The sequence below is a fragment of the Talpa europaea genome (assembly GCF_964194135.1).
Source record: "Talpa europaea genome assembly, chromosome: 2".
Taxonomy (NCBI): Eukaryota; Metazoa; Chordata; class Mammalia; order Eulipotyphla; family Talpidae; genus Talpa; species Talpa europaea.
Window position 1 is genome coordinate 81,058,399 of NC_140068.1, and position 576,716 is coordinate 81,635,114.

Consider the following 576,716-nt stretch of genomic DNA (forward strand, 5'->3'; position numbering starts at 1 on the left):
CATGGGGAGGAGTCCTGGGAAGGAATTCCAGGAACAGGGATGGGGAGGGGCCAGCAGGAATGCCGAGGTAGGAGACTGTGCAGGGGGTGGCGGGGCCTCACCGAGGGCTCTGGAACAGCTCACAAGTTCTTTGTTTATGTCTATGGAAGACCGCAAGCACTAGTCAGTGACAGAGGCAGTGCCTCCAGAGGAGGAGACATCTGTGAGCCCCTCAACCTCCTCTAACCCTGACACTTTAGAACAAAAGTTCTGAGAGAGAGAGAGAGAGAGAGAGCAGTAAAAGCAGTAAAAGTACTGAACTCTTCTCTTCCCGTTGATGCAAATGGTGCTACAGACAAAGCCTGAACAGGCAGGTGGGAGATGGATACTTTAAGCTGGAATATGTTAGGATGGTCTGGATTTTTAAAAATAAATTTTATTTTGATACAGTTTAAAAAGCAAGAGATTTTTTTTTATTAAATAATAAATTTTATTTTTATATTCCCCCATACAACTGCACATGCCCCATTCTGACCCCAATCCCTCCCCTCCCGGCCCCCACCCTCCAAAAAGTGTCTCTGGTTCATAGTTTTTTTGTTGATTTTGATTTTCACTTTCTTATAGTTATTCATTTTCCTGGTCCCTTATTTAAGTTTTCTAGATTCCTGCTATGAGTGAGACCATCCGGTATTTTTCTTTTTCTTTTTGGCTTATTTCGCTGAGCATGATCCCTTCCAGCGCCATCCATGTTGCTGCAAATTGCATGTGTTTATCTTTTTTGAATGCTGAGTAATATTCCATGGTATATATGTACCACATCTTCTTGATCCAGCCATCTATTTTTGGGTATTTGGGCTGTTTCCAAAGCTTAGCTATTGTAAACAGTGCTGCTATAAACATAGGGGTGCAGGTGTTCTTTGGAATTGATGTTTCTGTGTCCTTTGGGTAAATACCTAGGAGTGGAATTGCTGGATCATATGGAAGCTCCATCTTTAGTAGGTCCAGAAATCTCCACACAGCTCTCCATAGTGGTTGGACCAGTTTGCACTCCCACCAACAGTGCAGAAGAGTTCCTTTTTCTCCACACCCTCGCCAACATTTGTTGTTGCTAGTTTTTTTAATATGTGCCATTCCCACTGGTGTGAGATGGTATCTCATGGTAGTTTTGATTTGCATTTCCCTGATTACAAGTGATGTTGAACATTTTTTCATATGCCTGTTGGCCATTTGCATTTCCTCTTCAGAGAAGTTTCTTTTTAGCTCTTCTGCCCATTTTTTGACTGGGTTATTTTCTTTGTTGTTGTTGAGTCTCATCAGCTCTTTGCAGATTTTTGTGATCAGTCCTTTATCATTAGTGTTGGGTGCAAAAATGTTCTCCCAGTTGGTGGGGTTTCTCTTTGTTTTTGTTATTGTCTCTTTTGCTGTGCAGAAGCTCTTTAATTTGATGTAGTCCCAGCTGTTTATCTTTGCCTTCACTATCACTGCTTTGGGTGATGTGTCTGTAAAGATGTCTTTGATATGCAAATCCCGTAGTGTTTCACCTATATTTCCTTCTATGTATTTTATGGTTTCAGGTCTTATGTCTAGTTCTTTAATCCATTTTGAGTTGATTTTTGTGTATGGTGTGAGGTAGTGGTCAAGCTTCATTCTTTTGCATGTAGCGACCCAGTTTTCCCAGCACCATTTATTGAACAAACTTTCTTTGCTCCAATGCATAGTCTTTGCTCCTTTGTCAAAGATTAGTTGACCATAGATCTGTGGGTTTATTTCTGGATTTTCTATTCGATTCCATTGGTCTGTATGTCTGTTCTTGTTCCAATACCATGCAGTTTTGATGATTATGGCTTTGTAGTATTGTTTGAAGTCTGGGAGTGTGATGCCTCCATTTCCTTCAAAAAGCAAGAGATTTAAAAAAAAAATTCAACATGTGTATAGCTTCCCCTAATGGTAACATCTTAAAAAACCATAGTAACTTATAAAATTAGAAAATTGATAATGACAAAGTACTATTTACTCAATTGCACAACTTATATTTCACTTGGACTGGATTTATTTCAACCAATAGATAGGTTGCAAGATATGTCATTTGCTTGAGGTGTATTAATGAAAAACAAAAGGATGATCCAAGACAAAGATCAGAGAAAGAGAAATTTATTTCTCCTATGTCAGTAAGATTCACAGAGTTCAACACATAGGTAACTATTTAAGTACAATTGATTTAAATGCTACAATGGAAGAAAAATACTAAACAAGTGTTTATAATAGGGGAACCTTGTCTGGTCTGAGAGGAAAGCTCTCCATAGGTCATTCACCCAGAGGGGTACTCAGAATGAGCAGGAATTTACAACAAGTAACAGGACTGCAGAGGGTTTTAGAGTTCTTGGAGGATCACGAAAAGTATTAGGCCCAGGGCGCTCCTATTTCTGAGTTTTCAGGGCTGACTCTGCTTACCATTGCTAGTTAATGGTCTTAATCAGCAACTATTTTATTATACTCTCTGATTCCTTGGGTCAAGGGTTTGGAAAGGGCAGAGCAGGAAATGCTTGTCTCTGGTCATATTGCTTGAGGGCACAGAAGGAAAGATAAAAGGCCTGGAGGCCACAGGATGCACGAGGTACTTTTCCTCACAGCATGGTGGCCCAGGGGCTGCTGGATTTCTCTTGGGGTGGCTCAGAGCTCCAGACATTGAGTGTTCCAGATTGCAAGGCAAAACCATTGTGTTTTCTGACATACTCTCAGAGGTCAGGCAGTATTCATTCCACCCCCAACTGGTTCTTAGTGAGTAACAGCCTATCCTATTTCAGAAAGAGGAAGACAAGGAGTCTCCTTTCAATGAGATAACTAACAAAGAATTTGTGATCATTTTAAAAAAAACTAACACATTTTGCATCTTTGCTAATAAGACACCAGAATGATTTCCTTTAGATACATTACCAGCTTTAAGTCTTATTGAGCAATTTGATTCATTGCTTCTTGTTTTCATTGCTTCACTCTGAATGCAATCTTATTTCTGTGCTTTTGGAGTCCTCTCCCTTCACAGCCTATATGTCCCTAGTATCAGGTATTGGACTCTGAAGTTTTATCAGCAGTACAGCATTTGCCAGAGAAAAGGCAAACACTTCATCCTCTTTCAAAGATGGTTTTCAATAAGATATAGAACTTGATAGTATCATAACATTGTTCTATTAATGCTAGTATTTTACTGGGCTGCAGAAATGTACAACTTCAATGTCACTCATAATTTAGGACTAAATGTGAGATATACTCAGAAATCTCAGTTGGGCTCCTGGACTCAGATAGGAACATGGTATCAAACTAGAAAAAATTAATTGCTTTGGTGGTGTTGCTCCCTGCTGGTATGATTTATTCTAAAGTCTACTGAAGCCGGGAGAAGGAGCTGTACTGTAATTCAGAAACTGACATATGCTGTTTTGCCCACATCTCTTAGAAATGTTCCAAATTCGAAGAAAAGGGTATTTCTGTGGTCAGGGAAACACTGGCTATTCCAATATCTATTTTATCTGACATGGTAGAAATTGAGTTACTCCCCTTAAGTGAATTTTATGAGCAACAGAAGTTTACCTTTTTTGAGCACCCAAAGTGTTTTAGAAAATATTTTTTATGGAATAAGATCTGTCTAAACTATGTCACACTCATTTTTCCTGTTAGATATAGTATGACAGACTATGCTGGTTTCCCTGAGACTCTCCCTGTTTTAGCTCTACAAGTCCCAAAATGCCGGTAAGGCTCCTAGTCTCAGGCAAACCTGGTCACTCACAATCACCACTGAACTTGATTCTACACCTCCTGATTATCCTGTCAGGGTATGGACCTAGCTATGTTGTGTGCTGTAATCCAATGATACTCTGAGGATGATTGAGGCAGAAAGCACCTAGACATATACCTCTAGACTACATGATGCCAGTCAGCAACTGTTAATCTAAGGGAGGGACTGCCTTACTCCCAAGGTCATGGGCTTTGCAAGTAATTTCCACCTGCATTGCTCAATAGCCTTGTTTTCAGGACTGTCATCAGGATGATAGAGGCCACCACATTTCAACTTTAAGATAAGAGTCTATTGTTATAAACACTTTATTTACCAAAAGAAGTTAAAGAGCAAAACTGATTCAGGTCATTAAAAATTACTTTTGAGTCATTTTACATAGTGGGATATAAAACTTGTCTAAAGAAATGACGGCGTAAATGTTTCACCCATGATTTAGGCCCTCTGCTGGAACAGATTCATTTTCCTACCAAACTTGTGTCCATATTCATTACCCTTAGGGTCTCAGTTTAATCAGGAATATGACATTAAACCAGAGAAAACATAATGGCTTCAGTTTTAACTCTCCATGAAAAAGGGAGAGTAGAGATAGCTGAGGAAAAGGAAGGAGGATGAGTTGGGCAATCCCAGAAATGTGAAAAAATTGTGTGGGGAGGATTCTGACAACACAGAAACTATGAGGATTGTATAACCGAGGTATATGTAGCTCTGTGGTGAGTCATACAGGAGAGGCTCCCGAGACAGAGAGCAAAACTGGCCCCAGAGTGCATCTTGCCTGATGCAATTTTTTTTTTTTTTAAGATTCATTTTATTTATACAAGAACCAGAGTACAGGCCAGATGCGCAGGAGTGAGAGGATTCACCAGAGACAGAGTGGGGAGCAGAACAGGCAGACTGACGAAATACACTGCTGAGGGGAGTAGCGGGTGAGACAGGAAAGGCCTGCTCGCCATATGGGTTACTCTGAGGCCGGCCAGCCGGCATAGAACCAGCGATGCAGAGGCTGCAGACAGCTTCAAGGTGCTGCGCTCAATCGCCTGCGCCACAAGGGAGGCCCTGCCTGATGTAATTCTTATTTAGACAGAAGGGTTACTTTACTGTCCTGTTCTGGGTCTGGCTTCTATCACAAAGATGCCTATAAGTAGAAAAGGATATAGTAAAACAAGATTGATGAAGAGAATGCAGGGAAAAAAAGAAAAACCACATCGTACATTCTTAGTTTTCATAGAATGCCTAGTTTTGGGTCTTGTGTCTTGTGTCTCTGGAGTGGTCCAGAGTATGGGAAAAATATCAGGTAGATTCACGAGGCATTCCTATCCATTTTTGCCATTTACTTGCTGTCCATAAGGTACAGTCCACGATGATTTGGGAGTACAGAGGCATAGAGATATTTATTTATTTAAAATTTTTTTTAGATATATTTTTGTTTTTGCATATAAGATCTGGGGTGTAGGCCAGAGGTGGGGGGGGGGCTTGAGAGGATTCACCAGAGACAGAGCGGGAAGCAGGGCAGGCAGATATATTAAAATACACTGCTGAGGTTGCAACAGGGTGGTCCCCAGGAAAGGGGGAGGTTCCCTGCCCCACCCAAGAGAGGGTGGAGCTGAGGAGGAAGGGGAGAAGCTGAAGAAGAGACTAAGGAAGGAAGCAGGATGGAGCCAGGAGACCTGGAGGAGGCGCATGGAGCCTAGAGACACGTGAAGAAACTGCGCTTGTCTTTTGGTCGTGGACTGGGTCACACAGATGTGGGTGAGACCCGTGGGGAGGTGACAATGGCAGCTTTTATCTTGATGTTGATTTTGCTCTTTTCCTTCCGGGCTTGTCCGGTTGTTTGTGACCCTTTTCTGTGGGTCCCCACTGGAAGATGCTTTAGACTTGTGGCAGGCCTTGGGGCCTTGCTCTGGGCCAATCCCATTTGGATGGACTTTTACCCACGAGGGGATGGGTAAATTTGGGTGCTTGATTTAGAAACTAGATTCTTTGCCTTACCTGTATTGTTTCCTAGTTTTATTAAAGTTCCTTTTCATTAAAGTCTCCTATGTTTTGTGTTGATGCGGCGGATGGCAGAACCCATTTAGAATAGGCAGGTTTGCGGGGCTTGGGCTGCCCCTCTCCCTGTCCTATAACAAGGGGAGCAAGGGGTGAGACAGGAGAGGTCTGCTGTGCCATATGTGGGTCAGCTCCCTGGCCGGGCAAAGAACTCAGGCCACAGTTGTGATATTGTTAGGGGGAAAAGGATGTCCCAAAGCTAATTCCATATAGGCTTTGTGGACTCCACCCCCACCCCAGGTAAAAGCCAAAGACACTGGGAACTCCAAATCCCATCACCACCAAAGGGAAGGTGGCTGGGACCTGAGGGTGGGGTTAAGCAGCCAGGTGGATACAAAAGGCAGACACGTGGGCTTTGGGGGCGCTCTCCATTTTTGGGCTCTTGGCCAGCTCGCAGCGTCCGGCCAGCTCTGAGAGTGACTTTGGGTTTCCAGGTCGTCGGATCGGGTAGGATGCATTAAAGACTTTATTTCCCTATTTTCTCCCTGAGTTGTACATTTTCCTTATTTCCTTTTCTCTTGTAAATAAACCTTTTATTAACCCTTTTGCGTGTGTCTGTAGTAGAGTATTCAAAAGTCCCTTTAAAGTGTGCGGGTGAGGACCCACAGCCAGGAACCCGTTTAATATCGGGGTTGCTCTATAACAATATCGCTGAGACTTAATCCCTAAGCCACCAGGGAAGCCCTGAGAGAAATAATTTTTTTAATTAAGAAATACAGTGTCTAGTTTGGGAGTGACCTTTAAAGCTCAATCATATAACTCAGCCTCTGTAGGCTCATGAGGTCACATTGCCAGCACTGCCAGATTTTGATGCCTTAGAACTCTACATTTGTCTATGTGGGAACTTAGTTCTCTCTTAGATCTTAGGTGTAAGTTAGGGTCCCAGTAGGAAACAGATGGCACATTTAGGCTGAAAAATTAATAAAGGGACTATTTCTAAGAGGTATGTCAAGGTTAAGGACAGAAAATAAGGATGATGGAGTATATGCAAGTTGGCAACAACAGCAGCTATTGACCATTGACCTGAAGGAAAAAAAAAAAAGAATTATCAGAACCCACAGAGAGAGCAAAAGAGCATGCTCTGTATAAAGGGTCCCTTGTCAGAACCTGAGATTAGTAGGGGTGGTATTGAGGGCCAGAATACCCTTATCACTGCTTGCCCCTCTGCACCTGAGTTCCTTCCATTTGTGAAACCAACCAGAGGTCAATGGTGAAGTTCACACAGATAACCCTTCCAGGTCACAGAGCAGAGTGGAGAAGGGTAGAATTTATTCAGAAGATGAAATAGAAGATATATCAAGCATACAGGTTTCAGAGAGTTCTTTAAAAGATGCCTCCTTATTCTTTCTCCTCTGTTCTGACTTCCTTGGTTTACGAGCTGTGACCTGCACAGCTACATGGAGGATTTTCACCATTGATACTATGCTGGGGTCATGAATAAAAGGTTCAAAGTCTTTGCCATTGGTGTTCTCCTCCAGTGTATTTGCACTAGTCTGAGTCATCCAAGAAGCAGATGCTAAGACAGCATTAAATGTGGAAGAATTTTATTAGGGAAAGTACTTAAGAAAGAAAATGGGGATGGAAATGAGAAGGCCGGGAGAGCTGTCAGTGAGGGAAGAAGAGAGTCAGACATGCCAGACTGCCATGTGTCCGAGAGACGCCTACACAAAGTTGTTGGAGAGGTTTCAGGCAAAAGGCCATCCAGTCACGCATCCCACATCTCCTCTGTGGAGCTGACTCTCTCTCCCTGCCACTTGCAGCCCTTGGTGGAGAGCAGCCTGTAGGAGCGGCACTGGGGCAAATGAAGTGATGAATTTCAGAACACAGCAACTAGTGCCTTGATCAATGATGTTTCCATAATGAAGGGTCTGTGAGGTGTATTCTCATGCTCCCCCAACCTTTGCAGTTCCCCAGGAGTTCAGAGTGGTGTTGGAATCCAAGAGAGGCTGCTCCCCTCAGCAGTGTACTTTGTCAGTCTGCCTGTTCTGCTCTCCGCTCTGGCTCTGGTGAATTCTCTCACCCTCCCATGCTTCTGACTGTACCCAGTGCTTGTATAAATAAATAAATAAATCTTAAAAAAAAAAGAGAGTCAAACCAGTGAGTGAGACCCATAGTCTGGGTCTCCTAGGTGATGCCACAAGTCAAGGACTTCTTGGTTAAGAAAGCAAGGTCCAGAGGAAGGGAGGAAAGAAGAAAATCAAGGATGACTCATTGGTCCTTTCTTAGCAATTCTTAGAATTAGTCCCTTCCTTTTTCTGTTTCTTAGACCTACATTTCTGCAGTGAGAACAACAGTCCACAAAGGGCATTCAGGCCTGATTCCCCTTGAAAAGCCAATAATGCTCATGGGGATCTGCCCTCTAGTGGCCCTTTTTTCCTGGGCACTGACTTGTTGGCAAATTCTTTTAATCATTGAACGCCTGTTGGTCTTCTACTGGGTGGACTAATGCTTAAAATTCCTGTCTGGGCACTTGTAGTAAAAATATAAGACACTCTCTCTTTGGTCGTTAATAAAAGATCCTGGGGAAAAAATTGAAGTAGCTGGTGTTAATCATTAAACTTGCCCTGTGGTCAGCTCTGAACTTTTACTTTGCAGCACCTTTAGCTGGGGCATACTTGAGTTAGGAGAGTTATAGCGCAACATGAGTAAGTTACCTGCTGGGTAGCTGCAGGGTGGGATCTAACAGATAACACGGTCACTGGTTCCTGGCGGAGAGGAACAAGATTATTTAGAAAGGAAAAATAATTTCTCCCTCAAGTCACAGCAAGACTGAAACAGAAAAAGGTACTGTTGGATTTAGAAATATCTCTACTTTGTTTGTCAGGTATTGCATCTCTTGCCACTGTCTCCTGAACTAAAGTGGGCTATAGAGAAACAAGCTTGCAGCTCTGTCTCAAAGTCCCAAAGGAGGGGATGTTGTTGACAGGGAGGGAGGGAAAGAGGGAGAGGAGAAATGAGAGCCGGGAGAAAAGAATCTAGAGGAGAGAGAACAGCATACAGGTCTTCTGTGGCTGAAAATTTTCTGGTTTAAGAATGAAGTGGAGGCTGAGTTTGTTCTTAGGAAGAATTAGAAAAGTAATCATATTAAGGAAAACTGCATTTGTTTTTGATTGGATTGATCTATTTAGAAAAAAAAGGGGGGGGGTGGTCTAGACATAGGGCTCAAGAAAAGCAATGTGCATGTATACTTCCACTGTTCCAAGCTTGGGGGCAGGCCCTGAAATGGATGTTAAGATTATGCAGCCAGGTAATGCAGACTCCATGCTGAGGCCTTCTGTTGGGTGTCACGAGCAAGTTGAGCAAGTCGGATCCCACGCCTTTGCACCAAACAGCAAACACTCCTTTCTCTATCCATTTCTGAGAGTTGAAATGTTTTCAAATGAAATTCTATTCCAAATAGAATGTAAAATGTAGGGAAATTTGCAACTTGAATACTTGCTGAATTCATTTAGAAATTTTAGAGCTCCTTTCGTAAAGGCAAGTATCTGCCATCTCTACCCCATCTGCTTGGATTTAAAGGCAAATACAGATTAATTTCTGCTTTCCCAATTCCTCATACAGTGCCCAGGAGTGAATGGGCATGTTGAATTTTTTTTTAAATATTGGTAATTTTATATATCAGATTATCTGAATCAGGACATATCTGTAAGATAAATTTATTCTACGTTTTTTGCAGAGATTTTTTTTCTGGGAGTTTATTGTAGCTTTATATTTTTGGAAGTGGTACAGTTAATTTCTAGCCTCAGTGTTTTCTTAAAAAGATAAAGGTGTATTTACACACATACTCATATACATATTTATATTTAATTCTGTATTTTTTTAACTTTTAGAAAATTCCCAAGTTAGTAATTTTCAGAAGATTGTGTCTGTGCGCTGTGAGTAGGGGTGTCAGTAGCTCAGAAGTCTTTGTCCGGCAGCCATCAGGGTGTTGTGGAGGCTACGCAGCCTTTTAACCACGCTGCCTGGATTCTGCCCATTCCACATGTATGAAAACCATTTCCTTTCAGATTAGGTAAAACCAGGTTCAGATTATTTAAATTTGTGTTCACCAAGTATAATTTTCTGAGCACCTAGAGGCCCCTTTGTACTAAGAGGGTTGTAAAATACAAGACCAGTCCCTGGATTCCTTTGGGGAATGGAAATAGACAAGAATAGACATACATGGCACTGCCTTGTCAGGCAAGGAAGACAAAAACTGGAGGTTCAGGGAGAAAGGGGGTGTAGGGTAAATGATTTTCAGGCTTTTCTGCTCTCCCACCATTAGGATTGCATATGTTTGTTACATTTTATAAGTTTTATTTACTTCTGTGGGCCATGGCTCAGTATTGAGATACTCGCCAAGAGAAGCAGAGACAGGACAAGAACCAGGAGAGAGAAGGGGAGAAAGAATGCCAGAGAAACCCAGGGTGAAGACTTGCCAGGGGCTTGGAGGCCTGCTGGCACCCCTGCCTGCCGTGTACCTCGTTGCTGCACTACATGTAAGAGCTCGATAAAAACCTGAGAAAGCCACCGAGGGCTCCAGGACTCTCCTTTACCTGGTCTGCTTGAATCATAGAAAACCTGCTCTGGGCCATCCTGCCACTACAGGGAGATAAGAATCTGGATGGCTGGATGGGGGGTGGAGGAGGTCTTGGAGAGGGTGTGAACTCTGGTTGACCCTTGAGCTGGGTAACAGGAAGCTCCTCAACCCTTCCCCTGTCCTTGAATTGTACTTCTGCCATCAGTGGGAACCATTTTCAAGGACATAGCTTGTGAGTGCAATGACAGCTAAGGCTGTCCGGATGGTAGAAGTGACTGAGCCCAGTGACTGCCTCTAGAAACTTCAGATGGGCTGGGAGAGCTCCTTGTCATAAGGCTTTAAAAGGCAAGCCTTGCATGTAAGTGTTCTCACCTATCAAACCTGCCCCTGCCATCCTGGAGTAGCTGGTCTCTTTCTTCCATCCTTTTTTGACCTCCCGAGCCAGTTCATGGAACCCATTCTGGGGGTGGGTTCCGTGGAGTTGACGACGATGCTGAGCTGGGCCCTGAAGCATGGCAAGGATTTCATCAGGCCCCTGGGGAGTTTGAGGGATCCCAGAGTGATCAGCAGGAGCCAAGGCCAAGGCTTGTCTGACACCGGATGGGGAGAGTAGCCCACTGTAGCGTGGGGCTCATGTTAGAGAGCAATGCGGGAAGGTTGGGGAGGTGGGGGGCAGTGGTGGAAGGGTTTAAAAGTCAGAGAGGCCTTTGCATTGGAAATAGAGCATCTGAGAAAGGGAGTGGAACATATCCAAGCTAATTTCTTCACTGTATCATCTCAGTTAACCTTGATAAAATCTTTAATGAACTTATTATTTCACAAAGCCTGATGTTTCTGCTTTGAATTGGCACAGTGAGGGCAGTGATTAAAAAAGTGGGTTTGGCAGACAGTCCCTGTAGGATGGTCTGTGACCCTTTGAGGGCCCAGCTTTGCCAGCAGCTGCTTTTCTCCTTCCTTTCTCTTTTGGGTTAAGAAAATTTCCCCACATTCTTGTTAGTAACACTTTTTTCAATCTATTAGCATATTTAACATTTACTTTGTTAAATTCTTTACTTTTTTATGTTGATTGGTTCCTGGAGGATTGAAACTTCTGAAACAAAACAAAAGGAAACAACCTCCCCCTTACTCCTCCCCTCCCCTCCAACCACCATTAATTAGTATTTTGTTATTTGGACTTTTGGTTTTAAAAATTCAGCTTTTGGATAAATATTGAATGGTCATACATTCACTTATATGTGGAATGTAGAGATCCGAAACAAAGAGTCAAGGGAAAGAAAGACAAAGCTTGCAAGCTGACTTTAGATCTAAGATATAAAGCAAGGGAGGGAAAGGGACAGGGTCAAAACAGGGCAGGGAAGAGCACAAGGGACTGTGGTGATGGGTCATGGGCCTATGGTGTTGAGAGAACTACAGGGACCACACCAGAGGGAAGAAATTAAATACTATCCCAAAATTAACAAAGATGTAAGAAAATAAATAAAAGATTAAAAAAATAAAAATTCTGCTTTTGTTTAATAGTGAGTTCATTTAAACAGGCATAAAATAAATTGGTGGGATAAGGGGTTGAATTAATGAGTTTAAGATTTTTAGATAATCTTTTCCTCTCCAGCTTAGGAAGAAGGTGGGTCCCTTTGAAGACTCTAGGAGCAGGTTGGTATTATGTCCTTATTTTTTCAAGTTTTTACAGAGCAAATTTATAGTATGCATGCAAAAAAATGATAGTAAATTGTCTTTTTTTTTAAACACAAAAGCTATACTTCTCCAATCAAAACTGAAAATGCTTTTCATGTCTGAACAATTTTGAGAAGACTGAGTGGACAAGATGTCTGTGTGTCTGATCTCTCTCATAAGTATGGAAATACTACTTTTGTCAAGTGAGTTGCGCGTATTCTGAAGGCATAAATGGAAAACAACAAGTTATGTTAAGAACTAGCTCATTGGGGTACTTAGAATATTACTGGGGGGGAGTGTCGAAGTATCTGCTTTGAATTTGAATTTGAAATAAGGTTCTAAAATTTTCTCTTCCTCTCTAGAAAGTGGAAATACAATAATTAAGTGGTAGCTTTATAATTAAATATGACCACCAGATTAAAGAGTGGGAGAGAGATAAGAGATATGGGTTCAATTAGGAATCAAAAATCAATTTTTTATGCTTGATCTTTTTTTTTTCTGTTTAATAGTTCAGGTTCTATTAAATAGTTGTGAATACGTATGTTAATTTTTATTGGCCAGTGGAGATTGCTGTTAGAGTCTAGAGCTTTTAATTACAACTTGATAACATTCATTTCATAATTTCTTTTTGAGCCACATAATTTAATTTTTAAAAGATTTTTAACTTTAACTTCTCTAAGAAGTAATTTACTGTGTCTTAGCAATTAATGACTACAGGTATTAAAATCTCCTTTCCTCTGTGATTGTCCTCTGTATTGTTTTATGGCATTTGTTTTAGTTTTCTTTGGGTAGAATTATCTAATGCACATTTAAGGTAGAAGTGTGGACTGATATGGCTGGAGCTGCCATGAATGGTTGTATAGATGTGAATGATTCTCCACACCCTTGCTTGTGCAGTGCTCTCCCTACTCAGCTGTACATGCGAGCCCTGAGCTAGTGCAATTAGTGTGATCTGGTTTATGCTTTAACCTTTATGACATATAAACTGCAGTGTGTTCTGTAGGTAACACTTTTTTTTGTTTATGACCTCCATGAGTTGTTGACTGATTTTTGCTAATTTCTTTAAATTGCTTTTACCTTGGCCAAGGCATGTTCAGTAACATCTTCAAAGGTGGAGGTATTGACTAAGCTCATGCTTAGCTGATGGAGTCAATGACAGAAACTTTCTTTAGTCTGGCCTGTGAAGTCTATACCATCTTTTATTTAAAAAAAAGCAATTTTGGCACTCCTCTATACTTGAGTCCCTCTCTAAGCAGGGAAGGCATAACTCTAAAGAATTTTGTATCTATTTGGGAAATTATTCTGATCATGTATTCAAAGGGGGGAAATTAGAATATGGTAAACTGAGCAGGAAGATTGAAATAAGGTTCTAAAATTTTCTCTTCCTCTCTAGAAAGTGGAAATACAATAATTAAGTGGTAGCTTTATAATTAAATATGACCACCAGATTAAAGAGTGGGAGAGAGATAAGAGATATGGGTTCAATTAGGAATCAAATGTCTTTGAGGACCTTTCCAAGTAGACATTCAGAATTTTTCTTGTAAACACTGGGTTTTGGGATACCTAAGATAAAAGCCTCAGTTAGAACCTTCCTTAAAATGGGAATTTGGCAGGTGTGGTCCCTAGACCAGTAGAAGTAGCAGTAGTTGGCAAGAATTTTATATTCTTTGGGCCCACCCCAGATCTACTCAATCAATTACTCTGGTAGTGGGGTGCCCACAAACTGCTTTGTCAAGCCTTCCTGGCTGCTGATAAACACCAGTTTTCCTTCATAACATCTGGGAAGCTGGTGGATAAAATATGACCTTCACAATTAATATAATATTTTCTCCTTTTATTTGCAGAGCCTTGTCTGGGCTTCCACATTGAACCCAAAGAAGGTAGCCTTGCCGGGGGAACGTGGATTACAGTCATGCTAGATGGTAGGTTTGGGTCTTTCCAAATGCAAAATTCTTATTTGTTGATCTAATGACACCTAATATGAGCTTTTGGTTTTCTTCATTGTTTAAGGACTGGTGTAAAAGATGACCTGTAGGGAGAGGGACCATTTCACCACTTTGGCTTTCTAGATGCTCTCTTGTTAATGCCACAGAAGTAGGGCACTTCACACCACTATGTGTCTGTGTCATTTCCTATCCCACGCGTTGAGGTGGAGCTCTAGGAACCCTGCATGAGACATATGGAAATGTGTGTAGCATAATATTTGATACGCCTCTCCTAGAATCTTGATTATCTTCCTTGAAGATAATTCTATGTGTGAGGTCCATCACCCTCGCAAATACATCTATGGTAAAGAATAACTTTGAGGGTTGAAAATTTCTCTCTAGGATTAATGTGAATGGACCTGAAGAGAAAATTTTTATTAATAAACTTATCAGAGCATTCATTTAGATAGCAGTCATCAATGCCTTTGGAAATGAGGAATATTAACTTATTCCTTAGGCAAAAACATTGCCCTCATGTGGCCATATATTTACATTATCTTATAAATACATTATTCCATTATTTTGTAAATATATTATCTTTACAACTCTGATTCTCCTTTCTCTTGGGTTTAGGTTTGGAGTCTGGTCTGCTTTATCCTGACAATGGCTCTCAGTTGGAGATACACCTGGTGAATGTGACTCTGCCTGAGCTGCCAAGTGTCCCCTGTGACATTTCTCCAGTCTTCTTGGATTTGCCAGTGGTGATGTGCAGGACTAGGTACGCCTGCCTGCCCAGGAATGAGAAGACCAGACAGGATGAGTGCTGGGCTTGTTTCTATAGTTCTTGGTGGCAAATTAGAGCAACTCCTGCTGCGACTGCATTTACCAGATAGAGTTTTAAAAAATGTTCCTTGTGAATATGCCTCTTAAAATGTCCTCATCAGGGCTCAAGGGAGGATGAGACTAGGGGAAGAATTTTGAGATACTTATAAGGAGGGTCTGGATTATATTCCAGTTTTTTTTGCAATGAATCCTATGACTTAAAATTTTAATAAGTGGTACCATTTTGTCATCTAAAGAACTCATCTATTGAAATAGGTATAATTGTAGTGATTGTGCAAAAATACACAACCAGTGTAAAGCCAGTCTTCAATTGGCTGAGACTGAGGTGGTCTCTATGGGATTTTAGGTAATCTGTTGTACTATACCAGTTTGTGTTGGTTTATGAAGTTTGTACTGGTTCATTCACTACTCATGTCTTAGAGATGCTGCATGAAAGGGAGTCATTGGCTAAGAGAGGAAAAATATTACTGTTTCCTTTTATTCTCAGCTCCCTTTTTCAGGAAGACTTCCTCTCCCTCATCTCTGCCTATGTGAATCCTAACCAACTATATTGCAAATGACACTTTCCCCCGAATATCCAACTGAGTGTAATCTTTCTCTTTCTTTTTTTTTAAAGCTTTATTTATCCATGTGTACAAGAACTGGGGCACAGGCCAGAGGTGCGGAGGGTGAGAGGATTCGCCAGAGACAGATTGGGGAACAGAACAGGCAGATCAACTGCTGAGGGGAGCAGCAGGCAAGTCAGGAGAGGTCTGCTGTGCCATGTGGGTAGCTCCCTGGCCAGGGATCGAACTCATGCTGCAGTGGCTGCGGATAGCTTCAGAGGTTGCGTGTTAACCCCTTGTGCCACCAGGGAGGCCTTTTCTCTTTTTTTGAAATAGGGTCGAGTAGGAGCTAAAGTCCAGGCTGTAATTGCAATAGCTTTGAGAATCACTTTTCAATAATTCATCCATAAGGTATATGTGCATTATAAGCACATTCACGCATCATGTAAACACACACTTTTTTTATGTGCATTCATCAAAAGGGAAAACCTCTGTGTGATTTACACAGTACAGCATGTGTAGCTGTAGTGACCTGTTTCCTCAGCCCTTTGTTTCTAATAACACTTGTGTCAGCTGCTCACTTGTCAGATTTATCCTTATAGAATTAAGTGCTTTGTGGACAGAAAATGTGTTTGACCCACAGATATCTTGCAAGTAGAAGATGTTCATAAGTGTCAGTTAAATTGAGCTTCCTTATAGTACTACTATTGGTTTTACAATTGGGTCATATATTTTCTTTAGGTTTTATGGAATAATATTTGAGCATAGAGTTCCTTGTCATGAAACAAGCCAAAGCCCTGAAGTTTTCATGTTCTATATCCTCAGTCCCAATATAATAATGCTTTTATGCTGCATCTTTGGTTTTATATCATCTTATGAAGAAAAAGAAATACTACCCTCATAAATGTGCTCATTGACTGGAAGATGAATATCAAATTCAATTAACATTTAAATGTGGAAAAATGTACATTAGCAATGAAATAGTGTTATACTCATTATCTTAAAAAGCTAGGTCTGCTTTTGGCAAAACAGCCATTGTAGCATCTAACTCAATATTACCCAGACAAAATGAATGTATTTTAAGATTTTCTAATAACCACATTAAAAGTCAATCGAGACAGGTAAGATTTATTTTAACAACATCTTACTTAACCCAAAGTATCCAAAATGTTATCATTTAAAAATGTAATCAATATACAAATTACTGAGATATATTATCTTTTTGCTGCTCAAGGCTTCAAACCCAATATGTATATTACACATAGGATTTCTAATTAGGACATGTCACATTTCCAGTGCCAGTAACCACATGTGGCTAGTGATTAACACATTGGATGGTGTAGATTTAAATATTTAGGATTATACCAGTGATTTTGATGAGGTTTGGGGGAGGCAGTCTTTAATCTAGCTCCTTACTCATCATATTACTTCTCTTATAAACATCAAAATGAATGGCAGCCTCAAAAAGACAAAGAAGTCATGGTAATATTTGTTAAAAAAAAAGATGGGAGAGTCTAGGACTCTTTTGACTATTTATAGGCTACCTATATGATTGCAAAGTGAAGAAATTTTTTGGGGGAAATAAAGAAAACCAATGCCTTTTATCAAGAGCCTAGGATTCAAGTCCTACTTTGCCCTTAAACTGTGACGTTCATACACATGTTTCTCTTAGTCTATTAAAATCTGTCATTTTTCTAAAAAATGAAATATAGGATGAGATAATCTATGAGAGTCTCTCCCAACTCTTAAAGACCTGTGAACCTATGATTCTGAGAAATAGGACAGAATTTTAAAATTTAATTTTAGGAAGGGCCTCCCCGGTGGCGCAGCAGTTGAGCGCTTGTGAAGTTGAGGTTGCGAAGTTTCCTGCAGCCTCTGCAGCACTGGTTCGATCCCCGGCCACCAGGCGAGGGTCCCACATGGCGCGCAGACCTCTCCTGCCACCCGCTGCTCCCCTCAGCAGTGTACTTCGGTCCTTCTGCCTGTTCTGCTCCCTGCTCTAGCTCTGGTGAATTCTCTCACCCTCCCATGCTTCTGACTGTACCCAGTGCTTGTATAAATAAATAAATAAATAAACCAAAAAAAAAAAAAAAAACCCCACAGAAAAAATTAATTTTAGGAATTTTCAATTGCAAAATCATTAACTTGTCTTGCTGAAGGATATAATCTTTCAAGTGAGTGTTTTTAAGAGGTGAAATGCTAAATATAGGAATGCTTGGTTAGTTTTGTTTCACACAAGCAGGGAAGGAATTTGAAGTGGTCAAGTAGGCTTCCTAGTTCAGCTATTCCTGATTTTGATTCACAAGGATTTCTACTTTCTGCTGTTAGATCTCTGTTGTCCGAAGCACATGAGGGTCAGTACTACCTGCAAGTGCTTTCTGGGAAGCAGGTGATAGGCAGCCCATGCCCAGGACCACAAGACAATTGTACTTTCAAGGTGAGTTCTGAGGGTGGAGAAATGTGTGTCCATCTGGTCTGAGGGTGTTCTGGTGTTATCAACAAGAGAGTTATAAATCAGTCAGAGTCTGCTTTGCCAGGGTAAGAGGAAAGGTGGGTGGTAGTTGGGGTTTCTGAGGCTATAGTAAAGAAAGTTAATTATTAAGCATTTACATGTCAGGCTCTAGCTAAGTGCTTTATGCATATTCTGTTCATAACTATCTTATGGGGTAGCTTTTTATAATCGTGTTTTTATAGATGAGCAACCTGAGGCTCATGGAGATTAAATAATTTGCCCATGTCTTCCAGGTAGTAAATAGTGGAACCAAGACTTAAACATTGCCCAAACTGAATCCCACAGAGGAGCCACAGATATTGCCATGTGCATTTCATTTTATAACTGAGAGGATCCCAAGTCTCAGTGTGGTGAAGGAACTCAGGGACACACTTCCACCTTCCTCTCTGCTTCACAGTTGATTTCTGTTACTCTTTCCAACCCCAGATTGAAAGGATATTTGCTGGTGGAATTCTCCTTCAAACTCAGATAGAGCAAAAGGAAGCAGAGAAAGAGAGTTTATGAGCCAATGCCTGACTTATTTTAGAGCCTCGATATGCATACCAGGGTTTAATTTTATGTTTGGTTCAGTCCACTGTCCATTTCAGTTTAGTTTTACCCTGAAAGGATTTCTGAAAGGGCAGATCAAAGACTTTTTATAAAAGGCAGAGATTTGGCAGTGTTTTTTGACTTGGTTGTATTTCCCAAAGGATGTTTGAACTTTCCACAAGAGCACAATCGAGTCATTAATTAAAGCTCCTTTAGAACAGACTTCAGATTCATCTCTAATACGCTCCACGTTTTACATAGGCAGTATATTTTTCAAATTTCAAATTGCTTGTTTCTTAATTTAAGAGTATCTTCTTTTCTGGAATTTTGCTTTTGTATATACACAGCAGAAAGAAAAAAAAAAAGCACTCTTTCTTGTTAAGACCTGACCCCAGCCCCTACAAGGCCTCAGTGAATGTAACTAGAGGTGACAGCGCATGCGCCTTAAGCTCCATGCTGGTTTTGGTTCATGTTCCTTTCACTCCGGAGAGTAGTTTTCTTATTAATGATGGGAAAAGAGAGGGCAGGGAAAGAAGAGGAATACTTCTTAAAATTGCACATTAAAGAAAACAAGTCCTTCACTGGTTCAACTAGCTTGGTGAGCTGATGAAAAATCACCAGGGGTTGCAGTTAATGAGAGGTATTCCAAGCTAAATAAAATACAGTGTGTCTCTTTGTTTTGGGACTGGGACTGGGGGATCCATGAGTATTAAAAATTAATTCCATCTCCCCAGTCCACTCCAAAGAGCCTGCTGCAGGCACTGACAAGTCTGAGCGTCTCTCAGGGTTATCAAGCAGCTGGTGGCTGTGGCTGCATCATTCTAATCTTCGGCTCCTCTTCTTCCTCATCTTGCTGCTGCTGACCTCACTTGAGCTCAAGGAGCAGCATGTGGGAAGCTTGTTTCAGAAGCTCATTAATTTTTCACTTTGTCATGTCTCTAGCTTGGTGGGTGACCAGAGACTTGTTTCTCTTAGAAATGTACCATTTTATATTGTGTCAGCTCAGAGAATCACATGTGAAGCTCTTTTTGAGTGAACCTGCCCCACTACTCACTGAGGAATTGAGGGCATAATAAGGGGGTGTCCTTATTCCCCCTATTCTTCTGGTGAAAGGCTCACAGACTGAGTAGTAGTAGATCTTATATTTCAATTTGGAAACCAAGAGGTATGTTTCCTTATTTGATTTAGACTTTGTTGTTCCAGCTCTCTCATTTTCTCATTTGTGAGAAAAGGCTATGACACTCTCCACTTCATGAGGTGCCAATGATAAAGTTCCACTGGAAATGCTAGTGGTGTAAAAAGGGTCCTGGGATGGTGAAAGGCAGTAGGAGGATGGGAGGTGGTGGTGGCGATGATTTGGCAGGTGTATGTGGAATTTCATTAATATTTATCTTGTAGTGAGATCTGAGCTAGCTCCCAGCCAGTGAGGTCATAGCATTCCACTTTTGACCCCCTGACCGTACATATTTTCTGTGAACTGTTTTTCTAGCCCTTAACTTCAGGAGGAAAATAACCTTAATGGCAGACTGTCAGCCCCTATGGGTCAATACTTAAAACCTCCTCTTGCTGAACTGCCCCCAGCTTTGTTGACACATTCATTGATTCTCCATGTCTGCTTAGGGCTGTTGATTAACAACCTGGTTATATTTTGGTGATCTTCCTGGGAGGCTTGATTCCTGGGGTGCTGTTGGAAGCAGACCAAGAAAATCAATTTGCTGTCATTTGTTTTGTAAATGACAAGCACCCTAGGTGGTAGAGAATGAAGGCAGTCTAGGTTTCTAGAGGAGGTTAGGGGTGAAGAAGCAGGAGGGATGCTCTTCTTCCATGAGTCATTAGCTCAGGACTCAAATCTTGGCCTGGTCAGTTCATTCTTAAGTTTCTCTGTTTCTTCACTTTAACTGTCAAGGCCACTAAACTTGGTGGAACCGGATGCTTATTGATGAGGTGGAATTCCTGAAACTGTCTAATTCTCCCCTCTGCTTCCAGGCACTATATCCTTCATCTCAGGCGGGACCACTCCATTCATTCACAGAATGTTTCCTGTGTAGCAGGTTGGCACAAGCATACAATACCCAAGTCAGGCATTATCTCTGCCTTTCTGGAGTTTTATTTAGCAGATGATGTGAATCTGGGGAGGGGACATTGCAAGATGATTTGGAGGGCCATGAGCAAGCAGGCTTTCGCATGCTCCCGATTCGCTCATCAGTGCCTTTTTTTCATCCTTATTTGAAGGGTAATGTTGCTTCCCATTCCTTGAATCTTTTTCCTCCCAATAGTCATCTTCCAGTTTCCCAAAAAATACCCAACTTTCATTTTTTCTTAGCTGGTTAATCCAAACCAAAGTGCTGACTGATCATAATTTAATTTGCAGTTCCTTCCATTCAGATAAACCAATTCTTGTCCAGGAATAAAAAAATAAAAATTCAAGACCTGAAGCTATCAAGTTATAATAATGGAATGAAAAGTTATTATTCTAAAGCATGGCCTACTTTTTGTTCCTTCTGGTAAAATGTGCTCCTAGGTGTGGAGGTAGGCAGGTAGAAACAGGCTGTCCAAGGTTTGGATAAGATGCAGAATAAAGAGCTGGATGACCTTCCATAAATTTTCTTTACCTCCTCTATGGAAGAGCATAATAAATGTCACTTCTGCTTCACAGAAATGTTATGGAGATAAGAAATAAATGTAGAGGTGATTTGACTACTGTAGACAAATGCTCTAGGAGAAGGACTGGACTTGTGTTTGTAGTTGTGATATTCTAATAAAATGCTCTTTCATGGTGACATTTTCTTGACAGTTTTCCAGGGCGGAGACTCCCATTGTTTACCAGGTTAACCCTCCAAGTGGAGTTCCAGGTAAGATCTCCTATTCAAATGGGATTAGGAATCTATTTGTCAAAGACTATTGCAGACTTTTCTTAACAGGTGAGTGGAACCTTTAAGCTTCTTCCCTGATGCTGATTTGAAAATAAGTCTCAACCTCCTGTTCATTTCTATGATGGTTTGGTTTCACCTCTGGGCACTTGTGCTCTGTTTCTTCACTGATAACAAAAGGAATTCAAGAAAGAGGCCAGCAAAATCAAGTCAGGGGCTGTCTGAGAATGGAGGAAACAGAAGCTATTATTGCTCTGAACTTTGTAGTCATCCATCTAATAACTTAGATGGAACCTCACTGGATCCAGGTTCTGTTCTAAGCTATTGACATATATTATCTTATTAGAGCCTCAAAAACCTGATAATACAGGAGTGATTATTATCCTCATTTTGCAGATGAGGAAATGAGATTCCAAAAGGCGAAGCAACTTATTCAACTTTGTTATATTGCTAATAAATAGTATAACTGAGATTTGAAAGCAGAGAGCCAGAATCAGAGAGGGTCATTCACCACACATTTTGTCCTGGATGGAGTAGTGTTGGATGCCACTTGGGAAGCCATTTATTCTGGGCCTTATCCTGGCCATTTGTTTATGAGTTAGAGAGCACACAGACATGTGATGGCCAAGAGTACAGAAGAGAAGAAAGAGTTGTGGGAGTTATATAAAAGGAGAAGAGATTGCAGCTAACATGTAGATTCAGGAGCTGCTAAATCTACCTTAAGACTAAGCAGTAAACACAGATAGGATTATTGCTGTTCGATTCTCTGGAAATTCCTACATCTCTTTCAGATTTTTCATTTACTCAGAATTTCTAGGATGGTATAAATGTGGGAATACATGTTGCTAAGTTTTTATATGTGGTTGTGTCTAAATGCATTAAGAATGTCAAAATGAATAACTGACTTTCTGAAAAGTATTTGGACATTGTGTGTGTGTGTGTGTGTGTGTGTATAATTAAATTGTATCCTGAACAAATGAATCTGGCATTATCTTAGTGTGGGTTGTTCACAGATCTGTTCCTTTCCATTTGTTGAAATAATCAAGATGTGATCATGCTTTATTAAATAAAAGATGTGGTGTATGAAAACCTCATGCTGATGTTTAGATTCCTGCTGCTTGGGTGTTAGAAAGCTCCTGTTTAGAAGGCAAGAGTCTTGTTTGAGTGAGGGGTGGGAAGGAGCCAGCCATGAGAGGTGTGAGGTGGGATGCCAGCCGGCACCCAGATATGCCAAGCCTGTTTCCCCACCAGGTCTGAGTTCTGTGCAGTGTCTCCTCCAGCTTCTGGGGGAACTATGGGGGTTAGCCTGGTTGCAGTGGTCCCTCAGGGCAGGATCCACACAGCTGCATCTTGAAATCACTTTTCAGGCGATTACTCTGATTTCATTTAGGAAGCCTGCCCAGTGTGGCAGCCAGGGAGACAGGGGAGGTGGTGGGGACAGGGGAGCTGACATTTTAAGAGCAGCTGAATGTCTAGATGTGGTTCACGGGCCCCCACTGTGAAGAGGGATCCCCTGGCACCAAGGTCTGTCATAGCCACTCATCAGCCTCTGTCAGGCTTCTTTGTTTAGAAATAAAACGAAAACTCAGGGATTCCTGGTGTCTGTAATCTGTTATTGATTTTAAAATTGTGCTCATCAATGCTAGAAGTCATGCTCCCCAAAGTCAGGGAATTGATAAGTTAGCTCTACTAATATGAAGGGGGCTTATTTCTCCAGTGTTAGCAGAAGTAAAGAACTTGCAAATCTAGATTTTCCCCATTTTTTGACCTTTGTCTAAGGCATCAGTTTCTTTCTCTTCCTACCCATTCACCTGTAAAGTGCCCATCATACTTCCTGGGAGGTCTCAGGTGTTTGATGCTTGCACCCTCATTCTTATGACCTCAAAAGAGAGGAGTATTAAGCTAAAACTTGCTACCATTTGTGGATGGTTACACGCAGTTAGGATAGTCACTTCACGTTTATAGAACACAAGTGCAGTGTGAAGGGAAAACCTTCCCTGAATGATTTTTTGTTGTCCTGAGTGTGGTCATGGAGGGGCTCATAGTCATCTGACTTCAGTGACCTTCTGGGCCCCAGAGGTATCTTTTGCTTTTCCATTTTTGAGGTTTTACCTGATTAACCAGCATCTCTCTCACCTCCCAGTATTGTGACGCTCGAAGATTACAGCGTAGAGGGTTGAATTCTCTAAGTATTTGGAAGGCACACGTTTCCAGGTTGTGGGACTGTGTGATGAACTTTGGCTGTATCAACTAGGGATGGTGTGTTTGCTTGAAATCTTGTCTCATGCAGTTCCTCAAACTGAGTTCAGATGTTTTCCAACTCTGGGGGAAATTACTGATGTAGCATCTGTTAGGACCCAAACTCTTCCTGAGAAGAAGTCACTTCAGATTTCTTTCCCAATGCCCAGGGCAGGTAGTGTCTTGAGTGCACCTTGCTGAAAGAGGTTGCTGATTATTGCACCCCATCCTTTTGACCTCATCAGAGGTGGGTATTAAGGAAAAACTTACTATCCAGTGAAAATTCCTACAAGTCATATTGAGGAGCCCCAGCAGCTGAATTGATCCATTTACTAGCGGGCAAAGCAGACATCCACCGCACGCAGACCCTCAATTTGCTTTGTCTTTGACAGAAACATTTTGTTGCATGAATGTCTGTTGTCTATCCTTTAAGCCATAACTCCATTGCTCTCTTGAGCCCTTTATCTTTTGTTTTTGTCCCATTGGGTCATCCATGACATTATCTTTTGTACTCTGAGATATGGAAAAAAGACGAATATCCCTGAATATCCGTCCAGATCATGTGATATGCGCCTCCTTCTGGATCCATATTAACAAGTGTCCAAAGGAAAGTCTAATGAAACATGAAGCACCCCCAAGGCACAGGGACCTACACACAGGGACAGGCAGTGTAAGGAAACTGTTTATTCCCCCTGATGCTTTATGAGACCATGAAGAATATCCCTTAGTCTTTCTGTGCTCCATACAGAGACGATTAATCCTTTGATTGCAATGATTGGTTATTTTGGCCTTTTTGGTATGTAATGTTGATCCCAATGTCCTACTGAGTGATTGTTTACTGTTGTATAGTTTATGTAAATGTATAATTAATATTCTCGGTAATAATTGGCTTGACCACACTGAATAAATGCAACTAAAAAGAAATGCAGTTCATTATACATTTAGACTTTGAATTAAGTATATTTCCCCTGATATTCAAAAGAAAAAAAGTAGGGTACTCAAAATAAAATGGTAGAGAGTTCCTATGAAACTTTTGTAAATCAAAATGTTATGAAGAAGCAATTACTGTTAATTTATATGGAAACATTTTTTGAGTATTCTCAAACCCCTCCCCCCCCAACAAAAAACACTACCCAAATCTAACTAACACATAAAACCTAAAATATCACTAATGTATAGAAAAGCAGGAATGATGTGATGAAAACCCAGTGTGTATGAAGTGTTCCTGGGGAAGGAGTTGTTGGTGTCACTCTTACTCCTCTGGGTGCTGCTGCCTCTGGAACAGCTGTGGCCAGCACTGAATGCTATTTTGCTTTTCATCTTTTGTTGTAAAAAGGGAAATCCTCTTTGGATTTCTTTCAGTTAGTGAAAACCAGTGCAAATGTAAGTGTTTTATAAAGGCAAAATGACATGGTGCAACTTTTGAAAAGGGGGGGGGAAACTTAAACATTAATAAACTTAAACATTTTTCTTTAAACAGGAAAAGTTATACATGTGTATGGCTGGATTATTACGGGACAATTGGAAACCTTTGATTTTGATGCTGAGTACATTGATAGGTAAGCGTGGGTTTGTGCCTGTATTCGACATGTTACAGCTCTGCTGGGTTGCTTCCTGGTTGCTTCCTGGGTTGCTTCCCTGATAGCAATAAATTGTAAGCAGTTGGCACAGAACTGATGTTTTCCTCTTTGCAGTTTGTGGTCCCTGGTGAGCTGGGCTTCAGCAAACTTTGTTAATGTAATTGCGACTGGTCGATTAAGTTGGTCCATTTATTTACTGACAACTAGTCACTTTGGGCTCAGTGTGAATTGTACTGTAATTGCATCTGTGGATTTTCTTTAAAATTTTTTTCCCTTTCTTCCTCTGTTTCTCAGGCTGAAGAAGATTCTTTATAAAAATGTGTTTGAACCCAAAAGACCATTGTAACTTCCTTGTTCACTTGTTTATCATCCATTTGGGCATTTAGAAATTCTATTAGCATGATCAGAGAAAAAAATGACAGAAAGGCACTGAAACCACTGAGTTTATTATTATAACTGTTAGTGTGGTAACATTGGTTTACCACCCTGTATGTGATTCAGAGTTGTAAGTTCACACCTCTTCAGAGATGTGTCCCCACACCACACCCACCACCAAAGCACCCATATTCCTCCACCATAGTCCAAGGTGTCACCTTCATACTTAGCTTTCTACAACCCCACCTCAACCCCGATTCAGATTTACAGTCAAATTTTTATTTTGGTTTGGTTTGGTTTTGTCTGAACTTTTACGTTGTTTCTGTATAGTCCATAATTTAAAAAATTCTCTGGGGATGATGTGTATGAGCAATATGATTTTCTTCACTGGAGACTTTTTAAATAGAAAGTGATACAATGACCTTGTCCAAGCTCGGGAGGGAGAGGAACAAGAGGGATCATGTTGAAGTTGTGGTGTTTGTAGGAAACTCTAAGCAACTGTGATTATTCATCATATGAAGCGGTTGTGAGGATTTTAAGGTAGTAACTACAAAATCTTACTATGTGCTCAGCTGAGTAGCTTCTATGCAATGTGTCTTTTCTCTTTGCCCCCCTGGACAGGATTGGGGGTTCTCTCCTCTGATCTATTGCATCTCATTGATTCTGCCCTACTTAAAGAGAGCATGACTTGACTCTTCTCAGGAATTACAGGCATTAAGCAATGGTCAACTTATCTTGAAAGGAAGTTATTCTTCCTTTGGGCTCAGGTGCCCCAAGTACAGTCCATACTCACAATGTGCCCCATCTCGGCCTTAGGCTGGGGTACAAGGGGAAACAAAAGCATGTACTCCTCAATAGGTTTGTGTAGACTTAATATAGGCAATGTGGAGATGAAGATTTTTCAGGAAAGGGGACGTGCTCCCTCAAAAGTGTGAAAGGATGTGCCATGAAACTGTACCCCAACCTTCAGGCTGAGAATTTACCTCAACATCTCAGGGTGCAGGCTTCAGCCACTTGCAGTAATGCCCATAAATTGTAACAACCTTTCTTCTGAGTTTTGCCAGGAATGTTTGTTGAGAGTATCTCACTATCATTGTCTATTGTCTCTTGTTTCCATTTTTCATGCAGCCCATTGATCTTGGAAGCTCAAGGAGACAAATGGGTCACTCCCTGCTCTCTTGTGAACAGGAAGACAGGCAGCCTGTGAGTAGCTTTCTTGCCAACATATACGCTTTTAGGTTCTTTCACATGAGTGTAACACACACACACACACACACACACCCCTTTTTTAAAATTATAAATCACCGATAACTATTGACTGTCTTATCTTTAGATTTACTGGAAGAGGCATAATAAATGATTGAAGTGTAAAGGGAAGTGAATTCGGAAAGCTTTCTTGAAAACAAATAGGTAATACTAAATGCTTACTAGTAAGCCAGTTTTAGCACTTTACATTAAAGTCATCCAATAACTTTGTGAGTATCTACAATTATTAGAATCACTTTACAGGCAAGGAAACTGAGGCACAGAGGGGTTAAGTAACTTGCCCGCAGTCTTACAAAGAGCTAATGGTAGAGCTGAGATGTGAACCCTGGTGGACCAACCAGCATTCAGAGTTCACACTCTTAAGTACTGTGTTATAATTATTAACCAGAGGAAAAAAACGCTTAATTTATTTACTTGTTTTTAGCAACTAAGCTTCTAAAACTGAGTACATGGACACAGTTCAGATAACCAACATTTTGTGTAATTTTCACTTTATTCTGTACTGAGTGGATTTAACTTCCTTTGAGGCAATCACGAGTTGTTCTATGGCTCAGCCTTTGGGACTAGCAATTAATAGAACCAAATTCTATAATGTAGTTTCTTGGTGTTTTCAGTTTGTTTGCTTAAGATTGTCCTTTTTGGGTTCACACCTGATATTAGATTTTTTTAAATAAGGATTTTACTATCCTTGTGATAAAACAGATTTTGCAAAGACAGGCTGAATGGCTATGAGGAGAAGTTAAATTTTGTGTCTTGCGGTATTTGATTGTAGCATACGTCCTGCGGATGACTCTAGTTTAGTACTAGCATTTGTCCCATGAGTTCATTATATCTACAGTATCACCAGTTTTCTCTGGTGGATATGCCTTTCCTGGCTAAAGAGTCAGACCTTCTGAACCGAGTCTAATATTTCTCACCTCAGATATTTTTCTCTCCCTAGCTATCCTATTCAGGAAGATCATGGTCTTGGGACTCTTCAGTGCTGTGTGGAAGGCAACTACATTGGTCTGTTCAAGAAGTAACATTATTTATATTTATTTTATTGTCGTATCATTGGTTTACATTATTTTCAGTATTTTGAAGGTATAGATCTCCCCCTTCAGGTGCAGTCTCTGTTCCATACCCACCACCAAGGTACCCACAATCCTCTACCACAGTCCATTGTGCTCTCTCGTCACCCTGTTTTCAAACTCTAATTTTATTTTTATTTTTTAATTTTTTTTCAAACTCTAATTTTAAAGGCAACTTTTGCCCCTGTATTTATTGCAGCACTATTTACAATAAACCAAACTATGGAAACAACCTAAGTGTCCCTGAACAGATAAGTGGATCAAGAATCTGTGGTATAGTCACACAATGCAATAGCACTCAGTAATATTATTTTAATGTCCTCTCCTATCCATTTCTTTCTTTATGTCTAGAAAAAGAAAACTATGTAAAAAATTGGTTCTCATGATGATGATGATAATCATTTATTGAGAACTTCCTGAGACATCTTAAGTTGATACTAACTTAATTCGTGCGGTAAAACCGTGTCTTTGGTGATCTTAATTTTGCTTTACCAGGTGAGAAAATTGAGGTTTATAACTAGTGTGGCAGGATTTTTCATGCCTAGTCTAACTCTAAGCTTCTGCTATGGGTGACTGTTTTTGGGTTTTTTTTTTTTTTTGCTGTTGGAAGTCAATATTGCTGGTGGTGTGAAACTGGGAGATGTTTTTATTTCGGGCACCACTGAGAAAACTACAGGCTTAGGCGGTAACCTGGTGATATCTGGAGTTTTTGGGGTTATGGTAGCTGTGCTTGGCCTGTGTATGCATGCGAGTTTCTGGTTATGGCTGTTTTGTTTTTGTTGCAGGTTCCCAGAATGTTAGTTTTTCAGTATTTAACAAAGGAAAGTAAGTAACTGGTAGTAAACAAATTCATCTTTATCTTATGTTATCTCTTTCTTTCTCTCGCATCTTGTTAATTTCTTTTAACCTTCCGTAATAGAAAATTTCAGATGTATGCAAAGGAATAGAATAATGAAACCCATGTGCCCACTTGATTTCTTTTACTTGGGTTAATATAATTGTATACTATACACTCATATTGACTGAATATACATGCTTCAGTGTGGTGATGGTACACAATTGCAAGAGTCCCTTATGTAGTCTCATAATACCATAAATTTATAAAAGTATATAGTTCCATGAAATGCATTGTACTGTTCTAGGAAATCCCCTTTTCAAGATAGAGAGGGGTCGGTTTTCATAGAACTATGAGTGATAAATTAGGAGTCTAAATTTCTGTACATATTCATGTCTTAACCGTATTATTTTCTCAGGTGCTTTTCTCAGGTGCTTTTCTCATTTACAGTGCACGGTTTGGCTGATATTGATTCATTGTGATGATAGTGACACATTACTGAGAGTTATATAGTTCATAGGAGGGAGATTCATTCTCTTACCCTCCCTCCCTTTTCCCTTCTCCCTAATCCCCAACCCCCACTGGGGGAAGAATAAAATTAAATTGCATTGAGTATCTGCTATAGAGCAGTTCAGTGCCAAACCCTTTCACATTCATAATTTTATTTAATATGGTGACATTCTGTGAAGTAGGTGTTATCCCACACAAACATTTTCTAAGTCAGAAAACAAAATTTGCCCATTGGTATCTTTCTCCAGTCACCCAAAATGAGCTAGTATCCAGTTGTTCTGGAGGTCACTATAGAGGTTAGTTCATGGGGAATTTAAAACATGCACACTTAGATATAGTTTTCCTCCATAACACAACTTTGTCTTTTGAAGGTCAATGGTTCACAAGACAGCATGGCTGATCAGTGCTAAACAGGACCTCTTCCTGCACCAGACATATTCAGGTACTATATCCCTTCACCCTGTCCTCCTTATCACCTCCCTCACATCTGACTGGCTACTGAGCCTTCCTTCCTTCTGTCCATTTCTCTATGACCATTAATTCCTGAAGCTGTCCCTATAGTCATGGATGGCCTTTTGGTTTTGGATGAGAATTAGTAGCTTGTATGAGTATCAACTTTAGTTACTGCATTAAAGGTCTTTGATCGTAAACTTGTACACAAAGTCTATGTATGGATAGAGACTGAATGAAAGAAAGAGGAGTCGTAGTTTCTCTATGTTCTGAAAGTAACAGAAATGAGGTGGCACTGAAAAGTCCAAAAGCACCTTTTCTTTTGGACTTTTTTCAGTTTACTTTATTACCTCACCCCAAGCATACATTCAGTGATGTATGATTTGCTGCTACGGATGTTGCTATCTGATGAGTAAAACTTTATACTAAAGATAGTGCTAAAAATCAGAAACTCAAATCAAAATGTGAACTCAATTTGGTAGTAAACTGTTGGCTACTAAACCAGAGGACTTAGATGCAAACAATCACCTGGGCATTGAAGGTTCTGTCACGTAGGTTCAAATTTCAGAGACAACAAAATCTACCTTTGCCAAATGTGCAAGAAATTTCATAGGTCATGGGGCAAATGCCATTCACTCCCTAGAGAGCCTGATTCTGCAAAAGCTTAATTCCAGCCCTTGCCTTTAATTTATTTAAACAGTTTAACAAGTCCTTTTTGAAATAAGTTTGAAGAGGCCTTCAAGGAGGTGATGGGGGTAGTGGTATCAGTAATGAGAAGAATAGTAGGTACTTGTTGAATGTTTAAAGTATAATCTCAATATTTATTTTATTAGCTATAAGATATGCTAACTAATAGTTCACAGAGGAGGAAATAGACTCAGACAAGCAAAGTAACTTGCCCAAAGATTCTAGTGCTAGAAAACACAGATTTAATTCCAAATATCATGGGCATGAGATATGTACCAATGTTCTATGGGAAGTCGACTCTCCTTGCATCTCACCCCAAGCTTTAAGGGTTAGTCTGCCCATTAATATTGAACCTGGATGCCAGAGAGGCTCACAGGTATCTTATCATGTGCTGTTTCATATTTTCAGGGATAATGTCTCTCTGGGATGAGGACACTCAGGACTTCTCCACAGCAAAGGAGGCTGTGGGGCAGGGTGGGGGGATGGGCATTGGCAGGGAAGTGGGGCATGTGGACAACAGGAAAGAGCCCTGTGTTGAGGTTCCCTGGGACTGGCATTCAATTACTAGTTGAACTTGGTAAGTCCTTGAGCTTTTTTGAGCCCCAGTTACACATCTGTAAAATGGACAAAATAAGGTTTTTCCTCTAACTCCAATGAAGTTGTCGGAAGAACTAGTTGAGCAAGAATCCCCTCATCGCCACATCCATTAATCACCAGCGTCTGCCAATTTTTATTTCTTAAATATGGCATATCTACTCTGTCTCTCTACTATTGGCTTAATCCAGGACTCATCACCTCTTGCCTGGCATAAACAGTGGTGTTCAAGGGGCCCAGGATCTCCCATTTGTCCCTGCTGATCCATGCACTACATGTGCCACCCTGCACTCCCTCAGCCTGCATCTGATATATCCCCTAGCTTCCCACCCGCCTTTGGGGAATGATAAAAATGTCTCACTTCTGCCTGGTTTGCTTCCCCAGCTTCATCTTCACTCTCATATTCCAGCAGCACTTAAATATACCGCCTTGTCCCCTGTCCATGCAGACCATTGTGTGCTTTAAATGCTCTTTCCCATCTTTTTTCCCCCTCTATTGGCCAGTTCTAGTCATCCTGTAAGATTTAGTTCAGCTGTGATTTCTAGAAGTTTCTTTCCATACCAATGCACCCTCCCCCCATCCTCTGTACTTCCATACACTCTAAAATTGCTAGTTCAAGTATTATCATCACACTTTTGTGTACCCAGCCTTCCTTATCATTCTGATCTCCTTGAGGTCAGAAATTACTTTGTATTCATCTTTATATTCCTAGCACCTAGTGCTCTGAGTGTTGAAAAGAATGGTAACATTGTAAAGAATTATATTGTTGAAAATAATTATAAAATGATAAATTAAAAAAATATATTACTAGGGGTGAATTTTGATATTTAAATGTGGGGATCAATCTTTGCCCATGTTGATTTCCTCTGCTTCATTGTATGGACAAAAACGTCATATAGGAAAAGCCCTGATCATATATATATATATATATATATATATTAAAAGATTTATTTATTTATACAAGCACTGGGTATAGTCAGAAGTGTGGGAGGGTGAGAGGATTCACCAGAGCCAGAGCAAAGAGCAGAACAGGCAGAGTGATGAAATAGACTGCTGAGGGGAGCAGTGGGCACGGCAGGAGAAGTCTGTTGCGCCATGTGGGACCCTCGCTGGTGGCCGGGGATCGAACCGGCGCTGCAGAAGTTGCAGGAAGCTTTGCAGCCCAGAGCTCAACCGCTGCACCACCAGGGGAGGCCCTGCCCTGATCATATTTTAAAGTATATTCAATCATTGGTGATAAGCCTCTTTGTACCTTTGCTTTAGCAGAGAACACACTTCCTCTTTTTAATTTCTATTGGCTGTATTACCTTTGTACAGTACAGTGAACATATTTTAAATGTACAATTCAATGAAGATTTCCTTAAGTCTATGCCTTTGTAACTACCCCAAGATCAGGATACATGTTGAACTCCCCTCCTCATCTCCAAAGAACTTCTCATTCCTTCTTTGGAGGCAATTACTACCCCCTACTCTTGACTTAGCCAGTACTTACCTTCTTAAAAATATATATATATATAAAATTTAATTGAGGTATAACGACTCTTTCCCCTTGAGGAATGAATCTTAAAACTGTCAAAGTTTGCTCAGTGGAGTGGAAAGGACAAGAACATTCTTGGGGCTATGTGGCACAGCACTGTAGGGTTTGATGCAGTCAGGAGGCAGCGTTTGAGGGCTGGGTGTGCGGGGTGAGGGTGCAGGGGAAAGGGTAGCGGCCGAGGACAGTGGGGCTCATTCTTTGGCTTAGAGCAAATTTTACTTATATGAGTGAATGGAGGTTTTGCCTGGTGCATCCAAAGTTGATTCCTCCATACTGTAGGACCTACTGTTCTCTGATTTATAAACTGACAAGTTGAGTTTGGAGATAGAGTTCCTAGGAAAGCATCATGATCTATAGGGATTTTTGCTTATAGCACAAGTGATTATTTTCTTTCAAATATTGACCCTGTATAGTATATATTGGTGCACACATAGTTATAGACAAGTCCTTTTCTTATTATGTACATTTTAAATGACTATTATTTATTATATTTATTTATCATATTTATTTAATTATTTATTTCAGAATTCTTTAATTATTATTATTTTTTAAATTTTATATTACCTTTATAGAAAAACAACTGTTGCAGGTCTTAGAAAAGTTAAAGAAGTAAATTATTGATATTTCTATTATATAATTATTTGGGTCACATCCTATCTATATTTGGAAGCTTATTTTTTTTTTTTCTTTCTTTCTTTTTTTTTCTGTAGACATATTTTCTGTGTTTCCAGCAACTGGAAGCCTTGGTGGAGGAACAGACATCATGATTACTGGAGACTTCTTTGACAATCCTGCTGAGGTTACCATTGCGGGTAATTAAATAGACATGGCTGAAAATAGTTCATAGTTTTAAACATGGTAGGAGATTATGTATCTCTCATGGCAAGGAAAGAGTGGGGGGAAGCAATGTTTGCTTCTTCTGAGTCATCATGCCACCCTGCTCCAAGGTCCTTTACCTGTGTCTGATTGAGACCAGGCAGGGTTGTCATGCAGGCACGTAGCAGGGATGGGGTGTCCTGCAGTCCCACACGTCACAGTCAGTGCTCTCAGGTGCTCCAGTGTTGAGAGTGATGAGGGAAGCATACTGTTGCCTCTCCATATAAGGCTCTCCTCTTCCTCTTTCACTCTCTCTATATGGACTAGCTGCAGTGGGCGGGCATTTGCTGGGCACTTCATCTGGAATGGCCCCTTAGCACATTCTCTTGTGGTACCTGCTTAAAATTTTTTGCTCTCTTGGGTGGAATGTTCCTCTAGTCGGTGATGCCAAGCCCGCAGGCAGATGTGCTCATCCTGGCACATACACTGATCCTTCCAAGTTCAGGAGAGTGGTTTGGCACATTCTCAGTGAGAGGCACTCACTGTGGCCACTAACCACAAACATGGTTTTCTATTATTACTACTTTATGCTGCTCTGTTTCCCTGCTTTGCACTTTCCCTTCCGCTGGAGTGACAATTTTGGCTACAGTCCACACACAGCCTTTGCCTTAGAAGAGGAGTCTGTTTTCTTCAGTGCAGTCCTACCACCACATCTGTGCAACCCATCTGTATCTATCTATAGCATCACATCTCTCTGTCTCCATATATCTATATCTCATTTTAAAATTTCTCCTCAGGCATCCCTTGTGATGTCACACACGTATCTCCCAGGAAGATTGAGTGCACTACGAGGGCTCCAGGAAAAGGTGCTAGGCTCACAGCACCTCAGGCAGGTAAGGACTGCCCCAAGGCTGTTCAGCTGTTTCCATTTTTATTTATGTATGTATGTATGTCAGAATTTTTTTATTATTATTTTTTAATTTTATATATTTTTTACATCATTTTTCATTTTTGTGCAATGTATGCATTTTCATCTTGGTTTTAGTCCCCATACAATTTCCACCCCAGAGACACACTACAGGGGAGGGAGTAGGGATTAGAATTAAAACAAGGGTGGGTCAGGGTGTGTTTTTAACCAGGAGGGGATGGGGAGTAGAAATGAAAGATTTTGACTCTTGTCTCAGCTGTTTGGTTAATTCAGAGCCTGGTCCTTGCTACCACCGCCAGGGCTTCATTCAGGAGAATGAAGCCTAATGAAAATGCTTAGTGATGCTCTGTGCCTGGCATATAAATGACCCATGGGGTTCAGTGGGAGACCGTGGTCCAGAAAGCACAACCACAATCCAGACATTGTTACAGCTGTGGAGGAAGCCCCTGAGCCGCCCCCTGCCCACGATGGGTTAGTGGCATGCCCATGTGCCCAGACAGGAGCATGAGAATACTCCTCTGTGCTCCTTGAGACAGAATCAGATAAAGCCAATGCACAGTGGGGTGCATTGAAATGTCTCTGCTTCTTCCCTGTGGGCAGCTGTGCACTATTTTGAAAGGTAGCTATATGGTGACATTGCTACCAGTTTATGCCAGAAGTGGGCAGAAATGGAGGAGGAAGGTAGCAGTTCTGTCCTTTTCTATTTAAAGCTCCCACTTCCAAAATAAGCGGGGGGGGGGGGGATGGTATGGGGAATATAACCAAGATGAAAATGCATACATTGTACAAAAATGAAAAACGATGTCAAAAATATATAAAGAATGTAAAAAAAAAATCTTCCACGTCATAGACTGCCAATGAGGAGTGCAGCATCACACTCTTTTCTGTAAGATCAGGATCAGAAGCTCAAGTGTAGGTAAGAATTAAGGGTGGTTGGCCTGCTATGAGGCTCAGAGCCATAGCCGGTATGTACTCTTTACCTGCCCCACAGGGCCAGACTTTGAGGATAAACTTCAGGCATCAGCTAATCCCCAGAGGCTCAGGGTTGATAAGTTTACAAGGAAAGTTGCCCAGCAGGGGGGTGGGGTGGGGGGGGGGAAACCTTTCTAAAGAAAGACCATTCGGGTGTGAAAATGCTTGCAAAGCTTTGGCCTGAGCATTCTGCAGGTCCCAGATCTGCAGTTTTTGCTCAGGGAAAGCTCCCATCTCAGGAAGCAAAACTACTGAAGCAAATGATGGAGAGAATGCATGTTTCCTGTGTCAGGAAGGGGGGAGCTTGCTCCCTTTTTGAGTGGTTCCTGCTTTAGCTTCTGGGGTTGCAGCAGGATAATTTCAGGAATGCAGCTGTTCTGGATAATTAATAAAGTCCTTTATGAAGAGCTTTTGAATTTTTCCATGGAAGTATGGCAAATTATTATGCTGAGCGATGGTTCTCAGTGGTCCCCAAGAAACACTTGGCAATGTCTGGTTACAACTGGGGGTGGTGGTGGCAGTGGTTCTGGTCTTTAATGGGGAAGACCAGGGAGGTAGCTCAACATTCTTCAATGTACAGGGCAGCCCCCATAATAGGGTTATCCAGCTCCAAATGTCAGTAGTGCTGCACTTGAGAATTTTGGCTTAAAGCAATATTCTTAAAATTTGTTCTTATTTTTTCTCCTTATTACTTATCTATTTTTTTCCCTTTTAGGATTTAATGAGGAATAACAATAGTAATTATTAATCACCAGTCCTATGTTTTCTTGAGTACTTACTATATTTCAGGATCTTTGTATATATTTTGATATATATCTTTGTATATATCTTCCTTAGTCTCCCCTTAGCCCCAGAATTATCAAATCGACTTTTATTTTCCTCCTAGTTTTATCACTTTAGAATTGACAAATTACTCACACTCCATTAGTCTTTAGTATATTAGCTCTATTTATAGAAATTCCATTTATATCACTTCCAAAAGAAGTAATTTGTTCCAAGCTATACATTTAGTAAGTGACAGAGTTGGAATCTGAACCCACAATTGTGTGAATCCAGGGCTATTAACCCTCCACCCACATTAATATCCAGTATCAATCACGCCTGTGCATTTGTATCAGCATTGATTAACTTAAATCATAAATTAATTAGTAGTTCACTCTTACACATTTTCTCCAGAACTTCATTCTCTTTTCTAGACACTCACCTTAAGAATGGCTCCCTACTCTTCTCTGGTTCTTTGAGAATATTTCCTCTTAGTATTCCTTTTCAAGTTTCTTTTCAAGTTTCTTTCCAAGAGGCTAAGACCCACACCACATAAAATTTTCTTCTTTCGGGCCTCCCCTGGTGGCACAGGTGGTTGAGTGCAGTGCTGTGAAGCTGTCTGCAGCCTCTGCAGTGCGGGTTTGATCCCTGCTGGCCAGAGAGAATCCCACATGGCTTGGTGACCTCTCCTGTCTCACCTGCTGCTCCCCTCAGCAGTGTATTTCAGGCCATCTGCCTGTTCTGTTCCCCACTGTCTCTGGTGAATCCTCTTACCCTCTTGTGCATCTGGCTTGTACCCCGGTTCTTGTATGCATGAATAAATAAATTAAAAAAAGTTTTTTTTTCTTCTTTCTAGAACACTTGCATTAGCTATAGAACCTCTCATGTGACCACTCTATCTAAGTCTCAGTTGGGTCATCTTTTCAGGTAGTACCTTGATCACCTTTCACTTTGTAACCCGAAGTAATGTAGTTCCCCAAATTGGGGAGCATGCCCTCTGACCTTTGGGATGTGTGCCCATCTTGCAGGCAATCGAGGGCTTCTTTTCGAAGTTGGAGATGCTGTTGAGGGCTTGGACCTGACTGAGGCCACCCCTGGGTACAGGTGGCAGATCGTCCCTAATGCCAGTTCTCCATTTGGATTTTGGTCAAAGGAAGGACAACACTTCAGGTACGTTGTATGTGGTTAAGAAGTGAAACCAACCTCTTGTGGATGATAAAGAGAGATGCAAGTGCTTGTCTTTTGGGCATATTAGGGAGCAGAGGCCAGATAGCAATCAGTACTGTTGGAATAGCCACTCTGTGTGGAAGATCAGTCAGTGGCTGGTGTAGAGCAAGAGAAGACCCTGTGACTCTGTGAGACATTGTTTTCTGTAATAGTGACTACGGTGTGATTGTGATTTTCCTGTTTAGTGTTTTGAGTCTTTAATCCCTTAAGGATATGGCCTAAATTCCTAGTACAGGTATCCCTCGCTCTGTGTAATTTCTAGTTTCACCACTTCTCTTTTATGAAAATATTGGTACCTGTTTGAATTATCCAAACAGATCTGGAAGATATTTTCGCTTTTATGACAAAAGGTAAAAGGCAAAATATTATCCAGCAGCCATTCTGTATACTATAGGTAGCAGCATCCAGAGCAGTGAGAGAGACCCCACTAAGCTTCTTCCCTGGAACTACTTTAGACAGTGTATTTATCATATCATCCCTGTGTCTACTCTATGTCAGTGTTATTTGGGGTTTTATGTGTTATTTGGTATGACTTGATAGGCTATTTTTGGGGGGCCTGGGAACACTCAAAATTTTTTCCATATAAATTAAGGGTACTTGCTTCTTTACTCTATGCTTGTGACTTATGAGAGGTCTCATGGAATGCTCTACTTTTGGATAGTGAGGGAAACTGGTATTCTGAACTGGACTTAAAAATATAAGTAGTCTGAAAATTGCTTAGACACACTGTTGTCTTGCTGTATTCTTAGTCTATACAGACAGGGATGGCTCCTTTATTCTATGGTGGCACTTTTCCTTTCTAAACTCTTCTAAAAGAGGTTGGTTATGAGTCCTTTGTGCAAATTCCAGTCAATCTGTGACCTCCTACAATGACTTGGGCATTTTAAATTTCAATTCATTTGTGGAAGGAAAGATTTTATTCTCTGTTTAGGGAATTTTAGATGTTTGTTTACATCTATGAACAGAATAGTCTCCATTATCCCTGAAGCCTGACTAATTGGCATTTGACTGTCAACTTATGATTTTAAAGTAGCAATAATTTGTGGTCCCTTTTAGCACTAACAAGGCATCTTTCTCATAGACTTTGAGGACTATTAATAATGTTCAAAGGGAAACTTTCCAGCCATTTTCATTGTGTGTGGAAGTGTTAAGAAGAGAATCAGATCACCTCAAACAGCAAGGGACGTTTGGTTGTGTGGTTCCACCCTCAGGGACATCTGTTTAACTGTCATTTTGAGGTAACACCACCAATCAGATAATAACTCTTTCCATTCTCTCATTCATTTCTCTAAAATTCAAAAAAAAATAAAATAACTGGAATGTTGATTATTGTAGTATTGGATCTTTAAAATTAGTTATTTTCAAAAAATATTCTTGATATTTAATTTCTTATAGATTGTTTTATTTCTTGGCATTTATTGAGGGAGCTTAATCATTTTCCTAGCCATTACTTTCTTTCAAACTAAGTCACTAGATTTCATTTTAAACATTTAAAAATACAGTCTTATTTTTAAACACACTGTTTCATAAAATTACTGACAGTCTATTTTAAAATTGCAGGTTAACTTTTAATTTGAACTTGCTGATACTTTCAATCGACTTTTTTCTGGGGAACACAAAATTTTTATTTGAAAAATACTCTGCGGTGTTGAGTGAATTGTGTGTGTGTGTGTGTGGTTGTGTGTGAAACATCATTTAGTTAGCAAACCCTCCAATATTTAAAAACTATCTCCTGACCAACTATGTTAAACCAACAGGTGATGAGGAAGGTCATCACCTGTGGGGAGGGAGTGACCTGGTCATACACAAATAGGGCAGGACAGCAGCCCCTCAGGGTAGTTCCTTGTGTCTCCCTATTTGGCTCAGAGACATGTCCTTACTTATTTCCGTGACCCAGACCTTCAAAGATAAATTACTTCACCAGTCAACAGATATACAGATGAGGAACCACCATGTCTAATGGGTGAAGTGATTTTTTTTTCAAAATTTGGGGCAATTATTATTAAGTGGCAGAGCTAAGCTCTGGATTTTCTGATTTCAACTCTTGTGATTTCTCCAAAAGTCCACCTATACAATATCTTTTGTTACTCACAGGTGTGTGGTATTTTAAAGAGCCTTCACCAGTGCTGTGAAGGCTCACAGAGACATACACCTGTTTCTAAGGAGTTAATCTCTGCCATAAGGAAGAACTAGAAGATTCATTTAATAACATTTGGGGCCATTTCAGGTCTATCACTTTACTGCCTCCAGAAAGAATTGCAAAAGGTCATCCTCCAGTCAAATAAGATGATTTGGCAGGAAATATATTTGTAAATGATGATTGTCCGTGTGCATTTAGAACTATACATGTGGTAAATGTAAAGCGTCCATTGTCTGACATTAGCCAGAGGGGCGATCTCATATAATACCTTATAAAGCATGCATGTGTTGGAGGAGGAGACAAGAAACAAGAATTCCAGGCCAAGTCAGAGCAAATTCTGATCAGTGATCTCTCTTTGTGTCTCATACTCAGCAAATAATAATAATAATAAGTAAAAAATAACTTTTACTCTCTATTGAGTGCCTTCCTGGGTCCCGGCCTTGCATTCGCCTCTTGGGAGGTTTTCTCAGTTCAGGTTCCAGGCAGTCCTGTGCTAAAATGTCCTGAAGACAACCTACTGCGAGTGGAATTGTGGTGAGGAGACCCAATTAAGCAGGTACCATGGGGCAGCTGTTCATAGAATTCTCTGGCCAATCCTGGCATAAGAGTCAAGTGTTTAAGATTGGCACATATCAAAAAAAAAACAAACAAACTAGCAACAACAAATGTTGGCGAGGATGTGGTGAAAATGGAACTCTCCTACATTGCTGGTGGGAGTGCAAATTGGTCCAACCGTTATGGAAAGCTCTCTGGAGGTTCCTCAGTCTACTAAAAATGTAGCTACCGTACGGCCCAGCAGTTTCACTACTAGGGATCAACCCAAAGGACACAAAAACATTAATTTAAAAGAACACCTGTACCCCTTTGTTTATTGCAGCACTATTTACAATAGGTTAAACCTGGAAACAACCCAAATGCTCAGAAATAGATGACTGGATGAAGAAGATATGGTACATGTACACAATGGAATATTATTCAGCAATCAAAAAAGATAAACTCATGCCATTTGCAGCAATGTGGATGGAGCTAGAAGGAATTATGCTCAGTGAAATAAGTCAGAAAGAAAAAGAAAAATATTGGATGGTTTCAATTATAGGAGGAATATAGGGGAAACAAATAAGACATCAGGGGAAAAATAATAATACAAAACTCAACACAACAAAACAAAAACAGACAATTATAAACCAGATACATCCTACAGGGGAGGAGGAGGGAGAGGGATCAGAGGGAGGGAGGGAGGAGCACAAGGGACTGAGGTGATGGTGCATGGGTACATGGGTGAAGGAAATTCTATGGGGACAACACCTGAAGAGGCGGATTGCAAACATTGTTTAAAAATGAACAATGATGTAAAAAATATATATAAAAGAGTCAGGTATTTCCTCCTCATTATGATACAGAAAAGCAAAGTCCAAGAGCAAACAGTCATACCAGTGATTCTCTTCCTGCTTTGTTCTTCTGCTATACAGTGCAAGACTCAGTGGATTCTTTGTGGCCCCAGAGACAAATAATTACACTTTCTGGATCCAAGCAGACAGCCAAGCTTCCTTGTTCTTCAGTTGGTCAGAGGATCCCAACACCAAGGTATTTACTTTTCTCTTATTTTTTCTTTACCTTGTACCTAGTTCTTCACTTCTGAAAAACAATCATAATTAAAGCTCTCATGTTCTACTAATAGTGTAACATGCCATTAAGTAAACAAAGATTTTAATTTTGGGGGCAGGGATATTGTTTATTTTTTTATTAAATTTTTTTTAATAATTGACATAATTTTAATTGTTGAAAAAGAATTTGACTGAATAAGATGGCACCTGCATTTATTGAGCACCTGAAATAAGTTGGGTATCACACTACATCTTTTCTATGCATTGTCTGTGATCGCACAGCCTCTCTGTGACTGATATATATATTTATCTCCATTTTCCAAATAAGTAAATTAAGACTTTTCAGGATTGTGTGGCTAATGCAGGGTCATTTGATTAGGAAGAGATGTATTTAGGGTCCAAACATAGATTTCCTTGACTCTAAAAATTATGCCTTTTTCATTAATTTTGGGCAAGGATGTAGGCTTATGAAGAAATATTCTTATCAGCTTTGAAGGATAAGAAAAGGTGCTTTTAATAAATAGTCAAAATTCTCCAGTCCCATTGACAAAGAATCACATTTCTCACCTCAAATTATTAGCATACTTTTATGAAATTGATTTATTAGTTGGCTAGAGAAATGTCATAGATTTGGATGTGGCTATGTCATTCCAGTTCCTCAAAGGCTTAATAACTCCTTTATCCACAGCACCTGTAACCCCAAGGTTACAGGTTGGCTGCCCCAGCTGTAACCATGGCTCCTGTAGCTCCTTCTGAACACTATTCAAAGGAGAAATAATGAGGGGCAGAGAAGCATAAGGAACCACAGGTTCTAGTGTGACTGGGCCAATGTGGATATGGCAGCCCAGTCCCAAAAGTCCTTGTCAGTCACTGTCCAGACCCTGAGTTTTGAGGAGATACACAGGAATTTCATGGTGTTGATGGTGCTGTGTTTATTTGGATACAGCTGAGAGTGGCCTCCATCAGAGTGGGCACTGCCGACTGGTTTGACTCCTGGGAGCAGAATGGGGATGAGGGAACTTGGCAGCAGAAGTCCCCCAAGTTGGAGCTGTATGGTGGAGCCAAGTACTACCTGGAAGCAGAGCATCATGGGAGAGCCCCCAGCAGGGGGATGAAAATTGGGGTGCAGATCCACAATACATGGCTGAATCCTGATGTGGTCAGCACTTACCTCCGGGAGAAGCATCAGATTCGAGTCCATGCCCAGAGACTTCCAGAAACCCAGGTCTATGTTTACTGCCAGTTTCATGAGGTCAGATTAGGGGATGAACACTGAGGGGACTAAGGCCTTGCGTAGCGAAGGGATCACTGACCGGGAGCCAGGAGATCCAAGTTGTGATAACTCTGGTGCCAGAGAAATGAGATGTCTATCCACTAGGATTGTGAAGATGTTTTTTTTTTAAAAAATGCAAAACCTTATTATTGAGATGACTTTACTCATAGAATTAGTTTTAGGAATTTAAGTTTTAGGCATATCTGCTTTTGAGAATTTATTCCCCTTAGTCCTCTGAACACACGTGTGCACACACACAGGCACACACAGATGTGTGCATGCACATCTGTGTTCACACATCAGATTCCATCTTTTTTTTTTTTTTTTTTTTTTTGGTGGGACCCACGCCGGCTGCCGGGGAATGAACCGGTGCCGCAGAGGCTGCGGGCAGCGCTCAACCGCTACATCACCAGGGGAGGCCCTCTATATTATTTTTTTATGTATTTTTTAATTTAAATTTTATTTTTATATTTTAAAAAGATATTTTTAAAAAGATTTATTTATTTATACAAGAACAGGGGTACAGGCCAGAGGAGCGGGAGTGTGAGAGGATTCACCAGAGACAGAGTGGGGTGTAGAACAGGCAGACGACCGAAATACACTGCTGAAGGGAGCAGCGGGCGAGATACGAGAGGTCTGCCATGTCATGTGGGAATCTCCCTGGCAGGCCGGGAATCGAACCCGTGTTGCAGAGGCTGTGGACAGCTTCGCAGTGCTGCGCTCAACCCCCTGCACCACTGGGGAGGCCCAGATTACATCATTTTAAAAAAATTTCCCCATATGCTGTATTTTCTAAGTCTGCTTTGTCAAGGTTGGGGCCTTTGGGCCTCTCTGTTGTACCCCATATTTTTATCGAAAAAATTTCGTGTGATTTCTGCTTATTTTTTGGTGTATGAAGATGAATCAATAGGGACTCTTCCATCTAAAGTTTATGGTATCGCTTCTTGGCCTTTTGGCTAAGAGCAAGTGTAAAGTTTATGGTGAGATAGTAAGACATGCACACAAATATTCCTAGACCAAAGGAGAGAATAAGAAATGCTATGAGAGAGTATAAATTACATAGGTCCTACCCCATGGCAGGAGTGTAATATATCCATTAAGGAATATAGTGGAAGCAAAGCAGAGATTGAATAGGCTTGAGACTGTGTTCACGCCTTGTGCTGCCCCTGACCACCACCTGGACCCCTGGAGAGAGAACTTGGTGGCAAGGCTGGAGTGGACTAGGCCTTGGCAACAATTACCCCTCACATGCTAGAGAAAAGGAGGGGGCACAAATAAATAGGGAGACAGACATGTAGATTCTTTCAAGAAAAGTTGCACTGATGCTTGTGTTCCCAGGAAATTGCTAGATGATAATGAGTTAAAAACTTGGAATTATAATGAAAAGGAAATAACAAGCCTGGGGAGGTTTTTCTTCTCTGACTTCATGAACACTTCACCCCCAACTTATTTTATTTTAATTTTTTAAAATTTTTATTATTTTTTAAAACAATATTTGCTTTCCCCCACTCCCTCAGGTTGAGTCCCCATAGAATTTCGTTCCCCAAGTCACCCGTGCACCATCACCACAGTCCTCTATGCTCCTCCTCCCTCCCTCTGATCCCTCTCCCTCCTCCTCCCTGCAGGATGGCTCTGATTTATAATTGTCTGTTTTTGCTTTGTTGTTTTTGTACTGTTATTATTTTTTTACACTGATGTCTTATTTGGTTCCCCTATATCACCCCTCACTTTTCAGATGCTGACTGTGCCCAGCAGAGGGAGCTTTCTCCTTACTTGGGACAATGTCTCTAGTCAGCCAATTCCTGCAAATGCCACAGCCCATCAGGTGGGAACTTTCTTCAAATACTGAGAGGTTGGGACCTGGGGGGTGGTTTTTTTTTTTAAAAAGATTTATTTTATTTATGCATACAAGAGCTGGGGTACAGGCCAGAGGTGTGTGTGTGGGGTGGTGGTGAGAGGATTCACCAGAGACAGAGTGGGGAGCAGAACAGGCACATTGACTGAGGGGAGCAGCGGGCGAGTCAGGAGAGGTCTGCTGTGCCATGTGGGTAGCTCCCTGGCCGGCTAGGGGATCGAACTTGTGTTTCAGAGACTGCCGACAGCATCATAGGTTGTGTCTTAACCCCTTGCGCCAGCAGGGAGGCCCTGGGGTGTGGTTTTTATGCCCACGGTATGAACTCCTGGTAGCTTTTGTTTTTGACAGATTCAAACAGCCATTGAGGAGTTACTTGCAGTCAGATGCCAGTTGGTCCCCCTTTCTGCTCACATCCTGCTCCGACTTGGATTTGAACAAGGTGCTGTCCCTCATTTGACAATTTCTGACCTTATTTATCTTTGTTGTCTCCTTTTTGTTTTTTCCTGTAAATGGGAACCATCTTCTTTTCCACTTCAAGGTACTAATGTAGTGAAATAAAGATATTTGGACAGGATTTGGAAACTGAGTGACTACATACTGGAAGGTGGGGAGATGTTTAGTGTGGGTGTCAGAGAGAGAAAAAGCAACCTCCTGAGCTGCTAGGTGAAGCAAAGTGCTTCCCAAATGCATCCCTTCCACACAGTGAGACTCTTGTTTAATTCAAATTATGTCTCAAATAAATAATTATGCATAAGACAGTACTCTTAAGTTCTTAACATGTGAGGGTAAGTATTTGAAACACTACTAAATTATAGTAGACACTTCTTTGTTTCTTTGCTTTGCAAAAATTTTTCACATCATGGTACATAACGAAAATGGTGATAGATTTTGATATTTTAGGGCAGACAGCAAGGACCTCTCCTATCTAGAGGCATCAAGCCCGATAAGACATGCCCTAGGTCGGAGGGCCTATGCCATGGTGAACACACACTCCATTTCTGCATGCATGTTGGGAAGCTGTCTTATTTAACATCTCTGTCTTCCTATTTTATACAAACTGTATCTAGGTTTAGAAGGTTCCAGATCTGATGGGGATCTTACCAGTGGGACAGAGCCCTTTTGTGGGAGGTTCAGCCTCCATCGGCCTCGACACCTTGTCCTCACACCCCCAGCCTCCCAGAAGGGCTACAGGCTGGATCAGCACACACATGTAAGTGGCAGCCTCACGTATTGGGAGAGGTTGGTAGGGTGGATTGGTATTGTTCTCTGGGTTTGAGACTGAAGAAACAGAAGTATAAAGTAGTGATTTCTGTGATTTGTCCAAGATCCTTCTGGTTAAAGCTCTAGGTGTCTTAACGGCTATTTCAGAAGTGAACTTATACCTCCCATCCTATGTCAGCTTGCTGTTACATGGAAATGCCTTTGTATCAGGCTGGGAGACCTTCAGAAGTTTTTCTATGCTCTTGTATTTTCTTAGGTATAAGAGAGCAGACGCTCCATAGTCAGACTCTCTGGTTCTGATTTCTGACTACACCCTGCATGTCCTCAGTGTGTTACTTTAGTTCATGCCTGTGTAAACTGGGCAGTAATACTGTGGTGAAGATTAAATGAGATAATCCAGTATAGTGTGTGCAGTAGTTAGCAGTTAGCACTGTTATTATCCTCTATTATTATAGCTATCATTGCTATTGATCATTGACTGACATGTTTCTCCAGATAGGAGAGAGATAATAATCTCGAGAATATTTGTCTAGATGGGAGAGGCCCATAGCTTTTGTGTCAAATAGCAGAGCCTCCTTCATAAAAGCATGGCAGCTCATGTGTCCTTTAGAACCAGAGTGAGCCTTGCTGGGTAGCTGAGCTCAAGAAAGTGGTGTCACGTCTGTTCCCTATCAAGCTGCAGGGGTGCTGGATCCCCCATCCCAGCCTTTCCTCCCAACAACATGCTCCCAGTGGGGTGGGGGTGCTCTTCCCTCTAGGGGAGAGTTGCTATGGAGAGAGATTTTGGTTGTCACAGCTGTGGACATGATCCTGGCACTTGGTGCGTAGGCTCCATGGATGTTGCTGAACACCCTACAATGCACAGGACAAGCCCATAGTGAATAATGACCTGATTCAAAATGTCTGTAGTGCTGGGGTTGATAAATCCTGCTCTGAAATCTTCTCATGCCAAACAATTCTGCACTTAAATTTAGAAACCAAGGATACAGGAGAGTTCAAGTTAAGGAACTGAGGCTCAGGGAAATTAAGTGACTTGCTCAAGATTGCACAGATATTTGGGTCAGAGTAAGAATTTTCTAATTAAGATACTTGAACATCCTCACTACCAAGCACAGGGCTAGGCATTTAATAACTGTGGAATTAAACCACAATTTGCACCATTTCTTTCTCCAGTTGTTCTGATAAGCTCCAAGAGGGAAGGAACAAGATTTGCTCTCTCCCTTACAGTGCGAGGCAACGTTCTGGGGAGGTGAATCCCCCACACTGCACTTTGCTTGAATGGCTGCTTCTTGCATTAATAGAGCTGAATCACTTACTTGGTGTCCATAGCTCTGCATGGCTTACAAAGGCCACATGGATCAGATCCTGAGGGTGACCGTGTCCTTCACAGTAGACCTTCAGAACATCGTTCAGAGAAACATCTCCTGTGACTGGAGGCTCCTGGGGACCAGTCCCGACAGGTAAACTAATCTGCAGGGAGGCATGGTGGCATGCTGCCATCTTGGGGCAGTGGTCTCCTGAGGGACTATTGGTTCTTTACATTTGGGCTTTGGATACTCATTTCAGGCTTTGAGCATGATTTTTTGTTTTCTGACAAAGTTTAAGAGTAGGAAGCTGTTAAGCATTTAATACTTTCTAGAAGGAATCTGACATTTCTCATCATCAGGAACACTCACAGTGGAAAGGGATGTTAGAAACGATTCCCAAGCATGGGAACCTGGAAAATTTGTGATTCACCAAAATTTAATCAGCGAGTCAACGAAGACTCTGGAATATAATGTAGCCTTGAAAGTGGTTTAAAACCTGAGTCTAGTAATGTCCAGGAGTGTTCATTTTCTGTGTGGTTAATGCCTGACATAAGGTCTGGCTAAGACAGGCAATTACTTGTAATTTGAAGATGCTGCTGACATTGAGGGTCAGGAGTGCGTGACTGACTAATTAGGGGACCCACTGGTATCGCCTCACATGTTGGGCTGAGCCTGCTGGGGTGGGATGTCTGCACACACAGTTCTGTCTGTGTGCAGGGAGACATGGGGTCTCTCCCTGGGCCACATAGCCCTCAGACCCCAGCTTTGTGAACCAGGGCGCCAGTGGGAGAGGAGCATCAGTGCACGTGGAGAGGCCCATTTCCACTCTGCTCTTGGTTTTCAGCTGGAAGTTTGCTTGCACTGACCTCTGGAACACCTGTGTGCAACACTCCGAGCATCTCCCAATGCCTCTGGCAGATGCCCCAGTGCTGGTTCGTCACATCGATCTCTTCCCTCTGGCTCAGGAGCAGGAAGGTTTCTATGTAGATGAAATTATCATTGCAGACACCAACCTAACAGGTGATGGTCTAATCCACTCTCCTTCATATGTCTGTCACATGCTGAACTTAAGTGTCTGTGCTAGGGCTGCTGTCCTATTAATGGAGAAAGAAAAACTGATTCTCTGGCCTCTGTATTTTTCTAGTTTGTTCCCCTTTTTCCTCTTTACCTAATGCTTGTTCTTGCTTCTGATACCTGTGCACTTTCCTCAATTTTACTGTGAATTCTTGGTTTCCTTATCTGTAAAATGGGCATAGTAAGGACCCTACCCGGGATTACTATAAAGATTAGCCGAAGTGCACTGTAAAGCACTCTTCACAGGTCATGACCATAATAAGTGCTCAATAAATACAAACCATTATTATTACTCTTGTCAGGCCAGCATATTCTCCACCTCTGTGAGTTAATATATGTCATACACAATGTTGGAAGGACCACAACTATATTTTGTTCTGTAAATGGGCTAAAGTTCTGATTTATCACTTAGGAGAGACACAGTGAGGGTTAAAAGGTAACTCTCTCCTTAAGAGAAGCACCTCCTCCTTTCTGCCTGTCCAGATTCCTCACATTCCTCCTTCAGACCTCCAGTTGGGCCCCTTTCTCTCCAAGGTCCCTCCATCTCCTCCCCCTTAGGTACAGGGCTCTCACCTGCTCTTGACTGTCCACACATCCTAGGAACAACATGTTCATCAGGGGTCACGCTGAGGCCAGCCATGTGTGATGTGCATCCATGCATGGTGCATTTTACTCTCACTCAGGGCTATGGTGCCAGCTTTCCTCACGTTCCCTTTTCCATCAAATCCCCTGTGACTTTCAGCTTTTCTTAGCTTCTCCTTGCTGCTCCTCCACCTTATTCTTCTCTCTCTCTCTTTTGTTATAAGGGAAGAAGATATTATAATATATTGTGCTAGTTGTTTAAAATCTACCATCTCACTAAACTTCCTGCCACACAGATTGTTTTCTGTCATGATCCTCACTTCACAGATGAGAAAATGCCATGGAGAGTTTGTCATTTAGCCAAGTTGCCACCTGATAGAAGTGGAGAATCAGGATTTGAACAATGGCCTGTCTTAAAGTTTGCACTGTTTCTGCATGCTGTGCTGACTCCATGCTGTGGAGGAATACCTTCTACCCGGGATTTGCTCAGTGCTAAGGAGCATCAGTGATACTGCCTAGAGTTTCCAGGGGCTTCGGGAAGGAAAGGAGGAAAGGGTGGGGATCCACACTACAAAAGATGGCTGTGTAGGTTTGTTATGTTGTGTATGGAGTTATGTTGCGGCTGAATGGGGGCTTACTGAACTTTGTCATTGAGCTATTCTTTATCTCCTTAAACCACAACCTTGTATTTTCCATTTGATTTGAAAGCAAAAAGGCCTCCTGTCCCTTTGCTCTTTTTCTGGGAGCAGAGAGCCAGGATTCTGTGTTTTTGTGTGTGCTGAGAGCTAAATAACTCAGCATCTCCAGCAGGCATTTTCCAAACAGTAGGTCTCCTATCCTGAGATACCTGATAATGATTGGATGATTGGCTTCCAGTTTCTCAGGTTGATTATGGAACAGCTCATCCTGGCGGGAATCTGGTGGAATCGCTCTCTGTGGTGGGATTCCCTCCAGTCTACAATGTAACTGCCTGGTTGGTGGGGTGTGGCCTGGAGCTCCCCCTCATCACCATAAGGTAGGGACAGTCATTGTTCACCTGTCCTACTAAGGATTGCTGGTTGGTCTGGAGGACTCAGAGTTGGGATTTTTTATTGGGAAAATCTTGTCTTAATGCTTAGAAAAATGGTTCTCTATTTTAAGAATGTTATATTAGACTGACCTGGAGGTCTGTTAAACATAAATTGGTGAACCCTGACCTCACAATTTTTAATTTGGTAGGTTTGAGGCTGGAGCCTGAGATTTTGCATTTCTTCCTTTTTTTTTTTTAAATATTTATTTATTTATGCTTACAAGAGCTCGGGTACAGGCCAGAGATGCGGGGGTGGGGGGGTGAGAGGATTCACCACAGACAGAGCAGGGAACAAAACAGGCAGACTGAGTGAAATACACTGCTGAGGGGAGCAGCAGGCGAGACACGAGAGGTCTGCTGTGCCATGTGGGTTGCTCCTTGGCCAGCTGGGGATTGAACTCGTGCTGCAGAGGCTTCGGATTGCTTTAAAGTGTGGTGCTTAACCCCTTGCACCACCAGGGAGGCCCCCAGATTTTGCATTTCTAATGAACTGCCAGGCAATTCTACTGGTCTGGGAACTATACTTAAAGAACTAGTTTTTAGTGAATTTATTCAGAAGTAGTTGTGTTTTTATACTGTTTAGATGTTCATATTACTGTGGTTTTCTGTTCACTTTCCTCAATCCGTTCCACATACAGAAATCTTTGCAATCCCAGAAATAGCTAACAAAACAGCTATTCTAAGAACTCACCACCAGATGGCACTAGAGCACCACAGCGATGTTTCTTAATAGCAACCTTTCCAGCCACAGTTTACAAAGCAATAACTAAGGATAAGGTTCCCCCAAGCTCCTGGAACACATGTATACTCAAAATTTGTTCTTTTAATTTTTCCTTAAAAATTGCAATATGACAGGGAGTATTGATATGCTTTGCGTTAAAAATCCTCCTTCCCCTCCCTTTTTTTCTAACATGCTCCAAAATGAGTTCTCTTACTTACATTGTACCTGGGAAGGTGCTGAAAGCTTGACTCAGTGGTCCAGTTTCCTTGACTAGTGTTCCACGGACCCTGGGCATGAAAGATGCAAAACCATCAGTTAGAAGGAAGGCATGAAAGAGCTTCCAGCGTGAAGGAGCAGCTGTCAATAACCAACCAGGCACCCAGTCTCCAAATGCCAGTTATTTATGCAGAAATGGTAAAGGCTAACTTAGTTTCCTTAGTTTATGCTTCTGATAAGCTGTCTTTCTGAGCTTTCCTCAAGTCCCTTGCTCATTCTGGAAGTCTTCCACCTATGCAAGACAGAACAGCCTCTGACCAGCTCCTCTTTGATTCATCCCCTAACACAAATAGTATCACTCTCTCTGTCTGTTTCTGTGTGGTTCTCTCTGCACATTAATATGGAGTACTTAAATAATACCATCATTGATCGAAAAGATATATGTTCATTATTATAAAAATCTGGAAAAGAGAAAAAGCCATGGAAGAAAAAAAATCTCATCCTTTTGCTCAGGGATAACTTCGCTCTGTTCTAAGTCATTTTTTCCTGAGCAGTTTTTGTATTCATGTATATATGTATATATTTCTTTTTAAACTGAAATTGGCGCCAGGTATTACATACTCTATCACGTAATGACACGATTGAACTATTTGCTAAACATACTTCCCCATTTCATTAAACACCCTTCCAAAATGTGATTTTCAATGACTGATAATCCATCTCATGGTGTGTCACGATTTATTTGACTCATATATTAGAAGTGAGATTAGTCAGGCAGGGTGTTTGTGCACAGGGACTAGATAAATGCTGGGCGAGACGGGGTGTCCTGAGTTTCAGCTGGGGATACTGAGTGGGGATGTTTATGGAATAGGTCATGGCCTCTTCATCTGAGTATGAAGTTAGAATGCATTTCTAAAAATGCATTTCTCATTTACATTTTTAGGGAAATGGGTTAGAGAACATACAGCTCTCCTCTGAGCTTCTGACCAAAGCTGTAGGGGGTCATCACTCTCCACTCTGGCTCCTATACTCCCAGGGTTAGTGTGCAGAGGGGTGTTGGGCAGAGCAGAATACTTGATAAAAGTACTAATGGTTACATACATTTTTTCTGTTGTGGTGGGAGAGGGATACCTGATAGTTGGCAGTTGGAGCTCATGGTCTGGAGACGTGGGTGCCACTCTGCTCTGTCCAGAGTGGCCCTTCGCCTTTGCTGTGGTAAATGTTTTGTTTTTAACACGCCACAGCTCTGTGCCCACTGAAGGAGCAGAAGAAGGATCCGGACTGGTGAGGACTCAGAGACTACAGAGGACAAGCCCACCTTTAGGAGGACACTTTTGCATCCAACTTTCTAATACAGTGATTTCTGGTAAAGGGACATTGGGGGGGGGGGGTACAGCATTTCCCGTTTACATTTTTAGGGAAATTTTGAGGCAAACTCTGTCCTGTAACATTGTCAGGGAGGGTGACTATCCTAAAGCTTTTGTTCCTTTTCCAGTGTCAGAAAATGACCTTAAAATTAAAGATCTGGACAATAACTTATCGTTGTTAATATGATCCTAACCTTTTAATTTTGTAGATGTGGAAAGGGAATGGATTAGATTCTTGGGGCTATTGTAACAAATTACCACAAAGTTCATGGCTTAAAACAAGAGACATTTATTGTCTCAAAGTTCTGGAGGCCAAAATCAAAGGGTCGGCAGGGCCATACCCACACTCCCCCCAGTCTCTGGTGAAGGATCTATCTACTGTCTCCTGCAGCCTCTGGTGACTACTGGCTGGCTTTCCCTGCCTGTGGCCATCTTACTCTGACCCCTACCTCTGTGGTCACACTGTCTCTTCCTCTCCTGTCTCATAACTCCCTCAGCCTCTCTCTTACAAGCATATGTCTGATGCATATAGACCTGTAGGCTTTCCCTTCTCCCTCCCTTCTCTCAGCACCCCCATAATCCAGACTGAACTCCTCTCCACATCCTCACCACATTTTTTTTTTTTTTTTTTGCCTTATTAGGGAGTAGTCAGTGGTTCTGGGAACTAAGACACTACCAGCTCCTTGGAAGGGCCTTGACCCTCTCTACTGCCACTGGCCCAGGGTCATACAAAGATTTGATTGCAGGGTCTGAGTGTGAACTCGGGCACTTTTTATTTTATTTTTTTTAATTGCAATTAACCTTAGATTGTAACATTATATAAGTTTCAGGTGCACATCATTGAAAATGAACATTGAACTCAGGTATTTTACTCTTCTTTCTACGGTTCCCTAGGTCAAGATCCTTGGTTGACAAGGTATTTATGAATTAAACTCTGTGTTGATACCATAAGCAGTTGAGGACTTTAGTGCTCATAGCACATGTACAAAGGGCTTTCAGATCCAATTGGAGCAGAGTAGTTACCAAATCTTCAAGAACATACACATTTCAGAAAGGACAAGAATTAGAGGTGATTATCATGTAGTATTTATTTGATAAAAACATAGGGCAGACAGAAAAGAGACTCTGAAGAACTTGGGAGTGGCTGTTAAAAATTGCCATGTAACCCATAAATTTTCTGCCCGGCTGTAAGGAAAATGGAGTAAGTCAGGCGCTTTATCTCCTTCCTGCTTCTAGCTTCTGTGGCCACCACATGTGGCTTTGTTTTCCTCCCAGGTTTCTTTACTCGTATGTGATAATGTGCTGTTGCAAGAAGCACTTGGGAGTGCAAGCATGGGCACAGGCATCTATAGTTATGGACGCCCGCCTAGAAGCCAGAGAGCATGGGCATGTGCAGCTATAAATACTGGCACCTGGGCTGAGAAGGGAGCGAGAGGAGAGCAGCCAGAGAGAAAGCATGGAGATCTCAGGGGCTGGGAGGCTCTGTTGCTCCCAGCCTCCCAGCCTCCCAGCCTCCCAGCCTCCCAGCCTCCTAGCCTCCTAGCCTTCCAGCCTCCCAGCCTCCTAGCCTCCCTGCCCCCCTGCTCCCCTGCCCCCTTGCATCCCTGCCTCCCTGCCTGCTGGTCTGCCTGTGTACCTGGTCCCCCGCTTTATCATTCAAGGCATGTCAAATCTATGGAGGACTCCAAGATTCTTTTTGCTGTTTGCCCAAATCAACAATGATCCTGCCTGGCTTGGGACTGGTCCCCTGACATCGTCTGTAGGGTAAGGAAAAATGTCAGGCTTTTCTGCCCTCCCACCATCGGTATAGATGATGGATCCTTGTGGTCCTGAATGCATGCCTGATGGAGGGCACCTGGACTAGGGTGTGGGTATAGGTAGATAGGATTCACTGCGCTGAGACTGGGCTTTTAAGGGCAGCGTCACGGGGATGCCAGGAGAAGCGGAAAGAGAAGCCAAGAACAAACAGAAGAGCAGAAGAAGCCGAAAGAGAAGGCGAGAAAGAAGTAGCAGAAGCCGAGAGAGGAGCAGAGAAGGCCGGAGAACCCAGGTAGAGTGAAGACTTGCTGGGGACTGGGAGGCCTGCCAGCCTCCCAGCCCCCCAGCACCCCTGCCTGACATATGCCTGGATGCCTGGAAAATCCCTATAAAGGACCTGCAGAAGCCACTGAGGACTCTGACTCCTCCTTTACCTGGTCTGCTGGATCAGAAAACCTGCACTGTGGCCCATTCCTGACCCTACATCGTCCAAGCAGAAAGTTACTGGGTTTGCAAAGAATCTAAGGTGGGAGGAAAGGAGGGGTGTTCTTACTGTTGCAGGATGACTTAGGGAAAGTTGAGGGCCCCTGGGTTACTGGAGTAAGTGAGGAATAAGGGCCACAGTGTCCTGCCTTTATGGAATTCACTGCTGTGGCATGCTTCTCTTCTCATGACTGAGAGAGCTGCAGCTTCGCTCTAGAGATTCTCTGGCCTCCACTTTCCCATTGCTGATGTGAGTGACCACACTGCAGGCAAAGTAACCTGAGCAAGTCAACCTTTGTCGGGGCCTTTTGAATGTTGGTGGCCCTCAAATTATGCATTAATGTAGATTTTTTTCCGAAAGGATGAGAATTTTGCTTGCATTTTAGAAATAGGTGGCATTTTTATTTTATTTTATTATTTTTAAAATATTTGTTTATTTGTTTATTTATACAAGCACTGGGTACAGTCAGAAGCACGGGAGGGTGAGTAGGTGGCATTTTATTAACACTCTCGGATAATGTAGAATTGAAGAGGAGGCTCTTGAATAGGGAGAAGGCATCCTTAGAGGGCCGTCCTGGTGGCCTCGGAGTTAAGTCTCAATGCTTTCACCCACTATGGCCTGAGTTCGATCCCTTGCCAGGGAGCTAACCCACATATGGCACAGCAGACCTCTCCTGTCTTCCCTGCTGCTCCCCTTAGCAGTGGATTTCAGTCAGTCCTACTGTTCTGCTCCCCACTCTGTCTCTGGTGAATCCCTCTCCCACCCTCCCACCCAGAACCTCTGGTCTACACCCTGGATCTTCTATGCAAAGAAAAAAAAAAGTCTGGGTTTTCAGCTAAGCCGATCTCACTTGGCTAGCAAGCTTCTGCACCTCATTGGGTCTCATTTTCTCCCTTTCTAAAGTAGGTTTTAGGCTGCCCCACGTGACCTACCTCACAGCGGCTGTCAGGAGTAGCTAATGAAATGGAAACTTCGGGTAAAGCATGAAAACATGAAACAGTTCAAACACAAGCAGGGCTTAAGTGCAGAGTGTTGTTATTTCTCTATGGGGATGTGGAATGGAGAAGCAGGTGGTTGGGCTTAAAGCAAATTCGAATAGAGAAACCAAAGTTAGATGCCAACATTCCTCAGCTGGGTTGGCTAAGTTTTTATGGGTGTCAGCTGCTGTGTGCCTCCCCCACTCCCTGTGAAAAGTGGCCAACTTTTCTCTGTTCACAGGGCTGGCTAAATTTTTCCAGGGGAAATCCAATATTTAATTAGACTTTCAGGCATTTCCAGAGTGTCTGGACTTCACATTTTGAGTTGACAATTGAGATAGTTGTGATGTGAGGGCTCTGTTTGCACTGAAATATGATGCTGATTACAGGTATTGTACTTGGGCATCTACTTGAATTTGCCTTCAGAGAGAAATGGCCCCACTGAGTTAGGGGTACTCTTGGAGGTATATTTTGAACTTGAGGGTCTCCTGCAATTTAATAGCCATGCTGCCTTGTTCTCCGAGATCTTGATGATGAGACCCTATGAGGTACAGTAACTAGTGTCTTGTATTTTCTATACCAAATCTTCTGCCACAGACGTTCCTGTACACATTTCAGCTAGCAACCTTCGCAAGCTCTTACAGAATACTGCTGATGACCTCACCTCCAGATATCTCAATGTCAGTGACTTCACAGTGACGGAGGAGAGAAAATCTTGCTATGAACATGTGTGGACCCTCTCCTGGTCCACCCAGATTGGAGACTTGCCCAATTTTATCAGTGTATGTATGGTATCCCTTTTGGTGGTATGGAAATTGGCGACCTACAACAATTTTGTAAAAAAAAAAAAAAAAACCTCAGAATTTTATGAATGAAGACTGTCTTCAATTACTTCATTTTATCAGAATATCCAAGTAAAGAGGTTCTATGATCTTCCTTTCTAGAAGTTTCCAAGATGTATTTTGTTTCTCATATTCCTGATAACGCAATTTAAGTCCAGCATCTTCTTTCCTTACTCAGTGTAGGTAGAAAAGTGTTGGTCAGTGTCCACCAGACGATAATTCTACATCTGTTATTGGATAATTTAAGCAGATGTGATTGACTTAGATTATCATGGAGGCAGATGGCACAACAGAAGGGAGTTTAGAAAAGGATTTGCTGTCTTTGGATAATGACAAAACCAGATGTTCTTGCATATTTAGGGTTTTAAAAAATAATCTAATGATCATCTAGCATTTGGTTATTATAAAATGAAACCCCAAATGAAATTTTACCCCCGTTCTGTGGTACTGTGAGTCATCTGGGTTCAAACAAAATACTGGGGTATAGATGGAGGAAGGGAGGGAATCTCTCTTTCCCTTCTTCCCTGACATTTTATTTTAAAGTTTTAGATTGTGAATACATAAACTAGAAAATCACACAGATCCAAAATAATCCTCTAGTCTACTGGGACTTTCATTAGCCATTACTTACTCTTTCATTTCTATACTTCAATCCCCTGTCACTCATTAGTACTTTCTAGCTATCTAATTATCATAAACGGAATGTGAAAAGACCCTTTATCACTTGATTAAACAAGATTATTCCATGACAGAATTCAACAGGAATGTAACCATCTTAGGTCTCTGATGGAAATCTAACTGGAGTGAACTCGGCTGCAGCCACTCGTGTGGTCTATGATGGTGGAGTTTTTCTAGGACCCATATTTGGAGACATGTTGGTGACTGTTAACCAGCATAGCCAGGTGAGAGTGGATGGACCATCCAAAGTGCAAGCACTGGCTTCAAGTCCAGCTTAGTCCTTTCTTGACTTGTAATGTGAATAGATTCCAAGGATGAGTTTTTCAAGAGAAGACAAATAATTATGACTATTTGTTTTCCACTTCCACAGGGTTTGGAAAGTACTTTGAAACAGAAGTGCTTTGTGAAGACAGCATTCTATTAGTAAAATCATTGATGCTATTATTTTGTTTTCAGTATTATATTATCAGAGTAACTTTTGAGCTACTTAGGATTTATACTTCTGCATAGTGGCATTGGAAAGTACTCTTTCTCTTTCAAATGTCTTTTTTTTCTTTTTACCAATACATACACCTGTTAGAAGTCATCTGCTTTCAATTTAAGGAAATTTTAAGATACGAAAACTATAAAGAATAATTTAACCACCACCCAAAGAGTAGCAATTTCTAACACTCAGATATATTTGTTTTAACTTTTTGTCTTTGTCATTTAGAATAAAATGTCATAAATTGGAAGTACTTTCTATCACCTCTTTCTTCATGCCATCCCAATGCTCCTTTCCTCCATAAGTAAACACTATCAATTAATGTGTGTGCTTTTAATCTATATTTTATATACAGATAATCAATTGGATCATATCTTTTTCACTTTCCTCATTTCCAAGTGTCATATTGTTCTATTAGGCTAACATTAGTCCCAGTGGGAGGGAAAGACATATGGTGACTTCTTGGGGACCTATAATTCTAGGGCAAAAAAATGACTCTAGCCAAATGTCCAGATATACTCTAATGTTACTTTATGTCTATTAGCATACAGACATGGAAGGTAGGGGACTATTTCCATGACATTTATTAACAAAGAGAGGGTTATTCACAGGAAGTAGGCACCTAGTTGAAATATCAAATACAATTTGTCCTTGTGCAATTTGAACTTTATTAAATCTTCTATTTGACAGAGGGGGGGAATTTACCTAAGATTTAGTGTACAATAGCAGAAATGTTAGGTTTCTGTCCACCTGTATTCAGTCTAAGATTACCTGTTTTGAGTCACCATTAAAATTTAGGGTTTTTTTATTGGGAAATAGAAGAAAGAAAAAGAGAATAAGGGAACTATTAATACCTTTCATTTTGAGTAAGCTTCACAAGTACTTTATAAATATTCATTTTTTTTAAAAAAAGATTTATACAAGAACCGGGGTACTGGCCAGATGTGTGGGAGGGTGAGTGGATTCACCAGAGCCAGAGTGGGGAACAGAACAGGCAGACTGACTGAAGTACACTGCTGAGGGGAGCAGCGGGCGAGACAGGACAGGTCTGCCATGCCATGAGGGTATCTCCCTGGCCCGCTGGGATTGAACCCACACTACAGAGGTCGCAGACAGCTTCACAGTGCTGGGCTTAACTGCCCGTGCCACCAGGGAGGCCACTTTATGAATCTTCTTTAGTTTATGACATGCATATGTTTACTTTTACTTCTTTTGCCTTCTTTTCAGGTGGTTGTGCGCGTGAATGACATACCAGCTCATTGCTCAGGTTCTTGTACTTTCCAGTACCTAGAAGCATTGACTCCTAGGATCCATTCCGTGTGGTATTCTCTTGGTATGGTTTTTACCTGACATCGAGATGGTCTTGAACTTCAAATTCAGGGTGATTTGTTAAAGGCCATGCATCCTGTGAGGGATGGGTAGAAGGTGCATCGGTTCATGGGGATGGCGAGTGATACAGCAAAAAGTGTATTTTTTGGCTGATCTAAATGATATAGTCATGATTTGAAATGGAGACAAATGGTTTATGATGACTTCAAATGTTTTATTCTCTTTGTACCTTGTTTTGAAATGTTCTTTATTTTGCTCTCTCTCCCATTTCTTATTGACTAAGTGATCTCTTATTACTATTTTGAGAAAATTTAATGGGGCTGTGAGCTATAATATAATAAATTCAGATGTTCAAAAGACATCTCCATGAATTTTGGGAGAGGGAGGGGGAAGGAATGAATATTTGGTGTTAGAGAATTTTCGTAAAGGGAATGTTCTCACTGAGAGATGATTTTGTTCTTTTAATGTCTGTCCTCCTTTAAGATGGTGTCATCAAGCTACTGGTTTACATTACTGGAACAAGTTTCTATGGTGACTCCCAGTCCTTAGAGGTTACAGTGAACAAAACAAGTTGCAAAGTTACCTTTTCCAACCTTACAACTGTGGTCTGTGAAATGAACCTACTCCCCGTCGGAGCACATCAGATTGTGATGTTGGTGAGACCTTCTGGTCTGGCCATCAATGCCAGTGGAGGAGGCCTCATCTTACATGTGGAACCTAGAGTGGATGCTGTGGAGCCTTCCAGAGCTTCAGAGATTGGTAACCTGGGGAGGCCCTTACATTGCTTCTGACCCTCTGAAGCTAGCATTCTTGCTGGTCTGCAGGACTCTCTCTGGTCCTGCCATATCCACCATGATTCACAACTTTCTGTTTTCTACCATCAGCATTTTTCCTAATGAGAAACAGACATTTGAGGTATTAAATTAACTTACTCGCCACATAAAGGATCCACATTTGACTGATGGTGTCAGGCATAATTGGGTCAGTTACTGAGTCACAGGCATAATTTGGTCTCTTAGAAATAACATTATATTAGGGGTTAGGACATATCTTGTGTGTCATCCTACCAAAGTCAGATGTGTGACATTAGGAGTTTCAGTTACTTCTATGGACTTTAGTTTCCTAATAATGATGATATAGACATAGAACCATTTACTGAGTCCCTCAGTTCGGAAGTCACTTTAATGCTTACAGCTGCCTGAAAGATAAAATTATTATCCACATTCCTCAGATGAGATAATGGTGGTTCTAAGAAGAGATTGATTTGCCCAAGTTTCCCAAATGGAAGGAGGAGTTAGGATGATAACTGGGACAGTCAGATGCCCGGGCTCCTGCTTCTTCTGTGTGCCATGCTGTCTGACCTTTACGGTGGCCATTACAATGTCTCCTCGTTCTGTGTGAGAGTAGAATGAGCCACCACTGGTTAAGCCCATTGAAAAATAAAAATGTTTGTTAATATACAGGCCTTTCCCAGTAAGAGCTTGCATTAGTGGGATTTTACAAATGTTCATAAATTTATATACATTTTGGTACTTGTCTAGCATGCAAAGCCAGCTACTTTATGAGAGATGGGTGTATATGAAGGGGGGGTATGCAGAGGGTAGTGGGGCTTAATACCAGTCCCATGGATTAGGTCTTAATGATGTAGAATTAGAGGATATCCCCACGTTTTCTGAGAGACATGGCCAATTAGAAACAATCCTTCTGAGAACAACTCAGAAATCTTAGGAACATTCATGCTTTTATATGTCAATGTATGATTTTTTAGGACTCCTTAATGACTTAGGGTTTTGCCATTATTTATTCTGTTGGCTAAAGACCTGAAGCTTACAAGATTTTGTAAAGCAAGCATTTCCTGGTCACAAATCCATTGTTCAAAGAAACAGTTCATTTCTGACTTTATTTTGCCCCAATGAGTAAATTATGGAGCCCCTCTATGTCTGCACATAAAACATAGCAAGCTTGCTCTTCTCAGTGGGATAAGGAATGAGCCAGGTGATATGTGGTATGCAGAATAAGAGATCACATTCTGTAGTAGCCCAATGATTATTGGTTCAAATGTAGGGTATATACTATATTAGTACTAGATTTGCAAAGGGAATTAATTTTCTTGTAAAGTTACCTCTGCAGCTCAGATCACAGAATCCTTTAGCTCCCCCAAGAGAGACTGCAGATACCTCAAGTTTAGACAGGTGATGCTGTCATCCCCCTACCATGCTACCTACCTTGTATCAACCTTAGTCAGTCAGTCAGTCAGTCACTATTCAACGTTCATAAAGCCCTGTGCTAGATGCTAAAGACTGGTACTCAAAGTGTGGTTCTAGACCCATAATGTCGGCATCATTTGGCAGCTTGACAGAAATGAATACTCTCTGGCTCCAATTCAGATCTCTTTTTTTTTAATTTTATATATTTTTTACAAAGTTCTTCATTTTTGTACAATGTTTGCTTTCTCATCTTGGTTATAGTCCCTGTGAAATTCCCTCCACCAATTCATCCATGTACCATCACCGTAATCCCTTGTGTTCTTCCTACCTCTGTTTTGATCCTGTTTCCCTCTCCTCCCCTATAGAATGTCTCTGGTTTATAGTTGCCTGTTGATTTCAATTCAGATCTTAGTTCACCTGCATTTTAGTAGCATCATCAGGCAATTTGCATAAACAGTACAGTTGGAGAAACTCCGTGGGAGGGTGGGGTGAGTCGGGGAGAAGGGGATTTAAAAAGAATCAGGCCGAGGCCTACCAACAAGAAATTTAGAGAATACCATGCAGTTTTGATGATTATGGCTTTGTAGTACAGTTTGAAGTCTGGGAGCGTGATGCCTCCATTCCCTTCTTTTTTTTTTTCAGGAGAGCTTTGGCTATTCAGGGTTTTTGATAGGTAATGAATAAATGTAATGTGATCAGTCATCCTCTATATCATCACATCTTACCCATGAGCAGAAGAATTCTTGAAAACTTTTGAGGAAAATCCTGGCTTTGCCTTACATACTTCCTTGGTGCATGTCTGTGCTGAGAAGTTGCCTTCTCCTTAGGGGTGGTGGTGGTGGGGAGCCTCAGCTTTTAAATGGGAGTGGCACAGTGCTACCACCTGTGTGACTTCTCATTAATAATAAGAATCACATTGCTAACAATTCATTTCTTCTTTTGTGCCAGGCACCATTAATAATGGGGATATAGTAAATTAAAACAAACTCCCTGTTTTCATGACATTGATGGTAAATGAGTAAGAAAAAAAAAACAAGCAGAGCCAATGATGGAGGGGGTGGGTGGTTGTGATAAGATGTCATTGGTGTGGCAGGAATGCCATGGGTGGCATGTGAGAATGGAGACATGGAAACCTTGGAGAAGAGAGTTCTATACAGAGGGTACAGAAATATTGATGACAGTTGTATCTTTTTGATGAATTGTCCCCATGAACATTATATAGTACTCTGCCACTGCTCTCTCTGTAGCCAGACTGATATTCTAGGGCCAATCCATCTTTCCCGGTGCTCAGTCAGCAAGAAACATAGGATTTCACACTCACTGCAGAGGTCTCCCATGCCAGCCCTATTGCAACAGAGTCTGTGCCTTCCCTAAATTACTATCTATCAGGAATGGCTGCTTCCAAGGCTAAGGCTCTCCTCCCCATCTTTGCTCCAAAACCTTAGTGAGTAACAAAGCATCCACCCCAGGGAGAAAAATGTGTGGGTCCCTCCTGGGTGCCAGCAGAGCACCAGTAAAAGGCATACATGTGCATGGTGGTGGTTTTTTCAGTTGTGCTTGAAGAAGAGGTTTGCTGACAAAAATGCTCGAATCCTAAAAATTCTTATAAGCTTTTTTTAAATAGCCAGTAGATGATGCCTTTATTTTTATTCCTGAAATTTTGTTTGCTAACCATTATTTTTCTTTTTGAGTCCTAAAATCAGTTTTACTAATTTACATTAAAAATTTGGTTTGTATTTTTACTGAAATTGCACTGATGCTTTAGTTTAATATATGCCACCTTCATGATGTTCACTCTTTCTACCCATTTCTTTGAGTTTTCCAAGTCTTAATCCATTCAGTAAACTCCTCAGAAGCATTTCAAAGTTTTTTCAAATTTCTTCATAGTTTTGAATTTTTCTTGTAAGATGATTTTCAGATATTGTCTTTCTTATGTTGCTATTATAAATTATATATTATATATACACATTGTAATTATAGTATATTATAACTCTTTCTCTCTTTCATTTTATTCTCTAACATTGGAGTCTATTGTAGTCTTGTGCTGACTCTTCAGGGCAAGGTTATATACTAATTTAGGATATTAGGATATTATTCTAAGCTATTCTGAAAGGTGTTCAACAGGTTGTATATGTGTATATGTGTCCCTTATTCACCCTGACATGGGTGGGGAAGATAAACATGCTCCCCACCCCCTTCCCATTCTCAGAGAATAACCATCTCTTTTCGATGGTCTCACTGCCTCCTGTGTCTCCATCTGAGGATCTGCACACCAGCATCATTAATACTAAGTGGGGTTTTGTTTATCAGCTAGATCAAGGGCTGCTCATCCAAATGGAAGAGTATGCTGTGACAGTCTTATGATTGTCTTGCCTCTTCCCAACACTGGCAGTAAGGAGACAGGGGTTTCTGTGATTGCTCTTCAGTGGTCAGTGCTGATGGCAAATGCTGATGGCAGTGGGTGGTGTTGTCAGCCGCTTCTGCACAGTCGTGGTGACTAGTGCCTAGCAGGGTTGGTGTCAAATCCCAAAGGAAGGATGGAAAGGACTCAGGTTATCATTTAAAAATGAGCAAAGTAGGACCAGTGTCTCATCGATGATGCTACAAATTATCTGCTTTAAGTGACAATTTGTGACCCTGACTCTTGACATTATTGTTATTATAGGATGTCCCCTATATTTGTTTCCTCAGGAAAAAAAATTTTTTTTAGGGTTGTTGTGGTTGATATTTAAAAACCCAGGGCAGAAAGAGCTTTCAGAGACCATGTACTTTACCTTTACTGCTCTGACTCACAGATGGGTTGTATCTCTACAGCTTAAACATCTCCAGAAGGCATTACTATACTCTGCCCTCTGTTACCATTTCTTCCTTTTTATATAATAGTTTAAATATTTGTAATCAGTCTTTTTTCCTGCAGTTTTATTCTACCTTTTATTTGGACTAAGGACTTCATATTTTAATTTTATTTTGTCTCACTTGTGGATAATTAACTTTTGTCTGTCTCTGTGACTGTAGATTCCATCTGCAAATGTTATTTTTGTTATAGGAGGGCTCTGGGCCACCATCCAAGGCTCTAGTTTGGAAGACGTTAGCCTGGTGTTATTTGGATCTCAGTTTTGTGCCATCAACGTCACTAGAAGCAATTCACAAAGAATCCAATGCAAGGTTCCACCCAGGGTGAGTGGAATCCTTTGGCAGCTCCTCTCTGGGTGGGTGACCATTATTAGTATGTTGTGTAAGATTTTCACGAAATCATTTCTTAGAATTAAATTAGCTGAATGATCTTTTCATCACAAAAATATATTTATATTGTTTATATTGTGTGTTTGGCTATGAAGTGGGAAGCTGACTCCACCAATGGGACTTATAAATAACATTATTTAATAGCTTTTTAAAAAAGACATCCAAACAGTCTTAGTCCACATTCTCAGTGGGTATCAGTGTGCTGAATAAATAAATTTATCTAGTGCACACCCTGAGCGTTGGTTTATAAAACTTATATCACTTGTAATCTCACTTTTCCCTTTAGCAAAGAGCAAATATATTAGTTTTCAACAGCAATTTTGTTTTCTGGCATGGATATAAATGTAGAACTTAGAAACGTCTACGATGTTGGTTCCTATGAAATATCTTCCTAATTACTCCTTACTGCTTCCCTTTTCTCTTAAAAACAAGTTCCTGAGTTCTCCCTTTCCTTTTCAGTTAGTGTGATCTCATAACCTATTAAGAGATTTGAGTGCAGGCCCTTCCCTGGTGCGGTCGGTGAGAGCCAGGCTCACAGCTGCTGTTGAGCTCTCGATTTAGAGCTAACTTTAGAGTTATCAACATTCCCAGAACATCTATCACCTGAAAAGATGTCTGTCTGCTGAACAAATAAAGATTTTTGAAAGAGAGGGTTCAGAATAATCTTTGAGGTCTGGTCCCACATTTTTATGTTATCCAATTGCTAAAATATTATGAAATATTAGCTTTTGTATATAAATTGTATGCAATTGCAATTTATGGTTGTATTATAATTTGTTTAACTATTCCCTATTTTTTGGACACAATTAGATACCAACATTTCCTATTTTAAACAAAAGAGCTTTGATCATCCCAATAACTATTTTTGGGGGTATGTTTATTTTTCTCAGGATAAATTAATCTAAATACTAAAACTTTTGATATGTCATGCTCAATTTTATTTTAAATTTGTATTTAAAATTTATATTCCCACTATTACCGGGTGAGTGTTTGACTTCCAGAGCTTTGTCCAATACTAGATATTGTCACTGTAATACATACTTACTATTTTAATGGGTAAAATTTGTACTGTTAGGATTTCTTTTACTAGAGAGAACATTAAAATGCAAAATTTAAATTTTGATGTAATACTATTTATACATAAAAAATTTTAAAAGGAAATAGTAAAACAATCATCCTCTCCTACCCCACTTTCCCCTTCTTCATGTTCCCCTTTCTGAAGCAAGCATGTTAAATTCTTTTGAATATAGTTATTTTGTTAAAACAATAAACAATCTTTACATTATTATAACTATTTAAATGATACTGGAAGAATCAGGGAACTTATTTTTTTCTTTTGTAGTTTGTTTAACATGTTCCCTGAAATTTCAATATTTTTTAAATATGTCTTTCCTATAATAAAAGCCTCCGTCTTTAAACGAATTCCATTATATCATTTACTCTTTTTCCTTGAAGCTCTTTGTTCCCTTGTTTCAATTGAAATTATTATTTTCTAGATTTATTGTATAGATTTAATTCTAGTATTTCCTTTGATTGCTCTCCCAAGTAGTTTTATTACTCTTGGCATTTATATCTTCCTCCCCCACAGCTATTGTTTGCTTTATAAGATCATAACTTCAAGAGACATTTCATTATTATTATTAAGCATTAACATTTTAGAGGAAAGTTTTCTAAATACTTTTATACCTGATGGTATTCTCAGACTTGATAGATAGTTTAGCTAGGTATAGATGTTTAGTTGCAAATACCATTGTTTTGTAGAACAAATCAGTGTGTTAATTGTAAATCATTCTTATTTACTATTTGAAGTAGGTCCCTCTGTATTTGTTGGATGCTGCATTTACCTAATCTAAGCACATTTTTTTTTCTTTCTCTCTCTCTCTTCTTGTCTGTATGAGACATACAGACACTTAAAAATAGCCAATATGCCCTTTAAAAATAATTCTCTTGAATTTAATTTTTAAAACATTCTATATAGACTGCTCTCAAATCAGTCTTATTTACAGAGATTTCATTTTAAAAAAATTAAATTTTCAGGGAAAAGATGGACGAATTGTCAATGTGACTATGGTCAGTGGGGACCATTCTGCCGTTCTCCCCATGTCTTTCACATATGTCTCCTCTCTAAATCCAGTGATCGTGTCTCTGAGCAGAAACAGAAGCAACATAGCAGGTAAAATATATGACACTGCGAGATCATTTTATTTTTAGGCCATTGATCCTATTAAAAGGCAAACAGTGGGTTATTAATTTTATTGAAAATATTATTGCAGTTGGGTGGAAGTTTTTTTCTGAAAATCAGGATACTGAATAAATGCCCTTATATCTATTTTTCTCTGCAAAATTAGGGCCTTTTCCATTGTGAAAATGATGAGAGATTCAAAGGCAACAATTCAATAAATATCTATTGAGCAGCTGCTATGTATAAATAATACCACCAGCATAATAGACTAATTTGTTGGATTATTATCCTCAGTTTATTGGTAAGGAAGTGAAGGAATAGAACAAGTAATTTGTCTAAGATGCTGCATTCAGTAAATAACAGAGCTGGGATTTGAACTCAAGCAGTCTGGTTCAGATTCCAAGTACCTAGCTACTTAAAAGTTTATTGTAAAATGCCAATTTAGGCATCATTTTTCACTTTAGCAGTTATTTCATATGATTGGAGAATAAGATGCTCTAATTAATCAAAAGTTCTTCTTTCTTGAGACATAAAATATAAAAAAGTAAACATTCTTTAACTTCCAACTACATGAGATACTTTTTATTTGATAATTCAGATATTATGACAGGATGGAATTACAGGAATTTATTATCATATCCTATCAGATAGATTTAGAAGAGTATACCAGGTAACACACCTTTCTGATTAATTGAAGCCAGATGACAGAGAGATTATGGCAACCATATTTAAGATTTTATTATAAAAGACCATCAAATTTCCCAAAGAAAAAGCCTAGACTCAAATTTTCTAGTATTATTTTCATTTTCTATTGCTCAAGAGTACATAAATAAAGGGAAGTGTCCTTTAGCTTCTCAATATTATTCAGCTCAGATAGTGCAGAAGAAGAATTTGCTGCCTCAGGCAACCAAAGTGTGTAAAATTCCTCAGTGGTATAGATCCTTCCCAACGAAGTAGAAAAGGGAGGAGGGAGCTCCGTGTTCTATTCAGATTTCAGTGATTTTTGGCTTTTAATAAAATTTCGTACCTATAATGAAAAGAATAAATACATTGCATCAGTGCCTTAAAGGCATCTAAGATTAGCTTGACAATTGACCAAGAGCCCAAGGACTTCATGTTATTGATATATACAACATGATGCATTATTTGCAGAATTTACACTTGCATTTAAATCTTTCTACAGGCAGAATAAAGAAGAACATGCTATAAAATCCACACAGTGGTAGTCTATTGGGAAAGTTTCTTTTGAAAGTTGACAAGCTACACATCTCCATCCAGGAGATGATGATGTTGATGTTGACAATGAAGCCAAGATGAAAGTGAAGAAAGGGAGGAGGAGGGGCCAAGCAGGGGCAGGAATAAATTCATGTACAGGACCACCAGTATGTTTTTTCAGATAGTATTGCATCAGGAAGACCCCCAACTCAGCCATTTCTTGGACAAGATATTTAACTTTTTTTCTGTTAGTCCTATTTTTACATGGGGTTCATTTTTTTCACTGTTACTGTAAAAATTGGAGCTAAAGTAGGTAAAAGTGTCTGTCTCAGAAACTAAATGAAGTAAGCACTCAATAAATGCTTAGTTGAAGAGAATGCTGACAGTTACTGAGTGTTAGACAAATGAGTCAAAGCCGACATCACCCTATGTTGTTTACTTCACAGCAGGCCCAGACCCATGAGCTCAAAAGCCTGCCAAAACCAAACTCAAATTTTTACACACCTGGTTTAAATATAGCCCAAACAAGCAGATTTTTAGCCTTTTAGAGCTGCCTGCTTGTATGTCCTGCAAAACTGCACCTAACATCTGCTAGCCTGGGGGCTAGAAAAGATGTTACTACTGGTATCCTTAGAAACTCTGACACAGAAGCTACCCACTGGGCTGCTGTGTGACATAATCTAGACTCAGAAGCTGCCTCTCTGACCCTCCCCTTCCACAGGATACCCTAGTCTTTCTTCTGGGTGGTGGTTTCCTATTATTGCCTCTGGACAGTTTTATTCTAGACTTCCCCCTATGCTGACCTGCAAAGCACCACCCGTATAAAGCTTCTGCTGCACTACTGCCATCTTGTGGACATGTCTTCTCCCTTGCTCAACCCTAACATGCCTTGAACTCTACACTGAGGCTTCTGACTTCCCGGTAGAAATGAGTTTGGGAGGATATGAACTAAAAGAAGATGTAAAACATGGGAGAAAATGACGTTAATGGAGCTCTTTGAGTGCTCTTCTATACCAAAGACTGTCCTAGTATATCTAATAACCCCTACAATAGAGCATATGTGGTGGAAAATACAAGTTTTGAGAGCCCCAAGTGAGTCACCCAAATCACTCAGGGCATAAATGGCAGAGAAAAGATTTCAATAGATTGAGTCTTTTCAATAGATTTCTATCCCTCTTCTTTCACCTTTCTCCTCTGCATCTCATTAACCATGGTGTTCTGTAGATGCTAACTCTAGTAATTCTCATATGTTAACATGTAAAGGAGCCTTAGAAATGCTTTAATCCAAGCTGTGTTTCTGCGAGCACACTGAGACACAGATCAGTTAAATATATTTACTTTTACTCCTTGATGTTCAGCTCTTATTATGACTAGATTAGAAATCAGACTGGATTTCTCCTCCCCTATCTCTCCACTTGCTCTTATAGACTGAAAGAATTGCCTCAATCAGATCTTTTCCTTGTTTAGAAACCTTGATGACCTTTACTCTCAGTCCACCGAATTAAGTAAAGACCTGTCAGGATTGGCTTTTTTAGTCTTCAGCTGCAGAACCACAGTCCACTTGGTCCCCACAGAGTGTGGACTTATGTACCTGGTCTTCCAGAAAGTCACCCAGTTCCCTTTCCACCTCTCCAAGTCCCTGGGTAATAAAATGAGAAATTCCCCTCTTCTCTTTCACTTGGTGGTTATCTTCTGAATTTCAAAACACCTTCTTGCCCATAAGGCTTTCATGATATTCAGAATGTTTTTCTAATTTTAACAATTCTACTTTTACTTCTTTTATATTATGTCTTGTACTGAAGCTATTTTTGACACCTATTTTATTAACTTTGAGGTCTCTTTGAGGGCAGGGTTTGTGTTTAACTTATTTTTGTGCCCCTGTGGCATATTCCTCATGGAAATCAGTAAATAATTGATGTAAAAGGAATTGAATTAGAGAGTCCTTAGTATATACAACATTTAAGTAGAGTTGCTAATTAAACTTACAAGTTATTGAAATATAAGAAGACTGCATCAGGCCTTGAAGTCCTTATTCATTAGCTGGTTGCTGATCCTGACTTTCCTAAAAGCAAAATATTGATCCTACTCAGTGCCTTGTATATGTCATCGGGACAGTGTGGATTTCAAATGGGATGACATACCTGAAATTGCTCTTTAGAATGTGAGGTACTATATTCACATACAGCATTATTATAGTGCACACGGAGAATATAGCTTTAACTTCTATCAGTAGAAAACAAAGATTAAATAAGCAGTGCTGTTTGCTGGCTATGAAGACCATCAACCTTCCTGTTAGCTTCTTGATTTGCCTTTGAATGAAGAAAAGTTTGGTGTCTCTTGAGCACAATTGTCCTGAAAGTTTTGATTTTTATGCCCTTGAAGTTATGCTGTGTCACCTTATTAAAAGAGTTGTTAGAAGTTTCATGAAAAAAAATTAGGTTGGTATTATAACTCTTCAAATTAGACTATTATGCACAGGGCTGATCAAGCTTTTAATCCTAAAGACAGTTTAGAATTGAATAGGTGGTTGAACCATACAACCACATCCCCAAGGCTAATGGATTCTTTTCAATATAGGAGGTGAGACTCTTTTCATTGGAATGATGCTGCTGAACTACACAGATTTGGTTGTGGAAGTCCATATCCGGGACACCGTGGCTCAAGTTCAAGCCCAGATGGCTCAGGGCTTGGTGGTGGTGCTGCCCCCGCTGCCAGCTGGTCTCCATGGAATCTCAGTTTCCATCAATGGGGTCAGCATTCACTCACAAGGGTGAGTAGACACTTGTCACTATTTTAGGTCTAGTAATTCAGTTGAGGAATTCTAGTTTTAAGTTAGGTTTTGCTTTATATTTTCTTCTTTGAAGTTAAGGGATAAACATATGCATATCATAACATTTGAACAAATCTTACAGCCCCTCCAAGAAAATTGAGTCTCAGGAAATTTTTGGCTTACTAGTTGGGGAAGGGAGAACTTTCTAGAACTAAGGTGTTAAGGTTCTTGGTTGGGGTTGAGCGGGGGTGGGCATCTATCTGTGCTTTAGTAAGAGATTGCACAGTTGTGTCTGGCATTTGAACAAATAACTTAAAATCATTGTACAAGCCATGTTTATGATTACAGCCCAGGAAAATGTCAGACACAAGATCATGTCGCCACTATTTTTTTTCTTATCTGTTAGTACTCTCTGTCATCACAGCTCCCTTTCTTCTCCCTCAAATACAGCTGACCATTCAACATCATGGTCATGAGTTCCTATTTCATGGGAGTTAGGTGTACGAATAGCCAAAAAAATTTGCGTATATTTCCTGTATATAATTTGCATATAATTTTGACTCCCCTCCAAACTTAACTACTAACTGTTGACCAGAAGCCTTACCAATAACATAAATGGTTGCGTAACATAGTTATATGTATTACATGCATGTTATACTTAGCATATACTGTATTCTCATTAAAATAAGTTAGAGAAAAGACAATGTTATTAAGAAAGTCATGAAAGAGAAAATACATTTATAGTACCCCACTGTATTTTTTAACACCCTAAGTTTATGTTGTTTACAAGAAAATCCAAGTGAGGGAGGACCCATGCAGTTCAAACCCATGTACCTGGGTTTTTCAACTGTCATCTGTCTCTTCTGTCTTTTCCTTTCTTTCCCTTTCTCTGCTTCAGGTGTTTGGTAACAAAAGCCCCCTTTTTTGTAGGGTTGATCTTCATATCCAGTACATCACAGAAGTTTTCAGCATTGAGCCGTGCTGCGGGTCCCTGCTGGGTGAGTGCTCTGTGTTATTGGATCTTTTACCCTGCGAGTCTATTGGCTGGAAGTTCAGACTTTGTTCCTGGAGTAACTAACTAGTGAGGCCAAATATGGGCAGCAGGCAGAGGATTTTCCTCGTGCTTGGGCACTGAGTATGCTCCTTTGAAGGGTGTGAAAACTTTGTGATTCCTTAACCCAGTAAGTTTAGAAAATTAAAAAAAAAATTTTTTGGAAAAGGAAATGTGTGTCTTTCTTTTTTTATTTTTTAAAAGATTTATTTATTTATGCATACAAGAACTGGGGTACAGACCAGAGGTGTGGGGGTTGAGAGGATTCACCAGAGACAGAGCAGGGAACAGAACAGGCAGACTGACTGAAATATAGTGCTGAGGGGAGCAGCGGGCGAGTTTGGAGAGGTCTGCTGTGCCATGTGTGTAGCTCCCCGGCAGGGGATCAAACTCATGCTGCAGAGGCTGCGGACGGCTTCATAGGTTGTGTCTTAACCCCTTGCGCCACCAGGAAGGCCCCTGTGTCTTTCTCTTTCTAAACATCTTCTGGATAGCACATATCGGGGCATACCAGCAAAACCCGGGAAGAGTTTCTTGCTTTTAACTTTTTAGATACTGCCCGTGCAAGGTGAGAAGGAAGTCTTTGGTGTCTTCACTTTTTTCTAAGGATGCGGATGAAGGACTCAGATGTAATTTGAAGCACAAATACCAATATGGGACATGTAAGGACAAGACAAAGAGAAATCTAGAGAACTATTAATTTTTCAGAAAAAAAATGGAAAGCTCTAGATTTGCATGTGAAAAATTTCTGTGATGGTATATAAAATAGCACATTATACTTTCTACATATAGTAAAATCCTTTTTAAAGCTGCTTGGCTATACCTACCGTATTTAGTCGTGATATGGGGAATGTTGTTTCAATTGTTGTCCTGAAAAATGGAACTTAATTGTTCCTCAGCTAGAGAGTAAGTCTGAATCACAAACATTTTTCAATGTTTCAATGACTCTTGGTGTTATTACACACACACACACACCCAAGCATATATATACACACACACATATGTATTTGATTTTTCATGAATGTATGTTACACGTAAAAAACATAAACTTTCTCTACACAATACTACATAGAATAATACAAATGACCTAAATGTTAGATGACAGCAGATGACAGAACCATTTCCAGGAATTTGATTGTTTTTTGTATAAAGCTTAAGTTGATTAAAATGGTGGCTTCTAGGATCTATAAATATATTTCAAAATTTTGTCTTCATTATTGTAATCATCTTTTCTATATAACAATTTATGTTGCTTACTTTGTGTGAATTTCAGCCAGCCTGACTACTGCTGAAAGATCACAAATGTAACAGTGATGGGGACAGGTGATGATTGAGGTTTCACTAAAACTTACCCCATCCTCCACTTAATTGTCCTGGGGCTTACCCTGGTGCTATGAGTTCCTATTTCTGAATTTAGCTTTTGTTTTCAATATCCATGCTTTAGGTGGAACCGTCCTCAGTATCTCCGGAATAGGGTTCGGCAGGGATCCAGATTGGATTTCAGTCCGTGTGGGCAATCAGTCCTGTGACATCGTGAACCTGACGGAGACCAACATCTGGTGTGAGACATCACCAGTGCCCGGGTTTCTTGACCTGGATGCTGTCGCTGTCCCAGCCCCTGTGGAGGTCTGGGCTGGCAATGTGTCCTTCCCCCGAGGACCTTTACCAAGCCTAGTGGGGAAGGGCTTTACCTTCACATATGAAGAAGCGACAACCCCAGTGGTCACTGCTGTGAGAGGAGAAATCGAGAATAGCAGCCTGAGGCTCTATGTGGAAGGAAGGAACCTTTCCAACTCGGTGATCCTTCTTGGGGACTTGAGCTGTGATCTCGAGACACAGTCTTTCAGGAGCAGTGTGAGCTGGCATGGGTGTTCCTTTCCACTTCACAGCTTGGAGGCAGGCATCCATCCCCTCCAAGTATGGCAGAGGCAGATGGGGTTCGCTAATATGTCTGCAGTGTCCCAGCAGTTTGTGATGATTCCTCGGATAACAGGCGTCTTCCCAGCACATGGGTCTGCCTGTGGCGGGACAGAGCTCATGGTGAGGGGTTTGGTGCTCAACTCAAGGACGAAGTCAGTACAAGTCGACCTTTCAGGTCCTTTTACTTGCAACATTTTGAGAATGGGGGACCAGACAATCCTTTGCCAGATTAACCTGGTAGGTGACCCCTTGCCTGGTGCCTCCTTCAGTCTGAATGTCACTGTCCTGGTCAATGGACTAACCAGTGAGTGTCAGGGGAATTGCACTGTTTTCTTGCAGGAAGAGGTTACTCCCATTGTGGACACTGTGATCGTGAACATCAGTGGGTCTCTGACCACGGTGTTGATTAGGGGTCAGCAGTTAGGCAGCACAGCTGATGAGCCAGTGGTGTTTGTGGATGGTCATCTTCCTTGCATTGTAACTTTTGTTAATGCAAGTCACGTGGACTGCTGGATAAAGGACTTGACTGCAGGACTCCATTACCTATCAGCTTTTCATACACGAAATGGGTACGCTTGTTTTGGTAATGTTTCCAGACACTTCTACATTTTGCCTCAAGTATTTCATTATTTCCCCAAGAATTTCAGCATACATGGTGGAAGCCTCTTGACCATGGAGGGCACAGCCCTGAGAGGACAGAACACCACTTTGGTGTACATTGGCCAGCAGGTCTGCCCGTTAGTGGACATCAGCTCTGAGCTCATCCACTGTGTTGTTCCTGCAGGAAATGGGTCCATTGCGCTGGTCATAGAGATCGATGGACTTTCACACCAGATGGGTGTTATTGATTACAGCGAAACCTTCACTCCAGAATTGCTCTCTGTTTCTCAGACTGCTGAAATCTTAACTTTTGTGGTGGCCCATATCTCGGGAGCTGCAAACTTTGACATTTTCGTAGGGGTGTCACCATGTGTGGGTGTCTCTGGCAATCACACTCTTCTCCAATGTGCAGCCCCGTCCCTGCCTGCAGGAGACTACCAACTCAGGGGTTACGACCGCATAAGAGGGTGGGCCTCTTCTGTTCTGGTGTTCACTTCCAGAGTTGCTATTACAGAAGTAACTGAGAACTTGGGTAAGTCAAATGTTTCTTTTCTTTTTTTTCTTTTTTAAAGATTTATTTATTCATGCATACAAGAGCTGGGGTACAGGCCAGATATGTGGGAGGGTGAGAGGATTCACCAAGGCAGAGCGGGGAACAGAACAGGCAGATGGACTGCTGAGGGGAGCAGCGGGTGAGGCAGGAGAGGTCTGTCGTGCCATGTGGGTAGCTCCTTGGCTGGCTGGGGATTGAACCAGCACTGCAGAGGCTGTAGACAAGTTCACAGCACTCTGCTCAACTGCCTGCGCCACTGGGGAGGCCCCAAATGTTTCTTTATGTAAATGAATTGCCACTCTCACCACTCTGAGAAGTAGGAAATTAAGATCTTTCTGAACCTCAGAAAGAGAGAAGTCTGGTTGGCCTCTTCCAGTTCCAGTTTCTTCCTAAAACTGCTCTTTGTCATGTTTTAGTTATGAAGATTTGTTTTTTATCAAGGGAATCACTCATGTTCTCTAAGTATTTGATTATATTTAAATTCGATGCATCAATTTGATTTAATTTGTTTTAAATAATAACGTTAAATGTAAGAGCTCATAATTTGATCATTTAACTAGAATGTAATGCCATTAACTGTTTTAGAATTACATGCCAATTTGAATTATTTTAAATTTAATAAATATGATTAATTGTTATTGCTTTGTAAATATCACAGAATTCATACTCCACCAATAATAATCCAATTACATAAACTGAAATTTTTTCTCCTCTTATATGTAAAGGTAAATTCACCTTGCCTTTTCTTCCAATGACAGTTTCTGGTTTTGTTTACTTCAAGTCTTACTGAACTTGAGATGACTTAAATCTGATTGATATACAAAAAAGTAGAGGAAATGATGGTGGCAGACGCTTAGACTGATGAAGTACTAAGCAAAACATCTCTTAGACAAATTTTTCCTGTCTTGGTTGGGTGAAATTCTATCGGGATTGGCATCTTGATCCTGACTCTGCAGCAACTTAGCTGGTTAAGTTATCTTACCCTCGGTTGTGGACTGGATGCTTGCTAGTTTCCCTAGCTACTAAGAGTCCATGAGTTTTATGGTGAGAGAGCAGATGTATGAAATGTACTTACTCTATTCTTGAGTTTGTCAGGTGGCTGTGGATCCACAACTTAGAGCTGATATGAAGGCTGTAGATTCAGAAACTCTACATCTCAGTGTGCACTAGGGTTTCTATATGTATGAGATTTCTGGTGATATATCCCTTCATTGGTTCTCAGGCTCAAACAAAATGTGTCTGTTAAGAATTGTTAGCATTTACTCATTAGAGACAGACACTCTGATATGCTAAGTAAACAGGTATGATACTGTTTTAGAGAGAAGTTTAGCAACATCCATTAAAGCTAATGATTTATTTTTCCTTTGACATAGCAATTCCATCTAAGAATTTGTAACATTCTTATTTGTATAAATGAATAGTTCATTCAGCACCATTAATTATAACAGGAAAAGAAATAATGGCAGTATCAACTAATAGGAAAATTGCTTAATAAATGATGGCATAGTCACACAAGGGAAGGCTAAGGACAGGCATTCCCTGACTTTTTATAGTTCACTTTGCTTTTTATGAAAGACCTGTTTTCACTAACAAAGAGAGATCCGAAGAGAATTTTTGCTTTTGCAACAAAAGGTGTAAAGTAAAAATAAAAAATAGAGTTCAGCGTTTGTTTTGTAGCAGCCTCTCTACAGATAGCACCCCAAGAGCAGTGAGAGTGGCCCTACCAACTCCCTTCCTGGGAGATCCTTTATTCAGGCCATGTGTGTATCTTATTACTCCTGCTTTACTATATGTTACTTTAGGTTTTATGTGTTATTTAGTTTAACTTGGTTGGTTATTTTTTGAGTCTGGGAACACTCAAAATTTTTCCATACACATTAAAGAAAATTACTTATCTGCTTTATGTCCTTATGGCTTAGGAAAGGTCTCATAGTAATGCTGTTCCCTGATAGCAGGGGAAACCTGTAGCTGTTAAAATGATGAGCCAGGCTGATAGATAGACTTGGAAAAATGCCCATGCTAGTCCTTTAATTAAGAAAACAAGTTGTTGAATAATACATACAGAATGATTTCTTTCTTTATGTCTAGAAAATTCCAGAAGGATTACAAAGAAAATTTATACCTGGCTACCTCTGAGGAGGGAGACAGGTGGATAGGGGATCTTTTACTTTCATTTTATACTCTTGAATAAACAATTTAAGAAGTATAAATAAGCATTAATTTTCTTTATAGAAATTAATACATTTTCTTTGATTGTTGATTTGGGATCCAATAGAACAAGAACTCCATGCTCTAGAGGTCAGAACTTAGTGAGAGCAAAGTGAGAATATCAGGGACCTAAAGCCATTTGTGTGGACTCTGGACAGCATAAAAGGAATGATGGGCAGTAAGGAAGCATAGATTTGAATTTTGTGTTAAGAGAGATTTGCCTCTACGAACATGAACTTATCTTTTTTTTTAAAGGCTGTCTGGATGGAAGCCTTGTGCATGTGTTTGGAGCAGGATTTTCTCCAGGGAACATCTCAGCTGCTGTGTGTGGTATGCCCTGCCAAGTCCTGGCCAACACGACAGTGTCAGCCTTCAGCTGCTTGGCCCTGCCTCTGGATGGTCAGTAAAAATGCCGTATTTTTAAAACAGCTTATATGTAAAAATTATATTGTTTGGCTAACTCCATCTTTGTAGTGAATGCTGACCCCTGATTTTCCTGTGTTCCTGGAGTGGGTATGCTTTACTCCTCACTTAGAATGGTATTTAGAATCAGGGACCACCTCATTAATATGTTGCCTAATAATTTGTTACGTTAATGGGTCTATGTTAAATGAACAATGAAAAATGTATCACCCATCCTCTTCACTGCAATCATATGATGCTGGAGAAAAGAATTTTTGAGTTTTGAATAGTAGTTTTAATGACAGCTTAGGCATCATGGAGAAAGCAATTCTTGGTCTTGTTGTGAGGTGAATCTGCTAGAAACTTCTGCTTGCTGGAAGTGCAAATGAAAGGATTAGATCATCAAGCTGGATATCTTTTGCATATTGGTCTTTCTTATTGGTGCACAGTTCTTTAATCCTTACTATGGGCAAAAGAGGCAACATTAACACTACCCTCTTATTCTGTAATATTGGGGCAATTACCAGATCCTTTACCCAGTAAAGCACCCCCATTTTTCACTGCATTAAACTTTGTAGCTACCATGTAAATCATGATATAGGAAGCCATGTCTTTGTGGGGTGGAGAGGTGTTGGGTAGGAAAGTGCAAAGCTTTGGTATTCCTATAGATGCGGCTTTACAATATGTGATAATTACTCATTGAGTTTCATAAAAATAAAATCAAAGGTAAGAAATTATCATTATTATTAGAGGCCCAGCTTGTCCAGGTGTTATTCTGCTTCAATAAGCATAGATCTTGTACCTGTGGACTTTAGAAACCATTTCACATGCCTTCTGCTTAGTGCTATAAGTTACATTTTAAATTTATATCTGCAACTTGAATGTGGGAGAAGTATTTATAAAGTGATAAAAGCATCACTTCATTTGAGCTTGGACATAAATTCTATGATGGATAATACTGTTATGATGGCACTTTATATTGCATTGTCCTAGAAAATACAATATAGGAGAAGAAGGAGGTAGTGGGGGAGGAGGAGGGGAAACTATTGTTGTTTAAAATACTAGAAATCAAGTTTCATATTACCATCCTTCTGGAAGATTAATAATAGGAAATTTAAGGTACTGTAGAAGATTTAGGTTTAAGACATTTTTTTCATCCTTCACTCTCTCCTGTATGTAGCTCAGTGCTGGCACAGGGTATGTGCAAAATTAATGTTTGATGAAAGAATAAATGAAGGAATTGGGAAGTAGTGGAAAAAGAAAACCAAGACTCCCCATTTCTAGGTCTACGGTCTAACTAATATGTCTACAGGTTTTTTTTTTTTTTAAAGATTTATTTATTTATGCATACAAGAACTGGGGTGCAGGCCATCGGTGTGGGAGGTGAGAGGATTCTCCAGAGACAGAGTGGAGAGCAGAATAGCAGATCTACTGAAATACACCTGGTGAGGGGAGCAGCGGGCGAGTCAGGAGAGGTCTGCTGCTCCATGTGGGTAGCTCCCTGGCCAGCTGGGGATCCAACTTGTACTGCAGAGGCTGTGGATAACTTCATAGTGCTGAGACTTAACTCCTTGTACCACCAGGGAGACCCGTCTACAGGGTTTTTTTTTTTTAAGGCTTTTACATATATACATGTGCATTATATGCTTAAATTAACTACCTACTAAAAGCTTCTTCGTGTTGTTTCAAGTAAAAAGAAAGTCATTAAGATTTCAGGGTCAGTTAAATTGTGGTGTTGCAAGCTTCATACCCCATAAGAGAAGAATGGCAGAAATTATATTCCTAGAGACTTGATTAGCAAAGGACTTCTCAGTATTACTCTTTAAAGAGGAAAACATGGGTTGGAATTTGTAACTCTTATCATTGCCATTAGGTGTCACCAAACACTCATTGATTGCACAGGAGCCATTCATTTACTCTAGGGAAATGGATAATTTGACTGATTTTCCTCTTTCATAAAAATAAGTCCTTTAAAAGACTTTTAATTACAGTGTCTGAAGAGGGAGAGGAACTGGTGAAATTCAATTTCAGTTGTTTCTTTATTTAAGATCCAGGGTGGGATTTAGGGATTTTATCAACCCCCCGAACTGGAAAAAATATTTTGAGTACATGATTGTGTGTTTCTTTTTCTAGGAAGAAGATTTAAAGTGAACACCAAATGGTCAAAGGGACTGAGTCTTACATATTATAAGAAACCACTATTAGTTTCCCTATTTCCAGTTAGAATTGCATATAGCCAATTCAGTTAAGAATCTGTTATATTTTAAGAGATTTTTTTAGAGGACAATTTCACCGTAGCAACTCCTTCCAGTGTTTCAGTTGTCATTTCCAAGAAAATCCATTCTTTTACTTCACGACACTCCCTCACTCTAATTTTTTTCAACGTTGATCAGTTGACAACCCTTTTGTAAAGCTGAATAATCTCAGTCTTTTTAATGCAGTGGTTTTCACTGATAGCATTGTTGAGAATTAGGTTCGAGATTAATTGAAAATACAGTATTTTTGTTGTTGTTACAGGAGCAGTGGAAACAGTATCACCCAGGAGTTTGTTAGAAATGCAAATTCTTGGGGCCTACTAAATAGGAAAGTTTCCAACAAGTAAACATTTTGGTATTTCTCTTCTGAGCCCTCTGAATTCCCACATTTGTAAACTGAAGTCCCAAGCTAGGTAGCTTCTCTGTGAAAGCAAATCATGGCCAGATTGTGCAGTGCCCCAAGATGTCAATTTATAATCTGGTCTCATACTGGATTTTAAAACTACACTGTTCTGCTGGTTTATAATCTATCTCTTACCTATTATTATTCCAGGCTGCTTTTATTTTATTTTTAAAATATTTCTAACATGGCTTTGCACAGCTGGATTTTCCTTACATTTATAGGATTTTTTTTTCCTTCTGCGGTTTTACTGCCTTCCTATTTTCATTTGGTCTTTTGTTTATTTCTGTTAACTTCTCTCATTTACCAAGGTCACTTTGAATTCTGACTCTTGCTTTGAGTTTTATTCCATAGTTTGACTTTGCACAATAAAGAGAGCAATGTTTCACATTCCAGGTTGTAGATGATGGCTGAGAACTCAAACTTTCCTAATTATTGTTTTGCTTGTGCTGATGCCTCAGCACTCTGTGTTTTCTTTTCCTCAGTGGGATGGGGAGTTAGAGGTGGAGCTCAAAAAAGTTCTGTAGCTGCTTTAATGTCATAGATCTCTGCTTTCCCTTTAAATTGTACTTTTAACAAAAGAAGAAATTTACTTTTTTATATGATGGGTGAAACTAATACATTGTGTTTGTTAAAGTCAGCAAGATGTTTGGTCTTTGGGTTTCTTGCATTTATATCTTGAATTATACCACATGACTTTCATGGAAATTTTAACACTTCCATGAGGCATGAAAAAGTGATTAAGGTCACACAGCTATTTACTGGCAGAATAAAATCATGGATTCTGACCCCCAGCCCTGGGTGTTTTCATAATCTACTTTGTCAATCTGCATTTACCTAATCACCCATAATGAGTTCATTATTTTATAGGTGTTAGCCTGTTTTTATTTGCTGTAGGGTTTATTAACCGAAAAGTTGTCATGTTTTCTCTGTCTTTATGACAGACCTACTGTCATTCAGTTAATTGCTATAATTCACTGGAATTCCAGAATTCCGTGTAGAGAACCCACAATGTGTCAGGTGCCGTGGAATGTGATAGCAGCAATAATAATATCTGTGTGTTTCTGAATAACTACAAATCTTCTCACGTGCTTTTCTCCTTTCCCCTGGCTGCATGTAGCACAGTATTTTAGGCAGAGCAGCTTAGGTTCAAAGTCTTGATATCGTTTGTAGCATATCTGCATGGACAGGATAGCTGCAGAAATAGAAGGCCAGAGAGAAATTTTGTTTTTCTTCACTTTATTAAAGTTTTCAGACAGAGCTGCTCTGAACCTGTCTCACATAGAGGATTGTTTATCTTCCTGTTAAAGGTTATTTTCAATCTGCCTTGTTGGTGCCTTTTTATATTATGTCTCACGGCCCAGAAAGAAATGGCCTAAGGGTCAGGGGCTTCAAATAATTGCTTTTTTTCTTGTGAAATGTTAATAGTCATAGGTATATGAAAATAAAGAACTTCTTTCTGTTAATCAAGAGAATCCATATAGAGAATGAAAAGTCTACCCACAAATCTGGAGAAGGTATTAATAACCTCAGGGTTATCAAAAACCATAGGGAGATTTTAATATGGTAATTTATCTATGACCTCTATAGGATTAGTACCAGAATATATAAAGAACACAAATCAATATGAGAAAAAACCCCAAGCATTTCAGTAGAAAAAGGGCAAATAACATAAATATGAATTTCACATAAGAAGAGACATGAGTAGCTACTAAAAATATTAAAAAATTCCTCAACATAGAAAGCAATAATGAAAATGCAACTGAAGGCCACAATGAAATCCTATTATATACACTCACTGCACTGGACAAAATTAAAAAGTATGATTATGTCAACATTATGCCAAATGTTGACAGTTATGTGGAGTAAAGGAGACTCGTAACAATGGCTAATAAGTATTAAATGGCACAATCACTGTGAAAACAATATAGCAATATCTTGTAAATTTTAACTTGTACTTACCCTATAAAGAACAATTTTCTTTAAGACATCCCTTAGAGAAATTTTACAGCAAAAACTGGAAATACTCAAAATTCAATGAAAAGAAAATAAATATCGTACTTTCGCATAGTGCAATGTAGAACAGCAGTGAAAATACATGAACAACTTTTTTTTTTTTTAAAGATTTATTTATTTATTTATGCAAGCACTGGGTACAGTCAAAAGTGCGGGAGGGTGAGAGAATTCACCAGAGCCAGAGCGGGGAGCAGAACAGGCAGACTGACGAAGGACACTGCTGAGGGGAGCAGCGGGCGGCAGGAGAGGTCTGCATGCCATGTGCGACCCTCGCAGGGTGGCTGGGGATACAACCGGTGCTGCAGAGGCTGCGGGCAGCTTGGCAGCCCAGCGCTCAACCGCTGCGCCACTGGGGAGGCCCAATATATGAACAACTTTTACATGAGATAATATGGATTAATCTTGGAAATATAATTTGAGAAAAAAAGCAAGTCTAAGAATATTATGTCATCTAATCTATATGAGTCAAAAACAAGGTAAAACACAAAAATCTCTTGTTTAGGAATAATTTAGGAAAAGTATTTAAAAAATACCAGTGATTGTTTCTGAGAATGAGGAGAAAGTGGATGGATGTGATTCTAGGCATACAACTATTTCAGACCTTATGTTGGCTGCTAGATTCATGTTAGTTTTTCTAAACATGATCATTTATATTTTCAAAGATGTTACATATATTCTTCTGTATGTGTTCTGTATATATAATACATTTTTAAAAAGTAAACAGATAGCTTGACTTTCCTATTGGTCAAGGGACAACGTATGAATTTTATTCATGTAAAAATCTGATGACTTCTATCTTTTCTGTGGTTATTATTGACCTAATGTGAGCATTTCCTGTAGTGTCCTTGGCTTTCCTGTGTGACCTGACGTACAATGAGGAGAGCTGTGAAGCCTCGAGCCACACCTATGTGCAGTGTGACTTGACTGTCACTATAGGGACAGACACACTACCTGAATCACGGCCTTACTTCTACATTTGTGAAGAAAGTTCCCGATGTCTCTCTGCACCCAATCATTGGCTAAAGTCAGACTTTGCAACATTCTCAGGACTCTTCATCAGGTAATGACTCCTCTCCCTCCCTAACCTTCCCCACCTGTGCCTGACCAGTGGGCTTACCAAGCCCCAGCCACTGCAGTCTCCGTGGATGTGGCCCCGGGGTCCACAGCTCTTGTTGGAGGGACAATTCCATTGTGGATTCCAGCCAGTCTGCATATCAAAGCATCTCCTGTCTTTTCAAGTGTTCAAGAGAACATCTGAAAAATCTGCCCAGTAAACAGCTCGCTTTGTTCTTGCTTAGATTTTAATATTTATCTTCCGATCCAAAGCAACATCTGGTGAATGCCAATGGGGAAAAAGATTAGACATTATGAAAAACAGAAGGCTCTTTTCCCCTTTCCTTTTTCTTTTCTTTCCAAACAGATACACAAGTATGAAAAAAAGTCATAGAGAAATCCAGCAGATTGTACAATGTTTATTCAAAAGCGGGTGGGGGGATGCACATGTGGAATTACTGTAGATCTAGGACTTAGAAGCCATAAGCTTATAAGGGCTTTTTTGAACTTAAAAAGCAAGCAAATAAATACCACAATGTTGCAGGTAAGACCTCCTTCTGTAAACAAATGAAAAAAAAGTGTGACCATGTTGATGACTTGGATGGCCTTAATTTCTGCAAGCAGCTATTTTCTGATCAGTGTGATATTTCGGGGCTAATCATTCTGTATTTCTTATCCAGATAGAATGGCTACATCTGATTACTTAATGAAGGCCCATTTTCCCACTAAAAAATAAACTAAACAAAACTAATTACCCAGAATGAAAGTGATAAGCAGCTTTTTTCATCTTTTGTCTGCCTTTTTGATGTCCTTGCTTGAGTATGAATTTGCTACCAGAGGCAGCCGGAGCATCCTTGGATGCTTGCTTTCTAGAAGGGCATGCCAAACCCCACTTTGATGGCATAGAAATTTGGATGTACTCAGGTGAGACTGGGTTTCAGAATCACTGGTGTGGGACTCTGGGAAGTTCCAATTTAAGACTCTATGAAATGCAGGACTTTGTCTAGATCTCTGTAACTTTCCCTTCGGAGTTCTCCGGTGAACTTCACTCTAGGAGGTAACTGAAGCTACCAAGTCTCAGACCCCTTAAAAAGTTAGGTTCTTATCTATTAAGAGCATCTCAAAATTGCTATCCAAAATTGCAATATTTTGAATATTGCATTAGGAAAAGTACATGTGATTTCTTGAATAAGAATTAAAATAAAAATGCCCTGAGATTTAAACAAAGTTTATAGTTAGTGTTGATTAGGGTGGGGGGAATCAGAACTGTTCTTGTGTGAAGGAAATTAGTGCAGTCTTTAGAGGACAATTGGCAATATGCACTAGTAACCTTCTAATTCTTCACAATTTGTGATCCAGCAGTTTTATTGCTAGTGTTTTATATTAAGAAAGCAGTTAGAAATATGTAACATTTATTAAAAAACAGATTTAATATTTTAGATGTAATAACAAAATATTTGAAATCAGTGTTTAGTAATAATGAATGTAACAAATAATATCATATTAAGGAGACTTTAAAAATCATGCTAGAATATTTAACCAAAGAAGGAGATTTTTACAATATATTGGGAAGTGAAGGACACGAAACAGCATTTGAATGAAATCCTGGTTGTATATAATATATATGTGTATAGGCTTTTTTTTTTTAAAGATTATTTATGCATGCAAGAACTGGGGTGTGAGCCAGAGGTACGGGTGGTGAGTGGATTCACCAGACAGAGTGGGGGAGCAGAGCAGGAAGATCTAATGAAATTTGCTGCTGAGAGGAGCAGCAGGCAAGGCAGAAGATGTCTGCTGCTGTGCCATGTTGGTCAGCTCCCTGGCCTGGGATGGAACTTGTGCTACAGTGGCTGGCAATAGCTTGATAGCACTGTCTTTAACCCCTGTTCCATCAGGGAGGCTCTGTGGGTAGATTTTATTAAGCCTGTCTTTGGTGGCCAGGGTACTAATCACTTATTTTCTTCATCAAATATTCATGTATGTTTTTAGTGAATACATAATAATTTAATAAATAGAAAAATACACTATAAATTCTATGAGGGATGTTAAAGGACATCATGTGCTGAATTACTTACCTTAGTTCCTTATAACATTGTGCTCATGAATCCAGAAAACTACTTTCCAGGATCTTTGCAAAGAACCCATTTTTATGAAATACTTATCCTCCTGACAGCAACTACCACTATGGAATTGATGTCACTTGCAAAGGTAGATATGTATATAAGTGGTAAAAATATGCCCAATTTGTCCACCTCTCCATCCATGCATCCTACCATCTGTTCATCTGATACTTGTCAAATACCTACTGTGTTCTAGCTACTTTGCCAGTAGTTGGTGACTCCATGGTGAAGAAAACAGTGAAGTCTGTGCCCTTGAGGGTAGAAGAAGAAGCCAGGAAATTAACAAGTCAATCTCATAGTGTGATAGGGTTCAGGAATTTTGTGGGGACACTTTAGACAAGGTGCTCAGGGGAGGTTTCTCTGCAGAAGTATCTTACATGCTGAGATAACAGGAAGAAGTTGTAGTTATGGAGAGAGAAAATGCAAAGGACCCATCAAGTTTTATGAAATGCAGAGGCCAGTGGGGCAGGAATAGAGTAAGAAGGGAGGAATATGGCCCTAGATGAGCTTAGGGAGGTATGTAAAGCCTTGAAGATGTTTGGATTCTATTCTAAGTGCAGATTAGTAACTTTCCAAAGTCACATCATGAAGTCATGATATGGTCGGGTGGACTTCTAATTTACTCACACTGGACTTTGCACAATGTCATGCTGCCTGTATCAGCCATGAAAGCCTTGACTGAGCTATGCAGGTTAAATAAGATTGCAGGGCCACGAGAAACAATTCCAAGCTAAGGGTGGGGAGCAAATGCCTGCAGTAATTTAATTGCCTGCCCTAGGTAGTGCATACAGAATTATCTGCTTGCTTTTGGATATGATGAGACCAACAGGAAGAGCAATAGGTTGAGAATCAGGAATCTTAGGTTCTAGAGCTGTCTTTGCTACCATTTGGACCAAAAATTTTTAGCACATTTCCTCAAAATAAAAATTTGTGTGCCTATGTGCTCATTTATATTATTTGTATCTATCTCTTTATAGATAGGTGTATTTACATTTATGTATTTACATTTAATAAATCTGGCCACTTGTACTACTTAATTCATAGGATTGTTGTGGAATAATACAAGGAATAACAGCTATTAGGAAACTTTGAAATTCTGTAAATGTTAGTCTATTCTTGAATCCTGGTGTCTCTGGTAATTTTGATGATGGCTTTTTAATGAAAAAAAATCTCCAGTGAGATAATCAGGGACAACCACCAAAAGAAATATGAACTAAAGCCTGAAAAAAACATCTAAGCTAACAGAAAGGGTTTTAACTCTTTCAGAACAAGGGAATAGGATGAGGGAAGACAGTGCAAACAGAAGGTGGGCAGAGAAACTCCCCCCATTTTATACTTACCTTTGCTGGTGAGGAATCGAGACAGGGCAGAGGGCTCCTTAGGAAGTTTGGAGCCCAGACCTAAGAAAAATTGTAAAGGAATTGCTGGCATCCTTTCCTCTTCTATCCCACGTCACCCATTGATTGACCGTGTGCAAAGCTTTGCTGCTAGGATAAGGAGCCTTCAAGGTGATGGATGTGAGGAGGAAGTGCACAGCAGAGGGAAGTGATGGGTACATATTCTCCCACTTGCCCATAAAAAGGGAGAGGGGGAATGCTAGACACTTAGAAAACTAAATCTGACCAAATTCTAGAATGAATTATTAATCAGATGGTTGGTAGCCTACAGAAATGGAAATAACTCTTTGGGGTCTGAGTCACAAGAACTATGATGGTGGGGTAAATGAGCCTCATTTCCTTTCTTATGGATTTATAAGCAATTTATGATGGAAATATAGAGACAGCATCTTCAGCTATTACCGAACCCCTACCCCCCAAAGTTGCAAAATCCAATGTGGTCTGACACTGTTGCTTTAAAGTTAGATGTTTTATTTGAAAACCCCTTGTGCTTGTGACATCTTATCCCATTGCATTTCCATGTTTCCCTAAATATTGTATTTTCATTTAAAAGTTAAATTACTTTGCTGTTCTCTTTTTGAATCTTTGAGTACAACTGATGCTCCAGAGCAAATGCTGTATTTATCCTATGGTTTTGTCAACTCCCTGGTTGGTGGCTCAGCTAAGTGGGTTTGTGGCTCCATCCCAGTCTCCATATTCAAAATGTATTTGAACAAATGGTCCACAGCAGTGACAAGACATTAATGGTAATGAATGCACATCCTCACGTTTACATTTTAACAGTAGTACCACCAACACCACAATCTCAAAAATTTATAACAAGAATTTTCTTTGTTGGACACTTGTGTACTAGGTTCTGTGTAAAATGTTTTGTAGACTTCATTTCCCTCCATTCCCTAAACAACTCCATCAAATAGGTACTTGATGAATTGGTAACTCCATTTTATAAATATGGAAACCAAAACTTGAGACTCATGTCCTCACAATGTTATAAAGATGGTAAATATCTGCTTGGGGGATCCAATCTAACTGGCCTGTTTCTCAAAGTCAGTATACCAAACTCAGATGGGGAAATCTGATTCTGAGACTTGAAGTTCTCCACCATCTTAACTTATGCATGGGGGCTACAGAACACACACTGTATTAGGTGCCATGGATATAGGGCTCAGTAAAGGGATCACCCCAAATTCTGTGCCTTTAGTGCTGGGTGGCATGATGTTAAAGTACTGACAATCTCCACATAGTAGGTCTAGAGGAGAATGGATATGGAAGTCCCATGTCGGGTAGATGTGGAGCAGGAAATATTTTAACATGAAGTAGTCAGATGAGATAGTTACCCTGCTCAGTATTTCTAGCAAATTATTGGAGAAGCCATTTTGACATTGATTTTAAAAAAGATGTTGTAGTGGCTTATAATTTATAGCTTCTGAAGCAGTGGCCCTTTGCCCATTCTACCATCCTTTCTGGTCTTCCCATGGACTTGCTACTTTTCATGGCTGATGTTTGATCAGCATCTTAAAATGTGAGCGCATTGCTCTAGGAGACAGGGCACCTGGGTTCTAGTCTGGGAGTTGCCACTTTGAATGTGTCTCTTATAATGCAAATCCCCTGACCTCTTTGGGTTACATTTTTCATGCCTCTACCTAATTTACAGGTGAAATGAGATCATACATATGAAACTGTTGGAAAGTATAAGATATCCTGCATTATTATTACTAATAATCTTTGAGTTAGTTGCAACAATGCCTAAAGCCAGGATTATTCTTGAATAAATATCACACCTGTTGGGGACAATACCCAGCAATATTCCACACTCTCACCTCCTCTCCATTGCATATTTTTAGCCTTTCTGTAATGCTACACTGCTGTTTTTCATTTTAAATCCAGTCTGGCTTCTCCCCTTAAAGCAAGAGGACTTTTAAAGCGAGTGGCTGGTAGTATAACTGGCACATATATCGAATCTCCTTAGTCTGGGCTGTTAAGTAAGTTTAATTAATTTACTAAGTTAATGTTCCACTGCTAGCAACAGAGCCTCATTGCCATCAGCTGGGGAGAGGGAATTGAAAGCCTAAATGAGCTCATTTTTTCACAGTTGGAATTAGGGACCAGTTAGCCAGTTGTGTGGGTTTTCCAATTTCTCCATCTGCCCTGGGGGGATCCAGGGAATTCACTCCCCCAACACTAAGTGTGAGTAAGAACAGGAAGAGGGAAAGGGAAAAGAAAAAAAAAAAGACCTCTCCCCATATTTGCTTCCATTTTTGGAACTGGAAATATTGTCTGCGCATGGCTTGTTAAGTTGGGCATGGAGACGCATTTGCTAATGTTCCTAATAGATTTGGAAAAGAGAAGCCTCAGTGAAAGATATTTACCACGTACATTTTCATTGCAGGGTGTGCAGATAAAGGGAAAACAAATAAACAATAAAAGAATGGAAACAAAATTACAGAAATTTGCAAAATTTGACAAATGGTGGCCTGTAGTTGCCACAAGCTAATGGCTTGCAATGATTAATAAGAGTAAAAATAATTGCATTTCATTAAGATTGATGACACCCCATTTAACCTCCCCTCTCGTTTCAGCCCTAAAGTGGAAAGAGATGAAGTTCTCATCTATAATAGCTCCTGTAACATTACCATGGAAACTGAGGCAAAGATAGAGTGTGAGACGCCTAATCAGCCAATTACCGCCAAGATTACTGAGATACGGAAAAGCTGGGGCCAGAACACTCAGGTATAATCAAATTTTTTTTACAGACTGATTCAAACAGCTCAAATTAAATTTGTAATATTGTGTACATTAAAAAAACAATTTAGTCCAAATGGCAGCGATATATAATATTAAATGCTCTCAAACTTTGAGGAGCTGGTCTAATGCACAACATCTGAATTCATAGTTAACTATGGTTAATCATATATTTTCTCAAAAATAAATGAGTGCTGCCTGGGCTCTTTTAAAGCAAATTCTGAACAGATAATCTCCTCCGCATTTTGTCCTGCTTTCTGCGTACATGTTTGATGGGGGCTCTCTGGGGCTTATTTCATCATGAAATAAATGGCCTACATTTTAGCCAGGCCCTCTTGGAAGGTGTCCAAATCACTCAGCCATCCTCAGTTGGTGGGATGGCAATGCTGGCTTGTCCATCGGTTATCTCCCCACAGACAGAGACATGCTTCAGAGGGGATTCCTTGGAAATTAGAAGTGAAAACGACTGCTGGTCCTTTGGTCTAGCCTCGCTACCTCAATTCATCTGTTTTAAAATCATCTAAACCACTCCCTCCACATGGCTCTGCTAAGAATGTGTTCTAAAAGTCCCCCATGTGGGATTCCACAGCTTCCCTAGGGAATTTTTGAGAATTGAAATCAGAAGCTAAGGGCTCTTTGGAAATATATCAGATAATCTTTTACAACTCCCCAGGCTTCTCATGGTACACAGATAAAAAATAATATTTATTGAGCACCTACTCCCTTAGGTGCCTTTCTCTTTATGAAAGCAATTCTCCGATTTTCCTTTCTTTTGTCTCTTTTATTTGGAACAAACATTTATTGAGTGCCTATTATGTGCCACATGCCATAGCTGACTCTCATGAGTGTTGGCTGCTTCAGTTAAATCTCCCAAGGTCAAACTATACTCTCTGGCTGTGGAATGTGTATTTTTCTATAATTTATGATTAGTGTCGAAAATGCCTGCAATTACAAATTATGTGATTTTTCTGCCTTTTTGAAACTCTTCTCTGTCCTTCATAAACTCCTGCTGGGATCTTCCTGTCCATCCTGTCACCTATCTAGGATTCTCATGCCTTTGTGTCTTCTCTTCCTGTGGTTGCCAGAGTGGTCACTTCTTGCTTCATTGTATTCCCCAAATTTGACTCTTCCATTCAATTCATTTTCAATTTTTTAAAAAGATTTATTTACTTATGCATATAAGAACTGGGGTACAGGCCAGAGATGTGGGGGTGAGAGGATTCACCAGAGACAGAGTGGGGAACAGAACAGGTAGAGATAATGAAATACACTGCTGAGGGGAGCAGCGGGTGAGTTAGGAGAGGTCTGCTGCGCCATGTGGGTCAGCTCCCTGGCCGGGAATTGAACTCATGCTGCAGTGGCTGTGGATAGCTTCATGAATTGCTGTGTCTTAACCCCTTGCACCACCAGAGAGGCCCTCATTTTCAATTTTTGATTCTTCATCTCCAGCACAACAGTCTCTGCATCAGCATTAGCTACTCAGAGTTGTCTGTTGGGGGCATCCCAAAAGTTTATGGTAGCGAGGTAGACTGCTAAGTCAGTTTGTATTGTGGAGAGAGACCTGTGGTCTGACTACAGTTGTGGGACACTCAAAAATCTTTAAGCCTTTCTGGTCCTCAGTTTCCACCTGGGTATTAACCTGGGGTGGTTGGGATGCTCACAGGAGCACATGCTGGTGAGAGGGAGAAGGGCAGGTTAGCACAGTGATTATGCATGGGTTGTAGAGTTAGCCTGCTGGGGTCTGAAGACATTACTTGCCAACCTGGGGATTTGAGGCAAGTTACTTAGCACCTCTGTGACTCCAATTTTCTCATCTGTAAAGTGGGGATAATAATAGAGCACTAGACAGGGTGGATGTGAGGATTCAAACGTGAGCCTTGGACAACTGCACTTCACACACAGGAAACATCCAATGGGAGCTCTTATTGACAGGGCTAGTTTGCTAGTGGTAGTGCCAGAAAGTGATGTAGAATTTTTCTCTAAACTGTTCACTGCTTTGACCAGATCATGGCCTAATTTTGAAATTTTGAGGGTGCTTAAATTCCTCGGCCATCTTTAAATATTTCTATAACATGTATTTATTGGAACTCTAAGCATGTTTAAGGTCCTGTGCTATGCCCTGATGGATAGAAAAAAATTAATACAAATAATATGGAAAGAGATCACCTTTAAGGGATAGGAAGGAGAGTGGGCATTTGTGGACATAGGTAAAGTTCAAAGAAGGACATGTGGCCAATCATGATGGTTGGATGGAATAATAGACACCATCTGCACCAGCCCCCTCGTTCGAGAGAATAGTTGGCTGAGGTCCATGAAGAGAGGTGACTTAGTCACAGTCACTCAGCTAGTAATTAGCATCATAACCCATGCGGCCTTAAGTCTTTGTGGGGAAGTGAGTCATGTAATCTTTAGAAACCAGAGAGACATATTTGTCAAAACCTTCTTGGCTGTGATAGTAAACCCCTCTAGGAAGCTCCAGACTTCGGGTGTTTGGTTGCCTTATAGAAGTTGGGATGTATGATTTCCCTTCTTGGGCCTGCGTACAATAACACCTCCCCTGTTAGGCTATACAGTTGCTTTATTTGGCCCAGGCTTGGAGAAAACCAGCACTGAGAGGTGCTTCCTTGGGATTAGAATTCAGGTCTCCAGCTCCAAGTAGAGAACCTTGCAATACCAGTTCCACAGACGGTAATGGGTATTCTGTGAGAAAGGGGCTCTGAAGTCAATTCATTTGTAAAATATGGATTAAACAAAGTTCTGAGTTGTGTATTCTTTCTTACCAAAAGACTTCTGAGAACATTCAATTTGTGACTTGATAAAGCATATTTCTGAGGGAGGGCAGTGGAGTGGTGTATGCCTGACCCTGTTTGTTCATGGAACTCTTTATCCCCAACATTTCTTTTGGGGCTGACATCTGCCCTGCTGCCCTCACTGTGGGAAATGTGACCCATGCCATATTCTTCCCTGTACTATAGAATAGGGGATCAAAGCTTCTGTTCAGATGGGGGCAGTCATATAAGGTAAGTAGGCATTGTTCATTTCCTGTCTAGAAAATTGGGCCTGGTTGAGAGGCAATCAGGGGAGCAGAGGAGAAGTGTTCCTGGTGGATAAGCCACTTTGCTCAATGCTCTGAGGCAAGAACCCATAAGAATAGTGCAAAGGGCATGGAGCGGTGAAGGGGAAGGTAGACTGGGCTGGGCTGGTGATGGCAGGTGGTTCAGCAGGTGGCATGTCCTTGAGCAGTCACTGCATGATTACAGGTGTGGTTAAGTCACATTGATTTGGTAGCTGGGGAGGCAGGAGCATCTCAACCAGGGAGAACCAGGAGGAATGGAGAAGAGGGAACCCACATGGTAGTTAACCCTGGGTAACTTGTGTTAAAGTATTCCAAGTTAGGAAAAGGTAAACATCTTTGGCAGGAAAATCATACTCTGACTTTCCAAAGAGATCTATTCAAATTTCTATCCCTCCCCACCCCCATACACATCAATCCATCCATGCTCAGGACTCCCAGAGTCCTGATTTCCAGCCTAGAAATCTCTCCTGAAATTCCAGATTCCCAAACCTCATTGCCTACCAATATCTTCAATTGATTATCAAAATGACATCTCAAATCTAACAGATTCTAAATTGAACTTCTGATCTCCACTGCTCCCTCCTCACCCTACCACTGTAGTCTTGAGTTGATGGCAGCTCTGTCTCTTTCACAGTTCAGGCCATGGAAGAATCCTTGAGCTTGCTAATCCCACATTAGATCTATCATGAAATTCTGTTGACTGTACCTTCTAATCTGACCACTTGTAGCAAGTCTACGGCTACCACCAGCACCATCATCTTCTTCTGATTACTACAATGCCCACCCAGCCAGTCGGCCTGCTTCCACTTCCCTCCCTTCAGTCTATTCTAACAGAGTCCCTTCCAATGGTTCCTTTCAATATATGTCAAATAATTTTACTATTCTCCTCAAAAACCTTCCAATGTTTCCTAAATTGTCTCTCAAAGAATTCTCTTATTTGCCTAATGGGCCTTCCTCTGCACAGCACCCTCCCTCAAATCCTCCTAGACTTCCCTGCTCTCTTTTCTCACCTTTTACCTATTTTGTTCCAGTCTCCTCTGTCCACGGCTCCTTGCCGTTCCTGGAAAGTGCCAGGTTTGCTCCCACTGAAATCTTTGCATTTGTTCTTCCTTCTGTTTACAATACTTGCTCCCCTCCCCTTGCCAGAACAACCCTCCACTTTAACTTTTGGCTAAAATTTTACTTGCTCAGTGAAGTCTACCCTTACTACCCTTACTAACCTATTTAAAAGTTCAACCCACAGCTGCCTACTTCACATGCCATACTTGCAATTTCTTTCTTCTGTTTTTCCATAGTCATTATCACCTGCTAATAGACTATATAAGGTCCTGGTTTATTATGTTTACTATCTGAATTTTCTTGCTAAAATATGATCTCCAAACACCATGAATGTTTGCCTACTTTGTTCACTAGTGTATCTCAAGCACCCAGAATAGAGCCTGGATCAATTGTATTAATGAATAATAAAGGCAAGTAAATACAGTTAAAACAAACCTTCTCTTCTGTTACTTCTCCAGTACGACCCCCTGAAGATATATCTGGAAGGAAATACACAGACATATAGTAATAGACCTAATTTGCACACAAAGATGTTCTGACTCGACTATTTACATTTTTCTTCTGCTTGTATTAAATATACTGGCACTCTAGCATACAAGCTCCTTGAAAAGAGGAACTTTGCCACCACTGTATATATCAGGTCTTATTAGAAGTTATTGAATGGATGAATGGATTTATAAATGAATGAATACACCATGGTCATCTTTTCCTTTTAGTATCTGTGCATTTCTTTCCTTCAGAAAGACATTGATTATCCCTATTATGTATCACTGTGATACATAGAAATAGGAGAAAGGGTATTACCAGAAAGAAAAAATCAAAAGCTTGCTGGAAAAGACAATAAGGTTTTGAGGGATCTCTACAGAACAAATGGTAGATTGGGTCAGATGGGTAGAGAAGCCACAGCAGAATAAACACAGTTCAAACAAGTTTGGAGAAAAAAGGGAAGAGTGTAGTTTGACTTGTCAGTGGAACTCTGGGAGGAAATCCAAGCCTAAGAGTCTTGAGATCCTGGTAATTAACGAGAGGATGGTGGGGGAGAACTTTCGGTGGAGGTGGACATTTCCTGTCCTCTCCCTCCCTTTTTCTCTGTTTCTATGTACTGGAGTGGTTGGGTTTGTGGCCCTCAAGATGAAGTCTTAAGAACAGCTCATAGAGCCAATGGGAGTTATTTGCCTGGAGACAGGGGATGGGTTTGGTTCATTGTGGATTTTAGGGTGCATGTTGAACTGGGACAGATCCAGAGAAGGAAGAAAAGACAGGGGAGGCAATATTCTCTTCGTTCTGCCCCCAAGGAATTCCTTTGCATTCACTCCACCCATCCAGATGTTTTACCTAGCAATTTCAATTATGATAACTTGAAGAGGTTTCTCTGAACATCTGATCTGCTATATCAGCAGAAAAATAAAACTTAAACTTTGCTCTTGAAATTCTGTATGGGAAATGATTTTTAAACTTAGAATCCCATACCTAGTCAAATACTATTTGAAGTAAGAACAAAATAATATATGCTATACAAAATTTAGAAATTTTATCACTCTTGTGCACTCTCTGAAACATGATGTACTCTGGAAAACTATAAAATGAATCAGGAATAAAGATAATATGGGCTACAAACCCCATGAACAAAGAATCCCCCCAAAGAGTAAAAACATGTTAAAAATGTTGCTATGAAGTTTAATGTAATTAAGAATTGATTCTTAACCAAATAGAAGTAGGAATTTCTTTTTTCTAGTGGATAATAGAAGGACAATAAACTATAGAGGCACAAGCCCCCTCTTAGGTGAAATAAAAAGGCATTTGTAACACAAGCCACATTATGTGAAGGGCAATAAATGTGAGAGTAGAAAATGACTCAGTGAAAAAGATAGTCAAAATTAAGTTCCTGAAAAGGGAAATTTAGATAAAAAGCAAGACAATTTGCTCCACAAAGACCTAGAAAATCTTTGGATTTAGAGAAATTTAGGAAACCAGAAAATATACATGAGGCATGATGCTGAAAGAAGGGAGTTGTTTGAAATCTTCTACAAAGAATAGCTAGATCCCCAACCAGATGATTATTTTACCCCTCCCCTCAGGAAGCAGAGGTATAATTTCTGGATAAATTGAATTAGCAAGATATTAATTGATGTTTGATATCAAAGCATATGGGAGGTGGGGATGGAGAATCCAATTGAAGTCTGGAGGATGAGTAGATGGTTTGCTTTCTCCTTAAAGATAGGTAAACCTCCTTCCTCTCTGCCCCACTAAATCTAAATTCTCTGCTCATTTTTATTTTTTTTTTTAGATTTATTTACTTCTGCATACAAGAACTGGGGTGTAAGCCAGAGGTGTGGGAAGTGAGAGGATTAACCAGAGAGAGTGGGAAACAGAACAGGCAGATCGACTGAAATACACTGCTGAGGGGAGCAGCAGGTGAGACAGGAGAGGTCTGCTGCACCATGTGGGCTGCTCCCTGACAGCCTGGGGATCAAACTCGTGCTGCAGTGGCTGGCAGTAACTTGATAGTGCTGTTTTTAACTCCTGTGCCACCAGGGAGGCCCATCTGTTCAATGTTAGAGTCCTGGAAACCTAAATTCTACTTCCAGAAAGGACATTAGAGGACACTTTTCTGAAGAGATTAAACCAGGGTAAAGAACCAAAGAGTTTGACATTTGGAAGCCTCGTGAAGTCCCACTTCCACAGCTTTTTACTTCATTGCTCTTAAATGTGAATGGATAGGCTTCTGGTTTTGGCCATGAGAAGATAATGAGTTTCAGACATACCCTCCGTCCATACACAAATATAAAACTAGTCAAAACATATTTAAGGCATTGGATAACAGACAGAACAAGGCTGTGATCCTTGGGAGAAGGGAAACACACAAGGAGAGTGGCTTTCTGTCTGGGGCGCTATTCCAAGCACAGCACAGGGAAACCGAATCCAAACAGAGTAGCAGTCTCATTGGGTGGAACAATCAGAGATTGGAGTTCAGGAATGCTTATGTAGGAAGGAGGTATAGAAAAGGAGGTAGAGGTAGGAGGACAGAAAAAATACTTAATGAACTAATGGCTAAACTTGTCCAAGATTTGATGAAAACCACAACCCATAGATCTGAGAAGCTTAATGAATCCAAATCAGAGGAAACATAAAAGATCCATTATTGAAGTTTTTAATAAGGTTAAGATGTTAACATTATAAAGTTAAGATGTCAGTTCCAATAAATATTTAGTCAATGCAATTCCAATAAAGCATCCCAACAGGTTTTTGGACTTGTTTTTTGGTAGAAATTTCCATGCTGATTAAAAAAAAAAATATGGAAGTACTATGTACAGCCAAAATTACCTTGAAAAAGAGCAAAATAAACTTTGATGACTTACACTGCCTGATTTCAAGTCTTACTATAAAGCCATGTTAATCAATGGGAATTATAGGTTAGATCCCATTTGAAAGAAGGATTTTTTTTCTAAAAATATATTTGAAAACTCTTGCTTCAGCGTCATGTCACCCAAGAGAGGGAGAGATTGAAGGAAGGTATGCTCAGGTGATACCTTTTGTATACAAAAGATCCTGTGATCAGGAGACCCTTAGTAACATTTGAGTCTATAGATAGTATTGGCAGGGAGAAAATCCAGATTTTGTGGGGTTTAAGGAGTGATCTGTAAGTCAATGCAGGCAGCTGGTATATAGATCACAAGTAGGTAGGAAGAGAAAGGAACTTTGCACACAAGCATCGTGGTTGGACAGCACAGAATCACAGGTCCTTCCTCACGTGCATACTCACTATCCTTAGGGCTATGGCTGAAGTGAAAGATGCTTGGATTAAAACCCAGCCCTTCAAGTGTGCATCTTGGTCTGACAGCACCAAGGCTTCTCAGGTCTTTTGCCCCATAATTATTCTAGTGACTCCAAATAGCCTCACACACTGCTGTGGTTGGCAGGTTACATCACTACTATTTATTCTTGAAATATTTATATTTTAAACTCACTTGGACTCTTCAATGCATGGGTAGCTGCTCAAAAAGCAAAACTCCACCTTTTAATTTAATCACTACCTTTTGTTTAAAAACAGTCTCCTAGAAAATTGCTGCAATACAGCAATGTGGTGAGTTTCATTTTCTTTGTAATGTGTATAGGTGGTTAAGGACTAATATGAAACTATTTTCCATTTCCTAATTAGTTTTGTCCCTTTTTTTGAAATCCAAGACATTTTTTCACTTTTATCCTTTCTTCTTCCCTCTCCTCCTCCTTATGTCCCCCTTCTCTTTCCTTCCTTCATTTTCCTTCTCATCTCTCCCTCTTTTCCTTCCTTTCAAACCACCTTTATTTTAAAAAAGATTTATTTATGCATACAAGAACTGAGGTACAGGCCAGAGGTGTGGGGAGTGAGAGGATTCACCAGAGACAGAGCAGGCAGATTGACTGAAATACAGTGCTAAGGGGAGCAGCGGGCAAGTCAGGAGAGGTCTGTGCGCTGTGTGGGTGGTCACCTCCCTGGCCTGGGATCAAACTTGTGCTGCTGTAGCTGCGGAATGCTTCATAGTGCTGCATCTTAAACTCTTGCGCCACCAGGGAGGCCCCTCAAATCACCTTTTATTCAGTGTGTATCTGCAGGGCTGTGTGCCTGGGGGTAGAGAGGGGAGATGCTGTTAAAAGCAGAACTGAACTGGTTGTTAGATCAGGCACCTAACATGTAGGGGTTCAACCTTTTTCCCCTGACCTAGAAAAAACTTGGTGTCTCTGTGCCTGAATTTTCTGTGAAATGAGAATCCTAATCTATACCGGCTGCCTACTGAGAGGGCAGGGGGAGTTGAGAAGCAGATGGGTTTGCATCTGAAAGAGGTTTTATCTTCTTAAGACAATTAGGCAAGTAGCAGAGACAAATAGGATACACAGTGAATAGGACTCCTGGGCCTGGTTTCTAGTTCTAGCAACGTCCCTGTCTGACTTCATGTGTGTGGAGTTGCTTAACCTTTCAATTGATTAAGGCTAGTACTGCCTGACTTCCAGCCTTTGGAGAGAGGAACACAGTGCATAAAAAAATATATTAGTATAAGGTAGAAGGTTTATATGATCTGAAGAAAAAGCAGAGTAGGTGGTAGGTGTGGTATAGTAATGTACATCTGGAGAGGTGTGAACTTACACCTCTAAATAATATTCAGTGTTGTAAACCAATGTTATCCCAATAAAAACAATACAAAAAAGGTGTATTAGGAGGTAGGACCCCAAAATCTTATAAAAGCACTATGATATAGTAGTTATGACTCTGGGTTATGGAATAAAGCCTGATTTGAGGCTGATCCTTTTAACTTTTTTTCCATTTTTTAAAAATGAAATTTCTCTTGAGATAATGTTATGTAGGTATCAGATATACACTATTATAATTCAACAGCTGTATACACTATATTGTTCTTACTATTAATAGGCTAGTTTTTGTCTAACACCATACTGTTGACCCCCTTTTCATGTTTTATCCCCCAGCCTCAATCTGTTCTCTATGTCTGAGAATGTGTTTTGTTTTGCTTTGCTTATTTGTTTGCATTGTATCTTTGTGTTCCACTTATCAGTGAAATCACGCATTGTCTTTGACTTATTTCACTTAGCATGATAACCATCAGGGTGCTTCCATGTTGTCAAAATGACAAGAGTTCATCTTTTTCATAGCTAAGTAGTATTCCATTGTGTGTGTGTATGTAAGTGTGTGTATCACATTTTTTGATGAACAGGTAGGAAGCTGTACTTAACTTTTATCTTAAAATAATATACTTTCTGTTTTTAGTGGAAAATAGCAAGTTTTATTAGTCCTGTATAAATGACTATATTAATGGAGGCCAAGGGCATTCCCATTGGGAGATGACATGATTATTTCCTTCTGAAGTACAACTTCATAAATTGAAACCATCCTGTTCTAAATAAATACTGTGTGGAATTTTCTCAGTGAAATCTAATATCGTGCAGAAATATGTGGGCTCCTTTTGGGTCTGACTGTGGGAATGTAATGATCAAATTTCTTCCAAGTCTCTCCAAATATGAGACTTAGCTAGCTTGCAGATAAGGATGAGTGCTAGGAAATTGCTTTGGGTAGTAGGATGGCTCGATGTTAGGGTTCTTGCATTCTGTAGGGGCAGTGAGGCTTGGTGAATGAAGAGCCAGAAATGTTCAAGCTAGTTTGTTTGCTGACTCATTGATGACCTTGTGCAATGCAGTTTTACAATCTCGTCTTAATTTCCCCATCTGTGACATGGAAGGATTATATAGAACTCTTTCCAATGGAATGTGAAAACTATGAGATATGAATATTAAATTATTAGTATTCTTAAATCTTCATGTGAGCTCACTTTTTCCTGGAGACATTATAGTAATTGTCATTTCTCTGTAGCTTGAGAATTAAGACCACCCTGTTAAAGTAGGTTCTCTTCCCAGGTATAAAGGAACTCAGATTGTAGTTGAATAGGTTTCAGAAAATATGTCGGGCCTCCCTGGTGGTGCAAGGGGTTAAGATGCAACCTATGAAGCTATCTGCAGCCACTGCAGCATGAGTTTGATCCCCGGCCAGGAAGCTAAACACATGGTGTAGCAGACCTGTCCTGTCTTGCCCACTGCTCCCCTCAGCAGTGTATTTCATTCAGTCTGCCTGTTCTGTTTCCCACTCTGTCTCTGGTGAATCCTCTCACCCCCCCCCACACCTCTGGCCTGTACCCCAGCTCTTGTATGCATACATAAATAAATCTTTTTTTTTTTTTTTAATCTGGCCAGTCCTAGGTAGTGACTAATGGCACAATCTTTTTTTTTTTTTTTTTTAAAGATTTATTTATGTATACAAGAACTGGGGTACATGCCAGAGGTATGGGGGCAGGGTGAGAGGATTCACCAGAGACAGAATGGGGAACAGAACAGGCAGACTGACTGAAAAACACTGCTGAGGGGAGTAGCAGGCGAGTCAGGAGAGGTCTGTTGCACCATGTTGGTCACCTCCCTGGCTGGGTATTGAACTTGTGCTGCAGTGGCTGCGGATAGCTTCATAAGTTTTGTCTTAACCCCCTGCGCCACCAGGGAGGCCCTGTAAATAAATCTTTAAAAAAAAAGAAACTATGTCATTCGTGTGTGTGTGAGTGTGTGTGATTGGAGATGCTATTAGTCTGGCTGTGTTTGTGTTGGGGCATAGAGCAATATTTTGTAAGTATTTGGATATATGTTTTCTAATTAGATATGTTAAACATTTTGCATTTTGCTAAAGTTATGAAATGTGAGCAGTTTTGAGTCTGATACACAGAACATTTCTATCTCAGTCTTGAATTACAGCAGGCAATTCAGCTAATTTGGAAAACTTGGATTTTCTCCCAAGTGATGTCCTCTTTTAAATCTTGTTTCCTTAGCACTCATTTTCCTCTCCAAGGTCCTTGCTGTTAGTACCACTGGGTTGAGGTCTGCTCTTTCATTGAGGAGCCAAAGCAGCTGCCCCTAAAATGCATATATTTGTGAGAAGAGCATGGGGAACTTGGACTAGATAGCTGCAGTGGCAGCTGGAGCCCCGAGGGTGAAGAGATTTAGGTAAAAGTGAATAGCAAGGATGTCTCATTTTGGATGAGGGAGAATGTGGTTGTTGAAACATTGGAAGTGTTATGGAAACTGACTTCATCAAACTGAACATTCAGCTCAGAGAGAAAGAATTCTCTTTTCTCAGGAAGGTTGTTTTAGAGAAGAGAAGGGGAACCAGATGGAGAGATACAGGGGTATTGGGTAAAATTAAGAGAATGTTGAACTGATTTTTGGTACAAACTTTTATTTGGAGATGGTTTTATGGTATTATTTTATGGGTGGATTGAGAGGAATTTGTTACGGAGTCTATACAATGGTTGTCTCAAGCATAGACTTCCCTGTATAATTTTTGGACTGTTTCTTTTTCTCCTAGTTCTAGCTTTGAGGGGACTAAACTGTTATCAGGCAGATCAATAGAAGGTAGATAGGCCCTACTCCACTTGATGGCTCATTTAGTTGCTATCTTCTTGGGTTGCTTTGACAACTGGCAGAATGGGTGTGCACAACCTCTTCTGATCCTTTGTTGTCTTTGGCTAAAATTAGCTGATTATGGGTTACTAGTAGCCATGTTGATGGAGGAATGTCTTACACACACATTGGCTCCAGGCATCTCTTTGGCTGTCCTTATCAATGAAACCAACATAAATGCAAGACACTGGAAGAATGCATGGATATGGGAAACTTTTTCATAAAATATAAACCAGGGGATCATCTCAGCTACCCCAAAATGAAGGAAAAGTATCTTTTCTAAATGAGGGAGGAAGGACATGTGTGGAAATGGACATCTTACGAGGTAATAAACTACTTTGAGGAACTTATGCAATTACAAGCAAATAAAACAAACTACAGGAAAGGCAATTCTTGATTTTATTGATTTTCCAAATGAACATCTGGAAAATCAGGGTATGGAAGATCGTAAGGTCTGATAATCACAGTGTTACTTTCTTCAGGTTCTCCTCTAGATGGGAGATGTAGGTAAGACCCAGAAAGAATCATTAGGAAGAATTTCCTTACTTCCAAAGAAGTTTTTATACCCTCCTAAGATTGGATATTCAACAAATTTTCTAAAACAACTGTTTTTAACAAAGAGAAATAGTCCCTCTGTGATAGCCCTCTCCAATATCCATTTCTCATCTATTTTGAGAATAAGGGAGATTTGCGCTTCTCTACCCCACTGAAGTCATGATTTGTATGACTTGCTTAGAATGTGGGTAGAAACATTTAATGTCTAGGGCTCAACTTTTTAGCCTTCTCTGTTCCTTTGCCTTGATGATTAAATTGCCCAGATCATGGGGTCAACTTATAAAGGATAGTTCTTCTACCCTGAGGTATTGCCAACATTTTTAGTAGAACTGTATCAGTAAGATAGGAACATTATTGTGTCATGCCTGTGAGAATTTGGGGTTGTTTGTTACTGCACTTAATCTGGCCAGTCCTAGATAGTGACTAATGGCACAATCTTTAACCTTAGCCTTTTGGCGGGCCTGCTGCATTCCACTGGAGTTTTTAATTCTTCTCTGTGAAATCACTTGGAGTAATCACCTGGTTTATGTTGTTACTGTCAGGTCTGACAATCTGGACTATGATATGGGCCTGTCAGGTAGGAATTATGGGTTGAGTAGATTTAGTGAAGATTAAATCATCCTCTTTCTATACTTTGGATTCCCAATTTCCCCCTCCTTCAGTGTTGGTGTGCTGCCATTCTCACCCACAGTCCTTATGCCCTGAAGATCTTCTGTGGAATTTTCTACTGCTGAGAAATTAATCACCTTCTTTTGCAGTGTTGTTGTAAACTGTGGGAGTTTGTGAGGAGATACGGCTATTTCTGGCACTTCAGCCTTTGCTAAGTCTCTGTTTATTTCCTCTAAGGATCACTGTGGAATATTATGCATACATAGAATATGTTCAAATAGAGGATATATTTATAGATATAATTTATATCCATATCTCTAACTGTACATAATCTATTTATAGATATTTTCCCATGCACTCATGCTCTCATTTCTCTCTTCAAATTTTACTTTTCAAAAATTGTGTTATGAAGACTTTAATCACAAGGAAAAAGCACAACTCAAATAGATTTAAATGTTGAATTGCTCAAATAATGGGCAGGCTCTAGAGTCATGGAATCATAACCATGGTTTGATCCAGCAGTTCAGTGCTCATGAATGAGATGTTTTCTTTCATCTCATTCTTATTCAGAGAAGTCTCTCCCCTGCCTTCTACACAGTTGATTTTACCTAAGGCTACCTTTCCTGTGGCCACAGGACTACTTGATTCCCTGTTCACATTGTGTGGAAATGCGAGTCTTCTATGGACATATTCTTAGAAGGAGGATATTTCTTTCCCAGAAGCCCCCCCCAAATGTCTTGTCATGGCTCATTTGTCCAAATTGAGTTACATGACCATTGTGCTTAGAGAGACAGGTTTTGCTGACTGCTTTTGGCCAATTAGTGTTCACTATGAATAGACTTGATCCCACCCCAAGTGTCTGGGTAACAATAGGAGAGCAGTGATGCCTAGAAAGAAAATCTTGGTGCTGTTGATAACCCTTGAACCTTGGGGTGAATCAGCTCTTCACCACAATGACCTCACTTTTCTCATTATGGTTCTAAACTAACGTTTCTTTTTCTGATCCTCCTCACTCTTTTGATAACTGAAGGCATTTCTGTTGTGTGGAATTTTGATAAGGATGAAAACAAGGCACCCTCTATGTTTAATGAATATGGCCAAGTAAAAATGAAAGAAAGTTTGGTAGATCTCCCTCAGAATTCAATAGTGGAGTGTTACTTTTTTTTTTGAACAAACAAACAATTAACTAAACAAGAAAATAAGAAAGCATAATGACTACGCAAAAACACATAAACCTTAGTAACTTGTAGGACCTAACATCAGTTATGTGTTTCTTGTGTTCATCTTCCTGATTCAAAGTGACAGCAGTTATTTCTAAGGATGAACAGCTCCCAACAGAGATGGTGCTTCCTTCAATTCTATGTGAGACAACTTTTCTCTAGTAATAAAGAAAAGAGTGATCTAGAGAAAGACATGGTCTATAGTGGTATACATTTCTCATAATGTGTCTTTTCAGATACTTTCAAATATTAGTTACAGTCCTGGTGTCCCTGTATGACACATATATCTTAAAAGTGGAGTAAACATAGACAGAGTCCACTGACCAGTATCCCCCATGAATCAATGTCAAAAGCAAGGACCTCAACTTTTGGGGCTCACAGTTCCAGAATAGCCACTCAAAAATATTACCATTTTACGTTTTTCCCTTCCCAGAGGGGAAAAGTATGCACAGCCAAGCAGAAGCAAATATATTTTGTTCTATTTCTGCCTGGCACTGATTGATATGCATTTGAAGGACACTCCCCGATGTCTTTACTAAGCCATTCAACTAATGGAGAAACACGACCTGCAGACAGGGCATGGTAATCCTGCACCAGGAAAATAAAATTACCATTTTTCCCAAATATTATTTACAGATCACTCAGAAGGTGCTCACCATTATATTCGTCCCTGTATGGGATTTTCAGATGGTTGCATTGAGAGATGACAGGAGGCTACAATTATGAAAGGCTTGGATAAAATTGTGAACTCAACTTTGAAAGGATTGTGTTTACTCTGTAGATGAATAAGCTCCAACTTTATAGAAGGTACTATTTAATAGAGGAGATAATAAAAGTCCAATAACCATACTATAAGCAAGATGTGATAATAAAGGTATTTTTATTTGCTGTGGAAAATCCACAAAGGCCAAGAAGTCTTTTGGGTAAAAAATCATCACTTGGAAATTTCCTTGAGGGAAATTTTATTTGGGCTTAAATTTATCAGGATAATAAGGATAAGAGGAGACAAGGGACAAAGTTATGGTAGTGAGGAGGCCAGTATCACAGAGTCACAGAGATGGGAAAACATGGTTTATATGTAAGTAATTGCATTTGGCTGGAGTGTAAGGTTTGACGTAATCAGGGAAGAAGGAATTGGAAACAAGGGTTGAGCAGTAGTGAATGTCAAACTAAGGACTGTGGATTTCCTCCTCCAGGAGGAAATGTAGAGCTTTTAGAGCCTTTATAAATTTCATAGCTACCACTTTGTCTCATGAAATATCCCTTACTGTTTATATCAGAGTCAGAAATGCTAGTCTGGCTGAAGTGACCTGACGCCAGCTTAGTCCTAACACGTGTAGCTGCTGCTCTCTGTGAGCTCTGATACAAGATGAAGGGCTGTGCTGTCCTCTGAGGCAGGAGTGTAAGGAAGTGAGGCCTGACAGCTGGAGCAGAAGTAGAGTTGAGAATGGGCATTCTGAAGGTGTATAAAGGACCCCCAGGTGACCTCAGTTTTTTCATTTAGTAAGGCATTGGACTGAGCTAGCATTTCCTAATGTGAGTTCTATGGACAATTGTTAATGAAGAATGAACCATTAGTTCATTCAAACCAAACAGTTTGTGATCTAATAAATTCTGAAAATGCCTCAAACTCAGCATTAAACACTGGTGATCCCTGCAGGAAAAAAGGTAGTTTTACTCCATTGACTCAATCTTTCTCAAATTTTTTGGTCAGAAGAATCTTACTTTTGTCTGCTATGTGTCCCCTATTGTAGGACACGTGGGGAAATTGAGTTAGCTCACTTTTTTTATTTTTAAGATTCACTTATTTATTTATACAAGCACTGGGAATAGAAAAGCGGGAGGGTGAGAGAATTCACCAGAGATAGAGCGTACAGGAGAACAGGCAGACTGACAAAGTACACTGCTGAGGGGAGTGGCGGGCGGCAGGAGAGGTCTGCGTGCCCTGTGGGACCCTCGCCCGGTGGCCGGGGATCGAAACGGCACTGCAGAGGCTGCGGGCAGCTTTGCAACCCAGCGCTCAACTGCTGCGCCACCGGGGAGGCCCGAGTTAGCTCACTTTAAAGGAAAAGTTCTACTCCCACATTCTCTGATTCTGTGTTACCTTTGGGGGGGGTCTTCTCAGTCTACGATATTACAACCTTAGGAAGTTTGCTCGTCCAGTCTGGTTGAGGACTTTGCCTCCCTGTAATATGGAATTGACTCTCCTTTGCCAATCAACTCTCAGAGTAGAGGCAAGAGATTCTTTAAGAAGTGTTCTTAAAAGTGCTTTGAGATCCTCTAAGGAAGGAGCTCTCTTGTGAATTCATCACATGACTTCATTAGAACCCTTGCATGCTGAGGAACTTCAGCTTCCAGTTCAGAATCATTGTATTTCTAATGTACTGAATTAACCAGGAAAGAGCAGAGGGATTATTTTTTTCTTCTCTTTTTTTTTTTTTGCTTCTGTATATAATGTAATTTAACCTAGCAAAAAAGACACTGATTGTCTGTCCCACAGGACTTAATTAACTCCCAGCTTCATGGTGCGCCACAGAAATAATAAGAAAAGGAAAAGTTCTAGTGTTCCGTACCTGTCCACTTCCACCTCTGTGCATAATGAGATGTCAGGAGCGGTGACACTGATGAGCCCTGTAAAACTCACTGATTGCAAGAGGCAGCGGACTGCCTGCTTGCTCCTGGGAACTCTGGCCAGGCTGCAGGAACTGCAGACCCAGAGAGCAACCTTTTCCTTCCATCACAATTTCCAGTATTCTCACCACTCACCTCCCTGCCACCTGAGCAGTGGTTTTGTTAACCTTTAGCTTTGCCTTCTGCACCCTGGTCCAATGTTATGACAATTGTCGCGGGCAGATGCCATGTTTATTAAGCTGCCTGTAGCAAATCCGGACTGGTAGTGCAGGATTCTACCAGCCAGCCCTCAGGGGAGCCCATTAAGAAATTGCAAGGCTAATAAAAATCATGCTGGATGAAATTGCAATCCTCTGGTGCCACTCCGTGATGGGTCGAATCTGGTTTTAAATTTTAATGGAGGCAGGGACTGAAGGTTTGAATTGGGACCCTTGTACTAGCAGCCCTGAAAGTTGTACCTTCTTAACCTAGACCTGGAATGGTGCAGTGCAAGGACAAGCTTGCCTTTCTCTTTGTGCTTGCTTTCTGCACATTTGAGATAGGAATTTATTAATGTTGCATATATGCTAACAGTGCACTGCTCCTGGAAAAAAGCCTCACTCTGCCATGTGGCATGAAATGTGGGCTACAGCTTGAGCCCTCTAGCTTCTGTTGCTGGAAGGCTTCAGTGTCTGAGCCTGAGGGGAACCTTGAAAATGCACGGGGAATAGTTCCTAGTTCCTCCTGTCCACAAAATTGTTCTAAAACTTCACTGTGCTGGTAGCTTCTCAGAAAGGAGATTGGGTACAATCTCTTGGAGAGTTATTCAAGCATTTAAACTCCCCTTTATATTGTACCCCATCTCAGCCGAAGTCCACTGCATCAGAAGGCGATACTTTAATCCTTTGCTAATTTTCTTCTGTTCACAGAATTTATTACTTCACTGGGATAAATGGATGGTTTTCAAACATCAAAGTGAAACTACCAAGTATATAATTGCCGTTTGGGAAGACTGAGGGAAATGGAAGGAAAAACATATCAGGACATTTTAGCACTAGAAATGAGGCTATCTAGAAAAATAAATTTGGTATTTTATTATAAATAAATACAAGAACTAGTAGAGAGAAACATTAACTGCTTACTTTTCAGAAAATAAGTGAAGCCTCTATCTATACTTGAACTACCTTCTAAATCTCAGAATGAAACCTTAAAATGATTACTCTCATTATCTCCAACTTGTAAATTAAGTTGCTCAGACAGGTTAGTAGCTTCTTTCAGGACCCACAGCAAGTGAGTGGAAGAGCAGGAACTCAGAGATAGAATTGCAGAGCCGGTACCTGCAGAGCTCATCTTCCTGTGAAAAAATTCATAAAGAAAGAAAGAAAATCTGTCCCCTTTTGGAAACATTTCTCAAGATAAATACGTGAAATGACAATATAAAATTGTGGAAGTACATCTCTGAGTAGTAGAGAAAGGGCAAGTATATTAAAATGTATGTCCTGAGGGCCTCCCTGGTGGCGCAAGGGGTTAAGACGTAACCTATGAAGCTGTCCGCAGCCTCTGCAGCATGACTTCCATCCCAGGCCAGGGAGCTACCCACATGGCGCAGCAGACCTCTCCTGTCTTGCCCGCTGCTCCCCTCAGCAGTGTATTTCAGTCAGTCCACCTATTCTGCTCCCCACTCTGTCTCTGGGGAATCCTCACACCCCCCATACCTCTGGCCTGTACCGCAGTTCTTGTATGCATTAATAAATAAAATAAATCTTAAAAAAAGATATATGCTTAGAGTAGAAAATTTAAAAGGAGATAATAGAAAGAGAGAAAAAGGGATCCTGTATGGTTTCAGCTTCTAGTTGCTTTGATTTTTGGCCAAGGGAATGTTGGACAGTGAGGTCAGAGCCATTAAAGACTTCCTTGACACTTTCACCCTGTAACTTCAGTGATTTTCATGGTTTCTTTCTGAACTCTTTCAGGAGAGTTTAGCAATTACAACCCCTGATCTCAACGTATTAGGTGTACAAGTAATGGATATAGAACTACAGTAATTTTATGATGATATTAAAAGGTATTTTCTGTATGTTGAATGAATAAACTTAGAAGGGTCATGCCACACATTTGATGCTGGCACTCTATGGGGTGATATATATGTATATATATATATATATATATGTGTGTGTGTGTGTGTGTGTGTGTGTGTGTGAGTGTGAGTGTGTGTGTATATATATATGGATATCTATATCTATATATGTATCTATCTAGATCTATATCTATCTGTATATCTACATAGTTATAGATCTATATATATATATATCTTCATCCATGAATTCCATCGTAAAGACAAATTTTAGGACTTCTGTGTTCCATTTCAAGACACCATTTCAGTACCATAGGAAACTGACCTGATTTACTGGATATCACACACTTCTGTGGCACAACTGGGAAATGGCACAACTGATGGTTAAAATACTGCAAAAAATAACTATGTTTCACATTTATTTGAATTTATAGGAGTATGGGGCATCTGGGATTTAGATTAAATATTACAAGCTGTATATAAACATAGTTTTCCTTTGAATCTTTTATTTTTGTCTTCCATTTTTATTCAACTTCAGCTCCTGTTTAAGATTTAAGTTCAAAAAATAGACAGTGAAGATAATTTTTGTATGTGGGGATGGGCCATATTTGGTAGCTCATTAAATTCTCTTGTCTGAGCAACTAATTGACTTCGTTAACCTTACGGCCATAAATAATAGCTCAGGATTAACCTTTTATATGTGACAGGCACATAGTGTGAAACTATTTTGTATACATTATTTTCACAATCCTCTGGAGTAGCTCCATTTTACAGTTAAAAAATGGACACTTTTGAAGTTTGAGGGACTTGTTCATGGCCCTGTGGCTAATAATATTAGAGTTGGGATTTTGAAATGCCCTCTGCCTAATGTTAAACTTTCCCTTAACCATGCTACTGCCTGGTATCATTTTAACTATCTAAAAACGATAGCAGAGGCTGGGTTGGGTAGGAGGGGGGTGAAGTTGAGGTGGGAAAAAGAGAGATCAGTATGGAAAAATAAATTTGAGTAAGTGAAAAGAAATCTTTCACTAAAATCTCATTATCTAGTGAAATGAGAGCAATGCTATTTTAGTTCAGTTTAACTTCAAAAACAAGGCTATATTTACTAAGGAACAAAAATGTTTCAATTTTATTTAGAAAATTTTGGCCCCCAAAGCAAGATTCTTTTCACAGCTCACCACTGTTTTCCTGGCTCTCGAATGTGGAAGGACTCTGAAAGGAGGGAGGGGCTTTACTTATTCCTGCCCTGATTTTGTATGAAAAGGTGTCCACTGGAAATAAAACAAAGAAATATACCCAACAAGGAAAGAAGAGGACGTGGGGAGCAGATATTATCAGAGCTGGGAGAGGCAACATCTGCACAAGGTTGTTAAGATGTAGCAAGTCAAGATGGCCGCTGCCGTAACCACAGGCTATGTGAAGAGATAAATGGTTGACCCCAGCCCGTGTCAGGCTACGATTGATGCCACTATCAGCCCTAGTGCCTTCCCAATGATTTTTTTAAAAAAAATCTTTGATAGAGTGTGTTATCTAGTTACTGGCACGAGGGCAATAGCCTGGAGGGGTGAAGGAAAAGGAAAAAATAAAAGGTCACTCCAGGAGGACAATCTCTGTCGGACTAAATGAGAAAAAAGAATCTAGTTCAAAAGGGAAGGAAATAAATAAATAACAATAAAAGCAACTGCTAGGTACGTGGATGGGATAAGTGAAATCACTTTTTATTTTCTCTTTCTTCCTCTCTCTCTCTCCCTTTCTCTCGCTCCCCCTGTTCTCTCTCCCTTTCTTCTTCCCTTTTTCTTTTAAATTAAGATATACCTTGAGCTATGCTGGGAAATTTAGCATTGTAGCTATACAGCCTTTGTTTTTGTTCTGAACATTTCTAATGATCTGATTGGGATTAAGTTTTTTTTCTTAATCTCTAGGAGAGGGGAAGTGAAAGGCCTTCATTAGTTACCCAATCCATCAGTAAATAATTATAACTATAGAGTGAGATGTAAAATAGAAAATATATGTGAGATATAAAATACAAAGTTAAATTCCTGTAGGAAATGGTAAAATGTTTTTAGAATATTATGCTATTAATTTATTTATGCTGACTATATGAATTCAATTCTGTAATAACTCTCGTCTTCCTCCCCATGCATGCACACACACATTGCACACACACATGAGCCCACACAATTTTTTCACAAGCACCTATACATACCTTTGGAAAGGGAAGGATAAAATTGCTATTGTTCTGTTGCTGTAGCAATAGAATTCTATTTCATGATAAGAGCAACTTTAATTCACTTCTTTTAGACTTGAAACAAGTTTTGCAGGAGAAAAAGATGTTTTTGCAGGAGAACAAGATTTTTTTGATCTAAAAGAGTATGGCTTTAATTAGTATGAAAGTTTATTTTTAATTTGATTTGGAAAAATCTAGTGTTTTTTTTTTTTTTTTCCTTTCATAGAGAGTTTGTAGAAGGTAAAACGTGTTGGGGGCCAAAGTGGATCTGTGGCATTAATGCTCTCCTTTGAGAAGAATCAAGTTGGATATAAAAAAAAAATGGTCCCCTAAAGCAACTCTGGAAAGAGCAGAGAGCTATATTTTAGGGGGATTCCATCATTTTCTGAGAGCAGAGGAGTTGGTCAGCATGACTCCAGGTCCTACATCATCACTTTCCCTCCTCAGGCAGTGGACACTTCCTTACTTGGCACACATTGGAGGATGTGCTTGACCACCCCTTCCTCTGTCAAAGAGCAGTGGAAAGAGCATGAACCTTGATGCGGGAGGACTTGGATTCTAGTCTCAGCCAACACCAACTTATTAGGAGGCCCTAGGTCCATGGCTTAATTTCTTAGGCTCATAACTTCCATCATATGTACAGTGGCAGTCGAGCTTTGCCATAATTTCCTACAACGTTTTTGATATTTAAATGAGTCTACTGATAGGAAAACCCTCTGAAAGTATTAAGCTCTATTCATCTCTTGCAGTTCTTATTTACTGTGGATTTCAGTGGCCTGTGGAGGTGGCGGCTGACTGTATTATAACCGAACGCCAGCATTGAAAACTGTAATGTGGTATTTGCAGAGTAGAACAGTAAAACTGTGGTTTTGGAAATTTCCAAGAATTGTTTAAAGTGGGAGCAAGGTGGAGGAATGAAGTTGGAGGAATAGAGGAAAAACATAGAATGTGTATTTTTGTCTTTTAACAGTGTCTAGTTTGGCAACCTAAAACATATACTATGTAATTTGCTTTGTTCGTAGTATTAAGATGATAAATTTCAAAGTCACATTCACTTTGTTAAAATATGTCTCTTTTATCAAGGTGTTCATCACATAGAACATATGCGTAGATCTTAGGCCAAGAGTTCATTGACATATGTACATACCATCAGGTTCATGCTCAAAATCAAGATGGGGCACATCTCAACATCTATGGATACTGGTTTTGCTTTAATTATTAGTTTTGTGCAGTCACAAGTCCATTGTTTTTGTTTAAGGAAATTGTATGAAAGGCAAGTAGTGAGCAGTGACACGAAGTACTTGCCACTTGTCAGGTTCTGAGTTGACCTGACAAGGTTCTGAGTTAACCTGGGCAGGCTACTTTGACTCTGCAAGTCCCAGTTTTCTCATCTGTAAAGAGGACACAAGGAAATCCTTTTGGAGGTAATTGTGAGCTTAAGTAGGATTATGGAAGTAAAGGTCTTAGCATGGTGCCTGTTTTCTAATAAATAGTCTGTCAGTGTTCACTCTTAGTATTGGTGAACTCATTATAATGGCCCTTTAAAAACCTCTATTTATGGACAAGCAGTGAACTTCAAGGAAATTTGGTGGCTGACAAAGGTCACACAGTGAGTAAGCGGTCAAGCTGGGCCTTGAATAAGTGTTTTTGCTCCGAAGTCCATTCAACTGGTAAAGCAAAACAATCACTATCATTTGAAGATTTGAAGGATTTCCCCAGAATCAGAGTTACAAAAAAATCTGTAAGAAAATTGTCTTGAGGAGAAATGAACTTCTGTCCCATGAGGGGAGAAAATTGAGTGGGTACAACATTTAGCAATTTAGTTTAATGAACCTCTCTTTCCTTCAGAGATTATACTCTTCTCATAATTTCAGATTTCTGAAATCTTCTCATTGTTAAGACGAGTTTTGGGCCTCCCCTGGTGGCGCAGTGGTTGAGTGTTGGGCTATGAAGCTGCCCGCAGCCTCTGCAGTGCCAGTTCGATCCCTGGCCACCTGCGAGGGTCCCACATGGTGTGCAGACCTCTCCTGCCACCCGCTGCTCCCCTCAGTAGTGTATTTCATTGGTCTACCTGTTCTGTTCCCGGCTCTGGCTCTGGTGAATTCTCTCACCCTCCTGCACTTCTGACTGTACCCAGTGCTTGTATAAATAAATAAATAAATCTTAAAAAAAAAAAAAAAAAAAAAAGATGAGTTTTTAGGTTGCTCTATATCGCTCTCTAGGGTAGTCTGAAGGCAGAGCTTCCAAGCGCTGGCTCTGGCACTGTTCGCGTTCTGTCTCTGGGAAGGTTACTTTGACTCTGCAAGTCCCAGTTTTCTTGTCTGTAAAGAGGATACAAAGGAAATCCTTTGCGAGGTGATTGTGAGCTTAAGTAGGATTATGGAAGTAAAGGTCTTAGCATGGTGCCTGGTTTCTAATAAATGGTCTGTCAGTGTTCACTCTTAGTATTGTTACTGTTATCATTCTAGCCTCTTACCTTCATCCCTGAGTATTTTAATTGTTTTGTTTTTTATTTAGATATTTTCAAAATTCAGGTCAATTAGTGTGCTGCCAAAATGGTGGTGGGGGCAGGAACCTGTGTGAGTGAGAAATCAATTACGGTCTGAGACTGTGTAAGCACAGACCTTGGCCCCACTGGTGAAGGGCTTCCCCAGACCTGCTGGCTGAAGCTCCATGGAGGTGCTCCCCACTCTCCTGTACCCCCCACTATCCCAGAACCTGCTCTGATGCTTGCTGCTTACTAGTCTATTGGCCCTCAGAGGTAATCCAGTAACTAGCACAGTGCTTGGCATTCAGTAGGTGCCTCACCACTAGTTGTTGAATAAATGACATTTCCAGATGTCATTCCTGGAACGAACTTCACACTCTTCTATTTTCCTTGGGGTATAAGGAATATGTAGGAATTAATTTTCTAGGCAACCAAAAAATTTCTCTTAAAATAGAAAGCTGTATTTATTTTGGAAAGTAAATCTCTTCTACAACATAGCAAAAAGGATTTTCTGCCTTTTTGATGAATATAAGCAGTACAACCAAAGGTTGTCTTGATGCTTCTGGTATCAGCATAAACGTTAATTATTTTGTTTTTAAAAAATAATACCTTTATGCTAGGTAGTACTGAAATTATAGGAAGGGGTGTATTCCTTACTAAATGGTCCATAACTATATTGCTATGTTCTGACCTCCCTTTGCTAGCAGATTGTGATTCACATCCGTATTTGCTGGCAGATACCTCCACTTCCCTCAAACCCAGACTTCTGTTCTTTTCTTCACCAACTGAAAAGATAACACGTTTATAGATGTGTATGTAAAATCAGAGTAAAAAGGTTCTGAGTCCAGAGGAAGTGCATTAGGTATAGCAGTGTGCGGATAGTGTGACATACATCCCTCCCCCGCTCTCATTTGACATTAGTTATTTGCATGACTGAGACTGTGAGCTATGAGCCTCTCCACCATCAAGACTGAGTATAATATTCCTGTGGTATTTGAGACCCAACTCTACCCAGTCATGCCTCGCTTAACGACAGGGCTGTCTTCCGAGAAATGCTTCGTTAGGTGATTTTGTCTCTGTGAACATCTCAGTCTATAATTGCACAAACCTCGATGCTATTACCAACAACACAACTAGGTTGCATGACACAGCCTCCTGGGACCATCATTTTAAATGACCAAAATATTAAGTGATGTGTGACTGTACAGTACTTATATTTCTGTATTGTCTTTCTAAATTTAAAATGCAAGATAATTATAGCCACCCAGATTCTTAAAACAGAATTATTTCTGTTTATCATTAAGTTTTTACTTCACCCTCTCATTTTTGTAGCTGGAAATGCAGTAAGATGAAGAATAAATTGATAATGCAACCTATGCCATTTGTTAAAGTATAGCTATCAAAAGCTGTCAGTTACACTCTGATTCATTAATGGCTATTACAAATTATTTTTAAACAATGCTGCTCATTGTATAACTTTTAGAAATAATTATAACTCATGTAACATATGAAATAAGGGGACATATAAAGATTCTATAATCCAGTAATACCTGGTTTTTCTATGCAAAATAAATTTAGCAGTGACAAAAGTATCTTCCTTTATGCTTTCTCCTCATTCCTCTTGTTGTAACCTCTGGATTATCTTCATTAGTTTGGTGTCATTCTCCAGCATTTCCTCCTTTTTGTTGTAGGGGTGACCCAACTTTGGTTTAGTGAATAAAAACCTTGAAATAATATGTAATTTCTAGTTCACAGATTCTGAACTTCCTTTTCTTTGTAACTGAGATTTTGTTTGAATTCCTCAGAGGCATTCCAGATTAGGCTATAATTTCTGCTTTTACTTTTACTCAGTCCAGAAATGCCTCAGGCAAAAGACACCCCTCAACTCTCCAGCATGATGCTGGCTTCAGTCAAAGGATGGTGGTTCTGAATTTCACACCAACCTTGGCATCCAGGCAAGTTTAAGGTCAAGATCACAGAACATGAAACACTGTGTAGGATTGTGGATTGAGGTATGAGATTCCAGAGGGTGCCACCATTTTGTTTTGGTTACATCATGGAGGGAGAGACTGACAATGTTCTAACTCTGTGAAAGCAGGGTAGGTGTGAGTATCTTTTATTTCAAACCAATCCCTTCTTTTTCATTGTATTCCTTTTGTAAATGAGTCCAATGTCTACAGCCTTCTTGGGTGTAGAGAAAGTGAACAATTTGCTTCCAGGCCTTTCTCTGAGGGAGACCACTTGGTTAATGATGGATTCACTTTTATTCAATGAAAAGGATTTTATCTGAGAAAAATCCATGCTGTCTTCCCAGCCTCATCGAGCTGTCTACTGTGTTCTCTTTTGGAAAGGTTCATTTTAGTAGCATTACCAACAAAATGTTTTTCATCTTGTTTTCCTGAAGCATTTATTTCTTTATCTTTGTGGCCCACTTCTTTGTTATAACTCAAAGTTGTCAAATCTGTTCTTATAATCCAGGTTGCAGTAGAGCAAAGAACTTTATTAACATTGTCCTGCTGGAATTGAAAACAATTAGAGCAGTGACTAGAAGGAGTTAAAGAGGACCCCCCAAACCCTGAAACCAAACAGACATCACAGGGCAGGGATCGCAGGTAAAGTGGTTGCTATAAACACTTTCTCTTGAAAGCTGTGTCTTTTCAATAAACACACCGTTAGGTCCTAGCAAAATATTTCCAGTTGCCTTCATGGGTGGTGCAGTGCTGGAAGCTGTTAGCTCATGCTCAGTGAAATTTCAAATGTCAAAGCTCATTAATAGTGATTTTAGCCAAAGACAGCTTGTAAGGAGCTGTGCAAACTTAACTTCCTCAAATAAAACGAGAAGAAAGATGACCATTTAACATTGCTTTTCTTCCCCCTGCTTTCTTCACCTCCGCCTCGAGTTTGTTTTTGGCTTTATTGACAGTAGTTTTCAAGTTTATATTCCGCATTTCCCTTAATTTGCCTTGTCCTTTTATCCCCCCCTTGGGAAATAGGCCTATTACAAAGGTGTTGTGATGTTTCTTTGAGTTTTAGGAGGAGTGTTTTGTCTGTTTGAAGCAGGCCTGGAGGAGTCTGTGAAAGTGTTAAGGCAGAAGGTTCTGCTTTTGAGCGAGAGAAACACACTGTGATATGATTATGTGTTCAGGTGCTGTTTTCAGCTTTGTCTGAATCCCAGTGTAAAAGGAAATTCTGTTTGCAAATGATGATGTTGTAAATTAAAAAATTGATATAAGCCAGCACCCCCATCACTTGTAGCTTGGCCAGTTCTCACACTTGTGGTTACCTGGAAAATTAAATTAAACATATTTTTTTTTAACCTGGGCTGAACGAACCTGTGCGGTTGTGACTGTGGGCTGGCCAGCTGGGTTAAATTCTGTGACAAATTAATTGATAATTGAGCTACCAATTACAAATGTGACATCAACTTGGCCTCCCTTTTGATTTGGGGTTTTGCTGGAAGCACGCTCAGCTTCACTGTGCTTCCTTCCTGAGGTCTGGAGAGACTTCCCGAACTCCGAGTCAGCAAGGTCAGGATTCAGCGTGTGGTGCAGGAGGCTTCAGGAGCCCCTCAATGCCGCCAAGGTGGTCCCACGTGGATACTGTGGAGCCTCTTACTGGGCTCTCTGTTCACAAACTAGGAATTTGAGTTTGGGGTGCCTGGAGATTTTTGTGGGACTCCAATCAGAGTAAAGTGTGTGGAAAGAGATGTGAGGTGAGTGTGTGTAAGTGGACAGCATTGTACCAGGCAAGCATTTCTGAGGTCTTGTAGCCACTCCTGGTGGGGGGCAGGTGGGGGTTCCAAGGAGAGGCTTATGAACCCTGTGGCTTTTCCCCATTTTCCACCAAAATAAGGGAACATTTACTGCCTCCTCCTCAACAGTTTGTTTAGATTTTTAAAGAAGCTGACTGATTTGGATAAGTTTCCTATGCCACTAAAGGTAATTAATTGTAACCAGTTCATCATTTTCAACTTAGGAGGAATCTAGTTACATTCTTTAAGTGGCTGGGTATCAGTCATTGTTCATAGACTTTGATGATATTGGGTTCACAAAGATTTTAATTATATGAGATCATGTTGAGAAGCTGGATGTTCAGAGTATTAAAAGTTTGCATGATTTCTTTGTAAAAGACCACTAATTCTATATTTCTGCAAGTAGGATCATAATCGAGGAAGGATCCTTAACACTTCCTAAGAATACAGTCTTTTAGCTTTTATCTTGTTTTACCCTTCTCTTGTAAACATCGAGACTTTGCCGTTCCAAGAAAAGAAATGAGCAAATGTGGTATCATAAGGGTTGACTTCCATGTGGGTTTCTTCTAGACAGTGAGCTTCCTGAGAGCAGGGAATTACGTTATTTATCGTTTTATCCTCAGGGCCTAGCACAGTACCTGGTTCAATAAATATTTATTGGCTGAATATAGTAAAACTTCATTAATTGATACACTAACAAGATTGTAGGTGGAATATTTAACTTAAGAGAAAAGTCAATTTTATGGACTCTAGCACATTAATTATTTGCATGCAAATGGGGGCTGCAAATTACAAATACGTGCTATCAATTTATTGAAGTAGGCTGGAGGCACTCTGCTGGCAGACACAGCACCAGCAGTTTGAGTTATGCCTTGATGAATACATCCTGCAATCTTTAAAAAAACATGGAATAATTTTAACAGAGGACAAAGATGTAAAATTATAGGCAAGGGAAGGCTTTTTGGTGTCACTGTAGTCCCCTGTTGGCTGCTTGTTTCATGTAGGTAGCCTAATTTATTAATTTGGTCTAATTAACATGCTAAGTGCCCATGCTGTGCCAGGCACTGTGCTGGTTGACTTGTATGACATCGGCGATTGCCACACAGTCCCTGCCCTTGTAGAGCTCACAGTCTAACAAGGTAACACATCAATGTTAATATGGACCGTAAAAGTCGTAATTGCACAGCACGGGGTGGCCACTGAGGCAAGAAGAACTTCTCACCGGCTTGAGAGAGTTATCATGGAGATTTAAAATGGGGCCTTCCCTGATGGCACAGGGGGTTAAGATGCAGCACTATGAAGCTATCGGTAGCAACTACAGCACGAGTTTGATCCCCAGCCAGGGAGGTGACCCACATGGTGCAATAGACCTCTCTGACTCACCTGCTGCTCCTCTCAGCAGTGCATTTCAGCACATCTGCCTGTTCTGCTCCCCACTCTGTTTCTGGTGAATCCTCTCACCCACCACATCTCTTACTTGCACCCCAGCTCTTGTATGCATAAATAAATAAATAAATCTTTAAAAAAAATAAAATGGAGCCAGCCCTTGAAAGATGCCTCTGCTGTCCAGGAGTGGGGAGCACAGGCATGGGTGTGGTTGTGATGTGCCCAGAGACAGTGTGGCTTTTGATACAGGTTGAGGATAGGGCATGTGCAGTGGAGGCCTGGGGAACACTGAGAGATGAAGCTGGGGAAACCAATTTTGGGGTCGTTGGTTATATGCTTATTTTAATTTGGGCTGTATTCCCTAAGCACTGGGAATCAGCTCTCTTGTAAGTGCCGCAACTGTATATTCTAAGTGTGTGGAGCAGGTAGGTAAGGGGTGTGTGTGTGTGTGTGTGTGTTTGTGTGTAGGGGGAGAGAAAAAGGAGGAAGAGAGATACAAAGTACTGTGAGAGAAAGAGAAAGAATATGAATGAACTAATTTTTCTAGTTGAGCTATATTAGAAGTACTAAGCAGTGGAGAGGAAAATGAAAGTGTGGGTAGCAGAAGTAGGGGCAGAGAGCAGGAAATTACATTATTTATTGAATAAAAGAATGGCCATTCATTTGACATTAATTCCTACATTTAATAAGTATTAATAAAAACCTACTGTGGGCTTAGTACTGCACTGAACTCTAGATGCACAGATAGACCTGCTCTATGCCCTCGTGGAGCCAACAGTCAAGAAGAGCCTGGTGGGAAATGAGGACCCCTTGTAGCCCCTTGTAGCCTCCATACATGAAAAAGAAAAGAATGAACTAAGAGTCATTTATTAGGTGAATGGATGTGATTTGGTGACCTAGTAGATATCAGCAGTAAAGGACAAGAGGAGTTGTAGGTGACTGTTTTTGGAGTTGGTGACTCAGTAAACTTGGTGGATAGTGGTGTCATAAGCAATGTTACAGGCATTAATGACTGAGGGTGTAAGGTTGTGGAAAGGTGAAAGTAATGGAATTTATGATCACTATGGCTGCATGTTTCATGGAAAACACAAGTGGAGAGATTTGACAGATTTGATTGTTGTTGTGAGACAGGTGGTGAGAGGCCAAGGAGATGGTGACCGTATCCAGGAAATACAGGCAGGTGAATAAAGAATGGACAATTGGGGACTAAAAGTATGAAAGGAGGGGAGAAGGCAGTAGAGAAGAGATTAGCTTGAGGGGAGTCCAGAAGTGAGGAACTGGAAACAGCCAGTGGTGTTACCCTTTCAACCAGCACATCAGTGAAAGGAAGAAGAGAACTCAACCACTTTGTCAAGGTGGAGGAAGGGAAGTTAGGGGAAGTTTGGAGTTTCTTTAAAATTAAATATATATATTATATATATATGTTATATATCCTGAGGAAAATAAGCAAACTGAACAAGAGCAATAGACAATGCAGAAAAGAGAGAGGTCACTAACATCACTAGCTGCCAGGTGGGAGACAAGGCCATCTAATAAGGGTTGGCTTCTATGTGGGTTTCTTCTAGACAGTGAGCTTCCTGAGAGCAGGGAATTACGTTATTTATCATTTTATCCTCAGGGCCTAATCTCTTTGGAGCCTCTCTCATCTGACTTAGATGAGGTGAGAGTGGAGATAAAAATTTAAGATGCTCTATACCATGAAGCAGTGTGGGAGAAGCGCTATAGCAGTCTGTATAAAGTGGAAGCAGGAGAAGGGATAGCCAGCTGTGCTTGAGGGTGAGGGGACACTAGCTAAAGCTTCACAGAAAAAGGGAGGTGACCTGGCTTTTGAAAACTGAGCAAGCAGTTACCTGGTAGGAGGGTTGAACGTTCTTCTAGGTCAAGGTGATGGAGGTAACCTCTAAGAATGAGGGGCTGGAGATGGGAAATAGTGGAATGTGCCAGGGAAATACAGGTGACTTCTGTGTTTGCCCCACAGAGTAGGGGTAGAGTGGGGAGATGAACAGAATTAGAGCACAGAGGTTTAGAGACACACGTGCACAGACACAGAAACAGTGGACATACACTGTACAGAGCAACATGGCTCACGTATATGCTTTTAGGTTTTTCATTCCTTTTTCTGGTTTTAGAACTTTGAAAAAAGCCATTTAAACTTCAGTGCTCTGAAGGAGACTAGATGATCTAAAGTTATTCTTTAATTCCAAGCTAGTTTCCTTAGAAGCACAGGACCGATTGGTAAGTTTAATTTTTTAATCTATTGGTTTGGTCTAGAAAACTAGAGAATCCAAGACAGTTGTTGATTTAATTGAATACAAAAACACATCATTTTGTTTTTAGTTTTAAAATTATGGTAAAATATGCATAACATAAAATATATCATTCCAACTATGTTTAATCATACATTTCAGTGACATTAAAATATTCACTTTGTTATATAACCATCATCACTGTCCATCTCCACAACATCCAACTTCCCAAACTGAAACTCCATACTCATTAAACAATAACTCCCCACCCCCCATTCCTGGCAACCCCCACTCTGTTTTCTGTCTCTGTGGATTTGGTACCTCATCTAAGTAGAACCATACAATATTTGTCTTTTTAAAAAAATTAAAAAAAAAATGTGTAGAAGAACTGATGTGTAGGCCTGAGGTGCAGAGAGTAAGAGGATTCACCAGAGACAGAATGGGGAGCAGAACAAGTGGATCTACTGAAATACACTGCTGAGGGGAGCAGCAAGCAAAAAAGGAGAGGTCTGCTGTGCCATATGTGGTTAGCTCCCTGTCCGGGGATTGAACTCAGGCCATAGTGGTGATAGCAATGAGACTTAACTCCTAGGCCTTATTCTTTTAGCATGATGTCCTCAGGGTTCATCCATGTAGTCACATGTGTCCAAATCTTCCTTTTTAAAGTGAAAAATTATTCCACTAGCTGTATATATAGCATTTTGTTTGTGCATTCATCTGTGATCAATGCTTGGGCTGCTTCCACCACCATTTGGCTAGTGTAAATAATACTACTAACAGGGGTATACCAATATCTGTTTGAGTTTTTGCTTTCAGTTTTTAAGGTATTGTGGGGAAAATGGAGTGACTCAGGCTCTTTCTCTGCTTGCTGCTGCTAGCCTCTGCAGCTGTCACCTGTGGCCTTGCTTGTTTCCCAGCTTGCATTACCTGCATGGGATATTATGTTAATGCAAAAGCACTAATATGGGACACGTGCACCTATGATTATGGACACCTGGGTTGAGAAGTGAGGGCTATAAGGGGAGATTCTTGGGGGCTAGGGAGCTCAGTTTCTGCCTGCCTGCCTCCCTGCCTTCTTGCCTGTGAGTCTAGTCCCCTGATTCAACATTAAAGGCATGTTAGAGATACTGAAGGCTCCAAAATTCTCTTTTCCTCTGCCCGAATCTGCAATGAACCTGCCCAGCCTGGGATGATTGCATAACAGGTACACAAACAGTATTGGAAGGGTTGGAACATATGATAATAATGTTTAATTTTGTGAGGAATTGTGAACCCATTTCCAAGTGGATGCACCATTTTACATTCTTCTCAGCAATGCACAAGGGTAGCAATCTGACATATTCTCACCAGTACTTGTTATTAAAAAATTTATTCTTTAATAGTAACTATCCTAATGGATGTGAAATGGTATCTCATTGTGGTTTTGATTTGCAATTTCCTACTGATTAGTGATCTTAACATCTTTCATATGCTTCATAGACATTTGTATATCTTCTTTGGAGAAATGTTTATTCAAGTCCTGTGATCATTTTTTTCATAAGGTTTTTGGTTTCTTTGATGTTGACTTGTAGGATTTCTTTATATATTGTGGATATTAATCCCTTATCAGATGTACGCTTTGCAAATATTTTCTTCCCTCTCTTGGGTTACCTTTTTACTCTATTGATAGTGTCACTTGATACACAAAAATTTTTCATTTGAAGTTCAATTCATCAAGTTTTTCTTGCTGTGCTTTTGGTGTCATACAAGAAATTATTGCTGAATTCAGTATCATAAAGATTTTCCTTTTATAAAAGCAAAACATCCTTGTATAAATTATGTTGGCTTACGTTCTATCTTTAAAATCCAAATCTCTTGTTTAGTCTGCAGACCATGATTAAGCTTCATTCATTTTCTGCTTTTGACTCTTACCCTCTAAACATGATTTGGATACCTTCTTATCATCTTGGTCGCTTAGGAAATCAGAAAAGGTGTTGATTGTAGTAATTATATCGTCTTTTCGTGTTCTCAATATGTTCAAAAGATTTTAAAAAATGCTTTAAACTAAGTAAGGTTTAGGTTTGCTTTGGGCTTCCCAGATGAGAAACTTAAAGACTTACAGATTAAAAGCCACTTTCCCACTTCAACTGGTTGTGTATATTGGAGAAGAGGAAGGAGTAAGAAAGAAAAGGTAATTAATTCTTTTTGGTTCATATGATTGATAAAGAGATGAAGTGATTTTTTTTTTTCAATTTCTAAAACAAAACCAAAAATCCTCTGGGCATATCCCAGGCAAGGGAAACTTCACCTGGAGAGAGGTTTGTCAAGTAGTAGGAGATGGGAAATGACAGCAAGCTGAGTCACATACTTGCCAGTATTTTGCCATGGATGTGGCTTATTAGCTACACATGAGCTTTTTGATCACTTTATCGAGAACATTTTAAAAGTGTTCCTGACATTATGTTAACTAAAAAATAAATGCTATGTCTTTTGGTGGAAAAAATCTCTTTGATTTGGTTTTGTCCTGACTCCTATTCTGTTAATTCATGAGTAACACCTGTAGCAGTCACTTAATTTCACCCTTTTGAAACGAGGTATTGAAACAGTTATCTAAACTTTCATTAACCCACAAGTAATGGAGAGACTTTTTGGGAACTGTAAATCTTCCCATTGGGAAAAGTTTCTATTTTCTTAAGGCAAAAGAGCCACATGAATGATTAATCATCAGGAAGCATTCAAGAAAGGGGATTTCCAGCAAGGGGACGATTCCCTAATGTTGGGAAGCTTCCTAAACATCGAGAGGTGCTGGGGCCTCTGATGAGTCGCCAACAAATTGAGATGAGTCTGCGTATTGAGTTAGTCCAACCTTGAATCCCTAGGATGTTAATTACCACTGCTTTCAGAAGCATTTCATGGGGTTTTGTGGCTTTTAAACTTCCAGACTTTGAGGATCTTCTTGGGTGATAACTACGCCTGTGGATTGTTTAGTATTTACCAAGGGTTCTGAGTTTTCTGCTGTTAGAGACACATAATAGGGAAAGTTTTCAAGTGTTTGTATAAACGTATATGTATATGTTATATGCCCATGTTTATACATCATGTACATAGCATACAATGAATTCCAGGTGACTGACCATAAAGCAAATGATTAAAGTGCATTTTGCTCTCTGGAAGTCATATTGAGCGTTAGGAATTTTTGCAAGGGCTTTGGAAAAATTTTGCTCTATGGAATTTTCTCTGAAGAAGAGTTTACTGGAAAGCAAAATGCATATATTTCATTAATGTTATTTATCAGCAGCAAAGCAGTAAATGAGAGAGATGTATTTTTAAAAACAGCTTAAAGCACATTGCTTTGATATACTAAATAGATGGCAGTTGATTTTTGGATGTTTTCCTTTTAATCATGGGGACATTTAAATTATGTTACCACCTGCTTGCCAATCCTGTTTGCCACACCTACTTACCCATAGTGATAATAGGCATGTGAAAATTAGGAAAAATAAAACACAGATATTTTCCATCATGTCAAAGTGGCATGTGGTTTTGATCCTGCACGAGTGGAGGGTTTCCATCAGACTGTCCTATCTGAAATCTCCAAGTCTATTTCCTCCTTTGCCTGGACTGCTGTTACTGGTAGTTGGTGTTATTCAATTATCTCTACATTTCAACCTTGGTGTTTACCTCTAATGTCGCTCAAGTCGGTAGATGATTCATTGCATCTGGAACCAATAAATAGGGTTTGGCAGAAAAGGGACAACGTGTGGCGGATATGTTTGGAGTAAAGGGAACAATGCATTTGAAACTGGGCTGTCAGAGCTTGGAAATTCAATTATGCCTTCATGGGGACAGGGGTCGGTACCAACATGCCTGGCCTGTAGTGAGCACCCAGTGAATGCTCACAAAGATGGATTTTAATCAGCACAACCAGTATATGCGAGAAGGACATTGACACTGCAGTGGACAGACAAGTTCCCTAAATTCTCGATTCTTGAGATTTCATCCCTGCTCTCAATCATATCATTTAATCTTTCTGGGTTTCCTCATTCCTTAAGTAGGACTGATAATTTTGTGGTATTAGCATTAAAATGAATAACCTTTTGCATCAACAAATACCAGGCAATGCATGCATGAATGGTTAATGATAAAACATGATGCTACTTTGATATCTGGAGATCTAAAAACCAAAATTAACTTTCATTTCCTTTGTCATCACTAAAAAAGTACATTAATCTCTACACTAAAGCTTAAAGAAAGAGGGAAAAAAAATATGGTCAAGGCCAGTGAAGATGGATACCACGTAGGGGATGGACCTCCCTGGTTTCTTAGCTGGAGCTTAGTTTTCCCTTACAAAGCATGCTTCTTCTTTGTTTTTTTTGTTTTTGTTTTGTTTTGTTTTGTTTTGTTTTAAATTTGAGGGAAACAATGCAAGTAAAAGACTTGTGCTGTTAATACCAATTATATTCCAACACCATTTAAGGAACAGAACCAGGAGATGGATGGGCTTTTAGAACCTCTTTGTGTCTCCCAAAGAACACCTCTCTTGGCTGTGTTCAGTCAGGAAAGGTTTGCATTTCTTCAGGTTAAAGAGCCAGAGAGCTTGAACGATAACAGTCCTGGGGCTTTTGCTATTTATCTTGTGTAGTTTCTGCTCTTCCTGAGCAGCTGGAAGGTATGTATTGGGTCTTCACTTAAACTTCTTAGCATCATAAATGAAAAAGTTCTATGTTGTGTGTGCTGTGCAGAGAGTCACTTTTGCAGTGGGAGCTTTTGGCTTCCTGCCAGCTTGGTCTTGTCATGTGCCCTTTTGAGCAGTGGCTTCAATGATGAAAGGACAAATGACAAGCATGGTCTCTGAAAATTACTCTTCCAAAAAAGTCATTACAGTGGCGCCTTCATTTTCTACTGCTGCACAGGGCAGTTTTGTGGTGGTGATGGAAACTGGACATGGGTAAAGATTGTGATGCAGCAGATATGGATGTTGAACTCTGAAATGTCATACCAACTTGAAGCGTCTATATAGTTGGATCTCAATGTTATCTCAATACCTTTTTCTTAAACAGCAAATAGTTACCATTTTAGTGATTAAGAACAGTGTTTGTTATCTTGCATTTTCCAAGAGTCTCAAGTCTAGGCACACAGTAGCTGGATTCTCTGAGCAGAGACGTCCAGGTATCATCCTCTTCTGGAGCTCTAGTGTTTCTAAGCTCTTTTGAGTTGCTCGCAGAATTTAGTTTCTTTCACCTAATTTTCATGTTGACTGTTGGCCAGGGAGAGTTTTCAACTCCCAGAGGCTGCTCTTGGATCCTAGTTACATGTTCTCTTCATAATATGGCAGTTTGCTCTTTCAAGGCCAGTGGGAGCTACTTGCTTTTAAGGTATCACCTGAATAGGTGAAGTCTATTCCCCTTTTAATTCATCCAAAGTCAACTGATTTCCTAATTGAATTATACCGGCGACATTTCTTTACCATGGTCAAATAACATAATCTATTTATGGGAGTGATATTCTGTCTCATATACCAGCTCTGCTCCTACTAATGGACTGGGTATTGGTAGACGGTGTATACCCCAGGGAACAGGAACTCTGGTGGGTATCGTGGAATTTTGTTTCATACAGATAGTACACTTGAATTTAGGGATTTTTGAAGGTCTCTTAGATACAGCCTTTGTGAAAATCTGGGTTCTGCAGGATTGCAGTGAGCTGCTCCATGTCTTTGAGAACTCCATATATCTTACTTGGTCCTGGGCTGTCCTGGAGTAACAAAGAATGGACTAAGTTTGGATCCTTTCCATTCTTGGAGGCTTTAATGGGGCTCCTCATTTTAGTTTACTAGGAGGGGTTCAGGCCTGCAGGTGCCTTCTAGGAGTTGAAACCCATGAGGGGATCTGTGCTCTTTAGTAGAATACCCATCTCCATATTCAGTATTTCTCAAAGTTGGGGCATGTTTGATGCCAACAAAAAAACTGGGAGGAGACATGGCTTTGCCTGGTTCTGATCCAAATACAAAGCATTGTTGTGGAATAACCTCAGACCCGGAGTGGATCATCTTTTTGGCCTCTTGAACTGTGAGTAGGACTCCTCCTCCAAAGAAGTGGGGAAAGGAAAAAGGTAGGGCATTCCTAAAGGACCCATTTTGTTTGTGTTAATGGGAGACCTACCCACTTCCCTAATTGATTGTTCACTACAAAGTAGCTTGATGCTTCTTTAGCCTGGGAGCTAAATGTAATCAACTTTTGTTTGTTTCTGTAAAACAACAACAAAATTTTTTTGTGCCCTTGAGGAGATCATTATTTCTATTGTATGAAGATGGTAGCCCAAACATTAAAAGTAATTAGAGCAGATGGCAGTGAGTGCTTCTATTGTAAAATACAGTGCTGCGTGTAAACTGGTTTTCATTCTCTGGGCTTCCTCCTTTTCCCTCTGTCTCCATATATTCCATTTGCTTCCATTCAAGTATAAAGGGGAGAGAAAAAGAGGAAGGGAAAAAAGGTTCCCTTGGTGTATGAAACTGAGGAGCTGTCAAAGGTTCATAGCAGGGAAAGTGAGCTCCCGTGTATTCAATCACTGAAATTAAGTGTTTTCGAAAGCGGTGCAGTCACGGGTCCATTGCATGGGGAAATAACATGCTGTAGTCCATCACTTAAAATGTTAACCTTGTCTCTTACTAGTGACTGGGAACAGGAACACGTGCTCTATGCTCGCTGGTTAAATGGCAGTGTGTCAGCTCTGAGGAAAAGGCTAGCATGTATCTGTCAATCTTCCGATTTGGCTCTAGGCGCGTATGTGTGCATGTGCCTGTGTGGTGTACACACACACACACACACTGCCCCACTCACACACTTGCACACACTTCCTCCTGTATTTGTGTACCCTTTAGAGACCTGGCTTATTGCTTGTTGGGAATGAGGAGAACGGAACCAAATCCCATTATTTCCAAGTATGGCCTTGAAAAGGTATTCTTGCTTGTTTGCCAGTTCTCAGTGCTTAGGTATGTATTAGAATTGTTTACTTTTATTTATAGAAAGTTCCATTCATTTTAACACACTTCAGTATTGAGGGAGCATAGATACACTCAGTGTTCTATACTAACAATATTGAACAATATCATCCTTACTATTATACTCATAGCACGAAGTGGAATATGCCAGGTAGTAGCGAACTTTTTCTGTGAAGAGACAAATAGTGCATATTCTAGGCCTTGTGGGCCATAGAGTTTTTGTGACAAAGCAGAGCTAGAAACCACACATAGATGAATGGTCAAAGCCATATTCTAATAAAACTGTTGTTCACAACAGTGGGTGGGCAAATTTGAACTGAAGTTTGCTGATTCTGTTATAGACAAGTGAGTATTTTACCAGATTCTTTTCTCTCTGGCATATGAATAACATCAGGTCTTTCAATACATGGGGGATAATGAATGTCCGCTGTGTCAGCAGGAAAACTGTATATGCTGCTGTGCAGCATTCCTTCCTTTAGGCCCAGCTTTCCTGTCTGTCCTCCTTGCTGAGCCTGCAGTGCTCCAAGCAAGCTTCTTCCTTAGGGTATTCCCCAGTTTACCTCTGGCCTATACTCCACTTCTCAGCTTTAATACTTTAGCAGACCAGGATGTATAAAATAGCCCCTCCCACCCTTCCTGGCACCTCTGAGCCACTTCATCCTGCCTTAATTTTTTTGTTTGTTTTTTTAGAGTACATGATTTGCTTTTTGTATTTAAATGCTATCTCCCTAAAATAGAAGTTCCATGAAGTCAGGGGTTTGTTTCACTTTGTGTCTAGACCAGTACCTAATGGGTAGTGGGTGCTCAATAAATACTTGTTGAATTTAGTGCTCCACCTGCTTCATAGTTCGAGACATGAAAGCTGAAGGGAATCTGATTATTAAGTAGGATAATACCTAAGTGAACTCAATAAATGTTAGTCATTATTACTATTAATTAAAAAATTCTTTACATTCTTTGAGTTTTTATTTTTTTATTAAAGTAACATTGCATTATAATGTTATATGTTTCAGATGTGCATCATTAAAAACCAGCATCTGTGTAAACTACATTAAGTTAACCACTTAAAGTCCAATTCAGAGATCCATCTGCTTCATATTTCTAGGCAAGAGGATGAAGAGAATCTGTGATTGTTAAGAGTGAAAATACTTAAGTGCACTCAGTAAATGTTGATCAGTACTATTCTTTAACATAAAAAAATTAAGTTTGGAGAGACTAATGTGCAAATTTTTTAGTTGTGATGATTAGTGATACTGTAAGTAAAATGCCCAGCACTGTGCCTGGGATATCAGAAGCATTCAGTAATAGGTAGGTCTTTACCATTATTTTCTCCAGGAAGTAGAGTGATTGGCAGGTTTATAATTAAGAAAGAGCATTGTTATAGAAGTGAAGATTCAAATGGAAGCGCAGATTTAAAAAAAAAAGACTCTGTAAGGGTGTTATGTTTACAGACTGTAAGAGTCCCCTGAAGCTCAAGTGCAAAAATAACTTACATGCATGAAGCATTGAGCTAACATCAATATTCTTTGAAATATCACACTGTGTGGATGTGTATAGGACAGAGATAAACTAGTGAATTGCCTGGTCTTCTAACAGTGACCAAGGGTAAACTTGAAATGGATGCAAATCTCTGCAGAAGGCATTGTTGACTTTTTTTTTTTTAAAGATTTATTATTTATTTATGCATACAAGAGCTGGGCTACAGGCCAGAGGTGCAGGGGGTGGTGAGAGGATTCCCCAAAGACAGGGTGGGGAACAGAACAGGCAGACTGACTGAAATATACTGCTGAGGGGAGCAGCGGGAGAGTCAGGAGAGGTCTGCTACACCATGCGGGTTGCTCCCTGGCCGGCTGGGGATTGAACTCATGCTGCAGAGGCTGCGGACAGCTTCATAGGTTGAGTCTTAACCCCTTGCGTCACCAGGGAGGCCCGGCATTGTTGACTTTTCAGTGAGTAGTCAATGTGCCAGCCAGTTTGGAGGGACTTTCTGGTGTTATCTCATAATCATGAAGGGTTTATAAGCATGGAGAAAAGAAAGTGATCACTTAGAGCCAGCATGAGCTCAGTAAGAACAAATTATGCCAAACTAATTTAATTTCCTTTTTGTTCCCTAAAGAGTTATTAGATTATAGGGTTGGGGCTCTCTTTGTAATCCTGGATTTGTAGATGGTTAAGTTTTCTACAATAAGCATTTTTTGTTTCATAATCAGCTAAAATAATCTCAGCCTGTGGTAATTGATCCATAGTGTCTAGATTAAAAATAGAAAAGGTAAGAGCGAGGGGGTTCACCTCTAAGGCAATCTCTGCTAGGGCCAACCATCTAATCCTTTGAATTCTCATAGCAACTTGGCTGTACCTTTAATTATTGAATGAAACACATTTTATACTAATTATCTGGCCATTTGTCTTTTTCTCAGTGATAACATGAGCACCTTAATAATAAGGATGAATTTACATTTATCTGTGAGAGATGTCTATACATTAAGTTGTACTAAAAAGATTTGGGATTTTAGTTGGTCAACAAATTTAATATCACCTAACATTATCATATAGTTATTAAAATAGCCAAGATGATTCATTATACTAGCAAATGTTAATGACAGTTAATTATTTGGGAAAAAAACAAATGCAAAAGTAAAACAAAGAAAAATGGAAAACTTTCCATGAATATAACTTCTAAATTAGTTGAGGATGAACGTGCAAATATAAGCCCTACAAATAAGGACAATATGTAGGTGATATTTATGTCAGATGAAAGAAGGTGACCTAAGCACAAAATAATGGAAGATGTCACAAAAGAAAAGTGTGTTTGGTTCAATTGAAAATATTTCTATTAAAGAGCACCAAAAAAAGTAAAAAAAAATGCAGCTTCATATCAAGTTATTTTACCTATTAAAATATTTTAAATGATGGTATAATGGTTATGAGCCTGAGTAAGAAATGACCATTCATATTTTGGGGGTGTGGGGATACAACAAGAAACTCTCCTGAAGTTTATATTAGGGACTGGCTGACTCTAAGTAAATATAAACTGTATCAGTGATAAGTGCTGTAGAGAGAATAAAGTTGAGTAAGGGGTGGAGAGAATATTGGTTGCAGGGACCTGTCTTTTCCTATTTCCAGAGCTTACATGCTGAAGAAGGCATTCTGGTGAAGTGTCAGAATAATTCATTCTTGTCTTTGTCATCCAGGAGACTTGAGTGATTCCCATACCTTACCTTCTCCACCACCCAGCTTAACACATACACTCGTAAGTAGTTTCTGCTCTGCCTGGCCTTCCAACTTGCTGATCAATTACTTCTTTCAAGATAACTCTGATGGTATCACAAGTATATTTAAGGTGACATGTAAGATTTGCAGACACTGCACATTCCCTGAAGTTCAGAGAAGTGCTGACATACTATAGAAGAAAACAAATTGCATAAGCTTGCTAGCTGAGACAGGAAAGTTTTGCTCTTTTGTGGGGGTGGATGGGTGGGTTAATTTGGGTTATAAGTATTCAGGTAAAGATGAGGCCATGTTCTAGATAGTTCTTAAATCTCTATTTCTGTATCCACCCACATGTGCGCATGGGGAAATGGTTTTCTTCATCTGCAGAATGGGAATGAGTGATTCATCTATCTAAACCTAAAGCCAAAGGCTGAGCACCCTAGGAACTATAGTGGAAAGAGCTTGTATTCAGTGGAAGTAAAGCTACATTGATCTACAAGTTGGATTGGTGATTTAGAGCTTCACTTTCATGAAAAATATCACATTGGTATCAATTGAGAGGTTTGCTTATATATTGACAGTTTTTTTTTTATCGATGTAGCTTTCTTTTTTGCTTGATTGGATCAAAGCAATCGTTATTAGAAAATGAAACTATTAAAAAATGAATCATTTCCACAATATTATGGGCATTGCTCTGGAAGGGAAATATGCTACCAGTGTGTCAACTCTGCAAGGTATAGAAGAACTAAAATTGGTATGGCAACACGCCTATGGTTGTGGATTCACTGATAGGTTGGGGATATATTCCTCTTCTACTTTCCCAGGTAGATGTTAGGTACTTGAGACTGCATTAATTTTCAGAACTTCTAGAACTCAGTCATAGCTTTGCACTGCAGTATGAATCATCAATAAAAATTCATGTATCTCAAAATACCTTTATTCTGCCATGGAGTTGTTTAGGCACAAGGAAACTTAGGCCCCTTACAACTTAATGTTTAACGTTTATATTCATTTGGGATCTACCACACTGAACAGAGATATTTTGAAAGAAAAAAAATGGGTGAAATATTTCATAGGGATCCTGCATCTGAGTCTCAGTTTTAATTTAGACACACTTGCCATACTTGGTTTAAGTTTAAATAGAACTTGAAAACACAGAAAGGAATGTGAGAGCATGTGAGCAAAACCTAATGGATTGCAAGACCTAGGGGTGTTGCATTTTTTAAAAAATTTTAGATCTTATCAACTATCTGTCTACCTGTGTCAGAAACATGAGTGCTTGTGTGTGTGCATGCGTGCACACATGCATGGGGTTTGCAGATGGGTGATTCACCTGAGAAATTATTTTATGAACTTTTATTGAGCCAGATTCTTTGCACAAGTCTGAGGATATAGTAATGACCAAAACAAAGTCCCTGCTTTCATTTGAACAGGCTCAATAGAGGGTGAACACACAAGGAATTATATATTCTAATTCTAGAATGAAACAATTTTAGGGAAAGGATGTAATTGAAAGTGATACTATTTTATTTTTCTCTGTTGAGGTGACATTGATTTACAACCCTGTATGTGATTTAGGGGAACAGGTTCATACCTCCTCTGAGGTATGTCACCACATGTAACCCAACATCAAAGCTCCCACAGTCACCTCCCCTAGGCCACTCGGCCCCTTCCCCTCTTTGCTCCAACTCCCTCTTCCTTCCCTTTCTAGAAGCCTCAGTTCCGCAGTCATATTTCTAGGGTTTTGGTCTAGTTTTCTCAGTTACTTTTTTTCTCTCTACAGACAACATACAAGTGAAATTATCCAGTATTTTTTTCCTGACTTATTTCCCTTACCATTATCACTACCAGTCCCCTCCATGTTGGCAAGAACACACCTTTTTTTCTTATAGCTGAGTAGTATTCCACTGTGCATAAATACACAACTTCTTAATCCACTGTTCTGTTATGGGCATCTAGATTGTTTCCATATCTTGGCTTTTGTAAATAGTGCTCCAATTAACATAGGAGTGTATATATCCCTTCAAATTAGTGGTTTTGTATTCTTTGGATAGATACCTAGGAGTAGATTGACTGGATAACAGGGTAGAAATACTTTTAATATTTTAAGGACCCTCCATACTATTTTCCACAGGGTCTGGACCAATCTACATTCCCACCAACAGTGTGGGAGGGTTCCTTTTTCTCCACATCCTAGCCAACACGTGTTTCTGTTTTTTTTTTTTTTTTTTTTCTTAAGCCAGTCATTCTTACAGGAGTGATGTTGCACCTCCTGGTTTTCATTTGCATTTCCCTTGTGACAAGTGATCAGAAGTGCTATTTCAATAAGGAGACAGGGGAGGGGTATTATGTGAGCAGAGACTGGAATACAGTAAGAATGAGCTGTGCAGATATTTTGGGAAGAGCCTTCCAGGAGAGGCCACAGTGAGTGAAAAGCCCTGAAGTGGGAGCTTGCTTTGCATGGATCTTGTCTGTCTCTACCACTCTGACTTTGATACATCATTGAAACTCTTTGGGTCTTTGCTTTGTCATTTGCAAAGAGAAGATAAAAATATTTGACCTTCCCACCAACGGGGTTGGGACTGAGTACAGCAAGTTTTGAAGGTTGATGGGCCAGACATAGATGCTTTAGCACATGGAAGGCAGTTAATGATACACCTAGGTGTATCAGAGCAAGAGAGAGTATCGTTAAAGTCCACTTAGATAAAAGGTCTTGGTGCTGACTGTAAATTTTAAAATGACCTCAAATTAATTAATGGAGAACATCTTGCAGTGTTCTTCCTTTGATTCCTTTACATGCTTAACGCCCAGTTGTTCCAGACTTTTCCAACATGAGGGTCAGGAGGCCTGGTTTTCTTTATAGTTCTGATGCTGGGCTTTGAATCTGATGGCCAGGTTATTGTGTCAGAAAAAGTTAAGCTACTGAACTATTCAGACTTCTTACAGCTTGTCCACACACCATCTCCCCAACTTGATAGGCTCTTTGGGACCCTGAGCTTCAGGGGTTGGCTTAAAGGAAGCTTCCTGGTTCCTTTTATCGAAATATCTCCTTCCCTCTAGCCTTTGCCTTGAATTGGTTCTCAAGCTTTGATGTGGAAGTATCTGAGGAGATCATTAAAATGACAGATCCTCGGTTCCCACCTCCTGAGCTTTTGATTTCTTTGTGGCGGCACTGAGGGAGTCTCTTACACTTTAAACACCATGAGCTGTGAAATACTGTTGAAACATCCTCTTTAAAATGAAGAGGTTAGGATTTCTCTAGTGTCTTTTACATCTGACCAGTAGAAATCCAAACTTCTTCAAATTTGCTTTTCTAGTGGACCCTGAGCTGGTGTTACAGATAATCTGATCCACCCTGCTCAGCAGTTGACTTTACCATCTTCATCTAGTTCAGTTTTTTCCACTCACTACCACTTTATTCCACTCCGCTTTCTTCCTGCTTGCTTTCCTTTCCTCTCTGTGGATTCTATGGGAGTGAATTAAAGGATTATCAGAATGTGCACTTTATAGCCTGATAAAAAGCATTTTGTAAATTTACCTCCATATGTCTGGTGTTAGTATGTAATCAGTAGAGAGCAAAAATTCTCACCCGCCATGTGATCCACAGATGGCATCGTGGGGACAGGGTTCATCCAGCTTCTAACATAGTCATGCTTCACCCGGGCTGTGATGCTAGGGCTGCTCATGACTACACCTGATGCCTTTCCATTGGGAGGGGTCTCTAGCCTGTATTTCTCCTTTATAGATGTAGACAAGGAAAAGACCTACTTTTTCCCTATCCCAAATCCTGGTTGGTGATGGATGGGGCTGGTTTGCAACTCAGGACTATTAGTGATGGTGGTGGAGAACAGTCAGTATTCTCTCTTTCCAAGTCCACAAACTCTTTTGGTAACATATTTTTCCTTTTCTGTCTTAGAACTACTTCAGGGCACTGTGCTCTCTGTAGGTATAGTTATTGCGATTATAAAATGCCTTCTCTTCTTAACGATCTATGCCCATCTGCCTCTAAGCCTCACGAGAGGACCTTCTAGGCAGCTATTTAATAGGAATTCAGGCTTCACATTTGCTTGGAATATGGGTGGGAAGAAGAATTGTGTGGAGAGAGGCATACACATGTTGTATGTGTTACCTTGATGGAATCACTGTTTTGTGATTCTCTGTTTTGATGTCATTATATTTATCATAATTATGGTCCCATAAATGCAGAACACATTCAGATATGTGCTCAGCCTCTTGCACAAGGCAAATACTGCTTCTTGTGATGCATTTGTCTTGAAAAACATCTGATATCAAGGGGACCAAAAATTAACTGGAAAGCCAAAAGTTTTGGAGGGAGAATGAAGATTAGGATGAAGAGGAGGTGCTTCTTCCTTTGGACTTTTCAAGCCAGCTCCTTGGCCCTCCTCACTCACAGGTTCCAGGCTGTCATTTGAAGTCTGTGGCATCTCACCTATGCATGAACTTTTTCAGCACTGAGGCACCAAGCACAGAAGGAAAGCAAAAAATGATATCAAAAAAGGCAGAGTAGGAGAATGGAGCTAAGCACTTGGAAAGAGGAATGTTCCTATAAAACAGGGACACTTTGGCAGTAGAGCCAGTGAAAAATGATATCAATTACATAAAGCAAAATGCCACCCATCAAGCAGAACATTTTAATTCTCTCTATTCTAGGCTATTTATGACTTTTTTCCAAGACTCAATACATGTCTGTAAAAATAAAAAATGGAATCGACCCCATCTGTTAGGTAGAGGGAGGCCTGTGCTGGGAAAAAGGTAAGGAAACATCACCAGCATGTTGTTGAGAATTTCAGAAACCGGCACAGAGGCACATCAGGTCCAACTTGATGTAGATGCTTGTATATTTTCCAGGTTGATGTTTTGGTTGAGGAAGAGGGTGACTACTTTTGCTGAGCCACTTTACATTAATTTTAGTTCAAGAAGTTTCTATTTTAATTTATCATCTGTACTCTCCTGTTTTAAAACAAAACAAAAATTCTATTTTCTAGGGCAACCTTTCTTTTCAGTTCTGCCAGAGATGGTCCAGGGCTCGCAGCTGGTTTCCAGAAATATTGCCACAAGATGGCGACAACGTCACGGTGGAGAAAGGCCAATTGCTACTGCTTGACACCAATACCAGCATCCTCAACTTCGTGCATATTAAAGGTTTGTGGAGGTTGATGATGGGTGGTGGCATCATTTTGTAATTGTCTATCAATTTTAAGGGGCAGGGTGGAAGAGAACTTTTAGGGTAAGTTTCAGCACTTGGCGATTTATTCTCAGACAAATTCGATGTTTTAATATGAAAAGGAAGAAGTGGCCAGAGGAATCAAAGTAGAACCCCTTTCTTTTGATTCTTATAAACACAGAGCTCGATTATTTTAATTTTTCAAATACAAGAAGGTTAAGAGTCTTCTCAAAGAATATGCTTCTTTATTCAAGCACTTTGTAGTCATGCTCATCCAGGGCAACCCCCACAATATAGCAAAATGCTCTGAAATCGCCTAATGCTGCTGCCTTTGAAATTCCCTGCCAACAAAGCAATGTCTTCCTGCTTTTACCCTGTTGTGGTTTTGACTTCCTGGTCCCATGGAAAGTCATATAAATAGTCTTCCTTATTGCAAAACTGGCCACATAGCTCCAGGGTCTGGGAAGCTGGAAGAGACTGAGAATTCAAATTTCAACTCCTCTACCACATCATCAAGTAACTAAGTCAGTTATTTCAGCTTTGTGTGCTTGCTTCCTTATCTGTCAAATGAGAATAAAATTCATCGCCTTCTTCAGGGACTGATAATGAGGGGTGGTTATCAAAGAGACTCTGTTCACTGGCAAATGAAAAGTGCTTGGGAAATGTGATTAGTTATGGATATCTTTAAAACTCTGCACTAAAACTCTATTTTTTTACCATAAGTGTATTTAATACTTACAGGAGCACTTGTTCTTGTTAAAGTAAGAACATGGCTGCATGAGGGAAAATAAAACAGTGTGGAGGATAGACTGATGCAGTTTTGATACCTGTTGCTTTTAGATAGAATCAGATTCTTCTGAACAGAAGTTTTATCATTCCACCTTCTGGAAGTTAGTTTTTTCCCCCTATAGTAGCAAGGAGTTTTCAGGCAAATCAGTTAATTAGTACTCTTTAGGGAAAATAGTCTATCAGCTTAGATTCTTGTTCTCTCTCTCTCTCGCTCTCTCTCTCTCTCGCTCGGGGTGTGTGTGTGTGTGCACGTGCGTGTATGTTTGTGTTCTGTGACTATGGGGTCAGAGTACTAGCTTATTGACAGCTATCAAATACCTAAGGAAAGGATTAGCAATGACAAAAGAAAACTACAGACTTCAAACCTCATCTCAGAGAAAAGATGCCCTTTGCACACCTTTAGCCAAGTTCTACTGGAGGAAGGGATATCCTTTGCCTCATATTGAGACTTTTGTGGAGAAGTTTCCTAGCTAAAATTCCTGTACCAGTAATTTTCTGGGTCACCTGTTACTTCCAGGTTAATGTACAATCAAGGAATGGTGTTGGTAGGGCCAGAGAATGAAGATAGAGAAAAGGCAGCAGAAGCAGAGCAAAGGCTAAGAAACAGGCAAGGGCATGTGGAACATATACTTGGCTTCTTAGAGATGTTAAGATCTGAGCAAACTAAATACTTGCTCCTGGCTACCACCTTCCAATAATGGCTTTTTCCTTCTTTTCATTATTCCTGGTTCAGGCAATATTTTGCTTTCATCTTTATTTAGAATAAATGAGATGGGTTAGGACAATTGGTAGGAATGTGAGGTTAAGTAGTGGACACCAGTTTCTGTTCAAGTAACCTAGGGGAGTTGTTGGCAGGGAGCAGAGTTGGCCAGAGTAAAATCTGAGATTTTTTATCATAGAGATCAGAGTCAACAGATGACTTGCAAATACTTAGGAACTCTGTGGGAGATTTTAAAAAAGTGAAAAATAATACCTAATGTGAGAAATGTGCATTATCATTAAAGAAAAGCTAACTAGGGAACAAATATAAGAGGAACATTTTTAGTTTTAAAATATGTGATGCAGACAGTAAGGCAGAATGTGGACAGAAGTAATTAGAGTATCAAAAATGTAAGATTAGACTTGGATAGAAGCAAGAACATGGAGACCATATCCTTTGTGTCTGAGGTATTCTGAGGTAAGTTCTGATCATAGAACTTACCTCAGACACATGGAGTATGCACACAGAGTCAACTTTTGAGTAAGTTCTCATCTCACTTAGTGAAATAGCAGGTGTTCAGTGGTTCAGGCCCCAAGCCTTGGAGACCTGCTGCTTTTTCTCCCATCCCATGATTCACCATTGAGTCTTATTGGCCAGATTTTCAACATGTGTCTCATGTCATCACCTCCATTGATAACACTCTAGTCCTAACTAAATACTTTCTGGCTGGGACCATTCCCAATGGTCTCTTAGCTGATTCCCATGTTTCTAATTCTTTGTTTTTCTTAGAAGCAGAACCACATTTTTCTTTGGGGCAGTAATGTAAGATGGGCTCCTCTATAGCTGGACATAGCCCATGACTGAGAGTTGGCCAGTGAGATGTATAGGAAGTATGGGCCAGAATGTCTAGAAATATTGCTGAAATAGAGCTGACCCAGTGGGCAACTCACTCTATTTGTCCTTGTCCTTTCTTTCTCCTCTTCCTTATTTCCTGGAAAATAAATATGACAGCTGTATTTCCAGCTGCTATCTTTGATCATGAGATGACTGATTAAGAATGGGGAAGAAGCAGACTAGAAGAAGCCCTGTACCCTGATGACTTTGAAGTTGCCATAGTAGCGTGGTAACTGGGACTGCCCATCTCTGTAATTACTTTTTGTGATAAACAGACTTAATATATATGTTAGTGATATTTGACTTTTATGCTGTACACTAAAATAGGAATAATTTATTGTGCATATCCTTTAAAAATAAGTGAAATCTTCTCACTTCTTTCCTCAACCACCCACCCCTCCACTCCATGACTTTGTATGTCTTCTAAGAGAAAAATCTATAGCTCATACCATTATTGATGCCCTGATTGGTCTTGTCTTCCTCATTCACCATGCTCTAGCTCTTTCATGGTTGTAGGAGGTACCCACTTGCCTCAGGGCCTTGGCACATAATCTTTTGCCCGGAATGTTCTTCCTCCGATATTCATGTGCATATCTCTTTTATTTCATTTGCTCTTTGAAGACATGTCAACATGTCAGATAGTCCTTGCTGGTTCTTTTCTAAAATTATAACCATCCCTATTCTATTACTCTCTATTCTTTCATTTTGCTATGTTTTTCTTCATACCTCTTTTACCACATGGCATATTATAAATTGCCTTATTTGTTTACAGTCTGTTTTCTCTGCTAAAATAAACTCAAAATGGCAAAGAACTTCAAAATATATTTACCACCATCTCTTCAGTGTCTTGCACAGTGCCTGATACATGATGAGGGCACAAAAAATATATATATTGGTTGTTGAATGAAGGGACAAGTAAAATGGTGCTGAGTTAAGGTCCAGGATAAAATTTAAGAAGTGTAATTTTTAAAGTCTTTCTCTCTGAAATATCACTTTTCCAAACTAGTTTACTTTCTCAGTTCCTCATTGTGCTGATACACAAATACTCCCACATATACAAATGTATACAAGCAAACACACATGTACACATAAATATTCATCCATACACATACATATACATGTCAGTATGAGTTATTAGGATTATAAGGTCTACTGGTAAGTTATTTTTCTGTTTCTAAAAGGCATTTGAAAAATGCCTTCATTGGTGTGGAACCACGATTCTCCAATATCTGGTTGATGTAGCTTAGCTCTAAACCTGTGATGTCTTTTCTTGGTCTATAATTTGTGTGATAGTACTTGAGGGATAATAAAAAGCTATTCAAATATAAAATTGAATCATTATCATCATCACCACCATCACCATCATCACCATCATCTGTTCACTCTGAATTTCTGCTACGGTCTTATCTTTTTTATATCCATTCATGGTGTTGGAAAAATAGCTGAGTGGAGTTTTATTTTTCCTGATGCCATCTATTGGCTGAGATAAAGGATAAAAATTTCAGGTAAAAAATAATTGCTTCAAAAGATTTAAAAGCCAAAATATAATACAGTATAGTGGAAGCACTTTCTTAGTAATTTCTAAAATATTATAAAAAGTACATTCTACATAAGTGTGTAAACACTTTAAAAGGATTAGAGCTAAATAAAAGCCAAACCAAATCATTGAAGAACTACATTTGGTACTACTTTATGAAAATATTGCATCCTCAATATTATTTTTCCATTCATAGAAGCCAGCATCTTAACATACAGAGGAGTAGGCTTACATCAGGAAAACTAACCCTTCTGCATATGGCCCTCAAGAATCTTGAAATCTCTGTGCCTTTCTTATATTACCATCTATAAAATAGAATTGGCGTTTTTTCTCACAACTTATATTAATATATAGCAGAAAGGAGGATTACAAATTTCTTTGAGGCAATTGGGAAATGGTAACAGAGGCGAAGTTTTTGCCATTATTTCTGATGCTCTATGTACAGATCTGAACTTGATTGTAAATTCGCAGATTATTTTGTGGCTATGGTAAAAGCTTCAGTCATATTTGTCGTTATTTTGTCTTCATTAGCAAAAGATCCAGAACTTCTGTCTACTTACCATTTCTACTTCTCTTATGTCCCCCCTCCTTTTAAAAATATTTTTTAGGGGGTACTGTTAAGCACAAAAGAGAATTAACCCAATCAATTAATACTAATGAGCTGGGATGGAAATAGGCATTGCCTTGATTTAGTTAATTATATTTTCGTTCTTTTATGTTAAGATGCCCAAAGGCCTTAGGCATCACTGAATTAAAATTTATTATTTTATTCCTAGTAATTATGATGAGCCCATAATAACAAAGAAGGAATGTTACCCTCTTGTCACAACCATTACATATCCTGAGTAAGGATCTTGGACTTGCATGTGTAGTTAGAGAAGTGTGCATATTTTCTGAATGAATCAATGAATCTCTCTCTATTCTGGAGGTCAAGCAGCTTGACCAGAAGTGACCTAGAGATAAGGGTTAACAAAGGGTCAATTAGGGGAGGATGAACTCTAGAAATCTCTCTTCTCTTGGGTTGGGCTTTCAAAAGGAAGATAAGTCGTAGTTTCTTACTACTTACAATCCCATCACATTAAAATACTTGAACAGAAATTTGTTTCCAGTTTCTATTGCAGCTTAACAGTGCACTGGTTTCCTTTAATGTGATTTTCTATTTCTTGGTCTACTGGTGTATACCAATGCAGTTAAATGCTTGGCAGGCTTTTGAGCCAGGAAGAACAGAATCTGAGTCTGGGCTCGCCTCCTTCCCAGAGCTGTGACCTTGGCAGTTGCATAGTCTCCTTAAGCTTCAGGTTTCTCCTCATTAGCTATGATAACAGAAACAGTAACAATGTCAACTGACATTCATTGTTTGCATTTGTGTGGCAAGGCCACAATGTCTCACCCAACTTAATGGACATTTTGAATATTAAGGGGTAGGATATTGGTAAAGCTCTTAACACAAGCCTTTGTCCAGAGTAAGCCCTCATTCATGTTACTTGTTTCTTTTGGACAGACAGGATAACAGAAAAGATGGCTGAATATCAGATCTCTGATGCAACTTTATTTGCCGATAGTGGCTACTTCTATATACAAAGCAAACTGGATTCCTGAAAGAATTAACTTGGTAATAAAGACTTTGGATCACTTGCTTCTGTTATCTTCAGATTGTGTACTGAAGTGTTTTTCTTTCTATGGCAAGGAAGGGAAGGCTAGAGAGTTGGAAGTAGTGGTTTACTTGCTTGGTGACCTTCATTCTCCTTTTTATTTTTATTTATTTATTTAAATATATATATATTTATTTATACAAGCACTGGGTACAGTCAGAAGCGCGGGAGGGTGAGAGAATTCACCAGAGTAGGGAACAGAACATGCAGACTGATGAAATACACTGCTGAGGGGAGCAGCGGGCACAGCAGGAGAGGTCTGTTTTGCCATGTGGGACCCTCACCGGCGGCCAGGGATCGAACCGGCATTGCAGAGGCTGTGGGCAGCTTCCCAGCCCAACGCTCAACTGCCTGTGCCATCAGGTGAGGCCCTTATTCTCCTTTTTATTGTGACTTTTTGGAAGTGTGTTTTTCTAGTGCTGTTTGGAATGTGGTCTCACAGTCTCTATTTTCTATTTTAGTCCACAGTTTTGAGGATATGTGTCTTTTTAGTCTATTATTATATTTGGAATTTCTACAGCCCAGCAATGCATATTCTTTGTTGAGATGATGCATCTTCTTTTGACCTGCTATCAGGTTCATTGCAGAGTTTCTTTATCTTTACTAAGGAGTTGAGGATTTCAGAGTGAGATTGAGTCTTATTCCCAGCGCAGCCTTTTTTACCCCAGGGATCATACAATTTGTTCCTTTTAGTTAGCATCAAACTGCCTCATTTTTTGTTGCTTTGTGCATCAAGTACCCCTTCCCAGTGAAGTAATCTAGAATTGCTGCAAAGCCACATTTTCCTGGGACATCACTGGTGCTCTCTCTGGGCTTCAGTTCTGTGTGAATCACTGGGCAGACTATCTCTGCCTGACAATCTTAAGACTTCACAGATACCACCTTAATTTTAAAGGAATTCTATTTAAAGCTAGACTAGATTTTTGACAAAAATCACGTATTTGGCAAAAATAATTCTTTCTCTCATAGCTATGCAAAGTCTTGGTCAATAGAAGAGGGTTTTGTGGACTGGTAGCATGTGTTGGAAATTGGTAAGTTGAAAGTAATTTGAGTGCAGGTTGGCTATAAAAGGAGATTGAGTTGCTTCCTTTCTCAGCTGAAGCACAGCTATCCTCCAAGGCAGGGGATGGAATCATTATGCACAGAGAATGCAGCAAGGGTGACTCATGGCAGTTTGGGCTGTAAACTGCAGACCCGAGTTCAAATTTGAAGCAGCCCCTGACTCTCTTGTAGCTTTGGGTAAGGCTGTAGTTCTCCATTCAATGCATAGAGAGGAACTGATGGTGACTCCCTGCCCTTTGGAGGAGAAGAGTGGGTTTTGTAAACCTCTGCTGGATGTTAATATTATTTGTATGTGCAACCTTGAGGAGAAGCACAGTTAAGGAGCTGGTAAGCCTCCCATGCTTTCAAGCATGGTCTCCAGAAATGGCTGGAATATACACTAATTTAAAGGGGAAGACTGATAAAGACTTTGACATTGAAAGAGTTACCTTGACTTTTTGAAATCTACCCTTGACTCCTTTTACCTTGAGCATCTATGTGTCAGTCTTGATGACAAGCTGGTGTTACTTATTTTATGAGGGGTCTTTGCCAGCAGTATCCCAAGCTATGTGTGTCACTGATAGAAGTTTGAATTGGCTAAGAACTTGAATGACTTTCTATCCATTCTTTACAGAATTAGTATCAGGGTGTGTGTATTTCTTCTATCTACTATTGGGGACAGTGCAATCTAGGCTAGAGCCTAAGAAAGCAGAAGCCAGTTCTGGTTGTGCTCACCTTTGCATTTATATCTGCAGGCAGATAGAGTAATAATTGTAATAATAGTAATAATTGCTGAACGAAAGAACTAATGAATGAATTTCTGATCTCAAGAGGCAGATTGTTAGTTGTGAATTTCACTGTGATCAGAGTCCTTCCTGGTAGCCTCATATATTAGTGGATTAGTCCAGACAGTGACCAATTTTATTTACTATTCGTGTATCAGGAGATCAGAGACAAAGGCTTTTTAGTGTGGGGGACACTTGGCTCTGAAACCCCTTATTTTTTCCAATCAGACAATGACTTACATGATTTACTTCCAGAGAACAGTCCCAGACACACTTGATTAGCCTTAAATGAAAGATAAGGCATTGCTGTGAGAAAGGACATGCTTTCAATAGATGGGCAAACAGACAGATAGATATTAAACAACTTACAGTTTTATGTCTTGGATATTGTAGCATGAAAAATGCTACCAAAATGGACCCTTTGCGCCCTAGCACAGAAGCTATAATATCTTCAGTAATGTAAGATAAGTGTTTCAAACTTCCTTACTTAAAATCCTTTTTGACTTTCCATTAGCCTTTAAGATCAAGTCTAAACTCCTTAATTTGGCTTGCAGGGTCTCTTTGGACTCGGTCTCTCCTTGCCTCTCTACCTCATTTGTTGATTAATGATTCCCACATCCTGTTTATCCAGACTAGGAGTGGAGCTCGAAATCTGGGATGCTTCTGTGTCTGGGATTCTTGTGTAGCTTAAAATTTGTTGGAGACTTTGCATTTCATTACTATTATTTCTCGTGTACTGCAATATTTCTGGGTGAGAGTGAATATGGGAAGTGGTCTAATGAAAAAAATTACTATGAGGAAGCAACTGTTATTTTTCATTTCTAAAATTATCACGATGCAGCCAAATAATGTATACATACAATATTCAGAGAATAATTGTATTTGGAATCTTTCAAATAAGCAGATTTCTCAGAGAAATGTATTAAATTGCATGATTAGTCAAAAATATGACTGGGTCAATGCTAATTAAACTTTGATAAAGAAAAAGAAGATTATTTGAATGAATGAGTAACTTGGTAGCTAGGGAGAGTTTTACCTACCTGCTACAGACTTTAGGCAAGAGACAGTTTTTTTTTTTCTATTTCTCCTTATAGATAGGTTTTTTTCCCCACCCTGAGATCCGAAGTGACGTTTTAGAAATTTGTGCAATAGCTGAGAGTCTTAGAACATCAATGTCAGAAGCTTTGTTGGTAAAAAGGAAGTAATGGTTTTCTGGAGGTAGAAAGGAAACCAAGGCTTAGTTAAATAATAATTGATGACAGTAACTATAATGACAAAGACATTTATGAATAACTCAGTGTTTGAGTTTCTTCAAATATTTCTGTATAGTTTCTCTTCTATAAATGTGCTTACAATTTGTAATTAGTGCAGACTTAATCCATTTATAAGGTTAACTTAGTTTTATGTTTTAAAGAAATGTAAAAGCCTGAGTTGCATAACGTTTACTTCTTTCTTAGCTATCTGTGAAGCTGATCCGGTCACTTAAATCAGGACATTTCCACTTAACTGAAACAATTCACTGTGACCTTCTGGAGGTAGAGAGTGCACTTTAAAAAATTTTTATTTCAGCACCTACAGAAGGACTAAAAATAACAGTAAATGTTAGTTAAATGATGAAGGACTTGGTCGGAGTTCCCCAGCCTTGTATTTCTCAACCTGTTAGCTGGTAGCAGACTCCACACGACTGTGGATACCTAGAGCAAGTTAGCCATTTCCCAGAGCTGTGGCCCTCAAAGTATGATCCCAGGTCATTCATGCAGGAACTTGCTAAGAATGCAAATTTTGGGACCCCACAGCAAATCTACACTAGGAGTGAGAATCCACTACTCTGTGTTTTAAGACCTCCAGGTGATTCTGAGCCTGTTCAAGTTGGAGAACTACTAGCCGAAAACAATAAAGGCAACTATATAGAATTGTCAGGACTGAAGCTAATTATCCTGACCAAGCTACTTTTTTTCCTGAAGGCTATGAAACCTTTTGCAAGGAACAGTAGAAATGTGACTGTCTGCACTGAATGGGTCTCTCCAAAACATGACATTTTTAGTCAGAATTTTAGTCAGAATTTTCTATTCTGCCAGGGAAACCTGAACTGGTGAAAACAATTGCTCCCAATTCTTAGCAGCTCTGAATTGGTGATATCATTTCAGATATTTTTTCTCTCTCTATGGTACCTGTTCAACTTAAAGAATTAATACATGGCGTCTATTCCGGGGAGGTGTGTTATTCTTTTCCTGCATTCTGAGAACATTTTTGCAAACACTTTCAGTTCATATTTTCTTTTTTTAATCAGGCAGAGACATTACAATTAAAATACCGTTAAAGTGATTCTGGCAAGTATTGCAATAAGCATGTTTTTTAATTAAAGGAAGAACAGGGGGATGCATAAGCAGCCTCAGCTAAAGGGGAAAAATTCATCCGATATCTATTTTAATTGAAATGGAAAAAAAATTGGGAGACGCAGCAGCAGCAGAGCCTGTGTCTGTGATTGTGTGACTGCCTCCCAGGTTGCTAGGTTTAGGTGTTCTGTGCTTGATTAATTAGTAGCCAGCCAGAGAGTCCATTCCCTTTGCCCCCAATCCTTAAAGCCTGATTTATGCCTCACATCCCCCATGAATATGTGAGGGCTCAGGCATCTATATCCTGAGCTGCTAGTGGATAGGATTATGGAGCGTGCACTGAGCTCTTGGGGGCTCTCGTTTGCCAGCCAAATTGATTTTCCGCCTCTCTGGCTGGGGACAAGCCCACCTCGAAGGCTTCTAGGCTCTGCTCCAGTGGATCAGGCAAAAGTCTAATCCGGATCTTGCCAACAAAGGAAGCTGTGTGCATCCCCATCACAAGGCAGGCTTCCGGGCAGTGCCTGCCTTCCCTCAGTGTTACTCTTCTCCCCTTTCTTACCGTCTCCTGACTCTCACCTCCACAGTAACATGGTGTTGTAGAGTCAACCATGTACCCCAAATGTGCCCAATCCCTCAGCCAGTCCCCCTTATCCAGGCAGAGCAGAATTCAGCCATCCTAAATGGATGCTCATCAGTAATTCTCCAGGGAAAGGGAATTCCACAGGCTCTCCTAACTATGTTTATTTCACACACAAAACGTGACTGAGATACAGCTTGCCAAATTTTTTCGGGAATTATTTTGGGTTGACACAAAAAAACTGGATGGAGGTTAATCAAGGCAGATAAATTAGATTCTTGATATATAAAGATTTAGGTAGTTGAAACTTTGAGTAAATAACTTATGTAGTTTGGTGACACAGATTGAACTAGTAAGTGGGATCCTCATGGCGCAGAGGCTTCCGGGAAGATGGTGCTAAGGCCGAGAGTGTTTTTCTCTATACTTTAAATGAAGTCACTGTCCTGGGCTCATTTTGTCACCTGGAATACACATTCTGACCAAATGCATTCTTATTCTGTATCCTTTCTCTTCTGATACTTCTAAAAATGACATTAGAGGATGACATCTTCATCTACCGCCTTCATATCTTAAAGTGTTTCCTGGAGGCTACCACAGCTACCACAACCTTCTGATTCTTCTAATTCACTTAATTCTTTGACACACTCTTAAAAAACTTGTTACTTCCTCTCCTTATGCTAGTCTTTAGATACACATATTTGACAGTTTGAGCTCAGGGCAGAGGTTGACCTTGGAGATTCAAATGTGGAAGTCACAAGATGAGACAACCAGGGCAGAGTTCATAGTCTGATAAGGAATATGGAAGAAGGACTGAGTCTTGGGACATTCCTACTGACAGGACGATCTATGAGTCAGGTAGAGGAGGTTGGGAGGGGTGGCTTGGGAGGTAGAGGGAAAACCAGGAGGTGCAGCACTGGGTGTGAGAAAGGAAGGGCTTCAAGAAGGGAGTGATTGTATCAAATGCTGCTGGCAATTCAAGAAAGGATCGGAGTGCTCAGCCCTGGGTTTAGGAATGTGGTGGCCTTTTGTGACCTGACAGTATCTGTTTTGGTGGAGTGGACAGGTGAAGGCACAGCTGGGCAGAGTCAAGAAAAATGGAAAGGAAAGAATGAAGATAAATGGTCTTGCCAGCTCTTTAGCAGTGTCTCATTGCATAATAATAATATATGTATGCTCTAAATTTTTTGGCAAGGGACAAAATAGAACTATGTACTTGTCTTCTTAAAACACACAATCACACACACACATACCAAATCATTTTGTGGTTATTACAGAGGATGACTAATTGTAGGGTTCACCAAAAGCAAGTTTTGATGTACTTTACAAACATTAACTAGCTGCTAAAAGTCTCTTTTACTTCCCTTTAAAAGAAAGAAAAGAGATGGTTAATGGAAAGAAATGATTACATGTAAAAAGTTGTGTTCATTTATTTATTTTAGAGGGGAAGTAACAATAATGATGGTTGATTGATTTTTATAAAATTACCCGAGGTCACTTGTGGGACACATTCAGTTTTCATGAATAATCATAACAAGCAATTTAAGGGTCAGAGCCAAAGGCTGATTCCAGCCCTGTTCTTTATTTCAGCTTGCAGAAATGGGGTCAAGTTCTATAAAGCTGAGAAATAAAGTCCTCCCTCTGCCCTCCCTTACCCAACTAACTACCCTTTAAAGCAGCCCACTGTATGTTTGTTTTAACCTAATAAAGTGTGATAATGAACCACTTGGGGCCTTGGCACAGGGTTAAATTAAATATAAACTTTACATTCTTTTACACCAAGAAGCTTTCACTTTGGTTATCATTTATAATTATTTCAATCAAAAATAGCGGGAGTTTTCATCAAACTCTCCTCTTCGTTTACCTAGATTTCCTTATACTTGACACTAAGTGTGGAGAGAGTGCTTTTTAGCAGGGAATAATGATTATGATATTAATTAATTAGTTCTGTTGATAGTACTTTTGCCAACACAAGTCACTCATTTTCTCTGGACTGTGCTTTTCTCCCTTCATTAGTGTCATTATTAGTTCCTGTCAATACATGACACTTTAAAATTCCTACCAATCGGTTTCAGCATATTTCATATTTTGCTTGATGGTACTGGGGACAAAGCCCAGGTTTTTAAGTTTATTAGGGACAAAGCCCAGGTTTATAAGTTTACCACTAATCCTTATAATCGGCTTCAAATCCTTTTTGGAATGAGGCGAGGTATATCTAAATTAACAAAGTTAAAATAATCATATATAAACAAGCCATAGGCAAACTATTTAGGTTAACACATGTTTGTACTTAAATGTCACTATGATAACAGCACCAATTAACAAAAAAGCTACCTGGGAGGGTTTGCAGAAGTGGATGAATCAAGAGATTTTTGATTCTGGTGGTTCTGGGTTCTAATGCTCCCTCTGCCTATTCTGGATGGGGAGGCAGCCCTTCTCAACCTGCTCTCTGCTCTGTGAGGTTTGGTACCTGATATCAACCTCACAGGCTGTTTCTCTTTTTAAAGATTTATTTATTTATGCATACAAGAACTGGGGTACAGCCAGAGGTGTGGAGGGTCAGAGGATTCACCAGAGACAGATTGGGGAACAGAACAGGCAAACTGACTGAAATATACTGCTGAGGGGAGCAGTGGGAGAGACAGGAGAGGTCTGCTGTGCCATGTGGGTAGCTCTCTGGCTGGCTGGGTATCAAACTCGTGCTGCAATGGCTGCTAGTAGCTTCTTAGTGCTGCGTCTTACCGCCTTGTGCCACCAGGGAGGACCCTGTTTCAAAGGTCATTTCAGACAATATATCTGAAGATTATGGCATATGATAGGGGCTTAATAAATGTTAGCTCCCTTGTTTTCCTTGTGAGCTTATTTGAATTCCTGAGTATGCATGTGATCCTTTCTCAAGTGCAATTCAGAGTTCACTGCAGCATAGATGGTGTCAGGGAAATGGGCTCTATCAGCGTCAATCCACACTTGACTACATTATTAACCATGGAGATATCAGATGTTCTAGAGCTGAAGGGTCCTTGGTGAGTGAAGGTGTGATTCTACTCTCCACTTTACAGTGAGAAAACAGGTCACCCGTGGCATTGAGTAGGACAGACATGGAAGGGAATAATTTGAAGCCCAGCAATTTTGGAACTTTTGGGGGTCTGTCAAAGCCAATAGCAGTGTCATAATGGAGACTTGATTCCATACCCTTGCTCTTAAAGGTCAGTTCAGATTTCCTGACTGTTTTTAATGGAGGAGTCTTGTCCTGAAATTCCATGGTCGGTTGAAGATAATTAGGTGGGATGTTTATGACACGTATCTGCATGATAAAATCTTAGTAGATTTAAGGTGACCTGTACCATAGATCTCATTTCTTTCTTCTTCACAGTAGACTCATGATTATTACTGAATTTCTAATGGTCATTCTTGTCCTGGTAATGGCAAGGAGAGGGAAAATTAATGCCAGAATTGTCAGTAGGTCTTTTGAAAGTCTGGTGAGCAGTGGGGCGTCACTCCAGCATCAAGCCTGTCCACTACCAGAGGGTTGTTTCTTGCTTCTTAGATAGTTTCCCTTAGAGTCTGATCTAAATCCAAAAGACAGTCAGGGCTTTCAATGCTGAGACTGTGGAAGGGGGCGGTGGAGTTGTACTATGTGATGAAGCAACTACAGAAATAGCAGTGACACTAGCTGGGAAGGTGGAGGTAGATGTGAGGGGTGACAGCAGCAGACACTATTGCAGGAAGGGTGGGATATGTGTCAGACCCACACAGGGTTCTAGAAGCAGTGCTAAGTCTCACTGTAATTCTCAGGGAAGAACTCTTATCGTGCATATCTCACACATGAAGAAACTAGACACCCGTGTGGGGTGTATGCTCTAAATTGTGGCTGAGAGGAAAAACACTTTAAGGGTTCCAGTCCAAGTAAACATCCTGTGATTGTTGCTGATGGTGTGTGACTTGGAAGACTAGAAGACTTGATAAAGAGAGCCGGGGAAACCTGACAAGGAGTTTTAGAACAGAAGGTCAGGGAAGCAGTGGCCTCCACATTTAACTAGTGGGTCAAATATTTATTGATCACTATCTCTGCTCAAAGATGGAGGTAAACAAAAATGACTAAAGGCATCTTAGCCTTTTCTTCTCTCCTTCTTAATCCTTCAGTACATGTTTAAATACTTCCAGTTGTAGTTTCTGGAAAATGTCAACAGTCCAATGAAGTATTTTGGCATATTGGATTTTTTAAAAAGATTTATTTATGCACACATGAACTGGGGTACAGGCCAGAGGTGTGGGGGTGTGTGTGAGAGGATTCACCAGAGTGGGGAACAGAACAGGACGACTGACTGAAATACACTGCTGAGGGGAGCAGTGGGCAAGACAGGAGAGGTCTGCTATGCCATGTGGGTTAGCTCCCTGGCTGGGAATTGAACTCATGCTGCAGTGGTTGTGGATAGCTTCATAGTGTTACTGCAAACCATTTATAAGAGGCAGGGAGATTTAATAGTTCGTGTGTGCTGGAGCTTATATATGTATTTGGGGTGCTTTAATTATTTTGACATTATTGGGCAAGTTTTATGTGAAAAGCAAATATTTTAAAATCTTTTAGTGAATGTGTCAATTTACATGCACATAATGATGTCTGAGAATTCTCATTGCTCCACATCCTCACATTGGTATTGTCATTCATTTTTGTATTAGCCAGGTTTAGTGAATTAGATGTGGTATCTCGTAGTATATAGAAAACATAAGCTTTTAAAGGTATAATTTATACATGATAAATATACTCATTTTTTAATTGTGAAAAAAGCCTTTTCTCTAGTGTATCTCTTGGTGATCAATCATTTTATTTTATTTTATTTATTTTAAAAAAAGATTTATTTATTTATTTATACAAGCACTGGGTACAGTCAGAAGCGCGGGAGGGTGAGAGAATTCACCAGAGCCAGAGCGGGGAGCAGAGCAGGCAAAAGGACCAAAGCACACTGCTGAGGGGAGCAGCGGGTGGCAGGAGAGGTCTGCGCGCCATGTGGGGCCCTCCTCTGGTGGCCGGGGAGCAGCCGGGGATCGAACCAGCGCTGCAGAGGCTGCGGGCAGCTTCTCAACTCAGCGCTCAACTGCTGCGCCACCAGGGAGGCCCTGATCAATCATTTTAAATGAGATAATAGAAGTAACATTAATTTACAACATAGTATGTGATTTACAGGTACAGGATCTCCTCTTCCAGGTGTTTGCTACCACACTACCACCCGTAGTCCTCCACCTGTAAACTTCCACATCAGGTACCCATAGTCCTCTCCCTGTAAACAAACAAACAAAAAAGACTTTTAAAGAACAGTATAATGATAAAAATGTCTTTCAATATTTTAAGTATTTCTTGTCGCAACATAAAATGATGTTTATTATATAATAAAATTCCTGTTTCATTAAACTTGTCCATTAGAGCAAAAACAATATCTGTATTGGTTAAGGTTACTTGATTGCAAATAATGAAACCAAGTGTCCCTTCAAAAAAGAAAATTTATAGGGAAACCATTGAGTGACTGAAAGAATTGAAGGGAAGTCTGGAAAAATCAGGTGTAGAAGCAGAAAACAATCAGGGCATTTTGAAGAGACTTGAGAGATGGAGGCTCTGAAACTGCAACTCTTCTCAGATACCACTGCTAGAATTCTTGAGATCTAATCATTTCCAGGCTGCTTTTCCCTTTGCTCCAGATTTCTTTTTGAAGCCTGCATAATGACTCAGACCCTGGTAGGACAGGACCCCAAGATTGACAGTCCCACTCAATTCTAGTCAATGAAGCATAGCACTCCCTTAAGGAAATTAGTGCTTATTATCAGGAGAAAGGCACAATGGATGTAGGTCAGCTCAAGTGCTACAAATGTCATAAGGATAGTCCTAATTATGCTTCCTTTTACCATAATTCTTAAAATTTTGGGCTTATTTTCTTTTGTTCTTATTTCCTGTTTGTTTCTTTGTTTTGTTTTTAAAGAACTGAATTTTCAAAACTGCCAGATGTTAAACATAGTGACAGTCTCATCTCTTATTTAGCATCTCTTACAAGTTGTTGGACATTTATGCTGTTGTCATTAAAGATAATGTCGATAAAGCTTCAGTGAATAGTGATGGGTAACCTAAGCTGGATTAATAATGTAGTGCTTCTGATCATGGGGGTCTGATCCACTCTATTGTCTTTTATTTATTTATTTATTCAATTTTTTAAATTAAATTAATTTTTTTTTATTTTTAAACAATATTTGCTTCCCCCCACACCCTCACATTAGGTCCCCATAGAATTTCCTTCCCCAAGTCACCCATGGACCATCACCACTGTCCCCTGTGTTCCTCCCTCCCTCCCTCTGATCCTTCTCCCTCCTCCTCCCCTGCAGGATGTCTCTGATTTATTACTGCCCGTTTTTGCTTTGCTGTGTTTTGTACTGTTAATATTTTTTTGCACTATTTTAGTTGGTTCCCCTATATTCCTGTTATAAGTGAAACCATCTGATATTTTTTTTTCCTTCTACTTATTTCACTGAGCATAATTCCTTCTAGCTCCATCTACATTGCTGCAAATGGCATGAGTTTATCCTTTCTGATTGCTGAATAACATTCCATTGTGTATATATACCACATCTTCTTGATCCAGTCATCTATTTTTGGGTATTTGGGTTGTTTGCTGGTGGGAGTGCAAACTGGTCCAACCACTGTGGAAAGCTGTCTGGAGGTTCCTCAGTCTACTAAAAATGGAGCTACCATACAACCCAGCAATTTCACTACTAGGGATCTACCCAAAGGACACAAACACATTCATTCAAAAGAACACCTATACACCTATGTTTATTGCAGCACTATTTACAATAGGTGAAACCTGGAAACAACCCAAATGCCCAAAAACAGATAACTGAATCTATTGTCTTTTAAAAAGAGGGCAAGTTAAAAAAAAAAGTCAGAGTTGTAGCAGAGCTATATAAATGAAGAGGATTTTATCAGACACTGGAACTCTCAAAGGGAGGTGCGTCTCATACCCAGGGTCTGACTATCTTTTTTTGGTCATTAGGAGGCAAGCTGATTTTCATGGATCCAGGACCCATTGAGCTCAGGGCACATGCCATCCTTGTTTCTGATGGTGGAGAGCTCCGGATTGGATCCAGGGAAAAGCCGTTCCAAGGCAAAGCTCAGATTGTACTCTATGGAAGTTCTGATTCTACCTCCTTCTTCCCATATGGTGTCAAGTTCCTGGCTGTGCGGAATGGAATTCTTTCCCTGCATGGTGAGTGAAGTAATTGACAGAATGAAATGAGGTGAGGGTTAATGGCAGACAATGGGGGAAATAAACTGCTTAAAAATCTTTGGCTTTTAGTTGCTGAAGTAAAAAAGGTAATTAAAGCAGGGGCACTAGTTCCTTAAATAAGAAATATTGTTATGATTCCAGTGGTAGAGTAGACTATTTGCTGCCCTTCCTAAAAGAGCAGTGCACACCTCTTCCCGCTGTCAGGTGACTTTAGTGGACCATACTTTCCTGCTTCATGGAGGGTGGGCTCAGCCATGAACTGGCTTTGGTCAATAGAATGTAAGCATAACATCATGAAAATGAACTGATACAATTTTTTGCATACACCAATGACTATAAACACTGATGACATCATAAGCCAAATACAGGCAACTTCATTTTGTTGTTGTTGTTGCTTTTTTTCCCATCTGGGACAGGATTCCGTTAGAGTCCTAGTTAGAAACCCATTATAGTAGTGTAGAGTGTTTATAGATTCCTGGAAGAAAATCCAAAGGGATTAGGCTACCATTCGTTTCTGCTCCAATTTTATTTGTCTTCAGTGTACTGAATCCTACTTTGCAAAATGGATATCTTTATTTTCCTTGCAATTTAGGAAACTTCCTTACAAGTGCTAACTGTGCTGGGATAATCCTTAATATCAACTGGAAAATATAAGTATAAAATGATGAGCTTTAAGTATCTTTCAGTGGGTATTTATATGCTGTTGTTTACATAGCATGAAACAAAGACAGATAAAAATGTGGGATCCATGGCTTAAAGGTACAAATTCCCACTTATAAATAAATAAATTCAGGCAATGTAATCTATAGCATGGTGACTATCATTAACACTATACTGTACATTTGAAAGTTGTGAAAAGATTAGTTCCTACAAATTCTCATCATAAGAAAAATAATTTGTAATTATGTGTGGTAGTGGATGTTAACTAAACTTACTGCTTGCTCATTCTACAACAAATACATCTACTGAATCATTATGTTGTAATCTGAAATTAATACAATGCTATATGTCAGTTCTCAATAAAAAAACTTTCTTAAGAAGTGTAAGCTCCTGATACTGGGCCAATATTTAGAAAATGTTATGTTGTTCACATTGAAATTTCTACTTTAGCAAAATAAAATACTATGCAATCAATCATAGAATAATTATTCTAGACATGGTGTGTAGCTTTATTGAAGAGTGCATTTTCTCTATCAAGACTCAATTTTTTTTTTTTTTGGCAGAAGAACTGGGGCCAAAGGTGTGGGGGAGGGGGTGAGAGCATTCATCAGAGATAGAGTGGGGAGCAGAACAGGCAGATCTACTGAGATACACTGCTGAGGGGAGCAGGGGGCAAGACAGGAGAGGTCTGCTGTGCCATGTGGCTTAGCTCCCTGGCCAGGGATCGAACTCAGGCAGTAGCAGTGATAGAGCTGAGACTTCACCTTTAGACCACCAGGGAGGCCCAAGGCTCAATCTATTACAAACTGTGGGTCTCAAATCATTGTTTACAAAAAAGCACTCTTATCTCATTTGTCTTACCAAGAGAGAAAAGGAGATCTTTTTTGTCAAGCCTTTATTCAGTGTTGACTACAGACCAGGCAGAATGCTGGACACGGTTAATTTTTTAAAAATTTATTTATACAAGCACTGGGTATAGTCAGAAGCGCGGGAGGGTGAGAGAATTCACCAGAGCGGGGAGCAGAGCAGGCAGAATGACCGAAGTACACTGCTGAGGGGAGCAGCGGGTGGCAGGAGAGGTCTGTGCGCCATGTGGGACCCTCCTCCGGGGAGCAGCCGGGGATTGAACTGGCACTGCAGAGACTGCGGCAGCTTCACAACCCAGCGCTCAACCGCTGCGCCACTGGGGAGGCCCCTAATTTTTAGAAGATTTTTAAAACCCATAAGAATTATCTGGACAGAAATCCAAAATGCTTATAATACTCCTAGGTTCTTCTCAGGAGGAATTTCTTTCTCCTATCTTCATCAGAAAAGACTCACATTGATCTTATAACCCAGGACCCACGAAAGGTTTTTGTCTATTCTCACATTAGCCATGTTTGCTCCAGTCCAATAGCCACTTAGGTCACTCACACATTGTGCTGCTGTTGGCCACTGAAGAAAGCACAACAGGAGAGCAAGAGGGCACACAGTCACAGGTCATCTGTAAGACCCTAAAGATGAGCAGGGGTCCTTTGGGTTGAGAGGCACTGTCTAGTGCCATGCGGATGGTACAACTCTTGCTAGGTATGGAGATTCAGATGAAGGAGAGAAAACTAATTCTTTTACTCTGCTTCTTTCATTCTGACCCCTTGTCATGCTCATGTCCTATTATGAAGGATCAGTGAAAGAGCTCATAAATATACCTTTAGGCCCCTGTGCTTTAATTATGCTCCATATTTCTTGTATTTAAAAGGACATCAAATTAAGGGCCTCCCTGGTGGTGCAAGGGGTTAAGATGCAACCTATGAAGCTGTCTGCAGCCACTGCAGCACGAGTTTGATCCCCAGCCAGAGAGCTACCCACATGGCGCAGCAGACCTCACCTGACTTGCCCGCTGCTCCCTTCAGCAGTGTATTTCAGTCAAATTGCCTGTTCTGTTTCCCACTCTGTCTCTGGTGAATCCTGTCACCCCCCACATCTCTGGCCTGTACCCCAGTTCTTGTATGCATAAATAAATCTTAAAAAAAAAAAAAAAAGACATCAGGTTAAAAGACTCCCTAGTGTGGAATCTAGAAAACTTAAATAAGGGACCAGGAAAATGAATAACTATAAGAAAGTGAAAATCAAAATCAACAAAAAACTATGAACCAGAGACACTTTTAGGGGGGCGGGGGCGGGAGGGGAGGGATTGGGGTCAGAATGGGGGGCTGCAATTGTATGGGGAATATAACAATAAAATTTATAAAAAAAAAAAAAAAAAGAATCCCTAGTGCCAATGCTTACAATCAATATAGGACAATTAAACAAAGTAGCTGCTTTTAATGTTTGAGAATTCTTTAAAAATGTTGCTGCTTTAGCCCTGTCATGTTACTGGATATCAAGAACAAGGACACCTCACTGCTCCCCTCATAACCATCTTCTCTCCTTCTCTTCCTTTCTGTCCCTCATCCCCAACCCCCTGTTTTCCTCCTCTTCTATATTCCCAGGGTTAGGTTGTTGTCAAAAACTAGGTTACGCATTTCCTCAAAACCCTGCTAATACAGGAGTGACGAGGATCTCTCATCTCTCCTGAACCATGGAGCTTGTGTCATGAACGCAGGCATATGCAAGCTGAGGCGAGGCTGCAGCACTTTTTTTCATTTGAAGGGATTATGTGGAAAAGAGCTTAGGCAGCTGTGAAAGGGATCCCCTTCCTGGGGTCGCTGAGAGGATCCCAGCCGGAGCCTGGGACTCATCAATCCTCTCCCTTCACCCCTCCTCCCTTAACACCTGAGGTCTTGAACTGATTTCCCCTCCAGCGTGGCGGTATATCATGGTTAAAATCGTTACGTAATTTCACTGGCCTTTTCCCAGGGCCAGAGGTGGGTCTGGAGACACTGGAGCTTTAGGGAAAAACTAATTTTCTTTTGCTGTCAAGTATGCAAAACACTGAGCAACTTGATTCACGGCTTTGCACCCAGAACGTCCCTAATGACCCAGCATTTACGCAGCTTCCCAGATGATGTCACGAGGAGATTCACCAACTTTAGTGAACAGAGGACTTTCCTGGGGAGATTGAGAAAACTCCAGGTTTCTGCATCTCACCCCAGTCTGACTTGTAGATTGGAAGAGGACCCGGGAGGGTGCGTTTTAGTGGTGCCCCCAGGGGACTGGGTCCGGAGGCTACTGATGGTACTTGGAGCAGCACTGCTTTTAGTGGTTAACAGTTTTGGAATCAGAAATCAGTCCAGCTATTCCACTTACTGGTTATGACCTTGGCCAAATTAATGTCTTTAAAACTGGGAAAACAGTCCCTACTTCGTTCATTTACTACCTGTGAACTGCTCAGAATTAGCTGGCAGACACTCAGGCAGTGTTAACTATGACTGGTTTTTTTTTTTTTTTTTGGTTATAATCTTTTCTCCTCCTATATGCTCAAAGCGCTGAATATCTAGTGCCAACGATCTTGTATTTTCTCTTAAGGAAGACAGGGCAGGAAGCCAACTGTGCTTAAAGACTTTCCTCCTTGCTAACTTCCTCGTCTCCCCTTTTCCTCAGAGCAAGACAGAGGTTTTGGCTTTGGAGATCATTATTCCCAGGCATCTTGTGCACTGCTCCCTCCACCCAGTGAACACCTTTTGATTTTAATCTCTTGTGGTGCAGCTGCTTCCCAGCAGAGGATAACCACTCTTCCCGGGCAGGTCACAGTAAAGGCTTCTTAGAAACCTTTTGCAGTATAGCCAGAAGCAGAGCGCTGCTGAGAAAGCACAGGCATTTTATTCCTCACATCTATGAGATCTGACTAATTTGAATCCAGATCAGTCAGAGAATCACACAAATGGGTCTCTGTGTGGGTAATGTAGCTTTGCCCACGTGTCTGTGATATAGCTTTGCCTGCCCTCTCCTTCCGTTGTCATTCTTTGTTGCTGTCCCTTTTCATCTTCCTGCTCTGGCTGATTTTTATCATAGGTTAAAACTGCTAAGCAAACAGTCTTTGCTGTTCAACTGTCAAGAAGAAAGACAGAGTTGAAGGCACACTTCATGTTTTTCTTTTAATGCAGAAAAGCTCTCACACACTCCTGTACTCTCACACTATTTGTGCACATCCACATGGGCACACACACCCGCAGGCAGTGGCATCTTTCTTTTTTCTCTGGCTTTGGGTGTGGATTGGGTCTGGGTGTGTTCTGGATCCATCTCTGGAGCTGTTCGGATTGCTTAGTAAATTCTGTCAGCTGCTGACTTCCCAGTGTTCTGTGACCAAGCGTGGCAGGATTCCTCCAGAGCGACAGACTGGGTTTTTTGGGGGTAGTGGTCAATAAGGAAATTTCACTCGTCTTTTGCTTCCCCAACTCTGACTGCTGATCCAGCTTTGCCACTTCAAACTGGGGTGCCAATCACATGTCACTTTTCAAGGGGGTCGCTGTCAGCCCGGGCGGCTTGAATTTTTGACAATGTAATTACGGCCCTTGCTTCCACAGTGGGAGTCTGAGCAGGACGGTGGGGTTTTTATTGATTGTTCAGCAGGGAAATTTATCAATGTCTCTCACTTCATTTCCAGTTTCTCCCTAAGAAATTTGGCTGACAGTTCCTCAGGAGAAAAGGCAGTCTTACGGCCGTCAGTGGACTTCTGTCTTTGTCCTTTTAAAGAAATTACAAGACACGGGCATTCCACGTAAATGAAAATTTCTGAGAAGAGCTAGTTTTTGGGGGCTTGGTTTAGGAAAACACGAATGTAATTTTTAAGAACATGAGAATTTGATAGGAATAAATAAGAAAAAGTTAGCCTAAATGATCAAGTTTAGATATGGTTTATTTTTCTTCAAAAACTACCAAGTATCTGTAGTCAACCTTCTTGCTTTTCCTAAGTACTGGATATGGGCACCACTGCTGAGCCCTAGAGGGTGCCAGGCTGTGTTGAAGCATGGCCTGGTGTGTACGGGGCAGGCTGCATGGAGGAGGCTGTTCCTAGTCAGTGCTTTTCATACTGAGCCCCACAAAATCTGTATGTTTCTTCGCAGAGCTTCAGGATTCACAAATAATGAAGTATTTGGGGGTTGAGTAATAAAGGTTTGAAATATTCACATGAGACTTTTTTTTTAAATCTCTGTATTTGCATTCAAAGTAATATTTCCTTAGAAGAGATGATACTGGAAGGCTTGTTCTTGGTTAGGGAACCAAAACTGGTACCAGGCAATAGTGAGGGCTGCCCAGGTACCCCAATTGTTAAAGAGAAAAACCCATGTTGCCTATTCTGCTATCTAGGGGTTCCTTTCATCTGTACACAGAAAGCAAAATAGTCAGTTTTTAGTGTGCTTAAAGATTTATAATTAGTGAGAAGTTCATCGGAGAGACAGAAAGAGAGAGAGAGAGAGAGAGAGAGAGAGAAGGATTTCAAAATATAGATTACCTATCAAATTCCAAATTTGCGCATCCCCTTGTGGGCATTTACTCAGCCAAACAGGCTGGACCTAGAGAGCCAGGTGTCTAAGGCCCAAAAGCAAAGATGCCAGGAGAACAAGGACCTGGCAGGAAGGTTAGGCAGAACCTGGAGGGCTGGAAGAGTGAAAATGTGCTGTGCCAGGGGAATCCACGAGAGGGCCACAGTCTCTGAAGAGCACTAAAGCACTAAGGCCAAAACAAACAAAGAAAAGAGGACGCCTGCCTGGAGTCTTCCATTGCTCCTCCCTGTTCCACAGTGGCCATACTTTTCCTTCCTTTTTTTCCAATCCCCCTGTTTAGGAAGTTCAGTTCTGGCATGCTGGGGTTTGTAAAGAGGTAGCAGGGCATGGGGGTGGAGTCCAAAGGATCCCGTCAAATCCCACCAAGCTGTCTGCATGTCAGCCTGGACCCCAGTCTCACCAGCCTGCCTCTAACACAGAGAGTTCCATTTTTAAAATAGTGATTAAAGTCATTAGTACTAGATCATCCTCTTCACTATGGTGTATAGATCCTTGTGAGAAGTACAGGGTCCTTCTTGTATGTTTCCTTGTTTCCCTAAGATGGAACAAGATCAGAGACATCGCCTATCATTGTATCACAGCATGTTCTTTGATGTGGGATGAAACTTCCAGAGCCCATTTTCATCTTAAATGTTTCCTATCTACCAACAACACATTTTCTCATCTCTGCTCTTTTGTCACCTGCTCAATCATTTCCAGTTTTGTCTCTTCTACATTCATAACATCTTCTCTTACCCCTGCTTTTTACCTCTGTCTTATAGACCATGACTCTTTCCCTTCTGTTTTTCATTCCTTTGGGCTGGAATATAAACCATAGCTGTGGCATGGAATTTTTATTTGTAACTTTACTGTTCTTAAATTGTTTGGCTTTAAGGGACAGAAACCCAGTGCAAACAAACTTAGACAAAATGAAGGATTTATGAGCTCTTGATAAAACTGCAGGTTGAGTAAGAAGGTATGTGAATTCAAGGAAACAAAGATGCCTATTAAATTCCTAGCACAGAGCAGAAAATACAGATGAGCCCCATCAAATAGCAGAGGTTAAAAAAATATAGATGGTTGAAAGCTTTTGTTATAATTGAACATGCCCTCCCAGTGTTACCCCAATTTATCCTAACATCTTCTGGAATATTATTTTCTAGTGTACAGTAGGGTTTCCCCTAATTTCCAGGAATTTTGGGTTTCCTCATTATTGAAGAGGTGCTTTACCAACCCTAGTACTTTTCATCAAAATATATCACCTGGAATTTCATGGGTTACTTGTGGTGTGGGGTGTGAATTTGGCCACAGGGGTTGAATAAATGGAAGAGGTACATTTTTAGGGATGTTTGAAAGACTCAAACTTTCTAGATAGAAATGACTCAGGACAGGCTATTTTTCTTTAGTCTCTGTCTTCATCAGTATTCTGACGGATTTTTCCCTCCTGTTCTTTTTTTTTTTTTAAGATTTATTTATTTATTTATTTGTTTGTTTATTTATACAAGAAAGGGGGTACAGGCCAGATGCGCAGGAGGGTGAGAGGATTCACCAGAGACAAAGCGGGGAGCAGAACAGGCAGACTGACGAAATACACAGCAGAGGGGAGCAGCAGGCGCGACAGGAGAGGTCTGCAGCGCCATGTGGGACCCTTGCTGGCTGACCGGGATCAAACCAGTGCTACAGAGGCTGCGGACAGCTTCACAGGGCATTGCTCAACCTCCTGCACCACCAGGGGTGGCTGCCCTCCTGTTCTTTATGGTGATTGTGGACTCCATAGCTTTCCAGTTGATTTTCCATATTGAAAGGGTCTGTCAGAATTCATCCAGTTTAAAAGTTGTATACTATTCAATTTGTATTCCTTTCCTCCCTCCTGTAGTTCTAGTCTGAGGCACTTGGAGTGGCAGGCACCTAAGCAATTCCTTCCTTCTCCCTTCCCATCCTTCTTATTTTAAAATTTCTGGTCTGAGACAGGTAAAAGAGGTTATGAAAGGTCAACGATCTTTTTATTCTGCTATGCAGTTGTACCCTCCAATGAGTGCTGCTGCCTGACTGGCTATTCACTTTCTCTCTGAAGAGACCCACATGTGAACATCACAAACCTGCAGGAGCCCATCCCATTGCACGCACAGTTGTCCAGTGTGGAAGTTCCTCCTGGCTTTACTGTTTCCTTAGCTTCCACCTTGGAGTTTATTTTGGATGGAGTACTAGAAAGTTGACTCAAGTCAAACTGCCTTCTCCAGAATCCACTCGATCCAGAGAAAACTTGCGAATCTTTTTACTTAAAGCTGTTCTTCATCATCCCTTTCTCTGCTCTGCAGTCTCTTTCTAATTTTCCCTGCTCCTGCTTGGACAGCTATGGCAGCCCAACAGATTTGCTGCATATGCAAACATTCAACCCAGGAAAAAGAAGCCTTTCCTTTCTTTCCCTTCTTGCAGGTAACTGTGAATGGTGTGTTTGAAGTCCTTTTACTTTGCTAAAGTGAGAGAGATTCCTTCATATTTGCCTCAATGGGAAGGAGAAGGAAAGGCCAAGGACAGTTCATCCTGGCTGATGACTCATTCCCATCTCTGAGAATTCCTTTGAATCTTCTTTCTTTGTTGTTCATATCGCCTGGAGTGGGGTCCCTCTGATTCCTCAGATGGCGAAGTTAGATTAGCCTCCTTTTAATCAGCCCTGAGGAAATGTCTCCTTCTTAACTGTTCAAGGCTCACTTCCAATGTGGGGTGCTTATCTCTTTGTCCCCTGTGTGGGTCCTCTTAGTTGTTTTGGGGGAGCAGAAGTCCTGCTCAATGATTGGATGCATATGTGAAAAGATACTCCAAAGGGACATTGGGTGATTGAAGGGGAGAGCAACTGTTGATTTTTTGGTTTTGTTTTGTTTTCATGTGCTCTGCTGTGTTTTATTTAATTTTGATTTAGGGGTGAAAAGGAAGCAAGATTAAACTGAAAGGAAGAATGGATGAAGAGGAATGGGGAAAATTTAAAATGTAGTCATTGTTTTCTGGCATCTGATTCACACACGCTTCACTGTAGCATTGGGGTTTTGGTCCGCTGGCATGCTGTGGTGGATCGTAAGTAGGCAGCCAAGTTAACACTAATGAGCACGGTCTAATGTACTTAGCACCTCACATGGTGGGATGACTGGTGACTGGGTCATTGCCTCTCCCTCCAAAGAAGATGGCATTGGTTCTCGACTATGTGGCTCTTAAAGTATAACCAAAACTACCAACAAAATGTAAGGTGGAAACTGTCTCCATTCTATCTAATAATGTTTCTTTATTCATGTGTGTGTGTTGTGTTTTTCTGGTTTTGGTGTTTGGGTAATGTTGGCCTCATAAAATGTGTTTGGAAGTATTCTCTCTTTCAATTATTTGGAAGAGTTTGAGCTGGATAGGTATTAGTTCATCTTTGAAGATTTGATAGAACTCACTTGTGACTATCTGGCCCTGGATTTCTGTTTTATCGGAGCCTTTTTTTTTTTAAAATTTCTGTTTCAGTTTCCTTGCTTGTAATTGTTCTGTTTAGGTTATCATTTCTGTCCATTCAGTCTTGGATGGTTGTATTTTTTGTCTATCTCTTACAGGTTTTTGAATTTTCTAGCATACAAATGTTCATGGTAATTCCTTTTTTTTTTAAAAAAAATTATGTATACAAGAACTTGGGGTACAGGCCAGAGGTGTGGGGAGTGAGAGGATTCACCAGAGACAGAGTGGGGAACAGAACAGGCAGACTGACTGAAATACACTGCTGAGGGGAGCAGTGGGCAAGACAGGAGAGGTCTGCAGTGCCATGTGGGTATCTCCCTGGCCGGGGATTGAACTTGTGCTGCAGTGGCTGTGGATAGTTTCATAGGTTGCATCTCAACCCCTTGCGCCACCTAGGAGGTCCCACAGTAATTTCTAATGATCCTCTGAATTTCTGAGAATGTTGTAATTTCTCCATTTTCATTTCTGATTCTATTTACTTGAGTTTTCTTTTTTCCTTTGGGTCTAGTCTATTTTTTTCCCCAAAGAACCAGCTTTTGGTTTCATTAACCTTTTGGACTGTCTTTTGATTTCTGTTTCATTTGTTTCTGCTCTAATTCTTATAATTTCCTTCCTTCTACTGGCTTTTGGTTTTGTTTGTTCTTTTTTTAATTCCTTAAGGTGAGAGATAAGATTGTTTGAACTCTATCTTCCATCTTGATGTGGGCCTATATTGCTGTATATTGCCCTCTTAGTATTACTTTTGCTTACTATCATTTTTTATTTAAAGATTTATTTATTTATTTATACAAGCACTGGGTACAGTCAGAAGCGCGGGAGGGTGAGAGAATTCACCACAGCCAGATTGGGGAACAGAACAGGCAGACTGACGAAATACACTGCTGAGGGGAGCAGCGGGCGGCAGGAGAGGTCTGTCGCACCATGTAGGACCCTTGCCGGCGGCTGGCCGGGGATCGAACCGGCACTGCAGAGGCTGCGGGGCAGCTTCACGGCCCAGCGTTCTCCCGCTGTGCCACTGGGGGAGACCCTTACTATCATATGTTATGAAAGGTTAAGTCCTCATTTTTCTTGAGGTATTTTTAAATTTCTTCTTTGATTTCCTCATTAACCAAATGGTTACAGACCAATCTCCCTAATTAACACAGATGCAAAAATTCTCAACAAAAATTTATCTACCTAAATTCAACAATGCATTAAAAAAAACAAAGAACTCAATTAAAAAATGGGCAGAGTCATTAAATCAGCATTTCTCCAAAGAAGACATATAGATGGCCAATTGGCATATAAAAAAGTACTCATTGTCATTTGTCAGGGAAATGCAGATCAAGACAACAATGAGATTCCGCCTCACACTACTAAGAATAACCCACATCAAGAAACAACAAGTGTTAGAAAGGGTGTTGAGAAAAAGAACCCTTTTACACTGTTGGTGGAAATGTACATGGGTCCAACCACTATGGAAAACAGTATGGAGGGTTCTCAAAATAATAAAAATGGATCTGCTCTATGAACCAGCAATTGTATTTTTACATAGCTACCTGAATAATACAAAAGCACTAATTTGAAGGGAAATACACATGCACTCCTGTGTTTGTTGCAGCACTATTTACAATAGCCAAATTTACAAGTGGCTCATTCTTGAACATTTTGGAAAAGGGCCCAAAAATAGATGAGTTGGATCAGGAAGATGTGCTAGATATATATACACAGTGAAATACTACTCAGCTACAAAAAAGATAAACTCTTGCCATTTGTAACAACATAGAGCTGGAAGGGATTATGCTGAGCAAAAAAATCAGAAGGAGGAAGACAAATTCCAGATGGTGTCACTTATATGTGAAATATAGAGAAGCAAAGAATCAGATAAAACCAAATAATTAACAAATCTTAGAAATCTGGTGATAGAACTGAGGCTACTGGAGAAGGGAGAGGAACAAGAACAGTAGGGAGGGAGTACAATGGACTCTTGGAATGGACTGCAGGTTCTTTAGTGGTGGGTGTTGAATAATAACAATGCCTGAAGACAGAGATCCTATACCTCTAAAACACAGAATGTTGTAAACCAATGTTACCTCAATAAAAATAAACACACATACACAAAATGCTTTTAAAAAGTCCAACATGCCTATTCTCTGCAAAATGACAGAAATGTATGTTAAAATCTTTTTGAAATTGATATGAAATAACTTAGAATTTGAAATTTTTTGATCTGGGTATGAGTGGCCTCGGAACAGTCTATAAGAAAGGGTTTCTTAAGTTGATAGTATAAACCACACTTTCAGGAACTTGTTTTAAATACGTTTAAGTGAACATGCTGTTTTTAAAATGGTTAGGATTTTAGGTGTTTACATGTAAATGTGTATGCTAATTAGAAATGAGTTCTAGCTACTTAATAATCCAGTACAGCAGGAACTCCACTTAGAAACACATTGTAGGATACTTTAAGTTTCTATATATACCTGAAAGTGTTGGCATTAGTCAGGTATTTTTTTTTTTTGTAGAAAGTGAAGGAAAACCTAATTCAAACAAAATATAAGGACATTTGCCTCATCTAATTGAAAAAAAAACAAACAAAAAACTTGAGGCACAGCTGAGTGCAGGTGTTCCATTGAAGTTGTTAGAACTTTGTTGCTCTGCAGCTCTTGGTTCTGCTTTCTCCTGAATTGGCTTTATTTTCAATCAAGCTCTTCCCTTCTAGAGAACCAGAAATGGGTTCTTGTGGTTCCAGAAGAATGAGATGCTATTCCAATGGCTTTTCCAATGGCTATTTGACTCCTGGGCAAATCCCAGCATCCTCCTTCCACTACCACCATTTTACAGGTTTCGTTTTGTTTTTTCTCCTTAAAATTTCACTCAAACTTATTATAAACACTTTATTTAATCCTATTTTATTGTGGTTATTCAAGTGTCTCCTCAGGAGAATGTGTATGTTGTGAGGGCAATGGTGCTCCTGTGTTTGTCATTTACAACACCCCACGGACTGCAGTAGTGCCTGGACCCAGTAGACTTTCAGGAAATGTTAGTTGTGTGAATAACTAAATGAAAAGCTTGAACAAACCCTTAACTTGTCTCTGTCATGTCATAGCCCATCATGGAGATTGTTGCTTTGATCAGGGAAGTGATGCTGTTCTGGACCAGGATGGGTTGGCCACGTGGTTCATGTTGGACCAAGGGTGTGGGCTCTCAATTCCAAATACCTGTTCTGAGAGAAGGAGAGAGTGTTTTCAACATTAGAGGTGTATTATCTAACCAGAATAAGAGATTGGGCAGGTAAAAACAACAGCTTGTTCACTCTAACAATTTTATTATTTTTACTAATTTGGAATTGCAAATCAATAAAGTTTCCCTGGAGAGTCTACACTGACTTTGACTAGAAGAAAAAGTCCAATCCATTACTTTGCTAAGCAAAAAACCCAAGCTGCAATGAATAGAAACACAACTAATAGAAAATTTAGACTTAAAAATAGGTAATAAAATTATATTATTTTCCAGATTTGATTATGCCTAGAAAGTGCTATCAAAAGAATGGAGTTGATTTTAAGGTGGTTTTTAGTTAGGAGATCCATGACTACATGAATCTTGGTCTGGACTGGCCACTCTTGTTTAAGTGTGTACATATGGGGCCATGGTCAGCAAAGCATTAGTAGTGAATATTAGGACTTGGTCCAAAGTCAAAGGGAGAACTTCTAATGCACAATGATGTGTCAGGTGGCTCATTCTTGAACAAGCTATGAAGCGAATTTCTTCCCATCCTCACCCCTAAAGCTACTTGTGACATGGGGGACTTTCCACTTGAGGGAAGGTAAGTCCAGCATAGCTAGTCATGCGGCCGGCCCTGGTGCTTGTGGGAAGGCCAATCAGGTTCACCTACATCAGACCTTTCCGGGTTATGGGACAGATTCCAGGGAGCTGCTTCCTGGACCCTTTTCCCTGGGAGGTCATAGCAAAACTCATTTTATGGTGGTGTTATGTGGTTTAAATGATATAAAACATGTAGAGCACTTAGCACAGTGAAAGACATTGATACACTACTCAATAATGTTATTATTGTTAATATTGTATGTTTACAATTTTTATTGGATGAAGTGGCTTTATTATTATTGTGAGAAGGATGGTGTTGGTTTTGTTTCTAGTAATCCATCAGCAAAAAACCTGGTCGTCATTCTTAGCACCCTTTCTATCCTGTTTCTTCATATTGTATCCATCACCAAGTCTTGATTTTAATTCCTGGGTAACTCATGGGCCATTTTATGTCTCTTCAGTTCCATTGCTATCACCTGACATCATGATACCGTCAACTTGATCCTGAACCATTGTTTAAGCATCCTGGTTTATTTTTTAGTTGCCACATTTGTCTTTCTCTGATTCATTGTTTACCCTGGAGCCATGGCGATCTTTCAAAAATACAGATCTATCCATATCATGCTGCTGCTCAAAACTCTTCAGTGCCTTCTGTTCCAAGGGGAGAGTGCAAAGTTTCTGGCACGACTAGAGTGCCCAGCGGGTGTAGCCCCTGGCTACACCTCCTGCCTCACTTTGCAGCCTTCACCCATCCCCCATCCCTGTGTGTGTGCTCCAGTCTCAGCAATTTTCTTTGAGTTTATTAAATAGTTAATATACCCTTGATTTTACACTTTTCACATTTTTGAGTACCAAAGGAAGCTCACCTTTACTAAGTAAATGGAATGCTACATAGACAGGAGCTTTCCTTCAAAGAGAATTCTCCCATATGTTTCATCAAAGCCATCCTATTAATAGTATTGCTTTCAGCCTGGTCATGGAGAAAGAGTATCATTGAATTGCTATTATATTCAGTATTTGTTAAAATTGGATTTTACCTAGATCCTGGCACTTTATAATTTTCAAAGCTGCTTCCATTCTTTCCTTTAACTCTCACAACAACTCTGTGAAGTAGGAAAGTCTGGGATTATTGCTTTCATCTTACAGATGATGAAACTGGGGCCCAGAAGGGGAGGTAACTAATATTCATTCCATCCTCTTTATAGGTTCAACACGTACATGGGCTTGCTTTTGTTTTGCACACATGTAGGTGTTTACTTGTGTGAGAAAGACAAACAGAAAATACTGGTTCCAAGTTTCTGCAACAGTTTTCTCAATTATAATTTTTTTTTTTTTTAGTCATTTTGGGATCCCAAGTGGGATTTATTCCTTAGGGCTCCTTTTGCAACCTTATTCATAGAGGAGTGATGAACCTATTTCTTGCCCAGTTTATTATTTACCTTTCATTATTTCTGTGGCATTTTCTGATCTCTGTGTTGGCAAAATACAAATATTTTCCTTTATGGTTTTTGCTTTTGATTTCAGGTTTAGAAAATTCTTCTATAAAAAGACTGTAAAGTTTACCTCTGGTTTCCTGGAACTTTTATCATTTCTCTCTCATTTATTCACATTAGTGTCTTTAACCCAGAGTCAGCAAACTATCAGCCATGGACCAATTCTGGCCCTCTGCCCATTTTTGTGAATTTTATTGAAGCATAGCCATGTCGGTTTGTTATGGTATTATCTTTGCTGCTTCAAGCTGCTGTGACAGAGTTGGGTAGTTGCAACAGTCTGCCTCACCTTCAAATCCAAAATTATTTACTGTCTGGCTCTTTGCAGCAAATGTATGCCAACCCCTCTTTGAATTCATCTAGAATTTATGATGGTATAGTATACAAAGTGATTATTTTTTATAAAATAGCTAATCAGTTTTTTCAACTCTATCAATAACACAGTTGTGCTAGGCTAAAAAATTACCCCCCAAAATGCTTATGTCCCAATTTCTAGAAGTGGCAATGTTTACCTTATTTGGCAAAAGGTACTTGCTGCTGTGATTAATGATCTTGAAATGGAGGAGATTGTTTTGCATTACTCAGATAGACTCAGTGTAACCCCATTGGTCCCTATCAGAGGAGAGGAGGAGCAAGAGGGAAACAAGAGGAGTTAGAGGGCAGGGGATGTGAGAATAGGGGTAGGGATAGGGGTGCTGTGCTTTGAAGATGGAGGAGGGGTTAGAGACCAGGAGCTAAGAAATACAGGAAGCCACCAAAAGCTGAAAAGGCCAAGGGAACAGCTTTTCTTTTGAACCCTAGAAGGAGTAGCCCTGCTGATGCTAATGTTGGAATTCTAACCTCGAGAACTGTAAGATAATATATTGGGGTACTTTTTAGACAAGAGTGGTAACCTTTTTTTTTCAATGGCAATAGGAAACTGATATAGCATCATCTCCCAGGGAACTTTAAATGTTACCTTTATGATATACTATATTCTTATTTGATTCAGATACAGATTAATATCTTTTATAAATGAAGAACTTTTTAGAAGAAATTTATAGTCTAGCAAAATATATGGATAGACATAGCACTATAATTTGAACGAATCGGTCAATATGAATGTATGCAATGAAGGTGGGAGTTTCTCCTGTGTTCTCAGTGAGGGAGAGATTCTTTTTTGTTTTTATGAGTTTCTCCTACCTTCTTGTTAGTAATCAAAAAAGCACTAATAACAACAAAAACAGTTTTTTCCTTTGAACAAGCAAATATACCAATATTAAAAAGCATAGAGAATTTTGAGGAACTGGCAGTTGGTACTCTGTAGATGAGAAGGCCCACTAATATGGAATAGAAGCACATGCAATCTTCCTGTAAGAGAAGTTGGTAATTACATCAAAAGGTATAAAGCAGGTACATGCCTTGATATATAATGCCACTTCTAGGAATTTATTCTAAGGACATGATCATGAGTGTGCATAAGATTGTGTTCTATTCTCACAAACATTTGCATTGTTTATGAGAGCAGAGTATTAGGAAAAAACCTGAATATGAGTAAAAAAACATATTTTGAAAGTGGAATATTATGATACCATGTTATTAAGTAATATATAACTGAAAGATGTTCTTACTATGTGAGATAATTTACAAAAGTGGTATGTACAGGATTATGTTTGCTTACATCTGAACATAGAAAAAAGAGGAAAAGAAATATACCTATTATCTCCTATATTAAGATTGTGGGGATTTTATTGTCTTTTTAACCTCTATCTGTTTTTCTTTTGAACATTATATATTTATTGCTTTTCTAAAAAGAAATTGTTGAGCAATAACAGCCTTTTCTCTCCTTACTGTCACCTCCATTCTAAACTGTAAACCATAAGATGGTTATTAAAGTGATTACCTGGCTAGAAGTATATATATACACACATGCACACACATATGTATACACACATTTATGTACATATGTGTGTATATTTGACAATAAATAGAAATGGCATTAGACATGCTACAGGGGCCTTCAACTCTGACTAAGTGGGTTTTATACCGCTAATAAAAGACTTCACTACATTTCTATAGGACTTCAGAATGGCAATGTTGAATTGACCTAAAATTCCCATGGGAGGAAGGAACTGTGTTCCAGATGTTTCCAATTAACTTACGGTGTATTATTTCCTGTGTATTTTAAAGTTTATCTTTTGATTCTTCTCAGTCACTTATTTTTAATCGAGGGAGCTACAAATAAAGCATAGAAACAAAAGTTTCCCTTCCTCTTATGCGCCTAGAAAAGGTGTTCACAGTATGGCTCACTGCACCATCCAAATCACCTTGTCAGCATTTGTCTAAACCTTTGTGCCAAAAGAGTGGTAGATTTAGCGTTGGAAGACTCTGTACCCAATTCTCTTTTTATCACAGTGTGGAAATGTTTGCTCATCAGCTGTGGGTGCAGCCAGCTGATTTGCACATTTAGAGATTGCTCTGCTGTGCCTTCCCCATCCTGCAGGCACATGTTCCCTGCTAAGTCAAGACCACCAGAGATTAGCCAGTCATGGTGCAGAAGACTCGGTGCACACAGACAGCCAAGCATGTGCAGGATCCCTTGCCAGGTTTTGTCTTCATCCAAGGGAAATGTCACAGCCAGTGGTTCTCAGGGGTAGAGGGAAATGGTATGTGAAAAATGCCCCTATTCCCCCTCTTTCGTCTGCCAGATAGTTTTATATTAATGCTAATGCCACACTTTCTCTTCTGAAGTATAGTAAATTGGATTGCCTCCAAGTCACAAATGGTTTGGGTTCAAAGCATTCCCTTGAAAGTTGGTTGTTTGGAGCTTGGAATATATTTTTCTCAAAGAATTGCATATAAACCTTGTGGTTAAGGACCAAGATGAGCCCTCAAAACTCTGCTTTACCTAAATCTTCTTGTTGTCTAATGCTAATGGGAATATATCAGCTGACCACTGTATAAACGACTAATCATATGAAGAAGTATGCCCATTTTCAACATGAGATGTAGTAGACACAGTTCTCTTCATTTGGACTTTATTATCTCAATTTTTTTGTTTTTATTTTTTGAGTACTAGTAACAGCATACTTTCAGTCCCTCTACCCTGAAGGTGACTTCTGTGGCTCAGAGGCCTGCTTCTGGCACAGTAGGGGTTCTGGTGCACAGAAATGCAGGGTGGCCTACTCAGTCTTTCTCTAGTCCCTCTAATTACCCTTCACCTTTTAGTGCTGTTCAGGATAGTATATAATAACCACAGAATTTGGGCCAGGTGCTAGTGGAAAAAAAGGGGAGAATAAGAAGTGGTAGAAGGGCAGGTTTCTTTCTCTATCACTTCCCTCTCAATACCCATATCCTGATGCTCTACACCCTAACTTCTCCTGGTGGAAGGACAAAATGAATAGTAGGGAACAGGACTCAAACAGAGGTTCTGGGCAGGGTGTCCAGAAATTTATAATAATTACAAAAGAGCAAAACAAAACACTACAGCCTTTGCCTAGAGTTCTCTGGCTATTTTGCAATCTGGCTTATCTTTTAAGACCCAGTCAGTTGTTCCCTCTTCTGGGAAGTATTTCTGGAAGCAACTACTCCCTTCGTTTGAGTGAGGTGCTCCATGTCTGCTGGGTGTGCTTAACTTGGTGCATTTGTGGGTCAATTTCCTGCACTGGTCATGAAGGACAGTCCCTGGAGGACAGGACTCTGCTGTCTGTGTCTTCTTCCCAGTGCTTGACAAATGTTCATCTACATAAAAGGGAAGGTAGCATTCTTGCTGGGTTTTGGGTAATGGTGAAGCTGCATTCAGAAATAAAGGGGCAGTATTTGTTTCTAGCTCTTCTGTGAGTTTCCTTATATTTCTATTATTAAGATGTAAAATTTAGGGCCTCCCCGGTGGCGCAGCGGTTGAGCGCTGGGTTGCGAAGCTGCCCGTAGCCTCTGAAGTGCCAGTTCGATCCCCGGCTGCTCCCCGGCCACCGGAGGAGGGTCCCACATGGCGCGGAGACCTCTCCTGCCGCCCGCTGCTCCCCTCAGCAGTGTACTTCGGTCCTTCTGCCTGCTCTGCTCCCCGCTCTGGCTCTGGTGAATTCTCTCACCCTCCCGCGCTTCTGACTGTACCCAGTGCTTGTATAAATAAATAAATAAAAATAAATCTTAAAAAAAATAAAAGAACAAAGAAAAAAAAAGATGTAAAATTTATTTTAATGAAATGATTTTTCTTTCCTCCCCCCCTTTCCTAAATGATTTGGAAAGATCTTGGCCATTATTCACTTGGAATAAATGCTGAAGTCCTACAAGATAAACAGTGATTTTAAAGTGTGTTAACCCACAAAGATTATTTTCTTTCTTTCCATGCCCGTTTGGTAAGATGGTTCTCTGGGACTGTGTAATTATGGATGAATGGCACTGAAATGCTTGAACAATAATTTGTAGGAAATACAATTATGAGTAGAAGTCATTAGTGGGAGTAAATGAGTAGTTTGTTGGTTAACAGGTCAATGTTGAAAGCCCAAAGTGGTTAAACATTGCATTAAATTACAAGTGAAGAGCATGGCCCTTTTTCATTTAAGTATATTCATAAATTATTGAGCTTATTAAACTGTGTTTTTATGTTTTCTGACTTGTGGTAGCAAAAGGAAGGGAGTCACCCAATCTGGGTTTCTGAAGAGTTTTGTGAAGTGAAATGACTCATGTTTGAAATATGTGCAATGCTTTCTTCACCAGAGAAGTTGACCAGCCCACACCATGCAACACTTACATGACATTTATGAAATAAGGGCTGTAATTTTTCAAGTATCAAAGTGACTGGGTACAGTCAACTTGCATTTATTTTCAGAGACCAGCGATTCCGTTATGTGTTCAGTTCTTTGGCTTCAGAAGACTCGACTTGGTGCTGACACCTCATTACCTTGTAATCTTGTCCTTGAAACATCTTAGTTTCCTCATCTGTACAATCTGTTAAAAGGAAAAAAAAGTAAAACAAAAAACAAACTTTTTATTTCTGAGTAAAACTATTTAAGTTTTTTTTTTCCTAATTTCTTAGTGTGTTGCTATTCTGCTTTTTTGCATATTGGATGTTACATGTTCATGAAGGAATATATCTGATGGGGTTTTCAAGTGATAGTCCAGAGGCAATATTCAAAATAGTTACTTTAAATCCCTCTGATCTGAATGCTATTGATGAGCCCATTTCTGTATCCAGAATTGTGACAATATATATAAAAGAGACGTAAGTCAGTGGCCTTGCTTTTGAGGTGCTGTTTAGGTGTTGAGGTAAGACATGGGTATTGTAATAACTGCAAAATAATTAAGCACTGAAATACATACTTCAGTGTCCCCAGGCTTTTCTGGGCCTGCTTAGCCTATTGCCTGTTTCCTTCCACCCCAACACTTACTGCACACCTGGCTCTATTCAATATTCCTGCCTGCTTGTGATGGTGTTCTCATGACAAAATTCACATGAGTTCATCAACTAACCTGGCTGCCAGTCATGAGGAGACATCTTTCGTGCACTTTCCTCCTATTTTTGGTTTTTTTTGTCACTGTCCTCTCTTCAGGAAGGTGCTTAGGCTGACTCATCTCTGTCTCTGTTGCTGGCAGCTGCTAGCATATTGAGCACATGGGTGCAGGATTTCATTGCTGCCCAGGGGGTCAAATGCCCAGGTGCAGGAGTATGTTGTGTTCCATGATGAAGGGTGGTAACCACCCCCTCTATCTGCAACTCAGAGTCTCACTGGATCACCTGGACACCAAAACTTTAGGATGCTTGCTTCTCTGTCTCATTCATGACTTTCCTCATTTGGTACGTATTTATGGAGCGCCTCATATGCTACACTCTATGATAGGCATTGGTTCTATAATGGTGAACAAAGGTAGAGTGCTTTGTCATGTTTAATGCAAGAATAAATATCACAATAATCAAGGACAAATGAAATGTGTTAAGCACTAGAATTGAGAGGGGTGTGGTGATGTGGATGTGAAGATTTTAATGCAGAGTTTGACAGCTCTCAAAGACTTCTCCAAGGAATTGAGTGGAACATCATCTGAGGAATGAAGCAGTGAGTTAGTGAGTCTCAGGCAGAGGATGCTCACGGACATAAGCTGTCTGGGGAGTTCCTTCAGTTCGTTTTTCAACTTCAGTCATGGACCCATGTGGGCAGAAGGGAGGGTCTATGCCTGAGACAGACTGTGTGCCTTCCCTGTCAACCTCTTTTCTTCCCATTTTATCCTTTTTGTCAGTTTCTTTTGCATGCAGGGCAACTCAAAGATTTCACAAATGAATTAGACATTCTAGAGCATGCCTCAATCCCAGGCACACATAGAACTTTTACTCAAAAAAGAACCCACGTTTCTACAAGGTCTGTAGGAGGAGGGGAGTGGAGATAAGCCTGAGCTGATTTTCCTGAAATACAATGGAAGAGGAGGGACTTAAGCTGTGCTTGAAAGAAAGGGAAGGCAAAGAAGGCCAGGCCCAGAGGTGGGAGAGGCAGATGGATAAAGGATAAAGGTAGGAACAACCTTGTTTATGAGAAGAGGTAAAGAGACCAGGCCTGCTGGAATAGGCAGCTTACTAGGAGACCATAAATGAGGGTCAGATTGCAGAGAGCCTTGAATATCTGGAGGGGAATTTGGTGTTTTGTTACTGAGTACTGTAGGGAGACAATGCACATTCTTGAAAAAAAGAAGGGATGTAATGCAGATGACTTTAAAGAGTTTGAGAAAAAGACTAAGGGGTGATGATCAGAAGAGCTCTTAGAATCTTGCTACGATGATTACTACAATTTTTTGAGTTTTGAGTTTGTGATAATGGTAGCTTAACCATTGATCAGTGTCCACTACTTAACTGGAAATGTGAGACTGGCACAAGGGAAACATCCAGACTTGATTTTTTTTTTAAAGATTTATTTATTTTTATACAAGAACTGGGGTACAGGCCAGATGCGCGGGAGGGTGAGAGGATTCACCAGAGACAGAGCGGGGAACAGAACAGGCAGACTGATGAAATACACTGCTGAGAGGAGCAGCGGGCGAGGCAGGAGAGGTCTGCCCCACCATGTGGGACCCTTGCTGGCCGGCCGGGATTGAACTGGCACTGCAGAGGCTGTGGACAGCTTCACAGCGCAGCACTCAACCATCTGCGCCACCAGGGGAGGCCCAGACTTGATATTTTAATCATACACATAGACATATTTTTGCAATGAGAAGGAATAAGAAGAGAATTTTACTGTGTTGACAGTAGAAAAGACATGTTTATGTTAGTTAAAAATTCACTTCAAAGATTCTCTTACTTTTTCAATTCAATCTGACTATTGTTTATAAGATGACTGGTTGAAAAATATTTTTGTGTTACTACTCATGGTTCAGCCAATTGTACCTGTGTGTTGGTGCACAGGAGGTATTTGTTGTTTATTGATTGAATTTGTCAACAATTGATCTCAGTTTCATAGCATCTTGTCTTTGATAAACATTTTTCTGTGCTTGATAGGGAATATATGTCTATGCAGATATCATAGGCAGAATTAGGAGATACATAGATAAATGCATATACATATAAATAAACTTTATTTCATTTTATTGTTACCAAAGGTTAAAACATACAAACAAGGAATAAAATTAAAATTATTTTCTTTGGGGATGATTTATGTCTTCATTTTCACCTGCCCTATAATTAGAAATTTTGAACTCTGTGAATTTCTTTAAGATAAAATTATAGCCCAAGTGAACTTCAGAAATTATATCATTAACCCAGAGACCTTTCTAAACCTAGAACAACATTATTGGTAGAAGTTCCATACACCCACAGAGACAAATAAAGAGGAAAGTTTAAAATAATTTGAAAATGATTTATTGCTGGCCACCTCTGTAGTTAGAGATTCAAGTATTATTACTTTACTTTAGTGCAACAAGGGAGGACAGTAAGTTGCTGTGGGCTAAAGGTAAATTATGATCTATTACAAAGGAGGAAGGAAATGCACTGAGGAAAGAAGGAGTTGGGAGTGACCCATGTGTTTTCTGAAGTACTGCTTCAGAAAATGCCTTGAAAAAATCTTTGTCTTGACCCTTGCTGGAAAGATCAGCACAAATTGCAAGACAGATGGCCTTCTTGAATCTCTGATAGTTAAGGAGTTGTGTGCTAGTATAGGGAGGATCAGATGGATATGCTGGTACCCAATACAGAGCAAGAGGTCTAGAGTCCAAGACTCCCCGTCTTTGATTTTCCCAAGCAATTCTCTCCTGGATACACTCAGTTTTAGGCTTTGAATAGATCATTTAAAACTATTTTTTTAAATATTTATTTATGCATACAAGAACTGGGGTACAGGCCCGAGGTACAGGGGGTGAGAGTATTCACCAGAGACAGAGTGGGGAACAGAACAGGCAGACTGACTGAAACACACTGCTGAGGGGAGCAGAGGGTGAGACAGGAGAGGTCTGTTGTGCCCATGTGGGTTGCTCCCTGGCTGGCTGGGGATCGAATTCATGCTGCAGAGGCTGTGGATAGCTTCATAGTGCTGTTCTTAACCCCTTGAGCCACCAGGGAGGCCCCTTGAAACTAATTTGTAATGGAAGTAATATTGCATTATAACATGTCATCAGTTTCATGGGGGCATCATTAATTAACATCTATATAGATGGTCACTACTAACAGTCCAATTTTAATCCTTTACCGCATAATTGGCCTCTTTTACCCCATTTTCCTATCCACCTTCCCCCTTCTGATAAGTACTCATTTGATTTTTTAGTCTGAAAATTTATATTTATTTTACTTAATTCACTTTGTTTTGGTTATGTGCCACATGTGAGTGAAAGATAGTGTTTATCTTCATCTGACTTATTTCACTAAGCATAATCATTTAGGCTGTTGTTTCAGATATCAAGATTTCATCTTTTTAAAAAAATTAGTGGTGTTCCTTTGTGTATATGCACTATATCTTCTTTATCCACTTGCCTATTGATGGGCACTTAGGTTATTTCCAGCTCTTGGCTATTCCAGCTCTTGGCTAAATAATGGTGCAGTGAACATGGGGGTACAGGTATCTAGAAGGGGTCATTTAACTCATCAAGACTTAGGACAACCACTCCAAGATAATTTTGAATCTTACTCTACTGGCATTATTTGTAAAGTGAGTTGTATTCTTAGGATTAGAAGTTCATGGTGAACTTCCATGTGGCAGAGTCTAGTCTAAAGTCATTTGTTGTAATTTGAAATAAGAAAGAGATGATAAAATTTTATCCTGCAAACACAGTGTAAGGATGATAGAGAGAAGATTAAAATGCTATTATGTGGTAAGGTCCAATCTGCCTGCTTCATAGATATTGTTATCTCATTTACTCCACCTAAAGCCTGTGGGGAAAGGTCTTGTTACGTCTGCTCTGTTACTGATGAAACTGAAGAATACTTTAAAGTATATTATCCAAAGAATTATAGTTGGAATTGGGCAACTGTTACTCCATTGTAAGTTTAGTCTGACTCCAAAGTGTGTTCTTCATATCCTACTACTCTCTGTCCTGGGTTTCTTTGATTGCCACCATGTGACAGCTGAGAAAACTAGTGTCAAAAAAGGAAAGGGGTCTTCCTGGTGGTGCAAGGGGTTAAGCACAGCACTGTGAAGCAATCTGCAGCATCTGCAGCACGAGTTCGATCCCTGGCCGACAGAGAGATACCCACATGGCGCAGCAGACCTCTCCTGTCACGCCCGCTGCTCCCCTCATCAGTGTATTTCAGTCAATCTGCCTAATCTGTTCCCACTGTCTCCAGTGAATCCTCTCACCCCCCGCACCTCTGGCCTGTTCCCAGCTCTTGTGTGCATAAATAATTTTTTTTTTTTTAAAGGAAAGGCTTGGTGCCTATGGAGGCTGAAACTTAACTTTCGTAGGTTCCTCTTTCACAGCATTCTTTGACTGACTGATATCACATTTGTATTAATTATTAAAATGTATAAAGGCAAGTTTTTCTTGGATTGCTTTAGGTTCACCCTCAGAAGTAACTGTCACCCACCTTCGGGCAGCTGCCTCCGCCCATGACACAATCCTGGCTCTGGAAGATGCTGTGCACTGGCGGCCTGGGGATGAAGCTGTCATCATCAGTGGAGCAGGTGTTGAAGGTGTCAATGCCATGGAAGAGATTGTGGTTGTGGAAACTGTGCGCAGTGCAAACCTCTACCTGAGGTCACCCTTGAGGTACCGACTATCAGCCTGGTCCCCCTTAATTGGAAGAAGACGAGATTTTTAACTATCTTGATGTCTGGACATTCTGTCTTTTGATGATTTATTTTTACACTGAATGATGCTAGACATTTTGATGAGAACATTACAAAGATTTGAAGATTTCAATACACTTTTCTTGTATGAATTGAGAACATCTATGCACGTTGTTTCTAATTTCACCTACTTGTACCCATGATACGCTCTTCTCTTTTAGAGTTTCTAGAGAAATAGACATACCAAGTAGAGAATTATGCTAATTAGTGGCTGATGAGTCCTAATAAGTTTTTGAGTAATACCTTAAAAGATGGGTCTTTTTCTTTTTTCCCTCAGATATTCTCACAACTTCACGGAGACTTGGGTGGCTGGAGAGCACTACATTTTAAAGGCCACAGTAGCCCTGCTGAGTAGGAGTATCACCATCCGAGGCAATCTCACTGCTGAGAGGACAAAGCTCCTTGCTTCATGCCGAGAGGTCACTGCTTCAGAAGGTAGAGCAGCATTTTGTCGAGAAGTCCAAAGAATGAGAGAGAATGTTCTTACTGTCCAGTGATATGTGGCATTGTTGACTTCTTTCAAAGAGACTAAGCCCTTAGCCTTTGCATGTTTCCATAATGTGCTGTCATTTTCTGAAATCTTCTGATAAATTATCATTTCATCTCCTGCCTTCGAAAACCTTGTGAAAGAGATTGTTTTTTCCGTTGGAGAAATTCATTACTTCTCTGGGGGAAATGAATCCTGGTTAAAAAAATAAATCTGGAGAATTGAATTAAATTTCCGAGTTAGAAGTTATAATGAAGTCTTTTTTTTTTTTTTTTAAGATTTATTTATTTATTTATTTATACAAGCACTGGGTAGAGTCAGAAAAACGGGAGGTGAGAGAATTCACCAGAGCCAGAGCGGGGAGCAGAGCAGGCAGAAGGATCGAAGCACACTGCTGAGGGGAGCAGCGGGCAGCAGGAGAGGTCTGCGCGCCATGTGGGACCCTCCTCCAGTGGCCGGGGAGCAGCCGGGGATCGAACTGGCACTGCAGGGGCTGCAGGCAGCTTCGCAACCCAGCACTCAACCACTGTTACACTGGGGAGGCCCTATAATGAAGTCTTAACTCTGATTCTACACCCTCTCTAAAATTTTCAGGAAAACGGTTTAATGCCAGAGTCCTGGCACAGGCAGCACTTTCTTACTGACTAGACCTGTAGGGATCCTCCCTCACCCGCCCCCACTTTTGGGTTTGTATTTTGAGTGAACTACTGTGTACTTTAGGTAAGTGGTTGAAAAAGTCAATTTATCTTCTGGTAGAGTAACAGGCACTGAATCACACTGATGTGCCTATTAAACATCTATTTCAGGGATGGTTAGTTTAGTAGGTTATGTTTTGGTTTCCCAGGCTGTAGATTATGAGACTTTCACATGTTGTGAAGACATCATTTGTCAACTTGGATCTAGGATGGTGTGGGTGTCAAGGATGACTCCCAGGCATGAGCTCTGGATGGATGATGGGGCCATTTATTGAGATGGAAAGTGGAGCAGGTTTGGGTGGGAAGGTGGAGATCATGAATTTGTGTGTATGTCGACACTGAGATGCCGGGTCAGGATCTGAGCAGACATGTCTGGTGACACCTGGAGCCTGGTAGAAGTGTCAGGGTTGGAGTCAAAGCTGTGAGTCATGTCTCCATAGAGATATAGTGTTAGGGTATAGTGTTAGGATGTAGTTGGGCCAGAGGGACCTTGACCCCACACCCTTAGTTGACCATTGTGGTCATCTACCTCACAAATGTGTCATTCTGAAAAATGTTTGGATATAGTGGGTTAGAATTCAGTGATTGCCAACATTAACAATTCTGCTGAATTCTGTCTTCCATTCCATCTCTCCTGATATTCTCCCACAGGTAATCTCAGACCATATTGTAACAAATGTTGCCTTTGATCATGCTGCAAGTGAGCTCACATTTCTACGTATTGATCTTTAATAATCTGTTCACTCCTAATGGAAAAAAAAATCCATGATTTCACAACAGTTCATAAACATTATTACAAAATTCACAATATAAAACAAATTTATACACCTTCATTAAAAAAAATCCTTCACCCTTTCTTTGTGTAGGCTTGAAACAGGGGAATGAGTTAGCTCAATGCAATACTAGAAGGTCTGACCTCTCAAAAATATCATGGATCATTTGTGCCAATCGTCAGAATTGTGATCACACACAAAAATATGAAATGTTTCTTTATTTCCCTTTTATGTATTCATTCTCTGGGTGTTAAAAAATGGCTGGATTCTGAAATTTACTATAGATTATGTACCATGGAATGATACATCATTTTGTATTATTGGTCACTTCATTGGTTTATTACTCTGGTCAATAAATAATGAGTTCAGGAGACAGTTTCTTCTACATTGTGAGGTTTTTTCCATACCACCAATTGCTTCATGTTAGCAGGAAGTGTGTGCCTTGTGCCATAGTTAGCTGTACTCTCCAGGGACATGGCTGGGAAGGAAGCTTTGGTGCAGGGGCTCTCAGTTGATCCTCTGGACCCTTTGTCTTTTTGCAGTGGTATTATTGCTAAGTTCTCAAACTATAAGGCATCAAAGGAAAGGAGAAACCCAACTGGACAGCTTAAAACTAAAAAAAGAGCTGTGATTACATTCAGTGCTCACATCTCTTCCCTACAATTATCAACCACGAGAAGGTCATTTTATTGCACACTCCCTCCAGGGGATCTTTTGGATTGAAATAAACATCTATTTAGGTTGAGTTTGTGGGTTATAGTCAGCTTCTTTGTGACAGTAATTAAGGTGATTGATTTGGGGGCTTCTGGAAATTAATAGAGTGAAGGCAACATTATGTCCCAGTTATTGGGTGTTTTAATTAATAATCCAAAGAATCACGGTAAAAAAGGAAGTAAGATTATTAAATGAAATAAATAGTAATGGTTTGTCCTTTTCGCTGTCAGTGCCTTTCAAACTAGGAGATTTCTCCAGAAGCATGTGGATATATATCTTGAGCCTACCCAGCTTCATTTTGTGTTTTAGGTAATTTGCAGAACTGTTTGTATTCCAAAAGTGAGAAGATGCTGGGATCAAGGGACCTGGGGGCCAGACTCATTGTTCAGTCCTTTCCAGAGGAGCCCAGCCAGGTCCTGTTGAAGGGAGTGCAGTTCCGGGACTTGGGGCAAGCCTTCCATAAGCATCTGAGCTCCTTGACTGTGGTGGGAGATATGAGAGGTAAGGGGTCCCCACTTAGGACTTTGTATTTTTCTTCTTCCATGTTTAAGTCACTGTCAACAGGGAGTCATAATAAAGAGGTATATAAGGGTGGGCCTCCCCGGTGGCGCAGCGGTTGAGCGCTGGGTTGCGAAGCTGCCCGCGGCCTCTGCGGCGCCAGTTCGATCCCCGGCTGCTCCCCGGCCACCGGAGGAGGGTCCCACATGGCGCGCAGACCTCTCCTGCCGCCCGCTGCTCCCCTCAGCAGTGTACTTCGGTCCTTCTGCCTGCTCTGCTCCCCGCTCTGGCTCTGGTGAATTCTCTCACCCTCCCGCGCTTCTGACTGTACCCAGTGCATGTATAAACAAAACAAACAAACAAACCAGCAAACAAATAAATAAAGCATGCCTCTATTAAAAAAAAAAAAAGAGGTATATAAGGGACATGGGAGGGGTCAGTGATGGATAATTATACTCTAGATCTGTGGTTCTCAAACTTTAATATGCCTAAAAGTATCAATGGAGAAAGTTACTGAATTTTTGAGTTATAAAGCCTACCCCAATTAATTTTGATTTAAGGTGGGGCTAGGGATCTGAAGTTTTAGCAAGTATATGGTATGCTCCAGAGAAGTGCACTTTGAGAAACATCACTATAGGCACAACAGACAAGGACTGGGTCACAGAAATCTGTGTTTTGAAAGTGGCCTCTGCCATTTACTAACTGTGACTACAGGTAAGTTGATAATTGATTAGGATAAATCATCAAAGCTGTGGGAATCCAGGCAGTGCACGGAGCACTTCATATTAAGTTGTCCTAACTCAAAAGACTCTTCTGCTGAGGGAAATCAAGAAGAATGGGTTGAGAACCAGATGGCATGCAGATCTTTTCTAGAACTGAAGATAAGGGAAGGGAACAGGGAAGATCAAATGCAGGTGAGAATAACTGGATAAACAAACAAACAAACAAACAAACAAACACCCCAAAAACAGAGCAAGAAAAGAATATGATCCAAGTTGAAGGGACACAGGAGCTTTGAGGACAAAGAACTTAGTATCAGAAGCTAATGTAAAGAATCAGAGAACTGAGGTTCAGATCCTAAGTAATGATGAGTGCAGCTCCATTTCTGCATTTTCTTTCCATCCTTCAGTGCCTCCACCACCCACACATTCAAATTTTGCCTTCTTTAAAAAAGAGGTGTTATGGGTGTAGTTGGTGGTTCAGGAGGGCTTTGAGAGATGCTGGGATTTCAACAGTTAATGAAAGAATAATCCTTGGTGTCATTGGGGCAAGATCCTGGCTAGTCAATTGCAGCATTTTCACCCCTCATTTCTACAAATCATCTCACATGCCAAAGATGCCTATTTATCGTAATTTTCTAGATATCTTCCATTTTATTTTTAGCATTCATTTCGAGAGATGGTTCCTAACAAGACCACTGCTTTAATGTTATGGAATGATCAGTATCTTTGTACCCTTCTCTCTGATGCTTTGGTTTTCTGGTACTTATAGTGCTGCAGAATATTTGGCATGGGGGTTAGGTCCAGTAAAAGTGAGGGTAGCTGACACATATGAGTTAGCAACTGAGCATCAAATTCCTCCCTTTTTCAAAATTCACTTAACCCATTTCCTCCAACCTTGGCTTCAGAATAGCTGCACTTTGATCTATTTTTACATATTAGGTTTTATTAGGAAAAAGGTTCAATGCTTTAAAAAATTTGAAAACCACTGAACTAATACATTATACCCTCTTGGTCTCTGTTAAAATGCACATGTGTTGCCTGGGAGGGGATAGCACATTAACCAGAGATTAAAAACTTCTGGCATGCTTGCTAAAGAATCTTTTATTGTTTCATACTCTGAAAAATTTCTCATGCCCGCTGTTGCTGATTGCCTGCAGCCACTAGAGTTAGGAGGTGTTGGAATCTTTGCACCCTACTTTTAAAGATTAATCAATCCCTGAACTCCACCATAATAGGTCTATAAACACATTAGGACCTATTAGTTGCTCACATGGGCAGTCATGTTCTGATCGGGTGATGTTATGTAGGCATCTGGAGTCAGGAAAGGTCAGCTTTAGGTCTTGTTTCTTACATTAGTGACTATGGATGCTTTAACTTATTGGGGTAGGCCCTTGGTGAGCAATATGAGTGTACTTGGAAATTAAGGGCCCTAAAATCAAGGAGAGACCCAGCATCTATGAGATTTTAGTATTTTTCTAGTCATCTAAACATTTGACATTTATGTATTATCCCCCAATATCTGGCAATAATGTAAAATCTCCATTTCCCCAGAATTTATCATGAAATTATCCAATCAGTAAATTTTAATTATTTTAATCTGCATATCCTCCATCAGACAGAAGATCCTCAAGTGCAGAATTTACGTAGTTTTGTTCATTTTACATTTCCAAAATTGTATAATTCCTGAGATATTAAAAGTATATTCAGTAAATACACACTGGCAGATCCAGCCCACATAAAGTTATTTGAGGATCATAAAATATTCCTATGGAGTCAGTGTAATGATTTTCTTAAGTATCAATTCCTTTAACATCAGCTTCAACTTCAGAAGACCACCACATTCGAACATGAGAGTTGCGATCCTGAGCTTACCCTCTGGCTTTGCTTACAATTAGGGATAGTTATCTTTGGCTGTTTTGGGTCAAGAATATTATTGGGTGCTTCCCTGGTGGTGCAGGGGTTAAAGTCTCATCACTATCAAGCTATCATCAGCCACTGCAACATGAATTTGATCCCTGGCCAGGGAGATAACCCACATGGCACAGCAGACCTCTCCTGTCTCTCCTGCTGCTCTCCTCAGCAGAGTATTTCTGTAGATCTGACTGTTCAGTAGATTTGCAGATCTACTGTTCTTCTTGCAAGATTCTTTTCCCCCATCTTTCCTAGTTCACCTGTTTAAACTCTTAGCAACAATCCTTATTTATTTAAAATTATAATAATGGTTCTTATTATCTGCTAATGTGTGCTTTACCATCACATTTCATGTAAACATTCTGGTATTCTAGTGAATCCTCTGACCCCCTGAACCTCTGGCCTACACCCCAGTTCTTGTATGCATACATACATTAAAATAAAAAAAAACTTAAAAAATAATATTGAATGGCAAAAAGTGTTATTTCACATCTCAAGAAAAAAGACTATGATAAACAGTTTTTAAACATTAGGACTGGTCCCCACACAGTATTTTCACATTGTTCTTAACTTCTCTTTAGCCACAGTACGGTATGCTATGATTAGAATCAATAGAAAAGATGGTAGCCACTTGGAATTTTTAGCAATCATGCATTTTTTGGCCATAGTATCTCTTTCCCAGGTGGTTTCTTTTTATAACACTTGAAACTTCAACTCCAACCTGCTTGTCTTTAGTATCTTTAAGAAGCATTGGTGTGAGTTGTCCATTTTCATAATTTGATTGCTACATCTTACTCCATATTTCCTGAGTTTTATTACAGTATGGGGGTGTTTTTGTTATATTAAAGTTTGCCTTGGAGATGATGAACATAATCTGAGGAAACTTAGAGATTCCCTTCAAATTTTTACCTCACTTTTTCCAATTCAGAATCCTACATTAAGGGATGCTCTGTGTGGGGATCCTTCAGCAGAGGTCTCAGCATGGCAAGGACCGTGGGCCTGATCGTTGAGAGAAATGTGTTCTACAACATTTTGGGCCATGCACTGTTGGTGGGTAAGTGATGGTCTCGCTTAGTTTTGATGTTCTTGAGTAGGACACAGGTTTCTAAAAGGAATTGTCCTAAAATTTGAATTACCATTTTACAAAAGTCATAGTCTCTGATCATTAGAATTAGGCCACATTTAAAAAATGTTATTTTAAATTTTAATCATCACTAATTAGCTTACTAAATTTTACTGAATTGTAAACTGGTTTTTTGATAAGTGACACTTCAGTTCAGGTTAATAAATATATGATGGGAGGTCCTCAAGTTGATGTTCAGCAATTTTCACAATAATTCAAAGTCACATATATACATGTATGCAAATAAATTTGCATAGTCTCACAGTGTCAACTCTGGATGTTGGCCAAGGAGTTAGAAATCTTGAATTCTGTTCTTAGCTGCTCCTGTGCTTGCTGAAGAAACCCATGTTTTAGAATCTTCTAACAGGTCACTTGTATACACTTTTGTTTCCTAAATTTCATTTCCCTTGCAGAACCAGAATGTCCCCTTAAAGATCTCAAATTGCATCTTACCATTCCTCTCCTTAAAATCCTTTAAGGGTTTCTTATTGCTCTCACAATACAAACCAAAATCCATAACTGGCTTGAAAGATTGTCTCAGTGATTTTACATCTATTAACCTTTGTGAGCTTGTCTTGCTCTTTTTCTTTCCCTCTGTACTTTAGCTCTGCTGGCTTATTTTAATAGTTTCAAAGAACCAGACTTTCCTCTGCTTCAGGGCCTTGGCACAAGCTCTTTCACTCTATTCATATCACTCTGTCTCTTCTTGCAAGATTCTTCACCCCCATCTTTCCTAGTTCATCTATTTAAACTCTTAGAAACAATCTTTATTATAAATTATAATAATGGTTCTTATTATCTGCTAATGTCTGCTTTACCATCAGATTTCATGATAGAATGTGAACATTCTATCCTTGGCACTTAGCCCATTAACCTCATAGGTACATTCATTGAAAGAAATAAATTAATGAATAAAGGGTCTTTATTTATATCAGGATGAAAAAGCAAACCAGAGGGTGTCACTGAAAGCAAGACTATAACTATATTTGTTAAATAGTATTTTATATTTAAACTAATTCTGTGACATCAGAGGAAAAGTGTTTGTTTCATTTAAGAATGATCTGTTGAGATTAAATATATAAAGGATCTAATTTTAAGAGAGAAGCAATTTAGTGAGGAAATATGGGTCACATAAACTTGCTTTAAAAGGTTGCAGCTCTAAAAGGCAAAGAACTATGGATTATAGAGGCAGTTAGGTGTAGACAGACCTTTTGATTTGGAAAGGACAGCTGCAGAGAAGTCAGACTCACAGCTGACTTTGTTTATTCTTCATTTTGTCTGTGTAAGGGAAAAAATTGCTGAAACTTGGATCAAGAATTCAGGATGGTGCCCTAATATAATTATTTTAGCAGAAAAGAAATATATGGAGTAGACATTAACTAGGCAGGAAAGACAACTGTAGGAGAAATTTAGCTTTTACTGTTTGACTGTTGTGAATTGGAGGCTTTTGAGGTCTAGGGTATATCAGGTGAGGGAATTAGAACATTTGTTTATTAGCACATTACAGATAAGGTACTCAGCATATATACAATGAGCTTGCACACCCAAACTTATGATTTGAAATGGGAAGCCAAGATGCTTAACACCTAGTAAGGGGTCTCTTAAGAGCTGCTTTTTTTTTTTTTTTTATACCACATAAATGAGTGATCTCTGTCTCTTTATGGTGTGACCCATTCTTTCTCTTCTACTCTAAACTACCATCTCCGTGGTTTGGGTGTGAGGTCCCAGGTACTGTCCAGCCTGTTTCTGTAGGACATTTCAGGTCTTCCCAGGAATGAGAAAAGGCCGGGGGAGAGCTGGCAAGCAATTTTAACAGGGCTGAGACAGGCACTTACACAGGGTGTGTGGCATTTGAATAATGAGACAGTCACTTAGGGTCTTTATTTTATTTTTAAATTTTATTTATTAATCTTTTAATGGAAATTTTCCACTTCTAGGGATCTATCCAAAGGACACAAAAGCATTGATTCCAAAGAATACCTGTACCCCTATGTTTATTGCAGGGTCTTTTTTTTATTTTAAAGATTTATTTATTTACTTATTTATACAAGCACTGGGTATAGTCAGAAGCGCTGGAGGGTGAGAGAATTCACCAGAGCCAGAGTGGGGAACAGAACAGGCAAACTGACGAAATACACTGCTAAGGGGAGCAGCGGGTGGCAGGAGAGGTCTGCGCGCCATGTGGGACCCTCGCCGGTAGCCAGGGATGGAACCAGCACTGCAGAGGCTGCGGGGACTTGGCAGCCCAGCGCTCTACTACTGCGCCACCTGGGAGGCCCCTGCAGGGTTTTTTTTTTTTTTTTTTAATGAAGGTTTGTTTATTTTTGCGTAGAAGATCTGGGGTATAGGCCAGAGATGCGGGGGGTGGGGTGAGAGGACTCACCAGAGGCAGAGTGGGGAGCAGAACAGGCAGACTGACTGAAATACATTGCTAAGAGGAGCAGCAGGTGAGACAGAAGAAGTCTGCTGTGCCATGTGGGTCAGCTCCCTGGCGGGGGACCAAACTCAGGCAGTTGCAGTGGGCTGTTGTGGTGATAGCAATGAACTTTAATCCCTAGGCCACTAGGGAGGCCCTCACTTAGGGTCTTTCTAAAATATTAAACAGTATATTTTTTCTCTATTCTTTTTTAAATTTAAAATGAACTTATCCATGACATTCTAGAACTAAAACACCCATAGTCCAAATCTCTGTCTGGTTCACACACACAAACAAAAATCAAAATATGCCGCATCAAAAAGAAAAAATATTTTTGCAATAGCCCTCATTTTACTATGTGGCATGTGGTGATGTACTGAATTAACATGATTGTTTGTTTTCAGGAACCCACATGGACATAAGATACATTCCTTGGGAGGTTATTCCTGGAAATAAAAATGGTAAATATGTAAATTGGTTTTAAATCCATTATAATCCATTACAATTGTCAAATACTTTATAGATAGACTTGATGACAAAAATGTTAGATGTCTTAAATTTGTTGAACATACCTGAATGTTTGATCATTTCACACTCACACACACACACACACACACACATATGATTGTTGTCACTGGGAACCCATGGGGAGTAGTTCCAGGATCCCCCTACCACCTCACCAGGTATACCAAAATCTATGCAACCTCTTGTCCCTTAATATGAAATTGAGTAGTATTTGCCTATAACTTATGCATATCCCCCTATATACTTTAAATCATCTACTGATTGCTTATAACACCTAATACAATGTAATCATTATGTAATTGCATTATTATACTTGTTATAATAATAATAATTGCTATACTATGTTGTTTAGAGAATGAAAATAAGAATAAAAAGTAGTACATGTTCAGTACAGGCATCTTAAGCCCATAAAATATGCATTTTCAATTTGTGGTTGGTTGAATGTTTAGATTCAGAACCTACTGGTATAAATTTGAAAAAGACACACTAGGTCTACTGTTTGTCCACACATATATACATACATATATACACACCCACTTATATACATATATATACATATATACACATATACACACACATATATACATATGCACATATACATTATATGAGTCATAATGTGTATTGGTAAGATCAGGAGTGTTGAGTTGTGTGAATTTTAATTGTGTGACTCTTTTGGTTTGATTTATCTTTTTTTAATCAGTCTGGTCAGAACAGGGAAATAGAATAAGAAACAACGTGATCATCAGTGTTTCTGGTGCTGAGGGACTTTCCAACCCTGAAATGTTGACACCATCTGGCATCTATATCCATGACCCCACCAATGTTATAGAGGTAAGATCTTCAGTTATACCAGGAAGGTCAGAGTTGAGAAGGTATAAAATTCACACACAAATTACTTGGAGTGGTAGCATCAGGGCTTTGGTATAAAGTGCTTGCTTGTTTCATGTTGATATCAAGATTGTATTTTATGGTTTTGTGTTAAATAGTGCTTTAGGATAAATGTAATCACTTTTCTATGAATTCCTGTGAAAACTTTTTGAAGTTATACATATATATGTTATATATATGGCATATATATATGATATAGTAATATATATATATATGGTATATAATGAACAAAACAAAGTAGATATTGATTATGTTGTGGTCATTTAGGTTAATGCAAGCTAAAATATTTTCCTGAGCTATTCACTGATTCACTGTGGTTGCTGATTTTTTGTCTTAATCCCAGCTATTATTTCTTATTAAATTGTCACTATATTAGCTACATTAATGTGGTCATATTTTTCACCCTTTAAGAGTGTTTGAAACTGAGGGTCAGCAAAGTCATGAGGTGTATGAGATCATGTCAGATTCCAGGATTAAATGATGGCCTTGATTTTTATCCTATTATGTAGCACAACTCAATGGTAATTTTTCTTAGTAAATGTCTCTCTCTAAACACATTCAGAAACCAGTTTTTCTGGGTACAGTTTATCCAGAGATCTTCAAATGAGGAATTGCTTCAGAGTCATGGGAAGGCCATTTAGTCTCTCCTTTTCTAATGAATTTTATCCCATGGATCATTTATGAAAGGGTTAAGGACCTTACTGTTCCAGAACTTTCCTCTAAGCATCTACTCTGCCATCACAATTATGCTAAGTTTCTGAGGAACTGAGAGAATGAACTTCTCTCTGATCATCTGTTTTTAATTACCTTCAGCTGAATAACCTCTAATAAAAGTCATGGTTATCTCCTCAACCCTTCTCTAAACTCTTAATTATGTTGATTCCAAGCACAGCACTTACACACCATTTTAGGTGCTTAATGGGGGCAGCTAATATGCCAGTGAGTAAAGGAGGCAGAACTGCATGGATTGAAGGAAACCAACTCTAGACCCAGAACAGCAAGAGCTCATTTAACTTGTTGGTGATTATAGGGTTTGTTGGGCAGCTATGCCGGCAAGCATTGGGGATAAAAAACTATGTTTACACAATTTCTTGGGTAGCACAGCCTGGCATATGTTGAAGCATCTAGAGGAAAATAAACTCTTAGTGTTATCCAGTTCATCTTCTATGTGAGGCTGGAATGCCTCTATCTTCCACATTGAATGTTGGAGTGCTATTATCTGACTTTGCTTCGCTTTGCTCACTGGCATATTAGCCACCCCCCGTTAAGCACCTAAAATGGGCAGTGTGTCATCTCCTTAGCAGGTGTCATGGCCACTAGTCAAGCAGAAGAAGAACTGAGCTGGCTGTAGTTTCAGGGGACCAAAGGGCCAAAATGTTGATAGGTCACCTGAGTCGCTCAAACTGACTTGTAGAGCAATGTTAGTTAGAAATGAAAAAATGGAGGCTAAAACCAGCTGTTTGTTCCCCATCAGAAGTCTTCCAGTTTTACTCAGTTACTTTCTTCCACCTATATTCACTTTACAAACTTGAAAAAATTTACATGTGTTTTGAGAATGAGGTTTTCATTTAAGCTGGTAATGTAGGTTCCTTGGCAATATTGATTAGTTATATTCCTGACACTTTTGTCTTTGATGGCCTTCATATACTATAGTTCTATTTCACTAGCATGTTAGCTTTTAGAACCTGGCACAATATCTGAAAATAGTAATTGTTCAATAAAAATGAACTGAAGATGATAATGAATATAGGTATAATAATGAATGTAGGTATAATTCCTTAACCAATGAATGGGATGGAAGAAAGAGGAAAGCAAAGAATAACTTCCAAGTTTCCACAATCATTTTGATGACTGAAAAACAAGATGTTTAATGTGGCAGCATTTAGATCCTTTGAGATTCATCTGTCAATGTTAAATCTTGTACAATTCATGCCAACTTTTCAGCTGTGCTACTGGTGTTCTGCTCTGCTGTCTCATTTGCTTTCCACTATTGAGAATATGTCACTACTATACAGACAATAACTGGCATAAAATTTATGAATACATTTTGACCGTTAGGGTCAGTGAAGGTCATTTCAGTTGTTGAGCAAATGATAAGAGGGTGTTTGTGTTTATTAAGTGTGCTCTGTGTGGGAGATCACAGAGTACTTTCAAAATTTTAATTTAGAAATACACTTATTTCCAAAGGAGGAGGCTACAACATGTGTGTGTGTGTGTGTGTGTGTGTGTGTGTGTGTAAAATGTAGAATAAGAAAGAGATGTGGAAGGGTCTGCTTCTTCCAGGGTCATTCTGATATCCAGGAGATAGATGTTTCTGGGCTCTTAGGAGCTGTTTCATGGGCGGTGGGTTTTATGTTCTGCACATGAGTAGGTCAGGTTCTGACTGTCTCTTAAGGGACTGTAGTCAATCCTGGTGTGTGCTCAATTTTTGCTACCCATCTCCTGCTTTGCTTTTCAGTTTTCTTGCAGTTTGGCAAAATAGTTTTTAAAAGTTGCTATATTAATGGCTAGCTAGGATTTTTCTTTTTTATTTATTTATTTATTTTTTTGTGGGACCCTTGCTGGCAGCCGGGGAACGAACCGGCATTGCAGAGGCTAAGGGCAGCCTCGCAGCCCAGCGCTCAACCGCTGTGCCACTAGGGGAGGCCTCATTTTTATTTTTAAAACTAAAAATATTTAAATAAGTTTAGACTCATTCACCTTGAGAAGAAGTTGCAGAATACAACACAGTTCCTGTGTGCCCTTCTCTCATAATAATGTAATCATAACCTTCAACATAGAGCGATTTCAAAACCAGGAAATTGATATTGGATAAGGCCATTAACTGAACGAAAGCCCTTATTTAGATTTGAAGAAAGTGACCTAATCCTAGTGGCTGGGCGACTGTTCCTGAAAGCTTAAGCCTCTCTTCCAAATACAGGAGTGTGGCCTTCAAATTTCTGGCCTGCCTATCAAGCAGGGAAGAAATGGAATTGATCCTTAAGTCTCCGCAGTGATGTGCAGCTGCATGTTATTCCCAAGTTGTCCTGACCCACAGCCCAGAAGCAAACGCTTAGCCACAGTGCTTGGCATTCACCTTGGCTTCCATTCTGCATCTTTACTTGGCCATCTTTACGGTTCAGTGGCCTTCAACCCTGTGTGGTGCTGGGATTTCATGTGTGATATGCCTTTTTGGTTTTCAAAGCCATAGCAGTCTGGCTGTCTCCCTGCCCAGACTGCAGCTGAGCCAAGTCCCGGGCAGTTTCCCTGAAAAGTGTATCTTTTTGCTAATGAGGAAATGCTAGTGGCATTTCCTGTTGGCCATCTCTGGGGAACCTGTGTTATGCCCTTGCTTTCTCCTTTTCTAGGCCTTTGTATGCTTTCCAAAACAGGTTGGTGGGGGTTTTCCACACACTGCATGTGCCTGTCAGGGCACTCCCTTTCCAGAATCTCTGTCCTCAGACAAGTCTAGGATCAGAGATTCTGATTCCTTTTTACGGTGCTTTGCTATCTGTCAGGAGGCTCCATCCTTTCAGTAGATATATGTATATCTACTGCAGGCAGTGAAGTCTTCAGTCTCAAACAGTGAGGGACTATTTATTTCCAGAATTCCAGAGTATCCCATATATATGGATGTACTGGAAATTTCCTGTGACCAGAATTCTGTTTAGGACAGACAGTCTGTGGAAAAACTCTGAAGACGAGTCCTTTGGAAACATCCATTTAATTTGAGGGGAATTTGTTCTGGTTTGTGAATCAATTTTGTAAGGAATTCTGTGTTTAAAGGCCCAATTTCGGTTTTCTAGTTCTCCCCACTCAATAGCTAATGTATATTTAAGAGCTGCCTGAAGGGTTAACTCACTTTTTTCTAGCGACTATAGATGCACACCTCAAGGAGCTGGCTTACTTGGGCAGTTAATTTCTCTCTGGAATTTCTCTTGCTTGAATGTCCATAATACATTGACTTCCGCAAAGAATTGATTTCCACACAAAATTCCCTGCTTGCCTTAAACCCTTCCCCACAAGCCGCCGGCTGCCTGCATAAATATGTGGTTTTTCCTCATGAATCATTTGTAGCATACCCAATTGGAATGGAGAGTATAAAGGGCTGGGAAATGATGTGACCAGACTGTTAAAGTGCTTCTTTCATAAGAAAAGCCGGACTTATCGGCTGAAAGAAGACCGAAGTTTCTATATACTGTCAAGTAAATGTACCTGGAAAGTGTTTATATGTGATCTCCCAGATGCTCCATAAATACTAATGACACTAGGGCAGATAATTCAACAAATCTATTCATTCACTCAATATACATGCTCTCTGAGCACCTGTCTGGCAAAGGGGATGAAGAAGGATGTAGTCTTTGCAATGTATTCTGGAGATGTTTGAATCCTTCTCCTCCTGGCACCGCATTTCGTTGGTAACAAAATAGAGGCGTATGACCAAGAGATCAATTTCAGCCTCCAGTTCACCTTTCTCATTGTTTGTATACTTGCAGAAAAGGTGGGTGTTTTAGAAGCCCTATATCCTCACTCTTGGTTCTTACAGATTCGTGGCTTTTCTCATGGCTCATAGGTGTGTTGGGGTCATAACCACTCAACACAGGGAAATGTTTCATTGTGTAATCCTAGCTGAGAATGAATACTTGTGTTACTTTGTATAAGCATGAGGGCTGAGGAAATACAGTGGACTCTGGTACTTGACAGCTCAGGGACAGCGATTCTTCTTGAAGTTGAGAATCACGAGTGCATGCCCTGTTTTCTAGCAAGAGGGAAGAATTGAGCTAACTGACTCAATGCTAATAGTTGTTATTTCCAAGAATGCCAGATCTGGTTAAAAAGATAAAAATGCCCTCCTGGTAAAGACATTCAAATTATTCTTACTGGAATTAACCATGTTTTTATGTTTAGGTTAGTTTCTCCATCAAAATTTAGAGATAGGATACTGGAAGATGGATATGGTTTATTTCAACAACATGTGGTCCTGTCTGGACTGTAGAGCAGAGTTACATTACTGTGGTAGTATTAACATTTGGGGTCATATAACTCTTTGTTGTGAGAGGTTGTCCTTCTGTACTCTGTATAGCAGCACCTCAGCCTTACTCACTGGATGCCAGTAGTATCCCTACCCGTGAGCTGTAACAACCAAAAATGTCTCCAGATATTTCCGAATAATCCCTGGGGGACACTGTCATCCATGATTGACAATCACTGTCCCGGACTATGCCATTCTAAGATAATTGGGGTCTTAGAGATGGCCCTGGTTCCCTAAAGTCAGGTGAGCATTGTGAATAGTAATTCAACTTCATATTCAATGACATCCAAAAGTCACTTTTGCTGAGTACCATGTGGGTGAGACATGTGATTAGAATTTCAAATGGCTTCAGGAAATTGGAAATGCTCAGAATTCAAAATAACAATCTGGAAGAGAATGGACCAGTAGTCCACACAGGAAGAAAATGGTTTGTAACTGAGTAAAAAGTGAGGAATGGTTAGCTAGTTATAACTATGCAGGGTGAGAGGGCCTCTGGGTCCACAGCAAATAACAAACAAAAGTCAAAGAAATAGTGTTACAGGGCTCTCCTTCTGGTTCTCCATCCTGCTTCCTTCCTTCTCAGTCCCTTCTGCAGTTTCTTCTCCCTGCTCAGCTCCACCTTTTTTTGGGTGGGGCAGGAAACCTGGAACCTCCCCCTTTCCTGGGAATCACCCTGTTACAATAGCACCTAGGATTGTGCAGCAGGTGCTGCCTCTCTGTCAGGCTCCCAGTCTTAGTAAACTCTGGCCCTCTCTCACATTGGGGACAGAAGGCCTCTGGGATTTGGCACATTGCTCCTTCTTCTCACTTGAAGCAGGAGTATTACTGGTTTTAAAACAACCTATTTCAGTTTTCTCCCATATTGACTTTGCTTGGTTTTGTGTGTGTGTGCATGTGTGTGTGTATGTGCTTATATGTGTATGTGTGTGTGCACATGTGCTTGTGTGTGTGTGTGTGTTCCTAGGGAAGCACCACGTGGGATACCCTGAGAGGGATAGACTTTTTTTTTTAAAAGATTTATTTATTTATACAACATTGGGGGTACAGGCCAGAGGTGTGGGAGGGTGAGTGTATTCACCAGAAATGCAGTGGAGAGCAGAATAGGCAGATCTACTGAAATACACTGCTGAGAGGAGCAGCAGGTGAGATAGGAGAGGTCTGCCATGCCATGTGGGGCTCCCTGGCCAGCCGGGAATAGAACCCATGCTGAAGAGGCTGCGGACAGCTTCACAGCGCTGTGCTCAACCTGCTGCACCACCGGGGAGGCCCGTGATAGACTCTTTAAAGTCCCCTTCTGTAGGGACTACAGCTAGATATGACTGTCAGTGGGTTGCCCAGGTTGACAAAGTTACCTTTAATAATACCTATTGTCCTTAATTTAGGAATTAAAGTCAGTAAAATACTAATTAGGAATGAATGAAATGGGATGAAATGAGCTTATTAAATGAAGGCTACAGAACAATGATAACTGAAAGGGTGTTAGCTGAATCTTCCCTCTCCGTCCTTTACCAGAATGTTGTAAATGTCCTGAGCTGTGTGAAAAGATTGTAAAAACTCTGTCCTTGAGCAGGTCAGAATGTCCTCTTGCAAATCTAACCCATTTCTGTATCCCATTCCACCACATTCATACCCCTCATTGTCTGCTTTGTATTAGGTAATCGCAGTTAATCTCTTCTTTCTTCTGTCTTTGTTCACAATTCCTATGTCAGCAGCCAGTCCTCATTAACTTTATGTCTAAACCTTGATGATATCCCATTTATTTAATGACAGAATTTCAGAACTCTTAAGCCCCTTAAAAGTGTTCTTCAAAATGCCATGTCTTTTCCTGCCTACTAGAAACCATTGGCCCCACATCCTTAGCCATGTGTCTCTGTGCTTGCAAATTGAGCAAGCTGTCTGGATTTTTTCATGTGAGGAGAGCAACTCCTTAGTTAGATCTGACCTGAAAATGTTCTCACATTTAGGAGAAAGCTGTATTTATGTAGCAATAGCAGACACTACCCCAGTCTCGTCTACCAGGTTACCTGGTGCCTGAGGGTTTATTCACTTTTTTTCCAGTAACAATAAATGAACACCACAAGGAGTTGGTTTGCTCAGACAGTTAATTTCTCTCTGAAATTTCTCTTGATTGAATGTCCATGATGCAATTGCTTTCTTATTTTATTATTACTTTTTATATTCATTTTCTTACATCACCGTCAATTTTTGGTCAATATTTGATTTCTCCCCTTAGGTGTAGTCCCCATAGTTTTGCCACCCCCATAGCACCCGTGATCCATCATCAAAGTCCCTTGTGCTCTTCTTTCCCCTGTTTAGGCCTCTCTCTCTCCCCCTCCACTGCTGTATATCTCAGATATACAAAGACTATATATTTTGTATATCAAAATATATTGCTCAATATATTTTGTCTACTCTTTGGGAAGCTATAAAAAACTTTCCTGATCTGTCCTTTAAAGGGTGAACACCTTTGCATTGCACCCCACATTTTCCCACTTGCATCCTATTGTTTGGCATCTTGGTTCTGGGTCTTGCCTTCATTTCTCAGTCCTGGACTGCAGCTGTCTCTAATACTTCCAGGCCTGGACAGGAACAGAGCTGGCTGTGACATTTATCAGCTCTGTGACTGGGAAAGTCATTCAGTTATTCAGTACCTTTAAGTTTCATTTATTTTTTTATCTGTGAAATTGTAAAAATAATAATACATAATTTAGAATTGTGGCAAAAATAAATGAGGCTCTAAAATCTGTTACTGAATTACAGCATTTTCTCTAAAAATCCTTACTGTAAGTATTATTGTATACATGCTTATAAAAAATGAAAACTTCAAATGAAAAGACAAAATGCAACATTAATATGGCTTGCACTGTGTTGGGCAGTCATTTTGCTGGTGACCCGGTAACAGATCCTCACCTTGATTTTTCTAGATTTTTTTCCCTTATATCTTGTAGTTGACCCTTCATGTATGTTAGTTCTTCATCTGAGGATTCAACCAACTGACATTCACAGTTGGTTGTATACCTGAATACGCAAGCCTCAGAAAAAGATTCTGTAAGGGGACCTGCACAGTTCAAACCCATGTTATTCAAGGGTAAACTGTATTTTGGATCCCCAGGGGAAAAACAGAGTTAAATGAATCCATATCAATATACCTTGGTAGAAATTGAATGAAAAATCAAAATACATGCAAAGAAGACCTCCATCACCTCTGTGGTATATGGAGTAGCTATTCTTTAACTGTCTTTAATTTCTTTAGGGGAACAAGGTGTGCGCTGCTGGTTATGGCTACTTTTTTCATCTTGTGACAAGCCGATCATCACATGCTCCTCTTGTCTCCTTCACTCAGAATGCTGCACATTCTTGTACAAGGTAACTTTGGTGAGGAAATCATCTACATGTTAGGTGTATAAGGCTTATGATTTAGCATCTTTGTGTTATAACACTCAGAGGGAGCATATAAGTTTTGACTTCTGTGTGAGCTGTGCAAGTGTTTTGGATCATAAAAGTTTGGGTGTGAAGGGAAGGGAATGGAAGAATCAAGTCAGGCAGCAGGAAGAGCAGCAGGGATGAGTGTGCCTTTTGTGGCCAGAGAAAAATTTGGTAGAGAGAACAACTGAACTTCCAAGAGATTGGAAGCAGCTGGTAATGCAGAGCCCCTGAGTGACAGGTGGGCCTGGGCTCAGGAGCTGAGTGGGGAATTGAGCCTTAGAGAAGAAGCTCTTTGCCTGTGACTTGAACACTGTAAAGTGGGCAGAGGCTAGGGGAACCAGGTGGTGCAGGGGAAAAACATGGACGTCAATCAGTCAGTTCATTCAAATCCTGACGGTACTCTTAGTAAATTTTTTTTTTGGGGGGGAGGGTTGTTATCCTTATTTGTAAATTGAGGGCAGATCTACTTGGAATTTAATGTGAAAATTTGGGCTGACTAATGTAACGCACCCAAGAAAACCTTTGGAATATAGTAGAACTTATGAATTGATATTTTCAATAATAATTATAGAGTATGGCTAGGATAGAAATTGATAAGGAGTGGCATGAGGATTAGGAATGATTGCTATGTAATGTTAAAGTGCCAGCTGAGGCTGGGATTAACACACGTATTGTGAAATTCTCATTGTGATTACGAAGATTCTGTGTAGCAGCATTTCATAGCCCTGCAACGGGAGAAAGGGTGGAGGCAGCCAGAGTACAGCAGTGACAGGGTGTTTCTGGGAGGAGAAAAAAGGATGGAAGGATGATGGATGCTGGACGCCAAGGGGGTAAGTTTAGAAGGGAGCTGACAAGATAGGGGGGTCATGTTCTCAAGGGCTGGATGGAGGGGTCCAGACTCCTGGGGAGTGAGTCTAGAAGGAGCTGAAAGAATAGGCTGGGATCATGGCAATCTGCATCTTGCTGGGATCTGGCAGCAGGTCACAGAGGGTAACAGAGTGGAAATGTTGAAGGATGAACAATGATAGTCAGAGAGAAGGGTCACAGGTCTTACCTCCACTCTCCCTCATTCATTACCATTACTTTTATAGTTTTCAGTGAGAAAACGTAGAAGCTTGAAACGGAAATTGGCTAAATTTCACTTGTTTTGTTTCCTAGGAGTGGTCTCTTTGTATACCCTAAGTTTCAGCCGCCTTGGGATAATAGCACTGGCCCCACCCTATTCCAACATTTTGTAGTTTGGGGAAGTGCAGGTGGTGCTCAGGTAAGTTTCTTTTATTTATTTTTTTTAAATTGAAAACATCATTTGTTTTCTCTGAGAGGAGCATAACAATGTTATCACAGTTTTAGAGTGTCAAGAGCACATCATAGGTATATGTGGGATAGTTCTTCAATGTGCAAATTCCTAGTCAGTAAGCCAGAGTTTCTTCATTTACTTTGTGGTGACTTTTCAACAGCTCTCATGGAGAACACCCAAATCATAGAGATTTTTAGCCAGGAGGACTCATAAAGATTGTCCCTTCCTCCCCTCCCATGCCTATTTAGATGTAAAATAATAAGGCTTAGAAAGTAAAGGGGCTTGCCAAAGGTCACACAGTTAATTACTAGCACAACCAAGTACAGAATCCAGACCCCAAATGTTGTGCATTTGAGACCCTAACATCCTAACTAACATATGCCTCAGTCATTAAATGTGCCGTCCATCATTTTGTGGAACACAAAAGTTTCAGCTCAAACTGCCATTCTTACCTTGATCACAAGCTAGATTTTCTTTTATTTTCCCTTAAGAGTAAAAAGCCCACATTCCATTTTCTTATAAGGAAGTCTTGCATGCTCATTGTTAATAGCAATAGGTAAATATTATCCAGGGTCACTATTTGGTGCAACACAGAGAAAATTTCATATACTTGGTCTTTGCCACTTAGAAATTTGGAGTCTAAGGTACACAGTTGAAGAAAAATGTTTGTGTTGCACTTAGGAAAAAGACTAAAAACATTTAACTAAGTCATAGTGAGAAAGTAAGACATTTATTTCATATATCCTGCAGCAGAAAGATTATTGTGGATGGAGAAAGCCCCAAAATATATAATGAGGGTACTTAGCAGGTAAAATCTCAATTGTATTTAGTATTTTGTCCTCATTTAATTTTATTTTTTTTAATTATTTTTTTTTAAATAGAGGCATGTTTTATTTATTTATTTGTTTGTTTTTTTTGTTTATACAAGCACTGGGTACAGTCAGAAGCGCGGGAGGGTGAGAGAATTCACCAGAGCCAGAGCGGGGAGCAGAGCAGGCAGAAGGACCGAAGCACACTGCTGAGGGGAGCAGCGGGCGGCAGGAGAGGTCTGCGCGCCCTGTGGGACCCTCCTCCGGTGGCCGGGAGCAGCCGGGGATTGAACCGGCGCCGTACAGGCCGTGGGCAGCTTCGCAACCCAGCGCTCAACCGCTGCGCCACTGGGGAGGCCCCTCATTTAATTTTAAAAAGTACTTTGTTTCCCATAAGAACTTAGAATATAGGTGTGACAAATCCAGCAGAAAAATTTTTTGAGTCCCTCTTATACAGAGAAACAATTAATGCCTTGCAGAGGATTAAACCCTGCCTCCCTGCTCTTTAATAACCTTGTTCTAGAAGAAATAATCTAATAAAGCAAATACATTGAAACATGATCATTGGAGCCAATTTTCTCAAATTCTGCAATCAAAAACACTAAACCCATCAAGGAAAAATAGATCCTTAAAGATTAACCCTTGTGCTCTAAAATTTAATCAACCAAAAGTTGAAATGATGTGAATGCTTTTTGAACTTTCATTTTATGAGGAGAGTGAAGAAATCAAATAATGCAATAACAAAGTATTATATTTAAGAAGTAACCACCGAAAACAATCCTGAAAAAGAAGAATAAAGAAGATATATATTGCCTTATTTTAAAACTTACTACAACACAATGTGGATTGGAACAGCATGGTTTGGGCACAGGGGTATCCATATAGGACAATGGAATGGAACTCAGGTTCTAGAAATGAACCCATACATGGATGGGCAACTGGCTTTTCATGAGAATGCCAACACCTTTAAATAGTTTCAACAAATGGTGCGAGAGCAACTGGATAGTCACATGCAAAAGAATGAGTTGGAGTCTTATACTACTTAGAAAAATTAACTCAAAAAATATAAAAAATCTGAATGTTAGAACAAAAACATTAAAACACACAGAAGACAAGATAAAGGTAAATCTTCATGACCTTGGATTTAGCAACACATCCTTGGATATAACACCAAAAGATGAACAAACAAAAGAAAAATGGGATAAATTGAACTTTATCAAAATTAAATCTTTCAGTGTTTCAAAAGATCTCTTCAAGAAAATGAAAACACAACCTACAAACAGGGACAGAGTATTTACAAATCACGTATTTGATAGACGATGTATCTAGAATATATAAAAAACTCTTGTAACTCAAAAATAAAAAACAATAAAAACTCAACAATAAAAAAGGAGACCAAATTAAATATGAGCAAAAGACATTTCTTCAAAGAAGATATCCAAAGTTTCATATGGCCAGTAAATATTTGAAAACATGTTCAGTGTACTTTTATAGAAATGTAAGTCAAATCCACAGTGAAATGCTATTTTTGTACCCACTAGAATAACTAGAGTAAAAATGATAACAAATGTTGTTGACGTAGATAAATTAAAACTATCATACAACACTGGTGGGAATTTAAAATAGTCTAGATGCTTCAGAAAACAGTGTGGTAGTCCCCTCAATTGATTAAACATGAAGATACCTGTGATCCATCAACTCTATTCTTGGGTATATATCCAAAAGAAATAAAAACATATCTCCACACAGAAGCATATGAAATATTTATAGAAACATTATTAGTAATGTTGCCAAAAGGTAGAAACCACCCAAATATTCCCCAAATGTACAGATAAATTTAGTATATTAAAATAATAAAATATTATTTGGTCATAAAAAGTAACAAAATTTTGATATAATACTACAATGTGGATCAACCTTAAAAATACTATCTTAAGTGAAAGAAGCCAATAATGCACACACACACACGCACAGACACAGACACAGACACACACATAAATGTGTACAGTATGATTACACACATATGAAATTCCAGAATAGGGAAATCTGTAGAGAGAAGATTAATGGTTACTTAGGGTTATAGAATATGGTGTTTCTTCTTAAAGTGAAAATGCTCTACAATTGTCTGTGGTAATGGTTGCACATATCTGTAACTATATTCAAATATTTCACTTGCAAACCTTAAGCAGCTGAATTTTATGGCATGTGAACTATAGCTTAACAAACCTGTTGAAAAAAGTAACCTCTGATACATACAGCCACATAAACTCTCAAATATTCCCAATTCTTTGTGACCTAAGGCAAATTCCCTAAATTATCCTACTTCACTGGTAAAATGGAAATAGTAATAGTACCTAAAAGAAAGTCTGTTTAGAGATTTAGATAAATACCTGTCTGTTAAGTGCCCTGATCTTCATATTGTAGATGCACAAAAACAATTGTTACAGTTATTGTTAGGAAACAGAATTGGGTAGGGATAGATAGATGATGTCTCTAGAAATGGTAACAGCAAGAAGTGCCTTCTGCATCAACAAAACATACATTGTGTTTAAATTACATAAACTCATTATGAGAGATATCTGACTCTCATAAGTCACTTAGACATAAGTGTCATGTATACAGATATTTAAAGAAAATATTCCACTAGGTACAATTCCTACTATACCTAGTATACTTACAAACTGTACTATACCTATAAATATAAATATATATCTATTGGATGATATTGATAATTCATTTTTAAAAATATTTTCTCACTCATCTTAATTTGGAGGGAAGTAGTTCTATTGTTATGATTCTTTTGTAGATAAGAAAACTCTCTGGGGTGGTGGCGGTAAAATACTGGCTAAAATCATACAGCTGAGAATGGATGGATTCCAGCTCAGGCGATTTGACCCTTCTATATGTATGTTAATGAGATTTGAGAAAAGTACCATGTCCACACCGTGTCTCATAAACAGACTGATTCTTTTTGAGAAGAGAAATATTAGAGCACTTTATAAAAACTGTATTCACACCGCAAATGGTGCAGTTTGCTACCGTGTGTTGGTTTTTGAATATATTTGCCAGAACTTGGTTTGATGCGAGTAATTAGATAATAACTGTTGTCAAATTATCAGTTCAGGCCATACCTGCTTTGTTTTTTAAAAAATCTTTTTGTCTCCAAAGAACTACTATTTTATAAAAGCAGTTTGTGCATATACAATGGGGATTGCAAATTAAATTTGAATATTTTTTGGCCTTTTATGTAATTTTTATTGCTGATATAATCTATGATTTTTACATTTTTACATATTTGATGGGTTTTGAGCAGTCTCTTTTTTCTTAATTGTAATCAGCCTCAGAAATGGACTCAGTAGTATCTTAATAAATCTCTAACACACAGAACCAGCATGTGAGTTCCTTCTATTAGTAAACTTTATCTTGACTTTCCCAAAACATTGATGTAATATTAAGTATACATTTTGACCATTTGCAGTTACAAATCATTTTTTTAAGAGTAATTTTTTATATTTTTTTATTTATACAAGCATTGGGTACAGTCAGAAGCACAGGAGGGTGAGAGAATTCACCAGAGCCAGAGCAGGGAACAGAACAGGCAGACCAACAAAATACACTGCTGAGGGGAGCAGTGGGCGAGGCAGAAGAGGTCTGCGTGCCATGTGGGACCCTCGCTGGCTGCTGGGAATTGAACCGGCGCTGCAGAGACTGCGGGCAGCCTTGCAGCCCAGCGCTCAACCACTGTGCCACTGGGGAGGCCCCACAAATCATTTTAATTTTTTCCTTTTTTTTTAAATTAAAGTAACATTGGTTTACAACACTGTATGATTTAGAGATCTAGGGAGATACCTCTTCAGATGAAGGACAAAACACCACACCCACCACCAAGGAACCCATCTTCCTCCACCATAGTCCACTGGGCCCCCTCCCTACTTTGCTCCCCACCCTCCACTTCTTTCTCTGGTAGCCTCAGATCTACAGTCAGAATTCTAAGGTTTGTTACTGGTTTGGTTTTATCTGACCCTTTGTTTTGTGTCTCTATATTCCACATATAAGTGAGATCATCAATATTGTCTTTCTTCTGACTTATTTTGCTTAGCAATATCCATTCCAGTTAAATCCCAGCACAAAGACTAACAGTTGAAAACATGAAGCTGAAAAGGAAACTCCTGCTTTAAAATATGAAAGTAAAATTAACCCTATTGAAAGAATAAAGAAATACCTTTATTAGGCTAATTGCTAGTCCTAACCTCCACCCTGATTTTAAAAATGGCTGAACTGAGGCCTAGGAGAATTTAAAGACCTTGCCTAAGACCATATGTGAAAAATAAACGCTCTCTCTCCTAGACTAATGGGATTATTAACTCTTATAAGGTAATTTCATTAATAACTTGATCCCTGTTTGGGCCCAGTAACCCAAGTTGTAGTAAATATATGTGCATGTATTTTGAGTCCATATACACTAAATGTCATGCTGAATTCCATCTTTCATAATGGCAATTTCCTGGCATTACTAATGAGCTATACTACCGTGAGTAAAATGTTAAGCCCCTTCAATGCTCACTTTTTTTTGTATTAATTTTGTATGATGTGGCAAAGCTAGTTTACACATGTGAAGAATTCACATTGACTTTTTTTTAACATATCAGTTATTATAAGGAGAATGAGCGCACAGTGAATGTTCTCAAACAAGATTAACTAGTGCTGACTTCACATCAACTTTGCAATGCCTGTGCAGATATTGATGGACAAATAAGCTGCTTAAAGATAGTATAGCATGTTTATTTGTACTTAATCAATAAGTAAAGAAGCTACCTAAAGTCTGCAAGAAAAATCAAGCTTCCAATCGTTGCTATAACATACACTGCTTTTTTATAGATTTTTAGAAGTAGTAATCTTCACTTGAAAAACTTCCAAGTTTATTCATGCAGAGATTTTGGAATTGACATCTTGGAAAGTGATGCAAATACGTCAGTCACTGACAGCTTGATACTTGGTCACTTTGCCCACAAGGTAAGTACATCAACGTTGTCATTTTAGGCTGCTCATCAAAACAATCTTATGTACTGGGCTCCCTGTTGATCCAGTCTATGTAATTTTAACAATAATCTTTAGTGAAACTTGTATTTAATTGGTATAAGTTGAGGAGCTTTTTATTTTAGCAGCGATGATATTTATAATAAGCTTCAAATATATATACGCTCTCAATGTTGTGAGTCCGTATAAATCATAAAAGTCATGAGTAGCTTGCAGAATTTATATTTGATTACAATTTGGCTTTATTAAGCACATCAATTTAATAATAAAAGTAATAATTTAATTTTCTCTAACTTTGCAAGGATTGTGGAATTTAGCATTATTCCATATTGTCTCTCTACTCATGGGTTACTAAGTTTCTACATTAACATTTTGCTCAGAGGCCTTTTTTTCATTTAGGGTGCCCCCTGAAAAAGAGGTAGAATCAGCTAATATAAACTTGCATTGTTGTTGTGGTACGTACAAGGAATCTCATGTGATTCCTAATAATTGCCTAGGTGGGGGTTTCTACATAATAAATATCAAACTGTATCAAATGTCAAATGACTTCTCTGCCATTGTGTGGCCAGGGTGCCAGAACATAGACCAGGCAAAGGGGCTACCCAGATGAAAAGTACTAGGTTTCCCAAAGGGAACTTATGGCTGCCATTGGTTTTTGTAGGCTTCAGACCTACAAGAGTAGACTTTTTTTTTTTTTTTAAAGAGAGGTATGCACATTATCATATTGTCATAATAATCAGTTGGGAGAGAACTGCAGTGTCCTGGGATCCAAGAAAGGAGCATTCTCTGCAATTTGTTCCTAAAGGTCTTGACCAGTTGAAATGTAAATGATAATGATTGGCTTTTAAATTTCCCTTGGAGATTATTTCATAGCTAGAGAATAGAAATATTATGCTTAAAAATACCATGCTCTTCTTAAACTACATTTTCCTGCTTAATTCTCAAACTTCCTTAGGTAAAACTTATTGATCCAGTTTTCTCAAGAGGGAGATACCTGCTGGCTTTTCCTTTCCTCTGAAAGGATTAGCACCTTGAGAGATGATTCTTCTTTTCAGCCTGCATAGTTTTCAAGGGAAGAGGGATCCAGGTTTAGATTTTGTAATACTGGTAGAACCAAGGTCCTGATAAATATAATCAGAAATAACCTTAGAGAAGATGCTAAAAAAAGAAAATACCCATCAAAATGAATAACTGACTGTCTTGGAAAATTAATGTCAAAACAATTTAATTGAAACTAAATAGATGACATAATTAATGGGAGAGTGACATAAATTAAGATATAAATAATGACAAGGGGTGCTTATCATGAGATAATGAAATATAATCACACCCCTGGGGAATGATTCAGTAGGAATGCAATGTAGCTGTGGGCCCCTCAGTCTTCAGTAAGTGCTGGACAAGAGTCCCCAGATGGAATTAGTTTATTCTAGGATCTAGAATCTAGGATCTAGGAATCCAGATCCTGGTTACACTTAGATACAAATCACAACACCATACATTTTAGGAGCTAAATAATACCTTAGAGTTGATCAAGTTAGAACTCCTGAATTTATAGAGGTAAAGAAAAGGAGGTTCCAGGAAGTGAAGTGATGACCCATGATTCATGCCCAGCATTGTGGGGCTCCATCCACATTGATACTTTCCTATTCCTGGTCAAATACTCACTCAGTTACACATGGAAAATGACTTTGGCAAGGAGCATTTTATTAGTGCCTACTCCAATATTCCCTGAAGTGTTTTCCACGGAAGGCTACTCCCAAGAGAGTATCTGGTAAAAGGAAGATATTTTGGATAATTCAATTTAGAATATGCTATTTTTTATACTTCCCCCCAATCCACTGAAATTCACTTTGCCTGTTAACACATTAAAAACTTTGCAAAATCCTTTAGGTAAAACAAGCAAAAAAAAATTTATCAGTCTTTATTTCTCAGATTTATTTGGAGATTACTTTATTGCTATACACAACTGTTCTCAGTTTTTTTTTTTTTTAAAGAGGATGCCCACCCTGATTTCAGTTTCTACCTTTCATGCCCCTAACTCTTTTAGTATTGAAAATTTTCAGAATATTTGGCCTATCCATTCTTAGACCTTCCACCCACATGTGGCCCACAATTATCAGTGAGTCATCTTCTAAAACAAACATTAGTTTCTGGAAGAACTTTTTATTAGAAGGAATTTTTTTTTTCCTTTAAGCATACTTGTGTAAATGTTAGTACTGGCATACCAAGTCTTACTTTTATGTTGAGACGGGAAGCATAATTTTTAGTGTGGATGGCTTTAATATACTCAGAAAGAGATGTGCTAGTCCACTCCTGTACATTCCAATGTGGCTTGTACATTCTTATGCCTGTTGACCCATCTAATTGGGATCCCCTTTCACAATCCCAAAGATATCCTGTCTTGGATATAAATTGTCACCATGCTACTTTTGGAAGAATCTGTAGGATGCAACCCCATTAGACACATGCTCATGGGGTTGCTACATTCTTCCTCGAATTTCTCTAGGAGTTACTCTCTGTTTTCACTTGTGGATTTGTCTTCCTCAATTTAGACCTTTCATCTTTTTGCTTCCCTAAATTCTACTGTCAGGCCCCTCTCTTCTCAATATACTTGCTCTCCCTGGGAGAAATCTCATTTTCTCTGGTGGTTTCAATTACCATTCAGACGCTGATATCTCCCATATATTTGCATTTATTTCTACTGTCTTATTTTGTGCTTGCCATTTGCAATCAGGTTTATTTTTTTTTTCTATTTCCAAACTTGATTTGTCTTGCATTGAATAGTATCTTTTTTTATATTTTCTCACTTGAAAGTTATTCATTCTGTTATTACTATTTTCATATTGGACTTAATTTTTTAGCATCCCTTCTTGTCTGAAGGAACTCTAAATTACATCAGCACTGTTAAGTTTTACCTGAGCAATGCAAGAAACTTAACCTTTTTTTCACTCTTCCATATTGTATTTTACTTTTCTGTAGAATTTGCCCTAATTTTAAAAAATAAATGTTCCATGAAAATGTAACATTTTTTGAGAGAAGCACACATATCACAAAAGAAAAGATCAGTAGTTTTTATAAAGAGAACAAACCGTGTATAAACCACCTAGATCCACAAATGGAACATTATCATTTCCTGTGAGGCTCCTTCATGCCCTTCCCATTCACTCCTGACCTCTACCCCCCAGCCAAGGGGAATTCATTATTCAGACTTCTGTCAACACAAATTAATTTCAGATCTTTTTTTGAGCTTCATATAAATGGAACCCTAGAACACATGAGTTGTCTGTGCCTGGCCTCTTTGGCACAGCACTGTCTATGAGATTCATCCGTGTTGCTATATGTTACAGTGATTTAGTGTCCTCATTGTTATGTGGTGTTCCATTTCATGACTATGCCACAACTTTGTTAAATTGTGTTGGTATTGATGAGCACTTGCTTATTTCCAATTTCAGGTCATTATAAATCATAATGTTAAGAACATTATTCTATATGTCTTGCTATTCATGGGCTTGCATTTCTCTTGAACATGGGCCAAGGATAAAACTGCCAGGCTAGGGGATACCTTTCAGCTTTAATGGATAATGCCAAACAATAACCTAAAGTGTTCACATTTGCACCAGCAGTATGGGGGATGGATTTACAGCTAGGTCCTAGAGTTTATCTTGTTCATTCTGGAGATTTCCTTTGTCTCCCTAGAATTGACCTTTGTTTTTTTTTTTTTTTTTTTTTTTTAAGAATTAACTTTTTTAAAAAGATTATTTATTTTGGGCCTCCCTGGTGGCATAATTGTTAAAGTCTCAGCACTATCAAGCTATCTCCAGCCACTGTGGCATGAGTTCGATCCCCAGCCAGGGAGCTAACCCACACAGCACAGCAGACCTCTCTCCTGTCTCACCTGCTGCTCCCTCAGCAGTGTATTTCAGTGGGTCTGCCTGTTCTGCTCCCCACTCTGTCTCCTGTGAATCCTCTCAACCCCCTCCCCCAACTCTGGCCTATATCCCAATTCTATGCATAAATGAATAAATAATTCTTTAAAAAATTTTAAATTTATTTTTTACGTAGAAGAACTGAAGGTAGGCAAGAGGTATAGGGGCTGAGAGGATTCACCAGAGATAGATTGGGGAGCAGAACAGGTGGACTTACTGAAATACACTGCTATGGGGAGCCATGGGCAAGTCGGGAAAGGTATGCTTCCCCATATCTGGGTTAGCTATCTGACTGGGGATTGAATCAGGCAATAGTGGTGATAGAGCTGAGACTTAACACTTTGGTTACCAGGGAAGGCCTAGCATTGAGCTCTTATTCTCAATTCCAACATCTTCCTTCTTTTGGATTTAATTTCTCATTTTATTACTTTGTAGTCCATAATATCTTCTCTTAAACATGAGGGTCTCAAGGAAGGTAACAATCTTGAGTTACAATTAGCTTATAGTAAAATTGGCTTCCTTACATGTCATTTATGCTTGGTCATCATTTCTTAGAATTTATTGAGAATTTGTTGCATGATATAGTATTTTATCCCTTATGATTGCAGTGTAGTATTCCACTATATGAATCTACCATAGTTTTTTTTTTTTTTGATAATAAATTTTATTTTTATATTCCCCATACAGTGGCAACCCCCCCTTTCTATCCCAATCCCTCCCCTCCCGCCCCCCACCCCCCAAAAAGTGTCTCTGGTTCATAGTTTTTTGTTGATTCTGATTTTCACTTTCTTATAGTTATTCATTTTCCTGGTCCCTTATTTAAGTTTTCTAGATTCCTGCTATGAGTGAGACCATCCGGTATTTTTCTTTTTCTTTTTGGCTTATTTCGCTGAGCATGATCCCTTCCAGCGCCATCCATGTTGCTGCAAATTGCATGTGCTTATCTTTTTTGAATGCTGAGTAATATTCCATGGTGTATATGTACCACATCTTCTTGATCCAGTCATCTATTTTTGAGCATTTGGGTTGTTTCCAAAGCTTAGCTATTGTAAACACTGCTGCTATAAACATAGGGGTGCAGATGTTCTTTGGAATTGATGTTTCTGTGTCCTTTGGGTAGATACCTAGGAGTGGAATTGCTGGATCATATGGAAGCTCTATGTTTAGTAGGTCCAGAAATCTCCACACAGCTCTCCATAGTGTTTGGACCAGTTTGCACTCCCACCAACAGTGCAGAAGAGTTCCTTTTTCTCCACACCCTCGCCAACAATTGTTGTTGCTAGTTTTTTTAATATGTGCCATTCTCACTGGTGTAAGATGGTATCTCATGGTAGTTTTGATTTGTATTTCCCTGATTACAAGTGATGTTGAAAATTTTTTCATATGCCTGTTGGCCATTTGCATTTCCTCTTCAGAGAAGTTTCTTTTTAGCTCTTCTCCCCTTTTTTTGACTAGATTATTTTCTTTGTTGTTGTTGAGTCTCATCAGCTCTTTGCAGATTTTTGTGATCAGTCCTTTATCATTAGTGTTGGGTGCAAAAATGTTTCCCAGTTGGTGGGGTTTCTCTTTGTTTTTGTTATTGTCTCTTTTGCTGTGCAGAAGCTCTTTAATTTGATGTAGTCCCAGCTGTTTATCTTTGCCTTCACTATCACTGCTTTGGGTGATGTGTCTGTAAAGATGTCTTTGATGTGTAAATCACGTAGTGTTTCGCCTATATTTCCTTCTATATATTTTATGGTTTCAGGTCTTATGTCTAGTTCTTTAATCCATTTTGAGTTGATTTTCGTGTATGGTGTGAGGTAGTGGTCAAGCTTCATTCTTTTGCATGTAGCGACCCAGTTTTCCCAGCACCATTTATTGAACAAACTTTCTTTGCTCCAATGCATTGTCTTTGCTCCTTTGTCAAAGATTAGTTGACCATAAATCTGTGGGTTTATTTCTGGATTTTCTATTCGATTCCATTGGTCTGTATGTCTGTTCTTGTTCCAATACCATGCAGTTTTGATGATTATGGCTTTGTAGTAGAGTTTGAAGTCTGGGAGTGTGATGCCTCCATTCCCTTCTTTTTTTTTTTCAGGAGAGCTTTGGCTATTCGGGGTTTTTTGTGATTACATATGAATTTCATCAATAATTGTTCTATTTCTTTGAAGAATGACATTGAAATTTTGATTGGAATAGCATTGAATCTGTATATTGCTTTTGGTAGGATGGCCATTTTAATAATGTTTATTCTTCCAATCCATGAGCAGGGAATGTCTTTCCATTTCTTTGTGTCTTCTTCTATTTCTTTTAACAGTGTCTTATAGTTTTCTTTGTATAGGTCCTTTACCTCTTTTGTTAGATTTATTCCCAAATATTTGATTTTTTTTTGTTTCAATAATAAAAGGGATGGTTTTTTTGATTTCTTCTTCTTCAGATTTATTGTTTGTGTATAGGAAGGCTACTGACTTTTGCGTGTTGATTTTGTATCCTGCCACTTTACTGAACTGATTGATTAGTTGAATTAGTTTTTCTGTGGAGTTTTTTGGGTTCTCTACGTATATTATCATATCATCTGCAAATAGTGATAGTTTGACTTCTTCTTTTCCTATTTGGATTCCTTGGATGTCTTTCTCTTGTCTTATTGCTCTGGCTAGGACTTCCAGTATTATATTGAAAAGCAGTTTTGAGAGTGGGCATCCTTGTCTTGTTCCAGATCTTAATGGAATTGCTTTCAGCTTTTCACCATTGAGAATGATACTGGCTGTTGGCTTGTCATAGATGGCCTTTATGATGTTGAGGTATGTTCCTTGTATCCCAAGAATTTCAAGGGCTTTTATCATGAATGGGTGTTGCACTTTGTCGAAAGCTTTCTCAGCATCTATCGATATTATCATATGGTTTTTATATTTCTTTTTGTTGATGTGTTGGATAACGTTGATTGATTTTCGGATGTTAAACCATCCTTGTATCCCTGGAATGAATCCTACTTGGTCGTGGTGAATTATCTTATGGATACATTGTTGGATTCTGATAGCTAAAATTTTATTGAGGATTTTTGCATCAGTGTTCATTAGGGAGATTGGCCTGTAGTTTTCCTTTTTTGTGTTGTCCTTGTTCGGTTTTGGTATTAGTGTAATGTTGGCTTCATAGAACGTGTTTGGTATTGTCCCTTCCTTCTCAATTTTTTGGAAGAGTTTGTGAAGGATAGGCACTAATTCGTCTCTGAATGTTTGGTAGAATTCATTTGTAAATCCATCAGGTCCTGGGCTTTTGTTTTTGGGGAGGTTTTTGATTACCATTTCAATTTCGCTAATTGTAATTGGTCTGTTTAGGTGTTTTATTTCTTCTTTATCTAGCTTTGGGTGTGAATCTACCATAGTTTGTTTATCCATCCATTTGTTGAAGGATATTTGATTTGTTTCCAGATTTGGTGATTATGAATGGAACTGTTGTAACCATTCATGTAAGGCTTTTGTGTCAACATAAATTTTCATTTCTCTAAGGTAAATATGTGAGAGTTGTATTACTAGATTAGATAAGTACATGTTTAACTTTATAAGAAACTGCCAAACCATTTTCCACAGTTATTATGTCATTTTGCATGCCCACCAGCAATGTATGAGTGTTTCAGTTATTTATTTTTTTAAGATTTATTTATTTATGCATACAAGAACTGGGGTACAGGCCAGAGGTGTGGGGGGTGAGAGGATTCACTGGAGACAGAGTGGGAAGCAGAACAGGTGGATTGACTGAAATACACTGCTGAAGGGAGCAGCAGGCAGGGCAGGCAGGGTCTGCTGCGTCATGTGGTAGCTCCCTAGCTAGCTGGGTATCAAACTTGTGCTGCAGAGGCCATAGATAGCTTCACAGTGCTGTGCTTAACCCCTTGTGCCACCAGGGAGGACAGGGTTTCAGTTATTTCTTATCCTCACTAGCACTTGGTATTGCCACTGTGTTTTTATTTTACCATTATAACATGCTTATATTGTTTCTTCGTGATTCTTAGTATATGTGTGATTGACAAATACTATCTCTCAATCTATAACCTGTCTTTTTAATCTATGAATTATTTTTATTACTATCTATAAATTGTATTTTATATTACTGTTGTCTTACTTTTCTTTACTTTTTTTTCTTCTAAATCACAGGGAAGCCTGTGCATGTCAGCTGGGATCAGAACTCCCAAAAGATGGGAACTGATAATATCTAACACAACCTTTGTTAATTTTGATCTTACTGACTGTGTGGCCATCAGGACCTGTTCAGGCTGTTCCCCAGGGCAGGGTAAGTTGTTTGAATAGATAAGATACACAGTAAGGCTAATACTTAAGCAAGTTAGATCAATGCAACTGATCCCTGAACAGCATAAACTTGATTTTTCAAAAAATTTTATGAATGCACAAGTTGTTATACCTATAAATAAAAATGACACTGTTTTACATTATCTTTTCATTTTTGACATCTTAACATTTTCTTTTCTCTAACTTAATTTGTTGTAAGAATAATACATGTAATATACAAGATATCTGTTAATCTTTGATTAATCTACTGTTCTTAATAAGGCTTCTGGTTAACAACAGTTTATTAATTAAGTTTTGAGGGAGTCAAAGTTATGCATAAATTTTTGACTGTGCAGGAGTCTCGACACCTAATACCTGAGTTATTCAGGGGTCACATAAAATGGCAAAGTCTTGGTGATTCTTTCTTTCTTCAGTTATAAGATTGCATTAGCAGAGACTACTTCTCAAGTTCCCTACCTGAGGTCCTGGAGGAGGCTGGGTACTCTCACTGTGGCTCCTGTGATAGTGCCTGTCTTTTCCCTTTCTTTTCCTGTGATGGTGCCTGTCTCTGCTGCACTCTGAGCTGCAAAAAGGTGCACTCTGAGCTGCAAAAAGGTGGGAATCATGTCTCTCTTGCTCAGTTTCATCACTAATACCTGGTGCCTCATTGGTTTATTGTTCATCGATTAAATAAATGTGTAGAGTTGGATGGGTATAAATGAACATACATGCAATTTTTCCTGAATTAACTAGGATTCAGGTGCTTCATGTTTACAACAGCCCAAGGCTTGTTGTATGCACAAAATGAATCATAGGAATTCTTGTTCACTTGTTAACCACATCTCAGAGGTGGTGAGAAATACCTAGGAGGACTCATGGGCCAAGGTGAAGAGAAGTAGAGAGCAATCTCGTTGATTTGATCATTATAAACAGCCAAACCCAGTAATTCAAGTAAATATGCTCTTGTGGTTTGAATCGCTAATTTAGATAATTGTTTGTTTTTTTTAATTAAATGAATAATCAGTGAGTCCCCACTTCCTTTTTTTTTTTTTTTTTTTTGTTGTTGTTGTTGTTCTGTATAGGCAGAACCAAAGATTGTTTTTATTTGGGTAGCATCTGAGTTTCAGACTGTAGAAATAATTGCAGGAATAAAAAATGCCTTAATGGCAATCACTTCAAATCACAATTCCTCTGTTCTTTAATAGCTTCACTCTTTCATATCATCCATAGGACACTGAGAAAAGAAACACTCTTACTTATGAGCTGGAGTTCCCGCTGCCTGAATGATCTTGGATCATTTGTTTAAAAATTGTTGATAACCCGTTCCTTTTAAGAAACTGCAGGGGGGAGAGGGGTGGGGTACAAAGATGGAAGATGCATCATTCTTGTCCTCTAGGAGCTCTTGATCTAAATACAAGGATAAATGTCTAGGTCAGTCACAGAGTATGCTGAATGCAATATTGGAGGACTAATGAAGGTCAGTGAAGTGACCAAGGCAGTAGCTCAGGTAAGATTTCATAGAGGTCATTATGAAAAGAGGTCACATCTTGAAGGGTGAATAGAAGTTTGCAAGGGGAATGAGCAGGGAAAAATTTCTAGGTATTAGAAACAGCATATGCAAAAAATAGAAACACAGAAGAGCCAGTTATACTGGGAGAATTGCAAAGAAATCCAATATGACTGAATTGTAGAGCTTCAAGTAGTTTTAGTACCAGATGAACCACAGAAATTGCAAGTGATGAGATTTCTGGACCTACTAAACATAGAGCTTCCATATGATCCAGCAATTCCACTCCTAGGTATTTACCCAAAGGACACAGAAACATCAATTCCAAAGAACACCTGCACCCCTATGTTTATAGCAGCACTGTTTACAATAGCTAAGCTTTGGAAACAGCCCAAATGCCCAAAAATAGATGACTGGATCAAGAAGATGTGGTACATATATACCATGGAATATTACTCAACATTCAAAAAAGATAAACACATGCAATTTGCAGCAACATGGATGGAGCTGGAAGGGATCATGCTCAGGGAAATAAGGCAGAAAGAAAAATAAAAATACCGGATGGTCTCACTCATAGCAGGAATCTAGAAAACTTAAATAAGGGACCAGGAAAATGAATAACTATAAGAAAGTGAAAATCAAAATCAACAAAAATCTATGAAACAGAGACACTTTTGGGGGGGTGGGTGGAGGGAGCGGAGGGATTGGGGTCAAAATGGGGGGGTTGAAATTGTATGGGGAATATAAAAATAAAATTTATTATAAAAAAATAAAATAAAAAAAAATTGCAAGTGATGGCATCAAGATCTTTAACACGTGACAATTCCCTACAGGTCCTCGACTGGGATGCAGAATGAAAACATTTTATTTGTATCTTATTATTTTTTCTTTTTTGGGAGGTATATTTTATATTGAATGTGGTACACTGGTATATGTGCAAAGAGATGGCTGCTCAATTTTTAAATTTTAATGCCAGGGGTGTGGGAATTGGTAAACTTCCATTGCAGTTTCTTCCTGGGCAACAGGACTAGCTGTAGTTCTGATGAAGCGCACAGAGGTGGTATGAGGGAAGACTGCTAAAAGGGTGAGCCTAGAGTAGACACATAAAAAATATGTTACTACTGCTTTATGTCCACATGATTGTATTAATGTGGCTTTTGTGGGATCACATTTAAAGTATAAACCTCAGAAAAGGTGGAGTACAAAGAAAGAAAAACTACACCATAACCCTTGCTGTTGTGCTTTCCTGTTTTCCACTAGACCACAGTTTTGCTCACCCTTGGCACTGTTGGTGCTTTGGACTGGATAAATTTTTTGTTTTGGGGACTGTGCATTGAGGATATCCAGGAGGTTCTCTACCGCTAGTTACCACATGTTATAGTACTGCCGTACTCCTGTCTGTAAGAGCCAAGCTGACTCCAGTTAGTGCCAAATGTCCTCCAGAGGGCAAATCCATCCCTGGTTGAGAATCACTGCCCTAGAGTACAGGTGCGTGAAGGCAGCGCCAGTGTGCTCTGGCTTCCCCGAATCTCCAGCACACACCACAGAGCCAGGCATCGAGTCAGCAAAGCGATATTGTTCTTGAACAGATAAGCAAATTTAAACCTGGATAATTTTATAATTTAAAGTACTGAAAACTCCCTGGTGAATCTAGCTGCTATCTGTGAAAACCATCTTTTTTGCAATTGTATAACCATCTGTCTTCCAATTTATAGGTGGATTTACGGTGACGACCAGCAAGTTGAAGTTTACAAACTCTTCAAATTTAGTAGCATTTCCATTTCCTCATGCAGCAATTTTGGAGGACTTGGATGGTTCTCTGTCTGGGAAAAATAGAAGTCATGTTGTTGCTTCTATGGAAACACTTCCAGCTTCTTGTTCAGTCAATGCAAGCTTCAGCCAGATTGTCCAGGGCAGTGTCTGCAGGGAAGATGTTCTCTTCCATCGTCTGTCTATTGGTTTGTAAGTTGTATGGACAATACTTTTTAGCTTGCCAATGGCTATGCATATATTATTTGGGCTATTGATGTTTCTAAGAAAGGAAATTATGGCAAGATGGAGTATTTAGTTCTACAAAAGTGATGTGGGACTACTTTATACAGCTTCAAATCATAGTTGAAGGTAGTTTTTGTAGGTTCAAACAGCAGTTAACTTTCATTATCACTTAACCAGATCTGGTAGTCTATGACCTCTTATTGACATTTGAGCTAATAGCTTCCTCTTGAAAAGACTTGCAACCAATAGAGAATTTGAAATGTATTTAAATTTAAAGTATTATTAAAAAATTCCAATAATGTCCATTTTCATTTATATACATGTACTCTCCCCAAGCTCTTTTTAAGTGTTCAATATGCTCCAGGGAAGCAATTGCTGATGTCTTCCTATTACTTGCAAAGTTGCTTCACTCCAGTTCATTTTCCTTGTTAATTTCATGAACTATTGGATTCGTACAATACATTTCCTATTAATATTGGAGCAAGGACTCCTTGGTTATGCTACTCAGACTACCATTAAGTCAGCAGCTGGGCTGTTTATAATGCATAATAGGATTGCTTCTACTCTCTTTAATTTCCAGGTAATGATTGCTGAGTGTCTAGGGTTCTGTCTTTTACCTATTTCAAATGCATTGTATATATTTAGCCACACTTCTTTCCTCCCTTTGTTTTAAGTGTCCTCACTGCATGAATATTAAGTCAAGTGATTCAGCCACACCATGTTGGCATTTTATTTAAATAGGCAAACTCTAGCGAATGAGTCAGTGTGGTCAGGACTGTACAAAGTCTGCTTTTTGAATACAATCAGTATCTCGACATTCTACTTTGGAAGCCTTAGCAATCCATGCGAGCTTTGAATAGTCTCAAAATTTTCCATGTTTGCTTTCCAAACCATTTATTATTCTATCTAATGTTAGTGGGCCCAAATCCAGGGAGTAAAATAACAATTGGAGGGATGTGTTTTCATTTCTAATCATTTTGATTGTGCAGTTCATAGCTTTTATTTTTTTCATTTTCAGGGACACATTCTTATTTTTATTGTTATTTTAGTGATTTTACCAAAGATAATTTTTAGTGTTTTAAGATTTATAAAAGTGTTTTATTTCTTATGTGCATTTTTTTAAAAAGAGGAAAATTAAAATAGATTCATGTAGTTAAAAAGAATATCATGTGTTTGTATGAGGGTTATTGCTCTGTTCTTAATACTCCTTTTTATGCCTTACTTTTAAAAATGTCTGGTAGACTGTCTCCAGGAGAAGCACTTAATGATGTGGTGTTAGAAGGCTCTGCAGATGTCATTCTGTCTGAGCAGCTGTTCTTGGAGATGTGCAAGACAGTTTCCTTAGGTGTTTACCTTGGTAGCAGACCATAATCCTTGTACTATGGGACTGACAAGGTAAAAGAGATAATAATCTTGACACAATATTCTGTGTAAATTCAAAAGACATCTAGTAGTGTAGAAAATTCACCATGGTTTGTCTGGAGGTTTTAAAACAGAAAATATCATCTCCAGAAACTTCTTCTATTCTGCCATTCTGAGAAAACCAGAATGGATGGTCAGCCTAATCCCTGTACTTCTCTTAATATTTAAGTCTTCAGGTTGACTCACAGGTCTGTGGACAACTGCTCCCTACCCCAGTTGGGCCCCAGAGAGATCTCAGCATGCTCCCAATTGTCTCCTGGCTCCACTTAGCTTTAGGATTAGGCAGTTGGATCAGATGATTTCTAAAGGTCTTATTATTCAAGGTGTATCAGCACTACCTAGGCATCTGTTAGATGTGGGAAAGCTCGGACTCCACCAGGTGACTTATATTCAAGTTGGAGAAGCATTCCTCTAAAGTCCTACTAACTTTCTCTTTCTATGATTCTCTCTAGCTATTTGTGCTCAGTGACTTGATCTTTGTCCCAGAGCATTATAACCTCATTAGGAACATGTCAGAGCTAATGAGCAATTTGAATTCAGCATTGATACAAACTTTGCTGCATTTCATGGAGAAAGGATTAATTTGTTGTGCTATTTGCCCTGAAGCAAGCACCCTAAGAGTTGATTTACAAAGCTCTCACAGTCTTGATCTTTTGGGGTTGCATGTTGATGGAGATCTGATATGGCACAGCATCCTGCTGTGTTCCCTTTCAGTTCTTACCCCTCCTCCCTCAGCTTGAGCTCTCCAGAGAGCAGGGTGTGGGGCTTTACAGAGCTGCACCAACAAGGCATTCTCTGCCCCCTTTGCTAACTAGCACACCCTTGGAGTGTGATTTCTTCCTTGGAAGGTTTCCTGCCTGGTCCATTTTCCCTCTAAGTTCTCTGACATTGGTTAACTTCTGTCCCAGTCCTTTACTACCTTCTTGAAGTCTAAGAGCACCCACATTTGTAGCACATCCTTTTTTAATAGCTTTCTCTGATTCAACTCTAGCATATACATATTTTTAAAAGATTTTATTTATTTATGCATACAAGAATGGGCTTATTGGCCAGAGGTGCAAGGGTGAGAGGATTCACCAGAGACAGAGTGGGGAGCAGAGCAGGCAGATCTACTGAAATACACTGCTGAGGGGAGCAGCGGGCGAGACAAGAGAGGTCTGCTGTGCCATGTGGGTCATCTCCCTGGCCTGGGATCAAACTCATTCTGCAGTGGCTGCTGATAGCTTGATAGTGCTGAGACTTAACCTCTTGTGCCACCATGGAGGTCCTCATATATGTATTTGAAGTTGGTAATAATATTTACACCTCAAGTGTCTTCTACAAGTGTCTTTCTACGTGGCAGAGTTCACTTTATGTTTTGTTAGAGTGACATGCTTGTTCTGCATGAGTCCTGCATGTATTGTTCTCTATCTCACTCACCAGTTTTTAAAAAACAAATACTTTCTTTATAAGGCACAGGTATTCTGGATAGTGTTTTATTTATTTATTTTTTTCTCCTACCAGCTTCTGTTTCTGCCAATCCCATTCTACCCACTCCATCCTTCCTGAGAAGACGGGTGTGCTCTCATGCCCACTGGTGCAAGTCAAACCTCATTTCAGAAAAAAAATTGTCAGCAACCAATTTTCTTCAGAGATTCTCATGGTGACATGCCTCACATAGTTCTTGGGTTTATCAACCCTAAAATTTAGATAATTTTTTTTTTCTGTATAGAGATAAATTATGTGGAACAAAGATAATACCACCAATAGATTTTTGTGTGCTCCTTTCATATCTCCTTTGTAGTAAGCTCTTTTCTTAATTGAGGTAATTTTGGTGTATAGCATTGCATATGATTTAGAAATTTAGGTTAAGCTCTTCTTGTCTCTGAAATGCTAGTAATGGAAACTTAGACTAGAAAAGTTTAGGAGTGACATTTTCACAAGGTCAAAAAACAAGAGGTGGGGAAGGGATAATTAATGAATTGTCAAACTGGCTATGGAAGTTTCCAGGAATCTGAGGTGGAGGCAGAAAGGATTATCAGTTATAGAAAACCACCCCAATCTGACCCTAACATGATAAATTCCACAGTCATTTCATCAAAGAACACTATATAGGATACTTTTGCTCTGGCAAAGTGCAGACTTTGCCTTAAGATCTCCTGCCTGTGTCCATGCAGGCTTTCTTTTCCCTAGTAAACCAACCCTTTTAAATTGCAGCCTTAGCCCATTTGTATCTATGCAAACATCTTTTTGCTAATAAAATTTTCATATGCCACTAAACAGGAAACTCTGCTATAATCTTCCTTAGTGGGAACCCAAGTATCCCACTCTATTGTTCCTGTAGGAGTTTTCCTTTCCTCTCAAGTGATACTCTTCCCCATGGATCTGACTTATGTTACTACCTCAGTTAATTAGCATTGCTGATTCTAGGCCTTTTCTTTTGGTTTGCACTGTTATAATGAACTCTTTTATCTATTTATTGAATTGCTCTTGGGACCTGCATGGCTCAGTATGGTAACCACTAGTCACATAAACCTACAAATACTTGAAATATGTCATCCATACTAAGAGATGCTCTAAGTGTAAATTATATACCACATTTCTAAGAATTCATATAAAAAAAGAATATAAAGTCACTCAATACTATGTATTGTTTATGGTGAAATGATATTTTGGGTATATTGGGTTAAATATATTGTTGTTAGAACTATTATTGAAGTGACATTGCTTATCATATAGGATATCAGGTGTCCAACTGTATATTTTGACACCTGTATATACTATATTATCATCTCCACCAAAAATCTAACTTCCATCCACCACCTTAAAATTTGACTTCCTCAAATATATTTGAATGATTAATTTCACTTCTTGCTTTTACTTTTTTTAATATGGCTACTATAAAAATTTGAGATTATTTCTGAGGCTTGCTTTCATGACTTGCATTATGTTTTATTGAGCGGTGATATTTTCAGTATTTCCACTAGGCTCTTTAATAGCCATCTCATACTCAACTTACAAAACTGAATTTATGTTCTTGGAGTCTCTGGTATTCTAGCAATGGTCCAAACTATCTAAACTGGAAATAGTGAGTCATCTTTTGACTCATCTTCTTACCTTATTTCCCACATATATTGCCTACCAATTTCAATCTATTTTTGTCTCCTAAAAAAATCCCTCTTGGGTTTTCCGACTCTGCCTGTTCCCAACTTCCCCTTTCTAGTCCCAGTTGCCATTACCTGTCACCTATATAACTACACCAACCTCTTAGTTTGCCACTTTGATGTACTCCCATCCTTGAATTTTGTAAATGTAGATCTGGTCTTCCATTCATTCATTCCCTAACTTGAGACTTTCTACTAGCTTCCCTTTTCCAAGAAAGTCTAGTTTTCTTAATATCTTCTTGGTCCTTTACAACCTGCTCCTTGTTTATAGTTCTAGCATTATCTCTCAATGCTTTGCTCTCCCTTTCTGTTGTTTTTTACCTTGGCTACACTCAATTTCTTTGTAATTTTCAATTCATAAGATTCAGTTCTATGAACTCAGCATGCAGGTCATTTTCTCTGGGAAGCTTCCCTGAGCTTCCTGTACAGACTTTGGTGTTATCATTGTGTGCTGACTTTATATTTACTGTAACCAACACTCATAGCTTCTACATAATATTATAAATTGTTCAATCTTTTTTATGTTGAATAAATCGACATAATTTAAAAATTTGTGGACTCCTCCAAATAATCCTCTAGTGTCCTTATTGCCCATTTCTCTCTTAGGACATGCTTACTTGAAGTCTATGGCTCTCAACTTTTCTTTCAGAAAACCCAGGATTAAAATGCTATCCCCAATCTTTATTTCTAAAATTCCTAGGAACATCTAATACTTAAGAATATCCTTTCCTAATATCTTCTTGACTTTTTCTGGGAACCTCATTTGAGATCTCTTTTAGCAGTTGATTGCTTCTCTACTCCATCCCTACTCACTCCAATGAATCAGCACTTTGCTGATCCCCTGGTGATACAAGAGTTATAGAATTGTGATAAGGAGAATGAAAACTCAACTCTCAAAATTACCATCTTGGAACTTTTTGTTTCACCTGGAGTACTGTATAACTCCTTCAGTTGAAGGTTTGATATCGATACATCAAACCTTGAGTTGTCCTCTAATTACTGACTGGATTAGGAGGGGGCGTGGTTAAGAGTTTATAAGATGTTTTGGGTTGGCCTACCAGTCCTTCTGAGTTTCCGTAGAATGTACATAAAATGAAGTCAGGACATATTCATGTATTTGAAATTATTTTTCAAAGAATGAAGAATAAAGAAGTAATTAAGAGTTGGTATGTTTAAGTCATATCCCCTCCCCCACTTCCCAAATGATATCCTTTAGACTAGTTACTTCACCTCTTTCTGCTTCAGTTCTCACATCAGTGAAATGGACACAATGATAGTTATCTCACAGGGGTCATTGTAGGGTAGATAGAAAATGCTCAATAAATATCTTTAAACAGTCTTTATTTTAATTCTACGGTTAACAAAGCACCATATAAACATACTAATTGAATAAAATACTATCAATTATTATGTTTCTGAGAAACAAATGCCTGGAAAAGGAAATAAGATTGTTTAAATGTAACATAATCCAATTTTTGAAAAATACAGAATACTTTCCAGTAGTCACATGACATTGTTTGGAACCAGCAAAACCTCCCTAGTAGTCGTAAAATATGGAGACATTCAGGACATAGTCTTTGATTCACAGTGCCCCAGTACTTTCTGCTTCTTCCTCCCTACTTCTTCTGGAAAAGAAGAGGTTAATGTTCTTGTTGATCACCTTGATTCTTAGATCTTGCTTAATATCCTCTCCTGTAGTGCTTGCGTTCAGTTTTTACCTATGTAACGGCTCTTAATGTGTCAGTGTTCAAAGTATGAGGCACCCCCTGCCTCTGTGAATGCAAAAGTAAAGAAGAGTTCAAATGGAAATTTTGGCCTAGCTTTTCCTTTAATAATCGCCTGACTCTCCTTCCTAGGGATAAATAGGCATAGCATCACTAATGGTATCTTTTCAGTCCTCAAAAAAATCCTGTGTGAGACAGAAAATTGCCAAGCAGTATTATCCTCCATTGGCAGCAGAGGTAACAGAAGTAAAATAGAAAAGGATCTAAAAATCCAAATAGACTCTAAACTAAGAAATATCATCACCTGTACTACATGGTTATTATATTTTGTGAATAATAAAGGGACCCAGTGGCATGCTGGTAAATGGTTAACAACTAACTCTTTTACGTAAAACGTCCTGATTTGTAGGGTTTGCCCAATTCCAAGGTGAAAAAAACTCTCACATTACCTCTGGAAGACTCTCATCACGACATCATGGAACATAGAGTCTTGAAGAGGGGCTGGCAAAGCACTTGTGAGCCAGTCAGGGTCGGTCAGCTCCATCATGCACCAGGTACCCACCCAGAGAAAAGGGTAGAAAAGCTTCTTAGTCACCGCCTAACCCCAGGCAGAAATTGTTTTTCTGACAAGTAGTTGTCTATGTTATGGCTGCCTTATTCCAGCGGTGCCAATCTCGGGTTCCAAGGCAGCCATTCAGGTGGATTGGACAGATTGAGAAGATGGATTAGAGAAGAGATGTTAGTGTGTCTGAGGATCATCTTAGGCAAGACGATGGACGTCTACTATTTCTCTTCATGGTTCAGGACAGACTAAGCCAGAGTTATTGTCCTCACTGTGTTTCCTACTGTAAATGTTACCTTTGAGGAGGTGCTCGGTGGATCCTGGGCTGCTCAATAATAAATTATCCTTCCTCTTGCCAATTCTGATAAAAAGACAGAAATATGTTGAATGATGTTGGCAGGTGGCTGCCAGAACACAAGGACTGTAAATCATATAGCTTGCCTTTCTGCCTGCCATTTTGATTTTTTATATGAATTTAAGGATTGTTAAAATGTAGAGGAAAGACAGTTTTGTAGCTTTTTTCCTCTTATTAGTTTTCTCGCTCAGAAAGAGAAATAATTAAGTATTTTTAATCAAGAAGGATATATGCAAAACAAACAGCCAAACTTGCAGATCCACATAAAGTATTACTGGTCAGCCAGTGGGGTAATGCCTCTCTGCTTAGTTCTTGTTATGAGCTCAGTGAAGTTTTCAAAGACGCTCAAGCAATGATGAGTGACAGTCATCGTTTAGCTGCATTTAAGATTTCAATTGTGTCCTCTTTGTGCAGTCAAAGACGAGAGCAACAGCAGCAAGCCCTATAATGCTCGAGAGAGGCTGACAGCACCATTTCAAGCTAGTTATTATGATATGTCTGGCTTAGGAGATGTGTAATTATAAAGGGTTTATTGCATGATTGTTCCGAATTGAGAGCATTTAGAGCTCAGTGCAGTGTTTGTCTTAATACACAGAGATATGGACCCTCAGGAAAAGTAAGCTAATGGTAAACACAAACCAGGGAGTTAATATTTGTTCTCACTGGTATTGTTGATTGCTTAACAAATCCTTTGTGGGCAGTATATATTCAACAGTTCCACACAGTCTATGGGCACTAAATTACATAACTGTTTATGTAACTAGTATTGTAAATTGGTACTCAGGTTGGGAAGTTTTAGCAAGTGACAGTGCTATATTTTCAAAGGAAAAATGCCCCTTAATTAAAAACAGGCTTGGTTATTAAGCAAGCAAACAACCAAAAAAAAAAAAAAATAACAAAAATGAAGGCACCTCCATAGCACAGGAGATGGAAAGGCTTGTCATCCTTTTGTCTTTTTGACTGTGCACCGGAGTTGTTGCTGACGCATAGGTAAGGGTTAACATTTCAAATGGACTGGTTGCCTCCTGATTTCTTGCACATAAAGCCATGAGAAGTTCAGGGAGACACTTCTTCCCCTAGTAATGAAGCTCTCTGCTGCTAATGGCCCATGCAGACTCCCTTGGCTCCTCCAAATTAGAAATACTTTTGTGCTCCTTTGCTTCATTAACAGTAAAGAGAGGGAGATTGGTGGCTATTTAGGGCACGGGGAAATTGGTGGCTATTTAGGGCAAGCGAAAATTGTAGTAATTATGGTTGGTAAATTCTCTTCATGGTGTTCTTTGGCTCTTGATGTTCTTTTGGTGCTTTTCAGAAGAGCCCACCTCTGTCACTGCTGGCATTTGGCCTAAAAGGATGGGAGTTGATTTGAATTTGGATTTTGGCCCCCAGAGATGGTCAGTACAGGCATTTTGCCTACTGAGCAATTGGTCTTTTACATTTTTATTTGCTTTCCAGAAGTCTACATATGACCCTTTCCATAACTGGCTGTGATAAAGGTCTATTTGATAACCTCCTTATCTACCTGTACTGTGCTGTAGAAAGCGAGTGATACACACGAGTGTCTGTGAAACTGTATCCCACCTAAACTTTGGTTGAAATTGATGGGATGGCTTAATGGGATAGGTGACAATGCCTGAAGAAGGAAGAGGAAAGGCTAGTTTAGGGTCACAGCCTGCTATGGTGGCTCTCTGGTTGGTCATTGTTTAGCATCAGATACTGGATACTGATTGGGAGTAGACAGGCATCCAGAAAAGGCGCTGAAGTCCCAAAGATAAACAAAAATGAATAAATGTTAGCATTTAGTGGTTTTACAGTATCTGAAGGGGGAACCATGTTTATTAGGGCCTTCAGTATAACTGGGGAGTATGGTATAAAAAAAATGACTTCTCCAATAACTAAAATCACAACCTGTAGTAACTAGGAGAAAATATATAAAATATATATAATTATTTGAGAAATAATGAAATCTAGTGTAATGTGGCCTTATTGGGGAAAGTTTCATGGGGTCATATTATAGGAATTGAGACCTTTCTGGAAATATATATCTAAGTGATTGTAGTCTTATATATTGAAGTGTTATTTTCATTATTTTCAAGAAGGTATTCATGATATGCTAAGAAGAATGACATATAGGTTAGTAAGGCAAAATAAGTGACAAAATATAGGTAGGAAGTGTTCAGTGTAAACACATGGGTAGATCTGAACAAATAATTTTTTTTTAGTATACAGTTAAAAAGAAGATATGTAGAAGTGGTCTAATTGAGAGAGCTTGAGTAAGGATAGAGTAAATTTATGTTCACAAGGAAGCCAGCATTTTCTTAACCAGTGTCTATGATGAGTGCAGTTGCACATGGTGGCCCAGTAGCACTTTCCTGACCACTAAATATAAGTGTTTTAAGTCATCTCTATGAATAACTTATTGGTATGGGGTTGACTGTATCAAGCTCCGTTAGCTTATGATCAACTGTTTATATCCTCTAATAAGTTTCCAAGATATCTCCTTGTACTCATGGTTTTGGGGTAGACTCCCCCACTGCCAAGAAACATCACTAAATAGTCAGCTGAAGTGTTTTGGTCTGGCTAGCAACAATTATTTCTTGAATACCTGTGTGAAAAGCAATTTTATTTTTTTTACTGTGAATTATTAAATGGAAGTTCAGAATTATCAATTAGTCACTCTTGGATTTAGATATTGTGGTTCCAAGTCACATGTCTCTGTTAGAGCTGGAAGAATGCACTTTTGGAGCCTAAGACCCTCAGAGTTATTTCTGTGCTGTGCGGAATCCCACTTTCTATACTGGCCAAAGTACTAGCTCATCTACCTATTTGGTATTTCTTACTTCCAACTTATCTCTTATCATATTGGTTTTACATTTATTTCCTAGAAGCCCATCTTTAGTACTTAAATATACTAGTTGGACCAAATTGTGCTGACTGATTTCCTGGGACTCTGAGACTCATGAACAGTTAGGGGAAGAAAGAGTCATGATGATTGAGGACATATGTCTAGAAAATACAAGGAAGAAAACTCAGCTTTCTAAAGCTGTCTAAATATTAAACTTTCAAAATATATTCCATAAATGTAAGGGTCTTCTCTTTGAGAATGGCCCATATCTGGAAGAAGATATTGCATGGAATTTTATAAATTTTATAAAGCCTTTTGCAGAGGATTGGAATTAAACAAATGACCTACATGTCCATTCTGATTCCAAGAATATGCATTAAGAATTTTCTTTCATTCCATTTTAAATCCTGATATAAATGTGAAGAAAAAAAACCTAAAACAAGCTTGCGTGCCCCAAGCCCAAAGAGAGGAAGAATGCCCTGTGCCCAAAGATTTCCAAGTCCCCCTGCCTCAGGAATGAATAAGAAAATCTGGTGAAAAAGTAGTTTAATTCCCAGTTACTCTGCGCATTTTTCATTTCATTCATTTATTAGTTAATGAATTAAACAAAAACATTTAATCTCATATCGAATACAGCATATTGAATACTGCATTGCCATGGCTAAGTTTATGTGCCATGAAAGGTTTTAGTGCATTTTCAAGTGAACAAATATTCTGGATAAATCTAAACATTAAAAATAAGTTGTACAGAATGACAAATCCAACACATTTGAGGCCCTTTCGTAAATGAACTGAAGGTAGATGCTGTTGCACTTGATGGTTACTGAATCCTTTGCATAGATTATCTCTCTCAATTTCACATTAACTATATGAGATGCATACTATGGCTTCCTCCATTTAAAAAGAAAAAGGATATTAAAGCTTAAAGAGGGTTAGTAATTTGTTCAAGTTCATACACCTAGCACATGCCGACAAAGATTTCCAATTTACACCCATTTGACCAGAGTGCCCAAGCATTTAACACTAAAAACAGTTTCCTTTTCATAATATGCCACCAGATTATAAATTGGCTTTGAATATGCTCATGCCACACCTTACTTTGAAACACAACATCCTCCTCCGTCTCATTTCCCTCTACTTTGAGAATTTAATTATCTGCCTGCAGCAAAATGCCACCGTTAAAGATTCTCATGAAAACTAAACCAAAGGAGAAAGGACAGTATTAATGTGCATTGATTTTTTTTTCTTACTTTTTTTTTTTTTCCTGTTCAGTTTGACTTTCTTTTAGGGTCTTAGTATGTGGCTAAATCTATTTATGTTCTATGAATTCTTAAAATCACTTTCTGGGATGGTCTATTGGTCTATATAGAATACTTTGTAGAAATGAATGCATTTTACTTCTGCCTTGTCACACTAATATAGTACTTTGCAATGTTCTGCCTCTGTTTCCTCATTTGGAAACATGCAATTTTCCTAGAAACCCTTGCTAAAAATTAGGAAATTAAAGTGAACTCTGGGTATTATACGTGCCTGTATACTGATCCCGGTCACTGCTTCATGCTGGGGAGAGTGCTGAAGCCATTCTTGAGGGGCAGGCGAATGTGGGCTGTTGAGAACCCTAGGCACATTAGGTTTTGGTTCTCAGTCACTGCTTCCTATAGGATCCCAGGAACCACTTATTGTGTTTTCTGCTGTGAATACACCTAGTCTGTGACAAAATCCTGGCCATGGACATTTCTCTGTTAAAATAATAGTATGTAGTCTTGGCCTATGTAAATTCATTAAGATGGCCTAAGATCTGAGCTTTATTACCTCCAACCTACCAGGTCAGTATAATGCCCACAACAGTCAAGGGCAGCTTCCTGCAGGTCTGTTTGACCCACACAGTGATTTCCATAGACACACAGACTGAGGGCCTGAGACACACATGAGAAAGACAGAAGATGAATTACGACCGAGGGAACATGTTAGATGCAGAATGGACAAGTGACTTATAACCTGTTTCTTTTTTTCTTCTCTTTTACCCCCACCCTCACCCACCAGAGCAAATGCTTCCAATGTTTCTTATGATTTAACCGTGATTGACAGCAGAAATAAGACAACCACTGTCAATTATGTGCAGGACACATTGTCTGAGCATCACGGCTGGATGGCGCTGCTCTTGGATCAGGAGACCTACTTGCTGCAATTTGAGACCCCTTGGATAAACAGGTCTCTGCAGGTAACCCAGGCATTCACTTACTGGTGTCTTCTGTTTCCCAGGGATTCATAGCCTGTGTTCAATGAAATAATAATTTGCAGATATTAACATCTTATGGTGTTGATAAAGCAGCATTTTGGACAGATGAATATAACCTGAATAAAAGAGATGGTTGCTTTTCTTTTAACTTAAAATATTAGATTCTCTTTAAATATCTCCATGAATAAAATGAAAAACAAATTCTAAGCATTCTTTAGAATTGTATTCTTATTTTATGGCTTAAGAACTAACTTACCCCCGAGAGATGTGTTTTAGCCAGAGAAAATGTCTTGACAGGGCATTTTTACATTGCTTACTGCCACCTTGTGGTCAATGATCAACTTGCAAATAAAGGTCCATTTGGGTTGGGTTGAAGGAGTAAAATGGTTAGAGGAGGGAAGGTAGAAATAGCCACGTGGAAAATGGGTGCATTTTATGAAAATAAAAAAGTGGGTTCCTCAAGCTTCTTCTCTTCCTTCTAATGTATTTCTTGCTTTATTTCTCATCATACACAATCTCCCTAAAAATCATGAGAGCAGGTCTTTAGGAGCTAGAAGCTTCTTTAGGTATTGCTCTTTCAATTTCCTCCCACTGCCTCTCAGAAAGGATGTACACCTGTTCTTCCTTCCTTTGGGGTCACCGAGGGAACCTCCTGGGGAGTTTTCATAAGATAAGGACAGTAGAATAGTGACTCTGGAGGTGGGCACCGTGGATTTCTATCTCGGCTCCTCATTCTCCCACTGCCTCAGTTTCTTCACCTGTAAAATGGGACAGCAGTCATTAGAAAATTTTCAAAGCTTGAAAGCCTCAGTCTGCATAGTGTGTACCTGGGCATGTAGCATATGCTCCCGTAAGTTTCAGCATTCCTGTTATAAGTAGATAACTCATTTATCTTTACCTGCCTTTTTTTTTTTCAAATTTATTTATTTATGCATACAAGAACTGGGGTACAGGCCCGAGGTGCAGGGGGTGAGAGGATTCACCAGAGACAGAGTGGGGAACAGAACAGGCAGACTGACTGAAACACACTGCTGGGGGGAGCAGCGGGAGAGACAGGGGAGGTCTGCTGCACCATGTGGGTATCTCCTTGGCCGAGGATTGAACTCATGCTGCTGTGACTGCTGATAGCGTGATAGCACTGTCTTTAACCCCTGAGCCTCTTTAAGTTATGGGAAAATATGAAAAGGAATGCTAGACCTGGTTTTGTCTCTTTTAGCTCTTTGACCTGAGACAAAGTCAACTGATTATCAGGGGTCTTGGTTTTCTCCTTTGTTAATTAAGATCGTTAAATAAGAAGAAATTTCTTTCATTCTTCCCAGTCTATGATTTTTTGTAGCTATATTTATGAATTTACTGTGGATTTAATAGCTCAGAAAACCCAGTTTCCACAAGAAAAGTCATCTATGTCTAAACTCTTCCATCTGTGTTCTTTGCAGTTCCTCTCCTCTCTCTTTCCCCACCTTTCTCCCTCCCTCCCTCTCTACCTCTCTTTTCTGGTAAAGTGAGCACTGTTACGCTTTTCTTTCACTTCCAGTACTCAGCAACAGTTGCCAACTTTGCTCCTGGGAATTACCTCCTGCTGGTACACACAGTCCTGTGGCCTTACCCAGACATCATTGTAAAGTGCGGGAGTCGAGTAGGACAGTCTCTTCCAGCGCTTCCATCTCCTGGTCAGGACCAAGCTTGCGACTGGTTCTTCAATAGCCAGTTGAGGCAACTCACCTATCTGGGTAAGTATACTTGGATGAGCATTTTGAGGGTGTGTAGTCAGAAACCACTATTCACTTTGAATCAACACATTGGTGCTATAATGTGATGCGCTGAAGGGAACAGCTGTGAGTTATAGTTAAGGAGGCAGACTCTAAAATCAGACTGCCCAATAGAAATCCCGGCTCAGGGCCTCCCCAGTGGTGTAGCAGGTTGAGCATAGCTCTGTGAAGCTGTCTGCAGCCTCTGCAGTGCGGGTTTGATTCCTGGCTGGCCAGGGAGAGTCCCACGTGGCACGGCAGACCTCTCCTGTCTTGCCAGCTGTTCCCCTCAGCAGTGTATTATAGTAGATCTGCCTGTTCTGCTCCCCACTCTGCCTCTGGTGAATCCTCTCACCCTCCTTTGCTCTGGCCTGTACCCCAGCTCTTGTGTAAATAAATAAATCTTAAAAAGAAATCCCAGCTCAACACTTATTAGCTAGGGAGCACTGACCAGGTTCTCTCTTTATCTCTTAAGTCTCAGCTTCCTCATCTATAAAATGGAATAATGAGGGGACCTACCTCAAAGTATAGAAATTAAATAAAGTATTTAGCAGAGAAAAGCTTAATAAACATTGCTATTATTTTTAATTCATATTAGGACAGTGTATGTTTATAGAAGGAGTGACTGTAAATAAGATGGCTGGTCATGATCACAGATACAAGGAGTAATAGGGAGTGACTGACACAGGGAGAGGCTGAATGAAGAGTGAAGCTAATGCAGAACATGAGAAGCAAAGTCATGGAAGTTCAGGGATCCGAGGTCAGGAAGATGAGGTGGCAAGGACAGCTAAGCTGAGGACCAGAAGTGGGCTCTGTCTTGTATCAGAACACGGTGTTAGGAGGACGAGTCCTGTATTTCATAGGACCAGGAACCCTGTTATGAGTGCAGAAGTAACTGAGGGCAATAAGATTTTATTACCTTCTTACCTTCTTGTGCTTGTTTCACAGAAACCCAGTGTGTGGCTCAGGACCATAGATTTCTTTTGGCTTCCTATGCTTGGCTGTCACTCCTTTTCCATACCCTGGAGCATCTGAGTGCCCATAGTGTCCACTTACACCAATCTCAGCTCAGTGTGGTCTGTCAAGAGAACCTGGTAAACCAGGTCTCTAGATGACAATTACTGTGGATTGGTCTGAGTAGATCCTGATCAAGTTTAGGGGACCTCGTCAGCATGGCAGATCCCAGACGCCGACACAACTTGGCCTAATTTAAGGGCTGGACAGTTGTTCTAAGTCCCCTGTCACTCACACTTGTGCCTCACCATATGTCAGCTGATCTATACTTGAGCCTTAGGACTATTAAATTTTAATAGCACCACAGAGGAGAGAGTGGAGCTTCCCTGGTATTTTTCAAGTCTTTGCCAAATGGATTGTTGTATATTTTATTTGCACTGAATTGCACCATTCAGATTTTATTTCTGATTTGATCCATCTATAAATGTAACCTAAAACTATAAAAACTCAGGATGGACAGAGATTTCTGAGACCGTTTTACCTCTAGAGCAGAATACAGCCATTAGGTAAGAGCAAATAGTTGCCATTAACTTTAACTATGGCTATTCCCTTGATATATCTTCTGGAACAAGATTTTAATTTTAAATTGTTCTCATTCTATGACTTAGCTTGTATCCAAAGAGCTGGTCTTGTCCATTGGTCAAAGTTTGTTCACGAACTGCAATTTATGTTCATGAACTGCAACTGGCCAACAGGACAAAGGAACATTGTGGCAAAAATTAAAAAAAAAAAAAGAAAATCATGTAGCTACAAATGTTCTCCTTCTTTGGTAATTTATTGAATTAATAGCAAGAACTTACATGGTATAAATGAACATCTGTGTATATATATGTATGTAGAAACATTTACATGTACCTATGTGCATATATATGATGTAGATGAACATTTCAGCATAAAATATTTTTTTAAAGATTTATTTATTTTATGTATCTGAGAACTGGGACACAGGCTAGAGGTGTGGGAGATAAGAGAATTCACCAGAGACAGAGCAGGGAACAGAACAAGCAGACAGACCGAAAATACTGCTGAGGGGAGCAGCAGATGAGTCAGGAGAGGTCGCCGCGCCATGTGGGCAGCTCCCTGGCCGGGAATTGAACTCATGCTGCAGTGGCTGCAGACAGCTTCACAGGTGGCATCTTAACCCCTTGCACCTCCAGGTAGGCCCAGCATAAAATATTTTTAACAGGTAAAAAGACTTTATTAGTTTTCACAAAATTATTTGTATCAGAATAGTCTAGCATAGTCTCCTTTGAATAATATGAACTGAAATAGGTTCGAACAGGAAGACTCAGGAGGTTGGCAGAATGTGGAGACCCTTGTTTCTAGAGGCTTTGCAGTGCTGCATAGTGGCTTTCATGGTTATTTGTGTTCAGATGCTCTGAGTGGGTGGGGCAGGTGGGTGGCTGGCACAGAGAGGAGATGAAGACCCAGAAGAACTGAGACTGGCTCTGCTCCTCTATAGGAGCTGCCCATGCCACTATATAGGGTTGTGTGGATTCTGTTATGATGTGGGTTATCCTCTGTGTAAAGTTTGCAGCATCTCTAAATAGGCTAATAATGCCATAATAACAGCGAGGTAGCGGTAGCTAGGGTCCCCAAAAGACCCCAGGCAATAGAGTTCCAGTTCTCTGCCGTGCATTTTACATATTGATGAATTTGTTACTTTCACTTAATTGGTTTTTTTCCCAAACCCTATGACTTTCTAGGTCTGTGACTGGGATAATTTACATAAAATCCATTTAATCTAAGAAGAGAGGCTAAGTCAAGACCTCACAATGTATGTGGACATATACCTGGGATGCAAAGACGTGGGGAGACTTGTATGAACAGAGCTTCGTTTTATCACAGGGACCCTGTTTGGCCTCCTTCACAGCCACTGAATTTCCTCTTAGACTCAGGGGGTGAGGTGGAGAATCCTTCTTTTGCTGGCTGGTGTTCCATTCACAGTGCTGCTCCACTGACAGTTGGCTGTGTTTCATTCATTTCTTGACCACTTCTAAGTAGACCATCTTTTATATTATTTGTTTGCAATCTTACTGCATCCCTTAGGATAGGAAGTTTCAAAAAATCATAATTATCTTCATTTCCTCCATTGGGCTGATCCTTGTGTGATTTAAGATACCTGACCAGTGTAGACCCAGCCCAGAAAGGAATAGCTCAGGACCCAGGCATTCTGGCTCCTGGCTATGGATCTCTCCACTAGAGTGTGCTGCCCACTAAATAATCATTGATCACTAACCAAAAAGGGTTGGGGGGACTGGTGAGGCTGTGGGAGAAAACTTCTGTGATCCCCAGTGACCAAACAAAACAAACAAACAAACAAAAAAAACCCTGCACATCTAATATGTTTTGACCCTTGCATTTCTCTTCTCCATTGAGGCAAGTTTTGTCTTTGTTCTGCAAACATTTTCATGGAATGCAAGTTCTTTGGAAAGCTCATGGCCAGAGCTCAGGGCTTAGGGTTTTAATCAGTGGCTGGCTGGCTATTTCACCTGAGGCATGGAATTATAAATGCTCCATGCCTCAATGGTTTCATTTATACAGCGAGGTGAAGAATATTTACTTATCTTTTGGAATTGTGGTGCAAAACACCCAAATATCTTCAAGCATGATTAACATGCCAGGTCACTTTACTACAAATTTTCTCAATAGATTATGTCTCTAGAATTTTTCTTTTTTCACAGAAAAGTAGCCATGTCATGTGCCTTGCACTCAGTTATACACGTCATAGCCTTTCTGCAAGGGTCTCATTCTGTTTTTCTTGGGGGAGATTTTGCAAGAACTCTGAGGTCCACAATAATATGACAAAGATGGTCTGCGGGTGCTGTGATTGAAATGTAATACCACTTCAGCAATTGTCATCCACAGAACAGGATAACCTTGCTTATTTAACATTATCTTTTAAGGAGATTGGTTCAGGTTTCCTTTCAAAAACGCCAGAGAATTCCACCCAAGGAGCCACTTACAAAACAAGCCACAAGTAAAGAACTTGTATGTGGCAGTTAGTGTTGGGACCGAGAAAGGGCAATATTTGATGTGACGAACACTCAAGAATTCCAAACTGTATCTTCTATGCTGTGTCTGGGAATGGGTATGACTGTAGAACAAGTGTTCTTTTATATTTTTGAAGTTGGAATCCAATGCAATAAGCCCACTTTCATGTATATGTGATAGGATTCACTGTCAGCTCTGTCCTACACAGATAGTTCCCCACTGCCTCTTTCCCTGCTGTTTTTTTTTTTTTTTTTCCCAGGGATGTTTCAGTTCATGGTGAACTATTTTTATTTTTTAGTTACATTAATGCTATGAAATAATTAGTCAGCTAATTAATCTGGTTTACAAGCTTTGTAGGATTCTTCAGCTGTCAGTCAGACCCAGGCCCGAGGCCTACATCTAGTCTCAGCTCTCTTGCCCATGTGATTCCCGTTGCCATGGCTACTGGCTACATCTGCTGACACCCCACTCTCTATTTATTGCTTAATTAAGAATTTCACGCTCAGCCCTTATCTGCCTCTAAGAACAAGCGCACACTGTTAAGAAATTCCAAATTTAGGCCCAGGCACAAGGAAAGCCTTTCTTGAGGGCTTGGCTGGATGGAGCCTCTCTAACGATCTTCTCGGCATCCCAGCCGCCACCCTTCAATCAAAAATCATTAAATGGGGCAGAGATAATGAGCATGCAGCATATCAAAAGCAGGATGTTTGGTTGGTCCAAGGAGGAAAAGCTGCTAGGCCCCATGCTCAGCTTTACTTCAAAGGGAGATGAGACCCCTCATCACTGGGGCCTGATAAAGCCTCATTTGTTCTGGGCTTGACTTATGCAAAAGGTCTGGTATGTCGAGGTCCCATCTCACAGGCGTGGGGTCCCCCCACCTCTTCCTTCTACCTCCACCAACCCCCCTCCCTGGCCTTCCGCACACTCGTGTGTCAGCACTTAGGCAGCTGGGTCCCCCAAAGCATCAGGCGGAGCGTGTAATCACTGACTCTGCACTCACAATGGCCACTTGTAGGGGGGTGGCGGGAGGAGGTCTTCATCACAATAGGAACACAATTATTGCAGCTGCTGGGGAGGGCTATGCTTCTTCCTGTAGACATATAATAGGCCTTGCCCAAAACAGGAGGAGAAGGTTGGGGGGAGGTGGTAGAGGTTGAGAGGGGTGGAGAACACAATCTTGAGTTGATCATTCATATTCTTACTCTTGGAAGCCTGATGCGGAGCCAGTGGGGTTCCAGCAGCTGCTCGTGCACAGCCCTCTTCTCATAATTGTACATTCTGTCAGGGGTCAACTTACTTTTGACCCTGTCCTTTTATATCGGTAAAAGGCTATTTAGGGCAAACTGTTGGGTTGTGGCAGGGTGCGTTAAACACTCACAGCCCCTTGCCATTGCTTTCTGCCCCACCCAACCAGCAGCCGGTGATAAATTCATATCAGATGCTGCACCATTCACAGTCGCACCCCCTAGTTCACACAGCCCCCATTTGTGCCATGGAGGAGCAGCCGAGCTGGGATATTGTGTGAGGCAGCAGCTGAGAGAGTCTGCCTGCTAGGCTCCTGGGTACCACCCTCTTCTGATTGGACAGAAAAAAGACATGTCTAGCCCAGCAGACCCCTGTCTGTCTCCAAATGTGCCCTTCACCAAGATAAAGGCAGGCTGCTTGGCAAGAAGCCGGGGTTGTGGACCATGAGGGTGAGAGAGCTGTAGATAGAAAGACAGATGGACTTTATTGTCTGCTCCAGTCGCCCTGAAGAACTCAAGTCACATCCCACAGGCAGCTTAGAAAAAATGCTCTTGATGTGCGAGATCCTAAAAATGAGGAAAATGTCCCTGCTTTCCCCCCACATAGATACTGCCTAAGTTTCTCTTTTGTCCAAGTGCTGAAGGCACTGGGGGGAACAGGCTGCTGCCTAGACCCTTCTTTTCCTCCCTGATCTAGAAGACCCCATGTAAATCCTTGAGAAGGAATCCTACTAGGGTTTAAGGAGGAAAGAGAACTCAATTGGCTCCCCAGAGCTCTTGGGGAGGATTTTATAAGCAGAGCAGAATCATAATCCTTGGAAACTCTGCAGCCATCCCCATGCCGAGGCCCTCTAAGGCAATCTAGAGCATTCTAGTTAATAAATTAATTTACATTCTTATAGAAAACTCATTCCCCCAAAGATCCCCAAGGATTTTTACCAGTAATATAGAGCACTGACTTCAGGGAAATGCACTAGCCTTTATGGCAAAACTATAGAGAATGGAACAGGACTTGGAGATGTGAAAGGAATTATGTTCTTGATTACAAGCAAATTTTCCAAAAGAAAAGAGCTGGAAAGAAGGGAGAAATGGAAAGAAAGAAGGAAGAAGGGAACACTTCTAAGTCCACATCAAATACTTTTCCTAGAAATTATTCAGGTTAAGTAACTAATTCTTAGAGAAACTGAGTGTCTAATCTTAATTCACGTGAGTATGGACAGTATCACTGGTATATAAATGGACTTTTTTCTGACTCTAGGTGCTGGACTTTTCCTGGTATACTGGTATTGCTTTTTAAAAAAAAAAGTGTAAAGATTTTCTTCTTCCTTGCATTTATAGGATATCCTGCACTTACTAACTGTGCTTCTTAAATTTTAGATTTTTAACCCCTTTGTGATAGGTCACATCCTCACGCCTTCTGCACTGTTATTTACTTGAGATTATTTTAAATCAGTTCCCACAATGTCTTACATTTAAAGCCTAGGTTCTTGTTCAGTAATAATATCCAAAAAATCATAGGTTTGATGACCTGGTTGCTTTGTCTGAAATACATTGACATTCATAGTGATTAAAATAAAGCTTTCTATGCCACTGAAATAATTGCCTCACTTTTCATATTTTGGTAATACAATGTGGCCTGCAAGTTTTAGGTATAGTTGTTGAAAAGTAAAAGTGTGAACCTAAGAATCTCTGTTTTATTCCACTCTCTCTCCTAACCTGCTAAGAACACCTCATCCTGGGAGTAAACCACATTTTTGAAAGTACAGAATGGGAGAACTTGTGAAATTCCTTAAATAAGTGTTTTATAAACCTGCTGACGGGCAAAGAGCTGGAATACTTGTCACTAGGTCCTTCTCGATGTTCTGCATCTGTAATCTGCACAAGACCCAGGAAATCACAAATGTCTCATGCAAGTGTGGCAGACATTGCTCTGAGTCAGAATAACAATTGTTAGTGTTAATTAAGAAGGTTTAATTGAGCTAACTCTCAGGACTGTGGTTAATGCAGATGTATCTCTCTGTCAGCATCTTGATCAAGGTTTTTACTCTTACACTTAAAAACGTTCTTCTCTTACGTGAATGAGTGTTACTGAAAATCAGAGAAGTCTCAAACATAATCACAGGATTTTCATATAATATTTCTGTGAAGGTTTTTTAAAAGATCCTGTGTTACAGAGCTAAGGCCATTGAGTCTGTCGCTGTGAGTCTAGAATGGGACAGAAGTATGAGTGTATCTTGTAAACCTGTCTTTAGCTACCCAGGAACCAATTGATAAGAAAGACTGTGCAGCTAAGTGAAAAAAGTTGACTTCTGGGGAGCAAGGTCAGATTCCCTGAAGAGTTAGGGGGAAACAGAGCCAGAATGTGGGTGTAAGGCAGATCCTGGAGAAGAGGTCATTGTAGAGGATAGGGCAAGCTAGAGTGAAATACAGAGACCACCAAATCCAACACTGGCTCATGAGGCTAGAGCTGAAGTGGTATAGCCAGAGCTATACCACACGGTGGTGGTATAGGAAGTCAGATTTTCTTCTTTTTTAAGATTTATTTTTATTTATTTATGCATATAAGAACTGGGGTGTAGGCCAAAGATGTGGGAGATGAAAGGATTCACCAGAGATAGAGTGGGGAACAGAACATGCAGATGTACTGAAATACACTACTGAGGGGAGCAGCAGGCAAGACAGGAGAGGTCTGCTGTGCCATATGGGTTAGCTCCTTGATGGGGATTGAACTCGTGCTGCAGTGGCTGGCAATAGCTTGATAGTGCTGAGACTTTAACACCTGTGTCACCAGAGAGGTCCTAGAAGTCAGATTTTCTAATGAAGGGCATACAGAGACTAGGAGAGAAGGCATGAATCAGGGCGAGATAGGATAAAATTTGCAAACACAGATTTCAGTGGCTGTTTCATCTTCTCAAAATGTGTAATCAATGGTTGACTTATCCCAGGTAAATGTGACATGAGTGAGCAGTCTTAATATGTGCATTGGTAAAATGATAATGGAAATGTGAATGAAGAATAAAATAGGCCTGCTAGAATATTTGTTTTTTTTTTCTGTTTATTTATGGATGGGTACTTATTTCTTCCTTCAAAATTTCAGAGACAAAAAGACTTACTCAGGGAGAGAGTTAATGTTTTCTTCTTGGTACCATTGTGAGTATAGAATTCTCCAGGCATCCCACATAACTGGCAGCACTACTATCATATCTAGCTGAGTAACTCTCTTTGCCCTTACCAGGAGCCATTTTCTTAGCACATTTCCTCTTAGATGTCTGTGTTTATAGCAAGCTTAGATCATATAGCACTCGTCAAAATAATTTGGCAATAATTGACCTAAAGACTTCTTTTCTTTTTGAGGGCCAACCAGCTATTCTTACATTTCTGGGAAGGATCAACTGCAATGAGGCTCCATTTATAAACAAAGTAGATTAACCATTCTCATATTACAAATACAAAATCAGAAATCATAAGCACTGAGAAAACATATGTACAATATCACAGCTTGCGTAAGGCTTTTAAACTTTTCCTGAGTCGATACCTTTATTCTCAAATGATTTTCATCCCTCTTTGTATTTATCCAAATTGGAAATGACATTTAGCGTTTACATTGTCTTTTATAGAGTCAAAGCACTTAGCAAACTTTAGCAGAGCTGGTTAAGTTGCTTATAACTCACTACAATGGCTCGTGATGATTAGGAGCAGCTGTAAAAAGAGTAAAAAGGATAAGAGCATAGTTTTTGTATTTTGTTAACTGCTTCCTAGAATAATGAGCATGCCCTATGAATGGTACAGATAGTGGCTAATACTTACTGTTCATTATATGCAGGCCCTCTGCTAAGCATATTGCATAAGAATATCTCATCTTTTCTTCCTAACAGCCCTGTACGTAGGCAGTATGATTACTCCCATTTACAGTTGAAATGAGCAAGATTTGAAGTGGTGAATAACTTGGCCACATCTAGGAACAGGAAGGCCTGGGTTCAAATTCAGACTCTAAGACTCTGGCACTCATATTCCTCCCTATCACAGTCTGGGGTCTCTTATGACCTAGAAATGGTTTTGGGGAGAAATACAGCCCTCTGAGCCTTGCTCACAAGCTCAGAACCAACCCACGAAGGAGCTCTGTACACAAAGGAGCAGGTACAGTAATGGTACAGAAAGTCAGATTTTTCTAATAATTTCTACTTTGGGTAACTTTTGTCCATTTCTTCTGATACTGCAACTGCTTCTTTTTTTTCAGATTCAATGCTATTTATGCATTTGGTTTCATAGAGCGAGCAATAACTTGTTAATGTGTGTTTGAGTTTCAATATCTGTCTTGGGAATGAGGTTTCTCAGGAGGTGGGAACCACTTCTGAATCTGTAGAGTCTGAACATAATCAGTGGCCACTTAGTTCAGAAGCCATTGACACAGAGTAATGGACAGGGCGGGACTGGAGCAGGAAACTCAGGCACAGCGCTCAGTGAAAGGACAAATGGACGGCCTATGATGGGAGTTGGATATGTGGGGGCTTAGCCTTTCCTGTCTTTGGGCTAATCATCCCAGTAACTGTGCTGCATCCTATTTATGTCATCCTTTTCACCCCAGTGGATTTTGGATGCATTAACCATTTCCCCTCAACTTCAAATTTCCTCATATAGCTGGTGGGAAAAAATATTTCCATTCTATCTCCTGACTCCAACCATTCCTCTTATAGTTATAAATTCTACTTACTTTGGGTGGAAGTAATCATTGTAAAATGACTAGACTGATTTTGAAAAAGACCCTTTATATATAACTTTACTTTCCTTATCTTGGTGACCGTGTCTTAAGAATGAGGACACAGATGTGCTGGAAACCATTAATAAAGATGATTTTTATAAAACCTTGAAATGAAATCTTTTCCCTTTTCAAATGATTCCTGGAATTTTTTCTAACCTTTCATAGAATTTGATTCTACTGTGATATTTAATCCCTTTCTCTTGTAGAAGAGTATTCTATTTTTATAGCACTTTGCATGTTTTACTTGTCATCTTGCCCATATTTCTTTTCCTTTTTTTGATGGATCTTAATTTTTATTATTTTATTTTGTGGTTGCTGTAAGAGGGTTACTTCAAGTCTCTATTTATTTAAATTGCCATTAAGTGCTAGGTATCAAGAGCAGAATACTTTTATAAACTTAGAATTTCTAAATCTGTCCATGAATGTTAAATATCTGGACATCGATCTATATCTTGTCATAGGTACATTAGAAAATGCACCTCCCCAAGATTTAGAGACAAAACTATCTACTGATGCAATCCTAAGTTCACCGTAGATGATGCTTGGTAGATATTTTCTAAATTGAGAGTAAGCTTGGCTAGATATTGCAGTATAGTTTTAGAAGTGATTTTCAATTTTAGAGAATACATAGAACACTGAGAAAAGTGGATATATTAGACAATGGAGAGAAAAAAATGATGAGCTACTTGGCTGGTGGCTTTATTATTACTGTTTAAGTTAGAAAGTGGGTGAAATATTCAGTAGGATAAAGAAGCAATATCATCAGTGATAAAAGTAGACACATAAACAACATGGTGACCACTGTACCTGGCCTCAGCCTATGTAGGGCATAAGGAGAAAAACACGCTCATGCTTTTCATATTGAGAAAAAAATAAAATGAAAATAATGGTCAAAATAAGAATAATAAGAACAGAAGGATAGGCAAGCTTGCCTCATGGATTTTTTTTTTTTGGAATTATTTTCTTCATAATGTTTTGAAACTTATGCCTTGTACTTAGAAGAATGATGCTAAGTCTACACCCCCCTAGGGTGGAGCAAAGGGTTCAAGGGTTAAGGGAAAGCAGTTGGAGAGCATGGCTTTGACCAGGGCTCAGAGGTGGCAGCTTTCAGCAACCCTGGGCCTTCCAGTGGTGGGAGGTGCTGACTCCATGACATCTGAGAAGACGGAAAGGTAATTAACCAATAAGAGACAAGGTGTTACTGAAAAGTGGAGTTTGCGCACCTGATTACTAATTAATCAGGCGTGAGAGCACCTTGTAGATGCATTCACTATTTAATTATAGCAGTCTCTCTTGGCGAAGGAGCATATGTTCCCAGCTTAATCTACTGGTTTATACTGACATCAAATTGTCATTATCAGAAAGAATCAGGCCTTTTGATTATTTCCACTAATTTATTGAACACTTAAAATTAATGAACCCCAGGCCTTTTAAATGTGCTCAGTTGGTTTGGAAGATGGGAGGAGAGAGGGGGGTGGAGAAAAAGCTTTCATTAAAAGGACAATTTGTTTGGGTAAAGGTAAAGCAAGTACATTTCATGGGTGATCTGAAATCTATTGGTGAAAAACATGAATTCTTAAAGCTGAGCCTTCAAGATGATGAAGAGAAAATAAGCCATGAGGTGTGCCCTCCTGGTCTCCAAAGTTCAGAAGACTAACATTTTTTTCTGCTTCTTATTTTTTATTTGCTTATTCTTTAGAGACATCACTGCGGTTAAACTAAATCAAATAAAAACCATCAAAATCAAATGTTAGAAATCCACTGTTAGATAAAAATAGTTTTACTTTGAAACTATTAAGGTTGGGGAGAATTTGGCGTAAAGTTAACTTTCTCAAATATTAACATCTTTCAATCATTTCATATTTCTCTGCATCAAACCAAGTTGTGACTTTTTGTATTCAGTTTCAGGTGAAGGCCAAGTACAAGTGATTCTCCAAGTGAAGAAAGGTGTGCCTCCAACTATTTCAGGTGAGCATTAACCCACCAAATACAAGTACATGGTCCAGAAGAGTGTTCTCAAATAGTTCTACAAATTCCTTCCACCCTATTATTTATACCTATTATTTATAAACACGTATCAACCTAAGGCTTTTTATGTCTTATACCCTACAGCTAAAATAAGTCTGCTTGTCAAAGAGAGAAATAGGAAGGGGGCACTTATTTAAAAAAAAAATTGTAAAGTAAGAAGAAAAACATGTAAATAAGTGCATTTCATAACTTATGGACCATATGTGCATAAGTATTTGATTCTAGATCTGCAGATGGGCCATTAGCTCCCCACCAAATGGAAAGAAAAATTCAAGGTATATCAAAACTTTAACTGTTCTTAGTAATTTCAGGAAATCAGGGTAAACAAATACCAAAGTCACAGGGGTCTGTGAAATCTTTGTAACTCATAAAAGCTAAATTCTCAAAGACTAAATGACTCAAAAGCACCTTCTAATGTATTTTGTTGTTTGTTTTTGTTTATCCAAAGTCAATTTAACAATACATTTGCAGCAGGGATAAATCTCTTAAAAGGCTCAGTTTTCCTTTGATTTCTTCTGGCTGTTTTAGACCAGGGCCATGCTAATCAGAAAATCATCTAATTTCCCTATTTAAATTAATAAATGGATGACGTAAAGGTACCGAACTAAGACTATAAACTAGAAGTACTGATGCTTCTTAGGCTAGGAAGAACATGATTTTTTTAATCTTCAAAACTGTTGCTGAGCTGCCCTAGTATTTTGCTTTTTTTGCCCCTGTCCTTTAGCCTTCTTTACCCTTTAGGTGGCTCAAAATGCCTTGTCTGCTGAGTGCCTTTTAAAAAAAAAAATATTTATTTATGCATACAAGAACTGGGGTGTAGACCAGAGGTACTGTGGGGTGAGAGGATTCACCAGAGACAGGAGACGGAACAGGCAGATCAACTGAAATACACTGCTGAGGGGAGCAGTGGGCCAGACAGGAGAGGTCTGCTGCACCATATGGTTGCTCCCCCGCCAGCCGAAAATCAAACTCATGTTGCAGTGGCTGGTGGTAGCTTGATAGCTGTGTCTTTAACCCCTGCACCACTGGGGAGGCCCTGCTGAGTGCCTTTTATATGAGGTGAGGGGATAGACTGCCATGATGGGGTCTTATGATCACCCAGGAATGTTAATCAAATGCCAATCAGTAAATATGTTTCCTTTAAAATGATTGTTACCAGGGAAAAGTGTCTTACAATTTTTATCTTTCTGAAAGCTGTGTGTTCAAATTCCCCAAGAATTTGATTGGTGGGATCAGTCCCCATATCCTAGAGAATGTACCTGTAGGGGGCGTTCTCATGCCAGGTTCCCCAGGAGATGCTGGCCTGCAACCATTCTCTCAGCTTCTGGTCAGTCACATGGCACATAGTATGGAAATTTCTAAATGAAAGTGTCTTTAGAATGACCCTGTGGGCAGTCAGTATCCCGGCTTTTCAGCAAGGGTCAGCTTAACAGGGAGATACTTGGTCTGGCAGTTACCACAGGCTGAATAAACTGAAAGCTGATGCTCCACAGAGTTGTAGAATTTTAGTAAGCGAAGGAGCCTCATCTTAGCCTGTCCAATTGCATCATTTTACTCAGGAATATAGAATTTACTTACAGGCCTGTGGGTCGGTGGCACGACCCACACAAACCAGGCTTCTGTCCTAGGGATCTGGGGCAGTAGGGAAGGAGAGGTCAGGGGTACTGGGATCTTGACCAAAATTCACACACCTATAGTTTTTAATGTGTCTAATTTATTTAAAGATTTGGAAAATAGATCAAAGTCTGAGTGTCTTAAATCTTAAAGCCCTTTCCTTCTCAATGGGCTTTTTGGATGATTTCGCCCAATGCCTTTCCTTCCTTAATTTTCACTTTTATCCCCAGTGTTCCCACATTTGACCATTGTCACCTTGATCACCATGCCCCGATTGCCACATTCAATAACTTCTTCATTTTCCCTTTCTTATTAAAACTTTGCTGCTGTCAAGATCACTTTTGCTCTCTAGAGATGCTCTATTTTTTAGGGTTCTAAGACATCCCTCTCCCCTGGTTCTCATTGTGTATCTCTGGCTGCTTTTTTACAACTCTTAGTAGTCTTCTTTTTTGTCTTCCCACCTTTCTATATTAATAATAGCCATATAGAAGCCTGATATTAACTGTATAGAAATCTAATAACTCTGCAAGAGACTGAAACATGTTTCCTTCTCCATTAAGTGTTCTTGTCTGAGGGCAGGATGGCATTGAGTGCTCAAATTCGTTTATAACAGCATCCCTTAATATGGCCCCTGCAACGTTCTGTTTGTTCAATTAAAGACAGTTTCAGCACTTCTATAAACAAAAGTGAAGAATGTTTGTTTTCCACATCTGTGATATAAAATTGGAGTAATTAGGGGTTTTTGAGGGTTGACATGAAGTTTTAAAGAACCTGATCATTATCTATTTGAAATATCACCAGAAATAAGGTGTGTCACACAATTCTTACTGCCTCTGTGATACTAGTTTTTGGTCATTTCAATAAATGCTCCCTACCCTTACCTGAATACTTAAGTAAAGTATTATGAAGGAAGTGAAATTTGGAGGAAACTTAGTAAGATATTATAGTATTGGCATTTATGAAATATTTATATAACCTCTTTTTTTATATATTTTTTAATAGAGGCATGTTTTTTTGTTTATTTATTTATTTATTTGTTTGTTTGTTTTGTTTATACATGCACTGGGTATAGTCAGAAGCATGGGAGGGTGAGAGAATTCACCAGAGCCAGAGCAGGGAGCAGAGCAGGCAGAAGGACCGAAGTACACTGCTGAGGGGAGCAGCGGGCGGCAGGAGAGGTCTGCGCGCCATGTGGGACCCTCCTCTGGTGGCCGGGGAGCAGCCGGGGATCGAACCGGCGCCGCAGAGGCCGTGGGCAGCTTCGCAACCCAGCGCTCAACCGCTGCGCCACCGGGGAGGCCCTACATAACCTCTTTTTGAGTGAGACTTCTTCCAAGATGTTGCCTGATATTTTGTGCTAATTAAATTACCTAAGATTTCTACTTGACCACAATCTACATACTTTTTAATTATCCTGGAACCTTAATTAGATCATGACTAGTTGGGAGTGTGGTTTGGATAGACAAAATAACTGGATGCTCCCCATGGTTATCACCTCAGTCGTTTTCTCTTTTCATTCAATAATCCTTTACAATCATCATAACTATGATCAAATTTTTGAAATCCACCTCTCGGTAGACACCAAAGTCCATCTGTCTGACTTATAGCTCTCTCCCATCCTTCAGATTCATATCCATCCCCTGTTTCCTGTATCTCTACCTGGAAGTTACACAGGTATCCCAAAATCCTGCATAACCCAAACAATCCATCTATGCCAGTCTTAACTGGCCACTCACCCATTATCACCTGTGCTGAAAACCTGGCAGTCACCCTTGATTCCTGTATCCTTGTTACTCTTCACACTGATTATTTCTCTAATTTCATCGCTTGCCTCCTTCCAGCTCAGCAACAACGGGTTGCTTATAGTGCTTCTACTTGATCTCTCATTTCTTGCCATTGCTTGTTTCTGTTGGGAATGCACACCCTCACCATATACTCTCCCCATACTCCTTACGGATATAGCTCCTAAACCTTTAAAATTCATCTCAGATTCACACTCCTCAGGAACCCTCCCCTGGCAAGGACTCTCTTCCTCCCTTGGTTGGGTACCATTGACAAGAACTTCCCTTATACTTCCATCCTCCTAATAATAACTTACACAACTTATACAAAGTTATTATCTCCTTGGGGATGAACATGGAATAGTCTTCTTTTTGTTCTCATCCCTTTTTAGAACAGTTCTAAAGAGAAGGATCTCTATTTATGATTGCAAATTTAGTAAGTTTGAATGAGATTTGCCCCCCTCCCATTCATGTGAGTTCCTGAAACTCCCAGGAAATCTCTCTAACCTGAGAAGAAATCACTTTTCATGTAATGAATATATTTTCCCTAAAAGACTTAATTCCATTGATGGCTTATTTTGGACTTCTTAAGGTAATCCTGAATAAAAGAAGGTCTGTACTGGGAAAAGAACACTTGGTCATCTGTGAATCTTCTCAGACTCCTTGTCGGGATAATTCTCTGTCCTCTGACTTTGTATTGGGGCATACAATTGAGAAAAGAACACCTAGGCACACTCAGCATGCTATTGTGCAAAATGTGATACGGGACTGTGGCCCTTGGAAATTGTTAGACTTATGTTTCAGTTCCACGATGCAGAAGACAGGGAGATGGTTAGAAAGAAAACGTGGGCCTCCCTGGTGGTGCAGTGGATTGAGTACTGTACTGTGAAGCTGTCCACAGCCTCTGCAACGCGGGTTCGATTCCTGGCCGGCCAGGGAGATTCCCACAAGGCGTGGCAGACCTCTGCTGCCTCGCCCGCTGCTCCTGTCAGCAGTGTCTTCAGTCCACCTGCCTGTTCTGCTCCTCTTTCTGTCTCTGGTGAATTCTCTCACCCTCCCATACCTCTGACTGTACCCCAGTTCTTGCATAAATAAATCTTAAAAAAAGAAAGAAAGAAAGAAAGAAAATGCCATTGATCTATCAGAAGCTGAAACAATGGAAAGCTTTTGGGTCATATAAACTGTATATAAGTTACTACAGTGAAAGGTGTCCAGGCTATTACGCCTCCTCTAGCACGCATTAGAGCTGTGAGAAGATCCTTTAACTCAGTGATTCCATTACTAAGATTATTTTTTAAGAAGAAACCAGTGTTATTGGAAGATTTTGCATGGAGCCAGTTAGCACTACATTACTTATAATTTAAAAAGAAAATGGAAAGGGTCTAAATGCCAGAGTCACTATTGAGTAAATCATGAGTGCCTGATCATAGAATATTATGTAGCCATTAAAAATGTTTACAAGGAGTTTTAAATATATTAGAAAATGCATATGAAAACTGCTGATCTAAGTAAATAAGAATTGTGTGTGAAATTACATATATGATATAATTTCAATTACTATAAAAATGTTGAGAAATTCTCAAAGGAAATGCAAATAAAAGGTTAATGACATTTGTCTCTAGGTAGTGAGATTGGAGATGATTTTTTTTTGCTTTTTCCTTCTATATTTGCAAATTCCAAATGTTCTAATGAATAATTACTTGCTTTGTACTGATAAATTTTTTTTTTTGAAGATTATGAAATATCAAAAGGCAGCTACTGGGCCACCCTGGTGGCACAGCAGTTGAGTGCTGGGCTGCAAAGCTGCCTGCAGCCTCTCCAGCGCTGGTTCTATCCCCGGCCACCACTGGCAAGCATCCCACATGGTGTGCAGGCCTCTCCTGCCGTGCCTGCTGCTCCCCTCAGCAGTGTATTTTGTCAGTCTGTCTGTTCTGCTCCCCTCTCTGGCTCTGGTGAATTCTCTCACCCTTCTGCACTTCTGACTGTATCCAGTGCTTGTATAAATAGAGCTAGAGCCAGGAACAGAACAGGCAGACTGACGAAATACACTGCTGAGGGGAGCAGTGGGTGGCAGGAGAGGTCTGCGCGCCATGTGGGACCCTCGCCTGGTGGCCGGGGATAGAACCAGCGCTGCAGAGGCTGTGGGCAGCTTCTCAACCCAGCGCTCAACTGCTGCGCCACCGGGGAGGCCCTAAATAAATAAATCTTAAAAAAAAAAAAAAACACTTTATTTAACAACAACAACAAAAAGGCAGCTACTTTGGGAGGTGAAAACATTATCAGCATCCTAAAATAAGAAAAGAAATTTGCAAATTTGCAAGTTATCGTAGTGTTTCAGTTCATCATAGTAATTGTTGTCATTTCCCTTTTGTTTTCTAGCTTCTACCTGTGAACCTGAATCCGCTTTAAGATGGTCTGTCCCTGAAGCATGGTCAGGTATTGAAGAGGGATGGGGAGGTTACAACCACACCATTCCAGGCCCTGGGGATGACGTCCTGATTTTACCCAGTAAGTAAAACCATTTATGACTTAAATAATCATACACAGACTGAAAAAGTTCAAGATAATGGGGGATTATCAGTCTTTTAAATACATTGTAGGGTTGAAATTGTATGGGGAATATAAAAATAAAATTTATTATAAAAAAATAAAGAGTTATAATTAAAAAAATACATTGTACAACACATTAAAAAAGCTACAAAGAAGCAGGCACTTTTGCCTACAACCTTCTTTTGTTAAGTTTAATATAGGAGAGGAATTTCATAATCCAGTAGAATCCAGAAAAAATGACAGCCTACTTTCATTAAAGATGGAAGACAGCTCCAAGAGAATTTAAAGTTATCCACAAACTGGAATAGTGGTTGTATGTGACAGAGGACAGTTTTACAGCAAATTCTAGTATGCCTGTGTTTGAAAGGCAGAGAATGTATGAAGAAGCAATTTGCAAAGGTCTTATCTCTTGTCTTTATGAAGCTTTTATGCATAGAGTGATGAAATATGACAAATAATTCTTTGGTTGCCATGATTTTTCAGAGATGCTGGAAAAGGAACAGATAAAACAGAAAAATAAAATTATCTGTCTGTCTATCTATCTATCTATCTATCTATCTATCTATCTATCTATCTATCTATCTATCTATAACTTTCTCCTTGTAAACATACAGGTAGAAGAAAGATGATTCCTCAGAGATACAGAAACACAGACTCATAAACTTCTTTCATAAGAGATAATTCTTAAAGATCTCTCCAGTCTGAGAAGTTATCCACTATTCCAGTTTGTGGATAACTTTAAATCCTCTTGGAGCTGTCTTCCATCTTTACTGAAAGTAGGCTGTCATTTTTTCTGGATTCTGTTTCTCATAGAAGAAATATATTTTTCCTAATTTCATTTTGGGATTAATTTGAACTTTTAAAGATAATACCGAATAAAAGAATACCTGCATTGGGCCTCCCCGGTGGTGCAGCAGTTGAGCACTGGGTTGTGAAGCTGCCCGCAGCCTCTGCAGCGCCGGTTCAATCCCCAGCTGCTCCCCGGCCACTGGAGGAGGGTCCCACATGGCGCACAGACCTCTCCTGCCACCCGCTGCTCCCCTCAGCAGTGTACTTTGGTCCTTCTGCCTGCTCTGCTCCCTGCTCTGGCTCTGGTGAATTCTCTCACCCTCCCGCGCTTCTGACTGTACCCAGTGCATGTATAAACAAAACAAACAAATAAATAAATAAAACACGCCTCTATTACAAAAAAAAAAAGAATACCTGCATTGGAAAAAGAACAATTGACCATCACAATAATGTTTGCATCATAACAATGGTAGTGTTCGCTGATAACCAAGAACATGGAGTGGGTTATTCTCCACATAGGAACTGATTTAATCCCCACAATAACTCTGCGGTACAGGTAATAATAGTTTCCCCATTTTTACCAACAGAGAAACAGAGGCCCAGAGAAGTTAAGTGACTTGCCTAGGGCCACACTATTTGTAACTCAGCAGAGTCAGAATTGTAGTCCAGTCAGTGTGATTATAGGTCTGTATTCCTAACCAATAAAATATATCCCCTCTTTAAAACAACTAAGAATAAACTAAAAGAGAATAGTTGTGTTGTTTGCTTCATTTATGATGAAAATGAAGGCAGAATGATCAAATTGTGCTGCCCACCATCTACACATTGCTGGTATGCTGTGTAACTGTGTATAGACAGATGAGGGGTGGGGGAAACTAGACTAGTGTTATCATCCAACTTCTCTATCACCCACCTCTCTCAGCAAAGGGTGTAACTTTCTGAATAAACAGACTCATGAGTCATTCCTATACAGAAAGGAAAAATATGTTCTATCTTAGCCATCTCTTTGATGAATCTAGCCAGCGGATTGGCCCTGGGCTATGGTTTTTCCCATTAAGCAAGTTGTTTTCCCCACCCCATGCAGGAAGCAAGAGAAGCTTTTGAAGGTTGCCAAGCTTTTAGTATCCTTTGGGATCTTCAAGCTGAGCAAGGAGTAATCTCAGCTATCTTGCTTGGCACTGCAGTTGACTGCATCCACTATGTGCCCAGGCTGCCAGGAGCCCCTGGCATCTTTCATCGCCTTCCATTCCTTTGTGCGTGGTCAGCTTATGAGATGGGTCTGCATTCTCCATGAAGCTGCTTTTAAGTAGCACAAATTAGTGCTTTAGAAATAAAAAAGGGGGCCCTCGGTTTGGATCTATAAAATACCTCCCAGCCCCTTCTTATATATTGATTATTGTGAGAATCAGAGAAGATTTTAAAAGCATGCTGATACGCATTATTTCTAGTTTTCAAATGGAAAAATAAATGTATTAAAATGTACATGTAATCTCATAAATGGAGTCCGTACCCTTCCTGTTGCCCCTCTCTCTTTTCCAGTAAACCCTCTTTGTACCTCCAGCAAATTATTTCACAGTGGTCAACATTTTAATCCTATGTTTCATTCAGATTTGGGTTTTCTATAGGAACTGCTGTCACTTACTTTTCCCTTCTGTTTTTTGGCAAACCCTGGTATTTTGACCTGTGATGGATCTTTGGGTTGAATTTACCTTTTTCATCTACTTTTGGTTTTGCGTTCTTGATTTTTCCTGACTCTTCTGGATTCTTTGTAGCATTTTTTGAATCAGATAAGTTTGTTTACCCCAGTCTGGCACAAACAAGACCCTCAATAAACTGCTTGAAATAAGTGTGCAAATTCAAGGAGGCCATCTGTAATTTAATGTCAGAAGTAAATCTTTCTATAGTTTTGACCTAGTGCAATTATAAAATTTTATATATTTGTGCAAAATCATGTCTTCTCCTTTGAAAAGATTTGTAAGAATTAAGAAATTTTGGTGATGATGATGACAATAGTAGTAGCTATACTTTGAGTGCTTGGTATGTGCTAAGTGTGCTACAAGCATTTTTTTCAAGTAATTCTCACAACTATTTTACGAGTGACTTCTATTTTTATCATCCTTTACATAGATGAGGAATCTGGACCACAGAGAGGTTAAGTAATTTGCCCAAGTTTCATCAGCTAGTAAGTTTTTAAAAGACTGGTTAGGTGGTCAGTTTGATCCTAAAGTCCCAACTCTGTTATCTATGCCTGTATTTATTATTGATGTATTATTAGTTTACAATATTATATAAATTTCAGGAGTATGTCTTCATACCTCAATGCATGTACTTATCACACCATACCCACCACCCAAGTTTTAGTGACATTCTCCATTATCCACCTGACCCATACTACCTATTACTCTTACCTCCCCCCACCTCCTCTGCTAACCACCACTTTGTTGTTAAAGTCTAGGGGTTTATTTTTGTTTTCTTTTGTTTGTTCCTTTTTTTAAAAATATTCCCACATCTGAGTGATATCATCTAAGTAATACTCCATTGTGTATAATATCACATCTTCTTTATTCAGTCATTCATCAGTGGACACTTAGCTTGTAGCCAAAGTCCTAACTCTTTATTTTATCACTTTTTAAAAACACAACGTTCCTGTCTGATTTATTCAAATCAGACCACATATTATACTGAGTTTATATTTCTCTGCTTGTTGTTCACATTATTCCTTTCACTTAGAATTAAGAAGGGTTCCTATTGACTATGGTGATGGTGCATGGGTGACCTGGTAGTAGAAATTCTAGGGATTACACCTGAGAAAAGAAAGCAAATATTATTAAAAAAATGAAAATGGTGTAAAACATATATAAATAAAAAAACTTAAAAAAATAAAAAGGGCTCCTATTTATTAAGCAGCCAGCATATTGTCAGCCTAGCTACTTGAGTTTAGTCTTACTACATCCCCATCGGTACACACGTGCTGGCAAACTGGAGATGCTTCCCCACAGAGGTGTCTGATACAATGAGAAATTGATGAAAGTATTTTGTATCTGGTAGAAAAAGTAGTTGTAATTGAATTTATCATTTGATCCCAATTCAGTTTAACCAACATTTCCTGAACCTTCACTGTGTTTCAGGCACTGTACAGGTGCTCTTTTTTTTTTTTTTAATGATTTATTTATTTATTTATACATGCACTGGGTACAGTCAGAAGCGCGGGAGAGTGAGAGAATTCACCAGAGCCAGAGCGGGGAGCAGAGCAGGCAGAAGGACCGAAGTACACTGCTGAGGGGAGCAGCGGGCGGCAGGAGAGGTCTGCGCGCCATGTGGGACCCTCCTCCGGTGGCTGGGGAGCAGCCGGGGATCGAACCGGCGCTGCAGAGGCTGCGGGCAGCTTCACAACCCAGCGCTCAACCGCTGCGCCACCGGGGAGGCCCTGTACAGGTGCTCTTGATCTGGGTCTCCAAAGGTAATCAATACCACCTTGACCTAAAATAGCTAGTGATTTATGTGGATTAATCAAACACATAATACATTGATACATAAAAGTACAAGAAATAGTTGTAATAAGCAACAGAAGTGTTTAAAGTCAAAGTGTGGCAGGTGGTAGAAGAGGTGGAGTAAGAATCTGTGGGGGCAGTTATGGGATTCAAGAGCATCTTGGGGAAGTGCTGTTTCAAGAGTTATTGGATAGGCTATTGAGTAGGATATCTGGGTTCATATATGGATTCTGTATTTTACCACTGTGTGACACTGGACAAGTTTGAATCCTTTCTGATCTGCATCTATAACATGAGGGCGTAATTAATATATCATAATGTCGAGAAAATTAAATGAGATCTTGTCAGTGCACATGACCAGGACATAGAGTATTGGCAGTAATGGAATTATAGATGAAAGCTGTGATTTTTAATGTGTCAGGTGTTCTTTTCCTTCATTTCCCCATCTGACTGCCCCTGCTGGCCTGTGGTATTACAAACACTTTGGATTTGCTTATTTGCTTTCCAATGGCTTATTATTTAATTTTCACAACATCCTTGGGAGCTAAATAGGTAATAACTATTATTACAGTAAAAACCCATTTTTACATAATACGATTTTAATGGAACTGCTGATTTTACAAAATGAAAGTGACTGGTAAAGAAGATTTAAGTGATACTTTTGAACCTCTAATATAATTTTATGGTGTTTTGTATATTTTAATTCATTAATAAAGGAAACGTGTAGAACATTCCTATCATTATTCAAATAGAATAGCATAATTTTTCAATAAAATTCTTAGGGTAAATTGCCTATTTCCATTTTCTGGGAAATCAATTTTATGGAATGACCTCAGACCCATCCTATTCCATAAAAATAGGACTTTACTGTACTAATAAAAGATATCACTATCTTAAGTATGGTACCATTTTCCTTCGAGGCGTTCTGTCTTTATAGACATTGGATTTTGAAAGAGCTGTAAATTCTTTTTGGTGGTATTATGTGGAGTAAGCTGAGGTAATCATCAAGAATTTGCTCTTGTAGTTTAGTTTATGATAACTTTGCTTCACACAAACAACTGTATCCATTTGTCTTTACCTTCTAAATATTGGGAGAATTTTTCTAAATGTATTCTAGATATTGCACAGAATGGAGCAAACTCTATCTAAGAGACTATGCTCTCAAACCACCAGAAGCCCAGCTGGTCAGTGGGTCAAATGATCCTGCTAATTTTCATTCACTGCTATGTCCTGAGCTGACCTGAGAGGATTTGTGTAAGATGCTTTCAGTGTTTTCTCTGAGGGAATTTTCAGCCATGACAGGATGACACTGTTTTTTATGCAGTGGAAGTTAAATGAAAGGAAAATGTGTTATAATTTCAAATGATGTGATTCTGTTTTGAAGGGTACAGATATGATATCATATAGCCTCCAGCATAATTTGTGTGTGTGTGTGTGTATGTGTGTATGGTAGAATTCAATGTGTTCCATATTTCTGCTTTACTTTGAATTGTCCTTATTTGAAGAGATGAATAGAAGAGTGCTAGTTTTCTTTTATAATAGTTCTTCTATTTATTCTAATTTTCAATACTGACTCACTTTAAATGGCAGGGGGGGCTCTTTAAAGTCATGTGATGTTCAAAGATGACAATATTTAATGCATTTTCTTGATAAGTCACAAGACATGATTGGTGACATGAGGTTAAGTGATCATAAATCAGAAAGCATTTGGAGAAAAATTCTATAAAGCGTTGTGATTATGTCATTATTACCTTGGTTTGCCTTTTTCTTAGCTAAGATTTTAATTTAGGATAAGATCTATATAATACAGAGATGTAAATTTTGACATCAGTTAGAAGCCAAATATAAACAATAAACACTGGTATTGTCTCTGTAGCTTGATTAGTTTTCTAAATCCTGGACTTGTCCCAATACGGCACAGGGCACAGAAAAATACCAAGGAACATTTATTTGAATTACTAGCTAGTAGAAAGGGAAAGAAATTTAAACTTGAGTTGCTGGGGTCCTTTTTATGAGGTAAGGCATCAGAACAGTGTCTGCTAGAGTGTGTGTGTTTTGGGAACCTATCGTTATTAAAAAAAAAAAAAAAACCTAGACACTTAATAGCTTAAAACATGTATTTAATTTACTCAGAATATTGCAGAGAAGGGCCAGGATGTTTTTGTTGTTTTCCATACATTCCAGTCAGATAGTGGATGTGCTTCAGTCATCTAGTGACTCAAGTTGACTGAATGGTCTAAGGTGACTCCCTTGCATAGGTGCCAGTCGATGCTGGTAATTGGCTGGGAGATAAGGGGCCTATGATTCTCTCCTGGCTCTCTCTGTGGGGCTTCTTGGACTTTCTCATAGTATGGCTGCTGAATTTCCAAAACAGAATAGCTTAGCAGAGAGTGCTCCAAAGAGCAGTGAAGTGTGTGGAAGCAACATGCTTTCTGAGTCAGCCTTTGCCACCTGAGACTACCATGGCTGACATATTTGGTTGACCAGGTAAGGCAATTAAGCAAGTCCAGATACAAGGGAAGAAAATTAGACTCTACATCTCAGTGGAAGGAATCACAAAGAACTTGCAGCTGTCTTTAATCTACCACTGTGCATGTGTTTATGTGTGTGAGTGTGTGTGCATATATGTAATTAAGAGCAGATGTACCTGACTTAATTCAAAAGGTTTGAGTAGGGTCTGCTGAATTTGTGCTGTCTTCCCTCTCTACAGATTTTATTTAGATTCTGTTGGCTTACATGAGTCAGAAATTGAAGAACACCAGGAGACAGACTGGTCAGATAATTTTGGTTTCTTTATTCTTTACTACCTACAATGCTTGTATTGCAGTGCCTATTTACTGCTGGCAAGTGGGATTCTTCAACCCTTCAAACATAATTGGGCCCCTGATCTGGATTTGCTTACTTTGAGACAGGGATGGATGACAGAGTTTGGGCTGCAATCTGTGGCCAAATTTTTGCATGTGTGACCAGAAGCCTCTTCTGAGAAGACTGCGGTGGGGTGAGGACAAATATTTTAAGCATCTGTTCCTTTCCAGGCAGAAATTATAGGTCCATGGGGATAACAGTCAATGGACTTTTTTAAAACCTTACTTAGAGCTTGAATGGGAAAACTATTTTTCAAGATTTTATAGAAAGAATAGACAAACAAGATTTTTAAGAGGTACTTCTGACACAATTTTTATTCAGCATTATTATCAAGTAAAAATAAACAAAAAGAAAAACCAAACCTAAACATCAAAGGCTCTTGGATACTTATAGTTTCTCTTCCTTTTAGGCAGATTCATAGAGAGGAATGTAGATCTTGGTGACACTGCTTAATAATAAAGTGGAGTGAGGCCATGTCCTTCCCACAAGAAGGAAAAGTCAGTATATCAGACTTCATGGAGCTGGTATTTCCACAGACCTCCCCAAATAGTTTTGAAACATTGAGGCCTTTTATCTATCCAGTTATTTAAGAACATACTCTAGGAACCTTTTACTTAGGCTAAGTGAAAAGTTCTGTGCAATATGGAATTCTTGGATGAATTGAATGATTGTCTAATAATTTGTTTTATTTTGGGATCTTTTTACATGGATTTACTTGTAGTAAGTAAAATCATATATATTTAAAAAGATAGACACATAGAATTGTTGAATTGGTAGAGAACTTAATGGCTTTTTAACCCAACTAAAATGAACTAAGGTAATACAAGTGTTTTATAAATTGTAAATGCTATGAAACACATTAATATCTGTAGCCAGACTTCCATGGGCACTAGTGTTTTGTACCAAGAATAAGAGTCAGATTTCAGTCTCCTTGTCTTCAACATAGTATTGCAAATTGCCTTCTAAAATTTATAAGAAGGTGTATTGTTGCTCTATCTGTTATGTTTTAGATTTATGTCTTTAAAAATAGTATTACATTTGTGAGACACACCTGGAGGCTAGGGAGTTCTTTCTGGTTCTTGCACTGATTATGATTCAAATGGCTTTTTGCAAATGAATACCAGTAGTGCCCTAATTACTGACAAGGGCCTGTGACAGAATGCCATTGCTCCGGGTGGACAGTCAGGAGTTGGAATTTTTTTCAAAAAGTATTTTTACAAGTTTGCCTCCCCACCCCAATTTAAATTTCAGTGAAAATAACAGCAGTGATTTTTATTTCCTATAATTATAATAAAAATTCATATTTTGAAATAAATTGATACCTTTTCTCTAGTCTCAATCTGTCAGCCTCAGCTTGACTCAATCATGGTGTTTGTTTCTGGGCTAATTAGAACTCACTTAGAATCTTCTCTTGGGACCCAAATTCATGTAGGCCCTGACACTCTTTATAACTTGCTAATTTGCTGGAACCACTTAGAACTTTTTTCTAATTGAGGGGTTTTTCAAATCCTTCTCTGTCCTTCCTCACCTGAGAAACATATTCATAATCATATTCTCATTATCATTACTATTAGCATCAAAGCAATTTTCTAGGAAGGGATAAACTTCCTCAGGGCTCCCAGATAATAATTTGGGTGAAAGGGTATCCACTAACTCAAAATCACTGCTTTTGCAACTTTACAATCTCCTGACTACTGTCTCCTAGAATTTTGATCCTTTGGGGCACCTTCTGTTCCAGCCTGATAGGAGTCTAACAGGTATACCTGCAAAACTGTGAATTTTTTTTTTTTCTTCAGATGTAGTAGGTGTGAATCTTTTGCTGTCATGTAACTGTTTTCATACATAACCTCTGCATACTTCCTGAGCAGTTGAAAACTACTTTTTAAAGAGGCACCATGTATTATTTTCCCCAGGACTTTTATATGTACTTTGATCTTAACTGTGTAAACTATCAGCTTTATAATAGCAATAAATGCATTGGTGGTTTCTTTGGAAAAACATAAATATATATCATAAACTTGATGGCAAAGCAGAAAAGGCAAGATGTGGCATTTCATTAGTTGTGAAGGATGAAGGAGAATCAGACTGAAAAGATGATTCAGAAAGTTTGTGCAAGGGTGAATGGCCAGAGATGCCATCAATAGAAAGGGCGATGAGGGTAGAGGAGTAGATTTATCAGGGAGCATGATAAATTATGAAATAGACATATACTAAATTTCATATGCAGATGCCTAAATGGTAACAGGAAAGGTGGACCAAATGTCTGGGTAGGAAGCCACTTAGGAATCAGATTTAGACATTGATCCTCAGAGGAGTTGACTAAGGAAGTCTCGGAGATTGAACTAGGGGTAGAGTGAACAGGGGAGCTGTTCAGAGGGGTTGGAAGATATCTTAGAGGAAACTCTCATTTAAGTGTCAGAAGAGAACCAAAGAGAAAACAATTATGAAAGTAGGAGAACTAGGATAACAGAAGGCAAGAAAAGAGCAATATCAAGATGGTAGAGATGCTTCACAGTAAATGTTTCAAGCAGGACATGGGGGATGGTAATTTAGAAAGTACCTGAGGATATGCTCTATACTCTTTGGAAGTTTGTACAACTTAAGCACAAAATTTAATGTTTCCATTACAGTTTCATACATCTGCATTGGGTCTCTTTGAAAACCCTTGTAGGCGTCATTGCCTTTAAGAATCCCCATAAATATGTTAAAGTTAGAGCAGTTACTCCTGATAGACAGCGGTACTTCTAGCGTGGCAGCTAGGTTGTCCCTGGCCACACTCTGGCTAAAATATTGTCAAGTGTTCTTAGCTAATAGGCTCATGTAAAAGATGAGATTCATGAGAACTGACTGATTTGTACCGCTCAATTCATTTGATAAAAATAGACTAGACTATATTCCCTAGAATATCAAATATCATATGACTTTGCTTATATGTAGGTTATAGTTATAGAAAAATAAACAGGGTCAGACAGAATCAAACTAATAATAAATCTTAGAAATCTGACTGGGGCCTCCCCAGTGGCACAGCGGTTGAGCACTGGGCTGCGAAGCTGCCCGCAGCCTCTGCAGCGCCAGTTCTATCCCCCACCACTGGCGAGAGTCCCACATGGCGTGCAGATCTCTTCTGTCCCACCTGCTGCTCCCCTTAGCAGTGTACTTTGTCAGTCTGCCTGTTCTGTTCCCCACTCTGGCTCTGGTGAATTCTCTCACCCTCCCACACTTCTGACTGTATCCAGTGCTTGTATAAATAAATAAATAAATAAATCTTAAAAAAAAAAAAAAAGAAATCTGACTGTAGAATTGAGACTACCAGGGAGCTGGGTATGGAGGGGCCCCAATGGACTATGGTGGAGAATTATGGGTACTTTGGTGGTGGCTGTGGCAATGTACATCTGAGGATGTGTGAACTTCCACCCCTAAATCATATACAATGTTGTAAACCAAAGTTACCTCAATACAAATTGTTTAATTGCAGAAAAACCCATGAAATCATAAGATTATAAAAGAGCATAAAAATAAAAAATAAATTTCTTACCAACCCCATTTTCTGTCATCTACACTGCAACAAGTTTGCTGAGAATTAATGAAATTTTTCCTTGACTTAAATGCCTAAACTTATATTTTAACTAATTTTATTCCCCCAAAATAAATTTGTCTCATGGAATTAATATTCCTTGAGGAGACACAGGCATTTCTTATAAGAGAAGGGCACCTGAGTGATTGCATATGTATTTTACCCTCCTGGTTGGGTTGAAGAAGTATGAGCCAAGTGAGGAATGGCTGCCCATGGGGCCCTTAATGTAGAACAGGGCTTTTTCACTTGCTCTAATTGAATTACTTCTCTTTATGTTATGGTCTGTTTTCCATGAAGATATTCTTGGAATGTAGAATTAAATAATTCATGATTTCCCAATTATTGGTTTAGGTATAGTTGCCACTTCTTGAGTTGATTATACTCTCTGGAGAGAACTTTTGGGCTCTTCTCAGATGCAGAGCCTTAAAGATAAAAAGATTGCCCAGTGATGAAGCTACTGCAGGTGCAGCTGGGCCATCAGGGCAGGGGAACAGGTAGGTCCTCACCATCAGCCTTTGAGTCAACACACTTCTGTGCAACCCAGCGGTTCTTAAAATTTTTATGAGCCTGTAGTCATTTTGACTGTCTGGTGACAAAGTATTTTTTTAAAATTATTAAAGCAGCAGTAGTATTTTTTAATACATAAAATAAGATTCTAAAAGAAGCCAGTTATATTGATATAGCTGTCAAGATATTAAAAATCAGATTTGTGACATAATATCTATGCTTCTTTATAGAGTATTAAATAGCAATATCTAGTGCTAGTTCTAATTGTCATCATAATTTAAGTGTCATGGCAGATAATTCTTCAAAAAATGTTGCCATAAATTCCTTCCCTGATTAATCATGAACGCTGGAGAAGTAGGGGCTTACTTCCCTCCTTTTGAATCTGGGTTAGTCATATTGACTTGCTTGACTAATAGAATGTCATGATATTCTGGACCCTCGAAAGCTAGGTCACCTTAGAAAACCTTTTTTGCTTATATGTCTCAATTGCTCCTGGTTTGTTCTCTTTGGGAACACAGTCCTCATATGGATTGGGAATCCCAAATCATGCAGAGAGATCACATTTTTCATACCAGTTTGCAGTCTTAGTGAAAATCAGCTAATTGTCAGCATCAGGTAACTGATCTATTTTGGACATCCAGGCAAGTTGAGCTCAGGAATGGTATCTTACTGACAACTTTGAAATATTTTTCTTTTTACTGACAACACATTAAAAATGCCCTACTTTATCCTTAGGTCAATATCACTCAGGATTTCTTAGGTGTATTAAATAATGCTTCCTCTTCCTTAGAATGGGCACTCTGAAGTTCAGTTCACTAGGCTTTCACATGGACCCTAGAGAAGTTAATGGCCCATATGCAATCTAAAAGGGTGAAAGAAATTTAAACTCTTCTTCAAAATGAGCATTGCCTCTTATTTTCCAAAATGGATTTACACTTATTCTATCACTGCAGAGTTCAGAAACCATGTGTTTATTGAGCAACTATTTACTGCATACATCACTTCTTATGTGCCAGATGTCTTGCTTCATGTTGGGGATAAAGTGGGAGCAAGATAGTTCTAATACCTACTGGGAATGTATTGCCTGTTCAGGGAGACAGAAATGTAAAATAATAAAATGAACAAGTATGTTGTAGGAGACATTCAGAGAACTATGGCAAAATATATACCATGAAAATCTGAACTGGAATGAAAGTGAATCCAATTCCACAAATCATATTGTAAAGCTAAAAACAACCATTTAGGGCCATTACTAATAATTCTATTCAGAATTTCTCAAAGCCTGCTGCAACTAGCTTCTTAAAAGCATCACATAGGAAAAAAGGAACAAAAATAAGTTTGGATATTTTGGACTGAACACAGATAAGTTTCTTTGTACCTGATCTCTTCAAAGATTTTTTTATATGATAATGCTGATTGTGTAACTTCTAGTGGGGAATATAGTGTGCTGTTTCTCAAAGTTGTTTGATTATGCAACCCTCTTATTTACAGGGCAGCTCATGATGCCAGCATTCCAGAGAAACATTGAGTGCACAGTACTCTCATATATTTTTTTAAGATTTATTCACTTATGCATATAAGAACTGGGGTACAGGCCAGAGGTGTGGGTGGTAGAGGATTAACTAGAGACAGAATGGGAGCAGAACAGGGAGATCTACTGAAATACACTGTTGAGGGGAGCAGTAGGTGAGAAAGGAGAGGTCTGCAGCGACATATGTGGGTTATCTCCCTGGCTGGTGATAGCTTGGTAATGCTGAGACATAATCCCTTATGCCATCAGGGAGGCCCAGACTACTCTCACATTTAATCTAACACTATGAGGTAAACTAGCCAGTTGCATTAAGTACGATTAGGCCTTCTGTGAACAACAAAGGTAGAAAACATAGAAGTTTATTTCTCTTGTATAAACTATGCTGTTCTATAGTGTCAGGGGCTTGGACTTGTATCTTCTTGTTCAATTATGTGAGGTTTCCATTCCCAAAGTCCCTCTGTGGTCCAAAATGTCAGCAGTAACTCCAGCCATTGCAGCCACATTCTGCAAAGGAGGAAATATAATTATTTTCCTATTTAAGTCATACATGGCACCTCTTACATCTTATTGGCCAAAACTTTAGCCTAATGGCCATATGTAATTGGAAAGGAGCCTGGGAAATATAGTCTTTTGGCTGGGTGACAATATATTCAATTAAAAACTGGAATTTCTGCTACTAAAGAAGGAGAAAAAAAATACTGGGTGGCCACACATGGTGTCTGCCCCATGCTTTTAATTTTTTTTAAAGATTTATTTATTTATATAAATACTGGGGTACAAACCAGAGGTACAAGAGGGTGAGAGAATTCACTAGAGACAGAGTAGAACAGGCAGAAGGACTAAAATACACTGCTGAGTGGAGCAGTGGGCAAGACAGGAGAGGTCTGCCGCGCCATGTGGGAATCTCCCTGGCTGGCAGGGAATCGAGCTGGCACTGCAGAGGCTGTGGACAGCTTCACAGCACTGCGCTTAACCCGCTGCGCCACCAGGGAGGCCCCCCCGCCCCGCCACCATGCTTTTATTTTACAGCTGATGAAAATAAACCCAAAAGGGATACCCAAGAAAGAGCCCAGATTCAGCACTGGTTCAAATCTAGATAGATCTCTAGATTTCTTTAGTGTGAGGTTCATCACACTGCCCCTAATTACACTTGAATAAGGGATCAAAATAGAGCCTTTCAAAGGTTGTGATATGAAGGGTCATGGTAAGGTACACAGATAACAACACTATTACAAGGTGTGGGTATTTTTTTCCACATTTTTTTAATTATTTTTTTTTTTCTTACATCATTTCAGTCCCCATAATTCTTCTTCCACCTTATCACCCATGAACCATCACCATATTCCTTTGTGTTTTAAGAGAAAGGTAGGAGTATGTTTCTAGGAGGTATGATTCTGTATTTGGAAATTAATAGCACTTGGTTAACTGAAAACTGTAAGTAGGATGCAACTGCTATTCTGGATGTTTTGTTAAGACCTGGATTCCCTGTGCCAGGCTGCTGTGCACTCCAGGGCCTGCTTGCTCTGTGTCTAATGGCTTGTCCTCGCTTTGCTTCATCTAAAACATCAGTGATGCTCTGCACGCCCTGGATCCCGTCTAAAGCCATCTGTTTGCCTCTCTTTATTTACATGATAACATCACCTGATGGCAATTTAGTGTCTGGATAAAAAGCATTGCTCTTCTCTCTATTGAGCTAGGGTTTTGTCTGGTTTAATGACAGGGGGCCAGTCCCTGGGACTGCATTTCTCAGGCAGTAATAGCATGTGGAGAAATGGTATCTAAAACGCCCAGAGGGTTTGTGCAAAGGTGTGGAGTGCAATGCACTGGAGCCAGAACTGGCTGGGCTATGCTCAGCAGTGAAAATGGCAGGCATCGTCCTGCTGTCTTTCAGCTTGTTATTGGCAGCAAGAACAACATCTCATCTTTGTGCTCCTAGTGTCCAATATAACTCTAGAACAGAGTAGATACTCTCTGCACATTTGTTAAATGAGAGAGTGAATGGAGCACCGAATGGTGGATTGGAGGGAATGCTGATGAAATGACAGCCCTTCTCCTTTCCATTCACGTTATTGGCATAATTGCTGGACTTGCAATGGATCATCAGGAATGATTGCTGTTGGCATAGAGAGGTTCATTGCATTGTGGTGGTTGCTTGGGGACATGAATATGGTCCTGAATCAGAGCTTTGATACCTACAATCAAGCTCCTCTCCCTTCAGTCCATCATTGGACAGGGGTTATTGTGTGGAAGCACTTTCTCCTGGACACTTGTTTAGAATACTTGTCTAGAACAGTGTTTCCTCCCGCAGGTTCCTATGGATCCAGGATCCTATGACAGTACAGATTTTACAAATAGGATTTAAGTAAAACAGTGCTATGTCTGGCAAGGAAATAGAGACATATACTTCTGATGGAGAGTAGGTCTCAAATTGCTGGCTCCTGAGTGTGTTTGAGGGTCAACTGGGAATTACTCCCTAGGAATATTTATCAGTTTCTGCAATCCCAGAGTTCTCTTAGGGCGGGAGAGCAGAGAGTGCCAAAGGCCCCATGCTGCCCCCTTGCTCCTCAGGTGAAAGGTCCTGACTCTACTCTGACTTTGCTCAGGATACTGCTTTTTAAAAAAAGGTTGGTTTATTTATGTGTACAAGAACTGGGGTACAGGCTAGAGGTGTGAGGGTGAGAGGATTCACCAGAGAGTGAGTGGGAAACAGAACAGGCAGATTGACTGAAATACACTGTTGAGGGGAGCAGCAGGCAAGACAGGAGAGGTCTGCTGTACAATGTGGGTCACCTCCCTGGCTGGGGATTGAACTCGTGCTGCAGTGGCTGCGGATCGCTTCATAATGCTATGATGTGACTTAACCCCTTGTGCCATCAGGGAGGCCCTCAGGATGTTTCTCTTGTGTCATAAAGGGGATCAAGAACTTGCTTCACAATCTGTGCTATCCTCAATCTCTCATCAGTGCCACAGTGATTACATGCTCTTGGGTGTGTTATATCATCACCATTCTTGATTACTTTCCCTGTCTCTGCTTTTTTTCATTTAGTCGATCTGCTTTAATAAGTGGGCTATGCATATAAATACATAAGAATATAGGGAAGTGGACTTAGGCATTTGATAGCTGTATGATGCAGTGGCTTCCAAAATGGGGTGTGAAAGATAATCCACTGAGGAGAAGATAGAAACTCTTAGAGATTTTTCCTTTATTTTCGTTCCTATTCTTTAAAAACAGTATCTTCGTATATGTTGTATTACGTATACAATATTTCTTATATATGCATTGGTTCTTGTATGTAATTATAAATTAATAAATTATAAGTGAATACAAATAATATTGACAATATGTAATTAAAATTTTCTTCATCTAATAAAGGAATCTTTGGCATTTGAGTTTTAATATTATAATAGTAATTACTAACTATAGTAAGAAAATTAGGGTTGTGACTTCAGGAACCTATTTTATTTTGAAAATAGATTAATCTTTATGGAAATCCAGAAAACCAATAGTCTACAGTAGTAAATTTTGTTTATCTATTTAATGAAGTAACATTGCATTATAGTGTTACTTAAGTTTTTGGGGTTCATCACCGAGAGTAAACCTGTGTATATAGTACATTAAGATCACTGCTAAAAGTCCAAAACAGTGGTTTTAATTTTCCTAAGAACCTAGTTATGTTTATCAATGTTGTATTTCAAGGGTATACAAAAGCTTTCAGGGTAAATGTCAAACTCATTTGTTTGGATGACAGAGACCTTGGTGTTCTGGGCTCACTGTTCACCTCTTCCCTGCATGCCTTACTGCCTGATCATACTCAGGTGCTTTCTGGGCTTGAATGGACTCAACTTTTTCTCCTTTCCAGTGGCACTTGGTACTCTTTCTGCCTATCACCCCTCCAGCCCCCTCACCTTCCTCATTTCCTTCCCCTTTCCTACCCTGACTCTCTTTCAGTTACTACTTTTTATTCCTAAACACTCAACTTAGTGTCACCACTTCCAGAAGTGTTCCTGAATCCAATTTGATTTAATTTTCCATCCCCGGTGTTCCTGTTACAGGGCAGGGTGAGGGGCACCCCAGAACCCCTAAACCTGCTCACTCTCAATAGATTTTGCTGTCTGCTGCATCAAGACAAAGCATAATTGTTTAATTCTGTTTAAGACCTTTAATGGAAATGAAATTTACTGTAATTAGTGTGCAGTACAGAAAAGACAAAGAACAAAGTTTCCAATCAAGCAACCCAAGTTACTTATCACCTATGGATAAATGCTCAGTCAAACAAGGTTGGCCCAAAGCATGGCCACTGAAGCACAAAAGCTTGCCATGAGTCTAAGATACCTTCTGGTGGGGATCCATAGAATGGGGTAGAAGGGGCCAGAAAAGTCTGGAAGGAAGACAGCAAAATCAAGATCTAGATAAACACTGCTATTGTTAACCTTTCCACAGGTCTCTCACCCATGTCTGTTTCAAGTGTCTTCTTCCATGCACCCCAAATCCCTGATACAAGTCCAAGGCTGAGAAGCAAGTGCAACTTCTTCACATGTATCTCTGCTCTGTGTGCCTCCTCCAGGTCTCCTTCTTGCTCTCCATCCTGCTTCTCCTCCCTGCTCATCTCCATCCTTCCTTCGGTGGGGCAGGGAATCTGGAACCTCCCCTTTCCCTGGGAACCACCCTGTTACATTCATTCGTATAACACCTTGGACATATTTCCATAATATATCTTTATTCTGGCTTGTTAATTTACTTTTATTTTTGCCTTGAGGACATTATTTTATCTCTCGTGGAAATCATGGGAGTTGGTATGGAGCAGATACTCAATAAACACTAGAGTGAGTAAGTGAAAGAGAAAATGCAGGTATTGCTAACAGTCCCTGCTATAGTATTTCTAGGGATTTTGGAAGCTGAACGGGCAGCTGTCACATTAAGAATCTTGGCAAAGAAAGCTTGGGTGAAAGGTGGTGAGTCCCTAAAACCTTAGCAATTGATTTAGGTGCTGACTAGGCTAGTGCAGATCCTGATACTAGAAATCATTCAAAACCAGCATTTATTTAGAATCCCTGAGCCAGCAACTTCCTCCTTTGGAGCTATGTTTCCCACAGGTGAGAACATGCTGTATGCCAGGGAGTGGGTGTCTTCCTCTCCTTAAAGGAGTTCTCTGAACTCTCATTCCCAGTAGGTGCCTATTGTTTTCCTTCCCCCCTGGAGAGCTGGTAGCCTCTCATTCAAGCTACTCCTGCACACAGCTTGCCTCCTCCCTCCTTCCTGCACCTTCCACCTGAGCAGTTGATGGGCCTCCCGGGGCTCAGTACCTGAAGAATGATGAGCCTGGTGTGGCTGCCAACCAGGAGTTTACAGCTCTCTGGGGATTTACTGCTTTCCCAGCCTGCAGGCCTCCTGCAGCTTAGCATCTAGGCAGTTGACATACCTCCTGTGGTTTTAGCTAGTGAGCAGCTTGAGGATCTTCTGTTTGCTGTGAAACAGTTTCAGAGGTTACCTTTTCTCATTTGCATAGTGTGGATGCACCTGTTTTTGTTTTCCTTTTGGTGAAACTATAAAAGGAAGAGTGTAAATGGCGAAGCACTGATGTCTGCTTCAAGCTATGACACTGGCTACTGCCAAGGGGCCTAAGGTTTGTTGTTTGGAAACTAGTTTCAACTGAAATCATAGGGCTAGTGAGGAAAATTCATAACTAAGGGAATAGAGATGTGCACTGGTGCACTGTCTTTTGTCTTTGGGGCTTTTTATATATGCACCTCGTGAGTATTTATCATATATCTTTCAAGTTCAAAAGAATTGAAAAGTCTTCTTAAATTATCACTTCTTAATTTATCTTTTTCATCTGCAAGGGCATCTTGAGAGAAGGCTTTTGAACTAGCTAGTTGGTCTGCCAGTTCAAGTGGAACAGAAAGGAAATAGTTAAAGGATTTCAAACTGCTAAAGAGGGTTTTTACATTTTTCTGGAAAGTAGCAGTTTGCATAGAAATCACAGCTTTTATACATTAAGTATGGTTATGAGTCTCTTCCCCAAATCTGTGTAAGAAATGTAGACTTTTTTCTCCTAAAGGGAAAGGGTGAATTAGCTCCAAAAGGGCAGGTAGCTTTGTGCCAAGGATATTTAGGAAACAAAGAAAAGGGAGAGACTGGTTAGTACCAAGAAAATAGAAAATTATATTGTGAACATGGTTATCATATGCTTAATGCAAGCTTCACTCACAGGAAAACTAATCACAACTTTTATAAGCATTGCTATTCTAATCTCTTCTTTCTTCCCATCCAAATTCTACTATCACAGGTAAATCTAACTATATCACACTAAGAAGAACCATGCCAGAATTTCAGTGCCAAGTGCTGGCCTAGCCTTTCCAAGTCTCTAGATTACTTGAAATCAAGAGGTTGGGTTAAAATCAGAAGGTCGTGAAATATTATCAGCAGGAAATAATGCAGGAAATAGCAGAGTAGAGCTCTTCAAATATCATTTTTTAATTAAAAAGGAAAACCTTGCATAACTGTAAGACTATTAAAAATTATGTCCTTCTTAGGACACTAGATAATTCATTTAACAACACTAACACTTACAGTGTGGTGCTAATAGTAGGATGACTGGTAATGATACACCTCCTCATCTAATAAGATGATGAGTTCAGTTTTTTTATGTGCCAGGCATTGTGTCATATTTTTCTCCCTGAAGCTTCAATAAAGATCTGTGACATTCTATGACCAAGAAAACAAGGCTGAGAGAAGTTCTTAAACATTAGCATGGGTAAGAATCAACTGAGATGATTTTAGAATGCTAGTGTTCTTATTTTGAACTAACTCTTCAATTAATGCTGAAGCAAGGTATCCATGGAGCAGGATTTTGACAAGTCCTACCTTCAAATAACATTCTCTTGATTACAGTCAGTAAAGACTCAGCCTGGATTTAACCAGATCTTTCTCATTCCATACTTCCTTTCTTGTTGTCTTGTACCCAAATTAAGAATCTATGTTTTCCTTGCTTGTCTTATATATCCAATTCCATATACTATTGGGCATTCTGAAAACTAGCTCTAGGGTCCTTTTACTTTATTCTTTTTTGAAATGTTTAAATGATACACGACTCTTTCTTGTCCAAAATAATGTGAGGATAAGCAAAGCAAAATATCGAAGAACGCTGTTATCTTTTCTTCTTACCCTACTCTAGATAACTGCTATTCTGAATTTGAATTATATTGTCCTTTTTAATGTATGTATTTATTTATATGATATATAGCTTTTTAAAATATTATTGAATTAGGTACTGCATGCCAAGTGTTAATCATAAGTATTTTAGATGAATTTACTCTGCAACTCTCACAACTGCCTTATGAGGCACTATTCTATTATTTTGTCAGCTGGGAAAACAGAGATTTGAGGATAATAAAACTGATAAGGAGAAGAATGAAATTTGGGTTCAGTAGTTTCATCCAGAATTCTTACATACATGCTAAGATGTCTCAATTCATTATGAAAATGTTCTAAGTATTCATATGTGACTATTTAAAAAGTCAACAAAATATCTTGGCAGCACTCTCATCATATCAGTACAGATAAATCTACCATATCCTTTTGAATGATGGCTTTGAATTCCAGATTAGGACAGTAGTATGATTTATTGAACTACTATGTTACTGAACAATTATTTCCCCTGATTTTTCATTTTATAAACAAAAAAAGAACAAAATTATTTATAACTTATAGAAGAGCTAAAAAGAAACTTCTCTGAAGAGGAAATGCAAATGGCCAACAGGCATATGAAAAAATGTTCAACATCACTTGCCATCAGGGAAATGCAAATCAAAACTACCATGAGATACCATCTTACACCAGTGAGAATGGCACATATTAAAAAAACTAGCAACAACAAATGCTGGCGAGGGTGTGGAGAAAAAGGAACTCTTCTGCACTGTTGGTGGGAGTGCAAACTGGTCCAACCACTGTGGAGAGCTGTGTGGAGATTTCTGGACCTACTAAACATAGAGCTTCCATATGATCCAGCAATTCCACTCCTAGCTATTTACCCAAAGGACACAGAAACATCAATTCCAAAGAACACCTGCACCCCTATGTTTATAGCAGCACTGTTTACAATAGCTAAGCTTTGGAAACAACCCAAATGCCCAAAAATAGATGACTGGATCAAGAAGATGTGGTACATATATACCATGGAATATTACTCAGCATTCAAAAAAGATAAACACATGCAATTTGCAGCAACATGGATGGCGCTGGAAGGGATCATGCTCAGCGAAATAAGCCAAAAAGAAAAAGAAAAATACCGGATGGTCTCACTCATAGCAGGAATCTAGAAAACTTAAATAAGGGACCAGGAAAATGAATAACTATAAGAAAGTGAAAATCAAAATCAACAGAAAACTATGAACCAGAGACACTTTTAGGGGGGCGGGGGCGGGAGGGGAGGGATTGGGGTCAGAATGGGGGGGCTGCAATTGTATGGGGAATATAACAATAAAATTTATTAAAAATAAATAAATAAAAAAAAAAAAATAAAGATGTTTCTGAGGAAAAAAAAAAAAAAATTATATAACCATTAAAAACAAAAAAAAAAAAAAATAAAAACAAAAAAAAAAAAAAAAAAGAGTTGATTTCCAAGTGGAGTTTATAACCAACCTGCTTCTTTTTTTTTTTAAGATTTATTTTTATTTACGCATACAAGATCTAGGGTACAGGCCAGAGGTACAGGGAGTGATAAGATTCACCAGAGACAGAGTGGGGGACAGAACATACGAATTGAGTGAGATACACTGCTGAGGGGAGCAGCGGGTGAGTCAGGAGAGGTCTGCTGTGCCTTGTGGGTCAGCTTCCTGGCCAGGGATTGAACTCGTGGTGCAGTGGCTGCTGGTAGCATGATAGGTTGTGTCTGAACCCCTTGCGCCACCAGGGAGGCCCCTCTAACCAACCTACTTCTTTAATCACCCAGGCTGCTTCTTAAAAAATGCAAAACATACTTCAAGAAACACATAACCACCATATTATAAACTTATTTAGAGTCTAGAAAATGACACATAGCTTTCCACTTAATTCCTGAGACTATAGAATTTATTTTAAAATTCAACAAAGATAGAACCAAGAATGAAAATTAGAGGTTAATTTAACTGACTATGATGAGAAGACATAGCCAATCAAATGTGCATGTACTTTAGAAGAATAATAAATGATTGAATAAGGTTTAATACTAGGAATACAAGGATGGTTATACCTTGGAAAAAAAATGTATTGACCTACTTCACCAAGACAAAATTGAACTCTCTTCTCTCCCCAAGACTGTACTTGATTCTCTTTTATAATAACAAGGCACATTGTCCACTATGAAGAACCAGAAAATTTCTTAAAGTACTTAGAGTACTTTAAGTCTCTAGTACTTTATTTATCAAATAAAGTGCCAGTCTTTACTGACACCACTTTGTCTCTCTACAGAGGATGGGTTTTGAGAAGGTCCAAGCCCCTAAGAACTCAAAAGGTCATAGGGGGTGAATGATGGAAGTGCTGTCTGTTTTAGGGAGTTAAATATAATGAAACAGAGAAAAATTATTTGAGGGCAATGTGGTAGAGGATGGGACTGTGGAAGAAACAAATGAGTTAAAAACAGAAATTATGGATTCATAATGCTATTGAGAGGAACTGAGATCAGGAGGACTTGGGGAACAGGAAAGGCTGAGACACAGGACAATGATTTTGAACAGCGTAGGAACAGAAAGAACAAAACAGCTCCCAGGAAAAGAGAAGTGTTTTACTGAAATGTTGCAGAGCTAGCCACCACCTAGAGTAAGATCCGGTTACAGGATAATTAGGGAACAGCAAAACAACCACCATGAAACTTCCTGACCACCTAGTGCCCAATTAATAGTCTGGCACATTGGCCAACAGGAGTCTGACTATATATAGTCATAGACTGGGCTGGAGTAAACAAACTTCCTCCCCTGGACCCCCTGCTGTCAGCAGTTCTTTCCTCTTGCTTTAATAAATCCATACTTGCTTGCTCTCATGGTTGGTGTGGTGGCTGTTGTTCTTCCACTGGTGGACACACCCTGACCCATGAGCATCCATTCCTCTAACACTATCTAATCACAGTTACTTCAGCATCACTGAGATATTGATGGGAGATTTTCGCCAAGTTTTTTCATAGATGGATCCAAGCAAAGAAATATAAAACCTAAGCAGATATTTCAAGAAAGATTTTTGAAGAGGTTCTTCCATGTTCTGCTTGTTTGTTGTGAAAAATATGCAGTCTTCCTCTTGAATGGGGCACAGAACAATTTGTGTGCCTTACTTAAGGACCAAACTAATAATCATGGTGTATAAATTCATTTTCTCCCCATCAGTAGGAAAAAAACAAATGCTTACATGGTGGCAACAAAAGAATTCTGTAACAATGTTAAGATTTTTCCCAATAGCTCTCTCAATTTATTAAAAAAGAAAGCTATTGATCAGTTTTTAACAACAAAAATTAAACAGGAAATAGGATAATTTTTCCATAGCTTGATAATATTAAAAATCCATAGGAAACAATACAAATGTGAAAAATTAATTGTACTTTGTTAGAATCTAGGACGAAGCAGAAATGCCTGCTGTCATTCCCATGTTAGAAGTAACAGGCAAAGCAATAGAAAAGGGAAAAAATATGCAATAAAGGACACAACTGCTAGAATGGAGGAGGAAAAATTATTCATAACCCTACAAGTTTCAAGTGAAATACTATTAAACAAGTCTGCAAAGTGATGTGCCATTGCTTTAAGTATAGACAGACAGAAATGAATAAAACAAAATGGAGTCCAGAAATATGTCCATGAGTACATGAGGATTTAGTTGGTGGCTAAGATGGCATTTTAAAACATTGGGGGGAAAATCTAAATTTCAGTAAATGATGTTGGGAGCAATTGTCCACACATATGTTAATGTTTTTCTGTTATGTTTTAAGGTCATACAGTTGGGAATAAACAAAAAGGACTAATAATGATTATAAAGGAATTGAAAATAAATATAGCCTATTATTTGTTTATTACCTGTGAAAGACCTTGAAAGGGACAGAATATCTAGATGTCATAGAAGAAAAGATTAAAAAAATTCATTACATAAAACTAAAAATTCAGTCATCATAGAAACCAAATATAAACATGAAAAAACTCTCAACCTTATAATTAACTAGAAAAAATGTTAATTTAAAAAGTTAGACATTCATTTTTGGCCCCCAGATTAGCACAGATAAAAAAGATTGTACATATTAATACTTCTTTAGCACTTGTTATTTGTTATATATGTGCTTTATACGTTAACATTATCATGTTTATAATAATCTCATTAAAGATAGGCAATTATTATCTATACTGATGAGGATTCAGTTATAATTGTTACATTTTAACATATACATTAACAGTTGTTTCCTTATTTATCCATTTTACTTGATTTTCTGCATACCACATAGATACACTTATTATATTCATTCCTTCATTTCTACTTCTTAACTTTTTGCCATATATCTGATAAAGCACCTATTGATATTTCCTAAGTGAATGAATAGATGAGTGAAGATATTTATTGATGAGTAATAATACTCTTCTTTCTATATCATTCTTCTCTTGGAAATTTCTAGACACCCTGGACTAAAAAAAGGGGATTAGCTCTAAAGATGTGAATTTCTGTATCTTTGCAAGATATTATGGAGATGTTTTTGAGTATTGTGATTTTTGAGAGTGTTTGTATAAAGTGGTTGTTATTGTTGAAATACTTGGAATGGTGAATAAAAGTTCTATGGGCCTTGGTGATCTTTGGGACACTATTTGAATTCAAAGGGAAAGAGCTTTTTTTGAAACTCCAAAAAGAACTCTTTGCATTGAATAAATGCAATTTATTAGAGCTTATGAATAAAATTTTATTTTAAAGTCTTTGGGAATTTGTAAAAAATATAAGCATAGAATGTATAGACCTACAGAGGACAATGTCAATTTCTACAAGTATATTTGTATTTATATAAAATAAAACACTTTATGAAATTAAGACCTTAAATCAAGCCTAGTTTGCTAATAAAGATTCATTTGCTCAGAAGTTATAATTTTGATACAACATATTAAAATGTAGCATAGAGGTTGTTTACTCTATGCTTGTTAGTTGAGTTGGAGAGGGATTTATTTCCAACACTCAGGTTACTAAAGATGCATTTACATTAATGCTATAGTACATAGTCAAGCTGCAGTTTAACATATGACCTCAAAATATCAAAATGCCTATTTTTCATTTTTAGGTCTTTTGATAATTGCAAATTCTGGGTTTTTCTTTAAGATCTGAGTCACCTGAGCACATTGCACACTACTGCACTACTGGTTTCAAATGGTAACACCATTGACCTTCAGAGTGTAGCTATCTATGCCAGATCCTCTTTTGTTCTCTTTGGGAATATACCCAGAGGTGGGATTGCTTGATCATATCTAGTTCTGTATTTAATATTTTAAAGAATCTCCACCACACCTTTTCCTCCAGAAGCTGAACCAGTTTACCTCCCCAGCAAACAGGATTCCCTTTTCTCTGCCTCCTTGAAGACTGTTGTTACCTGCTGTTGTTTTGTTGAAAGTCACCCTGACTGGTGTGGGGTGACATCCCATTGTGGTTCTTATTTGCATTTCCCTGATGGTTAGTGACACAGGTTTTTGTCAGAGGTTGGGAGAAATGGGAATCTGGGAGACATTCATCAAAGGTATCAGTTATGCAAGATGAATGAGTCCTAGAGACCTACCATACTACTGAGTTCCTAGAGTATATTACATACTTAAAATTTTGGTAAGAGTGTAGGTCTTATGTTAACTGTTCTTGTCACAAGGTAATAAATAGACAAGTAAGTATATAAATAACAATAAATAGCTTAGGAGATAACTTTTAGAGAGGATGGTTAGGTTGATAGCATAGATTATGGTAAAAGTTTCAGTTATATACATTAAATATCTATAGCTTTTTAATGCCAATTACACTGCAGTATTATTTTAAGTTATTTTAAAATAGAAAAATGCAACACTAACTTGATCACTGACTTCTTTGAGGTGTTATGCAGAGAAAAAACATCATTACACCATCTCGATTTTTAAAAATGCTTAGAAAACCTGGAATGAGAGAAAGCATGGATTATTTTCCATCTTCATGGAAATAACAGCACCTTCTGGTATTTTCCTTTCTGAATTTGGAATTCAGAGGATTGATCTGATACAGTTGGTAATTTTATTTAAAGACCTTCCTATTAAATAGATTCAAAATATATTTGGAGAACAGATGGTATAAACTAGAGGAAGAGATAAACATTGTATGTTAAACATTTTATTGATCAATTAAAATATCATAATTTGAAATGTTGATTCTAGTATGGGAATTATGTGTATCATTTGTGATTGAGAAAGACGCAGAGAGTGTATATGGGGAGTTGAACAAGAATATATTATCCAAAGTTTAAATTAGACTTCTCCCATAAGGTGCGAATGAGGAGAGAACTGCTTTCCTCTCTTCCTGCCTCCTCCTGTGCCCCCAGCAGGCAGATGTTTTTTCCTCTAGGTGTAAGGAATGTGGTTTGGAGTCTTGAATCTTATGCCTCAAGGAACTTTGAAAAATGCCTCTTCTGGTCTTTTTAAGACCAGCTTGAAAAAAAAATGATAGAGTAGAATAAAGAAACCACTTGTGTGAATCTGATGAAAAAGGCAGACTATAGAGTTAGCAGTTCTCAGAAAAGAACTTAGTTATAGAAAGGACTCATCCTTATCTTCTAGCAGTTCTTTGTGCAACTTTTTCTACAACATAATATATTCTTGACAGACAAATACCATCATTTTGATAAACTGATCTACTTGACACTAATTTTCAGTTATGTTAATCTTTAATCCCTATGAATTATTTCTTCATGAGAAATCCATTCTATTTTTGGAGTACTTATTTTGGATGTAATAGCCATCCTCATAAATTGATAGGATATTTGAAGAAGTCATTAGACTCACCAAAGTTGAACAAAATTACCAATTATTCTGTAAATATATATGCTTAAAGTAGTCACTTCAGAGCTAACAATATTCTCATTGGAAAGAGGAAGATTGGGTAGAATAGTGATTCAAATGACTTTAAAATTTACTTTTCCAATGTAAGAAAATATGGGGGGGGGGCAAGAGACAAACCCACTAATTATGGAAGGTATAGGAAAATAACAAGCCTACAATCGTCCTTGTGTGTCTCACTCTGCCCTTTCATGCCATCACTCGCCTTCAGAAGGCTGAGCTATGTCCAAAGTTGGTGTTGCTGTGTTCCTGACAATAGCAGAGTTGTAATGGAAACTGTCTTCACCACCTAAGTTATGGGGTCTGATATAGTGAATACCATACAAGCAGAGAGTCTGCCTGCCCTAAAATATGCATGTTCATGTGACCCTATCATTATTCCCAGGATCTGTGCCCTTTGCCCTTGATCTCATTTCTACAGGATTTTGACAAGTGTCAGACCCTTGGAATGCTACACAATAGTGACCTTGATTCCCTGACTTTGCTGGGAGAAAATGAGTGTAAATCTAATGTTGAAATGACATGGAATGCTTTGTAACTATGGTAGTCAGATTATCCTGATATAATAAAAGCCTTAGCCCTCTGTCAGAGCCATCTGCCTTTTGATTTGGCTCAGGCTTTATGGTCTTGAGGATAGCTAATACATTTATAGAAGACAAAACCTATTGTTATTGTTTATTTTTGCATTTGATTCATGGGGAAATTCAGGTGATTCCTCCCTAGTGTTGAATTTTCCAGATTTTTTTCTAAAACTTTATCCTTCCAATTGTCAAAATACAATCCTTTCAAGAAAAACAAAATCAAAGCCAAAAACACTGCTTGGCAAAAGATACTAGGATAAAGATGGTGGGATGTTTAATACTTGATGGATGAATAAGTGGAAAAAGGGTGTAATTCGGAACCAAGAGGCACCACCCCATGTCTGGGCCTAAGCTCCTCTGGGGGGAAAGCAGTCTTTAATTACATCTGGTACTCATTAATTCTTTTTGGAGTCTCTTTCCAGATCTGTTCTCCCATCAGCCTCCCATCGAGCCACAGAAATTCCAGATGGTTCCCTCCATATGCCAGTGCTCATTCTCTCAAGTAGGATAGATTGGTCACTGACAGAGTAGGATGGAATAGCCTTGGCCAAGTCAAGGCAAGGTTAAAAGCATGGGGCTACAATTAGATTAGTAGTGGTCTATCATTCATGGTTTTAAGTAAGTTGTATAAGTAACTTTCTGAGTCATCATTCTGAAATGTCTGAAGTAGTTTCATGGAAAGGATGCTACTTCTAGAGAATGTGGCATGTTGATCCTAACTTTCCACACCTAGAGCAGAGTTCAATGCTCTACGGATGTCTTTATAGCTGAGTGTTGGGCAGTTGGCACCTAACTGCACATTAGGGTGAATTCTTTTGCTGTGTTACTTTCAATGACAACTCTAATCTCTATTATTGTGATACAAGGAAGATTCCTTTATAAGAAATCTTTCTAAGGCATATGTTTATTTCATTTTAGCAGAATTTTGTTTATTGTAACAGGCACATTGATAAACTTTCCATTTTGAGTCAATAAAAATGAAGATAGGATCAACTTCAATATAATGAAAAAGTGCATTATCATATCAAACATATCACATTGCATTTGTTTGCCTGTTTTCATCTGATGATGGAAAATGTGTTTTATTTGTCTTTGAATTCCCAACCCAAAAAGATTTGGCACGTCATGGCAAAGGGAAGAAGGAAAGAAAAAAAATGTAGGTATATTGATTCAGAAAATTCAAAAGTGAAAGGTAACACTGAAAAAAATAAGAATTTTCCCTCTATTATTTTCCTCACCTTACACATTTTCTTTGATAGCTAGATTTTATATGCGGGTTGTGTGTGTGTGTGTGTGTGTGTGTGTATGTACATGCAAACATTGCTTAGTATTATTTTTGAGCAACTACTTTACCCTTCAAGCAACTACATTGTCATAGGTGCTGAGCAAATAAAAATGAAAATCGCAGCTCTGGTCTCTCTTCTTATGGAAATTATAATAATTAGGCTGTGATTTATAGGAAATTTGTCTATTTGAAGTATGTAGGGGAATTAAAGAAAAAAATTATTCTATAAGGAGCATGTGATAAAAACGAAATATTTTACGTTTCATGTAATTACCATATTTTAATTGAAAAGCACATTCAAACGAGGACTAACATTATTTTGGTTATGTAAGTCCTCCATGGATGAGAGAAAGCTTTCATCAAAGCTTTGTACAGTCAGGCTCAGCAGTCAAACATTGTAGAATATTTAGAATGGCTTATAGGTTGGAATACATAAAGCCAATTTGTATAGAACTTTTGTTTTTCAAGGTGCTCGAAATAATTGCTTGAAATAATTTCTATCTGGTTTTGATATCATATTAAAGCCATAAACCTATAAAATGTGTATTAAATTTAGAATATTCTCTAGATATTTCTTGCTTTAGTTTGAATTTTTAAAAGCATCAGAGAATAAATAAAAATATTTATTTTTATCTATTTAAACTGACCATTCATTTGTATCCATTAATAATGAACTTTTGAATTTAAAGGGTAGGGGATTAAACTCAACAGATCTGGACAACATGTACTTAACAACATTTTTATCTTTGATACCACAAGAAGCACTAAGGACTTGAAAAACTGAATGGTCTCTCCCCCTAAGGAAGTAACAGTGGGAGAGAAAGATGTGATTACACTGAAAACCAGACCAGTGGCTATTACCTCTTTACATACAGTAATTGTGCATGTAATTCTGGTAGTCTGTCCATGCTCTTATATAAGTATGCATGGGATATCATTGGAGATTGAAAGAGAGAAGTTTCTGTAGGGAAAGTGGTGGCATCAGTGGTGTGCAAAGAATGTCTGACCAACAAAACTAAAATAGGTAGATTCTGACAGATGAGTGGGTGATACTAATGCTGCCGGAGACTGACCACACTCTGGGAACCGCTGTGCTACTGTGCGGCTGAGGGAAGGGAAAGGAGAGGACACATACGGGAGAATTTATGGATCAGCCTACTTTCATTTTATTGACCCCATGACTCCTTCTAACTGACAAGGTGGTTACAAGCTGTATCCAGCTGTGAACCCATGAAGAAAAGGGAAAATGTTGGTTTACAACCATCTAGGCTCTGCTGCAGGAAAATATAGTGTCTTCTAGGGAGGGAAGTAGGCAGGACCTGGGAAAGATAGCACCGGAGATACAGATTTTGAGGCCATGTCCTTAAGAATAGCAGGGTGCATTGTTTTCTGGAATGAGATTATGTTAACAAAATTACTAAAAATATTTATATATATCAGTGATTATGGTACTTGAAATTTAAGTAGAATTTATTTGATATCTTTAATTTGTGTAGAATTATGACTAAACTTCAGAAAGTAACACTTAATACTCTAGCATATGTGAAATATTTACTATTTTAAATGAGAATTTTTATTCCTGTGTTATTTTATTGTAATTTTCAGACAAAATCTATGATTCTTTCTTTTGAAGTAGTTTGGAGACTGCTTGTATGAAAGGGGAGATGAAGAATAATGATTTTAAGTTGTCTTGTAAGCTCTGCAAGCTTGCAAGCTAATGAAAAGCAGTAGAAATAATGATAACATTCAACGTTTATTGAGCATGTACCAGGCACTTAGTTCTCTATGGTAGGAATTGGAGAATTTGGGATGGTTTACCAGTATGATATAAGCAGTTTAGATCTACTAAATCACCTCTCACTAAAATCCTAATGAATGAAATAGGTATTTTAAATTTTTTAAAGATTTATTTATTTATACCAGAGCTGGGGTATGGGTTGTAGGCACAGGAGGGTGAGAGGATTCACCTGAGACAGAGTGGGGAGCAGAACAGGCAGACAGACTGAAAGCACTGCTGAGGGGAGCAGCGGGTGAGTCAGGAGAGGTCTGCCATGTGGGTGTCTTTCCTGGCCAACCAGGAATTGAACCCACGCTGCAGAGGCTGCAGACAGCTTCACAGGAGGGTGCTCAACCTGCTGCGCCACTGGGAAGGTCCATTTTATGGTATTTTAAAATTTTTTAAAGATTTTTTTATTTTATTATTTATATAAGCACTGGGTACAGTCAGAAGCACGGGAGGGTGAGAGAATTCACCAGCGCCAGAGCGGAGAGCAGAACAGGCAGAGTGATGAAATACACTGCTGAGGGGAGCAGCGGGTGGCAGGAGAGGTCTGTGCTCCATGTGGGATCCTTGCCCGGCGGCCGGGGATTGAACTGGTGCTGCAGAGGCTGCGGGCAGCTTCTCAACCCAGCGCTCAACCACTGCGCCACCGGGGAGGCCCTGGTATTTTAATTTTTATCACCATTTCACAGATGAGATAAAGCTGTTGGTTTACACAGCTAGTAAGTTGCAGAACTGGGAGTCACCTCCAAATCATTCAGAGTATAAGGTCATGCCTGTCCTTCTCTACCTCTCTGAAACCAAAACCAAAGTAAAGGGAGAGGAACAAAAAGTAGGATGTTCATCTGGATGTTTATAATGAAGAAGACTTAGGGCAGTTGAGACATAAACCACATAAACCTTAACTTTTGGTCATAAGACTTGGTATGTAAAACAATGGTAGAATTGTTTCTATGCCGTCCCCTCCCCCCAACTCCCTTTGTATTTTGTAGTCCTAGTCTTTACTAAATATTTGTTATTCCCTCGTGGCACATGTCCTGGCATAGGTAGCAATGTAAGTAGCTCCTGCATTGCCATGGGAACCCCAAAGTAAGCCATTGGAGGAGAAAAGGCAATTCTTGCTTCTCTGAACAAATTCTTCTTCTTCTGCAGACAGGACTGTCATTGTGGATACAGATCTTCCATTCCTCAAAGGTCTCTATGTGATGGGGACTTTAGAATTCCCTGTGGACCGAAGCAACATTCTGAGTGTGGCATGCATGGTGGTTGCAGGTGGGGAGCTCAGAGTTGGTGAGTAAAGGGCATGAGGAAAGGGAGCATAATGGGAGGATTGAGCTCTGGGGAAAGGCCTTGGGAAGTGATGGTATCACTAGGCAGGTTACTTGGTGAATTTTGGAGAGGACCGAGGCAGAGGGTGAGTTTGCTACTAAGGCTTTCCCTCTGCAAGTTTTAGATGCAAACCAAGGTGACTCTTACCGCCCATTGCTTCATGTGTCATTGGGCTGTGTTTCCTGCGTCAGGTTCTCAGGCTGCTCCTCATTTCAGGGCTCATTTTGCCTCCTGCAGGTGAAACTCCCTTTGGTTCTTTGTATCAGAATTTACCTGCAGCCCACTCTTTCAGACCTCATAGGATCAATGATCCGTGATGTCCTTTGATCAATTAACTCACAATAAACTGTCAATCACTAGCTTAATGCAGTGTCCTGCGGAAAAAACCGAGAACAGAGCTTCGGTGCTAATGCTTTGGTGGAGTAAATAATGGCAGTGAAGTGAGAGTGAGGGGAAAAAGTGAAAGAGAAAGAAGAAAAGCAAATGCAACATGGCCATAGCTTTTCAAAAAAGCAGCTGTTTGCTTGGCTATGTGACATGCCCTACAGGAAGCATTAGAGAGCTACCACATCTTGGGACAATATGAACAAGCTGGGGAGAAGACAAGCAATTCACTTGGTCCACCCCAAACCTACTAACTCCTCTGTCTTTCTTTGTTATGTTTTGTAACTCTAGAGCGGCTAGTGGAGAGGCCAGAGACTCTATCGTGCTAGGAAATGTGGTTGCTCCGCCTGGGAAGGGAGGCATGTTGCTAAGACTCAGGCAGAAACAGGATGGAGGGGGCCAGGGAATGTATTAACTAGCTCGGACACACTGCTTACTTGATCGAGAAACATGAGTTTTTCCATGTAGACATACCTTAGAACTGTTGTAGGTCAGGAATAGACAGTGTTGAAAAGACATATGCTCTGGGGGCCTCCCTGGTGGCACAAGGGGTTAAGATGCAATCTATGAAGCTATAGTGAACCACTGCAGCACGAGTTCAGTCCCTGGCCAGGATGCTGCCCACATGGTGCAGCACACCTCTCCTGACTTGCCCACTGCTCCCCTCAGCAGTGTATTTCAGTCAATCTGCCTGTTCTGTTTCCCACTCTGTCTCTGGTGAATCCTCTCACCCCCAACACCTCTGTCTTGTACCCCAGTTCTTGTATGCATAAATAAATAAATCTTAAAAAAAAAAAAGACATGAGCTATGCCTCCCAATGAAACTACTTTTGAACTTGTAAGGAATTCTACTTTGACCCTCAAAAGAAATATTAAAAGAGAATTCCCGAAAACAATAATGACTTCTCTTAAAGAAACAATCATATTTAGATATTCTTGTTTGGTGCTATCCAAGCTGTAGGACCTCTGGTCAAAGAGAATTCTAGGCCTGGTTGCCTGATCAAAACTGAAATCATTGTAAAAAGATTTGTGATATATTATGGTCAAGTCTCTTGAATATTTCAGTGACAAAAAAATCAAAACCTTTGAGACAAAGTTTATTTCCACTTTAAGAGACCTTACTAGAATTGTTTTCCATCTCAGTAAATAAAGGTTTTTCTTTCTGTAATTCCTACTGATTCCTGTTCTTCCACTTTGAATTCATACAGGGTGAGTGTCAGAATCCCTCCCCTTTCACAGCTCTTCATGCACATTTTTGATCCTTCTTTTGTTTCAGATTATGCAGTTTTTATTATTTTAGCAAAGATTAAATCAGTTGTTAGTTATTATGTTTAAAGTTATAATGCTATATCTTAATTATCATTGATATTTTAAAGTAACTTATTTTTTCAATCTTTTGTACAAAACTGGAAAATACAAAAAGCAGTTATATAGAAGAAATGAAGTAATCATTCATATTTCCAAATGTAAAGATAATATTTTGTAGTTTTGTCTTCAAAGCTTTTTTCGCCTCTCTATGTATGCAAACACATACAAATTAGAATGTAGGACATGCAGCTTGATAATCTTTTGAAGACTATATTAATAGTGTGAGAATTTCTATAACTCATTTTAAAAATACTGTTTTAGTAGCTTTTTTAAAGATTTATATATTTATACAAGAGATGGGGTATAGGCCAGAGGCGTGGGTGGGTGAGAGAATTCACCAGAGACAGAGTGGGAAGCAGAACAGGCAGACTGACTAAAATACACTGCTGAGGGGAGCAGCAGGTGAGACAGGAGAGGTCTACTGTACTATCTGGGTATCTCCCTGGCTGGCCTGGAATCAAACCTGCACTGCAGAGGCTGTGGACAGTTTCACAGCGCTGCGCTTAACCCGCTGTACCATCGGGGAGGCCCAGTAGCTTTAATGTTCCTTATGTTTGAGAGAATGTACATATATACACTTATGTATAATAATTTAGCTGACCACTTTGCCACTTTGTTGTTCTTCAACATCAAAATCATTTCCCATTTTCTTCATGGGGCATCATCTACAATGATCATCTTAGCATGTAAATAATTTTATTCTTATTTTTATTAATAAGAATTGGTTTATCATATTATTATTTTCAGGATTATAGTTTCATACCTTGTTAAATGTGTCTATCACCCCACACCCAATCACAGAGTCATAGTGCCGTTCATAGCTATCAAGTGATCTCCTCTTGTTAGTTTCTCCCACCTTCCCCTTTCTCTCTGGTAGCCAACTTTTTTTTTTCAATCAGGGGCTGGGTTGTTGTTGTGTTTTGCTAATTTGTTTTGTTTCTTTTTAAAGGTTTATTTTTATTTATTTATGCATACAAAACTTGGGTGTAGGCCAGAGGTATGGGGACAGGGGATGAGAGGATTCACCAAAGATGGAGTATGAAGCAGAACGGGCAGGTCTAATGAAGTATACTGCTAAGGGGAGCAGCGGGTGAGATAGGAGAGGTCCGCTGTGCCATGTGGGCTAGCTTGCTGGCTGGGGATCGAACTCAGGCCACAGAGTGATAGCACTGATATTTAACCCCTATGCTACCAGGGAGGTCCCTTATTTTGTTTCTTAATTTTCTACCTATGAGTGAAATAATATGGCATTTGTTTTTCTCTTTATGACTTATTTTACTCAGCACAATTACTTCCAGTTCCATTCATGTTGTTGCAAAAGGCAAGATTTCATCTTTCTTATCACTGAGTAGTCTTCTGTTGAGTATGTATGCTGCATCTTTATCCAGTGATCTTTGGTGGGCATCAGGTCATTTCTATCTCTGGGCTATACTGAATAGTACTGCAATTAACAGAGGGTACAGTTATGGACAGATTAGAAATAGAGTTAATGGATTTAAGGATAAGGTCCTTGATGTCAAATTGTTTTCCAGAGTGATATTATGAATTTGTACTCTCTCCACCTTTCTCAGAGTTATGAGACTCCTCACACTTTCTGATAATATCTTTCAACATATCTCTATTATGTTTAATTCCTCCTGGGTTATGAAGTCAGGGGAAAATAATTAGTCCCAGGTAGAATATGACTTATTCTGAACAGAGTGAAATAAGTACAGCATTAACCACAGACTCTAAGTCAGTTGGGATCAAATCCAGCTAACAAATCAACCTCTGGACACCTCCATTTCTTCACCTGTAATATAGGAAGCAACAATAGAACCTACCTCAGGGAAATATTGAAACAATTAAAGTTACAGTTCCTACTGAATGCTTGGCATTTAGTAGATACTTAATAAATATTAGTTATCTCTCAAAGTTTCTGTAGAAAATAGATATCATATTGAGTTGGACAATAGGAGATTTTTTAAATTTTTTTTAAAGATTTATTTATTTATACAAGAACCGGGGTACAGGCCAAAAGCATGGGAGGGTGAGAGGATTCACCAGAGATTGAGTGGGGAGCAGAACAGGCAGACAGACTGAAAATACTGCTGAGGGGAGCAGCAGGAAAGACAGGAGAGGTCTGCCACACCATGTGGGTATCTCCCTGGCCAGCCAGGAATCAAACCCGTGCTGCAGAGGCTGTAGACTGTTTCACAGCACTGCAATCAACCCGCTGCACCATGAGAAGATTTGAATGACAGAACTGTTTACAAAAACTTGAAGGGGGCCATTTAGAACAGGGATCTCTGTGTCTAGAACCTACCTAGACTGTGTGGAACTGGGAAATGGCCGTCCCCATAGCCAGAGGTGAGCAGAAAAGCCCCCACAAGCCAGGCACCATCTGGCCGCCAGTTGGAGCCCAGAGGGGGATCCAGCCACTGCCAGGGCAGACTGCGGGCACAAGGAAGTACCCTCCTGATTTGCCATTTTAGAACAGGGATCTTTGTGTCCCTCCAGAACCTACCTAGACTGGGTGGAAGTGGGAAAGGGCTGTCCTCATAGCCAGAGGTGTGCTGAAGGCCCCCACAAGCCAGGCTCTGGCTGGCAGAGAGTTGGAGCCCAGAGGGGCATCCAGTGATTTGGAGCCCAGCGAGCAATCCAGCTACTGCCAGGGCAGTCTGTGGGACCTCAAGACCCACCTCTGGAATTAAACAAATACAGAAGGAGATTTTCTGGGACAGTGACCATTAACATATCCATAGTACCACTACCCTACTGGACTTTTGGCATAACAGCATTGGACTTGATTGGACCACCAGTTTTCAACATCCCAGAAAGAGCACACCAAAGAGATGCCAGCCAATACCAGTGACACAGTGTCCCAACACATAGGACAAATTAGAAAACAAGCAGCAGGAAGAAGAAAAATTACAAGCAACCAAGCATGTCCCCAGGGGGGTAGGGGGGGTGGGAAACACCACAAAAAGACATTCAAACACCAGACTGCAACCACAGTGACTTAGAGGAACTTATGATTCTTCCCAATAGAGAATTTAAAGATCTAGACCTCATGGACGTAACTGACATCTATAGGACACTAAACCCAAAAAAATGTGAGCACACATTTTTCTCAAGCACACATGAATCATTCTCTAGGATCGATCATATACTGGGGCACAAGACAAACATCAACAGATACACCAAGATTGAAATCATACCAACCATCTTTTCTGACCATGAAGGCATCAAACTAGAAATAAACCATAAAAAGAAGGTAAGGAACCCTCCTACCTCATGGAGTTGAAACCCACACTACTGGAAGGCCACTGGACTAATGAGGAGATCAAAGAAGGAATTAAAAAATACTTTGAGTTGAATGACAAGGAGGGCACCAGTTTCCTAAATGCATGGGATGCAGGAAAAGCAGTAATAAGAGGAAAATATATAGCAATACAGGCTCACATCAAGAAACAAGAAAGAGGGCCTCCCCTGGTGGCACAAGCAGTTGAGCACAGCACTGTGAAGCTGTCTGCAGCCTCTGCAGCACGGCTTCGATCCCAGCCGGCCAGCGAGGGTCCCACATGGCATGGCAAGCCTCTCCTGTCTCACCCACTGCTCCCTTCAGCAGTGTATTTCATCAGTCTACCTGTTCTGTTCCCCGCTCTGTCTCTGGTGAATCCTCTCACCCTCCTGCACATCTGTCCTGTACCCTGGTTCTTGTATAAATAAATAAATAAATCTTAAAAAAAGAAACAAGAAAGAACTCAAAGAAACAACCTAATCACACATCTAAAAGAACTAGAAAAATAACAACAACAAAAACCTTAAAACCAGTAGAAGAAAGGAAGTAATAAAAATCAAAGCAGAAATAAATGAATTAGAAACTAAAAAAAATTCTGAAAGATCAATGAACCCCAAATTTGATTCTTCAAAAAAAAATAAAATAAAATAGACAAACCCCTAGCCAGGCTCACTAAGGGAAAACAGGAGAAAGCACAAATAAATAGGATCACAAGTGAAAGAGGAGAAATCACAACTCACACAGCAGAAATCAAAAGAATAATCAGAAACTACTATTAACAGTTATATGCAAACAAATTCAACAATCTAGAAGAGATGGACAAAATTCCTGCAAGTTTACAATCACCCAAAGCAAGATAAAGAAGAAATAGAACACCTAAACAGACAATTACAAATAGTAAAATTGAAATGATAATCAAAAACAAAAGCCCAGGACCAGATGGATTTACAAATGAATTCTACCAAACATTCAGAAACGAATCAGTGCCTATTCTTCATAAACTCTTTCAAAAAATTGAGAAGGAAGGGATAATACCAAACATGTTCTATGAAGCCAACATTACACTAGTACCAAAACTGAACAAGGACAATACAAAAAAAGAAAACTACAGGCCAATCTCTCTAATGAACACTGATGCAAAATCCTCAATAAAATTTTAGCTAACAGAATCCAACAATGTATCCATAAGATAATTCACCACGACCAAGTAGGATTTATTCCAGGCACACAAGGATCCCTGGCCGCAGGGTGAGGGTCCCACATGGCGCACAGACCTCTCCTGCCGCCTGCTGCTCCCCTCAGCAGTGTACTTCTTCTGTCTGCCTGTTCTGCTCTCCGCTCTGGCTCTGGTGAATTCTCTCACCCTCCCGACTTCTGACTGTACCTGTACCCAGTGCTTATATAAATAAATAAATAAATCTTTAAAAAAAAAAAAAGAGTTTCCTTAAAAAAAAAAACACTAATGATAAAGGACTGATCACAAAAATCTACAAGGAGCTGATGAGACTCAACAAAAAGAAAGAAAATAATCCAGTCAAAAAATGGGCAGAAGAGCTAAAAAGAAACTTCTCCAAAGAGAAAATACAAATGGCCAACAGACATATGAAAAAATGTTCAACATCACTTGTAATCAGGGAAATACAAATCAAAACTACAATGAGATACCATCTCACACCAGTGAGAATGGCACATATTAAAAAAAACTAGCAACAACAAATGTTGGTGAGGATGTGGAGAAAAAGGAACTATCCTGCATTGCTGGTGTGAGTGCAAACTGGTCCAACCACTATGGAAAGCTGTGTGGAGAGTCCTCAACCTGCTAAAGATGGAGCTTCCATATGATCCAGCAATTCCACTCTTAGGTATTTACCCAAAGGACACAGATACATTAATTCAAAAGGGCACCTGTACCCCTATGTTTATTTATGATACCTACACTATGGAAACAACACAAATGCCCCAAAATAGATGACTGGATCAAGAAGATGTGGTATATATACATAATGGAATATTACTCAGCAATCAAAAAAATAAACTCATGCAATTTGCAGCAACATGGATGGAGCTGGAAGGGCTCATGCTCAGCGAAATAAGCCAGAAAGAAAAAGAAAAATACCAGATGGTCTCACTCATAGCAGGACTTTAGAAAACCTAAATAAGGGACCAGGAAAAAAGCTAATTGTGATAAAGTAAAAATCAAAATCAGCAATCAACTATAAACCAGTGACACACTAGGGGGGGTGAGGGGTAGGAAGGAGGAGGATCAAAACAAGGGAGGGTGGAAATTATATGGGGACTATAACCAAGATGAAAATGCATACATTGGGCAAAAGTGAAAAATGATGTAAAATATATATAAAATTAAAAAAGTAATTAAAAAAAATTTGAAGAGGTATGGGGCACACTCCTGAGCATTCTTACCACCCTGTCCTGAAAGAGTGAGATGGCAGCCAAACAGTAACATGGTCGTTTGTGTGATGGGGACTCAGTACAAGGAGGAACCTGTGTGAGCACACTCCTTCCTCCCTCTTCTACTTAAGCAGCCATTGGCCCAAAGAAACCTGAAGTCAGAGGAAAGGAAAAGCCATTGGTGTAGGGTGTGCAGATCAGCAGTGCCATGGGGCTCTGAGAAGAGTAGGAAGAGACTACGGAAGCCAAAATATTGATGGAAGCACTTCAACACAGCTTCCAACTACCACAGCAGATCTGATTCTTTCATATTTCATACAGACAAAGATTAAACTAACTTCTTTCTCTAGCTGAGTCACACTGTTGGTCCTGCCCACTATACTGTCAACTCTAATTCGTACTCTCTCTTTATGGACTGCCTCTAATGCATTATCTCTACATTGTACACTTGTGTGGGACTTACTTTGTTTTCCTTTGTGCTTTAGGGGTATCTAAGGGCAATACCTGTTTTTAATTTCTCCTTTCATTTTATTATTTCAGTTCATTTTTCCATACTGGGGAGATCTTTTGGGATTAGGATATTTTCTTACCAGATTGATATCATTTGTTTAATATTTTATAAAAGCTCCATTCAGTTATTTGATATAAATAGTAAATAAACCAGAGCTTCATTCTTGTTACTACAAAACTTAGGTCATGTTGACATCTATTACTAAGATTTTTCTTTATTGGTAAGTTATTTTTCAGTTCCTGAGGCCACTTAATATTATAATTAAAATGTGTTAGCTGAAATTCTGTGCCACTTTCCAATTTTGACTTCTGCATTTCAGATCTTATTTTAAACTTTGTTCATGCCCAACGTTATTTTTTCTTACTACTAGACAATGGTGTATTCTTTTTCACCCTTCCTTGTCCATGTGTTCCAGGCCTAAAGGTTGATAATTGGAACCCATCTGCCCAGTTCTATGTGTGTTATGCCTGAAGGAAGACTTTCAACCCATCTGTCCAATTCTACCACGCCCTAAAGAAATCCCAACATGAAATAGATAATAAGACTAGTTAGTAAACAAACTTAATAGATGTGGACATTGGCACAGAGCGTTGCCAGAGACTGTCTGTTATCTGATGCCATTTTATTCAAGTAACAACATTGTGGAATGATATTTCTTGGTGGTCCTAGTTTTAAGGCAACTGGTGCTGGCAAAAGGGATGAATTGACTTTTAGTAGAGTAGAATCATAATGCGAGAATCCAAAGGGAAGTTTAAGATCAAAGCTTTGCTTACAGGGCTACAGCTGTACCACAAATGACAAACTCAAATTTCATTTTTTGTTCGGTGGTTGTGTCATTAGTCTGATAAAACATTTGAGATAAACAAAGTATTTCACTTGCATGTACACTCTTTCACTGGTCATGAATTTGCTCATTGCCTACCACATACCAGGTATCATGGGAGAAAATTGAATTTACATAAAGAGAAGTCAGGAACCCTAGTGTTCAAGAGATGTCTCAATGAAATAGTGGAGACAAACTAGTAAAAACATAATTGAAGAGTAACCGCTTCCAATGTGGAAGGGGCCTAAAGAGAAAAGAAGTCTAGCAAAGCACATATTTGTGGACAAGCCTTCTGGAAATTATAGGAAATAGGTATGCCTAGGTTGTAGGTTTCCACAGTGTGAGGACAGCAGATGAAGTTTCTTGGCCTTTTAAATTATGCTACGGAGCTTGGATTTTTTGAGGAAGGCAGTAGGTTAGTCACTGTATAGTTTTCAACAGGGAAATGACATAATTAGATTTGGTCTTAGAAAGATCACTCCTGTTTAAAAATGAATAATTGTCCATATTAAGAGTGATGCCCTCAAGCCTTTACATGCTTTTATGAATCTTCTCTTAGATCATGAAAGGGAACAAATAAGTGCATGTAAGGCAAAATGATTCCTCTGATAGAGTGATTTTTCTAAAACTTCAGTTACAGAATTGTCTTTGTCTCTGTCTCCTTTTTCTTTCCTTCCATTCCCTTCACTTTCAATGTATGTCAGCTCAGAACCAAACATTTTTTTTTTTTAAATTTCTTTTTATTTTTTTATTATTTTTTAAAGATTTATTTATTTATTTATTGATGTAAGCACTGGGTCCAGTCAGAAGTGTGGGAGGGTGAGAGAATTCACCAGAGTTGGAGCGGAGAACCGAGCAGGCAGACAGATGAAATACACTGCTGAGGGGAGCAGCGGGCGGCAGGAGAGGTCTGCGCGCCATGTGGGACCCTCACCCGGTGGCCAGGGATCGAACCGGCGATACAGAGGCTGCGGGCAGCTTCGCAACCCAGCACTCAACTGCTGCGCCACCAGGGAGGCCCAGAACCAAACATTCTTTCTGGGACTTGATTGTTCAGCAATGAGCAAAACAGACACGATTCCTGTTTGTTTGTTTGTTTGTTTTTTTCTTATTGGTAGAAAACAGACATGAAATAGTAAAATACATGGAGAAGATCATTTTAGATGGTAATACATGCACTAAAGGAAATCAAAACAGAAAAGTTAGCTGTTGAGAGTCCATCTTAGCTATTGGCACCATCGATTAGGTAGAAACAAAGCAAGGGTAAAACCCAGTGATAAATTGGGCAATCTTGGAAAAACCCAAGGTATTTAAAATTTTTAGTCTGTCTAGTAGAGGAACGCTGATAAAAATGCCAGACTTGTAGCCTCACAATAAACATTGGTTGTGTTCATTGTTTTAAATATCTGTTTCTTTGCCCTTGAGTAACTGTCGTAGCTCATCCCTTCTACCCATGTCTCTTCTTAAATAAGACATCATTCCTATGCTTTAACATGTGCTACTTGTTATTTTAAATATCACTTTTATTAACATGGTAGTGTTCCAAGGGTTCTACTCAGTGGGCAGTGTTTTAATTCTCTGCTTTTAAAAATTGCAAATGGGGAATTCTCTTGTGATACATTTTAGGAGGTTTTCTGAGGCAGAGAACTAGTAATTTGTGTCTTTAAACTTAATAGAACCTCCCTTGATTCCTAAGTAAGCAACATACATGCCCTACACATCAATGTCCCTGAGGACACAGCAGTTCATTGTTCCTCTGACCTGTCACAACCAGGTCACATGAGGCACCACCTAGTCACTCAGTAATTATGCTGGAAACTGGGTTTTTAATCCTAAAAGTTGTCACATACTGTTTTGCAGAGCCAGTGATGGGTATTTGTCAGCCCTGTCTCACATCTGTAGCCAGGAGCCTAAGGTCATCATTAGCACATGACTTTGATTGTCAGGAAATGAAGTACTAGGTGTATGGAAGTTTCTTTCATTGCTTCCATGATTGGGACTTTCTCAATCCTAAAGAAGAAAAATCCATACACAGTTTATTGCCTTCTGAACTGACAGTTCTGTAAGACTCATTGGATGATTAAGTAATAAGAAGGAGACAAACCAGAGAAAAGTGTAGATTAAAACATATCCTCCAGCTTAAAGCCACAATACCCAGTAGTCAGAGGCATTAAGTAGCAATAGAGACACTTGTGATGATGTTTGTTAAAGAATAAAATATTAAGTAAAATTATATCTATCTAGCTATCCTTTTTTAAGTTTTACTCTGATTAGCAAGTAATTTAGATTTAATGAGTAAATATAAGTATACATAGGTATCTGCAAAATAGATGGTTTATGAATTAGCTAATGTAGTTCATTAGTCAACAGATCAGATTCTGCCTATAATCTTACAACTAGCTAGTTGTAAAATTAAAAGGTGATATCAAAGGGTGTGACTTTTAAATACTATACTTATTTAACTATAAAGGCAAAAGCATAAAAGCTTTATTCTTCAGAGATTCTGGAAATACTTAGCTTTGATTCTGTGTAAGTCCCAAAGAAGAGTGGCAGCCAACAGCTAAATAATACATATTTCAAAATGAGTTTAATCATAGAAATAAATGTTTATTAGTTTTCTGACAAATACTACTTTATCCTTATCTATGTATATGCTATATGGTGACATGAGAAATGATTATTCTGTTTTGTTGGGCCATTAGTCTTTACTAAGCAAATTTACAGTAATCGTATTTATTTTAGCACTTAAGTACTTTCTAAATCAGTGTTTCCCAAACTTTATTTTGAACTCTTGAACTTCTATTATAGCAACATAAGCTTCCCTAGGAATCTATTTTGAAAAATACTCAAATAATTATATAATAAATTATGGAATATCATTTAATTATTTTGCATGAAAAAACTAATTTTAGCCACATAGGCAAGAATGTGAAAGGATGAATGATTTGTTTTCTTGATTAGAAAACTCATACAAGTTTGAGAGGAATTTAAATATACTCCCTGCAGTTCCTTGAACTAAACATTCAAATAAGCAGTCATCTATAATAATTTTATCTTTGAAATATGTAGTGTCCAACACTTTAGGAATAGAATATTATTGGCTAGGAAGAACTTGCTTTCTTTTTCTAATTTCTATGTGTTAGTATTACTTCTGAAATGTTTTATTTCTCTAGTATTTCTACTAATAGTTTATTTTTACTATTATTACTACAAAAGTCAGCATTTCTAAAAGCATATATTATCTGTAGAAACAGTGCTTTGTATGACTAACTTGCATTTAATCATTTAACTCTCAAAAAATTGGATACAGCATTGTGCCTATTTGGTAGTTGCAGAAATCAAGTCTTACAGAATTCTCTCAACCTTATTTATGAAGTTTTAAGGCTTTTTATATGTTTTACCATTGAATCAATGAATGAATTATATATTAACATTTCATTAAATAGCCTATTGATTGTCAACAAATTGGAGGCTACCTCAATGATAAAAATTTGTCAGCCTGAATAAAACGATTCTGAGGTATTAGAGATAATTCTTCAGTAACACCTATTGGCTATTTCTTATAGCCATTTGTTATCTCCTTGGGCTGAGAGCCCTTCCACCCTCTTTTCATCTCTTTTCCCCTTTCCAGTGGAACTGATTCTGTTAGGGAGAGGTGCTTTAGGGGTAGGTGGGTGAAATATACCCTGGAAATTAAAAGCTAGTTCAGAATATAATTGCTTAATGATTTCATTGATTCAGAGCTATTTGATAGTAAGAAGGTGCTATAGACTTAGCTCTGAAGGAAATAGCTACAGCAAGACATGAGAAAAATAGATATGTTCCAGGTAGAAGCTAGGCTTCCAAAGTTATCTCCATATAACCTACTTTTAAAGATGAGAAAAATGTATAAAATTAATGAGGGGGGGTAATTTCTTAACCTACCTTTCATGTGTAATCTTGATATTTATAAAATGTGAAGGTTATTTTGGACAGGAAAAGAAATAATTTAGAAATGCAATTTGTTGTTGTGGGTTCAGTGAAGAGGGCCTGAGAAATAGTTTGTTAAGGAAATGTTTCTAAAATTTGGGGCAGGATATTTAATATGTGCAGGTTTTTTTGTATATCAGTTATACCTCAATAAAGCTGTAAAAGGAAATTTAGTGGCATGAAGAAGAAAAAAAAATATTTTTCAATTCCATTCTTTTGATCAACAAATACTGATGAATATCACAGGATTTTACTTACTATGAAATATACTATACATTTACAGAGAAGTTCATAAAACATACACAGCTGAATTAAACATTATAAATCCATTCTAGTGGGTATGTAGTGAAATTTTATTATTCTAATTTGTATTTCTTTAATTTCTAATGTGATTTGTACTTTCTAAGTATTTATTGCCTGTGCGATGTCTTGTTTTTTTATGATGGATTATCTGTTTTATATTGATTTATTGGAATCATTTCTATATTTTGGAATGTACTTTTTCAACATCAGTTATATGTACTTACACAGTGGCTTGATTTTTCATTCTCTTAGTGGTATCTCTAGATAAATTAAAATCTGTATTTTAATATAGTTCATTTTTTAAGTCTCTTCCAGTATAAATTATATGTTTTGATTGAACATAGTCAATCAGTCAGCAAGCCTAGCTATATGATTCCTATCATTTAAGCATGTTAAACTTGCTTTAGGGCTATCATGTGATTATTATTTACAAATATCTGCTGCATGCCTGAAAAGAATATATACATTTTCTGAGTCTACTTTCCCATCTATGCCTATTATCTTAACTTTGCTAGTTATAGAATTCAAAAGCTGTTTCCTTACTATACTTTTTGTTTACTCTATAAATATTTATTTTGCCACTGTTATTATAGATATATCTGTATCTCCTTTTATTTTTGTCAATTTTTGCTTTATTTTGAAACTGTGATATAAAGCACGCTAATGCTTAAAATTATTGCAAATTACTGATGGAATGAGTTTTTATTTTGGTGGAGTATTTATTCCAAATCATTTTCTGCAAGAAGATTGAAAAAATTATCACTTCACCACATAGATAAATAAACTATAGATAATACATAAACTACAGAGAAACTATAAATGACTCTGTTAGCAGTACACAGTATCATCTCTAATATAACACACTGTTGAAAGAAGGAGACAAGAAGATCAGAGTTATTTGTGGTCTTGTGTGCTGTGACAGCCCACAGAGGGCCACTTAGCAGAGACTTAGTCAACAAGTCAGGTCCTGGAAGACATCCCAACTGAACTGCTTTCTAGGTTTGTTGAGGGACTTCTGTGGTTCAGTATGTGAGCCTGTCCAGGAAACTGAGAGAAAAGGAAGGAGTTCTAATTGTCACAGTTGTTTTGAAATGTTTGCTGTCTCAAACCATTTTAAAATATGATGGAGGACGACTAGGATGTCTTGGGATGGCTGTGGTGTGGTGACATACATCCGAAGAGATGTGATTCCTGAAGTCATACCTTTGAATCATACCCAGTGTTGTAAGCCAATGTTACTTCAATAAGAAAAAAATTGTCATAAGTTGATAACACTGCAGTGAAGAATTTTGGGCTTTAAATTTATCCACTTTCCACACTATTCATTTAGAGCAAGTTCCTTGCATTCCTTGAAGAATGCAAGGAGCATGGATGATTTTGCACAAAAACAGACATCTAATGTAAGATCAGAGAGGCTTTTAGAAATAAATTGCTGTGGGCCTCCCCTGGTGGCGCAGCAGTTGAGCGCTGGGCTGCGAGGCTGCCCGCAGCCTCTGCAGCACCAGTTCGTTCCCCCCTGCTGCCGGTGAGGTTCCCACAAAAAAAAAAAAAAAAAAAAGAAATTGCTGTGCAGCCAGGTTTTGAGGTGTGATTAGACAGGATGGATGTGAGGGATTTTAACACTCAGGGAGTCTTGCAGGTACAAAAGAAAATGCAGAGGGAACGGTAAGTAGTTCAGTGTGGTTGGCTTCGTGACAAGGTGTGAGGAGTCATGTTGAGAAAGTGGGCTTATGTGTAAACTACATTCATACTCGATTTTATCAAAGAGGTTTAGTTAATAAAATAATATAAGGTCCTTCTCCCTTTTCATACCTTTGAATTTCATGAAATCCATTTGTACCATATTCCTGAAGTCATTGTAATGGTTATCTTTCGTATACCAGAACTTATTTTCTTCCATCTCCTCAGGTGATTTTAGCATCTGGAACATATTCTGTTTCCCCTCCATTGCCCACCATTATGCTCAGTAATGGCAACTTCCCTTACCTCTTTCCTATTGCTCCCCGCCCACATGTCCTAGGATGGTACTTATTAAGCCTAAGCCCAGCATCATAACTTATTAGCTGTGTAATTTCCCACAAGTTAGTTAACCTCTCTTTGTCTCATTTTCCTCACAAGAACCTCCATAATATCCATCATGGGCTTGTGAGAATGAGATGAAATCATGTATGCGAAAACACCTGGCGTGTCTTTGCAGTGCCATGAATGTGATTTCCCCTCTGCTGCAAGGATCTAAATCCACTCAGGTTGAAAATGCCTTTTGCTGCAGCTATGAGCAGATTGCAGCAGCTTTACAGGGAAAACCAGAGAGGAACTGCATCTTTCTGAGAGTGACTTCTCTGGGGACCACTCTCCTTCAGGGACAAAGAGCACACTAGTGAGGGCACCTCATTATTCTCTGGCTACTAAATTTGAGAATAAGATGAGGAGCCCGGTCTTTAGGCTTTCCCACTCACCAGCCTCTACAATTTCAGGTGCATTGCACTTGAGTGTTGAAATAGCCGGTATTTCCTTCTCTTAGGTTGCTCTTGCCTTCTTTCTTATCAGTCCCTATCCCCCGTCTTTCCCTTCCTCCACATCTCAAAAAAGGAATCCAAACTGTGGTCATTTTAGATACCAGAGGATCACGGAAGGCTGGCTAATTTTGCCCAGATTTTCTGTGGAAGCCCCACATGTGCTGCAGTTTTGGGTTGCATAATTGATTTAATCTCTGATTTTAGAGGAACGCTGAACTCGTTTTGTGGGACTCAGCATACATTTCTCTAGGGCAAAAACTGTCCTACATTTTTCTCTCTGGTATCTGTTTAGTGCAAGACCATTTCTTCCCCTGCACCCCCCCCCCCAAGAATCTAAAGTACCCTCCGTGAAATAAATGAAATCACAGTTGGAAAATGGCTTACCGTACAGACTTTTAACCACAAGACAAGGCTACACCACGTACATTTTCTTAGTGTTTCCCTCTGTCCCTGCTTCCCCTCTTTCTGCCCTAGCACATCTTTCTTTTGGCTAAGAGGACACATCAGTGCCTCAGCTGAGATTGGGAGCATCTATATCAAGTGCTACCATGCCTTCCTTTCTGACTAAATACACAGGCTGTGGCTTCTAATCCTTCTTCGCCCATTGACCTACTGTGTGACCCTAGATAGGTGTACTTACATCTCAACATCTTATTTTCAGCAGTCCCTTTTAGTATGACTGCGAAGATTAGACTATAATGACTAGCCTATAAATTTGTAAGTTGTGAGGTTAACTGAGCCTTTGGCTAGCCAGATATCTATGGAGTAGCAACTAGGGATAATGACTTTATGTCCCCTGAAACACCATTTAATCAAGATGACAATGAGGCAATTTTATTTATTTTTATTTTTTTAAAGTATTTATTTATTTATGCATACAAGAGCTGGGGTGCAGGCCAGAGATGTGGGGAGTGAGAGGATTTGCAAGAGACAGAGTGGGGAACAGAACAGGCAGATTGACTGAAGTACACTGCTGAGGGGAACAGCGGGCAAGTCAGGAGAGGTCTGTTTCCCTGGCTGGCTGGGGATCGAACTCATGCTGCAGAGACTGCGATTGCTTCATAGTGCAGTGCTTAACACTTTGCACCACCAGGGAGGCCCCACAATAAGGCAATTTTAAATTTATGATCTGCTTCAGACTGTAGTTGGCAGCCTGATTCGTGGTAATATTTTTCAGGAATTTCTGGAGGGTCTTTTTGGTAGCAGTTATTTTTGTGAACCTGTTTGATCTAATAGATAGTTTGTAGACCATCTTTACACTAGTTGTTTGTTGAGCTTCCCTGGTGGCCTAAGGGTTAAGTCTCAGTGCTATCACTGCCACAGCCTGAATTTGATCCCCGGACAGGGAGCTAACCCACAAATGGCATAGCAGACCTCTCCTGTCTGGCCTGCTGATCCAGTGCATTTCAGTAAATCCACCTGTTCTGCTCCCCACTTTGTCTCCAGTGAGTCCTCTAGTCCCCTGCCCCTCTGGCCTACACCCCAATTCTGCTACATCAATCAATCAAGTTTGCTTCTTGAAAACTGGTTCTGTGTAGTATTTTTTGTACTCTAAGATATATTTCCTCAAGAAAATAATCTTCATTGGATGCATACTCACTTGACACTATTTTCACAAGTTATCAAAACAATTCTCACATTGCAAAAATGACCAACAACAGGTTCACATCAACACAGAGAGGTTAGAAGTTATCCCCAACTGCTGTCTGAATATCCTAAGCTGAATGGGTTGTGTCCTATGCTCTTAAAAGAATTTAGACTTTAAAAATAATGCATTACTTATTGAATAAAACACAGCATAAACTGACCATTGTTCAAATTCAGACTCTGAATTCTATCAATACTTTTGGATAAATGTGGACAAGTCTCTTGACCACTAAGCCTTATTATGGATGAATATTTTGAATAGAAATAAGAATCACACTACCTAGGTTTGTTCTGATGATAAAATACTAACATGTAAGTAAAGCAATTTGGGGATCCAGTCATAAATAGTGTATCATCCAGGTTTTGCTGTAATGTTATAAATGTAACAAATAATACCCAGATCTCAATGGTTTACAATAACAACTTTTTTATGCTAGACTCAGTTGGATCTTATTCCAGCTTGTATGTTCCATTCAGGTCTTCTGTGTATATCTCTTCACTAGAGGCTCTTTGAGGAATTCTTTCATGACCAAGAATGTCATTACAGGTGATCTGGTGAGAACCTCTTAATCAACACCACAGGGGCAGTACTATTACTTCTACTCAAATTTCATTGGCCCAAGCTAGTCACATGGCCAGACTAAATATTAGCAGCTCAGCACAGTATACACTGCAATAATGGAGAAGAGTAACCACTTACTGAAAAGTAACTCAGTCTCCCTCAGAGAAATTCAGCAGTCCTAGTTGTCCCCTTTTCTCATTCCAACTGTGTGACCATTGGTTCTTCTCCACATAGCCTACTTTCTAGCCTCCATTTTGTATTCTTGAAGTTAGGGTAATGTTAACCCCTCCCTCTTTTAATTTCAAGTTAATTGAGATGGTATACTCTTCTTTGTAAACAGGTACTTTAGAAAATCCCTTAGAAAAAGAACAAAAGCTTCGGATTCTCCTTAGAGCCTCAGAGGGAGTATTTTGTGACCGCTTCAATGGAATTCACATTGATCCAGGGACAATTGGTAAGAGTATAATATAGCTTTGTTTCTTTTAAATGAAATGTGTGTGTGATAGAGAAGTACCATTCATAAAATACCTGCTGAATTGCAGGCACTCATCTAGATAACTCTTATTACATCATTCATCAGTTCTTCTGGTAACAGTGTCCATTACTACAGATGTCAGACTAAGACTCAGATGATGAGCAATAAGCAGAAGGCCACACAGATTTATAATATCTTAACTGAGATTTATATGGAGATTGGCCAGACATCAAAGTCTGGACTGAGTCTGTGTTATCAACTATCAATACTGAGTGGTTATATGCTGTGTATATACATATATTTTTAAACTGATAGATCCGTAGATTGCTAAGGAATGTTGACAATTTCTTCATTTGATACTGCCACAATAGCTTGTCCTATTTTAAATCTGGTCTACCTAGATGCATAGAAACTGGGACTGGTCTTGTGTAACCATGCTGTAAAAAACGCACAATAACTCAATTTTAAGGGACATATATATATATATATATATATATATATATATATATATATGAAGCTATCACATTTTAATATTTTCTTACTTTTTCTATATGAATGACTAATTTAATAAGATATCCGTGATTCAGTAAAGGGAAAATAATCATGTAAGGCTAGGATGAAGTTTGGTAATCTGGTTTTGTAATATATAACCATTAACATATAATGCTTTGATAGTGTTTTATTGTTTCCAAAGGATTTTTCATATATGCTATTTATTTTACCATTTTTGCAAACATGAGATTCAAGAATTATATAATTTTTTCAAGTTAACAGACTAGGTGGATCGTATCTCTTTTTTGCTATGGTGTCCACTGTGCTTTATGGGGTGCCACAATGGATTAAGCTTTGCATTAGAGAGGAGTATAGGAGTTCAGCTTTCCAGACTCCAGACTGCAGGGACAAAATCAAACTACTTCTTTTCTAGTTCTCTCTGATACTAAATTAAATAAGGAATGAAATATTTGTTTCACTGCATACTTAAAGTTTTGTGATATCATTAGTAATCAACAGGCTTTAATCTTTTTAAGTATTATCATTTCCTTTAAACAACTAAGAAATGGTGTCATTTTACAGTAAAGCTCTGAAGATTGGGAATGACCAGAAGATCTGCTATTCTGGTCAATTGAATTTTCTGGCTAATTCAAATTTAAGGAAATGAACTGCTTTTTTTACAATCTTTGTTGTTGGAAATTTCTCTAAGTTGCTTCATGTGTTTCCCCTGCCTAGCTTACTTAACCAATAGTGAAAATGAATGGCATTTATAATGATGATGATATTGTATGAAACTTTGCAATATATCTATTATTATGAAAGAAAGTGAGAGTATTTTTTACATTTTCATTAATTGTGATTTTAATTTTATCATCTTCTGACTTTTCTGAGAGTGTAGAGAAAATTATGGATGTTGACTAAACAGTCTTTAGGTTCTACTTAACTGAGAGTATTTTTTACATTTTCATTAATTGTGATTTTAATTCTATCATCTTCTGACTTTTCTAAGAGTATGGAGAAAATTAGGGATGTTGAATAAACAGTTTATTAGGTTCTACTTAACTAAGATTTTTCGGTTCAAATTGGATGAAAACCAAAGGCATATTATCTGCTCATTATTGGCATTTGCTTCCTTTATTCATATGTTTTTTGTTAAAAATAGTGAAATCTTTAGATTACAAGATTAATGATTTATAGCAAAACAGGATGCCAGGCATATACAGGCAGCCCATGTGGGCACAGGAAGAAAATATTAGAACTTATATTTATACATGTATATGAATATGTTCAAATACATACATATATATTTATCTACAAATAAATACACATGAATTAAGGGTGCATGATCATACTTTTTAGATGCTTGAGTTTATGCTTAAAACATTTCTAGATCAGTAGAATATGAGGTATTGTGCTTCATATGATATAAAATGGCAGTAAAACATGTAAGAGGAAATACCTGAAGGAATAAAACTGGACTGCATCAAGCATGTCCCTGGTAAGACTTTAATTTGTGAGTCTGAAATAAATTATATTTTGAAACAAAGGGCCTAAAGATCTAGCTTTTGATATCTGTAATAAAACAAAAATATGAGGCCCAACCGCTGAAAACAAAGCTAATAGCACCAAATCTCTTTCCTTAGGAAATAAAATAATCTTTGTCTTTTAGAAAAAAGTGTATAACATGAAACATCAAAACCAGTTAACTTCCAACAGAATTGCACACAGCTTGGTATGATCTAATGGTAAAAATATAACTAGCTAACTGTTAGAGATGTCTGTTTCCCAGTTTTTGGATGTCTTGATATGGTACAGTATTCATTTCTTGATAGTTTCAGAGAATAACTTTCATGGCCATGTGAGATATATATATATATGATATGCTGAAAACAGAGTTTTAAATATTCTTTTTCTGGTCAGGTGAAGATCTTAATGTACAGTTTCTTTGCACAATAACCTCTCTTTGGAGTTTTGCTATGTCAAGTTAATCTCTGTGAAGGTTTTTCCAATCCATCTGTTGCTCCTTTTATTTTCAGGTGTTTATGGAAAAGTCCAGCTTCACAGTGCTTATCCTAAAAAATCCTGGACACATCTTGGAGCTGACATCGCCCCAGGGAATGAGAGGTAAGAAGTGATAGTGAGTTAGGGATATGCTGTTTGGTTGAGTTTGCTTCAACTTGAGGTTTTGTTAAAAAATAAAAAAAAATTAGATACTAGAATCATAATTCAAGGATGAATCAGTGAAAATATAAGGAATTAAGGTGATTTAAAAAGATATGTCACATAAAATGAGGGGATCAAAAACAAATCAGACAGGAAGGATATTTAAGTTTATCTGAGCAGTAAGTTTTAGATAATGTATGTTTACTATTCTTATAAATTATAAATTCTATAAGATAATTGGTGAAGCATGAGGTGAGTCCACAATAGTCTGAGTTGAAATGGTAGCTGGTACTGAGGTAGACAGAAGCTAAGTAGGAAAGTAATGAAGCTTATGAAGAATCTTGTAGAATTTAAATGCAGTAGTAGAAGTTACTATGCACTGAAGGCATAAAGAGACACCAGTGCATCAAAACGAATACATAGTATAAATAACAAACTGCATGTACCTGAATGCAGAAGATAAGATCAGGAGATAAAAATTGCAGAAGAGAAGGTATTAGAAATAGAGAAAAGGATATAGAAAATTTATGTAGATAATTGCTCATTTGAATATGAGCCCAGAACTACCAAGGAAAGAGTAATGAAAAACTACAACTAAGGAATTATGCTCAGTGAAATAAGTCAGAAGGAAAAAGAAAAGTATTAGGTGGTTTCACTTATAGGAGGAATATAGGGGAACCAAATAAGACATCAGGGGAAAAATATAATAACAATACAAAACACACCACAAAAAATAAAAACAAACAGACAATTACAAACCAGACATGCTGCAGGGGAAGGGGAGGGAGAGGGATCAGGAGGAGAGAGGGAGGACCACAGGGAACTGAGGTGATGGTGCAAGGGTGAATTGGTGAAGGAAATTCTATGGGGATTACAGCTGAGGGGGTAACAAAAAGCAAATATTGTTTAAAAATAAACAATGATATAAAATATATACAAAGAAAAAAGAAAAACTACAACTAAAATACATAAAACAAGCCTGTGGGTAGGTACATTTAATTTGAACAGATCAACATCAAGAATAATTACTGCAACATATCCTCACAGTACAAGAAAAAGCAGTGAAAAAAGCGAAAGAAAAACAGAAGGGAACGAAAGCTTGCTACCTTAGAATTCTCTACAACATTAAATATATATAAGTTGAGAGTGGTACCAAATCCATACTTATTTAGAGAAAAAGCAGAATTGTGCAGCCTGCTAAATGCCACTCACATGTGAAAACAAAGAGAAGCTATCTTTTGCTTTTTTTTTGCTAAAAAAATGCAAGAAGTGTTAAATTATAAGATCAAACTGAATATAAAATACATGAATAAGAATAAAATTCAAGAATAAAACAATGATATGCAAAGTATATATATGTACATATATTAAGGCTATTGATAGAAAGGCAGTAAAATAAGTTGAACATATTATAGACATGGTTATTGAAATTAGATAATTATAAGTTTTCCTATAAAAGTAATCAAATGAACTTTGAAACAATAATATATTCTATTATTACTATATAACATTATAAATGATAATACATTAGTGAGGGACCTGTGTATAAATTGTACATAACTAATAGGTTATACTTATGTATATGCATATATATGTGTGTGTGTATATATTATATATATATATATATATATACAGGTGTGTATTATATTAAAATCTGGGACTATCATCATAGGAAACTGGAGTTGAGTCATGAGGGCCATAGGAAGTATTTATGACTTACTTTGTTCTGGCAGTCTTTAAAGAAGGATATACACCTTTTAAGTCATCAGAGAGAAAAGAGAATGAAAGAAACCATAAAATAGTGAAATACATAGACAAGAAAATAAAACAGTAATAAATTGAAACAAAATAGACAATTGAAGTGAGAAAGTAAGAATAAATCTTCCAGGTATAAAAAGATGTTTTATATATTATATATTATTTTTCCTTTTCTTGTGACTAATTCTGTAGCTCTGACCACTAAGTTTACTCATATCAACTTGTGCAAGTTAAAGACAGAAGTTGATGAATGAGAAAGTAGGAAACTAGAAGTCTTGAATTATTTAAAGAGATACAGATTTAATCTCTAATAACTTCAAGCATACAAAGAAAGCAATATGTAAAATCATTAATGAGAATTCAAATGGAAGATGTTGAAAAGATATAACTGTAATTTTATAAAAATATATATCTACATAGTACCATTTTGAAATTGAAAAATAGATTATATATAGGAATATAAAGTGTAGTTGGCTAAAGAAGAATAAAACTGAAAGAACAAATAATAACAAAAAACATAAGGTCATCAAAGATTTATCTCCAATATTATATTTGACTCACATAAATGTGTGACATGTTCTTTTAAGTATCAGACACTTTTTATGTTGTATAATCTAATCTATAGCAAAGGAAAATATGCAAACCTTTCCAATTCATTTTCGGAGGCAAATATAAAATAATTTTTAAACAGCTACTAAAGATAATTCAAGAAAAGAAAACTTAAGAGCAGTTTAGTGTAAATAAAATGTAAAAATTGTAAGTAAAACAGCAATGAATGAAATCCAGTAAATTAATAGAAGGAAAAAAAAATCACAATTGAGTGTAACCTTTTTAAGTAAAGAAGGATCGTTCAATCTAGAATAATCCATGAATATAATTTAAGTAATAGATACAAAAATTAAAAACATGATAGATTTACTACAAAACAGAAACTCAGCTTGCATTGTTGGAATAAACAATAAATTAAGACTTCCTTTAAATCGGTATTCCTTAATAGAGTTGCTTAGCCATTAGTTGAGAATCACTGCTTTAACTTATTATTCAAAACAAATAATTAAAAAATCCTTTTCCAACAAACTGCTTTCTATTTTATGGAAAAACATACTAAAAATTACTGATTATTACAGAGATTATTAACTATTACTTTTAAAGATTTTAGCCAATGTATTGAGTAAACACAGAATGTGTAAACTGTAACTATTAAAGTAATTCAAACTAAAATTTTTGTTGGTTACATATTTTGTTCTAAAAAAACCCAAGATAAACTATAAAGTACTAGTAAGAGGGAAAAAAGGAAATTAGAATAAATGGTGATGCATGACATAAATGGAAATACGCAATATTTTAAAGATGTCAAATCTAATGCAAATTTAAGTATAACATATATGTGTGTGTGTTTGGAATCTAACCCATTAATTCTAAATCTTTTATGATAATAAACACTTGAAGATAATCATATATAGCCAGTTATTTTAAAAAGTGTATATAACTTTAATATGAGTAAACACTTTATTGTTATTGGCACTAGAACAGAAGATAATGCCTAGTAATAGACTCAGGTATGTGTTACTCCTTAGGCTTTGAATAAATTAGCATTTCAATTTAATTGAAAACTTGTGCTGGGATAATTGTTTGAAAAATATATAAATTCTCACAGGATTCACTCTAAAATAAATTGTAGGTCAAAAAATTACATATGAAAAAGCTAAAGCATAAATTATTTTGAAGAAAATTTAAGTATTATGTAATTTTATTTTTTTTTAAGATTTATTTATTTATGCATACAAGAGCTGGGGTACAGGCCAGAGATGCAGGGAGTGAGAGAAATCACCAGAGACAGAGTGGGGAACAGAACAGGCAGATTGACTGAAATACACTGCTGAGGGGAGCAGCGGGCGAGACAGGAGAGGTCTGCCTCCCCATGTGAGTTTCTCCCAGGCAGGCGGGGGGTCAAACTCATGCTGCAGAGGCTGCGGACTGCTTCATAGTTCAGTGCTTAATCCCTTGTGACACCAGGGTTTACGTAATTTTAAACTAAGGAAGACTTGCCTGATCATAACAAGAAATAACAACCTTCACAGCAAGAAATAATAGATTTGACAACATAAATATAACAGTATTTCTGCATGTCAATTGCAAAATATAAAGGTAAATATATATAGACAAAATTTACAAGATATAATAATACAAGTGAATGGCTTATAATTTTTACATGTAAAGAACTTTTAGGAGTAAAAAGAAAACAATATGAACATACCAGAGCAGTCATGAAAAACTTTGACTATGTGAGCCACAATGAAACAAAAACAAAAACATACATATAACTAACATATAACTAACATATACACAAACATGTTTTTTTTTCTTTTCTAAAACCAAAAATAATGGTAAAACAAAAATTAGATACCAGTTTAAAATTTTATTTTTTATTTATTTTTTAAATTTTTTAAAAAGATTTATTTATTCATACATACAAGAGCTGGGGTTCAGGCCAGAGATGTGGGGCCAGAGACAGAGTGGGGAGCAGAACAGGCAGAATGATTGAAATACACTGCTGAGGGGAGCAGCGGGTGAGTCAGGAGAGGTCAGCTGCGCCATGTGGGCAGTTCCCTGGCCAGGCATCAAACTTGTGCTGCAGTGGCTGCAGCAGCTTCATAGTGCTGCATCTTAATCCCTTGTGCCACCTGGGAGGCCCTACCACTGAAAATTTTAAATTAGCAAAGGCGAAAGAGTGAATTCCAAGTTGAGCAAGGTGAGGAGATATGAACACTAAAGTGGGAAATAATATGTAATAGATTAGTTTTATAAGTAAGATAATATTTATGTATGCATGTATACAGAAACACCTAGAAGGACAGAGACGCAATAATCCCAGGTGGTGGGATGACAGACACATAGCTACTGCTTTGCTGTACTTTTCTCCATGTTGTTTTATTTATTTATTTTTTCATAGAGTGGGTATTACTTTTATAGTTATTTTAACCTTGTTATTTACTTATTCAATATGATTGCTGTGAATTCCACCCTATGACAGATATCAATCTATGACCTGTAGGTATTAACAAGTAAAAATTAACATGGTCTGTGTCCTCAATGTTGATCAAATGAATATAAAGTAAATGTAAAATTACATGTGTGATATGTGCTATGAAAAATGGTTATATCAGATTCTGGAAACATACATAGAGGAACTTGAAGCGATAGTGGAGTAAAAGAAAAGTAAAAGAAAAGTCTTCCCTAAAGAGTGATTTCAGAGGTGGGACCTGAAAGAGTGGATTTAAATTAAACAAAGTGGAGGCAGGGTGTGTGTGGAAAGAGCTCTCTAGGTAGAGCAAGCCACACTTAGTCATTCAACAATCATCTGATGAGTAACTATGCTGTATGCCTGTTGTATTGTAAGCAGCAGGGAGGCATGATTGAAAATAGCTTATAGTGTGTGGGATACCCTTTTACATTGAATGGACAGTGAAGATCTAGCTGGAGAAGGGACATTTTAACTAAGACCTGGATGCTAAGAGGACAAGAGAGTTTGATGAGAATGGACAAGAGTGCTCAATGAGGAAAGAAATTTAGCACTGTTCCTGAGGTGGCTTTTGAGGCAGGGGGTCTAGGACAGAGGTCACTATAGCAGAGGGAGTGAGGGAAGAGTTGTATAATGTGCCAAGTTACATGGGACCTTGTTTCGGTAGGAGAGGTCAAAGGGAAAATTCCTGAGGGGTTGCATGCAGAGGAATTGATGGAATCTATTTTATGTTATTGAAAACCACTCTGGCTGCATTATAGATGATTTATGGAAATGAGACAACCAAAATATCGGTTAGGTCAGTTGAGGGTAGCTAGGACTATAAAGAGACAGTGGAGGCAGAGAGAAGAGATGATAAGTGAAGTGAATGCTGAGGTAAGGACAGTGATTCTGGTGTTTTTGAGTGAGCAAGTTCATGGAAACTCACTGAAATGGGAAGACAGGTTAAGGAACAGTCTTGGCAGAGTAGAAGATGGCAGGTGGCAGGACATGCTAAGTTGAAGACAGCAAGTGGAGATGTCAAGAAAGTAATACATAACTTAGGGCTCAGAGAGAAAACAGTGTCATGCTGGAAATGGGTGATGTTCCTGATCAGAAAGATAAAGGAAGAGGGGAAAACTGGATCCTGGAAATAGGAATGGGGCCATTTTAATTTTCAGAAGTTGACAGAAGAGTTGAGAGCACTAGTGACTTGAAAAAATAACAGGATAACTGAGCGAGTCATCAGGATCCAGGGCCATATCCATTGGTAATGTCCAGAATTCTAGTTTTTCCTTAAAGAACATTATGCAGCTATTGTAGGTTTCTAAGGGATTAGTTTGAGTAGGAGATAGCTCTTATATTCACATTTCTATGTCTGAAAATCATTCTAAGGATAATGTAGACAGTAGGAGGGTTCAAAAATGCATCTAGCACACCACTTAGGCAGTCCAGTCAAGAAAGTAAAACATACAGGCAGGAGCTTAAGTAGTAATACAGAGAAGTGGACATATTAGAGACTGGAGGTGAAATCCACCAGATGTGTTACAGGAGAGGTGCTTCCTTGGTTTCTGGTTTGCTTAGATGCACAGCGATGCTATCCACCAGGAGAGGACTAAGTTTTGGGAAGAAGATCATAATTTCTGATTTGGGCATTTTGAGTTTGAAGTGCATTCCTGATACCTAAAAGATTTGCGAAGTAGGCGATTCAAGTAGGGATCAATAAGAAACTTTAATTATTATAAGGTTAGTAAGTTGGAATTAGGCAGGAACCATGAGAATGGATTTTTCTTATAAGAATGTGTTAAAAACATCAGAGTCTGAGCTACAGGCTATTTTGAAAGAAACTCAATTTTATTAATTAAAGCTATCCATAGTAATTAACTAGCTACTATTTATTGAGTTGTTATCATGTGGATTTACTATATGTCAGACATTTACCAAACATATTACTACATTATCTCATTTAAATCTTTTATTTATTTTTTTAAAGATTTATTTATTTATGCATACAAGAGCTGGGGTACAGGCCAGAGGTGCAAGGGGTGAGAGGATCCACGAGAGACAGAGTGGGGAACAGAACAGGAAGACTGACTGAAATACACTGCTGAGGGGAGCAGTAGGTGAGACAGGAGAGGTCTGCCTCGCCATGTGGGTTTCTCCCTGGCCAGCTGGGGATCAAACTTGTGCTGCATAGGCTGTGGTTTGCTTCGTAGTGCAGTGCTTAACCACTTGCACCACCAGGGAGGCCCCATTTAAATCTTTTAATAGGGGCCTCCCTGGTGGCGCAGCAGTTGAGCGCTGGGTGAAGCTGCCCACAGCCTCTGCAGTGCTGGTTCGATCCCTGGCTGCTCCCCGGCCACCAGAGGAGGGTCCCACATGGCCCGCAGACCTCTCGAGCCGCCCGCTGCTCCCCTCAGCAGTGTACTTCGGTCCTTCTGCCTGTTCTGCTCTCCGCTCTGGCTCTGGTGAATTCTTTCACACCCCCCCACCCCGCGCTTCTGACTGTACCCAGTGCTTGTATAAATAAATAAATCAATCTTAAAAAAAAAAGAAAAAGAAAAAAGAAATCTTTTAATAATATAAGTTAGGCAGTATTATCTGAATTTTACAGACAGAAAACTGAGGTTAAAGACGTTAATATAAATTATTAAAGTTTACAAAGCTCTAAGTTCATTAGGCTGATTTGTCTGATTTCATTACTTGTGTTCTACATGCTATAAACATTCAAAACAAAGTTTCTTCATCCTGTTCATGAGTACTTTAAAGAATTTATATGAATGATATGGATAAGCTTTCTTTTAACCCTTTCAAAATGTAAATAATTTTAAATTCAAAAGAAGTTGCAAAAATAGTACAGATTTCCTATGTTTACATTGTTGAGGATTCCCTGGTAATAACATCTTATATAACTATAGAATATCATCAAATCTGGCAAATTGTGCTACAGTATTAACTGAACTATAAGCCTTTCTCAAACCATTTCTTTAGACATTGTTCTATAATCTTCCTTTATGTTAAAAGTTATTTTAGGGGCCTGCCTGGTGGCGCAGGCAGTTGAGCACAGCACCATGAAGCTGTCCGCAGCCTCGGCAGTGTGGGTTCGATCCTAGCTGCCTGTGGAGATACCCACATGGCACAATAGACCTCTCCTGTCTCACCCACTGCTTCCCTCAGCAGTGTATTTCAGTAGATCCACCTGTTCTGCTCCCTATTCTGTCTCCGGTGAATCCGCTCACCCCTGCACTTTGGCCTACACCCCAGCTCTTGTATGGATAAATAAATAAAATCTAAAAAAAAGTTATTTTAATAGGCCTTTTTAATTACTGTGATAAAGCAAATTTTATCTCCCTTTATTTTCACTAGTAGAAGTAAAAATTTGAATTTATTTGCATGTCATAGATGTTTCATGAAACACATTAAAATGAGACCTCAATAAGAAAAGTTTTTTATAAATTTAGACTCACTTCTGATACTATCAATCAAAATAAGCTTAGCAAGATATTTGAAAAAAAATTCTCTTGTTCTTTTATTATATAAATTTAATTATATAATAATTAGTCAAAATTAAATCAGTGAATATTGTTGCTTCTGTTGACTTGGAGGATATTGATGAACAAAAAATGTTTTTAAATTTCAGATAAGTCAAGAAAAATTAAAATAGGATTTTTAAAATTATTCCCTTTTTTTGCCCATTACAATTATCAAATGTATGTTTATTGTGAGTCTTAATTCCACCTCTTTGGAATTTAATGATTTATTATCCATTAATACAAATATAAAGGTTTCATTGCAACAATTTAAGCAGGTCAGGGATAGGGTTGGATTTATGTTTGAATCTAATCTATGCTTTGTGGAGAATTGACTATTGGGAGGACAGGGTGGAAGTGGAGAGAGTCACAGGTAAGATGTGATAATATTGCAGTCTTTCAGGTGACATATGCTGATGGTTTAGATGAGGGTGATAGTGATAAAGGAGCCAAGATGTACTTAAATACATGTGGAGGCAGAGTTAACATGATTTGCTGATGAATTACATAAACTAGAGAGTCAATGATAAAATGTTTGGCCCAAGTAACTGCATGAGGAGTGCTATGATTCACTGAGAAGAGAAAAACTGGGAGATTTCTTGGGAAACTTCTTCAAAGGTTCTTATTTATTGTCTTATTTTTTACCAAGTGTAATTTATTAATTTTTCAAGGCAGTTTCGAAAGCATTATTCAGTCTTTGTGTCCTGTTATTTTATGTTTCTCAAGTGATTTATTAACTTCCTCTGTTATTTACAAGGAAATAACTCCAAGCTAAGGAACAAATTATTACCTCTATCTTTTCCCCAGGATCTAGACCTTTCATTCAAACATCATCATTTCTTATATTTTTTCTGCTACCTCCTGTATCAAATTAGTGATGATATTCTTTGGACATTCTTTGGAATATTTCTTGTTTCTCTTTTTTCTGTTACAGTCTTACTTCAGCTCTTACACAGGGCTCTTTATAACGACTATTGAACTGGCTCACTAAATAATTGATAAATGAAATCAGCAGTACATTTACACCTCTTCTTTACCTTTACACTTCTTACTTATTCCTCAAGAGTCTCAAGACATCTCCCACAAGATATTCAAGCTCCCCTCCACTACACACAGATTTATCTGCCATCAGAACCACTGTAGCGTGTGATTTGCTGATTTATAATTTGAATAAGTATATTTCCTAGTAACTGATACAATGCTGTTTAAGGAATGTATGTCCTGCTCCTCCAAATGACTGCTATAGAAGGATGCAAATATTGATTTTATTGATTTGGTATGTCAACATCTATTAACAGCAGAATATTCAGAAGACTTCCAATAACTGCCCACTACATTGAATTGATATCTATTTTCTGGAAATCAGGACTTATTAAATCTGTTGGTTAATAGCATGTTGTATAATAATTGAAAATCTTGAATATAATGAAGACTTACTGTAATATATTTTGATTATTACTCAAATCTTAATTATAATAATTTAATTCAAGAATAAAATATAAAGTTGACATTAGTTCAAGATCACATATGTTGCCAAAAATGATTCCTTCTGGCCCCTGAACTAGAGGGTCCCAATCTCAAGCTGGCTATCATCTCCATGATAAAAAAGACATATGATTTAGGTTGAAAATAGTATTTTATAATATAAAAAAAGTTCAAACTTTGAGGGCAGGTATACTACAATGATATTAATTGTGCAATTTACTAAATGTTTAAGTTTGGGTAAATTATCCTCTGTGAGCCTCCATTTTTTTTCCTCTGAGAATAAAATGCCTAGAGAATAGTGTGTTTATAAGAATGACGTGAATTAATGTATGTACAGTGCTTAGTCCTATTTCTGGCGCAAAGTAAGCTTCAAGACATGGCTGTTATGGTCATCAGGATCTCTTTAGTTCAAAATAAAAGTACAAATCAGCTGTCTGAATTTGGGAGATTGCACAACAGGTCTCCCCCACCTCTCCATTTGCTTCTACTGAAAGAGGGTTTTCCTAGTTCCTTGGGGTGCAAGTGGACACAGAACTGTTAAGCTTTCCCCATTGTCATTTCCAGAGGGAAAATTGCCCTCTCCAATTAATTTCAGTTCAAAATTCTAGATGTCATTTAAATTTAAATTTGCTTAAAGAATGGAACTTATGTTGATCTCTCTGTCTCTGTCTCTCTGTCTCTCTGATTCTCTCTCTTTCTCTCTCTCTCTCTCTCACTCACTCACACACACACACTTGATGTGAAGTGATGGATGTTTTACCTAATAAGGGAATATACAAATGTATATATACATATACATATAGCAACTTATACATATAACAAATCACCATGATTGTACACTTTAAATATCTTAAAAGTTTTGTCAATTATACCACAGTAAAACTGAAAATAAAAATCAAGGGAAGGATTCTCACCAACAAAGTCAGGTTGGATCCCTCATCCACCACTTCAATGAGTATGGTAGATGAGGAAACAGTTCTCAGAAGAGATGTAGTGGATTCCCTGAAATGAAGGCCAAAGGACAAACCATTGTCCAAGGATGTGGGCAAACCATTGACATCTGAGTTAACTATGCTTGTTCCTATCACTGTCAACCTCATCAAATGGTTTGATTTCTTCTGTACTTTTCATGGTCCAATGCAGTCTGAGGGTCTTCAGCATATATTCATAGCTCTGACAATTTTTTTTTTCTAACTGGAGTTGAAAAAAGCCTCAGTGTTAGTAGAGTTCAGAAATCCATGTCTATCCTTATTCTTGGGACTGGGGAGAGCACTTTGGCTTCTGGACACACTATGTCCACTGTCAGAGGCAGCTGTTATCAGTAAGACATCTCCAAAGTTTAGTTAACAATTTAAGTTGTTGGTGTATATATATGAATGCCTTATACATGATTATAAAAACATTTAAAATCAAATTTGGAAGCACACACACATATATATACGTGTATGTGTGTGTGCTTACATATATATGTAATTGTATGTAATTATGTTTTTTTATCAAAAGTATTAGATTTTCTTTAAACTAGGTAAAATGTTAATGCCAAAATAAAGAAAATTGTGCTGATATTTTGTTTATTTTTTTAAGTTATCTTTCAGGAGACTTCTGCTGTGATTATTCATAGTTTCCTCCCTCTTCTCATATGGTTTCATTTAGGTTCAATTATGTTGCAAACAGTTCTTATAATTTTTTTGTTTATTTATTGTTTTAGGTATGTTTTTCTCAGAACAACAAGAGTCCCTCCTCTCCCCTGTAGCTGCAGGACTCATAAGTATTAATCAGACACATGGAATACAGCTGGAATTCAAACATTCCTTAAATAAGGAATTCTTATTTTGGTTTAAATTGTTATTATTGAGGTACTGTTGGCTTAGGTAACATTGGTTAAGATAATGTTGGATATAGGCTCATACCTATTCAAATGTATGATACCCACCATCCTACTACCAAAGCATCCATAATTCTCCATCCTAGTCTATTATCCTACCCCTGCCTTGAACAAGGATTTCTTGAAATGGCTGAATGATAACCATAATTGGAAGTATAGATGCTGGAATTTGAGGAGAAGTGAAACAAGACTAGCAAAACCATCTAGTTTCTGGAAACTGAGACCACAGTTTTCTCTGAGTTATTGCTGTTGCTCTGCGGATACAGAAGTGGAAGGGGCCACATTCCCTTGGTGTCTGCACATGGTCCTTAGGTAGAATTAATATCCTAAGTCTTCCTAGTCTGGAGGAGAGAGGTATTTTCAAGAACTTGTCAAGCTTAGGAAGCCTTAATGAATAACCAGCTTAAGTTTATGGTTTTGATATAGAGTCTGAAGTGGTATTATTTTTTTAGATTTATTTATTTATACAAGCACTGGGTACAGTCCGAAGCACGGGAGGGTGAGAGAATTCACCAGAGCCAGAGCGGGGAGCAGAACAGGCAGACTGACGAAATACACTGCTGAGGGGAGCAGCGGGCGGCAGGAGAGGTCTGCGCACCATGTGGGACCCTCGCCCGGTGGCCGGGGATCGAACCAGTGCTGCAGAGGCTGCAGGCAGCTTCGCAACCCAGCACTCAAACACTGTGCCACCGGGGAGGGCCTGAAGTAGTATTTTGACAATGCTTTTTTTCTTAGAACTTTGCTATATGTTCCAGGCTTTGCATAGGTAGTAGCCATATTTTCACTAAACATTAATGATATCACTTCCAATCTACTGGCCTGCAACTATTCTTATGGTAACAGTTGTGGCATTGCTCTGTAGGAAAGAAACTGTTACAACATTAAATATAGCAAAACAGAAAGTAGGACTATCTGTGACAAACAGGATGTATTCTATGGTTTTGTTTGGCAAAGAAGATGGCCCATTTCAAAACAAATTAGGATTTGTTAAAGATCTTGGGCTAGGGTGGAAAGATAAAATTGAGTATTTGAGTAAAAAAATAAAACCAGCAATGATAATTAAAGTTGGAGAGCAATAGAAGGGAAAATTACTTATGGGACAGTAGTGTATATTAGGTCAAAATAAGAGCAGAACAAAAAAGGGACTGAGTGGTCAGTAGAGAAGAGACTCCCTTGGGAAGTCTCCTTGAAGGGAAAGGGACTCTAGTCAACATTTAAGAATGAAAGTGGGCCTCCCTGGTGGTGCAAGGGGTTAAGCACCGCACTATGAAGCAATCCACAGCCTCGGCAGCAAGAGTTAAATCCCTGGCCGGCCAGGGAGCAATCCACATGGTGCAGCAGACCTCTCCTGACTTGTCCGCTGCTCCCCTCAGCAGTATATTTCAGTAGATCTGCCTGTTCTGCTCCCTACTCTGTCTCTGGTGAATCTGCTCACCCTCCACATCTCTGGCCTGTACCTCAGCTCTTTTATGCATAAACAAATAAATCTTTAAAAAAATTAAAAAAAAAATGTGTGGACTGAAGAGCAGAGCAAGGGCTGTTATACCTTAAGCAACAGGTGAGAAGCTGTTTTGCAGCAGAGTGTGCATAGTCATCTGACTGGAACAAGGGATCTTTTTAAAAATATATATATATATGTATAATGTATATAGTTTTTTTTTATATCATTGCTCATTTTTGTACAATATATGCTTTCTCTTCTCAGGTATAGTCCCCGTAAAATTCCCACCACCGATTCACCTGTGCACCATCACCATAGTCCTTTGTGCTCTTCCTTCCCATGTTTCATCCATCTGCCTTCCTCTCTCTTGCAGAATATCTCTGATTTATAGTTGTCTCTTGATTTTTTAATTATAATTCTTTTTCCGGATCCCCTATTTGGTTCCCCTATATTCCTCCTATAAATGAAACCATTAGATCTTTTTCTTTTTCTTTCTGGCTTAGCTCACTGTGCATAATTCCTTCCAGCTCCATCCAAGTTGTGGCAAATGGCATGAGTTTATCTTTTTTGATTGCTGAATAATATTCCATTGTGTATATGTCCCACATCTTCTTGATCCAGTCATCTATTTTTTGGTATTTGGGTTTCCATATCTTGCCTATTATAAATAGTTCTGCAGTAAACATAGGGGTGTAGATATCCTTTTGAATTAATTAATCTACCCAAAGGTTTTGTGTCCTTTGGGTAGATTCCTATGAGTGAAATGGCTGGGTCATATGATAGCTCCATTTTTAGTAGTTTGAGGAACCTCCACACAGCTTTCCATAGTGGTTGGACCAGTTTGTATTCCCACTGGCAGTGTAGGAGTGTTCCTTTTTTGGAGCAGAGGACTTTTTAAGGGACTTGGGGATAAAGTTTTATTTTTTTTTTTGAGTTTACCTAAGATTCACTCTTTGTGTTGTACATACTATGGGTTTTAACAATTGTATAAAGACATGTTTCCATCGTGTTAATAGCATCCAGAGTAGTTTTACACCCCAAACCTAAAAATCCCTTGTCCCCAAACCAGAGACACTTTATGAGGGGAAGGGAGCGGGGGGGGGGGATTAGGCTCAAAATAAAGGGGTTGCAATTGTTTGGGGAATATAAAAATAAAAAAATTAAAATTAAAAAAAATGATGAAAGAATGAAAAGACAATTTCTAGGGTATGTCAGCATAAGCAAGAGTAAGCAGACTGGGCCTCCCCGGTGGCGCAGCGGTTGAGCGCTGGGTTGCGAAGCTGCTCGCGGCCTCTGCGGCGCCGGTTCGATCCCCAGCTGCTCCCCGGCCACCGGAGGAGGGTTCCACATGGCGTGCAGACATCTCCTGCCTCCCGCTGCTCCCCTCAGCAGTGTACTTCGGTCCTTCTGCCTGCTCTGCTTCCCGCTCTGGCTCTGGTGAATTCTCTCACCCTCCCGCGCTTCTGACTGTACCCAGTGCATGTATAAACAAAACAAACAAACAAATAAATAAATAAATAAAACATGCCTCTAAAAAAAAAAAAAAAAAGAGTAAGCAGACTACTAAACCGTGTACCTCTACGCAGTGTCCATTAACCCTTGGAGAACTGGGGTTCCTCAAACGTTTATAAATGGTGTTTAATCCTCTACTGTCATCTGAATGTATGTGTATGTATAATTCAATAATACTTATATGAATATTTTTAATGTATACAAATGTTTGAGATTGATAAAATAATAAATTCCTTTAAAGCAAAAAAAAAAAAAGAAATGAGTTTTTATCTAATTTTCACAAGGAACTTTTCAGAAGATTGAGATAAATACTTCACAAGCTTTATTCAACAATATAAACAATAATGAAATGATTAGGTAACACGGACTGTGAAGAAAGGATTAATTTAAATTATGCTGCTAATTGACTTTAGTATGACTTTATACTCATAGTCTTATTTTCTTGTTAGAAAGGTAATTTAAAATACAAATAAAAAGACAATTTTTCTTACTATAACATATTGTCTGTTAAGTTAGAAAATTTAGATTTAAGTGAAAAGCACTTATAACCCCACCATTCATAGGAGGACTGACATATAAACATGCAGTCTTTTCCGTTTTCTTTGTCTGCATTATTTTATTTTAAAAAATGGTATATTGTTTTGTGGCTTATATTTTTCAAAAAATATTTCATGAACAAGGCTTTGTTGTAATTCAGTGTTGTGGTACCATGCACTTTTAATGGCCACATAATATTCCATTGCATGGGCTATAGATTTATCATAATTTCAATTATTATTATATGAAGTATGAGAGTATCCCTGTTTTATTACCACTTAGTAAGTGCAAAACTGAGAATTAGATAGGTTGGGTGGTGTCATTTAATGGAAAGAACCCAGGACAAGTTCAGGAGTCTTCCTTTGTTTTAATTCAACCTCTGGGTCTATTCAGTTATCTAACATTGAATGTTATTATTTAATCTCTCTGTATATCAGTTTATTTGCCTTTAAAATCTAGCAGTTGCTTTAATATTCTGTAACTGTGAATTACAAAGCTGTTGAAGGAAATCAACAAGGGAGGTAAGATTCTAGTTTCTTTCTAAAATTCTTGAAGTCTTTGACAGCAGTCTTTAACAATGACTCTCTAGTCTCAGGAACACAGATTTGAATTAATTACAATCTTTGGTTCATAACAGACTCATATTATTTGCCCATGCTTCCTTTTTTTGATGTTAATACTATTTATTAAATCTGTGAATCTCACATCACCATAGTAGACTTTCAGAATGTCAATCAATCAAAATGCTATTCCAATCAAAATTTCAATGTCATTCTTCAAAGAAATAGAACAATTATTGATGAAATTCATATGGAATCACAAAAAACCCCGAATAGCCAAAGCTCTCCTGAAAAAAAAAAGAAGGGAATGGAGGCATCACACTCCCAGACTTCAAACTATACTACAAAGCCATAATCATCAAAACTGCATGGTATTGGAACAAGAACAGACATACAGACCAATGGAATTGAATAGAAAATCCAGAAATAAACCCACAGATTTATGGTCAACTAATCTTTGACAAAGGAGCAAAGAATATGCATTGGAGCAAGAAAGTTTGTTCAATAAATGGTGCTGGGAAAACTGGGTCGCTACATGCAAAAGAATGAAGCTTGACCACTACCTCACACCATACACAAAAATCAACTCAAAATGGATTAAAGAACTAGACATAAGACCTGAAACCATAAAATATATAGAAGGAAATATAGGTGAAACACTACGTGATTTGCACATCAAAGACATCTTTACAGACACATCACCCAAAGCAGTGATAGTGAAGGCAAAGATAAACAGCTGGGACTACATCAAATTTAAGAGCTTTTGCACAGCAAAAGAGACAATAACAAAAACAAAGAGAAACCCCACCAACTGGGAGAACATTTTTGCACCCAACACTAATGATAAAGGACTGATCACAAAAATCTGCAAAGAGCTGATGAGACTCAACAACAACAAAGAAAATAATCCAGTCAAAAAATGGGCAGAAGAGCTAAAAAGAAACTTCTCTGAAGAGGAAATGCAAATGGCCAACAGGCATATGAAAAAATGTTCAACATCACTTGTCATCAGGGAAATGCAAATCAAAACTACCATGAGATACCATCTTACACCAGTGAGAATGGCACATATTAAAAAAACTAGCAACAACAAATGTTGGCGAGGGTGTGGAGAAAAAGGAACTCTTCTGCACTGTTGGTGGGAGTGCAAGCTGGTCCAACCACTGTGGAAAGCTGTGTGGAGATTTCTGGACCTACTAAACATAGAGCTTCCATATGATCCAGCAATTCCACTCCTAGGTATTTACCCAAAGGACACAGAAACATCAATTCCAAAGAACACCTGCACCCCTATGTTTATAGCAGCACTGTTTACAATAGCTAAGCTTTGGAAACAACCCAAATGCCCAAAAATAGATGACTGGATCAAGAAGATGTGGTACATATATACCACGGAATATTACTCAGCATTTAAAAAAGATAAACACATGCAATTTGCAGCAACATGGATGGCGCTGGAAGGGATCATGCTCAGCGAAATAAGCCAAAAAGAAAAAGAAAAATACCGGATGGTCTCACTCATAGCAGGAATCTAGAAAACTTAAATAAGGGACCAGGAAAATGAATAACTATAAGAAAGTGAAAATCAAAATCAACAAAAAACTATGAACCAGAGACACTTTTAGGGGGGCAGGGGCGGGAGGGGAGGGATTGGGGTCAGAATGGGGGGGCTGCAATTGTATGGGGAATATAACAATAAAATTTATAAAAAAAATGTAAGTTGAATCAAAATTCAAATTCAATGAATCAAAATCTAAATAGTGTATATTTTAATTACCATTATATCTCTGATATATACTATAATCTCTGGTGTATACCAGTTGCTCAGTTAATATATGTTTGCATGATTTAATGACTTTAACATGGGGACCTGTTGCCTGCATGAACATTCACTGTTAGAGGAGACTTTATCTTCAAAGCTTGGTAAACTTTGGGTGTGAGCAAAATAAAATAAAATTAAATTAAAGTTAAAATAAAGTTAGGTCACTGAAGTTGGTGATGACTGTGAAGGGAAGATAAAGCAGATATATTTACTAAGAAAAGCTAGGCAGCAGTAAAAGTGGAGTAGACATTTTATTAAAGAAATAAAAGTTAAAGAAAGCAAAAATGAACAAAACCTTATTGTTTCACATTGTGATGAAAGTGCAATGTTTGGAACATAGCATGAGCAAGAGATATGTACTTTTTAGTCCCTACATAGCACTGTGATCTTGGAGGGAAGTGGTAAGTTATTGGTACTTTTCACATGAAGATATGAAACTCAGAAAAGTTAAGTGTCTTCTTCAGGTCACACACCTAGTAAGTGGCACCTCTAGGATTCAGACACTGTCTTTGACCATGAAGGTATGAGCCAAAAATTTTAATGCATAGTGATGAATTGTTTGCAAATGATATTATGGGTCTTCAGAAAGTCTGAGAAAAGATTACTTTTGAAATACTTCATTATTCAAACTGTTTTCCAATCAAGGAAGAAGATTTGGATTTTAGGGAAACCCTAAATATGTGTAGACTGTATATGCTTTCTTGTTCTTTTGTCTCAGACTTTATGGCCACAGAATATCTTGGCTCATTTTGTAATGCATATATATATATATATATATATATATATATATATATATATATATCAGAAAATGAACCCCATAGTATTAAACTTTCTATAAAACTTTTTTTTTCTGAGCTTTGATTTGTTATATCCAGTTTAGTCTCCCTGGTGGGGTTTTCTAGTTACAGTGGATCATCTCACTGACATGAATAGGTTATTTGCCCGTCTACATGGTGCCATTTTTATGCTCTTACAGAATTATTGTAGAGGACACAGTGGATTGGCGACCCCAGGACCAGATCCTTCTTAGCTCGTCTTCTTATGAGCCTCACGAAGCAGAGGTCCTCACTGTGAAAGAAATCAAAGGCCAACACATTCAGATTCATGAACAGCTCAAACACCGGCACATCGGTAAGACTGGTTTGTTGATAAGGGGAGTGACTGAAGCAGGAAGAACATGTCAGCAACCTGTCTAGGAATCTGCAACTGGTCACCATTCAAAGGAGATGATAATCCTTATTGCTGTCCTAATCTAAACTCTTCCTAGAATACTTTATTCTTTTTTTTAAAGAATCATTTATTTATGTATACAAGAACTGGGGTATAGGCCAGAAGTGTGAGGGGGAGGAGTGAAAGGATTTACCAGAGACAGAGTGGGGAGCAGAACAGGCAGATCTACTGAAATACAGCAGGTGAGTCAGAAGAGGTCTGCTGCGCCATGTGGGTCACCTCCCTGGCCAGGGATCGAACTCTTGTTGCAGTGGCTGCGAATTGTTTCATAGTGCTGACACTTAACCCCTTGTGCCACCAGGGAGGCCCCTAGTATACTTTATTAATTTTATTGGCTAATTAAAAAAAATACTTAGATGTGAAGGATTATTTTTCTTTTTTTTTATAAGTCAAGTCTAGAGGCAAGAAGAAGGGTTAAGAATCTTGTTCAAGGTCACTGGGCATTTTTATGGCTAAGCCAGAATAAACCTCATGGGAGCTGAGTTTCAAGTTCATTTCCTGGTACTTTGAATCACACAATCAATTAGAATGTGGTAGCTACTGTAAAATAATCACTTCTTTTTCCATATATATGAATGTGTTCACCCTGAAATGAAGTTTATTTTATATATTGGCTACAACTATGGCCGAGAGAGAGAGAGAGAGAGAGAGAAAAGAAGAGAGAGAGAGAAAAGAGGAGAGAGAGAGAATCAAATACCCTTTTGTCAATAAAAGTTCTAAATATTTGTAAACATTATACACAGTTATTATTTATCACACATAAATAATAACCTTAAGTTTCCTGGTTCATTTTAGTAAGTACAACTAACCAGAAAATATAGCTAATAATAAATACATAGTAATAAATACTGTAATAAAACATTGAAATAGTGGGGTTGAGGATTATCTTTTTGTCTCTGATATGTAAGAGGGAAATACATAGGACTATATATAAATATATATATATAAATATATATATAATATTTAAATATATATATAAATATATATTTAAAAACTTTTAAATATAAAGCTATTTCTAAATGATAGATCCAAGGATGATTTCTTTTCTAAAGAGTGACTAGAGAAAGAGAGATCTTCAGCAATCCTTGCCAGTAAGATGCAAGGTGAGGGCCTCCCTGGTGGCACAAGGGGTTAAGTCTCAGCACTATCAAGCTCCTGCCAGGCACTGCAGCACGAGTTCCATCCCTGGCCAGGGAGCTGACCCACATGGCACAGCAGACCTCTCCTGTCTTGCCCTCTACTCCCCTCAGCAGTGTATTTCAGTAGATCTGCCTGTTCTGCTCCCCACTCTGTCTTTAGTGAATCCTCTTACCACCCAGCACCTCTGGCTTACATCCTAGCTCTTGATGCATAAATAAATAAAATAAATTTTTAAAAAAAGATGCAAGTGAAATGCAAGTGCAAGGTCATGAAACAAACCAGGAAGTCACTTCAGTTTGCACTGCTGGGGATACTCCTTCACACAGTGGTGAGCTTAACCCTCCGTGAGATGCTGCTGCTGCTGTTACTGTTGTCCCTTTACTCTTACACATTGCTGCGTTAGTTCTGCCACTGCCTCAGTTGATCTGGGATTTCTCATCCTCATGAAAAAGATCCATGGACAATGTACAATCAAGTGCTGAAGTCTCACGCTGATGAATTTAAGGAAGGAGGTCAGGGACAGCCTACCCTGATGTCCCTGCACCAGCAGCCCGGCCCAGTCCCTGCAGTTATTGAGAATAAATGAAACCTTGCTCAAACACTCTCATTCTGATCCCAAAGAGAGACGTGTGGACAGGCTTTTCATTTCTCAGTTGACATTTGTAGAGAATGCCTGAGGAAAAGCAGACCTTAATGTGGGGAGGACTTCTGAGGGGAAAGGAGTGTTTTCATTTGTCAGGTTCTCTGGGTCCCCAGCTGGCGATATCTGAAATAGGTTTTTAAAGTTTTTTTTTTCCCCAACTCCTGTTGCCCCAGGAAGCTTCCATGTCATGGAGGATGGCCGATACATTCATTTGGCTGCTGAGGTTGGACTTTTGACCCGAAATATACAAATCCAGTCTGACATATCATGTAGGGGGAGACTACTTGTGGGGTCCTTCAGGAAATCCAGCAATGAAGAATTTTCAGGTAAATGAAATTTTAAGTTACTCAGCAGTACCAATTGTAACTTGTTCATCTGAGACTCTTAGAAATTTCAACTGTGAGAATTTTCATTTATAAAACAAAATGCTCAAGTTAGATAACTCCTTTGTGCTCCGAGGAGCTATGAATTTTCAGTCCTAATCTGTGCTTAATTATCAGTGTGATGTTAAAATAATATACTAGTGATCAGCACATATGCACATTTTTACCTCAAAGAAAACATCTTCAGCAGATGTGAAATTTCCTCCACTTTGAAATTATAGATGATTTAATGACCACTTGAATTTTATCTCTTTCCTGAATTTCTATTACTCTTTCCCAGTAGCATACTATATCTGATGGCAGGCCTCAGCTCGTGCTATAAATTAATAGCACAAATTTAAATAAAAATGATTTCCATATTCTAGTTTGCTTTAAGTATCAGTTCAATCTCTTGCATATCTTTCAAGCTTTAGCTCTTTTGGAATGCTGCAAAATGATTTGATTAGTAACCTTACTTCTTAAACTTGTGTTCCTTAAATATTATTACAAAGTTGTTTCCTGGTCAAATAAACTCGGTAAAGGTTGTCTCTGTAACTCCATGTTAGAAAATCACTGAACATAAACTCAGACATAATAAAAGCTCTCAAAGCTCTGGAATAAAGGATCTAACTACTTTCCAAGTACATTGAACAAGGAACACATTTTGTTGGCAAATCTGTTTTAACAGTACAGTGTTTCGATCTTAAATAAAATGGCCAGGATTTCTATACTATAGGCTCTGTCCACATAAGTTGTAGGTCCATCAGTTCTCAACATAGGTGATTTTCTTCCCCAAAGGCCCCTTGAAATATTTGGCATCTTTCTTTGCTCCACCTAGGGAAAGTTTGCAGTAACTAGTAGGTAGAAGCTAAACATCTTACCATGCATTGGACAACCATCCACAAAAAGAATTATTTGGACCAGAATGTCAATAGTGATAATATTGAGAATCCCTGTTCTTTGAAGACTGAGTTGTAGTCTTATAGAAATGAAACTATCCTGCAGTATTTAAGATAGAGAAGCAAGCAAGGAAAGCAAGACAGGATTCCTTTTGACTGAAATTTCTAGCCTGGTTGGAACATGGTTACAGGAACTGTTCAGAAAGTAATTTTTTTTTTCCTTTTAAAAGATTTATTTATTTTTATACAAGAGCTGGGGTACAGGACAGAGGTACGGGAGGGTGAGAGGATTCACCAGAGACAGAGCGGGGAGCAGAACAGGCAGACGACTGAAATACACTGCTGAGAGGAGCAGCGGGCGAGACAGGAGAGGTCTGCTGCGCCATGTGGGATTCTCACAGGCCAGACGGGATCAAACCCTCACTGCAGAGGCTGCGGACAGCTTCACAGGGCTGCGCTCAACCTGCTGCATCCCCAGGGAGGCCCAGAAAGTCAATTCTTATAGTGAGCACCAAGCCAGAGAAAAATGACCAAGTCTGACTTGGTTCTGAACCTATGATATTGCTGATCCTGGGCTTCTTCCACTTTCCTTGGGAAAAGGGAAAGAAAACCTGTATTGAATATTTCTTGTGGACCAGAATGTATGCTGGTTTTTGGATAATTTTAGTTCACCTAATATTCCTGAGAGAGAGATATTTTATCTTCATTTTTATAGGTGAGGAAATGGAATCTAAAATAAAATTCCTTGGTTATCTGTAAAACTCCATTATAAGCTTATGAAATCTTTTAGTGTAAGGTTGGGTCTTTTATCTCTGTTTCCCAGTATGCTAACTATTATGCATTAGGTGTCCAATAAATATGAATGAATAAAATAAATGAGGGGTAAGAAAAGTCATCCAGAGAGGAAGTGGCAGTGATAACGTTCAAATTCAAGCCTGATTCTGAAGTTCTTATTAAATAAATTTTTAATTTTGTGATCATTTTAGACTTATAGAAAGTTGCAAAGACAGTGCAGAGAGTTTCCATACTTCTTTCACCCAGTTTTCCCTACTATTAGTATAAGACATAACTTGGCTACATTTGTCAAAACCAAAAAGTTAACATGGGTGCATTACTATTAATTAAACTCAAGATATTATTCAGATTTCACCAGTTTTCCACTACTGTCCTTTTTCTTTTTTTTTTTTTTAAGATTTATTTATTTATGCACACAAGAACCAGGGTACAAGCCAGTGGTCTGGGGGGTGAGGGGATTCACCAGAGACAGAATGGGGAACAGAACAGGCAGCCTGACCGAAATACACTGCTTAGAGGAGCAGCGGGCCAGTCAGGAGAGGTCTGCTGCATCATGTGGATTGTTCCCTGTCCAGGGATCAAACTCGTGATGCAGTGGCTGCAGCTAGCTTCATAAGTTATGTCTTAACCCCTTGAGCTACCAGGGAGGCCCTCTTGTCCTTTTTCTATCTCTGAATCCAGTCTAGGTTCCCATGCTGTATGAAGAACCCTTGCAATTTTCTGAATTATACTCCTGAATCTGGAGGTAGAGAGAACTGTAGGCGGAGGTAAAGAGTGACAGCTCTAGGTGTGGAACAGTTATGCAGCAGAAAGACAAGTCAGGATTTACATTTTTAAACAGGAGGCTTCTATCATTTGCTCTTCTGACCAATAACATACAACAAGTTGTATTGAGAATTATGACTTAGGGCCTCCCTGGTGGCAAAGGGATTAAAGAAACAATGCTATCAATCTATCACCAGCCATTACAACATGAATATGATCCCCAGGCAGGGAGATGACCCACATGGCGCAGCAGACCTCTCCTGTCTCACCTGCTGTGCCCCGCAGCAGAGTATTTCAGTCTGCCTGTTCTGATCCCCACTCTGTCTCTGATGAATCCTCTCACCCCCCACACCTCTGGCCTGTACCCAGTTCTTGTATGCATAAATAAAGAAGTCTTTAAAAAAATAGGGCCTCATGGTTGAGCGCTGTGGTTGAGCACTGGGCTGCGAAGCTGCCCACAGCCTCTACAGCACCGGTTCAATCCCCTGCAGCCGGCGAGGGTCCCACATGGCACGCAGACCTCTCCTGCCATGCCTGCTGCTCCCCTCAGCAGAGTACTTTGTCAGTCTACCTGTTCTGCTCCCCGCTCTGGCTCTGGTGAATTCTCTCACCCTCCCGCGCTTCTGACACCACCCAATACTTGTATAAATAAATAAATAAATCTTTAAAAAAAAAATAGAACCGCCTCTGCATCTACATGCCAAGGACCAAGTCATAGGATGTTCTTTAATCCTTCTCTGTCTCTGCTTCCTTACCCATAAAATGGGTATAATAGATAATAATTTTACCTATATTATAGGTTTTTGTGAAACTATGATATATGTATTATAAAAATTTATATAGCATATATATTGCATATTGCATATGCTATATATATGATTTAGATCAGTGGCTGGTACATAATGAATGCTCTATGATAACATGAAGTTAGGTGTTATAGTTATTAAGTTTCTCATTTCCCCCCTATAGTAATGTTATTGTCTCTTCTACCCAAAGTACATACACTGACCTATTAGTTCTTGTTATATTTTTAATCAATGTAGCAGCTGTATTTTATATTATGCATTAATAATATCTACTCAAATTAGTACAAATAAAAGTCTCAGTAAGACTAAATAATTCACTAACCTCTCCTGATATAAAAAATGTAGAAATCTTATTATTGTGAAAATGAAATATAGTGTGGTTAGGATAATAATTCAGAAAAAATTATTACTGGGTCTTCACATGATTTTTAAAAAGTTATTGCTCCTATCATGTCTATTAATAATGAAGCACATGTTCATGTTTCTGGACATGAACTGAGTAGAAATAAATTTTGCACCTAAACACTTAAGAAATGCTTAAAATACTTTATAGAGTCAACCATTATATTTCTTCCTGCAGTCTACCATTATATTTGTGGGAATGGCTATTGTCTAGCACATGGGTCGATGAGACAAAGAAGGAGACATGATTTTGAGACCAGTGACCAGGACCCATTTTCCCTTCATTTTTACCTACTCTCTTGACTCAGACCTGCAGACAAATGCACAGAAACTCTAAGCCAGCAATACCCAACTTTGGAGCTCATTTCTTTGCCCTGTCTCTCCTTTCTTATCTCCTATCCTGTCTCCAGACTCTTTGAACTGCACACAAAACCTTTTCAGGCATTAATGTGATGTTTATAATGACTCATATTTTGTTATGGAGACACAATTGCATGAAATACCTTGCTCATGCTGAGAATAATCTTTTATATTTTAGTGATAAAAATCTTCATTTCTTGATGCCCATAAGTGAACCATTGAGTTGCCTTGTGGGGAAGAATAAAGTATCTGATAATATACATTCTGTTTGCAGGTATCCTACAACTTTTAAATGTGGAAATTCAAAACTTTGGATCACCGTTGTATTCATCCATTGAACTCACTAATGTGTCTGCAGAATCCTGGATAATATCTTCTACTCTGCACCAAAACTGTGGTGGTGGCATTCGTGTGGCTGGGAGTCACGGGATCATTTTCAATGACAACATAGTGTTTGGTACAGCTGGCCATGGCATTGATTTGGAGGGTCATGCCTATTCTCTCTCTAATAACCTTGTGGTGCTGATGACACAGCCAGCATGGTCTGCCATTTGGGTGGCAGGAATCAAAGTGAACCAGGCAAAGGACATTAACCTCCATGGCAATGTCGTGGCAGGATCAGAGAGACTTGGTTTTCACATCTGGGGTAACAGGTGTTCCTCTCCTAAAGCTCTTTGGTCTGACAATGTGGCCCATTCAAGCCTTCATGGCCTTCATCTCTACAAGGAAAGTGGACTTGACAACTGTACTAATGTCTCTGGCTTTTTGACTTTTAAGAACTTTGACTATGGTGCCATGCTGCATGTGGAGAACAGCTTGGAGATGGAGAACATCACTTTCGTAGACAACACTGTTGGTTTGTTGGCAGTAGTTTATGTGTCTTCTGTTCCACAGAGCTCCGTTGAAAGTGTACAGATTGTGCTTAGGAATTCAGTGCTTGTGGGTACTTCCTCCACTTTTGACTGCATTCAGGACAAAGTTAAGCCTCGCTCTGCTAATTTGACATCAACAGATAGAGTACCATCCAATCCGAGAGGGGGTCGAGTTGGTATTCTGTGGCCTCTATTGACCTCAAAACCAAATCGAGGGCCTCAGGTGCCATGGCACAAAGTGAAGACTGGACTTTCAATTTCAGGCCTCATGAAACTTCAAGGTAGGTTGTTTGGGCTTAGTCAAGTGATGTAGCATCATGAATCTGTGCATAAATTCTTTAGTAGCACTTTGAAATTACATCAGCAAGACTGCAGTATATAGTCTATGTAGATTTATGGTCTAGATCTTGCTGTCCTATTGATAACTGCTGGGTATTGATAACCACAATGGCAGTTTATAATGATGGTGAATCAGTCCTTTAAAAGTCACTGCTTTGTGTGTTTTGAGGAGCTTTGTCATCAATTATTTCATCTGATTGGTTGACAAGTCTCTTAGGTAGTTGCTACTTTTCATATTATGCAAAGAAGAAAATTAGATGCAGAAATTGTGCCTCAACTCTGTTTTTTTGGTAATTAGTGGGCAGCTAGTATTGAAAATCAAGTACAGTTAATCTTTTATCAGATTTCTTTAGGACTAGTATATTCTCCATTTATTTAGTTCTCTAGCAATTAGTTTGGCTTTCTAAAAAATAAATGGATTTTGATCAAGGCTTTGATGACTATTGCTTTAAGACTTTAATGTACTGAAATGCTCTTCTATTTTGTCTGTTTTGATATACAAATATGTGAAATCAAGATTTATGTAGACTCCTGTAACTACCCTGTATAGCTTAAACTAACTTCTAGGAATACATTATTATAAAATATTTAGTTGTATAGCCTATATTTGTGGTAGGTAATTTACATGATCTAATGCTATATGTTTGTAAAAATTTCAGATGTCACTTTTTCTAGTTTTGAGAAGAGTTGCTATAGTGATGACCTGGATGTCTGCATTCTGCCTGATACAGAGAACACTGGAATCCCACATCCAATATTAGCAGAGAGGACCAGGATGCTAAAGATAAAAGATGCAAACAAGTTCTACTTTCCTCCATTACAACACAGGTACTGGTTTTAATATTTATAATAAGCAATATTTGTGAAATACTTGATAATTCTTCAAATCCCAAAATGAGTTTTGAAAAAAAGAATAAAATTATCAATGAGAATAAAATGAAGTCCTTTTAAAAAGTTACAGTAAATTGATTTAATAGTCTCAATTCTTTGTTCCTCCTATATGCATACATTTTGGTAAGTGACTTTTAGTCTCCTCTCACTAGAGAGGGTATTTCTTTCTCCTTTGAGTCTGGGCTTAGCCATATGACTTAGTCTGGCTAACCCAAAGACCAGGATTTCTAGAATACAACTTTTATTGATATTATTTTATTGTTTTGTAGTATTCCTTTAGAATACTTTCAAAATTACTGGGTAAAATGGCTATAATTCTTGAATACGCCATGGAATATATGGAGTCACTACTCTTCATTGGGAATACTTAATGCAGAGACTATTAGGTAGAAAGAGACCGAATCTGCTCTCAGGCATCCCTGAACTGAACAAGTAGCTTTCACAGATAGAGTCACTCAGACCAAGTATATGGAACTATTGTTCTTATACACATGACCTGGGAGTATTGTTCAAGGATATAAAAACTAGGTAAAGAATTCCTAGTGCCATGAAAAGGAGTGGGGAAATTAGGAGCAGGGAGATAGGTTTCTTTTTCTTTTCTATAATACTGGGTAAACTCCTCTAGTTAAAAGAAAAGGATAAAGAAAAATCACCCTAATTAGAAAGCTTATGTGCTTTTCCCAATACCCATCTCTCTTTTAATTTTTTTATTAAATATTTTTATTGAAGTAATAATGGTTTATAAAATTACATAATTTTCAGGTGTAGAGCATTATAATTTGACATCTCTATGTACTATATTTTAGCACTTAAACATTATTAGGTATGCAGTTTTTATTATCTGTCATTTTTCTTTTACTGTCCAATTTTCTTTATGTTCTTGTCTTTCTTTTGGGATGAAATAGTTATAAAGCTAAATGATATTAGCATCTGATTCTTTGTACTATTAATACCTGACATATGGTTGGCATGCAATAAATATTTAATATTATTACTAGTGGTACCTAAAAGTATTAGACCAAGGAAAAACAAATTCTCCATAATTCAATGTTACAATTGCCTGTAACTTATTTATATATTCTGCTTGATTCAAAATTTTGAAAATAAAGGATCTATATATATATATTTTTATCACCTTTGCATTCTCCAGCCTGTAAGGAGTAGGTTTGAATAAATATTTGTTGAATGAGAATATCTATTTTTACCCTTATTTTGTATAGAAAAAATACAATTCATATTTCTAATGGTAATTTTAAATTCTGCAAAGCCCCCATATTCCATAAAGAAATGATTACAGTCTGTTCAGTAGCTGTTAGAATTAGGTATATTTTTATTGTACTTTGCTTCTTAGAAAATTAACAATGTAGGGGGTCTCCTTGGTGGTGCAGGCTATTGAGCGCAGCACTGTGAAGCTGTCCACAGTCTCTGCAGCACGGGTTTGATCTCAGCCGGCCAGCAGCAGAGATACCCACAAGGCACAACAGACCTCTGTTGTGTCTCGCCCACTGCTCCCCTCAGCATGTATTTCAGTCAGTCTGTCTGTTCTGTTCCATACTCTGGTGAATCCTCTCACTCTTCCGCACATCTGGCCTGTACCCCAGTTCTTGTATGCATGAATAAATAAATCTTAAAAAAATCTATGTAAAAATAGTCCAGATAGCCAGAATATTTGATTAATAAGAATATCTTTTCTTCTGATCATGTCCCTGGGAAATAACATTTTCTACAGGGCCTTATTTCATTTAATATCTGTGCGATATACCATTATTAGTAAAATGCCCTTTTTTTTTCACCTAACATCTACTCTACAAATATATTTTCTTCTTGCTTGCTTGCTTTCTGTCTTTACAGGAAAGGTTTAGGAACACTGGTCTGCCCTGAATCAAACTGTGAAAATCCAAGAAAATATCTCTTTAAGGATCTGGATGGGAGAGCCCTAGGCCTGCAGCCACCAGTTTCTGTATTTCCTAAAGCTGAGGCAGAATGGACTGGATCTTTCTTCAATACAGGTCAGTTATGTCTGAAATCTATGCTCCCAGGAGAGAGAGCATGCTTTTGAAGGAGCTGGTTTGGATGTGTTGTCCAGTGGGAACAAAATGTCCTGGACAGGAGCTGGGCTCCAGAGATGACCCCAGCTCACCTGTGTCACAGGAATGATGAGTGTTTATGCGTGCCATGCTAGCCTGTGGGTGTGCTTTCCTTGAGATTGCCTGTGTTGCATCAATGGTGAGGATTCCCAACTCAGCTCTGTGCATAGATGAGGAATCCAATTCTCACTAGCGCCATCACTTGAACCAAAAGCAGCTCTCAGTTTGTCTGGAACCACCTTCTTTGACTTGGAGTTAACTTTCTCTTCCATCAAGACTTACACGTTCTTACTCTGGAGTGGGTAGTGGAGTAGATAGCATGTAGTTTCTTTCTTTTCTCCATCTCCTCAATGTTCCCAGAGGACTGTGATCAAAATTCCTTCTCATGCTTCTAGTATATATTACTATATGGAGAGATCAATGTCCTTCTTCCACAAACAATGGAAGTCTGAGTATGAGTTCAGGTGGAATGTGCAGCAGATAAATCTAAATAACTTCCTCTACTTTCTTCCTCTTTTATTGGTTGATTAGTTTCAGACTTCTTTTCTAACCTTTTTTTCCCTTTTTAAGTTCTGAATAGATCAATGTCCCAGGTCTTTTTCCTCAGATTTCTTTTTTTTCTTTCTAATCTTGCTTCCAAGTTAAGATTCTAACACCATTAAATGATGATTTCCAATTTATATCTCCACTGCGGACTTGAACCTAAGCTTTAATATACAACTGACTTCATGAGGAAATTAATTGCTGTCTCAGACTTAACATGGCCCGAATGGATTCTTGATCTCTTCTTCATTCACAAACTACTTCTTGACTAGTCTCATCTTTCATCAGGGTATTTAGGTAAATGATTTAGATCCTCTTTTCTTCCTTTTTCCAAACCCAAATTCTCTCACTACTAGCTATCATCATCTCTCAGTTGGGAAAGAAAATACCCTTCTAATTGATCTTCCATCTTTCACTCCTAAAGCCTGTAGTCTATTTTCTACATAATGGTAGAGTAATATTTATAACTTTCCAATGTGTAGTATTTATATTTATATTAATATTTATATTCCAATGACTTACCACTCCCCTAAGAATGAAACCCAAACCAGAAGTATGTATATATATATATATATATATTGTACCTGACTCCTGTCTACCTCTCTTACTTCATTTCTTGTAAGCCCCTTTTATTTAATTATCATGATTTTATTTTTCCTTTAACACAATACACTTATATCTATCTCAGAACATTTGCACAGTTGTTTCCTCTGCATGAAAAATCCTATTCTCACTTTTTTGCATAGTTGGCTCCTTCTGTTTAAATGATAATTTCCCAAAGAAGCCACCCCTCACTGCCCTATTGTAAACAATTATTTCTCATCATACTCCCTTCCTACTATGTCTACTTTATTTTTTTGGTCAGAGTTCCATTATTTGAAATGATATTATATAAGCATTTGTTTACTTGGTGATATATTGGTTGTCCTTTTAGAGTGCAAACTTGATGAGGACAGGGATTTGTCTTGTTCATTGCTGTATATTTGGGGGATGTTCAACAAATATTGGTTGACAAATTGAGGTAATGAATGAGTTGAGGATAACCAGTGAATTACTGACAATTCCATTTGCCTCAAACCATTTAAGAGCATACAGAAGGAATTGAGGCCTTCAGGTAATTGGTTTAGGAATTTATTCCTGATATGAAAACCTGGAAGCAATACATTTCTAAGGTATCTTTTTACTTATTTCTACCTATCTTCCATTTGAATGATCACTGCTATCAGGGATGTAAGCTAGGGCGGAGTGACCAGAGGCTATTGCCCAGGAGCTCCATTGTTCTCTCTAGGCTATGCATATTGTCTCTACTCTCATATCTGCTCCCTGTTTTCAGCAGATACTGGTTTCCCAGTATGTTCCTCTTACCAGGACTCTTGTCCTTGCTGATAGGTCTCCTGCCTGGCTGTAGGCCTAACTGACCAGCAAGAACTCTGGGTACCAAGACAATAGCCCTGAGAACCAGGAGGGCCTGGAATTCCACACACTACTTTATAGAATTTGACATTTATTGAAATTTCTACATAAGTCTTTTAATTATCAAATAATTTTGTTCCACAGTGCTTTTTAATAATTCTCTGAAATGCTTTCATTTGTTAAAGGTTTATCCTTGCAATAGAGTGGCATGCTTTGGTAACTACAGGATAGGTTTTAAAAGTCAGTGACAAGTGCATAGAAATGCTGAGTAAACATTCATTTTGATGTATTGGTTATATCTGTTGAATATATCCAACAAATATTTCTGCGTAGAAGGAATTAAATTTTATTTATTTATTTAGGTTTATTTATTTATACAAGAACTGGGGTAGAGGCCAGATGCATGAGAGGGTGAGAGGATTCACCAGAGACAGAGCAGGGAACAGAACAGGCAGACTGACTGAAATACACTGCTGAGGGGAACAGTGGGCAAGACAGGAGAGGTCTGCCATGCCATGTGGTATTCTCGCCGTCAGGCTGGGATTGAACCCACGCTGCAGAGGCTGTGGACAGCTTCACAGTGCAGCACTCAACTGCCTGCACCACCAGGGAGGCCCAGGAATTAAATTTTAAAAGAGCTTATGCTCTTTTAAATATTGAGAAAAAATGTGCAGTTAGTAAAAAGAAAAAGAGATAGATACCTATATTCTCCCATTTACCACTGGATCTACTCAAATAGCTGTGTATAGTAGTAAGTTACCCCATTAGTGTAAAGAATTAGCCCACTATGTGATGTGTTTATGCTGTGGAGAAAATATCAAGTGAATAATTTCAGGACTTCTTTGAACTTGTGATTTTTGATAAGGACCACACCTCTGTGGAATCAGTAAAAAGGGGCATGTACCCAGAATACTTAATGAATTGACATTTCAGAAAAGAATAAGGATGTCAGGAAGGGCCTTGGTTTGGGTTGCCCTACAAGAAGACTGTGACATGAGGCTTAGAATCCAAGTTGTTTACTGGGGGGTGAACTCAAGAAAGTAAAGTGAGACAGGGAAAAGGAAGGAGCTGGCACTCAGTGTGTTGTCAAGGGGCTCACGTCTTGACCCACAACTATCCCTGCTACACCATGAAAAAACTAAGACATTTATTTCAATCCCTACTAATTATTGGCTGAGGGATGCTTGTAGGAGCATAACTCCAGCTCTTGACTTTCCCTACACAGCCAATTGTGCTTTTCCCCAAGGCCAGGAAAAACCTTTCTCAGAAGGGGGTCATAGATTTTTGCATAAAAGTCTTTGGTGTGTGAAGGTGAGTGCCAAAGCAGATGGGCATGGCCTTGAAAACATCTGCCCAAACAGGAGCTCTAAAAGGTTGATCAGAATTTTTTTAACATTTATTTATTAATGCATACAAGAACCTGGGTGTAAGCCAGAGATGCTGGGGATGGGAGGTGAGAGGATTCACCAGAGAGTGGGGAACAGACAGGCATACCTACTGAAATACACTGCTGAGGGAAGCAGCGGGTGAGATAGGAGAGGTCTGCTGTACTATATGGGTCCCCTCCCTGGCAGCTGGGGGATCAAGTTCATGCTGCAGTGGCTGGGGATAACTTGATAGCACTGTCTTTAACCCCTGTGCCACCAGGGCTGCCCCAATCACATTTTTTGATGAATTCTTAAGGGGTTATTTACCACATGGCATAAACATGCTGGTTGGGCCAAGCTTATACTTGCTGCGTGGTTGTAATGTTTATATGTTTTCTTTTTCACCACTCTGTCTTGGCTGTGAAACAGGATTCAGTGTCACACTCTGGCAGGTGTTGTTATATTACATACCAATTGCTGTTGGTGTGTGGACGAGCAGGAGCTTGTGAGTAAGTGGCTGAATGTAGATAGGGAGGCGTGTATGACTAACTGCCTTAAACTCCTGATGTTTTAAAGCTTTATAACATTTTTAATGAAGTTGCTGTAGGTACCTGTTGCAAGGATCCCTGCAGTAGAATCTGCTGTTTACTGCGCTGCAATACAATCTGTGTGTTTTTTTCAATGGAGGAGGCATAGGAGGCATCACACAGTGAATCGTGCCTTCCTCTGACTTCCAAAATAGGAAGACGTTCCTCCTTCCCTAACTCAAGGACCTTTTTATTTTATTTTTTTTAAGATTTATTTATTTATTTATACAAGCACTAGGTACAGTCAGAAGCACGGGAGGGTGAGAGAATTCACCAGAGCCAGAGCAGAGAGCAGAACAGGCAGACAGACAAAGCACACTGCTGAGGGGAGCAGCAGGTGGCAGGAGAGGTCTCGAGCCATGTGGGACCCTCACCTGGTGGCCGGGGATTGAACTGGCGCTGCAGAGGCTGCGGGCAGCTTTGCAACCCAGCGCTCAACCGCTGCACCACCAGGGAGTCCCATCTTTTTATTTTTTTAAATCTTTCTCTTCTATGCTGTTTTCCAATTTCTGTCTACAGTCTCCTGGATGGAAAAGCACAGCTTTAGTCTTAAGAGAATTAATATCTAGTTTATTTTTTCCTCTTTAAGAATCAGTGATCTTTTGTAGAGCAGGGAGAACAGTGAAGGGAAGATGAAAATGGAGACCAGAGAAACCTACTCTCATATGTATTCCAAGTGGTATTGAGTCTGACACACCTTTATGTCCCTTCTCAATGTTATTAACAACCAATTTGGAGTTCATTGCCTTTGAGGTTTATTTTAAATTTGAAAAATACAGATATTATTTGCACATGGTAGTTTTCATGCAAAACTCTCCACTCAGTCAGATATCCACAGGTCCCGGCATATTATTATATACTCCAGCATTAGGAGCAAAAATTATCCATGTGTATCAAGTACGAAGGATACTGTGCCAGTGGATTTTGCTATCTGTGTGATGCAGGTTGTGTAGCCAGGGGAAAAGTGAGCTGTTAATTTTGTTTTGTACTTATCTGTAAGTTTGCATTTGCAGCCAACTTTGAAACATGCATAGCAAGAGAATGCAGGAGATCTTTTAAGAAATATTTGCATTTTATCCTAGAAAGGACTTTTCTTGATTATGGAGGCATCTGATGGTCTGAAAATCCTAAATCCTTGAGAAGAACAAAGACTTGAAATTAATATCCAATTTAGGTGGCACTGGACAGATACCAAAACTTTCCATGCTGACTTCTTACTCATTTCCAGTCTGTTCCAGACTACAGAAATGGATGGCATCGCCACTCAGACCACTTTATACATTTAGAATGCCAGTGTTGTTTGTTGGGAGAGAATTGAAATAAACCAAAGCTATAATTTCAGTGGTACTTTGCAATTTCATAGCCAAGATGAGGAAAGTAGAAGGGGGTAAAATGGAAGCACAGTGGACGATAGTGGAGGACCAAAGGTGATTTGATGGTGGGTTCTCTATGGTGCAATACCTGAGGGGGGGTATCCAAATATTACCTCAATTAAAAATAAATTAATTTATTTAAAAAATGGAAGCTAGTTTTCTTGGAGCACCTATGCATTCTAAATGCTGCCATTGACATATTCATTTGGCACTTGTGTGGGGTGCAAGGAAGACCAGTGTGACTGGTGGATGTCCAGTGAAAGGGGAGCAGTTGGTGTTTTTTAAACCAAGCTTAGATGATGGTGAAGGTTTTCTTTTTTTAATAGAGGCATGTTTTATTTATTTATTTATTTTTGTTTGTTCGTTTGTTTATACATGCATTGGGTACAGTCAGAAGCGCGGGAGGGTGAGAGAATTCACCAGAGCCAGAGTGGGGAGCAGAGCAGGCAGAAGGACCGAAGCACACTGCTGAGGGGAGCAGCGGGGTGGCAGGAGAGGTCTGCGCGCCGATGTTGAAGGTTTTAAGAGATGTGATGATGTGATTTTATTTACTCTCCAAAAACATCATACACACTGCTGTAGAGTATGTGGGTGAGGGGTGGGAGCAGGCCTGGAAGCAGACTGCAGTTAGAAAGTGGGAAATAACAGGAGTCTGAGGCAGGCTGCTCTGTCAACACTGTGCTGCCCTGCCTGGCCCACTGACTGTGCGCTCGCCTGCAGTGAGGCCATCACACAAGTTCATCCTTTAGATACAGGGCAGTTTGACAGACTAGTTTTATATCTGTTGAATCAAAACAAAGAAAGTTGGAGTTTTTATTTTCTATGTCTAATTTATGTGATGCTTTACATCTGTTTTTAAAAGTATTAGACCTCAATACATTTAGAAAGTTCGAAAAAAAACACAAACCCTCCATTCTCCTGCCAACATTCCTTAGGTGTAGGAAGTTAAATTTGAAGTGCTTAGGACAGTGCCTCAAAAAGCTCTCTCATCTTTGAAACATGCATAGAATCATCTAGGGCATTAAACATTCATTTGCATGGGAGGGAATTTGTAGTCAGTATTCAGGTGTGAGTCTGGAGCCCAGAACTTTGTGAGAACAAACAAACAAACACACACACACACACACACACACACATCCCCCCCCCGGCCAAGTGATTCTACTTGCTAAGATTAGAGAATCACTGTTATAGAGCTATTTGTTCCCTTGGAAGTAAACAGACAGGATGTTAAGAAGGCAATAAATATTTTCATTTTAAAAATGGGCAGTTTTAATTTCTCACGAATAATCAAGAATTGAGCTCCCTGTGCCAAATACCAACAGACATAAACATACTTACTAATATACACACTAGCTCTATTTCCAAAAGGGAAAAGAATATTAAAAGATACAGCAGTATTTACAATCTAAATAAAGTCTTTGAATAATAAGAATATATTAAATCTTTTTTAAAATATAGATTATTTTTTTCTAGTACTGAAGCAAGATGAATGGCCTCAACATGTCACTCTTATAATCTATCACTGGATAAAAATGGGTTTAATACTAAGTTTGTTTTTAATCTCTGCATTGAATCATTACACTATAATCCTAAACACGTGATCAACTTTTCCCACACTTTCCTTGACATTATTCCCAGCAAATGACTGTGGTTTGACTAGGACTTTTGGCCAAATTCACCTTCAGGGCAGGTACATGTTTCCATTCTTTACCATGAGAGAGTAAGAAACATTTTTCAAGTGGTGTTACTTCTTGGACACTTCTTGAGAAGGAAAGTTATAAACCATAGTGGAGACCTTAAAAATACTTGCTTCAAATCAAAAATAAAATATTAGGTTGATAAAAAAGAAAATAAAGCTGGCATTTGACTGTCAGGCTGTGGAGTGATGAAGTGGTTTCTGACTGAATCATGGGAAAGCTCAAATAATGTGGAGACTGCGCTCAGCTGCTTAGCAGAGAGTAGCCCACATTTTCTCAAGTCTTTGTAGCTAGATCTTGAAATGTGTCTTTTCTTTAAGCTTTCCTGGCTTCTCTTTCTTCCCATTTGTTCTGGGAATGACAGAAAGATGGTATTATAAAATGGGGGAAGGAGAGGGAGGGAGAAAATGAGAGGACTGAATGGAGAGAGGAAACGGTTGTTAGAAAATTTGTCTGCCAATATCTGTGCTTGCAGAGGTCTTTTTCTTCTAGCTAGAGGGGAAAATACCATTCTCTTTTCCCAAGCAATTATGGGTCCCAAAGATTGAAACTTGGTATATAGCTCTTTAATCTCAGCAGATATTTATGGTTAAACATTAGACTTTTAGGATTCCAGATGTCAGGGTATTAAAATAAAAAGGCACAGTGGAGTCTTAGAAAATATTAGAATCTTTGGGATATGTGACTGCAGGGATTTTTATCCCAAGCAGAGGAGGCCTAAGCTTCGAGTGATGCTTTGTAAGACCCGAAGAGCTTTGTCGGAAGACCCTATTCCTTCTCTCCCCCGTGGCTTGCCTGGTCTCCAGGCAGTGAATGATCTGACAGTACTTGATTGCATTTTGAAATAGTCCTATTTTGGGTGTTGGAATGAATTTCTTGTGTGATTTGCAAAGGTGAAAAGTCATGTAATCCTTGGGAACAATTTCCTTTCTCTTTCTTCATTCTAGACATTTTATTCCTCTGATTGTCTTGTTCCTCAAATCTTCCATTAACAACTCACACTTGCTCGTGTTCACCAAGTTTCTGACTCTGCATTTTAAGACCTTCAGATGAATGATTTCACTTAATGCCATCGATGGGATTGACTCTATGAGACAAGAGATTCTACTTCCCTCTATTTTAGAGAGGTGGAGATATTGGGTAACTTATCCCAATCATACAACTAATTAATAAAATGTGTAGGACTGAACCCATGTTTTTAACACCCTGCTGTTCCGGATGGGGTACCCTCCTCCTAAGTTTCCTTCTTCTTTCTCTTCATACTCTAACATTAGCTCTTTTAGATCTATCAGCTTTTCTCCTACATAAAGCTCTGTCTACACAGAACAAAACAAACGGAGAATGTGTAATTATTCCAGCAATTATCCACCCCGACTAGCAATAATAATAGTTGCCATTTATCTAGCATATCCCATGTGCCAGGCATTATGCTAAGTGGCTTATAAACATCCCTATTTATCCTCACAACAACCTTAACATGGAAGGATGGTTATCCCCTCTCAGCATTTGAAGAAATAGGGGGTTAGAGGAGTTAACTAATTTTTCATGGTCTCATGGATAGAATGTGCAGAACCAAGATATAAATCTATATTTGTCTGACTCCAAAGTCTGAATCCGTGACCACTTCTAGATAATTATCATTGTGTGGTCTTAATCATCTGATGGGGTGTTGTACAGAGATAGAGTTAACTGAATAATTCACATATTTCCACTTTACATGGTAGCAAATAGATTTTTAGATTAAAAAATAACTGTCAATTGCTGTAACATTTTTGAAAGACAATGTAATAACAACCACAAGAAACACATTTAGTTATATGTATCTATCATCTATCTATCTATCTATCTATCTATCTATCTATCTATCTATCTATCAAGGGAGTGGTCCATTTTCTATGTACACACTGAATGGACTTTGTCATATCCAAAAAAACATTTCTCCATGTTAACCATTGGTGGTTAAGTGATAAAAATAGAATAATCTGGAATAGAAGTTTTTTCATGGGATCTAAAAACTATTTTAATAATTTTTCCTGTTAACTTCTCTTTGTTCCCTAAGTTTTTCAACTTAGACAAATGTTTATCAAGTACCCAGTGAGAGCAAAGTTCCATGTACCATTGGTGTATTCTAGAAGGGACATCAGGACAGATAAGAAACTATTCCTTTCCTCATTCATGGGCACAGGAGGGCCAGGCTATGCAATTGAGAGTAGTTGGTATAAAATGGGCTCAAAGGGCCCTGGAAAGACCAGGTATATTTGGGCTTATAGACAAAAGCTCTAAGAAGGAAATGGAATTTGCCATGAACATAGACTGATGGGTAAAGTTTGAAAGGACATACATGAAAGAGACAAGTGCACAAGCTCTGTTTAGAAATAGCAGACACAAGCCTGTCCTCTGTGTTGCAGTGGAACAGCAGGTCTATGGAATGCTGCCTGGTTTCCACATGCGGTGGGTGGGTGTCTGCCTTGTTATGCAGACCATTATGCAGACCCATTGCAGCACATCTCGTGTTCTGCTGCTGTCATTTACAAACCTATCTTCATACCAGACTGTGAGGCTCTTAAAGGCATGCATCTTGGAATCTTGAGTGCAATCCCTGGAGTATAATATATGCTCAGCAATTGTTGAATGAGGGAGTGAATGAATAAGTAGATGAATCAATGAGTGACAAAGTCAATTCAAGTTTAGTTTTCCAGCAACTATTCTAAGTAAATTTATTCCAGACATTCACTTAATGTGTAAATTTCAGAAATTGACTTAATGTATAAATTTTTTAGTATGTTCCCATTTACTAGCCTCAAGAGATTGTGCAAAATATGTCCATGGCTAAATAAATTTTTAACACTCTGTAATCCCATTTTGGAGATTTATCATATTAAATGTTCTGATAAGTGCTATAGTTAAATACATTTTAAAAAACTGCTTAAATTTGTGTTACTTAATATTTCTCAAACTTTTGATTAGGGAATACTTGCTCGTGCTATACATAGCATTCCTTGGAATTGGTATACTTCAGAATGTATTTAGGGAAATAGTGCTCATTTTGATCTATTAGTGTGCAGTAGTATACGACAGAAAGAAATAAGGCTGTGGCATTCTAGAATTGGTTGGTTCCTTGAAGGCTAGTCAGTTCTATTTCCTACTCATTGTGTAGATGGTTTCTGCCTTTAGCTCTCCCAGGAAGTGGGAGCTCACTCGCTTACAAGGCTGCCTAATAAGTTTTGAGTCATTTTAACTCTTAGGATCCTCCTTTTTTGAATTCTACCCAGTGACCCATTTGCTTTCTGGTGTAACACAGCATAGTCTAATTCTTTTCAAATAATATCTATCCACTTATTCAAAGACATTAAGACAGTGCTTTAATAATTATCCAATATTCTTCTATCCAGTATAAAAATTATTCCTTTCATTAGTTAATATATAAGGGAATTTTTCAAGATCTTTCCTTTCCAGATACTTTTATTTCAATGTTCTCTAACTTATCAATAATATTTCCAATGATTTTCTAAAATATAGAAACCAGAAATGAGCAGTAACTATCCAAACCAGCATTATCTAGTAGAAATAATGATGCATTTAAAGTCACAGGTATAATTTAAATTTTCTAATTGCCTGGATGTAAAAGGAAAAAAACATAAAAAGGAACATGAAATGAAATTCAATAATATATTTTATTTAGCCCAATATTTTAAAATATTATAATCTTAAGATATAAATAATATAAATTATTGAGATATTGTACATTTCTTTTTTTATTCTACATCTTCGAAGCTCCTTGTGTATTATACAATTGAACATATTTTAATTCAGAAACTACATTTTCATCAGAAATATTTGATCTGTATCTAGATATCATTAACTTTACAATTACTAGTTCACATAAACAAGTTTTTCCAAGTATACCTAAACATTTTTCAATAATTATTTTCTATCACTTGTACACTTCAAATTGTAGTTAATTCAAATTATATGCAATTTAAAATTTAGTTTCTTCATTGTACCAGTTATTCTTCAAGGGTTAAATAACATTGGGTAGCTATTACTACTATTTGGGTTTCTTTTTTAGCTTATTCTGGAGTGACAAATAGTAAATGTAATTGATTTTTTTAAACAATATATGTTAAATTTAAAAATTTTTAAAGTTATTTTTATTGATTATTAGGTACATCATAGGTATCTATGATTAGAAACTAGCCCCCCAAATTAGAAACCATTCTAGACAATAACTAATTGATTCTGGGCATATACAATGAGTGAAAGAAATTCACACAGCTCTGGATTATTTGTGATTAGTAGGAGTTACTGTTTAAATACCCAGTCCTCCAAACAAAGCATCACAGTTTCCTGAGACTGGGAATTTTACTACTCAAGTTAATGATCCTTTATGAAAAGTCTATTCACATGGTTATTGCTTTGTTGTATGCAAAGCAGTAATATCAGTATTTCACAAGAGGAGCTATTATTGAATACCTGGAACTAAATGAAATTACTTGGCTTTTTGCCTTGATAATATACTGGCTGTCTCCTTTCTTCTCTTTCATTTTCTTTTCTGTCTTTATTTTTCCTTCCTGCTCCCCATCCTCCTATTATTTGTAAGACTTCATTGAATAGTAAGCAGTGCTCCTATCCTTTAAATTTTAATAATGGAGAGATCCTGTATTGCTGCCTTCTTTCTTTTTGTACAACAGTACTGAAAGATTTAGAAGGCATAACTCAAACTTTAGCCTATTTTATAGCTAAGACAGAGGACATTGTCTATTTGTTTGATTATATATACATATATAATTATTATACATGTATAATTATTATATACATACATAATAATTATCTGATTTTATATATATACATATACATAAATACACAGAGAGAGAGAGAGAAGATGTGTGCACACTGTAATAGAAAGGAATACTTGAGTGATCCCACCAAAAAAGTAAGATGTGCCTTACCAATAGGTACTAAACAAGTTTGTGATTAAAACTTTCTTATTTAAACATTATGCATCTGAAAGATTCTCTGTTCTAGTTTTCAGTATTTTCCTCCATATATTTGCATAGTCACTAGATGTAAAAACTAATACTTTTTTTAAACATTTGGTTTGAATGTAATCATTAAATATATCCAGAAATAGATACATGGATGGAAAAATATTTTTTAAAAGTCAGAAATAGGCCCAAGTGCATTTGAGAATTTAGTTTATAACAAAAATGGCATTTTAAATCATGGAAAAACATATATTATTCAATTAATGATGTTGAGGTATTTGACTAACCACTTAGGGAAAAATTAGGAATTCATATCCTTCTATTTATAAAAATAAATTTCACATGAATTAAAAATGAAAAAATAAATATACAGAATTACCAGAAAATGTTGGTGAAGTTATATAGTCTTAGGGTTATGGTGATCTTTTTTAGCATGAAACAAAATCTATAGGTATTTGAAAATCTTGACTATATAAAAATTTAAAACTTCTGCAAAGTATATTAAAAATTTAAGTAAAAAACCTAGCAACTAATATAGAAATGAACTAATTTCCCTAATATTTAAGAACAAAAAGGGGAAAAATGCTTGAAAATTTTTTCAAAGAATTCTAAGATATTTCACAAATGCCAATACATATGAAAAAATCCCAGTTTGTTAAGCCAGAAGGAAAAAGAAAAATATTGGATAGTTTCACTTATAGAAGAAATATGGGGGAACCCAATGAGACATCAGTGTAAAAAATAGTAACAGCATAAAACACAACAAAGCAAAAACAGACAATTATAAATCAGAGACATCCTGCAGGGGAGGAGGAGGGAGAGGGGTCAGAGGGAGGGAAGGAGGAGCACAGGGGACTGAGGTGATGGTGCACGGGTGCATTGGGGAAGGAAACTCTATGGGGACTAAACCTGAGGGGGTGGGGAAGCAAATATTGTTTAAAAATGAACAATGATGTAAAAAATTTTAAAAAAGTAATATTAAAAAATTAAAAATAGAAAAAAATAATGTGAAAATAAAAAAAAAATACTTAACAAGCAAAAAATTCCCTATTTCTTTCATAATTTTTTAAAAGATTTATATGTATGTATGTATGTATATACGTATGTATGTATGTATGTATGTATAGAAGAACTGGGGTGTAAGCCAGAGATGAGGGGTCAGTGGGGAGGGGGTGCATGGATTCACCAAAGACAGAGTGGTGAGCAGAACAGGTGGATCTATTGAAATACACTGCTGAGGGGAGCAGCAAGCGAGAAAGGAGAGGTCTGCTGTGCCATGTGGGTAGCTTCCTGGCTGAGGATTGAACTCAGGCCTAGGTGATAACCCTGAGACTTAACCCCTACACCACTAGGGAGGCCCCTCCCTCATAATTAAAGTGTAGGTTAGAGCTCTTATAATAAGTGCGACTGATTGGGCTGTGTCCTGTGTTTTCTTATTAAGTTCCTTGTGTTCTTTGAACCTTAGTTTCCTTATCTAGGAAATGGAGATGTTTCTAATAAATGCTTGTATGATTATTGTAAGAATTAAAAGAAATAAGCTCAACAAAATTGTCTGCTTCTACTACTAAGACAATAATGACCCCTGCTGCTATACTTATTTTTTAATTTATTGCTTTACCAATAATATTGGTAATGATTATCTCAGCATTGGGGAAAGTGTGGGACCCAGTTCCGAGACCTTGTTCTAGACTCTCCCATAATATAGCTTCTTGGCATATGGCAATCATCTAAAAGCCTGTTCCTTTGAATCAGCAACTCAGCTTGGGAGAAATTTTCATAGAGATGTTTGTTGAATGAATAAACAAAATAGTAAAACTTTGTAGAATGAAAAAGCAAAGACTCCCTGCTTCTTATCCCTCTGCTGTCCTTATCTTTAGTTGTCACTGTACAGGGGTGTAGGTGGGAAGTTGTCATTTTTTAAAATCATGTGTAGGTATTAGTTATTATTTTAATACCAAATGCCCAAAAATAGATGACTGGATCAAGAAGATGTGGTACATATATACCATGGAATATTACTCAGCATTCAAAAAAGATAAACACATGCAATTTGCTGCAACATGGATGGCGCTGGAAGGGATCATGCTCAGCGAAATAAGCCAAAAAGAAAAAGAAAAATACCGGATGGTCTCACTCATAGCAGGAATCTAGAAAACTTAAATAATGGACCAGGAAAATGAATAACTATAAGAAAGTGAAAATCAAAATCAACAAAAAACTATGAACCAGAGACACTTTTAGGGGGGCGGGGGCGGGAGGGGAGGGATTGGGGTCAGAATGGGGGGCTGCAATTGTATGGGGAATATAACAATAAAATTTATAAAAAAAAAAAAAATAAGTAGGGATCCTGAAAAATGAGTCAATTATTATGTAAAGCATGTCAAGAAAAGGGTTGCAGAAGAAATTTTCCTAGACTAGAAGTCAATTTTTCTACTATGGAATTAGGGACTCCCTATAGGAACCAGTTCCAATTTGCTTAGCTCCCTCATAGGAGAAATATTAATAAAAATTGAATATAAGTTCCTGAACATAATTGCAATCGGAGAAAGGGAGTTGAAGCTGATTTTTTCACTGTGGCTGTGGATACTAGTCTTTTTTTTTTTTTTCCTGTGATATTGGTTGGGTATAACTTCCTTTGATTGAGCAATGTCCATGTGGAAACCAGTTGCCCTCTATTTCTGGGCCATATTCTTTTTCTAAGTGTTTTTTTAAACACTTAGAAGGCAGAAGAGCAGATCCTCAAACTCTAATAGGGAAAATGCACATATGCATTTCGAGAATACTACTGAATGACCACTATTCAGTTTCTACCACAGCCACCATTTATCATGTCTCTGGCTGGGATGATGACTTGAACATTTGAGCTACATATCTTAACCAGTTGTTGTACTGAGGTTCTATTTCTCCCATAACAAATTACTATATATTTACCTGCTTGAAACAGCACCCTCTTTTTTCTCACACTATTGCTGTTCAGAAGATCGGTTGATTTGCTGATATCTCATTTTCCTGTCTCCCAAGACTGAAATTAAGAGTTCAATATGACCGCATGTCCTTCTGGAATCTTTAGGGGTAAATCCACTTGCAAGCTTACTCAGACTTTTGACTTAATTCAGTTTCATGTGATTGTAGGATTGAAGTCCCCATTCTTTGCTTGTTATAGGCTGGGGTCATGCTCAACTTCTAGGTCTGCCCACATTCCCTGACTTGTGGCTCCCAATTTTCTCAATGCCAACAGCAGTGGATTGTATTTTTCATGCTTTGAATCTCTCTTGCTTTCTCTTGCATGGCAGCTCTGATTCCAGCCAAAGAAACTTCTTTGTGTTTAAGGATTTATGATATAAATTAAAACCACTCAGGTAATCTCTCCACTTTAAGATCCATAACCTTCACCATATCTGCCAAGTCCTTTGCCATATTCACATGGTCAAGATTAAGACATCAACATCTTTGAGAGGTTATTACTTGACTTACCATAGTTCTTTGTAAGGTTTCAGTTATGGAAGATGAAAAAATGAGAAATAAAAAAATGTTAAGTTGGAACACTTATGCTATCTCTGAACAATTCAATTTCTTCTCTCTCAGAAAGAAGTTAGACCTACTTTATCTTGTTTCAGAGGTATTTTAGAAAGAGGTAGTATAGAAAGCATGCAGAACATGTCTGGTTAGCAGGGTGAACATTAGGTTTTGATAGAAAAGTTATCAATATAACCTAGTTGATTGGATATGATTATGTCACATTATGATTCTTAACCTGAAAAAAAATCTGTTTTGTTACAAGAAAAATAATAGTTTATTTTCATACACACTTAAATATGTATTTTGCTACTTGTATTTTTTAAATGATTGCTTAATATAAACTATCTTTGATCTATTTATTTATTTACTGTGCTACCACTTTTAAATACAGCTAGGTCTTGTATCATCCACCAATTGCACCTGAGTTAAAGGAACCAGAATTTGGGCATTAGAAACTCCTTTTTCCTGGTGCCTGATGATGCTTGGTAACACCAGTGTGACCTTCTACAATAAAGGAACGTAGCTCATTTCCCCCCACCCGACTCTCTCAGATGCATCTATGGCCCACCCAAATAGCTGAGTATGAGCTTGCAAAAGCTCAGATGAGGGAGCAATGTGTTTTGCAGCAATTAATTTTGCAGAGGAAGCAGTCTGTTTAAAGACGCCTGCAGCACTCAGTAAAATGGGGGTTGTTTTTCAAGGCCACCGGAGCTGCAGTGGGCTCAGACTGGCTCATCAACAAAACAACAATGCTAAAATATGGCCTCCTGGGTTTTGCAAAAGAAGGAACTAGAGGGGCGATGAATTATGCTCACCTGCTAGAGCTGGGCAAAGACTGTAATTGTTTAGCCCTCCAGCACAACCCTGCAAGGGTTAAAATGACAGAGATATTAGTTGGTGATGGCTAAAATTGTTGATTTGAAGCTCTTGGCAATACGCAGACTGTTATTTACCGGACTTGGTCGATTTACTTCTTAATGCAATAATGACCTGTGAAATGAAACGTGAGCTAGACAATTGTTCCTCATTGTTTCCAGTAAAACATCCTTTCATACCCCATTAAACCACCATTAATTCCATATGAAAGAGAGTCATGCACAAGCACCCTATAGTCTGTCTTTCTTTCTTGGACTCTCTTGCCCCCACGCTCATGTTTTATTTTCCTTTGTATTTCTTCTTTTCTTCCTCTTTCCCTTCATATCTCCAAATGAAATATGAACATATGGAGTAGATGGCAAGAGAGTCCTTCAAAGGACATGTTGAATTACAGCTCTTCCAGAAGAGGGGCATGATCTCACTGGTCAAGCTTCCACCGGTGCTCTAACTCACAGGGCTCTTGGCTTGCCTTGGACATGAAAATAGCTGTGGAAACAGAAAAGTTTTTTAAAAACAAAGTGCACTTGTTTAGTCTTGTTTAAAAAAGCTCCAGATGCCTATTCTAGATGGGTCAGCAGCTAGCCTCCCACACTGGTTGCTGAGTAATCACTGCTGAGGAAGCCGCCAAATGAAGAGGGGTGAAGCACCTTGATGGTCTGGGTAGGGGTGTTTCCCCCCCACACAAGCAGGAGCACACACAGCTCACAGGAAACCCTTCTCTTTTCCAGGACCCTGAGTAGCTTTGCACCACTTCCTCGCCTACTTTAACTTCTCTGTAACTAAAGGTGTCAAGAAGTGCTATGCCACATAATACTTCTTTAAAATAAAAAAAAATATTTATTTAGCATAGAGGAACTAGGGTGTAGGCCAGGGGTGTGTGTGTGGAGGGAAGGGTTGCAGTGAGAGGAGTCACCAGAGACAGAGTAAGGAGCAGGTGGATCTACTGAAATAAACTGCTGAGGGGAGAGGAGAGGTATGCTGAGCCATGTGGGTTAGCTCCCTGGCTGGGAGAACTCAGGCCATAGTGGTGATAGCCCTGAGACTTAACCCCTAGGCTACCAGGGAGGCCCTTCTGTGATAATTTTGATCTACAGTCCTTTTCTTCCCACTAAGCTATTCTTAGCTGTGGGTTCTGTTAATTTTCTTGACTTTGTGATCAGAAGATTTGCTATTCATTCGCCTCATGCATTTTTTACACTTTTGCATTTCTACCTTCACAGTCACATTGCCTTGCCCTGGTCTGTACTCAGATCTCCCTCAGCCTCTTCTTATGAGGACACCTGTGATTATATTTAGAGCCCACTTGGATAACCCATGACATCTTAAGTTCTTTAATCACTTCTGCAAAATCCCTTTTGCTATATAACGTAGCAGGCACCAGTTGTATGATTCAATCATGGACATCTTGGGGTGTTAGACAAAAATATTCAGTGATTTTGACATTAAATAGATGTACTCAAATTAAAATAAATGTATTTTATTTGATTAAATATATATAACATTTTGGAGGGAAGTTTATCATCACCATTTAAAAATCTCAACAATAGATTTTCCCACCTCTTTTAAAATTGTTCCACTCAAAACTGAATTGTCTTGAATAGTTATTCACTTTAAAGGTATAAACTCTTGTATTAGTTGACATGGCAGTACCTGATCATTAGAAAAGCTAATAAATTCTCCTTTATCTTCCCTCCAAACAGGGCCATGCATGCTGGGGAACAAGTAGTACATGAGGTTGAGGACTAGTAGAGATTTTCACTCTTTAAGACAAGGAAAAAGATCATATACCTACCAGATAAACTCACTTTTGAATCTGTTGTAAAATGAAGTTTATCTCTCTTCCTATATGTTTCTTTTTGGAAACATACTGGATATTTATTATCTGAAGCGGCTGTCATAGAGGTTCCAGTAGCAAAATGACACTTTTATGATAATAGAGCCTAACAGACCAGATTTTTAGTCCATTTTTCAAGGCAGTTTTGTCCCCTTGTATTATATTAAAATTCCTTTTAATAAAAAGTTAATTAAAAAAGAAATCAGTGAAGTAATTAGTAGAGTAAATAAATGATCAATGGCTCATTTAAAACAAGCTTCATTTTTAAAGGAAAAAAAACAACAAATGAGAGTAACCCTTTACTGTTCAGAATAAGCCTATTTGTATGGCTGTTACATGTTTCAAAAGTTTTGAGGACCTGGGCCTCCCCTGGTGGCACAGTGGTTGAGCACTGGGCTGCAGAAGCTGCCTGCAGCCTCTGCAGCACCAGTTCCATCCCTGGCCCCACGAGGGTCCCACATGGTGCGCAGACCTCTCCTGCCATGCCCACTGCTCCCCTCATCCTGTATTTCATCAGTCTGGCTGTTCTGTTCCCCTCTCTGGCTCTGGTGAATTCTCTCACCCTCCCGCACTTCTGACTATACCCAGTGCTTGTACAAATAAATTAATAAATCTTTAAAAAAAAAAGTTTTGAGGACCTATCAGTCCTTCAAAGCAATGCCCTCTCCCTCCAGGAGGAAATAAAATCTTCCTTTTCAGACAAACTTGGAACTTACTGGTAATCCCATCATTCATTTATATTTTGCATACGATGGTTAACTACATTAGTGTGAAGCAGTGACTTCTTTCCCCAGTTTGACTATAACCTTCTAGAGGTTGCCTAGAGGACAACAAAAGTTTATTATGCCAACTTTAGTCTAGTCACTATGTATTGATTCTCTATATTACAAGTGCAATAATAGTTGCTACTATGACAGTAGCTTCCATTTACCGGTACCTCTCATGCCAGGCATTATGTAACATGCTTTATATATTGTACGTACCATATCTTTATAACCCCTTGGAAAATAAGCTTCATTTTCATTGTAACTACGACAAAACTGAGACTAAAATTTAGGTACTTTATTTGAGATGATATAGCAAGTGGCAAAGTAAGGATTTGTGTCTAATTCTAAATTAGGTGCTCATGCTGTAATTTTTAATGCTCATGATGAATCCCTCCCTCATATTTCTGTGATTCATTTTTGACTTTCAAGGTGATAACTGTTTAGTACTCAACTATAATGTAAAGCAATATAAGTTAAGCACCTGTAGATATGTAAATAGAATGTTGAATAGACTGGACAGATGATATTTTGACCAAAAGAGAACTTATCAGAGAGAGGCACAAATGAGAACCCAGATATCACAGGGTGCAAGGTATTTTCATTTGACTGCAGTGTGAGTGACATGTCGAAAAGAAAGGGAGAGTGGAGCCATCTTTTTGGGGACCCCTGACTGCTAGACTAACATACTTCTATTCACTTGAGTAGCTATTGAGAGACCTTTGACGATTTCAGAAAAAAGGAGGAGGCTCTAGGAAACTGTACTTTCACAAGATTCCTCAAGTAGCAGGAAGCAAGATGAACAGTATGTTTGAGGATGGACCAATTGGAAAGACTTGTTAGGACACTGTTTCAATTGTTTAGATTCAGAGGAAATGCATTGAGTATCTGGAGGAGATTGATGGCAATCAGAATGGAGAGGATGGTTCAGATCAAAGAATTACAAAAGAGAGGAAATAGAAAGGGTTTGCCTTCTCCTCACTGATGGGGACTGATGAGATGTTAACAGTGATTCCATTGTTCATAGTCAGGACAGCTTCAGGAATGGGGGTTCCAGTAGCAGATATGGGGACATAGAAAATAAAAGGATGATTGCCTAAGTTTTTCTTTAGTGAATTTGGGGTGCTCACAGTATGGGAAAGGAACTATTCAGATATTCAGCTGATGGCTGGAAACTGGTATTGTTGATTTGGGGATAAATTTCTAGAGATAAAATTAGACATTAGCTGGAATTCAGTGGTAGATGAAGCACTAAGGTACGTGATATTATCAAAGTAGAGGGGAATAAGTTGAAATTGGAACTTTGGGGAATGCGTGACATTGAGAAGAGCCTTTATTTGAAAGTGTGCAAGCAGATGAGTGATGGATGACATTTCACTGTTTTTCACAGAGAGAAGGGGACACAGTGTTAGGTTTACCCACTGTGGGAGTAAAAGCTCTCACTGTAGGCATACTTGCTGGGTTTTGATATTCTTTAAAGGAAATAATTTGTGACAAAGGTGGGATACTGTGTCATACGGGGAGAGAAGCTTGGCTAATATTGTTCATTGAAAAAGGAAATAGGTGCAGATAAAAGAATGATTCACCTAGGGCCTTACTGACCCCCACATAATTCTCTTTCCCATGCTGTCTTCTCTTCTCTAGCCTACAACTGCTGCTTTTGCTGTCAGAGGATTTTCCTTCAGGAAGTCAATGTTAAGATGTACTCATTTATTCATTCCTTTATTCAATAGGTATTTATTTGGCATCTACTCTGTGCCAGGTATTGTGATAAAAGCTGTACAAAATGGGCCTCCCCGGTGGCGCAGCAGTTGAGTGCTGGGTTGCGAAGCTATCCACAGCCTCTGCAGTGCCGGTTGGATCCCTGGCCAACGGGTGAGGGTCCCATATGGTGCACAGACCTCTCCTGCTGCCCGCTACTCCCCTGAGTAGTGTACTTCGTCGGTCTGCCTGTTCTGCTCTCCTCTCTGGCTCTGGTGAATTCTCTCACCCTCACGTGCTTCTGACTGTACCCAGTGCTTATATAAATAAATAAATCTTTAAAAAAAAGTAAAAAAAAAAGCTGTACAAAATGATGTAATTTTGTACAAAATGTACAAAATGATGTAATTCCTATACTCGTATCTTAATTAGACATAAAAATACATGAATAGACATATAATTAATATATGACAAATGACATAAAGCAGTAAAATAAGTCTGCTGTAAGTATACCATGATTTAGACTAGTGGTGGAGGGGAGACAATGAAGACTTGTTATAGAGCAGCCCCTATATTAAATGGGTTCCTGGCTGTGGGTCCTCACCCGCGCTTTAAAGGGACTTATGAATACTCTACTACAGACACACACAAAAGGTTAATAAAAGGTTTATTTACAAGAGAAAAGGAAATAAGGAAAATGTACAACTCAGGGAGAAAATAGGGAAATAAAGTCTTTAATGCGTCCTACCTGATCTGACGACCTGGAAACCCAAAGTCACTCTCAGAGCTGGCCGGGACGCTGCGAGCTGGCGGAGAGCCAAAAATGGGGGGATCCTCCAAAGCCCACGTGTCTGCCTTTTATATCCACCTGGCTGCTTAACCCCACCCTCAGGTCCCAGCCACCTTCCCTTTGGTGGTGATGGGATTTGGAGTTCCCAGTGTCTTTGACTTTGACCTAGGGTGGGGGTGGAGTCCACAAAGCCTATATGGAATTAGCTTTGGGACATCCTTTTCCCCCTAATAGACTGATCTGGCAAAGATATTTATTTAAAATGAGACCAAAATTGAATAGAAGTTTGGCCAGGTAATGTGTGGGAGGGAAAGCCTACTAGGCAGCGAGAGCAGTTTATATGGAAACCCCAAGGCAAGGGAGGCAGAGCATTGGAGAAAAGGAGGCCAAAGGGACTGAAAGCAGTGGGCATGCAAATGAGTATCCTGTGAGGAAGCTGGATAGGTGGGTGGTTGACAGCTAGATCCTCGGGAGCCTGGCAGAACATTTTAAGAAAATGAGATTTTATTCTTGCAATGGATACTGATGCAATTTACTTAGCCTATTTTTTTTCTTCTGGCCAGGAAATATGTTATTAATAACCAGGAACACCATAAGGGAGGAAATCATACAGGACTGCACACTATAACCCAACAGCAGCAAGGGCCCTTTGGAACGCTGAGTCCTCACTGCCACCAGTAGACCATAAGACCACACATGTAGGAGAGGGGGCAGTGACTCTGGTGTGATGCCTCTTTTTTTTTTTAAGATTTATTTATTTTTATTCAAGAGCTGGGGTACAGGCCAGAGGCATGGGAGGGTGAGAGGATTCACCAGAGACAGAGCAGGGAACAGAATAGGCAGATGACGGAAATACGCTGTTAAGGGGAGCAGCAGGCACAACAGGAGAGGTCTGCTGTGCCATGTGGGATTCTCGCTGCTGGCCAGGAATCGAACCTGTGCTGCAGAAGCCACAGACATCTTCACAGTGCTGCACTCAACCCACTGTGTCACCAGGGAGGCCCTATGATGCCTCTTTATGAGCAAAAAGGTAAAGAGGCAAAATGAAAGGAGGAGGGTGCATAACTGCCTGAGCCGCCGCCTTCCTTCAGAGTCAACACCAGATGAAGCCATCTAAGATCTTGTAATCAGCTGCCATCTCATCATTCATCTTTTTGCCATTTTAAAAAATCTGCAGGATTCAGTGGAGGCTTGCAAAAATGTATGGCATAGAGGAATTATCAGTTTTATTGTAGTAATCCAGGTAAGAAATGACAGTGATATAGATATTGCCTCTGCTGCATGAGTTCCATTGCTGGCCTGCCAGGGAGCTACCAACATGGCGCAGCAGACCTCTCCTGACTTGTCTACTGCTCCCTTTAGCACTGCATTTCAGTAGATCCACCTGTTCTGTTCCCCACTCTGTCTCTGGTGAATCCTTGTACCCCCTGCAATCTGGCCTATACCCCAATTCTTAAAAAGAAAAAAAAAAGTCCTTTTTTTTTTTTTTTGGAAATGCCCCCTAACCCCACCCTAACAATATGCACACACATCTGAAAACTTTCCTATTGTTTGGAATGCCAAATACATACCTTCACTGAGCTCCATTAAAGTTAAAGCATTTTAAAAATATGGGTAGTAAATTATTTTTTAAGATTTTCTCTATCATTCATAAGAGATTCACGGAGAAATGATATGTCAGGAACTGTTATTGGACACTGAGAGTGCAAATATGAACTTAAAAAATGATTCTGCTCCTGAAGAGCCAAACCTAGCTTTGTTTATGAATTTTACCAAGAGCGTAACTAAGTTTTTGTTATAAGAGAGTAATGCCATTCATTGTACAGTACAATATAGTCCAATTAAAATATCACAAATTAGTTCTATTATAGAAAGAAATATGGTATTTGTAAGGTAATTTATACTTTATAAAGATAGTAACTGTTATTATCTCTTTTGATTATCACAATAATTCTCCAAGTCCATGGCTCTCAACATGGTGATTAATTTTCTTCCTAAGGGACATTCAGTACTATTTGAAGACATTTTTACTTGTCACAACTGGAGGGGATACTATTGGCATCTAGTGGGTAGAGACCAGAGAGGCACTATACATCCTACAATGCACAGGAGAGCCCCCAACACAAGGAATTATCCAGCCCAAAATATCAATAGTCCTCAGGAAGAGAAATTCTAAATTATTTCCTTTTTTTAATCTGTAAAGAAAAATTGCCTTAAATGTAATCTAACTCCTAGTGTAGTACTTTATTATTCTGCCTTACTTGCCCAGAAACTTTAACGTCTGACTGCCATTCGAATAAAATCTGAATTCATATATGTAGTTAAAAGTGGGTGTTCCCTGCATATGTCTATGAAGCATCCGTGTCCATGTCAGCGTGTTAAGACTTGGTCTTTCTAACCAGTTAGAGTATTCACAAGCTTCTATAAGCTACACACTGAATTAAATAAAGTGATGAAATGTCTGAACAGATTAAACACAAAAAAGTATAACTCTTGTACCATATTATGAGCACTTAAATGATAATTTCCCACAGCATAAATAAGAAATAAACTCCAAGCACATGCACATTGCATTTGTATTTCCCTTTGTCTTGATGCAGTGTGCTTGTATGTATCATCATGTTGAGCTGCATTAACAACTTTAAATGCTGTTTTCATGTTTTTTTATTTGATTATATTTCCATTTATAGTTGTTTCCATTTTATGTGAGAGAAGCTGGAGATATCATAAATCACTTTCATTGAGACCATCTCTATTTATCTATAGATCAGATGGCAGATAATAAATGTTATTTAATGATTCTGACATGGTATAATCTTCTCTCCTCTCCGTGCTCAACCTCAAATTCCTCAATGCACTTATTGCTTAACTTCAAGTAGATAATCTGAAAAGAGCTTTTTAATATTTCTATGAATCCTTTAGAAATGCTGCCTCCTCAACAATCACAGCTAGACCTGCATTTATAGACTGTGGATTTTTCTCTCATCTTTTTTTTAGTATGTCAAAAGAATTTTGCTTTTGTAATTGACGTAGCATTGGTTTACAACACTGCATGTGATTCAGAGGTCTAGGTTCCCAGCTCTTCAGATGTGTATTATCATACTATTCCTACCACCAAAGCACCTTTATTTCTCCACTATAGTCCATCCACTCCTTATTTCCTATGTTCTCCACCTTTCCCCATCCCCTCTGCTCATCTTAATTTTACTGTCAGATTTCATGTGCTTATTTTGGGGTTGGTTTTGTCTGTTCCTTTTCTTTGTTTCTCTAGAGTCCACATATAAGTGAAACTATCTGGTTTCCATCTTTCTCCTTCTGGCTTATTTTGCTTAGCATTATCCCCTCCAGTTCCATCCATATTGTTGCAAATGGCAAGATCTATCTTTTTTTTTTTTTTAAAGATTTATTTATTTATATATTTATTTATACAAGCGCTGAGTACAGTCAGAAGTGCGGGAGGGCGAGAGAATTCACCAGAACCAGAGCAGGCAACAGAACAGGCAGACCGATGAAATACACAGCTGAGGGGAGCAGCAGGCATGGCAGGAGAGGTTTGTGCACCACGTGGGACACTCGCCTGCAGCCTGGGATCGAACTGGCGCTGCAGAGGCTGTGGGCAGCTTTGCAGCCCAGTACTCAACTGCTACGCCACCAGGGAAGGCCCAAAGATCTATCTTTTTTGTACAACCAAGTAGTATTCTACCTTGTATGTATTCCACATCTTTTTTTTTTTTTTTTAAGATTTATTTATTTATGCATACAAGAGCTGGAGTACAGGCCAGAGGTGGGGGCGGTGAGAGGATTCACCAGAGAGATTAGAGAGCAGAACAGGTAAATTGACTGAAATACCCTGCTGAGGGGAGCAGCAGATGAGAAAGGAGAAGTCTGCTGTGCCATGTGGCTCCCTGGCCAGCCAGGGATCGAACTTGTGCCACAGAAGCTTCAGATTGCTTCATGGTGCGGTGCTTAATCCCTTGTGCCACCAAGGAGGCCCCTATTCCACATCTTCTTAAACTACTTATCAGTCCTTGGGCATTTACATTGTTACCATAGTTTAGCTATTGTAACTAGTGCTCTCCTAATCATGGAGTGCATGTATCCTTTCTAATTAGTTTTTTGCATCCTTTGTATAGATACCTATGAGTAGAATTGCTGAATCATATGATAGATGTACTTTCAATGTTTTGAGAAACGTCCATACTGTTTTGCACAGGGGTTGGACTAGTCTACACACCCACCAACAGTGTAGAAGGGCTTCTTTTTCTCTGGATCCTTTCCAATACTTGTTGTTTCCAGTATTTTTTTTTTAAGATTTATTTATTTATTTATACAAGGACTGGGTACAGTCAGAAGTGTGGGAGGGTGAGAGAATCCACCAGAGCCAGAGTAGGGAACAGAACAGGCAGAAGGACTGAAGTACACTGCTGAGGGGAGCAGCGGGCGGCAGGAGAGGTCTGTGTGCCATATGGGTTCCTCACCCAGTGGCCGGGGATGGAACTGGCACTGCAGAGGCTGCAGGTAGCCTCGCAGCCCAGGGCTCAACCACTGTGCCACCAGGGAGGCCCTCCAGTATTTTTGATATGGGTCATTCTCAGAAGTGTAAAGTGGTAACTCATTGTTAGCAAGGTTTCACATAATCTAAGATTTCTATACTGGAATATCTATTTAAAGGTATTTCAGCCTTGGGAGGTCCACGTGGTAGATACTTGTAATGAGAGTCAAAGTAAATAAAGGTCTTCTTGGCCTGATCTTTGCCTACAATATGGGCTTTATTTCTCAGCAAACCAGTAACCTTGAACCTAGGCCACTTTATTCCCCAGTGGTGCATCATGCTTTCTCTGTTTCTTCCCCTGTCTTCTCAAAATTCCCTTCCTTACTCTGCCTCTCAGGTGATTGTTTACTCAAAATATTAATTAGGGCAAAGAAGTGAGTCACTATTCTAAGAATGTTACACAATATGTAAATATTTGGCTTGTGCCTCTGGGGAGTATGCTGTGGTCCCAAACACAACTGAGGAGTTAGAAGAACTTGAGCCATGAGGAATACCAGGAATTGGGACCAAGAATTCAACTGTGAGCAATGTGTCCTTCTGTTCTTCATGACTCTTGGTGTCGTTCCTCCCAACTGGTGAGGAACTTTTACTCTCTGACCAGGGATATTATTTCATGAATTCTGGTTTAGAAATCTCAGATGAGAAAGAATTTTTTTTTCTTCCAATGTCAGAAAAACACTGGTAGTTCCTATTTGGTCTTTATGAGCATTACAAGATCAATCAGTGGTTCCAAAGGAATGCTGGGATAGGATGGTTCAGAGCTCAGTTTTGGATCTGCTCTTGTGTCCAGGAGACAGGTTCTATGATCAGGAGAAGGAGCAAGGGCAAAGAGATCACAGGCAGCCAAGCAGTACAAGATGGTATACCCAGCTCTTGAGACCTATATGATGAGGAACATTCTGAAGCTTTTTCTGACCCTACAATGGGAATGGATACCCCTTCCTTGTATCTTTGTTTCTTAATAAAAACTTGAGCTATTATATTGTATTTGTGTATTTATACGTATTTATACTAAAATCTTGCCAAAGTTAATGATGTTTTGGAATTTCTTTAAATAATTAATTTATATCTCCTTTGCGTCTACCTAGGTTCAAGAGCATGTTAGTGACTCATATAAATGACCTAGTCTAGCTAAATGAAAAAAAAAGTCATTTCAGTTCCACATCCCATTTATCAGCCCATAAGGACAGAGCCAGCTTTTTCAGAGAGAGAACATGCCAGTCTGTGGCTCTCTGTTGGCCTTGTTATGTAAACATGCTTCAAACATCATGAGTAAAAATGTTTTTCAACAATTTAAAACCAGGAGACACATGAAAATGTTTCAATAAATAGGCTTTTATTAATTGTCCTTTTTTATTAATAAAACTTGATTTTAAAGAAAGAGTATTATAATGAATATCCATGTACCCACCATCCATGTTTAGAAGTAAAAACTACAAAATTACAAAGACAATAGAAGCCTCTTTGGGCCCTTCCTTGATTCCAACTTGCAATCTTCCCTGAGGGGGTCTCAGAGATAGCTGTCTTGAATTTGGTCTTGCTTATACCTAGACACTTCTTTATTTTTCCTTTTCAATCTCTGATTATGAAGAAATGAATCAATAAGCCTTTACCCTGCACAGATATGTACCACCCATATTTATGACTCTTATCAACCTCATCTGGGTTCAAATGTCTTTCCGTGGTAGGCGATACATTTCTCTCATATCCTTCCAAGGTGCTGGCATTGACTCTACTAGTATTGTTGAATAAATAATAAGAAGATACAAAAAGCAATGGGGAGGATGTGTTTAAGGAAAACAAAATCCAGCTTCCAATTTTCAGAGGGAAATAAGATACCACTAGTGTTTGTCTTCCATGCTCCTCATTAGTCCAACTATTTCTCAACATCCTGTTAATGGGATAGTCTTTAATTTTCATTCTAGGAATATTAGGTAACCTGCGAGAACATTTATGACTGATACATCAAAATTGTGGAGGTCTTTGAAAGTGTTTTAATTCTGAATTCCAGCTATCTCTGTTAGTAAGAATATATTTGTAGAATTTCCCCTGCCTTTTTGTAAAAGCACAATAAAGTAGAAGGAGCTTGGATATACTTGGCTCTTCCAGTTACTGACTATGTGACCTCATCTGTAATATGGACACAACAATACCTGTTCTGCCTACATTTAAGTGTTGATTTGAGAAAATATGAGTAATTCATTTGACTTTAAAACTATAGGACATGATAATCATAAAGGAGAATAGCTTTGGTGAATGCTATTCTATGTCTCATCAGGGGATAGAAGTGATGGAGATGTGCATTCTGCATGAATGAATGTACTTTAAACCTGAGGCTCAATTGCAAGCATCCTAATTATTTCCATTTTTATCTAAGATTTTAGCTTTGTAAAAATGGTCTTGTATTCATTTGCCTTCACACATCCCTAGACTAGAACTCAGATGTCAAAAATCTATCTTCTTACTGGTTATATAACAAATGGATAAGTTTTTTTTTTCCTCTCAAACTGTAATTTCACAAAAGCCTCCAAGGTCTTAGAACAAAACAATAGATGACAAAATCTTTTCTTTCTAAAGTGAGGACCCAGAGTTCCAGCTCTGCCTATGGGATTTTTTGCAGTGATAGAAATTTTCTATATCTGCTCTGCCCAGTGTGATAACCACTAGCCCTGTGTGGGGATCAAGCCATTGAAATGTGACTAGTGAAATTAATGAAGATAATTTTTTATTTTATTTAATTTTGATTAATTATAATTTAGACTTACCCACATATAATGAGTGGCTGCATGTTAGACAGTGTAAGACACTATGTTGATCTTTCAAAGGAAAGTGGCTAAAACCTAGTGTGGGTGCTGCCTCTTTTATCCATCATATATCTCTAGGATTTATAAAAGATGAGTGTTCATCAGGAGCTGGGAGAGGACTGTTATGAGAATCATTTGTAGATAATTTTCAGTATGCTATGAATCCTCCATCTCACAGGGATCTAGCATAATTATTGCCCTCCTACTTTGCTCCAAATGATTTGGTCTTTAAAACACACCTAGGAAAAGTTTACAGAGAGAAACTGTTGTCTGACATGTTGAAGAAGACTCTGTAGAGAAGATATTGGATGAAATGACTTGTCCTAAAGAGGACTTCACTTCTTAGCTTGCTGAACAGAGATGTTGGGCCACTGTTGACCAGGTGTAGGCCTATTAGGGGAACACAGCATGGGTCATTTTAACAAAGACCCATCCAAGAGGTGTGAGGTGACCTCAAGTGAGGGCTAGACACTGGGATTCAAGGGCTACCAGATAAGGTTTAAGCCCCATCACTAGGAATCACCTTCAGCCATGGCAGGTAGTCAACTGCAGATCCTTAGTGGGAATCTCTGTGGAACCCAAGGAGGGCGTGACTCATACAAAAGTCAGCTTTAGATATCTGCCATACTCAGGGAACTTCAATGCTAGATTACAATATCTCCTCAAGGAATACCTCTTCTGCCCTGTATTGTTTTTCCCTCTTTCAACCCCAGAAAACCAGACCTTCATAGAAGAGGCATCAAGGTAGAGAAGTGGTGCAAAAGCAGTCACAGTTTTCCCATTAAGATTTTTCAGCTCGAGGCATACCCAAGCCAAGGGACGGAAGAAGTTTTCAAGCTGATTTGAGATTGCATTGGATTGGATTGGAATTTTTCCTATCTGAATGCAATCAGAAAACTATGTCATCTACCTAGGGTTTCATCCAGGATCTGAGAAAAATCACCTGACAGCATGAATTTAAATGAGAATTGGCTAGAAAGACTAAATTTCCTCTTTTGTACCTGCTGAGTTTAACTCATTCAGTGAATTGTTTACAATAATAAGGATAATTGTACATTATTAATGATACATTGATAATGATGGTGATGAATAGCTAACATTTATCAAGTGTTTACATCCTGCTGGGCACTCATATAATTGTTTTATCTGTTTTAACCCTTTGGAGCTACATATGGAAACTATTGTCTCTATCTGTGGTAATTCAGGGAGACTGTAAGACTTTCTAAGTCACTATAGAAGATAAAATCACACCTACAGGAAAATCTTTACCATCTAGTATCTATTAAGCACACAACAAACATTTCACATGCATTATTGCAATTACTACTTTAACAATACTATGAAATAATTACTTGTCTATTTCAAAGGTGAGTGAACTGAGATTCAGTGAAGTTAGTTTACCTAATGGTAGGTCTAGGCTAGGAATTGAGCACTGTCAGGCCTCAGCATTTTGGTCTTACCAGTGCTTCCCTTGGATAACAGGACTAGTGCTCGTCTGTATTCTCTTCTTGAGAAAATGCACATTAATTGAAAGGAAGTGTCTTGCTCTAGCAAGATAAAGCATTGGTGCATTTGGGCATTTTAAACTTTTTGGTTTGCAGATTAAAAAATGATTAATAATAAATCTAGTCTCCTTTCTTGTTCTAAACTCTTAACATTAATGTGGAGAAAAGAGAACACAGAAAATGGCTCAGATTCAGTCCACGGGTATTACTGCAAGAATAGGAGAAAGAAAAGCAAGGGGCAACTCTTCATTTCTGACTCCCTTGAGTACTTCCGATCCTCTCAAATCTTCTTCCTCTCCACTTTATTTCACTGTTGTTCTTAAAATGAGTTCCAAAACCCAAGAGAGGGATAAGGCTCTTACCAAGAAGAAAAGGAAGAGGCTGTGCTGTTACGGTTCAATGTATTCTGAACTCTTGAAACTTGGGGCCTATTTATACTTCAAGACAAACAGAGATCATGTTAACAATAGCAGATGTTGCAAGGGAAGGATAGAGTTTATTATAGGCAGATCTATGTGGGGTCAGAAGCAATAGGCTCTTCCTGTGGAGGAAGTCGGATGGGCAGCTGCAACTTGGCTGAGAAGGATGGGTGATTGTGTTACAGTCCAGACTGAGAACACAGTGTGGTGCCATCTCAGTTGGTTGGATACACGTGCATCTTTGCTGCTCCTCGCATGTTTTCTGGCCGGTCACAGGCGTTACTTCCAAAACTGATTAGGTGGCTCAAATGCAAGGAAAACACCTAACCATTTTGTAGGAACTAGGAGATGCTTCACATTTGCAAATATGATTGGAAGCATTTATCTTTCTCTCCCCTCCCCATACACACACATCTTCTAAATATTAGCATTTAATAAAATACACATTTCTTTCATTTATTTTGAACTCCCTCCAAAGCCAGCAAATACCAGAACCTCAAATGTTATGATAGGATAGGTTCTTTATTGGTTTGTTTTCTTTTCATTCTTTCTGTTTTTACTGTGTGATTCTTTTTCATTATAAATCCTTATGTTTCCAACTCAAGGAGCCTGACTAATCAGAAGGGCTTCCAGCAGAGGTAGACAAATATTCTCAATGCAGTCCTGAGACCTTACAGATGCAGATAGCTTTGCTATTCACAGGAAATGAAGAAGTCAGGACCATCAGAGATGGGGGATTTCCTCTTCAGATAAAATATGTTAGCTGTTGTATATTAGTGATATAAAGCTCAAGAGCAGAGACAAGATGGTTTCAGATGGTAGGGGATGTGGACTCTTCTTATCCCGGATGCCGCTGAAAAGAATCTGAGACAAAGGTTTGCACTTAGATTATTTATTTGGGAGGTTATCCCAGGGAGCAAGAGTGGACAACAGCAGCAATGAAACAAAGAAGAGAAAGCAACTCAAGATGCTTTAGGAGAGGCTTAGCCTATGAGATCTTGTGAAGACCCTTCTGAAATGTATCACACACCTGCCCCCGGGTAGAGGGAGAAGAGATATGTTCATGTCTCTCATTGGTCAAAAGTAGCCTGTCTCCTGCACTAGCTGATCGCACCTGCATCAGTGCTGAGTGGCTCCTCTCATCAGTAACACTAGTCAGAGCAGATGGGAGGCACTGCCAACTTTCTCTTCATGGATCTGGGCATCACACCAGTAGCTGGGGGATAAGATGGGACTGAGAGGATTTGCAGTGGCATGCAGCAATACCCAACACAACCTACTAGGGAAATGGTTAGTATAGGGTGCATTTCACAGTCACCTCAAAAAGTTACGAGTTAGTGCAACCATCTATTTACTTAACACCGGTGTTTTCAGGTAATTATTTGCTCCTAGCTCCAGTTTTCTCATTTTTAAGTTAATGGCATTTATTTCATCTGTTTTTTTGTGATGAGTCAGTGAATCACATAAGCTTAGCTCTTGGTATGTTGTAAAACTGTAACATAGTCACTATTGTTGTTGATAGCACTGATAATAGACATATATATATATATATTTATTTTTTTAAAGATTTATTTTACTTATGCATCCAAGAACTGGGGTATAGACCAGAGGTAAAGGGGGTGAGAGGATTCACCAGAGTCAGAGTGGAGAGCAGAACAGGCAGACTGACTGAAATACACTGCTGAGGGGAGCGGCGGGCGAGACAGGAGAGGTCTGTTGTGCCATGTGGGTCACCTCTCTGGCCGGGGGTTGAGCTGGTGTGGCTATGGATAGCTTCACAGTGCTGAGACTTAACTCCTTGCACCACCAGGGAGGCCCTAATAGACATATATTTGATGAGTTTGACCTGCAGCTAAGATCAGTGGTGGGAAAGTGCCATGTAGAGAAACAATGAAAAGAAAATTGAAAAAAAGATGTAAGATTCTTACCTTTGATTGGATATGATTCATGTCCATGTTAATACACCTGTACAATGTCCATGTACAAGTATAATATAGAGTCCTTTAAGGTGATAAGCAGGCATGAAGATTCAAAGTAATTTTAAAATAATGAGCAAAGGGCATGCAGTAAAATGTTATTTGGTTATTAAGTATAGTTAATTTTATTAAATTTACAGAAAAAAAAATAAACAGAAGTGTCTCTGATGCCTTTCCCTGATTCCTAAGGAGCCTTGTAGACTGCAGGAACATTCACTTTCCCTGTTGCCCCTGTCCATATCCATAAAAATAATCATGTTGAACCAGATGATTCCTGAAGTTAATTTTAGTTCTTAAATCTTGCATTCAAAATTTTATTATTATATGATATACATTATATATAATTATATGATTATGTAAATATTTTATTATTTCTGAATATTGATGAGAAAAGCTGATTTCTAAGCCATCTCAGAGGAAAAAAAGTGACTCTCCTGTATATGTCAAATATAAAAAGAGCTTGTCATAGATACATTCATTAACTGCAATTTTCCTGGCTCTTTCAGACTCAAGTTGGGTTGATTTCTAAAAGTTGGTTATTTGCAATATGGAATGTGTTTTCATATAGTCACTATGTTAGAAATAATAGTTAAATGTCCATTGAACAAGTCTATTTCAATCTTGATGTTCTATAAACATTACATATTTTCTAGTTTCTGAACACAATGCTAAAATGACTCTTCCTCTAGAAAGAGCTCTGCCTTTAGATACAAGGACAGCTTTGGTTTCTGCTCCAGTGGTCTTAGGAGACTCTCTCTTTCCAATCATTCAGAACTCTAAATTTTTTTCTAAGGTTCCTAACTCCTCCAAACTTGGATACTTTTGAGAGGAAAGGGGTAATTACTAATAATGTTGCTGGAACAGCTAGACTAAATCATCATTGCTCTGAGAGCATTGGGATGGGTGGTTGTCTTAGTCACACACCTTTGAAAGTACTTCCAGGGCCTATTTGTGGACCCAGCAATGTGGAAGCTGTCATTTATTTTCATTTTCATTGTGGTTCATTCAACAAGTGTTTAATGAAATTCTGACATGTACTATAACTGTTGCCATGGGGAGATAAAGATGGACATGATGCTTGACTTTGCTGAACTTAGAGCCTAATGTGAGGTGGAGAATTTAAATACTTCGTTGCAATAACTGATAAACAAATGATGATGATAACTGATGGTGAAACTCAGGACATCAGGGGAGCACACTATAAAGGGCCTTAACATGATGATCTAAGTTGGGAACTAGAAAGTTCATTTTGAAACGTTCTAGATATCAGATATTATAGATTTTCAGTATTTTAGACTAAAGAGCTATCTATGCTCTCTAGGTCTCCTTCTCCTCTTCTTCTCCTTATTTTTCTCTTCTTCTTTCTTTCTCTCTCTCTTTTCTTTTAAAGGCTTTCCTTTTTTTAGACCATTCTTAACTCAAGGGCTATACCAAAATAGGCCAAGAGAAAATCATTTATGGGTCATAGTTTGTCAATCAGGTAATTCATTTTGGATGAGTGACATGCAAACTGAAATTTGAAAGATGAGTGAGTTAACCCAGGTAGAGTGATAGGAAAAGGAATGAGATGGTACAATAATGTATGCAAAACACAGAGAACAGAGGCTGTATTATAATAACTTTATTTATTTATTTATTTATTTTATAATAACTTTAAAGACTAAAAGGAAATCCAACCTGATGAGAATAATCAAAAAAAAATTGATATGTGGTAAATCTTTTACCAGATTATTTTATAATAGATAGTAAGAATTTGGGACTGATCATAAGAGTGAACACATTCTAATAGGAAATAGGATTTTCATGATCACACCTGCATTTTAAAAAATATTATTCTGACTTCCCTGCAGAAGTAGACTGGAAGGAAGCAAGAGTGGGAGCAGGGAGTCCAGTAGAGAGACATAAATCCAAATAAGAGATAATGAGGCAGCACTGATCAGGATGAAGACTTGAGAAACAGATGGGTTTGAGTGCTTTTTGTGTATGAAATTGACTAGAGTAACCAGAAATTGACTGCTGATTCAGTTTAGGAGATGAGGAAAACAAAGGAAGTAAGGATGACTTCCAGGTTCTTTCTCAAACAACTGGGTGCCTGGTGGTACCATTTGCTGAGGGAGAACCTTCAGGGAGCATATACCTCCTCAAGGATAGAGCAAGTTTGGGGAAGAGAAACTCAGTTTTAGACGTGATGAGGTATATTCTAGACATCCTAGTGGTAATGCCCAGTAGGAAGTTAGATAACATTCTGTAGCTGACAAAATAGGTCAAAGATTGGAGATGAATATGTAGATGGGAACTAAAGTCACAGCACTGAAAGAAATTGTGTGTATTGAAAGAAGGTTGAGCAGCGGGTTAAGTACAGTGCTATGAAGCTGTCCAAGGCCTCTGCAGCACGGGTTTGATCCTGGCTGGCTGGGGAGATACCCACATGGTGCCGCAGACCTCTCCTGTCTCGCCCTCTGCTCCCCTCAGCAGTGTATTTCAGTCAGTCTCCCTGTTCTGTTACCCACTCTGTCTCTGGTGAATCCTCTCACCCTGCCACACATCTGGCCTATATATACCCTGGTTCTTGTATGCATGAATAAATAAATCTTAAAAAAAAAAAGAGAAGAGTCTCCAAATATTGAAGAAATGATTGGACAAGCAAGATCTCATAAAGCTTAATGAAAGCAATAGAATAGACATGGAGGAAGACAGTTGAGAAATAGTGTAATCACAAAATTCAAGGAATGAAAGCATTTCCAGATAGGTAATATGAAAACATTATCAAATACTGAAACTAGGGAAAATTAAAAAAAATAAGGGGAAAGTATTAGATCTAGAAATACAGACATTGTTGGTGATCTTGATACAAGTGATTTTAGAAGTGATTTTAGTCAGACAGCAATAGGTTGAGGAGTGAGTAGGAATTGAAAGTGAGACCTTTTATCAAGAACTCTAAAAGATTGAAATTTTGGGGGGAAAAGAAGGTAACAGGGTGTGACTAGAGCTGGCTGTAGGAATAGGAAAGTGATTTCCTAAGCTGGGAGAGGTCATGGATATGTAGTAATGCTCATGAGAAAAAGTCAATAGACATAAGCGTGTAGAAGCAAGATTATTTGAGAAATCAGGGGAATGTAGGATTCAGAGCACAAGAGGAAAAGCATACAATTACCAGTAAGACCAACCAGGGTTGCTACCCAGCCTGTGTTCCCCTCACTGAGATATGCTTCCGACCACAGTGCTGCACCAAACCAGACTTATTCATTGTTATCATTTGCAGAAAGGGGTTGCTTTTACTCTTTTGTAGAAAGATACCCTCTGGACTAGAGGTAATCTTATGCAAGAAAAAGAGCATCTCAAATGAGGCAAAAGAGAGCAGAAATAATAAGCGAAGATGTTGATCAATTTCTTTTCAGATACCATTTTCAGTTCAACATTCTTTTTTTTAGAGTGACTTCCAATTATTTTTAATTGGGAGATTGCCCCTTTAATGTAAAATGTGTCAGTTTATACACTCGTTATTTCTTAATTACCTATTGGTATTAGAAAACTTCACATGAACATAAAACTACTCTTTATCCAGCATTTCTTTTAAATTAACATACTTTATAATTAATTTACAGCTATGTAAATTTTAAAAAGATAAAATTCTTTAAAAAGATTGTGTCAAAATACTACCTTTTCAAGCCACACAATGTTTGGTTTGCACATAAATCTAGATGTTTTTGCAATTATTTTGAGAATTCCACTTACAGCAACTCAGCCCCAGTTCAGGCCCACAAACTAGGGTCCGTGGCTCAAATAACACTTAGGGAAAGGTGACCTGACCTTACATATAAAATATTAGTCTCTTGGCTTTCAAATGATTGAAGGAAAATACATTTTTATTTCAGATGAGAATCAGATTCATACTTTTCTAGACATTTCATTATAGGAATTTGTCCTGATATGACACTACAGGTAAAGGCATAAATGGATAGGTGATGAAATGGAACAGCCTTTGGGGACTGCAGAGGCGTGTCAGTGATTGAATGGAGAAGAAATAATTCTGTATTTATTGGTTTCTCCTGCTTTTCTTCCACTTGCTCCCTCTTTTCTCCCTTTTTCCTTCTCTCTAACTAGTCACACTATCCATTTTCCACCATCCTGGAGTGAGGTGAGAATTAGAAGGAATTAGAAATGGTGTATAAAGTTTTCCTTCACAAGGATGGGAAAGGACATTCAATTGGAAGTAGAATGGAAGGTTCTTCTTGGAGCTGCCGTACCTCCTAGATTAAGAGCTTTTTCCGTTACGCAAAAATGCACATAGTAAAATACATAAATTGTGAATGCCTGACCTCAATATATAAGAAAACATGTTCCTCTGGATCTATAGTCAAGAGAAAGAGAATGTGAGATAAGTATAGCAGCAGATACAACACCCACAAACATCAATGAGGTGTTTCCATTCTGGAGAGACTCTATAAAAGAGATGAATGTGTAGGGACAAAATTTTTTTCTTTACCCATTTTGGGATTCTGCAAATTTGACCAACAAAAGACAGATGAACAAGAGAAAAACAAAAACATGTATATTTTGCAAACACACTGGGAAGTACTCACTCATCTCAATGATATATAACTAATAAAAGGTGGATAGAGCCTAAGTTTACATAATTTATATAGCCTATAGCAAAGAATAATTAGGTTGGGAGGGATTAGAGAAAACAGCACTTTAAGCTTCTAGGGGTGGCAGATTATGGGAAGGTAAATATATGAAGAAACTAATGGCAGACAAGGGTTCAGTGGCAAAGTGTGTTAGGTAAATTCCTCTGTTATCATCTCTGAGCTAACAAAGGGTCAGTGTCTCATGTGGTTAATTTTGTCTTTCCTGGCAGAGTGAGTGAGATACAGCTTTCCAAGTTTATTAGGCAAATAAAACACAGAGAACTTTTCTTGAATCTACTGCTTTTTCATTGTCTTTCAGCTCAATATCATCAGCATGCCAAAGTGACTTTTTGGGAGGATATTCTATGACTCTTCAAAAGTCACTTAGTAACCATTGTCAGATTTAGATTTCCCCATGTCCTTACTTTACTTCTATGATTATAATTAGGGAAAATTATAATTAATCTCTTTAAGGTTGACCCTGGGGCATTTAACATTTTTAAGTGTCATCTCTATCACCTAACAGATTTAATTTTAATCCAAATTAGTATGAAGATTTTTACGTGGAATTTTTATTCTTAGAAATAGACAATCTATGTATAATGCTTCTCTGATGCAGGGCATGAAGGATAATTTGGGCTGACCAGCCCCCATGATTAATCAGAATTGCCTTCTCTGCCCTTTAGAGAGCGCATGCAATTTTGTTATTACTAGTGACTGAGTTCAGGGCAGCTCATGCAACACCGTGAGGCCACTAGAGAGTTTTCTTTGGCATTTGCCTTCTCACTTCCCCTTTCTACTTTAAACCTCTATCCTGGCTGTCTTTCCAGCTATTACTTGGGTGTTTGCACTTTAGTAGAAATTTGCTGCCAGTAAAAAGCCTTTAAGGCCCAGCTAAATGAATCTTTCATAGTGGACTTTCAGATGGAAATGGAGCCCTGTGGGAGAGACATTTTCTGTGGAAGAGCAGCCATCAGTTTGTGCTGTGGGGCCTTGCTGCAGGGTTATCACGTGGGCTTCTGAGTAGTTCTGAGGCCAGGTCTCTACTCCTGTCTTCAAACTATTCTGGAAACCCTTTGACCTTGCAACCCCCCTGAACCCCCTGCCTTGTCCTTCTTCATCCCTGTTAGTCAGACTTTAAAGAAAAGTCTGCCTCTTTGAAGCCTCCTTACTCCTCATTCATTCTCTCCTCGCCCATCCTGGCTTCTCTCCCACTACATCACTGAAAGCTCTGGCAAGTGTCTGCAATTGCAAATTGACTGAATATTTTCTCTGTATCTGTAGGCTCACTGGGGAATCTGACTTTGCCTCTGCTCTTTGATTTTTAAAATCCCCCTTTTTTTTTTAATTTTTAAAAATGTATTTATTTTCTTACATTGATGGTTGTTTTCATACAGTAATTATTTTCTCCCCTCAGGCATAGACCCCACAGTTCTCCTGCTACCATATCTACCCTGAACCATCATCATACTCCCTTGTGTTCTTCCCTCCCCTGCCCCTCCCTTGCTGTATGTCTCATATCTATGGTCAGCTTGTTAATTTTGTCTTTTAAAATCCCACCCCCCTTTGGCTTCCAAGGCAATATGCTCCCCTGGTTTTCCAGCTTCTGAGCACTAGAGTAACTAGAAGGTGGAACTGCTACACAGCAGCCCCAATGTGAAATGGGTGGCCTGACTGGGGTCCTCACCCACACTCTTTATAAGGAACTTAACATGAGACTCAACTGCAGATACATACAAAGAGGGTAATAAAGGGTTTATTTACAAAAAGAGGAAATGAAGAAATGAATAACTCAGGGAGAAAGAGAGATAAACTGATGAATGTGTCCTGTTGATCTGGAACCCCAATAGCACAATGAAAGCCAGAGAAAAACCAAGGACCCCCAAGGCCCACATGTCTGATTATGTACCAAGCCTGGCTGCTTAGCTCTACCCTCAGTTCCCGGCAATCCTCCCTTCGGTGGTGATGACATTATGGGATTTGTAGTCCTTGGTGTCTTGGATCTCTTTGGTCTGGGATGGGGGTGGGGTCCATAAAACCCATATGTGGAGTTTGTTCAGGATACCCTCTCCCCCCAACAGAACTGGGATGTTGAACCTCAGTCAGCACCATCCTCTATTCTTTTAATTGAATTTTCTAAATTTTTGTATTGGTGCTATGGAAATGAATCTCCAAGCTTCCTCTGTCCTGTTTGCTGGTCTGAATTCTCTCAAAATAGATATTTTAGAGCCACCATTGTCTCTGCCATTGCCTCCTCTTTCTGTGCTCCACGTGACTCCTCTTTTTGTCCTTCCAGTGTTGGTGATCTCTAAAGTTTTGCTTTAACCATCTTCTCCTTTTTCTTTTTTGTCCCCTTCTAACCTTATCAAAGTCCTAGCTTTTAACTCCCAAATCTCTATCTCTAGTCTAGACTTAACAACCCTTTCAGATTCTGAACATCCAATTCCCTCTCAGACATCTCCATTTTACTAGTTATAAAATGTCGTATCTTTTATCCTCTCTTCACTCTCCCAAATCACCATTACCTGCTCCACCCTCTTAGCCCCTTCCTTCATGATGTTACAAAGGCTCACCAAGTTCATCTTCACAGTTACTGTTAAATCCATCCTTTCTGCCATTTTCTTGCTCCTGCCTTGCTATGAGATTTTATCTGAGCAATATCTGAAATTCTACCCTAAACCTATAGTGTACACAAGGAAGAACTGTCTAGTCTATGCAAGGAAGAAGTGCTTTATCTAAAATGCAAATCTGTTCATGTAAGCATCACCATAAAGCTGTTAGCTGTTTTTTCTGGGTCATTCTTGTCATTTCATGAGTGCCTATGAAAATAGACTCCATGCTGAAAGGGTTATTTAGTTAACTCCATTTCTACAAGCATTGATTGAGTGAAATAAATGTTGACAAGGACAAAGAGTGGGAGAGGTCTTATCATTTCTCAATTGGTTCCTGCTTCTTCCCATCATTATTGCACAACTGAGTCTGAAATAACTTTTTGGAAGTGGACCAGGCGCTGGCCAAAGTAGGGCTATAAGAGGAGAGGTGTGAATAGCCTGAATTTCCCAGAAACAGCAGAGTATCTTGATTTTAGACCCTGGCATTTATGTTTACTTTCATAAAAGCTCTACAGAAAATAAATCAAAGAGTAGGTCATCTGCATCCTTTTGGTGTAACAGAGGGATGCTGAGGTCATCATCTGATTGATACCCAAAAAGCTAAAGATTATGAGTTTTTTTATGTCAGCAATCAGGCGTGTTGCTGCTTTTGAGTCATAGTTCACCAGGGACCTTCTCAGTAAAGAGGAGACTTGACGCAGGTTTTCTTTTGAATTTGTATAGTAAGTGTGTGACTTTGGTGGTTTGCTACTTATTGTATGATACTGGTTTTAGAGAATGAAAGAACAAATAATAATAAAGTCCTCCTCCCTTTGTTCTGACTTGGATTTATATTGAATAAACTAGGCTTGGGCTCGTTTGTTTATTTGTTTTTGTTAGTCCAGATCTTAATTATTTTTTAACGTATTAAAAAGTAAATATTGTTTATTTAGTTTGTATTTTAATTTTCTATTAAAGAATGCATTTCAGTTTTTATTTTTCATGTCAAATCACATGAATTCCAGGTCTCTATTAAGAGGTAACCCTTTCATTTATATATTTACTTTTAAAACATTTGCAACATTTTAACATTACAAAACGTGGACAGCAGACAATTTTAATTCTTGAGATTGCAAGAGGGGAAACTCTCCATTAAATAGAAATTTCAGATAATCAAAATCTTAACTACCAGGGGAAAATAAGTTAATTTTGTTAGCTATACTAAAAATATACAAATAAAACACTTCTTGATTATGGCCTCATTGTTTCTTCCAATTCAGGCAAACTATCTGAAATCCCATCTCTCAAAATCTATATAGTAAAAATGGATCAGAATGATCCCTCAGGAGCAACTCGTAGGGATTCTCAATCAATTCAATATTCTGGAGACCTGGTGGCCTTATTACTAAGATTCTAAGGGGAGAAGTACACATTTTTAGAAAAACTTCCAGCAGTATTTTCCTAAGTCCTCCATCTGTGTTTATTTGGCACTTTGTGCAAATGTTTATGTAGCTTGGTAAACATACTTTTATTGTAGCAGACAGTACATGCCGTTGTTGTACTTTGTCTATTTGGCTTTCTCCTTTTGCATTTGTGTTTTGAGAGCAGGGATCATTTCCCTTTATATCCTTTTCACCTAGAACACATTTCAAGAGAATTATAGTAGATAATTGAAAACGGTTTCTTTGGAGATAACGCCTAATAATACATGGCTTTCTGCTAATTCTGAGTTCCAGAGAAAGTTTGGTCTATTTGAATATTCTCTTCTGTACTGAGGTCTTAAAAATAAAATATACAGCAATTACTTCTGTTAATTATATTGACTGAGCTATGGCACGGCTAATACAAATGTTTAATTTCATCAATAAAATATTGTGGAAATGTTTTCTGTCTTATTTTATAAACTGGTACATTGCAACCTCAAGTTTGCCTCTTACTCCGTAATGTCTAAAATTCATCATAGAAAAAATGCCTGTCTCTTGCTCTATAAAATATTTTATGTAAGTTAAAGAAACAATTAGTCTGTAAAAATTTCCTTGATTATAACATTAGCATGAATTTGAAACCATGAATTCTGTGTCTCACTTATGTCTGTGTCTCTTCCTTACTCTGTACCTCACTTGATTTAGCACAGGGCTGAATGCTTAGTGAGTACTTTAGTAAAAATGTTTAATTGGTTTATTTCTCTATCTGTTCAGGGGAAGAAAAAGACTTTGATTTATCCCTTTAGAATTTAATTAATGGAATCTAAAATGCAATGTAGGTGCATGTATTTATAATAAGAATAATTTTAAATGACATAGCTGGACTATGAGAGATAAACTGAGAAATACATGCTAGAATCTTCAGATAGAACTCTCTGCTGAACATCACAAGTTGTTAAAATCAGTGAAGGACTGAAGGTGATAACCCAGTCTAATAGATAGTTCTGAATTAATCCATCAGGCCATTTGGTTGATTTTTGCTTAATTCTAATTTAATAATTTCAAATGCTGCATCATAGAGACACCAGCCATAAAATTACTTTAAAAGATTAGGTAACTGTCATGCAGAGGGATTGCATTTGTAAAATAAAGCCCAGAGCTAAGGTCTTAGTTAAGTGTAACATTTCAGTGAAATTTATTTTTCTGTTTTAGTTACAGACAAGTTCTTTCTAATTTCACTTGTTAAAAGAGTGGTGGGTTTTAGACTGTCTGGATAAGGCAAGTTGTATTGTAAATCCTCCTTAAATTTAGCTTGAATAAACCAGTCAAGAATTTAACCTCTGTTTGACAAACTAATTGGCTGGGGGTTTAAAACCATCAGTTTTGTAATAAAACTGTATGCAATCAATTAGGGTGAACTGATTATGTTCAGTTGGCTACATTTCTGAAGAATCTTGTTAGCAGTTGAACTCTCTAAGTTACTTGCTTAACTCTTAGAAAATGAGTCAGCCTTTTGTATAAGCATGAGGTTTTCAATTCCCTGCAAATTTCACAGGGCTTTCAGGTAATGGGCGGCATTTCACCAAAGGGAGCAATGTTAAGTGCCCCTGAAAGAAGGGATCTGGCATATTATTCCTTCCTTAGTGAATCACAAATGAGCTATTAAGGTCTGATTCCCTCTTTGGCTGAAACAGTGAGGGGGTGGCAGTGCACTGAACTGGGAATCTGAGGAGGGGGCCAATCCAGTTTCTCCTGGGTTATTATCTTCCACTGGGAAGCTGCAGGTATGATCCAGAGCCAGCAATCCAGAGAAGTTAGAGACTATGAACCCTAGCATGATCCTAAATAATGAGATGGAGAACTGGAGATATGAACAAGAGAGGGTACATTCATGAAAAGAAGGGGGGAAGCAGATGAGCCTGATGACATTCTTTAGAGAGAATTGATCTTTATCCATGACATTCAAATGTTCTCTCCACTTATCAAAAGAGGCTTGATATTTCAAAGTACTGGTCATTGTTCCCTTCCATTTTTTCATTCTAGATCTGCTGCTTCCCATAATGTTGAAATTGGGTGCCTTTGTTCAGTTATTACATTCTGTATACTATATTTTCATTAATTTCTAAATTGTGCTAATTTCTCAGAAACACTGGTGGTTTCATTACTTATTATGAAATCAAAATTAAAACACAATTAATGCTTTATATTTATGAGTGAATATTTGACATTGATCAAATTTAGCCTGAGTTCTAAAACTTCCTCAGCTAATTAATATACTGATGTATATCATTAGATTGAATATTCATGTAACTGATTATTAGTGTTTTTTTAACATATATACATATAGATCTAGATATGCTTTATGAAGACAGAAGTTATATCTGTCATATTCACAATTCCCTGCATAACTCCCAATCAAATATTTGTTAAATTAAATTGTAGCAACCCTAAAATCATGGAAAACATTTTGATAGGTATAATAGATATAAAAACAATTAAACACATAATCCAGGGCTATTATACATCCTCTGGCAAATTGTATAGCTCAATTTTAGAGGATTTTATAGTGTCTAGTAAAACATTTGATTGTGGTTTCAAATGTTCAATATCAAAGTATTTTCTACAAAACACAGTTTTGGGGAAAATAATTCTATTCCAATTTGCAGTGCTAGCTGCTATTTATAACAATCATGTTCTGCCTTATAGCAGTCAATAAATATATTCCTTTAATAAAGCCATTTTAACTTTTTCAGATTTAAACTGTTAAGATATAGTACCAAGTGCTTGTGGGAATGTGGAGCAACGTGAACTCTCATATGTGGCAGGTAGGAGTACAAAATTGTACAGCTACTCTGGAAAACAGGTTGTCTGTTTCTTCCAAAGTTATACATATATTTTACACATGCCCTAGTTATTCTACTCCTGCTTATTTATCCTAGAGAAATGAAAACTTTCATTTATATTAAAACCTGTCAATGAATGTTCAAGGTGACTTTATTTGTAATAGACAAAAGTTGAAATAGCCCAAATGTACTTCACTCCATAGGAGAAACCAACTAGTACATCCATACAGTGGAATACTACTCAGCAGTAAAAAAGAACAAACTGTTGATACATATTGAAATGCATTGATATTGATACATGCTTGTTGGATGATCACAAAGACATGCAGGAGTGATAGAAGCCAGTATGAAAAACCTACATAGTTGTACCATTGCAACTATGTCATATTCTGAAAAGGGAAACTATAAAGACAGTGAAATGTTGGTGGATACCAGACATATGCCTGTGGTGAGACTATTTACTCCCTAAGGGTAGCACAGATAGTTTGGTGGCATGAGGAAATAGTTTTGTATCTTAATTGTGGTGATAGTTAATACAAATTCTTACAGTACTGAACTCCACAGAATTATATACCAAAAGAATTACTATATGATAATTTAAAAGATAAAGTAAAAGGTCTCTCGACCTGTACACTTCAGATAATTATTCAACCAAATGAATCATAAAACCAAGTGGCATCTTCTCAGACCCATCACAAGTGCAGACCATAAGTTTTGAAAGCTATAGTTGAGTGAGAAGTAAAAGGTAGAAAAGTCAGAAGTTGCATAATTTTCTAAAAAGAAATAAAAGTTATATTCAAAAAGGAAATTTGTTTCTTCATAAAACTGAGTGGTGGTATCTTGTTTGAGCCCGTCATTTTATAGTGCAATTATGCACTTTCTCCCTCCCTTGTTTATTCTAATATTAATATAACAGCAGTTGAAAGGAAGATTAGAAGTGTTTTATATAGAAACAGCCTCACTTTAAGGGACATGCATACTGATATGCCAGGAAAATTTGGGCGAGTTTCTCAATATTGAGATTTCCTTCACCCAGTCTGGAGTCCAATGGAAACCACTTATTTATTAAATGATTGATGCTTGTGCTTCTTGGGAACCATGGGAATTAGCATTCTACATCAGATCATTAGTTTGCTTCGTCTAACATCTTGCTTCTGGCTTAGGTAATTATCTGCCGCTTTTGAGGGACATTTAAATCTTCCCTATAAAGCACTGACCATCATTGCACATAGTGTTGATTCCCTCTGTTGAGACATAGACGGGAAACCAGGGTGAAGATAAAGAATATGTTACAACTAAGTTCTTTTGTATTTTCAAACTCTAATTTTGTTTTGACCATTTTAACACTACTGTTTAGATCCCAAATGATACATTTGATCTGATTCTCAAGGATTTGGTTTTCTGCTTTACCATGAGGCTGCAAGAAGGCCTGAATAACAGTCTTGTCTAATCTAATGGACTTTATGCTTCCGAAAGTCCTGCATTTTATCAGAAGAGTAAATCTTCTCCATGTGTATAATATGACTCTTTAAGTGATTTATGTGCTTTAGTCTCAGATCTAATTCCTTCCAAATTACTATAATTGATAACTATATATACTTTTGATGTTACTTTGTACCATTAAAAAAGTATATTGTTTTGATTCCTTAAGAATGGCATAGTTTAATTAGTTAATATATTGTCATCTTCTCATGTCCCCACTTTCCCCATAAATATTGAATGTATAGGCATTATTTTAGGGTCAAAACAAAAAACTAGTCTTCAAAAATAAAAATGAAATAAAGACATTTTGGAATGAAAAAAAAAAAAAAAAGAAAAATAAATCAGAAGGAGAAAGACAAATACCAGATGATTTCACTCATAGGTGGAATATAGAGAAACAAACAAGGGAACACAAAAATAAATCAAAACAAACCCTGGAAATATGACTGTAGAATTGAGGTTACAAGAGGGGCAGGGCCAGGGGTAGATAGGAAACGGGAGGGAGCTCAATGGACAAGGGAGAGGATGACTGTGCCTCAGTGGTGCATGTGATGTGGTAACACAGATGTAAAGAGGTGTGAACCTGTACCCCAAAATCATATGTGATCCTATAAACCAATGCTACCTTAATAAAAAATTGTAGGATTTAAAAAAAAAAAAAAGTTACCAGTTTTTTTTAAATAAGTTTATATTGAGGTACTGTTAAGTTTTGACATTACATAAATTTTAGATGTACAGCATTGTAATTCTAGATCTATAAAGTCTACATCATGATCACCACCACATGTCTGGTTTTTTTGATGGAAAAAAAGTAGCCATCAGTTTTTCCTGCCCCCCCACTATCAATGACACACTAAATTTCTGAACCTCAGTTGAGGTTCTCTTGCTCATTGTCAGTCAGTAGGGCTACAGTTCTCTGTTTTCACCTCTAATCTAGTTTGCTAATCTTTTAGTTTGATCTCTAAGCTTCAAGAATTTTGGAGCAGAATATTCTATTGATTTCTCTCTCTGTCTGTCTCTCTAGCTCTCTAGTCTGGATCTTGAAAATAAACTCCTTATGATGACTTAGCAAATTGTAGGGTAAGAGTTATGGACCAGTTATGGTGGGTTGTCTGAAACAGAGTACATGGGAAATGGGTTTGAGTTTCTTAGTCCTTGGTTTGGGAATAAAGAGCCTGCTTCCTGAACATTTGGACAGATTTGTGCTTAGGCACATCATTTTCATAAAGGTCCTCATGAATCTTATTATACTGCTCCTAAAAAGTAGCCTTTTTCTAGCCGCTTCAACCCCATTTCTCCCTCCCAAGAAATCAATGATACATCTAGGGACTACTACGCAGAGATGATTCTTGACTAAATTTGTCTCTATTCATCATTGCCAAATCCTTTAAGCAGCACTGGCTTCAGCCCAGTCTTAGAGTGCTATGGGATTACAGACATAGGAAAGACCTCTTTCTAAAAATCACAGTGCTACTTGAAACTTGGTGTTTAGATTTCCTTTACATGAAGATAGACTTTTAGATGCACTGCTAGAGAATTTAAACTTGTAAATGCTATAGGAATAGAGGATAGTTTGGGGAGCCTCAAAATGGGAGAGTTATTTTTTCCCAAGGGCTAAAAAAGCCATGAAAAGCAAATATTTTCAAGCTTAAATTTCAATTTGGGGTTCTGCCATGTTTCTTCTGCTCTTCACATCTAGATGTGCAACAGATACAAGATAGTAATGCAGAGATTATGATTTCCATTTTAGAAATCATAGTTACATTATTGTATATGTGTTATAGCTGCTACAAAATCTAAAAATTTATAATTAATAGACTTTCCAAAGATATTCACATATATTATTAACCAATGACAATATTAATATCAGTCATCAATTTCACAACCTATTGGGGAAAAAACGTTCTTAAATATCAGTTTCCAAGAATCAGGTAAATGAAATTCCAACAGAAGAACTATTAAAATGAATCTTAAAAATAGATCAAGCAGGTAAAAGTTAAGTCTCAATCATTACCAATTTGATATATAATTTTGGGATTTTGTTTTACATTTTTTGTTTTATTTTTATGAAGTAGTCTTTCTTTATATTCAAAAATAACAGTATTAAATGTGATAAAGAAAGGTTACAAGGTTGAGATGGAGGCTGAATTATAAAGACAAGTTAAAAGCTTTAATTTATACTTGAAAATTACAAGATATGAAAGGATTTTGTGAAAATCCTTTGTTCATTAGATAATGTTTATTTAACAAGAAATGAGTGTTTTCAAAGAGATTAAACTGAGGATTTTATTGAAAAGACTTTAAGAAGTAAGGCCTCTGTTCTTTAAACCCTACTGATTTAAAGAAATATTACTAAATACTTTTAAGTCCATTTTTATTCAGCTCTGTCTACTTGCCATTGGTTATAATAGGCTGATAATCTTAAATCTTGTCCTTTCATCCTTCCTTTTCTGTTTTAAAATTTTGGCAAGATTGTTTTCTTTGTCCTTGTTGCTATTCAAAGTTCCCAGAAGAATTTCAGTTCTTCTGCAGTCAGTGCTATGGGAAGAAGGCATGATGTGATTGCCAGGAGGGAAGCTGTTTGCTAGCAAATCTCTCAGTCCACAATGGGCTGTACGACTGTATCACTTTCTTTCTGTAGATTAGAAGTAACATGGTCATACTCTCCGGTTTGCCCAGGATAATCTACTTTATACCTGCTGCCCTGGCAACATTGAAATACACTCACTCTCAGAAGTGCCTTGGTTGAAACAATAAATTATATGATTGGGCCTCTTTGGTGGCACAAGGGGTTAAGTGCAGCACTATGAAGCTATGGGCAGCTACTGCAGCTCAAGTTCAATCCCCGGTCAGGGATGCAACCCATATGGCGCAGTAGACCTCTCCTGTCTCACCCACTGCTCCCCTCAGCAGTATGTTTCAGTCAGTCTGCCTGTTCTGCTCCCCACTCTGTGTCTCTGCTAAATTCTCTCACCCTCTTCACCTCTGGCCTCTACCCCAGTTCTTGTATGCATAAATAAATAAATATTTAAAAAAATTAATTATGTGATCATCCCAAACATAAGAGACTAGATAGAGAAAATGGCAATGGTATCAAGTAGTTCTTTGTTGGATGGTAGTGGGTATTTTGGGCTTGTGAAAAAAAAATCAGTAATATTAGATTATCCAAAATGAGACCCAATATGGTAGGATTTTGGGGCAACTCAGGAAAAAAATATTCACAGATATTATTATAAACTAGCAAGCCAAAGGCAGAAGAGTATAAAATGAAAAAAATTAATTCTCAGGACAAAGTTAGGTAGGTGGTGTGGTGGCGATGCTAGTAGGGGGAGGGATGCACAGGACCCAGCAATTAATGTTACTTTAAGAAACAATAAATTGCTTATATGGCAAGAGCGTATAGAATTGAGATCAAGGACTTGGGATTTGGAATTAATTTGGAGTTAATGTCCAGGATATCCCAGAAATTAAGACAAGACAGCATTTTAAAATAGCAATTTAAAAATGCTACAAATAAGTAAAGCATGATTAAATCAGGATAAAAGCAATTGACTCTTTGAGTTGAAACTGAAATTTAAATAACATTGCTGAAAAGAGTATTGGTAGAGTGGTTGGAGCAGAACTTTGATTTCAGTGGACTGAGATATGTCTAAAAGATGAAAAAATACATAATAAACTGTTTAAAACAATATACAAAGCTTCTCTTTTTAAGGAACTTGACAAAAAAAAGAAAGGAAGGTGATGTTTATCATGGGAAACTTATACATGCTTCCCTTCTGATCACAAGATTTTCAGAAGTTCCAAGAAATAGGCAATAATTGATGAGAATTATTGTGACATCCAAGGTAGGATAGGAATGAGATTACCCATGAAGCTGTTAGCTAGTGAGAGAGATGGAATATCCCTTTCTTTCACTTAGAAAAGGAGACAATGAAAAGTGAACACTTGACAGAGTTAGGGGCAAAGTGGGAGAGTTAATCCCCTGGGTCCCCAAGTGTATCTGCAATGTCAGTGACCTGGTCATGAAAGTAGAAGGACAGGGAGGGCTAAAGCCTTGAACAGAGAAGGAATTTTGCTAGAGGTGAAGGGATGATGAACTGAGTCATATTGAAGATTTGTTTGAAGTTGGAAATAAAGTATTTGTGGTTGCACCAAAATGACACAGTTCTCAGTTTTATGTGTTTTTCATAATTATGTGACTTTGTATGCAATTCCTAAACTTTCCAGGAGCAAAGGCAATGAAATAGATGCTTAGTTTTGTCAAGGATGGGGATGTTATATGTGGACCTGGTAGAAGAATGAGGAATGGAGATTGGGAGGATGAAGAGTGCTGATGAAAAAATCAAAGAGAGGAAGGAAGCAGTCACTTGGTCAGAAAGGGAAGGAAGCCAGCTGAGGACTGATGCACCAAAAACTAAATTTCAATGAAGTAAAGGAATAGGTGCACTCAGAGTATAAGTGAGTATGTTATGAATGTAAATGTAAAGAGATTAAAAAACAAAAGCAAGAGGTTTGGTTGAAGAGCTGAGTTTCCTTATTAGGTGCAGTAATCCTTGCCCTCAGAGATGGAGGGTGCTGGAAATGAAATGAATGCTGAAAGGGATCTCAACAATAACTTGTTAAGTTTAATCTCATTTTTAATAAGATGGTAGATCTGAAGTTCCAAGAATTAAGGCAACTTGCTTAAGAACAGTGAATTTTGACAAAAATACTGGTGTAACTAGGTCCACTTGTTCCCAGTATGGGGTTTTATTTAATAAGCCATAGTTTCATACTTGAAAAACTCAAGTATTGATTTGTTTAGTGAAGGTGGAAACACTATATTCTAAAATGGCACTAGATTGCACTTAGATATTAACAAACCGATCTCTTTCTGCACACTTCATCAAATATATTCATGATGTCAAATTCTGGCAGCTTACTCTGACCAATGACATTTACATCAGTGAGAAAATGTAATCCAGTGACATCTGATATAAAGAGGTTACATTGCCTACACCAGCCCTTGCATAAGCCTAGCCAATTAGAGGCATTTTTTGGTTAATTCAAGTAGATGGACCTCAAGGCAATACTATTTATAGGATTCAGTCTGATAATTTAGTTACCCTCTATGTTCATATTTGAAATGTTTTGAGTATTAATCCACAAGGTTTGAAAATAATTTCAGGGCCACTTTGGAAATTAGAGTCAATCCTTGACTGATTATCCATTCATAAGTCCATCTGCTCTCTGGGAAGCATTAGCTTTAAAGACTATCATATTTTGACAAGAACATTGGACTCAGATAGCTGGGAGTAGTTTCTATCTTTGGGTAAGTAGTAAGCTATCTGAAACACAATTTTCTCAAATTAGTGGAAATACAACCTTTCCTATGTGACTTTCATAGTGGCTGTGAAGGGCAAATGATGGCAAGATAAATGGTGGCAAAGTACATGAATGGTGGCCCCAATATGGCTGCAGATGCTGGCTCTGAATAAATGGGTGTCCATAGTTAATGTCCCCTCTATGAGCAGCTTCATCATCTATAAAACACAAATAAAAACATTATTTTTAATGTGTTCTTAACATCTATATATAATACACACATAGAAGGATCTATTATTAATATATAATAACAAGGGTTACCATTATTTGGATATTAAATGATACCATACAAATACAAAATCTGCTTTATTTCCTTTTACCTGCCAATTCTTGTTGAAATCTTGTTACTATTCAGGCAATCTGATGAAATTCATGAACCTAACTTAATGACCTTGCCTCTTATTTGATTAATTACTCTCTGTGGAAGAAGAAGTAAGAGAAATGCAGCATCCATTTCTTCCCTACTCCTGTTGGGCCCCTCCATCTCATTAACTTTTTGAAATGAGATAACTTACGTTTTCATGTGTGGTATTAAGGTTTCAAGAGGGTAGGAACATCAACATTTCAAGGAAAATGGAGTATCTGAGAAAATGTTAATTCATATCTGATACCTGAAAAACATATGGTAACCTGGATACCCAGTCCTTCCTGGAAACCATTTTTAGAAAAATCTCCTTATAGAATTCAAGTATACAGATTCCATGTGCAGAGGAAATTTAGCTATAAATGAGCAGAACCAAAAATAACCTCTAGAGTTAATAATTGAAAGAAATGGATCAAGGTTTATTCAAATTAACACATATTTATGAGTGTCCATTGTGTTTCTTGTACTCTTCTAGTGGGGTATATGGGTATAACAATTAAAGATCCCTGCCCTCATCTTCTAGATGAAAGAGATACTAAGTAATGTATAGTGAAGTGAATACAAAATTATAAGAGAACAGTCTTAGAAACAAAATTATAAGTGAACAAAATTACAAGTGAGCAATCTTAGGAACATTGGGACACAGGAGTGCACCTGTACAAAGCTTGAAAAGGAAACATGAGAAAAGTAGAGAAAGATACAAATATGAGCCAACCAAGTGGATATCTGTGAGAAGGGGAAAGAGATCTGCTTTGGCAGCTGGGGGGAGTATGTGAAGTGTTTTAAAATCAAGAGGGAGGCCAGAGTGATCTGAGCAGAGTGACATTAGAAATAGTAGAAGGTAAGATCAGAGGTAAAGCACCCTGGCTCTTGGCAAAGAAGTCCAGTTTTTGATAAGGATTAAAAGTCACCAAGTCTAATCTTCTTAACACATGAAGTAGAAGCCATTCATTATTCCTCTTTATAAGGGGAACATGACACAATAGTTAAAAAGATTTTTCAATCTGAATTTCATGTGCCTTTCTAAATACAGGTTAGGTAAGATTTAGGTGTTCCAGTCTAAGGACATTGCCACTCAAATGGGACAAAACTTTCAATTTTATTTTAAGATTAATTTTTATTTGTTTATGCATGCGAGCACTGGGGTACAAGCCAGAGGTGTGGCGGGGGGTGAGAGGATTCACCAGAGACCGAGTGGGGAGTAGAACAGGCAGATCTACTGCAATACACAGCTGAGGGGAACAGCAGGTGACACAGGAGAGGTCTGCTGTGCCATGTGGGATAGCTCCCTGGCCAGGGATCGAACTCATGCCTCAGTGGCTGTCCATAGCTTGATAGTGCTGGGACTTTAACCCCTGCACCACCAGGGAGGCCCCAATACTTTCAGTTTTATTTATTTTTTTTAAAGATTTATTTATTCATACAAGCACTGGGTATAGTCAGAAGCATGAGAGGGTGAGAGAATTCACCAGAGCCAGAGCAGGGAACAGAACAGGCAGAGTGATGAAATACACTGCTGAGGGGAGCAGCGGGCACAGCAGGAGAAGTCTGTCGCGCCATGTGGGACCCTCGCCAGTGGCCGGGGATCGAACCGGTGCTGCAGAGGCTGCGGGCAGCTTCACAGACCAGCGCTCAACCGCTGCGCCACCAGGGGAGGCCCAGCCTAAAACTTTCAGTTTTAGAGTAAATTATATCATGATTGTTGACAACCATGATTATGAATTTTAGTTTTAAAGTAAATTATGGAGTGACTTTTGTTAGCTGGTGACCAACACAGAAAGAGGGTTATAAAAATCTTATATAATCTTAAAATATATCCAATATGTATTATTGATATGAATTTGGGTAGAATTATGGATAATGGAATATAGATGGGATTCTGATTATGTGAACATGGAAAGCACATATAGTGCCATTGAACAAGATGTCTGAATAGTAGGTGTGCTAGTGTTCTGACTGTAAGTTTTGTTGAGGCTTCGCAATATATTAGACCACAACTTCTCACACTAGATTGCAAATCTCTCACAACACTTTCCCTACTGAGTCTGTACATTGCCCCATATTCCTCCCTTAGTCAGTACTTTGGTAGAGTCTGCCATAGATAGGCACCCATTCTTGAGACAAAACCCTTTGTTCATTTTGGAGTTGCTAGAACAAAGAAACTGAATTTTGCACGAAGTAGAGGAAGCAATTGGCAAAGGATCTTGGGTTATAAGGCAAATCAGTTTGATGTAAATGCAGAGTAGGACCCCTGGATGGTGAAATAACAAAAGTGAACAGTTCTAGAAACATTGGGAGACAGGAGTTCAAATTTTCTCATTTCATAGAAATAACAGAAATGTCCTTTTATTTTTTCTTCACCCCATTTCATAATATAAGAACAAGTATACGCTCAATGAAATTAACAGTGGGGAAATTTAAAATAAATAAAAGGAAATACTTTTATACTTAGCGTATAATCATTCCATAGACTTTTCTGTTGAGGAAGGTCAGGGAGTCAAATGCTGAAGAGGAAAAGAAAAGAGAGGGAAATCTGGTTAATTTTATGACCAGTAATAACATTGTAATTATGCCCTAAGATAAGAATAATGAGGTTGAAACTTTAGGGCATAAAATGATCATCTCAGAGGACAGGAAGGAATTCTCCCACTCTTACCCCTAACAATTTGAATGGCACAAATAATTGGCCAAATGCATTATGGGGTATAATATTTTCCCAGGAGGCAGCTCCTATTAACCTGGAAAACCACTCTCTAAAGACCAGTGGCTAGCTTTCTCTGGAAAATCCTGTATTTCGGGGAAATCAGTCTTGAATTTTGGAGTTCGTTGTAATGATAAACTTCTCAATTATGGATACGGTCTAATTTTGTTTTTGACCCAGTATGTGAATTTCTCTAAACATAATAGTCATGTAACCAACTTAGTGTATCATAATGGATGGAAATGGGCCTTTGAAACAAAACAGGTCCAATGGAAAAAAAGCACATGAATTGTCTCTTAGGAATTATAAATATGCTTTTGCCCTTTTGTCAAACTTTTTTCAAAGTTCAAACCAGCTGCTTATAGCTTCTGACTTTCTTTCTTAATGTATAGTATGCTGCTTGAGCTTTTCTATTCCAGAAGTTAGGGGATCTTCTGAATCCTTAACTGCCTGTAAGGGCTCCCAAACTACTTTTATAATGGCCACCAAGTGGCAATCACCTGGAAGGCCAGTTCTCAATGAACTTCCAGAAACATAGTTTGAGAGCAATAAAGAGCCATAGATCATCTTGGAGTCCCCTTAACTGGTGGATTTAAGGTAGGTCAGACAGTCAAGGCTTTTGACCTTTCCTCTTAATATTGATTCTAAGCCAATATGGAACCTTACTTTTATGTGTTATTTTTCTCTTTGTTCTTAGTCATGTTTTAATATTTTTCTTTTAATTATGTGACACCTGGATGTTATAGGAGACATAGTAACTCCACTTATTAAATGACCCTCACTTCCCAATTTCAGGTTTTCAACAGGAAGATGGAAATTTTTTTTTCTCATTTACATCTCACCTGAATCTCTGAAGAAGATTCAGTAGCACCATGGCAGCTGTCCTGTGGGTGACTCAGGGATCTAGGTTGCTTAAAAAGCCTGGCTTGGAGTCTTTCACATCCAGCTTCAAGTCAAGTTTCTTTATTTGGAAAATGGAGGCAATGAAAACATACCTCTAAATTCGCAGTGATGATTAAATAAAATTAGACATATGGAAGTACTCTTATAGAACCTGGCACATAGCACACACTCAGGGAATTTTGATATTTCTTCTCACTGGTGTGTATTTGGGACCCTCATTTTGTTTTAACCTCCACATTCCCAAAGTCTAGGTCACTATAATGGTAAATGGTCAACAAATAGTGGTAGATCAGTGCTTTGAATGTTAGAACTCTGCAAAGAAGTTACTGGAAATCAGATTCTTTTCCTGATTTCCCTCCCTATGACACACTCTGCTTCCAGTATATACAAAAATCTGAGGTCATAAGATAATTTCTAGGAAGACTATTGATTTGCTGATTCTGCACCAGACTACCTCCAAACTGAAGGTATCATCTTGAAATATGTCTAATATGCAAACCATAGTACACAATTGCTTACCTATTTTAAAAATCTTATATATCTTCAGTAAATGTTGCTTAATTAGTTTTTCCTCTTCTTGAGCCTGTATATGGTGTTTGTTGGCAACTGTAGATATATTTTCTCACTATCTTTTCTATGCTCTAGCTCCCACTTCCAAATCTTTGTTATAAATAAGACATTCTGTTTGAATGTTTGGTGCACCTCAGTAATCTAGCTATATTTTGTTGCTCAAAGTTGAACTCCACAATAGCCTTAAAACATCTTAAACTTACTGAATTGTGTTATACCAGTTTTCAAGAGGAGTCTCTGAACTTAAAAAATGTCTTGAAAATAGCTGGAGCCCTGGTCCAGTATCTTAATTGTAAGAATCCTAACAAGTCATCAACTGACTGAACAATGTCTGATTAATCTGACCGTGTTCCCCACCTGCTCTCCCTGAGTGAGCATATTACCTAGGTGGCTGCCTCCTGTATCACCCCACTCTCCCCTGCTATCTTTCCCAGATACTAGTGTAAATAATTTTAATGCAATTTCTCTGTAGATAAATATCCATGTATATTACTTTGTATTCATGGATAAGGACACTGACATGCATGACAGCCAAAGGTCACCACAAGTAGGAAGAATGTAAATAGAAATTGACAACTTCAAACTAATGTCTCTACCCATCAGAACACAACACTTCCAGCTGGATTCCCCTTGGCTCTCCTTTCAGTGGGTGATGTCAGGAACATGATATTCTCATTGTGGTCTCTATTATGTTCTTCTTCTAACTGGACCTTCTGTGTGATTGACAAGGACCGTGTTGTTTTCTCCTGAAAAAATGTGGACCTTTTTCTTTTTATTCCAAAGGAGACAATCTGGACAAAATGAGCAAGTAGAACCAATTGTGAGCGATTTTCACCAATATTAAAACTTTCAAGGCCCAAATACAGGAACTCATTCTCAAAGTCTTTAGCATGCTAATTCTGAACTTATGGAAATCTTTTCACCGAAATACTACAGGCTTCTCTGTGTAGTATATTGAGGAAATTTCATTTTTGTATCCCAAATATCAAGGAAGGCAGGTTTGTAGAGATCCATGAGACTAGTTCTTCAAATAACTTTAATAAAACAAGATTGATTCTCAGGTATTAGATGAAACAAATTTCAGGATAAGTTATGTAAAGAAAATTTATATATATATATATTTATTTTAAGATTTATTTTTATTTATATAAGAGCTGGGGTACAGGCCAGATGCATGAGAGGGTGAGAGGATTCACCAGAGACAGAGCAGGGAACAGAACAGGCAGACTGATGAAATACACTGCTGAGGGGAGCAGCGGGCACAACAGGAGAGGTCTGCTCACCATGTGGGTTGCTCCAAGGCTGGCAGGGATCGAACCGGTGCTGCAGAGGCTGCGGACAGCTTCATAGCACTGCACTCAACTGCCTGCGCCACCAGGGAGGCCCCAGAAAATTTGTATTTTGAAAGGAAAAAGTTTCAGTCCAAATGTTGACTGTGAAGTCAAACACTCCATGTCCTCATCCTAGATCTCCTGATGACAAAACAAAAATTAGTCATTTTATGCCATTCTCTTTCAGAAAGCAGAATGTATTATTTATGTCTGGAGAAAAAGATACACTTGAAAATAACAGACACTGTATGTTAGGTTGCCATACAATCTGCAAATCACAATAACTTAAAACTGCAAAGATGTTCTTTCTTGTTTTAGTTCTTGTCTATCACCTATTGGCAGGCACCCAGCCTGACAGATCAGCCTCCATCTTGTACTTCACTGGTCACTGCCTCAGTGACAAACTTAAAACTCTTAAAGCAAGCCTAGAATCTTTTCTGTAATGGATCAGATAGAAAATATTGCCAACTTTGTAGAATATATAGTTTCTGTTATATTCAACTTTGCTATTACAGTGCAAAAGCAGTCAGAGACATTGCATAAATGAGTATGGGCTGCGTCTCAATTAAGCTTTATTTGCAACAATAGCCAGTGGACTGAATTTGGCCTATGACTTTTAGTTTGCCAGCTCTTTCAATTAAATTGTATGATTCAAAAGGGACAGTCATTACCTCTCTGGTAAATGATGAATGACTAATGATTTTATGCAGCCACAAGAATATGGGGAAGTACGTATCTCTCACTTCTTTAGGAAAGCCTAGACTTGTATGTGTTTGCAAACATACCCAGAAAAAAAATTAAGAAATAGCTGAACAGGTATTTTTATTTCTCTACAATGCTTGATTAAGCCTACTGGTCTTTTAGAGTTTCACTGCCCTCTGAGTGTTTGCTTTAACTCAGGAAAACAGACTTTACAAGGTGGCAGTGTTCAGGGCTATTGAAGAGTAGAAGTGGTCAACCAAACAGGAGGAAGATACTCAGTCCTGTGTTTATTCAGCCTTGATGGCTATGCCAGGTGTGAGTAACTAGTCATTCATAAATTTCACCTTCACCTTTGGGATGAGTCGGGAAATGTGTCCTAGTGGATTTGGGGAAAGATTTGGAAGTAGCAAGGGACACATTTTGTTAGATGACATCCCTCAACAGTGAAGATATCTGGGAAAAAAGTGATTTTTCTCACAGACCAATTTCTGAGAAGTTTCCTACCAGTAACAGAGCAGTTTATATTCAGAGAACAATAGCAAGATGGGTTTGTCAGTTTGTTTAACCATAAATCACAAAGGACTGATGGTGGAGGATTTTGGGTGGCTTGATGGCAGGTGTTGTATAGTAACATACATCTAAAGAGTGTGATCCTCTATATCATCCATAGCATTATAAACTAAGACCCTAGCAGGAAAAAAATTTTTTATACTTCTTACTTTTAAAAAAATGTTTTACCACAGGATGATATCACTTTAAGTATTTGGTTTTGTAGCAAAACCCGACTTATAACCCTCAACTTATAACCAATCCCACTTTGCCCCTTCCTGGTTTATGGTTGTGTTTCCTTCCTTTCAGGTGACACTGCTTTTTCAAGTTTTATTGGCATTGCTCTAAGAGTAAAGCTTACATAATACATCTGTGTTTTTTTTTTTTTTAAGATTTATTTAGTTATTTATACAAGCACTGGGTATAGTCAGAAGCGCGGGAGGGTGAGAGAATTCACTAGAGCGGGCAGCAGAACAGGCAGACTAATGAAATACACTGCTGAGGGGAGCAGCAGGTACAGCAGGAGAGGTCTGCGTGCCATGTGGGACCCTCGCCAGTGGCTGGGGATCGAACTGGCACTGCAGAGGCTGCGGGCAGATTCACAGCCCAGCGCTCAACTGCTGCACCACCATGGGAGGTCCACTATATCTGTTTTTACACAGTTCAATTCATTAATATTTTAAAATTTGAATAGCTATGGAGAAATGCATATTCAAGTCAATTAACATAGAGACTATAGGAATCTATTGTGCTGGTAGCATCATAAATTGAAGTATCTGTTCATATTGATTATAACGCATAGCTGCTAAAACTTTAAGGCACTTTTCTTATATATCGTCATACAAGCAAAACTCTTCATCAAGTCATTTTAATAATTAAAATTTTAAATTTAATTTAAATTATAAAAGAAAAATGAGAGACCAGAACTTGGAACCTGGTTCCTGGAAGCTGGACTAAGTTCCATTAATTAAAGATAGCTCCCTTTTTTCATTCTCTTTGTCAGGGATATTCTGCTGAATATGAGAAGATTCTAGAGGTCATATTTACTCTGCTATGACTATGATTAAAAATAGTCTACATCTAAAAAAATATTTTCAAGGCACAGATGACATTTTTATTGTAGGTGGTACTGTATTATATCTTGAAATTCATTGCAATTGACTTAAATATTGTGATTTTTCTTCAAAAGTTTTATTTTTTATTTTTTAAGATTTGTTTATTTATTTATACAAGAACCGCGGTACAGGCCAGATGTGCGGGAAGGTGAGAGGATTCACCAGAGACAGAGCAGGGAACAGAACAGGCAGACTGACGAAATACACTGCTGAGGGGAGCTGCGGGCACAACAGGAGAGGTCTTCTGCACCATGTGGGACCCTCACCAGCCAGCCGGGATCAGACTGGCGTTGCAGAGGCTGCTGACAGCTTCACAGCGCTGCACTCAGCTGCCTGTGCCACCAGGGGAGGCCCCTCCTTCAAAAGTTTCAGATTCACTTTCAAGATTGTCAGTATCAAGTTGTCATAGAAATCAGCTCTAGTGTTTCTAATGAGACTGGTATCCAGGTTTCTCTGTTTGGCATCCTCATCATCATCATCTTAAAAATAATGTTGATTATGTCCTGAGCACTGAGTCTTTTAAAATATATTTGGTTGGGCCTCCCTAGTGGCGCAAGGGGTTAAGCACCACACTATGAAGCAATCCACAGCCTCTGCAGCATGAGTTCGATCCCTGGCCAGCCAGGGAGAAACCCACATGGCGAGCAGACTTCTCCTGTCTCACCTGCTGCTCCCCTCAGCAATGTGTTTCAGTCAGTCTGTCTGTTCTGTTCCCCAATCTTTCTCTGGTGGATCTTCTCATCCCCCGCATCTCTGGCCTGTACCCCAGCTCTTGTGTGCATAAATAAATAAATCTTTAAAAAAATAAAATATATTTGGTTGTCATAGCCACTTTAGGAGCTTGATACTGTAACATTTTTCTTCTCACTTTGCAAAGTAACAAACTGAGGCACAGCCAAGTTAAGGTACTTGGCTAAGATCACACAAAAACTCACCCAGTATCAGTGCATGTAAATAACTGGAATCGTAAGAATGACCACTGTACTATAACATCTTTCCCAGCTAGATCAGCAGGATGGCCACTGAGATGCCAGTGAAGGGACAGACTAATTTAAAGGATTCAGAAACAACCAAATCATAATGGAGGAAAATGTATGCCCATTTTGTTTTTATACAAATTGACCCCAAATTCAAAGAATACAGGCAAACATCATTTTACGGGACTCTGGGGGAAAGGCTAACTATCTTTTGCAAACTGTCTGGCATGGAGATTTTTCTTTCTTGAATAAAGAAAATGTGAAAGAAAAGGAAGCATTGATAGCTTCAATTTGGTTTCAACAGATAGTCTGTGAGTTGATTCTTTATTGCCACCTCTCCTCAATCCCTTCTGGACTGTTCTGCATGGTTTGTCCACCACAGGCTCCTGTAGAAACTCTGCTGCACCTGAGCTTCCATACATAGCAGTCAGGCTTACAAAGAAGATTACTGTAAAATATCAGTCAAAGGGTTTGTGTTCCAGGCCCCGATCTTTATCCCAGAATAAAAGGAGGGAAATTTATCTCCTCTGAGTCATGGGCACCAAGGAGCTGGAAACATTTCACTGGCAGAGAGAGTTGGCAAAAATAGTCCTACAGGATTTCATGTTTATTTGACTAATTCTTTCACCACTTGTCAAACGAAACTACTTTTGTTTAGGTAACAAAACAAGCTGTTTCCCCTGCCATTTCTCCAGTGAGTAGTACAGGCACTTGTGGCGAACACACATTACTGCTAACTGTTATGATGTTTGCTGTCAAATTCATTTATTTATACAACTGCTGTAAAAAGCCTGAGGCCCATAAGCAGCCATGAAAGATTTCAGAGTCATAGTGTGGGGTCAGGAGAGGGAGAAAAAAGTCTCCACTGGTTATGAGAAAGGAACTGACACAGGAAATGGTCACATATGGCGCAGATTTATTGTGTCCGGGGCTTCCCATTCAAATCTCATTACAGCCACAGCTCAGAGCTGGCGTGGCACAGTTACATTCATTTCACTTTTGGCATCCAACAGAATTATGACTGCAGCTTCAAACTGAGGACTGGAGAGGTGATAAGTTTATCATTCTGGGGAAAGAGTGCACCCAAATTTATTTGTCAAGAATGCTGTTGGCTGCCCAGGCCTTGAATTTAACTCATGAACATCATTTTCTTTCAAGCTGGCAGGCAAGTTTTGCTGGCAAAATAAAAAAGAAAAGAAAAAAGAGGGTAGAGAGTAAGGGTGGGGTGGGGGTGGGGAGTATTACAAAAATAATGAAGGGAATGATTAGGGTTAGATGAATTTTGCAGGTTTTCATTTAATTTTTGACTCATGAGAAAGAGGTGTCCTGCTTTCAGACACACACTTGTCTGTATGTGCACATGTGTGTGTGTGTTTATTTCTTGCCCATACTTTCTAAAAACAGATTTTTATGTTCACATTTTAACATTTCCTTACCTTGTAACCTGTCTCTTTCAACATCATTTGTTTTGAACGCTTATAACAATTTAAGATGCTACTTCAGAAGATGAGGCAAATGTTAGTTTGAGGGAAGGATAGTAACAAAAAAGGCAAATGGAGGTATGTGAAGTGCTTTCAAAAATAATTCTTTTTTGGTTATGGCAAATGATAACAACTTATATGTATTGGCACCTGTTTGATTCCACCTATGCACGTTTATCATCTCCCTTTACCCGGTCCATCACCTATGAGTTGGTTACTATACTCATTTCTTTTTACAAATGAGTTAATTGAGTCAGGAAAAATGTATGTAACTTGCTAGTGTTTTTACAGACAGAAAGGGACTGAGCCAGGAGGCACACAATGCAAACCTCTCTGATGCCAAAATCTGATCTCTCACCAGCTAAGCCATGCTTCCTGAACTTGCATTTGCTTTGGCTGTTTTCAATGTAGCATTCAGAGAATAAAAATCATAATTGAGACCATACCCATTGATATTTACAGGTCAAATCATAATACATCAAAACAACAAAACAACAAGAATACCCAAGCACTAAGGCACTTATTTCAAGCAAAATATAGATAATGACACGCCAATGTAATAAAAGGATGCAGATTAGTTTCCTGGAATTTGTATGAACCCCTCTTCCCCACCATCTTCATTGTCATTTTCCATTAACTTTCATCTCCTGATCATTTTTCTCCTCAAAGTAGCATTTTTATAAGAAAAGAAATATGTTTTTCAAGTACTCACCAAGAGATCATTGTGAAGACAGGAAGTGCCATCCCAGAAAGTCTCATTGACCTCCTTGTTTCATAGAATGATTGGTTTTAAGTGGTTATCCTTTTTTTCTTAGATTACTTTGAAAATGCATCCCTATAGAAAATAGAGCCTAGTACAAGAGCTTTGGCGAGAGTGCTCATAAATTTGTGACAGATCCTATAATCTGTAGTGCCTGAAGTCTCTTAACCCACTATGCCTGCAGATGTGTTGATGCAACATCTAGAAGCTTCCTGATCCTGTGCAGGCTCTTCAGTCCTTTAAAGTCACTTCATACTTGGCACTTCTTTCTGCTGTCATGTGACCCCAAGCACTGGTGGCCACCTTCCGAGGCAGCCACCAACTGTAGAGTGTGTTGTCTTCCTCATGGAGAATGATGACAAGTGCTGTTGCTCACCAAGTCATGGAAGCCAACCTGGAAATAACTTAGTTTTGAAGCTCCAGGACTTCAACTTCAAATACATGCCATATTTTTTTCAATTTAATGAACTTCAAAATTTTTCAACTTTTTTCCCTTATAACACTCTTCATATGTGGGAGTATAGGTGTGACAATATAGTGACTTACCACACAACAGTCACTCAATAGACTTGAATGACCTCATATTCTAGACTCTGAATAATAAGGTTGTGTTTTCTGTTATTTATATGAATCTATTATCATAAAACTCTCACTCTCAGTTTATTCTTACTTTGCAAATATTGCAAAAGTCCATTTTTTAGAAGTTTCAAAAAATAATTTTTAGCTAGAATTCCCCTTTCTCAAAAAAGTAGACAGTTTTTCTCTACTATTTCAGTATGATCAAAATGTATTTTTGTTGATATTTCTTTCCATGATTTCAGTTACTTGGCTTTGTGTATTTTGGGACACTCCTTTGAGATTTTGGAGTTTCACTCCTCATAGCCTGAGGGTCTCTGACAATATATCTACACAGGGATAAATTCATCCTGTCCTCACTTTATTTTATTGGTGGTCATTTATATTTGCTAAATTAGAAATAATGAGGTGTAAATGTTGTTTGACAGAAAGGACTTGTAAATGATTTCTTTTCATTTCTTGAAAATAAGAGAATGATTATATATTTTGTTTTTGTCAAAATCTGCTATATTTTACTGTACCATGAATTGTGAAATCTATCACAAAATGGCCAAAAAAAATAACTGAGGGAAATGATGGTGTTAACCTCGAGGAAAAAATCATTAATGTTGATGTATTTCATTCAATTTTAAACATATAAATTTTTCTCTTTTGTTGAACTGGGGAAGATGGAAGGATTCTATGTGCCTTTGAGTCAAAACATTTATTTTAAAAATACTTTTTTTCCCTTTCCTTCTGATCTATTTTTCTAAATAAAGGATAGAGGTTCTTTTTTTCCTCTTCTTTTAATTTTTTTCCTAGCAAAGACAACCCCTTTGGCATATTTTCTTTTCAAACGTGAAATGAGGTGGAAAATCCTCATTTCACGACAGGAAGGACAAATATTGACACAAAGTTAATATTTGTTAGAACCCTAGAAGCGACCTGAGTACATACACACACACTTCCTCACATACACACCTTCCCTCGTCCTCCTCCTCCCGTAGACAGACCTAACTCATTTCCTTTTATGGTTTCCAACGTAGGAAAAGGTGCGCAGAGAAGATTGTACATCTGGGGCAGTATAGGAAGTGAAAGTGTCCACAAAGCAAGTGCTCATGTGCACACATGCACACACAAATACAACCTGCTTAATCTCATTTCCCCCACTTAGAGACGAACTTCTGGTCTTTATCACTGCTCTTGTCCATCTTGAATGCAATAGCATATGCCAAGCCAATACCCACTGGTCACTCAGCATTTATTAAGTCCTGTCCACCCTTGCCTTTTTGAGAAGAATGCCCTGGGGTGACTGGACGGCTGCTCCTGACAGGCTGTGTCACTTATCTATTCACATTGATTATGAAAGTCAGCTGTGACCAGACCTGGCTTTTTTTTTTTTTTTTTTTTTTTTTTTTTACCTTCTCTCAGTCCCTCTTACAAGCACCCCTGCCTGGATTTTCATGAGGAAATAATCAGATTAGGCTTTTCACGGTGAGTTCATATGGAGTTCTCTTTCTCCAGTGTGCTACTAACTGAATAAACGTGTTTAGTGGTAAATTGTAAATGACATTATGATTACCAAAGCCAGCATGGGTTTCATTTAAAAGTGATCAGAATTGCAGACCACAAAAATTGTGACTGGCAGATAAGGCCATTTGGAGAAGTGGGGAAAGAAAAGACAAAAACAAGTGAGAAAGATAATCATTACTCAGAAAACCTTCCCAACTGAGAGAAGCAGAAGGGAAAGAAATTCAGAGGAAGAGAGGATGGAATGCTATTTAGAAAGGAGGCAAGATGCCTACCATGGGTTCCTGCCAGCTGAGGCTGAACAGGGGCCCTGTCTGGCTCGTGTGGAGCCCTCTACTAAGTAGTTTGTGCATGCACAGCCCCACAACTAGGATCCTCACCCCTTACGCAGTTCCTCAACCCCAGTACACTGCTTACATGCTTAATTTTTTGCCTCACACTAAAATTAAATTACTAGAATTAATTAACTGAAGATGTAATGAGAAAATAAAGGGTAAGATGATGATATACTACCCTGTCAAACAAACAAACAAGCAAGTAAATAAGCAAATGAATTTTCTTATTTATTAACACAGGGATTCCAAGTTTGACCACAAAGTGGATTAAGACTTCATTGTTTTTAGGTATTGCCTTGGTTAACTTCTGACTATCCATTTACATGTATGGGGCAGCATGAGAAAATAAAGAAAAATATCAAGTGGTAATTCAAAAAGGCATATCTCACCAAATTCATGATTTAACATTACCCCCAAACCACCCTGGGAGTTTCATCATAGATGCATGTAGTGGATACCTTCAGCAGTGCAGCGCTCTATCACAGGGCAAGCAGCTCCCCAAGGCAACCTCGAAAGAAAACCAAATATGAAGTTACCTGGTTTAAAATGCATTTTACCAGAGTATGGTTGGAAGTTCAGAAGTATGCGTTTCTCTTCCTCCTCTCCTTCATTACTACTACCAAATAATTATGTGAGTCAAAATTGCTGTGACAATTTTTTTTTTTTTTTTTTTTTTGTGGGACCCTCGCCGGCGGCCGGGAAATGAACTGGTGCTGCAGAGGCTGCGGGCAGCCTCGCAGTCCAGTGCTCAACCGCTGCACCACCAGGGGAGGCCCTGACAATTATTTTAAGAGCTAAGGAAAATTAAACTTGTCATTAAGAAGTTTTAGATAAAAGAGATAAGGGAAAGAAAAATGGGGAAAAGAAAGGAAAGGAGAGAGTCAGAGAGGAAGGCAGGAGGAGGCAGGGAAAAAGGATGGAGTAGCTAACTATGATTTGGTAGGGCATCCTTATGGTGAGGTCAAGTCTTCTTTGCCGTTCTCAACCCAATCCTGCCCACCTTCCAGGTACCACTCCCCTTAGTCTGTGGACTTCCTGGCAGTTATTTCTGCACCTGGAGCTCTACTAAGCAACCATCTATATAAGTTGAAACAACCATGGAGCCCCCGCCATCTGGCCACCTAAGACCTCGTTCAGCAATAACCTTGAGACCCCCATTGACAAAAACTGTATGAAACCTTCCAGACCTTTCTGATCACCCCTGATTCCCACCCCAGTGTGGTTTGTTTAATATCCTTGTTTGCCTCTCACCACAAGTCCACGCTAGTTCACAGACAGAACACGCACTATCTGCTATCACCAGAACACACAGCTCTTTCCTGATTCATTCATGGACTTATCCAACCTTTTACACCCTTCCTCCAAATCTTGCTTCTGAAGCAATACAGGACTCTGAAGTTAAAATCAATAAATTCTTCTCTATTTTTTAGGGTACTCTTTAACCCTTTTATCTCAGCTGGATTCTAGTCATCTTCCAAAGATGCCACTGCCTTTAAAGTCTCTCTGTTGTCACACCCTCAAGCCTTGAGGTTCTTCCACATTTCTCTTCTCATATTGTATGTCATATCTCTTAAGTTCAAAGAAAACCCTGCTCCTCTGTGGCTATTAACCATCTGGCTTTCTACCTGCTCTCTGAACTTGTTATGTCTTATTTAACATAGTAGGCATTCCTTTTCACACCATGAAGGACAAAGAAGCTAGTTATTTCCTTCTCTATTCTAGGTGAATAATTTATGTAAAACATTTGACTGCTATGGCAGTAAACAAAGACCACTTAAATGAGAACAAGGGAAGCTGTTATAGCAAAGAATATGGCTACCAGCTGTGTTTGGCAGTGACTCAATGGCAGACAGAATAATGGAAAAGTTTTATGTTGGAATAGGGAGAAGATTTCCAGTATCTCCTGACTGGAAAATACTGGTATGGGGGAGCTAGAGGTGGGCTGACTAGAAAGAAATAGGGCAACCTATGTTATTGACTAGAGGCAGATATTTGGCTTTTTCCAGTTGACCCTAAATTGAAAATGGGGGAGAAAATTAGAGAAGCTGGAGCAGTTATTAATTAAGAACTGGCAGTTTTTGAACTAATAGTTTCAGAGGTTATTGGTTGGTGGTTTTGGGACTGATTGTTGCAGATAGAAATTTGACTTCCTGGAATGGTTTTTGCCAGTAATAGGCTGACTTCCTGGACTGGCTACTGAAGATTGTGGGTCAGAGACCTATTTTTATATATGACCTGGCCATTGTGTGTTTTCATATTCAATTTCTGACTGCTCAACTTATCTTTAAGGCCTTTCTAGAATACCTGACACAGAGAAAGCCTTCCAAAAAGTTAGTTGTTGTTACTATTCTAGAACTACACATTTTTTCTCTTTTTCCTTTCCCCTCATTGGCACATTCATAGCATTGAAATTGTCATCAAATCAACCCTTAAAATCATGAACTCATTTATCCTATTTTCCAACCATAACTCATGTCTTTCTGGTTGTTCAAGACATCGTTCCTTGTGACATTAAGCCCATTGCTTGGCACATGACTTTTTTGATAAGCACATAGGACCTTTCCCCTCAACCTCCTGCCGCTTCATTTCCTCCTTGTGCAGTTGACGTGTACTGAAGTGCTATGTTTCATTATAATTTGTTCTTTGGGAATACCTTTAACGCCTATGACTCTCTATTATCTTCTCAATCACCAAGCAGAAAGCCAACTTTCTTCCTTTATTTTTTTTTAAAGATTTATTTATTTATTTATACAAGCACTGGGTACAGTCAGAAGTGCGGGAGGGTGAGAGAACTCACCAGAGCCAGAGCGGGGAACAGAACAGGCATACTGATGAAATACACTGCTGAGGGGAGCAGCAGGCACAGCAGGAGAGGTCTGTTGTGCCATGTGGGACCCTCGCCCGGCAGCCAGGGATTGAACCGGTGCTGCAGGGACTGTGGGCAGCTTTGCAGCCCAGCGCTCAACTGCTGTGCCACCAGGGGAGACCAAGAAACTCAACTTTCAATGAATCCAGCCACCATACTTGTCTCTGTCATCTTACTAGGCATATCCCAGACACTGGCTCATCCATTACAACCTAAGCTGACCCACTGTGAAGGTGAGGAAGTTCAGGTTTCAGGGTTCTCATTTACATGAATCTTTTCCTGAAACTCCAAAAGGAATCCTATCAGTGTGTTCATAAGGTCCTATGTTTTCCTATAATTTGCAAAATCGAGATATTTTAATTAAAATTCAAGATAACTCTCTTTCCATTCTAATTCTCCTTCAACATAAGCACTGTGGAGTTGGGTAACAGTGAAGCAGTCACACGCATTTCTAGACTCTAGCTAAGGGGAACTTGAGTTAGATATATTTTTAATATGGACTTTATAGCAAACAGTTTCTGTAGTTCACAATCACTTCTCTATGAAGTTCTTACTAGCCATCTGTGCTAACTTACCCATGCTGTGACACAGAGTCAAACCCTCAACCCTGCTGTGATAGGAATATATCCTAAGGCAGAATAAAGTGAGAGGTGGAGAAATACAATTTCAAGTGACAGTGTCATAAAAGCTAGTCTGTGAGCTTTATTCAAATATTACAGGTCATGCATGGGGAAAACTTTCTAATAAGTTTCCTACATTTGATAAAAATGCCAAACATGTATACATTGCCAGTCATGAGTTGTGAAGCTGAGAGGAACTCTTCTAAATGGTCAGTGATTGAAAACAAATGGCAATCATCCAGTCCAAAGGAAACTGAATTATTTTTCTCTTTCTTCTATAGAAAATATTGCAACACGGTTTCCCTATGAGGAAATAACACATAAGTGTGCAACAACAAAATAGGGAAAAAAAAATTTCTCTACATTTGATCATGTTTATGGTATTTAGGAAGATTATTTTTATCAATGCACTGTGATTTTTTTCTTAAATTAGTATTAACTCTCACTCCTAATTTTAATTTTAATTTCATAATGACTTATATAACATTGTCCTGCCACATTGCATAAACACTAATGTTCTCAAAGACTGGCTTGACCTATCTTGCACAATGATGATTTCACACCATTTCCTCAGTCTACAATCTACCCACTCCAACTCCCCTCATTTCAAACCCCAACACAGAGCCTCCCACTTGACTTTCCATTGATGACCTTGGTTTAACTCACACATCCCTGCCCCAGCAGATGAGCCTAACCTCAGTTTCCCACCCACGTCCACCTTCTATCCAACTTCCTGCTGCAGGCAAGTCTCTCACCTTCTTTCAATGGGCTCTGAGTCCTGTTCTTTCTTAGTCTGTCAAGGACTTAACTATCATTTACCACTTCCTCCAACATTAATATCTCCTTTGTATGGGTTCTGTCTTATTGTAAAACTTGTGTCTAAACACAACAATGTGAGTTTTTTTAGTATATTTTATGAGGCTTTGAAGATCATAGTTATGCATGATCCTTTTCACAATCTCATCTTGAGTGCCAGACTGTTACTTCAATAAAATTATTCATTATTTTATTTATTTTTTTAAAGATTATTTATTTATTTATACAAGCTCTGGGTACAGTCAGAGGGTGAGGGTGAGAGGTGAGGGTGAGAGAATTCACCAGAGCCAGAGCGGGGAACAGAACAGATAGACTGACGAAATACACTGCTGAGGGGAGCAGCAGGCATGGCAGGAGAATTCTGCGTACCATGTGGGACCCTCTCCAGCAGCTGGGGATCGAACCAGTGCTGCAGAGGCTACAGGCAGCTTCTCAACCCAGCGCTCAACCCCTGCGCCACCAGGGGAGGCCCTATTCATTATTTTAGAAGAAACTATAGTTAGGTCAGATACAGTGTTTACTTTGTATAAAATCCTTTTGTCAAAACTCTAGGTAGAAATTCCTGCTGGAGGGCCTCCCCAGTGGCGCAGTGGTTGAGCTCTGGGTTGCAAAGCTGCCCACAGCCTCTGCAGCGCTGGTTCGATCCCCAGCTGCTCTCCGGCCACTGGAGGAGGGTCCCACATGGCGTGCAGATCTCTCCTGCCACCTGCTGCTCCCCTCAGCAGTGTACTTCAGTCCTTCTGCCTGCTCTGCTCCCCGCTCTGGCTCTGGTGAATTCACTTACCCTCCCGCGCTTCTGACTGTACTCAGTGCTTGTATAAATAAATAAATAAATAAATAAATTAATTAATTAAATCTTTTTAAAAAAAAAAAGAATTTCCTGCTGGAAGTCAGCTTGTATACCAGAGATGACAATAAAATTGTTTAGTGAAATTAATTTGCTTTTGTTGGTTTTCTGGTTTGTCTGTTTTAACGTCCTACATAAAAGGATTTTCTAGTTACTTTCTCTAATGTGAGCACTATGTAGGTCATTTTCCCCAATGGGTAAATGCGTCTGTGGGCAGCTTTATCGCCTTTACAATGATGTAAAGGAGGCTGTCATATCCTAGGGTCATTCTCTTAGTGCTGTCAAGGAACCTTCAGTTCTGACTTTTGAGACACATGGGACTAAGGAAACCCCGAATCTTTCTCTCATAAGCCTGGATGTCCTGGGACCTCCCTGGTGGCACAAGGATTAAGCACAGCACTATGAAGCTGTCCACAGCATCTGCAGCACGAGTTCGATCCCTGGCCAGCCAGGGAGCAACTCACATGGAGCAGCAGATCTCCCCTGATTCGCCCGCTGCTCCCCTCAGCAGTGTACTTCGGTCAGTCTGCCTGTTCTGTTCCCCACTCTGTCCCTGGTGAATCCTCTCACCCCCTGTATCTCTGTCCTGTTCCCCAGCTCTTGTATGCATAAATAAATAAATCTTTAAAAAAATTTAAAACATTAAAAAAATAAGCCTGCATGTCCTTAAAATATAAATAACATGTTATTTATTACAGATTTCCTTTTACAAAATGTTATTCTTAGCACAGCCCAAATTATAAAGAGTAGGTGGTTTTGGAGAGAGTGTCATGATTGTTTTACATGTTGTCAAAAATGCTTAGACAAAGAAGGAATTTAAACATTCTTAATATTCATATTGGATCATATGGGAGTGTCCTCTGTTTTGGGGGGGCATGGGAAGGAAGGCTGGGGGAGAATATTTTATAATAATCAATGTTTCATTAAACTTTTTTAAAATTAGAAGCTACTAGTTATTGATTTAATGACGATCATAGTGCTAAGTCACCAGCCAAACATCACAGAAGTCAGCCTGTATATGTCAAATGCAGAGTTTTAAAATATTAAAGAAGAGTGAATGAGGGATAGAAACAATGCACGCGATTGGTATTGCCTAGTGCTCCTGACATCAAGAAAGTAACTGGTTAAGTTTAAACAAGCAAATAATTAGCACATATTTAAGTAGCTATATATGCCTGGCATTTCATCCTTAGTCCCAAGAGGGGACTATAATACTAACATGTCAACTCACTCCTTATTATTAAAGAGAGGGTGGATAGGGCTAGTAATAATTCCTTTTTACCATTAACAGGTTAAGCATAGAGAAGTAATCTCAATAATAACTATTGTATTTCTTACATTAGTTTCTAGATTTTATAATCTAAAACAAAATTCTAGTGGATCATGAGATTTGACAGTGACTTTCCATACTCTATCGCTGTGTTCCTGAGCCTGCTCATGGGCTCTGGGTCTGAGTTCTATGTACCTATGCTCTGCAGTACACCTTAGCAGAGATTGTGCCCCCCTGAAGCCTCTCCTACAAACTTCACTCACCCTTCCTAATTCAAACATTTTCTCCTCTTTTTTTTAATTCTCCCTCTTGATATCTTGTTTCTGCATCTAGACTGACATGGGTAGTCAGTTATGCTATGTTCCATCCACCATTATTGATTGAATATAAAAAAGGTGGGGGCTTTGGATGCTGAGGGCAGGGATGTCTTGGAGGTCCAGCCTCCTTGTAGACTGGCTTCTGGGGAAAATCTGTAAATGTAAATGAAGGAAAAGAGCTCTGTCACTGGACCACTTTGAACATATGCATTCTAATAATTTAGCTCCTACACCTTATTGCTCCAAAGGAATATTTGAATCATATTGTAAATCTTCCATTTTTATTATTTTAGCCTTAAAAAGTACTTGTTATTAGGAAAAGAAGAAAAACTCACTTCTCTACATGTGTATTTATTCAATGAATTGGTCAAAAAAGAAAGCTTATTCACCATGGAACATTTCTGTGGACAAATCAATTATGGGACTCAAGAACAGGAGAAAATTCATGTAAAATCTAATCACACATAATTTTAATCTTATGGTTTCAAGTGAAATTTTTTTTTCACAATATTAAGCTATAATTCATTAGCATCAATTCAGGGGACAAATCTCACAATAAATTTTTGTAACATACTCTTACTATTGTGAGGATGAATCAATCTAAAACATGCAAACTATAGAATAAAATCTAATTAGATACTTGGCAAGAATAAATAAACTATTTGAAGTCAAAAGTTTTAAAAAGAACATTACATATTAATTAACAAATGTTAGTTAATCTACTGAATCTACTGATTGAGGCAGGGTGTTAAACTACTCAGGTAATTTAAATATGAGATATGGTTACTGATCTTGAGAAATAAACACCTAAGTAAATCAATACTTACTAAACCTAGGCAATTTATCAAATTACATAGAGTTAGTGACAGAGAATGTCTGAGAATCATATTGACTAAGAAAGACTTTTTAAGGACAGTTCCTAGAATTAAGCAATCCTAGAAGTCAGGTATATTTATTATTTCCTTTCTTCTACGTGGGTTTCTTTTGCTTTTTTCCTAAATTTGTGAGATCATTCCCTAAGACATTGCTTTAACATAAGTCTTCTTTTGTAAATATAAATATTTAACACTATAAATTTCAAGCACTGTTGTCACTACATCCCAAACATTTTGATATGCTAAAATTTCATAATCATTCATTTTGACATATTTTGCAATTTGAAATATTTTTTAATTTTGACCTTTGTTGTTATTTTTGAATCAAAAGTTAATCATCTGTCCTACTCTTGAAGAAACGTTTGGGTAACTAAACTTATAAATGACATAAGGCATCTTTGGCTTAGATTTTTAATCATATCATATTGAAAGAAGATATTGGAAAAGGTTAAATCATACTTAAATAGATGTAAGAAGTACAGTGTTAATAATTTGATGTTTTTAGTTCCAATTGTATGTGTCTTTGATGAACTTTCAGTAAGGCAAATTCAAAATAAAAAGGAATACAGGACAATTTTGTAAAATATATTTTAAAATGTTTTTAATTAAAAGAACTCTTTGGGATGATAAAATGTCCCTATTGATTCAGAACAAGAATTATTCTAGGAGGATTATGAATGGTAGTACATTTACAGAAAACAGAAATCAAGGGGGATATGGACAATGTTTCTTTAAATGTTGTCATTAATCCTGATTATCTTAAACTTGGATTCTATTAAATGTCAATAATTACTACCCAAATTACTACTTACTTCTGTTCCTCTTATACTTCTTTCTTCATATTTAAAGAAAAAGAAAATGTGAGAAAATTAGATAGTCTGACATTCAAATTCACAGTTTAGTCACAAAATACCTCCATAATTTTAATATATCTTCTTTAATAATAATATACTTCCATAAATTCTCTGTTACAGACCTTCAATCTACCTCTTTTCCATTAATTAAAATATTATTGGACCCTTCTATCCTTTTCCATTTTTCATTTTAAAAATTTTCCTTATTCGATTCATTTTATAATTAGCTATTACATCCATTGTTAACATTAAATATCATGTATTATGCAACATGTGAGCTAAGATATATTCACTAGCTATTACTTAATGTTTATCTCTTTTCATATTTTGCTCAAGACTGCATTATCAACATCTAGCCTACTGTAGTGGTCAATGTTCATGAAGTTACATACAATGAGAGTGATGAATTGCAAATCATCCTTGAATGATTGTGGTTCAAATATCATTTATTTCCCTTTGTATTTTAGGAACATTTAGAGAAGAACAGAAATGCACATACCGATCTGTGATACAAGGCTATATCTGCAAGCAGACTGACCACGTGATCTTAATTCTTGACAATACTGATGCCACTTGGGCAATGCAGAAGTTCTATCCAGTTGTATCTGTGACTGGTGGCTTTGTTGACATCTTTACCAGTGTAAATGCCAATACTCCCTGCTCTATTTCAGGGTCTGTATCTACTTTCTATTCCATCATACCAACCAGGAAAATCACCAAGGTCTGTTTTGTGGATCAGACTCCTCAAATTTTGCGTTTTTTTCTATTAGGGAACAAAAGTGCCTCCAAGCTTCTCTTGGCTATATTCTACCATGAGCTCCAGAGTCCCCATGTTTTCTTAGGGGAAAGTTTCATTTCACCTACTTTGGTTCAATCAACTTCCTCATTACTGAACAAGTCTACTGGTGCCAACTATTTTGACATTATGGATAACCTCTTATATGTTGTCCTACAAGGAGAGGAACCCATTGAAATACACTCAGGTGTTTCCATGCATTTGGCCTTCACAGTGATGTTTACAGTTCCAGAAAAAGGCTGGGAAGCTGTGATCCTTCAAAGACTAATTGAGTTCTTGCAGGTTAGCCCATACCAAATCAGATTTATACATGAAATGCCTGGTAATATAGCAACCTTAAAGGCCATTGCTGACAGCAAAGCAAAGAGAAAGCGCAATTGCCCAACAGTGACTTGTGCCAGTTATTATAGAGTTGGTCAACGCAAACCTCTCATGATGGAAATGAACTCGTATATGGTCCCACCACCAACCACTGTGGAAACTGTCTCAAAAGTGATGGTCATTGAAATTGGTGATCTGCCAACAGTAAGGAGCTCTGACCTGATTCCATCCTTATCAAGTAACAAATTGCAGAACTTGGCTCACCAGGTTATCACCGCTCAACAGACCGGAGTGCTGGAGAATGTTCTGAATATGACTATTGAGGCCTTATTGGTGACTCAGTCAAAGGAAGTTTATGGTCATGGGTAAGTACAAATTATAATTACATATAAATTAGTAGTTCATATTGTAAATGTCAGTCTACTTGCACTGCAACAGATATCTTTTCTACCTCCTAAGATAAGAATAAAATCTTAAAGGGTCATTTGTAGACTTAGATTCTCATTTTTGAAATTCTCTACTAAACCTGTTACTTTATAACTATTCCATTTTTTTCCCAGTTAGTTGAACACACTATATTTTAACACCTGCAAGTAAAAAGCATATAAGAAGAGATTTTTCTAAAGCAATTTATTTTCAGTTCATGTGTTCATTCATTTATTCATGTGGTAAATTTAAGCATTGGGATAGATTCTGGTGTTGCTAAGGTAAAACAGATGAGTTTTGCCTTAAAGGACAAAACCAATACACATTATATTAAGCTATGAGCTAAAACTTGATTACTTAAGGGAATGATAATCCTACCTGTTGGGACTAGAAATGGGACTTATATTTAGGAAAACTTTGGATGGATGAGCAGATATTTATTGGACTAAAGAAGTGATCCTGTTTGGAGTTTGCTTAAAATAGGATTATAAAGCCTTGAAAGAAAACCTGTCAAATGTATATGATAGGAATATGTCTGGCAGAGACCTGCATAGATTCTGTAATATTCTTTGTACTATATTATTCTGATGCTACATATGGGATTCACTACAAAATGAAAAGCTTAAATAAAAGAGATACCTTCACATTTTCAGGCATAGTCAACTGACACATTGTGATTTTATACACAGAGCAACATATCCAACTGACAACTTGTCTAGTGTTTTGCATTATATTTTACTTGTCTTTAGAGATGTTCTTCTTGTCTACACTACCTTACTATGTATGGAGATATGAAAAGAAAACTCAAGCAATTTTTTCCTAGATTCTGGGTGATTTGAAACCCTGTGGGAATTGTTGACTTAGAACTAAGGAGGACTTCTAGTTACATGATTGCCCAGTACCTATTAAATATTGTATATCTTTACCAACAACCAAATCTTCAGTTATTGTTGTGATTATATTATGCATGATGTTATGATAATTAAGAATTTGAATAAAAGTGATGCTAATTTATCTTAGTGTATGTGTATATATATTTTCTTTCCTTTAGCTCATTTTTCTTTAGATGCCAGATTTCGTGTAAGTATATATATGACCAGAGAGAAAAAAGTCAATCCCTTGCTAAATTTTATTTAGACTTTATATTATTGAGCTTTCCTAATAGATCAACATTGCAAAAAGACCGCACTTAATAATATGGTATATTAAAAAAGACTCAGTAGGAGGGGGCGGAGCAACATGGCGGCGAGGAGACGCTGCGAGTAAGATCTCCCATTAAAAAAAGTTAATAGGGAGGAAAAGCGGCAGGTCCCAGTGAGAACTGGGACACGGAAGATAAACGGACGACTCCAGCAAACTGCCCGAAGAAGAAAGTTGCCATAAAAGAGGACGAGAAGGGAGGGAAGCGCAGAACCCTGCTCCCCTCCCCCGCCCACAGAGGCGGCACTCTCCGACCGGCAGAGACAAGGGAAACAACAAACCAAAACGCCCAACAAGAAAAACGGATGCAGCAAGCGGGACTGTGAGTGGAAAGGAACTATTTCAGCCACCACACCCCGTGAACGGGAGCTGAGGCGAACCCTGCAGGACCCGCCGCGGAGGTGAGCTCCAGCCGCCATTAAAGAGCCCCGCCCCCCAGGAGGAGACCAGCACCAGCACACAGCCCCGGCCGCCCGGTAAGCTTGCGCGAAAGTGGCGCTCGGATTGCAGCTGCCCAGGGCCCTGCGCCTGCGACCTAGGCTTGCGGGGAGACAGCGGAGGCCCTCCCTGAGTGAGCAGGAACAAGGTGCCCAGGCAGGGGAGCGGGATTCAAAAGGCGCCATTCCCGCGCCACTGATCTGGGCTACAGCCCGCGTCCTGGAACTGAGGGCTTTGGAACTGAGACCCGGGGCACGAAATTAGGGGCGTGGGTTCCCCAAGACGGTGGGGCACAAGGCAGACACAGCACCCCAAAGCCGTTGAGGTGTACCCTACCATCCCCGCTCTGCTCCCTGTCCCACGGGGTGGAAAATCAGCTCCCCAAGGGCTCTAGGAGAGATCTCTGGTGCCACCTAGCGACTTGACCCCAGCACAGGCTACTGAAGGAGCTAGTGGCCAGCTGGGGAGTTAGCCCACACCGGGCCCCTTCTGAACAAGTAGTCTAAGCCCACAGGGAGAGCGAGCACCCACAGCCGGGGCAGACCAGGCGCGCAGAATAGTGTGCCTGAGACCAGAAGCGCAGGGAGTGTGTCCCACATCACCAATTTAGAACAGGGACATTTCTTCAGTAAAGACTACCTGCAGAAGGCTTCCCCAGGAGCCAGAGGTGAGCGGGGGAAGTTCGCCCACGCCAGACCCCCTCTGGCCTGCAGTCCAAGCCCAGAGGGGAGCAGGAACCCACCGCCGGGGCAGACCAGGCGCACAGGGGAGTGTGTCCCCACATCGGCATTTTAGAACAGGGACCTTTCTCCAGTAAAGGCTGCTTGAAACTGACAGATGACTCCTGGAAGAACCAGAGGGGAACAGAGAAGCCCACCCAAGATGCCGGCAAGTCCCAACAACACAGTGTCCCAACGCATACGGCAAATTAGAAAACAGACAGTAGGGAGGAGAAGAACCACACGCAACCTAGCAACTCTCCAGAGAAAAAGCACACCACAAAAAGAAAGCCAGCCCCCAGATTGCAACGACAATAACTTGGAAGAATTTCTGAGCCTTCCAGAAAGAGAATTTAAAATTGCCGTGATTAAAAAACTGACAGAAGTCATAAAGGAAAACAATGATAAGGGAAAAATAATCAACGATCAGAAGAATGCAATTGAGTCCCTAGAGAGGGAAAACAATGGTCAGAAGAAAGAAATTGAGTCCCTAAAGAGGGAAGTAAAAGAAATGCAGGAGATCAAAGAATTAATGGAAGAACTAAAGAATTCTGGGAAAAGCAATGAAAGCAGAATAGATGAAATGGAAGAACGAATAAGTAATCTTGAAGACACAGAAATAAAAAGAACCAAAACAGAAAAGGAAAGAGAAGTACGAAGGAAAAAGAACGAAGAAAGACTTCGGGAACTATCTGACTCCATGAGGAAAGGAAATATAAGAGTTATAGGAATACCAGAAGGAGAGGAGAGAGATGTAGGAACAGAGAAAATATTCAAAGAGATAATTGAAGAGAACTTCCCAAATGTGAAGAAGGAGCTGAAAATTGATATACAAGAAGCAAGAAGAACACCAAACTTCCACGACGAAAGGAAAAATACAGCAAGACACATAATAGTAAAGCTCCCAAGAATCCAGGACAAGGAAAAAATAATGAAGCTGGCAAGAGGGAAGAAACAGATAACATTCAAAGGAAAACCAATCAGGCTGACATCAGACTTCTCCGAAGAAACACTACGGGCAAGGAGAGAGTGGAGGGACATAGTCAACAGACTCCAAGAAAACAGATGCCAACCAAGAATACTCTATCCCGCAAAGCTCTCCTTCCTCTTTGAAGAAAGAATATGGACCTTCCCAGACAAACAGAAACTCCGGAATTTCATTGCAACTAAACCCCCACTCCAAAAAATACTACAAGGAATCCTAAAGCCAGAACCTCAGAGCGACGAATAACAATGAAAGAAGGCCAAAAAAAAAAAAAAAAGTTATTAAAAGAATAAATAAATAAAATCAAAGGAAAGACAAACACAATGGCAAATACAGATGTTAACATATCAATATTAACTCTAAATGTAAATGGACTAAACTCTTCAATAAAAAGACACAGAGTTGCAGCCTGGATTAAGAAACAAAACCCAACCTTTTGCTGTCTCCAGGAAACACATTTAGCTACAAAAGATAAAAATAGGCTCAAAGTCAAAGGATGGAAAACAATCCTACAAGCAAATGGGCCAAAAAAGAAAGCAGGAACAGCTATACTTATATCAGATAAAACAGATTTCAAACTCAAAAAGATAAAAAGAGACCCCAATGGTCACTACATTATGATCAAGGGGACAATACTTCAAGAAGAAATAACACTCATTAACATATACTCACCAAACGAAGGAGCACCAAAATATATCAGACAACTGTTGTCCTCTCTGAAAACAGACATCAGAGAAAACACATACGTAGTGGGAGACTTCAACACACCACTATCAACAATGGATAGATCAACAAGACAAAAAATAAGTAAAGAAACCAAAGCTCTAAATAAAGACCTAGAGCAATTGGGCTTAACAGACATCTATAGAACACTAAACCCCAAAAAAACGGAGTACACATTTTTCTCAAGCGCACATGGATCATTCTCCAGGATCGATCACATACTGGGGCACAAGACAAACATCAACAGATACACCAAGATTGAAATCATATCAACCATCTTTTCTGACCATGAAGGCATCAAACTAGAAATAAACCATAAAAAGAAGGCAAGGAACTTTCCTACCTCATGGAGATTAAAAACCACACTACTGGAAGACCATTGGACTAATGAGGAGATCAAAGAAGAAATTAAAAAATTTTTTGAATTGAACGACAAGGAGGACACCAATATTCTAAATGTATGGGATGCAGCAAAAGCAGTAATAAGAGGAAAATATATAGCAATAGAAGCTCACATCAAGAAACAAGAAAGAACGCAAAGAAACAACCTAATCTCGAAGCTCAAAGATCTAGAAAAAGAACAACAAGAAAACCCCAAAACCAGTAGAAGAAAAGAAATAATAAAAACCAAAGCAGAAATAAATGAAATTGAAACTAAAAAAACAATCCAAAAGATCAATGAAACCAAGAGCTGGTTCTTTGAAAAAATAAATAAAATAGACAAACCCCTAGCCAGGCTCACAAAGGAAAAAAGGGAGAAAGCACAAATAAACAGGATCATCAATGAAAGAGGAGAAATCACAACGGACACAGCAGAAATCAAAAGAATAATCAGTAACTACTATGAACAGTTATATGGAAACAAGTTTAACAATCTAGAGGAGATGGACAAATTCCTACAACTCTACAATCACCCAAAGCTAGATAAAGAAGAAATAGAACACCTAAACAGACCAATTACAATTAGCGAAATTGAAATGGTAATCAAAAACCTCCCCAAAAACAAAAGCCCAGGACCTGATGGATTTACAAATGAATTCTACCAAACATTCAGAGACGAATTAGTGCCTATCCTTCACAAACTCTTCCAAAAAATTGAGAAGGAAGGGACAATACCAAACACGTTCTATGAAGCCAACATTACACTAATACCAAAACCGAACAAGGATAACACAAAAAAGGAAAACTACAGGCCAATCTCCCTAATGAACACTGATGCAAAAATCCTCAATAAAATTTTAGCTATCAGAATCCAACAATGTATCCATAAGATAATTCACCACGACCAAGTTGGATTCATTCCAGGGGCACAAGGATGGTTTAACATCCGAAAATCAATCAACGTTATCCAACACATCAACAAAAAGAAATATAAAAACCATATGATAATATCAATAGATGCTGAGAAAGCTTTCGACAAAGTGCAACACCCATTCATGATAAAAGCCCTTGAAGTTCTTGGGATACAAGGAACATACCTCAACATCATAAAGGCCATCTATGACAAGCCAACAGCCAGTATCATTCTCAATGGTGAAAAGCTGAAAGCTATTCCATTAAGATCTGGAACAAGACAAGGATGTCCACTCTCACCATTGCTTTTCAATATAATACTGGAAGTCCTAGCCAGGGCAATAAGACAAGAGAAAGACATCCAAGGAATCCAAATAGGAAAAGAAGAAGTCAAACTATCACTATTTGCAGACGATATGATATTATACATAGAGAACCCCAAAAACTCCACAGAAAAGCTAATTCAACTCATCAATCAGTTCAGTAAAGTGGCAGGATACAAAATCAACACGCAAAAGTCAGTAGCCTTCCTATACACAAACAATAAATCTGAAGAAGAAGAAATCAAAAAGACCATCCCTTTTGTTATTGAAACAAAAAAAATCAAATATTTGGGAATAAATCTAACAAAAGAGGTAAAGGACCTATACAAAGAAAACTATAAAACACTGTTAAAAGAAATAGAAGAAGACACAAAGAAATGGAGAGACATCCCCTGCTCATGGATTGGAAGAATAAACATTATTAAAATGGCCATCCTTCCAAAAGCAATATACAGATTCAATGCTATTCCAATCAAAATTTCAATGTCATTCTTCAAAGAAATAGAACAATTATTGATGAAATTCATATGGAATCACAAAAAACCCCGAATAGCCAAAGCTCTCCTGAAAAAAAAAGAAGGGAATGGAGGCATCAGACTCCCAGACTTTAAACTATACTACAAAGCCATAATCATCAAAACTGCATGGTATTGGAACAAGAACAGACATACAGACCAATGGAATCGAATAGAAAATCCAGAAATAAACCCACAGATTTATGGTCAACTAATCTTTGACAAAGGAGCAAAGACTATGCATTGGAGCAAAGAAAGTTTGTTCAATAAATGGTGCTGGGAAAACTGGGTCGCTACATGCAAAAGAATGAAGCTTGACCACCACCTCACACCATACACAAAAATCAACTCAAAATGGATTAAAGAACTAGACATAAGACCTGAAACCATAAAATATATAGAAGGAAATATAGGCAAAACACTACATGATTTGCACATCAAAGACATCTTTACAGACACATCACCCAAAGCAGTGATAGTGAAGGCAAAGATAAACAGCTGGGACTATATCAAATTAAAGAGCTTTTGCACAGCAAAAGAGACAATAACAAAAACAAAGAGAAACCCCACCAACTGGGAGAACATTTTTGCACCCAACACTAATGATAAAGGACTGATCACAAAAATCTGCAAAGAGCTGATGAGACTCAACAACAACAAAGAAAATAATCCAGTCAAAAAATGGGCAGAAGAGCTTAAAAGAAACTTCTCTGAAGAGGAAATGCAAATGGCCAACAGGCATATGAAAAAATGTTCAACATCACTTGTCATCAGGGAAATGCAAATCAAAACTACCATGAGATACCATCTTACACCAGTGAGAATGGCACATATTAAAAAAACTAGCAACAACAAATGTTGGCGAGGGTGTGGAGAAAAAGGAACTCTTCTGCACTGTTGGTGGGAGTGCAAACTGGTCCAACCACTGTGGAAAGCTGTGTGGAGATTTCTGGACCTACTAAACATAGAGCTTCCATATGACCCAGCAATTCCACTCCTAGGTATGTACCCAAAGGACACAGAAACATCAATTCCAAAGAACACCTGCACCCCTATGTTTATAGCAGCACTGTTTACAATAGCTAAGCTTTGGAAACAACCCAAATGCCCAAAAATAGATGACTGGATCAAGAAGATGTGGTACATATATACCATGGAATATTACTCAGCATTCAAAAAAGATAAACACATGCAATTTGCTGCAACATGGATGGCGCTGGAAGGGATCATGCTCAGCGAAATAAGCCAAAAAGAAAAAGAAAAATACCGGATGGTCTCACTCATAGCAGGAATCTAGAAAACTTAAATAAGGGACCAGGAAAATGAATAACTATAAGAAAGTGAAAATCAAAATCAACAAAAAACTATGAACCAGAGACACTTTTAGGGGGGCGGGGGCGGGAGGGGAGGGATTGGGGTCAGAATGGGGGGCTGCAATTGTATGGGGAATATAACAATAAAATTTATAAAAAAAAAAAAAAAGACTCAGTAAATATCTAGTCTTTAGAAGAAAAGAAAAGTGAAGATAGAGCAACAGAGGGACAGCAGAGGGAACCCAGCAGTGGAGTGAGGCTAACAAAAGTGTCAGTGCTCACACTACATGTGGGATGATTAGTCCATCCTGAGGAGGTGAGACAGCTTCAGAGAAAAGATCATCCTTATTTATCACTCACCATCCATCATTGCCATCATGTTTTCACTTTTGAGTCAGATATTTGAGTTAATAAGAAACTGCTGAATGTGTATTTTATCAACTTCCTATTGGAATGTTATATTCCCTATCTCTTCAGTTGCTTTAGTATTTAAGAGAGATTTGTTAGACATAAGGTGAAAAGCAATTCTGAATAGAAGGAAAGATTGTTTTCTATGCATATCTAAATAGATCTCTAATGAATGAGACCCTTCATGTGTTAAGAGACTGAATGAGAACTAGCAACATTTCCAGCAGCCCTAAGAGTTGCGCAGAATGGCCAACCCTGAAGCCTTGGGAAGGTCCTGAGGTCAACCCTGTTTCTTTCAGTTTTGATAAGTGTCATTGGGACTTCCAATGAACTCACTGGAGAGCCATCAACAAGCTAATGAATTGGCCTTGAGAGCAGAAATGAGTCTAGGGACAGAAGCTTTTCAGTGAAAAGCACCAAGGAGAGGGTCATTCTTAATTCAATAGGAGTTTATGCATTTAAACAAATCAAGGCCATATTCACACATACTTTTCAGAGGGGGTACTATCTCCTTGCAGGAAACTACGAACTTCTGCTATTGGGGAGAAATGGAGCACTGCCTGATTTATCAAGCAGTGTGCAATGAATGGGTCTCTCTAGGCCTTTATCCTCTCTCATTGCATCTGGATTTAAACTTCCCTTTTCAGCTAAATCAGATCCAGGGACCTGTTTTCCATTTTCCAAATTTTGTTGACCTATTGTAAGTTGTTTCCTCATCCATCTTCATTATCCTTGTTGAATTACACCAATTTTAGTCATTTTTGTCTTGTAAGTAATTTCAGTGGAACAGAAAGACACATGTTAAATTCGCCCTTTTGTAACTGGGGGTTCCTTACAGAGGTCTTATTTCTATATTCATTATTTTCATTGGGAATTCCAGAAGGTGAGTTTTTATTTTGCATCCCTTCCCTTTAATAGAAACTTGATTTTTTTTTTGCTGTCTTGAATGAAGACATTCATTTCCTCTTTCTCCCTTTTATTCTTCCCTTTCTCCTGCTTCATGTAAAAACACTCCTGATCATATCCTTTTTCATATAGCTCTGTATTTTCTATGCAAGTTTAGCTATTGAAATGCCACTGCTATTTGTGGTTGGCAGAATTTTTATTTATTTTTTTTAAAGATTTATTTATTTATTTGTACAAGCACTGGGTACAGTCAGAAGTGCGGGAAGGTGAGAGAATTCACCAGAGCCAGAGCAGGGAACAGAACAGGCAGACCAATGAAATACACTGCTGAGGGGAGCAACAGGCGAGACAGGAGAGGTCTGCGCACCATGTGGGAGCTTCGCGGGTGGCCAGGGATGGAACCGGCGCTGCAGAGGCTGCGGGCAGTTTCTCAGCCCAGCACTTAACTGCGGCGCCACCAGGGGAGGCCTGTTGACAGAATTTTTAAAATGGCCTCCCCAAAGATGTGCTACCCTCATCCCTGAAACCGGAGAACATGAATAAGTAGCACATCTATAAATGCATTACATTATGAGGCATAGCTGACCTTCAAATAGAATATGCAGTATTATCAAGGTGGGCCCTTAAAAGAGGAGAACTTTCTCCTGCTGTGCAGAAGAAGAAAACAGAAGAGGGAGACAGAGAGAGAGACAGTATAAGAAAGGCTGGATGTGTCACTGTTTTTAGGTAGATTGTGTAAGTGGAGAGTGGACCTTGGTTGACAGCAGGCAAGGCAACAGGAATCTCAATTCCACAATCACAAGGAAATAAATTCTACCAACATTCTCAATAAGCTTGGATATGGGTTCTTCCTGGGAGACTACACATACGCAAAGAACCTACTCAAGTCTGTCTGGACTTTTGATCCACAATATGGTTTTTGATCATTTGTTATGTAACATAAGAAAATGAATATACTATCTCACATAAATGTTTTATCTATGACATTGCCATGAACCTTGGGTCCCAAAAAGGGTTATAGTGAGAGTGATCGTGTCAATATGGGAATATGTAGCATGTGTTTGTGTGTGCATCTATGTGTACCCATCATATTAGTCATGTTTTATGTTTCCTCTGTGTTAGGATCATCTCATCAAGCTGATGGAATAGAAAAGAAAACTAGGAGAGAGTCAGAGAGCCACCTCCATTGGTAACAAGTCCTGTTTAGCATCTTCTCTTATGCAGCCTGTTCATGCTCCTGGGCACCTGCTTCCTAGAAAACAGCTGTCTGGAGTTTGCAAGAACACAATCTTTCTGTTAACATGGGAGTATGCTCTTCCAAAACTGGCAGAATGTTCATCCCAGAAGGGGTTCATATACTGACACCTGTCTCTTTCCTCTCTCAAGGCAAAACCAGAACTTTGCCATTAAAAAAAGTGTCTGCACCATTCTTTTTTTGTTTGTTTCCACTAAGATACAAATTCACAACTTTGTTAGGTAGTGGCAAAATTGTCACAATAGAATTTCATATACAATGCTTTGTGGGTAAATGAGATGCTCTGCATAAGCAAACTTTCCATTTAATTACAAAAATCTTCCTTGCATCACTGGAATTTTTAACTTGTATTATCTTTTTGTTGATGCTATGTTTTTTTTTTAATAAATCTTTTTTTTTTTAATAGAAAAGTTGGAATACAGGCTAGATGCACGGGAGGGTGAGAGGATTCACCAGAGACAGAGCAGTGAACAGAACAGGCAGATGACAGAAATACACTGCTGAGGGGAGCAGTGGGTGAGGCAGGAGAGGTCTCTCGCCATGAAGGTTGCTCTGAGGCTGGGGGAATTGAACCAGCACTGCAGAGGCTGCTGACAGCTTCACAGCACGGCGCTCAACTGCCTGCTCTACCAGGGAGGCCCGATGCTGTTTGTTTACAAAACTATATAGAAGATATAGTTTTGGGGTATAAGTGCATGCCTCTCTTTTTTAAGTAGTATAATTTTTAAATTTTTTAATTGTTTTTATGTTAATTTTTTTACCTGATTGTTCATTTTTAAACAATATTTGCTTTGCCGCATCCCCTCAGGTATAGTCCCCATAGAGTTTCCTTCCCCAAGGCACCAGTGCACCATCACCTCTGTCCCCTGTGCTCCTCCCTCCCTCCCTCTGATCCCTCTCCCTCCTCCTCCCCTGCAGGATGTCTCTGATTTATAATTATCCTTTTTTGCTTTGTTGTGTATTGTGCTGTTGTTATTTTTTACACTGATGTCTTACCGGGTTTCCCTATATTCCTGCTGTAAGTGAAACCATACGATATTTTTCTTCTTCCTTCTGGCTTGTTTACTGAATAGAGAGCCCAGAAATAAAACCACACTTACATAGACAACTGATCTTTGACAAAGGAGCAAAGACTATGCAATGGAACACGGGCAGATTGTACAATAAATAGTGCTGGGAAAACTGGACCACCACATGCAAAAAAATGAAACTAGACTGCTACCTTTCACTGTGCACAAAAATCAACTCCATATGGGTAAAAGAACTGGAAAAAAGACCTGAAACCATACAAAAAGGTGCATGCCTCTTAAGACGTATGTTACCACACTTCACCCACAAGCGAAGATCCATATTCCTCTAACATGGTCCACTAGACCCCCATCTTCTTTGCTCCCCACTGCTCACTCTCCCCTCTGGTAGCCTCAATTCTGCATATTTCTAGTGTTGGTTTTGTTTTGATTTGTTTGTTCCTTTGTTTTGTTTATATATCGCACATGAGTGTAGTCATCAAGTATCTGTCTTCTAACTTAATTTGCTTAGCATTATCTCAGTCAGTTCCATCCATGTTGTCACACATGGCAAGATTTCATCTTTTTTATAGCTGGATAGTATTCCATTATGTATATGGACCACATCTTATTTATCCACTCATCTGTCACTGGGTACTTAGGTTGCTTACATAGCCTGGTTATTGTAAATAGTGTTGCAATGAATATAGGTGTGCATATATCCCTTCTCATTAGTGTTTTTGTATTCTCTAGGTAGATACCTGGGTGTGGAATTGCTGGATCATTCATTAGATCTATTTTTAGTATTTTGAGAAACTTCCATATTCTTTTCCATAGGGGCTGGACTTTCAGAAAAGCAGTAAATGAGGGCTCCTTTTTCCCCATATCCTCTCTAATACTGTTGTTTCTGGTCTTTTTTGAGATGGACCATTCTCATAGTGTGATTTGGCATCTCATTGTGATTTTGATTTGCATTTCCCTGGAGATAAAAATCATTAGCATTTTTTAAAAAGCCTTCAACTCATAAACTTAAAGAAATCATACATTATCTAACCCTATTAAATGTGAAATAAGGCAGACAATTCACATTTTTATTGATATTTTATGATTATCATTAAAACTATCATTTATTTTATACCCTGGTTTCTTCAGTGATGCCCTTAAGGACCGTTGTTCTTACACTAAACATAAGACTTTGATTCTACACCTACAGTTTATATTTTTTCTGCTGTTTTCCTTATAAGCAAAAGCTAAGTATAAACCCTAGCTGCTGTTGTCATGTCTGCACCAAGCGGTTCCCCACCCACAAGAATATGTATATTCCCTTCAAATATGGAACACCACCCAGAAATCAAATAATTTAAGATTTTTATGTAAAGATGGTAAAATTGTAGATAACCACAGTAAAGTCTCATGAAGCCTACATTTTAAGGATTTTTATTCCCCAAAGATTAATGGAATAGCTATGATGTCCAAAACATTGTATGATTTACATGAAAATACAAATACTTAAAAATTAATGAATAGCCAAAACAAACATTTATTTAATTATTAAAAATGTTATAGTAAATTTCATTATCCTATATTGCAATAAAATAATTCATTATGATTTTGCTAGTTTTTCATAAAATTATGTGGAGCACATTTTCATCTTTATAATAATATGTTTATAATCTTCAAATTATTGTTTTATTTCTAAGAATAACTAAGCTTACTATCATATATAATAGGTGATCACTAAATATTTGTTGAAAGTAATAAAATCTAGTGTGTTTGGCTCCTTTACTACCCTTATAATCCTGTATAACCAGTGCCCTATAGTAAATCTTTTCCATCAGAAACATCTTGAATGATTTCTTTTTTCCCTGATCAGACTCTGACCACAACAGCACCCCCAATACAATAAGGAAATTTTAAATATTTTATATAGATCCTTAAAACATATTCAGCATCTCTATTACCCAGATACAATATTAATACTAAATTTATTATAAATTATAACTCTAAGTGATTTATCAACTGAAATACTTAGGATTTTACTACTGAATTGCTTTCATTGGAAGGTACACTAAGTTTATTTTGTGTCTTTATATACTGCTGGCACCCTGTAGCCCCCAGCTAGTGTCACTCAAATTACAATTTCAAATGAATAATTCCAAGGACTCAAAAGAGTTTAATAACAAATTTATTTTTTTAAAGATTTATTTATTTATTTATTTATATGCACTGGGTACAGTCAGAAGTGCGAGAGGGTGAGAGAATTCACCAGAGCCAGAGCGGGGAACAGAACAGGCAGACTGACGAAATACACTGCTGACAGGAGCATCTGGCACAGCAGAAGAGGTCTGTTGCCCCATGTGAGACCCTCGCCGGTGGCCGGGGATCGAACTGGCACTGCAGAGGTTGCAGGCAGCTTCGCAGCCCAGCTCTGAACCACTGCGCCACCAGGGGAGGCCCTTAATAACACATCTGTAAGCACATCAATCAAAGGGTATACTAGAACTTGAAGAAGACTGGCCAAGGGAGGTGGTGGCTTTCCAGACACATCTAGAGTAAAGGAAGCCTGCATTAGTGGGTACTGATCATGTTATTGTAGTAAAAATGTTGGGGTGCCCACAATGGTCCAGGGTTAGAACCTCCATGCTACAGTGCCAGGAGGAAGCTGTCACAGAGTAAGGCATTTTTTCTCTCTTAGGAATTTATAGTTGCTAAGGGCATTTAGTTTAGTTTAATAGGGAACCTGAGAACCAAGAAAAAGAAGTAAAATGACATCTGTCAACTCCAAAAGATTGCCAAGAAAGTCCTTGCTACCTTCCAAACTACATGGATGAACATTCCTGAAGGACAGAGGTCATGGTATTTTATTTATCTTTGCATATCTCACAGTGCCTTGAACAATGTTTGTACACAGAAGGAGTAACATGTTAAATTGAATTAACTGAAGAACTTTCTTCCTCCAGAGTGTAAGTTCTTGCAAACTCCTATAGATGCTACCTTATCTAGCCTTTAAAATATTTTAAAATGTTTTTAAGTGATTGAAAATTATCACAACACCCTGAAATATTTACTCAAAACATAAAACCTGTTTTGTAGCTTTGAGGAGATGCCTGTGTACAAGGGAGTGAAGAAGTATATCTAATCCCCCCACCCCCACCCCACCACCACAGATCTTACCCAGTGCCAGCTTTCATCAATATTTATTTGTTTGCCATGCAAATAGAAATAATGCCTTCCTCTATAGGGTAAGCATTTAGAATCTGGCACATTGAAAAGCAAGAAGTGGAGTGAATAGTGGTGATATCAGAATTGGGAATTTTCTGTATTCTCTTGATCTTTCTTTTTAACCTGCTTTGAAAGGGTGGGGGGAATTCTTTCACATACCTGAGTGGATATTAGAAGCTGTTAAATAGTGGTTAAAACTGGAAACAGTGGAGGGAACTTTCCTCCCCCATTTTTTAAAGTTTGGCTGTAGGTCCTTCTGCCTGCAGGCTACAGTCACATTAGCAGTTGAAAATTGGATAACGACAGCACAATGACAAATCCAGGTTGCTTGCAATAAGTTGCTAATCCCTTTGCTTTAATATCGGAGCAGCATATAATGATGTTTGGACATCACTCCAGTTTACTGACGACCCCACTGGGGCCAGCAATAGAACCTTACAACTGTCTAACAAGGCGTCAGGTGACTCCCGTCGTCACAGCAACGGACACTGGAATCTAATCTTCCCTCCATCCCTTCTAGCACCCAATAACGCCTAGATTATATAAGTGGCCCATCATTGCTTGGTAACTTGAATCAATTAACGTTAATTCGCACAATGCTATGATGTATTGTGATCACTTTCATTTCAGGGAAGGGGGAGAAATTGCTATAAGTCACCTAAAATGAGGTTGTCTGTGGTGCTGAGGTATTAATTGGGTGTCCATATTAAATGCAAAAGGAGCCCCATCGTGAAAGGAAAGTGGATGAGTGACTCTCTTGGCTGCTATTGACCTATCAGAAGAAGACAGTGCCCTTTTCCTTTGCTTTTATCTATTACAGTTTTCCCTATTGCGTGTCAAGTTGATGTATTATAAAAAATTCATTTGGTGACCTTTCACCCCCTTAGCAGATTAAACAATTTCACTTCGATGGCATCATTAACAGGACCCTGCATTTAATGATGATTTCTCTAAAAGGCCACGGAGATTCGATTTTAAGCTAACAGATTTATTGCACTATTATAACATATCGTAAAAAACTGTACCACCTACGGTCAGGTTTTAGGATAGAAACTGCTTAAGAGTTTATGTGGAGCTTAAAGTGGTATTACCTTGGGATATGCTGTAGCAGCAAGTCTCTGACCTCCAGTGAGATGCTGTTTACATTTAATAAGAGATGTTTGCTCACAATAAACTTTAAAGTGTGTCAGGGATGGGCCTTTCAGTGGGTATTCAGGCAGTTGGTTCTCCTCCCTCCGTCTCTAGACATCAGTGTACATATGTCAGTGTCTTTCATGGAGTCTTTCCATTTCCTTAACCCACGCTGCTAGCCTGCTTCCGTCCTGCATCAGAAAGCATTTAAGAATGAGGTTAGGGGACAAAAGTAGAATCTGGTGACAATGCTAGGCTTTTCTAATAACCTGAAACCTATAGAAGGATAGAATTAATGGCATGGATTTTAAAATGTCATTTAAAATGTTCCCTTAAATAAGAGGAGCCTTATCCATTTAGGCTAAGCAAGCTAATACATGAGTAGGCTAATAGAAGCTGAATCCCACGAGTGACTTGCAAATTTGCTTTAGCTGGCAGATGATCACAGCGGGTCTTCAGAACCACACATGCTACTCTGTACCCATTTCTCAGGATTCTTAAGAGAAATACTTCCTACAGAAATTTCACCAGTGTTTGCTCTTCCACTATTTCCTTTTTTTAGAACTTATTGTCACTTTTCCCTGATATATAGCTTCCTTGTAAATATCTTACCCTTTTTCCTTGCAGAAGGAAAAAAAAAGTTTGGGGAATAAAAGCAGTTGGGTTGAGTCACATGAATTTAATTGAAGGCAGAATAGGCTCTTTTTGTTCTAGTTTTTTTTTAATCAAAATCTTGGTAAATATGATCTAAGCCTGTTTTGAGGATAGGACATCAAGGGGTGCTCTATATTAGTGTAATAAATATCATATAATGTTTCTATATATCTATTCAATTGCTAAACATTTATAGCAAGACTATTACATGTGATATACAATAGGTTTGATGGACAATTAGATAATGTATAATGCTTTTTTAGTAAAGTCTTCTTGCTTATCAAAAATACCGAAGCTCTTGACTGAAGATGCTTTGATTGTTGAATGATTATATGAGTTATATAATCATTTTATATTCATTCTATTTTATTACTAAGTCATTAATAATTAATTTTCTTGTGTGAGGTATAAAAAGTAAGTTTTCTTTGGTTAACTTCTCTAGATCTTGGTCATTCACTTCTATTTGCACAAACTCTGGCAAGTTAAGCTTTTTTGGATCTCAGCTTTTTCACCTATAGGGAAGAGTGTGTGCCTCATCGTGTCATTTAAAAATTTGTAGTATATATAGAGAAAGCTTAGAAAAACACCTGGTATTTGGTAAGTGCTTAGCATATGTTACTTGTAAGTATTATTCTCCCTAGGGGCTTCATTGAATTAAAATAAATTAATCTATCAATAGCACAGTTATGGACATTATTTAGTTTGAGCACAACGCGGAGAGTAAAGCATGAAAGGTGTTCTGTGAGGATGCAGTGAGCAAGTCCATGTAAAACAGCCCCATTGGCACTCACTCTCGAAACCTCTTTCCAATTTTTTTACACCGATGTCATCTTGGTGCCTTGGAATCAACGTGGTGGGAGTACTTATACTATGGAAATTGGTAAACTGCAAATCAAGGTTGTTTTGGGAGGGAGAAATGGTTTACTAACTTTTTATTTTTTTTAAAGATTTATTTATTTATGCATGCAAGGAGTGGGGTATAGGTCAAAGGTGGGGGAGTGAGAGGATTCACCAGAGACAGAGTGAATAGACAGAACAGGCAGATTGACCAAAATACACTGCTGAGGGGAGTAGCGGGCGAGTCAGGAGAGGTCTGCTGTGCTGTGTGGGTAACTTCCCTGGCCAGGGATCGACCTGTGCTGCAGTGGCTGTGGATAGCTTCATTGTGCTGCATCTTAATCCCTTGTGCCATCAGGGAGGCCCCTTACTAACTTTTTACACTGAACAAATTACCCCTCTCTAAGTAAGTCTGATAAGTTCTTTCACTGAGACTTTTTAGGATGAATCTGACAAACCATGATAAAAATCTGAGTTTATAATTTGTGCTTCGCCTCCCCCCACACAGCTAGTCCATCCTTTCTGATGCTTCAGCAAGCATGCAAAATAAATACAATTTTTTTAGTTATAAGGTCATGTTCACTATATAGTGCACTATTACGTTTCCAGAAACAAAGGCAAATGCAAATATTTTCATTGGTAATAGACTATTATGGAAAATAGCAGCAGAGGTGATATTTGCAGTCTCATGGATGTCTTCTGTTTGTTTTTCCGTGTGCCAGAAATACAAGTTTGAAAACTGGGAACTTGATATATGTTCGACCTTATGCTCTTTCAGTTCTGGTCCAACCTTCAGATGGACAAGTAGGAAAAGAACTTCCAGTTCAACCACAACTAGTTTTTCTGGATAAGCAGGTAACTTGTTGACAGCTAACATTCTTTCTTTAGAGCTGGGTAGCACGTTGTACATAACATGTGTTTTCGATTTGATCATCAGGGCACACAATGACAGAGTGTGGGCTGTGTGAGACCCACTACACTTAGAACTTCAACTTGCATCATTTCCTTTCATTTCTCAATCTGCTTTCCTTCCATTCTCTATGAATGTCCAGAATTTGATCAAGGCTAAAAATATAATTCTGATCCTTTTCTTTCTCAAGTTCTTGAAGTAGATATCTCATATCTTTTCTGAAATCTAGCCTTCTCAAAGAAGTATGTCCATATCTGAAAAAGTACGTTCATATGCTAATGAAGGGATGTATGGTGTTGCACGTGCCTTATAGTTTTATGTTCTTTTAAATTATTTCTTTTATATGTGCTAAAGTCAATCAAGAGACTATATTTAATTCTAATTCCATTCTAAATCATGCTCTCTGATTCTATTTTATCTGTATTTTTTATTTTTTAAAAGATTAATTTATCTATGCACACAAGAACTGGGGAGTAGGCCAGAGGTGTGGGGAGCGAAGGGATTCACCAGAGACAGAGTGGGGAGAAGAAAAGGCAAATTTACTGAAATACACTGCTGAGGGGAGCAGTGGGAGAGACAGAAGAGGTCTGCTGTGTCACATGGCTTAGCTCCCCGGGTTGGGATCAGACTCATGCTGCAGTGGCTGGCGATAGCTTGATAGTGCTGTGTCTTTAACCCCTATGCCACCAAGGAGGCCCATTTTATCTGTATTTTTTAAGCACAGAGAAAAACAGTGAAATGTGATTATTAAATCAGCTTTCATTCTTTGCTTTAAAAATGCATGCCTTGACCTGTTTGCAGAGGGAAGAAGGCCTGGTACTGAGGTCCACACTTGGAAACCTGATCTAGTCTGGACCCAATCCAACTATCTTCTGCTTGATTCTCTTAACTTTTCCTTCCTTTTCAAACTTCAGCACAGAATTCCATTCTCCTCTTCTATCAACTTAGCTTCCCTTTTTCCTTTCCTCTGCCCTGCCCCAATTTTTCCTATACTTACCACCCGAAATTAACAAGCTAATTTTGATATATTTCTAACATGAGTAAGAAAACATCATTTTCCTTCCTTTGCTTATTTCTGCCAAGTATGTGCTTTATAGAAGATTCCTTTATACATGCTCTTCTTTATTAGGATTTCAAAAAAATTAAATTCTTTTCATAACTAACTTTTCCTTTTTATCCCCCTACTTCCAGAGTCAGCGAGTGGTGTCCTTGGGGCCCCCCTTAGAACCTTGGGCTGTTTCTGTTTCCCTGGAAGGGGTACCAGATTCAATGCTGAAAGGTAGGTGTCAGTGACTTCAGAGAACTGTTTCAATTGCATCTGAAAATGCTCACAGCCATCAGGAATTCAGAGCAAGGTCAGTAATACTCAATATTTTCAGTAATTCTGAAGAAAACTCCTTCATTCCTAGTCTACAGGCACAGTGTCTGCATAAAGGAAGATTGGGCTGACAGTAAACATGAAGGAAACCCTTCTCTTCTCCCTTTCCTTGTATGATGGAGCATTTTCATCATACTGTATCCTCAATGTGGTATAAGGAAAAAGCCTTGAAATATTTGGTTAGATCTCATTCAAATTTAGTTTATTTTTTAAGATTTATTTATTTATTTATTTATACAAGCATTGGGTACAGTCAGAAGTGCGGGAGGGTAAGAGAATTCACCAGAGCCAGAGCGGGGAACAGAACAGGCAAACTGACGAAATACACGCTGAGGGGAGCTGCGGGCGGCAGGAGATGTCTGTCGCCCCATGTGGGGCCCTCGCCCAGTGGCCAGGGATCGAATTGGCACTGCAGGGGTTGCGGGCAGCTTCGCAACCCAGCTCTCAACCACTGCGCCACTGGGGAGGCCCTAGAGCCTATTTTAAAACATGAGAAGACCCCCCCTCATTAGTGGCTGTCACAGATTAAGAACTCAGAATTCTAAGGAATTCTGGAGCACCACTGGCTTTTCTTGTCTTTGTTTTAGAACTTAAAAACACATTTTATTATGAAATAGTCGAGGTATTGTTTTTTCATGTTTTATTTTTTAAAAAATTTATTTTTTTATGCATACAAGAACTGGGGTACAGGCCAGAGGTATGGGGGGGTAGAGGATTCACCAGAGACAGACTGGGGAGCAGAACAGGCAGATTGACCAAAGTACACTGCTGAGGAGAGCAGCGGGCAAGTCAGGAGAGGTCTGCTGCACCATGTGGAATGTTCCCTGGCCGGCCAGGGATGGAACTCATGCTGCAGAGGCTGCGATTGCTTCATAGTGCAGTGCTTAACCCCTTGTGCCACCAGGGAGGCCCCTGTTTTCATGTTTCAAAACCACCTTTAATAGAACCCACAGAAAATATGTTAAGGAGAATCTGTTTGAGAAGCAGAAAGAAGACAAAGGAGACTAATGGCTGAGGGAGAGGAAGGGAAGAAGTGAAGCCAGGGAGCCAGGCAAGAGAAATGAGGGTAGACTCAACTCTGGGACCTGACACTGAGACACCAACTCAGGTATTTCCCATATTTTCCATACTTCACTCATCCATCTATATTGTGTTCACTTTGGGTAAAGTAACACTTATGTTGCTGACTCAATTTTGATCCTTTTGGTAGCATCTTTGCTCAAGCAGTTAAGTCTGAAACTCTGTGGGTTAAAATCCCAAGAAAAGGGGGCATCCTAAAATATTCCCTGTACAAATTTGCAAAAGCAAACTACATCATTAAGAAAGCCAAGTAATTAAGTGAAGTTATCCATGGCTGGCCAATGTGAAAATTAAAATTCAGAATTTCGTTATGAAGTAGTTTTAAACTCCTCTTCGGGTGCCATCATTCTGCTCATTTTTTGGTGCCACTTAGCTACTGCCAGCATATCAGTATAGAGAATGCATAAGATAGAAGAACAATTCACTTACCTGCTCATGTTAAAATAATACTGTAGCTTGAAAACCATCAAATTTTAACTTTTTTCGTGTTTAATAATATGTACAGTAGTTACTCTAGCCTGACTGCTTAAATTCACAGGCCTTTGACCTCTAGTCCATATATCAATATTCCATACATTACCCACACTTTAAATCTTTCACATATTTCATACCTTACTCCTCATTCCATACCTCTTTGTCCTCACAGGCTTCTCTAACAGGTTACCATAGAGTGGGTGGCTTGTAACAACAGAAACTCACAGTTTTGGAGGTGGGGAAGTGAAAGATCAAGGCTTCTGCAAGTTCAGTGTCTGGTGAGAGCCTGCTTCCTGGTTCATAGATGAACCCCTGTCTGTTCATATGGCAGAAGTGAGGAAGGATCTGTTTCATAAAGACACTAAACTTATTTATGAGGGCTCTTCCCTCATTATCTAATGACTTTCCAAAGTCCCACTTCCAAATTCCATCACATGGGAAATTAGGTTCCAACATTTGAGTTTTGGATGGATAGGGACATTCAGTCTATAACAATAACTTACTCAACACCTTATTCATGCTCCATGCCTTAGCTGTACTCCACATCATTAGTCATACTCCATACCTTATCCCTAGCCTACCCTGTCTGTACTCCTAACCATTACCCCTACTCCATCACTCATACCCTCATTCCCATAATCTTTTTCATTAGTGAACTATTGTTGTAAAATCCACATAACATAAAACTTAGTATTTTGACCATTTTTAGGTATATATCCATATACTTTACCTTACTCATATTGTACCCTTAGCCATACTGCACTCCTTACCCAGACTTCATGGTTTCTTTGCCCCACTTCTACACTCACCCACAGTCCATGATTTTTCTTTCAGTTCTCCCAAGAGTATCATCCCTGCTTACCTCAGAATCATATTATCTTGCAAAATGAATGAGGAAGGAAACTCTTTGCTACTTTATTCTACCAATACCAAGTCAGGCACAAGCCAGCTGACTCATATGAATGAGTACAGTCACTGCCCTCCTTGGGAGATACAGTGGGAAATGAGAGGAACTGACTGGGTTGTTTTCTAATTTGGGAGGGGTTATGTAATGGGAAAAAATCTTGTGTAGTTTTCTGTCTTTGGAATGCCCATACCAGTAAAATCATCTTATTTCATAGGATTGAAACTCTCTTGAAGCCATCATGAAGTGTTTCTTCACTTCAGAAAAAGTGAAAGCAATGAAGTTTTTGGTGGATTACTTAATGTATTCAAGCATTTCTGGATTGAAAAAATAAAAATAAAAATAAAAACAACAAACCATACCTATATGTCTAGTCTAAGTCTTCCATCCTTCTATTTAACTTCATGTTCTCGTATCTCAGTAGATCTTCTTCAGTGAAGGAGAGGTTATTGTCTAGTGACAAAAAGTGGGTTTATGTACTGAAAGACAATTATTTAAGGAGTCTTAAGACCCTTTGATATTGAATTATCAATTCTAAACATTTTAAAATGTCTCAGCATTGATGATGTAGCAGTTTGCTAGCTTGTAGAGCTAGGGGTGAAAGGGAGATCCATGGGAATAATTTGGGCCATAAAGGTGTTTTAAAAAACCACATGCCCTACAGAAACACATTCAGGTACCCTCCCTGGTAGGCTTGTGTTCAGTTTCAGTATTGCTTCAAGCCCAGCACCCCACCACTTCCCAGGTTCGCACGTTGTTTATACCAGCTTGATCGGAGAGCCTGTCAATAGCACTTGTATATTTTACAATTGCCATTGCAGGGATATGATGAACCCTGGAGTAATGTACTGTACTTGGCAGCAACTGCCTCAGCTTTTGGGCACATATGCTTCAAATCTGAGAATATCATAGATATATATGGGAATCTTTTTAGAGATCTCTGAGGCAAGCTGGTATTTAACGCAAAAGCAAACCCATTTGGAGCTAAAGCACTTTCCATTAGGCAGTTTGGCGGCTGTTCTATGAGGCAGACTCACTGTGCTCCACGGACACATTTCGATTAAATGCTGCTTTGTATTCCTCCAAAGATGGGAACAATAAGGACGTTTGTCAAAGGAAAAACTGCAGCAAATGATTTCATGTTGAACATCTGTACTCTGTGGTTCATTGTTTGCAAGAGTTTATTGACCATAATTTTGATGCATATAGGTTTTAAAGAGTATAAACTGCATTTATCTTGGGCGCCTATCATTTATTTGAGTCTTGGCTTATTTATTTCCATTTTTCTGGGCATTTTATTTATTTTGGGACTCTGAAGAGATGAAGTAAAAGATGTTTCCAAAAAGAAAAAAAGAAGTTTTAGTTAGCTCTGCAAAATTGATGAGGAAAGATGTTTTCACAAAAAAGGATTAAACAATTGAATTGAAAAATGTTTAACACTAAGCACATTATATCTTCATAATACTTTTCAGTCTTAGAGATAGCAAACTAATTTTTAAGCTTGAAGATCTCTCTCCAAACTCGTTGTCCACCTTACCAATCATAGTGACATTTCCAGAGTGAAATGTAGCAGCTGTTAATTAGCAAAGTAATGTGAGGGTAGTAGAGTGAGAAGACTAATTAATGGTATGTGAATGTGATCTTGAGCTAAGTTGCTTTCTTTCACATTATAAATGGATAGCCTATTGTTAAAAGATGTAAGCTTTTTTTTTCTTCCCTTTTTTTTTTTTTGTATTTTATGCAAGGAAACCATAACCTGGGGCAATCTAAGTTGCTAAATCAGAGTAGCCTTTATCAGTAATGATTTGAAGCATTGCTGTGGCCCTATTGGCCTAACATCTATTGGCCTAACACTACCACCATATAAACTACAGATTCCTTGAATTGAACAGTCACAGCCTAAAAACTGACCACCCAGAAAGATAATTGACTTTCTGATTTAAGATATATTTAATAATAAGGAAGTCAATATGTAGTGTTGGGGAAGAATTTAAATCAGACAGATCAAGGCTCTAACAATAGCATCAATTAATTTAACCTTTCATGAACCAATTTCCTAGTCTCTAGAATATAGGTGGTAGACTATATTAGAGGGCTGTGTGGTATATTTACAATGATATATATAAAACAGTGTCTGGTACAGGAAGATTTCAAAATATGTTAGCTGTTATTACTATTATTTTGTCTTGGATTATTTGGTTCTAAGACTTCACTATAAAAATCCTGAGGGATTTAAGTAACTTATTTAATTAAAAAAATTTTCCTTTTATGTCCAATAGCTGTTCTACAGAGAAGACTTAAAAGAGTAGCTCTTGAGTAGATAACTAATATCAGGTTTTTGGTTTTGTATTCTTTTGCAGGCTGTACTCAAGCAGAAACTCAAGATGGTTATGTGAGCTTCTCCAACTTGGCAGTTTTGATCTCTGGGTCAAATTGGCACTTTATTTTTACTGTCACTTCCCCTCCAGGTAATTTTAGCACATTGTATTTTTATTATGTTTCTTTTGGGAAAAAAATAGCCTTTTCTCACTTATAGTAGGAATAGCTCCTATCATGAATAAGATCAGAATTTAGCAAAAAAAGATCACTTGGTTATGTCATTAATGTCTCAGAAGCAAGAACACATGTAGAAATTAAGTCGGAAAAATAGGCTGGTAAGAAACCAAAAGCAAATTTTCTTCCAGTTATTAAAATTTATTTTGAATGTTTTACATTTCAAAAATTTTCTATATCATTTGTTGACATTTGGCTGGATATTAATTAGAAAATTTTAGTTTATGAGGATAATCATAGTATGTTTTTATGAAATTTTATCATTCTATCCTGCTCTCCTCATCCACTGCTCCATCTCTCCCATGAATGGTGACTGTAGTCATTCAAAATCCCCATATTTTAGTAATAGAGATATAAAGTTAGGGTAAATTGTTTATGTGATACAGTTCTTGACAAAATATTAAAACAAATTCTCCTTTCTGGAGTATTTGTGACAGTGTTTGGTTTATCGGAGGGTAATATTTTTCAATAAGTTTGTAGTGGATAGCATTTTATTTTTGTGTTTTCTTAAAGATTTATTTATTTATGCATACAAGAACTGGGGTACAGGCCAGAGGTGGGGGGGATTCTCCAGAGACGAGTGGGGAACAGAACAGGCAGGCGGACTGAAATACACTATTGAGGGGAGCAGTGGGCGAGACAGGAGAGGCCTGCTGCACCATGTGGGGATGGAACTTGTGCTACAGAGGGTGAGGATAGCTTCACAGTGCTGTTCTTAACCCCTTGCACTACCAGGGAGGCCTCGGATAGCATTTTGAAGTCAGATGAGCCTACATAGAAATTCTAGTCTCCCATCTCCATGAAGGGGAGAGCCGAGTGCAGTTTTGACCTTTTTTTAAAGGTGACTTGGTGGTGGGAATTTATGAGGATTACACTTGTGAGGAGAAATCTAGCACTGTAGTCAGGAAAATTAGTCTGATACTTAAGATGTGCATCTTTGAAGAACAATTCATGCACAGGCATAAGGCAAAGTTTGATAAAGCACATTAGCACAATCACTGAATTTCAACCTCTTAGACTGGAAATGGTGAAGAAGTTCAGTGTTTTCATGTGAGTTGGTGATCCTCAAGAGCCCATGTTTAATTATGACCAGATAGTTGTTCTTCCTCACAAGACTTGGATTCAAATTGTCATAGTATATATTTCATAAGTTAAAAAAAAATGATTATTATGAAAATATATAATAAGCATTTATCAAATGTTACTTATTAATAAGGGAATCAGGAGGCTGGCAAAGCAGGTTTCAAAAACATTTGAGGAGTATGGATCATGTAGCCAGGAAAGAACTGCTGAGATAAATTTGCTAAATTGGGTAATAAAACCAGAACCTTTGAGGTTACATCTTAGCTAGACAAAAATCATTTGCAGTTTACCAATCTTTAACAAGCTAACAAGACTGAGCCCTAATTAATAATAGTCAATTAAGTCATGGACCTGTTTAAAAAGGCTTCAGCATAGGATCTATTATTGTTTTTCTTCATTCCATGTTTTGGATAATTTTTCTTCACAAAGGGAATTATCTGCAGAAGTCAGATAATATTATTAAGTATTAACTTTGCAGGGCAGATTCTTTTACTAGTGAGGAAGTTATCCTAATGTGAGCACATGTTCATGGAGAAGCATGTTCAGTGTCATTGGCCATGAGAGTCCAATGATATAGCCTTAAGTTTTTAAATGAATATCTTTTGAAGGGTTACACACTCAGAGCTGGATTCTTTGTCTTCTATTTGTTGGGTATTTTAAAGACCTCTGTACTTGAATTTCCTCCGCGGTTAACTAAGATTAGCCAAATACTTCATTCAGGTTATTTTAAAAAATAAGTTATCTAAGCAAATGTCAAATGTGGTATAGGCAGAAAAATCTCAGTACCATTTGTAATTTTGAACTGGAATTAGTGTTCATAGTGAGTAGATTACTATTTATTTTAGGTTTCTGTCTACAACTTATCAAGGAATAATCTCAAAAAGTTTTCTTTTACATTGCCCCTTAAGTTATATTCATAATTTACACAACCAAATCTATGAGGTAAGGCTGCATTAGAATGATATATACAGAAGTTTAAGTTAGAAGAGAACAATGAAGAATAAGAAGAGCATAAAAGGTCCTGTACTTCTTTGGCCCTTTATTGCCATCCTATCACTCCAGAAAGAAACTCCATATTTCCAGGAATATTGATTTCTAGTACCAGGATCACTTGGGAAAGAAGCCCTTATTCACACATTGATAGGCCAACCGATGAAATTTCTTATTTGTAACATGTTTCAAAATAGTAGGTACAGCAAGTGTTGATTCATGTTGTTTTTGTTGCATTCATCTATGAATCAAGCAGAGAACCTGCAATAATTACCATTATTTTCCCTCTTCTCCCTTAGAGAGTGGGACACATACTGTAGCAGGAGGAGGACATCATCCTCCAGTGCCTAGGAAGAGCAGATCCCATTATTCCTTCATTATTCCTTCTAGAAATTGAGGACTTGAGAGCTTAGATTGGCCCAACCAAATATGCATGAATCCTTTTGAGTCTTTCTAATATGTTGATTCATCTACTTCATTTGTCTATTTCTGAACTGCCTAAGACACTGTCAAGGGAAAAGTGTGTCTGCAGTTTGCACTATTGACTTCCTGCCCAGCATTTCCCCTGTTCACTCATCACCATGTCTGAGGCTGTGGTTTCTCTAACCATTCCTTGCAGATATGGAGTTCTTGGAGGTTCAGGGGTGCTTCTGGGTTGAGAAGGGGTTGCAGAAACCAGGGAAGCTTCTGCCTCTAATCCAGTAAATCTCTATTGTATTTGGCATTTCCTTGACTGGAACAGTCTTTCTCCAGAAATTCACATGGCTCATTTACCAGTTCACCCAGGTTTCTTCTCAAATATTACCTCCTCAAAGAGGCCTTTCCTGGGTCACTCACTCTGTTACATTATCCTCTCCAACCCCCTCCCCCATGACCAGTCCTTTCTCTCTTCCATCCTTACTGTGGTCTTCTTCATGCACTTATCGCTGGTGTCAGCCTTTCCTCATATTTGCTTGTTTGTCTGTTGCCTGTGTGTTCTGTCCCCCACTAGAAGCTAAATTCCAAAAGGGACATGAATTCTGCATAGTTCAGCATTATATCCTCAGGGTGAGAAAATTCTGGCACATCATAGGCACACGCAAATATTTATTTATGAATAAATGAGCATATTAGATTATGAGTAAGATTGCATTTAAAATAAATGTTCTGCTGCTAAAAATATTTGAAATCTGGTGGTCTCCACCCTCAGACCCACATTACTGCCCCAGGCTTATAAACTGGTCTCCCTGTAGCCTGTCACTATCTGTGCTGTAAACACATCTGTGGACTGAGCTTCTATATCCCATGTTACTTGTGCCACTTCTCAGCTCAGAATTTCCCCTTCTAAGACATCTCATTGCCTTCAGAATACAGCCAAGGACCTTATGACTCACATTGAAGACCCACCAAAATTTTTAGCTTTAGTCATCAGTATTTTCCAGCATTAATTTTGTGAACAGCAGTTGCTCATTTCTCCTTTCTATCTTTATTTGCTTCAAATGCTCTTTCCTCTGGGATGCTTTCCTGGATCACATCAATGGAAAATAACCTTCCAAAGCAATTGATTTGCATTATTCTGGGAGCATTTACCACATTCTCATTTGTATTACAAATATTTGAATGTATATCTTATTTATTTTTGAAATTGTAAATATCTTAAGCCTGAGAACAGTCACTTATCCAGTTAGCAAAGTAAACAATCTCTGAACAATCATTGGAAAATAGAGAAAAGAAAGAAGGATTTTTGTTTTCACTTTTTGTGAATCACTGGTAAAATCCATTCCCCTGTCTCTGGGCTAGATTTAGCTTATTCATATGCCCATAAAAAGCAACTAATTGATAACGAATAAGCCAAATATGGCTCAAGTGTAAGATGTATGCACAGGAGAACCATTTGTAGCTAATTTTGTTATGGTAGCGTTGGGACCAAGTCATGCAGAAGTCAAAAGACTGATGATCTTACTGTGACTTCCAGTTCAATTGTGAGGTTCAGCTAGCTCAAGGAAAGCACAGTAAAGGGAAATAGAGTATTTCCTTGTGTGGAGAGAACAAAAGGTGCTTTTGCCTGAGTTATCCTGATAAAAGCAGAGACTTGAGGTTGGTTTGTTTTGAAAGCTATTTCAAAAATGCTGACAATAATTAATTTCCATAGGCACATTTTTTGGTAACATTTCATTTTTATATGAGGTGTAATGGACATATGATAAACTACTCATCTTTGATGTGTAGTATACGATGCAACATGTTTTGTTGAATGTATACTCCCGTGAAACCATACTCCCAATGAAGATGAAGAATACATTCAGAGGACTCCCTGGTGGTGCAAGGGGTTAAACACAGCACTGTGAAGCTATCCACAGCCTCTGCAGCATGAGTTCGATCCCCAGCTGGCCAGGGAGCTACCCACATGGTGTGGCAGACCTCTCCTGACTTACCCGTTGCTCCCCTCAGCAGTGTATTTCAGTCAATCTGCCTGTTCTGCTCCCCATTCTGTCTCTGGTGAATCCTTTCACTCCCCACACCTCTGGCCTGTACCCCAGCTCTTGTATGCATAAATAAATAAATCTTTTAAAAATATATATTCAGCATAATGCTGCTGATGTTCAGCCCAGTGTCTCTCTGCCTCCTCACTTCCTCCATTGCTTCTCTAACCACACCCCTCCTTTTCTCTTTTCTGTTTTTTTTTCTTTTTCTTTTTCCTTTTTTCTTTCTGGTTGAGAAGTACTCCATTGTCTGAATAAACCACAGTTGGTTATTCATTCGCCTTTGAAGATCATTTGTTTCTGGTTTTGTGATGATGCATAGAGTTGCTATGAACATTTTTGTGTAGGTATTTGTGTGTATAAGCAAGTTTCGCTTCTAGATTCTTCTATGTCTTGCTTCATAAATAATAATGGAGTGAAAGCCAAATTTTCCAACTTACAAAAAGGATGACATTTGAGATGAATTCTTAGAAGATGTACCCTATAAACAGCAAGCTGCCCATTTTGCCCCATCACCCATAGCCACTGCTCTACTCTTAACTTTCCTAATGGCAAAATTCTCCTAACTCTGAAGTAGGATTTCTTGTGCCCCTGTTACTATGTGTTACATACCATATTTTAGGTAGGATGAAAAGTCACAGCAAGTAGTTTCATGCATTCTGGAGCTCAGAGCATTTCTCATCTAATTAGAAAAATATCAGCATGAAGCTACTGTGTACATCAGTGGAAAAGGTAAATCTGAGGCTAAAATGTGAGACCTGAATGAATAAATAATAATAATAAACAGAATGGGAAAGAACAATCTATTATTGTCCAGACCTTGTCATCCTTCAGAAGTATAAATGTTGTAATTATTATTGATTCATTTATCATGTAAATTCACTAAATGTTTATTGAACCAACTGTATACCAGGTACTGTTGTAGGGATATCTTTTCCACACACATTTTTATTAAAGGAGCATCTTATTAATATGTTATTGTTGGAAATTTTTTTCCAGGGGCCAATTTTACAGCTCGATCCAGATCATTCGCTGTCTCTCCTGTGATGAGGATGGAGCCATCCACCCTCATCCTGGCTGCTTCTTTGAGCTCAGTGGTCTCCTGGTTGGCGCTGTGCTGTCTGGTGTGCTGTTGGTTAAAGAGAAGCAAAAGTGGAAGTATGGAGACTCATTTCTAGAACTGAAAAAATACCATCGTATATAAAATAAAAATGAAAATTTTTCTACCCAACAAAGAACTTTGTATGAACCTCCACAACACATTGAACCACATAGAGCCACATTATTTAGCTCATATAATAGAGACAAAGATTTTGTAACCCAAAATAATAACAGCAATAATAGTGAAAGGTCATATATGTTGAATAATTATTATGGATCAGGTTCTGAGTATTTTAGATGCAAAAATCTCTCATAACAACCCTAAGAAATAGTCACAAATAGTAGGTCTGCTCAGGGATATAGAACATAAGACATAGAAGAGCCAACTAACTTGTCCAAGGTCACAGCCAGCCAGAAGCCAGGCAGTTTGATTCCCTTCAGGTCTTGTTCTCTGAAACACTTTGTGTGTGTGTATGTGTGTGTGTATGTTGTACTTTCTGGTTTGAAAGCAAAGAACTTCCATAGTTTTTACTCTCATGTGATTCTGTGAATTATGTGATTTAATTCTCATTCTGCATTTTATAGCTAAAGTTACAAGCCAGGCAGAGACTGCCCACTCTTACCCCATCTTTTTCCTTGTTTCCCCAGGTCTAGAGCAAGCTACTTTCTGCAGTTACTAATATATCAGTTACCTCAGTGTTCTCATCTTGCTCTTTCAATCTTTAGATTTCTGTGGACATATATTCCTGTATTAAGTCCCCATATAGTCCTGACTGGAAACCAACTCCTAACTGCCTTTAAAAAAAACTGTAAAGAAAAATGTAAATGTAAAAACTTTTTATAAAAGTCACCTTTGCGGTGAGAAATTTGCATTTGCTTATACATCTTTCTGTATTCTTCAAATTTCTGAAATTAACATAACAAAATGAAGTGTTCCCCATCTTACTCATGGAAATGGATCCTCTGAATTCAGTTGTATGGTCAGGACTTAACAAAATTTTGGTCTCCAGGTCTTGTTACACTCCCAATAATTATTAAAAAACTGCAAAGTGCTTTTGTTAATGTGGCAAATCTATCAGTACTTCCAAAGGGCCTCCCTGGTGGCTCATGGTGTTAAGCACAGCATTGTGAAGCAATCCACAGCCTCTGCAGCACAAGTTCTATCCCCAGGGCCAGGGAGCTACCAACATGGCACAGCAGACCTCTCCTGTCTCACCTGCTTCTCCCCTCAGCAGTGTATTTCAGTCTGCCTATTCTGCTCCCCACTCTGCCTCTGGCGAATCCTCTCACCCCCTGCATCTCTGGCCTGTACCCCAGTTCTTGTATGCATAAATAAATAAATCTTTAAGAAAATATGTCTGTGGCACTTTTACAAGTCTTTTTTTATGTGTGCCTTAAGAGAATCCTCCGAGGATCTCTTACCAGCTTCTGCACTCTACCTGTTGCAATGTATTGTTTTGGCTGAAGATAATTAAGAAAACACAGCCTCACACAGATACATAGTAGAAAAGGAATGGGTATTCTAATAGCCATTACAGACAACTGTGGCTGGTCCTCTCTGATATTGCATCCAAACTAGACAAGATATAGTTATTCAAAATAAATGTCAATTGTACTTTCTGCATTTTGTTGCATGAAAATCCACTAGTGTATCTTGCACTGTGGATGGAGTTATTTCCTATGCATGGAATAAAAAGTGACCCTATAATTATTTCAAAATGAAATGTCAAAAACTCTCACCACTTTTTTCATTAACACAGAAATAAAAAATGAAGAGATTTCTGAACCCCAGACTCACGATCAAAAGAATCACATCCACATCTCAGCCAAGCTGCAGGCGTCACGAGTAGAAGCTGAAAAAGAAGACCCCATGATGACAGAAGGTAAACTTGAACAATGGGGACCATACCCAACACAGGAACCCACTGTGGGTGACCTGCAGCCTCCCTAATTGGTTCTTAGTTTCTCAACCAATTTTATTACCCCCTCTTTGGTCTTTGTTTCTTCTCAAGGAAATTATATCCCAGTACAGGAATACAGAAGTTCACCTGATTTCTTCAGTGATTAACCAGTAATTCCAGTTAACATTTATGTGTTTTTTTTCTTAGTAGATTATTTAACATTTGAATTTATTACACAAAGAAAGAAAACACAAGGGGATAAGCATATAATCTTTCCCTTAGTTATTGCAAAGCTGCCAGTTTGGCAGCTTTATTGAATTTGGGATAGATAGTGTCATTGCCAAATACTCACTCTGCAATTAGGTATAATATAGCACCCTCAAGAAATGAATCAGCTTGGTTAAGGCTCTGCTTTGTTGTTTAGCTATACTTTTAGCAAAATGTATTATTTGCACACACTGTCTATTACGCCTGATGATTTTACTTGTTATGTTGTTAAATCACCATTAGAATCACTGCCAAGAAGAGAAAAGACAAGCATTTGCCTCAGACCATTGCTTTGTCTTAGTCTGTCGATGGACACAAAAAATACGAAGCAGTGGGCACAACATAGATTTGCCAAGTGTGGATATGGTGTGGGAAGACTATTCATGTCATTTCCATGGATCTGAAACATTTTGAAATGTGTTTCAAAGAGAAGATTATTCTTGTTTTAAAATAGTAGCCAATTATCATATTTTTCTGCTTGAAAAGGATTACAAATATTATAGTTCCTGAGGACATGTTTAATCAAAAATAGTAGCCTAGGTTTGTTTTTCCTCCAACTAGTTGAATGAACTCTAGTGAATGTGTGTGTGTGTGTGTGTGTGTTTATATAGCTGTTTGTGTTATTTTCCCTTGGAAAAAATGAAATTTTTTTTTAATTACCAACAAATGTTCCAACCATACTCTAGTAGCTGGGCCAGCATGAGACAATGTAAATGGGTGAAGTTGAGAAGAATGTATACCAAGAAAAGAGGACAGAAACGCCTCGATTCCACCTGAAACCATTTTCATTTTGGTTTCAAGAAGCTTCTTGTCCAGCTTTTTGTGTGTTGAAAATGGTCAACTGAACCCAGCTCTGTGAAGAGCAGCCTATTGACTGCATTCTTCAGCAAACAGCAGGAGTGATGCTAATCTTCCCCTAATCTAATATGGCCATCTACATGAATCTCAGTTGCCCTGCTTAAATTAACTATATTAAGCAGTCCACAATGCCTGAGTGTTTTATTAAGGAACATTTTTTATGTGGTAGCTTATTAATAAATTATCAGGAATGAGACAAGGGATAGGGCTCCTGAGGAAGCGTTCAGATGGAAGAGATGAGAGTATCAAAGAGGCCATTTTATTAGGCCATTCAAGTTAAAAATAGAAAGAGATGTGTTATCTGAAACCTCCCCTGGGGTTGGTAGTGGATTTGTTTCTTTATTTCTAAGCTTTGTCCAAATCTTAAGAGCATCATTTCCAAGACAAGTAATGAGGCATCTCCTGCTTTTCTTTGGAAATTATGACCAGCTTCTAAATGCCTAATCATTACTACTTTAAATAAATTTGGTTTGATTTCATGATTTCCATGGTATTTTAGTTTTCCTCTGGGTTTTTAAACTTTCAGGATTTTCTGATAAAGTGATTTGCTTTCTCTCTTATAAGCCCTTTGTATTTACTAAGCACTAAATTTATTTAGCTGATAGAACTGAGAATTTCCACTTTCCGGTAGATTCAGACTATAAGCCCACTATATTATGGCCCTTACCAAAAATTATATAGATGCAGGAGAGGTTTTAGAGAGATATGATGGGGGAAGAAGGGAGTGAAACATATATCCAGCATATTTTACTGTTACCAGAGTTTTTGATGTATAGAGCCCCCTGAACCAGTTTTTAAAACTCATACCTGCTCATGTCATTCTACTGCTCAGAAAATTTAATGAATCCCCTTTGTCAGTTGGAGAGACAGGAGAATGCCACAGTTAGGAGCATAGAACCCAGGATTTCAACAGCTGTGCTTAATCTTGTCTCCCTCGTTAACTTACTTTGTGGCTTCAAAAAAGTCTACTGTGCTCTCTTCAGGAAAACTGCCATAATTATGCCACTGTACATTGGGTTTGTTGTTTTGATTGAGTAAGTATCACTGAAGGGTCCAGAAGAACTGGCATATTGTATGTGCGGCATTGGTGTTATGTATTATTGGCTCTTCTTCTTGTTATTTAAGACTCAAAATTCTCCAAGACCTGAAGAATTCTCCATCCTGTCTTTGTAGTCTTATTTTGGACTTCTCTTTCTCACCCCCTGATGACACCACACTATCTCACCCATCTAGGACTTATCTGCTACCTTCACCCACTTGTTTGCAGTGTTCACAATTGAATTATTTTATTCATCTGTGAAAACCTCCTCTCTTTTAAATACCAGGTGAAATGATGTTTTGTTTCTTCATAGTCTTCTCCAATGCCTCCCACATCACTGAAGAGGAGTGTTTTTCTCTTTGGTCCCCAGAGTACTGAATATATTCATTGTGCATAGATGTTCATAGATGTCATTGTATGTGGATAGCCAGGACAATGCTTCTCTCACCCAGGGGCAATTTTGCCCCCACCCCCCGCCCCCAAGTAGCGTAGTAAACTAATCCTGCCTTATCTAGAGATTTCCTAGTCTTAAAAATGAAAGTCTTGTGTCCTGGGAGCTTCAGCCTCAAATAGGTTGTGATAGTTGGTCCAAAGGCTGTTTGCAAAGTTTGGGGACATTTTTGCTGCCCAGCTTGGGGGAGAGGATACTGCTGGCATCTTGTGAGAAAATATCAGGGATTCTGTAAACATTTTACAATGACAGGACCACCTTCACAGCAATGCTTATCTGGCTTCACAATGCAAAGGTTGAGGAACACAGGCAGAAGCTATGTTGGGCTTCCTACTCATTTGTGCACCAGCCTTACCTCCTTCCCAAGTATGGGGTCTCAGCTGCAAGCTTGCCCAGTTCTTGATGGTGGAAGATGAGAAAACAGGTCATGGAGCCCATGTGTGAGGAGCAGGAACAAGTCTTTGTTATGACCCAGCAGGAGATACACAGGTAGTGGCAGCATCCACCAGTGGCAGACCCCTGGGCTCTGGCCACAGCAGTGGCCCTGTGGCTGGTAAGAGACCTGTGAGATGCTGTGAGAGACCCACCAGAAAAGCCATATTAACTTTTATATGATTTATAGACAAAGCTGGCTGAGTGGAAAGTTTAGGCCCAATTTACACAAGTATGTTTTTCCCACTGTGAAATACACATCAAGGTTACATATTATTTACTTGACCACATCTCAAGGCTGCAAATTATCTACTAGGCCATCTGTGCTGGAAGGTCATGGTAAAAAACAGTTTGAGAAACTCAGAAAACCCTATGCTTTCCCATAAGCCTACAAACTGTTACTCATCTTTGTAACACTTAGGTGAGAGGTAGCTGGAATGACTTAATGAATAGAATTAGTAGAACAATCCTAGATCATCATCAATTAAGTATAAGTATAAAGCAATCATAACAAATGATATGTACTTGAAGGTTTTAAAGATGGGAGAGAATGCTAGGGGAAAGAAAGAATATCATTATCCGAAATTATAGTTTAGTTCCTCTAGCTCTACAGCATGTCACACTGTTTCAAATCCCATTTGCCAAGGGCGTGGATGTCCAGTTAAATTTCAATTTTGTATCATACCTTCTCAACTGTCCTTGTTCCCCTAATTTGATTCTTTGCCTCCGGATCTTCCAAGATAGACATCTCAGAATTATCTTTAACTCCTGTTACCACCCAGACCCCTTTGCTTGGTATGTTTTATCAGTTCTGTCTCAGCAATATCTTTGATTTTCATTTTCCCTGACTTCAATTTCCAGATGTCTTCAGTTCAGTATCAGTAAGTACACTTCTTACAAATGTTTATCTCTCTACTCGATGTTGCGGTTCAGGTGATGGGGTTCCATCTGTGGGGACCTTGGGTCCATCTGAGAAAGAATTCAGCAGACGTTCCCATTTGTCAGCAAAAGGCAAGTTTATTCAGGAAATGAGACTCCTGCATAGACACAGACTAAAAGATGAGAACTGCCATTTTCCAGAACAAGGGGTATTCTTTTATAGTGTTCTTTGATGGAGTTATTATGGAAATTATTGCTCTGGGGTCAGATTGGGTTGATAATCCTCTCTGTCCCCCACCTCTGGCTGATAATCTTTTCTGACCTCACTTTAGATTCCTGGAAACTTCCATTGCCAGGTTGAAGCTAAGATTCATTTATCATCCCTACCCCCAAAAACTTCTGGTTTTGTCCTTGTGAGCCCTAAATTTTTCCATTCTAAGTTTCCATCATCCCTATGTCTTTTCCCTCAAGATAGTAATATATACATGTATCTAAATTCTGCCATTCCTTAGATCAAATACTTTTTCTCTTTTTCAAATTCTCTCATCTGAAAAGAATAGTCTCCTGTCAACTCTGAAAAGACTTCTACCTCATTTCATGTGTCATTTAATAGTTTCTGTGTGGAAGGTCAGTCCCCACATAGGGGTTAGATAGACTTTTCTCAAATAAACCCAGGAATGCCTCTAGTCACCTGGCTTGACAACTAGAAGCCAGTCAAGACTCTGAGAGCCTCAGGAGGCCTATTACCATTACTTAAAGAATGCAGATGGTTTTATGTGAGAGCAGTAAGGGCCCTGTAGGCTAGGAGGAGCTTCTATTCTTACTCAAATCATTTACTCTACCCTAAGTAAGGAAGAGATCAATATCTTCTAAGTTTCTGTGTTCCTTTTTGAATGAAACAGTCACTGTTCTCTCTATGACCTAAAAGAATGAATATTTGGGGGCTCTCACCCAGTTCTAGGTTTATTAGTAAACATGTTCTCTTATTTCAGAAACTTGTCTTTACTAAGGATGAAGTAACCCCCTTCTCATTGGTCATGTGAAGTCTCCCCCTCTCTGTCCTTGATCATCCCAGGTCCCAAAACACAGGATATTTATTCCTCATCTGACCCATTACTCTTTAGAATTTACAACCATGTGAATTTCCCATACATATCTTATTAAATTATTTTTCCTTAATTAACTCATGTGATGCTATTTTCATTACTCATCTAACTTGGGAAGAATAGAGATGAATGGGATGATTTCTTCTGCATTCCAATGTATACATCCTGTCCAGATCCTATTGTGTCAATTCCTTTTCTATTCTAATCCCACGTTGGGCGCCAAATGATGTCGTTTTTGTGGAGTTGCAGGTCCTTGGGTTTACTCTGGGAAAGGTTTCGCCAGAGCTCCCGTTTTGGCAGCACACAGTGAGTTTCTTCGTGAGGTAGAGAAGGTGGTGATTTTAAAGGACAAGTTTATTAGATAAGGGATAGGATAGTAAAAGGCACTTGCATAGACACAAGCGGGCAGGAAAAGCTGCCTCTTAGTGGGGGCAGCATGAGGTTTTATCCTCTTCTTTTGGTGGGGAGGGGCTCATCTTTGCAAGTGGTCAGATTGTTAGATTTTTGCCAATTTTGGACAACAATTCAAAATCAGAAAGGGACCAGAGATTCCAGGGTGAGGAGTAGAGAGATTCCAGGGTAAACCCAATCTCTCTATCTTTACCCTCACGTTTGTGCTCCACTCCCTATAGCAGTCTGATCTTGCTTGGGCCTTATGACTTGTGATAAGTCACTGGTGCCTAAGGGTCATGACCTCTAAGTTAGGTTAATGGTCCTGTTATTTTCTTCTACCCCCAACTCCTTGTGAGTCAGGTTCTGGTCTTGGGGCGCCTCTTTTCCAGTCTTTCTATTCTTGTCCTCCATCATTATGATATTAGACCATTGATCTCTGTTATTAAGTGAATGAGGAAGGTAGAAATGAAATGAGTCATAGACCCCCTTCTTGTTTTCTCCTTTCTAGAGACTCCTGGATTCTAACATTCTCCTTTCTAGAGACCCCTGGATTCCTTTCTACTACTGGGGAAAAAAAAAAAAAAAGACTTCTCTCTTCTAAAGGAGATATAGAAACCTTACTCAGGTCCACAAAATTAAGAGCAGGATAATGATTGCTTATCTTTTGTGGCCTAATAATAAGCAGACTGAATTCCTGGTCCAGGCAATGCCTCCCGCTGACCACCTCAGTTTCCTGTCCCAGTTCCTTGTCACCAGGTTTGTCTTTGCAGGAGGGACTCTGCTGCTTACCTCAGTGCTGCTTCCACAAATCATAGTGCAGTCTTCATCACTTTTTTTTGGGGGGGGGTAAAATCCATGTACTCAATGTTGGTAATGGAAAACTGACATTTAAAAAGACAAGGTATTGGGCCTCCCTGGTGGTGCAAGGGGTTAAGATGCAACCTATGAAGCAATCTGCAGCCACTGCAGCACGAGTTCCATCCCCGGTCGGCCAGGGAGCTACCCACATGGCTCAACAGACCTCTCCTGCCTCGCCCAATGCTCCCCTCAACAGTGTATTTCAGTCAATCCACCTGTTCTGTTGCGTCAAGCAACACCACACCGATAAAGACACAGGAGTCATGGAGCAGGATGCACAAGGCAGGATGCTGCTGAGAGCAAGATCCTGGCCGTTTTTATTGGTAGAATAATCATAGAGCACCAGCTATGTGCGTTAGGAGGACAAGGAGAAAAGGATGAGTGAAACTTAGGAATATCATCCAGGGCTTGGGGGGACATGAGTCTGCTGACCATATTATCAGCTTGACGACCAAGTGTTGTAATTGAAACTAGACTCTAGACCCCAAGCCACAGTCCTAATCTTATCAACAAGGCATTCCACTGATCAACTTCTGGGGTCCCTTGTCATACATCGATCCTTGGCCCCCCGGACATTCCCAGTCATACCTCATGATGTATGAGTCGGGAGTAAGTTTATGCATCCATTCTCAGCCCCCTGGGTGTTCCTGGTCATACTTCTTGATGCATACCCTTCCCAGAGTGATCAAGCTTTCTGCTCTTGATTGATATGAAAGGCACCTTGCAAGGTTTGGCTCATATGACTGTGACTGGACAGTTCTGACATTTGTAGCAATGCAGAACTGCAGGTAACCAAAATGGTGGCTGAACAGGCTGCTTAAGTCCAGCAGCCACTTAAGTCTAACAGACCCACACTGTTCTGTTCCCAACTCTGTCTCTGGTGAATCCTCTTACCCCCCACACCTCTGACCTGTACCCCAGTTCTTATGCATAACTAAAATAAATCTTTAAAAAAGAGTGAAAAATAAAATAAAAGGCAAGGTGTTATGCACACTTGACTGTGACCACCAACTTCAGGGATTTATCTCAACCACCTTAGTGTCCACTGATTGTATGTGGTATGTGCTGTGAAAGTAAAATAAGTCAATTTATCTTTTGTAAGTACAAATCTTTGAGAATGATGAAGCAGTGAGTAAAAAGAAGATGTCCAGAGACAGAGTGAAATAATTCAGGTCTAGAGATTGTCCCAAGTTCCCAGGAAAGTAAAACTATATCTGAAACTTATTGATATTTAAATAGCATCCCTATGTCCTATAATTTAAAAAGTTATGAACATCTCCCCCCCTTATAAACATGAATAAAACCTAGTACTTATTCCTTCAGAAAACTTCTTTTTTTTTTTTTAAAACATTTATTTATTCATCCTGGCTGGCCAGGATTGAACCTGCACTGCAGAGGCTGCAGACAGCTTCGCAGCGCTGCGCTCAACTGCCTGTGCCACCGGGGAGGCCCACCTTCAGAAAACTTTTTAAAAATTAACCAGAATGGGCCTCCCCAGTGGCGCAGTGGTAGAGCGCAGAGTTGTGAAGCTGCCCGCGGCCTCTGCGGTGCTGGTTCGATCCCCGGCTGCTCCCCGGCCACCAGAGGAGGGTCCCACAGGGCGCGCAGACCTCTCCTGCCTCCTGCTGCTCCCCTCAGCAGTGTACTTTGGTCCTTCTGCCTGCTCTGCTCTCTGCTCTGGCTCTGGTGAATTCTCTCACCCTCCAGTGCTTTTGACTGTACCCAGTGCATGTATAAACAAAACAAACAAACAAACAAACAAACAAATAAATAAAACATGCCTCAAAAAAATTAAATTAAAAAAATAAAAATAAAAATTAACCAGAAATAAGAACATGCCCACAAAATAAGATGAAGATTTCATTCCAATGCTATTTGCAACCAAGATCCAATATCACATTTAACAATGGAACAGTAAAAGGATTCTTACTCAAATGAAGACAAAATATGGAACTTGTTCTTACCATAATTTTATTACATAAATTTGGGGATGTAAACAAATGTAAAACAGTACAAACAGTATTGGAGAAAATACATGATGGTTTGCAGATGATATAGTTGTTTAATGATAAAAGAGTCAACCATTAACTGCTGTAATTTATAAATAATTTAAGTAACTACTTAAATAAGATTTCAATCCATACAAAATAATATTGTATAAACCAATTATATACAATTAAGAAACAAGAAAATATGCAGCAGTGCAAATAATATGCTGTCTTGGAATAAAATCTTATAAGATGTATTAGACTTTTACAAAAAATACACTGTATTTTATTGAATAATTAAAGAGAAAATTTGAACACATAGGGAATTATTGTATGCATTTAAGTAGATTGACTAATAATGTGAGTTATTCCTAAATTAGCTTGTTTTAATGTAATTCCAATCATTTTATAGATGAAAAGTGATTGTAAAGTTTTTCAAAAATATAGATCAATGATAAAAAGCTACTTTTTTCCTACAAGAAATTGATGATATATTAGTGGGAATGTGTAGCCAAAGAGATAGCATTTTTGTTACTATTTTTAAAACAAGCTGATACTAACACAAGAATATATTGGCATATCAGCATATATCAATGAGATATAGATAGAGATAGTAGGTACTGAAATATAATATGTTGTAAAGAAGAGAATAAATAAAGTAGAAATATTAGCCGATAAGTGGATGAGTAAACCTGACTATTTAGAACATTTATCAACCTAAATTCATACTTCAAAAATGCACCAAGGTTAAATTCTACATGAGTTAATGATTTAATTAGGTTTACTAAAACCTACATATTTTTAGAGTATTGTACAATCAAATGTTGATCACTTATAATATGACATGGGATTAATTGTATTTTTTCCTTCTTTATATTTTAAAATTGTCCTTACCTTTCAACTTGGCATGTATTATTTGTTAAAAATAAATAGCAAATGAACAAATAATTATGCAAATGAACAAATAATTTAGAAAGGACATAGGTAATAGAATTTATTAATATTACATATAGCTTCCTCAATGTGTGGGCAGGGCTGTTGCCCTAATTGACAAATGAGAAATGAAGGCAGAGTGTGTTTTTCCTGCTGGTTGATCAACTATCCATCTCTCTATTTTAGGTATGTCTTAGACTCAAAAGTGCAGGTAATTATATTGGGCCCTTGGGATTGAATCCACATCATCCCACACTGAGTGTGATATAATGTGCCAGGGAAATGTGAGTAGTGCAGGTGGGATCATTCATTGTTACTGTTCCCAGTGCAAAAGAAGCTAGTGACCAATACCCATGAACATTTAAACTCCCATGCACAGTATGTATTTGTTGTCCAAGAAGGTTTTAGAAAGAGAAAGAACTTAAGAATAAAGTTATAATCAACTGTGGGTGAAACTGGGCCCCAAATTGGAGCCCCACTTTTCTTAGAGAAGGGATATGTGTTCCTGTATTTCATCGTGTTCTCGTGAAAACTTAATCAGAACTACCAATGGGACTGTAAGAGGAGTAGAGGGACAGTTTGAAATCTCATGTTTTCATTTGAGTGGGAACTCACCAACAATGTAGAGGTGGAAATAGGCATGCCGACTCATATGTTTTGATACTGTTCTTCCTTCCCTAAAACCCAAACATTCTACTGACTGCCTTAGGACACATATCTGCTATAAATTCATTTTTTATCTAATTTGTCTGAGATCTAAGCTTCCTGTGGAGGTCCAAGATCAAAGGATCTGATTCTTTCTGATGTTGGCGCTGACACATAATGTGTGCTGACTTAGTTCTGTCTATAACCTCGCAGTGGGAGGTGGCCAGTCTCCCTGGGCACCTTTACACAGCGTACTTTCATTTTGGCTGGGGAATCTGTCAGGTATGTTGCTGATTGGAGCTGCCATGTAAATAATTCATAGGAGATTTTAAAAGCTACATTTGTGTTAGTCTTTTATGAATAGATGCAGACTTGGAGAACAAGTGGAAAAAGACTTACAGGTTTGGTCTTAAAAAAAAAAAGGATAGCAATATCTTCAATGGATTGGAAATAGGTGACTTGGAGTGTTGGATTCTTCTTTTGTGAAGTGGTATTGGTTTTACGAAGGGATAAAGATTCAAAGCCTCGTTTCCTTTTTAAAATTGGCTTCTACTTAGCGAATTATGATTTTTGTTCTTTGGTTATTTCATGATCTTGATAAACTATGTCTTTTCCTCCAGGGGGGAGCAGTAATTAAAGACATGACAGTAAGCTCAGCGCTTGGTGTAGGACTGGGCATGACAGGGGGATTAGGATAATGGCACAGAAAGTCCCTCCCTGAGGGAACTCAAAAGTCCTAAGAGGAAGATGAGATTTTCATACAAGGAAAGGTGACCAAAAATAGAAGCAGTTGACAAGGCAAATGTGAAACACCAGTTGGCAAGTATTAAGGCATAAATCAAAGTAGTTTGTGTTGTGCAGAAAGAGTTCTCGAAGGAGTTGAAGATCCCATAGGGAATTAGGATAACATGAAGGTTCACATAGCTGTAAACAATAGAATAATCACATAGTTAGGTGGCCTTGGGGATACATGCTAGGCACAAAGACTGGAAATGGAGAGAAAAGACATACTTAACATTCTGTTCAAGAATATTTGATGTATAATGGAAACAATTTACTCTTCAAATCAAAAGTTCATTACATGTATTTATATTATGTCATTACCTTCTCTCTTCTTCACTGCAGATCCCATTTGTTGTTAGATTAGGAGGTAGGGAATTGATTCCCTTTGTCCTGATGCTGTATCAAATAGTATGCTATAGACATGAATTCTGTCTCCTAACAGAAACCACAAAAACTGTTAGTAAAACGAGAGAGGAGTATTATACATAGGCTAATAAATGAAGATGTGCATTATCTAAAATAGTAGTTAATGAATTTGGTGATGATGTGAGAAAAGCAAGGATGGGAAATGTCAATGATAGTGTTTCTACTTCCTTACTGGTGGTTTAAGATGGTTTTCAACCTTTTATTTTTCAATGTAAGACACAAAAAGATGGCATTCACATGGAAGCCACACTCCTATTTTATATCCAAACAAACATTCTTCTTAATCCCTCATTATTGTTTTTAACTTGAAATGGTTTTATGTGATGATTGGAATACAGATTCTGGAACCAAAAATCTTGAATTCTATTAAATAAGAGCCACCACTACTTTGTGTGTGATCTCGGAAAGTTACTTGATCTCTCTGTATTTCAATGAGCTCCCTTTAAAAGGGAGATAATAGTACTTAATTTGGAAAATTGTTTTAGGGGTTAAATTATATATACACACACATAGATTATTAATATACAATATATAGTATATTTTATATAAATTATGTGTGTGTGTATATATATATATATATATCTCATAGGGCCCAACATGTAGTAATTGGTATAACTGATGTAGAAGTATTACTTTAAATCAGGTGATTATAATTTAGTATATATGTCAAATTATAAAACTCTAAACTTAAAATTTATGTAATGTTATGAACCAATGTTATAAACTTCAATAAAATAACATATATGCTTATACATGCTATTGTAAATTTCACAGATAAAAGGTAGTGGAACACATAATATACAAATAATAAAATATATAGTATTCTTTATTCTAAAAACATTAACCTTTCTCTCTTCAAAGAACATTGAAATACATATAAGTAGGGTATCATTACTATAGAAGGACCTTGAATTTCCTTTAATTTGCTAAAACTATGCTTTAATAACTTCATTTTGAAATTTGAACTATAGTACCTATTGCTTATAAAAAAAAGTTGCGGACTTTACTTTCCTAGTGGCGCAGGGGCTAAAGTCTCAGTGCTATCGAGCTATCACCAGCCACTGTGGCATGAGTTCAAACTTCAGCCAGAGAGTTAACCCACATGGTGAAGCAGACCTCTCCTGTCTGGCCCACTGCTCCCCTTAGCAGTATATTTCAATGGATCCACCTGTTCTGCTCCCCACACATCTTTGGTGAATCCTCCTACCCTCCTCCACCTCTGCTCTACACCCCAGTTCTTGTGCCCATAAAGAAAGAAAAACAAATGCTTAAAAAAAATAAGTTGATATACCCCTCAATATGAAATGTATTATGAGAATGAGGAACTGTGTTAGAGAATAACTTTCTGAGAGAAGACAGGTGTTTTGGGAGGTAAACTGAAGAAAAGAAAGAGGTCTTAAAAGATTGGGTCCAAAAAATCAGTGTTAGGGTGTGTTTTAAGGTAATTTTTCAGATTGTAAATGAGGAAATTGAGTAAAGAATTAAACCATTTGGGCGCAGAGTAGGGTGCAGCCAGCGTCTAAGCCCTATGCATGTACATAAGTGATAGACTTCAAAGGAGTTGGATGTGGGCACTCTGCTGAAAGGATTTGGAAATATTGAAGTTAAAAAGTATGGTTTTAAAAATAATGTTGATATTTAGACCAACATTTATCTTAAATTTCAAAAAAAAATCCTCCTGTGAATGGTCCTTTTGTTTCTTCCTCCAGTTTTCTTCATTTTTACAGTCATCATTATCATCCTCCACCCCACCATCATCAGCAGCACATCACTAGAACACAACAGCTGAGCTTGATAGGGTCCTTCTATAGTTTACAAGGTACTATAATGTAGCTCATCTACTTTCATGACAACCTTATGAAACAGCAAAAAAATCACCATTCTAAAGTTAAATTACTTTTTCTAACAAATCCAGATATAGGTTTGAAATAATTTGTCATATTCCAAAACCTTTATTCTTACTACTCTAGGCACATGTGCCAAAGTGCTTTCTCTCTTTCACACACACACAGTACTAACCAGAATGTGAAATTAGATTCTTTGTTGCTATGAAATGCTTCTTGAGATACTTGTCTCAAAGAGCTTTCTACTTTCTCGAACTTACAGTTCTTTTTTTTTAATTTATTTCTTTATGTATACAAGAACTGGGGTACAGGCCAGAGGTGCAGGGGGTGAGAGGATGCACCAGAGACAGACACTTGCTAAAATTCTTTATGAACAAGGAAGTCAGCAATTTCTGATGGATTGCAGTTCTTAATGGAAAAGGAAAGTAATATCCATAGTTAACAGTGAGATCGTTTTTCTGGAAGACAAAAGCAGAGTAAGATCAAGTCCATGCTTTCAAAAAGTCAAAAAGATAAAATATATTTCATTTCTTATGTTAATTTATATATTCATTCAACAAAAATTCATTACCAACTCTAACCATGAGGAAGCTGTGCAGTAAACAGGCTAAGAGGGACTTTTTTTATTCAATTAGTTTCTCTTATTTTTACCAAGGCATTTTTTTTCTAATGCAGTAGAAATATACTGTTTTTCATTCCTGGAGTTACAAAAATACTTCTAGCTTCTGTTTTCTCATTTTTCAATGGGCATAGTACTAAAGTCCATGACCCATATCTAAATTTTCTATATTTATTATCCTGTTTCTCTTCTGCACCATTGTTATAACTCATCTTTGAATGTGTCTATTCAACTCTTAAAAATATTTGACTCTGGTTTACTGTTCTGTTTTTCTCAGACTAGTGCAGTAGCCTAACTCCCTCCTAGTTCATTTTCTTTAGTTTAGAAAGGATGTTCTTCCTGAGATGGAGGTGATATATCATCGCACTATTTCAAAACTTACCATGACTCCCCATCTTCTATGAAATAAATTCCAGTCTCCTAAGTAGGGTTTTCATGTTTTTTGATTCATTTTTGAGCTGTCTAGTTTTATCACATAATTTTTATACCAACCCTTACCCTGTGTACACACCCACATCTGCTTACATAACCTAGGTTCTCAGTCTGCAGCTGTTTTCAGAGTCCCCTAACATGCCTTATTCTTTTTTTTTTCTTTAAAGATTTATTTATTTATGCATCCAAGAGCTGGGGTACAGGCCAGAGGTGTGGGGGGTGAGAGGATTCATCCAGAGACAGAGCAGGGAACAGAACAGGCAGACTGACTGAAATATACTGCTGAGAGGAGCAGCAGGAGAGACAGGAGAGGTCTGCTGAGCCATGTGGGTTGCTCCTTGGCCAGGGATCGAACTTGCTGCAGAGGCTGTGGACAGCTTAACCCCTTGCACCACCAGGGAGGCCCCCTTACTCTTTCTTGCTGCCCCACTTCCCCCTATGCTGGCCCCACAGTGGAATGCCTCCTGAGCATACTGTCCTTTAAAATTCAAAAGTCATCTGTTTTGTGAAATCTCAGGCAGGGTTGAGCACATCTTCTTCTCTCTTCCCCAGTATCTGGCTATTAAATTTACATTATTGCTTGTATTAACCAGCTCCGAGGTCTGTTTCCTACAGCCCCTGGTCAAGAGACATGTTCCTAGGTGCTGTATTATCTCATGGTCTGGTACAGGCTTCATGAATGTTCTTGTTTAATGTTTGTTTCTACTATCAGAACATAAACTCCAAGATTTTAGGAGCAGTTATTAACTACTGCTGTAGCCCTGGTAGCAGGTGCTCAGTAAATGGTGAATGAATGAACAAGATAACAAATTGAGTAAATAGATGAAGAATGTCTGGAGGATGAGAATGACTTCTACAGTTTGAGCTCCTGAAAAGGGATTTCATGAATGATAAAGGGTAATTAAAGAAAATAATGGGATTTGGGGAAAATAGGACAAGTTCATTCTTTTGAGATATTGATATTGAAACTTCTGAATGGAAATGTTAAAAACCTCAGGAACCAAGGTATTTAGCAAATAAATACAAGTCAAGCTAAGGGCTGACATTTAAGAAAATTGGTGAGAATGGGCTGTGCATGTAAAATATGGGCAGTTGGTGGGGACTGGGGAGACTTTGCTAATTTACACACCTAGCATCTTTCTTCTTGATCTTTTTTGGTGGCTTGTTTTAATGTGAATTTATGTAGCATTTCTGTGTTTATTTTAATGTGAAATTAAATAGTGTTTCTATGTGAGCTAAAGATAGCTACAGATTACTAATAAAATAGCTGTAGATTACAAATTTAGGGTTACATTTTAAGGTAAGCTGTAGGCAGATAAAAAAAATACTTGTGAAATCAGATTCAATAATTATGTGAGGTGGTAAATTGCACGGTGTTTAAGTCAAGCAGCTAAGTTTGAGTCTTGTAAAAACCCTTAAAATTTTCTGATCTAGGGCAAGTATCCCTACCCTCTGTGCCTTTGTTTCTCCTTCTATAAAATGAAGATAATTATAGGACTAGGTCTATCAGGTAGCTAGAAGGAGTAAATGAGGAAGTAGGTGTAAAATATTAAGAGTGCCTGGTTGGGCTGAGAGCACAAGTGATTTTATTTATGATGGTTATTATCTATTAAATCCTATCTTATCACAATCTCTGGGAAATACTTCATGGATTCACTTTATTCAAACTTCAAATAATCTTATGAGGTATACACTGTCATTATCACTGGTTTATGGATGAGGAAACTGAGGCATGCAAAGGGTACGTACAATTTACACATTTATTCAGTGTAAAAAGAACCTAGCTAGAGAACTAATTGTATTTGTTTGATTCCAGGTCTATATCCTTAGTTTCTCGGCAATGTAGCTTCTAATGGCCAACTTTTATGTATTAACTAACTAATAAAATAACGGTTTTGGTCATTTTGACTGAATTGTATCAGTAAAACTCTCTAGGGTCCTTGTTCATCATTTTTTATTGTTCAACTACTATGATAGGTCATTTATATATAACATGATCACTTTTTAAACCATAGAGTTATCATTATTTATATAATAAGTACATCCTTCAAAGAATAAGGGCATATTAGGACAAAAGTACCCAGACTATCCATTTAAGTGGTCAATGCCAAAGATGTACTCTTCTGAGTTGAATATTAATTTGATCAATAGGGGGAAAAAACAAATGGAATGTCACCTCTAAAATAAAATTCATTTCAGTAATTGTTAAGGAGCACCTAGAGTAATGTGACATCATATAAGTGATACTATTGGATGAGATTGGCTTTAGAACTCATATTTTTAAATACAAGTGTGAGGTAACCCACTCTCACCTGACTGTTGTCTACTTTTCTCCCATATAGTCCCTCATGCTGACAATGAAAATTCCTGTGATGAAAGTGTTTTTCTAGGAAGCCACATTATTCAGAATTTATTGGATAATTAGTATTAATAAAGTGAGGGGCCTCTCTGGTGCACAGGGGGTTAAGCACAGCACTGTGAAACTATCCACAGCCTCTGCACTATGAGTTCTATCCCCAGCCAGCCAGGAAGCTAAACCACATGGCACAGCAGACCTCTCCTGCCTCGCCCGCTGCTCCCCTCAACAGTGTATTTCAGTCAGTCTGCCTGTTCTGTTCCCCACTCTGTCTCTGGTGAATCCTCTCACCCCCCGTATCTCTGGCTGTACCCCAGTTCTTGTATGCGTAAATAAATCTTTAAAAAAAATACAGTGGGAATGGGATACAGTGGGTTTTATTTAAATAATAAAATATTTCCCCTGATATTTGGAAAGCAATGCATCAATGTAATTCACTCATTGATTATTTATATGATCTTTTCTGGAATGCTAACTATGCAAAATGTGTAATCAACTGATTGAGATCTTACTCCATTTCTTCCCCTACTTCTTTTCTCCGCAGATATGAGGATGAAGGTCTTGCTGGGCAGGCTGAACCACCTCCCACACCAGTCCCTGAATGGGGTGTCCAGGAGGAAGGTTAGCCGCCTTGCAGCCCGAGAGGAGGAGGGCAGCAGCCGGGCAGATGCTGCTGGGCCTTCTCCCAATCTGACCGGTGGCACATCCCACAGGCACACCTGTCTTCCAGGCTCTCCTGCTCAGCAGATGTACCTGCAGGAGTCTGGAACCTGGAAGGAGACCCAAGAGCAGTTGCTCAGATACCAGCTGGCAGGCCGGGATCAGCTGCTGCTTCTCTGCCCAGATCTCAGACAAGAGAGACAACAATTCCAGGGGCAGAGTCAGCTCGCCAAGGCAAGTGACAGCTTGGGGCTTTCCCAAGAGAAGCAAGCCTCCTGTGGTGCTGCTGAGGCATTGTGCCTTCATTCACTACGTCCGGAAACTACTCAGGAACAGCTGTGATCAGGCGTTGGTGTGGGCATTTGGACTGGAAGTCTGAATGTTCAAGTGAGCAGGGTTGACGGGGACTGATAAGTGGGGACATTAGAAGAGAGAGCACCTTGACTTTGCATTCTTTGTTGAACCCTAAAGCAGAAGGCGGTCATATATGTGCTTGTAGCTATGAAAGTGTATTTACCATGGGTCTTGGTCCAAGGATGGTCAGATCACAGGCTCCCATATATTTGTTAATTTTTTACTCATTTTTAATTTAACCTTCTGATTTTTACCATGTTATAATGTATAATATTGATTCACACCATTAGGGGGTGTAATTAAGCTTCCTCAAGGATTATTTAGTAGCACCCATAACAATTTGAACTTCTCTTATGGAAGGGCTCATGGAGATATCTGGTTAGCTATAGTTGTTTCTGCAGTGTTATAGCAAAACATATTTCAAAGACAGAAGACCATACTCCCTGATCTCAGGCAGCTTCTTAATTTTTACAAGCTGATTTTATTTCATTGCTTAAATTCAATCATTATGTGGTGTCTATAGTAGAACAAACAAATCAAATTTGTACCTTATGACTATTGACACGTGAAAATCAATATTCTTGTGGGTTTTGCTGATATTTTAGTTAAGGAAAAAGATATAAAAGCTGCAAGTTTGGGAAAGGAAATTGTTGATGGACCAATGTTGTTTTTTCAATAATCTTTCTGTTAGAAACTGCTTCAAATGTTTAACTGGAAGATAATTATATTTGAAGGCCAGAGATAACCAAATGCTCATCTGGATTATCAACTAATTTATCAGAGAACTGATTTTGAGGAAAGAAAATTCATTCCAATGAAGGGAAGGAGGAATTTGGCCATGTGTAGCCTCCCTGAACTATCTGTGTACTGGGAATTTGGGAATTGTCATGGACACCAGAGCAGAGGGTCCACTGTTTGATAAGTTGTGTAAGATAATCAAAGTTGTGTAATTCACACATTTGCAGATGGCCTGCCTGTGTTCAAAGTAAAGGAGACTTTAAATAACCTGTGTACATCACTTTGGATCTGGAAGATCTTCCACTCTAAAGGAATAAAACAAAGACATGAGAGGCAATGAGAATTTTCAGAAAGAACTTACTCTTAGAATTCTCCTTAAATATAAACTAGAATTTTCCAATCTCTGAAAGATGAAAGGGCTGTCCTATGTTTAAATTAGTATAGAGGAAGGAAATATACCCTTCTTTTGCAGAATTTTAAATGATGATGCTCTGGAATTTGCCCCATAGGAGGTAATGGACAAAAGCCATTATCTGCAAGGCATCAATGAGAAAATATATCTCACCTTATCATGTGTTGCCTGGAACATTCTCAATCTCTTGGTCTAGATGTCTTATGGGCTTATTCAACCTGAAAACTGCCAGCGAAAGGAGATAATAGCCTTCGTGGTGATATTGTGTTGGATTCTGAAGGAGAATGAGTATATATTAAAATAGATAGTCTCTAAGAGTTTTCAATACTGGCTATCTGTGTTTAAGATTGCACTTGACAGGCAAACTGCTCTATAGAAATTCACTCTGGGGAACAAGGTTACTGTCTGTAGGGTAAATCCTCTTTAGAGATGTGTTTTGTTTGGGAACAAACAGTGTTTAAAATCATAGAAAAAAATTGCTTAAGCAGAATATGCCTTCTCTAGTTTAATTAGTATCTGCTTTAACTTGTTCTTTATCTTATTTTTGTAACTTCCTTGTCTATGAAGTAATTTGTGTTTGCAATCTTTAATTCAGTACATACATTTAGTTCTCAAAGGGCTGCAATCTTTGAGTACAAATACATTTCAGAAATTAAGACTTTTGAGATGGTAACATGATAGCAAACTTAACACTACCTGCTAAGGTGTGTCCACTCTCCCTTTCACTCAGTTACTTGTTTCACCACCTCAAATTCCAGCCCAGATTGTTTTCTTGAGCTTCATACTGTTCATTCAAAGCCTGCTGAAATTTCCACTAGCATATACCACAGCCACTAGTGATTAACATGCCTTAAAACCTGCCCTCCTCACACTTTCCTTAGCATAGTGCACATCACTGCACTCAAACCACAACTCTGGGAGTTAAGTATTATTCTTATGCTCTTCTCTGACTTCCCAACAGTTTGCTACCAGCTCTGTTTTATCTATTTCTTCCTCATCCTTTTTTCTAATCTTTACTATCTTCTTACCATCCTCCACATGCCAAAGGGCTGATCTTTCTGGAAGGCAAGTTTGATCCTATCCTTCTATTTTGAAACAACCATAATGGACTTATTAAGTCTACCCCAGGAAAGTTGAGCATCCCAGAGGCCAGAGTGGATTCCTTGGACCAGAACGGCAGTCAGAAAATTCCAGAGGAACTCTAACATGTGGCATGGAATTTCAGAGTCTAACCAGAATCCTCCAACCTCTAGGTAAGCTAGTCCTCTTTTTCCTACTAGAAAAAGGGAGTTTTGAGTAAATGCTGGAAGCAAAAAAGAAACTCTTGGTTTATTCATGAGCCAAGGTGAGCTGATTAGATAAAGTACCACTATAATTTACACAGCCCATTAACATGGGTAACCTAATAAGCATTTCCCAGCAGAAACAAACCTTGCCCTTTATCCAAATCAATAATTGAAAAATATCTTGTTAAAGCCAAACTCAAAAACTAATCCTTGAAAGTTGACTGTAGAACTGAGGCATTCAGAAGGGGAAAGGAGGAGAGATGGGGAGCACACAGTGGAGAGGGAGAATAGTGGACTATGGTGATGGACTGTAGGGTGCCTTGGTGATGGGTGCAATCATATACTTCCAGAAAACCAACAACAATGTAAACCAACATTATCTCAATAAAAATTTTACAAAACAAGAAAAATATTTTGTTCCTGTTTCATTTCAAAGAATCTCTTCTTGCCACCCTATTTCTGATTTTCTATGTATAATGGAGTCCTTCCTCCCAAGATACTGACTGAACAAGCTGAAATTCTAGAGTACTCAAAAATGTTTATAAATACTAATGGAAGTTAAACTTGAGAGAGAAAAATGAATGAAGCTAAGACAGTTTTGAGGTTAAAAACTCCCAGATTTTGGGAATTGTTTTCATAGAAAGTACCAGACTTTGATAGAACTTCATGAGCCTCCCAGGGTGTAAAACTGGACCCATCTGATCTGGTTTGTGTTTTACAGCAGTTTTGCCTGTATCATTGCCCCACAAGACTACTGAGTATCTTGACATCTTTAGCTCCTCCAGGGCTCAGTCCTTTCAAGGATTGTTCATTTCAAGACTTCCTTCCATCTAGCAGTCTAACTCCAAATGCTTACCAGTACTATACATTGAAATGTATATAAACTCTATGCAAAAATGAGTATGGGAAATTGAATGTAAATCACATGCAAATATTATTCAACCAAGCTTCTATGAAATTGTACATGTCAATAATAGTAAAGAATTTTAATTAATTCTGTCATTTAAAATTCACGCATTCCGTATTTTGCTTCTAGAATATATGTCAATTTTGAAAAAGTTGTAAGCAAAAGGAATTATTCTACTGAATATAGACCACTGATTTCAACCTGTGCTATAGCATTGTGTCTAATTACAGATGTATTTGAGAGAAAATCACATTTCCAGAAAGTAATTTTTTATTTTTTTTAAAGATTAACTTATTTATGCATACAAGAATTGAGGTACAGGAGAGAGGCAGGGGTGTGAAAGGATTTATCAGAGACAGAGTGGGAAACAGGACAGGTGAATTGACTGAAATACACTGCTGAGGGGAGCAGCGGGTGAGATAGGATGGGCCTGCTGCACCATGTGCATCATCTCCCTGGCAGGGAATCAAACTCATGCTGCAATGGCTGCGGATAGCTTCACAGTGCTGCACCTTAACCCCTTGAACCACCAGGGAGGCCTAATGTGATTTTTTTAAATGTATAAAACATTTTTATAATATTAAATGAAGTTTAGATAATAGAATAGAGATTTGAGTGTTTGCAAATATCTGCTCACATTTGCTATTTTTATTTCTTTTAAAGATTTATTTATTATTATTATTTTTATTTATACAAGAACTGGGGTACAAGCCAGATGTGCAGGAGGGTGAGAGGATCCACCAGAGACAGAGCAGGGAACAGAACAGGCAGAATGACCGAAATACACTGCTGAGGGAGCAGCAGGCGGGACAGGAGAGGTCTGCCCCGCCATGTGGGTAGCTCTGCAGCCAGCAGGGATCCAACCAGCACTGCAGAGGCTTTGGACAGCCTCACAGCACTGCGTTTAACCGCCTGCACCACCAGGGAGGCCCATTTGCTATTTTTAGGTCTCAATAAAGACCAGACATTTCTTTGCTTAGAACAATTGAAGAAAAGAGTAGTTTCTGCCCATCAGTCTATGTATAGAAAATTTCTGGAGTGCTAGTGAATACATTTTTTTAGAACAATAGTTACCTTTAGGGAATGGAGTAAGGATTATGGGTAGATTTCCACTTTTTGTGTTTTAATATTTTTTGTGAAAACTTATCACAATTAAAATAAATTTTGAGGATATTTTCTCCAAGTTATAATTGCCCAGAGGCCAGCAATCTTTTTAAATATCATCGAAGAGTAGGAAATACAGGGAGTACTCTTAGTCCTTTGAGGAAAACTAAGATGTATATTTACAGGAGAAGGAAAAGAGAGCAAAGAGTAGATGAATGGACCTGGAAGATGCATCAAGGAGGAATAAAGAAAAGTGAAGAAGTCTCTTAGTGAGGAAAAAGATTGTTCCATGATGGACAGTCTTAAGAATTCAGTCAAATCTGTGTTCTTATCATGGTGATCCTATAATGTCATTTGGGGCATGATATCTGTCTTCCAGGTCATTAGGTCCTTACCTGCTTGATAAGACTTTAGTCCTCTGCCAAATACTCCTTTTTCTCTTTGGGATTCACAGTGAGTCTACATACCATTCTGATTCTCAGATGCCACCATAAGGAGAAGTCAGCAACTGTTGTGCTTCCTAGCCTTCCAAACCTCCAGGCTTCTCAGAAGCTACTAGCTAGTCTCAGCAATGTTCCATTCTGTCTCCCTGGGCTTGCAGCACCCAGGGATCACACATAGGACAATATAGTAGACAGAGTCCTTATTATCTCATCCCCTTGGTAACATATCCATGATTAAATATGTGGCCAAAAGGCTATTGCAGTTGAGGGTGGGTTTGCTAATTAGTTGGCCTTAAGATAGGAAAATTATCATATGAACCATTTAAAAGAAGATATCTTTCTCTGCCTGGTGGCAGAAGAGGAAGTCAGAATTATTCCAAATATGGGAAGGTGTGTATATGCCATGGCTATTTTGAAAATGGAACAGGCCTCCTGGCAAGGGATCCAAGTAGCGTCTAGCAGCTAAGCATGGCCCCCAGATAAAAGTTAGTATAGAAGCAGGAACCTCAGTCTTACAACCACAAGAAAAGAAATTCAGCCAGCAACCTCAAGGAGATTGAAAGGTAATGCTTTCCCAGAGCCTCCAGAAAAGAGACCAGCCTGCCTAATGCCTTAATTTTGGCCTTATGAGACCCCAGAAAGAAAATCTTTGACAGTTGAGCTCTCCTAGTCTTTTACCTATTAAATGCTACCTATTAAGCTATTAAATGGATGTTGTTTTCTTGGTTTTAACCACTTTATTGATGTGTAATTGACATAGAAAAACCTGCACATACTTAATACATACTACTTAATGAGTTTGGGAATAAGTATATACCCATGAAACCATCACTCCATTGAGGCCAAAGATATATCCACTGCCTCCAAAAACTTCCTCCCATTACTTCTTTTATTATTGTTATTATTATTATATTATTTATTAGTTGTTGCTGTTGTTGCTATACAAGCACTAAAAGTTAACATCTATCCTCTAAGAAAATTTTAAGGGTACAATATAATAGTGTTAGTTTATAGTCACTATGCTATATAGTTCATCTTTTGACTTTGTTTATCTTACAAAATTGAAACTTTGTATCCTTTGACATCACCTCCCAACTTTCTCCTCTCCCCAGCCTGCGGAAATCACCATTCTACTCTCTGTTTATATACCTATTTTATTCTCCATATAAAAGTGAGATAATACATTATTCTGTGTCTGATTTATTTTACCAATATAATAGTCTCCATGCTAATCCACATTGTTGCAAGTGGCAGGATTTCCTTTTTGAAGACTGAATAGTATTCCATCATGGGTATTATTTTAATTACTAAATGTGTGTTAATTTGTTGCATAATAATGAAAACTGTAGTCATGCATCACTTAAGGGCGGGGATACATTCTAAGAAATATGTTGTTAGGTGATTTCATCATTATGCAAATGTCAAAGTATAATTACAGAAGCTTCAAAGGTGTAGCCTACTACACACCCAAACTATATGGTATTGTCTATTGGGACCACCATCACATGTGGTCCATTATTGATCACAATTTGTTAAGCAACACCTAACTGTAATACATACACCATGATTTCACTGAAAATAAGGGGAACTCAGTCTTCTTCACTTATCTTTGTATTTGTCTCTGGGATTTCTCTGGATCTCATTTTCTACTGACATGAATTACTTCCAGGAAGTTTAAACTCCTCATTCAATTCATTGATTTCACACCTGAAAACACAACTGCCCCCTGTGGGAACAGGATCTCCTTAGTCCCCAGATACCTTCTCCAGGTATCCCACCCTACCCTTGCTCTTTCAGCTCTTTCAGTGTAGAGGCAGCCAGCTCTCAGATCCTTCAGCCACCGTGGAGTTGTTTCCATCACTGAAATCACAGGATGAAAACAAACCATATTGTTCTCCCCCTCCACCCCTCATCTGTCTTCTCATTTCCCAGTCTGTTTCCTCAACTAGATTCTGACAAAAGTTATTTGCAGCATTCCCATCAGCTCCATGAGTGACAGGAGACTAGTGTCAAGTGAGAAAATGAAATGTAAATTTTATTAAACACCCCCTCTCATCTCTGTGTATCAATCCAGATTCCAGCTGAACATAGCAAATCAAATCCTGTCTATGCCAGGCCTCAGGGCACACGGAAAATCATTTCTCCTTAATACCATTCCCTTCTAGTAAAATATTTTTCTGTTTGGTAAATGAAAATTTTAAATGCAGGCCCTGTTTTAATCCCAAGGAAAAGTATATCTTCAAAATGTACATCCAAAGGAGGGAGCAGAGGAGAGAATAGGGAAGATTCGGAGGCAAAGGGGAAGAAAATAGGGATTGGGAAGACAGAATTGCATTTAGCTGTGTCATGTGCCATCCTGCCTGGTGTCTGTGCAGGGATGCATATCCACAGAATAAATGGCAACATTCTATGAAAGCTTGGACCATCAGGACATTTATCTACATGCTGTCCTGTCTCCGAGATAATAAAGATCTTAAATCTGATACAGTGTCTTGAAATTGCATTAGAAATATAGATGCTTCATTCTGGGTGTGAAAATGTGCACAATTACTGGCTTGTCTGGGGTTTTGACAAGTGGTATCTGACTGAGTTTACAGAAAATCTTGATTTTGGCCTCAAAAGCATAATTAACTTAAAAATGATAAAAGCACATTTTGATTGCACATTGAAGTAATAATAAAGCAAAGTAAAATGGAAGTCAATAATAAACATTGAAAGTATCACTACTACTTAAAATATATACTGTGTACATATTCCACTTAATAAAATAAATGAAAACTATCAACATTGTTCTATGTTAAAAAGGAAGAGTATTTATGTTTTGAATTTACTCATTTTGGGTGGGTGAAAATATTTTTGAAATAAGATTTTGCTAGAATATTTGTCCTGTCCTGATTTGCTTGAGATTAGGTGTTTCTCTGAATATAGGACTTTTAGTGCCAAAATTAGGAAACCTCAGATAGTCCCAGACAAACTGGAATGAGCTGGTCACCCTGATATATTACCTTTAGAAATAATACAAATATCCAAGATGATGGAATAGGGAGAATCCTGCCTCCCATGTTCACAACTAATTTGAATTTAAATATGAATTAATATATACAAATGTAGACCTGGAATCTAAATGAATAGGATTTCCACAACAAAGACTAAAAAGGCATTATCCAGACAGAGAGGAGAGAAAGAAACACTCTCACAAAAGAAGAAACCCTAGTGGGGGGCAATAAGGTAAATTCAGGGAAGAGATCACTAAGGTGGAAATTTTCTCTGGGGCTCATGGGGAGGGTTTTGTCCAGCACCTGGTACCCCAACCCTGTGTGATTTAGTATATGGAGATAAGCCACTGGCCCCTGCATTGAAAATCAGAGGGAAGTGATCATATGTTTCCTCAAAACATAAAGACTGAGAACCAGTCCATAATAAGTATATGTACAGAGTCCCTTGTCTGAGAACCAGTGCTGCAAAATCTGTCTGAATAATTCCCAGTCCACAAGTGAAGGAATCCAAGATACCAAACTTGCATTGTTGGACTTGCATTGTTGGAAAGTCATTTTAGGGAATTGTTCAGTGTCAGAGTTGAAGGTGAAAATCATCTTGTCAACCTTTCCAGTCTTGCCCTGGTGGGTGCCATCTTAGAACTCACCCTTTATGCTATGAGACCCTGAGGTCTCCAGATGAGTTGGGCCTCCTTGGTGGCCGAGGGGTTAAGTCTCAGTGCTATCAACACTGTGGCCTGAGTCTGATCTCTGGCCAGGGAACTAACCCATGTATGATATGGCAGACATCCCCTGTCTCGCCCGCTGCTCCCCTCAGCAGTATATTTCAGTAGATCTGCCTGTTCTGCTCCTCACTCTGTCTCTGGTGAATCCTCTCACCCTCCCTTCCCCCCCGCACCATAGTTCTTCTACACACACACACACATATACACACACACTCCGTGATAAGAGACCTATCCTCCTTGGGAATTAGCGAATCTATCTGGGAGCAGAGTAGCAATAAATAAGAGGATACACCACTGACAGACAGCAGGTTCAGTCCCTGCCCACTCTCACCTGCTTGCCATTGAGCAGGCCACAATGCTACAGTGAGCAAGACCTCCATAGACCTTTCAGAGCATATACAGCTAGTGAACACTGCCACTGCCGATGAGTTCCCTTGTTGGGCCACTGCCTGCCAGATCCCACCTGCTACCAGACCCAGCACAGTATAACTCTGCCCACTGAACTGCTCAGCCACCATTAGACCACTTCACTACAACTGTTCAGGGAGCTATCTAATGTAAAGATGCAAAATGAGACATAAAACATGTGAAAAGTGGGGGAGAGGAATAAAAACACACAGTTTCAGAATGTGTCCAAATATAAGTAGCTGTTAATTCAACACATACATATTATATATATGCATATGCATATATATGAACTTATATTTAAATCTCACAGTAAGCTCAAAGCAAAACTTATACTAAAAACACAAAAAAAGATAAAAAAGAGACCTAAATACACACTAGAGAAAACCATCAAAACTCAATGGAAGAGAAAAAAGAAAGAGGGAAACAAAAAGAACTATCAACTAGCAAACTAGGAATGAATACACAAATATTATCACCTTAAATGTAAATGGAAAATGTAAATGGACTAAACTTTCCTATTCAAAAAACATGAAAGTGTAGCTATTGTAAACAGTGCTGCTATAAACATAGGGGTGCAGGTGTTCTTTGGAATTGATGTTTCTGTGTCCTTTGGGTAAATACCTAGGAGTGGAATTGCTGGATCATATGGAAGCTCTATGTTTAGTAGGTCCAGAAATCTCCACACAGCTCTCCATAGTGGTTGGACCAGTTTGCACTCCCACCAACAGGGCAGGAGAGTTCCTTTTTCTCCACACCCTCCACACCCTCGCCAACATTTGTTGTTGCTAGTTTTTTTAATATGTGCCATTCTCACTGGTGTGAGATGGTATCTCATGGTAGTTTTGATTTGCATTTCCCTGATTACAAGTGATGTTGAACATTTTTTCATATGTCTGTTGGCCATTTGCATTTCCTCTTCAGAGAAGTTTCTTTTTAGCTCTTCTGCCCATTTTTTGGAAACAACCCAAATGCCCAAAAATAGATGACTGGATCAAGAAGATGTGGTACATATATACCATGGAATATTACTCAGCATTCAAAAAAGATAAACACATGCAATTTGCAGCAACATGGATGGCGCTGGAAGGGATCATGCTCAGCGAAATAAGCCAAAAAGAAAAAGAAAAATACCGGATGGTCTCACTCATAGCAGGAATCTAGAAAACTTAAATAAGGGACCAGGAAAATGAATATAAGAAAGTGAAAATCAAAATCAACAAAAAACTATGAACCAGAGACACTTTTTGGGGGGTGGGGGGCGGGAGGGGAAGGATTGGGGTCAGAATGGGGCGTTTGCAATTGTATGGGGGAATATAAAAATAAAATTTATTATTTAAAAAAAATGAAAGTGACAGAATGGATAAATGAATAAGACCCAACTATATGCTACTTCCAAGAGAGTCACATCAGGAATAAAGACACAGACTGCAAGTGAAGGAATAACAAGACAAGGATACCCAGTCTCAATGCCATGTTTTAACATAGTATTGGAAGTCTTGGCCATGGCAATTTGGCAAGAAATTAAATATGTCATCCAAACTAGAAACAAAGATGTAAAACTGTCACTATAGAAAATGTAGAAAATCATAAATACACCACCAAAATGAACTGTCAAAAATAATAGGCATATACAGTAAGGATGCTTGCAACAAAATCAATATAAAAATCTGTTGTGTTTCTATATGCAAACATATAGTTTCCTCAAAAAATTTAATATAAAACTACCATATGATCCCATTTCTGGATATTTATCCAAAGACTAGGAAGACAGTAACTAAAAAAGATATATGCACCCTTTAATTTATTGCAGTACTATTCACAATAACCAAACATTGGTAACAACCCAAGTGTGTGATGACAGGTGAATGGATGAAGAAAATGTGATACAGATACACAATGGAAAAAAAGATGAGATCTTGCCATCTGCAAAAACATGGACAGAACTTAAAGGGATTATACTAAATGAAATAAGTCAGAAGGAAGACAGTTACCATAGGATTTCACTCATTTGTTGAATATAAAGAACAAAGCAAGTGAACACAAAGTGAAAACAAAGAGTGGAGGTTACCAGAGAGGTATGGTGGGGGGAGTTTGTCGTGTCAAACAGGTTGGCTATTTGTTGAATGATAGATGGTGGTTGGTGGCTGGACATTTGGTGATGGTCATGGCATGATGTATGTCGTTGCTATGGCGAGAAACAGTACACCTGAAACCTGTGCAGTGTTGTAAACCAAGTCTACCTCTAGTTCTTCATGCCCCAGTGAGCTTTCCCTTGCTGAGATGGTCTTTGTTGCTATTGTTATAGTATAAGGCTTTGAGAAGGTGATGAGTGGCTTCTGAAAGTTGATAGAATATGTCTGTTTCCCCAACAAGGTAGTAAGCATAGTGACACGGGGAACATATCTGCTGTCACTGAACTTTCCACCATACACTGAGTTAGTAACTGTACAAATGGATATTGAATGAATGGATATAAGAAAGAATTGTTTTCTAAAATGACACTTAAGGCAAGATCTCTGTTTAATCTATTTGTGAATAAATGCTTCTAAGAATTTATGATTCTCCTAGGCAATGAGCAAAGTAGGTGCTCGGTGGGCTCAGTCAATATTTGTTGACTTATTTATTCCTTAAGTCCTACTGAATGAAAATAATTCTGAATCCATTTTAATAATGTCACTAGCTTTTGATTTATTTTTCTAGAACAGTCTATGCTAAAATTGATTTAAACTTAAAGTGAAAAGTTTAGAAAAACTCTTCCAATGAAACTTTTTCCCTTTATTCTACTCTTAAACACTGAAAATACTGTAAGTTAAAACTGCTGAGAGGCACAATGACTTTTATATTTATACTGTAATGTTACCTCAAATTTCTGGTCACTGGATAGAAATATTTTAACATATAAAACAAAGATAATTAATTAATAATTAATACCTTTTAAAATTGTTTAGGAAGAGAGGTCTATGGCTAACTACCTCCAAAATGAGAAACGTGTTAGAATAGAAAAAAAAATACACACAGTATAAAACATATGAAAAGATTCAATGTGAAAAATAATGCAAATTAAAGCAAGTTGGTGCCACATTTCCTTCAACTAATTCAAAAATATTTCTAAAATATTTTTAATAATTATAATAGCCTATGGAAGTGTTTTTTATGCTGTACTATCTCATAAGCATCCCTGGCATGTTACAGGTGTAGTTACCAGTGGCTATAAACTTTATAGAAAGTAATTTGACAAATTACAAATATTTCAAAATATTTAAAATGTGTATGATATGTGTTAGTGATACAAAAATAAAAATTTTACCTAAATAATGAATTGAAATATATATGAATGAAATACACTGCAGTTGTCTGCCAAAACAGTATCAAATTCCCTAAACTACTGACAAAAGAAAAATGATTAAATCAAGATTGGTGCAGTCATATAATTAATGACTTTGATCCAATAAAAATATTTTCAAATAATAATTGCACATGAAATCCTTATTTTAAATATTAAATCAAACATACAGTATGCAAATCAATTATCATCTAATATTTATGGCCATGTTTATATATGTATGTGTAAGTATTAACAAGAAAATAGGACTCATTTCTGAAAGATGGTTTTATTGCATCTTTCATTTTTTCCTTTTTATTTTATTCAGAATTTCAGCCACCATCATGGTTTTATCTTTTAATCAGATAAAATACAGTAAGTGCTATGTAAAAGAGGGCTAGAGACACTAGCTTCTGCACCAATAAATGAAGCCCCCCCATATTAGTCTTGGGACTCCCCCCTATGCAAGTTCACTTTATACCGACACACCCCATAGTGAAAGAATCATCTGGAGAGGTTAAACATAAACCTCAACATGGAGAATTTCTGGGGAACATGCCAACCGTGAAAAGGTCATGGAATCCAACTCCCCTTGGCAAGGATCTCTTATTTCCTGCTTTGATTTCTCTTTACCATCATCACACTTGTCCAAAGTTAGGAAGAATGTGGCCTGCTCACTGCAATTCAACATAGGGGTTTTTCCATCAGACCCAGTTGGTGAAGCGTTCTTATTACACTTCTCCCTCCAGTGCCCTGGCTAGGAAGGGAAGGGAGAATTATGTGTTAATGTGCAGCTGGCAAAGGATGGAAGTGGTAATAAACACAAGCACTGACTAGACTCAATATTAGTGATGGTGCTGGGGAGCAGTCCTGGCTTTGGGCTGCCTGGAGGCAGTGGTGATCCCCTGCTTGTCCTATCTGTCAGTCTATTTGATCTCCAAATGAATTGCTTTTGATAACAGCTATATAAATGCAGGACTGATCCGCTGGGCCTTCTTAAATGAGACTCCTCGCTTTCATCTCCCAGTCATTTCAAAAAGCAGATAGACTTGTTAGAGGTTTTAATGCAATGATTTATGTTTTATCTTGCTTGGTTTGAGGCAGCATTTATTTAGCACTAAATTCCTCCCAAGTCTCTATGTGAGGGAGAAATGTTTGAACACACAACGTTTGGGGTTTCTTTTTCAAAAAAATAAATTCAATAATATATGTTTTTATGCTTTATTATGATTAGGAAAAGCAATAAAATTATTGTAAGGAAGGAGGGAGGGAACAGAAAAAGTCACTGTATTAAATATGTTCATCATCACTCTTGGCAAAGTTATAAGGAATCAGAAAGGAACAATATCAATTCTCAAATTTTATAGGACAAATCATTAAAGGTCCCCTACCCAATGACTACTAGAAGAAAAAATCATCCAATTAATTTCATTTCAAAGATAAGATTTCTTACAGTTTTCCACATGTTATTTGTATCATCTGTAGAACAATTTATGAAAGTCTCATTTCCATCTCTTAAAGCTTTCTTTACTTACACCTCAGTTTCTTGTTTCTTTCCCTTTTACCCCTTTGCCAGAGTATGAATTAAGAGAACTCACTTATTAAAGAGAGTAGAACATCATCCATAATACGTAGAATATTTTGCGAGAAGTTTTGCTGATTTTTAGTCTCTAAGTAAACTTATTTTACTTTAAATAAAATTGTAGTCTCTAAGTAAACTTATTTAAGGGGGTGCTATAGAAGTTGACTTCCCTTTCATTAAAGGGCTCTCTCATTTCATGAAATAATCACTGTAAGAAGAACAATGCAAGCTACATGTATTTGAAAATCAAATGAATTGTGACAACTTGCTATTTTAAGTCGTGATTTTCAAAAAAATTAATTTTGATTTTAGAATAAAATATATAATCTACCTCAAAGTGGATCCTTTTGCAGCTCATATTAGGTTAAAATGAGACTACTCTCCCATGAAACAGCAGGCCAATTTATTCCAACAGTAAGACAATCTGTAATGATACCTTCTTAAACGTGATATATAATAGAGCAGAGCAAAGGAAACCACATGGTATAAAATACTTGACATCTCTAGCTTTAGGAGATGAAATTCATTTTTTGAGAGGTGAGGGGTTTCATAATTCAAAAGTGTCAAAGCTAACTGGAAATGGGTTAAGAAGATTTTTTTCTATGTGGTAGAAAGCATATCCATAGCCTACACAGGACTTTTATTATGTAATTTCCTTTCAAATCATAAGAAAATATAAAGGAAGCTTTTTAAATGCTTGAACATGTGGTTAAAGCAGCCTATATTATAGTCCTAGCATTGAATGCAACAGGTTACAGCTGCTGGTGATAATTAGATTGCCCCTATGGAGTTTTTTCTTGTTACTCTTTCTAAAATGTTTATATGAATACTGAAAACTTATTAACTTTGTTGAAACAGAATGTGCTGCTTAAGGGAGAATTAACAAGTGTATACTTCTCTGAAAAAATGTTTTGTACTAATAATTGTAAAAATATCAATTTTAACTTTCAATAATAAGACTATTTTTGCAATGAGGAAAATTATACTAATAAAAAAGTTTGATTCCACTCTTTGGATGAGCAAGGTAATAGATTTAAGTAAAGTCTTATATATTAGAACCAAAATTTTGATGATTATGTCAACTAATATGCACTTTGGTGCCTTTCCAGAAGGATAACAGATACCTTACATTTTATTTTAAATTTAGGCATTTTGATTACATATAGAGAGCTATCCAAATATCCTTAAGGGGCCTCCCTGGTGGCGCAGGGGGTTAGGACACAACCTATGAAGCAATCCACAGCCACTGCAGCACGAGTTCGATCCCCCAGCCAGGGAGCAACTCGCATCGCTCAGCAGACATTTCCTGTCTCACCCACTGCTCCCTTCAGCAGTGTATTTCAGTCATTCTGCCTGTTCTATTCCCTACTCTGTCTCTGGTGAATCCTCTCACACACACACACCCCACACACACACTTCTGGCCTGTACCCTGGTTCTTATAGGCATAAATAAATAAATCTTTTTTTAAAAAATCCTTAAGTTAGATTTTAAAGTACAGTACATTTTTAAGAAAGTAAATTTTTTTAAAAGGAGGGTATCATTCCATATTCTATAGAGAGAAATCATTATAGTAACAAATTTTGAAAGATTTGTGAATATTGTATAAAATGAACAACGATGTAAATATATATAAATATGTAAATATATATAAATTAATTAAAAGAATAAAATGTCATAACATCCTCAAAAAAAAAAAAACATAGCTAACTGATCCACTGTGAAAATCAAATCCATTTAATAGAGTGGCTAATAGTAATCCCGTATTATACATTGTGAGATATTTTATTACCATAATGACAACATTGTTTTTTTTGTTCTTCAGAATATTGATGCTGAGAAATACAAACATATCAGTGCTAGTTTTGAATAAAGGTGCATCTTTTGATTTGAAGACCATGAATCACCCAAGACACAAATGTTTTGGTTAAAAAGACCTCAGATCATTTTCCAGACTATTTCCTCCGAAGTAAATGGCAAGATGGTACATTCTGTTCCACGCTACAGTCAGGTGATGGGTGTTCTCGTAGTTTCCTCAAGGCTGCAGAACCTCAGGCCACCTCCCATTCATCCTTTTGATTTGTATGCTCAACTTTCACATGATCAAAATTTATCTGAAAAAAATTGTTTCTGGAGGAAAATGTCATAAACTTTATTATCCGGTTATAGTCCCAAGATGTTATCCATTTGGGGTAAGATAGCATCTCAACTAAAGTATGTTTTATTTTTTCTTGGAACTGTGCCAACTTCCACACCTGCAACATAATACATATAAACCATCCCTTTATATAGCTTCATGCTTTCTATTTCTATTGTATTTGTCTAATTACACTTCTTTCCTTTTGTCTATAATATTTTGAGGACATTGGTATCTTGATTTGCCTTCATAGACTTGAAACATAAGACTAATGGACTTAGAGAATTGCTAAAGAACTTACCAATTAACTATCTAGTGTCCTTTTATTAGAGATAAGAAATCTTTATGGGGCCTCCCTGGTGGCGCAAGGGGTTAAGCACCGCACTACAAAGCAATCTGCAGCCTCTGCAGCACGAGTTCAGTCCCTGGCCAGCCAGGGAGCAACCCACGTGGTGCAGCAGACTTCTCCTGTCTCACCCCTGCTCCCCTCAGCAGTGTGTTTCAGTCAGTCTGCCTGTTCTGTTCCCCACTCTGTTTCTGGTGAATCCTCTCACCCCCTGCATCTCTGGCTTTTACCCCAGCTCTTGTATGCATAAATAAATAACTCTTAAAAAAAAAGAAAGAAATCTTTTAAAGAAAAAGGAATAAAATCTAAATAAGCAAAATCATTAAATTCCACAAAGAAGCAAAGAGACTATTTAAAAACTCTGATTAGTAAGCCTTCTATTTAGCCACCATAGTTTCAGTGGTTTTCAAAAATCATTAGACTCCTCTTAAAATTGTACATGGATTTCAACCATAAAGTAACACCTTTTCCTTCCCACCTTTTTCCTTTTGGTCCTTTATTACATATGCTTAATTTAACACAGGCATGTGTTATATTGGCTTAGTGGTTAAAAAAGGAGGTTCTGGATTCAGCTGTTAGGATTTGAGTCTTTGCCACTTACCAGCTCTGTAACTGTGGCCAAGTTGCTAAACTATCCATGACTTAATTCTGTCTTCTGGTAAAAGGACGTAAAAGTTGCAACTACCATTTCGATTGTTATGAGATGAAATTAGCTAATTTGTGTAAAGGAATAAGAATGTGTTAGAAGGGTGGTAATATTCAATAAGTGATAACCATTATTATTGTAGCCAATGTATGAGGCAATGTGGAAAATGGCAATAATCAAAATGCATCTCTTGTTCATTCTTCATCCCCCTTTTAACCTTATGAGCTGAAGAAATCTTTACCTGACACTGGATACAAATTCAACAGACCACATGATTTTTCTGTCTTGCTGCAAACCTTAGCTAGTTCCACATTCAGTTTTTATAGAAAAACACAGCCTGTAATAGAAAGAAGAGGCAAATAGAAATTTTAAAAGTGTATCTCAGTGTTCTCTGGTTCAAAAAAACTCAGTCAATACTTTAAATTCATAATCATTAAGACTCTGCTCCATCCTTAGCTAGCTTGCAACAGTGGACAGTTTCCTTGGAGAAGCTCGTGTAGCTGGTTGCTGCTCTCTCACTCTACTCACCCTCATCCTCCTCTTAAGAGCTGCTGGGACCAAAGTGTGACTTTTTTTAATATTTTATTTTATATAATTCTTACATCATTTTTCATTTTTGTACAATGTATGCATTTTCATTTATAGCAGCACTATTTACAATAGCTAAGCTATGGAAACAACCCAAATGCCCAAAAATAGATGACTGGATCAAGAAGATGCGATACATATACACAGTGGAATATTACTCAGCAAAGTGTGACATTTTTAAGAAACCACAGGGAGGTACCTCTTGGTCAGGTAACAGCTACTTTTGGAAGTTGACTTTTACTTTCCCTAGGCCATGTTCTTTGTGGAGATTTGTTTGCTTTCTTCCTTTTTCTCCCTCCTTCCTTCCCTCCCTCTCTCCCATACTTCTTTTTCTGATTTTTTTTTTTGATGGTACTGAAAAACTATTCTAGGTAAGTCTCTTCTGTTTCTGAACAGTTGGTGAGCAGAGACCCTGTCTGCCTTTGTATCAGACCATTTTTTTAAGAGTGTCTGTTTACTGACCAACCTTGGAATACAGGAATAGTGTTTTCCTCTAAAGAAAATGATAGGCATGTTTACTGTCCATTATGAAATGTTTAGATTCCTTGAATTCAAGGTTCCTCTTCTGCAATACAACTTACTGCTCATAATGTTTGATCCTATTTGCAGTTCTCTGTGGATCCTTTGCAATTAACTGGTGCTTGGGAAACTAGTGCAAGACAATGCTGATACTCTGGTTATTGTAAATAATAGAGTTTTGGGTTTGGGCCCAAGAGTCTTGTATCTTTTCTCAACTTCCATGACACTGTGTAATGGAAACTGTCCAGCTTATAAAAGTGTAAATTCTCAACCCTTTCATAGTTATTAACAATGAGACTTTCTTTTGATCCTCAGTGTCCTCTGCTTCAGAAAAACTCCTCTATACTGAATAGACAATGTGTTTTCTTTCACTCTCTACTCCTTCTTTGGAGCTTTATTTTTCGCAAATTCATGCTACACATAATCTTCTTGTTAAAATGTATTCACTCTTGGAAAAATTGAACTGCAAAGCTCCAAGCTGGTTCTCTTTTTCCCATGTGGCCAACATCTGGTGCACAGGAAATACTAATGCATACATTGTCAAACTTTGCAAATGCAAGCCAATTCTAATGTTGACATATGCCACTTTAGCTCTCTTAAGCATGCATCTAGCACTCAACCTCCATGTTACCCTGAAGGACATATATTTCAAGCTCTCCAAATGGTATCATTCAGCCACTTTCATAGTTAGCAGCCCCATCTCTTCCTAAATTTGGCCTCAATAAATGGCAAGAGCTTTCTTTAAAGAAAACAACTTACACATCTTCCCTTTCCTTTCATTTTCTTGTGAGCAAACCATTTCTGTTAGAGAACTCAAAAGTCATGAGCTAGTTATGATGCATTTTATCTGTAAAGAGTACATGTGTTTATATGCCTCACATTCAATTGAGACTCTCATATCTACCATATTAATGCCTTGGGAGAAACTGAGGCAACAGGACTTCACTTAATAGGTCTTGTGACACTAGTATTATTGACACAATCGTTCAATCATTTAAAACATATCAGCCATCCTATGTGGCTTCTTTCCTTGTGTCCTCTTGTAGATATGTAATCATGGAAGTAGGCAGGTTCCGACCAAAAGACCAAAATTAAAAGGAAGTCCAGGGAATTGGAAAGTAGTGAGACATGGAAATAAGGAAAGAACTTAGAAAAATGATCTTGTAACATTGTTCATGAAATCAGAGCTCACCCCCAAAACTGCACAAGTTGGGTTTGATCATAATTAGTAAATAAAAACTTTTAGACTTGAGCAAATGAGTAGACTTTTGTCAGGTTCAAGATTGACCCCTGTATGGGACTAATCTAATTTATGCTACAAAATGTTTGATAATGGATTGGATTTTGGAACCACAGCCCACATCAGGCAGAACTTGTGGTTTAAATTTAACCAGGTCAATTACTACTAAAGTTAAACTATCAACATTCTCCATACAAGACTCAAAGTCTCAACATAATATTTGAAATTTATAAGTTACAATAAACAATTACTTGACTTACAAAGAACCAATTACATGGGTATAGGAAAACATAATAAACAGCTACCAACAATGAGATGACACAGATGTTGAAATTATTTGACAGAGACTTTAAAGTAACTCGTAAAATATGCAAATAAGCAATTGCAAATACTTAAATATTACAAATATAAGTATCAGCACTATTCTCAGTAACAGCTAGAACTTGTACACAGAAAGTTGGATGAAGAACAAAACTGAACAGTGTCACCAGCTAACTGGATGTAGCTGATATTTATAGAACACTAAATCCAAAAAAAAAGCAAATTATACGTTATTTTTAAGTACACATGTACTATTCACCAAAATGGGTCAAACAAACCTTAACAGACTTAGAAGGATAGAAATCAAACAAAGTATTATCTCCAATCATAATGAAATTAACTTAGTAATAAAAAAATAAAAAATACAAAACATGTCTAAATAGAACACATGTCTAAATAATCCATGGACCAAGTGGGAAGTCATAAAGGAAATCACAAAATACGTGGAAATGAGTGAAATTGAATATAAAACTTATTAAATTTTCTGATATAAAGCTATACAATGCTTACAGGGACATTGAAGAATTATATGCTTAAACTATAATCAGAATTGTCCTTCAATTAATAATCTAAACTTTCATTTTAGAAAGCTTAGGTGCTCAGAAAAAGAAAAAAAAAACACAAATACGACAAAAAGGAAGGACAAAAAGGAAGGCAAAAAAAATCATAAAACAATAGAAGAAAAAAAGTGAAAACAAAAATTAGTTCTTTGAAAAGATCAATAAATTGATAAATCTCTTATATGACTGACAAAAGAGGAAAGGCACAAAATATCTTTATTATTAATATTAATGAAAGATGGGAGTCATTATGAACTCCAGTGTTTTGTGTTATTGTATTAATTATCAAAATTGTGTTATAAAAGGTAGTAAGGGAATACTGCAAACATCTCAATGCATACAAGCAATAGGAAATATTCCTCAAAAAAAACAGACTGCTTGGCCAATTCTTCCAATTTGACAAATGACCAAAATTTACCCATGATGAAATAGATAACATAAAAGTCCCATAATTATTTGATAGAATTGAATTGTTTCTTAAAATCTCTAGAATAATAATTCTCAATGCCCCAAAATTTATGTGAGCAATTCTACCCAATTTGTAAAATAGAAATGACAACTCTAGACAATACTTTCCAGAAATAGAAGAGTAGGATACATACTTAAAAACTCTTAAGTCCTGAATCTAAATATTTAAATTTCTGGGAGTTATTGTAAAAGTTATTGTTTATGTTAAATTTTGATTTCAAACTTCACATTATGAGTATATAGAAATACTATTAATTTTTATGTGCTGAACTTTTATCCTATGATTTTGTTATCTCATTTATAAATTATAGGAATTTTTAAAATTGCCATGAATTTTATTGCATAGACGATCATGTTTATGTTTATCTTGTTCTGATCTTTTATTTTTTTTGGTGGAACACTGTCTCTAATTAACTTTTCTGTGGGTGTATGACATTGTTAGTATTCAGAGATCACACATATTTGAGAGACATTCTATACTCACACAGAATATAACTTTAGTGGGTAGGCATTCACTGATAAGGTTTAGAAATTGATGCTGCCATTTTTATTCTCACTTTTTCTTCTTTTCAGAAGGTTTTTAAAAAGTATTTTTTAAAATAATTATCACCTGAAATTTATTATGTGTATCTTTTTTTCCCCCATTTATAATGCTAGTCATTGAATTTGTAAGTTCATGAATTTCAGTTCTGACAAATTTTCTTAGATTACTTCTTTGATGATTTAGTTCCCTTTGTTCTCACTATTAGGTATTTCCATTTTTAAGAGATTTGCTGCCTAATATAAGTTCTCTAACTTCTCTAATTTTACTGCTTTTTCTTTTTTTAAAACCACCTTTTGGTCTTTTTTTCTATTTTCTGAGAGTTTTACTCTGTTTACTGTTCAACCTTTCTATTATTAAATTTTGTAGTTCCTGCTTTCATATTTCAAAATTAATAAGACCTATTTTTTACTCAGACTATTCCTTACTTACAGCATCCTGTTTTTGCTTCATGAAGAGATAAGGTAATCTCTTCTTTTAGTTTCCTAGGAGATAAAGTAAGGAATGAATATAGATAAAATTATATCTGTATCTATATCTATATATACATACACATGCACTCATACAATTTTCTTTAGTTCTATTTCCTTCAAATTCTATTTTTTAATTTTTAGTATATTTGGTATGTTAAAATTCTGGTGGTCTTTGTTTGTACATTAATATTTAAACTGAGACACTGAAAAGGTGACTGAAATTCCTGTGTACATAGGTGAGCCCAACCCACTGTGGTTGATTAGCCTGTAATGTAACTACAGTAGTATCTGTAGGTTCTTTTTTTCCTTTTAATAGGGTCAGTTTCTTTAAAAATAAATGCTGCTTTTACCTTGGATTTATAGGTGATGGCATTGTTCTGAGAGCTGAATAAGGAAAGAATGCTAAGAAATTCCTAATACTTAGAATATAACTTTTTACTTCATTCACTAATATTCCTGAATGAAAGTTTTCACTGTTTCAAACTCTGTAGGGAGTAAGTTTCCTGCAATGTGTTGGAATTGGAAAAAGTATTTAAAGGACTATCTTTTAGAGAATATTAATCAAATCCTTTTCATCTCCAACCATATACCACTCTTCATGTTTCAGAGATACTGATGTCTCTCTCCAACTCTTAGATCTTTCTGGGCATTAGCAGTAGGGATCAAATCATCAGATTTGCCCATGGAAGTTACACTTTAGCCTCCTTTGTTTTACCAATTCAATTACACAAACAAATGCACTTTGCGTTTCAACATTATTTTGATAATTTCCTGTTTGTCATCTCTTTTTCTGTTATCTCTTTCTGTTATGATGGGGCTTACATGCTTTCTTCTTTTTACGTAATTTTAATGTTCTTTATGGAAGAAACAGATAAATTCATGTGTTCAGTGTGCTATGTTGAACTAGACATCTTTACCATATGATTTCATGAATCCATCTCTTGCTTTATCTTTTCTCTGATTCTGTTGTTGGTTTTATACTTTCCATTTTGCTTACCACCAGCCTCTCTGTTTCCAGGTAAAACTGATTTTTTTATAATTTCCATAGTGCTTGGAAAACAATCTTAATAAAATGAAATTCTGAAATTACCACTCCCCTATACTTGTAAGTGCACTAGCAGTGGGGACTTCATAGTTGACATATTAGTTTTCTCATGAATCTTAGACTTTGTCCCCGTATGTTTTTTTTTTTTTTTTTTGGAAAATTATCCCATTTATCCTGATCTTGAAATTCTCCAAATGAACTCAGTCCCCTACCTATCAAATATTTCTTTTTTCTTCCCTGACTTGTAAACTGTTACTTTCCTAACAAAATCCAACTTGGAAGTCACCTTCTCAAAGAGCCCATCTCTAGCCAACAGAGCATCTTCATCTCCCCACAGAGTCATCCGCATGTATCATCACAGCAGTTACGTGAATGAGCTTAGTCACAGTACTGCACAATTCCTTCCCAGCTGAAATCTGAGTCTATATTTCTTGTTGCTATCATAGTTCCTGGCATAAAGTAGGCAGATAGTAAATGTTTGCCGAGTGAATGAATTGGCTGTGAGGTATAACATGGGCAAGTTGTGCGCATTAAAGAAGAACAATAAATATGCAAATTCATCAGTCTAACACTGGATTCCAATTCATCAGACATAGTCACCATTGGTTTCGAAAAGAACTCTGTCATCAAATGTAGTCAGTTCCCTTATTGTTTATTGTTGGTCAGCCATTTTCATAATTTACAAAAGGTAAGTGACACAAAAAGAGTGGGGAAGTAGTTTAAAATTAACAGAATGAAGAATTAAGAACACACTGCAAAATGTGAAGTTGCTAAAAATGAGTGATCTCCTGAGTCTGTGATTCTTTGATGTGGCAGAGACTTGGTCACCGCTCTGGCTGCATCAAAGCCCCATGTTACTGCACGACAAATGTCCTTCATCAGGAAGCAGCACTGGGTAGCTGTTTCCCTTTTGTTGAGCTTTCCAAAGGCTGTTAGTTTTTATGGGTGAGGAGAATGGACAGCTCATTTGTCTTTGTGAATCTTTTGTTTATATATCCCTAGCCACTCTTCAATAACAAATAATACAATTTTCTATATTGTCTTTTGATTTTAGATAAGAGAAAGTCCACATCAACTTTACTGCTGGGTTCACTCGACTTTCCTCCCCTATTTTTGCTGTTGGGTTCAAACAACTTTCTCTTTTCAATGTTAGGGAGGTTGGGGAGTTGGGGAGGTGGCTTTAAAATAAAACGGGGAGAGGAACAGGCCATGGAGCTTTTGTATTTCCCCCTATGTATCACTTATTAAACTCCTGTTGCCCTGACCATTGTTGCTTCCCACTGAAGTCTGGTTTATTTACTTGAAAATCTGATTTGTTTCATTTTATTACTGTGTTTGCGAAGTAACTGATATCAGATTCGGAGGGAAAGAACTGCCATTTACCAGCAGGCTGTGATGGCTTTGCCTCGGTCTGCAGGCCTGATTTTGAGGCCTCGTCTGCCCTGGGGCTCCCACAGAAATAAGATTACTGGCAATAACTGCTTCAACTGCTTTGAATAACAGACACAACTCAGAGAGCATAAAATTAGCATAAACACAGCACTAGTGTGTTCCCTCAGCGGATATGAGACAGGCAGGCTATGGAAAATTGACTGAAATGGGGTCAGACAACGTAGAAATCTGAAACATAGGAAATACCGCCTAAGAGATATGAGGTATTACCACCTCTCTCGTTTTCTTTTATCTCTGTCTCTATATATTCATGCAGTTTTAATGATAAAATGTTAGAACTGATGAAAATTAAAGATGCAAAATCACTACCCCCCTAAAATGCCTACATTATCTTTCTAGACAAATTATTATTAATCATTTCTCAGCTTTTTAATCCTGAGGGTAGAAAAATAAACACATTTTCACAGTCATTTTAAATTGATTTTTCTTTTTTGGGGGGATATTAGTTTGAGGATAGAGAGTTTGCTTCAGAAAGGAGGTGAACAGCTGAAGCAGTGCAGGATTCTAGCTTCAAACAATTCCTTTATATCTATTTATCAAATATTAAAATGGAATATGCTTCCGACAAATGCAATAAAGTCTAACATTACAGGGAAAAGAGTGACACTGTGCATCTCAACAGGCAGATGGAAGCTATGATTTTGCTGTTTTAATAATATGTTGTCACATATGGAATACAATTTTTGGTACAGCTGCATATAGATGGGTCCCATTGCTAATTTATTTATTTTTGGTGTGATGTTGGCAAAGGCCCAAGTTACCATTCCATAAAATGGAAATGCTCTTGGAATGTAGCAATTTTCCAATGGTATCCTGGACAGAGATCATTTTCAAGGTTGATAACTTAGCACTTCAAATTTGAATTATGAGGAAAGGTTGTAAATGTTGAACATCATTTACCCACCACAAGCCTAGTTTTAGGTCACTCTGTTATAGGCTGGATACATTCTCTTTCAAAACATTTTTAATACTTAGGATTATTTATTTACTATCTGTCTTTCCCATTAACCTGCAAGTTCCATGAAGTGAGGGGGCCTTGTTTATCTCATTCCCTACCGCATTCTGAATGCCTGGCACTGGGCATTGCATTTATTAAGCCCTCCATAAATAGTCACTCAATGAATGAACAAAATCTAACTGAGTGATCATGAATATAATACTGTGCAGGAAAGTACAGATTTTAAGTGATGATTCTTAGAGTCTCTATAAAAATTTGATTAAAGAATGAAGATGTTAGGGGACCGTTGTCTTTAGATGTAAAGAAAGAACATATCTTTAAAATGTATAGAAATGAGGTATCAATTAGCCATGACTATAACATTTCTATACAGACAAGTGATAGAAAATGTCATAGAATAAGTTAAAATAAAACAAAACACTTTGTTCTGAAGTACATTTGACATGTGATTTTATTTCATTTGACATATTCATAGATATGTTTCAGTTGCCAGATCTATGCTCAGGTACCATAGTGGCATCGAATAATTGCAGAGTATGAGTCCCATTTTACTTCATGTTGATGAAGACTTTAGTGTGTTGCTCCATTTTACATCTGTAATTGCTCAGCTGTAACCTGTCAGACACTCACTTTGCAGTTCAATGAAAAAAAATCACATTTTGTTTTCCTTTGTCTAGTTATAACTATGCTTAATCTTGGGATAGAATTTGATTTGTCATTTTTCAAACAAATTTGAATCAAAGGGGCCATCTTTTTTCCTTCTGGTCTCATAACAACTATGATCTAAATCACATATTTGGATCAGAGAAACTGGAACTTTTTAATTATAGATATTAGCTAAACAACAACAACATAGACTAGGGATTGGATAGCCTAAAAGAAAAGGAAAAAGTGTACTTGACTATGTTCCAGATAGTTTTCTTGTTTTCTGCCCTAGACTCCTATCTAGTCTAGCTAACATCCTTCCCATGAGTCATAAGTGTCCTTATAGCAAAGAACTTTTTTTTTTTTGGATGACTCTTTATTTTAATAGATATTATATCTTAGAATAAGTTTTATGTTAGAATAATTGAGTTGAAAGTACAGAGCAGTTGCATCTACTCTCTCCTCCCACATATACACAGACTCCCCAATTTGAACATGCTGTATCACAGTGGCATATTTTTTATGACTGATGAATATAATCACATAATTATTACTAAAAGCCCATAGTTTATGTTACAATCATTCTTGAGTTGAACATTGTATGGATTTATAATGGCATATATGCACCATTGCAGAATCATTCAAAGTATTTTCACTGCCCTAAAACTCCTTCATGTTCTCCCTGTTCATCTTTGCTGCCCTGTAAATCTTGGACTACCACAATTTTTTTTTTACTGTCTACAGAGTCTTGCCGTTTTTGAGAATGTCGTATATTTGGAATTGTAGAGTATGTAGTCTTTCAGGTTGGTTTCTCTCACTTAGTAATATTTACATAAGGTTCCATCATACATTTTCATGGTTCAATAGCTCATTTCCTTTTAGCATTGAATAATACTCCATTGTCTGCTTGAACTAGTCTCTGCATTCACCTACAGAAGAACATCTTGGTTGCTTCCAACATTTGGCATTTATGAATAAAGGTGCTAAAATATCTGTATGTAGGTCTTTGTATGGATGTAAACTTTCAGTTTATTTGGGAAAATACCAAGCAGCAAGATTTTGGGATACAGTCTTATATCTCTACAAGGGATTCTAATCAGAAGTTTTGTAAGGGCCAGGGTTGTACATACATGTGCATACATTATTTGTATTTCAAAATATATAGAGAAAATGAACTATTGCACACAATGGCCACATATAAACGAATCTAATTCATTGGATTCTATATGTATCCAGATTATTACTTGGTTTAAATTGTATGTTTTATTGTGTTGCCTTTTCTGCACATTCATTGAACAAAATTCAGTTTATTACAGTAGAAAACTGTATATGCTTGCATTATATAAAAGGTTGTACTAGAATAATGCAAAAAGTAATTTCCCTTCCAAAGGGAGTGTAAAAGCATTCTGTGTATCCAACACAGAAATATACTCTAACTTTAGAAGCATGGGAATAGGAGAGAAAAATAGTGCCATTTTTCTGTCTCTGGGTATCTTAATTGTGCTTCCTCCTTAATCTTGGCTATTGGTGCATGAGCTGTCTCTTTAGATGAAGTATCAGAATCTATCCATTACTTTTTTTTTTTTTTTTTACTGATTTCACACATTTCCTCATTTCTGCCTTGGCAATCTGTTGTGCTAGACACAACAATAGGAGTCATCATTAATTATTCCTCAAACATTTTTTTTATGTTCCTAGATTAGAATATGTGCTCATTGACTATTGTTCAGGTGACTCATTCATTCAACAAATACTTGTTGAGTATTTATTTCTCTGTGAGTAACTTGTAGATGTTCAGAATAGAGTTGAAGAAGGTAAACAAGGTATCTGCTCCCCTATGAGCCACAAAAAGTGGATGACCCAGTGGTCTATCCATTAGGAAAATTTTTCTTTACCAATGTACATTAAGGTCATACTTGGGGCTATAGTGTAAGGGAAATACATTTTTATTGTACTTCTACATATCAAACCAACTCATCCATGAGATTAGCTTGGCTTTTTCACTCCTTTGTCAAAAGATCATAAGGAAATACTTTCCAAGAAGCTACTATTGTGTGATGAGAGAGAGGAGAGACCATGATGCATAATAGGAGGGTCTGAGCTGTCTGCTAGTGCAATTCACTTGCACCCTTTACTCCTGTTTATGTTTGATCCTAGATGAACCACTTACAATATATTTCCACTGAGCCTGGACAACCAATGATATCTGTTCTGACAGATATCACATGATGATGAGCAATTCTGGATGCATGATCACTTGGTATTTCTGGATCATATGCTCCTTCTTAACCAGGGTCTAGTAACACACAGGAGCTGATTTTTGAAAGATGAGTAATTTTTCAATGCAAATGGCAATGACTTGTTTCAGAGCCCTATGCATCTGTATTGCGATTCCACTAAAGCTTATTGTAAACTTCAAATCACATCATATATATAGATAACATATATATAAACATATAAACACTCATTTGGGTAAATACCAAGCAGTATGATTTATATATCATTATCTATCTATCTATCTATCTATCTATCTATCTATCTATCTATCTCCTTGATCATAAGTTTTGCTAGGTCATGTATTCCAAGGAGCAGGGCCACTGGCACAGTGAGTCTTGTTCAGTCCCTGGCTCAAATCATATCACCAATATGCAAAGTGGAGAAGTATTCCCAGATATGGAAGATGCTGCCTTCAACCACATAAGGCCCATCAGGCATTCTGCTACTCTTTTTATAGTGGAAGTTGTTAAATACAATAATTTGTGCTTTACTTTTGTTATTTATTTATTTTTTTTTAATAGAGGCATGTTTTTATTTTATTTATTTATTTGTTTGTTTGTTTTGTTTATACATGCACTGGGTACAGTCAGAAGCGCGGGAGGGTGAGAGAATTCACCAGAGCCAGAGCGGGGACCAGAGCAGGCAGAAGGACAGAGGTACACTGCTGAGGGGAGGAGCGGGCGGCAGGAGAGGTCTGCGCGCCATGTGGGACCCTCCTCCGGTGGCCGGGGAGCAGCCGGGGATCGAACCGGCGCCGCAGAGGCCGCGGGCAGCTTCGCAACCCAGCGCTCAACCGCTGCGCCACCGGGGAGGCCCTGTGCTTTACTTTTGATAAGATGTTCCTGCATGTTATAATGAATGTTGATAATAACATGTTATAATAGTATGTTGAATGTCCCTAAACATTTCACAGATGAGGGCTCCCTGAACACTCAGGCTTTAAATCCCACTCTCAGGAGTATATATTTTCTTTTTTTTTTAAGATTTATTTATTTATTTATTTATACATACATACATACATACATACAAGCACTGGGTACAGTCAGAAGCGCGGGAGGGTGAGAGAATGCACCAGAGCCAGAGCAGGGAGCAGAACAGGCAGAAGGACCGAAGTATACTGCTGAGGGGAGCAGCGGGTGGCAGGAGAGGTCTGTGCGCCATGTGGGACCCTCCTCCGGTGGCCGGGGAGTAGCCGGGGATCGAACCAGCGCTGCAGAGGCTGTGGGCAGATCCGCAACCCAGTGCTCAACTGCTGCACCACCGGGGAGGCCCAGGAGTATATATTTTCTAATGCAGGTGCCACTGCCTGCTCCTACCATCTAATTAGCAGGAAGCCATCCATTAAGTGGACCAGTGGATATCTAGATGACCAACTGGCCTCTATTAATGCTGACATCAACCTCCCCTTCACCATCCCTGAGCCCAGTTCTGGATGGCCCTGGATGCAGGTGCCCATCTCATCAGCATATTTTGTTTTATTTTGGCAAATGAAGCATCACCCTGGGCCTCCTGTGTTCTCTTTGGTCTTGCTTATGTTTGATCCTAGATGCACCATTCCTATGGGATCATAATAACCTATTGTAAAGGCAGGAATGGACCACTGAGCAGGTTTTCTGATCCAATGCAGACGGGGTAAAGGAGGAGTCAGAGTCCTCAGTGGTTTTTTGCAGGTCTTTTATTGGGATTACCAGGTACACGGCAGGCAGGGGTGCTGGGAGGCCAGGAGGCTGGCAGGCCTCCCAGCCCCCAGCAAGTCTTCACTCTATCTGGGCTCTCCGGCGTTCTCCGTTTCTGTTCGTTCTCGGCTTCTTGGCTTCTCTCTCGGCTTCTTGGCTTCTGCTTCTCTGCTCTTCCATTCCTTCTGCTGCTTCTCGGCTTCTCTCTCGGCTTCTCTGCTCTTGGCTTCTACTACTTGGCTTCTACTACTGGCGTCCCCTTGACGCCGCCCTTAAAAAGCAGTCTTAGCGCAGGTGTACCCACTTCAGGTGCCCGCGATCAGGCATGCATTCAGGATCACAGGGTTCCCTCATCTATCCTGATGGCGGGAGGGCAGAAAAGCCTGATACCTTTTACCTTACCCTACACCTATGAAAATATGTGGCCTTACATGGTGTATCCCCCCTAGCAAGCTTACTTCTTGAGCTCTTTGATTCCTTCTTCTACCATCAGCCATGGAAATTACGGCATTTATGCTTCACATTGTAGGAGGTTTCTGTAAGTCATTTCAGAAGCATTTGGAACCATTTCCTGGGATTATTGTCAGGTTATTAAATCTTATGTATCAGAGAGTGTTCCCACATCGATAAACTCCCATTTAGCCATCTTTATATTCTGCTAGCTTTAATCCAGTGTAGGGGAAGTGAGTTGGTCAGACTTTTTGTGCCACTAGATAACCACTTTCTGTGGTTATCACCTGTGGCCTTCATAGTGCTAATGCAGGAGATGCTTGAGAGGGTGGGCGTGGATACGCAGCACGCATGGGCGTGGATACGCAGCACGCATGGGCGTGGATACGCAGTAGATACCTGGAGAATGGGTAGAGGCATGTTAAGTGTGCACACCTGAGCCTGGAGGCCAGTGCTATAAGAGCGGCGTCTCTCAGAGATGAGAGGATGAGTAGCACAACTACAGAAGAAACGACAGCATGAGATGACGTGACAGAGAGAGCCCAGAGAAAGAATGAAGATTTATGGAGCTGGGAGGCTCCTTCACTTACCTGCCTTCCAGCACTGTCACCTCTACCTGCCTGCCCTGCGTATCCCACTGAATCCAGCATCTCCAGACTCCAGTCTTCACAACTACCACTTCCTTCTAACAGCATGGAGGTATATCTTCCAATTTTCAATTTAACAAATTTAACCAACTAATGTATTGAATCAATTGGTAGGATGCCATAGACATAGCTATGGGATAAACATTCATTTTTACTGATCTGATACTACATTTTGTGAGTAACTATACCACGACCTACTTATTCTAATTACCTTAACAATTATTCAGGTTGTTTGACGCTTTTTGCTATCACAACTAGTGTTATCATAAACAGTCATTCCATACTTTTCCAGGCATATACTCAGGAGTAGAGCTTCCTTATATATGAAATGATGTTTCTGGCTATTATCCATTTTTACTAGTGATTTATGAATTCTTTAATCTTCTATTCTAATTCTTGTTTAAAGTATTTCAACTATTTGGTTTCCTTTATACTATCTTTTATTTCATAGGAAATTATAAGTTTAATGAAACTAAATGCCTTTAATCCATCTTGCATTGATCTTTATGAAAGGTATAAACTAGACATTTAATTTTATTTCCCCCATGAATAATTATTTTTCCCCACATTTTGTTTTAAATAGTTCATCCTTTATGCACTGATAGGCAATGTGATCTCTGTCATTTGTCAGGAACCTATCTATGCATGAACCTGTTATTTTTTTGTTTGAACTCTATTCCCTTAGTCCCTTACTAGCTATGCCTGAGCCAATACTATGTCAATTTTAGAATAAGTTGTCTCATTGCTAATGTATGTCATGTACCCTTCATGCCACACATTTGTTATTTTTGTTCCTCTTCAGGAACCTTTTGCTTTTTAAAATGCTTTGCCTTTTCATTTAAAAATTAGAAGCATCTAGTCAAGTCTCATTAAAAAATCCTCCAGCATTTTGACTGAAATATCATTGCATTTGTACATCAATTTGGGAACATTTTCCCTTATGCTATTGAGACTTTATATTCATAAACAAAGTATGTCTCTATTTAATTTTTAAAATATGTTTAAATAAAGTTTACGACATTTTCCATAGAAGTCTTGCACCTATTTTTGTACACTTAGTGTCAAACATGTTATTATTGTAATACCACTACAAATGATATCAATTAAAATTTTCGGTTTTACTGATCTGAAGAAATATAATTATTATGTGACATACTCTATTTTTTGTGTGTCAATGGTAAAGTAATGGATGATTTGTGATCTCTTGATTATACAGAAGGTAATTAGTTTTCACCTTATATAATTTTATATATGTATTGTCCCCCTTAAGATTAAGCTTGAGATTGTCATATTTCCTCCCATGCCATGGGCTGCAGTCATTATGCTGGCCATCCTACAAATACTCAGGTATCATAATTTTATTTTTATCCACAACAATGCAATCCTTCACAGAGTGTTCTCTTTTCATCTTTTTGGTGACAAAATTCCCACCTCGAACCAATTTCTTATATGAATGTAGTTATAGACGCTATTACTAATATATTTGAAGAATCAACATGAATTAACACATTGGAGTTATGTTTACACTTTTATTGAAACAATATGTTTAAGTTAGTGTCTCATTTGGTTACTTTTATCATAGTCTCTCTATCACAATGGTTTACCTGAATTTCCTGAGTATGCTTTTTCTTTTCTAACACTTTTTATTGTAGAAACTGAGTCTAGACCTAGGAAAACATGTTACTTTCTTTAAAATGTAAAGCACTATCTTAACCTAAACTTCCTGTTCCTCATAAGTTTTGTTTTTAAAGATCCACTTAACAAATTTTCTAGTGAATGCCAAGTGTCCTCTCTAAATTTGCTGCTTCCACTGTTAATTCCTAGTCTTTCAGTCATATCTTACTAAAGGGAAATAGCCTAGAATCTTTTTTGTTGTCTCAACAAATACAGTCCAAGAAACAATATTTGGTGGAGGTCTTGACAGTTTAAAGTCAAAGGATGTGTCCAGTTTTGTAGCACTTACGTACACCACCAAAATAAATAACCATAGCCCTTTCTCTTCCTAGAGCTGTGGGCATTTGACTCACATTAGGGCTCAGAAACCTTTCTGCAGTTAGTTCTGCTTTTATTGGTGTAGTGGCATGAAATGTACAGGGCTGTTTTTCTAGGATCTGAGCAGACCGTACCAGGTAAAGGAGAGTCTTGGAGCCCTCAGTGGGTTTCTCAGGCTTTTATTGAGCTATTACATATAGAGCAGCAACCAGGTACACAGCAGGCAGGGGTGCTGGAGGGCCCAAGGGGTCAGAAGGCCTCAAGGCCTCCAAACCCCAGCAAGTCTTCACTCTGGGCTTCTCTGGTGTTCTTTCTCCCCCTCTCTCTTCTGTCCTCTCTCCTGCTTCTACTTCTCTTGGTGACTATCTCAATACTCCTCCCATGGCCCACAGAAGTAAACAAGTCAGTTAGCAACAATGTAACAACTGCAGGTGCCCCCATCAGGCAGGGCAATCCTAATGGTGGGAGGGCAGAAAAGCCTGAAAACCATTTACCTACAATTGGCTAATTCATATTATTATTATTTTTAATAAACTAATCATTGTAAGCCCTAGTCTAGTCAGGAGCCCCTTCTGCGTACCTCTACCTAGCATCCATGCTACTAGGTATCTCTAAAGCATATATCATAACATTTCCTATTGCGTTTATTAGAAATAAGAGCAAGGATTAATGGCATTATATAGTCTGACACTTCAGACTATAATATAGTTAGTTGCATCTATTATTATCCCTATTTTTATTTTTCAAATTTGCTTCATGTAGCCTTTATAGTAGTTTTAAACATAGGAGGCCAATGATAGTTACGTAATGAAATATAACCCACATTCTCTAACCATCTAGGAAGAGGAAGTGCACCTGATATTCTTTTCCCTACCACCTAATTAAGTCCTTGTTAATACACTCCTTGATCTCTGAAGACCTAATCCAGCAAAGGTAGAGAGATTCCAATATATTTCCCTTTATGCCATCACTCTGTGTTTTATATCCCATTTCATCAGGCAGAGCAGGAGAGAGGGGAAGTGTTACTCATGTTATTTCTCCCAGGCCATATGAAATAAACCTAGCAGGAGCAGATGTGAAATTGAAGCCTATGAAAAGTTAACACTATCTTCTGTAATTGAAACCTTAGGGAGAAAGGTTTAAGACAATTGCCAATGGACATTAAATATCAATGCCAGAATTTATTCTAGGACTCTGTCCTGTATCATCCCATACCTGAAAACAAAATAACTAGTAGTTGGACAGTGGAGGGTGGCTGAAAGTGATCAGTCCTAATGAAAAAAAAAAATCTCAAAAGATACCCCAGACTCAGTTCTAGTTCCACAGGACCCCATAACCAGCCTTTCTCAATGGTTCTTTCCTTGGCATTTCAGATAGGAGAAGCCTTGTAAGCTTAAAATCTCACTTATCAAGTGAGAATGTATTGCTATGAAGATGCCCACACATAATGGTGCAGGAGAAATGGCTTAAATTTAGTAGGAGAGGAAATTTTAAACAAGCTATTTTTTTGTGTTGTTTTTTTTTTTTTAATTTCCCTCAGATGTGTTTACCAGTAATGAAGAAATCTGATTTCCCCACCACCTTCTCACCTACTCTCATTCTTACCAAGCCCATTTTATTGGGTAGCTTCAGTTCCTGCCCATTCTTATTCTTTAGTTTATGTACCTGTTTCTTAAAGTTCAATTTTTGGTTTCCAGTTTTGTACTAAATCCCTTTAAGCTCTGTCCTCATGCTTTATGTTGACGGGGAAAAAAAGTTGTACAGGAGTAGCCTCAAATGTGTAAGTCTCACTCCCTGTGTATATATGTCCTTTTGGATCATAAATCTTTTAGACCTATGCAATACCTATTTTTATTTATGATCCTAGTACTTTAGAATTTAGAACATTCTCCAGGTCTGATGGTTGCATTCTGCACAATTCTTTCAATCATGCTCTTTCTCTTTTCCTCCCTCGTTTGTTTAGATCTGGCTTTTCCCTCAGGAGGAAAGCCTTCCCAGAATGAGTGAGGCATCCCCAGCCAGGGACCAGACCTCTCAAACAGCATGGTGCACTTCTACATGAGTCAGCCCCCGCTATCCCTCTGCCTGATATGTAATTGTGAATTAAATGTACTTGAACTCCCCTGCTGCCACCAGCAGGGCACTGGAAGGAAGCAAGCATTGCTCAGACCAGGTTTCACCTTCAGAGATAAACGCAGAATGAGAAGTGAATATGCTCTATCAGATTTTGTAACAGTTAACTTTTCAACTTATTTCCCCTTCTCAGCTACTGATAGAACAGTTTTGGCTTTTGGGGCCAGAATAGATTCTTCCACAGTGCTCTCTTTTCTCCATTTTGGAAAGAGATACATTTGAGCAAAATGGACTCAGAATATAGCTGAGCTTCACTTGAATGGTAGTTGGAAAACAGAACTCATTATAGAAGCAGAAGACATTGTTTTTGTAACTCTCACAAAAATCCTGGTTTCTCTGGGGCTGACACAGTAGTTAGGAAAGGCAATTTGGAGGAATCTTTCACTTTTATATTTCTTTTTTTATATAGTAGATACTTAAAGACTGTCCTTAGTCCAGCCCTCAGAAGTGCCTGTAATCTTAAAACTAGGCAATACATTTTTACTGTAATTTTATTATTTATAGCTAAATATCTACCTCATTCATTTTTTTTTTTTAAAGTCTAGGGATCTTGGTGAGGGATTCAGGAGTTCTTTAAATGATCTCTTCAGCTTTTTTTTCAAATGCTTCTCAATATTAGTTAAACCAATTGGCTTTCTTTCTCCATCAGCAATTTCTTAATTAACAAATTTTGTCTTTTGTATTTTCTTCCTACCACTGCCAAAATACTTCTCACTATACAAAACCAAGCTCAAATCACTCCCACTTAGTCACCTTTCCTAATTGTCTCAACTAGCTATAATCACTTCCACCCACTGCCTGCTTAGAGAACCTCTAGCCCTTAATACTTTATGTTTCACATAATGCAAAAAATTGCAAACTTTGCGGTGCCTGTAAAAGGCAGTTTTTTAGACCTATTCCCATGAATTTCTAACTCAATAAATCTGGGATGGGACCTAGGCATATTCCTTTTAATAGTATATGTATCTGAGATAGATCATAGGTAGACCATATTGTGAAAAGTACCAAAGTTATATATTTGTTACTTATATAAAAATGTAATTTTCATTTCCCTTGTTCAGTTATATGCTACTGAAAGATAGGATTAGATCTTATGCTGCTGATTATTTCATAGGATATCTTTAATTTAAACAATATCAATAGCATTAATTTATGTAGTTCTCCTTAAGGCACATCAAAATCATTTTTTCTACTAAATACAATATTAGAAAGTACAATATTGATCTGTAAAGTTATTCCAAAGAGAAAAATTAAGGTATCATCTATCTATTAGAAAGAGGTCAAGAAAAAGTTTCAAACCAAAGCTTAAAATTCAATATTGATTTATTTGGACTCATATACTCTCTTAATATTTTGGTACACTTCTTTTTAGGGGACACCCAGGATTCTTTATTTTCTAAATGTCATCCCTTGTGTTAAAAGCGAGTACTGAAAGCAGAAACCTAAAAATTATAAGGATGCCGTAGGACATCTTGTTGAACGGAAACCAATTTTCCTGGTGAGAAACTTGGTTTCATTTTTTATTTTATAAATGTTGGCTTAATACTGATTATGTGTCATGGAGAAGCCCCACAACATTCACTACATCAAATGCTGTGAAAATTATCCAGCTCATATTATACCTCTAAGCACTTCACCAAAATGTAATAATTTCCTGAGACATAAAGGAAACTTTCCCCCATCTTTATTTTTTTGTCAAGTGAGAGCGCTGTGTTTGTACTTTCTCACATTTAAAACTATAGGCAGTGAACCCACTTGATTTCCTTTCCACTGGCATTGACGTTGAGAAGCTGGTGACCTGAAGCAAGAGAACTGAATTCTCTGCCCTGGGATCACTGATTCCAGCTTCCGGGGTGTCAATGGAAGAAAATTTTCCCCATGATGCTCAGACAAGATGAGAATCCAAATCACTGACTTAAAGAACCAGAAAATCCAATTTCTGGTAGGTTCAATGAATATAGTTCCCAGATATCCAAAGAATTGTGTAGATAGTCTATAAAAATAGCTTTGAACTCTCATCTAGAAAAGAAAGCTTTACCACCTAATGGAAACCAAGGAAAAACCTTTTCCATCTACTCCTGGACCTGGATCCTATCTTTCAGTGATTACCCTCAGGCAGTGCTTTCCTAGCTGAATCAGCATGATGCCCTCCAGAGAGGTGGGCTAGCAAGCAAGTCATCATCCCCTCTGCAAGTGAACTGCCAATTTGGATAAGAGGTGTTTTGCAAACAAAGCATCTGTCCAGGTCCTGGTTGTTTCTTTAGTGATTAGTTGCTATGTCTTGATATTCTTTAGGTTTTTGTTTTGTTTATTGATGTTGGTTTGGTTTTAATTTTAACTATCTAGAGTGAAGAGAGTTACTTTTTGTGAGAGTTCTGGCTGGCCTCTTCACCCTCCCAGTTCCTGTCTTTTATTATGGCTTAGCTCACATACTGCAACTTAAAAGAGTGGAGTCTACCTACTGTCTTTGGGTCAGATTAAGCCTTGCATTAATCTCTTTAAAAAGAATCTCACTTTGGTTTTGTCATGCTTTTTAGGTGTCACAAGAAAGTTCTAAGCCACTCAATCAGCTTCCTAGAAGATTGCCTAGGGCCTTAAATGGATAACTTCCGTGGGTTGAAAGTCTGATGATAATTGCCTTTGTCTTGGGGTGAATGCCAGGCTTTTTTTTCCCCCACCGGACATTTCTGTCGAAGTGATTTTCTCTCTTTATGCTTACTCCATCCTTTCTTCATCTCATTTTATCTTTTCATTTCTTCCCTTTATCCCACCCTCCTCCCTCCATTTGTCTCTTCCTCATTCCCTCTATTCCTCCCAACTTACACACTTCCAAACCTCCTTCCTTTTTTCTTTAGAAATGAGGCAAAGGTTATTTTTCATATCTCACTAAAAAAAAGAAAAACAAACTCATTCCCCTAAAACTCCCATATTCTAAATAAATATAATTTCCATTTTTTTATATACAGATTTCCTCACCCCCCCACCAAGTCTCTTAATATTTTTCCCCAAAGGGCATCATTAAGTGGCCATCATTCATTTACTCTCCTTAGTATTTCCCAATGTCCATTCTCCCAAATGATTGCTCTACTTCAGTCAAGGTTTGTTTTTTTTTTTTTTTTTCATTTTCCTTGTCAATGTTTGATTTAGAAATGAATATTTGACCTAATACTGGGCTATGAGATTTAAAATGTCTAATAGAAGCCTCTAAGAATGCACAATTTTGCAGATTTTTTTCTTAGCAGTCTATCAAATAATTGTACAGTGTAAAAGTTTTCAACATTTTTATTTACAGAAATTTTTATTTGTACAGGAAGAGTAATTTGTTTAATTAAATATTGAGCAAGGAGTCTGATCATATATCATCATTTTTAATTTTTCACAATTTTACATGATTTTAGCGATAACTGCCACTTATTTCATTTAAAATATTATTTGAATCATACTCCCGGAAATAGAGTTGCTAGGTCAAAACAAAATGACTTTATGTCTCTTGGTTTCCAAAGAGTTAATACTTACACTTATTGGTTTCCAAAAGTATGTACTTACTGTATTGCCATTAAAAGATAAGACATTTTCAGCCTGCACAAACCTTTGAAAGTACTACTAATTTGTTTGAATTTGCTTCTCTTTGGTTCTTGGCAAACTAGAACATTTTATCTTCACACATTTATTAGTTGCGTTTCACCTTAAATACTTCTCAGCTATTTCCTTTCTGTGAATTGCCTATAGGTCTAATTCTTCTTAACTAAGTCCTTGGGAACTTTACATATAACATAGATCTCGGTCCTTGCATTATTTGCTGAAAATATTCTTTGTTTTTTTCCTTTGGGCTACCTTGTTTTGACTGTAAAACTTTATAACTTTAATAAGCCATCAAATTTGTTTACTCTTTCTTCATTTCCTTTCCTGTTTTTCAGTATAGAGCACCCTGTCTCAAATCCTTCCAATCCAGAATATTAAATTTCTCATCTGGTTTTCTTAACATTTTATTTTCATATTTAATTATCTTATCCATCTGGAATAACCTTTGACTGATATTCGGAGTTACAAGTCTTGATTTATTTTTCTTTACAAAATGCTAACCAGCCATTCAACTACCATTTACTGAATAATCCTTTGCTTCCCTGCTGCTTTGATAAAATAAATCTTATATATAATAAAGTCTGGTTCTGAGGATTCTCTTCTGCTCCATTTAGCTTTGCTTTGTAGTTCTCAAGACACTTTAACATACATTATCTCATTTCATCCTTCCTACCCCACACTGATTGCCTGGTTCACCCCCTGCTGCTCCTCCTGCAATGCAAACATCAAACAATCTGATTTGTCCCATCTAGGTCTTATAGATGGAAAACAAACCCCCGAAAGGTGAAGGCACTTATTAACCAGCCCTCTCAGCCATTCAGTATGGGGAGAAATGGAAAATTTCAGTCTTCACTGCTCCGTGCCCTGGGACACCTCATCCCTGCACTGGATAAAACACTAGTTACCATTTGTTTTGGCTCTAGGGTTCTCTGTGAAGCTTCCTTCAGGTTCCTCGAAACTAGAACCTATTTCATACACACACATTCACCTTTCAGGACACTTCAGTAGTTCCTGCTCTGACAGCTCGCGGGAAACACGCGGAGGGTGCAGAAACCGCCGTCTGCATCTGTGCTTCCCAGCCCGTGTCTATTTGGCACTGACTGAGAACTCTGCTTTCCATCAGTGCATTTGTGCGGTGACACATATTCTCCGGTGATTAGATTAACGCTGGCAAAGCCAATATGAAAAACCCACACAGATTACCACTGTCACCCGCAGTAATTACATTTATTCATTTCCATTTAGCCAAGTTTTTACAAGCCGAGCAAGGGGCCAAATAAGCAATAAACACAGAGGCAAGAAATTAAAATGCTGATCTGTTTGCTGTGAAAACAATCAAACTATCATCTTTCTTTAGGCACCTCATTCATCATCGGATAGGGCCACACTGGTGAAATGGAGGTGGGAGCCTAATGTTATTACATGTAAATTCACTAACATGAAATTACTGCCCCTGATGTGATTTTACTAATAAATTAGTTCATTTCTACCTTTTCGCTAGAGACTTTAGGGACCGTGGAGAATTGTATGTGTCTCCTAATCTCTCCTGCTTTATTTCAGACTGGCTAGCTGTTAAATTTCTATTTCTTTTCACTCCCTCCCATCTGATTCTTTAGTTTCCTTGCTATGCCTTATTGGATAAACATGCCATACAATTTGTTGTCTTCACATGTAGTTTGAAAATAAGCAGCTTAAGGACAAATTCTCTTTCGCAGGCAATGAGAACGGCATCAGAAGCATTACGAATATAATGGCTCTTGCAGCTAGTTGGCAGCTATTATTAATTTATTGTTGGGTGTGGTGGTTTTTCTCATTTCTGTATAAATTTTCAATTTGAAAACAGAATGGAGCCAAACTTGGCCATGTCAAGTAGCTATTGAAGCAAGGAAATCAATCTGCACGCAGTACCCTCCACTTGCTCACCCCTTTCCTGTGTCTTCAAAGTGGCAAAGACAGCACAGTGGGAGGGCAGCCAATGGCTCACAGAAGACAGATGTGTAGTCTCCAGGGACCCGCTCCCTCCCTGGGACTCAAATGGTGCTGCCCTTGCTTATTGTTAATGGCCCATGTCTGGACATTGAATATTTCATTTATTTTTAAGATTTCATCTGCTCTGCTGCTTATCCCCAACCCAACATCACAATCCATTTTTACAAGATTACAAATGGCTTCTATGAAAATGAGTTGGAAGCTACCAATGAAGCAGTGGAGACGCTAAGAAACTGGAATGGGAGGGAGACCCCAGCCTTTGGTGGGGATCCCCTCCCCTTCCCAGTACTCCTCCTTCTGCTCCCAGATGGAGATTCTATGAGATATGGCTCAATATGAAGCCTTAGGGAAACACAAAATATGCACAATAGTATATTCATGCTTCGGATAGCAAAAATGTGTTAAAAAGAGTTTCTCTGATGCAGTGGTTCAATGAAAATCCAAGTCATAGAAACAGACATTACCCATGACACTCACTTCATGCATGACCATTGAATAAGAGTTCCTTCATACCCTCCACAGAAATAACATTGATTAAATAGGCATACTGAAGAATAAACCAACATAAACAGAAGATAACTTTCAGGTTACTTGATTTTAAACTTAACATTACACCTTGCAAAGTTTTCTTTGAGGAAAATTATGAGATTTAATTTTTTTGATTTTTTTTTTTTTCAGGAAAAAAATGAGAGTATATATTAGCTAAAATTTAGGCAAGAGTATTATAACTAATTGACAATTCTTATTGAGTGAAATATTTATACTAGCAAATTGACAGTAATTCCATTCAATAAATAACCATTGATCAGTTGTTTAAAAAACTAAAAACTAAATTCTGTGCCAAAAGACGAGAGTAAGTCCTACTTTCAGGATTCAAGATAATTCATATTTTATTTAATTCCCGGGATCACCACAGTGACCCCCATCTCGCTGTAGATGCTTAGACATTTGTACTTATCTTTCATAGTGCTTATCACACAGTAGTTTGCCTTTATATTTTATTTGTCTAATTTTCTAAATATCTGTCTGCCCACTTAGACTATATTTGCCATTAGAACATAGACATTTTCCACCATTGCTTTCTCATTGAACACATATCAAATATTAAATAAACACATATTGAATAGAATGAACATTGGATTATAACAGTCCTATTGGATCAGAAATACTATAAAATACTATTTAAAAAATAGTATTGTGGCAAGGCCAGTTGTTTAACAAATATGATCAAGGATTTTTTATTGGGCATCTATTATGCCCCTGGTAATATTCTTGGTGCTAAGGATGTCATGGCAAATATGTCAAGCAAAAACACTTACTGTTACAGATCTTTTATATATTTTTAAAGCTTTATTTTTTATTTTTTACTTTTTAAAGATTTATTTATTTTATTTATGCAAGCACTGGGTACAGTCAGAAGTGCAGGAGGGTGAGAGAATTCACCAGAGCAGAGAGCAGAACAGGCAGACTGACAAAGTACACTGCTGAGGGGAGCAGCAGGCAGCAGAAGAGGTCTGTGCATCATGTGGGACCCTCGCCTGGCAGCCGGGGATGGAACTGGCGCTGCAGAGGCTGCGGGCAGCTTTGCAACCCAGCGCTCAACCGCTGCACCAATGGGGAGGCCCCAGAGCATATATTTTTAATGTAGATAGAATAGGAGAGATGTCTTATATCTTGAATCATATTGTCTTTTTTTTTAATTAATCCAGATGCAAGATTTTGATCTTATCTTTTTTTTAATTTGTTTTTTAATTTGTTTGTTTGTTTGTTTTGTTTATACATGCACTGGGTATAGTCAGAAGCGCGGGAGGGTGAGAGAATTCACCAGAGCAGGGAGCAGAGCAGGCAGAAGGACCGAAGTACACTGCTGAGGGGAGCAGCGGGCGGCAGGAGAGGTCTGCGCGCCATGTGGGACCCTCCTCCAGTGGCCGGGGAGCAGCCGGGGATCCAACCGGCGCCGCAGAGGCCGTGGGCAGCTTCGCAACCCAGCGCTCAACTGCTGCGCCACCGGGGAGGCCCCTTGATCTTATCTTTTGAAGCTGGTCCATTTCAAATTTTTTATTATAGCACTAGGTGTAAGGAATTACATATATGCTTATATATGAAATTTATGCTTGCATGTGAATATGAGAGAAAATATTATATTCTCATAGGTAACAAAAGGGTCGCAATAGTCGCTCTTGCATTGAATATTTCCTTTCGCTGCCTCATCCCATACTCTGAATCATCCTGTTTAGTCCACACTAAATGGTGCTGACAGCACTTTCCTGTCTATTCAAAGGGACACTGTTTGCTTTCATGGATTTGTCATATGAGATGTGGACAATTACTATGGTGTCATCATGAGTGCTGCTGAGCTCCACCTGGGCTGGAGGCATGACTTCACTGCCTGACACAGTGGGCACACAGCATGCATTGCCAGCTCTGTACCTTTGCTCTGCTTTCTCCCTCTCTCTTCCCTTGTGCCCTCTGAAATGATGCACATGTCCAAGCTCATTTTATGATCAAAGTTGTCTCTTAACAAAGGTGATGCAAACCTGAGCCCCAAATAACTTCTCAATCCTCTAAACTTAAAATTTTTCTGACAAATAATCCTGTTCTGCTTGTGACAATTCCACACTGCCATTTATAGCATTATATTTCCCCCCACCCCCCAAACTTTTCTTGCATATTCTGTCTTCTCTATCCAATCAGAATCTAATCTTCTCAGGTAAAATGTTTTTCAGTTATCCACAGTGCCTGCTCTAGTTCTGTGTTCATAAGCATTCAATAAATTTTTATTAAATGAAAAAAGAGATAGATGAATAAAATCCTGATGTTTGGATCCTTCTGAAAATTTCCTTTGGAAACTATTGATCAAATTGACACCATTCTATTTACAACAAGAATCTCTTCATAGTTTTAACATCTCCTTTCTGTTTCAAGACTCAAAATGAAAGGAAATAATTATGTTATTTGTTAAGTTCCCTGAAAGACCCAAAACAGATATAATGGATGAATGGACAGAGATATAATCCCTACATTTTAAACTTCTAAGGACAACAGAGTTTTTTTTAATAAGCTTTCTGTCCACTGAATGTCAATATATCAAAATTATTATGTCAGTGTAAAAAAACATTACTTTAAAAAGTATTACTGTAGTACTGTAGCAAAATATGCATAGAGAATTTCACATTTTACTATTTTTATCTGTGCATCTCAGTGACAGTACGTACAATCATATTGTGGTGTAATCGTCACCACTATCTTTAGAAATTTCTCATTGTCCCAATCTGAAATCCTGTACCCATAAAACAGTGACTCCTCATCCTCCTCTCTCTCTACAAAGCTTTGTTATAATCATTGAAATATTGGCAATATTTATGATGAGTGTTTTTTCTTAACTGAGATCTAAATAGCATATGAATGAAGAATAATTCTTATTTTGCTGAATGTCATATCTTCACACAAAGCAATTACTCCTTGTTGAAAAATAAGAGTGCCTTTATAGAGATGAAAAGAATTCACACTAAAGTAGAAGTCATTTCCTATATTTAGTGCATTTTTCCTCCATCTGCTACCATAAGTTATGAGTAGAATTCAAAGGGCAGAAATGAAGTGCTGCAGTAAACTTATGTATCTAGGTCTTATCAATTCTTATCAATTCTTGGCAACTAAAGATTTATTAAGTCTAACATATCCCCCAAGTTATGGCATTTTATCCTGCCTTAATTCTTCTGGTAAAAAACAACACCACCACAAAACCCTTTTTATGAAAGATGTTTTCATTCTTTATCTCATCTGATAAGAATCATTTTTCAGAATGTGTTTTAATTTTCTATCATTGAACATTGCATTTTGAATTTAGTTTTATTGTTTCATAGGTCCTTAGGTCCTTAGTAGCTTTTCTGATTTAGTGTTACACAACTAAGTCTTTAAAAGAAAAGATTGTTTTTTTTTAATTTATACAAGAGCTGGGGTACAGGCCAGAGATGTGGGAGGGTGAGAGGATTCACCAGAGACAGAGCGGGGATGAGAACAGGCATTTGGACCGAAAGCACTGCTGAGGGGAGCAGCAGGCAAGACAGGAGAGGTCTGCTACGCCATGTGGGTATCTTCCTGGCTGGCCGGGAATCGAACCTGCACTGCAGAGGCTGCAGAGAGCTTCGCAGCACTGTGCTCAACGGGCTGCACTCAACGCGCTGTGCTCAACCCGCTGCACCACCAGGGAGGCCCTAAAAGAAAAGATTGGAAAAGAAAAACATTTGGCTCAAAAGATAAATACTGCACATGACTCAATCCTTGTCTTGGGGTCACTATGTCCACCCTCTTATTAGTTGAGAACAAGGGAAGTGATGAGAAATAATTTTTTTTTCCCTCAAAGGAGAACTGACTAGAAATCTATAGTCTGAAGACAGAGAATGTGTGATGTAAATTGGAAAAACTAGGATTTACCCCTCTATATCTCACCACAGCTGAGGGAGATAAGCAGCTGCCCAGAACAAGTAAGATACAAAGAAGACTGCCAATGACTAGGTTCTCTATTAGTAAGCAATCTGACCAGTCTCAATTATTAGGCACTTGATAAAGAAGACCTAGCTACCAGTTCTGGAAGGATAGGGACACAGCATGATGTCCTGAAACAATTCTGGCTCCATTAAGAAAGACAGTTATGCTAGTTTGCAACTTTGAAAACTAAGAGCTGTAGAAGATTGGTTGGTGGTGTTATTTAGGGAAGAAATTAAATCTTTCTCTCTCTGTGTGTTCGAATTTAATGACTTTATCTAGAAATTCCTAGGGTTGGTGGATTAAGCATCTGTGTTGGCAAATGTATAAATGTTACTTTTCTTAAATTCTAATTTGTGAGAAAGTATTATAGGGGCAGATTAAAGACAAGAGATGGTTGAGAGCTGTGTACATGTTTGTATTTTGGTGCCTGGATTCCCTTCTTATCAAGGAACATAATTCCTTCATCCTTCTGAAATGTATGTTTAAGTATGAGTACCACAATTCCCACAAATTTCCCTTCTGATACAAGGTTTTCAGGGTTAATCATAAAGATTATCAAATGAATTCACAAACCCTCCACACATGTATGAAGCAAAGGTGCAGTTTAGTGGTGGTTTAATAATATAGTGTTATCTTGCTCAACAACTGTAATTTCCATGTTCTTATTGATTGTAATTTATAACATCATTAGCTTTCTAAACTGCCATTAACTAATGATGGACTCTGTGGGCTAAACAGCTCTTTGAAATCAGTTACTGACAAGTTGGCCCCAGAAGCATTTATCAAAAGGGTAATGGATCCCTATTGGAGTGACAATAAATTAGGTTATGTTCTTATTGAATTAAACAATGGATGAAGGAAAATTAGCTATCAATAAACATCTATAAAGCCTTCCTGATTATTCCCAGTCAATTAGATCAATTAGAGATCAAACAGGGAACCCCTGCAGTACGTTAAATAGGACTAACCAGAGCCCAAAGAGGCCAAATTGTGTTACAAAATGCAACACCAGGGGCAGCTGCAAAAGAGGTCATCTTTACTGCCATTGACAAAAGGGCTGCTTTATTAGAACGCGGGGCACCGCCTAGAGGCTTGCTCCTGGCTGAAGGACAGACTCCCTAATAAAAGCAAAAAGAGGGTAAGGAGATGCTAGGAGAGGAAACAGGAGAAAGACAAGGGAAAGTTGTGAGGAAGAGCACACAGTGGGATAACAAGAGGACTACAGAATTATTTGTATCTGTGTTGCCTGTTTTTTTTTTTTTTTTTGGATACAATTAAATTTAATATATGGCTTGAGAGACATGGTCCTAATTTTCTGCATAACAAGGACTTTAGTGGCACTCTTACCATCTTTAGTATGTCTTCACTACACATGAACACATATACATACTATATGTATGTGTCTATCTGTATGCCTATATAGAGATACAGAAAGATACATAGGTAGATAAATAGCTACACTGTACTCCATTTTATGGAGAAGGGCCTTACAAGTGTGTGCTGATTTTCATTAAATTTCTTCATGAAAACAATTAGAAGACTCAAGAAAAGCAGAACAAAATATGCTTTCATTTGCCATCATGGATAAGCCTTAAGGGGAGCTGAAAAGTGTGGTGAATTTTCCTAATAGTCCTATCTTCATTTTGATATATCCTGTACACAGTAGATGCTCAATAAATATCTGAAGTTCAGATTTGTCAAAAGGCCCCAGTTTCACATTTGGGTCTAAGAAAATGACAAAGCACAGTATAGTGTCGTGGGCATTTGTGCTGTGAATGCCAGGCTCTCTGGACATATGTGCCCTTTCTGGTCTGGCTGACAATTTTTATAAGGAATGTATATCTTTTAGCTCCATGCCTTTGAATTTTATGGACATTTATCATGTTATTCAGACAGTTTTCACTTTATTGTTCTCCATGAGAAATTGCTCACCAAGGAGTTGCTCCTGATTCTTTGCCTCTGCACATTTTTCACCCTTCCAGGAACCCCGCTTTATATCCTACTAAGGACCTTGAATTTGCTATTCCCATTTAAGAGCTGTTTGAAGCTCTGTTGGGATTGGCTTAATGTTCCATAGAAGCTAAGTCGGCCATGAAAGGGAAAGGAGAGAACTGGGGAGGGTGGCATGTCATGATACAATGGGACCTTGAGCCAGGCACTGCTGAGCCCAGATGCCATTTCTGCCACCCAGCAGCTCCATTGTCGGTTAGTTGGCTTAACTTCTCTGTCCTCATCAGTAACACAGTGACAAATCAATGCAGCCTTGCAAAGTTGTCATGGTGGTTGGAGGTGATATTTACATAATGTTTGCAATACCAGCCCTTCTCATGGATTCTCTTAACATCCAGTTTTCAATAGCCTCCTCTGTGAAGTACAACAATGATATCTGAAATCTCGCAGGTCTTTTATGAAGTTCAAAAGTGATAATTAACTGGAAAAATACTATGTCATCTCTCAAGCATTAAATCATTGTTAGCTGCTATAAAAATCATAATATCCAATATCGCTGTCTCCCTTTTGTTGCAATGAGAAGGACGTTGATTGCAAAGTGATATCTTTTAGAAAAATGCCATTTTATTTTATTTCTCCCCCACCCTGGCTGCCCCTAGAAAAATGCCTTTTTACATGGAATGGAGATAAAATTTACCCCTCTGTTTCCTGACTGACTATGCCAGATAGTCACACACCCCACCATTCATTCTCATCTCGTCAAGCTCCTGTTTGTGAACATGCATCAGAATAACCTTGACTCTGAGTTGAGCTCTGGTGTTTCTGGGGATGCTTCTATCTGTAAGAAGCTGCAGGATTCAATTCCAAGCCCTTGAGGTCTCCTACTTTCTAATTCTCAATGCCCAGTGTGGTGCTTCTGGGGGTGCTTCCATCTGTAAGCGGCTGCAGGACTCAATTCCAAGCCTTTGAGGTCTCCCACTTTCTAATTCTCAATGCCCAGGGTCTACTGAGAACAGAAGGTGGATTCCGCCAACAGCACTGATCATTTATTCCAGGCCTCTTTTCCGTGTCATGATTTGGGGATTTCAGGTTATCAGAATCTCAACAGAGAATCAGAACAGGGTTTTATCTGGACAAGGAAACAAAAAATCATTCATGAGAGGGCGCCAGGGTCTCTTAAATAATCTTAACCTATCATAAGACCACAACTAATTCTTTCTCTTCTATAAGGCTAAATATATTACGTCTTTTTAAGGAAAGGCAAACTTCAGAGAAAAAACCTTGGTTGCAGAAAATGAACTTGCAACTATGTGTGATTCAGTCTCCAAAACAAAACACACCTCATTTAATTTTGGTAGCTTAGGAGAATGTGGGATTTATTTTGAAATATCTGAAAAGATGATTCAACGTGTAATTGTCTTTTGTAGCATAAAGGGAATTTCAGGGTTTGCATTCGTACTGGGATTAAAAAACCAAGAAACATAAATCTTAATGTCAGTGCTGTAAGATTTCTTGGCAAATGCTCAAACGCTGTGGCCTTTCTCAGGGATAAGCATAATGTTATGTATGTGGTAGCCTTCTGCACCTTGGTTTTCTTTCCTTCAAAAAAAAAACAAACCTGAGAGCATTGGGGTGGTTCAATGAGAAAGCACAGATTAAGCACTCCACACAGTGCTGGGAAGAGGAGGTTTCATAGATGCAAGTAATGTACTATTGTTATTTTTAGGGAATTATTGTTTGTCAGGCTTTCACTGTGTGCTAAGCACTTTACTCATATATTTTTCTTTCACTTAACCCTCTAAAACAAAACAAAGAAACTGACAAAATAAACCAATACTAACCCTAGAAATATGACTACAGAATTCAGGTATTATATGGGGTGGGCAGGGGAGTGTGGAAGAGAGGAAGGAGGGGGCCAAATGAAATATGGCAGAGAGAAAAATGGAGGTCTTGGGAGTGGGTGTGGTATGGTAACGTACATCTGAAGTGGTGTGAATTTGTTCTCCTAAATCAAATACAATGTTGGAATCCAGTAATAATTCAATTTTTTTAAAAAGGAGGAACTATACTCACTTCAAATAACAGAGTTGCTCTTTTCTAATGTTAATGCCAAGAGTCTCTTCTATGAGTGCTAGTCCATAAACCCGTACTACTACTAAGCATCAAATGCAAGGCCTCCCTGGTGGCACAAGGGTTAAGTCTTAGGGCTACCACTGCCATGGCTCAGTGCCATGGCCTGAGTTCTGTCCCCGCCCAGGGAGCTGACCCACATGGCACAGCAGACCTCTCCTTTCTCACCTGCTGTTCCTCTCGGCAGTTTATTTCAGTAGATCCGCCTGTTCTGCTCTCCACCTCTGTATCTGGTAAATCCTCTTACTGTCCAACCCAGTTCTTCTGGCCTACACCCCAGTTCTTCTATGCAAAATAAATAAAATCTTACAGTTATGGAATAATTCTTTTTTAAAAAATGCATATCTGTGATCTCACAAATGAGGAAAATAAATTGTGAGAAGACAAAGGGCCCTTCCCTGAAGAAGTAGGTAGTTTAATAGTTTCGGAAGCCACCTGGAAAATAGCAGTTAATCTCCTCCCTGGGGATATGTGAATCTTGGAGTGATGTGAATATATCTACATCTCTATATAGAGACCAGGTGTAGGTGTGTGTGTATACATCTAACATACATCAATGTAAGATTTTTTTTTTGTAAACATAATTAATTGAGCTTATCTCTATACATATAAAATTTTAAGCAGAAGAGGGTGACAAGATATAAAGAGAAGATGTGCTGGAAAGAAATGGGTGAAGGCAAGAATCATAGACAAAGTTTAAACCTGACTTTGAGAAATTTTCAAGGGAGAAGGAATGAATAAGCATAGACACTAGTGAAAATTTGAAAGTATCTTATGAATAGAGACAGGGTGATAGGATGGTGATCGTATTTTAATGGAAATAGAGATAAGGATTAGAATAGATATTAGTACTTCAAGTATGTTTTACAGACCAGCTAAGTTACATTGACTTGTGTTCATTTACTAATAGCAGCCTTTTCTTTCCTCTTTTTTTTTTTTTAATCTCATTACCCAGGGGTCCCATGTAGACACCAGTTGTAATATTTTCAGCATCCTTCCCCAAACCACATTTTCTTGCTATTCCCATAAGAGAAAAAAAATAAAAGGATAAAAGGAAGACTTTACTGAAATTTTAAGCCTTCCAGGCTAGTGTTCTTTGTGTCTGGTTCCATGTAGGCCTAAAGCATGTGAAACTTTGCCTGATCTGACAGGACCACCGCTAAAATGTTCAAAAGAACAAGCAAATCTAGTTAACACAAATGCTTCTTAAAGCATAAATATGTATTTAACACATTTGTAGTCCCACATTACAAAATGCATATTAACATTAGCAGTAGACAAAATGATACACAATAAAATGCAGATTTTAATTCAACGCAATGTTGAAAATTAGCGAGTTAAATTAGCTACAGTAGTTAAGGTTTATAAATTAGCTTCACTGAAGCTACACAAGATTTCTGAAAGACACATTAGCAGCTGAACATGCATTTATCACTCTGAAATAGACACACTCTGCCACACTGCTTTTGAAATCATCTGGGCGGCCTTGAATGAACTTATGGCAGTTTCATTAAAGGCTTGATGGCATAATTTGGTCTGTGATTTCAATTTGTTCAACTGGCCACTTTAAAGAAAGTTAATTTCTCTGCATGCTTCAACTTACTGCCTGGTGTTCACACATTTATGTATCGGATTCTACAAACAAGTTCTACCTTTGATTCCCTGTGACTTTCTTAAGGTTATTTTATGTGTATGAATAGATCAATATATAAATATAGATACAGCTAGATGTAGATATAGACACATATGAAGTACCTACTAAGAGCCAGGCATTGTTAAAGGTCCTGAGCTAAAACGGTCAACAAAGCAACAATACTGACCTTAAATGATTTTGTTTGGCTTGAGATATATCAATGATAAACAAGGTAAAGGAGTAAAATGTAAACAATATCAGGTCTATAGGAGTGCCAAGAAGAAAAACAAAACAAAGTTGGAGAATGCAAGCATGTATGGTTTGGGAGAGCAAAAAGAGAACTGAAAAGTTAGATGAAGGCTAAGAAAGATCTCTCAAGAAGGTGACTTATGTCAACACTGGAAATGAGAGGGGGAGACACAGATATCCAGAGAAACAAGACAGCAGAAGTGGCAAGTACAAAGGCCCTGAGGCAGGAATATTTCCAAAGTGCTTAAGGAACAGCAAGGAGGTCTGCTGGATGAATAGGAGTGGATGAGTAGGAACATATAGAAGCTGAGGTCAGAGGTTGCAGGGGACAGAGGGAACATGTCAGCTATAGTGAGGGTGTTGGTTTTTATTCTACTTTCAATGGGAAGGCTTTTAGACAAAGAATACTTATATTAAGAATGTCTCCATTTTTTTGACCCAGAAGCCAGTAACATACTCAGTCTTTTGACTTGACCACATGGTTGCTACTGTCATCATAACAACAAAGTAAAGGTCCTAAGTGGGGTGAAGAGCAGTAATAAGGAGGGGAGACTTGCTCATCTCTGCAGCCAGTACCACTGCCCAAGAGTAACCAAGAGCACATCTCCACTCTGATTCTCTTAACAGTTTCCCTAACTCATTCCTGAATTGCAGATAAATCCAAGCAGTGAAAATTTTTTGTGAACCACCCTTCACTGCTCCCACTAATTCCAAATGTTTTATTGCAATATATCTTTTTAAAAGAATATGACTTAAAATTGCTCCCCCCACATTCTGCAAGTCTTAAAATTAAGTCTTTCTTGCCAAATTCTCAATATTTTAGGACTTATACATGCTATTTTATGTTACTAGTTGATTTGGCAATGGGACATGTTACTAGCCCATGACAATGTTTTAATTCTCTGTTTGCTCTTTGCCTAGGAGGCACACAGCCATAAAAGAGTGAAATGCATGTTCATTAATATTGACCTGGCATAAATCGTTGCTAGCTTAGGCAAGGGGCTGCAATTTTGTAGGAAAGGATAGGACACAGAAAATTTGATTGTAGAGTAAGTTTTTCTCTCAAATTATAAAATGTGTAAATTGTAACAGTTATGAACTAAATCAGGTACTGAAACCAAAAGAAACCTAGGATGAACTAGATTGATATGTGATTCCTTGGCTTTCTTACCACTTGATGGTTAAGAAGTCTTCAATTTTTGAAGAGAGTGGTTTCACAAATTATCCTTTTAATTTTATAAATGGGACTATCATGAAATTTTTCCTGAATAACAAGATTTTACTGATGGTGTTTGGGTTCCCAGACGAGCTCTGAACTCTCCTTAACCCAGAGCATCACTGGATTATATAACAAAGATGTGATGTCTGGGACAGTATGTCAAGCCAAGGGCAGGAGGGAGGTAGAGGAGAAGGAAGAAGAGAAGTTTCTTTCCTTGTTCAAACTCATTGAGAGGACTCGACATTTTGAAAATGATGATTTATTGAGTATCTATCCCATCTCTCCAGTTGACCTTTTCCCTTCTAACCTCCAACCTTCTTGCCAAGTCTCAAGGGTCTTACATCTAGTATTGTGTAGCTCTTTGACCTTCCTCTTCCCAAAGTGAGTCACAATTCAAAATGGCTTATCTCACTTCTGCCTCAAACAAAATTCCACCAAATGTTTCCCATAACACTTGGTCTATGCTTCAAGTTGGGAAGAAAGTTGATCTAATTCTTTCCACAAAAAGCAGTATGTTTAATACAAATCACTTTAGAGTGGGTAGAATTTCTGTCAGTATGTAATATGAAATGGACAAGAAAGCATCAGTAAAGTGTGAGTAAAGGAGCCCACAGGAAGGGTGTCCAGGGTTCAGCTCTCCTATCGGCCCTACCTTCCTCTGCATTTTTTCTTTCTCTGATTTTGAGCCTGGGTCTAGTGCTTAATTTTCTGTAGAGATGCAATGGACTTGGCAGTATTTATGGTGACAGGGATGGATTCTGAAGCATCTGGAGATATGGGGAAAGAATAATAGTGGACAGGGAAGTGGAAAGCAAAGTAGTAATTTTGTCATTTCAACAACTCCAGAGGATATGCATCCCAAGTCCCTGAGAGCTGTTTATGCTCACTTATGTTCATTTTACTTAGTTGGTACATTTTTTTCCAACTTGAATATAGGAGTTTTGAACAAAATAAGTTATTATAAAAACAACTCTTTGTTATCCTCATAAAAATAAAGCATTACTATAACTTACATGAGGACTATAAAGCATTTCTCCAGTCTTCTATCTTGTCTTGGTGTCTGCAAGCTAGTGATTTTATGACATTTTTGTTTTTAAGTAGAATATTACCTTTCAGCTTAGAAATGTATAGTAAGCCCCAGAAGATTTTGCTCTGTGAAATAAATAAGAATCATGCCTAAAATAAGAGTCTAGAATAGCTATCACTGAAAAAGGTAACAGTGGAGACACTACCATAAAACAAACTAGTCGAATTGTGGAAGATAGTTCCTTCATAGACCCGTACTAAGTGGCCTAGTTTTAATTCCATAGCCTATAAGCACATTTTGGTATAGGAACTTGGCTGTATTTTCTCCCCCACCTTTCCCTCTGTACCTCATCCCAATCCCCCATGCCTGCCACAAATGAACAGAACTCCTTCATCACGAAGCTAAGGGCTGACTTAGCACTGTCGGACCTGGTGACTGTCCAGAATCACCAGAAGAGGGACACCCATAGCTGGGAGCTCTGTGAATGGGATTGAAGAGGAAGACGACAATTTTATTGATGTCTCCCTCCTTCTAATTTCCTATGTGCTTTTGCATAAGTTGCTAACAACTTAGTTAACCAAATTAGTTAATGTTCAGGCCTTTGGAACTTGGGAAAGTAATCATTCCCTTCTAAAGAGCACAGTGGGGGTAATTCTTAGTTTTGTTTTCCTTTAAATTCACTGTATCTCTGTTACTCTCCTTAATTCATGTTCCTATGGTTTCTCCCTCTGTGCCTCAGCTATATATTGCTTTAAAAAAATCAATAAATTCTTTGCACATAATAATGCTTACCTAAGCTACTTCACAGGGGGGCCATGATGCGTAATTAATTAATGTGTGTAAAGAGCTGGGGAATCAGATGACACAAGACACTCTGTAAGTGCGAAGAATCATTATTAATAAGCGTTATTACCCAAATGCCTCTAGATGTCAGCAAAACATCTTTTAAAAAATATAATTAGGCAGTAGGTTTTGAAAACCCCAAGTTCATCCTTTTCTCGTGTCTAGGGCAGACACAGGCAGAATGGCATCAACAGCAAAGCTGGTGGAGCCTTTTCTTTTGACAGAGGGACATTCATTTAATCTTAGAGTATGAACTTTGAATAGAAGCAAGCACTGGAACAGCGCAGCACTTGAATGCCTGAATGGGTGGCAAGCTGGGTCATTTTTGGACAATCTGGATAAAATATCAGTCTTTTCTCCAAAAACAGCATTTCATTTCCTCATCTTTGAAGCAATTGGTGTTGGCAGTGAATGGATAAGAAGAGACATATATGGGCATACATATCTCCTCTATCTACTTACGTAAATGCATGCACATCCCCTCTCTCCACATGTGAATATACGTGTGAGGAGTGCAGTGAGAGCTGCTGTCATGGTTTCATTCTCTGACTGAAGCTTAACATAGAAATTATAGCAATTTTCCATGAAGCGCAGGTGGTAATACCCCAGACTGATTTTCAAAGGGCACTACAGTAACTTAAGTGACCAGTTTTTGATGCTGTTCTCAGTAACCAGTTATTCACACCTCCTCTTTCTTTTTGCCCAACATTTGGTCCAAGGAGAGATAATTGAGAGATGCAGGAGGGGAAAGTTTTAGCCAGGAAAGCATTTATGAGATTTCTTGGTATGTGAGATTCAAATGGGACTGAAAAAGAAGACTTGACAAGGCTTCAGACCACTGGGATATAATGAATAGGGTCTGGGCTTAGCATCGGCTGTCTAGGTGGTGATGAAATGTGAAGTAAGACAATAAATTTAGTTGGGAAAGAACATTCTACTAAACTTAATATAATTCAACACAGCACGACTTAATTTTGGGGGTTGGGTAGCTAAGTAAGACAATTTAGCTTAGCAAATACTTCCCAGGGAGATAAATACATATTCCAAAAATTCCCAGGATTAAAACAAACTGTTGTTGCTTTGGTGGTGAACATACAAAGTTACATACCTTTGTAGAGGTATGAACCTGTACCCTTAAAACTCACACAATGTTGTAAATTGACATAACATCAGTAAACATAGTTTTAAAAAAATTGGCTCCTACATGTCATATTTAAGTCAAGTATAGTAATTTTCAAATGATTTTTCTCATTATCCAACATCACCTAGACTTTTTCTTTTTTCCATGCTTTTTTCTTTATTCCATTTGTACATTCTACTTAGCTTTTTGTAGATTGTGGCCTTGTCAGAGACAGCATTTAGAGGCATTTACATCTCTGTTTGCATTCTGGCTCAAGCTATTACTATGTGACTTTAATGTAGATTTGATCGATACCACCTGAAAAAAATTCCCCAAAACATAGATCATTCTCACTATCAGAAAGCTAAAAGGACAACTCTTTAAAACGTTGAAGTAACAGATTATCCCAATGTTATATATACTGATGTGAATCAGATTAAGCAAGTATAATTCTCCAGTTAGTTTTCCCATAATTCAATACCACCCAGACTTTATTTCTCAAGGAAGTGTCAAAGAAGGAAAGTTAAGTTGTTGATTTAGATGTTTTCCTAGGTGATTAGGGAAGTTATTTAAAGAGCCTGGCCTTCCCGGGGAGAACAGACACACAAGTCCTTGTCCAGATTGTCCATCTGTACAGGCATATCCACAATTTGGGAAACCAATTTGGGATAGCTTTCTCCAGGCTAGCCTTAGAGGCTTCAGACAACTGGATATATAATGAATAGGTCTGGGCTTGGCATTGGCAATCAACATGGTCATTGGTTTGACTTAAATGAACCTCAGTCAATCTTATAGCTAACAAATTTGAGCACAGATTGGTGGCCATGGAGATTCGGTAATATGAATAGCAAGAAACAGAGGAGAAATACAAACATTGTTTCATCAGAATTTCTTCAGGAAATTTAAAATCTTATTTAGAACACTGAATCACATAGAACATTGGCATGATTTTGGAATGACAAACATAAAAGTCCACAAAAGCAGTTCAGGAAGTTTCAGATCTGAGAGTTTCCTCCAGGGCTGTGACTGGTTAGAAAAATTCCAGTGCACATCTGCCATCAACGCCTTTTCTCTACTTAACCTCTCAGCCTGTCTCCTGCAGGATTGCCTGGCTCCTCCTAACAGGTCTCCTTACCTCTGTAGAGATTAAGCCAATCTTTCAGCTTCCAAGTTCTACTCATGGGATTGTCATAAGACTTAATTAAATAATGTTCATAAAGCATTCGGCTGTTCAGGTGTCCCTGGATAAAATGCAAAGCACAATATTATTGTGATGATTATTAATTATGATGATCCTGTCTAAGGCAAGGGATGTTTCCCTGTCAGCTTTGGAGAGTTCTACCCTGGCCTTTATGCCTGCAGAGAGGTTTGCAGAAATGGCTAAACTGTAATCCTGGATCTTAGAGGAATCTTGAGAGAGCAAGAGGGACACCAGAAGAACTGATAATGTGGAGTTGTCATTGTGATTTTTAAGAGGAATAAATGAAGATATTGCAAAGAACCTACTAAGGCCCTTAATTATAGTACTCACCCTCCCCCCTTCCCCAAATAATCAATATGTTTTATTAAAGAACATGCACAAGAATCCCTGGAGAATGTTGTCTTCTACCATAAATAACCAACATGGAATCACCCCCAAAAAACAATTCTTTAGTCTCCAGTTCTTCCCTTGATAGGATTCTTAGACCAAGAATTAGAGAAATGTAATTGACAGAAAAGCAAAACTTTGGCATAACACTTAAAAAGGCTCTCAGGTAACCTTTTTGAATAACTTTGAGGACCACTAATTAAATGTACATAAATAGCGTGCTAACAGCAGAAGCCACAAGGCATTAGTTACTGGCTAGACATAGTTCTGGGTGGCAGGGATTCATCCTGGATTCTGCTTCTCTAACATTCTGCTCCTCTAACATTAAATTGGTGATTTAAAGTTATGTATTATTTGGAATGACAGTGACTATAATATATACATTTTTAAATGTTCAACTGGGACTTGATGTGCTAAGGCTTAGAAGCTAAAATTCAGCAGGACTAAATGTAAAGCATTACAATCCAAAATGCCAAAACCTGGCCAGAGAGAGATGTGACTAAGCACAAAATGTGTCAATCTGGGTACTCAGCAAGCTTGGGTGGTAAGCTGTGGTCATCAAGAAATCTAGATAGAGTTCAGGAACCACAAAAAAACACGAATAGCCAAAGCCCTAGTGATGAAAACAAAGGAGAAAGGAGGTATCACACTTCCAAACTTCAAACTATACTACAAAGCCATAATAATTAAAACAGTTTGGTATTGGAACAAAAACAGACACACAGACCAATGGAACCAAATAGAGAGCCCAGAAATAAAACCAACTTATATGGACAACTGATCTTTGACAAAAGAGCAAAGAATATGCAATGGAACATGGACAGTTTGTTCAATAAATGGTACTGGGAAAACTGGACCACCACATGCCAAAAAAATGAAACTAGACCACTACCTTTCACCATGCACAAAATAAACTCAAAATGGATAAAAGAACTGGACATAAGACCTGAAACCATAAAATAGAAGAAAATATAGGGAAAACACTACAAGACATACATCACAATAACATCTTTAAAGACTCATCACCCAAAGCAAAGATAGTCAAGGAAAAGATAAACACCTAGATTACATCAAACTGAAAGGCTTCTGCACAGCAAAAGGGACCTTGACCAAAACAGAGAGACACTCCACTGATTGGGAAAAAAAATCTTTGCACCCAGTCAACTGATAAGGTACTGATCACAAAGATACACAAAGAACACACACAACTCAATAAAAACAAAATAAACAATCTAGTCAAGAAATGGGCAGAAGAATTCAAAAGACATTTCTCCAAAGAGGAAATGCAAATGGCAAACAGGCTATGAAAAAATGTTCAACATCCCTGATAATCAGGGAAATGCAAATCAAAACCACATTGAGATACCACCTCTCACCAGTAAGAATGGCACATATCAAAAAAAAAAAAAACAAATACTGGAGAGGATGTGGTAAAAAAGGAACTCTCCAACATTGGTGGTGGGAGTGCAAACTGGTCCAGCCACTATGGAAAGCTGCCTGGATGTTCCTCAGTCTACTAAAAATGGAGCTACCATTGATCCAGCAATTCCACTACTATGGATCTACCCAAAGGACACAGAACATTGATTCAAAAGAACACCTGTACCCCTATGTTTACTGCAGCACTATTTACAATAGTTAAAACCTGGAAAAAACCCAAATGCCCAAAAATAGATGACTGGATCAAGAAGATGTGGTACATATACACAACGGAATATTACTCAGCAAGCAAAAAAGATAAACTCATGCCATTCGCAGCAATATGGATGTAGCTAGAAGGAATTATGCTCAGTGAAATAAGCCAGAAGGAAAAAGAAAAATATTGGATGGTTTCACTTATAGCAGGAATATAGGGGAACCAAATAAGACATCAGTGTAAAACACAACAAAGCAAAAATGGACAATTATAAAGCAGAGACATGCTGCAAGGGAGGAGGAGGGAGATGAGTCAGAGGGAGGGAAGAAGGGAAGATCACAGGGGACTGAGGTGATGGTGCATGGGTGCATTGGTGAAGGAAATTCTATGGGGACTACACCAGAGTGGGTGGGGGGAAGCAAATATTGTTTAAAAATGAACAGAGATGTAAAAAAAAATAAAAATGAGACATTAAAAAAAGAAAGAAAAAATCTAGATACAGTTTAGACTTCTTCCACCAAGAATATTTTTGAATCCTAGGCAGGGATTCAAAAATTGGGGATAGGAGAAATTCGGGGCTTGGAGTATATATGGTCTTTGAGGGCAGAGACTGTATCTTATTCAGGATGCTATAAGCAAAGCCTAATACATCATCTGACACACATCTGATACTCAGTAAATGTTGAATAAGCAAATTTAGGATTTGGAAATTTGCTATAAAAATTTGATTGATGAAACTTGTGATATTTAATTTGGAAAAGATAAGGCTTGGAATTATATGATTACTATCTGCAAGTACTTGAAAGGAGAATTGGCTTGTGACATGTGTCCTAAATGTCCCAAGGGATCACAAAGGGACTAGTGTGTTCAGGGCTTCCCAGTTACATGAGTCTGGTGATGATATTCACATAGGAATGAGCTCAGGAAGGAGCCCTAGAGACATGCAATGTGCAACCTGCACAGCCATACAGAGTAGCCCTGAAAATGTACAAGCTTGGGCCTCCCCTGGTGGTGCAGCGGTTGAGCACTGGGCTGCGAAGCTGCCCGCAGCCTCTGCAGCGCAGGTTCGATCCCCAGCTGCCTGCGAGGGTCCCACATGGCGCGCAGACCTCTCCTGCCGCCCGCTGCTCCCCTCAGCAGTGTACTTCGGTCCTTCTGCCTGCTCTGCTCCCCGCTCTGGCTCTGGTGAATTCTCTCACCTTCCTGTGCTTCTGACTGTACCCAGTGCTTATATAAATAAATAATAAAAAAAAAAAAACTTAAAAAAAAAAAAGAAAATGTACAAGCTTGAAAGAAATGGAAACGTTTTTCCTATATTCAGCAAAAATCTAATCAAGCTTTCTAAAGAATCTAAGCTCTGCCTTTATAACTAGAGATACTATTGGTCTGTCTTTCTAAATCATGGATTTATAGGTTTGTTTGTTTTTGATTGGAGAATACTTGGTTTACAACACTATATAGGATCACACCTCTTCAGATTTATTACCATACCACACCCTCCACCAAGGAACCATAGTCCTCCAGCACAATCACTGTGCCCCCTCCCTATCTGTTAGATTAGCCTCAGTTTTACAATCTGATTTCTAAGGGAACTATGGGGTTTGTAAGACTTCCAGGTAATTCCTGTTTTAAAAGATGGTACTGATGTTAGTTTCAATTCCATAAAAAACAACTATCTATGAGCTCTTCCTTAATTAGAAGGAGTTTGAACATATGCAAATAAGGACAGAATTTGCATACCAGCTGATGAATCCCATGAGCAGGCATGTGATCCAGCTACTGGGGTTGGCCAACCATCGAGCATTTAAAAATCATGTTTACTCTTACATCAGGATATGTATAATTTACACAATATTAGACAAAAAACTCTGGTGTTTTAATATCATTTGGATGGGAAACTACAAATGATGATTTAATGTTTGTATAGTATGCACTGTAGGGTCAGCTACTGTTCTAATTCTTTGAAAATAATAATCAATCTTCCTAACAATCTCATGTTATTATCCCAGTTTTACAGATCAGGAAACTGAGGTCCAGAGACATGTTCAATGCCACACAGCTGGAAAGGGAGGAAAGTGGGTTTAAATTGAGGCATCTAGCTCCAATGTCCCCCTCCTAACATTCCATTGTGCTAGCTCCTCACAAAGGTACCTCAGAATCTGAGTTGTGAGCTCATCTGATCAGAGTTCTTATACTACCTTATCTCCATCCTCTTAACAAATACTGGGAATGTGTCACTTATTATGACCAACGTGACTGCTTATTTGTTGGAAAGATTGCCTATATATGAGATATAAGCAAAGGCCACATGCAAATAGCACACAAACTTTCTCTTATTTTACCCTTTCGAAATAGAACAAAATATTTTTTAAAATAATAATTATTTTAAAGAGCAAAATTTCCAAATTAGATGTTAAAAAATTTCGATGCTATAGACATAGTTGATTTTCAATTTATATTTTAATGCCGATATCTTCCAAGCCAAATAAGATGTTTAAAAAATTAATTTGTGTACGAATAATGTTACATAATTAATTAGTACATTAGATGGTATATACTTATCAGATGGGAAAAAGTAAAAATTTAGTTATCAGAGAATTATTAAATATTATAGAAAAGTACTTTGTCAGGCAGTTTTGTTATACACTGTCCTAAAGTAAAATATATATGTATATATTTGTGTAAATATATATGTGCATGCATATAAAATAGATATACATATATTTTAAAATCTCCTTGTCCTGTACCAGGCGACATTAATACAGTTACTTATAAAGCATGTATATTTATTATTTTAGTATATTTATAAATTATGGTATATTTAAAAATTACTCAACAGATTCTTAAGATTATGTTTCTATGAAAGGGATTCATGGTTTTAAAATCCCATACAGACAAATCAAGCCTAGAAATGAGATTCAAGTCACAGAATATTGAAGATCTTTCTCTTGCTGGTCTTCCATGGTATGACTTAGACAAATTTTCAGTATATTCAGAGGGTGTGTTTGGAATATTTGTAAAAACATATTAGGTTTAGGGCCTCCCCTGGTGGTGCAGTGGTTGAGCGCTGGGCTGTGAGGCTGCCCACAGCCTCTGCAGCGCCGGTTCGTTCCCCCGCCGCTGGCGAGGTTCCCACAAAAAAAATAAATAAATAAATAAAAATTAGGTTTATTCATAAGAGAGCTATCAGGATTTAGGTAATTTTTTAAAAAATGGAGCTAATTTTAGTAGCTATAGCTCTGATGTTTGGGGAAAGAGAGAAACATTAAAGGGTCTTCTTCCATTTATAATGCTATTCTACATCCTTGTCATTTCATTTTTCAAGTACCAAGGTTAATATCATCCCACCCAAGTTATCTCTCACTACTCCAGTAGTGATCTTCTTTAGAAATTACCATGGGTTCTTCAGTGACTTGCATTATTATCATAAGAGAAAATTTCCTGCCTTTCTCTTGTAATCTCGTAAAGGACATTTGCCCGCCATTATGTGATGGTTTTAAATTCAGGTACCAGGCTCTGGAGTCTCCTGTGTAAAATTAGTTTTTCCTTTGCTGTATGGTAGTAACACCCGGATGCTGTGTACATTGTAGACATTGAAGGTGGTCTAGCTCTTAAATTCCTCTGAAGACTGAGATTCTTTCATCTTACATTTCCTCGCCTTGCTTTTAGTGCACTTCACCAAAAACAAACACACAAACAAAAAACTTAACTGAATATCTGGAGGCTCTTTACCCTGGCTCTATGCATTCTGGACTAACAGGAACTAAAAAAGCAGCCAAGAAGCCTGCAGGAGACAGGCAGACACCTTCTAATAATGACCACAATTCTTTGGGGTCCCTTCTCAATTTGCAGTGCTAATTTACCACCTTAAATATTACCGGAGTCATCTAATCTGTTTAATTTCACAAAGTTTCACTTCCTTTCCCTCCATAAATCTCCTCATTCCCAGTTTTATGCCAAGGATGACGCTCTGTCGCTACATTAAGTTAAAGAGTAATGGAAAGTTAGAAAGTAGCTAATGACCCAAAGTTTCCTGGGAGAACTTTAAAAAATAGCCTGAGGATTAAATTTCTGATCCTCCTCATTTTATTGTAAAAGTCCTTCCCCATACAAATGTCTTCTCCTCTTTAACATATTTCAATGGCAATTTAATTAAATTATTTATAATTATTAACAGGACAACAAAAATCAGAACACCCTTAAAAGAGATCATGGAAGTTAGTGCTGGAAGACAGGAACAAAGGAAAATGCAAAGAAGCTTCTGCAAAAGTAGCACTGAGGGAATCTAGGAGAGGGAACTCACCACTGTGATCTCTCTCGATCTTTTTTTTTTTTTTTCATCAGTCTCTCTCTCTCTCTCTCAACAGAGGACTAAACAGTTAAAAAGAGAGACACTCTCTGCCACTTAATAGCATCTCTGTTGATCTTTCTCCAGTAGGTGTAAGTATTGAGAGCGACAGCACCTCTTGTCACCAGCTGCGGATGGGGAGTGGCTGCCTCAGGGGTATCTGAGCCTAAAAAATCCACCACTGAGAAAAGGCAATAACAGAAGTCTGTTGCTGTCTAACCTGCCATATAAATGAAACAATCAAACAAGACAACAAAGGAAACTCCATAAGCACCAGAGGCAAAAGCAGTTGGTGTAATATATCCTGGCTTCAGTGACTATTTTTAGTTGCTCCCCATCCCCCTTAAAAAAACACAACTCTAATTTAGATTAACTGGGGAAAAACATTAAATAATTCAAGAGTGTCAGAGATAGAGAGGTGAGTTGCAGAAAGCACGGGAGGGCACACCGCTGAATGACAGATAAAGCATGTTGCTACTTGGAAATCCATGTGTGAGCGGCTTGTAATCAATGGACACGAGATTATTTAAGAAACAAAGGAGATCGGCTGCTCATTAGAGCTTTGTCCTTTGGTTCCTCATGATCCACACTCTGAATATACTGCATCCACTCAGAGAAGGGCTTTTCATGAATGCGAGGAGAGAAATAATTATGTAACCAGATCGCTTTATCAGCTATTGCTTAGGCCCCCTTGGGTGCTGTGAGCTGCACTTGTTAGACAAGCTCAGCTGCCACTGTCCCCAGAACTTCTGTGGGGGAAATATTTGCAATAGGAACTAACCTAGTCTATATGGAAACACCTGTTTTTAATATCATTTAACCTAGTACCCCTTGTATCATTGGGCAAGGCTGGTAGCTGAATCCTTTTTTAAAATCTTATTTTTTTGTGTTGCGGTAACAGTGGTTTATAACACTGCCTGTGATTCAGAGGTAGAGGATCACACTGCCTCACTGAATTCTCACTGAAGCTGTGGTTCTTAGACTTGGGAAAGACTAATACCTCAAACAAAACTCCATGGAATTTCATTGATAACACTATTTTGGGAACTCTGGAAATGACCGTGCTGGTATAATGAACACCTGTGGATGACAAAGGCAAGATGGGGTTTTCTTGGCCTTCCTTCTCATTTTGCTTCATTTATTGAGAACTGCACCTTCTTCAGGATTGAGTTCTCAACAACCCATTTATCCTGTCATGAGAAGGAGGTAACTGTTCCAATAAGAACATCCAACACTCTACTGAATTATTTTCCATCTCTTCATGTCTTAGACACTTAAAGGTGTTGGATTCCCTCACTAGCCTTTCCAGTAAGTTCGTGAATGGCCTAGTTACTCCTCTGAGAGGGCTTTACATTTAGAAATGATACATAATGGTAGAATTTCAGACACCAAGGCAGATCAAGGGTGGAGAATAGAATACCATGGTGAAGGGTTGTGCTCAACATAGAACAGAACAAGGACATCTGGGGAAGGGAAGAAGATCTTGAAGGTGAAGAGAAATATTCAATGATAGAGGAGAGAAGGGTTACAATTAAAATTCATTGGATCCATGATTCTTCTCGGACTAGCTTTGATCACCATTACCATGATCACTTTCCTATGTTTCTATCCATTCCTGGGACATGCAGAAAGCCACAGAATTTTACCTGATACTGGACCCAAGATCATCTTTCTCATATAGTCTTTAACCTTATGGCCACAAACACAGGGCAAGTACACAAGGAACGTGGAGGGAGAGGAAGCTTTCTAAATCCCAGAGAGCAGAAGCCCTGGAGTTTGAGCAGGCTAAGATACCAGTTCATGTAGCAAAGAGAGTGAGAAATAACAGAGGTAGGTAGCTACCTAGAGAGCGTGGCCTATGGAGACTCTTGAACTTCCTTGAAAGAGATGAAACAAGATCACAGGAAGAGGACCTTGATGAAAGAAAGGTATGAGCATGTGTGAACAGTGGCCAGCATGTAGATTCCTGGAACTGCAGGCAAAGAGAAAGACTGGATTTTACAGAATTCTGTGGTTTCCTATGTGGCCAGAAAAGGAACATTGTGGTCAGGGCTCTGACTTGTGACTGAAAGCAAAAATTCCATAGAGAGGAAAGAGGGATGGCATTAAATGCAGGTATAAAGAGATCTTTCTGTAAATCTAAGATAGGTACACTTCAATATACTTCTATAATTTCCTTGTATTGCATAAAACCATGTTCATAGTAACATGGGTTTCTTTAAGGTCATGGCTAGATGACGTATTCATTAATATGTAGAATTAGTCTCCATGCACAATAATGCCAATTCTGGCCCTTTGGTTGTAAAGCACCTGATATAGGACTGTAGTCCACATTGGCTCTGATCTGTAACAAAGAATCATTTGCTTGCAATGATACCCCCAAATGCTTTTTTTTTCTTGAAATAATGTGAAGTCTAACCCAAGGCATATCACTAAGTCTTTCTTTTATTCTCACTCTATACCTCTTTTCTCTCTCTCTCTCTCTCTCTCTCTCTCTCTCTCTCTCTCTCTCTCTCTCTCTCTCTCTCTCTCTCCCTGCCCTTGAATGTCTCTGAATTTGAGCTCTGTCCATTTATCCCACACCTCTGTGTTTCCCTTATAGCCAATGCATATAATGTTTCCAGATGTAATGTTACTTGTGCTTAGTAATAATCACAGTTGATATTTACAGTAGTATGGACAATTAGAAATCACAGAATACACTTACAATTAGATATGTCATGTTCATTAATTAATGTTCAAGAATACTTACACTTAGATATGTTGTATTCATTAATTCTTTCACTCCTCATGACAACCCTGTTATGGTAGTAGTTAGATGTCACTGTAAACGAGGAAACTGAGGCAATAGTGATCAATCCAGGAAGTGGCAGTGCTAGGATTTGAATGTTAGCAATCAGCTCTGAGCCCTAGCTCTTAACTTTTACACAGTATTGTCCCCTTTATGAATATCATGGATTCAAATATAGCCCCTTGGGGAGTAAGACTTTATGCATATCTTTAATGCTTTATAGCTCATAAAGTTCCCTTGCATACACTATTTCATTTAAACTCTGTGCCAGAAAATGGGTGTCATTAGAGAAATGAAAAATCTTACTTAGGACTCTGCAGAACCAAGACTTGGATTCAGTTCTTCATGTATAAGATGAGTGCTTTTCCCACTTGGCTGCTTTAACTACAGGATGAACATTTCTCCTGGCAGGATTCAGATGACCATGAGAGCAGAATATATGAAGTGGACATACAGACGGAAGTAGAAAGAGACTGGTGAAAGGGGAGATAAGACAGACCAGAGAAAAAAGTTGGTGGAGGTCTGGTCCTGAGTCTAAGAGAGAGGTTTGAGTGTAGAAATTCATTAAAACAACAACCACCACCACCCAAGAAACAAATAAAACCTATCCTCTTTTAAAAATCATTCTTGCTTGTCAGGAGCATAGACCATACAAGAATATTGTCTTTCAAATAATAATATGCACAGGAATCCCTGGGGATCTTATTATAACATAGAAGTTCTGACATAGAAGGAGGAGGGTGTGGCCTGAGAGTCTGCATTTCCATCAACCTCCCCAAGAATACCCAGGCTGTTCTCCCATAGACCTACTTTGAGTGGCAGATTCTGTACTCCTGCCATGAAAACTTTTTTGAACTCCCCACCAGTCTAGTATCGCCTTTAGTGCACTGAGTCAGCCTGTCCACCTCCCTCTGGTAGAAACCTATTGGGCTGGGGCCTAATTTTGAAACTCCAGTTATAGAAATTAACTATAACTTTTACTCAGGAAGCATCTGGATCACAAGGCCACTCATCTTAGCACTGATGAAGAACTAAAATCTCTCTAAGTTAATACAGCAAGGACATTTCCTTATAGGACTTCCCTACTCATTCCCCTCCTACCCTCACCAAAGAAATTCTGTAAGTTTTTTAACAAGCCTTGGGACACAGTCTGCTTTAAGTGACCTACATGGAGGGAGCCAGGTAAGTGAGGAATGGACCCCCAGCCTTAGCACAAACACTTGTCTCCACTGGGAGCCCAGAGTTTTTGCTCACAGATCACACAGGGCAGAGGGGCCCTCCTAAGGTGTCTTCCCCACTTTGACACGAGGCCTTTGAAATGATATTAGTGGTGCTTAATGGTCTGTAAATGTGTCAGAACGATGCCACCTAGTGCCACGGATGCCATTTTCCCTTGTGAAGTCACACTGGCTGCACCACAGCAAGCCAGAATATAATTAGTGTTAATTTGGTTTCCACTGAATGACTACTGCACAGCATTCTTGGTCTTCACACTGCTTGTTTGGGAGATTTTTTTTGGAAAAAAAATGTTGAGAGATTGGACAAGAATGTTAGGGTTTAGGTATTACACACATTTGATTCTACTTCAGCTGATGTCTCAGAGACATTTGATCTGTGTGTGTTAATGGAATGTGCAATTTGGTATTTTTATTTTGCTCTCATTTTAAGTTTTATGCCTTCATATAGCTCTGGAAAGAATCCTAGGGTGCGGTATAGATGCTAAGTCTCTCACTCTGTGTCCTTGAACAAGGTAGCACACAAAATTTCCCAGCTAGACCAGTGCCCATGAGCTTCCTAAACCATTCAAAAAGTCTTTAAGGCAGGTAAGTGCTTCCCAATCAAAGATCTGTTGTGCTTAAGAGTACCATTAAATTGACGTTCTAGTGCACTGGGTGGTCCATGTCACCTTTTTTAAAATTAACATTCAATATTCTGTTTTTTTAAGATTGGGATGATTTATTTAAGCCTGTCCTGGTTTCTTTCAGATTCAGATGCTATGGCATCAAAATCATTTCATGGGTAGTCTGACATATATAAAAGGTGCTTATGTAGCCCTGTGAGACATGAGACCCTCAACAAGGACTTGAATCTGAAAGTGCAGTCTGCAATTTTTGCTATGACCTGGTTAGCCCATTTCTTCTTGGTTAGGACTCATGAGAAATGGATTGCTCCTTGGTCTATGTTACTAACTGACTCACTCAGTGACTCTAGTTCACAATGAATGAATTGAATTGATGGCTTTGCCCCTCACAAGGTCGTGGCAATTGTCATGACCAGGTGAAGCTCATTGGGTCCCTTCACAGTCACTGCCCTTGTTTCAGTATTCTCAAGGTCATCTAAAAATATTTACTGGAACCTTGCTCTATGTCACAATCTCTCCTAAGCTCTACAGATTCAGAGCTGAGCAAATCAAAGTCCCTATCCTCTTTTCAAAGTGGGAGAGATCTCCCATTGAGTCAGTGAGTAGACACATAAACAACAACTGGATTCAGATAGTAATTCAGTGTATGAGAAAAATAATAAAAGGTCATAGATAAAGGGGAGGGGGAGGTTGGTGGTGACCATTGACCTTCAGATGATCAGAGAAAGACTCTCAGGAGGAAGCATTTGAGCTAAAACTTGAAGAATGAGGTAGCATTCTAGGTTCTTGGAGAGGTTATTTTAAGCAGAGAGAACAGTGAACACAGAGATCTTGAGATGGAAAGAGAGAGGAAGGTCAGAGGGTGTAAGGTATTAGAACTTGATGGGGAGTATGAAGGAGGTAAGGCCAAGAAGGCTTCCTAAACTAGTTTTGATTACATTCCTACTGTGTTGTCCAAGTATTGACTAGTTTAAGGAAGGAAAAAATTTATTTGATTTTGCTGTGAAAAGATGAATGAAATAAGAAAATAGCCTAAAAATAAAAAAAAATTACAATCTTTTAGAAAGCTATACAGTTGTTCAACAAGAGGCAATGTTTCTTCAACTAAGGTTTTAGAAGTTGAGCCAGAAAGAAGCAATTAAAATGAAGAATTTTTTTGGAGTTGGGCCAAGAGAAACTGTCTTTGGTTGGATATAGAATATGAAGTACAGAGGAAAACCAAGATGTTTCCTCAGTTTTAATCTGAGCAAAAGAGTGGTTAGTGATTCTATTTATTAAAATGGGAAGAGTTGGAGAAACTTAGCTTAGAGAATGGAAGATAATAGATTAATTACTCTTTTAGTTCTGTTAAACTTGGGGTCTGAATAGAGATGTCAAGTCCACATGAGGACATACAAATGTGGATTTCAGGGGAGAAATCAGGCTGAAAAAACACTTAGAATTCATAAACCTTGAGATCACACCACTCAAATGTATTACCTGGGGACAAGATGCAGATAGAGAGGATGGTTTCAATAGATACATGGATTTTATTTATTTTTTGATTGATGAATAGTAGTCCATTGTGTATATATATACCACATCTTCTTGATCCAGTCAGCTATTTTGGGGCACTTGGGTTATTTCCATATCTTACCTCTTGTGAATAGTGCTGCAACAAACATAGTGGTACAGGTATCTTTTTGAATTATTGTCTTTGTGTCCTTTGGGTAGATTCCTAGGAGTGGAATTGCTGGGTCATGCCATTTACAGCAACATAGACATAGCTTGAAGGCATCATGCTCAATGAAATAAGCCAGAAGGAAAAAGAAAAATATAGAATGGTTTTATTTATAGGAAGAATATAGGAGAAGCAAATAAGGGATCAGGAAAAATTTAACAATAATAAAACAACAAAACTATGAGGCAACCATAAATAAGACATTCTGTGAGGGATGGGGAGGAAAAGGGATCAAAATGAGAGAGAAGATCACAAGGGACTATGGTGATAGTTCACAGGTGAACTGTGGTGGGAAATTTACGGGATCTACACAGTGATATAAAAGATATAAATACATAAATTAATTAAATAAAATAGATACATGGAGATACCACAATCCTGAGTGGGGCAGAGAGGATAAGTAGCCATCCCCTACTGGAGATAGACTAGAAAGCCTACCAGAGCAGGAACACATGGAAACTCCTAGAAAGAGGGGTACTACAGAGACCAAGAACCTATTTTTAGGAGAGCATGACAGACTACTTTAAATACTATGGAAAGGGCCTTTAAAAACTGCACATTGCCATGCCCATGTAACTGGTTCAAAGGGAGCCTTCCTCATCCAACTGCCTCTCCACCATGCCCACCATCTTCTGTTCTTGCCAGGAACCACATGCCATCTTCATAAAGATCCTTTCTTTTTCTTCATGAACTATCAGCTAAGGAAAGATTCCCTGAATCTACACCCACCACCACCACCACCACCACCACTTAGTGACCCTCTCAAAAAGCACTTAACTTGCACTACCATGATTATGGAATTTGTCTACATTCCACTAAATGGGGGCCTCAGAAAAAATAAAAAGTGTGCCTTTTTCTCTCTGCATTTCTAGTGTCCACCCTGGCTTAAAATAAAGAAACAGACAAAGCCAAACCATAGAAATCTGACTATAGAATTGAGGTGGAAAGGGAAATAGAGGAAGGGAAGGGAGGCAGCCCAATGGACTATGGTGGAGGACTGTGGGTGCCTTGGTGGTGGGTGTGGTGTGATAACATACCTCTTAAAGAGGTATAATCCTATGCCTTTGAATCACACTGTTTTGAATACCAACAGTGCTTCAATAAAATAATACAATTAAACAAAACAAAAATCACAGATTCTGGAGAAATGCTTGTTGATTTGTTTAGTTGATTTTCTTTTGTTTTAATTTATTTATATAACTACAAGAACTGGGGTGCAGGCCAGAGGTATGGGAGGTAAGAGGATCTACCAGAGACAGAGCGGGGAACAGAATAGGCAGACTGACTGACATACACTGCTGAGGGGAGCAATGGGAAAGTCAGGAGAGGACTGCTGCGCCATGTGGGTAGCTCCCTGGCAGGGGATCAAACTCGCACTGCAGAGGCTGCGGACAGCTTCACAGTGCTGCACTCCCTTGCACCATCAGGGAAGATCTGTTTAGTTGATTTTCAATCCCTTCTATTGATCTGAATTTTTCCCCTCTTTACTCCCCAGAAGGCTCCAGGTCTCCTGTTGGGCTCACATTATTAGCACATCCTCACTGGATCCAAACTTTCAACTAAAGGCCTCAGCCTCAAGCCTAGAGCTGGTGGGGCTCAAGCATTAGATATGCGTTATCCATATAAAACAAACTTTTTTCTGTTTAGCTTGTCTGCTTGTTCCTGAGTGATATAGATTGGCTCTTTCACCCAATGTGATATGTCAGAGCAGCCAGGGAGGCTGTGGCCAATTAGAACCATGGAATGTTTATCAGTCAGTCAACAACCGTTAGTGGAACCCACTGGGTTGCTGGGTGCTGTGCGCGGCATGCAGCAGCAGTTATATTGGAGTTAGGCTGAATTAGTTCCATTTTCACAAACATATAAAGTCCCTAAGAATCCTCACAAACTGTTAATTTGACTCTTGTTTTACGGGTGGACTCATGGGGCAAACAGATGTAAACTACACTGGACTCTGAAGGAAAAAAAAATAATAAAGTGATTGTGAATTTAGCACAAATACTCTGCAGAGGGTGCCTGGGGTGCTCTTGTAAACTCACTTTCAGAACACAGCCTTCAAACACTGCCACCTGTCACATATTAGCCAGGCTGGTTTAGAAACAGAGGGCTCAGTTACAATTTTAACTAATATAATATTGGGATTCCCACCTGCCCAGTGCTGTGAAAAGAACCTAGAATCCCAGGAGAACAATAACAAACATTGGAATAAAAAACCCTCTCAGAGTTGTCTAGGGCACAACTAATGGGGATGTTGGCAGCCACCCTCCATGATACATCCGTACAATTACATGTGATCTGTCCCAGTGAGTTAGCTTTTGTAGGTGAAGAAGGAAAACGGAGTCAAACCTGTGTGTTCAGCTGTCAGGACTTGTATTTTCCAATCAATTATAAAGAAGAAAGAGATAAAATGTCATAGAAGGTCTTGTGTCCAGGATCTTAATAGGTCAAAATCTTTCTCCATAGTTGTTGACTTTTGGTTTCTTCCTTAGATATTTTTTCCTCGTAGAATCTTCATAAAATCTTCATGTGGAACGTATCCCATTTCTTTCCCTTTTATTTTTAATCTCCATCTGACCTGGTGGGTTTTGGGAAAAAGAGTTTGGGGGATTGTAGACTCACATGAGTTTATATAATTCCCCTTCTCCACCCTTTGAATTACCATCAGCCCCTCATGAGTGAAATGTTCCAAAAGGTACCCTGAGTTCCAGATGCTGCAGGAAATGATAGCATGAGGTTTTAGCAAGGCATTTGCCAAACTTAGAGGAGACCCCACTTATCACTACGAAAATCAAGAGAATATTATTGGAAATGAGGCATACAATATTGATGATGGACAAGCATTGCAGCCTTCAGTGAAAGTGTCTTGGGGAAAGTTTTGTACTGTTGAACATACTATTGGGCACATACTGTGAGCAGGTGCAGGGTCCTGATATACAGAGATGGACAGGAGGTAGGTTTTGTCCTTGGGAAGTTAATGCCTACTCTAATATAGACAAACATCACATTCTTAGTAAACATTGACTTTGAGGATTCTGATTAGCTTATGTTGGTATTCTCCATGACCTTTAGTTTCTCCTAAATACATGCACTTGTTTGTCAAAGATAAGAAGTTCACTGCCTAATCTTGGGCCCAACTTGTTCCATTTCTTAGAAGTATCTCAATTCCTAGCAGCTGTGGTTTCAGGAATTAAGGGCTAGACTTACTTTCCTCCCTGGATATCAATTGTTCTAGTATCTGTGCCTGAGATGGAGCTTCAGGAGGCATCTGGGGTGTGGGAGGGCGAGAGTAGCTACTGGGGGGAGGCAATTTCATGGCATATCACAGAGGGTACACCCTTGGAGTCAGGGAAGACTGAATGTACTCGAAGAGGATTTGTGATAATAAGGGTGAGGCATCTATAGACCTTCAAGAAACATAAACAGTAGAGCTGATGATTTCCTTATATCAAATGCAAGTGGTCACAAGAGACATCAAACTACTTTGGCTCCATTTTTATCCCTGATCTGCCACATCCTGGAGAATATGTGTTATATTCATGAGATTCAGAGAGCAAACCCCCAAAGTCCCTTCTCAGTTTAAACATCCAATTATTTCCCTAAATGTAATCATGACTCTCCTCCCTTTGCTTCCCATTCTTTTCTGTCACTGTTATCTATCTTTCAGGCAATGCTTAACTTTGAGTTCTGACTCAGACAAGAATTCAGACATTTTCTGTTAGCTTATAAAAACACACTCTTTATTGAGGGAGTTAAAACAGGATTACTCCACAGCCCATTCTTTTAAAGGGTTTCTCACATGGTCTCGGACTTTGTAGAAGAGGGTTCAAGGTCATTGCTTGCTCAGTCAGTGACTCCTCCTGACAATTATAATAATTTATTCTCAGAATCGCTAGAATCAAGAAGAGAATCTAGCTGTTCACAGGAATATGCACTCAGGAGTCTACCAGCATACCTTTGCCCAGCTGTGTGACCATGGACCTGCCATCTTAATTTCAAGAGGTTTTATTTCCTTACTTTAAGTTGTAAGATATAGTAACGGAAAACATAATATCAATTTCATACCGTTAAAGTGAGGATCAGCTATACTTACAGGACCTATCTTAATGCCTAACCCATAGGTAGATTTTTATATGTTCATTTCTTTCCTATTAAAACAAGTTAGAATGGATGCTGGATGTTTTACAACTTCTACAAAAAAAACAGATTTTCAATTTTTTCTCTTCTAACAATTCCCACAAAATAGACGACTCAGTATCGCATGTTAGCTGCCACAGTTCCACACACAGGGTATCTTCTTGGTACTTATTTTGTGAATAAGTAGATGAAGAAAGTACAAAATGTGTTGCAATATTAAAAACTTCAAGTTTGAACCAGAAAAACCAGCAGATCATAAGATAGACCTGCTTTACTGTAAGGCTGCTTTTAATCTTTAAGAAATTAACAAACAAATTCATCACCTTCTTTGGAATGAGGTCTCTTAATGAAAAACTATTATCTGGCCACAATAAACCACAAAAGATTAGCAGCACAGGAGCTCTTACTGTTTGCCACCTGTGATGAGCAGGTGTTAAGGTTTCTGAAGTGTGAGGAACATCTAATTCACATGAATGATAATATCTCCAATTGCCTAATCAGCTGAAGGAACCATTCAATACCCACCATTACCTGGCTTATTCCTAGAGAAGAGCTTATAAAATGAACTAATGTTCGCTGTTTTTATCCTGTGGGAGGGACTGCTTTTTGCCATGGCCATTCTGCAAAGGAGGATACAGAGACCCGCGGGGTGACCTAATGGTATCTGGAGTCACCCCATAAATTAGCAATGAAGTCTGCCAAAGGATATCAGTCCTGAAGAAATTTCCAAAATAGTAGAGTGATTTATATTCAAACATTTACATGGGTCATCATCGTGAGTATTCAATGCACAGCCAGCCATCAGGAAATATTAAACAGAGGCAATGTAGGATAGTAATTAAGAATGTGACCATCGAGTCAGACTTCCTGGGTCTGCAGCCAAGCATGCCATGTACTAGCTGTGTGAGCCTGCATTATACGGAAGCTGTGCCTTCACTTCTTCAGTTATACAATCAGTGTAATGAAAGTACTAACCTATGTGATGGCTGCGATAACTATAAGGGATGAACCTTCGAGGGCAGGCAGCTTGTGGAGATTATCAATTACCTCCTATACTAAAGCGTGTTCCTTTCCACCCTCCACGTGTTCCCTAGCTTAGTAACCTGTGTGATGAATAAACAATTCAGGACTCAAAATAAATTTGGTGAACAGTACACTCTATAAATGCCAGTAAAGCCTAGATAAAATAAATGTTAGCAGTTCTATAACCACCAATTTCAGGTGCAGTTTTCAACTCCTTGTGGATAATTACACTTGTCAGGACAGATTCCCAAGTAACTGTTTTACCAATGTAGTTTCTGTAACTTATAATCACAGAGTTTCATGGAAAGGCAGGCTTTTACTGGACTTGGGGGAGCAGCTCGAGGGAATACCACCATCATCATAGAAAGGGACCCACACTTACTTTGTGACTGAGGAAAACTCCCCTTAGTGACAACCAGATCAGAAAGCAGAATGATACTGATCCATCCACTTTTTAGTATCCTCTGCTGTCTTTGGAAGAAGTAGCCCTAACCTAAGCTCAGGTCAATATCCTGACCTCTCTCTGTCAACAAGCAGTATTTCATCACATAAGTCAGAAAACTATACAGCCTATTATCTCATAGGTAGTGGATATCAACTTTATCAACAGCATGTGTGTGATAGTTTTCATTTTCTATAAAATTTCTCACAAACTATAAGCGTAGTAAATTTTAAATTGTACTTCTAAAACAGATGGAAAAAAATCAATTGAGGATTTGCTCAACGATTATGTAAGCGATATTAAATAGTTTTGGAAATTATGATATTTGAATAATCCAGCGAAATGGATTAAGTGGAAAATGTAAATCTGTAAGCAACTTTCCATTTAAGAGGAACCTAATGATTGTCAGATCATAAGAGTCATATAAACCTCACATCTCCATGGCTTAATCTATTTATATAATAGTCCATTGAATTAAAAAAAAATAAGATGCAAGTCAACACTGCCTTTGATTTGTTAGGTATCTACATATATGTGCACTTATAGAATGCCTATTCTATGTGATAATTCCATTTTTGGATCACTTTTTAACACCTCTCTATTCGTAGAGCTATTATGAGAATCAAATGGAATGACTGATAGGAAGCTGTTTCCCAAAAAAATTGGCAGACATTTCACCTATAAAGTCAGCCATACCCCTTATTACTTTAGGGATTCCTGGGAAAGGTTATAACACTCCTTTTCCCCTCAAAATAATCCTCCAATCCAAAATATAATTTAACCACTACTATTCCTTTGGGGCTTGGAACTTTGAATACCCCTGGATTCTCTCTGTCAACAAGTGGCATTTTGTCATAAGTCAGGTGAACAGACACCTCTGCCTGCATTGATTGACAAAAATCTTTTTTTTAAAGATTTATTTATGTATACAAGAACTGGGGTGTAGGCCAAAGGTGTGGGGGGTGAGAGGATTCACCAGAGACAGAGCAGGGAGCAGAAAAGGCAGAATGACTGAAATACACTGCTAGGGAAACAGCAGGTGACACAGGAGAGGACTGCTGTGCCATGTGTTTTAGCTCCCTGGCAGGTCGGAGATCAAACTTGTGTACAACAATCTTATAGTGGGTTTTAGACATCTGGACAGAGGTCTGGTGTTTGGAAGGAATTGAGAGGATGGATGTGCAGTGATGGTTGGAAGTGAGGTTGCAGTGGTAACATGAAGGGAATATTGATAATTGAAGGGAAAACTGAAATAAGAAAGTATCAGGACTACTTAGCTTTAAGTAATAGAAACTCACTTCACCACCCTAAACAAAGCACAAAAGGAGTTTATGAGTTGGTGTAACTGGGAATTTCAAGGACTGTACTAACCAGAGCTTTTACTCTCTCTAGCACTTAACTTGATTTTTCTTCTTACTGTATTATGTTGGCTTTGTTTTCTGGCAAGTTCTCAGTACTGGCAATAATGGTGATTTGGGCAACACCAGAAACTCATGACTGGAGAGGAAGTGCTAACTATTCTCTGCAATATAAATTTTGAAAATTCTAGGAAAAGACTACCATTTAATGAGCCACTGTTTCCTGGGAAATAAATGACAATCATTGGTCCAGTATTGACCAATTGCTGGAGTGGAGAACAGAGAAGGAAAATGATGGATTACAATTGATGAATTCAGTAGGGTCACGTGGAGAGCAGAAGGATTTCTCAAGGGAAAGTGTTAGATGAGGAATCCAACTCCTGGCTGAAAACCCATATGTGAGATTTCAGGCCTGACCAAAAGCAATTACAAAGGATTTATCTGGTGGACTTTACAAGGAAATTTGTCCTCTCCTACATCAGAGTCGTGACAGTCAATGCACTCCAGTCTGAAAAGAGTTACAGTCAAAGGCTCAGGATCTCCTGACTGGCCACGCTCATATGCTTACCTGTGTTCTGTTGTTGTTGCCCTGGTTCACACAACAGCAGGAGCTTTCTGTTTGGGACCCTTTGACTATGAGACTACCCTCATGTCCATGCTAATCCACCTGATTTTCAACTAGTGCCATTCAATGGGAGAAAATGGAATGGGGAAGTATCCACATTGCCTGGTTTAGCTACTTGCTTATATAAGTATATAAGCAATACTACAGTAATTTAAGGCTTCACTGTTATTTTCATTTGCCTTTTTTGCTATAATCATCTATTCAGACACCTGGTAGCTCAGCTCCCTCAAGCTCATCTGGGCTCCTAACAAATTGGCACAGGGAGAGCAGAGTAAGTTCAATGTCTTGCCTGGAAAATCAAAAGCCTGAAGAGTCCAAGGGGAACCTTTGGGAGATTCTTAGTGGAGTCTGTGAGTGCATTTTAGAGGGGTTTAGTGAATCTTTTCCAAGATTCTGAAAGTCTTCTGGGGGCACTGGACCACTGGATCTCAGGAAGTGCTAGTTGATCCCACAGGATACTTCTCCAGCCTCTGTCCTACCAGTGGATCACAGGAAATGCTATTGGAAGGCACAGTCAATTCTGTTCTATAACTCCCTCAAAACACTGCCATATAAAGAAAGAGTTGTCTTCAGTCTTTTCTTTGTCTTCTGTCAACATTTTTATAAACAAAAATGGTGATTTTTATATTTAATAAACACACTAGCAATATGCCCCATCAATTTCTCTGTTTTTGACATCTGTCAGGACAGGGTATCTAAGTAGTTAAGCAAGTGTCTCCTGGAGCCAGTCTTCTGTGGTTCAAACCCCAGGCTTGGGCCTCCCTGGTGGCTCAAGGGATTAAGACACAAACTATGAAGCTAGCCGCAACCACTGCAGCAAGAGTTCAATCCCTGGTCAGGGAGCAACCCACATGGTGCAGTAGACCGCTCCTGTCCCACCTGCTGCTCCCCTCAGCAGTGTATTTCAGTCAGTCTGCCTGTTCTGTTCCCCACTCTGTCTCTGGTGAATCCTCTCACTCCCCACACCTCTGGCCTGTACCCCAGTTCTTGTATGCATAAATAAATAAATCTTTGGGGAAAAAAAAAACACAACAAACCTCAGGTCTGCCAGCTCCTGGTTGTGGGAAAGTTACTTACTTTGCTGTGAGTCAGTTTTCTCAAATATAAAATGAGGATAATAATAGTACCTATTTATTGGATTTTTATAATGATTAGTTGAACCAATAATCACCCAGAATTGTGCTCTTTATAAAGACTTAGCAATTATAAGCTCTTGTATTATCTCCTGACTTCCACCTGAATTCATTTTTATTCTTGCTTAAGAACAACATTGAATTGTGATTTTAATGAGTTTTGAGTAAACTCTCCCAGTTTTGTATTTTTTTTAATATTTTTTCTGTAATTAACTTTAAATGATAATACATCAGGTTATAGAATACAACAAGGTTGATAATTATAGTCTCTTATTGACTTGAAGGGATTTTTCCATTGTTTTTAGCATTTCAGATGCTTATAGGAAATCTTCAGTTGACCTAAATGTTATTCATTTTAAAGGAATTTTCTTTAAAGGAGATTTCTTTGTAATAGAATATACTTTCACCTCAATGTATTTAGATGTAATTTTGTTATTTATCCTAATTGCATAATTGGAATTAAGTTTAGATTTTGTGTTTTTTTTTTTTTAATTTTAGAATATGCTGTGGTTTTTACCACTTTTCTATCAGCATTTTCTTCTATGGAAAATCTTAATAGACACTTGCTGGAACCACTCAGTATTCCTTGGTGATAGATTCTATGTTAATACTTCAGTACAGTTGCTCTTTCTTTAACTATCTCAATTCAGAGTTTATATAATTTTCTTCTTTCAATGATTATTTTTCATTTGTAAGATTTCCAGTTGATCCATTGTCATATTTTCTTTTATTTCCAACTATTTTAGGTCCATTTCTTGCTTTTTATTTTTTTAAATTTTTTTAAAACATATTTATTTATGCATAAAAGAACTGGGGTACAGGCCAGAGGTGTGGAGGTGAGAGGATTCACCAAAGACAGAGCGGGGAACAGAACAGGCAGACGGACTGAAATACACTGCTGAGGGGAGCCGCAGGTGAGATAGGAGAAGTCTGCTGCGCCACACGGGTTGCTCCCTGGCTGCCCAGGGATCAAACTCATGCTGCAGAGGCTGTGGATAGCTTCACAGTGCTATACTTAACCCTTTGCATCACCAGGGAGGCCCCATTTCTTACTTTTTAAATGAAAGTTTTATTTTACTTTTCTCTTTGAAAGTTGCAACCATATAAATTTTGAAAACTGTGAGAATGCTGTATTCAATAAATTTATCCAGGTTGATTTTTCCATGAGTACTTGACTTTTCATGTTTTATAGCTTTGATGTGCAGATTTGAGTGATGGGTCCTGTTCACTCTCTTCTGCTGGAATTTTTTCTATAGGAACCTCCTTTATGTCTGCTACATAAACTTCAGTTTTATAAATATATTTCAGAGTGTCTATGCTCTGAGTTCTTTACCTCATCAGTGATTACCTGGATTGTTACCCAAGTTAGTGTAACATCCCAATTGTTTCCTCATGTCCAATTATATCCTTTCTAACAGCATCTCTTAATCCAAGTGAGATTCTTTCTGGTGTTCTCCATGCTTCCATCAAAGTGAATTTTCTAATAAAAGAAAATGTGATCATGATACCCACCTCCTTAATAACTTTTCATTGCTTGCTTTCATATTCCAGAATAATACTTTGTGTCTAAAAAGCATTTCATCGTGAGTTTCTGCCAATTCTACCAGCTTCATCATTCATCTTTCCTCTTCTTCCTCCACTGTTCTACCTCCCTCTTTGCTCCACCCCATCCTTTGTCCATTTGATGCCTTCTCATGCTTTGAAATACTACTCCAATATTACCTTTTCTAGGAAACATTATATACACACATGTATGTGTATGTATACATACATATGTACCTATACCTATTTTTTATTGAGGGAGCATGGTTTACATCATTTTTTTGTGTATTAGAAATATAAGATCTTTCCCCACAAACTTTTTTTACCTACCCGCTTATCTCTTATTCCTTAGATTTGTCCTTCATAGAAAATTATGCATATTCATCGTGCCCAGGTTACCTACATCATCACGTTTATTTGCTTTCTGTCTCCTCCACTGTCCTTTGAATTCCTTAAGGTCAGAGCTCTTTCTTACTTTTATCTTCTTTTAAAAATCTGTATTCCCAATATTCAGCATAGCACCTACCTTGAAGGAAGCATTCAATATTTCTTGAATTAATACATGAATGAATGAATGAATGGAAGCATGAATCATCCTGGGGACCTGGTGTCTGCTACATAAATAGGAAACTAAGGGGGAACCAGATGGAGTCTTGAGAAAGAATTCTGAAAGATTTTTACTACAAATATCCTTTTATGATTGGTATGGACATGGGTAGTTTGGTGGAGGGTGAGTGGAACATGTGCACATACGGAAGGGTAAAAATTTACCCCCCCCCAAAAAAAAAAAAGTCCTGGTAGAATTCTCAGATACCAACATCACTGACAAGGGGCTTACTTGTCAATAAGGGTGACTCAGCTTATCGTATGAAATCCCAAGCTGCTTCTGTCAGATATTGTGCCAGTTTCCATAGTGAATGTTTGGGCACAGGCATGAATGAGGTAAATTCCCTCTCACTGAGGGAACTCACAGTCTAGAGGGAAATACAGATGAGTAACATGCTAATGCCAATATAATACGGTAACTGCTAAAATAGAGGAATGAATGGAATGCAGAGAACATACAGAGGGGAAGATGAATGACTGCTATGGGAACCAGAAAACTTTTCTTGGAGGAGGTGACCTTTCATCAGAGTTTTCAAGGATGAGCTGTAGTTTGGACAGCAAAGTAGAATAAAAACTTAGATATGAGGGAGGTGGGGAGCGTCGTGTATGAGAGCTCAATGAGCTAAACTGTTTAGTATAGGTTTTAAATGGACAGGAAACTTTTAAATTATGAGATACAGGGCAGTATACATAGTTTCAGCCTTAGTTTCTGAAAACCCACATCAAGTACCTGGTTTCTTCTTTGACCGGTGTGTTACCCTATGATAGTTCTATCATGCATGATGACAATTTAGGCATGTCTATTATACTTCTGAGCTCCAGTTTCCTCATCTGCAAAATGACACCATTGACAAACGACCCCCTGGAGAGATTGAGAGCATCAAGTTAGTTAATGGTTGTAAGAGCTTTTTATAAACTGTGAAGTTTTAGTTTGATTAGGATAAAAATACTTCAGATCAACTGAAGAAATGATGGTAATATTACCTTTAAGCAAGATGCCTGACAATAAAATGGGCCACATTTTAATGTGCTGCAATCTAAAACCAAAATAAAAACCACCTAATCCAAAAGCAAATTCCCTCAGAACTTTGTCCTCTCCCTGGGAGCTGATACATCATCTCTCTTTTTATGTGTTCTGATCTGCAACAGAACTGGCAGTGCTTTAGGTCTAATTCAGGTGCTTCTCAGTTCAAAACTCTCAACCGTTCTGAAAAAGGATGCAATTTCCATTTTACAAATGCCATTGTGCCACAAGGGGGTAGGGGTGCTCTGTGTAAGTCTTTGCTGTGTGCTCTTCCTAACCAAACCTTTTGCCTAAAAAATAAGATTAAAAAAACATTGAATTTTAATAGATAACTTCTATGCCATATACATTTCTACTATCACTTTTCTGATAATTAGCATCTGTCCAGAGACTTCAGCAAAAACGTTAAAGTGCAATATATTTAAGGTTTTTCTGTCTAATGTTCAGCAGGACAGTTCTAGAGGGCCAGCGAGGGTGACCTTAGGGTAGGAAGATTTGGTTACAAAGGCCACCTTTCATTAATCTGAACAGACAGCCACAGGGCAATGTGAATCCTCCACAACTGGATTTTATCACAGCGAGTTCCCTTCCATGTACACACATTTAAAAAGAATGCAATAAAAAACTTGTTTTTTTTTTCTGCTCATTATGAATTTCTTCAATGAAGAAGAAAACAAAATGACTAGATGAAAGAGGAACCAACTAATCCCTTAAAGCATGCATTTAAAAAAATTGTTCACAATGTGTGTGCCTCTTAAGCAACGTGCCTCTAAAAAAAATAAATAACGAGTTAGAGCATGAAGTAGGAAGGCTATGACATCATTTCTGGATGAGGTGTCTTTCCTCAGAGCTGAGGTTGTCCTGGGTATAAATCCACAGAGGTGCTCTGTGTAGGACAGAAAAACACAGCTGGGACACTGGGGAATTCCTCCCAGGATCCACAGGCAAGTCTGATTATTTACCCGCAGTGTTACGGAGTTAATAGATTCCACCTGCAGCATGCTGGCTTCTGACACCCCTTTCCAGGCTCCTGAAATGCTGAACCCCTAGCTTCCATCCTTCTTTGTATTTTCTCACTTCTGAGCTCATGATATTAACCTATCTGTACCCGGGTTGCATTTGTTTGGTGGACTTCAACATGATGTCATTAGTATTTCACATCACTATTTTTTAAGTGCTCGCAGGAGAAAAACAAAGCTGTGTGTGCACTACGGCTTGGGTAGAGACCGAGGCGGTCATAGTGTTTCCCCATCCCCTCAGCAGTGCACAGCCGTTCTGGGCCCATGAGCAATCTGTCTGTAATAAGTGACAGATTCCGCCTCGTATAAAGGAAAGGGCTGGAGCAGAGCAGCCCAGCCCCAGTACAATAGCGAGGCAGGTGCTCCGGTCAGACTCCGCTCTACCAGGAAACGCTTCTGGAATGCATGACCAATTTGGTTTCAGAACAGAATACTCCCTTTAATGGACAGAAAACACTAACCTTTTATTTTTCCTTTTTCCTTCCCTCATACTCCCACCCTACGGACTCCCCAGTTTCAACAAGCCCCCTTTTCACTTTAACCCTTTCAAAGGATAAAGGACCAGGCTCCAATCTGCACACACCCATCCATCTACATGTGACTGTGCTAACAACCCAGGAAGAGTCAAAATTCATTAGCTGGGGGAACAAACATACTCTCAGCTGAGGCTCAGAGGGGAACGATGGGAGGAGGCAAGAGATTTGACCAACTTGGTAAACCCAAACTATAAAAACTACAAGTTTCACTTTTAATTTAGACTCTCATTTTTAAATAACTTCAGAATGCAAACTTTTACAGAAAGAGCTAGTCTATAACATTTATGGAAATAAAAGGGGCCCCTCCCTGAAAGGAAGAAATATATTACTAAATCTCAAATAGTCAAAATCACATTCAAATCATTTAAGAGACGACACAACATTTGAGTGAAATAGAAAAATTCAATTCAGGTGTCTCAGTTGGGGCAAGTCTGTCTAATGCTGATTGAATCAGGTAGTGACTAAGACTGTTATGATTGGGGTCACACATATATGTACAGGTGGTGTTGCGGGATTGTGTGTTATTCAACACACCTTTCCCTACACACAAAGAAAAGAGCTGTATCTTGGGGTGGGGTCCTTATCCGATATTTCAACTAAATTCTACATGTGCACCCTGGTTCTATTGACAAAGGAAGATGTGAGGAGCCTTAAATGGTTTCTTTTCCATGCAAAAGTCTTTGAAATGCAGTGATAGAGAGTAACATATTAACAGTCATAGGGTTTCCCCTCAGAGAGTGATTGTAACTTATCTTTGAAGTTAAGCTCATTTATCATGGGGAGAATAGACCCCAAAAAGTACAGCAGCCACGGCATCCTGCCCGAGGCAGAGAGAGATTTCCAATAGCTGTGCGAAGAAACATTTTGAAAATGTGCTCACTCCTGCACCCATAAATCTTAAGACAGAAGAGTTTTAATTACAGAGGATGGCAAAGCCAAGATTTTTCAAATGAACCCAAAAGTATGACTTGAGAGAGTTTCCTCCCATGCTCCCCAACCTTTGATAAATTTATGTTTTCTTCACCTGGGAACAATAATCTGTTTAAGCAGGACTCCTGCAAGATTTCTTCATTGTAACATAGTAGCATGAGAAACAATGGAAGTGAAATATGGTAAGTCAATCTATATGCACATATGAGGAGCAAATAATATCATAGGTGCAGTTTGAATTCTTTGGGGGCATGCTGCAGATTGTATCTAGGGGAGAACATGCAGTGTCCCCTGATATACACATACTCATGTGTTCCTATATGGCTTGATCCTCAGTAGTGTACTTCTTTTAGGAAAAATAAAATATTAGTGTCATTTGTGTCCTACTACCCAAAATGAACTCTTTTATTTCTTGATGAAAAAAAATTAAGGCTAATGAAATTAGGGGTTGTTTAAATCAGAGGCAATTAAAATGCACACATTTCTTTTCCTGGAATCTGCAATTGTATTCAACGTTTGCAGTACAACGCCTGCCTGTAGGATAAATAATTTAATGGGTTTTGTGATTTGGTACTAAAAGCATAACAAAATCCTACAGCTGTAGCCTCATTTTTCTCCACACTCAAACTGTTTCCTTCTTAAATTGCATATTTTGTACAGTTTTTTTAAGAACACAAAGTAGGTTCTACATCTTTGAGAACCAATTTCCGACATAATAGGTAATTGCATATAATTATAGGAGTTTCAGAAACTGAAACAAGAAAAAAAATACAAAAAAAAAGCCCCCAAATCTCTTCTTATTCAAACCTTCCTTTCTTCTTAAAGATCAGAATTGAATCACTATCTCATTGTATTCAACTCTCTGCCCTGGATCATAATAAATGATATGTGCTAAGAATAATCAAAAGTGAAAACCACCTAAATGCTTCTGTTTTCTAATCATTCAGTACTAATTTGGCACTTTGATTATACAACTATGAGAATAGGTTTTTATAAATTTCCTTCATTTTAAAAACCCTTTATCGGAAGTGTCACACTACAAAGGGAATGTGGTCAGTTGAAGGTGTAAAAATAATGTGGGCTACCCTTTGAATTACCTTGCTATTTTCTGCATTCACACTCTTCCATGTGCTACCTGATATTCATTAATCATCACACACTGAAAATGAGACTAAGAGCTAAAAGAACATCCAGCTTCCTAGACCCAAGAAAGAGGATATCGAACTTTCAAAAGAGGAAATGAAAGGAAAGCATCCCAGTGAGTGAGGAACACTGTCTTCCCTCTTCCTTTTATATTTCTTTGGAGTTGCTGTGACCTCCGGCAGAGAAAAGGTCTTGCTCCAAGGTCTTTGTGGGAGTGCATTTCACAGCTAGAGATCAGAGCTTCTGGGTTTTGTGCTGGTTTCTGGTGGGGATCCTTTCTCTCTCTGCTCCTTCTACTTCACAAGAGATTGAGAATGGAAGAGGGTATTTAGAAATACCTGTCACCTTTTACTAAATTTCTGACTAAAAAATTAGACACATCTCAATCTATCGGTAGGTGAAATGAACCAGATTTTCTTTAACTTGTGTCCTGGCTCTAAGGGCTGCCAAGGAACTTACAGACTAGCCAGTGCTCAGATTCCAGGGGGAGGACACAAAGTGGGGGTTTAGCCTTAGAAGCCAGAAAATGGGCTGGTTGCTATTGAGAGGCTGCATCTTTTCTGCCTGGTTCTAACCTATTTCTTATTCCCCCATGACATTTAAGTGACCCTCCATGGCACTAAAAATGAATAAGGTACAAATCAGCAGTGTGCAGGTATATTTTTTCTTGAACTGCAGGCTTCAGTATCAAAGTAAATGAGTGAAACACATGGATGTGAAGAGTAGTTTACTCGGAAGCCCGGGTCACTGTGCAGTCAATCCAGGGGGCATTATGTGTATTCAGCATTCATTTCCTTCTGTGGGTTATAAGCAAGGGTATGGGTCTGTGGACTTGATGATGAGGAAAAGTTAGGCAATTCTGCTCCCCATCGATTGGTAAATAGTTTCATAAAGCCAAAAATCTAACCCATGAAACAAAAGAAAACATGAGTAGAGAAAGGGTGAGAATTTCCAGAATAGCTTCCAAATTCAATGTGCAAGTGGAATAAAATGAAATGTTGTTATTCCCATCTTGCATCTTCCCATCTGTGTCCTAGGAGATCACAGATGCGAGCAGGTAAGATGGGCTTTAAAAATAATGTTCAAGTCCAGGGAGAGGAAGCCATCATGCTCCTGAAGAATCAAAAATAATTCCCTAAATAGTGATATTGAAAATCTCTGACCCTTAGAATCCATCACATTGTACACTGATAGTTGGTGTGTCTATATGCACACCACACTGTGCTGTTTTCATCCATGTTCCCTTAAACATTCTATAACATAGGCCCTCAAGTGTGCCACAATAGTTGATAAATGCCTAATTTTGGAGCTCCCCAACCATTATTTGTGCCGTGATCTTGTGACGGCCAATTTAAAAACGTATAAATAAGGTAAACTTTTTTGCTTTGCATATGATCTTATAATTGCTTCTTGCTCTATTCTACCTTCCAGTTGTCATAGCCCAGGCAGAATAAAAGAAAGCATGGTAAAGTTATTGAATGTGGTAAAGTTGTTTTAGATTATTTTCTTATATTCCACACAATGCCCTATGCTTTTTAGGAACTTAGTAACACAGGGTGAAATGAATTGAATAGTGAACTGATAACTTAAGGCAAGATTAACCAAAGAGCCCAATATGCCCTATGGCCTATTTAAAAAAACCCAACCACCACACCCATTCATTCATGCATTGTCTGTGAGGTTTTTTGCACTATAATGGCTGAGTTGAGTAGAGACCATATGGCCTGCAAATACTAAAATATTTACTATCTGGCCCTTACAGAAACCATTTTCCAACCTGACTTAAAGGATTACCTTTTCTCTCATACATATATTAACTCATCAAGACGGTGAGTTCTGGCCTTTCATCTCTGATCAGAGAATTAAGATCAATTGTATTAATAGTAATGTGTTTAAAAGAAGTAACTCACAGCATCCCAGCAGAGCCTTAACTGAAAGCGAGATGGTGTTATAGTGTCCTCTGACCTCTTGAGTAATAGATACCCTCTTTTCCCATCCTCATCAACTAGTTTCCAGGAAAAAGCTCATTGGCCCATACTTAATTTTGTGACATAGTAAGTAGTGTTTCAAGATTCAGCATATGCTGTTGACCTTCTGTATCCCTGGGTTCCACAGATTCAGCCAATGGTGGATGGACATCTGTACTATGTGCTGAGGTGGTTGTATATGTACAGGCTTATTTTCTTGTCAGTATTCCCCAAAAAATGCAGTTTAACAACTACTTATATAGCTTTACATTGTATTAGGTATTATATGTAACTTAGGGATGAAATAAAGCATAGGGGAGGATGTTGTTGTGTGGCATATAGCAAATACTATTAATGGAGGACAAGAATAGAAAAACTGAACAGGAAGTGCTCACAAGACCAGAAACCTGGCTCACAAAATGCCAAGAGCTGTAGGCAGGGGTAGAATGGATTGGCATGGCCATTGACACAGCTATGGAAACCAAGATCCCTAGGCACCAATGCCTAGATCACAAAGCTAAGATCCAAGCAGGTATCAGACTGCTGTAGGGAGTGTCTCCAGCATAGGCAGAAGGGTAAAGATATGGAGATTGAGCCCATTGTGGAATCCCTTTTGGGTTCTGCATTGTTATCCAAAATCAGCAACAAATTCAAGGCTCACAAGAAGTGAGCCCCTCCCAAACAGAAGACTGTATCAGTGCAGTCTCTGCACAGGCTTGGAGCAGTACTCCCACTGCCCACCTGTGACAATGCAGGTGCCTCTTCTTACAACTCTCTCCTCTGCAGGGCAGCAGCTTCCTGCCTGCCGTGACCTGTACTGTGCTGGGGCTTCTTCACTGACCTCCCTCAGTGGAGGCCACTCTCCTCAAGGCCTCCCGCCTGCAACCACGCAGGCCTCTCTTAGCAAACCTGCCCCTATCAGGGCAGCTCTTCCTGCCCTCTTGTGTCTATGCAAGATTCCTTTATTCCTCCATCCCTTTCCCTAATAAACCTGCTCTTAACTATAACTAATGTCTCTGTATCATGGAGAAACTCGCCTGGGAAACTCACCGTGTGTTGCTAAAAGGGGAGTCCTGGTGAAACCTTTCTCAGAGTGAACCCAAGGACTCCGCACTCTAAGCCCACTGACTCCAAAAATGACAACACTATGCCATTGTATACATTCTCAAATTTGGGCATCTGGGGGTTCTGACTCTGGTCCCCCAGATATGAAGGAATAACTAAATTATTGTAAGATCAAATAACAAATATTTGTCTTTAGAATGCATTAGACTAGAATATGGGTGACTGGGAGATATGAAAAAGGTTTGGGGCATATAAATAAAAGTTAATGATATGTGTGTTTATAGCATATGTTAATAGAATGAAGTTACCTCTCATCACACTGAATTCCTTTTTCTCCAAATAATGTTTATTGTTCTCAAACTTTTGAAAAGTGATATGTGGAGATTTCAAAATGAAGAATTATACCACATTTGATTGTGCTTGTTACTCTACAAAGACATTTGTGGTATAATTTTAGACTTTGTGGATTGTGGTTTATGTATCACAGGTAAAGTATGTATACATCTTTGGTAGAAAAACATAAGCTATGTTTATACCATGTGGATTAGGGTTAAGTATTGAGATTGACAGTTTAGTTAGTATTATACAAAAGCTCTTCTATCTATAATATGCTGCTGTTAAATCATAAAATACAGTCAATGGTTTAGAAATGATGTAGGCTCCAATATTTTAGAATCCTCTTCAATACAAAACACACAAAGTCAATATCTGAGATGAATGAGAACAGATCCATTTAAATTTATATGAAGGGAGTCTGTATTATGAAATAGAAAGTTTATCAGGAAGAAGTTTATGAATATGTGAAAAGTATTCATATATTCATACTCAAACTTCCATCCTGGTTCCACCCCTTAGACCATAAAAAAATGTAAAAATGTAGTTTTTTACTAGTCATTGAACTCTTCTGTTCCTTAGTTTCCCTCATCTACAAAATCTGGATACCAATAGTATATTCTGGTAATATGGTCCTGATGAGCACATTAGTTATTGCAGGTTAAGCTGCTAGATAATTACCACTTTTTGTTCCCAACCCAGCACTGGCCTGTCCTTTTTGAATGTTGTTTATACTTTGTAAAATGGAGTTTGCAGGAGAATAATTTATCTACTTTACACCATTATTTTTTTTGTTATAATTTTATGGGGTTATGGGAAGAAGTATAAAGAATAAGAGAAGGTGATAGGGAACCTGGTTCAGTCAAAAGCAGAGATTACAAAGATAGTATATGCATAGGTACACACAGACAGCTGAGAGTAAACACACATACACCTCTAGAGAGAGGACACATACACCTTCAGAAGCACACATCACACATATACCCACATGCACATGCACAAGCTCACAAATACACTCTGTTTGACATCACTATTGTGGTCTATTATATATTCTTACATTTACTAAAACAAAATAAAAAAAATATATCCTGGAATATAACAACCACAATTTTTTGAGCATGTAACTTTTAAGAAATGGCAGCTTTTAGGAAAATACTTTAGGTCAGAGGTTAAAAGACAAAAATAGATTTTAATACATTTAACTGAACACAGAGAACTCAAATCTCCCTTTTTCTGGTTACATTAAAATTAAAACATAAAAAAGAATCTCCAGAGTTACCAGAAAAGGATTCAAGAGTTTAAGTTGAGCCTTTGAGGTTAAAAAGATTTAATATAGGACAAAACTCTAAAAAATATTTTGCAGTGAGCTGCATTTATCGTCAATTAGATTCATCCACCAGAGGTCATTGGATGATCAAGTGACATATTTCCCACCACCTTTTGAATTGAAAGGTTACCACACCCTCTGGGCTTTTTAAAGAAATTGCAGTTTCGTCCCCAAAATAGGTTTAATGGGGATGAAGACTTTTGGGGGCCATAAAACTGCACTATGATAGTTTGTCTGAAGATGAATGACTTCAATCCTGTTGGGACACTGGAGTTGTGATTATTGGCCCAATAACATAAAAGTGAAAAGCAGGAAAAGAATTTGTTACAAATATTACATTTTATTACCATTCCACCTAACACCTATTTCCTATAGCATTGTGTTAGAGAGCAACGTCCCAATTTTGTTGTTGTTGTCTCAGCTCTACCACTTAGTATTTAAACTTGGGTAATCATTAAATATCTAAAACCCATTTTCTCACCTAAAAAGTGAACAGAAAGATATCACATGGTGTTATTATGAAGATTAACCAACATACTTTGTATGTATTAGTTATTATTGCTGTGTAAGTTTTAGACTTAGTGACTTCTAAATATTTATTATATTACAGTTTCTATAGGTCAAGACTGGTCATGCTTAGCTCTTGTTCCCTCACCCAGAATCTCCCAAAAGACAGCAGCCATGGCGGTGACTCAAGAACCAACTGAGAGGAATCTATTTTAAAGATCTCTAGCATAGCCGTTGACAGGGTTGTTGGTTGTGTCAGAAACCACCCCCCACTCCCCACCCTCACCCCACCTGGTTGCTTGCCATTTGGATCTCTCCGCAGGGCTGTTCATAAGGGCAGCTCACTCCAGCAGAGTGAGCCAGTGAGAGACAAGAGAGAGTGTGAAAGAAAGACAGAAGTCACAATCTTTTGTCACCTACTCTTAGAAATAGTGTCCCTTCATTTTTGCCTTATTGTATTCCATAAAAGTAGACTAAATCTAGCCTACTCTCACATAAACTGTCATATAGAAATTAAAGCTACATATTAATTCCAGGAGGTGGAGGTCATAGGGAGCTCCTTCAGAAGCTATCATACCATGCAAAGAAGTTTGCGTATGATATAGAGGAAGCATTCATTTTTTTACAGAGTTACATATATTTTAAAGAATTTTGCTCAAATGGCAGATACAGAAACAAAGAGATATGGGGTCAATTTTAAAACTGGAGTTTTAGGTATGTATAAAGGGATGCAACTTCTCTATGGCTGAAATTCTCTATTTGTAACTCAGTTTCTACATATGTTTATGGAAAATAGAAAATGAGCATGTGAACTAAAACAGTGAACAAGTCACTCAGAATTTAATGATAAAGAACAATGTAACTGTGGGTGCTACTATTCTTCCCAATATTCCCAAACTAGTCACAGTGTGGGAAACTAGAAAAAAGAAAGTTCCATATATCCAATATGTTTCCCACCCCTAGCTTAATACCTGCTCCAAACAAAATTAGGAGGCTTCCTAGTTTGCTGAGTACAGGGGTAATGTCTAATCTACAGCTTTAAATAGCTCAGGTCCATTTTCACTTTTGATGAGTCATTTCTGTTTCCCTGTCTTCAGTCATGCAAACTCAGTAACTTTATTTCTACTGTTTCAGCAGATGCCTGCCCACATGTCTATTTTCAGACTTCATAACGCTGCAACTGCTTCAGCTATGTGATCTGAAACACTATTCTCCCTGAACATACATGTCTACACTCTCACTCCTACAAAACTTATTCTTTGACCTCAAGGAAAAGGATCAATCATATCACACATCCTCTCAATTTTGTTATTCACCTTTTCTTGTTTTTCTTCCATGTTATAATAGAGGACTTGTCACTAATTTATTTATTTTAAAGATTTTATTTATTTTTGTATAGAAGAACTGGGGTGTAGGCCAGAGGTATGGGGGTGGGGTGAGAGGATTCACCAGAGACAGAGAGGGGAGCAGAACAAGAGGATCCACTGAAATACACTGCTGAGGGGAGCAGCGGGGCAGACAGGAGAGGTCTGCTGTGCCATGTGGGTTAGCTCCCAGGCCAGGATAAAACTCAGGCTGTCATGGTATGCTTTTGCAGTGGCAGTGCTGAGATTTAACCCCTAGGTCACCAGTTAGGCCCCGAAGACTAGTCATTTAAAAGCCAATATTATCTCTAGATACCTCAATTTCTAAACTTATGCTATTTCCCAATTCTAGGTAAATCCCTAACTGCTCCCTATTCTTTAGCTTCCAGGCTACTAAGAACTTTTTGGAGAAGGCAAAAAAAAAAATACTTATTACTGATTTGGTCCTCTGAGTTTTTGCTGGTTAACTTCAGTATGATTTTCAGAGATACCTAATGGTTTTCATTTAATAGTTAAATAGGCATGCTTAGATTCTGGATCTGTCGTTTTCTGGTTATATGAATCTCAAGTAAGTTATTTAAGCTCCCATTTTTCAATTTCCTCATCTGCAAAAGGGAGATGAAGTTCATCTTAAAAGCAAAGATTTTATAGGCTAAAAACAGCCTTTCCCCGTTTTTCTTCAGTTTGAATTCTCTGAAGCATTTAATTCATTTGGTTGCAGCACTTCTATTGAACTCTTACTTTTTTGTGATTCCGTACGATTCTGTGATTCCGTTCTTCTACTTGGGTTCTGAACTTCTTCACTGAATCTCTTCCTTTCCTTCCCTCCCAAACATGGGCATTTCTTGATAGCTTCTCTTACTCTCTTCTATGTTGACTCTTTCACTAATTCCAAGGGCTTTCATTCTCATATTAACAGAAATAACTATGACATCTTGAACTAGCACCTTGCAATAGTCAATTTCATGGAATGCAGCAGATGAGAAGATGAGGTGTGGAATCAGTGTCAACATTGTAAAAGGGACTAAGTATAGGTTTACGAAAATTCAGTCAAAAAGATATACCAGAATCTGGTTTATAAAAGCTTGTCAATAGCTAGTAAATTAGCAGTTGGAATTTATGTGTATTTTGGTTGCAATGGTGGTAGTGATGTCTCAGTATATTTGGAGAGGGATCTCAGAAGAAATTACCAGATGTTTCTCTACAGGTGGATAGAATATGTTGATATGAAAACATCTAGCAGATATCTCTGAGAATTTAGGTCTTCAGGATCCCAGTCCAGTGGGAAATTCATTTCTAGAAAAAAGTGACAAAGGCAGGATGGTTAGATGAAATTAGAATAGAAGAAACTATGATGAATGTGAAGATTAAGATCAGGGTATTCAGCATTTAGCTGTGACCTTATTGCAACATCTATTCTATGGAACATAGTTTTGCTTTTAAACTTGTAGTCACAATTTAATGTTGCATCTCAGAATTTGGGCCTTTGCCCCAAAGATTGATCCTTAAATATCTGTGTTGATGTAGGCATGGGTGGACTTTAGTTTGACCCTCTCTCCAAATCTTTCCCATTTGCCTACTGAACATCTCCATCTAAATGTTCTAGCAAAACTTCCAACTCTACCTGTCCAAACTGGCCTGATTTGGCTCACCACTGAAATGGGTTCTCTTCCTAGCATCTGTGTTTTTAGTAATGGAAACATCATGATCAAATTCACCTTGAAGTTAGCCATTTTAAAATTCTGTTTTTCAATTTCATTTAAACTTTCATGTTCTTAATATTCTATGTTACTTTCTCCTACCCATGCTCTCGTCTGTGTTTTTACTGTCTCTGCTTTAATTAAAACTATATCACACAAACATCTGCAAAGCTATTTTAAATATTGTCCTTGACTTCCCTTCAGTTCACCCTAAAAGTTTCCCAGAAATACACATCTCACTTATACTTACCCATCCACCCAAGCATAATCTCCTCATGCTGGTTCAGGACTCTTCAATATGATTCCAACCATATTGACTATGCCTGTTGATCACCCACATCTCTTCTACACAACAGTCCAGCTGCCCTAATCACTGTACAAGGCTCACTTGATTTCATCCATCTTTTAGCTAATGCTTTACCTTCAGAAAGGAGTGCACTCATTTCTGCTTATCAACTCTTACCCCTCATCATGCCCTATTTAAAATGACTCCACATGCTTGGCCTTCCTTGATTCCATCAATAAGATATCAGCTGCTATATATCTTACTATAGTTCAATACTATATTATATATGTCTGTATTTATAGCTATACACATACATATACTTGATACTATATATCAAGTCCTCATAAAGTTTTTACATAATTTTTCATCACTTGCCTTATAATAATAGCTGATATGTTTTACTTGGCCTCTGCAGATCACAGTGTCCCAAGAACACAACTGTGGACCCACATTGTCTATATTGCAGTTAGCATGCCTTGCATATGGTAGACACTTAATAATTGGTTTTTAATAGGGATGGATTTAATACTTAAGATGCTGGTCACATCGTTTTTAAAATTTGACTGCATTCATTATGCATGTAACCTGAAGAGCAATTTTCTTCATCAATTTACTGAATGCCCTTCTTCAACCTGAAAAATCTGAAGACCAAGCTTATCTTGATGTCTATACCCATTTGGTGGCTGTTTCTCTGCTTGTGAAGAATATATCCCAAAGTAGGGTATACCACAAGGGATGGACTTAATGTACAGTTACCATGCGTCCCAGCTGCCACACTATTTGAAAAGCTCAGGTCACAAGATCATAATACAAGAAGACATGAAAAAGTAAAACCACCAGGGCATTTTGTCCTTTACTCCAGAGATTAAAGTGGTTCTCATTTAAATTTGGGAAACAGGGGCCTCTTTGGTGGTACAGGGGTTAAAGACAGCACTGTCAAGCTATCACCAGCCACTGCATCATGAGTTTGATCCTTGGCCAGGGAGCTAACCCACGTGGTGCGGCAGACTTCTCCTGTCTTACCCACTGCTCCCCTCAGCAGTGTATTTCAGTAGATCTGCCCGTTTTGCTTCCCACTGTGTCTCTGGTGAATCCTCTCACTCCCTGCACCTCTGGCTTACACCCCAGTTCTTGTATGCATAAATAAGTAGTCTTTAAAAAATAATAATACATTTGGGAAACAACTCAAAACACAACTAGGAAAAATGACTAAAATGTTACATCATCTAATATCAATATGTTACCTTGCTTATAGACAAATAAAAAGCACTCCAGCAAATGAACTATAGATCTCATTTTGATGTCTTTCATTGTTGAAATTCTTTGTAGCCAGAGCTTTAAAAACTATCACTTGATGATTTTAATTTACAAATGCTCTGACACCTCTTTGCACCTTTGGAGTCAGCTGTAAACTAATTAATCTGGAAATGATCAATTCATATTTCTTTCTTTACTAACCTCTTATCAGAGCTTGCCCGAAGCAATGTATCTTCCTTCGTGCATGTGCGGGAAGTCTGAAGCATTTTCTCCTCTGTGACCCAGATTCTCTGATCTGTGCATCTGTATCTAGCTTCCAATTATGTAGAGCATCTCCTTGTACATGCTGTGTAGTCCCTATTAGTAACTTAGAAAAACAAGGAGCTAAAATAGGATAGGCTGTATTCTCCAAAGAACACTTGAAGGTTTGGGTTATGATTTTCTTTTTGCCATTTAATACTTACCTGTAAAATAGAAGTAACTAATAATTCTCTGGTCATTTCTCTAACCATTCCATATAGAACCCCAGACTATTCTGAAGTCCCAGTAAACTTGGGAGTCAGCAGTGGATGTTTCTTGAACATTCTATCGGTTATGACCCACGACAATAGCCAGCTACCACTGCCAATTCCCCTGCTAGGCACCATCTTGTCTACTAAAGGCTATTGTTGTCCTCTGGACACCACATGTTCTTGCTTAGTACTGGTGCCAAACACAGGAGCTTTAGTGGTGCTGAAGTCACGTGAAGCGTAAAGGGAAGTGGAGAAAATGCCTCATATCCTATCCTTGCTCAGAGGCCAGTGCCCTGCTGCTTTGCATAGAGTCTTAGTTAAACTCTTTTTGGTTACTTTTAATTTTTCCTGTTTCCTCCCATACCCCTCTGGTTTCATAGTACTCAAACATGACTCAGTTGCTATTTTGGCCCAAAGACAAAGCTGAAGGACAATAATGTGCCCAGATGACTAACGCTTTGTTCCTCAGTCAAGTTTGTCTTGACAAAATCCCTTTTTTCACTGAATTATTTTTGTTCTTTCCCAGATATTTTCTCGGCTTTTCATGTAAATAAATGTCTGGCGAGTTAACCCTGCTATTTCCCCAAGCATGCCTGGGCACATCAGAACTTTGCATTTAGGCTCACACTGTAGACCTTGCCATAAACAAAATAAAGCAAAGTGAGCTGGCACATGTGACAGCGCGTAGCCCAGAGCATGTGCTTAGGCAAGGCTGTAGCCTGGTGTGGATTCTTGAATCACAAGGAATATCAAGCTCTCAAATAGCAACATGGTAAAATGTGGATTGGATTTGTTCCCATTACAGAATTCTAGTGAAAGTGAAAATACTTGATTTTAGCATGAGTCAGTGTGGTTAAAGCACAAGTGACTAAATATTTTAATCATTAAGTTCAGGGGGCACTGGGGTACCATTTGTTGAATAAACTCAAAGAGAGTACAGAATTGTGCCCTGAGGCCCAATAAGAGTGTGTCACTGAGTCAGGGGCCTGTTTTTATGCTGTGATTCCCTGAGACATTTTATTTACTTCAGAGATTTGTCTTTCAAAAAATTTGAGTGAGACTTTTATCACAAATAGATTTTAAAAGAATGGCCCAGTGCCCCAACCACCCACCCTCCCACACACATCCTCACACATGTGTGTTTGTGTATATGTATAAAACTAAAACAAGTTTCATTAAACGTAATATATTCTGATTTTTTACCTTTACTATATTTTTCCCCTTCTTCTTTTACTTGTCTTCTTCTAACCTCCCCACCCTTACTGCTAATCAAGATCCATTTTATTGCTGTTTCAAAAGCTCTGTCCAAGAAGAGGTTATGAGATTTTAAAATACAGAACAGCTTATGTGAGAATTCTTTATATTTTTAAAAGATTCATTTTTTATTTATGCATAGAAGAACTGGGGTGTAGGCAGAAGTGAGGGTGGTGAGAGGACTCACCAGAAACAGAGTGGGGAACAGAACAGGTGAATCAACTGAAATACGCTGCTGAAGGGAGTAGCGGACTAGACAGGAGAGGTCTGTTTTGCGATATGTGGGTTAGCTCCTAGGTCGGGGATTGAACTCAGGCTACAGCGGTGATAACATAATAGTGTTAATAGATTTAACACCAAACACCACCAATCAGGGCCCTATTTGGGCATTCTTGGAAATGAATAAAGGTTCCAAAATTTTTTGGTCAAAACCCATTGAAGGTTATCCACCAAAAAGTTTCCTTCAGCCCAATTTCAGATGCTTACTGTAAGGCCAAGGGGAACTGTGCATTTTAGAGGAGTCTCCTCATTTGGCAAAATATTGTTGAGGGTATGCCCAGAAATTGGACAGTAGGAACTGAAATCAGTGATAAATGCCACCCGACCTCTCAACCTTGACATTTGTGTTAGTCCTCACCTCTGAAAAGCCCTGGTGTTGTCAACAATGAAGCCTTTTCTCTGCCTGGAAAAAAAAATGAACAAAGAGGCTTATTAGTTGAGCAATTCTCTCTCTTATATTGTGGGCTGGTGGGGCAGGGGATGGGAGTGGAGAGAAAGTCAATAAAGCAAAGCTCTAAATAACTGCTCCATCCATGGATTGCTGGGCCCCCAGTTCTCTTTGTTAGCCCAGACTTGAGAAAGGAGACAGTTAAAGGAGTCTCATCATTTTGAAGCTCATATGTTATATATCTTTCCATCCTTCACCCTGATGTTCCTCCCAAAAAATGAACCAGGATTTATACGTTCAAAGATGCATGTTTGTTGGGGACAGTTCTCTGCTGCTGATCCTCGAGCAGCTTGAGGTCCAGAAGGCAGGGAAGAGGGGAGTTCTTCTGCCTGGGAGGCTGGCAGGGCCCTGCGTCTGCCAATCCTAGACCACTGGATTGAATTACCTTACAATTTCCTAATGCCTTTATTTGAAATGTTCTCTGCAGCTTGCTACAGATATCCATCTTTTTAGTTGTTATGGAGAACTCCCTGTATAAACTTACATTTCTCAGATGAAAAGGTAAAATAGGAGAGACTGTTACTCTGTGTCCTTGCACTGATACATAGAATTCTAGGAAAGCTGTTGAAGCAGTATATATATATATATATATATATATATATATATATATGCATGAAAAGAGAACAAAAATAGTTATCCTGGTCTACTAAAAACTGAGATTTGACTACCGTTAGAACTATTAACCTGTAATGGTTCTTGGAAAAAGATGAATGCTGATATTTAGGAAATGACTTCATCAAGCATATTTTTAGGTATTTCTTTTTCTTTTTATTTATTTATTTTTTAAAGATTTATTTATTTATGCAAGCACTGGGTACAGTTAGAGGCACGGGAGGGTGAGAGAATTCACCAGAGTGGGGAGCAGAACAGACAGACTGACAAAATACACTGCTGAGGGGAGCAGCGGGTGGCAGGAGAGGTCTGCATGCCAGCCAGGGATCGAACCGGCGCTACAGAGGCTGCAGGCAGCTTCGCAACCCAGCGCTCAACCTCTGCGCCACCGGGGAGGCCCAGGTGTTTCTTTTTGAAAGACAAAGGCAAGTGCTTATTATTGCTTTGCTTTGGTTTCAATGCTTAGGTGAGTCTGTGGTCTCACACTCAAAGTATAGGAAAGCAGACTGTGCTTGACTAGGCAACCATATCAAAAAATATCTTCTGCACCTCCTTTCTCTGAAGTATGAAGCTTCACACTGGCAATGTGGCAGAAGCAAGAGTCCAAATGGCTGAGCAGGAAGCATGTGGTACACTGATTCTACATCATGAGGGTCCCCTGTGTCAGAGGGACCCTTACCCCAAGACCTCAAGATTCCCAGCAACATTCTCCTATCTACCTGCTTGCTTACTCTGTTCTGTGAGACATCAAAGGTCCCATGAAGTATTGCACTCTGGTCTGCAACTCACAGGTTGTGCAGGTTTGATTGTAACTGTTGACAAGGTCCTTTCTCTGGGAGTCAAATGGACATCTCAGGGAGACAGGACCCTGTGGGGTAACTAGGGGACCATTTCAGAAGTTGTTGCTTCAGTGTGCTAAATGGTAGCCTAGGGCCAGCAGCGATCTCATGCTGTTCCCCAAACTGCCTGGTAACACCCAGGGAGCAGCTTAGGTGAAAGGGCTTCATTAAACAGGGAAGGCTTGATTTGAAATAGCAAGGCAATATCTTTTTTTTTTTTATGTTGAATGGGCTGCCTGTGTCTAAGTGCTTTGCAAACAGCTTCCCTATCACTCACGCAACTTAATCGTGAGAGACGTGAGGGAAGTGTTTCTATCTCATCTTAGAAATAGGAGCCAGCAAGTGACTAACCACTATCAGTCATTGAAAAAAGAAAAGGAATTGTAAAGCCTCCCCCCAAGCCCCACTGCTCCGGTTCCCATATTTGCCACCAACTCAGTCCCTGCACCTATCATTGGTCCCTGTCACCCCAACATAGTTGCTGTTGGTGTACCCCACCCTGTAATCTCTCACCCCCACCCCACCGCCTTTTTATTCCAACTCCTACTCCTCTCTCCACCTATTTATGTGAATCTTGCCAAAGGCTGAAATCCTATACCACTTCCTCTTTCAAAAGTTTCATGAGCCTTCCAACTGGGAAATTCTCTTTTCCTCCTTTGACACTGTTACATTCGGTTGAAATTTATAATTTACTTCCTCCTCATGTGGTCATGTTTTATCTCCCCAACCAGAAGGGCAGCTTCTGAAAGGCAAAAACTAAAAACTAAACCCAGCAATGCTTCTTTAAGGGCAGCTTTTTAAAACACAAGGACCAACTGTCAACTTCTTCTTGTTCTCACCGGGCTCCAGACAGAGCTTCACTCACCACAGCCTCCCACAGAAGCAAGGCCTCTCCTACCAAAGCCAGGATTTCAAGGCTATTTGCAGTGTCCAGATTCAGACAGGAGCTTTTTTTGGGGGGGGAGCTCAGGTGTATCTAATACCCAGATGCTAGATGGCCCTGCCTTCCTGAATCATACTTACAGTTCACAAGAAGTGGTTCAACTCCAAATATTATCCTCCTGGGAAGAGGGAGAGGGGTGGGCCAGACCAGCCAAAAGGCAGAGGAATGTCTGAACAGGCAGATTAATGAGCAATCAGAGGGGAGATTGTGGATCCCCATTCAAGTTCCTGGAAAGTATCTGTCTGTGGTATAATGAAAAGGGCTGGATTTGGGGCCAGAGGGTGAGAGTAGCCCCACATGTCCCTTACCTCCTGCTGATGGAAGCCTGAAGAACAATGAAGAGGCAGCGAGGCAGTGGCACGTGGGAGGCAGCTGACTCCAGCTGATTGAAAATAGGCCATTTGTCTCTTCAGTGCTAATGTGAACAGGGGCCCGCACAGTTGGGGCTGCCAAGCGGGACAGGGAGGCGGCTGCATTTATGCATGCATGTGTGTGTGAGATGAAGCCGCCTTTCTTTGCTTTTTAATCAGCTGTTTCTACTCAATAAATTACCAATAAGAATAGCCTATGATCTCACTAGGTTTTCAAGCTGGTAAAGACATTCATGCTGTGGGGAGTGGAGGTGGGGGGAGACTTGCAGTTGAATTCTAGAGAGAGGTAGGGTCCCAACAGATATTTCTATGGGGGAAAAGGAAGAAGAGTTGATCAGAAGTAATTAGCAGTTCAAATGTCAAAGGCACAACTGAATACTATAATTAATTGGATGCTTGTTCTCAAAACTATTACTTTACAAAGTAGGTATTCATAAGACTTAGAAATCTCTGGACTACAGAGACAATTCACTGATATTTATAACCAGAAATAATAACCTGATCAGTAGTGTCAACCTGTCCCTAAAGGGGAACTAACTCAAAAGTCACTGGTCACTGCCTGCAACACCACGCCCTGGGGTAAGTGTAGTATATGGTCAGATTACTAAAGGTTATTTAGCAAACTGTTTCTTTTTTTTTTTTTTTTAATTCCTTGCACAAATGATCCCAGGGCAAGTGTGTATCTGTGTGCATGCACGCTTACTTGCACATACAGATGCTGACTGTTGTTATGCTGGGAGAGTGAAGGTGTTGTAACACCTCACCCCTTGTCTTTCACCTGGATATTATAAAAAGGCATAAACTTTTACTCTGAAGCCATCCAGCTGAAAAGGAATGTGGCCCAATGCTTTCCTTTCTCATTAAGTGAGAACTGAAGGCCGAGAAATTAAATGGTTTGTCCAAAGCCAGTTCGTGGTATTTGTCCCTTCAGTCTGTTCCAGATCCTCTGTTAGGTCAAGGACAGAGCTCAGACTGGAACTTAGTTCCACAGTCCCACTGTCAGTGTTGACATAACCCATCTGAGCAAAGCAGTTGAGAATCTGCCAAAGAAAGTAGGAGAAACACAGGCAGGTGTCTCTACCTGTAAAACAAGGCTGGTGATTCTAACCCAAATGGCCAATTATCTGCTTGCTGCATTTATACGAACCATTGATCCCTGTCATTGGTGTGGAAGTTGAGTGTTGGTTTATGTGTGCTGGACTGTAAAACCTCAGCCACTGTAGAGTTAGCGTGTGCTGCAGAGTTAGAGAAGGATGACTTTAAATTGCTTTCCAGGGCTTTGAGGCAGTCATTGCTACTCCCAGAGTCCCTATAGCAATGTTTCCTTAGCTTTTCCTTCTATTTTGCCTATTTTTAATCTACCTGGATTACAAATCATTTTAGTTCATTGTATTGCATAACATTTTCCCCCTTTTTTATTGAAGTAGCATTATAATGTCAAGTTTCAAGTGTACATCAGTTTGAATCAACCTATATATATACTATATTGAATTCATAATTAAAAGTCCAATTCTATTCTTCAACATTCAATTTTCCTCTTTAGCCTATTTACCCTCCCTTCTTACCACTTCCCATATGATAACCACTAATTGATCTTATAACCTAAAATTTTCTTTGTTTTATTCAGTTCATCCATTTGCTTTGTGTATTTAAATAGTCTGATAGCTATTTTAAAAATATTTCCATGTTCTACTTTAAAATTAGACCTCAATAATTTCCTTAGATATTTATTTTAACAATTCCCTTAATAAAAAGAGAGCAGACGATCTGAATAGACATTTTTCCAAATGTCTATTTTATAGTCAACAGATACAAGATGCTCAATATCACTAATCACCAGAAAGAGGCAAGTCAAAACCACAGTGAGTTTTCATCTCACACCTGTTAGAATGGTTATCATAAAAAGAAAAGAAATAACAAGTATTGGTGAGGATGTAAATGAAAGAGAACTCTGTGCACTATTGTTGGGAATATAAATTGGTATAGCCTCTTTGGAAAATATTATGGAGGTTAATCAAAAAAATTGCAAGTGAAACTACTTTATGATACAGTTCCACTTTTGGGTACGTAATCTGAATTAAAAGCATTTTATAATAGCCAATATACAAGAGCGCACACACACACGCAGTGCGATATTATTTAACAATTAGAAAAGAAACTTTTTTAAGATTTATTTATTTATTTATACAAGCACTGGGTATGGGTACAGTCAGAAGTGCGGGAGGGTGAGAGAATTTACCAGAGTCAGAGCAGAGAGCAAAACAGGCAGACGGAGGAAGTACACTGCTGAGGGGAGCAGCGGGCGCGGCAGGAGAGGTCTGCGCCTCATGTGGGACCCTTGCCTGCGGCCGGGGATCAAACCGGTGCTGCAGAGGCTGTGGGCAGCTTCGCAACCCAGCGCTCAACCGCTGCGCCACTGGAGAGGCCCCTGAAAAGAAAACTTTTTAACAGTGTGATATTATTTAATGATTAGAAAAGAAAATTTTGTTATCTGTGACAACACGGATGGCCCTCAAGAGTTTTTTGCTAAATTAAGTAAGTCAAAAACAAAAAAGCAAATGCTTTAATAACTCACTCTCCTGTGTAATCTAAAAGAAAAACCAAACTGAGCTCATAGAGACAGAGAACAGATGGTTGGTCAAGAGGGTAGGGGGTGAGTGAAATGGGTGAAGAGGGTTAAAAAGTACAAACTCCCAGTTAAGAAATAAACATGGCATGAAGATGTAATGTTCAGCAATGGGGACTGTGGTAACAATACTGTATTGTATACTTGAAAGTTGGTAGGCGAGTGGATCTTAAAAGTTTTTATCATAAAAAAAATTTAATTATATATGATCATAAATGTTAGCTAGACTTGTAGTGGTGATCATTTTTGCAATATATACAAATATTAAATATTTTACAGCTGATACCAATATAATATCATATGTTAATTCAGCTAAATTTAGAAGAAAACCTCAAAATTCCTTAATATTTTAGGACAGCAATTTTTCTTATATTTACATTGCTCACCAAATACTATATGCTATTCTTTTCTGATATTCCTTCAGGAAAACTTAAAAGTTAGAGGGCAGGAAGAATTACTGATTTGTTCCATTTTCTACTGTTTTTCATGATTTCATCTTAAAGGATTTGGGAAATGCAAAAATGGAGTGAGACATGGACTTAGACTTCCAGAATCTTCTACTTAGTATGGGTGGTAACAGTGTGTGTGTGTGTGTGTGTGTGTGTGTGTGTGTGTGTGTGTGTATAATTCAAGGTAAAGCAAATATAAACAATGTGAAAGGCATTGATGAGGAACTAACAGTTTCCTCGTGGGGCCTTCAGCTAAGACTTTGGGGAAGAGCTAACATTTGAATTGAACTTTGAAAAATTGATAAAATTTAAACATCCAGCCAGCTCAGGGCAATCACTTAGGACAAAGATGTAATTGCAGCTCCTTGGTAATGCTTGCCATTATAAAACTCCTTTTCAGAAAACTGAAGTTCCATTTTCTTCCCAATTTTTCTAAGAAATTTCTTCCTGCATCTAATCCTTGATTTCAGATACCCAGTCTAAATCACTCTCAATGAAGTACACACTCAGATATGATTCCAATATATCACCACAAAATACAGGCGTGGGCTATAGGAGCACTCACTCCTGCTCTTTAGTGAACTAGTGATACTGGGATATTACCTGGCACATGAATTACTCAATACAGGATGGTATTCTTGACTTCTGCTGATGGTCATCAGCAGATGGTCATCGACATCTATTAACTCCCACAATAATGAAGAGTGATAATGTCAAGGTAGATTAAAAAAAATGTATCTAATCTTCCATCATTTTGCAGATGACAGAGCTGAGCTACGGAGGAAAGGTTATATAAAACTTGGGCAAGATCAATCATGAAAAATTTGAGCAATTTGACTAGAGATTCTATGCATGCAAACACTGTATCAGACACACCATTCTCTTTATAAAAGCAATTGATTTTGATATGAAAGATTTTATTTTCAAATTTCATTTCATTTTATTTTTATTATCAAATTTTAATTAAGAAATTAATAGTTTTGGGTACTATGTTATGAGCTGAGAATATATAAGATGCAAACTATGAAGTTAAATCTCCCCTTAAAACTATCTAAAACCTTGAAAAATATAACCACTATTTAATATAAGGCCAAGTCCTCCCCAGAGTCTCAGGGGTTAAAGTCTTAGCACTATCTAGCTATCACCAGCCACTGCAGCATGAGTTCCATCCCAGGCCAGGGAACAATCCACATGACAGAGCAGACCTCTCCTGTCTCGCCCATTGCTCCCCTCAGCAGTGTATTTCAGTAGATCTGTCTGTTCTGCTCCCTACTCTGTTTCTGGTGAATCTTCTCACCCCCCTCATCCCCCTGCCCACCTCTGGCCTACACCCAGTTCTTGTATGCACAAACAAATATAAATAAATCTTCAAAAATAAATAAATAAATAAGATAAGGCCAACTGCTAGTAAAGGAAAGTCTGGAACTGTTTTGAACCTGTTTTGAACCTTTATCTTTTTTTTTTTTTTTTTTTTTGTGGAACCCTCGCTGTTGGCCAGGGAACGAACTGGTGCTGCAGAGGCTGCAGACAGCCTCACAGCCCAGCACTCAACCACTGCGCCACCAGGGGAGGCCCTTGAACCTTTATCTTTTAGGTCACACATTAGAAAATAATACTAGATACAGCAAAAGAAGCATCTCCAAATCTCTGGCTTAGTAATAAAGTTATTTCTCATTCAGTAATCCAAAAATGTGTTGTTCCTGTTTGATAGCTCTCCAGGCAGGGATTCAGGGATGCAACTCTTTCCATCCTGTTTTTCTCAGCTCCCCAAGTTATTACAGAATCCTCATCCTTTTCAGCCAGCTAGAAGATGAAAAGATATACAGAATCACCAATTGGAGTACTTCACAGACCAGGAAGTTGCATCACATGTATTCACATCCCATCGGTTGGACCACAATCATGTGTCTTACTGTGGTGCCTGAAAAAGAGATGGGCTTGATGGTTAGCTGGAGGTCTCTAGGAAATATCACTGTACCATCAGCTTTCCAATTTATTGAATTTCCAAATAATATCACTATGCTGTTAGAAATTATGTAACATTGAAATTTCAGGAATGTAATGTAGGCAGTCCATTACATGGGCAATAGAATAAGTTAAGAAAAGGGAGAATTTGCTTCGTTCTTCCTTTCCTTCTATTGTTTCGTAGAAAGCTGACAGTATATAAGGGACAGGGAGGGCATTTACTTAACAGAGCTCCAATTCTTGATTTTTTTCTTCATCCAATTAATGGATGTTGACTATTATGGCAATATTTTCAATTATATGTGCAAAATTCTATCTACTTTCAGTTATTCCACAAATTATGCTAAATATATATCATCAAGGTGCAAAAGACACACAGAAGATGAAGATGTCACTCTTTCTCATCCTTTGCATGTTAGAAAGTATTAGCATTATAGTGACTTAATAGTTAGGAATTACAGAATTTAAATAACATGCCAATGTCACACATAAATGGCAAAGCCAGAATTCAAAACCTGTTATTCTCACCCCTAAATTGGAGTGATTGAACTGACTTAGTCAGAGTAGGCTGTATATATCCTCTCTTCACTTACAAAAAAAATGTATGGTTATATATGTGTGTGTGTGTATATATATATTTGTATTCTTATTTTGTAATTCTAGAATTCAGAGGTCTATATATATATACACATATATATGAAATTTTATGGGGGAAATAATTCAAATGCTTTTTAGTTTATAAACCTGAAATATTCAAATAATTTTCACCATTCTCTGATAAGCTCTATCTTAATAGGCAATAAATGTTTATGATTCAAAGTTATCTGCAAATAAAGGAATCATAGCAAATCTGTTTCTCAGGAGGCATTCCATCATAAATTGTTCTCATTAATTCTATCACCTAGTATTGAGTGTGTATTATATGCTAATCATACCCAGTCTATATAATGAATATAAAAGTCATTGGTTTCATCCTCAAACAAATCCCTTCCACAAAGTCAAGACTAGGTATTTCTCCTAAGAGCAGGTCTATACTTACTTATCATAATACTTATTTCTTGTGTTTTTTAAAAAGATTTATTTATTTATACATACAAGAAATGAGGTGTAAGCCAAAAGTGCAGGTGGTGAGAGGATTCACCAGAGAGAGTGTGGAGCAGAACAGACAGATACCGAAATACATTGGCGAGGGGAGCAGTGGGAGAGGCTGGAGAGGTCTGCTGTGCCATGTGGTTAGCTCCCTGGCCGGGAATTGAACTCGTGCTGCAATGGCTGGTGATAGCTTGCTAGCGCTGTCTTTAAGCCCTGTGCCACCAGGGAGGTCCCTATTTCTTATGTTTTTGTAACTGCCATTTCCATTGACTATAGATTCAATGGACTGTATTGACTATATACATGGATTTCAAGTCTTGTGGGTTTTGTCCAGTATCTCTCCTCATTCTTGACACATGGGCATTCAGAAAATGTTTGCTAGAATAAATGAATGGATAGATGGGTATATTTCAGGAGAAAATAATTTGTAAGAGCAAAGGTATTATTGCATAAATTACTACAGTGAAGTCAAGGAGCTAGCAGAAATTCAGTAAGGGAGTTCTCAGGTAGGGAACAGGGATAATGAGATAAAACAAGAATAGGAGCCAGCTGAGGGTTAAGAACTATGGCTTAGTACAAATAAACACACCACCAGGAGAGGGAAATATATTATTATGAGCTTGACATACTTCAAGGTAATGGTTGAAGTACCCATGTAGTTAAAAATAACGAAGAGTTAAATGATGAAACTTTTTATTATTTACCACTCTGGTGACTATCAGAAATCAGGAGAAGGCTATATTTTGTAAACTTGCAATAAAGGTAAATTATTTGAAAACTTAAAATACTTCCAGTAAAAAGCTCCAGTGAATTTATTAGTAATTTGAGTAGATTAAGATTCTGTCATAAAGCAAATATTCAACACCAGTAATAAATATATGATTGTTTAACTTTTCATCATTGGTATTGCCTGAAGCATGGTTAGGTAAACACTTGAGGAACATATTTTGAGTGTGTTTCCTGTTCAGATGTAAATCACAGTTTACATATGATGGGGAGTGAGGAAGCAGGCAGGAGGAAAATCAAAATTAATGGTGGTAAGTTAGGAGAGTAAGTACTGGGTTGGAATTTTAGGATTAAGGAAATTGGTTTATGTTCAGAGTTCTGGGGAAAATAAGCAATTTTTTTAAGATTTATATATTTATGCATACAAGAACTGGGGTAAAGGCCAGAGGTGCAGGGGGTGAGAGGATTCACCAGAGACAGAGTGGGGAACAGAACAGGCAGATTAACTGAAATACACTGCTGAGAGGAGCAGCAGGTGAGGCAGGAGAGGTCTGCTGCACCATGTGGGTTGCTCCCTGGCCAGCCGGGGATCGAAATCATGCTACAGAGGGTGTGGATATCTTCATAGTGCTGTGCTTAACACTTTGTACCACCAGGGAGGCCCATAAAATAAGTAATTTATTGCACTAGGTCTTCTGAGACTTCACCTAGAAGATCAATCTCTGGTTGAATGAAGGCCTAGAACTTGGATTGCACTCAGAGTCAAGACAACTTTTTCTAGAGTTGGCTGCCACTAACTAGATGTAAGATCTTTGTCAAATGACTTTGCCTCTAAGCCTATTCTCTCATCTTTCAGATGAAGATGTAAAATGAGACTATTAAGTCCTAGTCCAAGAAATTCTTTTTAGCCTTAAATAAACTATGAAGGCTTCAACACAGATAATTTGAATTTTATTTCATTTTGGCTCATAATTCATTCTTTAGAATGATATAGCACTACACACTTAAAGATCTGCTATTAGTGTCCAGTTATCCAGCATTTGACTCCCAGAACTGGACAATAAAAGGTGAGGGGTCCTAGGATTGTTAGGTGGGATCCTTAGTGTTTCTAAGTGGAATCATGAAAGCAAGGTGAAGTTCAATGCTTACGATCTTTAGATCCAGGTGCAGAAACTAGCAGGAGGGGATGTTGGAAGATGAAGCAATGGGTTGTGTAAAAAGTCAACAGAGATGGATGAATGAGGAGCTAGCATGTCCATCAGTGGTATTAGTTTTATGGGAATTGTTATAACAAAGTACTACAAACTTAATGGCTTAACCAGTGACAGTTAATTATTTTATAGTTCTGGAGTTTAAAAGGTCAAAGTGAAGCTTACTGAGCTAACATCAAGATGTTGACAAGGTAGGGCCTCCCCGGTGGTACAGCAGTTGAGCGCTGGGTTGTGAAGCTGCCCGCAGCCTCTACAGCGCCAGTTCGATCCCCAGACACCAGGTGAGGGTCCCACATGGCACGCAGACCTCTCCTGCTGCCCACTGCTCCCCTCAGCAGTGTACTTTGGTTCTTCTGCCTGCTCTGCTCCCCGCTCTGGCTCTGGTGAATTCTCTCACCCTCCCACTCTTCTGACTGTACCCAGTGCTTGTATAAATAAATAAATAAATAAATCTTAAAAAAAAAAAGGGAAAAAAAAATCAAGAAACCACATTCCTTGGCTCATTGTCCCCTTCCTCCATGCTCACAGTCAGTCATGTAGCATCTCTCTTAGCACTCTTCTGTAGCATCTCTTTCTCTTCCAATTTTAAAGACTCTTGATTTTATTAAGCCTGTTAGATAGCCTAGGAATATAATAGAGATCTCTATTATAAGATCAGCTGATTTACTGATTATTTCTATCTGCAACTTTAATTCATATAGCCATGTAACCTAACAGTGATAGGTACAGTGCATTAGGACATACGCATCTCTGCACTAGTTGGGGGAAGGTGGGGGGCACACAAACTCAAGGTGAATTTAGAGGAGTGTGAATAACATTGCCACATCCCTGTGGCAGAAAATAAAACAGCAAATAACCAGAAAATAAAAACTAGACTTTCTAGTCAGGAAGAATTAGTTTGAATCCCTAAAGTTTTACCTCTGAAAATGGGAATAATAAAATGCATCTAGCAGTGATGTTCTGAGGATTAAAATGTTTGATAAATTGAATCTAGATTCCTCTTATTTTTCTATCTATAGTAATTATGATATAAAATGGTAATCATTGATTTTGTGTTTTTGTTTTTATTTATTTTGTTAATTTATCTTTGTTATTCAAGATTAATACTTGTAAAATATACGTCAGGTTTGATAATTCATATCTTGATTGTTTGTTAGGAAACCACATGTAGATTTTTTTATACACTTGGGAAAAGAACAAGCTTTTAATTATCCTTCAGAGGAAGAGCACACTCTCCAGGCGTATAATCCATCACAGTTTTTCAAAGAATATAAAGGTTTATTGGTTCAAGCAAGACCTAAACGTTTATATATGAAGCTTGACTAAGACTAAAATAAATCATGCTCTTGGCAAGAGACAATTGTGTTACACTAAAAATGAAACTTTCAACCCGAGATCTGAGCTGACTTCCACAACTGGCACTAATTCTAGACCTGGAAGAGAGATGGTGAATATTTCAGCAGCTTTCAACTATTCAGTGTGCCCACCCAGGAGATCGAAGGCCTCCTGTGATTCTATTCATCTATCTCGTGATGAAAGGAATCAGCATTTACAGAATTTAACACAATGGGCAAACACCAATAATTTTCCCAGCCTTATTCTGAGCCTTTTTGACATTGTTGAAACATGAACTACACTTGATAATTCAGCCAACTAGTTTCTTTTTCTCAGTTAAAGAAAAAGCAGACAATTTTCCTGATTCCTCTGCTTATATGACCACACCAATTGTTACTGCTGTATCTATTAGTGCAGAGTATCTTAGGCTGATAGTAATACAATGTCCTATTTTGACTGTTAGGTCACAACTACCAAATATAAACAAAACAGGGCAGTAACAGGTCAAATTCTAGAACAAGTAGCATGGTGAGTGGAAAAATGAGGGCCAAACTGTACGTCTAGGAGGACATCTTGGCTCTGACTAAGTGTGCTGAATCTTCATCCTTCACCCCTTTGGCTACATGGAAGGTGACTTCCTGGCAAGTTGCTGTTAGTTATAGCATTATGTTGACACATAATTTTGCACCTTCAACACTGAAATGAGAACCTGGTAAGTTATGAGAACAATGATTTATCTTCCTGCCAATACTTGACATAGCTTCCTTCTCTGTTGCACTGGATGCCATTACCTATATCAAAAAGAAATGGGATTGCTTTATTCAAACCTGAAGGTATTTTTCTACTTCAGTTCTGTATCATCATCATCATCATCATCATCATCATTATTATTCTACTGCCTATTGGTATTTAATACTGAAGTCATAAATGTATTTAAAATCTATGATGTGCAAGCCTGGTATAAAGAAAGAGATGGTGGGAAATCATCTCTTTAGGGAAATCAGAAAACTCTTTTATCATTTTATTAATATGGGAGACTTTTTAAGAACTGATGATGATCATTGGAGAGATAAATGATTAGGGACTTCAGATCTGAAAAAAGAGACTCCTTTAGGTACCTCACAGTAAAGACCATCCCCTCCTCTGGCTGTTCATGAGCTTTGGAATATCAGCTTTGCTGATGCATGAGATGAAAAAAATGGGCAGGATACCACAGTTGAATTGTTTTCACTTTGTATTATATTCTGTGATAATAGCACTTAGTGAAAAATGTGTTGTTGATTAAAATATTAATCAGATCTCAGAATCTTTTTGTGGGAAAGAACTAAGTGTCCGTGTAGTTGTTTACTAAGGGCATGAGGAGACTGTGTTCCACTGTTGTCTTTGGTTAGTGCTTTAGTTAAGCAGCCAATCGGTCACATCCCATTGGTGAGCTACAGTTCAACACTGACTCCTTTCAAAACTGGCTGCCCAGAATTTACTTCAACGTGACTTACAATTTCTTCAGCTGAGGATTTACTTTGACTATCATTTCATTTGGCTTTAAGGGCTACATTTATATGTAAATACTTTCCTCCTAGATGTTTGAGTTTACTTGACATTTGATCTCATTTCACTGAATCCTAAATTCTTTGATTTTTCTCAAATATGTTTTAAAATAAAGGTAGGAGGAAAACGTCCCAAATTGATATTTTAGTAGATATTAGATACTATCTCTTGTTCTTTTAACAATTCAGGTGTGTATCTTGGACACGATACTTGTCTCATCAGATCTTGTGCTACTTTAACAAAATATGCCACTTATATTTGCTTTCATTTGATTTATATATTTATCTTCCTGGGTTGCTCTGTATCAAGATGTGTTCTTATGCACATATCTCAAAACATGGTTCAACAGAGCCAGAAAACTTGGGTTTTTCAAGTCCAAATACCCTATACTTTGGAGCCATAGTGCTGTGAGTGGGTAAAACACTCACTACCACTCAAGAGAAAATTAGAAAATAACATTTATTAGCATACTTGCATCCAACCTCTACATTTCTCCCATCCGTGGAAATTCAGGGACTTTGTATTTAGCTTATTCTCTGATAACTTACCTGGTGACATAAGCAGCAGTACATTCTGGCAAGAACCTATAGATTCATGCAAATATTGTTTGTTAAGAATAAAAGGAAATTTGACTCGTTTTGCTTATAGTTAACTAGTTTGTGTCATCCCATGATCTCCCACTTTCCCAATTTTATAATAAAATAGGAGTTTGATTTACTACTGGGAATGTGTTGGAAAATGGGAATTGGAAGGACATTTTTCACTCTCTCCCCCAAAACATTTAATTATGGAAATTACAGGCTGCCCTATATTTTGCTATAAACATCTAGATCAATGCAATTCCATATCGGTTTCAAAACTCATTTGTGCCCATGTGAGGTGTTATGACTGGATCAGGCCCAGCTAGAGTAAGGTCAAATTCTCTCTTTATTTGCATCAGATTACTCAAAACTGATGTTTTCCTTTGCTCAGTTTTATTGTTCCATATTTCCACATGAAACCAGTTGTCATGCAGGAGGCTCTGTTGTCTAATGACTCACGAAATATTCCAAACCAAACTTTTTCCTCCCGCAAGACTTTAGTAGATTTCATTTTTAAGTGTGGAGTCATTGCTTTGTGAATTGCTAATACCAATTTGTCTTCCTTTCTTTTGTCTTTTTGTCTTCACTGAACAATAAAGGAAATGGTTAGAGCTTTAACAACCAAGACATAAATAAGAAAAACAGCTCGAAAGCAGAACACTGTGTGGCTGTTAAACGATCAGCTCCTTTCAGATCCTCCATAAGGATTAAGGACTAAATGAATCTTTTCACATATTGTTACTCGGACACAAGGCACCGAATCAACTTCATTCTTCTCCTTTGAACCAAAACGACAATCATACTGGGTAGCCTCCCGCCGTCCCCTGAGTCAATTAAAGATCCTGTTACTGGAGTTATTTTAAATGGGTGTATATAAAGCACTAGGGGACAGATTGTAGGGTATAATCCTCAACTGACAGAGGGGAATGTACTCAAAGTCCCCCAGGAGATCACCCATCTTGATGTTTGTGAGAAGCACAGTAGCAGAAATGGACAAACCAATTTGAATGAGATAAGAAAAGCCAAGCTTCAGCTACCCTTCCCCCAAATCCTCAGCCACCTCACAAGCTGAACCTTTCAAATACACTTAGTGCTCAGGCAATTTGACATGGGCGGTAGATTAGCACACCCACACAATACAAACAGGGAGGGCACCTCCCTCATTGACGCCAAGTTCGCAGAATCAGCTGCTGCACAATAGGCCAAAAGCCAGCTTGGAAAGACCATAATTGCAGGCTTGACTCTGCCCAACTTTATTTTAAGGCTCAACTAGGACTCCAGGAGAAGAGAGTTCCATAGATTCTTGAAAAGTTCAGAGCTGGATTAGCTTTTTTTTTTTTTTTTTTTAAAGAAGGGGAAAATCATCTTGAAAATATTCTTGTTTTTACTTGCACAGTTGTGGTGGTGGTCAGGGGCACTTGGTTGAGGGGGAATAGAAGGAGGAATCGCAAGAGACCAGGAATCACCCAAATCAAGATATAAAAGCAGAAATAATGAATATTTAAAAAATATCTGTATATCCTCCTTTATGTTTTTACTGAAAACCCTGGCCCCTGTGTCTGCACTCTGCCAATTCTAACATAAAACTTACAGAAAGAAGCAAAGAGAAACTGCTCTCCACAAGCACTCAGGGTCTGTTTGTGTGGCTCCTCATAGTTTCAGCTGAAAGGGACATCACATGGATAAAAGCAGAAGAGGTCAACACATCTGTGTGGTCTAACATTAGGCTTTCTGGTTCTTCTCATTTACCCTCTGCAAGTACCATGGAGTTAGAAAATGATTTGAAAATAAATTGCTTGGAGACTGGTTTCTCTGGGACTGATAGATAAACATGTGCATTTGTGTTCAAAGTTTTCATACACCAAGGGCCCACCCTGGAAATTACCCTCCCACTAGTCTCTGTACTCTTCACCTGGCAGCTCTTATTTTCAGATATTTTCTCCCCAATTTCACACCAAAATGAATAAGTGTGTGAAATTTTAATAGCATCCACTTAATTTATAACTGCAGAATGTAGAAAATGGGAAGTAAGGATATATTTTTCTTTTTCCCCCTAGATTTTATTAACTTGATTAATTTTAACCCTATACATTTTTTTAAGTCACACTGTAAAATTTTGTTGACTAAGTCATTCAAATTTGCCACAGAATATGTTGGAGTATGTTCCATGGAGCTAATCAAGTTTTTCAATAAACTAGAGAAAACGTGTTACTCATTGGCTGAGACAAAAGACATGATGTAGTTGAGAGAAGTAAAAACATATGACGGTGTCAAAATAGCTAATGCTGACTATGATTCGGCGTGGTGTCATTTCAAGTGCAGTTAGAATAAGAAAGTTAAAAATATCTGCTGTCAAGGAAGTGTCCTCTAAAGAAACAGAAATGAAGTTTTGGTCAGCATATTAGTATGTCCACTTCAGGGGAAGCCTAGATTTCGTGAGAGCAAGGATTTTCCTAGGAATTCATGAAAATTTTTCAGAGATGACAAAACTCAGATCCAGAAACAGAGCTGATAATCTGGAATCAATAGACATGCTAAAGACACATAAGTCCTTTCAAAACATGGTGCAAAGCTACCATAAAAAATTTTTCAGCCCTTTGGTCAGGGGATGGGTGGCTTACACAATTCCCTTATGGAACTACTTTGTTCTGCCTGTGTGCATTAACTCACGCAAGTGGGGCATACTTTTCTGATCCCCTAGTACAGCCTGATCCCCTAGTACTGCCTCCTACCATTTATTGGTTTCTTGGAAGAATCTTTAATTTAGTGGAACATTACATTTTTTCTCCACATGTACTACCTTTTCTTTTGATTGTTGTTGTTTTTAACTTGTATACAACAATATCTTGTCAGAAATCATCGTGTGCTTTCTCATGACTTCTAGCCAAATTTAGATAACTTTTAAAGTATGGAAAAGAGGCACACAGAAACCATTATTTTGGATACTACTGAAACTATATGTTAGTATAAAAATTGCTTAATAGCAATAACATTAGAATTATCTGTGTAGAGGACCTTCCTGGTGGCCTAGGGGTTAAGTCTCAGCACTATCACCACTAAGGCCTAAGTATGATCCCAGACCAGGGAGCTACCCACATGGCACAGCAGAACTCTCCTGTCTCACCTGCTGCTCCCCTTAGTGTATTCAGTAGGTCTGCCTGTTCTGTTCCCCACTCTTTCTCTAAGTGAATCTTCTCACCCCCATACCTCTGGCCTACACCCTATTTCTTCTATGATAAATACATAAATCTTTCAAAAAAATACCATTTCTTTAAAAAAAAAAAGAATTATCTGTGTAAAATAGAAAATATGCTCAGAGAAGCTTTTGACCATCTGTCTCTTTGAATGGATGAGTACTAAGGGACTTGCACTCATTTGCTGACATGATAATTCCAAATACATGCTGCAACTATTGATCTGCTCTGTGGGAGAATATTCTTAGCTTTAAGGTAATTATTCAGATAGTCTTGTAGTTTGAGTATGTGTGTGTCTTTATGAAAGGTAAGCTTTTCTGTAAAGCACACATGATTTCTTTCTTGTCATTTGCATGTGTTTCTTAATTAATGATTTTTAACTCCCCTGGTAGATTTATATGATATAGGATTGTTTTCCCACCTCATTTCATTAAATTACTCGGTTTACAAAATCTGCCAGAGTGCCAATCAGTATGCCTTGAGCAGAATTAATGCTAAATTACATTTGTTTAATTATGTCATATTTTTCCCTTTGCTTACTCTAATTCTGATGGAGAATTGGGGGAGCTGACTGACCTTTTCTCCATGTGTTCTCAGGGGTTCTCTTTTGTGGGTTTGAAAGTTCTGGGTAAATGAATTTCTGGTGTCTGCAGTGAAAAGGTGTGATCGTACACCTTCCTAATTTTGGTGCCTAATTCATGAGACAGCAAGGAAGTCAAGTTTTTGAAATGACTTCCTGCCTGGTGAAGGGAAGGAGAAAGATTTAATTACCAAAAATTTTTAAAAAACCGAAATCTAAAGTTCTGCTTGTTTTGTGGTTTCCTCCATTTCTAATCCCATTGACTTAACTTCAGCACACAGTGCTACTCTCACACCTTGGGCAGTCCATCATGCTGTATGGAGCAGGAGCCCTCAAGCTGGGACTATTGGATACAGTGAAGAAAATACTATAAACTGTAAATCAAAGATGATGTCTAGTTCATGAGAATTTTGCCTGAAGACACATTTTTATTCCCAAAAGCCTCTTTGCAAATCATTTATTACGGATCCTAATTCCTCTTGCAAACTTAGTTAATACTCATGGATATCTTTTGCATACAGAGCAGGACACAAGTCATCAGAATTGTATGGCAAGCACAGGGCAGAGAGAAGGCAATTCAGAGAGGAAGACAGGCAGCTGACTGTAGGCTGCCTAAACAAATGGCAGCAAAATTGCCCCTTTATGGTCTTCCCTGGTAGTGCAAGGGGATAAGCACAGCACTGTGAAGCTATACGCAGCCTCTGTGGCACGAGTTTGATCCCCGGCCGGCCAGGGAGCTACCCACATGGTGCAGCAGACCTCTCCTGACTCACCAGCTGCTCCCCTCAGCAGTGTATTTCAGTCAATCTGCCTGTTCTGTTCCCCACTCTGTCTCTGGTGAATCCTCTAACCATCCGTACCTCTGGCCTGTACCCCAGTTCTTATATGCATAAAAAGAAAAAAAAATCGCCCCTTTGTGAGCCACAGTTGATAGCCCATGCCTTAAGAGCATCTTCCGAGGGTCACCAGTTGGGATGCAGCCCTCTCTGCTCTCCAAAAGTGACTTCATGACCAGTTTTGAAATAATCAGAAAACATTTGTTGTCTTAAGATCAGCTTCAAGTCAGTGTTTATTTAATTTGTATTTCTAAAGTTTTCTGGCTTGGTTTCACTTGAAAGTCAACATTCTTGGCCTCTTCCCCTTGTCTCAGCATGTTGAAGCTGAGATGGTGCTCTTTCTTGCTTCTTTAGAAGCTCTTGCCAAGTCACTGGGAATATGTCTTTGCTTCATCTTCTGGGCGTCCCCTATAAATTCATGTCCTGATTCTCACAGATAATTAACCTGTGAATAGAATTATTTTCATTCAGGAGGGTATTTTATATTAGTGCTTTGTCAATGATTAGAAAAATCAGGTGCTGCAGACCCACACAAATGTCTTCCATCCTTCTTCATCCCAGCTCCATATCAGCCATGGTTGACTAACCCTTCATTGCAGTGGTCAGGCACCACCTCTATATGCTTTCCTGTCATATTCTACTCAAAACTTCTCCACACAGACATTTCCACATCACAATCCTAGTTCTGGCTCACTGGTGTTTAGCAAAATGTCATATAAATTTTGAAATGATTAGGCATATGATTAGCTTCTTGAGTGTTTGTAAAAATAAACTTTGTGGTGGATGTGAAACAACTGTGCTCTGTTTTGAAGTATGCACTATTTCCCCACCTGTCAGTAAGGTCTTTTTATGGTATCCATTTAAATGTATCTCTCTAGAAAACAGCTCTGGAACCCAAACAAGCAAGCCTCACCGCTACTCACTGCCCTCATCACACTTAGCGTTTGGTTTGTTCCTTTGGTAGTTGCCACATATTGCCATTTTATTGTTAATTTGTTTCTGTCTCTCTTTTGGATGACAGTTCAGATTAAATCCAAATCCTACAAGTGTGTCAGGGCCCTCTTCTATTAATGTCTTGGAACACCAGTGCAAACTTGATTACTCCAAGCCTCCTTGGCACTAGATATCACCCATGTGCATGTGATTGTGCTGCTGGTACACAGGCCTGGCATGATGCCCTGGTCTGAGAAGATGGAAGTCAGTAAGAAAAGGAACTGCCTGCTGACTGGTGTAAACAGTTCCTTAGGAACTCTGTCCTGGAGGTGACCTATCTAGAGCAAGAAACCATTCCCACCTTCAGGTAGAGCCTTCTCCTGATTTCCCACATCCTGATCACCTTGAACTGAGAGATACCATAGAAACTAAGGTCTCCATGCTCAGAGACATTTCTGAGATTTTCAGCACAAGCAGCTCAAGAAGCGATAAGGTATTTTCTTGAACTAATTCAGAGTGCTAAAAAGAGAAACCCAAAGTCATAGAGTCTGTTTCTTCAGTATTCCAAAGTGATTTTTGCTTTCCCTGGACCAGAGGAAAGATATTGTGTTTCTGAGCTCTGCATTCTCCCTTCTTCAGCTTGTACTTTTGTACTTTTCCTCCTTTCAGTGGTGTTCCCCTCCGGTTCCCTGTGTTCATCCACTCTCCTCCCTTTAGTCTTTTTATTCTACTGACAATTCCAAAGGCTTTCATTTAAGTATTAGAAAGAAAAAGAGAGAGACAGAGAGAGATTAAGAGAGGGATGGAGGGAGGAGGGGAGGGTAGAACAGAAAGAAAAGAAAAATGGTAATACTGTGTGTACAGAATGCAAATTACATACATGATGTTTGAAAATATCAAATATCAAAATATTGAGACTATTACTATAACTTTCAGGAATTAACATGGGGAAGCTAGTTTACCAATACCCCTCACACTGCCAGGCAGGCCATTCTCTTTTGCCTCTATAAGGTCTCTGCACGTGGAAACTGTAACTTCTTGTTCTTTTCTATGAAGATGCAAACTTCTCCCTGCTCAGCTATAACCAAGAAGGAGATAAAAAACTATTTTAAAATATAGAGTATCTGCATGAGAAGCAGAGGCATTCTCACGGGATGATACAATCCAAATTCTGTACTCCAATAATACCACATTTCATATCAGACCAGGGTGTCTTCCTCCAAATTCCCTTATTTTAATACAACATTCAGATTTGGTGATTCATAAACCACATGAGAATCTATGCTTTGCCTGTAACAAGCACCCATCCGTCCATCTGCTCAGGAAATGAAATGCCTTTTACTAGCTACGGCTCTCCTATGTCACAGGGTATTGCTGATCAACTGTCACACCGACTATCTTGCAGTCTACCTATATCACGTTCAGTGAAAATCTACCCAGCAGGCACCCTGCCCAGTGCTGTTCTAACCGCTGTGAATATAATGGCCAACACGACAAAGTTCCTGCTTGCATGGAACAGGTTTCATTTTTTAAAGAATTTTCAAAATTACTTTGTCACCAAGAACCTTCAAACAATTTCCCAACAAGAACACATCTTCACTTATTTGCATTCCAATGTATCTTTCTGAGGAGTAGAAGTTAGAGTCTCTCATTTCCTCTGTTCCTTCGTGACAGTATGTGACACAGGAGGTGATGCCCACCATGGATGCCGCACTGGGAACTAGGCTGAGCTTGCCAGCCACAGAGACATGGGGTGAAGGAGATGGGATTGCCAGTCTCACGGAGCTCACTGTGTGGTAGTACAGGCATTAAACAAGCAATTCTAAGTACAGTGTGTCAGCCATTGATAGGGAAAGGTCGTGACAACAAACTAAATAGCAAAATGCTATAATTTTAGACATTTTAACCGATGATGTGGGTTTTCCTATCAACAGATTGGTGAAAAACTGTCAGTTAAAGAGAGTATGCCCAGGAGTAGTGGACATCACTCCAGAAGAACCTATTTTTAGGTTTCAGAATCATTCAGCGAAATTGCAAATATTGCACTTCAGGACAATGCACTGTGGATCTAAGTTGTGGGGTGAGAGTGAAAGAGAATGAACAGCTGGGCAGCTGAGGTGCCTTGACCTGAAAAAATCGCTCAGTAGATTGCGAATTTGGGTCTGTTTCATTAGCAACAGAAGTAGCAATCTGGTATTTTTTTTTTCAGTGTGTCTTTATTGCTCATTGCTCAGTTAATATCTATTACACTGGCACTGATAACTTTGAAGACCTCTGCAAGGACCAAGGAGTGACCAGGGAGGGAAAAGTGAGAGAGAAAACAATGTCAGAATTTTCACCTAATATCTGTGGGTCATTCTGTGACTCCAAGATAAAAACATGGAATTAAATATAATCTTCAGTAAAAATTGTGGGAACTTACTCCAGTACCAACAAGGGGATCTAACACATTTTACAAGATAAAAAGACCATCAGAGAAATGATTAGGTTTAAAAGTGGTGAATTGGCGATCTCTAATTGATTTGCCTTTTCTAAGAAACTAACCCTGTCTTTACGACTTCCTTTCATTTTTAAGTTGTTATATCCCTGACTTTAATGCGTAGACTCCACACAATTCTGCCCTTGTCTGTGAGTTGTGCGTCATGGGCTGTGTTTATGTCTCATTTCTTTATCACGCTATGGACGATGCGGCTGCGTGCTCTCTCCTCACGCTGTGCCTCTTGTCGCACCCAGGACGGGCTGTGCCTGGTTTGCAGTCAGAAACGCCTATTGAATGAACTTCTTGTCTATGTTGATCCTATTAACCAGATAATTGCCTAATCTCCACTTGGCTTTGTGCTCTATAGGCACAACATAACAGGTGAAGTGAATAAAAGCTCTCTTCAAGCAAATACTCTCATGAATGGGGTCTTTTTCTGAGAGGGCATGATCGCCTGTACCTCTGGAGGACAATGTTCATCTCACACCAATGAGCAGATTAGACCCAGAGCAAAGTTGAACCGAAAGATCAGATTTAGTATCAACACAAACAAATCTTTATGGAGGAGAAGTCAGGAGCAGGCTGCCTACCCAACAGGACTTTCCGTTTGCATCTCCACTTTTCTCTGAGCAAATATCCGAACCGCAGACATTCCAATCACCATCAACACTGTTTACTTGGGCTGAGGCAAAACTCAATAAGATTGATTCCAAGTTACAGAGCCAGATATACGGAACAGAGCTGTGGCATGAATGCAGAGAGAAAGGGAGGGGGAGAGAGAGAGGAAGAGAGAGGGATAAGGAGACAGAGAGAGAGAGAGAGAGAGAGAGAGAGAGAGAGAGAGAACCGGATTTGTGCTACAACAGATGACAGTCAGATTGCTAAGCATGCGGTGCCATGAGTTTGTGAGGAATTATCCACCTCTCAACAGATCAGTTGCATTTGAGGCTCTGAGTTAATCAGATGCAGCTAACCAGCATTTCAGGGAGTTCTACTATTCCTGAAGGTCAAGACTGTTCACTTGAAGAAAGTTATTTCAAGCAGCTACCTGTATGTCTTACACCTCAACCCTTGATACATAAAAGTATAAATATGGGGCCCATCATAATATTTTCATATTGGGTAACTACAGAGAATATTTTGGCAAGGGTGCTTAATCTAAAATGTTCAATTTTAATCAGTTTGAACTATGGTCTGTCTTTCTGTGAACTGAAAGCCACCAATCAATTTTCCTTTATCTTTTTTTCTGTTTTTCTTACCCAAGGCAATGCCTTTTGTAAAAGGGTATTTATTTTTAATGGATTTTTTAATGAATTTTTCAGTCAAGCTATTAATAATGCCATTAATTATAGGCAGCTTGTATTAAAGTGCACGCTGGCCTCTTAATCCTGACCCCCAGCTATTGGCTTGCAGCTAATCCAGCCTGGTGCTTGGCAGAGAAGGGCAGGACTCAGCCAGCGGCTGCTAGGAAACTGGATGGGAAAGGCAGAACCATGGGATAAGAGGGAGGAGGGCTCAGCTAGAATGTTTCGTCTCTTCTTTGCCAGAGGGCCTGAAGTTTAAAGCCAGATGATGTGTGAGTGGGGTGGGATAATCCCGTGGATGCCATGCAAGCACTTAGGAAGAACTTCCCAGTGGAAGGGCTTTGCTCTGCCTTCAAGGCCTGGCCGGTTTGATAACCCCACAGGAACACTGCGCTCCCTCACCTGAGGCGGTTATGTGTGACTGCCTCAGCTTCAATCTGCTTAAATCGACCAGACCGAGCCTCAGCCACATAATGGATTCCAATCCCTAGCTCTCTCCTCTTCTCCACCCCAGCTTCCTGGTGATAGGGAAAGTGTTTCATTACCATTTGTTTTTAAGATAATTCGGTGTTCCAGGATTTCATTCATTAGTGCAAGGCAGCTATGGGTTTAAGGTGAGGGGTGTGTCGGGCGTGTTGTGTATTTTTAAGAACGTTGGCAGGTAGCGCAAGAGAACTATTGGGTTGTGAAAGCTTTGGGGCGTCTTTTGTTGATTGTCATGTTTGACATGGGAGTTCCATTCGCTAGAAGGAAGCCAGCTCAATCTGAAGTTTGAGAAAAAAAGCCTTCAAGGGACTACAGAGCCCACTGGAGAAAAGGAATGTCAACAATTAACAACCAAAATGGTGAGAGGAGACACAAAACAGTGAACGGAGACCGCTGAATAAAATTTGTATCCTGATCATGAAGGAAAAGGCAGGACAATAGGAAATCATGGGTCTTCGTGACAGCAATTTATTTTTTCTCTCAAAGAGAATAGCTGCATGCAATTGGCATGAGAGAAAATATTGTTTCTACTAACATATCCTTTCTAATCAAAATAAACAATCACCCTGTGGTGTTAGTCTATGGAGGGCAATGTTATAGTTATTTTCTGGTGCAATGATTTTGACATAAACCAAGGTGAAACCTCACTTTTAATTAATACCTCAAATATGTCTGGGCTCAATTCTCCAAGGAAACGAGAACATTTTAAGGGATTTATTTCACATTGGATTATCATAAATATTTACATTTTGTGTAGAAGTGGAAGAGTTTCATGGGGAGTTGATTTCAGAACCAATTGATTTATTAATGACACTTTTTTCCCCCAACTACAAGCATTAGCAGGTTCTCATCTGCCTTAAAGGATTTTGGCCATTAAAAGAAAAAAGCATGTTAATGAGTTGTTTTTACCAGGACAAATTCTTAGGCAAGATGTTCATTCAATAGACCTTTCTGAGTGCACACCGGGCACCGTTCAGCCTTGGATGTGATGAGAGGCACAGTGTGAGGAGAAAGCACCCAGCGGCTTCGTTTATAACACAAGGAAGGAAATGAGACCTATCAGACCAACGTGCTTCTTCAAGTATCCAGGCCATGTTACATGACATGATGGGTCTGGGCTGCGCTGCACTGACACTCAAGCTCAAACAGCATAGTTCCACCCTCACAGAACTGAAAGTTAACCAAGAGACCTTGGTAATGTCAACATCTATCTTTGCCTCTCTCCAGCTAAAATTAATTTAGGGTTTGATAGTATTAATATACATGCCAGAGATCACCACCAAAATATTCCCAGAAGAAAATTAGTACTTCCTTAACAAAGACATGAAAAGTAGCTTGTTTCCTCCATTGCTTTTACTTTTGATAAGAGATTTTTTTTTTTTAATATACAGCTAAGAGTAGGCATTTTTATTCATCCAAGACGGGCTTCTCTGATGATAGCTATATGTAGAGTCAGGACTTGGACATGGTGCAGGTTTTCTATGATCCGGCAGACTGGGCAAAGGAGGAGTCAAGAGTCCACAGTGGTTTTTTGCAGGTCTTTTATTGGGATTTAGCAGGTACACAGCAAGCAGGGGTGCTGGGGGGCTGGGATACTGGCAGGCCTCCCAGCCCCCAGCAAGTCTTCACTCTATCTGGGCTCTCCGGCGTTCTCTGCTTCTCTCTTGGCTTTTGCTTCTTCTTTCTCAGCTTCTCTTTTGGCTTCTGCTGGCGTCCCTGTGATGCTGCCCTTAAAAAGCCCAGTCTCAGCCCATCTACCTTTGCCCACACCCTACTCCAGGTGCCCGCCATCAGGCATGCATTCAGGACTGCAAGGATCCATCATCTATCCTGATGGCAGGAGGGCAGAAAAGCCTGACATTTTTCCTTACCCTACACTATATGAAGTTATTATATAGAAGAGTTTTATGAGGCATTAACTTACTATCTCTGGAATCTGGGTTCAAGGAACTGTTGCCTCAGTTTGAGAGGTAACCTTTGCCAGAAATGTGAAGAAATTCTCTCTGCAGTTCATCAATGTCTGG

General features: G+C 38.7%; 1 protein-coding gene across 1 annotated transcript; it reads left to right on the top strand.

Annotated features, from left to right (window-relative positions):
• Nucleotides 1-8,453: 8,453 nt before the first annotated feature.
• Nucleotides 8,454-453,547, top strand: PKHD1 (PKHD1 ciliary IPT domain containing fibrocystin/polyductin; the record flags this gene model as incomplete). The annotated part of the gene is made up of 66 exons (XM_084258872.1): nucleotides 8,454-8,457; nucleotides 13,847-13,924; nucleotides 14,561-14,705; nucleotides 17,644-17,752; nucleotides 21,150-21,207; nucleotides 24,944-25,022; nucleotides 26,547-26,621; nucleotides 27,625-27,689; nucleotides 28,540-28,579; nucleotides 29,471-29,541; nucleotides 33,078-33,179; nucleotides 33,981-34,076; nucleotides 36,874-37,015; nucleotides 40,682-40,796; nucleotides 41,763-42,041; nucleotides 43,825-43,914; nucleotides 44,293-44,383; nucleotides 45,012-45,154; nucleotides 46,495-46,625; nucleotides 47,317-47,492; nucleotides 49,005-49,143; nucleotides 51,379-51,500; nucleotides 55,318-55,502; nucleotides 56,342-56,464; nucleotides 57,952-58,057; nucleotides 58,537-58,812; nucleotides 63,307-63,437; nucleotides 65,541-65,676; nucleotides 69,478-69,670; nucleotides 70,601-70,668; nucleotides 72,166-73,773; nucleotides 76,258-76,401; nucleotides 81,916-82,135; nucleotides 88,225-88,375; nucleotides 134,867-135,023; nucleotides 152,391-152,603; nucleotides 177,408-177,618; nucleotides 177,976-178,133; nucleotides 180,677-180,868; nucleotides 184,427-184,552; nucleotides 187,442-187,498; nucleotides 188,263-188,393; nucleotides 196,715-196,827; nucleotides 198,046-198,151; nucleotides 203,872-204,006; nucleotides 212,087-212,222; nucleotides 215,441-215,687; nucleotides 227,815-227,992; nucleotides 229,545-229,740; nucleotides 241,672-241,737; nucleotides 247,572-247,700; nucleotides 279,350-279,487; nucleotides 297,642-297,755; nucleotides 300,305-300,392; nucleotides 318,939-319,093; nucleotides 321,149-321,301; nucleotides 325,639-326,517; nucleotides 327,235-327,403; nucleotides 329,318-329,475; nucleotides 403,396-404,410; nucleotides 422,123-422,255; nucleotides 423,502-423,589; nucleotides 428,507-428,614; nucleotides 434,234-434,392; nucleotides 436,096-436,218; nucleotides 453,090-453,547. 66 exons carry the CDS (start codon nucleotides 8,454-8,456, stop codon nucleotides 453,545-453,547), a joined length of 12,180 nt encoding a protein of 4,059 aa, XP_084114998.1.
• Between the last annotated feature and the right edge of the window lie 123,169 nt (nucleotides 453,548-576,716).